Source organism: Entelurus aequoreus, linkage group LG01 (assembly GCF_033978785.1).
Source record: "Entelurus aequoreus isolate RoL-2023_Sb linkage group LG01, RoL_Eaeq_v1.1, whole genome shotgun sequence".
Classification (NCBI taxonomy): domain Eukaryota; kingdom Metazoa; phylum Chordata; class Actinopteri; order Syngnathiformes; family Syngnathidae; genus Entelurus; species Entelurus aequoreus.
Window position 1 is genome coordinate 29,818,512 of NC_084731.1, and position 507,500 is coordinate 30,326,011.

The 507,500-nt window shown below is 39.1% G+C and overlaps 5 protein-coding genes, 1 long non-coding RNA gene and 1 other non-coding gene across 15 annotated transcripts in view; 3 read left to right on the forward strand and 4 right to left on the reverse strand.

Moving 5' to 3' along the window:
* Positions 1 to 9,401: 9,401 nt before the first annotated feature.
* LOC133650169 (chemokine-like protein TAFA-4) lies at positions 9,402 to 102,590 on the reverse strand. The gene is made up of 6 exons (XM_062047101.1): positions 102,523 to 102,590; positions 102,002 to 102,106; positions 95,750 to 95,865; positions 63,127 to 63,282; positions 19,929 to 20,053; positions 9,402 to 10,195 (listed from the first exon to the last, which is right to left on the reverse strand). The coding sequence occupies exons 1-6, from the start codon at positions 102,573 to 102,575 to the stop codon at positions 10,184 to 10,186; spliced, it is 567 nt and encodes a 188-aa protein (XP_061903085.1). The 5' UTR covers positions 102,576 to 102,590; the 3' UTR covers positions 9,402 to 10,183.
* eogt (EGF domain-specific O-linked N-acetylglucosamine (GlcNAc) transferase) lies at positions 102,005 to 212,740 on the reverse strand. 7 transcript variants are annotated; one of them, XR_009826193.1, is made up of 20 exons: positions 212,620 to 212,740; positions 210,134 to 210,381; positions 205,488 to 205,588; positions 205,293 to 205,401; positions 203,001 to 203,095; positions 202,820 to 202,924; positions 199,306 to 199,412; positions 198,520 to 198,623; positions 194,826 to 194,918; positions 193,762 to 193,833; positions 193,189 to 193,275; positions 186,735 to 186,803; positions 180,938 to 180,999; positions 180,732 to 180,851; positions 180,276 to 180,378; positions 165,939 to 167,679; positions 165,738 to 165,853; positions 163,782 to 163,920; positions 138,182 to 138,267; positions 102,024 to 102,106 (listed from the first exon to the last, which is right to left on the reverse strand). XR_009826193.1 is itself a non-coding variant. In XM_062047067.1 (16 exons), the coding sequence occupies exons 2-16, from the start codon at positions 210,326 to 210,328 to the stop codon at positions 172,469 to 172,471; spliced, it is 1,569 nt and encodes a 522-aa protein (XP_061903051.1). In that variant the 5' UTR covers positions 210,329 to 210,381; positions 212,620 to 212,740; the 3' UTR covers positions 169,104 to 172,468. The 7 variants fall into 7 exon arrangements, 2 of the variants coding, with proteins under 2 accessions (XP_061903051.1, XP_061903058.1); XR_009826192.1 differs by having other exon boundaries at positions 165,738 to 167,679; XR_009826194.1 differs by lacking the exon at positions 138,182 to 138,267 and having other exon boundaries at positions 102,005 to 102,106; positions 165,738 to 167,679.
* A 1,695-nt stretch (positions 212,741 to 214,435) lies between these two features.
* On the reverse strand, positions 214,436 to 235,369 carry tmf1 (TATA element modulatory factor 1). Its single transcript, XM_062047114.1, has 17 exons — positions 234,782 to 235,369; positions 231,774 to 233,158; positions 231,587 to 231,690; positions 229,737 to 229,863; positions 229,490 to 229,595; positions 228,487 to 228,629; positions 227,893 to 228,059; positions 227,553 to 227,709; positions 227,102 to 227,194; positions 226,869 to 227,025; positions 223,312 to 223,504; positions 221,016 to 221,085; positions 220,838 to 220,930; positions 220,606 to 220,713; positions 219,064 to 219,222; positions 215,313 to 215,438; positions 214,436 to 215,213 (listed from the first exon to the last, which is right to left on the reverse strand). The coding sequence occupies exons 1-17, from the start codon at positions 234,915 to 234,917 to the stop codon at positions 215,073 to 215,075; spliced, it is 3,465 nt and encodes a 1,154-aa protein (XP_061903098.1). The 5' UTR covers positions 234,918 to 235,369; the 3' UTR covers positions 214,436 to 215,072.
* LOC133650187 (uncharacterized) lies at positions 235,120 to 261,932 on the forward strand. The gene is made up of 3 exons (XR_009826201.1): positions 235,120 to 235,441; positions 261,371 to 261,594; positions 261,703 to 261,932. It is a non-coding gene; the product is annotated as an uncharacterized LOC133650187 (long non-coding RNA).
* A 116,139-nt stretch (positions 261,933 to 378,071) lies between these two features.
* On the forward strand, positions 378,072 to 463,258 carry fgd5a (FYVE, RhoGEF and PH domain containing 5a). 2 transcript variants are annotated; one of them, XM_062047133.1, is made up of 21 exons: positions 378,072 to 378,466; positions 381,241 to 383,908; positions 398,741 to 398,855; positions 399,421 to 399,479; positions 403,058 to 403,088; positions 415,547 to 415,698; positions 415,816 to 415,972; positions 426,107 to 426,197; positions 426,327 to 426,377; positions 426,511 to 426,569; positions 429,612 to 429,683; positions 429,758 to 429,826; positions 440,363 to 440,446; positions 440,520 to 440,599; positions 446,618 to 446,714; positions 448,894 to 449,031; positions 449,119 to 449,221; positions 449,305 to 449,441; positions 449,747 to 449,875; positions 450,102 to 450,256; positions 459,863 to 463,258. In XM_062047133.1, exons 1-21 carry the CDS (start codon positions 378,457 to 378,459, stop codon positions 459,897 to 459,899), a joined length of 4,494 nt encoding a protein of 1,497 aa, XP_061903117.1. In that variant the 5' UTR covers positions 378,072 to 378,456; the 3' UTR covers positions 459,900 to 463,258. The 2 variants fall into 2 exon arrangements, with proteins under 2 accessions (XP_061903117.1, XP_061903126.1); XM_062047142.1 differs by having other exon boundaries at positions 449,747 to 449,848.
* Positions 449,511 to 449,582, reverse strand: trnae-cuc (transfer RNA glutamic acid (anticodon CUC)). Its single transcript has one exon. It is a non-coding gene; the product is annotated as a tRNA-Glu (tRNA).
* A 21,034-nt stretch (positions 463,259 to 484,292) lies between the features above and the next one.
* LOC133650201 (protein kinase C delta type-like) overlaps positions 484,293 to 507,500 on the forward strand; it is a 47,203-nt gene continuing 23,995 nt past the window's right edge. The window contains exons 1-3 of one of the 2 annotated variants that reach the window (XM_062047166.1): positions 484,293 to 484,311; positions 504,879 to 505,009; positions 507,000 to 507,272. In XM_062047166.1, the coding sequence (XP_061903150.1) occupies positions 504,901 to 505,009; positions 507,000 to 507,272 (382 nt within the window). In that variant the 5' untranslated portion in view covers positions 484,293 to 484,311; positions 504,879 to 504,900. Of the gene's footprint in view, positions 484,312 to 489,812; positions 490,000 to 504,878; positions 505,010 to 506,999; positions 507,273 to 507,500 lie in introns of those variants that run through there. The other variant, XM_062047157.1, reaches the window with a different exon arrangement.

The following is a 507,500-nucleotide window of genomic DNA, read 5'->3' on the forward strand; positions in this document are numbered from 1 at the left end:
GAGAGACCACGTTGATGTCCGACGTTGGATCCACGTTTTTGGTTGGGAAATGTCATCAAAAAGCATGTTGTTTTAAAGTTGTATTGGTTGGGAATGGGGCAGCACGGTGGCACAGGGGTTAGTGCATGTGCCTCACAATACGAAGGTCATGAGTAGTCCTGGGTTCAATTCCGGGCTCGGGATCTTTCTGTGTGGAGTTTGCATGTTCGCCCCGTGACTGCGTGGGTTCCCTCCGGGTACTCCGGCTTCCTCCCACCTCCAAAGACATGCACCCCAGCCGAGTCATGCCAAAGACTATAAAAATGGGACCCATTACCTCCCTGCTTGGCACTCAGCATCAAGGGTTGGAAGTGGGGGTTAAATCACCAAAAATTATTCCCGGGCGCGGCCACCGCTGCTGCCCACTGCTCCCCACTGCTCCCCACTGCTCCCCTCACCTCACAGGGGGTGAACAAGGGGATGGGTCGAATGCAGAGGACACATTTCACCACACCTAGTGTGTGTGTGAGACAATCATTGGTACTTTAACTTTAAACCTGGGGATAGGTTGATTGGCAACACTAAAATTGGCCCTAGTGTGTGAATGTGAGTGTGAATGTTGTCTGTCTATCTTTGTTGGCCCTGTGATGAGGTGGCGACTTGTCCAGGGTGTACCCCGCCTTCCACCCGAATGCAACTGAGATAGGCTAAAGAACCCCCCGCGACCCCAAAAGGGACAAGCGGTAGTAAATGGATGGATGGATGGTTGGGAAATGACCAAAATTCAATGGTCGAAATCAAACCAAAATTGATTAAACGTTAACTTTAGGTTTGAGTTGCTCAACGTCAGGACCTATACCGTATGACTATAAGGCGCACTTAAAATCCTTTTTTTTTACTCAAAACCCGACGGTGCGCCTAATGTAAGGAATGCGTTTGGTTGAGCTTACCCACCTAGAAGCTATTTTATTTGGTACATAAGTGTGACTAGTAGATGGCAGTCAAATATAAGAGATACGTGTAGACTGCACTATGATGGCAATATGTCTCAATCAAGTAAACAACACCAACATTTCATATGTTCCATTGAAAATATAGTACATGGTCTACATCAGTGGTCCCCAAACTTTTTGTAGCTGAAAATTTGGACCGGGGAGGGATTTTTTATTTTTTTTCATAACAAAATACAATCATGTGTGCTTACGGACTGTATCCCTGCAGACTGTATTGATCTATATTGATATATAATCTACATATTGTGTTTTTTATGTTGATTTAATTTTTAAAAAAGAAAAAAAAAAGTTTTTTTTTAATTTCTTGCGCGGCCCGGTGGTTGGGCACCACTGGTCTACATAACATTGGTAAAAATGTTGCATAGATTATGTTTTTCAGACCATCTTCAAACCACTTTCTGACAGTCTCTTCAGGATGCATCCGTTTACCTGGTTGTTATTCGGTCAGTGATCAGGTCAATGCATACGTCAGTGCAAAGATGAGTGAGGAGACTTCGACAGGAGTGCCTGCTGGCTTCAAAATGCATCCTGATGGTACTTTAGACAAAACTGTTTGAAGAAATAAATGATTCAAGTAATAAAATGTACATAAACATAGCATAAAATGTTCCTGTATGACAATCTGACAATAAAATTGAATTTGTATTCAAAATATTGAGGTCTTTTCTAAAGTTAATTAAAAGTTTGCATGCAATTTATTTACTGTGATTGATCAACATGTAGAAGTGTGAGTACCGAATTTTTCGGACTATAAGGCGCATTTAAAATCCTTTTCTTTCCCTCAAAACTCGACAGTGCGCCTTATAACTCGGTGCGCCTCATGTAAGGAATACGTTTGGTTGAGCTTACCCACCTCAAAGCTATTTTATTTGGTACACGGTATAATGATAAGTGTGACGAGTAGATGACAGTCAAACATAAGAGATAAGTGTAGGGTGCACTATGACGGCAATATGTCTCAAGTAAACAACACCAACATTTTCTATGTTCCATTGAAAATATAGAACATTATACACGGCGCTCAAAAATCTATCAAAATGTTTTAGTACGACTTTGGTAAGCTATGAAGCCGCACTGCTTGATGGATTGTACTGTGCTTCAACATACGAGTATTATTATGGTGTGTGTATAAGGTAAGACATATTATCTGGCGTTTTGTTTTGAAATATTATGCAAAGGCAACTTTTCGTATCTTTTTGTACTTGCTGATCTGTATTTGGGATCTGCATAAATCCTGAAAAATCAATAAGTAGTCGATAAGCTTCTTCTTTTTCTCTATCTTCTTGCTTTGGGACATTCATCCTCCGCTGTTGCCATTTCTAATATAAAGTAGTGTAAAGTTCTTACTTATATCTGTCAGTAAAAGAATATTCTTATTTTAAGGTATTTTGGGGTTCATTGAGGTTAGCTAATTTTACTTGTTTTCGAATGTCTTGACAAGCCAAATTTTCTTGTTCTATTGGCAGATAATTTTGCTTAGTTCAAATAAAATACCCCTAATTTTTGTATGTTTTTTTCTTGTTTTTGAACACTGACTTTTTGCAGTGTATTTTCTATTGTTTCATTGAAAATAAAACAGCAAAGTCCATTTGGCTGTCATCTGTTTTAATTATGAGACACAATTGTGTCAAAGTCATGATTTTTTTGTTCATGCTTGAAATAAGAAATTATTACTATAAAAAAAGTAGTTTTATACTCGTGAGTGTTGATGACGCAGCTTTGCAACAGTTGATATTCTAGTTTCAAGCATGTTTTACTCAATATAGGTCATCAAATCTCAGCAACAAGCTGTAATATCTTACTGAGATCATTTAGGACCAAAACCCTTAAAACAAGTAAAACACTAACATAAAATCTGCTTAGTTAGAAGAATTATCTTATCAGACAGAAAATAAGCAAATATCACCCTTATTTGAGATATTTAATCTTCAGGTTTTGCAGTGAATGTTTGCATGGACATACTACGCCTTGAAGATTAAACGCTGCACCATTCTCACCCAAACCAAAACACCTGTCCGACAATACAACCGTGCACTAACTGTGATTACATTTTAACAGATTTCAATCCAGCTGAATTTTGGGGGTTTAAAAATAGTTCAATTCATATGCAGTACCTGCGGAGAGCTGCTTAGTTTGCATCCTATCATGTGTGAATATGCTAATATGAAATCCCTCGAGGCCCCTTTAGGAGTGTAGTTGCCAAAAACAGGATGTGTGCGTCTCCTGTGCTGCAAAAAATCCCGCACTGACGTTCTAAATATCCACAAATATGCGAGCTGCACGTCTTCCTGACCTGCGGGTCGATGGGCAGAAAGCTCTGTGTCTTTAAGACCTGAAGCCGGGGGTTTGCGTCGTCACACACCAGCCAACAGGGAGCGGCGTAAATTGTTCTCAAATATTGATTCTGCTGCAGAGAGCGTGTAGGACGAGAGGAACGAGGCGCCAAGCTCAACAAACCTCTCGGGAAGTGTAAGAGAGAAGGCAAAAGACAAAAAAGTATGGAAAGTACATAGAGTCTTCATATGGTTTTCAGCTTGATCATTTAGCTTGATTTTGTGTATTATAAAGCAATATGAATCTCTACCCATGTGCTTTGTGGGGTTGCTGGCATGCTTGGGCCAAAGAGAAAATTTGCTAAAGTGTGGGATAAACTCATTAAAAATAGCCTACAGTAGGAAGTGGATTCATATGGCCCCATTCATCGCCGTTTACCCATACTTGCCAACCCTCCCGATTTTCCCGGGAGACTCCCGAATTTCAGTGCCCCTCCCGAAAATCTCCCGGGGCAGCCATTCTCCCGAATTTCTCCCGATTTCCACCCGGACAACAATATTGGGGGCGTGCCTTAAAGGCACTGCCTTTAGCGTCCTCTACAACCTGAAAAGGAGACTATTATATATGTCTCCATTATCCATAAGTTTATCTATAACCCATAAAGTAGGCAGGCACGGAGGTATTTCTCAGCGTGTGTTTATTCCAGCCGGCACGGTAATACACTGACACACAACATCCGGATTCCCATCATGCATTGCTTCAAAACCACGGCAAGTAGTAATGTCCAAAAACATAACAGGGACGAAGCAGAAGAAGGAAGAAGAGACATGGCGACGACGAGTAAGAAGAAGAAGTATGCTAGAAAGTTCCAAAATGATTGGAAAAAAATAATTTCAGTTCATCCAGGACAGCTCGAAAAAAAATAAAGCTTGAAATAAGCTCGAAAAAATAATTTCAGTTCATCCAGGACAGCTCGAAGGAGAAGGGGTATGCTGCCTGCAAATTTTGTAGATCAGACTTCTCCATTGAACACGGTGGCCGAACGGATATACTCATCCATGAACGGATTGTAAGAAATACATGAAAATACATACACCCGCCAACCCCCACCACCCCCATCTCCCAAATTCGGAGGTCTCAAGGTTGGCAAGAATGTGTTTACCTGACACATGAAACATGAACATTCGCGGGGTTCACGACCCACTTTTGTCGCCAGATGGCAGGAGAGCGTTGAATATCTTAAAATGTGTTTTGTGGCAATTCCAACTTTGACCACAGTTGCTGTGTAGAGTGGCACTTTCCATTATTTTCAGCAGACTGAAATATGATTAACCCCATACTGTCATGTCTGTGTTGATCATGTGTTTGTTTGGCCATGTGCTGTTTGTTTTTTAGACACCTTTTTTAGTTCCTGGTTGTTCACTCCCTTGTTTCGTTTCCATAGCAACCCATTAGTTTTCACCTGTCATGTCACGCACCTGCTTCACGTTTTGAGTCACGCACCTGTTGTTAATCATGTCTGTGTTATTTAAGCTTTTCATTTTCTGTTGGTCAGCCTGGCGACATCACATTTATACTCTGCACACTTTATGATCACTCTTCTTCATGCCATGTTCACAGTTCCATGCCAAGTAAGTTTTCTTATTCATGCCATAGTTTGCAAGTTTTGTTTTTGTCCATAGTTCTGCCTTTGCGGGAGTTTTTGTTTTTATAGCCAAGTTTTGTACTTCCGCCATTGTGCGCGCCTTTTGTTTATTCCTTTTTTGAGTCTATTATTAAATCATGTATTTAACTTCACGCCATGTCCGGTCCAAATCATTTGCACCACGGGAGAACAATCCACGCCATAGTCCAAGTCTCGACACCTACCTTCCTCTTAGGCGAGATCCACCCAGGAATGTGGCCATATGAATCCCTTCCCCTACTGTAAATGTAAATAATAAAGGTATTTTAATTTGTGCAAAAAAGATGGACGGGTGGCTAAATTGGGGTCCTAAGCAGATTTTTATTTGGATCCTGAACTGACACTATTTAATTTTGGTGCCAGCTATTTATGTGTCGCCACACAGTGTGGAGCCGCTTCTCTAAACTGATAATAATCACCTCCATTGCTGAAAATAAACGGCAGTTCTTAGCATCCTAAGAATCATTATCCCTTTCAAGGCTATTTCCTTTTTAAACGACACCAATCACCAAAACATAAGTGCGTAGTAAAGTTTTAGAAGTGTAGATGGAATTACGTTACAGCAGAAAGCAAGCAGATATTAACAGGAAATTAACAAGAAGATTAATAAGAGACGAGAGAGAGGATAATTTTTGGTTAATTGTTGGTGTGTCTGCGATGTCAAAGTCAGTACACATCACATAAGAGGAGGGCGGAACAATCCATTAATTGGTGGTGTCAAGACCGGTGGTCGCATTCATGTAAAATCGTTACAAAAAGGATTTGATATTTTGTTTTCTCAATAATTTTGTTGTAGTTTTCTCAGGAAATAACGGGCAATACTTTAGTATGGGGAACAAAGACTTAATTTAGAGTTATTTGGTTAGGGTTAGGGTTAAAGGGTTAGGGTTAGGGTTAGGTAGGGTTTATATGTGGTTGTATAATAAGGCCATGCAGAATAAGGCATTAATAAGTATTTAATAATGACTAATTAAGAGCCAATATGTTACTAATTTTCATGTTAATAAGCAACTAATTAATGGTGAATATGTTCCCCATACTAAAGTGTTACCGAAATAACTCCCTGGACACAGGAGGACATTGAGGACAAAAAGCAAAGAATTTAAAGTTAAAGTACCACTGATAGTCACACGCACACTAGGTGTGGGGAAATTACCCTCTGCGTTTGACCCATCCCCTGGGAGGTGAGGGGAGCAGTGAGCGGCGGTCATTTTGGTGATTTAACCCCCAATTCCAACCCTTGATGCTGAGTGGGAGGTAATATAGTCTTTGAACTCACACGACCTACCGATCTTAGGGCGGACACTCTAATTACTAGGCCGCTGAGCAGGTTAAAGTTAAAGTACCAATGATTGCCACACACACACTACCAATTCGGACCCTTGATGCTGAGTGCCAAGCAGGGAGGTAGTGGGTCCCATTTCTATAGTCTTTGGTATGACTCGGCCGGGGTTTGAACTCACAACATACCGATCTCAGGGCGGACACTCTAACCACAAGGCCACTGAGCAAATGAGTATTTGATAGTAGTTTTTGTATTGTGTACTATTGTTTTGATCAAACAATTGTATGTTATAAAAGACAATAAGGACCTATTTTAAATAGTGTGTTGACATTGTTAAACTGTCTATAGCACTCACCATAAATGAATGGAAAAAATTACAGTTAATACACTTGATTGGTATCAGCCAATCTCACTCAACTCGGAGATGATTGGTATCGGAGTCGGCAGCATAAATAAATCATCAATAAAGTTTGTCTAAGTCTAAGTCTAATAAAACCCTGATCGGAACATGCCTATATCTGTAAGCTTGAAAGAGGTCGGTATGAACATTTGTAACATTTGGAGCGCCGTGAAGACTGCTGGTGTGCCACGTCATTTAAATTGTTTATTGAATGTTCACACATAGTCTGTTCATATGTCGTATTTTACCATGTCTGCACAACAACGTTCGCTAATTGCTGTGAGCCCAAACTAGCGCTTATACACTAAAGCAGTGTTTTTCAACCACTGTTCTGCAGCACACTGGTGTACCATGAGATATTGTCTGGTGTGCCGTGGGAGATTATGTCATTTCACCTAATTGGGTTAAAATATTTTTTTGCAAACTAGTAATTATAATCCGCAAATGTGCCGTTGTTGAATAACCGTGTAATACTCTTCCATATCAGTAGGTGGCAGCAGGTAGCTATTTGCTTTGCAGATGTCGGGAACATGGTTTGTCGTGATCACAATATGCAGACGACAGCGGGAGGCAGCGTGCAGGTAAAAAGGTGTCTAATGCTTAAACCAAAAATAAACAAAAAGGCGAGTGCCGCTAAAAAAAGGCATTGAAGCTTAGGGATGGCTATGCTAAACGATGCTAAAACTGAACTGGCTGCAAAGTAAACCAAAGCAGAATGCTGGACGCCAGCAGAGACTTACAGCGTGTGGAACAGCAGACGGCGTCCACAAAGTACATCCGTACATGACAATCAACACCAAAATAGGAGCGCAAGACAAGAACTAAAACACTACACACAGGAAAACACTCCAAATAAGTCACGGCGTGATGTGACAGGTGGTGACAGTACACCTATTTTGAGACAAGAGCTATAGTGATGCCTGCTTGGTTATGGTTTGAATTCATATCCAACAATTGCGAGAACAACTTTTTATTGTCAATGTGTTTTCTGCCGGTGGTGTGCCTCGGGATTTTTTTTTAATGAAAAAAATGTGCCTTGGCTCAGAAAAGGTTGAAAAACAGGTGGGGGAGGATAGCGGGGGGTGTATATTGTAGCGTCCCGGAAGAGTTAGTGCTGCAAGGGGTTCTGGGTATTTGTTCTGTTGTGTTTATGTTGTGTTACGGTGCGGATGTTCTCCCGAAATGTGTTTGTCATTCTTGTTTGGTGTGGGTTCACAGTGTGGCGCATATTTGTAACAGTGTTAAAGTTGTTTGTACTTCCACCCTCAGTGTGACCTGTATGGCTGTTGACCAAGCATGCGTTGCATTCACTTGTGTGAAAAGCCATAGATATTATGTGATTGGGCCGGCACACCCCCAATATTGTTGTCTGGGTGGAAATCGGGAGAAATTCGGGAGGGGCACTGAAAATTTGGAGTCTCCCGGGAAAATCGGGAGGGTTGGCAAGTATGACTGGGAGACTCAACTGCTCTGTACTTCTCCCTACGTCCGTGTACCACTCCGTACAGCGGCGTTTTAAAAAGTCATACATTTTACTTTTTGAAACCGATACCGATAATTTCCGATATTACATTTTAAAGCATTTATCGGCCGATAATAACGATATTATCGGACATTTCTAATTTAAATACACTTATCATGTTCGAATGTATTGTTTAAAAATGACTGTTTCACTGAAAAGTAATTTTTCTCTTTTTTTTAAAGAAAGACATTTTAAAAGTAATTATAATTGTAACTAGAAAATTAGCATTTTTCATATACCAAGTTATACGACTCAAAGGAGTATGGCTGCGGAAATAGAAAAAAAAAGTGTAAAAATAGATGAAAAATGTCGGACTGCCGATATTATCGGACATCTCTAATTAATAATAATGGATTAGATTTAAGTAGTTTTGGCCAGCCCAAGGAAAAGACTCGGCGGGCCATACTTTGGGCACCCCTGTTCTAAACAGTTGTTGCTTAGAAGCTGCTTGAGGCGAGAGGTCACTGTGGCAACGCCGCAGTGCTGCAACACAGGCCTAAAAATATTCCATGTCAGCGGTCCCGGGAGAAGCCGGGCGCTATGCTGGCCCCTCAGTAATGAGAGCGTGGAGCTGCCTGCCACTAGTAGGCCTGCTCCCCCCTCGTCCCCCAGCCTCCCGGCCCCCTCTGGCTCAAAGCTGAGCACAGGAGCAGAGGAGGCACAAACTCATCTCCTGCAGATTTATCATAGCTCATAAAGCAGCATGACTGAAAGCACAGAGCCTCATTCTGAGAGGAGCGTCCCCCCAGCGGGCCTTACCCCGAGACACAATGACCCGACACATTCACATATCAGACAGGCACATTTTGGGAAGAACGCACAAGAAATAATGGATTTGGGAAATCCTGAAAACAAAAGTAACTCACTAGTATAAAAGTGTTGCCGAGTCAGGGTGGAGACAAACAAGGGATTATAAAAGCCGAGGCAGGATGGAGAGAATTAATAGAGGGATCTAAGATGGTTGTTTGAGGTTGCAGCAGCACTGACACATCCTGTGAGGGGGGGAAAGGGTCGAACCGCCATTATCTGTCGCAATTATTTCACCATATCTCACTGAAATATTGCTGCAGAAAGGCTTTCAGGGGGGAAATCACAAACACCTCCAACTCCTCGTAAAGGTACTTCCAAATGACCCTCATTCTGTAAAGTTGTTTTGCACATTACAAGCTTGAGGCGTCCAGAGAGGAAACAGCAGGTGTTACTAATAAAGACAACTGCACCTCATTTACAATATCAACCTTTTATGAGTCTCCTTTTCAACAGAGGGCATTCGAGATGTCACAGAACTACAAAAAAAAAAATGGGACGATCCCACTTTGCTAGTTTATATTGCAGCAATTTAACTGATGACACATTTTCAACCTGGCGAGACATCATTTACTCCTATATTTATCTACTCTTTAAATGTCAGGTTTTTACAAGAAGTTGCACTTTTAAATTCTCTATGACCTCCACAGAGTGATGCTGGGGAAAAACAAAACATTCCCGAAAGATTCCAACTTGTGCAAATATCATACATGAATTTTTAATATGTTGTTATGGTCCTAGAGTACACTGCAATTCCTAATTAGAACGGCAAATTGACTCGCACAAAACAGTCTTTGCGGCGGTGACTTGACCCACAAGAGCAGTTTGATGCTAATTTGCTATGAGCTGATATCTCTTTGTTCCAGTATAGAGGCTCTAAATGTTAACAAAAGGACAGAATGTGTGTCTACGTACATCTTGTGTTGCACGTCGCACTCATCCACCAATGTGTTGTTGAGAGATATACTTTGAAAATGCTTAAGAATTGACGTCCCGATCGATCCACACTTTGTCCAGGGCTTCAAAATAAGAGTCTATTCCATTTCACTTGTACCCTGGGTGTTCCGAAGTTGTAGTCTCCTCACCATAGCCACAAGCACGTCATCTACAGAGGATGCATTTTGTCTTGGTGTGTGATCATATTTTCCTCCATTGTACAGTAAATTTGTCATTCCACTTGGAAAATTCCATGGTTCCTCTTGGTCAAGTAGCGCTTTTGTTATCGTGTCACCTGAAACAAAAGAACAGATGATAGCAAATAATTTGACACAGGATTACTTGGATACAGTGTTGACAAATCCTCAGATAGGAAAAGTCACTAAATGACCATATCGCCTCATTTGCATAACCGACTGCAACAGACAGAGAGAGGGATAACATAGAAAGGGTATGATTAGAACTTTAAATGAACTTTCTTCTGTTGATTCTTAGTTTGTTATCTTTACATTTAAATCACTTTTGTTCTGTATATTATATGTAAAGCAATTTGAGTCTCTAGAGCAGGGGTGGGCAATTAATTTTTACCGGGGGCCGCATGAGCAACACGAGCACTGCTGCCTGGCCACATCGACAATATTTCAATTAAATTTTGCTTAATATTATTTTTTATATATACCGTAAGATAAATAATAATAATAATAATAATAATAACACTTTCATTTAACCTAACTTAACTTGATACCAAAAGCACTGCTTTGGAAATCATTTGTAACCCTTTCAGAGATCACATTCAGTTCCCCTTAAACATCCTCATGTTGCACAATGAAATGTAAGCATAGGATGAAGTGTGCATTCCTATAATTTTCTCTAGTAACAGCATTCCATGATTAATATCAATAAATTAACATTAATAATAAATGACAGTAAAATAAGCACACGTATGACTAAGGAGTCATAGTGTAACTTTGTGTGGTGTTTGAGTTGTCCGACTTTTTGTGTGGCCATAAACGCACCAGTGGTTTAGTGGTATGCGTGTTGGTGACAGATGACAAGTTGGTTTTGGCCTGGTTTGTACGGCAGAAAATTACTCGTTTTTCGAGATAGAAGTGTTTTACTCATGTTTTTGGTGTGGTTATGGCCGAATATAAACAGTTTTGCTCAATAAAGTGATCGATATAATTCCTGGCCTCGAAGCATCTCGATAGACGTTACAATAATTGAACGGTGTTCAATTGAACGGTGTTGACGAACACCGTTAGGACCGCTTGTTGTCACTGTCACTCAGAATTGCATTGCAAAATTACACAAAATAAATGTGTTTATTTTGTATAGAATTCAGATGGGATTTGATTTGGTGCGCGGCATATATTTGCTGTGCGCAGAGGAAGCCTGAGCAGTGCGCAATTGCGCAGGCGCGCACCTTAGAGAGAACGTTGCTTGGCAGTCCATGTCTTGTTGAAAACACGCCATTCGTCATCAACTTTTCTCTTTTTAGCGTCTCGTGTGTAAACCGTGCTTCAATTGTCGCTGTGCACCTTCACTCACAGGTTACACACGGACATACGCCCATAAATAACACTTTTCAAAATAAAAGCAGCACAGTTGTATTGCGCGCACGACATAGATGTTTTTTCAACTTTATTTTGTAATTTGTGATTGCAGCTGTTCACATTCACTCACAATCATGCACGCGCTACGTCCACACGGAAGTAATACAAATAACGCTTTTCAAAACAAAAGCAGCACCGTTGTATTGCACACTCGACATACTTTTTAAAATGTATTTTGTAATTTATGATTGGCCTCACGCGGGCCAGACAGGGACCCACAAAGGGCCGGATGTGGCCCGCGGGCCGCAGAATGCCCAGGTCTGCTCTAGAGAAAAGCGCTTGTGGAGGGGGGCGTGGCCTGCGGGCCTGCAGTGAGGCGGGGTGTGCCAGGACCGGCCTCGAAGTCAGCGACAGGTGCGTATATGGCCCCCTGGGCCTTGTTAGCTAATCACCTGTCGCTCTGTATAAGCAGCAACCGGGAGGAGAGACGTGGTTGGAGCTGGGGGAGAGTGAGAGCACGACGAACATTGACAAAAAGACGACTGCTGAAAAGCACTAACAGACTTATTTGGAAGAATAAAAACGGCCTTGTAACAATGAAACGGGCACGCCTGGAAATGCTTGGTGGTCAGGAGAACCCACTGGAAGGCAGCTTCCACAATTGCTTTTCTGCAGTCGTCTTTTTGTCAATGTTCGTCGTGCTCTCACACTCCCCCAGCTCCAACCACGTCTCTCCTCCCAGTTGCTGCTTATACAGAGCGACAGGGGATTAGATAACAAGGCCCAGGTGGGCCATCTACGCACCTGTCGCTGACTTCGAGGCCGGTCCTGGCACACCCCGCCTCGCTGCAGGCCCGCAGGCCACGCCCCCCTCCACAGCGCTATTTACATATAATTCCATAAAATTATCCTCGCTCATCTATGCAGACTGGACACTGGCCGAGAGTTAATGGGCGGCCGAGGCTGGAGTCGGCTCTCTTGGTTGCTTTGTTGGGTCTGCTCCTGTCTCTGGCCATGCTACCCCCACCCCAGCAGACGATGGCGTGGAACACCGCAGAGGCCACCACAGTGTGTGTGGGTGTGGAAATTATGTTTTTGTTTGGTTGCTTGTCTATGCATGGTGGAATCGTGTGCGCAATATATATTATTGGTTAATTATTTTTGTTGTTTTTTGTTTTTTTTTACTTTTGTAGCTGTATGTGGAAATGGTACTGCTGGAGTGGCAGCTGGTTGAATCAGCTGTGCTCTTTTAATGTATTTAATGTCCTTTGTGTTCTTTGATGTTTCCCTCTTACACACACATGTTTATGTGTGCTATGGCTATGAGTTTTTTCTTCTTCCTTGGCCTCAGTCTGGACCCTCTCTCCAGGGGCCCAGGCTTAATCTGAATATTTGTTCTTTTTACTCCCCCCCCAGCGTTTCCCTGTTTCTCCCCTTTTTTGTAAGGGGCGCCGGAATTTGGCAGACCCGTCAGCGACCCTGTTTTGTCTCCCTTTAAAGGCCTACTGAAACCCACTACTACCGACCACGCAGTCTGATAGTTTATATATCAATGATGAAATCTTAACATTGTAACACATGCCAATACGGCCGGGTTAACTTATAAAGTGCAATTTTAAATTCCCCGCGGAACCTGCGGTTGAAAACGTCTATGTATGATGATGTATGCGCGTGACGTCAATCGCTGAAACGGAAGTATTCGGACACATTGTATCCAATACAAAAAGCTCTGTTTTCATCGCAAAATTCCACAGTATTCTGGACATCTGAGTTGGTGAATCTTTTGCAATTTGTTTAATGAACAATGAAGACTGCAAAGAAGAAAGCTGTAGGTGGAATCGGTGTATTAGCGGCTGGCTGCAGCAACACAACCAGGAGGACTTTGACTTGGATAGCAGACGCGCTATCCGACGCTAGTAGGCCTAAAGTACACTTCATTAGGCCTTTAATGTTTGTCTGCTCTTGAATGGGATTGTGCAAAACATCGTAATTTCCCCTCGGCGTTTAATAAAGTACATCTGATTCTGATTCTGATAAAAGTATCAAATTTGTTCAAATGACCAGATGGTTCATGAACGAACCGAATCTATTGTATTTATTTAGTAATTTGTATATATGGAGTTGTCTTTATTTTTAAGTTATCATGCCATGATTTTACCATTCCGGCCCACTTGGGAATAGATTTTCAGCCATGCAGCCCCTGAGCTAAAATGACTTTGACACCCCTGCGCTAAACCAATATTTCTGCAAAAATGATGATTGATTTGTATTCTATTATGTCATTATTTAGAAACAGTTATATAAAACAGAAGTGTTGTATACTTATCTGCAGAAATTGAGTGCTAATTGTCACTGTAGTCCACAGGTACAGTATATGTGTGGAACAGGCCTGTTATGATGTGCTATCCTGCAGATGCTACTTATTTACTAGTGTTTCCGTGGTCAGACACGATCTGTACGTCTTTGCACAGCTCACTGAAGCTGTGTGGAAGTAAAGAAGACTGGACAAATACATATAATCATGGTGAATGCAATGTTGATGTTGGGAGGGGAGGTCATGAGCGGACAGAGAAGTGCAGGACAATAACGAGGAAGAGAGAGCGAGCGACCAGGGTCATGCAAACGGTTGCCATGGTATCGATGTCTCATTGCGACAGTCGCCAGTGACATCTGCCTCAGAGTCTCACAAGTAACAGCTGACTGATCTCAAATCACCTTGCAAATGCAAATGAATGTCCACTGATGCAGTCAGCTCCTCTTCCCCTCTAAGTTGATCAGTTAGTGACACAGTAGGAATGACAAAACAGACAGAAATGCAGCAGAAAGTCAACAGAATCAGGATAATTGTCTGATCGGTCCCAGAGTTGTTGAATGGCCCGCGGTCATTAAACCCTCCACCTCTGGCTGGCTACGCCCAGCAGTGTCTCAGTTCCTCAGTATATCCTACTTGCCAACTAAATGATGATGCTTAATTGTAAAACCTCCACAGAAGGCCCAAGTCACATAATGCAGTCTAATGAATGTGACAGATGTTGTGCTGTAATTCCATTGCTTCAGCAATTACTCTTATGGTGCCTGTGTGGCTTCTCTCTGAACAACTTCTCCTTGCACCTGTGAAAGTGCACCTGCTCTCCCTATTCCACCGTGCACAGACGTGCCCACGCCTGAGTCACCACTGACGCAAATTATATTTTACACATTGACAACGGATTCGATAAATCTTTTTATTAAATGTACATAGCCTCAAAACAGATATCCTGTGTCCTCTCCACTTCCCATATTGACCAGTGATGATGCAGATAGAACTTCCTGAGACTCTTTTTCAGGATCTCTCATGACCAATGTTATTAGTTTCTAGTATTTAGTTCTATTTCCTGTCCACCGCTCTTAATATTTTTTCCATTTCTTGTTTGCCTCCTTTTGCCACTATTTCTCCTGTGCGGGCACTGGCTTCCTTGCCTGTCCCGGATTTGCAATCAGAACACCACTGTTCCTGGTTGCCAATCAGGATGCTTTATATGCTTGACTTTTGTGCTTTGTACCTCTATGCTGCAAAGCTCTTCCTCTGCTTCCTGTACACTTCCCTACTGCACTATTTTTGTTTTGTGATTCTCACTGCACTTTGCCTGCCATCTGTGCATCCTGGGTTCACGACCCTCATGCTCGTATTTTTAAAAATGCACATTGTCCAGAAGAAAAGGCAGGTTTTTGTCCTGGTAAAACTGAGCATAAAAAATACTATCCAATCAGAGTGGTAGTTTAAAAAACACTATCGTCAGCATTTGTGTGTGATGGAGCTTCTTGGTTTGTGTCATTAACTATGAATGTGCCAATCGATCAACCTCCAATCAGTATCACAAACACCAATCCCGTTTGACTGATACTATTTACTTTTGGTCACCTGGCTGAAAATCAACAAGCAGCTAGTTATATCTCTCCGTACAAAGTCTGGAGCCGCTCCTCTAATTAGTAATAATCACCTCCAAAGTTTGACTTTCTAGTTTCTTAAGCATCATAATCACGTATCATTATCACTGGAGGATGAGGCTAAACATGTTACACAGCGAGTGCAAGCCAGGAACAGGCATGCTAATAGCTAAACTAAGCGCTAAGCTTGCTTTTAAGAACACCAAGGATTAAGTGCTTAGTAAAGTTTAAGAAGTTTGTATGGAACCACGTTACAGCAGAAAGAAAACAGATATTGACAGGAAATTAACAAGTAGAATAATAAGAGTCTAGAGCAGGGGTGTCAAACTCTGGCCCGTGGGCCAAATTTGGCCCGCCGTGTAATTTCATTTGGCCCTTGAGTCAATATCAAATGAACATTAGAGCTGGCCCGCCGGTATTATACAGCGGCAGTGCCGCTGTAACACCGCATTCACCGCTAATACTCATACTTGCCAACCCTCACGATTTTTAGTGCCCCTCTGGAATGTCTCCCGGGGCAACCATTCTCCCGATTTCCACCCGGACAACATTATTGGGGGCGTGCCTTTAAAGGCACTGCCTTTAGCGTCCTCTACAACCTGTCGTCACATCTGCTTTTCCTCCATACAAACAGCGTGCCGGCCCCTGTCCAATGATATATGCGGCTTCTACACACACACTTGATCAACAGCCATACAGGTCACACTGAGGGTGGCCGCATACATAACTTTAACACTGTTACAAATATGTGCCACACTGTGGAACCACACCAAACAAGAATGACAAACACATTTCGGGAGAACATCCGCACCGTAACACAACATAAACACAACAGAACAAATACCCAGAACCCCTTGCAGCACTAACTCTTCTGGGACGCTATAATATACACGCCCCGCTACCACCAAACCCCGCCCACCGAAGCCCCGACATTAATGAACTAGCATCCCAGAAAAGATGGCAGGTATCTGGCTTGTGCACATCAGATTAGATCAGTGTGTTGCAAACTGAGCAGTAAAAAGGCCTGAATGGTTGATTTATTCATTGTTATTTTATTTTCTAATTTATTAGCCTGTGGAAAAAGTTAATGTTGATATTTACCTATAGTTGCACATTCCCACCACCACGGTGTTGAAGTAGAGCGCCCCCTCTAGGTAATGGGCTAGCAAAACCCACTTGTCCCAAGATAATAATAATAATAATAATAATGGATTAGATTTTATATTGCGCTTTTCTATTATTAGATACTCAAAGCGCTCACAGAGAAGTGGGAACCCATCATTCATTCACACCTGGTGGGGGTAAGCTACATTTGTAGCCACAGCTGCCCTGGGGTAGACTGACGGAAGCATGGCTGCCAGTTTGCGCCTACGGCCCCTCCGACCACCACCTATCATTCATTCATCATTCACTCACCAGTGTGAGCGAGTAACTCAACCCTCAGTTTGTCTGGTTTGTTGAGTTAGCACAGGATTAATATGTGGAAATGACAAATTAGGTATTTGATACCAAGAGGAGTTATTATTTATTTGGTATTTTGTTCAATCCCAGATAGGTTTTGCCGTACAGGTTAATGGCTTTGTAGTAATACTGAGACAAAGTCTAAGTTCATTGTGTTCCTTAATGGTGTTTTTGTAACTGCACCATTTTTTCCCTCAAAATTTTCGACTAACTTGAAGTGTTTTGTCACGAGGAGTATTTGTGATATGTACATTTTCAGAATGTGCTTGTTCAATTTTGGGCTAAAGTACAAACCCTGTTTCCATATGAGTTGGGAAATTGTGTTAGATGTAAATATAAACGGAATACAATGATTTGCAAATCATTTTCAACCCATATTCAATTGAATGCACTACAAAGACAAGATATTTGATGTTCAAACTCATAAACTATATGTTTTTTTGCAAATAATAATTAACTTAGAATTTCATGGCTGCAACACGTGCCAAAGTAGTTGGGAAAAGGCATGTTCACCACTGTGTTACATGGCCTTTCCTTTTAACAACACTCAGTAAACATTTAGGAACTGAGGAGACACATTTTTTAAGCTTCTCAGGTGGAATTCTTTCCCATTCTTGCTTGATGTACAGCTTAAGTTGTTCAACAGTCCGGGGGTCTCCGTTGTGGTATTTTAGGCTTCATAATGCGCCACACATTTTCAATGGGAGACAGGTCTGGACTACAGGCAGGCCAGTCTAGTACCCGCACTCTTTTACTACGAAGCCACGTTGATGTAACACATGGCTTGGTATTGTCTTGCTGAAATAAGCAGGGGCGTCCATGGTAACGTTGCTTGGATGGCAACATATGTTGCTCCAAAACCTGTATGTACCTTTCAGCATTACTGGCGCCTTCACAGATGTGTAAGTTACCCATGTCTTGGGCACTAATACACCCCCATACCATCACAGATGCTGACTTTTCAACTTTGCGCCTATAACAGCCCGGATGGTTCTTTTCCTCTTTGGTCCGGAGGACACAACGTCCACAGTTTCCAAAAACAATTTGAAATGTGAACTCGTCAGACCACAGAACATTTTTCCACTTTGTATCAGTCCATCTTAGATGAGCTCAGGCCCAGCGAAGCCGACGGCGTTTCTGGGTGTTGTTGATAAACGGTTTTCGCCTTCCATTGGAGAGTTTTAACTTGCACTTACAGATGTAGCGACCAACTGTAGTTACTGACAGTGGGTTTCTGAAGTGTTCCTGAGCCCATGTGGTGATATCCTTTACACACTGATGTCGCTTGTTGATGCAGTACAGCCTGAGGGATCGAAGGTCACGGGCTTAGCTGCTTACGTGCAGTGATTTCTCCAGATTCTCTGAACCCTTTGATGATATTACGGATGTAGATGGTGAAATCCCTAAATTCATTGCAATAGCTGGTTGAGAAAGGTTTTTCTTAAACTGTTCAACAATTTGCTCACGCATTTGTTGACAAAGTGGTGACCCTCGCCCCATCCTTGTTTGTGAATGACTGAGCATTTCATGGAATCTACTTTTATACCCAATCATGGCACCCACCTGTTCCCAATTTGCCTGTTCACCTGTGGGATGTTCCAAATAAGTGTTTGATGAGCATTCCTCAACTTTATCAGTATTTATTGCCACCTTTCCCAACTTCTTTGTCACCTGTTGCTGGCATCAAATTCTAAAGTTAATGATTATTTGCAAAAAAAAAAAAGTTTATCAGTTTGAACATCAAATATGTTGTCTTTGTAGCATATTCAACTGAATATGGGTTGAAAATGATTTGCAAATCATTGTATTCCGTTTATATTTACATCTAACACAATTTCCCAACTTATATGGAAACAGGGTTTCTAAAACAAAGAAAACTATCTGAAATTGTAGATGTATTTTTAAATTATTATGCCATTACTTCTGCGATGAGGTGGCCACTTGTCCCAAGATAATAATAATAATAATAATAATAATAATAATGGATTAGATTTAATATCGCGCTTTTCTATTATTAGATACTCAAAGCGCTCACAGAGAAGTGGGAACCCATCATTCATTCACACCTGGTGGTGGTAAGCTACATTTGTAGCCACAGCTGCCCTGGGGTAGACTGACGGAAGCATGGCTGCCAGTTTGCGCTTACGGCCCCTCCGACCACCACCTATCATTCATTCATCATTCACTCACCAGTGTGAGCGGCACCGGGGGCAAGGGTGAAGTGTCCTGCCCAAGGACACAACGGCAGCGATTTGGATGTCAAGAGGCGGGGAGCGAACCTGCAACCCTCAGTTTTCTACCCACTACGCCATACCGCCACTGACTTTTGTGTAATGTGAAGGGCAGGTCATCTAGTTGTGAGGAGTCTTTGTTTACCAGACATTAATTCAGACGAGCTATTTTTTTCAAAGAAAAAATCAATTGGGCTCAAGATGAAGGACTATCTCAGTAGCGTCAAATGTTAATCAAGCTGAAAGTAATATATTTATATATTATGGGGGAGGACATCATGAGAATGTTAGATGGCTTTTTGATGGGATATAGATAAGGTTACGTTTTGGTCTTTAAACTTTAAGTACTTGAGCTTTATATATGTAAGTGGCACCATTCCAAAACGAGTTAAAAGAGCGGGGAAAATTGTGCGCAGTTGAACATGATCACTTCTGATTTGCTTATGTTTAGAATGATTTCATCTTCCCAGAGGAATGATGGAAATTGAATGAATATATTTCAGGGTCCCGCTGATATATGACGGACGTACATTAGGTAATTACTACTTGAGTCTCTCCACATTACACAAAATATGTCTTACTTTCCAGGCTATTCCGTACTTCTGTTATAATTATTGTCACTTTTGCCATGAGCAGCTATGACAGAAGCCCCTATGCCACTTTTGTGTTGACACTACTGAGCCCTGACTTCCATCACTATATCTTATTTGCCCATGTCTGTGGTAGCATCCCAAAATAAAGCCAAAGAAAAAGCAACGCACACTAGTGTATTTGAACAGAGTTTCACTGGCAGAAATCTAGTAGAAGAGGACAATAGTAATCACTGGAATAATACCATTTAAACACAGACGCTCACCTTTGTAGTTTTGACTTTATTGCCGGTGCTGCAGGACCAGCCGGTCAAGTCAGGCAAGACCTTACATTCTTCTCCGTCCATACATGGATGCATCTGGCACCACCATTTCTGGATTACAATGGAGGCTGACAAACAGGAAAAGGAAATTGAAAAGACAAGGCAGGAAATAAATGAATAAACAGCATGATGAAATACATAATATAAGAACAAGGTGCAAATTTAAAGGCAGTTTTTATAACATGCCATGAGAATACTAGCACAATAATGTTAATCACTAGCATGGCTTTACATTCTTTACATCCATTTATCATCTATGCTGAGGAATCGCTGGGGGAATGGAGCCTATCCCAGCTGACTTGTGACTCGGAGAAAGGTTAGGTACAGGCTGGACTGGTCATTAATTAGACCAGTATTTCCTAACCATAAAGCCATTGTTCATTGTTGGACCGTGAGCCACCAAAAAATATATGTTTCTCAGCTGCGGTCCAAATGTGCAGCAGCGGTACTCAGTTTAATGTATTTTTCCACCATTTGTGGCAGTAATGTGTCAGTCAGTTGACTGAGAAATGTAGGACAGGCTCCAATAATCAGAAGTCAATCAAACTTTATTGCAGACTCCAACGTCCAAGTAGACATACAATCACATACAGTACAAAAAACCAAACACAGTATAAAAGGCATTATCACATACTATTAAAAACAGTGCTTGTGCATATTCAGCAAAAGGCATCTAATAAATAAATAAAAGCAGCATATAAGCCTGTGTTGTCATTATGACCAGGTCTTCAAATAGTCAAAGATTCGATTCAGAGAAGTTGGATTCGACTATCAACTTCACAGTCATATTGTCTGGCATTAAATCTCCCTTACAAATAATCTATTTGTCTGCACACAGGAACATTGTATCAATAGTGTTGGGAGGATGTGTCTACATTGGGTACGTGATCGATGCTCGTTGGGACACGAAGTCCTCCGTGCCATCGCGTGTATTTTGTTGGCCAAAACACCCTGTCAGCCACTTTGGAAATTAGACATGATGCGGCCCACACACCACCTCACCTCGAAGGTGTAGTGCTCTTTTTGCAAAGGTAATGGTACTTCCACTAGTTCACATACAAAAACTTTCTTACAGCTTTTACTTTCTCTATTTAGTCAAGTTTGATGTCCTCTTGGTGCTGTGCCAAAGCGAGAACCCCAGAAACTGTATTAGCCTTTTTTTGAGGTGGAAAAAGTTGCAAATCAGACCTTTGTTTAGTTCAGTGTACTAAAATACTTTATTCCTTTTATAAATATATTTGATTAACTTGGAACATACACATACTGTATACATATCCATGTGACTTTACTTACATCTAGTGACCAGTCAGTATACATTTCGACATATCGTCATCATCTGTTTTCTCATTAAAAAAACGTCATAGGTTTGACTATGGGCAAAATCTAACGAATGATATTCGACTGCGAAAATCCTTAGTCAAAGACAACCCCAGTTGGGTTGCCGTAGTGCTTATAGTAGTAATCACAGCACAAACACAGCTTTTTTTGTTTACCATTGTTGTTGTTGGCAGCTGGTGCATGCGGTCTCTGCTTTTGAGGTCATCGATATCACATAGTAATGGTTTGCTTGTCCACACGTTAGAATATTTTTAAATATATACTATTTAGCTCTACATTTCATTTGACTTAAATCTACTATATAAATTCCTTAGACTAAAAGTAAGAACACACATATTGTAGCTCATTGTTTTCATTTAAGAGAGACTACTTTGATGTCTTGGGCCTGTGTTCTATCCTTCTCTTTCTACTTTAAGGGTGATTGCAAGCCGCTCTTTCAATTTTGTTTAGTCTTACATGTTCATGTTGTTGATTACTGCAATAACAAAGTTCACCTATGTCTGAAAATGATACAGTATTTAAGACGAAAAAGACCGAGCAACTCAGCCTCTCTAGCTGCGTCACCTAAGCCATAGAAAGTGCCCCAACCATTACTGAACTTTGAACACACTGGACTTGACTTCCCTTGTCCAATACAGAGGATATAGACTTCTCCACTGGGGCTCATTCTTGCTTTTGACTGACCGCCAGATGCAATTATGGAGTGAGACCAATGCTGTAACATTTACCTTTGGCCAGTTTTAAATAAATCTTGTTAAAATCTTCCAGTTGACCCGATCATCGACTGTTCAACAAAAGAATGCAGTAGATTTTATGGACAAGGTCGCATTTCCAACTCCGGAGCCCGTTCTCAAAAACTATTGCTTTAGGTCACAGAGGACGCCATTGCCTTGTGGATGAAAGCTGAAACAATACTTTACCGTTCTTACCTAAAAAGGTTCCTGTGTGGACAGGGTTTAAGTAAATCATAAAACAGTCCAGTTACTGTAGGAAGCAGTAACAATTGGGAATTTGTTTCCAATTTTGTTATGCAAATGAGACAGATAACCAGTGGAAAGGGGATACAAATAGCAAGAAAAGTCCTATTGAGGAATGGTTTGATAGGTGGTGGCCAACAAACATGTATCTCTTTTCATCTGTTGTTGATTACTGCCTAGTTTTATGTTCCCAATAGCCTCGAGTCATTTAGCTCTTCCAGGATGGGACATCCATTTGTGACATGGCCAGAGGGTTTTCTGTGTCACCCAGAACATTGTCAAGAATGTGAGGAGGAGACCAGGAGACAGGCCATTACTGTACACCAGGAGAGGGACATGTCAGGGCAATATCCCAGCAGTCGGAGGGATATCTACTCCTTTGTGCAAGGAGGAACAGAAGGACTGCCAGAGCTTCACAAACTGAAATTCAGCAAGCCAGTCGTGTGCATGTTTTTGCCCAAACTGTCAGAAACAGACTTTATGAGGGTGGATGTCAGCCCAAAGTCCACAATTGGGGTCCAAGCTACATTTTTTTTTGCTTAAATATTTGTTTGCGGTGCACAACTGTAAAATTGACAAAACAGATACTCCATTCAAGATGATCCCCTGCTGGCCTCCCAATGGACTGGACTTTCACATGAAGTCTGGACCCGGGGTGACCACATCTTATGCATCCGTCGGTGACGTCTCTGCAAGAGGATCCCCTGCTGGCCCCACTATGGACTGGACTCTCACAATGTTAACCGTATCCACACAGCATCCATTGCACCGGTCACCCAGGAGAGGATTCCCACATCTGCAGTTCCTTCCAAGGGTTCTAGTTTTTCCCATAGGGTTGAGTTTTTTTCTTGCCCTGATGTGAGATCTGAGCCAAAGATGTCGTTGTGGCTTGTGCAGCCCTTTGAGACATTTGTGATTTAGGGCTATATAAGTAAACTTTGATATACTGATATTCTTAAGAAGCAGTATCCTCTGCAGTGAACATTTAGATTTGTGTGTATTTATCTTTGTCGTTATTAAATTTATATACAACAGAAACGCTATGCTGTTTTTATAGACTTACTGCCAAAAAGTTTGTCCAAGTTCTTCTATAATATGACAGCGCTTTAGTGTTTTTAAGAATCTGCTGGAAAAATGTGAGTCTCCTCCAAGTTTTTTTAACTGAACTCTTGGGCCAGTTTGGTTTCATTCCCAAGCCAGATATGGCCACCTCTTAAATAGCCCTGATAGGGATAAGTAGTACGAAAATAGAAAAATATGCATTTAAAAAAAAAAAAACATGTTTGTGTGGACATAGCCACGATCATTGTCCTATCAAGAGATGCAAATAAGCATCTTTTTAACGGTTCAGTTCAGAGTTGTTATTTTTCAGATGTTACAGATAAGATAGACTTGATTTATCCCACAATGGGGACATTCTGTCGTTGTGGTGCAGATTTTACGTGCAAGGTGACAGGCAACAGACAGCGCTTTTGGGCCTGCTAATAACCAGACAATATGTCCAAAATGTGACAAGCAGTGTTTTTATCCATATGCATAATTAATGAAACCCGACAACTATGCATTGGTAATATTGTTTTGGATCACAACATAATAATTGAGAAATTATTGATAGTGAAATTAATATTGGCCCTATAGGCTACTGTTAAGGTTAAGTTAAGGTACCAATGATTGTCACACACACACTAAGTGTGGCAAAATTATTCTCTGCATTTGACCCATCACCCTTAATCACCCCCTGGGAGGTGAGCAGTGAGTTGTGTTTTCTTGAGAAAGTATATCATTTTCATATTCTTCATAAAATTGTTCCCCCGGAGTAACATAAACCATAAGCAGTAAATCCATGTTTGTGATTGGTCATCTGTTGCTAAGCCCGCCCCTTACGTGAACCCGTTCAAAATCCTGACATGACTAATCAGGTTACGATCCAATCCAGATTTTCACCAATGTTCAGCTAGGAGCAGAGTCATCACATAACCTCAACTTGTTGATTTACTGTCTTCTTGTTTTTTTTACCTGCAAGCCCAAGTTCACACAAAACTACTTCCGGGTAAACCTGGTGTATCAAAAGGATTCGCAAAAAAACATTATCTGGTTTGTCAATTTTGTAATTGTGTAAAAAATCCGAAATCGTAAAAGCTTTTAGTTTTCCGTTTTGTGTCTCGAAACAAATTTTGAAAAAACAAGTTATATGTTTTTTTTGTTTGTTTTGATTTTATTTCGAAAAATGAATTAACAAATGACATACAGATTCCCAGACTTGCTGAAGTGTGTTGTTTGAATACTTCATCAAGATGTGTGATGTGTGTTTTGAGCAGAGTGTTATGTCAAATCAGGGGGTGAACACAGAGGCAAATCAGGCTTATTATTAGTTAGCCCAAAAAATCCTTAGTGAGGAGCTCAGGGAATGATGAATCGCAAGAGTGAGAATAAACAAAACTGATTGTGGACGACTAATCAGATGATAAGACGGAGACTGGTGTCTTAAACTGACAACACGGCAAGTGGGGTTAACCAGCTGGAGTGGATGATTACAGTTACACAAATACTGTGATAAAGATGGGGAGCACATTACAAAAATAAAAGAAAAGCCAAGTCCCTAAAAAAAAGTCACAGCTATCACAAAGAGTAACTGTTATGATGCATGAGCTCAGCGGCAGTTAGCGGTTCTAAAAACCAATGGCTGTGTAATGCTTGTTAATGTCGCCATTATGGCGCCGATGATGGCGCTTTGAGTGTTATTTAGAGCTAATGGCCTGCGAGCGCCATTACTTCCGTGCAACTCATTCCATGCAAGAGTATAGTGGGTGGGCAGGGCCAAGCTGACACTCCGGCACCTGCCTGTCAAGTCTGAAAATAAGCAGGCGTCGGAGATCAGCCTGCGATGTCATGATTAGATCAGACACAGGTCTCATCAGATCGATATTAAAGAGATTACGGAGGTAGTGGGCAGCAGTTCATTGTGAGATCTTCACCTCAGGGAATCAGCAGTGAATGTTCCGATGGTGTCCGATTATTGCTGGGTTGAATATAAAAAAGCAACAACTACTTTTTTACATGTTTTTCCCCTGTCAGGGGTCGCCACAGCGAGTCAATCGCATGAATGGTTTTACACTAGAGGCCCTTCCTGACCCTATCCAACCCATGCCCTCTACCATGAAAGGCAGAAACATGTACTATACACCACCAGATGTAACTACTTTCACATTGACCCTCAAAAACATGATGCTCTCCCAACTGGAACGTTAATGCTGCTTTAACAAGGTAGATCTAAATTCATTTTAGACTGTGCTGCACTGATAACATTCTCATGTCTGCAAACTTTCTGTTATATTTATGTGAAAGCAAGCTGGACCTTCCTTTTTACTCAGGTGTCAATTTTTTCATATGAACCCTTCTACAAACCCCGTTTTCATATGAGTTGGGAAATTGTGTTAGATATAAATATAAACGGAATACAATGATTTGCAAATCATTTTCAACCCATATTCATTTGAATATGCTACAAAGACAACGTATTTGATGTTCAAACTGATAAACTTTTTTTTTTTTTTGCAAATAATCATTAACTTTAGAATTTGATGCCAGCAACACGTGACAAAGAAGTTGGGAAAGGTGGCAATAAATACTGATAAAGTTGAGGAATGCTCATCAAACACTTATTTGGAACATCCCACAGGTGTGCAGGCTAATTGGGAACAGGTGGGTGCCATGATTGGGTATAAAAACAGCTTCCCAAAAAATGCTCAGTCTTTCACAAGAAAGGATGGGGCGAGGTACACCCCTTTGTCCACAACTGCGTGAGCAAATAGTCAAACAGTTTAAGAACAACAAGAAATTTAGGGATTTCAACATCTACGGTCCATAATATCATCAAAAGGTTCAGAGAATCTGGAGAAATCAATCCACGTAAGCGGCATGGCCGGAAACCAACATTGAATGACCGTGACCTTCGATCCCTCAGACGGCACTGTATCAAAAACCGACATCAATCTCTAAAGGATATCACCACATGGGCTCAGGAACACTTCAGAAAACCACTGTCACTAAATACAGTTGGTCGCTACATCTGTAAGTGCAAGTTAAAGCTCCACTACGCAAAGCGAAAGCCATTTATCAACAACACCCAGAAACGCCGCCGGCTTCTCTGGGCCCGAGATCATCTAAGATGGACTCATGCAAAGTGGAAAAGTGTTCTGTGGTCTGACGAGTCCACATTTCAAATTGTTTTTGGAAATATTCGACATTGTGTCATTCGGACCAAAGGGGAAGCGAACCATCCAGACTGTTATCGACGCAAAGTTCAAAAGCCAGCATCTGTGATGGTATGGGGGTGCATTAGTGCCCAAGGCATGGGTGACTTACACATCTGTGAAGGCACCATTAATGCTGAAAGGTACATACAGGTTTTGGAACAACATATGCTGCCATCTAAGCGCCGTCTTTTTCATGGACGCCCCTGCTTATTTCAGCAAGACAATGCCAAGCTACGTTCAGCACGTGTTACAACAGCGTGGCTTCGTAAAAAAAAGAGTGCGGGTACTTTCCTGGCTCCCGCCTGCAGTCCAGACTTGTCTCCCATCGAAAATGTGTGGCACATTATGAAGCGTAAAATACGACAGCGGAAACCCCGGACTGTTGAACGACTGAAGCTCTACATAAAACAAGAATGGGAAAGAATTCCACTTTCAAAGCTTCAACAATTAGTTTCCTCAGTTCCCAATCGTTTATTGAGTGTTGTTAAAAGAAAAGGTGATGTAACACAGTGGTGAACATGCCCTTTCCCAACTACTTTGGCACGTGTTGCAGCCATGAAATTCTAAGTTAATTATTATTTGCAAAAAAAAATAAAGTTTATGAGTTTGAACATCAAATATCTTGTCTTTGTAGTGCATTCAATTGAATATAGGTTGAAAAGGATTTGCAAATCATTGTATTCAGTTTATATTTAGATCTAACACAATTTCCCAATTCATATGGAAACGGGGTTTGTAATCAAACAATCTGCTGTATTCATTTTACTGCCTTGCCTCAGTATTTGTCAGTATAATAGTTATAATTGGATATGTATAGTTTTTAACGTCCCTGTGAAATAATGTGTCATAATACAGTAAATATTAAAAAGGGCCCTATAATGCAAAATCAACTTTTTTTTACCTGATAGTACCAGCTTATGTGTATTTGGGATCTGCATAAGTCGCGAAAATTTGAAATCAAACCGTGGAGGCATTGCAGAGATATTAATAAAACAATCTTGCCTTTCTTCGTACTTCCTCCAAACGGTCTGTTTAGAATTTTGTTAAAATGTCAGCGGATTATCCATATATGGTAGAACATTTTTTGCACTTTTTTTTTTAATTTTGCCTATTGTTCTCAATCATTATGAAAGACATGACAACGGATGGATTTTTCTTGAATGCATTCTAAATATTAGATCAACGTAAATAAAAGTCCGCTTACAGCGAAACCAATGGGAGGTCCTCTATTTCGCCCATACAATCCAATATCAAAAACCGCCAACGATATTCCATTTACATTTTGTGACTTGAATATTAACCAAGTATTAGTGATATTGTTATTATCAGCGCTATCGCAGACAAACTAATTATAGCGGCGAAGTGATCACTACCGTGTGTCCCTATGTTTACATATTTGAGTGGTCTGCTGCTTTCTCGCTTCCTTGCACCCTGAAAGTTTATTGTAGATCATAAATCATGCATCTCACGTGGACAGAAGAAGTCTGAGGACGTCATTTGACAATTTGGTACACTTTGACAGCCATTTAGGGCCCTGAAATGGTGAGAAAGACACGAAAAGACGTTTAGTCCTCCCCCCACGCCACAAGCCCGTTTCTACACGAGGATTGTAAGTCATTCTTTATTTAAATAGGAATATATGAACATCCGAGCAGTCGGCATCCTAATGACAGCAGACCTTGCACATTAAATTATGTTGTATTATGTTTGATGGTTCTCATAAAGTCTGCAGTGAGTAGTAATCAGTGATGAAAAAAAAAAAAAAAGAAAACATTGTGATGCGTTTTTTAAATTAACGTGACGCGTATGCTTAAAATGATCAAAATATGTCAGTATTAAAAGCGGCGTGGCTCGGTTAGTAGAGCGGCCGTTCTAGCAAGTTGAGGGTTCCAGGTTTCAACTTCCGCCAATATGATTCACTTCACTGTATTATTATACATGAGCCCAGAACTACATTACATATATACTAACATCATGTACATAAAACTTCAATGGAGGTGTTTGTATGTTTTTTTAAGGGTTTTATAAGCGATTGTAAGCTAACTTTTGATTGTATTTATTCAATATTTAAAATGCATGAAAAAAATATTAACATCCATCGTAATATCTCTTTTTTTTTTTTTTTTTTTTCATTCATTCATTTATTTCAGGCAATGACATTTAAAAAAAAAAAAAAAAAAAGTACAAGGTAGACAATACATAATAATATAAATTAATATAATGCAAAAGGTAATGTACAGTATGTACCGTATTTTACGGACTATAAGTCGCAGTTTTTTTCATAGTTTGGCCGGTGGTGCGACTTATACTCAGGAGCGACTTATGTGTGAAATTATTAACACATTATCGTAAAATATCAAATAATACACGTATAAGATTTCATGGGATTTAGCGATTAGGAGTGACAGATTGTTTGGTAAACGTATAGCATGTTCTATATGTTATAGTTATTTGAATGACTCTTACCATAATATGTTATGTTAACATACCAGGCACGTTCTCAGTTGGTTATTTATGCGTCATATAACGTACACTTATTCAGCCTGTTGTTCATTATTCTTTATTTATTTTAAATTGCCTTTCAAATGTCTTTTCTTGGTGTTGGGTTTTATCAAATAAATTTCCCCAAAAAATGCGACTTATACTCCAGTGCGACTTATATATGTTTTTTTCCTTCTTTATTATGCATTTTCGGCCGGTGCGACTTATACTCCGGAGCGACTTATACTCCGAAAAATACGGTAAGCATGATGTAATCATAAGGATTGGGAACAATAGTATAAAAGTGCAGTTCCCCTTTAAAGTGGTCAAGTCTGTTAATAGTCAATAGTCTGTTGTCAAGGTGTTTTGGGCGGCATTTTGTCTTTCTCGAAGAAAAATGCCCAATGCTTTCGTTGTTTTAGGCTGTTGGAACCGTTCAAATCACGAAAAGGATTAAAGTTCATTCAGAGATCCTCGAGAGGTAATCAAAAGGGAGGAAGGGTGCAAGATTTTATGAAACGACGACGAGAAACACAAGTTTGCGGTGATCACTCACGTTTGCTTGATATATTTTTAACGTTCAGTATTTCCCATGTAAATATTATCTTGATATTATTTGTATTTAACTTGTTTTGGAGTTCTTGAAAGGCATTTTTGCTACGACTGTTTCATAAACCTACCAACTTGGCTAGTCTTGGGCTCAATTCGAATACCCCTTCTATTGTTTTTGCCCTCCCTCCTTGGCTCTGCATCTTCACGTCAATCAAGAGGCATTTGAATTATCCACCAGGTAGGGGGGAAAGGCGAAGTACCTCCCTCAAAGCGAAGTGACCTCGCAGACCCCCCTACACTATCGAATGTGAGGAGAAAGATGGCAGACCGGAAATTTAGAGAAGCGTACAAATGTAGGTAACGACGCGTGCAACACAGCCAAAACTTACCCGGCCATTATTTCACAATGAGTTAGGTCCTCAGTGATGTCTTCAAATTATCTTTATGAGTGGTTAACATGACGGGAAAATGAAAAAATGTGAATCAAGGCTATTGAGTGCTTCTCACAGTTTTGTTTACAAGGACGCGTCCTCGCAAGACGCAAAGTTAAATCATGACATGCAACGTTAGAAAGCAAAAACAAGGCATGATTTATCTCGGAGACTCTTAAAACCAATTTCCTTGACCCAGCCATACACAAAAAAGTTGTAGGCCTCCATGCTTTTGCAAGTTTTCATCTGTTCTGCAGTGTAGAATGAGAGTTCAACATGTCTTGGAACACGAGCGACGTATATTCCTTGATATCACTCAACAAATAATTGTTTTGATAATGTATAGGGATAAATTCTATTGCATCCTTTCTCTCTTTTTTGCTTGGATTTGCTTTTAGCAGTATGATTTAGGCCTTTTAGACTTAGACTTAGACTTTCTTTTTATTGTCATTCAAATTTGAACTTTACAACACAGATAAGAACGAAATGTCGTTACATAAGCTCATGGTAGTGCAGGATAAAAAAGCAATAAGGTGCATATATAAATAATATATAAATACATATATAAAATAAATAAATAGATTACTGTACAGATAAATATATTTTATATATATATATATATATATATATATATATATATATATATATATATATATATATATACATATATATATATATATACATATACATATACATATATATATATATATATATATATATATATATATATATATATATATATATATACATATACATATATATATATACATATACATATATATATATATACATATACATATATATATATATATATATACATATACATATACATATATATACATATACATATATATATATATATACATATACATATATATACATATACATATACATATATATATATATATATATATATATATATATATATATATATATATATATATATATATATATATATATATATATATATATATACTACCGTTCAAAAGTTTGGGGTCACATTGAAATGTCCTTATTTTTGAAGGAAAAGCTCTGTACTTTTCAATGAAGATAACTTTAAACTAGTCTTAACTTTAAAGAAATACACTCTATACATTGCTATTGTGGTAAATTACTATTCTAGCTGCAAATGTCTGGTTTTTGGTGCAATATCTACATAGGTGTATAGAGGCCCATTTCCAGCAACTATCACTCCAGTGTTCTAATTAGGGATGATGTTTGATAAGAAATTATCGAGTTCGAGTCTATTATCGAATCCTCTTATCGAACCGATTCCTTATCGATTCTCTTATCGAGTCCAGATAGGTTGTTGTATATGGAAAAAAAAAACACAATATTTGGTTTAACAAAACTCACTTTTATTATATAAGAAAACAATTTAATCTAATAAATAAATAAATATTGACTGTTACCCCCCTATAAAAATAGAATAAAATAAATAAACATTGACTGTAGTTACCCAAAGTATATTAAGTGGGATTTTTCAGAAAAACAAATATATACAGTAACACAAAAACAACCTGTCTCTGTGATCACTATAGGTGTATAAATAATAATATAGTGTTAAATAAAATCAGTCCCTTGGGCACAAAACTGGAAATAATACAGCTCTCCAAAAAGTGCAATTCTGCTGCTATTTGACATAACTGTTTATGATGCTTTGACATTTTTGCACTTTAAAGAAAGAAAGAAAATTCTATGAAGAGAAAAGTTGTTTGCAAATGTGGTTACAATGCTAAAAAATGAAAAGTTAAAGCTAAAAAAAGAAATACACTTTATTGAGTTAACATTATTTCTTTATAGGGGGAAAGATGTTATGAGCTAGGGAATATAACAACTACACCCATCATGCAACAGGAGTGATGAGCATGCGCGGTAGCCCCGAAAAGTGTTGCATGTCGTCACCCGTGAAAGTGAACGTCAAGAACTCAGCCAACACGCCTCGTCTGCATTATTTATAATTAGACAGACAACACATATACAGTGTGAAAAACAAAAGTTAAAAAAGGGAGATGTGTTGTATATATATGTATGTGCTGCGGTTGCTTTAAGAACGTTGCGCCAGCTGCCGTAAAGGAGGTGCGTTGCTAGCCTGGTTGCTATGTTTCCGGTGGCTCGTAAAAGTGTTCTTCATGAGTTTGTACCCTGCTCAAATCTCTCAGTAAAGTTATTCATTGGATTATACCTTTTGTTTTGAACTTTATTACACCTTGGAGCGCTTTTTCCCGTCCATTGTTTTCCTGCTTTCGCTATCTGCGCCTAATGACTGAGCTACGTGACTGATTTATTGTGATGTCACACGGAGCATTTCTGGTCGGGACAGGATTCGTTCCGAGGGATTCGAATAAAGAACCAACTCTTTTCTTTACTATAGTGGTCTCAATAACGGGTACCGGTTCTCAAAAAGGGATTTGAGTCCGAGGACTCGGTTATTTTCTTATCGAACAACCGGGAAAACCGGTTTCGAGTATCATCCCTAGTTCTAATGGTACAATGTGTTTGCTCATTGGCTCAGAAGGCTAATTGATGATTAGAAAACCCTTTTGCAATCATGTTCCCACATCTGAAAACAGTTTAGCTCGTTACAGAAGCTACAAAACTGACCTTCCTTTGAGCAGATTGAGTTTCTGGAGCATCACATTTGTGGGGTCAATTAAACGCTCAAAATGGCCAGAAAAAGAGAACTTTCATCTGAAACTCGACAGTCTATTCTTGTTCTTGGAAATGAAGGCTATTCCACAAAATTGTTTGGGTAACCCCAAACTTTTGAACGGTAGTGTATATATATATATATACATATATTTCTACAATATGAGTTTTGCAAACTCATAAAGTTTGCACTTTGTTTGCTGCACAGTAGCCATATTTGTTTGGTTGACCACCACTTTGTTCACCAGAAGTGAATAGCTCAGAAAAAGTCACGTGTCTACATACAATCTATTCAAGTTCAAATATTAAATTAATAGGTGAAAAAAGTCATTACATGCAAAGTGAGATATGGCAATTCTTTATTTGTTATATTTTTGATGATCAAATGGTTAATGTCTGCAATATGTGCCTATCTTCCCTCAGGGTCTCTGCATACTGGTACAATGACAATAAAGACAATTCAATTCTATTCAAACATGGCTTACAGTTTTTGAAAACCCAACATTTTCTAAACATCTCATATCAAGGTTTTCATAAGCTGCAAGCCATAATCAAAATTATACAAAAAAAAGGCTTGAAATGTTGTGAGTTACAAGTTATCAGCAAATGTAATATATTAGTTTCACCTTGTAAATCTAATTGCTGGAATAAACAAACATTTGCATGACATTCACATTGTTTTAGTTTCCCCTGTAATATCTAACCTTCTTGATATATTTAATTTCTTCTTATTATTATTATTAGCCCTTAAAATCTTTTTATGGGCCAAAACTTACTTTATCTTTCAAAAAATGTGTACACATGTTCATCAAGTGAAGTGAAGTAAAGTATATTTATATAGCGCTTTTTCTCTAGTGAATCAAAGCGCTTTCAATCCACTTTATTTATATAGCACATTTACACAACAAGAATGTTTCCAAAGTGCTGCACAGCCATGTTAAAAACAATATTATTTTCCACCAATGACTGAATAAAAACAATAATAAATGAATAGAAAACCAATATAGAAACAATATAAAAAATAAATATGATTATAAAACGATTTCAAAGGATAAAACCAATTAAAACAGTAAAATAGAAATCAAAATTTATAAAAAAAAACACAGAGGACAACAGAGGACAGAAGACCACACAACTCACGTAGTGTTAAAAGCCAAAGAATAAAAGTGGGTCTTAAGACGAGACTTAAAACACTCCACTGTGGAAGCTTGACACAGTGAAACCCAATATCTAAGTTACATTTAAACCAGTGTGGGTGGCACTGGGAGCAGGTGGGTAAAGTGTCTTGCCCAAGGACACAACGGCAGTGACTAGGATGGCAGAAGCGGGGATCAAACATGCAACCCTCAAGTTGCTGGCACGGCCACTCTACCAACCGAGCTATACCGCCCCAAGACAGGAACCATTAGAATTAGAGATGTCCGATATTATCGGCGATAAATGCTTTAAAATGTAATATCGGAAACTATCGGTATCAGTTTCAAAAGTAAAATGTATGACTTTTTAAAACGTCGCTGTACGTAGTGGTACACGGACGTAGTGAGAAGTACAGAGCGCCAATAAACCTTAAAGGCACTGCCTTTGCGTGCCGGCCCAATCACATAATATCTACGGCTTTTCACACACGCAAGTTGAATGCAATGCAAACTTGGTCAACAACCATACAGGTCACACTGTTGGTTTACCGTATAAACAACTTTAACACTGTTACAAATATGCGCCACACTGTGAACCCACACCAAACAAGAATGACAAACACATTTCGGGAGAACATCCGCACCGTAACACAACATAAACACAACAGAACAAATACCCAGAACCCACCTGCAGCACTAACTCTTCCGAGACGCTACAATATAAACCCCCCGCTACCCCCTAGCCCACCTCAACCTCCTCATGTTCTCTCAGGGAGAGCATGTCCCAAATTCCAAGTTGCTGTTTTGAGGCATGTTAAAAAAAATAATGCACTTTGTGACTTCAATAATAAATATGGCAGTGCCATGTTGGCATTTTTTCCATAACTTGAGTTGATTTATTTTGGAAAACCTTGTTACATTGTTTAATGCATCCAGCGGGGCATCACAACAAAATTAGGCATAATAATGTGTTAATTCCACGACTGTAAATATCGGTATCGGTTGATATCGGTAATGGGTAATTAAGAGTTGGACAAAATCGGAATATCGGATACCGGCAAAAAAGCATTATCGGACATCTCTAATTAGAATCTTTAAAGAACCATTAACATACATTTTGGTTTTTAGAAAGGATATGGGTGAGTTCGATTGTTGTTTAGTTTTTCGCGTGATGTTAAACTCTGTTTAGTTTGTCTGTAGGATTGTATCTCGGGCCAGTAAGAAACAAGCTGTGGGCTGCACTTTGGTCACCCTGATTTAACAAGTAAATATGGAAAATAATCTCTTAGATTACTTCAGTCCTTCTCAAACAGGGAGGCGCATGTGACCTTAGGGGAACATGCTTTTTTTGCCATACCAGAATATGAACGAAGTGTATGTCAGCATTTGGTTTCACTGTTATGCATAGGTAAAAGTTTATAACAACTTTATAGACAAATTATTTTATTTATAGTCACAGCGGAGAGTGGCGGGGCGCAAAATATTTTTTTCTTCCTAACAGGAAAATAATTGAGAAACACTGCATTAATTTATATTATATAGAACTTCATTGACCGCCCTAGGCGTATGCCTGTGGCGGCATCACCCAAACAATGAAAAACTGTTTATTAATGGAGAGCTACGTTGTCAGCGGCTGGATAGTGTAGGAAGGAACTAGAGTTCAGGGTCCCAGTCAGAGTAATGGTAACATGTACCATTACTTTTATTCGGATAACAATATGATTTATATTTGTATTATCATGATTGTATTATGAGCTGTTTCTCTGCTACTTGTTATGCTTTAAGTTGCAAGCAAAAATCGGAGTTACAAGCATCCTCGCCTTATTTGGTTTAATAAATGTCACAGTGAACCTCAAAAGAGGCGCTCAAAACATCTGGTCTTACTCGCTAGCATAACATTAAAGCTAGAGAGCGACATAACTTTCTTTTCCAGATTATAGGAAGGTGGAAAGTGAGCGTGAAGGACAGTGTGAGAAGAAGAAGCGGATGATATCCATTGAATTGAAGAGAATAAATCATCAAAAACATGAGAGAATTTGTAGCCAACTTGACAAGGCAATAATATAATTGCTTGTCTTCGCCATACTAAAGCAGATTGAGTCCAACACCAGCCAAGGATGTTAAAATGATATCTTAACAGCTGACATTTATGTATGAATATACAGAGAAGCTGCAGATGGTGTGTTTGACAGCCAAGCAGCTGGAAGGATGTACCATAGAAGTTCACTCTCCAAAGTAAATGTTGTGCATTATTATTATTACATTACAAACTAATGTAGTTTTTAATAGTACATTCTAATGTATTTTTAGTCATACAATACTTATTATCTAAAAGTTTGTTTTACCTTTAATAGGCATGTTAAAAAAGGTTGTGTTTTTTTTTTTTGGGGGGGGGGGGGGAGGCAGGCACCATTTAAATTGAATTAATTTAATTTTAATGGAAGACACTGATTTGAGATCCAAGTATTTTGAGTCAAGAGCTCCGTCATAGACCCAAAATTAGCTCGTAAGTTGAGATACTACAGTTCTGGCCCTTGCAGTGTGTCTGCGGAGAAAAATGTTGGCCCTTCACAAATGTAACAAAGAACCTCTGCTGTGGATGAGCGTATAGATTAAACGCGCTAAATGTTTCTAGGCATATTTGCTCATTCAAAAAAGCTCAGTTGTACAATTCAGGAGTTATTAACGTCACTCATATACAATTGTTTGCTGTCAATACGGTTCTCTAACTTTCAGCCCTATTGGATGAGCTGAGGGCAAACACTGCTTTGTTGAGGGCACAGGTGATTAAGCAACACAAGGGACTTTATAAAGCACCCTTATTCCTCAGTGGCTCCCCTCAAATGTCCCCAGGGTTCTCCAAATGAGGTCTGTAGATGTTCAACGCCACGAGCCTCCCTGCAGCACTATCCCTCACCCCGCCAATGACAACATGCCAATCTGAAAGTGACAGCTTTTCATACTTTCTGAGTGTGAAAAGTTAAACTTTCCAAAGCTTTAGTTCAATTCTTCCAACACTGCTGCCTTGCATTGTGATTGCAATGTTTGTGACATCAAGTGGAGAAAGTGGGGAGTGCATCCACAGGAAGCACGTCATTAAAGTGGTGTACTGTATGATGTGGTATAAAATATCCATCCATCCATTTTCTACCGCTTGTCCCTCTCGGGGTCACGGGGGTGCTGTAGCCTATGCAGATTTTTTCAATAAATTGAGAAAATGTACAATTTTATAAAGAAGATTACATTTAGTTAAAACATATTTGGTAAAGTCTAGCAAAAAATGTGGATTGCTTTCTTCTATATATAATTAAAAAGACATATATTTTACTGGTTGGTGATAATGATAAATACTATAATATTAATATCTGTTCCATTAAAAAAAAGATGAGGGTAAAGACAAACCTAACTGACTGTGTTGTATTTTTAAGCTATCCCCCAGTACTGTGTAATATATATTGCATACAAAGGATGGGCGATATGGCCTAAAATCTATATCGCAATATATATTGCAGCCTCCTGCGATAACGATAAAAATAACGATCAATTATTTGGTTATGATAGAACCATTTCAAAACAGATTACAAAGGCTACTGATTTGGCTGCTGCTGTAACATATTGCGCATATTATTTTCTCCATACTAATATTGTGAAAATAAAACAAAGAAATCTAACGAAGCACCAATGATTCAAATTTAAGAGGACTGTTTAAACTACAAGTGTTAACAAAGTACACAGAAAAACAATTATGATGAACATCGTGAACCTTTGTTTTTTTTTTAGATAAAGAATATTTGTGTATTTAATATTTGTTTACTTACTATGGTATATTATTTATTTGTTATTTATTTATTCACTGTTTTGTTGAAGAGAACAAGGAAATGTGATAAAATTGCTATGGTATGAAAAGGGGTAGGATTAAATAAGCTCAGCTTCTTCCTGCTCCTTTTCGGACGTGCTGTAATGAAACAACTGGAAACATGTGATGCATTACATTGTATCGTATGCATGAACTGAACTTCACTTTTCATTTACTGTTAATACCTGCTTACATTTTGTTGTAACATGGTTATAAACGTCTAGTCGATGTACTACACATTATTATTCTGTTATTTGAATGCTTTACATTAGTTTGGGTGATACTAAACATTTCGTAATACTGATACACTTAAAATCAATGAATGATTAAATTGTTTATCACAATTACAATCAGACAAAATACAGGATGGTGGCGTTACAATATTAATTACATTTTTTACTTATTTCCTACTTTTGACTCTAATTAAAATGATTTGGTATTTGACCTAAAAATTATCCTATGTACAGGGACTTATTTCCTGAGTTTTTAAATAAAAACAAATCGACAAAAGATTTTTTTTTTTAATAAAAAATATCGATCTAACCACTGTAGTATCACCCATACACTGATTTACTTGGCATCGTTACTGGCGATATTTTTATCGATAAACCCACCTCTGTTTACATTCAAGAGCTCCAACATAGTGGTTAACGGTTAGCACAGCCACCTATGGTGTGTAGTAGGGGTGTAATGATTGATCGATATATCGATAGATTGATTTATATTCCTAAATTTCTACTACTGTATATCAATATGTGCTCGGCAAATTTCCCTTTCGGGAAGACAGGTATCGATTCAAGATCATTTTAAAAAGGAATTGATTGATTTTATCTATATAAGAAAAAGAAAAACATTGGATTGAAGAACGGAAGACTTTATATGAAGTGTTACACTTTTAAAATAAGGACGTTGAACGTTAAGTCCATTTTGCCATCTGTGACGTAATAAAAACAAAAATGGTAGACAGCTACGGTGGCTGAAAAAAGGTCAGAACAAACGCAAACACCACAAGACAATATCATTAATTGCAACACAACAGCTTTCAGCTACAGCACGATTGCAAAAAACTATAACAAAGACAAACTACACAACACAATGATTTGAAGCCGCGACACAACTAAAAGTTATAAAAAATGCGACCGGCACACCGGAAAAGACAGCTGAGCAAGTTAGGCGACGCACCAACTTCTGGAACACAACAACAGGAAGTGTGAGACACACAACAAAACTGGCAGCCAAGGAGAAGTCATTTTATCAGAACCAAATAAAAACAAGAGATGGATCAAGGAGGCTATGGAAATTAGGAAGCGAGGGGCCACCACCATTAACAGGCGGGGGGCATATATGCTTCCGCACATCTGGGACGCTGTCCGTCATCTGCAAAATCAGGGCGGAGAACAGATACTGTACGGGCGGGCCGGGGAACTTCATTTACCAGGTAATTCTATTCTTAAAATGTTGGTTACTGTACTTTAATTGAATATTGCTTGAATGTTGAAAATGAGAGCAGAAAAGGTTTCCTCTTGTTAATTCAACATTAAGTGTTGGTTGCTCTTTATTTAAATAGAATGTGAATGCCATGGCCATTAATTGTTGATTATGTGCTTGTTTGTATTGATAATACATTTATATCTAATTCCCTTACAAGAAATAACAGGAATATAGGAGACTTCACCTGCAGTGTCCAGTATCAAGTATTTATTTCACAGTCACACTAGTTGATTGATTTTGCTAAAAAAGTTACTGAATCAATTTAAACTCACTGAATCGTTTCAGATCAAATCATTCTAAAAAAAAAATGAAATAGTTTCTTAATTGTATTGGCAACCACAAATATTGAATCAAATCGATTGGCTTTGCCAAAGTAAGTTAAAGTTAAAGTTAAAGTACCAATGATTGTCACACACACACTAGGTGTGGTGAAATTTGTCCTCTGCATTTGACCCATCCCCTTGATCACCCCCTGGGAGGTGAGGGGAGCAGTGGGCAGCAGCGTAGCCGCGTCCGGGAATCATTTTTGGTGATTTAACCCCCAATTCCAACCCTTGATGCTGAGTGCCAAGCAGGGAGGTAATGGGTCCCATTTTTATGGACACAAATGCAGAGAAGACATTATAAAAATAATAACAAAAGGCACACTCAAAAACCAGTGAGGAAAATGTCGATCAATGTTCTCATTCATCTAGATCATTTTCATCTAAGGGCATTTAATCAATCACAACTGGACTGTTTGGTTTGTCTTGGAAGACGTTTCGCCGCTCATCAGAGTAGGCTTCATCAGTTCGTGCTCATAGACTTAGATTGGTCAGATCGAGTCCAGCGGCTGGAGCCAAAACCCCAAATATATATACACCAAAACCAGGAGGGTATGCCTGGGCAAGTATGGTTTCGCTCTATCGTAGTGAGAAAAACAACTGTTTCAATGCAAATGAGCAATCATAACTGTCAAAGCCAACGACGGTCTTTGAAGTGTAAATTCCCCTCGTTAGCACAGAGGTATTGTGTAGCAGAACGATCGCTGTGGATCGACTACTACCGGTCCAAAATAGTCGGAAGCCCCTGCATAAGCATTCCATTCAGTTGTAAACAAATGGCATTCTAGCCACCTTCTGTGACCAGAATGTTTATAACTCCTGTTATTTGTTGGAGGCTAAATTGCCGTGTCTTTTAGGAATGGTTGAAAGGACAGCGTTGTATGTGGGAGACAAGTGGTGTCGCAGACCACCTCCTCTGTTCAGGGATGTTTTTTCAACCTTGACATAGATGGCTTCTCTCACTCCTCTTTCGTACCATCCGTTCTCCCTCTCCAGAATCAGTAAATTTTTGTTCTCAAAGGAGTGCTGTTTATCCTTGAGGTGCAGGTAGACAGCTGAGTCTTGGCCTGAAGAGTTTTCCGGTCTAAGCTGTGCCATGCGTCGGCTTAGTGGTTGTTTTGTTTCCCCAATATATGAATCAGTGCATTCATCATTACCCTGGATAGCATACTCCAGATTGTTTTTGTGGGTATGCGGTATCTGGTCTTTAGAATGCGCCAGTCTCTGTCTTAGGGTGTTGCCTGGTTTGAAGTGTACTGGGATGTTGTGTTGGTTAAAAAGTGAGGAAAAAACAACTAACGATGCACACAAAAGGTTGTGGAGAAACGGGACTCAAACTCAAAAGGTCTGTAGAGAAAACAGTTAACACTACACGACAGCGTCACAGGAACGAGGAGTGTGAGTTGAGCCAGAGCAGAGGAGATTAACATGACTGGAAAGGTGAATTATCAGGAATCTACTTGTGCCGAGTGAATGAACTGGAGAGCTTAAGTAGTCAGGAAGAAATGGGTATCAAAGGTGGCTCCGCCCCGTAGCCCGAAAACCTAGCACTGCAACACAAAGCAGACAGGCGTCAGCAGAGCTGCCACATTGTTCAAGCGAATCGTTACACCCCTAGTGTCTAGCGTAGCATATTTAGCTACTCCTCATCCTCTAGTGATAATACAACTTAAAGGCCTACTGAAATGAAATGTTTTTATTTAAACGGCGATAGCAGATCCATTCTATGTGTCATACTTAATCATTTCGCGATATTGCCATATTTTTGCTGAAAGGATTTAGTAGAGAACATCGACGATAAAGTTCGCAACTTTTGGTCGCTGATAAAAAAAACCTTGCCTGTACCGGAAGTAGCGTGACGTCGCAGGTTGAAAGGCTCCTCACATTTCCCCATTGTTTACACCAGCAGCGAGAGCGATTCGGACCGAGAAAGCGACAATTACCCCATTAATTTGAGCCAGGATGAAAGATTTGTGGATGAGGAACGTGAGAGTGAAGGACTAGAGTGCAGTGCAGGACGCATCTTTTTTCGCTTTGACCGTAACTTAGGTACAAGCTGGCTCATTGGATTCCACACTCTCTCCTTTTTCTATTGTGGATCACGGATTTGTATTTTAAACCACCTCGGATACTATATCCTCTTGAAAATGAGAGTCGAGAACGCGAAATGGACATTCACAGTGACTTTTATCTCCATGACAATACATCGGCCAAGCATTTAGCTACGGAGCTAACGTGATAGCATCGGGCTTAACTGCAGATAGAAACAAAAGAAATAAACTCCTGACTGGAAGGATAGACAGAAAATCAACAATACTATTAAACCATGGACCTGTAAATACACGGTTAATGCTTTCCAGCCTGGCGAAGCTTAACAATGCTGTTGCTAATGACGCCATTGAAGCTAACTTAGCAACGGGACCTCACAGAGCTATGCTAAAAACATTAGCTATCCACCTACGCCAGCCCTCATCTGCTCATCAACACCCGTGCTCACCTGTGTTCCAGCGATCGACGGAGCGACGAAGGACTTCACCCGATCATCCGTGCGGTCGGCGGCTAGCGTCGGATAGCGCGTCTGCTATCCAAGTCAAAGTCCTCCTGGTTGTGTTGCTACAGCCAGCCGCTAATACACCAATCCCACCTACAACTTTCTTCTTTGCAGTCTTCATTGTTCATTAAACAAATTGTAAAAGATTCACCAACACAGATGCCCAAAATACTGTGGAATTTTGAAATGACTTTAACTTAACTTAGCTTTTTGTATTGGATTCAATGGTGTCCGAATACTTCCGTTTCAACCATTGACGTCACGCGCATACGTCATCATACATAGACGTTTTCAACCGGAAGTTTAGCAGGAAATTTAAAATTGCACTTTATAAGTTAACCCGGCCGTATTGGCATGTGTTGCAATGTTAAGATTTCATCATTGATATATAAACTATCAGACTGCGTGGTCGGTAGTAGTGGGTTTCAGTAGGCCTTTAAATGAAATACATAGTTAATTGCCACAATAGAGGTGAGGTTTGGTGATTTAAAAGTAGTGCCACACAAGAATGCCACAGTGGTTAAGGATGTGTTTGTTTGCTTGTCGCTGTCAAATTTGCAGGACACAGCTAGAGTGTGTCATCAACATGCATTAGCAGAATATAATGATCTCTCTTCAATCACCATGCTTACTACATGGGCAAACGACGCAGGCAAACACCTAAATAGTGGACGAGCTAGACGATCTGAACACAAAAAAAGCTTCTTTCTTTATGGAGCATGTATGTGTTCCCGGGTGTTCAGACGTCCTCCAAAGGAAAAAAAACTTAAGGTCGATTTCCAGCCAATTCCTTTGACTAAGAGGCTTATACAAGATCTGGATCATCTATTGATCCTTGAGAGTGCAGAAAACACGTGTTGCTGTACATGTGACTAATGAAGTACCTCTGCTCTTCAGAGACAACCTTTCTAGTTGAAGCTGCTATGACTGTGCAAAGTAAGCCAAAATAAAACATTTTCTCATTCTCTGCTTGTCAAAGACAGCACCCAAATCCAAGTTTATAGCAATGTTTATTTTTAGGTTTTTAACCACACAAAAACATAATGAATTCAGCCTCATCCGTGACTCACGCATTCAACTCTCAATAGGAACCGGCATGGAGTGGTTGATTTGAGCGCAAACTAAATTAGCAATAATTATTCATCTGAGCATTCGTAAGCTTTTTGGGGTCAACTGACTTGCTCTCGCTTCAAACAATGACATTTAAAAAAATGGAATGTTAGGGGAATGCTTTAATTTCCAAGCTGAATGCAACTTCTGTGACATGTAACCCCTTATTTTTCACAGTAATCCGTATTATAAGCGAGATACAGCAATAGGACCATTTAGTGGTAATTAAAATACTAATAGAATTACAGATTCTACAGTTGGGATAAAGACTTGTGTAAAGGATAATATAGTACTGTCATGCAATAATAGGTGCAATCTGGTGTGTATGGGCCAGGGTTTCCCACACATTCATTTATTTGTGGCGGCCCGCCACGAAAGAATTACGTCCGCCACAAATAAAAAATAAAAAAAAATATATATATATATATTTTTTTTTGTCCTCTCCAGCTTCTCAGGCAAATCATATAGTTGATGTAGATGCCCATATCGGCTGTTCAGATTTACATTACAAAAGACAAGTGTGGGATACTTCTCTTGTTGCCTTATTTGTATTTGACTTTCCATCCATCCATCCATTTCTACCGCTTGTTCCCTTCGGGGTCACGGGGGGCGCTGGAGCCTATCTCAGCTACATCGCAGTGTATTTGACTTCATTAAATGTATTTATATTAGAAACACAACATGTGTATATAACAAAGGGTGAAAAGTCTGCATGCTGTAGGAAACACATGGTTAAGTGTAGGGAGTAAAACTGATGGCAGTCTAACGTTCAAGATTTTTGGAGCTCTTTGTTCAGTGGATCAGATGTTTGATGAAGCTCTGTGTCTATCCACCACCACTACTGTTTTCTGTTTATTTGTTACTGACTGTGGCAGGACACCTCTGCCTCTGTTTCACTTTATGTTGCTGGTACATAATATGGTTGTAGTAGTAGGCTAAAGTTAAATTATTTAGTATGCACTAATTAAAGGGGCAGAGCTTTGAGACATTTTAGCTTTTATATTTTATAAGATATATTTTTTGTAAGAACCACAATTAATAAATATATTTCACTGAATAACTTATTGTTCAAATCTGTATATAAGTATGTACATAAAGTGTTGTAATTATATTGTAAAATGGATGGATGGATGGATGGATGGACGTTTAAAACAAAACTGTTATTATTAATTAGTAAGTATACATTTTTTGAGCCTTTTTAGAGAAAATCAAATCATTGTAGTAAATTATGCAAATGTATCGATGATGTCATGGTGACCACGCCCATAGCCACGCCCCCACCGCCACAGGTATCTTGGCAGTTGTGGGAAACACTGTGGGCTGAGTGTTTGGCCATTAATACTTTAGAAAGTGACTTTTAGAAAGTAGGGCAATGCAGTGGTGAGTTTATGTGCAAAGTGTTTCTGTAGGTTTAGTACAAATGGACATTCCCAGATTGGGTTTGAGGTGAACACGCAGATGGGTGATCAGTTTGGGGAACCTCGCCTCCAAGGCATTATTATTTAAAGGGGAAAAAATGCACTTTCGCACACACAGTAACATGTAGGCCATAGGGGATGCAGCCAAAGGTAGAGTGTGTATAAAACCCTCAGGCAATGTAACTGGTCCACCCACTGATCCTTGAATGAGATGGAGTCAGAGGTGATCTTCATGTTCTTTCTATTATTTACTAACATACAGTAACCAGGTGTGCATAACAAGAATAGACACGGGTGGCGTTAAAAACAGACAAGAAATGGATTACATGTACTGCTACATTTAAAGGCCTACTGAAATGATTATTTTTTTATTTAAACGGGAATAGCAGATCCATTCTATGTGTCATACTTGATCATTTTGCGATATTGCCATATTTTTGCTGAAAGTATTTAGTAGAGAAAATCGACGATAAAGTTCGCAACTTTTGCTCGCTGATAAAAAAAAGCCTTGCCTGTACCGGATGTAGCGTGACGTCACAGGAGCTAGTATTCCTCACAATTCCCCATTGTTTACAATGGAGCGAGAGAGATTCGGACCGAGAAAGTGACGATTACCCCATTAATTTGAGCGAGGATGAAAGATTCGTAGATGAGGAACGTTACAGTGAAGGACTTGAGAGGCAGTGATGGACGTATCTTTTTTCGCTCTGACCGTAACTTAGGTACAAGCTGGCTCATTGGATTCAACACTCTCCTTTTTCTATTGTGGATCACGGATTTGTATTTTAAACCACCTCGGATACTATATCCTCTTGAAAATGAGAGTCGAGAACGCGAAATGGACATTCAGTGCCTTTTATCTCCACGACAATAAATCGGCGAAATGCTTTAGCTACGAGCTAACGTGATAGCATCATGCTTTAACTGCATATAGAAACAAAAAAAATAAACCCCTGACTGGAAGGATAGATACAAAATCAACAATACTATTAAACCGTGGACATGTAAATACACGGTAAATGCTTTCCAGGCTGGCGAAGGTTAACAATGCTGTGCTAACGACGCCATTGAAGCTAACTTAGCAACTTAGCAACCGGACCGCACAGAGCTATGCTAAAAACATTAGCTCTCCACCTACGCCAGCCAGCCCTCATCTGCTCATCAACACCCGTGCTCACCTGCGTTCCAGCGATCGGCAGAAGGACGAAGGACTTCACTCGATGCATTTGGCGGCCCGGAGACGTAGGAAGTCAAAGGGGCGCAGTGGGCAGAGCGCCCGTGTCAGAAACCTGAGGGTTGCAGGTTCGCTCCCCGCCTCTTACCATGCCGTTGTGTCCTTGGGCAGGACACTTCACCCTTGCCCCCGGTGCCACTCACACTGGTGAATGAATGTTAAATGAATGACAGGTGGTGGTCGGAGGGGCCGTAGGCGCAAATTGGCAGCCACGCTTCCGTTAGTCTACCCCAGGGCAGCTGTGGCTACGAAAGTAGTTTACCACCACCAGGTGTGAATGAATGATGGGTTTTTAACATGTAAAGCGACTTTGGGTACTTAGAAAAGCGCTATATAAATCCCAGGTATTATTATTATTATTAAGGTGAGGTCGGCGGCTAGCGCGTCTGCTCTCCAACAAAGTCCTCCTGGTTGTGTTGCTGTAGTCCGCTGCTAATACACCGATCCCACCTACAACTGTCTTCTTTGCAGCCTTCATTGTTCATTCAACAAATTGCAAAAGATGTCCAGAATACTGTGGAATTATGAAATGAAAACAGAGCTTTTTGTATAGAATTCTATGGGGTACCATAACTTCCGTTACTCTGACTTCGTCACGCGCATACGTCATCATACCGCGACGTTTCAGCCGGATATTTCCCGGGAAATTTTAAATGTCACTTTATAAGTTAACCCGGCCGTATTGGCATGTGTTGCAATTTTTAGATTTCATCATTGATATATATACGACTGCGTGGTCGGTAGTAGTGGGTTTCAGTAGGCCTTTAAGTACTTACAGAAGCATTGAAGAGCAGTGACATAGAATAGATCAGACAACAGCAGGCAGATGTGTTACAACAGTGATCTAGATTTATTTTCAGCTAAATCACTGGACCTGCTGGTGTGTGCCGATTGATCAGGCACTGATCAGTATTGGACGATTTTTGTGAAAAGTAAGTAAGTAAGTACATTTTATTTATAAAGCGCTTTTCACAGATAAAATCACAAAGCGCTGTAGAAAACATAGGTGAAGTAAAATAACAATTCAATTAAAACAACAGGGGCAACATCATAAAAAGGATACAAAGTGGATTAAAATTGATAGTTAAAAGGTGCATTAACTAAAAGCTTTACTAAAAAGAGAAGTTTTCAAATGTTTCTTAAAAGTGTCAACACAGTCACGATCAGATAGGGACTGGTGCAAATTGTTCCAGAGTCTGGGAGCTATAGCCTGGAATGCCAGGTCTCCACGGCTTTTAAAACGAGTTTTGGAGATCTTTAGAAGACCCTGGCCTGAAGACCGGAGGCTGCGACCTGAAGAGTAGGGGCATAGCAAGTCAGTGATGTACTGAGGGGCCCCACCATGCAATGCATGGAATGTCAGGACTAACATTTTAAATTCAATGCAGAATTTAACTGGAAGCCAATGAAGACCGGATAAAATGGGGGTAATATGGGCTGTTCTGGGTGCACCGGTCAAAAGTCTGTCAGCTGTATTTTGTACAGTCTGAAGTGTCTTTAGCGTTGACTTGTTGAAAAGAGTGAAAAGAGAATTGTAATAGTCAATACAAGACAAAATGAACGTGTGAATGATAATTTCGAGATCCAATTTTGACAACAAATTTCTCACTTTAGAAATATTTCTGAGATGATAATAACAGTGTTTGGTCAGTTGACGGCAGTGACCCTCCAAAGACATTGACTGTTCAAACACAACCCCAAAGTTTCTGAGGCTGCTTTTAACAGACGCACCAAGGGAGTGGTTGATTAGGGAGATCTTTTTATCGGGAGCAATTATCAGAGTTTCTGTTTTGTTAGAATTTATCTGGAGGAAATTTGAGGACAACCAGTTTTTGATACAGGATACTCACTCCAAGAACTGAGATAAAAAGTGAAACTCTGAATCATTGAAGGAGCATAACAGGTGAATATCATCAAGTGTATTGTATTGGACCGCCTTTGACAATTAATGCCTCTTAATGGCAATCACAAACGCTGACACAATTTTGTTTCCCGATTACAAGCGGCTAGCAGCTATAGACAATGTGGCTAGCAGCTATAGACAATGTGGAGCCGATCCTCTAAGCCAGAACTATTCAACTGGCTGCCCGCGGTCCACATCCAGCCCGCCAAAGCTTCTCATTTGTCCCGCCGAACATCACTCAAATAGGCTTGATGAAACCTTTCAAACTAGGGTGATTCATGTATGCAGTACTCCCGCCACCCGGCAGAGGGTAACAGCAAGGCGTATGTGTCACAATGAAGCAGCAGTGGGGTGAGTAGAAGAAGACTAATTGTCGAACCCTGAAAAAACTCCAAATAAATGTTGAAAATCGGACATTTAACTGGACAACAAACTATGAATGTGCTGCCCCGAGCAAGTGCTCGAGTCATTGTTTCCTGTCGTCCGTTTTAAGCAACGGACACAATGTTCTAGACAAGCATGCTGTTGACCATCTGTCAAGCTGCACACGCTGGAAATGAGTAGCGAGGGCAGAATAATGATTTTATTGACAGTGCTTAGTGAGAGTTGTTGTGTTTACTTTGTAATTAAGTAAACAGTCTCCAAGAAATATAACCAGCGGGGGAACTTTCTGACGAAACATCCAAATTTTGATGTCCGGCCCCTGAGCCGTTGGGCTCTTGAAACTGCGGCCCTCTTTATTATGTATTTAAATAGCCCTGCTCTGAGCTAATAATAATCACCTCCATTTACGGCAAATAAACTGCATTCTTAGTATTTAAACTATCATTATCAACTACCTTATCACTGGAGGACGAGGTCAGACATGTTACACACCAAGAGCAGGCACGCTAACAGCTAATCTAACCGCAAAGCTAACCGCAAAGCTATTTTTAAACCACCCGAAAATTAGTGCTGAGTAAAGTTTAGGAAGTCAAGATGGAACCGTGTTGCAGCAGAAAGTAAGCAACAGGATATTAACAAGTAGATTATAAGAATCTAAAGAGAGGATAATATAACAAGAACTGATGAGACAAGCGGTAGAAAATGGATGGATGGATGTATGTGTTCTAGCATTGTCACAGTCAGTACACAACATGTAAGAGGAGGGCAGTTCGATTCTTTAAGTGGTGGTGTTGATACCAAAGGTAGTTTTTAGGGTTGTGAATGATAAACCGATGCGACCGAGTATTCGATTCAACAAGTGAGCGATTAGATTGCATCGGTAGCAGACTCCTCAATCAATGCGAATAATCCATTCATTCCTAGCTGAATCGGTTATAGAGTCATGGATCGGTTATCACGAGACTTTGTATGGGTTGGCTAGATTACAATATGCGTCAGCGTCTCTAAAACAACGCGAGAGCTGAAGCTACTCGCCAAACGCGGTAGCCGCCTAGCTGGTATTAGCACGAGTGATAAACAAGAGACAACACGGAAAATGAATGTGGAGGAGAACGAAAGCGTCAGTCTGACTGAAGGTGATAATGGACCGAGAAAGATTTTCAAAAAAACCTACTACAGTGGTGGAAAGAGCAGCAGGACTTGCCACTGCTGTCATCTCTCGCTAAAAGATACCTCTGCATCCCGGTGTTGTGCCGGGAAACGTACTCCTGCCGTAAAATGCACCCCCTGACGCGGGAGCGCGCTTATGTCACTCGCTTACGTCACTCGCTTACGTCACACGTCTCGAAAAGTATATCTAAATTCGGCTGTAATGACCGAAGTGGCAGAAATCGCCTCTTTCGGCATAAAAAAGTACATAAAGTGAAATAATCCAAGTTTTCTTTACTTGTGGATGGATTAAAAATGGTGAGCCTTTAATGATTTCGCTGTCATTCAAGTGGCTGAAATCGCCTCTTTCGGCTTAAAAAAGTACATAAAGTGAAACACACGGAATCTGAACGTGTGTTCAGTACTGCGGGAGACATTGTTTCCACAAAACGTAGTCTGCTCAAACATGAGCATGTGGATCAGTTGATTTTCCTTAAAAAAAATCTGCCCTCCAAAAAAACAGAGGACAGTGATGATGAAAATGCACAGGCATAGTGTAAGTCAGCGTTTCTCAAAGTGTGGGGCGCGCCCCACTGGTGGGGAATAGAGACATGACAGGTGGGGCGCGAGGAACGGGAGGAAATTTCACTTTACTTTTTTTTTTTTTTTTAATTATATTGTTAGATTTTTTTTTTACTATGCTTTCATTTTCTATACACACTGTAAATCACTTTGTGATTCTGTCTGTGGAATCTGCTATATAAATAAATGTAAATTACTTATTTTTCCTGTAGACTTTAAATTTCTAGGTAGGAGCGCAAGTTTGACAGACATAGAAACAGTAACTAATGGGGGCGGGGCTAAGCGGAAGCTCTGTGAATGGCGAGTCACTGTGCGAGGATTTGCTGTTTTGCAAATACATAAAAAATAGAGCCACTGCTGATGAGCTGTTCGAGATAATAGACAGTTTCCTCAAAGAACACAACCTTAAATGGGAAAACTGTGTGGGCTTTTGCTCTGATGGCGCACATATCATGGCAGGGTAAAGAAACGGGCTGCAGGCTCTAATAAAGAGGGTTGCGCCAAATGCGCATTGGACACACTGTGTGTCATTCACCGGGAAGCACTCGCGTCAAGCCAGCTCAGCCCCGAACTCAATGAAGTTTTAACAGTGGCAGTGTCAAGCCTGCAACCCCGATTTGAAAAGCTGTGCAGTGCAAAACAGGCTCATTGCAGCCACTAATGCTGGAGTACTGTAAAACTCATGTTCACTTGCAGGGGCGCCGAAAAGGGGGGGTAAAGGAGACGGATTCTAGGGGCCCATGATGGAGGGGGGCCCAGAGAGGCCCCTAATGATGATGAAATTATAATACAGAAAAAATAATGACAGTAAGTTATTAACTAACATATAATCACACATGTTTTATTTTCCATGTCCTGGTAACAATACCTTTATTTGTTTTGGAAGCATCAACACCTGCAGGGCCCTCCCTCCCCCCCCTCTATTTACGTAAAATGGTTCAGTCCGACTGGATCAGCTGCAGGTAGAGCACCGACGATTTGTCACAGACAGACAGCGCCACAGCGGGCAAAGCGGAGGAGACAGCAGAATGCCTCAAAAATCAGGCAGCCAAAAAAGAAAGGAAAATAAAATAAGAGAGGAGAAGGAGTTGAAGGGTCGACAATATGTCACCCAATATTTCCCAAAAAAAGGTGGGTTTGTTAGTTGTGGTGGAAAGTTATGCATATTAACTTTGTCCCTGTCTGTGGTAATAAGCTAGCTCACTTTTCTCACCATGTTAGCTCAAGAAAACTCTGGATTTTTACATTTTACTGCTATATTAGTTAAATAATCAATCCAGTCAAACATTTATCAAGCTGTTCTTATTCAATAATAGTTGATCTCCCCTCTGTCAAAATGATGCCTCATTCTGAACAGAGTCAAGTGCACCAGCAGCAGCTGTCTGTCAGCCCCCAAGTCCCTCTGCCCCTGAATCAGCCCCAGTGCCCCCACATGAGGAAGGAGGTGAGCAGCTGTGTGTGTTGAAATAATAATAATAATAATAATAATAATAATAATAATAATAATAATAATAATAATATAATACAAAATATAATACATTTTACTACAGTCTCAAGAATCAGTGGTGCAGCAAATAAATTACTCAAAATTAATTCCATTGTATTCAGAATACCATTAAAATGCATAATTGTATGTTAAATAGCATCAAAAAATGTTGCCGCTGTGTTGGGGGCCCGGGAAAGATTATTTTCATGGGGCCCAAAATCCCTACCGGCGCCCCTGTTCACCATCCTGTCTTGCCAAAATGCATAGCTCCTCCTTTTTTTTTTGCAAAGATTGCAAAGTGGCACTTTTATTTTATTTATTATTATGCATCAAGTTATTTGATTTATTATTGAACTTGAAGCAAGTTATAACACTTTTATTTTATTTATTATTGAACTTGATGCAAGTTATAACACTTTTATTTGATTTATTACTGAACTTGATGCAAGTTATAACAGTTTTTTTGATTTATTATTGAACTTGATGCAAGTTATAACACTTTTGATTTATTATTGAACTTGATGCAAGTTATAACACTTTTGTTTTATTTATTATTGAACTTGATGCAAGTTATTTGATTTATTATTGAACTTGATGCAAGTTATAACACTTTTGTTTTATCTATTATTGAACTTGATGCAAGTTATTTGATTTATTATTGAACTTGATGCAAGTTATTTGATTTATTATTGAACTTGATGCAAGTTATACCACAGCTGCACAGTTATTTTATTTATTATTGAACTTGATGTTATTTTATGTTATTGAGTTTGAATGTATACAACTTGATGTTACTTGATGTTCAATAAATTTGAAAATGTTAAGCTTGGCATTAGCGTTCTGTTGGGGCGATGGGGGCAGGTGGGGCTTGAAAACTCCCCCTTGTCCAAAGTGGGGGATGACAAAAAAAGTTTGAGAACCACTGGTGTAAGTGAACTACTGCTTTTTGACCTGGGAAACAGTACCTTACACACAGTAGTTTGATTTTTCTTTTTACATATGTATTTATTTTTTCTATTCTTTTACACAAAGCACTTGTCACTGTGCTCATTGTTGCCACATTTTGAGATGTGTTATAGGTGTGTAACTTGTTTACATTGTAATGTTGCACCTTTGTTACCTACCTCTAGTGTTCATTGTTACCTACCTCTAGTGTTCAAAACACTATATGCTCAGGTTGAAATATTGAATCTTTGTTGCCTACCTCTAGTGTTCAAAACACTATATGCTCAGGTTGAAATATTGAATCTTTGTTACCTACCTCTAGTGTTCAAAACTATGCTCAGGCTGAAATATTGCACTTTGTTGTTACTATTCTGTGCTACGTTTACCTCTGGAGTTCCCATCCTACAATTCAGCCAGACTTTTTTTGGTCCATGTTTAAAAATAAATACATTGACATGTGATTTTGTTGTTCTGTTTTTTTTGCCAGTGCCATAAAGCCACAATGCTTGGGGATTTGGAGTCTTGAATATTAACCGTCAAATCGAATCGTATCGTTCGGAATCGAATCCAATCGAATCGGTCCGCAATAAAAGGATATCGTTTTTGAATTGAATCGTAACCTGTGTATCTAGATGCATATCGAATCGTTTATCAGAGAGAGATGTGCAACCCTAGTAGTTTTAGTATATGATCGATACTACAGTGATTAGGTTGATATATTTACTTGCTCAAAATAATTTTTGTGTTGTTTGTGTTAATGTTCACATACTTAGGGAATAATTTATTGGACAGAGGAGGACTTTAATGGTAAAAACCTCAAGATTTAAAAGAGTAGTCGATGCATACATACACAACTATGGACAATTAAGAGTCTCCAATCAACCTAGCAGGCGGCACCAATCAACCTAGGGACGGCATGGCGTAGTGGGTAGAGCAACCGTGGCAGAAACCTGAGGGTTGCAGGTTCTCTTCCTCGCCTCTTATCATCCAAAATCGCTCCTTGGGCAGGACACTTCACCCTTGCCCCCGGTGCCGCTCACACGAATGATGAATGATAGGTGGTGGTCAAATCTGTCACTCTACTCCAGGGCAGCTGTGGCTACGAAAGTAGCTTACCACCACCAGGTGTGAATGAATGATGGGTTCTCACTTCTCTGTGATGCGCTTTGAGTGTCTATAAAAGCGCTATATAAATCGAATCCATTATTATTATTATTATGTTATTGGGATGTGAGAAGAAGACGGAATACTCGCAGAAACCCACGCATCCACAGGAAGAAAATGCAAACACCCACACAGAAGATGCCCCTACAGAGATATGAACCTTCCATCTGTAGTTTATGTTCACCATTTCGTTTGTCATTTATTTCCTTCTTTCAGGTGCAACTGTTCACCCCCAAAAATCATAAGGCATCACGCATTTATTTCCAATCCTTCATAAACCAAGAAGTAACCTGATAAATCACTAACAGATGGACATTTACCTGAAAAGATGTAAAAAAATGTATGAAGATTAGTTCTCAATACTTCACTTTCTAGTTTGTATATCATGCTGAGAAACAGCATCCTCTGCAGTGAACATGTATCTTTTTTTTTTTGGACCAAAAACAAATGTATACTGCTGATGACGCTGGTTCTCGGGAATATATATCTGGTTATGTACACATCACACTGTTAAAAGATATAAATACTATTGTTGATGTACTTATGTGCAAGGATTAAAGCCCACATTTGGTTAGGATAACTTTTGTTTTTAAAGTATTTTTGCAGAAGGCATGTGATCACAAACCCAACCTGCACTACTGGCACTGTGAGCCTAACTGAACTTGGCAGAATCAATTGACGTAAAAACGCTTGCAGTTTTCTCGATGCCAGTAACAGTGTAACAGAAAAAGGCCCACACAATTTGGCTCCACTGACACAGGCACACAATCTGAAAACCATTAGTAAATTCTCCCAAGGCATGCTGCCACACAAACACTGTGTTTGTCCTGCAGAATGTTTTTAAATATGCTAACCTCCAGACCTGTTTGCTGGCTGATTGTTAATTACAACTTTTGTACATGACTAATGTAAAACTCTTTCCAAAACACTAAATAATGTTTCACCCCCCAATAATGCATATGTAAAAGTTGATTGATATTTATGTATTTTCCTTACATAAACTGGGCTGAATATAAAAAACGTATTATTGATGTATATAAGAAAATAGGGGTGTCTTAGAATAGTCGACGATTCGATTCGTTAAAGTCTGATTCGACTATCAATCGGACACTGTAGCCCCCTTCCATCCTTCTCCATCAGTGCAAGGGAAGTGAGTTGAGTACCCAAGACCCCCCCCCGTTGGCAGGATGTTTTGAGGTGGAGGATGTGTGACCCACCAGAATACGGCGCCTCGGCCCAGGGGTGTAGCTTCGACCAGTTTACTCAGGCAGGAGGGGTCCCTCACTACATCCCTGCGGCAACGGAATTGATCCTTCCACTTACATAAACCTTGTTACGACTTTTACTTCCTCAAAATCAGGGGTCTGAAACTCGTATTTTGTGGTACTTTTTTGTGTGTGCGTGTGTAATTGTGGCACTTACACCCATACTTGCCAACCTTGAGACCTCCGATTCCGGGAGGTGGGGGTTGGGGGTGGGGCGGGGATGGGGTGTGGTTGGGGGCGGGGGGCGTGGTTGGGGGCGTGGTTACGAGGGGAGGAGTATATTAACAGCTAGAATTCACCAACTCGAGTATTTCATATATATTTCATATATATATATATTTCATATATATATATATATAATTTCATATGTATATATATATATATATTTCATATATATATATATATTTCATATATATATATATATATATATATATATATATATATATATATATATATATATATATATTTCATATATATATATATTTCATATATATATATATATATATATATATATATATATATATTTCATATATATATATATTTCATATATATATATATATATATATATATATATATATATATATATAGAGGTATGAAATACTTGACTTTCAGTGAATTCTAGCTATATATATATATATATATATATATATATATATATATATATATATATATATATATATATATATATATATATATATATATATATATATATATATATATTTAATTATGCATATAAATAAAATAAATACTTGAATTTCAGTGTTTCGGAGGCTATCCAGTAGATGGCAGTATTGTCCTGTTTAAGAGTGTCACAACATTGCTGTTTACGGCAGACAAACTGCTTTACGGTAGACGAAAACGTGACTGCTGTTGTTGTGTGTTGTTACCGCGTTGGGAGGACGTTAATGAAAATGCCCAACAATAAACCCACATAAGAAACCAAGAACTCGCCCTCGATCATTCTACAGTTATAACGTGATTGGGCAGGCACGCTGTTTATATCGTGGGAAAGCGGACGTGAAAACAGACTGTCGCCACTGTCCCCACTCAGGTCCGCATGGAGCCGGAGGGGGCGTGGCCTCCAGCTATGGCTGAATTCTGGAAGAAAATTTCTTCCGGGAGGTTTTCGGGAGAGGCGCTGAATTCCGGGAGTCTCCCGGTAAAACCGGGAGGGTTGGCAAGTATGCTTACACCCTTGGTGGCCAAAAGTTAGGAGATAAATAAAAGTATGATGATCTTGAATCTCACTCGAAAGAACACTATCTACAACTAGAAAACCACTCGGAGAGCCCAGACCTCTGCCAGGCCCTACCTCCCAATAGTACAGGGGTCTGCAACCTACTTGCCAACCTTGAGCCCTCTGAATTCGGGAGATGGGGGGGAGGTTGGGTGTTGGGGGCGTGGTTGGGGCGGGGCGTGGTTGCGTGGGCGTGGTTGGGGGGGCGGGGTTGAGGTGCAGGCAGCATACGCCTTCCCCTTCGAGCTTTTCTGGATGAAATTAAATTCTTTTTTCCAATCATTTTTGAACTTGCAAGCGTATTTCTTCTTCCATGTCTCTTCTTCGTTCTTCTGCTTTGTCTCCTTCTTGTTGTGTGTGCAGTTGTGCACTGAAGTCCAAAAGCCGTAGATGTTATTGTAGCGTCCCGGAAGAGTTAGTGCTGCAAGGGATTCTGGGTATTTGCTCTGTTGTGTTTATGTTGTGTTACGGTGCGGATGTTCTCCAGAAATGTGTTTGTCATTCTTGTTTGGTGTGGGTTCACAGTGTGGCGTATATTAGTGACAGTGTTAAAGTTGTTTATACGGCCACCCTCAGTGTGACATGTATGGCTGTTGACCAAGTATGCCTTGCTTTATCATTAAAACAGTTAAAAGATCATACAACGTAACAGTATTTCTTGACATCTTCGAGTAAAGACCATTGTTAAACCCGCCCAACGCTACATTATGATGTGACTGGGCCGGCACGCTGTTTATTAGGAGGAAAAGCGGACGCCTGGACAGCATGCGGCTGTTAAAGGGTGAAGGTTTCAGGTGAGAGAGGACGTTAAAGGCAGTGTCTTTAAGGCACACCCCCAATATTGTTGGCCGGGTGGAAATCGTGAGAAATTCGGGAGAATGGTTGCCCCAGGAGATTTTCGGGAGGGGCACTGAAATTCGGGAGTCTCCCGGGAAAATCGGGAGGGTTGGCAAGTATGGTCAGCAACCTTCAGCATACAAATAAATATTTGAGCCCATTTCCCACCAAATAAGACCCACCTCGAGCTGCAAACTCTGTTTGATTTCCTAAAATGCTGATAACACCACTTATAGTTTCATTACACTTATACGCATTTATGGAATCAAATACTAGCATTTGACACATTGTGTCAAATGTTCATAATTTATCCGAGCAATGCGTGCTTCTTTGAACTCTCCTAACAAGGGGAAGTGAGACAGCGTACCTCTCTGCCAAACACGGTCATTTTGCGCTCAAACACCCGCCAAGATTTCCTCCAGCATCTGCAGGGCTGTGCCTTCATTTTTCTGAAGACTTTTATTGAGCGTGTTAAGTTGGGGCTGTCATATCCACCATGAAGTGCAACTTTTCCAGCCCCTCTGGCTGTTCTAGCTCAAGGAATGGGAGCTCTTTGCTTTCCAGGAAAGTTTTTAGTCTGCACAGCCACCAGACTATATTGTGCAGCAGGAGATCGGAATATGTGCTTTCAACTTCTTCCAATAATGAACGGAACGGTCGGTGGTTTAATTATTTTGCCATTATTTTGTTCACTGTCTGAATGACAAGATTGATCTGTCCATTGCTAGCTTACCTCGGATCAACTGCTAAAAACAATGCAATTGCTTGGCAGCAAGCGATGGCACGTAGGGGATGTGATGTACATTTCGATTGACAAAACATTAAAATAGGTTTTATTTTTATATTACAAGATAACTGAGCTCTCCAAAACAACAACTGTTACTTAAAAATAAACTGACTATCCATCCATCCATTTTCTACTGTTTGTTCCTTTTGGGGTCGCGGGGGGTGCTGGAGCCTATCTCAGCTTCATTCGGGCGGAATGCGGGGTACACCCTGGACAAATAGCCACTATTTATTAACAATTTGTTTCAAAGCCAAAGGGAGCCATGGCGGAGACATGAAAGAGTCGCGTGTGGCTCCAGAGCTGTGGGTTGCCGACCCCTTCAATAGTAAAAAAGTCCTAAATCTAGGCAGTGATCCGGATCAGCCCCCAAATATAATCACTTGTTCCTTATCCCATTTCTGACATTTCTAAAAAGTGCCATCAGAATATCTGCATAACCTTTTGAACTATCTGTAGAGGAATGAAAGAAAGAGTTAACAAAAGCTCAGGAGGTACAATGGCCTTCCAGACACTTGAGAGTTCCGAGTAGGAATCCAGCTTCCGCAATCCGAGTCACTGCCATTATGTCCTTGGGCCAGACCCTTCACCCACCTTGCTCTCATATATATAGTAAACGTTTTAGATCTTTGAGTTGAACTCATTAAAAATGGGAGCAAAAAGTGTTGCGTTTTATATTTTTGTTCAGTATAATTATTTATGGGCAGCACGGTGGAAGAGGGGTTAATGCATCTGCCTCACAATACGAAGGTCCTGAGTAGTCCTGAGTTCAATCCCTGGCTCGGGATCTTTCTGTGTGGAGTTTGCATGTTCTCCCCTTGACTGCGTGGGTTCCCTCCGGGTACTCCGGCTTCCTCCCGCCTCCAAAACATGCACCTGGGGATAGGTTGATTGGCAACACTAAATTGGCCGTAGTGTGTGAATGTGAGTGTGAATGTTGTCTGTCTATCTGTGTTGGCCCTGCGATGAGGTGGCGACTTGTCCAGGGTGTACCCCGCCTTCTGCCCGATTGTAGCTGAGATAAGCTCCAGCCCCCCCCGCGACCCCGAAGGGAATAAGCGGTAGAAAATGGATGGATGGAAAAAATGGATAAATATTTATGAATGAGTTAGTCATTTTTGTTGTTCGTAAACACATGCTTGAAATATCTTAAGCTGCATTTAAAAGTCAAAGGAAACATTAGAGCCATTATATAGATGTGCGATTTATAATCCGACTAGTCGACTAATCGTTAAGATAGTTGATGACTAGTCAACTATCAAAACAGTCGTTAGTTGCAGCCCTGCACTCTACCCCAAGCAACCCCAAGGTAAATTGAGTGTGCAACCCCAGCTCAAGATAGTCAAGTTTGATCGTCTTCTCGGTGCTCCGCCAGAGCTAAAGCTGAACCACAGCGAGCCCCATTCGAGGACCTCACTAAACCGGGGATTCTGAAATTGTGGTATGTGTACCACAACGCGGGCTCCATCTATCTCCAAAAATCACTTGATTAAAGTACAGTGTTCTTGTTCTCTGTGTAATGTAACAGTGGCCAAAAATATTGAATACACTTGTTAAATAAAACCTCTGCCTTGTTTTTAATGAATACTAAGACCTACTATGCTACTGTATTTTAATGTTGATCATTATTGTGGTACTTGGACAGACAATATTTTTCTGAGGTGGTACTTGGTGAAAAAAGTTTGAGAACCACAGCATTAAACTTAAATTTACAGTGTTTATTTGTTTATCTGGGTGCTTTAGCCCTTTTCCTTGAGGTGGAAACAGTCACACATGCAATATGTTTATTTGTGGGGATTCCCATTAGCCCTGCTTCTAAAACAAATCAGATTCACCTACAAAAATGATTTGTCGAAGAAACAAGAAAACAAATAGAGAGGAGATCTGATGGCAACAAAGATACAAGTCAAAAACAAGATGCGGTCGTTTTAGTCCTAAGAAAAATAAACAAATATGAGACAAATAGTGCTGATTTGAAAATAGTTTGGCCCACAGTAATGGGCCTCGCAAGACTGCAACCGGTAATGGGACCCGCTGCCATTTACTCCTCTTTCAGCCACATCAATAATGCAAGTCCATTTACACCACAGTCATTCTGCAAAGGCTGGCAACAGAGTTAGGTTTGTTTCTCTCCATCAGCGAAGATCGTGAGAGGCGCTGGTGTATGCAGGTGGGTGTGTGCTGAGGTGGGATCTTTTGTAAGTGTGAACTCTAAGGTCATGCGTGACTCCCGAGATGAGTGCTGCTGAGCACGGAAGTCAGAACTGAGAGGCAGTGAGATTTGGATAAAATGAAAGCCCTTGCTAACACGTGCAATGAGACTTTTTTGCGGGCATGCATTTGCAAGGGTGGAGTGATAAAGATAATCTACAAGTATTTATCACTGAGAGACTTTTAGTCACTCATCCCTCTTATTAGTGCATTTGCTTCTATTCGCTATCGTTCCTTCCTATTAGCAAACTTGGTCAAGTCTAAACCACATTTCACATTGCTCCTTATTTATCCCAAATTCCATTACCAAACAATCATTGTTGCTATGGTTGCCTGATTTCATCATTATCAAGGCACTGCGCTCATTCAGGAACTCATCAGAGAGGTTTAACAACAAATCTAGTTCTTTATTGGGGGAAAAGGGTGTTAACATGAACATGGTTGTGATTTGAATGGGAAAAGCACCTTCTACTGGCCTAATGAAGGTATAGCATCACTGGCATTTAAGTCGAATAAACACATTTGGATTTGTTGAGTTACTGTTAGATGTATCTTAAAAGTTAGAATTATGATGATACTCAAAACAATTCTGGCAAAGGTCTGGCATTGGATAACACACCAGGATGTACTCAACTGTGTGTACATATACACAGTACAGTGGTACCTCGGTTTTTGTTAGTAATACGTTCTTAAAAGCCTGCCAAAAACCGAATTGCACGACAAATGATCACCAAAAAAGAAAGTAAATCCAATTAATCTGTTCCAGACACCGAAACTATTAACATGAAACACATTTTATTAGGGAGTAATTGGAGTTATAAATGCAGGAAACGATACAGTACGTATAAATGATGGATTAAATGTATAAATTAAGATTTATTACCCCTTTTATCTTTATTAAAAAACAAACAGCCAAGGTGACGCGACCTTTGTACTTTGCGCTGAGTTCTTTATTGAATTCAATACTGTTTCTCGCCTTCTTTATCAAAGATAAACTTGCATTATATCCAAGAACACACAACTTTATTTACATCAACTGATGCAAACATACGCATGCGCTAGACAGGGCTTCACGGGACAACATGCCTCACTGTCAGCAGTGTGCTACAACTCGCAACTTTCTTTAGTCCTGTGGTGGATTATTTTGCCGTCATACTTAATAAAAGAAGCGCAGAGAGTGAGTCACAAACGCGTGGAACTCTTTAAATTTCACGGAATCAACTGAGACAGCACACAAAAACCAGGGCAAACTTTTGTCAAAAATTTCAGTCAAAAACCAAAACATTGTGCAATGTAGGTCAACCCAGACATTCCTGTATATACTATTTGGTATAGTGTATAATATTTGGTATAATATATCTACAATTACTCCATTACAGTTTCCTTTTGTTTTTGCCAGAGTATTTTGAATAATACTTTTTACTTTTACGTGAGTATTTTTTGGGGAAAAAAACACCACTTTTACTGCATTACATTGAGATTCATTCCAGCTAGAGCAGGGGTGTCCAAACTTTTTCCACTGAGGGCCGTACACGGAAAAATGTAAGCATGCGGGGGCCATTTTGATATTTTTCATTTTCAAACCTTAACAAAATATATGGATTTTTTTTTTAACCTTTAGGGCTCCCGGGGACCATAAAGGGTCTCAGTCATTAAAATGTAAAAAATAAGTCAAATCATTATTATTTTTTATTTAACGCTTACAGTAAATCTCTACATCAACTTCAGGTTGATATAAAGTAAAAAAAAAAAAAAAAGGTTTTATGCCTTTTCTGTCAAAGACAACTTTGTTTTTTATAGTAAAACTGAAATATGCAGTATTTAGTCATTAGAGCCCTAAAAGATCAATAATGCAGGACACCATTGATTTTAATTCTTTAATATTTTTGAGTAATCACAGTGAAATGTTAAATAAAATCCTACTAAATATATTTGGGATCCAAAAGGTCCTCCACTCATAAAGTGATACATTTTTATTAGTTTTTTTTACTTTGAACACTTTGAACACATCCATTGCTTTCGGTTTCCCCTAGAGGGGGGGGGGGGGGGGTTACCCACATATGCGGTCCTCTCCAAGGTTTCTCATAGTCATTCACCGACGTCCCACTGGGTCGTTGTGGCTTGTACAGCCCTTTGAGACACTTGTGATTTAGGGCTATATAAATAAACATTGATTGATTGATCATTGATTGACATTGAAATTACGAGATCAACTTCAGATATATCTGTCGATTTTACGTTTGAACTATTATTTTGTTTGTATTACGCTCTTTTGTCAAATAAAACTTTGATGTTTTTTTATGGCAACCACACAATATATGCAATATTTTTTCCACATAACATTTTTTAAAGTGATATTTTTTAAGTAATAATTCATTAAAACATAGATTTTTAGTCTTTTTTTTTTTTTTTTTAGCAACGGCAAAAAAAAGAAAAATAAACAAAGACAAAAGAAAAAAAACAGCCTGCATGGCAGCTTTGTGTCAACATTGGAACTTTTTCTTGTTAGATTTCACCTCATTCCACTTTCTTTAAATGCTTTTTTTAATTTTTGCAATATTATCAATTTTGCAATTTTTGCAGAATGTGTGGCGGGCCGGTAAACAATTAGCTGCGGGCCGCAAATGGCCCCCGGGCCGCACTTTGGACACCCCTGAGCTAGAGAAAACGTTGCAGTAAATTGTAGATGTTTTGTTTTTTTAAACTATGCATATGGTAGCAGCTCTGTTATAAGTGACAGTAAAATGTGCATCTATCGTGGTACGGTTTTCCCTTGCTTGTTTTTTAAAGTACATTCTAAATATTTTTTGGTCTAAATTAAGCATTTTCAAGCATAACAAAGGCTTAATGAACTAAAAATATCACTACTACATTAGTATTGACCACTAGATGAGAGCAAACCAATCATAGCGTGCTGCCACTGATTGGCTCAGCCTCAGGCAGCATTACTAAATTGGAGGAAACAAGTCTAAAGGTGACTATGTGGGTGTTATTTTATGTCTAAATGGCTTTAATAATGTGCCTTGGTCAGGCCCGGAATCAATTAACAACGATAAATAATTCCTTATTCCACACACACACACCCCCACACACACACACACGCGATAACTCGCACACTAAAACCAGATATGGTTGTAGTGCAAATACCATTAAAAAATAGCTAATAAATAAATCAGAAATTACTAATCAGTTACTCATTACTTCAGTAGTTTTTTCACTGAATACTTATTTTTTCGCTTTTTACCTTTACTTGAGTCATATAACTCTGAAGTAACGATATTCTTATAGGAGTACAATTTTTGGCTACTCTACCCACCTCTGCAAGTGACTCCCGCTATGCATTTTTAACTTTCCCACACACAAACTAGTGGTGTTGTAAAGTTGTGTTTACCTTCCACACATGAGGGTCTAGCTCTGGTGGTGCCAGCGACCTGCCCGGGGAAACAGGAACACTTGACAGTTTGGGAACGCTCCTCAATCTTATTCTTATTACAGCAGCGATGGATAGCCACGACCTCACATGTCCCCTGCTTCACCTGGTAGGAGACTGCAGACAGACAGAGAAGATATTATTAACCACAAACTCAACGACATTAAGAGAGGCATTTGGTGGAGGTATTACAGCAGGGGTGTCCAAACTTTTTGACTCGGGGTCTGCGTTGAGCTAAAAAAAATGTGGCCGGGGGCTAAAAGCGGATAGAATGTACAGTAACAATATACATAGATACATACATATTAAAAAAATTATATATTAATATATTATATACATATATGATACATTTAAATTAGGGCTGTCAATGTTAACGCATTAACACATGCGATTAATAAAAAAATGTATCGCGTTACTATAAATTAATGATGATTAATCAAAGCGTATGTTTTGACCTACGCCTGAAGGCAGCGCATTGTACAAAGAGTGATCACGTCACACACCAATGACAGTTAGAGCGATGTCTTCTGCACCCACTGTCGCTTTAGAAATAAACCTTGATGTAATTTGACATGAAACTAAGGTAATTAGTATTGCACAGACAAACTTTCTTATTGGCACACATCAAGTTTAAAATAGCATCCTAAAGCGAAACATGAACGTGAGGATGGTGCCGCAAGCATGAAATGGGGTTGCCAAACATCCTTTGAAAAAAGAAATTGCCCCGTATTTAGAAACAAAAGTATGTGTTCCGTATTGAGCTGTCAAGGGACGCACTTTGTCCAGTATTTGTATTAACTAAGTGGCCAACAGAGCCGATTATTTTGTTTTCATGTTTGGTTAAGCAGGAAATATTTAAATTTAAGACAAAAAATAAATAAATCTGCACTTAATTCTTACTGTACTTACTGTTAACTGTAAGTTTTGAGCAAATCAGTTACTTGCAGTCCAATAAAACATTTAGAAATCGTTCCTATATGACATTCTGACAACAAAATTGCATTTGTATCCAAATATTAGGGTATTTAAAATATAATAATAACCTGTGATTAATCAGAATTAGAGTGTGATTAATCTGATTTAAAAAGTAATCACTTGACAGCCCTAATGTATATACAGGGTTTCCCACAGTGTTTTGGTGTTAAGGCGGCCGCCTTAACAACAAAGAGCTGCCGCCTAAACTAACATCTTAACAAGATCTCCAGCCACAGGTGCACATTTAAAAAACTATTAGTGTCCCTAAGCAAACGCATACACTTAGTGTCATACGCATGGCAAAATACTGGGGGCGCTGTAGCCTAGGATTTCAGACCATTTTAGCCAATCAGAAACATCCAAAACGTCATTTCCGGAGGCGGCATATAGCAAAAATGGCGGGTCACGGCAAGAAAGAATTATATATGTGGACTGACAGAGAAGTAGAGATCTTTTAAGCATCGTTTTGGAGTTTAAAGTTAACAAAACTCAACAAAGTTAACAAAACTCAACAAAGTGTTGACTGGGAAACTTGCCAGTCCAAGTCTGGTGACATTCTTACCCTATTTTGGAACGGTACGGACTTGGAGGGACATCTGAGGAATTTCCTCATCGGAAAGAGGACATCACAAAAACAACTAACGGCACTAAATTGAAAGTGATTTGTGGAAAGTACAGACAAGCAGTCGACGCAAGTCGAAGAAGTGGTTACCCTGGAGTTGTTTTGCTGTACTTCGAACTACGCGAGCAGATCTTGGGCGGTTCTCCATCAACTACATCCATTCAATTTGGAATAGAAACATGAGATATTGACACAAGCTCTCACAGGAGTTCAGATTCTCCATTCACCCTTGAGAGCCTGGTCACAGACAAAGATATGCCGAATGATGTACAAGAGCAGCAAGATTCCAAAAAGAGCAATCCACAATCTTCTGTGGTGAAAGAGAGAAGAGCTCTACTTCAGGTACGTGGGCGCTAACTTCATTGCTAGGAAGTAATATTGTTAAAAGGCAGATAGATGTTGTATATCTGGGGCATCAAAACATTTTTATATGAACTGCACTGCAATTACAAATGCTCTCAGATGACCACTTTCAACAATGTGGAATCATATTTTGCCCATTTGTTTTAATATTATCATTGTTTGACAACAGTGTGACAAAAATGCTTGCTTTGGAATCAGAAGTCAAGATGGCAAGAATATATTAAAGTTCAGCTGTTTTAGATGTATTTAAATAGGGTTGTATTAAAAATGCTTTGAGTAGTTTCTTGTAATAAATAATATTGAGTTAAAGGCCTACTGAAACCCACTACTACTGACCACGCAGTCTGATAGTTTATATATCAATGATGAAATCTTAACATTATAACACATGCCAATACGGCCGGGTTAATTTATAAAGTGACATTTTAAATTTGCCGCTAAACTTCCGGTTCGAAACGCCTCTGAGGATGACATATGCGCGTGACGTAGCCCGGGGAACAGAGGTATGCCTTCCCCATTGAATACAATACAAAAAAGCTCTGTTTTCATTTCATAATTCCACAGTATTCTGGACATCTGTGTTCGTGAATCTGTTGCAATTATGTTCATTGCATTATGGAGAAAGAAGCTGAGCAAGCAAAGAAGAAAGTTGTCGGTGCGAAACGGACGTATTTTTCGAACGAAGTCAGCAACAACAGTACACAGCCGGCGCGTCTTTGTTTACATTCCCGAAAGATGCAGTCAAGATGGAAGAACTCGGATAACAGAGACTCTAACCAGGAGGACTTTTGACTTCGATACGCAGACGCCTGTAGAGAACTGGGACAACACAGACTCTTACCAGGATTACTTTGATTTGGATGACAAAGACGCAGACGTGCTACCGTGAGTATGCAGCTTTGGCTTCTAAACATTTGATCGCTTGACCGTATGTGCGCAACTTTTTTTTTGCGTATGTACGTAACTTTCTTTAAATATATAAGCTTTATGAACCTTGGGTTAGGTGAACGGTCTTTTGGGCTGAGTGATTGTGTGTGTTGATCAGGTGTTTGAATTGTATTGGCATGTTCTATGGAGCTAGCATAGGAGCTAGGAGTTAGCATAACAAAGACGTAGGTGTTTTTATGCAGGATTAATTTGTGGCATATTAAATATAAGCCTGGTTGTGTTGTGGCTAATAGAGTAAATATATGTCTTGTGTTTATTTACTGTTTTAGTCATTCCCAGCTGAATACCAGGTACCGTGAGTATGCAGCCTTGGCTGATAAACATTTGATAGCTTGACCGTATGTGCGCGTCACGTACATAACTTTTTAAAAATATATAAGCTTTATGAACATTGGGTTAGGTGAACTGTCTTTTGGGCTGAGTGATTGTGTGTGTTGATCAGGTGTTTGAATTGTATTGGTGTGTTCTATGGAGCTAGGAGCTAGCAGAGGAGCTAGGAGCTAGCATAACAAACACGTAGGTGTTTTTATGCAGGATTAATTTGTGGCATATTAAATATAAGCCTGGTTGTGTTGTGGCTAATAGAGTATATATATGTCTTGTGTTTATTTACTGTTGTAGTCATTCCCAGCTGAATATCAGGTACCGTGAGTATGCAGCCTTGGCTGCTAAACATTTGATAGCTTGACCGTACGTAACTTTTTAAAAATATATAAGCTTTATGAACCTTGGGTTAGGTGAACGGTCTTTTGGGCTGAGTGATTGTGTGTGTTGATCAGGTGTTTGAATTGTATTGGCGTGTTCTATGGAGCTAGGAGCTAGCATAGGAGCTAGGAGTTAGCATAACAAAGACGTAGGTGTTTTTATGCAGGATTAATTTGTGGCATATTAAATATAAGCCTGGTTGTGTTGTGGCTAATAGAGTATATATATGTCTTGTGTTTATTTACTGTTGTAGTCATTCCCAGCTGAATATCAGGTACCGTGAGTATGCAGCCTTGGCTGCTAAACATTTGATAGCTTGACCGTATGTGCGCGTCACGTACGTAACTTTTTAAAAATATATAAGCTTTATGAACCTTGGGTTAGGTGAACGGTCTTTTGGGCTGAGTGATTGTGTGTGTTGATCAGGTGTTTGAATTGTATTGGCGCGTTCTATGGAGCTAGGAGCTAGCAGAGGAGCTAGGAGCTAGCATAACAAACACGTAGGTGTTTTTATGCAGGATTAATTTGTGGCATATTAAATATAAGCCTGGTTGTGCTGTGGCTAATAGAGTATATATATGTCTTGTGTTTATTTACTGTTGTAGTCATTCCCAGCTGAATATCAGGTCACCCCCGGCTCTCACAGCATATTCCCTATCTGAATAGCTTCAACTCCCCACTAGTCCTTCACTTGCACTTTACTCATCCACAAATCTTTCATCCTCGCTCAAATTAATGGGGAAATTGTCGCTTTCTCGGTCCGAATCTCTCTCACTTCATGCGGCCATCATTGTAAACAATAGGGAACTTTGCGTATACGTTCAATTGACTACGTCACGCTACTTCCGGTAGGGGCAAGCCTTTTTTTATCAGATACCAAAAGTTGCGACCTTTATCGTCGTTGTTCTATACTAAATCCTTTCAGCAAAAATATGGCAATATCGCGAAATGATCAAGTATGACTCATAGAATAGATCTGCTATCCCCGTTTAAATAAAAAAAATTCATTTCAGTAGGCCTTTAAAGGCCTACTGAAACCCACTACTACCGACCACGCAGTCTGATAGTTTATATATCAATGATGAAATCTTAACATTATAACACATGCCAATACGGCCGGGTTAACTTATAAAGTGACATTTTAAATTTGCCGCTAAGCTTCCGGTTCGAAACGCCTCTGAGGATGACGTATGCGCGTGACGTAGACCGGCGAACACGGGTATGCCTTCTACATTGAAGCCAATACGAAAAAGCTCTGTTTTCATTTCATAATTCCACAGTATTCTGGACATCTGTGTTCGTGAATCTGTTTCAATCATGTTCATTGCATTATGGAGAAGGAAGCTGGGCAAGCAAAGAAGAAAGTTGTCGGTGCGAAATGGACGTATTTTTCGAACGTAGTCAGCCACAACAGTACACAGCCGGCGCTTCTTTGTTTACATTCCCGAAAGATGCAGTCAAGATGGAAGAACTCGGATAACAGAGACTCTAACCAGGAGGACTTTTGACTTCGATACACAGACGCCTGTAGAGAACTGGGACAACACAGACTCTTACCAGGATTACTTTGATTTGGATGACAAAGACGCAGACGTGCTACTGTGAGTATGCAGCTTTGGCTTCTAAACATTTGATCGCTTGACCGTATGTGCGCAACTTTTTTTTGCGTATGTACGTAACTTTTTAAAAATATATAAGCTTTATGAACCTTGGGTTAGGTGAACGGTCTTTTGGGCTGAGTGATTGTGTGTGTTGATCAGGTGTTTGAATTGTATTGGCGTGTTCTATGGAGCTAGGAGCTAGCATAGGAGCTAGGAGCTAGCATAACACGTACCGTACCGTACGTGCGCGTCACGTACGTAACTTTTTAAAAATATATAAGCTTTATGAACCTTGGGTTAGGTGAACGGTCTTTTGGGCTGAGGGATTGTGTGTGTTGATCAGGTGTTTGAATTGTATTGGCGTGTTCTATGGAGCTAGGAGCTAGCATAGGAGCTAGGAGCTAGCATAACACGTACCGTACCGTACGTGCGCGTCACGTACGTAACTTTTTAAAAATATATAAGCTTTATGAACCTTGGGTTAGGTGAACGGTCTTTTGGGCTGAGTGATTGTGTGTGTTGATCAGGTGTTTGAATTGTATTGGCGTGTTCTATGGAGCTAGGAGCTAGCAGAGGAGCTAGGAGCTAGCATAACAAACACGCAGGTGTTATTATGCAGGATTAATTTGTGGCATATTAAATATAAGCCTGGTTGTGTTGTGGCTAATAGAGTATATATATGTCTTGTGTTTATTTACTGTTGTAGTCATTCCCAGCTGAATATCAGGTACCGTGAGTATGCAGCCTTGGCTGCTAAACATTTGATAACTTGACCGTATGTGCGCGTCACGTACGTAACTTTTTAAAAATATATAAGCTTTATGAACCTTGGGTTAGGTGAACGGTCTTTTGGGCTGAGTGTGTGTGTTGATCAGGTGTTTGAATTGTATTGGCGTGTTCTATGGAGCTAGGAGCTAGCAGAGGAGCTAGGAGCTAGCATAACAAACACGCAGGTGTTATTATGCAGGATTAATTTGTGGCATATTAAATATAAGCCTGGTTGTGTTGTGGCTAATAGAGTATATATATGTCTTGTTTATTTACTGTTGTAGTCATTCCCAGCTGAATATCAGGTACCGTGAGTATGCAGCCTTGGCTGCTAAACATTTGATAACTTGACCGTATGTGCGCGTCACGTACGTAACTTTTTAAAAATATATAAGCTTTATGAACCTTGGGTTAGGTGAACGGTCTTTTGGGCTGAGTGATTGTGTGTGTTGATCAGGTGTTTGAATTGTATTGGCGTGTTCTATGGAGCTAGGAGCTAGCAGAGGAGCTAGGAGCTAGCATAACAAACACGCAGGTGTTTTTATGCAGGATTAATTTGTGGCATGTTAAATATAAGCCTGGTTGTGTTGTGGCTAATAGAGTATATATATGTCTTGTGTTTATTTACTGTTGTAGTCATTCCCAGCTGAATATCAGGTCACCCCCGGCTCTCACAGCATCTTCCCTATCTGAATAGCTTCAACTCCCCACTAGTCCTTCACTTGCACTTTACTCATCCACAAATCTTTCATCCTCGCTCAAATTAATGGGGAAATTGTCGCTTTCTCGGTCCGAATCTCTCTCACTTCATGCGGCCATCATTGTAAACAATAGGGAACTTTGCGTATATGTTCAACTGACTACGTCACGCTACTTCCGGTAGGGGCAAGCCTTTTTTTTATCAGATACCAAAAGTTGCAATCTTTATCGTCGTTGTTCTATACTAAATCCTTTCAGCAAAAATATGGCAATATCGCGAAATGATCAAGTATGACACATAGAATAGATCTGCTATCCCCGTTTAAATAAAAAAAATTAATTTCAGTAGGCCTTTAAGTAAAACTGCAGTTGCATTACTTTTTTTTTTTCTGTCCAAATTAAAATACCTCGAAGTGCTTTATTGACACACATTGTTTCCCAACGATGCTGAGGGCCAGTTGACATGTTGTAAATAACATCTATCTTATACCTGTGCTAAAGTGGGTTTATCCCAAATAATGTATTCATGATTGTTGAATGTAATTTTGTAAAAATCCTTATAATAATTTTTTTTTTCACTAGGCAAAACTCAACAGCCACAAACATGACAGACTAAAACGAAAACTTCCCATCAAGACAAAGTTGCTGAATGCAGTAGAAGAAGACGTCCAGATAAAGAAGAGACTTCTGGACATGATGGAGACATCAGAGAAGCAATCGTCCGACAATTTAGACAAACTAACCTCAAATTACTAAGTCAAAATATTGACTTACTAAGTCATAATAATGACATACTTAGTATCTCAGGTAACTAGGACTGTTTTGTGTTTTGTTTGTACTTTACATACAAAATATCGAGATTTATATCGTATATCGCCATTCTGCAAATGGAGCGGAAAACACAACCAAAAATTGTAGGCTTCTTTATTTCTCTAATATTTGTATTTATTATAATATATTGTTATTTGGTTATTTTTTAATAAACAATGTGTTCAATGTAATCAGTGTCTGTAGTCTATTGCCCCCCCGCCCAGGCTGTGGTGGCAGCGATGAGGTGGAGATGTGATGGCGACAGGCCGAGTTACACTGTTCCAACCACCCACCCACCCACTTCCCCGTCCAGCCGCCTATCACGGGCGACGCCCCCTCCCACCACCTTAACTAACAAATGTTCTGGGGGAAACACTGATATATACAGTATATATAATACCTGGAATTTATATAGCGCTTTTCTAAGTACCCAAAGTCGCTTTACATGTAGAACCCATCATTCATTCACACCTGGTGGTGGTAAGCTACTTTCATAGCCACAGCTGCCCTGGGGTAGACTGTCATACTTGCCAACCCTCCCGTTTTTAGCGGGAGAATCCCGGTATTCAGCGCCTCTCCCGACAACCACCCGGCAGAGATTTTCTCCCGACAAACTCCCGGTATTCAGCCGGAGCTGGAGGCTACGCCCCCTCCAGCTCAATGCGGACCTGAGTGGGGACAGCCGTTCTCACGTCCGCTTTCCCAGCAGCCTGCCTGCCCAATGACGTCATAACATCTACGGCTTTTAGAGAGTAGAGTGCACAACAAGGAGAGAGAGTTCTTGGTTTCTTATGTGGGTTTATTGTTAGGCAGTTTCATTAACGTCCTCCCAGCGCGGTAACAACACACAACAACAGCAGTCACGTTTAGTCTACCGTAAAGCAGTTTGTCTGCCGTAAACAGCAATGTTGTGACACTCTTAAACAGGACAATACTGCCACCTACTGGATAGCCTGCAGAACACTGAAATTCAAGTATGTATTTTATTTATATGTATAATAAAATAAAAAAATAAATATATATATAGCTAGAATTCACTGAAAGTCAAGTATTTCATACATACATATATATATATATATATATATATATATATATATATATATATATATATATATATATATATATATATATATACATATATATATATATATATATATATATATATATATATATATATATATATATATATATATATATATATATATATATGAAATACTTGATTTGGTGAATTCTAGCTGTAAATATACTCTCCTCTTAACCACGCCCTTAGCCACGCCCCAACCACGCCCCAAACACGCCCCCCCCCCCCCCCACCTCCCGATATTGGAGGTCTCAAGGTTGGCAAGTATGTAGACTGTATATATATATATATATATATATATATGTATATATATATATATATATATATATATATATATATATATATATATATATATATATATATATTTATATATATATATATATACACCGTATTTTTCGGAGTATAAGTCGCTCTGGAGTAGAAGTCGCTCCGGAGTATAAGTCGCACCGGCCGAAAATGCATAATAAAGAAGGAAAAAAACATATAAGTCGCACTGGAGTATAAGTCGCATTTTTGGGGGAAATTTATTTGATAAAACCCAACACCAAGAATAGACATTTGAAAGGCAATTTAAAATAAATAAAGAATAGTGAACTACAGGCTGAATAAGTGTACGTTATATGACGCATAAATAACCAACTGTGAACGTGCCTGGTATGTTAACGTAACATATTATGGTAAGAGTCATTCAAAGAACTATAACATATAGAACATGCTATACGTTTACCAAACAATCTGTCACTCCTAATCGCTAAATCCGATGAAATCTTATACGTCTAGTCTCTTACGTGAATGAGCTAAACAATATCATTTGATATTTTACGGTAATGTGTTAATAATTTCACACATAAGTCGCTCCTGAGTATAAGTCGCACCCCCGGCCAAACTATGAAAAAAACTGTGACTTATAGTCCGAAAAATACGGTATATACACTATCGTTCAAAAGTTTGGGGTCACCCAAACAATTTTGTGGAATAGCCTTCATTTCTAAGAACAAGAATAGACTGTCGAGTTTCAGATGAAAGTTGTCTTTTTCTGGCCATTTTGATTTTTGATTTGATTTGATTTTTATTAAGGATCCCCATTAGCTGGTTGCCTCAACAACCCACTAGTCTTCCTGGGGTCCACAATTCAAAACAATTACAAGTAAAAGCATATAATTATAACTACACAATACAGAAAAAAAATAAAAGGATCAATAAAAAACAAGCAAACAATTTACAGTCATTTTGAGCGTTTAATTGACCCCACAAATGTGATGCTCCAGAAACTCAATCTGCTCAAAGGAAGGTCCGTTTTGTAGCTTCTGTAACGAGCTAAACTGTTTTCAGATGTGTGAACATGATTGCACAAGGGTTTTCTAATAATCAATTAGCCTTCTGAGCCAATAAGCAAACACATTGTACCATTAGAACACTGGAGTGATAGTTGCTGGAAATGGGCCTCTATACACCTATGTAGATATTGCACTAAAAACCAGACATTTGCAGCTAGAATAGTCATTTACCACATTAGCAATGTATAGAGTGTATTTCTTTAAAGTTAAGACTAGTTTAAAGTAGGGCTGCAACTAACGATTAATTTGATAATCGATTAATCTGTTGATTATTACTTCGATTAATCGATTGACAATTGGATAAAAGAGACAAACTACATTTCTATCCTTACCAGTATTTTATTGGAAAAAAACAGCATACTGGCACCATGTTGTGGACATTGGGGGTGCAGCATACGCCAATAATAACACAGAAATGTAACTCATCAGAACTGAATCAGATATTGTACACATTTCTGTTGTGAATAATAAAGGATTCATTTTAGGCTGCCTCTGAATAATAGCATGAAATATTCCAGCACCTTCATAACGTTTAGTTATACTAAAGCGTCACTCAAATCTAAATATATTTATATAGCTTTATCAGCCCGGCTACATTGATCCATTATGAAACCAACCTAAGATATTTCTGTCCGTTACGTTTATTTCGAAATTGGTAACCGTGCGTTTTCTCTCTCAAAACGGAGTCAAATGTGCCGGAGACACATTATCAGCCCCGCGTTGCAACAAAGGCATAACTTTAACGTTACTCACAAAAAAGCTGAACTCATGAATGCTTGTTGCCACTATGGACTTAAAAAGTTACGTACTGTGAGTTCTTCCCTTCATCCATGGCTCCAACATGTTTCTTCTTCAGGCGCTCCAGAAGCAATGTTGTACTTCCGTGCCATTTTGCAGGAAACGGTCTTCTTTGAAGTCTTTAAAGTGAAGTGTTCCCACAATTTTGACGACTTAGGTCGTACACTTTTCTCCATTGAAGCAATAACCTCAAGATGTTTTTCTGCTGAACTATCGGTAGTGTTTTCCTGCGCCATTTTTCGAATGTTTCCAGCAAAGGAGACGCCGTGGTCACGTGAGCTGCACATGACACATCATTGGCTAGCTTACGCCACCTCATGAGACGTAGCCTCAGCGCCGCCCTGGCGCTGTTTTGTAGTTTTTGTACTTATTTTGATTATTGTTTCTCAGCTGTTTGTAAATGTTGCAGTTTATAAATAAAGGTTTATAAAACAAAAAAAACCAACTACAAAATGTTTTTTTTTTTTTAAATTACAAAAAAAAAAAAAAAAAAAAAGCCTCCGTGCATGCGCATAGCATAGTTCCAACGAATCGATGACTAAATTAATCGCCAACTATTTTGGTAATCGATTTTAATCGATTCAATCGATTAGTTGTTGCAGCCCTAGTTTAAAGTTATCTTCATTGAAAAGTACAGTACTTTTCCTTCAGAAATAAGGACATTTCAATGTGACCCCAAACTTTTGAACGGTAGTGTATATATATATTTATTTATTTATTTATTTTTATTTATTTTTTTTAATTTTTTTTCGTAACACTTTATTATGGGAAACATATGAACCATTACTTAGTTATTAACATACGGTTAGGGTTAGGTTAAGGGTTAGAGTTAGGGTTAGGGAAGACTCTTAGTTAATGGCTTACTGGTTGTATAATAAGGCCATGCAGAATAAGGCATTAATAAGTACTTAATAATGACTAATTAACAGCCAATGTGTTACTAATTTGCATGTTAATAAGCAACTAATTAATGGTTCATATGTCCCCCAAACTAAAGTGTTATAATTTATATATATATATATATATATATATATATATATATATATATATATATATATATATAAATATATATATATATATATATATATATATACATATATATATATATATATATATATATATATATATATATATATATATATATATATATATATATATATATATATATATATATATATATATACACACACACACACACGTAACACAAATATATATTTATACAGTTCTGAAGTATGTGTATATGTGTAAAGTAGTTAAATGAGCTTCTAAATAAATATGACATCGAAATTGGTACACTAACTTCAGTTGTTTTTTTTTATATTATCTATTACAACTGTGTGTGCGGTCTCAGAGTGATCTGTGATCACGTTTACACAGCTGTTTCTGCATGCAATCTGCGATTACAACGCTTTAAGTCTGCATATTAATTCCATACCAAATTGAAGAGGGAAGTTTGCCAAACATGTAAAAATACAGTACAAACTGCGGTAAGTGCAGAGTAACCGCTAATACACTGTTACATAGATGCATGTGCGCACACACACACATGCATACACAAATAAACACATTACAACACCTTTTTTTGCCACACAGCAGAGCGTTGATTGTGATGGAACAACAATCTTTTGTACCAAAAAAACACCTGTTTGCGTTGATTAAAGCAAGCTATAACAGACAGAACAACAACACATAACTTAAACAACCCCCTCCACCCACATCAGACCATGACAACAATGCAATATGAAGTATAAATGATACAGTTTTGAATATTAAGAGTATGTGAAAGTTTGACTCTTACCTTGTTTACTTACTTTACTTAAAGTTTTGTAATCAATTAGAAATATCAAGCAGCTAAAATGCAGCAAACATGGGGAAGTAATGTTTTGCATATCACCCATCATGCACTGTAATAGATTTATATATGTGTAATTTTTAACTATATATATGTATTTTATAATGTCCACAAAGTTCAATAAGCAGGAGATGTGTTATTTGCGACTGTGTGTTGACTTTGTTGGTTACAGTTAAAGGTTTACTGAAATTACATTTTCTTATTCAAACGGGGATAGCAGATCCATTCTATGTGTCATACTTGATCATTTCGCGATTTTGCCATATTTTTGCTGAAAGGATTTAGTAGAGAACATCGACGATAAAGTTTGCAACTTTTGGTCGCTGATAAAAAAAAGCCTTGCCTGTACCGGAAGTAGCGTGACGTCACAGGTTGAAGAGCTCCTCACATCTGCACATTGTTTACACCAGCAGCGAGAGCGATTCGGACCGAGAAAGCGACGAATACCCCATTAATTTGAGCGAGGATGAAAGATTTGTGGATGAGGAAAGTGAGAGTGAAGGATTAGAGTGCAGTGCAGGACACAAGGGTGTATCTTTTTTCGCTCTGACCGTAACTTAGGTACAAGGGCTCATTGGATTCCACACTTTCTCCTTTTTCTATTGTGGATCCCGGATTTGTATTTTAAACCACCTCGGATACTATATCCTCTTGAAAATGAGAGTCGAGAACGCAAAATGGACATTCACAGTGACTTTTATCTCCACGACAATACATCGGTGAAGCACTTTAGCTTCGGAGCTAACGTGATAGCATCGTGCTTAGCTGCGGATAGAAACAGAAGAAACATGCCCCTGACTGGAAGGATAGACAGAAGATCAACAATACTATTATTACTTCTACTATCAGGAGACACCGAACCAAACCCTGGACCTGTAACCACACGGTTAATGCTGTCCAGCCTGGCGAAGCCTAGCAATGCTGTTGCTAACGACGCCATTGAAGCTAACTTAGCTACGGGACCTCGACAGAGCTATGCTAAAAACATTAGCTCTCCACCTACACCAGCCCCTATTCTGCTCATCACCACCCGTGCTCACCTGCGTTCCAGCGATCGACGGCGCGACGAAGGACTTCACCCGATCATTGGTGCGGTCGGCGGCTAGCGTCGGATATCACGTCTGCTAATCAACTCAAAGTCCTCCTGGTTGTGTTGCTGTAGCCCGCCGCTAATACACCGATCCCATCTACAACTTTCTTCTTTGCTGTCTTCATTGTCCATTAAACAAATTGCAAAAGATTCACCAACACAGATGTCCAGAATACTGTGGAATTATGTGGTGAAAACAGACGACTTAAGCTGGCCACCGTGCTATTCCAAAATGTCTGCTTCAACCCGTGACGTGACGCGACGCGCAAACGTCATCATACCGAGACGTTTTCACCCGGATATTTCGCGGGAAATTTAAAATTGCACTTTATAAGTTAACCCGGCCGTATTGGCATGTGTTGCAATGTTAAGATTTCATCATTGATATATAAACTATCAGACAGCGTGGTCGGTAGTAGTGGGTTTCAGTAGGCCTTTAATTTACACTATGAGTGGAGAAAGTTGTTTGGATTGGGTCATATATATTGATGCTCTGTTCAAGATACTCTCAAACAAATTTGTGGTCAATAATCATTGATTCTATCATCCCCCTGAAGAAGGTGTGCAAATCACGACAAATCAATGCACAGGGAACTAAATTTAGGCAAAAATATAGCCGCGGGTCAATCTGTTTGTTAAACTTCCAAATCAGTGCACAGTGGACTAAATTCAGGCAAAAACATAGCCGAGGGCCAATCTTCTTGTTAAACTTGTGACGTCTCACGGGCCGCTCTGAAGACTCAGGTAGACCGCACGTGGCCTGCGGGCCGTAGTTTGGACAACCCTGTTTTACAGTAATATTACATGTTCTTGCTTTGTTGCTATCAGTTGTCTTTTGGAATGTGAATACATTTTTTTTTAAAACTACACAAGTGTCTGTGAAAGCAAAGAACAATGATTAACTTTTAATTAAGATCATTTAGGTTATCATAGCCTTTGATTTAAATGAAAAACACAGCGACTTTGTCAGCGTGCTGGTGTGCTCTTGAAAGTCATTCTTTTTAAATGCATAATTGTGTTTCACCTGACACATTATAAAAGCTTATAATCTACTTTGATTATACCTCCCTCGGGACTCTTGTCTGGTTAATTATGACATTCTCCTGACAGTAATGAGACAGAAGGACGCATTAAAACATCATATACATTTTTTTTTACACAAAGCTTCCATGGTGAGTGTATAAACAGTATAATTTAGTGTGTGTAGGTGTGTGATGCTTCTTAATTTATGTATATTGTAACTGTAAAAAATACCTTATCTATTGCTATATTTTAAAAAAAATTACTGTACACCAGCAAATACTTGGCACCAGCATGTCTGCTGTGGAACCAAACAGTTCTCCACAACAAGACAATAAATATCGCATGTAATTATAGGGTATGGTGTAGTTAATTTGTTTCAGACATGCTTAACAAGTTACATAACATCACAAGGTCACATCGCACAGTTCAAAATGCCTGAAAAGGAGTAGCAAGAATCAGAACTCATTTATTCCGACACCTTGTACTATCTATCACTAATGGTTCATTTTACAGTAGGGCTGCAAATAAGTACTAGTCAACGATTATCTTAACGATTAGTCGACTAATAGGATAATAAAGCGTATACATATTTAATGGCTCTCATTTTTCCATCGACTTCTAAATGCAGCTTAAGTTATTTTAGGCATGTGCTTACAAACAACAAAGATGACTAATTCATTCATATATTTATTGATTTATACTGTAACTGTGATGCTCATTCAGCTGTTACAAAATTAAAATGACTATTGAAATGGTGTCCATTTAAAAGAAAGGAAAGGCAAAGTGCTGAAAAAAACAATTAACCTTGTTTATGTATTGCAAAAAAAAAAACAGTTGAAATAGCAGCAATGAAAACAAACAAAACACAAACACTTAACTTCCTCAAAAAGAAAAGCATTTTGTGATGTTTAAAAAGCTGCATAATATATTGACTATTGCTTAACTTTTGGCAGTTTTAGCACTCTTATAGACTCAATGTGTAGAATTCTGTATTTGATTAATTCTTAAAATGTTGGCTATTTAATAGATTGTATGTTTAACCTAATGATAGTTCCTCCGCATTTGTGCCTGCCTGTCTATGTGTGTATGTGTGTTCGCGTTTACTAAAGTGCCTTTTTAACAGCATTGCAAATTGACGCTGCTTTAAAACATACTTGAATTGATGTAGACAAAGTTTAGCTGGCTGACTGTGGCTAAAATGATAAGTCTTTTTTCACACAACTTCGTCTCACTCTTGTTAGCTAAGTAGCAAGGTAGAAACTAATTTCAGTTTTGTAATAAAGCGGTTTCGTGCCTTGGTTTTGGTTTGCAAAATAGTTAGCTAGTGATTTAAAATAAGCTTGGCAATGAATTGTTAAATGTCCATTTGTGTACAATAGCATCTCGAAATAAATTTAAGTAAATTCCAGTATAGTCTTCCAGTAAAGTCTTCCACAGCCTTAGAAACTATTTCGTCCCCTTGGCATACCTGTCAACACTATCATATTTTTACCCCCCCCCCCCCTCTTGTTTAAATAGTTTCCTACGAATTCCCATTTTTCAACCTAAACACGGCATCTATTATACAGTTCCTCCAAATGCCTGCATTCGTAGCAGCTTTTTAAAAAAGTTGTGGTAAAAGTTGCAATGTTTTTACAAATGTGATATCAATGTTTTAAGTGTTCCTTGTGAGCATAGGAATTAAACAAAAATACTGTGTTTTACTTGGCGCTGGAGACAGAACCTGGAAGAAGGACTGAGCAACGCGGTTGGACAACAATTGTGCCGTTTGAGCAATGAAGATTTAATTTATTGTAACATATTACTGTCCCTGCTTTGTGTATACAATAATTGTTGAATTACTGGAATGATTGATAAGAGTGGAGAATATAACTACTGTAAAGACTTTTGTGGATTTTTTTAAACTTTTGAATTGGATCAAATTACACTGTGAAGGTGTGCAGACATGACAGATAATGTAGAGACCACAAATAATTAATAAAAGCTTATCTGTATTATTGGCTTCTAAAGAGACTCATCTTAAGACTTGCTGTGCACCTCTCAATCCTAAAACCATTTCGTGAGCAAACCCTCCAGACGACGATGCAACCCATAAGCCTCTTTGCAGCTCCGTGATCGCCAGCTCAAGTGTCATTTATGAACGTGACTGAACACAGACTGTAGAACTTTTCGCGCTAAGCTCAATTAACTTTGCAGCAAGACACAAATGTGCGCACATAAACACAAAGACATACAATATACACGCTGCAGAGGATTCAATTTCTGCAGGCCGTGGACCCTCTCATCCTTTCTGACTTAAAGTTTGTTTGTACTCTTCTCTACAGATCCTCATCAATGATTCCTCGCTTGAAAAGGATGCCCTTTTGCTATCATCCCTTGAATTCGGTTTTAGGAATATTGTTCTTATTTACATGTTGCCTCTAAGGCAATTTTACCAGAACCATGTATGCTACCAGAACGATGCTGATGATGCATTTTATTGTGGCCTATGAATATCTAAAAGATTTTTACTGAATGCCTAATAAGTTTAATAGTGTCCCAATGGAAAAATATGGTAATTGCAGGCATGTGATTTGACCACAATGAAAAAGACTGAAAAAATTTCCGGGGGTCTGCCAGGTGGGGGGACAAGGGGGGCAACGGCCCCCGAAGCTCCTGGTTTTTCACCAATTTAACATGCTAAAATTAACAAAGACAGCACCATTTGAAGAAAATATTTTAGTGTTTAAAGACATGAAAACATCATTAATAGAACATACATAACCCAATTATAATAATGAATCACTGTATATGGTTCAGTCCCAACAGTATTTAGTCACTAATATTTACATCTTGTGTTCATTTCACATCCACAGGTGTCACATTGATCAGTGATATTATCTACAGTTTATTTACAGTATTACCACATTACTTCAGTTCACTTCACACATTAGCTTTCTCGGAGAGCCCTAACATGAGCCTTCCTTGCAAATTTCTGAGCAGCCTGCATTTTCCTTTTGGTCTCTGCTTTTGTAGCTTCTTTTTTGGATTTTTGGATAAATATAACAAAATACCAAATGTAAACATTTCATTCTTTTCGCCAAAATAGGATATAAATTTATGAAAATAATTTAACATGTTTTGTATTGTTTACTCATATTTGAAAATAGGAAATAATAATAATGTGAGGACACTGACATATTGCATGAAACAAGTGTGAAAATATTTACCTTCAAGACAATAGTTTCAAGAGACTACATAAGAACTTAATATTACAAAATAGTATTATATGCAAATTTATTTCAAATAAATTGTTAACTGGATTCAATAATGCGACTCTTTGAATTTCTGTAATTTCATAATATATTTTCACGTGGCTTTTTATTTTTAGAAAAACCCATTTATATTTCGCAAAGCAATAATTGGTTAATATTTAAAACAAACATGCGTATTTCGCAAGCAAATATTGTTTAGCTTACCTCATTATTAACAACACTGTCTGCAACTGAAGTGGGTTGTGGGTGGATCTTTCCTCTCGATGTCGCTTTCGGTTGACATCCAAAAGTACCAGCTAGTGAAAAGTTTGTTTTCCTTGCTTCAAGTTGTTTCATATGTTTTTGGTGTTTCGCATGTACTTCCAAAGCCTTGAAACCTCGTGATCCATAGTCAATATTATCATGAAACCACATGCACAAAACCTTTCCGGGACGATCGATTTTCCGAATAAAATCACAGAACAAAGTCGTAACTTCCTTCTTCCCAACAGTATCAGTGATTTCCCTTTCCATCCAGTCCCATCGAAATTTATTTTTGACATGTTTATCAATTTCTTTTACTCAGAGCCGGCCCAAGGCATAAAAGCGTACTAAGCGCTTGCTTAGGGCCCCGCGGCCACCAGGGGGCCCCCAAAAGCAATTAACAAAAAAGTATTATTTTTTATTTTTTGCATGTACGTGTCTGAGTCAGACTCGTACATGGCAGTGATTAGTATTAATAACAAAGTCGGCCATCAGATTTCTTACAGTGATGTCATAAATGACTTTGCCTCCAGAAAAGCCAGGAAGCACAGGTTTTAAGGAGTGGGTGGAGTGGTGTGGGTGGTGAAGAACAGAGGAACAAAACTGTGATGTGATGGTCAAATGTGTGAATTAAGGACCTTAATTTAAGGTAGTTTATTATGATTTTTTCCCCAAAAATTTTTTGCACATCGTTATGTACATTTACATAGTTTTAATATGTAGTAACTTTATATTTGTTTATAAACCGTTATGTTACCTTGTTTCTGGTAACTCTGTTCATTAATATTATTTAAGTATTTGCTTGATATTTAATTTAATTATGTTGTTTTTTGTACAATTGAATTTGTTCCTTTTTATATATATTTAAGTGATTTTATTGTTGCACTTTATTGTTTTTCTTGCACTACGAATTATTTTTGCACATTGCTGTTTCAGGTTTTTGTTACCAAAAATAAAAAAGTGAATCAGAATCAGCTTTATTGTCCAGTTATGTTTAACACACATGGAATTTAACTTCAGTAGACTGCGCTATCTTTGTACAAAGTAAACATTAAATATGAACAATTAACTAAAAATATAAACTAGTAATTAAAGACTAATATGTACAAGACTGATGAGACAAGATGACACTTTTACTGTAAATACAAAGCTTTATCACTTGGACTGTTCAACCCCAGGCCACTCTTGTAGCTGAATGTTTTCTACATTTTAAGATTAGGAACCATATGTGGCACTCTGGACATCATTTGTTCATTCATTGGTATTATTTATGTTCTTAACTGGGCCACCCCCATATCTTTATAAATGACAAGTCATTTGTAAAGACATGCCAGGCTGACAATAGGATAATGTAAACAACACTGCCAGAGCCGCAATGAGTTTCTAGGAGGTGTGTGAATGATCAACAATCAATATTATTGGCAGAAATAGAGGGCCCCAAAATCAAATTTTGCTTAGGGCCCCATGGAGGCTTGGGCCGGCACTGCTTTTACTCGTAAAGCGTCCTTTCTCTCGAGAACCGACATCGTTTACATATGGAAAATGGCGGTATGATGACGTTATTAACGTCATCATTCATAACAGATGTCCTGATTGGTCACAAGGAACATATCGACCAATCAACTACGGCGTAATATAAACTACGTCTCGAATCTTGATTTAGGGTCGGAAAAAAAACGGAAAAACGGAAGATTTTTTTTTTTTTCCCCGAGATTAAAAAAGACGGAATTCCGACTTTAGACGGAAAAATCACATGCCTGTAATTGGGAAAAGAGAGCCTAACGGACTAAAATATAATCTTATGTTATCTTCCAAGCTGACCTTACTTTTCACGATTAAACTGGAATCACATAAAAATTGGTTATTTCTATTATGTGCATTTTATCACAAATATTAAGTTCCTTTTTGTCATTGTTTTTTCAAGGCAATGAAAACAAACTTGCTGTCTGTGCAGACTCTGCATTAAGAGTAATGAGAACGGTTGTATCTGTTTTATATGTATCTTATATTTAATACAGAGTAGGAATTAATTTGTGAAATTATTATTTAATTATGCGTACAAAATATGTCAAAGCCAATGGTTGCCATTTAAACAGTGGTCTTTTCAGCAGATTGACTTAGTGATAAAAAGCTAGTGGACAATATTAATTTCCACAGCGTTTGGTGACTGAATGCATTTTGGCGTTTTATGTCAATTGTATCAATGTGTTAAACAATTGTACAAATTTATAATGAGTGTGACGCTAACTTCCGTCAATGAGGTCGTCCATTGTATGTACAAGTAAGCCTTAAGCTAGCAGCATAAGAGCCATTGTTGAGCTTGTATCGTTGCATTGCTTTTTTTTCAGCTTGTAAACTGTATTGTCGATTTAAAAGGAAACTGCACTTTTTTGAGAATTTTGCCTATTGTTCACTATCATTATGAAAGACAAGAACGGCTATTGGGAGTCACCGTTGTAGCCTTCAAAGCCCTCTAAAACAACTTCAAAACCCTCCATCAACGTTTTGCATACACACCACAAGTCTATATATAATGTAGTAGCAGACACGTTCATAACAATATGTAATATGTTCAATATTTTGATCATTTTAATCAACTGACTTCTTCCGCGCGTTGATTTCTGTTTCCATAGAAGCACACTTCCGACAACAAATGTGTGTTCCTACTTCCGGAAACAAAACGCTTGTGTGTGTTCTAATCATGGCTGACTTGGACTTGGTAACAAACAACGAAGACGACTATTATTGGACACATGAAGATTCACAACCCTATTTTTTTAAGCTGAATGAACAAAAGATGAACTGCTGCTTCTAGAAGTCAACACGAAGAAGAGGGTACAACATATTTAATCACGAAGAATCACATTTTGTCCATAGGTAACTTAAAATGAATCACGATTAATAACAGAAAGATGTAATTTTTCGTCATTAATAAGTGGACTCTAGACAGATGATGACTGGACAATTAAAAGCATATTAACATGTTTTTAAAGAGAATTAAAAAAAAAACTTGCAGTATGTCGGTGTCTTGCCAGATTTTCTATTTTGTAGGAATACAGAATTTGTATTCTTGCTTTACAGTAGGAGCACTTGCATTTAGAGGAGAGGAACTATACTTCCATGTTTAGACAGCAGTTTCATGCATTAATAACACAAAATGTGCATCGTTAAGATCGTGCTTTGATCGTCAAACGTGTTAGGTCTCTTACTACATGATTAAATGTTTCTGATATTCTGTACTTTACATGTTGTACAAGTTAGTAGTAGTAGTTTATTTTGGACATGTTGAAAAAAAAGCAAAAGAAAAAGAATGGCAAAAAGGAAATAATCGTGTTAACATTACAGTAAGGTACAGACATAGAAACAAATATTTCACAATGAAAACACATAACAAATGAAAACAATACATAATGGTTAGGTTTTTTTTCATAACCAAAAAGGAGTGGGAAGAAGTGAACCATATTTACTCCCAACCCTTATTTATAAATCAAAGAACTAGCTTTCTTATCATCATTATTATGACATACAATATATATATATATTTATATATATATATATATTTATATATATATATATATATACATATACATATATATATATATACACATATATATATATATATATATATATATATATATATATATATATATATATACATATATATATATATATATATATATATATATATATATATATATATATATATACATATATATATACATATATACATATATATACATATATATATATATATACATATATATATATATATACATATATATACATATATATATATATATATATATATATATATATATATATATATATATATATATATATATATATATATATATATATATATATATATATATATATATATATAAGGCAGCACGGTGGAACAGGGGTTAGTGCATGTGCCTCACAATACGAAGGTCCTGAGTTCCATCCCGAGCTCGGGATCTTTCTGTGTGGAGTTTGCATGTTCTCCCCGTGACTGCGTGGGTTCCCTCCGGGTACTCCGGCTTCCTCCCACCTCCAAAGACATGCACCTGGGGATAGGTTGATTGGCAACACTAAATTGGCCCCTAGTGTGTGAATGTTGTCTGTCTATCTGTGTTGGCCCTGCGATGAGGTGGCCACTTGTCCAGGGTGTACCCCGCCTTCTGAGATAGACTCTAGCACCCCCGCGACTCTGAATGGAACAGTAAAAAATGGATGGATGGATGGATATATATATATATATATATATATATATGTGTGTGTATATATATATATGTGTGTATATATTAGGGCTGTCAAAGTTATCGCGATAACGCGTTAATTATAAATTTTAATAACACCACTAATTGACAAGGGAAAGTCAACCTTATAGAAATATCAGGTTCAAAGCCGTGGCAAGTTTCTCTCTCGACAAAAAAGGACTATTTTTCGCCGTGAGAAGAGGCAACATCCCTGCAGTAAACGCCTGCTGCACACATCTTCTAGAGGTGGGTGGTACTTCACTTCTGTGTTCAGATTACGGTTAAGGTGCAGTGATACTATAACATTTAGATTGTTACTGTGGTTGCTTTAGTAAGTAAGATGACATAAAAGCTCAACAGAAATTAAAGACGGTCTGCAGGGTGTAGAAAGGTTTTGTTTTTTTTGCAAACAGTCGATCCAACATCAAAACCTGTCAAGACACTTTCTAAAACCAATCACACACTTTTCCAGCTTCAAAATTAAAGCGCTACGCTATACTTCCGAGTTAACTGCGTTTCAGGTTTCTCCTTAATGTACGGGCTTTATATTAGCCCCCACACCTAACAAAATAAAGTAATATAATGTATTGTAGCGTCCAGAAGAAAACAAAGTCTGTTGCTCTTTTTAGCTTTTATGGCCAATTTTATGCTAACAACGGGCCCATTTCCAACAAGTATTTCCTCTGTGCTTCACTCCTAGGCACACAACACTTGTTTATTCTCTGCCGCGACGATGTGTTCACAGACCATGGGAAAAATGACCACTACAACACACTTACATACACATTAACACCAGAAATATGCACAGGCTTGTAAGGAGCGGAGGCAGCGTGTCTGCGCCGTGGACATATTTTAATAAATTTGAGGTATACCCACGGACTGCCAGGGTAGACTTATTAATTATATAAAATCATATCTGTATGTACGGTAGGTTGGAGTTCAAATCACAGCCGAGTCATACCAAAGACTATAAAAATGGGAGGGACCCGTAACCTCCCTGCTTGGCACTCAGCAACAAAGGGTTGGAGTTGGGGGTTAAATCACCAAAACTGCTCCCCAAGGGGATGGGACAAATGCAGAGGACAAATTTCACCACATCTAGTGTGTGTGTGACAATCATTGGTACTTTAATCTTTAATCTTTAATCTTAATATATATATATATATATATATATATATATATATATATATATATATATATATATATATATATATATATATATATATATATATATATATATATATATATATATATATATATATATATATATATATATATATATATATATATACTACCGTTCAAAAGTTTGGGGTCACCCAAACAATTTTGTGGAATAGCCTTCATTTCTAAGAACAAGAATAGACTGTCGAGTTTCAGATGAAAGTTCTCTTTTTCTGGCCATTTTGAGCGTTTAATTGACCCCACAAATGTGATGCTCCAGAAACTCAATCTGCTCAAAGGAAGGTCAGTTTTGTAGCTTCTGTAACGAGCTAAACTGTTTTCAGATGTGTGAACATGATTGCACAAGGGTTTTCTAATCATCAATTAGCCTTCTGAGCCAATGAGCAAACACATTGTACCATTAGAACACTGGAGTGATAGTTGCTGGAAATGGGCCTCTATACACCTATGTAGATATTGCACCAAAAACCAGACATTTACAGCTAGAATAGTCATTTACCACATTAGCAATGTATAGAGTGTATTTCTTTAAAGTTAAGACTAGTTTAAAGTTATCTTCATTGAAAAGTACAGTGCTTTTCCTTAAAAAATAAGGACATTTCAATGTGACCCCAAACTTCTGAACAGTAGTATATATATATATATACCGTAATTTCCGGACCATAAGCCGCACCTGACTATAAGCCGCACCAGCTAAATTTAGGGGAACATACAGATTGCTCCATATATAAGCCGCACCCGACTATAAGCCGCAGGGTTTTGATGTGTAATTACCGTAGTATATAGGGGTTCCTGCTACCACGGAGGGGATTGTCGGGACAGAGATGACTGTTTGGGAACGCAAAGCGTCCCATTTATTAACAATAAATCTTTCAATCATTCAATCAAACTTTCACATCTTTGACATGGCGAACAGCATTCGTGCAGAGTACAAATAATACAACGGTGCAAAGTAATACAAAGTGCTCACCTGTACGTTATCAAAATAACCAGCCTACCGGTATATGAAAAGTCAGTCTTTAATCATTGTGTCATCGTCTTCCTCCTGCGTACTAAAACCACCGAAATCCTCTTCGTCGGTGTCGGAGAAGAACAGGCCGTAAATAAGCCGCACCCTTGTATAAGCCGCAGGGACCAGAACGAGGGGAAAAAGTAGCGGCTTATAGTCCGGAAATTACGGTATATATATATATATATATATATATATATATATATATATATATATATATATATATATATATATATATATATATATATATATATATATAAAATGTATATACATATATATGTATATATCTTCATATATGTATATACAGTATATATATGTATACATCTTCATATATATATATAGTTGTATTCACCTGACGTCACGTCCACCTGGTTAACTATGCAGGGCTCAAAGTGGTGGGCCAGCGAGCGTCTGGTGTCATAGCATTCTGGGCGGCATTTTGCTTTTCTCAAAGAAAAATGCCATATGCTTGCATTGTTTTAGGCTGTTGGGAGACCCATATTTTGTTAGCGCTATATGGATGGAGCAGCCCTTTTATTGTGAAGACAGGAACTGTGCGGTTAATCTCTACAGTCTTGACAGCAGGTACGGCGATAGAGTGTTGAAATAATAAGTGCTTCTTGCGTTCGTGCCAGACGTTTTATTTTTTACCAGCGTCATATCACGAGATCCTCGGGTGCCGTAAATTAATCAAGTGACGTCAAAGTGAAAATTGATGACCGCTAAATTTTAGGTCTATGATTTTAATGCCTGGCTGGCGATACACCAACACACCCTCCACTATGCACCGGTAGCTGGCGATCGACCTAATGGGCACCCTGGATTATGTAATTTAGGCGCCACACCCCTTCCACCACAAATTGATTGCTGCTCTTTCGGAAACACTTGGGGCAATTTTCAATTGAAAGAATTCAGAAATTAACATGTACTACTGGTGCACAGCAGCATGTGAGTCCCCTCAGATGTGTCTTCCATCCAATAGTTTGGAGTGCTGCTGCTTATCAGTAGTCCTCTACTTAAGATGCATGTGTTGAAAAGGTCGATATCCTGCTGCCCACATGTTGCTTTTAAAGTATTCGGTTATGAACACTACAAAGGGATAGAGCATGCCACACGCAGATGAAGAGATTTCTCAAGCATGGCTTAATGCTTCTCTTCCTGCAGTGTGCAACAGGAACGTAGGGCAGGGGGGTGACAACCAGAACTCGGCAGGGAACAAGCCAAGGCACCTTGAAGTGATGGCTTGTCCAACCGATTGATGTATTCTGACAGAGACAGGCGAGCGAGAACATCATGCAATTCATCAAACAGCTGTGTCTTTCTCCTGTTAATGCTTATGTTCACTTGCCATGACGACTACATTTCTACAAAATATGTGTGTAGGATAACTCCTAACGCACACAGCTTGATGTGACGCAGGTACAGAACTATCAAATTCCGGAGGGCTCGCCTCAAGAAAAGCCTTATCCCTGCAGCTATAGCCGCCCTTAACAGCAGGCCCGGCCGACCTGTCTGACAAGCCTGTAAATGTGTGTTGGTCATGTATGATGTCTTTTTGTTATTTTTTGTGATGTGTAATGTCTATTGTTCAAATGTACGGCAGTGACAATGAATTTCCCCAAGGGGACCAATAAATCTAAATCTAAAATCTAAATCTAAATCATAACTCTGTTAATTGCCAGCTCCCTGAAAAAACAAATAAGGAACACCTAGTTGGCCAGCCACTTGTTGCTTCCCTGTCGGTCAAAAATGATGAGCTTGCTTCTTTTTGCAAGAGACAAAATGTCACTGTGGTAAGATGACATTTGGAGTCAGAAGTCCAGAAGCTAGGCGGATAACTCCTGATAGCAGCCGCCAGCTGTGGACGTCCCTGTGTAGCTGACCTGGCTGAGCCTGGATTTAGATCCCCCAATGACTATCTGTTGGCTTCCCGATGGACTGACTCCCACAATATCTAATTATCTTACAATTCAATAATTATAACCACTCAACATCCATTGCAGCCGATCACCCTGGCAGGGGGGGGTCGCTCAGGGTTTCTGTAGGTATCAGCAAATCTAATATAATGCTTTTCAATGCAACCTAAAACAAATGTAAAGCCCATGTCTTACTGCATATCCTTATTATAAATAGCCAAAAGCATAACATTTGACAAAATTTAAAAGAAAAAATGTATCATCACCAACACTTGGTTTCAGAACCATCCAAGGAGATGCTGGTCATGGAACAGCCCCGGTGATAAAGTTAGAAACCAAACAGATTTCAAATTAATTGAAGAGCGGTTCAAAAACTCAACCCTAGATTCAAAGTCCATGTCAAGGGTGGACAGTGGTTGTGATCAGTCAGGTTAGAGCAGTCACGAAAGTGAGACTCAAAAACATCCAAAAATATAAAAGAACTCCAAAATTGCAGTGCCAAATATTTAAAAAAGACCAAGATGTTTTAAATGATTTCGCTATGTATCAATGTCAAACAAATTTAAAATGTTACACACATTTACAAATGCAGAAGACAAATGTAAAAGATGCAAACCAGGAGAAACTTGTTCCTCAATAAATGGATGACTCAAGAAAATCTGTATTTAATGGACACACAGAGAGTATCAAAACAAAACAAAAGTGACTATAACAAACTGCATAGGCTTATAAAGTTATTGAAGTCATACAAGCACTCCAAGAAATTGGAACATCAGAGTTGACAAAATTATTAAACATCATTTACGACGACGGGCAAATTCCATTTATATATATAAAAATATATATATTTTAATTTCTCTGCCAAAAAACACAGTAGCCACAGACTGTGATCAACATAGAATGATAAGCCTTGTGAGTCATACCAGAATTTTTTTTCTTGGAGTACTGACGGCAAGAGCAAGGAATTAGATACATATAGAGCTTTCGACCACGCAATTCAGATTTCCTTTAGACAAGGGAACCATAAATGCTATATTAACACTCCGTATGTTAATGGGAAGATCAATAAAAGTGCAAGGGGATGTATACCTGTTTTATAGACTATTCCAAAGCATTTGATAAAGTGAAACATAAAAAAACTAATTTTACAATTCTTGAATGAGCTGGATATTGACGGGAAAGACCATGTTGCTCATTCAGTTTGAAGATGAATTATTCTCATAAAGGGACAATTGGCTTGATAATCATCTTTTTCCTCCAAACTTTTGTCACGTAGCAGTGCTTCTCACTAGCGAGTCGCAACTAGCGTATTCTGTGTGCAAGCTCGCAGTCCCGCCTGCTCATACCAAAACAAAGACTGTGAATGACTCACAAAAGGCTTCAACGTGCTCATTTTATTTTACTGTCAAATAAACATGCTCAGGTACTGAGAGCGATGTACAGTGTGAGACTGCTTGCATCCAGTTTGAAAGGCAGAGACAAAGAAAAGAAACAAAGTTGTAGAAATTTATTGAACAAATTTATCAAGTTCATTTTCATTTATCGTTCAATAAGTTGACCTATTGACTATCGGGCCACGCCTAAAAAATTTTGTGATTTGAACATTGTGTTTGATTCTTTGCCAATTAAGGCCTTATTTTCGCAAAATCCATTTAATAATTATTAAAATTATTATTATTATTGCTTTTTAATGACCTGCAGATACTCTGTCCTTACATCTGCGCTCCGTTCACACGGTTTCTTCTTTTTCCTCAACTGGGGTCTTTTGAGTTTTTCTTGGCCCGGATGTGGGTTTAGATCAGAGGATGTTGTTGTGAGTTTGTGAAGCTCTTTGAGACACTGGTGAATAAGGACGATGTAAATACATTTGAATTGATTAACTGATTGGGGGTGGACAAGGAGGAAACGTCTCTCCCTGTTGTAGACAGACGCAGTTGTTCCACCTAAAAATTAAACCACGGAGGGGAAGAATGTTTGATTTTAAAATCTTTAATTCACCAAAGTCACTGGCTGGCCCCTTTCCTCACCAGCTTTGACTAGATTGTTAGGAAGACGGCAGGGAATCTTCGAAACTATATGAAGGAAATGTTGCCATAAATATGGCTTGTTTATAATGTCTTGCCGTATGCTTATGTTCATATTTAGAATCCACATATTTTGTGTAAAATCATCTTAATCCTGGGACGGTCACTCACCCACTATTTGATTGCTAATTTTTTCAGTGTTCCCAAGCAACGTCAACATTATACAAAATATTTTGCGTTCATTTGCGTTTTATAGTCTGTATTTTATTTTTTAAATTCATGAAGGGTCAAAAAAGGGAGGACATGTTCGTTTGTAAAGATTTACTTTTTCCCAAAAATAAATGAAATCATGTTGTACTAACTAATTAAATATACCAAACCGATAATAAATAATTGAGAGTAAGATGTTGTGTGTGCTTACAGGTTTATGATTTTTTGAAGTGATGTATCAAATATGTCATGGTGCGACTTGGCATTGTTGGTGTGTCCCCAGAATGCAGAGAGAGGTATATATTGGGGCGGCGTGGCGTAGTGGGTAGAGCGCCCGTGTCAGAAACCTGAGGGTTGCAGGTTCGCTCCCCGCCTCTTACCATGCCGTTGTGTCCTTGGGCAGGACACTTCACCCTTGCCCCCGGTGCCGCTCACACCGGTGAATGAATGATAGGTGGTGGTCGGAGGGGCCGTAGGCGCAAATTGGCAGCCACGCTTCCGTCAGTCTACCCCAGGGCAGCTGTGGCTACGAAAGTAGCTTACCACCACCAGGTGTGAATGAATGATGGGTTTTTAACATGTAAAGCGACTTTGGGTACTTAGAAAAGCGCTATATAAATCCCAGGTATTATAGTGACATGCAGGTAAAAGTCCTTTTATAAGGGAAGTCAGGAAGCACTAGTGTGGCCGCAACAGTGGAACAACACAGAAAAATATTTGCCAAGGCAAGGCAAAATAGCAAAAACACACAAACAGAATGTACAATGCAGCATGTACAAAAAAACGAACCAGCGCTGGAAGATAAACCTTCCTGATTGGCAATTGGGAACAGGTAAGCTTCCTATTTGCTAACCAGGAACCTGTGAGGAGGGGCAAAGTCACCGCCTGACATGCCAAAAAAGGAAGTAGAACTAAGAAATAAGAGCGCAAACAGGAACAATTACAAAACACAGGAAAATACAATCCATCCATCCATGTTCTACTGCTTGTCCCATTCGGGGTTGCGGGGGTGCTGGAGCCTATCTCAGCTGCATTCGAGCGGAAGGCGGGGTACATCCTGGACAAGTCGCCACTTCATCGCAGGGCCAACACAGAGAGACAGACAACATTCACACTCACATTCACACACTGGGGTCAATTTAGTGTTGCCAATCAACCTATCCCCAGGTGCATGTCTTTGGAGGTGGGAGGAAGCCGGACTACCCGGAGGGAACCCACGCAGTCACGGGGAGAACATGCAAACTCCACACAGAAAAATCCCGAGCGCAGGATCGAACCCAGGACCTTCGTATTGTGAGGCACACGCACTAAATACAATAAAAGTCCAAAACAGTCATGACAGACCATGACAAAATATCTAAAGAGGTTTGGGACTGTGAAAGTTTGGTAACTATTGCTCTAAGTGTTAAATGGTCAACAGAAGATTATTTTGACTTGCATCAAAGACTATTCTTATTACAAGCCCACTAATTTGTGTGACATGTTTTAGTCTATGAATTTACATTCTTTCAGGGAGCATATTTTCACGTTCACATTGGCGAGGCCTGCATGATGAGCTTGCATTTTTCTTAGCGCGGTCAAAAATAAAGAGTTAATTAATGTCATTAATTACAAAAAAATAAATGTATTATTCATGTATATACACATATTTTGTGTAAAATCATATAATTGCTCCTTTACCTTAATGGTTGCTTGAAAAGGGGCATAGGTTATTATACTGTCGGTGATCTGATCAATGGGCTAGGGTTGTGTGTGTGTGTGTGTGTGTGTGTGTGTGTGTGTGTGTGTGTGTGTGTGTGTGTGTGTGTGTGTGTGTGTGTGTGTGTGTGTGTGTGTGTGTGTGTGTGTGTGTGTGTGTGTGTGTGTGTGTGTGTGTGTGTGTGTGTGTGTGTGTGTGTGTGTGTGTGTGTGTGTGTGTGTGTGTGTGTGTGTGTGTGTGTGTGTGTGTGTGTGTGTGTGTGTGTGTGTGTGTGTGTGTGTGTGTCAGTGCAAATATGAGTGAGAAGACTCTGACTGGTATGCAAATATCATTCTTCAATACACCCTGACTGTATTTTGAATAAAACTGTTACTAAGTTTTGAAGAAATAAATGGCGTGCATTCAAGTAAAACATTTTTAAAAGAAGTTTCTGGATGACATTCTGATGATAAAATTACATTTGTGTCTAAATGTTGGGGCCTTTTTTAAACTTAATTTAAGTTATGCAAGAAAGTAATCATAGTTAATAGTTAAATAATTTTTAACATGTAAAGCGACTTTGGGTACTTAGAAAAAGCGCTATATAAATCCCAGGTATTATTATTATTATTATTAATCCAAATTCAAAACTGGAAATAACTTGTATTAAAATGTAATGTACATGTAATAAAATGTATAATTTGACAGCGATATTTCTATTTATTGTTATATGGTTTTATTTCACAATAAAAATAACAAACTGACTCTTCTTTAATCCAAATTAAAAAGTGCAAATAATTTAATGAAAAAAAAAAAAAAAATTTGACAGCAGTATTTTTTTTTTCCCGATTGTCTATGGTTGTTTGTCTATGCATTGGCCCTGTGATGAGGTGGCAACTTGAGCAGGGTGTACCTTGCCTTTCGCCCGAGTGCAGCTGGAATAGGCTCCAGCACCCCCGCAACCCCGAAAGGGACAAGCGGTACGAAATGGATGAATGGTTCTATTTCACAATATAAATAAACTGACTCTTCCTCAGTAAATACAAAGTATAATTACAGCATTTTTTGACCTTTGGAGCCACCCTGTGGTAGCTGATAGAACCTCAGCTGCATTGTGTATCCAAAGAATGTTTACTAAACTGTCACAAAAAAACTGAGCAAATCTATTTTTTAATAATAAGGAACTTATCGAGTAGTCATAAAGAAAATACAATTATTTTCAAGCCTGAAGCAACTTTGTGCACATGATGTTGATACTCAACAGGCCTTAAAACTCCATCAATTAGAGTAAACGCTCACTAGAAAGCAGCAGTCGGTTTTGGAGCGAGTCATCTTGGGTGACTAATAAGGGGGTGGGCCCCCATGACCTTCACAATACACAGGGCCTGCAATTAGTGGTGTCCCTGCCGTAAGCAGACTGCCTCCTCTCGATCAAAAGGAAAACTAATACCATCACTCACTGCCCGGACTGCAGGCTGGTCGCATTTCGACAGCAAATAAGGGTCACCTTGCGAAATGCAAGTGGCGGAAGCAAAGAAAGCAGCAGATAATTAAGGAAATTGTCATAATTAAGGTTGTTGCCAACGAGACACAACTGTCCCTGCGGCCAACACTCATTAATTCTAATTCAGCAGCTATCATTCTACTGATTTATTATTATACTAGACTTTTGCACATTTAATAAAGTAAGAATGTATTCAGTTTATGAGCGTCATGATTTGACTGAAGGCGGTTAAGCCATACATATTAATGTAAGCGCTGGCAATAACGATGCATAAGATCAGAAGTTATGGCGTCGTGGTAGATAATCTCAATCAAGACCTCGACCACTGAAGGGCGGACTGAGCGATGGCGACAGCACCTCTGAATTGTTGGACATCTGCAAGCACTCTCAGTAGATCATATCACACCCACACTGATATATTTGTGTTGACATCTGCTGACAGCTTAAGTGCCATTTGCATTCGTACGGACTTGAGCATTTGCCAAGACTGTTTGCATCTAAGCCCAAAATGAGGGCTTGTCTAGATTACATCATGTCAAAGGGAAGGAGATGTGGGACGGCTCAGCCTCATAAAACATGTCAGCCGTCTGACGGTGTAATTAACCTGTTGTGGTGTTAGTGAAAAGGGACTCCGAGCGAGACCCGGCGTACCTGTCGATCCCCGATGGCTGCGGTTGCCAGCGGACACGGGGTCAACGCAGAGCATCGCCAAGGCAACGACGTAGGCCACCTGCAAAGGCCGAACTGTCCTCCCCCACAGTTTCATCCTGCGAGAGGGGAAGAGGAGAAAACGGTAGTGAAGAAGTGATTGAAGAGGGGAGAAAAGGCGCACGGAGAAAGATTAGAAGCTTCACCTCTAAAAGCAACATAACAGAGCGATGCTTTTCAAACGAGTAGCAACAACATGAGTCAACAGGGGTCAAAGGTGGAAAATAACAGGCCACACCACATGGATCAGAGAAAAAATGTTTTCCAATTTCCTTTTTAGAGACATTTAAATTAAATCACTTGTCTTTATAAGACAACATCAGATAAGAATTGCTTTGGTTTCAGTGCAGATTTTACCCATAGAAAAAAGTAAAACGTTATAAAAATAATAATAATAATATCACTAATACCACCTAGTTTATCACTATTAATTGGTTCTGAACATTTGCTCAAATCTCCCAATCAACGTAAACCCGGAACAAAAATACCAATCATGTAAAGTTTTGTTATTTGTTTCATTTGAACCCTTTAACAGTCTTTTGATCAAATTATGTCAGTTAGTCAATTAGTATGCATTTGCATAACATAAGTTATTTAACTCATTTAAACCTGTGACACTATCTCATCAAAAGACCTTCGAATGAGTAAATATTTAAAATAAAAAACATTACATGTTAGACATTTTTGTTTCGGACTGAAGTTTATTGGAAATTCTGACCAAAAAAGTAAAAAAAAGAATCAAAAATGTTTTTTTACACCCTTAAATATGTTTATGTCCTGTTTGGCTTTAAATATAATCCCAATGAAATGTCCCCAGAGGGTTTTAAGCATTAATTCCTGCCTTCTTACCACTTTCAGCACTTAATGATGTAACTACACCTTTACCTACCGTGCATTATTCAGCTAATGATAGCAATTGGCATAGCTAACATTAGCTATCATTAAATGTATATTCTATCGTTACAACAACAATATTGCAAATTGTTGCTTCTGTGGGACTTTTTTTGTGTAAGTGAGTGTGAATGTGTGTGTGTGTTTGCGCTCCTTGTGTGGACAAGCCAGCGGTGACTAGGGATGGGTACCTTTCACATTAGAATCGATACAGCACCAATTCCTGGTACCTGGGAATCGATACCGATACTCAACGGTAACAAATTTCTGTACTTTTGTGTGTGTTCATGTGTTAGTAAATATTATTTTTTTAAATAAATAAAATAACATTTTTTGATTTAACGTTTAACAGTGAGCTTATAATGACTGTGCCGTCTATTTGTTATATCTTGATTTCTGACACTTTTGGGTTTGATTTGCAAGTATTGTACAGCAGACTTTGCAATTTGCATGCAGTTGCATTTCCAAAAAATGAGATGCCATTAGTGTATAGACCACAGCAGAGTCGTATAGAGAGAGTATGGACAATTAAACGAGAGGCGCCGTGTTTGGTACCCAAGACGTGGTGGACTGTGCCCGGATGCATGTAATTGAGTCGTTCTAAGGTTAGAGTTTTCTTGACGAAATAAAACCAAAATAAAAAGTCTATAGTTCTAAATATACTCCAGCTCATGAACTTACAATAAAACATGTTTTTATTTTGTTAAAGTAAAATATATATTAATTTCGGGGCAATTCTGCGGCCGTGTTTGATGCACTCCACCGCTACATGTTTAATGACCAGTGGCTAACACGCTCCAGTCGGCAAAATGTACGTCACAAAATACAAAACCACAAATAAAAGGTATTACCCTCATTTTGGACTCATGAGCTTTGGACCAACAATTGCGGAGGAATTATGACTTTTGTGTGCAGTATGTCAACTCTGGTGTCTGCCTTCAATGTATTGTTTGCGCTATATACTGTATGCCCTTTGCTTTTATTTTTGCCTTTTTGAAATATTTTTAATAGGTTTTGCTATCACGAGTCATGGTTTCCTAATTTCATTATCACCATATTAACTTGAATACTGAACTAATGCTACTTTTTACATGTTTTTTACACTTTTATATGTATAGGTTTATTTAGATTTTTGGTGACACATGCAGAAAAGGTGCGATTTTAAAGCAAAGTTTTGCCAGGCAAAGTGTATTACTTCAACATTAATGAGAGTGCGATATACCACGTTTTCCATGTGTATGTATGCTTGCTTACCTTGCACAATAAATTGTTCTTATTGGCTCTCCAGCCTTCCTAGCGAACCTCCACTTCCCATATTTTTCCCCTTTCTGGGTTGCGGGGAAACTTATGCAATTGTTTGCGAGTGGTGCATCCCCATGCCGCACAACAGAGCATGTTGACACGGCAAACACTCTTCAATTAAAATAAATGAATAATGAGGCAGTGCAGTGTCGTTTGGATGCGGCTTTAAACTGGTATGTAACATGGCGCCCTGTAGTCACGTGAGTGCCTGTTAACCAATCATTGGGATGGCTTGCACCCAGGTTGTTCATACTCTCTCTATACCAGTGGTTCTTAACCTGGGTTTGGTCGAACCCTAGGGGTTCGGTGAGTCGGCCTCAGGGGTTCGGCGGAGGTCAAAACACACCCGACTCATCGTGTAAATAAAAACTTCTCCCTATCGGCGTATTACGGATACGGCAACACCAGAAGTCACACTGATTTGCCGGTGTGTAATTTGTTTTGAGTTTATGCACTGTGTTGGTTTTGTTGTTTGAACAAGGTGATGTTCATGCATGGTTCATTTTGTGCACCAGTAAAAAAAACATGGTAGCACTTTAGTATGGGGGACATATTCACCATTATTTAGTTGCTTATTAACATACAAATTAGTAATATATTGGCTCTTAACTAGTCATTATTAAGTACTTATTAATGCCTTATTCGGCATGGCCTTATTATAACCCTAACCCTCTAACCCTGGCCCTAACCCTCTAACCCTAACCCTAACCAAATAACTCTAAATGATGTCTTTGTTACTTAGAATATGTTCCCCATATTAAAGTGTTACCAACAACATATAACTTTGTCTTGAATTTGAAAAAAAAAACAGCATTTTATTTCTCACTAAAGAAGGGTTCGGTGAATGCGCATATGAAACTGGTGGGGTTCGGTACCTCCAACAAGGCTAAGAACCACTGCTCTATACACTACTCTGAACCACAGTGTGTCGCCTCGCCAGGTAGTAGTAGTGAATTATATTTAGATAGCGCTTTTTCTCTAGAAACACAAAGCACTTTACTTTTACATTATCAACATGTTTTTCAAGCTACATTTTTAAACCAGTTTGGGTGGCACTGGGAGCATAAAGTCTCTTGCCCAAGAACACAACTTGTGACTTAGATGGCGGAGGCTGGAATTGAACCTGGAATGTTCAAGTTACTGGCACGCCACCCCAATTAAGCTGAATCTAGTGTTGTGTTGTGCCCTACAAAATGTGTATACTGTAAGTATTTTTTTAAATTACGAAGCTATTGCTATTCAGTAGTATATGTATAGCAAATGCTAGCGCATTTTGTAAAGTGGAGCCTTACCTAACATTCCAGTGTGTTCTATAAGGTATACTTGCTTTGTTGGCATGGAAAATAGTAACATTAAATAGAGGCAGTCCGACTGAGTCCGCTCTGAGTGCTGCTTGAGTGCTTGTTTTAGCCTGGCCGAGTCTACAACTGGTCGTGACGTCACAAGCAACAAAGATATCGAAATACGGCAATGTTTGATTTTATGAGATGTGATAGAGACGTGATATCTATAAAAGTACCGAATTCAATACCCATCCCTAGCGGTGAGTGAGAAGCCTGAACGCCAGGCAAATTCCTGGTCAAATGTTATTCGATATAATTAGTAATAATTAATGTTGTCCCGATACCAATATGTTGGTACTGACACCGGTACCAAAATGTATTTCGATACTTTTCTAAATAAAGGGGACCACAAAAATTGCATTATTGGCTTTATTTTAACCAAAAATCTTAGGGTACATCAAACATATGTTTCTTATTGAAATTTTGTCAATGAATACAATAGTGAACATACAAGACAACTTGTCTTTTATTAGTAAGTACCGTATTTTTCGGACTATAAGTCGCAGTTTTTTTCATAGTTTGGCCGGGGGTGCGACTTATACTCAGGAGCGACTTATGTGTGAAATTATTAACACATTACCGTAAAATATCAAATAATATTATTTAGCTCATTCACGTAAGAGACTAGACGTATAAGATTTCATCGGATTTAGCGATTAGGAGTAACAGATTGTTTGGTAAACCTATAGCATGTTCTATATGTTATAGTTATTTGAATGACTCTTACCATAATATGTTACGTTAAATACCAGGCACGTTCTCAGTTGGTTATTTATGCGTCATATAATGCAGTGGTCACCAACCTTTTTGTAACTGCGGACTGGTCAACGCTTGAAAATTTGTCCCACGGACCGGGGGGGGATGTTTTTTTTTTTTTTTTTTTAAATTTTGTCATAAAAAAATACAATCATGTATCCCTGCAGACTGTATTGATCTATAATGATATACAATGTAGGAACCAGAAATAGTAACAGAAAGAAACAACCCTTTTGTGCGAATGAGTGTGAATGAGTATAAATGGGGGAGGGAGGTTTTTTGGGTTGGTGCACTAATTGTAAGTGTATCTTGTGTTTTTTATGTTGATTCAATAAAAAAAAAAATATATATTTTTTTTTTTAATTTCTTGTGCGTACCGGTACCACTGATATAACTTACACTTATTCAGCCTGTTGTTCACTATTCTTTATTTATTTTAAATTGCCTTTCAAATGTCTATTCTTGGTGTTGGGCTTTATCAAATAAATTTCCCCAAAAAAATGCAACTTATACTCCAGTGCTACTTATGTATGTTTTTTTTCCTTCTTTATTATGCATTTTCGGCCGATGCGACTTATACTCCGGAGCGACTTATACTCCGAAAAATACGGTAAGCAAACGAAGGCTTCTAATTAGTCTGCTGACGTATGCAGTAACATATTGTGTCATTTCCATTTCTATTATTTTGTCAACATTATTAAGGACAAGTGGTAGAAAATGAATTATTAATCTACTTTAGATTTAGCCAGGCCTCCCTCGCCCGCCTGCAGCTCGTGCAGAACTCTGCTGCTCGTCTGCTAACACAGACCCGCAGGCGTGAGCACATCACCCCTATACTGGCGTCCTTTCACTGGCTCCCTGTGCACTACCGAATCAACTTTAAACTCCTACTATTTGTTTTCAAATGTCTAAACAACCTCGCTCCAACATATCTCTCCGACCTCCTTCAGCCTTACTGCCCCCCCGCCCCCGATCCCTAAGATCAGCCAATCAGCTGCTGTTGACGGTCCTTGACACAAGGCTGAAGCTTAGAGGTGACAGAGCTTTCGCCGCTGCTGCTCCCAAGCTCTGGAACGACTTACCTTTGAGTGTTAGACAGGCCTCCTCTCTTCCTGTTTTTAAATCGTTCTTAAAAACACACTTTTATTCCATGGCCTTTAAAACTCTGTGATCTCCATCCTGTTATGGCGTCCCATAATGCACCTGCTGTGAACCTGTTTCTATGTTTTATTTATTTTTTTATCGTGCTATGTTTGTGTTGTGTTGTGTTTGCTCGTTTTTTCTTGTTATCTTTTAACCTGCCCATTGTACAGCACTTTGGCTACCCCTGTGGTACATTTTAAATGTGCTTTATAAATAAAGTTGATTTGATTTGATTACTTGTTCATTTACTGTTAATATCTGCTTACTTTCTCTTTTAACATGTTCTATCTACACTTCTGTTAAAATGTAATAATCACTTATTCTTCTGTTATTTGATACTTTACATTAGTTTTGGATGATACCACAAATTTGGGTATCAATCCAATATCCAGGATTCCCGGTATTTTTTAGAGGCGGTATAGTACCGAATATGATTCATTAGTATCACAGTACTATACTAATACCGGTATACCGTACAACCATAGTAATTATGAACAATATAGACACCTTAAAAATATATATGTTCTGCTAAAATACTAAAGGTAACATAAGCTAGCCAGTGGTGTTCTTGTTTTATATTTTGGTTTGAAAAATTTTAACAATTTGCAAACAGCCCCTTTATGTTACAAAATAAGGCGCCTTGTCCAGTAAAGCGCCACATTTATTTGAACAGTCTCATGCAAGATTTAGCATATTTTCTACTCATTTATAAATGTAATCACCCAAAATGTTATCCCGCACTGTGTTGTTTTATGTTTACCTGGTCCCCTCTGTTTTAATGGGTGAGTTCCAATGCCTCTCTAAGAACAACAGGAGGTGCAGGGCATCATCGCCTCGTCCTCCTCCCCTCAAACCGAAGAAGCCCCTGGAATGAGGAGGTACAAAGACAGTTGGTCAGTGAGGTGAGCGTGCCCTGGGGTTCCTCTGTCGCCTCCCCCGGCCTCGCATGAAGGTAGAGATGTGAGGGCCTAGATTCTGTCAGATCCATTGTTTACAATAGCTTCACCTACCCCCCGGCTCAATATGATCCTCACTCTAGACATCATACACACTCTTCCTTTTCTTCCAACACTTGTACACACATGCAAACACAATGGATGCGCAATGTGGATGACGACAACTTGAATTGCTGCAAAATCACAACATTTGTGCACAGTGTTCACAAGTCAAGTCCAAACAAAGCAACAGCAGGGGAGATTCAGCCTAAAAAACACAAGTGAGAGAAAGCTCCAGCACACACACAGCAGGGTAAATGATCTCCTAGTAAGAGTGTCAACACACCTTTCTTCCCAAAAAGGTACTAACTCAGCAAATGAAAGACAACAGATTTGCATCAATAACAAAACGTCCTCCCCTCTTCAAACCTTCATTACTCACCGTGGCTCATTAATATTTAGCTCAGCCTGCTGCAAACTTACCAGGAGTGTGTCAGCAGCCCTCAGTGGGGTGCCACTGCCCCCTAGTGGGGAAGAAAAATAACCACTGCAGGTTGCCTATTTTTCCAGGAGCCACCTGTAATAATAACATCGCATATTTGTTTTTAAACAAATACCCAATGAGCATTAGCTAGGAAATAATAACCTGGAGGGGCCCTACCTTGCAATTTCAACGTATACATACTGACATGCACCTCAAATAAACTGTAATATAATAATATGGCAATACTAATATTATATTTCCCACCAATCTCAGAGGCGGTGGGTTAAAGGCGGATTACAGTTGGGTTAATAAAAGAAAAAAATTATATATATTTTTTTAAATACACCAAAACGGCACGACAGGCCGGACGTCACTTTACTCAAACTCAACAAACACTCGGTCTCTCACAATTCCGGTCCGTCCACAATTCGGGTGTAGCAACAGGTCCGGTCTCCACCACTTCTTTAATGTTATCTTTCCCTTTCTCTCTCTTCCACAATCACCTTTATAGACCTCCTACGTCACAGCCCTACGGCAACTCTGGAAGGACAAAACTCTTCCTTACCTAACATTCTCTGGTAACTTGGGACATCCTGAAAAGTTTGTTACAATAATAATAACATTGTAGCTGCTGACAGAAGCAACATGTATATTTGTTATATCATTTCAAAGTTTTTTTGATTGATTGAAACTTTTATTAGTAGATTCCACAGTACAGTACATATTCCGTGCAAGTGACCACTAAATGGTAACACCCGAATACGTTTTTCAACTTGTTTAAGTCGGGGTCCATAATGTTATTAAAAAGTTATTTCCTTGGGTTTGTTTGTATTTGTTTATTTTGAAGGACAATGTGCAGTTACATTTAGAACAGGCCTGGGCAATTATTTTGACTCAGGGGCCACATTTAGAAAAAAAAATGTGTCTGGGGGCCGGTATATATCTATTTTTAGGAATACTAATAAAAAACCTCACAATAATGTCTGATTGAATGCTAAAAACGTTATGACAGACCACCTTAAAAAACATAATGGAATTTTAAATTTTTCTATGAAGGATAAAACACTGAATAGTGACAAAATATGAACGTCACACCCCTTTTCGATCAACATATTTTACAATCAAGTGAAACGCAACAAAAATGCAACAAACAGTGAAATATTAACAAAATAAACCCACCTACAATCTGATATATCTGATATATCACTAAGCTTTAGATTTTTGTTGTGAAAATCTACTTCCGCGTCAGTGGAAACGTTTCCCGCCCACACTGCTTGGTGCCTCGTCTGAGCTGCTGTGACGTAGATTACCATAGTAACTAATTAGATGACCATAGTAACTAATTAGATGACCATAGTAACTAATTAGATTACCATAGTAACTAATTAGATTACCATAGTAACTGGTAAATCATCCCAAAGCGCAGATTCCAACCATTGAAATACGTTGTATAGTTGAAGACTCACGGTCGTTAGAAAACATGACTGCACATCATAATGGCAGCTACACTTTCCATCTTAAAGATCTCAAAAAATTATTTGGGAATGTCCGGTGGGCCAGATTGAAAAGCTCAACGGGCCGCATGTGGCCCCCGGGCCTTAATTTGCCCAGGTTTGATTTAGAAGATGGCTGCACCAGATGTAGCACCATGCTAATTTCCATCTGTTGTCCTTTTATGGTGCATCTAACATCCACAATAAAATTGCACAGGATTGAAAATACACAACAATATTAAAATTGCATAAATTGCAGTTTTTATCAAAGTGCACATACAGTGCAGTAGCCATTCATTAATTAGGTTAATTCATACAAGTTTATGTTAACTTTATTTTTGTTCCAAAACCCATGTAAATCGGAGGGGAATATTTTTGTTTTGTTCCGGTTTGGTCACATTGTTGGGGGGACAATTAATATGTGTCGGAATTAAGGAAGCAGCATGAGACATGTTTTTTTATTTTTTTTTTTATTTTTTTTTTTTTATTGAACAACAAACATACAATTATAATTCACTCAACAGTCAAGGCACTTTCAACAACAAGGAAAGAAAACAGAAGCAAATACAGATAGAGTATTAAATATTAACAAATAATAATAATAATACAAAATATATTTTTAAAAAAAAAAAGAAAAAAAAAGACAAAAAAGGGCTACCTAAATCACTTTAAATGTTTTTAACAAAGATATCAATAGCATGAGACAACAAGTGTTTGGTGGAGAAGATGTTAATGGCGTCTCGGATTGAAAATAAACGTTATTCCTATGGAGTTTATGAGGCCAATGAGGTATGATTATTTCTGATATGTATGTGAAATCAATGTGTATTTATTTTCTTGGATGTCAGACTAATTGTAAGTTCTGTTTTCTTATTTTATTAGTTCTGACAGCATCACATTTGGCAACGTTGGTGGCGTGAAGAAGGCGTGGCTGAAATAAATATCTGTGACTTGAGCCTTGATTAAGACTTCAGAGGGAGTAACACACATGGTCCAATAATATGTCAATAATAACTAGTGGATAACATCCAAATAAGAACAAGAGACCAAATTAAAGTTTACAATATAATATTTGTTCAATCCAAAAATGTTTTAAGTCAGTTAATTGCTGTCTACAATATATATTGTCTTTCTTTCTGAGGTCTTTTGATTCATTTATAAATCAGGTAATATCCTCTAAACCAGGGGTCACCAACCTTTTTGAAACCAAGAGCTACTTCTTGGGTACTGATTAATGCGAAGGGCTACCAGTTTGATACACACTTCAATAAATTGCCAGAAATAGCCAATTTGCTCAATTTACCTTTAACTCTGTTATTATTAATAATTAATGATATTTACACTTAATTGAACGGTTTAAAAGAGGAGAAAACACAAAAAAAAATGACAATTAAATTTTGAAACATAGTTTATCTTCAATTTCGACTCTATGAAATTCAAAATTCAACCGAAAAAAAGAAGAGAAAAACTAGCTAATTCGAATCTTTTTGAAAAAATAAAAAAAATAATTTATGGAACATCATTAGTGATTTTTCCTGATTAAGATTAATTTTAGAATTTGGATGACATGTTTTAAATAGGTTAAAATCCAATCTGCACTTTGTTAGAATATATAACAAATTGGACCAAGCTATATTTCTAACAAAGACAAATCATTATTTCTTCTAGATTCTCCAGAACAAAATTTTTAAAAGAAATTAAAAAGACTTTGAAACAAGATTTAAATTTGATTCTACAGATTTTCTAGATTTGCCAGAATATTTTTTTTGAATTTTAATCATAATAAGTTTGAAGAAATATTTCACAAATATTCTTCGTCGAAAAAACAGAAGCTAAATTATTTATTATTCTTTACAATAAAAAAAATTAATTCACTTGAACATTGATTTACAGTGTCAGGAAACAAGAGGAAGGAATTTAAAAGGTAAAAAAGGTATATGTGTTTAAAAATCCCAAAATAATTTTTAAGGTTGTATTTTTTCTCTAAAATTGTCTTTCTGAAAGTTATAAGAAGCAAAGTAAAAAAATGTATGCATTTATTTAAACAACTGAAGACCAAGTCTTTAAAATATTTTCTTGGATTTTCAAATTCTATTTGAGTTTTGTCTCTCTTAGAATTAAAAATGTCGAGCAAAGCGAGACCAGCTTGCTAGTAAATAAATAACATTTAAAAAATAGAGGCAGCTCACTGGTAAGTGCTGCTATTTGAGCTATTTTTAGAACAGGCCAGCGGGCTACTCAGCTGGTCCTTACGGGCTACCTGGTGCCCGCGGGCACCGCGTTGGTGACCCCTGCTCTAAACCCTCTAATACACCCAACAATAACATTTCCTTCATCCCAGTGGTTCTCAAACATTTTTCAACAAGTGCCACCTCAGAAAACTTTTGGCTCTCCAAGTACCACCATAATGACCAACATTAGAATACAGTTGTGTAGTTGGCCTAAGTCAGGGGTCGGCAACCCAAAATGTTGAAAGAGCCACATTGGACCAAAAATACAAAAAACAAATCTGTCTGGAGCGGCAAAAAATGAAAAGCCGTAATGTAGGCAACACATGATGTAAGTGTCTATATTAGCTATAATAACCTACTATCAAAATGACTATGTGTCGCAGGCTGACGCAAAACTTTGTTGACAGAAATGTTGAAATGTAATATGTATTCTACACATTTTTACAACATTGGAAACCATTAGTAAATCAGGGGCTACTTAGAAGGTGAGATAAATCCTGGAAATTACTGGCTTTTAATGGCCAAAGGTATAGATGTGTGTGTCCAAGTTAAAGGAAACGGCAGGCTGTCTTCTTTTAATAGATTTATTACAATCTTTGCAAGCTGGGTAACGTTTGCTATGGTCTGGAACAACATGGCACACAAACAACTATCTGATATGCAGCCAATATTACATACAGATAATATGTCATGAGACTAAATTCAATACAAAGAGGATAAAAAAGTAGAGGAAATTAAATGAGCTCAAATATACCTACAAATGAGGCATAATAATGCAATATGTACATACAGCTAGCCTAAATAGCCTGATTAGCACTCCAACAAGTCAATAACGTCGACAAAGGGCGCCTTTGTGCATTCACGCACAGCATAAAATGTTTGGCGGACAAAATGAGACAAAGAAAGAGTGGAAGATTTTACATGTAAACAAACCATGGTGAGATCAAGAACCGACAAAATTAGTAGGACAAAACGATGTTCACCAAATACTGTCATCAGTGAAGCATACACACAAAAATATTAAACAGTGAGCTTTCTAACAATTGGGAAGGTTTGTGTTATGTTTGTCCTCAAACAAAATCCATACTAAAACAAAAAAAAGTATTTTTCCCCCATCTTTTTCCATTTTCAATCCTTTTTTAAAAATGCTCCAGGGAGTCACGAAGGCGGGGTGTGTTAAAAACAAGGCTGAAGTTTTATTTAACAGCTATATCCAATATTTTGGCCAGTGTAACAATACATGCAGTTTCAACAGTAAAACCGTGTTTGAATTAGTGTTGTAACGATACCAATATTTTGGTACTGGTACTAAAATTATTTCGGTACTTTTCTAAAGAAAGGGGACCACAAAAAAATTGCATTATTGGCTTTATTTTAACAAAAAATCTTAGGGTACATAAAACATATGTTTCTTATTGCAGTTAAGTCCTTAAAAAAATAGTGAACATACCAGACAACTTGTCTTTTAGTAGTAAGTAAACAAACAAAGGCTCCTAATTTAGTCTGCTGACATATGCAGTAACATATTGTGTCATTTATCATTATATTATTTTGTCAACATTATTAAGGACAAGTGGTAGAAAATTAATGAGGACTTAACTGAAAGTTAATTAAAAAAAAATTACAGGCAACCTATTCCTGTAGATGTGTAGTGGGTTTATAGAAAATGTGTAAAAAAGGCTTCCAAGTAATAAAAAAGGAAAAAAGTGCCGGGTTAAATGTTTCACGTGCAGCAAACAGGAATTGAATGGCTTCTTTAGGGTTTGTAAACAAAGTGCCTCTTGTACTCTCATAGCAGACAGAAAGCTGAATGTTCATTTTTACTTGTGCTTTATATGCTATTTTACAATGTGCACGCTTAAGAGCGTTTCATACAGTTTTTATTCTATTTTATTAGAATATGCAAGATGCATGTGTAGCATGCCTAAGTGATTAAAGATGCTGCATGCATGGCACAGCAGCACATTTCTTATGCTCTTTTTAAAGCAACCACCACCATGGTGTGCATTTTTATTAGCTTTGTTCTGCCATACAGCCGTTAAAAGAGCACATTGGTGCATGAATTATTACAGGGACTGATTTGGGTATGGCAGACCTTGGACGTGGTCCAGGTCACGTATGAATTTATGGTAAAGGGCTTGAAAATGTGTTATGTCATAGTGAGGAGTCGGACCCTAGATAAATGTGGAGTTATTAGTTGGTGAATGTGCATCTTTTTAGAGAAAGTTGTTTTAAGAGGTTTAATAACTATTATTTATAATTAATTTGATCTTTTTTCACACTCTTTCTTATATCAGCATTTAATTGTATTATTTAAAGAATTACAGTTTGTCCTCAAAATATATTTCGTTTTATTTATTTTTAAATTTTAAGGCAATTTCATAGACATTTTAAAATGTTATGTTCCATTTACCCAGTATTTTATTTACAAAAAATACACAGAATGTTAATCAATTTAATAAAAGAAAATAGAACAACCACAACTCCAGCCCAATTTCAGCTTTACAATACAGCTTTGCGAAGAAGACACAAAAAGACAACACTTTTGTACTTAAATAAAGCAAAAAGAAAAGTTAATCCAATAACCCTTCAATTATAGCTGTTAATTGGTCCCAGACATTAATTTCCGCGAAGTAGGAATCATTCATCATAAATCAAACATTTTCGTAGCTTAAGCATTTAAAAAGTGTTTACTCTCTTCTAAATATTTTTTTTAACATTATGAGAGCCCACTAAACATGAAATAACACCCTTGCACCTTTACACTCTTTTAATCTGACGTAGTAATGCTTCCTGAGGCTGAGCCAATCAGTGGCCAGATACTCAACAGTGTTATCTGATTGGTTTGGTCTCCTTTAGTGACCAATAATAGTGTTGTATTGATATTTTTTGTTGATTTAGCCATTGTTTACGCTTGAAAATGCTTAATTTATACCAAAAATGTTGCAGAATATTCTTTAAAAATAAAAAAAATAAATCTGCAATATTGTAAAACCGCAATATTTCAAGCGCGATGTGGCAACGGACTACTGTAATAGTGACAACATATCAATAACAATAATATTAATATAATCAATAAGAGTAAATAAAAACAATAAACAACAACAACAACAACAACACCATTATTTACAATAACAGAAACAATGTGTATCTTTATTATTAACACTTTTTCCATCACTAGCACAGCCAATAATAATAACAGCACTCACAGTGGCTTACACTTGCATTGCATTTGATAAGCTTGACAATCACACTGTAGCTATTATTCACCACAGGGAACAAAAAGTCCTAATTTAAGCCGATTTATTCGTTAAAACAAATGGAAGTTATAGATCAATTTAGACTTAGACTTAGACAAACTTTATTGATCCACAAGGGAAATTGTTCCACACAGTAGCTCAGTTTCAAAGGATGGAAAGGATAATGCAGGTATTAAGTAGACAAAAAATGTTACCATAGTAGCAATATAAAATATAATATATATGTAATATTTACATATTATATATACAGTATATAATATATACGGATATATTATATAGTTATATAATATTGTATTTTTATATAATATATACAATATAAAAGATAAGATACTACTTGTGATTATCTAATCTAAATGCATGTTTTTCAACAAATATCATCTCCATAGCTTGTGTCATTATGAGTTGGACTATCAACTTCCTTCTATTTTTTTCCAGGATTATTACTTTTGTTTTGATGCATATTTACAAAAAGGCATTTTTTTTATTTTTGTATTAATCAATCAACAAAACAATACACAACAATACCACAATAATACAATCCAATTCCAAAACCAAACCCGTCCCACCAATGTTAGGAATAACAACAAACAGAGCAATTGAGAGCAATTGAGGACACACAAACATGACACGGAACAATACAAATGTAGTGAAACAAAAATGAACATTATCGACAACAGCATCAATATTGGTAATAATTTCAAAATAGCAGTGATTAAAAAAAACAAAAACAAAAAAAACCCTCGTTGATATTATCATTAAAAACATTAAAAAGGCATTTTTATTCTTTGACGTTTGTCACCTTTTTCTACTGAGATTCCAGATTTTTTTAAATTTAGATTTGGATTGATTATCTTTAATTCAAAATGCAGAAGAAAAAAATTCTGTTGCATTTTCCAGCCACGATAAAAACAGGTAGATAAAAACAAACACCCAAAGGAAAATAAACCGGGTTTAAAATGTACAGCAGTTTTAAAGTTGTTAAACGTTGGAAATGCTCTAAGCCTATTGACGAATAAACACACTATGAATCGTAATTAAAGGAATAATTTTTCCTGCGGAATCCTACTATTCTCTTGAGACAGGTTGATGTGTGTGTGTGTGTGTGTGTGTGTGTGTGTGTGTGTGTGTGTGTGTGTGTGTGTGTGTGTGTGTGTGTGTGTGTGTGTGTGTGTGTGTGTGTGTGTGTGTGTGTGTGTCTGTGTTCTTGTATTTTTACCCTTCTTGAGACATCAACAAGGAAAAGTACCTTCCATATGAGGACCGGTGAACAAGTTAGGACATAAATCATGGTCCCAATAAGGAAAACCCATTGCATCTAATAGAGAATGTCTCATTTGCACCCCCTGGTGGTGAAATCTATCAAAATTAGGGTGGTCCCAAAAAGGAGGGATTTTTCAAAGTGACTGTGTGTGGTTTTTAAATGTGCTCCCCCTCTGGTTAACTTATGAAATAACAAGTGTGTGTAAGAAATTGAAATGCGCCCCCTTTTTGACCAAAATTAATTTAAAAAAATAAATAAATATGTATATAGAGACATACTGTAATAACTAAGTAAATAATGAATATTAAAAACCAATTACAAACAAAAACTTCAACAACAACAAAAATTCTCATATTCTTTCTGTTTCTGTAATATTGCATAATTTTCTTGTAAAATTATTACTTTTTTATGTAAAATTATTACTTTTTACTGCAAAATGGTGACATTTGTCATATATAATTCTGTCTTGTATCACAATATTGCCATTTGTTTTGTTGTTCTTGTAAAATAGTGTCATAATTTTGCCAAGTTAAAATTCCGATTATTATTACAATATTGCCAACATTTTTTAGTTTTCTTATAAAATTGTGACATTTGTCGAGTACAATGACGACTTTTTATAACATTGCCAACATTTTAAGCTTTTCTTGTAAAATTGCGTCTGTTATTGATTAAAATTCCAACTTTTACCATAATATTGCACAAAGGTTCAGTTTTTCTTGTAACATTTTGACTTGCGTTGAGTAAAATGACGACTTTTATTACAATACTGCCAAAAGTCTGAGTTTTTGTTGTGAAATCGTGACCTTTTTCTTGTGACATTCCAACTCATTTTTCACAACAAGCTTTTTTTTATTTGCATAGAATGCATACATTATTAATGTTGTAAATACAAATCTTTATACATCTAGAAAGGGTGGTCCTAAAGAGGTAGGCATTTTTCGGCGGTCTCAAGGAGGTAACACATACAAGAATGTGTGGGTGTGTGTGTGTGTTCAGGCTACTAGTGGTGGTGGTTCACTGGATTTTGGCAGCACAAACACAAACACACACACACACAAACACACTCACACACAGTGATACACATTAACAAACAGTGCACAGACATGGTGTGGATTAACAAGTGTCGCTCACGCTCCTCCGACATTACACTTCTTGTTGTGTGTGCACGTGTGTGTGTGTGTGGGTGTGTGTCTCCGCAGACAGCAATGCTGATTTGTGTTCTTTCGTGCAGTCATCACACAGGAGTGACACGGGGGCTCATTGACATGCAATGACACAATCTCACCTCGCCCACAAACATATCTCTGTGCCCTGCATCCAAACAGCATCATCTGCTAACAATCTACGAGCACATTTGCACAATTATGAATATGTATACGCCGCACGTGCACATGAATTCCCCAAATTACACTTGTAGCTCGAGCCTAAGTGACCTTTCTGCACCCATTAGAACAGCGTGAATCATAAAGAAAACAGTATGACATTCATGTCAGGGTGAACGGTGACATCTCCCATTGTTATTGTGGCTGAATGAAATATCATTTATATTTTTTTAACAGGGCCGTTAAAGATAACGCGTTAATTAGGGGTGTCCCGATCTGATATTGACATGGGACATCAGTCTGATCGCACGCTCTGTTTACTTGTGCAAAGCTGGACAGACAGTTGATATCTTAATGCTCTCCAATAAGCACACAAGCTTGGTCCTTTCTTGTATTTTTATGAAGTCATTTAGAAAACATAAACATTGTAGGCTACAGGCTATACTAGGGGCTAGCAGCTTCACAAAAGCTAAGCACACAATAGCACACAAGCGAGACATACGTAACAAATGTCCTTAATTGAACAATATTGCAGTCTAAAACGCCACATTAGTCAATACAAACAAGTATCAAAAACTCACAGGTACAAAGTCTCCAAGGCAGAAGCATATTAGAAAGTATTCAGTAACAAACGTGTCCGCATCATTTACTTACTAAGATAAATGAATCATTTATTTAAAATGATTCCCGGGAGCGGCCACCGCTGCTGCCCACTGCTCCCCTCACCTCCAAGGGGGTGAACAAGTGGATGGGTCAAATGCAGAGGACAAATTTCGCCACACTTAGTGTGTGTGTGACAATCATTGGTACTTTAACTTTTAACTTTAATTTATTCCACAACGGGGACATATACAGCATCACAGCAGCACAGGGTATAGATTGAAAACAAAGTGTAAGTAAAGTGTAACGACCGTATTTTTCGGACTATAAGTCGCGCCGGAGTATAAGTAGCACCGGCCGAAAATGCATAATAAAGAAGGAAAAAAATGTATATAAGTCGCACTGGAGTATAAGTCGCATTTTTGGGGGAAATGTATTTGATAAAACCCAACACCAAGAATAGACATTTGAAAGGCAATTGAAAATAAATAAAGAATAGTGAACAACAGGCTGAATAAGTGTACGTCATATGAGGCATAAATAACCAACTGAGAACGTGCCTGGTATGTTAACGTAACATATTATGGTAAGAGTCATTCAAAACACTATAACATATAGAACATGCTATACGTTTACCAAACAATCTGTCACTCCTAATCGCTAAATCCCATGAAATCTTATACATCTAGTCTCTTACGTGAATGAGCTAAATAATATTATTTGATATTTTACGGTAATGTGTTAATAATTTCACACATAAGTCACTCCTGAGTATAAGTTGCAACTATGAAAAAAACTATTACTTATAGTCCGAAAAATACGGTAAGTACACAAATTATATTATATAAAAATAAAGCTAAACATATAATAAACTAGATAAGGAAATTCTTGAAGGGATTGCATGTGAATGCTCCAAAGCTGAAGGTGAACTGAAATGCGGACATAATGTAGTATGAATGTAAGAATAGTTAGAATGTTGCAATTGTTTGAATAGGTTGAAAAATGTGGGAATTGTGTAAGTGTGATAAATGGATAATTCATTTTGAATGAGGAAAATGTCACTAAAAAACTGAGAATTCAAGGAAATCCAGGGAATTTGTTTTACAATTGTTGAAAGGGAGCACATCATTTCTGACCAGGCTGAATATTTTGAAGTTGGAACGGTTTGAATCGGATAAAAAAAAATGTGGGAGTTGTGGAACTATGAAAAATGTCCCAATCATTTCAATGGGAATTTCATGGAACGTTGGGAATTTCAGGAAAAGAGGACATTTCTGGAAAATGCGAAATAATTTGAATGTTCTGAACGAGTTGGTGTCGGAATTTTTCAAACCGGTCGAGAAATGTTGAAGTGGTAAAGCGTTGAATTGAGAAATGGTATTAAGTAATTCCTGGAATTTCGGGAAAACCGGGAATTTTTGCAGTTAAAAAACAACTTTGTTTTTTGTCCTGATTAAGAGGAATGATTTGACGGTGGAACGGTTGAAGTGGGTTGGGAAATGTGGAAGAAGTAGTCCCGTTGGAAAAAACGGAAATTCAGGAAATTACTGGAATTTTTTTTAACTTGAAAAAATTAATTATTGAATGTGCAGGATGAGTGGAATATGTTGAAGGTGGAATGCTTTGAATTGGTTGAAAAATGGCCAATTCATTTATGAATGGGAAAAATGTCCCGGAAAACCTGTAATTCTGGGAAATCTGGGAATTTGTCAAGGGAAAGCCCGCGATTCCCGAATATGCTGAACAGCTTGAAATTGGAACGGTTTGAATTGGGTGAAAAATGTGGAAGGTACAGCGTGCCAAATCCTGAAGAAGAAGAAGAAGAATAAATAGATTAATTTTGATGTAGAAAACCATATTTGTGAATGCTTTGGAGAATTCACACAATAAATATATATACACAAGAAAAACAAATATCATATGTATTTATTGTTTTATTTTGCTTAATTTAATGAAGTATTGTTGCGACTATATGTTGCCAACAATATAATTACCACTCCACTTCAACTTAAAGACAGCATAAATCCATTTCAGACATGTATAGATAAACATTTATTTTTGTATGCCTCTTGTTTTCTGTTTGGCTAATTTCACTTGATAGAACCTTTTCTAAAAATCCACACTACAAAATAATACAAGTATGGAAGATTTGTGCGGATATCATATCAGAGCAATGTCAATATCCACCAACACTCAAGGCTCCAAAAATCGGTATCGGACCAGCATCCTTAGCGTTGCTCCAAGCGATTAATTGCACACAAAAAAAAGAAGAAAGGTGGCTTTAATCATGTCTAAACAAACACAGTTTAATCACGCAATTTAGTTTTACCTTACTTATTTGTGATTGGATTTGAGAATTGTTGACGATGTGCACTTCATAACACTTCCCATACCATTTTTGTAGCCTTGAGTATTGACCGATAACAACATTAATCCGATACGATATGATGACGAATAGTAGACACTTGTAGTGTGTAATGTTGGGAAAAATGTAATCAAGTGAAAATAATTAGAGAACAGTTGAAGGTATGAAAAACACTGACCTGAAGACATTGAATTAGAGTGTTAATTTTTTTTTGGCTACTAAAATAATGTTAGCAAGTTTTGAGCAAACATATGACATGCATTTAAAAAATGGTATGTGTATTTTATTCTGACAATAAAATGGCATTTGTGTGAAATTATTGAGGTTAATAAAAAGTATGCGAGCATGTAATTAACTGTGATTTATAGCGATTTATCAAAGTTCAAAAGTGTAATTAATCTGATTTAAAAATGTACTGTTTGACAGCACTATAGTTTAAATATGATAATATATATTAGGTTGATTGGCAACACTAAATTGGCCCTAGTGTGTGAATGTGAGTGTGAATGTTGTCTGTCTATCTGTGTTGGCCCATGAGGTGGCGACTTGTCCAGGGTGTACCCTGCCTTCCGCCTGATTGTAGCTGAGATAGGCTCCAGCACCCCCCGCGACCCCGAAAGGGACAAGCGGTAGAAAATGGATGGATGGATGGACATTATGATTATGTTATTTCTTTATTTTAACAATACTGGCCCTAACAGTGTTTGCTAAGAAACATGCTGGCCCCCTGGAAAAGTGTAAATGAACGCCCCTGCTGAGTTACCACAATCAGCAGGAAACTGACACATTTTCTTTGCTTTGCATATGTACAGTAGGGAAGGGCTTTATGTGGCCCCCATTCTTGTATGGATCGGGCATGTGAAGAAGAGTGGGGGTTTATCATTTTGCAATGCAGTCTGCTAAAAATGATGGAAAGTACCACTCAGCATAGCAACTGACAATGGGATCAAATTCAGACCTGCTGCAAAACACATTTTAAGATAATTAACACTCTACTGCCAGCTGGCGGCTAAAGTGGACAGTGCACCCCCACTCCCCACCCCCTCCACAGTTTGTCACATTTCATGTGTTAGGGAAACAGTGACGAATGTGGCCGTATGAATCCCCTGTAATTGTAACTGTAATCGTGAAAACATCACGCCCTTAGCAAGTAGAAATAAAGCAACTCTGCATAATTTCTCAAATGTGAGTACTAGAGGTGTCCGATAATGGCTTTTTTGCCGATATCCAACTCTTAATTACCAATTCCGATATCAACCGATACCGATATATGCGGTTGTGGAATTAACACATTATTATGCCTAATTTTGTTGTGATGCCCCGCTGTATGCATTAAACAATGTAACAAGGTTTTCCAAAATAAATCAACTCAAGTTATGGAAAAAAATGCCAACATGGCACTGCCATATTTATTATTGAAGTCACAAAGTGCATTATTTTTTTTAACATGCCTCAAAACAGCAGCTTGGAATTTGGGACATGCAGGAGGTTGAGGTGGGCGGGTTTGGAGGGGGAGGGGGCTAGCGGGGGGTGTATATTGTAGCGTCCCGGAAGAGTTAGTTCTGCAAAGGGTTCTGGGTATTTGTTCTGTTGTGTTTATGTTGTGTTACGGTGCGGATGTTCTCCCGAAATGTGTTTGTCATTCTTGTTTGGTGTGGGTTCACAGTGTGGCGCATATTTTAACAGTGTTAAAGTTGTTTATACGGTCACCCTCAGTGTGACCTGTATGGCTGTTGACCAAGTATGCCTTGCATTCACTTGTGTGTGTGAAAAGCCGTAGATATTATGTGATTGGGCCGGCACGCAAAGGCAGTGCCTTTAAGGTTTATTAGCGCTCTGTACTTCTCCCTACGTCCGTGTACCACTCCGTACAGCGGCGTTTTGAAAAGTCATAAATTTTACTTTTTGAAACCGATACCGATAATTTCCGATATTACATTTTAAAGCATTTATCGGCCATCTCTAGTGAGTACACATGAATTAGAATGAATTAGTTTGACTTAAACTTTTTACGGAGTTTTGAGTATCGTTTACAATCATTATGAAAGACGTGACGATGATTTTTAATCTATTCTAACTTGTAACTAAAAGTTCACTTACAATGGAGCCCATGGAGGGTTCACTATTTTGCCCATAAAATCCAATAAATAACCTTTCAAAAACCACCAACAATACTCCATTTACATTTCATGACATGAATATTAATGAAATTTCATGACATGAATATTAATGAAGTATTAGTGATATTGTTATTATAAGCGCTGACGCAGATGGGCTATTTATAGCGGCGACGTAATCACTACAGTGTGTCCCTCCCTATGTTTACATTATCAAGTGGTCTGCTGTTTCCTCGCTTCCTTGCTCCCTGGAAGTTTATTGTAGATCACAAATCATGTATCTCACCTGAGAAATAGATGGCTGAGGACGTATTCCGACAAGTCGATACACTTTGACATCCATTAAGGACCCGGGACACAAAAAGACGCTTGGTTCAGCCGCTTGTCAACCCCCTGCCCATTTCTTTGTGAAGATTATGGTCATTCTTCATCTAAATGGAATATATCAACATCCCAGCGGTCGGGATCCTAATGACAGCAGATCTTTACCAGTGAGTGATGTTTTATTATGTTTGTTGGCTCTCGTGAAGTCTGTAGTGAGTAATAATCAGTGATGAAGAGAAAGAAAAAAAAAAGTAATTTAAAAAATGTTATTTACATATTTTAAAATACGCAAATATTACCGTATTTGTAATCCTTTTTATTCCTCAAAACTCGACAGTGCGCCTTATAACCTGGTGCGCCTAAAGTAAGGAATACGATTGGTTGAGCTTACTGACCTCAAAGCTATTTTATTTGGTACATGGTGTAATGATAAGTGTGACCAGTAGATGGCAGTCAAACATAAGAGATAAGTGTAGGCTGCACTATGATGGTATTATTATGGTGTGTGTATAAGGTAAGACATATCTGGCGATTTGTTTCGCAATATTATAAAAAAGCATTTTTTCTTACCTTCTGGTACCTGCTGATGTGTATTTGGGATATACATAAATCCTGAAAAATTGCACGGGTCCGCCTTTGTATTTGGTACTGACACCGTAGTCGATAATCTTCTGCTTTTTCTCTATCTTCTTGTAATGGGACATTCATCCTCCACTGTGGCCATTTCTAATATAAAGTAGTGTAAAGTTCTTACTTACTGTATATCTGTCAGTAAACTCGCCATGAAAGCGCTAAAACATACCGGTGTAGTGAGTTTACATTATTCACCCAAGGAACTTTAGTTATTAGAGAGTTCCGGTCGGACGGTTTTTCATGGGACACATTTCCGGTGTTGTTGTTGTTTCCGGATGAGGAGATGCTGCTCCGTTATTGATTTAAGTAAAGTCTGAATGTCCTTAAAACAGTTAGCTCAATTTTTTGACACTTCTTCCACTCCCGTCCTTGCAAGCTACACCGCTACAACAAAGATGACGGGTAGAAGACGCTGTCGAAGGTGAGCCACGTAAATAAGACCGCCCACAAAACAGCATATCCGGAAGTGACTGTCAGAAAGCGGCTTGAAGATGATCTGTAAAACATAATCTATGCAACATTTTGACCAAAGAACCACCATTACATGTCATGTGGACCACAAGGAAGTGTTTTCCATTTAGAAAAAAATAATAATAATATGACTCCTTAAATGCGCCCTATAATCCGGTGCGCCTTATATATGAAAAAAGATCAAAAATAGACCATTCATCGGCAGTGTGCCTTATAATCCGGTGCGCCCTATGGTCCGGAAAATACAGTAAATGTTATTATAAATGTGCCTGTTACTTCATAACATACAGTATATACTTACATCATGTATATAAAACCTTCATGGAGGTGTTTGGATGTTTTTAAGGGCTTTACAGGCAGAATTGAGCGACTCACATAGGCTCCATTTTGATCGCATTTATATAACATTTAGAAAGCATTAAAAAAATAACATCCACCGTCATGTCTGTGAACAACAGGCAACATTTTTAAAAAAGTGCACTTCCCCCTTAAGTCATGCGTTCTGTAAACCTGCAGTACAAATAAATTGTATGTATTCCTGTTTCGATCATTTAGTGATATTATTACTGAAGTTCTGTTAGATTCCCCAAGTGCTGAAAACACCCGTATTCGGTAAAAACCACTAATCGATCAAGCGTATAGATCACAGCTAGTAGCACAAAATGTGTTTTTATGGGCTTCTTTTGAACTCCAGTTGGGTGGAAAGCAATTACTCGGCGGGATTGATGGCCACACTAAAGTCACACAAGTTTATCAGCGGACGCGTTTTCTGTGCCGGGCTGCAGATCAAGCAAACAAAAAGCATATCAGCGTAAAAAGCTTAGTGTACCTCCTATTTGGTGGAAAGATATTGAAAATGAAATCGGAGAACTGGAAACATCCGGCAAATGCCTCGTGTCCGAGGCTGTCGTTAACGTGCAGTTAGGGGGTGTGAAACCCAGCTCCTATAAGTGCATTTGTGTGACCGTCACAGCTATTTTGGAGTCAATGGAGTAAATTAATAAATGACAAATGGGTTATACTTGTATAGCTCTTTTCTACCTTCAAGGTACTCAAAGTGCTTTGACACTATTTCCACATTCACCCATTCACACACACATTCACACACTGATGGCGGGAGCTGCCATGCAAGGCGCTAACCAGCAGCCATCAGGAGCAAGGGTGAAGTGTCTTGCCCAAGGACACAACGGACGTGACTAGGATGGTAGAAGGTGGGGATTGAACCCCAGTAACCAGCAACCCTCCGATTGCTGGCACAGCCACTCTACCAACTTCGCCACGCCGTCCCAGTAATAAACAATGTGAAGTAAAACATGCACTTTTTAACAGACAGCAGAAATCCAATATATTGACGGCCCCACTGTAAAAAGTGACATATTTACGTCACAGCAATGAAGGAAACTACAGCGACTTGAAGTCAGACCAGGCAGCACACCTCTTCGATCAATATCTACCTTACAAAATAGGAAAAAGAACAGTTATATCATGTGCTGTCATCTGTGTCAATAAAAATGTTGAGCCTACCGGAATTCTACTTCCAACTCGGCAAAACATGTTGCGGTAAGTTGTAGATTTTTTGGTAATGTTTTTAACTGCACATGGGCTAACATTAGCCCTGTTATAACGTCACAGGTGACACGGAGATGTGCGTCCTTTGAAGCACATGTTGTGTACACACATGCACACACACAGATTATTGTATTTGTTTCCTTCTTGAAACCTCCGAAAAATGCCTACCTCTCATTATTTACTTCAAGTTATTACAGTATGTCTCTATATACTTTTTTTTTTTTTTTAAATTAATTTTGGCCAAATGGGGAGCATTTCAATTTCTTACACACACTTGTTGTTACATATGTTTGCCAGAGGGGGAACACTTCAATTTTGTTGTACACACTTGTTATTTCATATGTTGACCAGAGGGGGAGCACTTTAACAACCGACATACATTTAATTTGAAAAATCCCTCCTTTTTGGTAAATGATAAATAATAAATGATAAATGGGTTATACTTGTATAGCGCTTTTCTACCTTCAAGGTACTCAAAGCGCTTTGACAGTATTTCCACATTCACCCATTCACACACACATTCACGCACTGATGGCGGGAGCTGCCATGCAAGGCGCTAACCAGCAGCCATCAGAGGCAAAGGGTGAAGTGTCTTGCCCAAGGACACAACGGACGTGACTAGGAAGGTAGAAGGTGGGAATTGAACCCCAGTAACCAGCAACACTCCGATTGCTGGCACAGCCACTCTACCAACTTCGCCACGCCGTCCCTGGTACCACAAATTTTGGAAGATTTCACCACCAGGGATAAGAGATACGTATAGACTGCACTATAATGGCAATATGACTCAAAAAACAACATCAACATTTGATTTGTTCCATTGAAAATATAGAACATTGCACGCGGAGCTCAAAAATCTATCAAAATGTTTTAGTACGACTTTGGTAAGCTATGAAGCCGCACGGCTTGATGGATTGTCGGCGCATTAAACATACGAGTATTATTATGGTGTGTGTATAAGTTAAGACATATTATCTGGCGTTTTGTTTCGCAATATTATGCAAAAGCCTTCTGGTACCTGCTGATCTGTATTTAGGATCAGTATTATTATGGTGTGTGTAAGACATATTATTTGGCGTTTTGTTTCGCAATATTATGCAAAAGCAACTTTTCCTATCTTCTGGTACCTGCTGATCTGTATTTGGGATCTGCATAAGTCCTGAAAAATTGCACGCATCCGTCTTTGTAGTCCGTACCGACAACGTAGTCGATGAGCTTCTTCTTTTTCTCTATCTTCTTGTTATGGGACATTCATTCTCCGCTGTTGCCATTTCTACTATAAAGTAGTGTAAAGTTCTTACTTATATCTGTCAGTAAACTCGCCATGAAAGCGTTAAAACATACCGGTATAGTGAGTTTACATTATTTACCCAAGGAACTTTAGTTATTAGAGAGTTCCGGTCGGACGGTTTTGCACGGGACACATTTCCGGTGTCGTTGTTGTTTCCGGATGAGGAGATGCTGCTCCGTTATTGATTGAAGTAAAGTCTGAATGTCATTAAAACAGTTAGCTCCATCGTTTGACACTTCTTCCACTCCCGTCCTTGCACGCTACACCGCTACAACAAAGATGACGGGGAGAAGACGCTGCCGAAGGTGAGCCACGTAAATAAGACCGGAAGCGACTGTCAGAAAGCGGCTTGAAGATGATCTGTAAAACATAATCTGTGCAACATTTTGACCAAAGAACCACCATCACATGTTATGTAGACCACAAGGAAGTGTTTTCAATTTAGAAAAAAATTATAATAATGTGACTCCTTTAAAATGCACCCTATAATCCGGTGCGCCTTATATATGAAAAAAGATAGAAAATAAACCATTCATCGGCAGTGCGCCTTATAATCCGGTGCGCCCTATGGTCTGGAAAATACAGTACAGTAAGTGTGTTTATCCTAAACATTTTTGCCACTTCATTTTACACACCATTGCATTTTTTTTTGACAATTCCACAAAAATACAATACTGTGGCCTTAATACCGTGGTAGATTTTGATACCGATACATCCGTATTACTTTTACTTAAGTAAGGATTTGGATGACCATTTTTTTACTTTGACTTGAGTTATATTTATTTAAAGCAGTGGTTCTCTATTATTTCCAGACTTATCTATCTGTATGTGTCAGGAAAAACACTATTGCCTCTCACACCCCCTCACACATACCACCACACCACCCCATTGAATTTAGGTTTAAGTGACACAATTCAGAATAAAATCATTTTGTGTCATAGCAACATAAACAGAAAAAAATCAGATAAATGAGTCGGATAAACCCTGCCTGAATTGTTGATAACGTTTACACCAGAGCGAAGCATAAACCATTAAATACGGTCTAACGACAGTACATTAGAGGCGCACAGACCATTAAATATGGAAAATGAAATTACTGCCAAGGTTACTTACATTTAAACCAACATGAGGTCAACAAAAAGCTTTGTGCAATTGTTATTGTTCATTTATCATTGTTCTGTGTTGATCATGTTGACACGTGTGTAGTTGTTTACCTCCATATAGGGAGTGTGTGCATCATGTTCGTGAGACGTCCATAAATGTAAACAGAGTACTGTAGAATTATTACATAATTATTACAAGCAGCTTTTAAAAAAAAAACATTTTTTGAGGGGGCTTGTCTTTTAACCTGTGGTTGCTCATTTGGTCCTGCTTTTCAGTGCCTACAAAAAAAGCAAAACATGTCGGTTGTTTGACCTTTTCTACAACTGGCAGAGAAACAAGTGATAAAGCGAATATGTGTGTGTATTTTTTTTTAATACTGTATACATTTTATAACGGGAGAAATAAAGAGCAGTAAAGGACTGGAGTAGACCGTAGGTGGAAAAGGTCCATTTTGTGTTGAGCTGTTGAAAAAAAGGATAATGTTTAATAAACAAACATTTGCATAAAGAAAGACTATGTCTCCCGGCTGGCCTGGGACCGCCTCAGGATCCCCCGAGAAGAGCTGGACGAAGTGGCTGGAGAGAGGGAAGTCTGGGCTTCCCTGCTTAGGCTGCTGCCCCCGCGACCTGACCTCGGATAAGCGGAAGAAGATGGATGGATGGATGGATGGATGGACATTTGCATAAAGTTAAACTGTTGGCTGTAAATTCTTCATAAGGTACACTTATTAAAATATATATTTTTTAATGATATTTGCAATTGTCACGATTAATTATGAATTAACTATGAACAAAATTGGATTAATCAAGGTTAAATATTTTAATCATTTGACAGCCCGAATATTAATGCGTAATACAATTAACTTCAAAAAGATTTTTTGTACATTTGAATAAAAAAAAAAACATTCTATCTAAAAATGTTATGTAGATCATTTTGAACGCTGGCTTTTGACTTTACGTTAGATATAATAATTTAAACCCTTTCGAACAGTTTTTTTAAAAAAAAAAAAGGTTTCTTTTACATGTTTGTTACTCTGTATCCAAACTTTTTAAACTGACCTTCTTAAAAAAAACTAGTTAAAATTCACACTTTAGTTGTGTCCATGGGTTTTCAACCAGTCCTGTTACCCTCACACACAGGTGTCAAACTCAAGGCCTGTGGGCCACATCAATTTAAGTGGCCCGCAAAAGTCTGAACATATGTGTCAATAAGGAATTCCGTCATTTTGCTATAAATGTGTTTCAGTTTTGACGGAAAAGAGTTGTACTGCATGTAGGGATGGATACTGAATCCGGTACTTTTTGCCTACTGGGCACCGATTCACCATGTTTTCGCGCCCAGTTGCCGACTCAGCCAGCTCTTTGCACTTCGGCACTTGCCAAACACTCCAACATCACTGAGAGCAGACTCAGCCAAACTACCTAAAGGTAATCTTGTAAGTTTCAATGCCAATAAAGAAATTAACTCAAAAATTGCTCCAACATAAGTAAAGTAGGGCTTTACTTTTCCAAAAATGTGCTTGTTTGATGCCAAATTTAGGTAATTAAAACGACCAATAAGATTCACGTTTCCATCAAACAGCTGGCGTGTAATATATACAATATTAACACTTTGTAGGGCGCAACAAAAGACCAGACAACGAATACCGAACTGATCAACACATCATAAACTATACATTACTTAAAAAGTTACACACCCCCTGGGAGGTGAGGGGAGCAGTGAGCAGCAGCGGTGGCCGCGCCCGGGAATCATTTTTGGTGATTTAACCCCCAATTCCACCCTTGATGCTGAGTGCTGCAGTCTAATGCAGGGTCCAGCAACCCAAAATGTTGAAAAAGCCATATTGGACCAAAAATACAAAAATTAAAATCTGTCTGGAGCCGCAAAAAAATGAAAGCCTTATATAAGTGTTATAATGAGGACAACACATGATGTAAGTGTCTATATTAGCCTACTATCAAAATGACTTTAAAAGTCTTATGTAAGTGTTATAATGAAGACAACACATGATGTAAGTGTCTATATTAGCCAAAATGATTTTAAAGTCTTATATAAGTGTTATAATGAAGACAACACATGATCCCAGTGTCTATATTAGCCTACTATCAAAATGATTTTAAAAGTCTTATATAAGTGTTATAATGAAGACAACACATGATGTAAGTGTCTATATTAGTTATATTAGCCTACTATCAAAATGACTATGTGTCGCAGGATGATGCAAATCTTCCTTGACAGAAATGTAACATTAATTCTACATATTTTTACAACATTGGAAAACATTAGTAAAACTTCTCAGAAGGAGAGCTCATTCCTGGAAAGTACTGACTTAGAATGGCCAAAAGTATAGGTGTGTGTGTCCAAGTTAAAAGGAAACTTCAGGCTGTCTTCCTCTAATGGAATTAGCACTCCAACAAGTCAATAACATCAACAAATTTCACCTTTGTGCATTCACGCACAGCATAAAACGTTTGGTGGACAAAATGAGATAAAGAACATGTCTTTCTGTGGCAATGTCGCAGAAAGTTGTACATGTATACAAACTACGGTGAGTTCAAGGACCGCCAAAATTAGTCAGACAAAACAGCCCTCGCCAAATACTCTCATCAGTGAAGCATGTTTAATATAAACAGTGGGATTTCTAACAATTAGGTGTCATGTTTGTACTCCTACAGAAACCATATTAAAACAACAACAAAAAAATGTTCTCATCTTTTTACATTTTCATACATTTTTGAAAAAGCTCCAGGGAGCCAATAGGGCAGCACTAGAGAGCCGCATGTGGATCGAGAGCCGCAGGTTGCTGACCCCCGGTCTATTGTCTTGAAATTGCAACTCTAACTGAGACTCAGAAATGTGATCAAACAAACTATAACAACTGGACAGCAGTTATTATCATCAGATCATTTTCAAATGTCGCAATAAAAAATTAGACTTTATTATCAAATACAATTACTATTGTCTAACAGTGTTTTTCAACCACTGTGCCACGGCACATAGTGTGCCGTGAGATATTGTCTGGTGTGCGGAGGGAAATTATGCAACTTCACCTAATTGGTCCAAAAAAATTGTTTTGCAAATCAATTATTATAATAATGTGCCGTTGTCTAGTCAGAATCAGAATCAGAAGAGTTTTTATTGCCATTGTTTGAGAACGGGTTCACAAACTAGGAATTTTACTTGGCGCAGTCATGCAAAATAAAAAACATATAACACAGAAAGTGTAGTGTTTTTCAACCTTTTTTGGTATGTAAAAGGTATGTAATGCTTAAACCAAAATTGAACAAAAGGCAAGACCCGCTAGGAAAAGACAATGAAGCATAGAGATGGCTATGCAAAACAAAAGTAAAACTGAACTGGCTACAAAGTAAACAAAAACAGAATGCTGGACGACAGCAAAAACTTACAGCGTGTGGAGCGGAGACGGCGTTCACAAAGTACATCCGTACATGACATGACAATCAACAGTGTCCCCACAAAGAAGGAAAGCGTACGCACAACTTAAATAATCTTGATTGCGAAAACAAAGCAGGTGCGGGCAATAGAACTTAAAGGAAGGCGTGACGCTGCTACAGGAGAACACCAACAAAACAGGAAGAGCCACCAAATTCACAGCGCAAGACAGGAACTAAAGCACTACACACAGGAAACAACAACAAACTCAAAATAAGGCACGACAACCTGGTGGAGTTTCATTTTTTTTACCTTTTCTGCTGGTGGTGTGCCTCCGTATTTTTTTTAATGAAAAAAATGTGCCTTGGCTCAAAAAAGGTTGAAAAACACTGTTCTAACAGACACAAAAATACTAAAAAATTGGTACCGTTGAGTACCAGTATCGAATCCCAGCTGCAGCGAATTGGTACTGTACCAAATGTGAATATTTCCCATCCCAAACCGCACACAACTGCAGTTCTTCTTGGCCAAATATTATTTGATAAGAAAAGCTTTTCAAAGCATCTATTTTTTCAGTGAAACCCTTCTGAATTATTTCTGCAATTGCTTAAGTTTAATATCAGATTGTGAGGCAGCACGGTGGCAGGATTGTCACCCTGACTGATTTAGTTGGCATTACAATATGAGAATAATCCAATAAAAAGGGCAATTATGTAATAATGTGGCGATTATACATTTTTATGCTTTTGCTGTTAAATGTGGGCAGCCGTAACTGCGAAGTGGCCCACCATAAAAATGAGTTTAAAACCGATGCAGCCTAACACATTACACACATAGGTTTCATTGTGTGTTTTTTTATTTGCTCATTTCCGTATCGGGGTTCTCCCACTAGGTCAAACTGATTCATCTCATTAGTTATTAAAGTCACAGATTATTGCTTATTTTATGGAAGGAAAAAAAAGTACTGACACTAAACGGCTAACAAACACTGGCTTGCTTGCACCACGAGTGCAACCATTGGCCCGGGCCCGAGTTTCCTCTTAACACGTTGGTCGATTAAAGCGCAGACAGCCGGCGTTGACCGACATAGATCAGAACAAGCTCCTCTGACAGAGTGCGGGGCCGAGCCGTAAATCCTGCACACTCTAATGAAGCAATAAAGGGCCTTTAAATGTCAGTGTCCCCCCTGTACTGCATGATGGATAGAAAGGTGGAAAGCAAAGGAGACACTATTAGATGACCGCACACACCCTCATAGCACACAGTTTATAGCAGGGCTATTCAACTAGATCATGAAGAGGGCCACAGTTTCAAGGGGGCGGACATCGAAATGTGGACGTTTCGTCAGAAAGTGCCTCCGCGGGTTATATTCCTTTGAGACTGCGTTTACTTAACTACAAAGTGAACACATCGGCTTTCACACCGCACTTTCCAGCGCGCGCAGCTTGTTAACAGCATGAAGAAACAGAAGTTCCAGATTTTTTGTTGATGACTGATGTTCCATCTTTTGATTTATTTTCTTTCCTAAGTTTTATTTCTTTAAACGTCTTCCTTCATTTAGGTTCGTCAGACCTAATGTAACGGCGTGGTCGCATGGTGATGTGCGGATTGTTCTTCCGAGATTGCAGCAGGAACTCCGGAGGCAAAGGTGCAGGTAAGACAGTGATTTATTCTTATAAATCAGGCAAGAACTGTCACACCGCGGTGAGGGATGTCTTGTCTTGGTTTCTTCTGTCTTGTGAATTGCATGTTTTAGTTTAAGAAGTAACCCCTCTCGTTTCAGGTCACTTGCCCTTCCTTTTGTGTCATCAGTCTGACGTCATCCCTGACCCCTGATTGTTTCCACCTGTTCCCCATTACCCTCATGTGTCTTATAAGCCCACGCCTCCCTTTGTTCTGTGCCAGATTGTCTCGTTTATTTGTGCCTCTCTAGCAACCTGTTCATGCCTTGCCTCGTCTTGTGTTTGAATACCTTGATCCTGAATTCCTTCGTTGATATTTTGAGTTTTCTTTTTCTCCTCCTCAGCAGAGGGATTTTGTGTTACTTACAAACCCTGTTTCCATATGAGTTGGGAAATTGTGTTAGATGTAAATATAAACGGAATACAATGATTTGCAAATCCTTTTCAACCCATATTCAATTGAATGCACTACAGAGACAAGATATTTGATGTTCAAACTCATAAACTTTTTTTTTTTTTTGCAAATAATAATTAACTTAGAATTTCATGGCTGTAACACGTGCCAAAGTAGTTGGGAAAGGGCATGTTCACCACTGTGTTACATCACCTTTTCTTTTAACAACACTTTTAACAAACGTTTGGGAACTGAGGAGACACATTTTTTAAGCTTCTCAGGTGGAATTATTTCCCATTCTTGCTTGATGTACAGCTTAAGTTGTTCAACAGTCCGGGGGTCTCTGTTGTGGTATTTTAGGCTTCATAATGTGCCACACATTTTCAATGGGAGACAGGTCTGGACTACAGGCAGGCCAGTCTAGTACCCGCACTCTTTTACTATGAAGCCACGTTGATGTAACACGTGGCTTGGCATTGTCTTGCTGAAATAAGCAGGGGCGTCCATGGTAACGTTGCTTGGATGGCAACATATGTTGCTCCAAAACCTGTATGTACCTTTCAGCATTAATGGCGCCTTCACAGATGTGTAAGTTACCCATGTCTTGGACACTAATACACCCCCATACCATCACACATGCTGGCTTTTCAACTTTGCGCCTATAACAATCCGGATGGTTCTTTTCCTCTTTGGTACGGAGGACACAACGTCCACAGTTTCCAAAAACAATTTGAAATGTGGACTCGTCAGACCACAGAACACTTTTCCACTTAGTATCAGTACATCTTAGATGAGCTCAAGCCCAGCTAAGCCGACTGCGTTTCTGGGTGTTGTTGATAAATGGTTTTCGCCTTGCATAGGAGAGTTTTAACTTGCACTTACAGATGTAGCGACCAACTGTAGTTACTGACAGTGGGTTTCTGAAGTGTTCCTGAGCCCATGTGGTGATATCCTTTACACACTGATGTCGCTTGTTGATGCAGTACAGCCTGAGGGATCGAAGGTCACAGGCTTAGCTGCTTACGTGCAGTGATTTCTCCAGATTCTCTGAACCCTTTGATGATATTACGGACCGTAGATGTTGAAATCCCTAAATTCCTTGCAATATCTGGTTGAGAAAGGTTTTTCTTAAACTGTTCGACAATTTGCTCACGCATTTGTTGACAAAGTGGTGACCCTCGCCCCATCCTTGTTTGTGAATGACTGAGCATTTCATGGAATTTACTTTTATACCCAATCATGGCACCCACCTGTTCCCAATTTGCCTGTTCACCTGTGGGATGTTCCAAATAAGTGTTTGATGAGCATTCTTCAACTTTATCAGTATTTATTGCCACCTTTCCCAACTTCTTTGTCACGTGTTGCTGGCATCAAATTCTAAAGTTAATGATTATTTTCAACAAAAAAAATGTTTATCAGTTTGAAACATCAACACAGTCTTTGTAGCATATTCAACTGAATATGGGTTGAAAATGATTTGCAAATCATTGTATTCCGTTTATATTCACATCTAACACAATTTCCCAACTCATATGGAAACGGGTTTTGTAAATTACCGTAAGTATTTAACTTTAGAAAGTATTTCAATGGTCGAAATCTGCGCTTCTGAGTATTACACAAGTTATTACGGTAATCTACGTCACGGCAGCTCAGATGAGAAAACAAGTAGAATGGGCGGGGTTTGTTTTCAGAGCAGCCAGCCCCAAACACATGTCAGGAACAGATGCGGAAACCATTTTTTTCAACAAATTTCTGCATAAAAGTGATAATATATCGTATTGTAGGTGTTTATTACCCCTTGCTTTCATATTTTGCTGTTTGTTAATTTTTTGTTGTGTTTGGCTTCATTGTAAACTATACACAACTATCAAGGAGCTGGGATGAGAAGTAAAAGAGGAGCGATGTACATATGTTGTTAATATTCAGTGTTTTATTGTTCCTAGTTAATATTGTAAATCCCACTTTCTTCATTTTAATGTACATTTTGGGTGTCCCATTCAGTAAAAAAACTGTAAAATTCCATCACGTTTTTTTGAGGTGGTCTGTCCTAGCTGTTTTAGAATTCTATCGGACATTGTGCTCCTGGAAAAAAAGGTACCCAAACACACATACTGTACAGCAGATTTTTACAGCTAAATGTGTACATATCATTTATACACACATACACATTGCCCCCCCCCCCCCAGACACATTTTTCTCTCTCAATGTGGCCCCCGAGTCAAAATATTTGCCCAGCTCTGACCTAAGGTGTGGCGTTATCCCCCTCTACTGGTCAAATTTAGCGCTACATGTTTTAAAAGAGATTTAATCACCAGGGTTACTTTTAGACCCCCCCAAAAAACATGACCAGAAATACAAAAGACATCATGAAGTCAGCAATTTTCAATACAAAACATACTAAATATATTTTTGCACAATATCTACTTGCAAAGATTTGACCCAGTTTTGTGATGATGCTTACACCTGTGGAGCTACCCTAGTTTTAATGGCTTCGTCAAGCCTATTTGGGTGATGTTCGGCGAGCCAAATGAAAAACTTTGGCGGGTCGGATATGTTTAATAGGCCTTGATTATAGGGAGGTTTTTTTGCCAGCGTTTAAGACTATCTAAAAATATTGGACCTTGTTGTTCACCTTTGGGTCTTTCCATCTGCTACTTGTTGTTTTCCCTGCAAGTCCTGCTGAAAAGGTTTTTTTTAGAGATGTCCGATAATATCGGCAGGCCGATATTATCGGCCGATAAATGCTTTAAAATGTAATATCGGAAATTATCGGTAGCGGATTTTTTATTAACGGTATCGTTTTGTTTTTAGTTTTTTTCGGGTTTTTTTTTTTCGGTTTTTTTTTTTAAAATCAACATAAAAAACACAAGATACACTTACAATCAGTGCACCAACCCAAAAAACCTCCCTCCCCCATTTACACTCATTCACACAAAAGGGTTGTTTCTTTCTGTTATTAATATTCTGGTTCCTACATTATATATCAATATATTATCAATATATATCAATACAATCTGCAAGGGATACAGTCCGTAATGTGCTGCTGGTCCACTAATAGTACTAACCTTTAACAGTTAATTTTACTCATTTTCATTAATTACTAGTTTATATGTAACTGTTTTTATATTGTTTTACTTTCTTTTTTATTCAAGGAAATGTTTTTAATGTATTTATCTTTTTTTATTAATATTTTTAAAAAATACCTTATCTTCACCATACCTGGTTGTCCAAATTAGGCATAATAATGTGTTAATTCTACGACTGTATATATCAGTATCGGTTGATATCGGTATCGGTTGATATCGGTATCGGTAATTAAAGAGTTGGACAATATCGGAATATCGGATATCGGCAAAAAGCCATTATCGGACATCCCTAGTTTTTTTACTTCTTGTCGGCATGCACGCACACAAACTCTCCTCCGTGAAAATTGCTTCCGACATTTAGTGATTCTGTTAATAACCAAAATTGAAAGTAGACAGCAGCCCTAAAAATGGGTATACATTTTTTGTAATGTATTCAGTTTGAAGGGGGACATTTTTTGTAAGTCCACAATACGAGACATGTACTACATGCATGGTTCAAGAAACACTTCCAACAGATTCTACCTTGTGGTCCAGTTTGAATGTGCAGTGTAAGCAGAACAAAAATGTATCATTTGTCAATGTCACAACAGAAGATAGAATGTAGGCCTGAAATTATGCAATTATGACCGTTGATGATGATATAGTGTCGGAAGGTCTTCGACTGAGGAGTTTCAGAGTCGAATCTGATTTGTTAGATTTTGCCAACGATTTTGCCATTAGTCAACGATCAGTCGAATCCACGGCGCTCTGAATCCGTGACTGATGAAGCCTGCTCGGATGAGAGGCGAAACGTCTTCTAAGGCAATCTAAACCCAGCAGGCATCAAAACAACATTGACAACTTGTTGCATCGGGTCCTGACGTTGAGCAACTCAAATACAACGTTGAAACAACATGCTTTTTGACGACGTTTAATCAATGTTGGGTTCCGACGTTGATTTGACTTTGGAAATGTTATCATTTCCCAACCAACGACGTGGATCCAACGTTGGACATCAATGTTGTCTCAATTTACAAATACAACTATTTTGCAACGTTGTTTCAAAGTCAGCTGTATCAATCACTTGGCATACAGCAATTTATGATATTTGTCTATTACCTGACCGCTTCTATGTTAGCTGCCTCTCTTTGTTTATAATGTATATTTTCTGCTGGATCAACTATTTATTTTATGCTGCCATTTTTTTTTGCTGCAGCTGTTACATATACTCTAATATTGTACATAGTAATTGGGATTTGTTATATATTGTATATATTATACAATAATACAATATAATATATTATTATAATACATCAGTATATATTATATATTCTATTTTGTATATATTACAATATATTACATATATGTTGTATTTTGTATTGCTACTATGGTACATTTTTAGTCTACTTAATATCTTTTGTTTTTGCCCTATTTGTGTGCCCTTGTGTGCATTATCCTTTCCACCCTTATCCATTCCATCCTTTGTAACTCAGCTACTGTGTGGAACAATTTCCCTAGTGGATCATTAAAGTTTGTCTAAGTAAGTCTAATTCTAAATCCAAGACTAAGTCATAGCCATTAGAGACGTAATCTATGTAATCTGTGCCAATATTACAGCGAACATCATATCAGTTTGACGCTATATGCGCTAGTCATCATGGGAAATGTGGTCTTCCTTCTGGCAAAACGCTACAGCTTTGGTCCACTGGCGGCGCCAAATTCAACCAAAACTGAAAGTTCTTAAGTGGGGCTTCAAGTCCTCTCATTTTTGGGAGTAATGTGACTTGCAGTATGTAACTAAAATGTTGCTGTGGCGTGTTTACTTCTGCTGCAGTCAGTAGTCATTTCTTCTTCTTTAGTTATACTAGTGTCACGGCGCGAGCGGAGGCCGCCGCGCATTCCTCAACGTGCTCACCGCTGGCCACGTTCGTGCTGTTATGATTCAAACACCTGCCGCCTCTCTCTCTGCTGAATTTCTTTAGAATTGTTGAAGTAGAACACACAATTCCCACACAGGCTGAATATTTTGAAGTTGGAACAGTTTGAATCAGGTGAGCCACGGGCATTCCTCTCCTGCGTTCCGGGCCGGAACCTAGCTACCTGTTGCGTACACATTCCTCCGTTTCCTGGTGACAAGCGGTCTGTCTGGTCTCCCCGTATTCCCTCTGGTTCCCCGGCTGCCTCTATGGATCTCGACCTCCCGCCTGGACACAGACTTTGACGCCTCGCTCTTGCCTCTGACCTCCTGCCTGTCCCTGGACCTCCGAGATTGCCTCGTCCCCTTGGACTTCCGCACCTCGCTCAACACTCCCGTTAACACATACTTGCCAACCCTCCCGGTTTTACTGGGAGACTCCCGGAATTCAGCGCCTCTCCCGAAAACCTCCCGGAAGAAATTTTCTCCCGATAAACTCCCGGAATTCAGCCGGAGCTGGAGGCCACGCCCCGTCCAGCTCAATGCGGACCTTAGTGGGGACAGCGGCGACAGTCTGTTTTCACGTCCGCTTTCCCACGATATAAACAGCGTGCCTGCCCGATCACGTTATAACTGTAGAATGATCGAGGGCGAGTTCTTGGTTTCTTATGTGGGTTTATTGTTAGGCAGTTTCATTAACGTCCTCCCAGCGCGGTAACAACACACAACAACAGCAGTCACGTTTTCGTCTGCCGTAAAGCTGTTCGTCTGCCGTAAACAGCAATGTTGTGACACTCTTAAACAGGACAATACTGCCATCTACTGGATAGCCTCCGGAACACTGAAATTCAAGTATTTATTTTATTTATATGTATAATAATATATATATATATATATATATATATATATATATATATATATATATATATATATATATATATATATATATATATATATATATATATATATATATATATATATAGCTAGAATTCACTGAAAGTCAAGTATTTCATACATATATATATATATATATGAAATATATATGAAATACTCGAGTTGGTGAATTCTAACTGTAAATATACTCCTAACCTCTTAACCACGCCCCCAACCACGCCCCCAGCCCCCAACCACACCGCCGCATAGTCGCACCATACATGTGTTGGTTAGTTTCACACTTCATAATATTGTATTTATAATAAATAGAGCTAAACGACGTCCCTTGCCTCTGTGCCGTCTTCTTCCCCCGCTGTACCGTAACAACTAGTAGTGTTCCTCAAGGCTCTCTTTTCTTCATTTGGGCGAGTCAAGCTGTGGCCTGCGAGTTCAGTTCAAAAAATTTGAGAGAGACTCACAATTTTGCAGAAGATTTTTTTTAAAACACTACAGTGTTGTCATTGAGATGCTCTTTGACTGGCTTGTTTGCCTATTTTTTTTATGTACAGGTATATTGCCATCCCAGACTGTTTATTTTGGTGCACCAATTGTTGTATTGTGGTTTGGCAATTACAATTCATTGATAAGAAAAAACTACTTGCCCATCTATTTCTAGAAAAGTCCTCCAAAAGTCCCAGGCCGACATTAACGAACATATGAGCAATCTATCGGCCCCGTCTGCTGCTAATGATGAGCTTGCACGCATCGGCATTGATTACTGCACGTGTCATGCCTGTCAACTGGAAAGGTGAGCTTGACAGAGAAGGAAGAGAGAGGAGAGAGAACGACACTAACAAAGCAGGGAGTTGGACTTGGGAGTCAGAGGTTTGGTGGAATGTCAGAGAGAGAGACGTGGGAATAATAGAGTGTGAGACAGACAAAGACACGACCACTGACACACAGGAAGAGAGAGAGAAGGTGAGGAGGCCTGATCAATTGTTCATTTTACAAAGTCACTGAGACGTGTCAGCAGTGTCAATAAGTGAATTAATTTGTCTGGGGGTCTCCCGAGCATGACACCTTGTTCACTCTGTTCGCCCAAGACAATCAGAGCCTCTAACCCCCTCTTAATCACACGCGCACACACACACAATCTTACACACACATGCTGTGCATCAGCAATTACTTAGAGGCTATTTAATTATAGTTAAGATATGAGGGGAAAGTGCTACATCAGCTTTCTTGATGAATGTGAAATAACCATGGCCGCCCGTCCCCATACGCCAGTGCTTCTCAATTATGTTTCTCTTACGCCCCCCCTAGGGGGAAGAAAATATGTTTGATGACTATAAATAGTAGGAGTGTGGGAAAAAAATCGATTCAAATTTGAATCGCGATTCTCACGATGTGCGATTCAGAATCAAATCTAATTTTTAAAAAATCAATTTTTTTATTTTTATTTTTTTTTCATTTTTATTTTTATTTATTTATTTTTTTTTATTAATCAATCCAACAAAACAATACACAGCAATACCATAACAATGCAATCCAATTCCAAAACAAAATCCGACCCAGCAACACTCAGAACCATTGGCGTTGTTAGGCCTATTTTAGGGGGGCTCAAGCCCCCCTAAAATGTTCTTAAGCCCCCCTAAATAATTTGGGGTTTAAAAATAATAATAATAATAATACTTTTTTTTTTTTTTACATACATGCCGACATATTCATTAAAAAGTGGCCCGAATATGAGTTTAAATAAATAATCATATAACCTGTCATTATTCACTCAGTTTCCCCTCACATCCATTCCACTTGTTCATATAGAAAATGCCCACATTACTCAAAATCCAGTCCGCATTTTCTCTGCGACCTTGCTTGCGGTCCTTGGACTTGTTCATATAGAAAATGCCCACATCACTCAAAATCCAGTCCGCATTTTCTCTGCGACCTTGCTTGCGGTCCTGCAGGTGTACGAAGCACATTAGCACACAGCACTGCAGAACAAGAACCTTGTGTCTGCCATTGTAAATCATTTAGTTTTTAAGTTTTGTGTTTCTTGTAGAATCTACATAAAGTAATATACATTAGCCTATTGTTAAAATAATGAAAAAAACATCATTAAATATAATTTGTTTTATTGTATTGTTACATTAATAGCTGTTGTTTTATTATAGGATGGCTTGTTAAACATTTCATAGGATTTTCAGAGGGTGGAAAAACCAAGACATTTAATATAAAATGTAAAATGAATAAATACATAAAAAGAAAAAGAAAAAAAAAGGTTAAAAGCCATCGTCCCGGGAAGCATTTAATTTCGTCCCATGCATTTTTTTTGACCGTCCCCGGGACGACGGGACTACGTTAATCTCAAGCCCTGGAAGTTACATTTTATTGTTTGCATTATTTGTTTCAGCATTGCACTTTGAAGATGGTCCCTCAGCTCTTTGACAGCTTTGGCTCTTTTTCAGATCAGCAGACGGACTCTAAGTCTTGGTTATTTACAGTATATATAAACGTTTCTCATTTCTATTCAGACTTCCATATATATTTAATTTCCTTAACGGCTTGCCATAATATATATATATTTAAATATATTATATACAAGCCAAATTATCCCGATCCAGATATTACTTTAATTCAAGTAATTAAGTAATATTTCTAGGGCTTGAATTTACAACCATTTTAGTCACATATGTGCCCAAAATAAAATCTGTGCAACTTCAAAATATTTGGGAACAAACAATTATTGTATTGTGAGCTAAAGTTGTGGCATTAGCCTCTATGTTGTGAATGAATAACATAGAGGCTAATGCCATGACTTTCATTGTGTTTCAGTGTATCTTGAAGGATCATGCAAGTAATTGTTTCTTGTTGATGCTGTAAACAAAATGTCGCTGTGCTGACCATGTTTGTTGTTGTACTGAACACAGATTGAAACTAAACCGACTGAAATAATAATAATAACAATGAATAATTTCTAAGTCTTTGTTAGCCGTTTGTGAAGTTTTGTGCTCTCGTGCGCTACGTTCGCTCGCATCCTGTGCATCTCCTGGGGGCTAAGCTCCCCCTCTCCTTAAAAGCTAGTGACGCCCCTGCTCAGAACTGCAATAAACAGAGCAATTGAGAGGAGACACAAACACGACACAGAACAAACCAAAAGTAGTGAAACAAAAATGAATATTACCAACAACAGTATCAATATTAGCAACAATTTCAACATAGCAGTGATTAAAAATCCCTCATTGACATTATCATTAGACATTTATAAAAATTTAAAAAAAAAGAACAATAGTGTCACAGTGGCTTACAATTGCATCGCATCTCATAAGCTTGACAACACACTGTGTCCAATATTTTCACAAAGATAAAATAAGTCATATTTTTGGTTCATTTAATAGTTAAAACAAATTTACATTACTGCAATCAGTTGATAAAACATTGTCCTTTACAATTATAAAAGCTTTTTACAAAAATCTACTACTCTGCTTGCATGTCAGCAGCCTGGGGTAGATCCTGCTGAAATCCTATGTATTGAATGAATAGAGAATCGTTTTGAATCGGGAAAATAGCGTTTTTGAATCGAGAATCGCGTTGAATCGAAAAAATTCGATTTTGAATCGAATCGTGACCCCAAGAATCAGTATTGAATGGAATCGTGGGACACCCAAAGATTCGCAGCCCTAATAAATAGTATCAAAAAAGTGTTATAACATTGTATCCTTAAAAAAAGAAATAATTATAGATCAACTTACAAACAAAAATAACTTTATTTAACATTGTTTTTGTTATGACCCGTTGCCCTGATCATGTTTTGTTCTGTTAGTTTTGACCACCTCAGTTCTGTTTTCAGCACCTCTGGGTTTGTGTTTCACCTGCCTCTGATTAGTGTTCGGAATGCTCACCTGCTCCTGGGCACTAATCAGAGAGCTACTTATTCCCGTTTCTCGCCACAATCAGTCTGGCTTCCTTGCTTGCATCACGCAACAGTGACGACGTTTTCTACTTGCTTCCATGCAACCCGTACGCTAAGTATTTTTCTATGATTCTTGATTCCTATCTCTGTGCTAAGCTTCGCCATAGCTCCCACGCTATCTGTACGCTTTTCGGTCTTTTGTATTTTTGCATGACTTCATGGACAATAAATCATTGCCTCACCTGCACGTCGCCTCTGGAGTTCCCGCTGCATCGAGGGAGAACGACCCCCGCAGTATAATGCGACCCTGTCGTTACAGTTTTTTAGTCTGTAATAGAAAAGATTTAAAGTGCATTAATTTGCCTGAAAAAAAAAAATCCTTATTTAAACTATTACAATTTTTGACCGACTTAACTCATTCGATAGTGAAAAATAAAATTAAATAAGGTCAATAATTAACTAGATGAGGCAATTCCCGAAGGAATTGCGTGTGGATACTCCAATGCTGAAGTTGAACTGAAATCCTGGAATTGTTTTAGAATTGTAGAAGTAGAGCACAAAATTCCCACACAGGCTGAATATTTTGAAGTTGGAACAGTTTGAATCAGGTGAAAAATGTGGGAGTTGTGGAACTTTGAAGTATGACCCATTTATTTTACTGGGAATTTCCCCCAAAATTTGGGAATTTCGGGAAAATAGTAAACAAAAGCTTGACCATTTAGAATGGTCTAAATGAGTTGAAATGGTTGGTTTTGGAATTTTTCAAATCGGTCGAGAAATATTGAAGCAGTTATTGAATTGAGAAATTGTATTACGGAATTCCTGGAATTTCGGGAAAACCGGGAATTTTTTCCACTTCAAAAAACAACTTTTTTTTTGTCCTGATTGAGAGGAATGTTTTGATGGTGGAACAGTTGAAGTGGGTTGAAAAACGTGGAAGGTGTTGTCGCCAGAAAAAAGGGTGGAAATAGGGCTTTGGAAAATCCAGGAATTCCGAAAAATCCTGGAATTGTTTTGAAATTGAAAAAAGGGTCGTTTGAATTTCCAGAATGGTGGAATGTGTTGAAGGTGGAATGGTTTGAATCGGTTGAAAAATGTGGAAATGGTGAAAGTTTGAAAAATGGCCAATTCATTTTGAATGGGAAAAATGTCCCGGAAAACCTGGAATTCTTGGATTCAATTCAAGTTAGATTTAAAAAAGTATAATAATTGTTTCACATAAATAAAAAAGGTGTAAAAAAAAATGGAAAGGGCAGGGCTAAAAATAAAATTCTACTTAGGGCCCTGATTTAGGATGGGCCTGCATGAGGGGCCTGTTTTGCGTAAATAAACACATGTATAAATATCAAATAATAATTGACGGGGCGCTTCATACAAACTTGTTAGTGGAAATATATTCCTAGACCCTTCCTGTTCCGTCACCGATAATAATATAATACAAATTTCCCCATTGTCCGTTGTGGCATGCAGCATTACTGCTGGGCTGGTAAACAATCATACTGGGATCAAATTCTGTATCAGGAAAGTATGCAAAGGTGTGTGTTAATTATCTTACATTTGTTATTTTGAAATTAAAAAAATACATTTTGAACAATTTATTTCCCATGAATTTGTTTCGGTACAAAACATGCAACAAATGACATTCAAGTTGGATTAAAACAATTGTTTCAAAAATTGAAAAATGTGGAAAAAAGTTTTGTAATATGACGGTAGGAGGCTCAAAATAAAATTCCACTTCGGGCTTCGATTTAACTGCGTGAGTTCCTCCTTTTTGCGTGGAAAAGCACATGTAAAAAAAAAAACTTTAATTAATGACAGGGTAAAATAAAAATAAATAAAAAATATATATATATTTTATTTTTATTTTTTTTTACAACAAATGTATTCCTAAACCCTCCCTACTTCATCACTGATAAGAATATAATGACAAAGTTCCCCAGCCATTCACATGAGGCTCTTTTCCACCCAAAGTTCAGGAACTTTAGGATCCAGGAACCTAAAGTTCCTGAACTTTTACAGATACTATATGTTTCTAATAAATGTCAGGGTTTAGCTCACGCCAACAACACAAACACATCAGGTTTAGCGTTAGCTTGTTAGCATTAGCATTCTATCCATTCGGGTTGAGGCTAATAACTACACAAATGGAGTGTTACTGACTACTTTTACAACATGTAATAAAGTAAATAGTTAATATTTTATGTATTTTAACTTCATTCCACTCGTTTACTGCTTCTTTTATTTCACAATTATCCAACAAAGTCCGAGTAGTAAGCAGCTGAGGTCGATGCTTCGAGTTCGGCTTCATACTCCTCTGTAAATACGTTTAAAACAGTCCGTCCAATTCTCGTAGCTTCGCGTATCGAAATGAAGTTTGTAAAGAATAATAAACAACATTAAGCTGAATAGAGTCTTAAAACGATCTGTAAACACTGCAAGAAAGTTTCACTGATCATTGATCAGGTTCCCCACAAAAGTTCCTGCAAGTCAAAAGTTCCTTTCAATCTTCTCTCTCTCTCTCTCTGTTGTCGAGTATTTCGCAATAGAAATACACAAGAAATGGGATATAAACAAGTCGTTAATGTGTTCGAAAAATACGTTTTAGGAACGCCTCCAACTGTGTTCAACCGATCAGCATTCAACAGCACAGCCTGCACAGCCCAGAAACCTTCCAAAAGTCCCACCTAGTTGGCAGGAACTAAAAAAAAGTTCCTGAAGAACTAAATCTGTCTGGGTAGTTTTTTTTGGTGGAAACACAGGGGGAACTTTATTTAAGTGGGAAAGATCCTGTGGTGGAAAAGGGCCTATGGACAAAACATGCATCAAATTGAATTAGAGTTTGATTAAAAAGAATAAAAATATTTTCACACAAACAAAAAAGTGGGGAAAAATTGTGGGTTCTAAATAAAATTCTGCTTAGGGCCCCAATTTAGCCAGGGCAATACCTAGAATGCACACACACACACACACACACACACACACACACACACACACACACACACACACACACACACACACACACACACACACACCACACACACACACACACACACACAGACATTCTTGTATTTGTTACCTTCACGAGACCTAAATGCCTACCTCTTTAGGACCACCCTTTCTAGATGTATAAAGATGTGTATTTACAACATTTTTAATATGTACATATAATGCAAATATAAAAAAGCTTGTTGTGAAAAATTAGTTGGAATTTCACAAGAAAAAGTTCACAATTTCACAATAAAAACTTAGAATTTTGGCAGTATTTTAATAAACTTACTCAACGCAAGTAAAAATGGGTAAAAAATGTGTGCAATATTATGATACAAGTTGGAATTTTACTAAATAACAGTCGCAATTTTACAAGAAAAGCTTAACATTTTGGCTAATTTATGAGAAATCGTCACTTTACTCGACAAAAGTCACAATTTTACAAGAAAACTTAAAAAGGTTGGCAATATTATAATAACAATCGGAATTTTACTTGGCAAAATTATGACAAAAGTCATAATTTCAAAAATTATGACAAAAATTTCACTTTTAAAACCGACACAAAGTCAATTTGAAAAATCCCTCCTTTCTGGTACCACCCTAATTTTGATAGATTTCACCACCAGGAATGCAGATGAGACTTTCTCCATTAGATGCAATGGTTTTCCGTATTGGGACCATGATTTCGGTCCTCACTTGTTCACCGGTCCTCATGTGGAAGGTACTTTTCCTTGTTGGTGTCTCAAGAAGGGTAGAAATACAAGAACGTACGCACGCACTCTCACACACACACACACACACACACACACACACACACACACACACACACACACACACACACACACACACACACACACACACACACACACACACATACTAATTATTGTATTTCTTAAAATTCTTGAGACCTGAGGAAAATGCCTACCTCTTTAGGACCACCCTTTCTAGATATATAAAGATTTGAATTTACAACATTTATAATATATAAAAACTATGCAAATATAAGAAAAGGTAAGCTTTTATTTTATTTTTTTGTTAGTTTTTTCTTTGTCTGTAATTGTTTTTTAATCTTCATTATTTGCTTTAAGTTATTCCAGTATGTCTCTACATACATATTATAAATTTTTTTATATATATATAAATTTTGGCCAAAGGGGGTGCATTTCAATTTCTTACACACACTTGTTATTACATATGTTGGCCAGAGGGGGAGCACTTTTAACACCGACACAGTCAATTTGAAAAATCCCTCCTTTTTGGGACCACCCTAATTTTGATAGATTTCACCACCAGGGTTGCAAATAAGATCTCACTTTTTTGTTTTTTTGTAATGTACTTAGCTGCCGTCTCGTTTTATCATATATCGCTGCCTTTGCACGTTGTCAATGTTTACTTTTGTAGGCACATTAAATCCACAAAAAAATCCTGACTTTGGAGCAATGTTCACGGACTCTAGTATTTGGCTCTCTATCAGATCAAATGGTTTTCCGTATTGGGACCATGATTTTGGTCTTAACTTGTTCACCGGTCCTCATATGGAAGGTACTTTTCCTTGTTGATGTCTCAAGAAGTGTATAAATACAAGAACACACACACACACACACACACACACACACACTCACACACTCTTGTATTTATTACCTTCTTGAGACCTGAGAAAAATGCCTACCTCTTTAGGACCACCCTTTCTAGATATATAAAGATTTATATTTACAACATTAATAATATGTACAAACTATGCATATATAAAAAGGTAAGCTTTTATTTTATTTTATTTTTTTGTTTGTAATTGTTTTTTAATCTTCATTATTTACTTCAAGTTATTCCAGTATGTCTCTATAGACATATATATATGTATATATTTTTTAATCAATTTTGGTCAAAGGGGACGCATTTCAATTTCTTACACACACTAATATGTTGGCCAGAGGGGGAGCACTTTTAACACCGACAGTCAATTTGAAAAATCCCTCCTTTTTGGGACCACCCTAATTTTGATAGATTTCACCAACAGGGTTGCAAAGGAGATCTCTATTTTTTGTTTTTTTTTAATGTGCTTAACTGCCGTCTTGTTTTATCATATATTGCTGCCTTTGCACCTTGTCAATGTTTACTTCTGTAGGCACATTAAATCAACAAAAAATCCTGACTTTGAAGCAATGTTCACGGACTCTAGTATTTGGCTCTCTATTAGATCAAATGGTTTTCCGTATTGGGACCATGATTTCGGTCCTAACTTGTTCACTCATATGGAAGGTACTTTTCCTTGTTGATGTCTCAAGAAATGTATAAATACAAGAACACACACACACACACACACACACACACACACATACACACACACTTACACACAAACGCGGCCAAGCAGCTATCTCCAAGGAAGTCTGCTGCACGCTGGTGACTGACATCAGTCAGCTACCAAGAGGGACCCTCGATCACTGGCTGCCTGCTGTTTTCATTACAAAGCCATCACCTCCAGCGCACACACACACACACACACACACACACACACACACACACACACACTCACTCTCTCCCTTGACAGATCCCTCCACCCCCGGCCCCGGTCCTGACTACCCATATTCCTCTCTGTAGAAGATTCCTCTCACACATCCATCCAATGCCGCTCTCCCCTCCAGGCCCCTCTCCGGGCCCATTCCTCCTCGCTCCTCTCCTCATCCACCTTTCATGCTCTGCATCTCACACAGTTAAACACTCCACCCCAGCTCACGTTGTTCGAAGGTGACTGTGATGGACGCCCCCGGGCTTGGCTGCTCCTTCACGGCGGACCCGCGCTGCCGTGCATGCTGGGAGCTTTTCAACAAAGCCTCGACGTGGCACCGTCGCCCACAGTCACGAGCACATCTGGCGGCCAGCGGCGTCACCCAGGTTGACGCAGACTCTAATACCCGCACAGGCGGCAGATGCGAGCGAGGTGATAGATGGAGCGCTGTGGGAAGAGACGCTGCCTGTTCAATTACAATCATTACTATCACTTAGGGAGATTTGTCATGGTCAAAGGGAGTCGGGGCTGTGGAGGAAATCACCTTGAGGCACGGAAGGGGGAGTTTATTCTACTTCTAGTAAGTGGATTATGGCTGCAGTTACACATGAGCTCCTACCACAAGCTGGGATTTTTTTCTTTACACATTTATTCAGGCAAGGAAGCATATTTGGCAACAGATGGTTTTCTGTATCCTTCTTAAATTCAATCCTGTCTCGGAGGTCTGCAGACAATTCCTTCGACTTCATTCTAGGTTTGTGCTCTGCCATGCACCTTACCGTATTTTCCGGACCATAGGGAGCACCGGATTATAAGGCGCACTGCAAATGAGCGGGTCTAGTAAAGTCTATTTTCATACAAAAGGTGCACCGGATTATAGGGCGCATTTTAGGAGTCATATTATTATTATTATTATCTTCCTTGTGGTCCACATAACATGTAATTGTGGTTCTTTGGTCAAAATGATGCATAAAATATGTTTTACAGATCATCTTCAAGCCGCTTTCTGACAGTCTCTTCAAGATGCGCCATTTTGTGGGCGGTCTTATTTATGTGGCTCACCTCCGACAGCGTCTTTTCTCCGTCATCTTTGTTGTAGCGTGCAAGGACGGAGGTGTCAAAAGATGGAGCTAACTGTTTTAATGACATTCAGACTTTACTTAAATCAATAACGGAGCAGCATCTCCTCATCCAAAAGCAACAACACCGGAAAAGTGTCCCGTGAAAAACTGTCCGACCGGAACTCTCTAATAACTAAAGTTCCTTGGGTGAATAAGGTAAACTCACTACACCTGTATGTTTTAGCGCTTTCATGGCGAGTTTACTGACAGATATAAGTAATAACTTTACACTACTTTATATTACAAATGGCAACAGCAGAGGATGAATGTCCCATAACAAGAAGATAGAGAAAAAGAAGAAGCTTATCGAATATCAGTGTGTGAATGTGTGTGTGAATGGGTTAATGTGGAAATACTGTCAAAGCGCTTTGAGTACCTTGAAGGTAGAAAAGCGCTATACAAGTATAACCCATTTATTTATTTATCGAATACAGTGTCGACACGGACTACAAATGCGGACACGCGAAAATTTTCAGGACTTATGCAGATCCCAAATACAGTTCCGCAGGTACCAGAAGATACGAAAAGTTGCTTTTGCATAATATTGCGAAACAAAACGCCAAATAATATGTCTTACCTTATACACACACCATAATAATACTCGTATGTTGAAGCACAGTACAATCCATCAAGCGGTGCGGCTTCATAGCTTGATCATGATCGTGACCATGATCTGGGATGTTGTGTTGTGGTGAAAGTCACTCAAAACAGATGGCTGGTGTCTATAGTGCACAATAAAAGCTAAAAAACTACAAAAACATTTCTGCCGGGCGGGGGCAAAGGCTTACTGAGGAGAGGTTCATTTGCATCCAACAACTCACCCTCTCAAAATTAACCGTTTTGTAGTCCGTGCTTCTTCTTTTTCTTTATCTTCTTAACATCCTCCGCTGTTGCCATTTTCTAATATAAAGTAGTGTAAAGTTCTTACTTATATCTGCCATGAAAACGCTAAAACATACCGGTGTAGTGAGTTTACATTATTCACCCAAGGAACTTTAGTTATTAGAGAGATCCGGTCAGAAGGTTTCTCACGGTACACCTTTCCGGCGGATGAGGATATGCTGCTCCGTTATTGATTTAAGTAAAGTCTGAATGTCATTAAAACAGTTAGCTCCATCTTTTGACAATTCTTCCACTCTCGTCCTTGCACGCTACACCGCTACAACAAAGATGACGGGGAGAAGACGCTGTCGAAGGTGAGCCACGTAAATAAGACCGACCACAAAACGGCGCATCCTGAAGCGACTGTCAGAAAGCGGCTTTAAGATGATCTGTAAAACATAATCTATGCAACATTTTGACCAAAGAACCACCATTACATATTATGTAGACCACAAGGAAGTGTTTTACATTTAGAAAAAAATAATAATAATATGACCCCTTTAATGCGCCCTATAATCCGGTGCGCCTTATATATGAAAAAAGATCAAAAATAGACTATCATCGGCAGTGCGCCTTATAATCCGGTGCGCACTCTTGTCCGGAAAATACGGTATAAGGATCATGCATTTTGGTGTGAGCTTGCACACAATTGTGGATGTCTCTCTGCCTGCAGGGTTTTGCAGTCTGGTTACATCGCAACATCAAAGCGAGGTGGACATACTTTTATTTAGACATGAGGTCAAGCTCAGCTAATTTTTCCATCGACTTCTAAATGCCGCTTAAGTTATTTTAGAAATGCGATTACTAACAACAAAGATGACTAATTCAGTCATAAATATTTATTTACACTGTAACTGTGCTGCTCATTCAGCTGTTACACAAATTTAAATGGCTATTAATATGTTGTCCATTTAAAAGAAAGAAAAGGCAAGTTGCTGAGAAAAAGCTATTAACTTTGTTTATGTATTAAAAAACAGTTAAAATAGCACTAAAAACAAAACACAAAATCTAACTTTGTCATGTCTGTTGATCATGTTTTTGTTTGGCCATGTGCTGTTTGGTTTTTGGACACTTAGTTCCTGCTCTTTCACTCCCTTGTTTTGTCACCATGACGACCGATTAGTTGCACCTGTTTTCACGTTCGGACTCACACACCTGTCATCAATCATGTCACAAGTATTTAAGCCTGTCCTTTTCAATTAGTCTGTCTGCCGACATTACCTCTGTCATTATCATGCCCTGTTTATTCCCTAGTTTATGCTTCGTGCCATGCCACGTAAGTGTTTGTTTTTTCACGTCACAGTAAGTGTAGTTTTTCATGTCCATAGTTTTTGCCTTTGTGCTAGTTTATTATTTTCATAGCCAAGTTTGCTCTCCGCCTTGTGCGCGCCTTTTGTTTGTACCCTTTTGTTTGTTTATTGTTATAGTGTTAAATTAAATCATGTATATACCTTCAAGCCATGACTGGTCTGGTCCGATTGCATTCTGGGAAAACCAGAATGCAAGATAGTCCTCGTCATGACAAACTTCCTCAAAAAGAAAATCATTTTGTGATATTTAAAAAGCTGCATACTGGTATATTGACTATTGATTAACTCTTGGCAGTTTTAGCACTCTAATACAGTGGTCACCAACCACCGGGCCGCGCAAGAAATTAAAAAAATAAATAAATAAAAAAAAAAATATATATATATATATATATATATATATATTTTTTTTTTTTTTAATTAAATCAACATAAAAAACACAATATATACATTATATATCAATATAGATCAATACAGTCTACAGGGATACAGTCTGTAAGCACACATGATTGTATTTCTTTAACGAAAAAAAAAAAGAAAAAAAAAAATATATATATATATATATATATATATATATATATATATATATATATATATATATATATATATATTACCCCCCGGTCCGTGGGACAAATTTTCAAGCGTTGACCAGTCCCCAGCTACAAAAAGGTTGGGGACCGCTGCTCTAATAGACTCAATGTGTAGAATTCTATATTTGAGTAATTCTTATAACGTTGGCTATTTAATGGATTTTATTTTTAATCTTATGACACATCCACAATTGATGCCCGTCTGTCTCTGGGCGTTTGTCATTGTGCTCTTTTTTACGGCATTGCAAATTGACACTGCTTTAAAACGTACTTGAATTGATGTAAACAAAGTTTATCTGGGCTGACTTTGGCTAAAATGTTAGTTAAAGTTAATTTTCACACAACTTTGTCTCACACTTGTTAGCCAGTACTTATTAATGCCTTATTCTGCATGGCCTTTTTATACAACCATCCATATTCTACCGCTTATTAAGAGTCATCCCTCAATAACCTCAGAATTATTGCTTATTAACTAGGGATGTCCGATAATGGCTTTTTGCCGATATCCGATATTCCAATATTGTCCAACTCTTAATTACCGATTCCGATATCAACCAATGCCGATATATACAGTCGTGGAATTAACACATTATTATGCCTAATTTTGTTGTGATGCCCCGCTGGATGCATTAAACAATGTAACAAGGTTTTCCAAAATAAATCAACTCAGGTTATGGAAAAAAATGCCAACATGGCACTGCCATATTTATTATTGAAGTCACAAAGTGTTTTTTTTTTTTTAACATGCCTCAAAACAGCAGCTTGGAATTTGGGACATGCTCTCTCTGAGAGAGCATGAGGAGATTGAGGTGGGCGGGGTTGGGGGGGCGTGGTTTTTGGGGTTTAGGAGGTAGCGGGGGGTGTATATTGTAGCGTCCCGGAAGAGTTAGTGCTGCAAGGGGTTCTGGGTATTTGTTCTGTTGTATTTATGTTGTGTTACGGTGCGGATGTTCTCCCGAAATGTGATTGTCATTCTTGTTTGGTGTGGGTTCACAGTGTGGCGCATATTTGTAACAGTGTTAAAGTTGTTTATACGGCTACCCTCAGTGTGACCTGTATGGATGTTGACCAAGTATGACTTGCATTCACTTCTGTGTGTGAAAAGCCGTAGATATTATGTGATTGGGCCGGCACGCAAAGGCAGTGCCTTTAAGGTTTATGGCGCCCTGTACTTCTCCCTACGTCCGTGTACACAGCGGCGTTTTAAAAAGTCTAAAATTTTACTTTTTGAAACCGATACCGATAATTTCCGACATTACATTTTAAAGCATTTATCGGCCGATAATATTGGCAGTTCGATATTATCGGACATCTCTACTCTTAACCGAGGTTGAGATGCATCCTCCTTCCAGATGTCCCACATCATGCCTCCGCTTTAAATGCTCACGTATCACAGATGTACTGCCATATAAACAAGGTCCGCTTTGCAAAATACACATTTACATTCTACATGTTATTACTGGGGATGTTTTTGCGAGTGGCCCAAAAAAACACGAGTGATGACATCACGACTTTTGTCGACAAATATATAAATATATACACTACCGTTCAAAAGTTTGGGGTCACCCAAACAATTTTGTGGAATAGCCTTCATTTCTAAGAACAAGAATAGACTGTCGAGTTTCAGATGAAAGTTATCTTTTTCTAGCCATTTTGAGCGTTTAATTGACCCACCAAATGTGATGCTCCAGAAACTCAATCTGCTCAAAGGAAAGTCAGTTTTGTAGCTTCTGTAAGGAGCTAAACTGTTTTCAGATGTGTGAACATGATTGCACAAGGGTTTTCTAATCATCAATTAGCCTTCTGAGCCAATGAGCAAACACATTGTACCATTAGAACACTGGAGTGATAGTTGCTGGAAATGGGCCTCTATACACCTATGTAGATATTGAACCAAAAACCAGACATTTGCAGCTAGAATAGTCATTTACCACATTAGCAATGTATAGAGTGTATTTCTTTAAAGTTAAGACTAGTTTAAAGTTATCTTCATTGAAAAGTACAGTGCTTTTCCTTCAAAAATAAGGACATTTCAATGTGACCCCAAACTTTTGAACGGTAGTGTATATATATATATATATATATATATATATATATATATTAAATATACATTTTATTGTCGACAAATCGTTGCAGCCCTAATGTACATAATAACACCAACGTACAACATGAACATAAAAGCAGCTTTTTTTATGCAGAGTCTGAATTAGGGTTGTACGGTATACCGGTACTAGTATAGTACCGCGATACTAATGAATCATATTCGGTACTATACCGCCTCTAAAAAGTACCGGTCCCCCACCACCCCGCCCCTCCGTCATCGTCACGTCATAACATTGCTGGTTTTACGAGCAGAGGAGCATGTTCGGCAGCGCACAATCATGGAGTACTTACAAGCAGACACAGTGTGTAGACAGAAAAGGCAGAATGAATGATAAAGGTGAAGTTATAACACTAAAACGCCCTCAGGAAGAGGTGCTAGCGGCTAAAGTCCATCCGCAGTCTGCAGTGTTGTAGCTACTTCTAAATCACTAATCCTCGTCTCCATGGCGACAAAAAGTACGTTTCTTACAAGTATCATTCCTGCAGGACGAGGAATAGCTAAACATGCTTCACTACACACCGTAACTCACCGGCGTCAAAATGTAAACAAATTCCATTGGTGGATCCACTGTAATGGTACCAAGTACAGGAGCGTATATAGTCGATACTACTATGATTACATCGATATTTTTTAACATCACAAAATCTTTTTTTGTTTTTTTCAAAATGTATATTATGTTTAAGAACTCACGAAATATGAAGACTTTGAATATGACCAATGTCTGATCCTGTAACTACTTGGTATCGGATTGATACCCAAAATTGTGGTATCATCCAAAACTAATGTAATGTATCCAAACAACAGAAGAATAAGTGATTATTACATAAGTGTATATCAAATATGTTGAAACGGAAAATAACCAGATGTTAATAGTAAATGAACAAGTGGATTATTAATTCATTTTTACAGTTTGTCCTTTATAATGTTGACAAAATAATAGGATGGAAAATGACACAATATGTTACTGCATATGTCAGCAGCTAAATTAGGAGCCTTTTTTTTTTGCTTACTTACTACTAAAAGACAAGTTGTCTAGTATGATCACTATTTTATTTAAGGACCAAATTGCAATAAGAAACATATGTTTAATGTACCGTAAGATTTTTTGTTAAAATAAAGCCAATAATGCCATTTTTTGTGGTCCCCTTTATTTAGAAAAGTATCACAAAGTATCAAAATACATTTTGGTACCAGTACCGGTATTGGGACAACACTAGTCTGAATTGTGTGCTGGTGTACCTAATGTTGTGACCGGGTGAATCTATATAATATTTATGACGGTTTTTTTCCGACCGTGTCTGGAAGAAAAAAACAGCAAGATATATATTCAAACAGTGAACATTTTCAAAAGAGACATTATAATACTTTTCGAGGTGTGGGGGGTAGTTTAATTTGCAATCTCAGAATGCCTCCAGAATTGAACATCTTGCAGCCAGACTAAAAAAACACAGGTTATAAAAGTGACTTTGGAACAAAATTTACACCAAAGCATATCCAATACACAAGTCGAAGGTCCCCTATAACAGTGGTCCCCAACCTTTTTGTAGCTGCGGACCGGTCAACGTTTGAAAATTTGTCCCACGGACCGGGAGTGGGGGGTGGGTGTTTTTTTTCCTTTTTTTTTTTTTTCATAAAGAAATACAATCATGTGTGCTTACGGACTGTATCCCTGCAGACTGTATTGATCTATATTGATATATAATCTATATATTGTGTTTTTTATGTTGATTTAATAAAAAAATAATAATAATAAATAAAACATTTTTTAATTATTATTATTTTTTTAATTTCTTGTGCGGCCCGGTACCAATCGGTCGGTGGTTGGGGACCACTGCCCTATAACACACCCCTATTATGCTCACTTTCTACACTGTCATTGTAATATACAACATTTGATATTATTGGTGCCGTAAAAATAATCAATTCATCTCTAAATCACGATTATTTTTCGTAACGATTCTGCAATTTTCAAGTCGAATTTCAGAACGATTTTTTTTTAGCTCATCATACGTATGTCATACATCAGCAAATGGGTGCTTTTTTTAACCTTTAAAGTTCAAAGTTAAAGTACCACTGATAGTCACACACACACACTAGGTGTGGTGAAATTACCCTCTGCATTTGACCCATCCCCTTGTTCCACCCCCTGGGAGGTGAGGGGAGCAGTGAGCAGCAGTGGTGGCCGCGCTCGGGAATCATTTTGGTGATTTTACCTGTTTAAAAAAAAAATGGAGAATATATTTTGCATACCAAATGATATAATGTGAGAATCAGTGTGAATAGTGAATTGTGTTCCTTATGCCAGCTGTGTGTGCTAATGGGGCGGTGTAGCTCGGTTGGTAGAGCGGCCGTGCCAGAAACTTGAGGGTTCCAGGTTCGATCCCCGCTTCCGCCATCCTAGTCACCACCGTTGTGTCCTTGGGCAAGACACTTTACCCACCTGCTCCCAGTGCCATCCACACTGGTTTTAATGTAACTTAGATTTTGGGTTTCACTATGTAAAGCGCTTTGAGTCACTAGAGAAAAAGCGCTATATAAATATAATTCACTTCACTAGTAGTCAGTGCAGGTTGCTTACAGCACGTGGCAAGGACTACTGGATCGCTACTCTTCCTCGCCCTCGTTATTCTTTCCAACAAACCCAGTAAGAAATATTGCATGTCCTTATGTTCTAGTTTTTTGCCTCCTGTTGACATCCTTGCTGTGTTGACTCTTTTCGTATTTGCTTTGTTTATGGACAGTTCTACTAGCCACTGAGCTACTACACCTTTTGTTAGCATTTTTTTCCTAGTTTTTTGCTGCACTTTTTTTTTTTTTTTTTACTCCTACCCTGTGGAATACTCTTTTGTGGATACCCTGACTTTATGGAACTTATTAAAGACGTTTGTGTTTTGCGAGCAACTCGGCCTCGCATCTTGGGTTCCGGTATAAAATGGATGGATGGATATAAAGGTATTCTGTCTCTAGTGTAAAAAATGTACTAGAAAAATCCAAAGGTGAAGAGACACTACAAATAGTTCCCTTTGGTTCTCTTCAGCAGTGAGCATTTCTAGTTTCTAGAAGAAAAATGATAAATGTTGGCAGTGTACTTACATAAATGGCTCCTGTCAGTTGATGTCAGAGTGCACTAAAGGTAGCATCCTTGAAGTGGCACCAAGTCAAGCATTTCTACTTTGTGTGGATTACGTCACTCTGAGGATACTTTGAAAAATATTGAAGAGGACTTGCTCTACAACAGAGGTTCTCAAACCCCTTGGCTCGCCAAGTATCACCATAATGACCAACATTAAAATACAGTAGCATAGTAGGCCTAAAAAAAAAAAAAAGGCCCAAAAACAAGGGCTCAGAAAATCTGCAGAGACTCCTCCCACCCCCACCAAGGACTGTTTTCACTGCTGGACTCTAGAAAGAGGTTCCGCAGCCTCCGAAGCAGAACCTCCAGGTTCTGTAACAGCTTCTTCCCTCAGGCCGTAAGACTCTTGAACGCATCATAATAATCCCCTCAATTCCCCCCAAAAATGGATTAACTCACTGGAATATAAAGACAATATAACATACATCCATAAACGTGTAAGCATATGCAAAAGTGCAATATATTTATCTGTACAGTAATCTATTTATTTATATCTGCACCTTATTGCTTTTTTATCCTTCACTACCATGAGCTAATGCAACAAAATGTTGTTCTTATCTGTACTGTAAAAATTTGAATGACAATAAAAAGGAAGTCGAAGTCTAAGTCTAAATATGCATTTAAAAGCAAGGCAGAGGTTTTATTTAACAGGTACACTACCGTTCAAAAGTTTGGGGTCACCCAAACAATTTTGTTGAATAGCCTTCATTTCTAAGAACAAGAATAGACTGTCGAGTTTCAGATGAAAGTTCTCTTTTTCTGGCCATTTTGAGCGTTTAATTGACCCCACAAATGTGATGCTCCAGAAACTCAATCTGCTCAAAGGAAGGTCAGTTTTGTAGCTTCTGTAACGAGCTAAACTGTTTTCAGATGTGTGAACATGATTGCACAAGGGTTTTCTAATCATCAATTAGCCTTCTGAGCCAATGAGCAAACACATTGTACCATTAGAACACTGGAGTGATAGTTGTTGGAAATGGGCCTCTATACACCTATGTAGATATTGCACCAAAAACCAGACATTTGCAGCTAGAATAGTCATTTACCACATTAGCAATGTATAGAGTGTATTTCTTTAAAGTTGAGACTAGTTTAAAGTTATCTTCATTGAAAAGTACAGTGCTTTTCCTTCAAAAATAAGGACATTTCAATGTGACCCCAAACTTTTGAACGGTAGTGTATATTCAATATTTGCGGAAACTTACAGCACACACAATTTGAACAGTCAGGGCTCGAATTTAACCGCGGCAACTGCCCTTGACTTTTTTTGGACAATTGTAACGTAATTGTTTCGTCGAATAAATTGATATTTACACCCCAACTTGTTTCTTTCACTTTCAACTAGGGATGTCCGATAATGGCTTTTTGCCGATATCCGATATTCTGATATTGTCCAACTCTTTAATTACTGATACCGATATCAACCGATACCGATATCAACCGATATATGCAGTCGTGGAATTAACACATTATTATGCCTAATTTGGACAACCAGGTATGGTGAAGATAAGGTACTTTTTAAAAAAAATAGTAAAATAAGATAAATAAATTAAAAACATTTTCTTGAATAAAAAAGAAAGTACAACAATATAAAAACAGTTACATAGAAACTAGTAATGAATGAAAATTAGTAAAATTAACTGTTAAAGGTTAGTACTATTAGTGGACCAGCAGCACGCACAATCATGTGTGCTTACGGACTGTATCCCTTGCAGACTGTATTGATATATATTGATATACAATGTAGGAACCAGAATATTAATAACAGAAAGAAACAACCCTTTTGTGTGAATGAGTGTAAATGGGGGAGGGAGGTTTTTTGGGTTGGTGCACTAATTGTAAGTGTATCTTGTGTTTTTTATGTTGATTTAATAAAAAAATAAATAAAAAAAATAAAAAACGATACCGATAATAAAAAAAACGATACTGATCATTTCCGATATTACATTTTAACGCATATATCGGCCGATAATATCGGCCTGCCGATATTATCGGCCGATATATGCTACTTTCAACTGTTTAAGACAGGGGTATCAAACAAAATTTTAGCTCAGGGGCCGCATGGAGGAAAATCTGTGCACACGCGGGCCGGACTATTGAAATCATGGCATTAAAACTAAAAACAATAAAGACAACTAAAGATTGTTTTCTTTGTCTTACTTTGGCCAAAAATAGAACAAACACATTCGGAAAATATTACAATAAAAATATAGAAAAAAATACCGGCAGCGGTAAAGTTTAGATCCATGAAGGAAAGGAGAAAGTGAATGAATGTTTATAATTGAATACATTTACATATGCATAATATATATATATATATATATATATATATATATATATATATATATATATATATATATATATATATATATATATATATATATATATATATATATATATATATATATATATATATATATATATATATATATATATATATATATATATATATATATGTATATATATATATATATATATATATATATATATATTAAGGGTCTGGGAAAAAATCGATTTGAATTCGAATCGCGATTCTCTTGTTGTGCGATTCAGAATCGATTCTCATTTTTTAAAAATCTATTTTTTTTTTTTAAATTTAATTAATCAATCCAACAAAACAATACACAGCAATACCATGACAATGGAATCCAATTCCAAAACCAAACCCGACCCAGCAACACTCAGAACTGCAATAAACAGAGCAATTGAGAGGAGACACAAACACGACACAGAACAAACCAAAAGTGCCTGGAAAGAAAATAATGTTTGCCTTGGTGCCCTAAAATATGAGCCCTACTTTAAGGTAACACTTGCCTTGACCTTAAAAAGTAAAAATTTGAGGCCTGAACACACGAGAAAGAGCCATCAATCTGTCAATCCTTTCCGTGTCCGGGCCAGGTAAGGTTCCCCATGTTGAGTCAAATTAAGCCGCAGGCTCCACTCCTGGTGGTGCCCTTCCGTCAATTCCTTTAAGTTTCAGCTTGTGTTGGAAAATGTAAATAAGTGAATCTTTGGCATACCAATAAGTGTAGCCTGTGTACACATACCACAGTTTGAGAAACACTGCTCTTCAAGACTGACTTAATTCCATTGCAAGAACTCTCAATAAAACACATAACCGTCTGTTATACCAAAAAAGAATGATGTGGTCATTACTGCTGAGCTTTGACCTTTTTCTTCCCCCAGGGTCACAACCTCTGGTCTAATTGTGGCTTTTTTTGGGGCCGAGCTGGAAAACCTATCCGTGCCGCACAAATCATTGATTTCATATCGCGTGTTTGACTATTAGTGCCATGCCCGCGCCCGCGGACGTCCTGTTGTCTGCCGCTGCCGAGCGAGGCCAGGTCACGTGCTACCACTCAACACGCTGGAGAGGAGAAGCACTTTTTGGGGGTAGGGGCCGAGGGGTGCGGTCATTAACAACAGTGACCACGTCTCCATCCTTCATACAAGAATGGCTCTCCTCTTTTTATTTATTCCCTCCATCTCCTCTCTGTCAGGACAGGATGTAACCATCCATCAACGCCAGTGTGCTCACGCCAGTGTGTGAGTGGCGCTGAGCTCTAATCTGCGGCGTTGCTGTCCCCCTCACCGGCATGCTTATTCATCATATCCCCCACGACACTTTTTTACAAGCACATACCATCACTTGTGCACTCCCAAACACGCACGGTGGGAACAGATTGTGCGGAGATCATCCATGTCACAAATGCCTCTTGCAAGTATGATTTGTGTCTCTCCGGCTCATTTCTCTCACCTCCCGCGCCCTTTTCCTCCTCCCTGCTGCCGCTGCCGCGCTGGGCCGTGTCCTCATGTACGAGCACAGATGCACACAATGCATGTCCACTCATTCCCAGGCAGTCATCCTGAAAGCCCTCACTTGGGGTCGTGAATAAGGAGGCTGGCTAGACATGGAGCACCCAAAGGCTCTTTGAGGACACAGTCTATTGCTGGGGTATGTGACAAGAAGCTGTACCCAGAGGTACATTTTTTAAAGAAAGTTCTCTAAAAAGTACAATATTGGTCTTTAAAAGGCCAGAAGTATATTTTTCTACCACCAAAAAGGGTACAAAGTGATAAAAAGTACACATTTGTACCATTTCAACTAGAGATGTCCGAAAATGGCTTTTTTGCCGATATCCGATATTCCGATATTGTCCAACTCTTAATTACCGGAACCGATATCAACCGATACCGATATATACAGTCGTGGAATTAACACATTATTATGCCTAATTTTGTTGTGATGCCCCGCTGGATGCATTAAACAATGTAACAAGGTTTTCCAAAATAAATCAACTCAAGTTATGGAAAAAAATGCCAACATGGCGCTGCCATATTTATTATTGAAGTCACAAAGTGCATTATTTTTTTTAACATGCCTCAAAACAGCAGCTTGGAATTTGGGACATGAGGAGGTTGAGGTAGGCGGGGTTGAGGTGGGGTTTGTATATTGTAGCGTCCCGGAAGAGTTAGTGCTGCAAGGGGTTCTGGGTATTTGTGCTGTTGTGTTTATGTTGTGTTACGGTGCGGATGTTCTCCCGAAATGTCTTTGTCATTCTTGTTTGGTGTGGGTTCGCAGTGTGGCGCATATTTGTAACAGTGTTAAAGTTGTTTATACAGTCACCCTCAGTGTGACCTGTACGGCTGTTGACCAAGTATGCGTTGCATTCACTTGTGTGTGTGTGAAAAGCCGTAGATATTATGTGATTGGGCCGGCACGCAAAGGCAGTGCCTTTAAGGTTTATTGCCGCTCTGTACCTCTCCCTACGTCCGTGTACCACTCCGTACAGCTGCGTTTTAAAAAGTCATAAATTTTACTTTTTGAAACCGATACCGATAATTTCCGATATTACATTTTAAAGCATTTATCGGCCGATAATATCGGCAGTCCGATATTATCGGACATCTCTAGAAATTATATATTAACTAGATCAGGGGTGTCCAAACATTTTGACTGGGGGGGCCGCATTGGGCTTAAAAATTTGGCCAGGGGCCGAAAAGCAACTGCATGCAAAGTAACCATATATATATATATATATATATATATATATATATATATATATATATATATATATATATATATATATATATATATATATATATATATATATATATGTAATCAATCAGAAAAATCAAGCAGCTCGATGTCAAAAATGGATAAGTGTGGAGAGAGTGTTTTGCATTTTTCCCACCATGCCTTGCAATGGATTTAAATGGGTGTAATTTCGAATTTGTTAATGTAATGGGACATTTTTTTAATAACATCCACAAAGTTCAGACAGCAGGTTGGGTTATGTGTGATTATGTGTGTTGACTTTTTGTGCTGGTTGATTTTTTTTCTCTGCACCATGACTAGGAAAGGTTGCTTGGATTGGGGTCAAAGCAGTAAATGCTGTGTTGGTAGTATCTAGAATGTTCACATCATGGTCACTGTCCTAAGTTTCTTACTTTATCCACAAGACGACGACAGATTGCTACCTGTTAGACAACTGGATATTTAAATTTGATATAAAAACAGCTTGCACGGCGAGGTTGGCTAACCATTGAATTCCTGCCGTCGTCTGCCTCGCGGGCTAAATTGAAGATGGCGGCGGGCCAAATCGGGCTGTGGTTTGGAGTTTTAAAACTAACAGCTGTTTGCTTTGTCACCTATTTAAAAAGTTTAGCACAGTGATTCTCATTATACTGTGGTTTACTTTGAGTCGGGCTCTATCTATTGGTACGCCAAAAAATCAATTAAATATTCAAACACAGTGTTACTGTTCAAACTGTGTGGGATGTTACATTGGCCAAAATAATTAGATATACTAGTTAAATAAAACCTGTGCCGTGTTTTTAATTAATATTTAGGCCTGCTACAATACTGTATTTTAATGTTGGTAATTATAGTGGTACTTGGGGAGCCAAGTGTTTTTTGAGGTGGTACTAAAAGTTTGCAGACCACTGGTTTGGCATATATATGTACATGTAATTGCTTTTGGCACATTTAATATGCAATTCAGGTTATGTCTACACTAAGCCGGATAACCCCTTAAACAAATAATTATTTAGCCTGAGCCCCGTTTTGGCCACACTAATTCCTCGTTTAAGGTTCCCCTCCTTGGATACTTTTTTACACGGGTAAGTGCGCCGTCTATTTCTTGAATCTCCGGCTCTTAGCTTTGTATGGACTCATCCATCGTTTACAAACTGAGTTCGGAGAGGAAGTGACGCCAGAAAGACCGTGGCTCAAACAGGAAGTGACGTCAGAAAGAACGTGCTACTGCCAGCTTCATAATAAAGCGGTTTCATAACTCGGAGCTAACCACTGGAAATATTGAGGCGAGTCATCCAGACATGCCCGTGTTTCTCCTTCCGTCTGTACAGATGCTTGTGGAAATCACACATGGATACCTTAAGAGAAGAAAACGCGCGATTGCAGCTATTTCGAATACAACAAATCTCAGACGGCAAGAGAACTTTCGAATGTCCAGGTCAGCTGTGATTCTACTTACCAAAAAACTTCATTTGTCGAAGGAGTGACAAAGAGAATGCAGGCTCCAGTGGATGTGATAAAAAAAAGTAGCGTGTGCTTTGTATTACCTGGTCGTCGAGGGAAAACTACGGAAAACGGCGAACGCTTTTGGACTGGCAAAGCAGACTGTATCAGTTATTGTCCGCCATGTATGTCGCGGACTCAACGTCTAGGTCCAGAGTATATAAAGTCACCAAAAACGAATGGACAATGAAGGTGAAGGCAAAAGAGTGACGAGTGTCCTGACCAGATATCTAGATCCCTAGATTGATTGATGTAAAATGTTCTTTATCACATTGTTTACTTCCAAACGTCCATTAAAGATTTGATTAATTTATGATGTCTCAGGCATACTTGCCAAACCTCCCGTTTTTAGCGGGAGACTCCCGGTATTCAGCGCCTCTCCCGATAACCTCCCGGCAGAAATTTTCTCCCGACAAACTCCCGGTATTCAGCCGGAGCTGGAGGCCACGCCCCCTCCAGCTCAATGCGGACCTGAGTGGAGACAGCCTGTTCTCACGTCCGCTTTCCCACAATATAAACAGCTTGCCTGCCCAATGACGGCATAACTGTAGAATGATCGAGGGCGAGTTCTTGGTTTCTTATGTGGGTTTATTGTTAGGCAGTTTCATTAACGTCCTCCCAGCGCGGTAACAACACACAACAACAGCAGTCACGTTTAGTCTACCGTAAAGCAGTTTGTCTGCCGTAAACAGCAATGTTGTGACACTCTTAAACAGGACAATACTGCCATCTACTGGATAGCCTCCAGAACACTGAAATTCAAGTATTTCTTTTATTTATATGTATAATAAAAAAAAAAAAAAAATATATATATATATATATATATATATATATATATATATATATATATATATATATATATATATATATATATATATATAGCTAGAATTCACTGAAAGTCAAGTATTTCATACATATATATATATATATATATATATATATATATATATATATATATATATATATATATATATATATATATATATATATATATATATATATATATATATATATATATATATGTATGAAATACTTGAGTTGGTGGATTCTAGTTTAAATATATTCCCCTCTTAACCACGCCTCCGCCCCACCCCCAACCACGCCCCACACCCACCCCTGACCCCCCACCTCCCGGTATCGGAGGTCTCAAGGTTGGCAAGTATGGTCTCAGGTGTGATTCACTACAATAGGGCCCCACAGCACACTGGATTCCAGTTAATTGAAATACCACAACACTGGATATTGTTCAGATAAATTACATTTAAGAACTTGCACACAAAGCAACACTGGAGGTAACTATGACATGCGCATTTTCCGCGCATGCGTACTAGGTCGCGCTGCGCTGGCGGACGGACGGGGACGGGGTCTTAAACGACCATTGTGTGTGTGTGGACAAGGATAAGGTTAGGTGGGGTTTACCCTGGATAACCTTAGCCGGCTTAGTGTAGAAGGGGCCTCTGTCACCCCCCTGCAATCTTTCATTTGAACCAAGCATAGTACTCTTTTAGGTACAAGGTGCTACCTTGATTTTTGGGAGTGTATTGAGGAGAGATACGGATGAGATGACTGTACTGTAGGATCGTGGGGTTAAAAACGGTTTGCCCAGAAAGTGTGTTGGAGAATAGGCCATAAGCGCGTAAAAGGAGCCACATATAGGAGACCCCATACAGGTGTGTGTGTGTGTGTGTGTGTGTGTGTGTGTGTGTGTGTGTGTGTGTGTGTGTGTGCATAGGCGCCGTGGGTGCTTCGGGGCCAAGCACCCACGGACAATGCCGAGCATCCACGTAGGATTGATGGCAACCTCCTATCTTTAAAATATTTTGTGAATAATCAATCTTGTTGTTGTTAACTCTGTGGAGAATTTGGTCTGATTTATATAATAATTAAGTCACAAATCATATAGACTATAATTAACAAAGCCTAACTAAGATTACATTGTGCCCTACAATAAACAAACGGACTCAATCATTGTGACTTTGAACACACTACACATGAGCGAATGAAATGCATACTTACTCAACAGCCATACATGTCACACTAAGGGTGGCAGTATGAACAATGCCAACACTGTCATAAACATGTGCCATACAGTGAAACCCCACTAAACAACAACGACAAACACATTTTGGAAGAATATTTGCACGGCAACACAACAGCAACACTACAGAACAAATTCCCAGAATTCCCTGCAGCACCAACTCTTCCGGGACGCTACAATATAAACAAACGCCATTGGTGGATCTACACCCAACATCCACTGTAATGATACCACGTACAATAGCGTATCTAGTCGATACTACTATGATTACATCGATATTTTTTAACATCACAAAATCTTCTTTCGTTTTTTAAAATTTATATTATGTTTATAAACCCAGGAAATACAGTATGTCCCTAGACACATGAGGACTTTGAATACTGTAACTACTTGGTATCGGATTGATACCCAAATTTGTGGTATCATCCAAAACTAATGTAAAGTATCAAACAACAGAAGAATAAGTGATTATTACATTTTAACAGAAGTGTAGATAGAACATGTTGAAACAGAAAATAAGCAGATATTAACAGTAAATGAACAAGTAGATTAATAATTCATTTTCTACCACTTGTCCTTAATAATTTTGACACAATAACAGAATGATAAATGACACAATATGTTACTGCAGGGGTGCCCAAAGTGCGGCCCGGGGGCCATTGGTGGCCCGCAGCTAATTGTTTACCGGCCCGCCACAAATTCTGGAAATGCTATTGCAAAAATTAAAAAAACATAAAAAAAAAGTGGAATGAGGTGAAATCTTAACTAGAAAAAGTTGCAATGTTGACACAAAGCTGCCATGCAGGCTGTTTTTTTTCTTTTGTCTATCTTTATTTTTATTTTTTTGCCATTGCTCAAAAAAAAAAATTAATAATCAATGTTATAATGAATTATTGACCTATTAAAGGCTCCAATTATTTCAAATATTTCACTTTAAAATGTTTTATGTGGAAAATATTGCACAAAATATTGTGTGGTTGCCATACAAAAACATCAACATGTTCTTTGACAAAAGAGCATAAAACAAACAAAATAATAGTTCAAACGTAAAATCGACAGATATATCTGAAGTTGATCTCGTAACTTAAGTGTTGAAAGTAAAAAAAACAAAAACATAAAAATGTATCACTTTATGAATGGGGCACCTTTTGGATCCCAAATATATTTAATGGGATTTTATTTTTATTTTCACTGTGATTACTCAAAAATAATAATGAATTAAAATCAATGGTGTCCTGCATTATTCACATCAAACATTGCTTTCTGAATGTTTTGGGCAGTGGGGGAAATACTGCATATTTCAGTTTTATTATAAAAAAAACAAAGTTGTCTTTGACAGAAAAGGCATAAAGCCTTTTTGGTGTTTTTTTAACTTTATACCAACCTAAAGTTGATATACTGTAGAGATTTACTGTAAGCGTTAAATAAAAATAAATAAATAACAATTTGACTCGTTTTTAACATTTTAATGACTTAGACCCTTTATGGTCCCCGGGAGCCCTAAAGGTAAAACAAACACACAAAAAAAATCCATATATTTTGTTATAGTTTGAAAATAAAAATATCAAAATGGCCCCCGCATGCTTTAATTTTTCTGTGTTTGGCCCTCATTGGAAAAAGTTTGGACACCCCTGTGTTACTGCATACGTCAGCAGCTAAATTAGGAGCCTTTGTTTGTTTACTTACTAATAAAAGACAAGTTGTCTTGTATGTTCACTATTTTATTTAAGGACAAACTTGCAATAAAAAAACATATGTTTCATGTACCGTAAGATTTTTTTGTTAAAATAAAGCCAATAATGAAATTTTTTGTGGTCCCCTTTATTTAGAAAAGTACCGGTACCGGGACCAAAATATTGGTATCGGGACAACACTAATACACACACACCGAGCACCCACTGGCAGAAATGTAGATCTGTGTGTGTGTGTGTGTGTGTGTGTGTGTATGTGTGTGTGTGTTTGACAGGGTTAAGAAGAGTAATCTCCCCAGGATTAAGAGTGCTGCTCCCGTGTTAATGTGACTGTCAATGAGAATTAGGTCCCCAGACCGATCCTCTCCCCCTCAACAGCCCTACTAATGACAATGCTCTCTGTGCAGTGTTAGGGCAGACAATGGAGAGAATAATTACACACTCTCAATACTGTACACATTGTGAGCAGCAGGACAGCAGAGATAGAAAGAAGGCTCACAATTAAACAGAGATTACTGCGCACATTGAGAGAGGGATGGAGGGAGGGAGAGAGAGAGAGAGAGAGAGAGAGAGTTCGTCCAATAGAATGTGACTTTACATTCTTCAACACGCCTTCATTCCAACAGTCTCTCAGCTACCTAATCATCATCATCTTCAGTAGCGATCCATGCAGAATAGCAGAGCGCCGATAGTTATGTATTTAAGACGGTGCCAGTATCGTCTGCAGCAAAGCACCGATACGCACACACTCTGTCGGTTCAATCGATGCCAACCGGTGCGCCTTTACGCACGGAGGTGGTACAGTCTAATGGATCAGATACATGTTAGGCTAGAATTTGGGTTTTTGTTGCAATACTTAATAAGCTATATAAACGGATCGGTCAGTTTGGAAGTCACTTAATTAAAAAAAAAAAGAAAAAAAAAAGTATAGGATTCCAACTTACCCGGAATTTATGAAGTAGATGCCATGACTGCAGGTGGTAATTATCCAGGAGGGTCACTTTCTGCGATACGATCTCCTCACGATCCCCGATTCTCTTTTTTTGGTCCTGAAGATGACGAACAGACTTGACTCCTTACAGTCTGTTCAAAAAAAAAGAAAAAAAGAAAAGAAGAAGAAAAAAGCCTCAAAAAAAAAAAAAGGTGCGTAATTCCAAGCTAAAAGAAGGTGATGTATTTAGGGTGAACTCTTCACACAAGTTTGAGTCCCGTTCGTGACCGACGAGAGCGATGCCGGTACAGTGGCGCAGTGGTGACACTGGCGCCCGCGTCCGCGTCGTCGCTCCCGCCCGAGCATGCGAGGAGGGATCGATTGGTCATAAGAAGAAGTGAGAGGCGAGCTGCGCGTCTTTCCCCATTCGGAACACGTCCAACTGTGCCCGCCCAGTTCACCCGAAGAACGCCGCCCCCCTCACCCCCCTTTTTTTTTGGACACTGATGTCATAGAGTGTGCAAGAAAGCCTTACAATGTTGGGCGAGAAACGGTTGACGACTATAGAAGTCAGGACTGTACTGAAAAAATCTAAACGATACGGGGGATCTATTTTGATTTTTTGGGGGGTAACACTTTAGTATGGGGAACACATTCAGCATTAATTAGTTGCTTATTAACATGCAATTAGTAACTTATTGGCTCTTATAGTTATTATTAAGTACTTATTAATGCCTTATTCTGCATGGCCTTATTATACAACCATCCATTTTCTACCGCTTATTAAGAGTCTTCCCTCAATAACCTCAGAATTATTGCTTATTAACTAGGGATGTCCGATAATGGCTTTTTGCCGATATACGATATTCCGATATTGTCCAACTCTTAATTACCGATACCGATATATACAGTCGTGGAATTAACACATTATTATGCCTAAGTTGGACAACCAGGTATGGTGAAGATAAGGTCCTTTTTAAAAATAATAATAAAATAAAATAAGATAAATAAATTAAAAACATTTTCTTAAATAAAAAAGAAAGTAAAACAATATAACAACAGTTACATAGAAACTAGTAATTGATGAAAATGAGTAAAATTAACTGTTAAAGGTTAGTACTATTAGTGGACCAGCAGCACGCACAATCATGTGTGCTTATGGACTGTATCCCTTGCAGACTGCATTGATATATATTGATATATAATGTAGGAACCAGAATATTAATAACAGAAAGAAACAACCCTTTTGTGTGAATGAGTGTGAACGGGGGAGGGAGGTTTTTTGGGTTGGTGCACTAATTGTAAGTGTATCTTGTGTTTTTTATGTTGATTTAATAAAAAAAAAAAACGATACCGATATAAAAAAAAACGATATCGATCATTTCCGATATTACATTTTAAAGCATTTATCGGCCGATAATATCGGCAGGCCGATATTATCGGACATCTCTATTATTAACCCTAACCCTTATATGTCCCCCTAGTGTCCAAATAACTCTAAATTAAGTCTTTGTGACTTAGAATATGTTCCCCATACTAAAATGTTACTTCTTTTTTTTTATATTTCTTTAATTTTGTAAAATTGCTAAACTCAAAAAAAGATTTTAAAGAGCCAATTCACAGCAATTTATCCCAAAGCACGTTTACACATAATACTTATACATGCAAGTGGACTAATTAAACCACCAATGGGCGACGGAGGCAAAGAAAAATTCAAACAGGCTTTAAAAAAGTGTATACTGTATGAAGTTAAAGTACCACTGATAGTCTCACACACACTAGGTGTGGTGAAATGACCCTCTGCATTTGACCCATCTCCTTGTTCCACCCCCTGGGAGGTGAAGGGAGCAGTGAGCAGCAGCGGTGGCCACGCTCAGGAATCATTTTGGTGATTTAACCCCCCAAATCCAACCCTTGATGCCGAGGTAATGGGTCCCATTTTTACAGTCTTTGGTATGACTCGACCTACCGATGTCAGGGCGGACACTCTAACCACAAGGCCACTGAGCAGGTATACACAGCATGTATACAGTAGCAGCTGTGTTTTGTTAGTCATTCTTTCCGAATATCATCCTATTTGGACACCTAAAAAAGAATGAAGAAAAAAAGCATATTTTATAGTTTTACATGCAATGTGAAATACAAAACATGTTAAATGGACAACTTTTACCTTTATTGAAGACTCCCATTGCACTGTAAAAACAAGACTTAGTAGATTTTACAATAACAAACTGGCAGCTCAGTCGCCATACTTTTACTGTAATAAACAAAAGTTCCATTTACAGTAATGCACTGTAAAATCAACTAGATTTTAAGGTGAAAAACTGCCAGAATTGTACTGTAGAAATAACAGTGGTACTGATTTTTATCTACAGTTATAGACTGTAAAAAAAAATTACGAACGTACATTTTTCGGTTTAAAAAAAAAAAAAGTCAGCTCAGTCAAAAAACAATGGTGGGAAACTAGCAGCTCAGTCACCAGAACAAAAAAATTACAGTAATGCACTGTAAAAACAACAGCTGTAGATTTTACGGTTAAAAAAAACAACAACTATCAGCTCAGTCGCCACAATTTTACCGGAAAAAAACAACAACGGCCTTTTTTTCAATTTACAGAACTTCTGTGTGAAAACAACGCACGTATATTTTACTGCAAAAACCAGCAGCTGGGTGGCTAGAATTTGACTGTCAAAATACATGTGGTAGTTTTTCAAACTACTACAATTGATTTTCCAGTAAAAGTAAAAAAAAATAGAAAAGATAGATTAGTTGCCAGAATTTAACGGTAAAAATGACAAATGGTACTGTTTTTCAATGTACAGTCATTCTGTGTAAAAAGCACCATAAATCTTGTGGTCAGACAGTGGAATTTTACAGTAAAATCTACAGATTTCTTTTTGTTGTGTGGCGGCGAGAAGTGGAGAGGGAGGAGGATCATTTGAGTTCTTTCTTAACTTCACTCTTCTTTACCAACGTGCTGGCACTCACAACGTTATTTGGCCCCATGGTGGCTTATTTTGCGACCGTAGTAAAAAAAAAAAAAAAACTCTGACTGATTCATTCGTGAGTGGGATTCTTGGTATCTGCAAAATGACACGCGAGATAACGGACTAGTTTGTTACGCGAGAAAAACTTTAATAACAAAAAAAGTTAGTAATGCAAACATTCTAACTAGCATTGTGCCTTTTATATCCACTTTTTTTTTCTTTTCTGGGGTTAGGCCAATACGCAACAGGCGCACTTTGGACATCTCCCCTTGTAAAGATCACCAACTGGAGGTATTTCGACTGCGAGCGGGTGTGCTAAAGTTGTGACCGAAGGGACACTCGCTGTCTTTACTGCCACCTCACTTCCTTCCACACTATCGATCATGCTGCCTGATATCAATACTGTGATGTGAACACGGAGGGTGTAAGTGTAAACCACCGCACCCACACCCCCTTCAACAGGATTTAATGATGGCCGCCTCTCCATTACAGCACAGAGAGAGACTTGCTCGAACAATTATCCCATCCCCGGGAATATTCTAGCGTGTTGATGGCGATTGATTGCAGGGCGCTGTATTTGCAGCCGTTAAGACTGAGCGGCGGTCGATGTGTGCTAACGACCTCAGGTGATGAGTATCCAATCTCATGCATTTATTCTTATGTGTGCTAAAAAAAAAAAAATGTAACGGATAGCCTTAAAGCGACGATAATGAATCCCAATTGTATAAAGCTGCGACACCATGCATGCACTTTGACCTGTGTGTGTAGAGTCCGATTAAAAAGACATAATAGTGCAGTTCTATTAGGTCTTGCAGGACTGGGGACACACGCCAATGAATTGTGCTTCAGCACCACGGACAGTGACAGATTGTCCTGTCATTGTGCCTTTCTCCTTCTCGGTGCTTTCTTGTCAAACAGTCAAATCTAGGACAGAGACAAAAGAATTACAACTGAAAAACTTTCGGAGAAAAAACCCAATAATAATAACTTTGACAAAAATAAATGAAAAAAGTGGCGTGATACTGCAGTGATCACGTGGAAATGGGGCAGATAATAGAAGCAAGAGCCCACACAGCACTTATCATTATTTCCTAAGAAGGGCCAGAAAGTATTAAGAGGAAACCGCGTTATGTAACCACTTTGCTCAACAACACAATGTGAAATTTAATTTACATCGCCCATTTTTGTCCCGTTTAAAAAGCTGCCAACTGGCGCATTAGTCTGCACTTTGCATGTTTCTCGATAAGGAGGTTCAGGTAGAAAATATGTTAGGCTTTACATTACTGCTGTCGAATGATTCTTAGTAGTTTTTTAATCATATAAATCTCACTTTTGAGTTTGGATCGTGATTATTTACAGGTTATTACTCGCTTGCATAATTTAAATGAACTTAAAAAAGACAAATGCAATTTTATTGTCAGCATGTCATACAGGAATGTGTTACTTGAACGCATTACATTTATTTTGGCGTACGCATTGACCCATGCCGCCTCCCAGGTAACCATCCACCATTAAGGTAGAGGAGCATATGCGGTCAAAATAAATTGTGTGATTAATCTACGTATTCCAAGGATCAATGCAATATTTTTTTGTGATCAATCACACGAGTTAACTTATTTTTGACAGCCCTACTTTATATACATGTTATAAATTTAACTAAAGAACACACAATCACTCACACAAATGTTTTTTTTGTCTTTTGTCCAATATGTAAATGGTCATTAACCTATTTTGAGGGATGAAAATTAATGGAATCCTCGTTTTTGACAAGCTGACACAAGACCCAACAAAAACCCGTTAAAACTGAACACATTCAGTGAGTTAAGATGCTCGTTATTGATTTTAAGCAGTCGCAAAGGTTAACGAGGGTTCCTTGCCTCTGATTCCTACCCTGAATGGTGATTCTTCATTCTTCACTAGGTCACAAGCTGTAACCTGAGCTAGGCCATAAATAAAGAGGCTTGCTGTCTGTAGGTTTATGTGTGGGCTTGTACTGCCCCCATGTGGCTAACAGACATCACCGCAACATCAGGGAGTTTTTTTTTTGTTTGTTTGTTTTTTGAGGTCACTCAGATTTATTGTGGGGACAGTAAAAACTGAACTAGTGCCCTTTTGCACAAACTCCTTCTCTTCCTTAAAGCTGAACCCACTAAAATAATGAAAGGAGCAAAAAGATGTCTGGCATCAGCAGAAACTGGCATGAGATGAAAAAGTTCAATTCCCCCCCCCCCCCCCCCCCCCGCTGCAAGGTCAGACTTCAAGAAGATGACCGATTTAATGAAAGAGGGATTTTTAATCTTTGATGTCTAATAATGCCGACACAGACAATACAACATCAGTGTGTTTTGAAACTTTTTTATTGAATATATTACATGTTCTCCCCAAAAAACGGGTCCTAGGCCGTGGTGATGAATACGATATGAAGATGGTGAGAAAGTAACACATATATTGTGCTATTTCAATATCAATGAGCATATCTAAATAAAAGCTGTAAATAAAATACTGACAGCAAAATTACAAAATTACTTTACATAAAATCAGGGCTTCAGAAAATTGGGGCTCTACTCCTATTACACATTTTTCACTGTTTTTTTAATACTTTACGAACTTGAGTTTAATTTGATGCATATTTTGTATTTTTTTGTGAAAAATAACACATCCATCCATCCATTTTCTACCGCTTGCCTGTTACAAAAAAAACAAAACAAAACAAAACATAAATTAGTAAAATTTCCCAGCGCAACTCTAATTTTCCATTATATTATTAGGGGGGTCCCCACATCTGCGGTCCACTGCAAAGTTTCTCATTGTCCCATTGGGTTGAGTTTTTCCTTGCCCTGATGTGGGATCTGAGCCGAGGATGTCGTTGTGGGTTGTGCAGCCCTTTGAGACACTCGTGATTTAGGGCTATATAAGTAAACATTGATTGATTGATTATTATTAGTGCTGGAGCAGGAAGGGGCTCAGGATGTGTTGGCTGTAAAAGTTCATATGAAGCGTTGTGTCATTTTTAAAATGTTCTTTTACTGCGCAAAAAGGGCTCCCCCATGGATCGCGGGCCCCTGCGCACAGAGCGTGATCAAGAACAATGATCTCACATGCAACTAATGAATGATAGTCCATACCTCCGGGATATTGCAGGCTTTTGTTGTGATGCCTGAATTGGCAGCAGCTTTTTTAGTGAATTGGGGCAAAAGTTGTGATATTTTGATCTATAACATTGAATCAATTTGTGAACGCATAAATTTGTGTTGATGTTTTAAATGGGGTTTTTTTTTTACACACGGACCTCAAAAAACAAAGGATTTCATCAAAAACTGGAAAACAAATAATGTAGGGCAGTGATTCTCAAACTGTGGTATGTGAACCAATAGTGGTACGCGGGCTCTATGTAGATTTAATTAATTATTTAATTACAGTATTACTGTTCCAGTTGTGTGTAATGTTACAGTGGTCAACAATATTAAATATATTTGTGTAATAAAACTTCTGCCTTGTTTTTGATGAATACTTCGGCCTACTATGCTACTGTATTTTAATGTTGGTCATCATGGTGGTACTAGGAGAGCCAAGTGTTTTCTGAGGTGGTACTTGGTGACAAAACGTTTGAGAACCACTGTGTTTGAATTACTCTATGTGGACAAAAAAGTCATAAATCAAAACCCCCAAAAACTTGTGTTGAAAGTTTATTTGAAAGGGAAGCACTTTCTCTTGCTGGTCTACTTCAGGTGTCAGGGCCAACCGTGGCTAAACTGGGCCCCGAAGCAGAATTGTATTTTTAGATTCTGATCACAAAACATAGACTTTTAATCAATTTAATTTAAAGCACATTTCGTACTAAAACAAATTCATAGGAAATTAATTGTTCAATATATTTTTTTTTGTGCACAATAACAAAGAGGAGGTCAATATGGAAATGTGTCATCTTCTTTCCAGTGCTTTCATGCTTTTATTTCTATTTTTATCCATGTTTCTGTTTTATCTAGTGTTTTTCATGTTTTCGTTTCTATTTTAATTTTCTATTATATATTCTAACTTTCTATTTTTATTTTATTGTATTTTTTTTTTTAAATATATATACTTTGTAGCACTTTGAGATTTTAACAAATGTAAAGTACGTTTCAAATGTAATTCATTATTATTATTATTATTACAGAGAAGGAAGGGCTTTTAATAATTGACATTATACATGCGCTTGTTCACGCAAAACGGGGGCCCCCATGCATGGCCGCCCCTGGCCAAATTTGTTCCCTAAGCAGAATTTTATTTTGAAAGCCTATTACATTACAAAAAAATTCAAATGTTTTTATTTCTGTGAAATTATTTTCATACTTTTTTAATCAAACTTGAATTGATTTGATGCATGTTTTGTACTAAAACAAATTCATGACAAATAAAAAATAATATGTATTTTTTTGGTGCAAAATAACACTTGTAGCTTACATTTGTACATATTCCTGTCACATCCGTAGCCAGGATTCGATTTGAATACGACTGTTTACAAGCCCAGCACTAAAAGTGCGCGCCACAGGGGACAATGCTGAAATGTGTCATATTGTTAGCAGTGACGGAGCAGGAAAATGTTTGCAGCAAAATGTCACATGAAGCGCCCTGTTATTTATTCATTGACATTCTGCATGTGCTTATTCAGGCAAAACATGGAGGACCCCTGGCTAAAATGGGGCCCAAAGCAGTATTTTATTTTGAGCTACCCCTTTACAAACATTTTCACACTTTTTAATTTGTGTGAAACCATTTTTAAACTTAAATTTTATTTGATTTGTTTTAAAACAAATATTTGGTAAATAAGTTGTTCAATGTATATCTATATTTTTTTGTGCGGAATAAATGTAAATTAAAACATAACATAATTAAAATGACTGGTATTCGAACCCACAACAAATGGCTACCAGCCCAACACAAGTGCCATGAGGGACAATGTGAATGGCTAAGGAACTTTAGTGAAAGAGCAGGAAGGTGCTGGGAATATGTTTGTGGTAAAATGTCACATGAAGCGATCTGTCATTCATTATTTGACATTTTACATGCGTTTATTCATGAAAAACGGAGACCCCCACGGATCACGCGGCCCTATGCTTATCTGTGTGTGAAACATCACATGGACTATAAGCAAACCTCTATTACAAATAGTAATCATATCCACATACAACAAATAAATAGTACAAATACATTAAATAGGCCTTTTTGATACAGTTTAGCCCTGACTAAAAATAGCATGAGCGTTATAAGACAAAATATATACTTCAACAATCTTTTTAGTTTATACAGACGCATAATTAAAAATAAAAAGCAGCACACGTCTGGCAGAATTCCATCATATGACACTGATATGTTGTGGATGTACTCAGACGCTCCGAGCAAGCTCAAGTCAAGGTGACACTAATCAAATGTGACGACAGGCCACATGTTACGGGACACCGGAACAGCTGCTAATTAGCTAACTTTATCGGTGTGGAATGACGCAGTGGAGGCGGCGGTAATGAAGAAGTACTTCTTGGAAATCTCCAGATGTGCCAATACGGATGTGTACAGCTTTCACTCATCACGACTCATCAATCCCGGGGACAGGAAGTGACAAATGATTTGATATACCGCCGAGATCCAGACATGTTTGGTTGGATTTTTTTTCAGAAATCTCAGTGCCAAAGTCACAATGTCTCTTGATCCAGGCTAATTGCAAACTTTTTTTTTTTTATAATTCATCGCGCAGGATGTGACGCCGCCATTTGGGATGCTGCGTGACGTAATCTGCCGCCTCTAGCACGAAGCGCATGAACTCATCCACGTCGAAGGAGTAGTTGGTGAACTTGGGGTGGTCTCCGAGAGTTGGGTGGTGACCCTAAGGAAGGTGATGGGGATCAAATGTAGGGTAAAAGATTCATTTAATCACTGGGAGTTTTGATGACATGCTTACCCTTTATGAATTGGAAATACAGTGGAACCTTGATTTACAAATAATAAAAATAATAATAATTAGAGATGTCCGATAATGGCTTTTTTGCCGATATCCGATATTCTGATATTGTCCAACTCTTAATTACCGATTCCGATATAAACCGATACCGATATATACAGTCGTGGAATTAACACATCATTATGCCTAATTTTGTTGTGATGCCCCGCTGGATGCATTAAACAATGTAACAAGGTTTTCCAAAATAAATCAACTCAAGTTATGGAAAAAAATGCCAACATGGCACTGCCATATTTATTATTGAAGTCACAAAGTGCTTTTTTTTTTTAACATGCCTCAAAACAGCAGCTTGGAATTTGGGACATGCTTTCCCTGAGAGAGCATGAGGAGGTTGAGGTGGGTGGGGTTGGGGGGGCGAGGTTGAGGTTGGGTATGTGTAGCGGGGGGCGTATATTGTAGCGTCCCGGAAGAGTTAGTGCTGCAAGGGGTTCTGGGTATTTGTTTTATTGTGTTTATGTTGTGTTACGGTGCTTTAAGACCTCTACCATTGTCCCTGTCCCCAAGAAAGCACGGATCACAGGACTAAATGACTACAGGCCGGTCGCGCCGACGTCTGTGGTCATGAAGTCCTTTGAGCGCTTGGTCCTGCCCCACCTCAAGGACATCACCGCCCCCCTCCTGGACCCACTGCAGTTCGCCTACAGAGCCAACAGGTCTGTGGATGATGCAGTGAACCTGGCCCTCCACTTCATCCTGGAGCATCTGGACTCCCCAGGAACCTACGCTAGGATCCTGTTTGTGGACTTCAGCTCTGCCTTCAACACCATCCTCCCTGGACTGCTACGAGACAAGCTCTACCAGCTCAGCGTGCCCGACTCCCTCTGCAGTTGGATTAATGACTTCCTGACAGACCGAAGACAGCACGTAAGGCTGGGGAAGATTGTCTCGGACAGTCGAACCACAAACACGGGTACTCCTCAGGGCTGTGTACTCTCCCCCTGGCTCTTCTCCCTGTATACAAACTGCTGCACCTCCAGTCACCAATCCGTAAAACTGCTCAAGTTTGCGGATGACACCACCCTCATCGGGCTCATCTCGAATGGCGATGAGTCCGCCTACAGGAGAGAGGTAGACCGGCTGACGTCCTGGTGCAGCCTAAATAACCTGGAGCTGAACGCCCAGAAAACAGTGGAGATGATCATGGACTTCAGGAAAGTCACAGCCCCACCATCCCCCCTCACCCTGATTGACTCTCCCACCCCCGTCCCCATTGTGGACTCCTTCCGTTTCTTGGGCACCACCATCACCCAGGACCTCAAGTGGGAGCTGACCATCAGCTCCCTCATCAAGAAGGCCCAGCAGAGGATGTACTTCCTGCGGCAGCTGAGGAAACTTAAGGTGCCGACCGAGATGCTGGTGCAGTTTTACTCAGCCATCATAGAGTCCATCCTGACCTCCTCCATCACAGTGTGGTTCCCCGGCGCCACAGTCCAGGATAAGAATAGACTGCAACGCATCGTACGTGCTGCGGAGAAGGTGATTGGCTGCAAGCTCCCATCCCTCCAGGACTTGTTCTCCTCCAGGACCAGGAGGCGTGTGGGTCGGATCACAGCTGACTCTTCTCACCCTGGACACACACTATTCTCCCCTCTCCCCTCAGGCAGGAGACTACGCTCCATCCAGACCCACACCTCCCGCCACCTGAACAGTTTTTTCCCCTCGGCCATCAGGCAAATGAACAAGAACTCCTAACAGCAGCTCCTTGAATTCCTTGAATCCCTTCTAAGTCTATCTGATAGCTCAGTCACAGCTCTTTTTATACCAAATATGTGTTATATGTGTTTTATGTCGCACGTTTGCACCAAGAAAAATTCCTAGTTTGTGATCCCGTTCTCAAACAATGGCAATAAAACTATTCTAATTCTGATTCTGATTCTGATGTTCTCCCGAAATGTCTTTGTCATTCTTGTTTGGTGTGGGTTCACAGTGTGGGGCATATTTGTAACAGTGTTAAAGTTGTTTATACAGTCACCCTCAGTGTGACCTGTATGGCTGTTGACCAAGTATGCGTTGCATTCACTTGTGTGTGTGAAAAGCTGTAGTTATCATGTGATTGGGCCGGCACGCAAAGGCAGTGCCTTTAAGGTTAATTGGCGCTCTGTACTTCTCCCTACGTCCGTGTACCACTCCAAACAGCGGCTTTTTAAAAAGTCCTACATTTTACTCTTTGAAACGATACAGATAATTTCCGAACAGATACCGATAATTTCCGATATTACATTTTAAAGCATTTATCGGCCGATAATATCGGAAGCCCGATATTATCTGACATCTCTAATAATAAGGATAATAATAATAGTAAAAAAAAAGCAAATATACTAAGATTGTGTTTTATTGTTTGTGCTATTGCACCATCTTTTGAACGACTTTGCTTCCATTTAGTGCTTTCAACCAAAAGTAGAATGCCGTTCAGTCTTCTAGCCATCCGTAGCGTTTCTACACGTATAGATTATTTATTCTCCAGCAACGCTAGTAAGTTTTACAGTATACAGTCCCATGTGTGATGTCTGTAGTAGTGTTTTCATGCATATTTGTGCGTACTATCGTATTGTAATGAATCTAGCATAGTTAGCATTAGCTAATATGCTAACACATTTCCAAGTGCCTGTGTTACTATTATGCATTTTTTTTTCGTATAGTTTGCATGTTCTCCCCGTGACTGCGTGGGTTTCCTCCGGGTACTCCGGCTTCCTCCCACCTCCAAAGACATGCGCCTGGGGGATAGGTTGATTGGCAACACTAAATTGGCCCTAATGTGTGAGTGTGAGTGTGAATGTTGTCTGTCTATCCCCGCCTTCCGCCCGAATGCAGCTGAGATAGGCTCCAGCAACCCCCGCGACCCCGAAAGGGACAAGCGGTAGAAAATGGATGGATGGATGTTTTAGTTTCACAAATTCCTCAGTTAATTCACCAAGATGTCACCGTGGAGTTATTAAGTCTGTTTAGCTGATTAGACAGCTAGCTTCCGCAGCTAGACTTCTGTTTTGTTTGATCAGCTGTTTAACTGCAGTGTTACAGACACCGTTTGGAAATGATTAAGGTATGTAAATAAACATTTACAAAATATTTCTGTGTAAATAACTAATTTTGCAATGTATATCTCTGCGGCTTGTAGTCTGGTGCGACTAATATATGGGAACATATTTTAACCTCCTAAAATTTAGTGGGTGCGGCTGATATACCGTAATAAATAAGTAAAGGTTTCATCCACCTATTGTGTCTCGGAGCGCAGCCATTGTGAACACAGCAGTGCTGTCACTCGCTACTTTGCTAAATGCTACTTTGTGTGCATTTTAGCCTTTTTACAGCATTTTTATAGTTTTGGTTGCACAATATGAGACCGAAGAAAGCAACGGACAAGCGATGTGTGGTATGAAACCTTCAAGAAGCCGCCAACACTGTCTCCTCCGCTCCTCTTACCCGCAGCAGACAAAGAAGATTAACCAACGGCCACCCCACTATTTGAGAAGGACTGCATTAAACCATTAGAATCCATCTACAAACATGTCCTTACAATTCTGGACAACAAAGGCCAACACTGGCTCTGTTTAAACTGCACACCAAATATGATGTTTTGCCCTCCAGTGACACAGTCCAGTCTAAACGCTCCAATGTGCTTCAAATCTGATCTTTTGGCATCAGGTTTAAGCCACATCAGGAAGTAGTCCTGAATCCAATTGGAATCTGATCTTTTCAAATGTGACTTCAGTCTAAACGCAATGCGACCCGAATGTGACTTTTTCGTCAGCTTTGGGCGAGTTACGTCACTCGTATGCGCGGTGTTAGAAGCAGTCGCCAGCAGAACTGGATATTTCATCACAACATCCGGTTTTGGTGAGCAAAGTCTATTTAAGACGACCGAATTTTCGGTGCATCACTTGTCAATAGTGCGCAAATATCAGGCTATATGTAATATATGAATATTTATATTAATTCCGAAGAAATAGCAATTGTTGAAGGACGCTGTGGCGCATTTACTTACACGCACTTGTGATTAAAGTGAATTATTGTCATTTGTAACATGTGATTGACTTGACGATGAAAGTTGCACCTCATCCCGAATGTTAGTAGTTGTGATTTTTTTCTAGATAATATCAGTATGTGAGTTTCCCAGGGGGTGATGAAGGGTGGAGGGTCAAATGCAGAGAATAATTTCGCCACACCTGGTGTGTGTGTGACAATCATTGGCACTTTAACTTTTTAACTTTAATGCATGCTGTGTGTAATGTATGAATTTTGGATGATTCATTTGAATGGTGTATTAACATTGTGCACTTTGACCCGTTAGGACTACAGACGGAAATTAGCTACTAAGCTACAGTCTTGTACAAGCATCTCTGCTTTATGCATAATGTAATGGTACATTGTCCTAATTAATAAATAAAAATAAATGTGTGCGTGTCTGTGTCGGCAGGGCAGCTGAAAATGAAGACAAGTTCAGTTGTTGTTGTTTTGACTTTGTTATTATATAGAAAGTTGATACATTACCCCCATGTTATGTTTGTTTGATATACCGTATTTTTCGGACTATAAGTCGCAGTTTTTTTCATAGTTTGGCCGGGGGTGCGACTTATACTCAGGAGCGACTTATGTGTGAAATTATTAACACATTACCGTAAAATATAAAATAATATTATTTAGCTCATTCACGTAAGAGACTAGACGTATAAGATTTCATGGGATTTAGCGATTAGGAGTGACAGATTGTTTGGTAAACGTATAGCATGTTCTATATGTTATAGTTATTTGAATGACTCTTACCATAATATGTTACGTTAACATACCAGGCACGTTCTCAGTTGGTTATTTATGCGTCATATAACGTACAGTTATTCAGCCTGTTGTTCACTATTCTTTATTTATTTTAAATTGCCTTTCAAATGTCTATTCTTGGTGTTGGGTTTTATCAAATAAATGTCCCCCAAAATTAAAATGCAGACAATAAAAATAAAAACAGTGCAGACGTTAAAAGTTAAAAGATTAAAAGATTTAGCTGAAAGCTAAGGTGAACATAAAAGTCTTCAGTCTAGTTTTAAAAGTAGTGAGAGTTGGGGAGAGTCTGACATCTTCAGGAAGTTTATTCCAGCTATGTGTTGCATAGTGACTGAATGATGATCTCCCTTGATTTGAGTTTACTCTTGGAACCGCTAACAGATTGGTCTCAGAAGATCTTAGTGATCTAGAGGGCGTATATAGTGGGAGCATATCAGTGATATACTTGGGCCCTAGACCATGTAGTGATTTATATGTGAGCAGGAGGATTTTGAAATCTATTCTCTGATGTACAGGGAGCCAATGTAAGGATTTAAGAATTGGTGTAATGTGCTCACATTTTTTGGTCTTTGTTAGAACTCTAGCAGCAGCGTTCTGAACAAGCTGTAGCTGCCTGACAGTTTTTTTGGGAAGACCTGCAAGGAGACCATTACAATAGTCTAGCCTACTGGTAATAAAGGCATGTACAAGTTTTTCTAAGTCTTGAGCTGACATGAGCCCTCTAAGTCTTTTTACATTTTTGAGGTGATAGTAGGCCGATTTTGTTACTGATTTGATGTGACTGTCGAAATGTAAATCAGAATCTAAAATAACCCCAAGATTTCTGGCTTTATTTGAGGTTTTCAGGGACAGTGATTGAAGGTGTTGGATGACGTACAGTTATTCAGCCTGTTGTTCACTATTCTTTATTTATTTTAAATTGCCTTTCAAATGTCTATTCTTGGTGTTGGGTTTTATCAAATAAATTTCCCCAAAAAATGTGACTTATACTCCAGTGCGACTTATATATGTTTTTTTCCTTCTTTATTATGCATTTTCGCCCGGTGCGACTTATACTCCGGAGCGACTTATACTTCGAAAAATACGGTACACTACTGTATAGTGCTCTACATTGTGTTCTAAGTGAACAACACATTTGCTTAAATATACACATTTTTCTATTTACGAACCCTGTTCAAGAACCAATTAAGTTTGTAAATCAAGGTTACACTGTAATCTTCTGCATGCCAACAATATCTTACATACAAAATTATTAATACAAACGCGATACATAACTCATGAAAATGATAATATTAAGATATTGCGGTGATTTCAAATCTCTCAAGAAGATGAATTTTATTTCGTACAAACAAAACAAAAGCAAATGTTTGACAGTGATAGTGAATAAATGCGTGTAGATTAATGGAAATAGTCTTAATTACAACAATTATGTGACATTTATATTGATTAATTTAAATTAATGTGACAATAATTGATTTATCTTGTATTGATTTTGATTTAAGATAGATGCGCATGTCTTAGAGAATTAGTTACTTTTTGAAGGATTGCGTCACACAATACACTGAGTACATCGATCATCGTATCTTAAAGGGGAACTGCAGTTTTTGGAATGTTGCCTATAATTCACAATTCTTATAAGAGACAAGACACGTATGTCTTTTTTTTAATGCATTACAACTCGTAAATAAACACAAATAAAAGTCAGCTTACAATGGAGTCAATGGGAGCCATGGCTTCATCCGACAATAAAAACCTATAAGTAACCTTCTAAAAAGTGTTTCCGTCAAGCTTTTGCAACACACTTTAATATTGAAACGTCTGAAAGACCACCTCATGGTGGCGTAAAATTGTTTTAGCAGTATTTGAGAGTTTTTTTTAAATATGGGTGTTTCCATTACCATTTTTTTATTGCGATATTTAGGTTTTGCACATTTCTAGAGTTATTGAAAACCCAGCTAGTGTTGTAGTTGAAGGAAAAAGCGAACATTGTGATGCGTTTGTGAAATCAATGCTCTGCTGTATGGCTGTCCTTATACCAATATTTTGGTACCAGTACTGGTACAAACCTCAGTGCGTTTCAGTGTTATAGCTTCACATTTTTCGTTAGTTTTTAAGCCAAAATGTGTCTGTCTGTAAATAGTCCGTGATTGTGCGTTGCTGACCATGCTTCTCTGCTCGTAAAACCAGCAATGTCATGACGTGACGACGGCGCACCGTCATGCCCGTTAAAAAAAAAAGAGAACCGGTACTTTTTAGAAGCGGTATAGCACCGTTTATGATTCATTAGTATCGCGGTACTTCAATAGTACCAGTGTACCGTACAAACCGACTCTGCTGTATGCTTAAAATGAGCAAAATACGTAAATATTACATGTTAATATAAATGTGCCTGTTACTACAGGCTCATTGAATATACATTTGTGTATTAATCGTTGATGGAAGTGTTTGGATGTTTTTTTAAGCACTTTATGGCAGAATAGAGCGACTCCCATAGGCTCCATTGTAAGTGGATTTTTGCTTGCATTTATTTACTAGTAAGAATACATAAACAAAGGAAAACATGTGTGTGCTTGTCTTACATAAGGATTGTAAATGATGGGAAAAATTCCCAAAAAGTGCAGTCTCCCTTCAAGGATTACTATTGCGATACATGCGCATGGCCACACTCCAAATTCTGCTATTAGATTTATATGGAGATTCTGTGGGATGAACTGTGTTTAGAAGGATGTAATGTTCATGGAGTTCTTCTTACCCTGTCCTGCGGGAACACCTTATCCATTTTCTGCCAAGTCACATAGCGAATGCCCCGCAGCCGAGCCAAATCTCGATAGCAGCTCTCATCTTCACAATTATACCTGAGAGGGACAGGTGCACAACTTTTCTCCATTGCTGTCTTCGGCATGCTTCTCTTTCACTCCTATTTGCTAAATATTGTTTATGAACTGTGACTGAATGCACATTGTTTTTGAACGGCCCCCTGTAATGCAGAACACTCCCATACACCCACTCAATCAGACTACCTCCCTGGGGGTAGCCAGGTGTGAGGAGTGTCTGCTTAATTGGACTTTATTTCACAGCCACACACTTACACACACACACAGCCAGTAGCTGAGAGCAGCATTGACGAGTGTTTGCCAAGCCCATCGCTCAGCCTGTCCACCCCCATTGTAGCGCTGTCACCATCCCGGGAAAACATGATGTCACTTACAGCTCAAAGACCACAGCCCAGTCAGGCAAGAAGAGCAGGTGTGTAAGTCCTGCACCGTGCATTCCTATGAAGATGTCAGAGTTGTGGGTGATCCTCAACTGCTCTAGAAAAGGAATGTCCCTAAAAAAACCACACACCTCAGTTATGTTTACCAAACAAACTACTCTCACTCAATTTACTATTTGAACACGACAGCTGACTCTCACTTGTATTTGTAGTCCACCACGCTGACGTCCAGCAGCTGCATTGTTTTAAGACCATTTATGAGCTGTGATGAGAGGAAAAAATAAATTTTTTGATCAAGAGAACAAACAAATATGGTGATACTACATCACATACTTGCAGAACGCCAACAAAACTTGAAAAATAGTACAACTGTTTAATGATAATAAGAGTTAAAGAAGAACTGCACTTTCTTCATTCAAAATCATTATGAAAAACATTATGAGGGATGTATTTTTTAATGCATAATAACTCGTACATAAACGTGAATGAAAGTCAGCTTACAACGGAGCAAATGGGAGGACCTGTATTCTGCCCAAAAACCCCAATAAATGACCAGCCAAACATAATCCATTTACATTTTGTGACTTGAATATTAACCAAGTATTAGTGATATTGTTATTATAAGCCCTAACGCAGACAAACAACTAATCGATTAAATCGATTCAAATCTATTATAAAAATAGTTGCCGATTAATTTAGTCATCGATTCGTTGGATCTATGCTATGCGCATAGGCAGAGGCTTTTTTTTTTTTTAATGTTTTTTTTTTTTTTTTAAATAAACCTTTATTTATAAACTGCAACATGTACAAACAACTGAGAAACAATAATCAAAATAAGTATGGTGCCAGTATGCTGTTTTTTTTCAATAAAATACTGGAAAGGATAGAAATGTAGTTTGTCTCTTTTATCCGATTATTAATCGATTTGTGATTTAGGGCTATATAAATAAACATTGATTGATTTATTGATTAATCGAAGTAATAATCGACAGATTAATCAATTATCAAATTAATCGTTAGTTGCAGCCCTAATTGCAGCGATGTGATCACAAGCTTGTTTGCCTATTTTGATCGAGTGGTAATGCTGCTTCCTTGCTTGAGGAAGTTTATTGTAGATCATAAATCATGCCTCTCACCTGCACAGTGGAGTAATGAGGACATATTCCGACAAGTTAGTACACTTTGACAGCCAATTTAGAACAGGAAATAGCATGAATGACGAAAAAGATGCCTGGTTCCACCCCTTTGTTCTTCACGAGGATTATGAGTCATTCCTCATCTAAACTGGACTATAACAAGGTTCTATCAATCGGCATCCACATGACAACAGATACTGTACAGTAGGTGATGTTTTATTATGTGGACAAGCCGTAGAAAATGGATGGATGGATGTTGGCTCTCATGAAGTCCACAGTGAGAAGAAATCAGTTTTGTTTGAAATTAATGCAACGCGTATGCTTAACATGATCACCATACGTAAATATTAAATGTCCTTATAAATGTGACTTTTACTACATACATATATACCTACAGCATGTATATAAAACCTTAATGGTGGTGTTTGGATGTTTTCTAAGGGCTTTTTATAGGCGAAATAGAGCGACTGCCAAAACAGACTTTTGATCACATTTATTTACTATTTAGAATGCATATTTAAAAAAGACATGTGTTCTAGTCTTGCATAAGGATTGTGAATGATAGGCCAAATAAAATAAAAAAGTTCCCCTTTAATGCAGCATAATGATGACTACCCAGCTAGACTTAGTTTGTAATTTAACAAAGTGTATCACTCTAGAGTTTGATACTTTGAACTTTGTTCTTATGCAGATCTATTCTTACGGTCTGTGTTTGGTGTTGTTGGTCTGGACCCCAGAATGCAGAAACAGCAGACAAAGTGAAGGTAAAACCCTTGTATCAGGGAAACCCCAAAAGCAGTGCAGCATGTAAGTGCACAAAAAAGCAACCAGGCACAAGACACTTATGCGCCTATGGAAAGCTATGCAGCATGTTAAAGTACAAAGCAAAATGATGGACATGGCTAGTATAGCAAAGACCTCCTGAACTAGGGAGAGCTGTGTCGTCTGGTAAATCAGTCAGTAAACCGGTGAGGAAAACAGCGCTCGGACCAGAGGGGAAGTATAACAAATAAGAGCATGAAACAGAAAACAATACAAAATACAGGAAACTAATCATAAAGTCCAAACTGCCATGTGATATTATGACACATTTGCTGCTCTCCAAATCGTCAGCTCTATTTATTATCATTCTGTAACACGCTTGGTCCATCTGTTATCAGATATTCTTGCAAGGTGGCCAGCCCACTTCCATTTCTTTCTTCGGATTGATTACATTATGTCTGCTACTTTAGTCTGGTTTCTGATCCATTGGAGTGTCCTCCTATCCTGATTGGATATTCCTAGCATGGTGCGCTCCATACTTTGTTGAGTAGTCTCATTTTCTGCTCCATTTTCTTTGTTATCGCCCAGGTTACAGAACCATATGTCACTGCTGGTAGTACACATTGATTGAAAACTTTTTTTCTTGAGGCAGATAGCCATGTTAATTCTCATATCATTAAGGTTCCCGTATGCACTCCAACCAGCTCTTGTCCTTCTTTTGATCTCATCCAATAGATTGTGATCCATTCTAATTTGCTGATCCTAGATACAAATCAATTGTCTACTATCTCAATTTCAGGGCTATCCAACATAATTTTCTGTTCTCTACAGAATTGATTGAACATTACTGCTCTGGTCTTCTTCATGTTTATCTTCAGGCCGACTTTGTTGGTTTTCAATGCTAAGTTCATATATATATATATATATATATATATATATATATATATATATATATATATATATATATATATATTATATATATATATATATATATATATATATATATATATATATATATATATATATATATATATATATATATATATATATATATCTTCTTTGGCAGCTTAGTCAACAGATGACCATGCTAATTTACGCTCTTGTGTCAGACACTTATTTCGATTTGGTGTTTAATTTTTTATTTAATTTATTTTTAATTATTTTTATTTATTTTTTAATTTTGTAATGGTACTTTAATTATTATTAATAGTTTTTTTTAAAATTTTTATTTAAATAGTTTTGTCATCCTATTTTAGTCAATTATTAGTAATATCTTTTCAGTTTTAATGAGTGTTGTAATTATACAATGCACATATCTAATTATAATTTTCACATTTTAACTTGATGTTTTGTTGATACGGTACATTCATGTTTGTTGACAACGCCTAGCATGGCTGTACAAGCCAATTCTTGAGTGACAGTCCTGGTTGCACTTAGTGCAAACATGTGTAGAGACTTCATCCCGCTCCTGCTGTGCGATGGTATTTGCAGTATGTTTCCTCCTGTCTCTCTTCTCCTCTGCGAGCTGGCCTCTCCTCAAATCAGCCTCTGCGATACCCCGTCTAACCGCTTGACGCCAGACATTTCGGTTCTCCGCCTGTATCTCCCAGCTGTCCAAGGGAATATTACACGCCTTTAGATCTCTCTTGCATGCGTCCTTGAACCGGAGGGAGGGACGACCAACATGTCTGGAACCAGCAGCCAGTTGTCCATACATAATGTCCTTGGGAAGCATTTAGAAGTATTTAGTCAGCCACCCATTGATTGATTGTCAATGGGTGGCTGACTAAATACTTTTTTGCCCCACTGTGTGTATATATATATATATATATATATATATATATATATATATATATATATATATATATATATATATATATATATATATATATATATATATATATAGGGACGGCGTGGCGAAGTTGGTAGAGTGGCTGTGCCAGCAATCGGAGTTAGGGACGGCGTGGCGAAGTTGGTAGAGTGGCTGTGCCAGCAATCGGAGTGTTGCTGGTTACTGGGGTTCAATTCCCACCTTCTACCTTCCTAGTCACGTCCGTTGTGTCCTTGGGCAAGACACTTCACCCTTGCTCCTGATGGCTGCTGGTTAGCGCCTTGCATGGCAGCTCCCGCCATCAGTGTGTGAATGTGTGTGTGAATGGGTGAATGTGGAAATACTGTCAAAGCGCTTTGAGTACCTTGAAGGTAGAAAAGTATACAAGTATAACCCATTTATCATTTATCATTTATATATATATATATATATATATATTGGCTCAGAAGGCTAATTGATGATTAGAAAACCCTTGTGCAATCATGTTCACACATCTGAAAACAGTTTAGCTCGTTACAGAAGCTACAAAACTGACCTTCCTTTGAGCAGATTGAGTTTCTGGAGCATCACATTTGGGGGGTCAATTAAACGCTCAAAATGGCCAGAAAAAGAGAACTTTCATTTGAAACTCGACAGTCTATTCTTGTTCTTAGAAATGAAGGCTATTCCACAAAATTGTTTGGGTGACCCCAAACTATGTAGATATTGCACCAAAAACCAGACATTAGCAGCTAGAATAGTAATTTACCACATTAGCAATGTATAGAGTGTATTTCTTTAAAGTTAAGACTAGTTGAAAGTTATCTTCATTGAAAAGTACAGTGCTTTTCCTTCAAAAATAAGGACATTTCAATGTTGTTCTTAGAAATGAAGGCTATTCCACAAAATTGTTTGGGTGACCCCAAACTTTTGAACGGTAGTATATATATATATATATATATATATATATATATATATATATATATATATATATATATATATATATATATATATATATATATATATATATACGCTCAAAATGGCCAGAAAAAGAGAACTTTCATCTGAAACTCGACAGTCTATTCTTGTTCTTAGAAATGAAGGCTATTCCACAAAATTGTTTGGGTGACCCTAAACTTTTGAACGGTAGTGATATATATATATATATATATATATATATATATATATATATATATATATATATATATATATATATATATATATATATATATATATATATATATATATATATATATATATATATATATATATATACATATATTATATATATATATATATATACACATATATATACATATATATACATATATACATTATATATATATATATATATATATATATATATATATATATATATATATATATATATATATATATATATATATATATATACATATATTATATATATATATATATATATATATATATATATACACATATATTATATATATATATATATATATATATATATATATATATATATATATATATATATATATATATATATATATATAGAAAGAGAGAGAGAAACTGGACATGAAGTTCTAAAAAAAACTAATATGAAACATTTCTAAAATATAGGGTTGTGTAAATCAGAGGTAACTGAGGCAGTGCAAGACTTGTATTGCATGAAGAACTACAAATACACTCTGAAAGCGCAGACCTTCACAATATCGAATCAAACTGCATTTATATCGCACTTTTCACACAAAAGCAAGTGACAAACATAGAAGAGAAGAAAACATACACACAAAAATGGTATCTATTAGTCTTGTGTCATCAGGAGACACGGCAATGTACAACTGTGTATCATCAGCGTAACTGTGGAAACTGATGCCGTGTCTCCTAATGACGTCTCCAAGAAGCAGCATATAAAGAATAAGAAAAATGGGACCTAAAATTGAGCCTTGAGGAACCCCACATTTTATCTCATGGGGTTCTGAGGAACATGCATCCATACTTACATAAAAAAATAATACAGAATAATTTTTAAAATTCTAAATCCATAGGGTGAACGATTATTGAAAGTTATCCCCAACATTGATTATACAAACAAAACATGCTTTTCTTATGTTAAAGTTACGTCTCACGTAATTTTTTTTTCTATTAATTTAATTTGCGGTTTGCGATGAAAATTAAATTCACTAATTTTTATAAATATTCTCAGGAAATGTCCCATATTTTGAAATGCAAATGTTGACAGTATGCATGCTCACTTCCTACAACATTTTCTGACCTTTGTCAAAGAAACAAAGGAAGTGAACTCACCTCCACTTGGTTTGATATCCTTCTGTATTCAGTACTGCGTGCCAGCAAGGTGACACGGACGCGTCCTGGCTGAAAAAAAACAAAAAACAAGCATATATATTTATTTTTGAAAATAACCATATTAATAATAATATTAGAAAAAAAGTATGCTAATTTAAAATGATCTTCAAAAATGTAATCTTCTGAAAGAACAGTTATTTTGTCATTAATTTAAAGACTGAATTTTTACTTATTACCACCGCTTCTTTTTTTAGAAATAGAAACAAAAATACCTATAAAACATCAATATCTTTAATGCATTTCCTATGCATAGAGACAAATGGTTTGATACTTCTAACCTGAAAACTCTATGGAGTGATAGACACTTGTCTATGGCGAGGGTAGTAAGCATTTAAGTAACTTAGCCAAGACAATAAATGGCAGTGATTTTAATTAGGAAACTTCAATATTTACATGAATTTAGAATGATCATACTGTAATAGGCAAACTTAAAAAAAGGTAACGGCATTATATGGGGAATCAAACCCAGGCCCCTAGTTTGTGTGGATTACTTGTAACATCAATCCTGTATATAGTTAGTTCATGCATCAATCATAAGACAAGCATCAAGCAAATTATATACAAAGTTGTGTATAATAATATAAACGTGGTGTATCCTTCAGTATCCCTGTGATTAAAATGCACAGTAAATTATGAAGGTTCGAAGCTGACGCTGGTGCCATTCATTCATAGATGCTGCTTTTCCTGCTAACATGCCGATGTGACAAAATTAGTCACATAACATTTGAAGCGCTATTGAGGAGAACTTCATTACAAAGAAACATACTATAATGCATGTTTTCTGGGAAGGGGAAAGTCACATGAAACAAGAGACAAAATTGATTGATTGATTGAGACTTTTATTAGTAGGTTGCACAGTGAAGTACATATTCCGTACAATTGACCACTAAATGGTAACACCCGAATAAGTTTTTCAACTTGTTTAAGTCGGGGTCCACTTAAATTGATTCATGATACAGATATATACTATCATATATACTATCATCATAATACAGTCATCACACAAGATAATCACATTGAATTATTTACATTATTTACAATCAGGGGTGTGGAGGGGTGGGGGGTGGGGGGGTATGGACGTCAAGTAGTGGACATAGAGAGAGAGAGAGAGAGAGAGAGAGAGAGATCAGAAGGCATAAGAAAAAGAAAAAGTATCTGCATTTGATTGTTTACATTTGATTATTAGCAATCCGGGGAGGGTGTTAGTTTAGGGTTGTAGCTGCCTGGAGGTGAACTTTTATTGCGGTTTTGAAGGAGGAAAGAGATGCCCTTTCTTTTATACCTGTTGGGAGCGCATTCCACATTGATGTGGCATAGAAAGAGAATGAGTTAAGACCTTTGTTAGTTCGGAATCTGGGTTTAACGTGGTTAGTGGAGCACCCCCTGGTGTTGTGGTTATGGCGGTCATTTACATTAAGGAAGTAGTTTGACATGTACTTCGGTATCAGGGAGGTGTAGCGGATTTTATAGACTAGGCTCAGTGCAAGTTGTTTAACTCTGTCCTCCACCTTGAGCCAGCCCACTTTAGAGAAGTGGGTAGGAGTGAGGTGGGATCTGGGGTGGAGGTCTAGAAGTAACCTGACTAGCTTGTTCTGAGATGTTTGGAGTTTAGATTTGAGGGTTTTGGAGGTGCTAGGGTACCAGGAGGTGCATGCATAATCGAAAAAGGGTTGAACGAGAGTTCCCGCCAGAATCCTCAAGGTGCTTTTGTTGACCAGAGAGGAAATTCTGTAGAGAAATCTCGTTCGTTGGTTAACCTTTTTGATTACCTTGGTTGCCATTTTGTCACAGGAAAGGTTAGCCTCTAGAATGGAACCTAGGTAGGTGACCTCATCTTTCCTGGTGATGACACTGTCACCTACTTTTATGTTGAAGTCATTGACTCTCTTAAGTTTGATGTGGGACCCAAACAGGATGGATTCTGTTTTACCCAAGTGGATGGATAGCAAAAAAAGAATTGTTTCTCTGACTGGGAATCGAACCAAGGCCGAATCCTTGCCACTAGACCACCAGGGAGGTGGCTGAAAACAAAATTGTATTTAGTGATTGGTTGTGATTTGTATTCCAAGCTAATATTGCAAATAGTCAACCGGGTAATAGCTGGCTTGTGAAGAATAGTTGTAAAATAAATCCAAATACAAAGTTGAATCTGCACCAAAAAGGCAAAGTTTTTAGAAATCAGAGGGTTGTATTACACTGAGCGGAACTCTGTCACAAGAAAGGACATATTGGAATGCTTATGGCAACATGAACAATTGGTAAAGTCACAACCAACCAAGGACAATAAAGAAAAGCAAAGATTCTCTGGCCAGAAAACAAACCCATTCTGCAGTGGTGAGACCACCAAATTTTATCCACTTGACCAGGGATATTCAACTGAATTGTTTTGGGGTACACATTTCCAGAAAGCTCAGAACCGGGGTACCGGACTTCTAGCTTCACTATTCATCTTATTTTGTTTAATGCGGAGAACTATTTTTTTTTAACCTTTTATTTTACCCAGGAAAGTCCCATTGAGATTAAGAATCTCTTTTTCAAAGGAGTTGTGCACATTCAGACACCAGTGTATGTGCCACTGGGAGCAAGGTGGGCGAAGTGTCTTGCCCAAGACACAACGGTTAGGATGATGGAAGCTGGAATCAAACCTCGAACCCTCAAGTTGCTGGCATGGCCACTCTACCATCTGAGTTATGCCACCCCATATACTACATTTGATTTTGTCAGAGCTCTGCTATATTTAAGGACCTTCAGCAAAAAAAGTTAGTCAAAGATCATCTCTATGACGGCACTCTAGCATTGTTAAGAATCTGCTGCAAAAATGTGAATCCCTCGCAAGTTTTTTAAGCCCAAATGATGAAAAAGAGAGCACTTAAAATGGAACCTTGAGGGACACCGCTTGTATAACTAAAGATGTTGAACAAATGGTTATTGACTGCATCTGAAGTAAACAAGCTGCAGCAACACCTTAGTTACATAAATCACGTTACGAAAAAAAAGTTATAACTGCCAAAAATGAGAGGACCTAAAGGCACCCCTTAAGGAACGCCTCTGTTGGGTAAATCAGTTCTTTGAGTGCAATTAGAAACATATGTTTAACATATCATAAGATTTCTTGTTAAAATAAAGACAATAATGAAATTGTTTGTGGTTCCCTTTATTTTGAAAAGTATCGAAATACGTATTGGTTCCGGTACAGTATCGGTACATATTATATATTTAAAGTTGAATGTGCACTCAATAGGCAAAGTTAGTTGAAATATGAGTAGGGATGATGTTTGATAAGAAATTATCGAGTTCGAGCCTATTATCGAATCCTCTTATCGAACCAATTCCTTATCGAGTCCAGATAGGTTGTTGTATATGGAAAAAAACACACAATATTTGGTTTAACAAAAGCTCACTTTTATTATATAAGAAAAAAAATGTAATCTAATAAATAAATAAATATTGACTGTTACCCCCCTAAAAAAATAAAATAAAAAAAATAAATATTGACTGTTGTTACCCAAAGTATATTAAGTGGGATTTTTCAGAAAAACAAATATATACAGTAACACAAAAACAACCTGTCTCTGTGATCACTATAGGTATATAAATAATAATATAGTGTTAAATAAAATCAGTCCCTTGGGCACAAAACTGAAAATAATAAAGCTCTCCAAAAAGTGCAATTCTGCTGCTATTTGACATAACTGTTTGTTATGATGCTTTGACATTTTTGCACTTTATTTCTTTATTGAAAGAAAATTCTATGAAGAGAAAGGTTCTTTGCAAATGTGGTTACAATGCTAAAAAATGAAAAGTTAAAGCTAAAAAAAGAAATACACTTTATTGAGTTAACATTATTTCTTTATAGGGGGAAAGATGTTATGAGCTAGGGAATATAACAACTACACTACCCAGCATGCAACGGGAGTGACGAGCATGCGCGGTAGCCCCGAAAAGTGTTGCATATCGTCACCCGGCAGCTAAGAATGAGGTTATGAGCACGCTGTGAAAGTAAACGTCAAGAACTCAGCCAACACGCCTCGTCTGCATTATTTATAATTAGACAGACAACACATATACAGTGTGATTTTGTTTTGTTTACAAGTAAAGAAAAACAAAAGTTAAAAAAGGGAGATGGCACATATGTATGTGCTGCGGTTGCTTTAAGAACGTTGTGACAGCTGCCGTAAAGGAGGTGCGTTGCTAGCCTGGTTGCTATGTTTCAGGTTGGTCATAAAAGTGTTCATGTGTCTTTACCCTGCTCAAATTTCTCAGTAAAGTTATTCATTGGATTATACCTTTTTGTTTTGAACTTTATTAAACCTTGGAGCGCTTTTTCCCGTCTATTTTTTCCCTGCTTTCCCTATCTGCGCCTAATGACTGAGCTACGTGACGAGATTTGTTGTGATGTCACACGGAGCATTTCTGGTCGGGGCGGGATTCGTTCCGAGGGATTCGAATAAAGAACCAACTCTTTTTCTTTACTCAAAGTGGTCTCGATAACGGGTACCGGTTCTCAAAAAGGGATTCGAGTCCGAGGACTCGGTTCAATTCTTATCAAACAACCGGGAAAACCGGTTTCGAGTATCATCCCTAAATATGAGGATTGTTTTTTAATGAGGGGAACACCATCACAAGGGAGAACATAATTGTAACGCTTCACAGAGGGGAAAGTCACATGAAACAATAAGGACTCACTAACCAGGATTTAAACCAAGGCTACAGCGGTGAAAGTGTCAAATCCTAGCCATCAGACCACCACGGAACTGGTATCAGAAATGTGCTCAAATATTCAATGAGGTAAGATCCGGTTTGTGAGGATTACTTGTAATTCGTCTATCAAGAGACATGATTTTGGGGATGAGACATTCCCAGTGGTTTGCTGACCTAAAACATGCTAAAAGCGAGCAGAAGCAAAGTGGGCCCTGGGATCTAGTAAACATTTATTTTAAGGTATGGTATGTAACACCTTATACACCATAATATTGTGTATGTCATTATGGTTTCTGGTAGTTTTTTAGGTTGTAACTATGTGTAATGAATCTGATTATGCAGGTCTAACAAGCTAAAACTTGAAAACTAAATACTTGTTGCTCAGTCAGCTACGAGTAATTTACAGCAGAAAACAAATGTAAAAAATTGTTGCTCTAATGCTATATTGCTGCAAGTTACTGTATTTATAGGGACAAAGGAGTCAATATCTGATCAAGTAGATTGTGTTGATAGTAAATTATTATTGTCCTTATTTATTGTTATAGATGTTCTGTTTGACAGGGAAAAAAAGCATGTTGTGTGCATCATATGGGTCAGTTATGATAAGATAAGAATATTTAATGTCCTTGCACAAGCATACACAGTACACCAGTTCAAAGACATTTTGGGCACGGATTCTCTCCTCAGTGCAGAACAGGTAAATAATAAGAACATTTAGAAAAAAATACAAATAAATTAATAAACTGGAATCTTTTACACACATTATAAAAACTTGATATTGCAGCATGTTATTAAAACAAGTTACATTAACAACGTTGCTGATTGCTCTTGTGCATGAAATGACACAATTTCACAGTCACATATTTGTATTTAACAGGACTATGGCCCGGTTTTAAAAACTGTCCCTCATTCTATTTGTTCGTGTTTTGAGCACCCTGAATCTTCTTCCTGAGGGCAGCAGCTGAAACATCCGTTGTTCTGGATGTGTACTGTCTTTTAAAATGCTGCGTGCCCTCTTGAGATAATGGGTGCTACAGAGCACCTGTAGAGAGGGCAGAGGGTGCCCAATGATTTTTTAGGCAGTGTTGATGATCCTCTGTAGTGCCTTTTTGTGTGCCACGGTGCAGCTGGCAAACCACACAGAGATACAATACATCAGCACACTCTCAATGGAGCAGCGGTAGAAGACAGTCAGCAGCTGCCTCTTCAAGTTGATCCTCTTTATGTTTGATAATTATGTTTAACCTATTTGGTTTTGTGTTATCTAGTTCAATATCCTTGTGATCAAAATTATGAAGGCTCTAAACTTACACTGGTGTCATTCATTTTAGCTTCTGCATTTCCTGCCAACATGGTGATGTAAACAAAACTAGTAACATAACCTCCAGACTTCTCTTGAGGGGAACTTAATTACAAGGCAAAACATTTTTTGTGAACCTTAAACAAAGGGGAACGTTACATGAAACTCGGGACAATAAACAAAAAGCAACCACCTCCGTGATCAGGACTCAAACAAGGGCCGCGGCAGGAGTACCACACACTTTCTTTTTTCTCTTGCTTTAATATGACCCGATTTGCAGCAGATTGTGACTGCAAAGCCTTGGTTTAAAAAATAAATGTTGGGCCCTTTGTTCACAGGCTGAAATCGTTATAACAAATTTTGGTTTTGACTTTCCAGTTATATTGTTCTTACCTTAGGTCCGTTCTGCAGTATATTGAGCCGATGGAGGACATGTTGGGAGAACGCTCGAAATATTCCTTCAGTGTAGCAATCTGAGATCTGCGTTCCAAATATAGCACATAGATTAATTTTACTGTGTGTGGAGTATGTATGTTCTTCCTGTGCTTTTGTAGGTTTTGTTTGGGTCTGGCTACCTATGGCGAGAGGGAATGATCATTTGTCTATATGGGCCCTGTGATAAATCATCCTCATTGGAATCTCTTTGAGATTCCATCCATCCATCCATTTGCTACTGCTTGGGGTCAAAGGGAGGGGGCAATCAGGCTATCTACAGGTGCATGTGTTTGGAGGTGGAAGGAAGCCAGAGTCTATTTGAGATTCATTTATTTAAATAACATAGGCCACACATGCTAATAAATAAGGGGCCAACATGCTGAATATATTCACCAAAAAGTATGTTTACAGTAACTTAAATATGGTGCAGGAAATTATTATTGTATCCCATTTTGTGATATGAAATGTTTATACCGCTTAATTAATAGACAGTACAATACACATACTGTATACTTAAACTGATAAACTTACGAGTGGTGTGTTGTAGAAGAGACCATATCTCATTCTTGGTAGGAGGGAGAAGAAGGCATCTTTGAAACATACCTAAAACAAATCATGACATGTGTAAAGAACAATTGTTATGTAAGCATACATTATAGAGGCGGTGTCTCAACTTTTTCCACTGAGGACCACACACTGAAAAGGATGTGGGGGGGCCATTTTGATTTATTTTCAATACTAAATGTGAACCCATTTAAAGGAGACATATAATGAGTTCCTTCTTTTCTGCCTTATAAACATTGTTAGAATGCTGGATATACTGTATAAATGTTGATACAATGCCAAATTGTCAAATGATAAGGTTCATGCATTTTGGCGTAAGCTTGCATGCTGTTTTGGATGCCTCTTCCCGTGGGGTTTTGCAGTCCAGAGAAGGAACTCTGTATGAGGCCAGCTGAGTTTGAGGAAACGTAAGGGAAGGGAAGATAAAGCATTGTTTTCATCTAATCTTGGCATGCGTATAGTAAAACCGGCGACAAAATGCTGTTAAAAAGGTTTTTTATGCATCTCTGTATTGATCGGAGAGTGTGCAGGTGTACCTAATGTTGTGACCTCTGTGAATCGATATGTTTATGAAATTCATTTTCGACCATGTCTGGAAAAAAAGCAGTGATGTTCGTCTTCAAGATATATGTAACATTTTACATTTTAAAAATATCAATTTGAATACTTTTGGAGAGCGTGGGGCGTGGTTTCATTTGCATTCTGGGAACGCCTCCACAAACGAACATCTTGTTGAGGCACAAAGTAGGTTGCAAATGTTACCGTGGAGCAAAATTTACACAAAATGTACACCACAGCATATCCAATACATGTTTTTTAAGTAATAATGTGTTCCTGGGCTGCACTATATACACCCTTCTACATCAAGATCAGTTAATGCAGTGAACAAGCCGTAGGATCAATCTCATGATTTGTAAATAACCCCACTTCCAAGAGTCTATCAATAAAATATTGTATGACCTCTGAAGAGCTACCAGTAACAGACAAGGATGAACAAACAAAAATCCCAACAAAGGTGGTGTTTTACCTACTCTTTTTGAGTCATAGCTCTTCAGGTGAATGATATTATATTGTGAGAAGGCCTTCCAGGTTTCACTGAACAAATCCCCATATCCATAAGAGCTCTAGCAAAATATACAACAACAAAAAAGAAAAGATTAAAATTAAAGTGTGTGACTGAAATCAAAATCAAAATGAAAAATGCACTTTTGATTGTTTTTGTAGTCTCAAAAAAAATAATTCCACTCTGTATAATCTGTTGAATTAAAGAGACACATAGGCAGTATAAAAATAGAAACCATACCACAATACAAATAAAATACATGTTGTTTGTTACATGTTAAAGGCCTACTGAAACCCACTACTACCGACCACGCATAAAGATAGTTTATATATCAATGATGAAATCTTAACATTGCAACACATGCCAATACGGCCAGGTTAACTTATAAAGTGCAATTTTAAATTTCCCGCTAAACTTCCGGTTGAAAACGTCTATGTATGATGACGTATGCGCGTGACGTCAATCGTTGAACCGTAAGTATTGGTACCCCATTGAATCCAATACAAAAAGTTCTGTTTTCATCTCAAAATTCCACAGTATTCTGGACATCTGTGTTGGTGAATCTTTTGCAAATTGTTTAATGAACAATGAAGACTGCAAAGAAGAAAGTTGGAGGTGGGATCGGTGTATTAGCGGCGGACTACAGCAACACAACCAGGAGGACTTTGAGATGGATAGCAGACGCGCTAGCCGCCGACCTCACCTTGACTTCCTCCGTCTCCGGGCCGCCGACCGCATCTATGATCGTCGCTCCGTCGATCGCTGTAACGCAGGTGAGCACGGGTGTTGATGAGCAGATGAGGGCTGGCGTAGGTGGATAGCTAATGTTTTTATCATAGCTCTGTGAGGTCCCGTTGCTAAGTTAGCTTCAATGGCGTCGTTAGCAACAGCATTGTTAAGCTTCGCCAGCCTGGAAAGCATTAACCTTGTATTTACATGTCCATGGTTTAATAGTATTGTTGATTTTCTGTCTATCCTTCCAGTCAGGGATTTATTTATTTTGTTTCTATCTGCATTTAAGCCCGATGTGCTATCACGTTAGCTCCGTGGCTAAAGAGCTCCGCTGATGTATTGTTGTGGAGATAAAAGTCACTGTAAATGTCCATTTCGCGTTCTCGACTCTCATTTTCAAGAGGATATAGTATCCGAGGTGGTTTAAAATACAAATCCGTGATCCACAATAGAAAAAGGAGAAAGTGTGGAATCCAATGAACCCTTGTACCTAAGTTACGGTCAGAGTGAAAAAAGATACGTCCTGCACTACACTATAGTCCTTCACTCTCACGTAACTCATCCACAAATATTTCATCCTCGCTCAAATTAATGGGGTAATAGTCGCTTTCTCGGTCCGAATCGCTCTGGCTGCATTGTAAACAATGGGGAAATGTGAGGAGCCTTTCAACCTGTGACGTCACGCTACTTCCGGTACAGGCAAGGCTTTTTTTATCAGCGACCAAAAGTTGCGAACTTTATCGTTTGATGTTCTCTACTAAATCCTTTCAGCGAAAATATGGCAATATCGCGAAATGATCAAGTATGACACATAGAATGGATCTGCTATCCCTGTTTAAATAAAAAAATTCATTTCAGTAGGCCTTTAACTGCACTTTTTTGGAAATGTTGCCTATCGTCCACAATCATTATGAAAGACACGACGACGGATAGATTTTTTTTTTAATGCATTCTAAATATTAAATAAACGTAAACAAAAGTCTACTTATAGCGGAGCTAATAGGAGCTCTTCTATTTCGCCCATGAATTCCAAAAAATAACCATTCAAAAAACGCCAAAAATACTCCATTTACATTTTGTGATTTGAATATTAACTAAGAATTAGTGATATTGTTATTATAAGCGCTATAGCACACAAACTATTTGTAGCGGCGCTGTGATCACAAGCTTGTGTGCCAATGTTTACATCATCGAGTGGTCTGCTGTTTTCTCGCTTCCTTGCTTCCTGTAAGTTTATTCGACATCATAAATCATGCATCTCACCTGGACAAAAGAAGTTTGAGTAGGTATTCCAACAAGTTGTAACACTTTGACAGCCATTTAGGACCCGAAACTGGCAAGGACGACACGAAAGACGCTTCCCCCCTCACTCCTCACCCTGTTTCTTCGTGAGGATTATGAGTCATTCTTCATCTAAATGGGAATATATGAACATCCTAGCAGCCGGTAGACTTTGCACAGTAAGAGATGTTTTATTATGTTTGTTGGCTCTCATAAAATTTGCAGTGAGTAATAATTAGTGATGAAGGAAAAAAAAGCATGTTTTTGAAATTAATGCGCTGCATATGCTTAAAATGATCAAAATTAGGGCTGCCAAAGTTAGTGCGATATCCTTTAACGGCGATAATTTTTTTAACGCGCGATGAACGTTTTTGACCCTCGGCTCGTTCCGTAGTTTGGGAAAATGTCTAATAGCATCCAGTTACTATTGAGCCACAGGCTCGGAAACAGCTGGCAGAACTGCACAAAGAAACAGGGACCTTATGGACATCTCAGATCCAAAGCCATGGCAAGTCGTTCTCCGGATGAGACAAGACAATTTAACCTCCAATCGCCGTGAGACGACATCATTGGAATGAACGCTGAGCGCGCATTTGCTGCTTGGAGTGAGGAGAAGCTTCTACTCAGTGGCCTAGTGGTTAGAGCAGACCTGGGCAAATAAAGGCCCAGGGGCTACATGCGGCCCGTTAAGCTTTTCAATCTGGCCCGCCGGACATTCCCAAATATAATTGGGGGTTAAATCACCAAAAATTATTCCCGGGCGCTGCACCGCTGCTCCCCACTGCTCCCCTCACCTCCCAGACAGTGAACAAGGGGATGGGTCAAATGCAGAGGACAAATTTCACCACACCTAGTGTGTGTGTGACAATCATTGGTACTTTAACTTTTAACTTTTTTTAACGTCCGTGTTTGGATTACAGTTAAGTGCATTAAAAACATAAAATTTAGATTTTTACTCGAACTGCTTTAGTAAGATAGAATACGAGTTCAGCAGAAACAAAGACGGTGAAGAGGAAGTCTAAAGTAACTTTTATTGGAGATTTTCATGAAAACATGTCAAGTCTTTTCTCATATCAAACAAACACGTCCAGTTGGCAGCTTCACAATGATAGCGCTACGCTTCACATCCGGACTAATCAACAAAACAACGAAAAATCGTTTTACAATACGATCATGCTATACTGTTATTCTGTGATATTTATATCTAAATAAATGTTTTCTGGCAGATTGAAGTTAAGTGTATTGTAATGGCAGCGGCAATATAAAAGAAGAAGATTCTCTTTAAACAAACTCGTCTTTTTCTTCGCTACCACTGAGACTAGGTTTAATACTGCAGGCATGCCTGCCACTGCCCTCTGCATATAATATATAATAATGATTGTGAACGGTAGGCAAAACTCCAAAAAAGTGCAGTTCCCCTTTAAATCAAGTAAAAATTAAGGATAGTCAACTTGTCCTCTTAAGTCCCGATATGTACTCACTGTGTCCCACATGATTAAGTTTTGAACGTATATGTACCGGTACACAATGTTGTATATTGATGAAAGTACTTACCGTAACTGAAATGTGTGTGTCACACACGTACGCACGCACACACACAAGATGACCATATTGAAAAAAAACTTTAAAAAACTAAACGAAGTACTCACTGTGTCCCACATTATTATGTTGATATCAGAGCTGAAGGAGTTGTTAATGTGCTGGGAGATGTAGAGGTTGACAAAGTCACAGAAATGATGGTACATGTTCACTCCTGGTTAACGAAATAGACATTACTATTTATTGCCACATGAAAATGGGAATTGGAATTGATAATGTATGAAAATATTAACAATGACATAAAAAGATGAATAATGGCACTTTGAGCTGTATTTATAAGAGAAAGTCAAAGAAGAATATATGACTATTAAAAGAAAGTTAGCATTTGTGCAAATCTAAAGACAGTGTTTATTAAGGCTGCACAATTTTGTGAAAAATATGATTCCGATTTTGCTCTCCAAAGTTGCGATTGCGATTAGATTTGTGATTTTTATGTTTTACACATAAAAATGCATAAAGCTGCAAAAATAACAAGTGAAGGAAGACATGTTACTTTTTGACTGTCAATCAACATGTTCTTGTCTAAAGGTCCCACACACTAGAACAATATGCAATAATTTACTTTAAAAAAAAATTTGGCTTCATGCAGACAGACTCAGAGCTTTTGTCTGCATCATGCTCTTTAACTAAAGAAATAATCCATACAAAACTCTACAATGTATGTCGTCACAATACTGGAGTCTATAGCACATGGCACCAATGAAGCTAAAACAGCAACTTCCGCCCCCCCTCGTACAATTGTAGAGGAAACACTGCTGTACACTGTAGGCTCCTATATTTAGGTTTCATTAGTGTTAAAGTGTTTATAGTGAAGCAAAATGGTCTTTAATTCTTACCAGCATCCAGTTTCATGAAAACAGTCGGTTTTTCGATGACAATGTCGCATGATTCACTTTGTACGGGATAGAAGTCCAACTCTGTGTATGTTTGAAGCTCTGCATACCTACAAAAGAAACACCACAGAAAAAATATTAATCCCTGAACTATAATATGGTAGGATTTAGTCTTAGATAGTTGTGAAACACTACATAACTTATGCCTAGTGTTTGGAAAAAAAAAAGTTTTTTAAATTATATATATATATATATATATATATATATATATATATATATATATATATATATATATATATATATATATATATATATATATATATATATATATATATATATATATATATATATATATATATATATATAAATATATATATATATATATATATATATATATATATATATATATATTATAGTTATTTGTTACTTTACAAAAAAGAATAACTCATTAATAAATGTAATTATTTACAAGGGAAAGTAATTAATGCAATACTTCAACTTCAAATATCTGGCATATGCAGTTAAGAGACATTTCATGAGAGAAGAGTGTGTGTGTGTGTGTGTGTGTGTGTGTGTGTGTGTGTGTGTGTGTGTGTGTGTGTGTGTGTGTGTGTGTGCCTTTAAAAGGCAGAGCAAGTGACGTTAGCGAGAGCTTGCTCAGAGTAGCATCTTAGATCAGCTGTCTTTGTTAGCTTAGCAGCGGCAGTTTGCCAGCAGTTACAGCAGCTCTGTTGAATCTTATCACTGGATTGTATTTGCACTAGTTAATAAGGAGATTGGATGTGCTTCGATGGCTGTCTTATCTCCTTGTCCACAAACAATGTATTGTAGGATTGCGAGCTTATTTCAATCATTGATTTGTTGTTCATTAGTCCCTCGTAGAAGTACGAATAAAAGTTTGTTTGTACTTAGCCTACATGTTGTTTGCTGTGTGATGTTGCCTCTTTCTATTTAATATTCATTCATTTCATAAATAAATAAATGAAATGAATGAATATCAAGTTAATTTTAGTGTGGTGCTGGTTGTTGCTTTCATTAGTAAAAAAATTACTTCCTGCATTGAACTTGCTGTGCTTCTGACGCTGTTTTGTTGACATAGAACCACATCAGAAGTAGGGTGCCACTTTACCTGAAACGCATCGGTAGCGGCGTTGTATCTTTTTTCTATTTGGTATTAAAGCCCAGTTGGTGAAATGACGATAAAATGTCATCTCTTATATACCGTAATTTCCGGACTATAAGCCGCACCTGACTATAAGCCGCACCAGCTAAATTTAGGGGAAAATACAGATTGCTCCATATATAAGCCGCACCCGACTATAAGCCGCAGGGTTTTGATGTGTAATTACCGTTGTATATAGGGGTTCCTGCTACCACGGAGGGGATTGTCGGGACAGAGATGACTGTTTGGGAACGCAAAGCGTCCCATTTATTAACTATAAATCTTTCAATCATTCAATCAAACTTTCACATCTTTGACATGGCGAACAGCATTCGTGCAGAGTACAAATAATGCAACGGTGCAAAGTAATACAAAGTGCTCGCATGTACGTTATCAAAATAACCAGCCTACCGGTATATGAAAAGTCAGTCTTTAATCATTGTGTCATCGTCTTACTCCTGCGTACTAAAACCACCGAAATCCTCTTCGTCGGTGTCGGAGAAGAACAGGCCGTATATAAGCCGCACCGTTGTATAAGCCGCAGGGACCAGAACGAGGGGGAAAAGTAGCGGCTTATAGTCCGGAAATTACGGTAGGTAAAAAAAACAAAAAACATCAATAGCAGCAAACTTAGCAGGCATTTTATCTTTTAACATACTGTAGAGGTCATCACTACCAAAAAAGTAGTTCGTAGACGGTGGTGGAAATAATGATTTTATCACCTGATAGTTTTGTACATTTTTATGGTAGGTTTATTTTAACAAAAAGACATTATTATACAGTAGACAAAATAAAAGGTCATGTATCAATTAGTATACAATCGGGTTAAAAAAGTATTTAATCCCGTGCCAACCAGAAAGATGTCTGAACACCACACAATGTTCCATAGAATACAGCAAAGGATACAAAGGAGTGGCTTAAGAATCAGCACAATAGGATACAGACTATTAATATTACTAGGGTTTGATTTTATAAGGTGCAAATTATGACTAGTTATTGGATATAATAACAGTGTGCATCTAAATGAACGTCAACTGAACTGGAGCCTTTTTGATCATGTGGTGCTACGTATTTTAGTTCATCTGTGTGCTTTATTTTGTAGCGTCGCCATTGGACGAAAAATGCTTACACACATTTCAACCCAGCTGACGCAACTTTGTGTGTACAGCAACCTTTAAAGTGAGGCCCCTGGAGATCCAACTGCAAGAAACCTCGCTGCACAGCTGCAGGTGCTTGCCAACAAGGCTTTTATTCAGTAAAGCACTATAGGTATGGTCACACTGCAGTGTAGGATGTCCAATTAAGATGTTTTTTTTTGTCAAATCCAATTTTTTTATGTAATTGTTCACATTACAAAAAACTGTGATGTCTAATGTGAACGCAATCCGACCCATATGCAGGCATGACATACCATGTGCTGCAGGAAGTAAACATGGCTCCAATTCTAGTAGGTCTCAGTTGTGGCGCATTTGTGGCACTTTCAAGGATTTTGTGCAATCAAAGTCAACATTTTCTGAACCGAATTATTTGCGTGCAGAAGATTAAAAGAAAGAGGACAAGCTTTTTGGCTCTCTCAGTTTGTGGGGTATTTGATTAGACTGCTCCGAAAAGCGTGTGGGTGAGCTGTCGGAGACAGGAGTGGTGGACGTGAATTCCTAAAACATTACTTTTGCCTGTTTTCTGCTCATTTGTCAAATATATATTTTAAAACTATCTATTTTGGCGAAGATTTATGACACTTATCTCTATTTGATGAAATATTGGTCGGATGAACACGACTGGAGCGTTCAGATACCTATCCGATTCATAGCCACGTACAAAAAAGGCCTTCGTCTGAGTTTATAATTCGAAATTGCACTGCTCACATTGACATGAAAAAATCATTCAATCAATCAAACTTTACTTTTATAGCCCGAAATCACAAGTGTCTCAGAGGGCTGCACAAGCCACAACGACATCCTCGGCTCAGATCCCATGGGCAAAAAAAAAATCTGAATTGACCTGCAGTGTGAACAATGGCTAACTCACATTTATTTATTTATTTATTTATTTTGTTTAAGGATCCAATACTCAATAAAATACAAAGAAATGTATATTGTGTATTGAATGTTTTATTGGAGTCCATCTCTCGCTATTAAAATAATATCTTTGGGTAATTTTTATCACCCATTGTATGTTACGACTTAATTCCTGCCTGTTGCCATGTATACCAAATGTAATCAGTACAATCAGCCATTATAGCCAACGTCATGGCCGGAATGTGAGTAAGGCTAGGTTGGCACTTTATTGATCCTTAAGAATGTAATGTTTTTGTTTGAGAGCAGTGGTTGTGTAGTTGCACGTGTCCTGTCTCACCAAGACTGCAAAGGACTTTTGTGCTCTCCCGCTGCAGCAAGTGCTTGCTTGTTAAGTCTGCAATGTCCACCGATCTCACCTTTCTGAATGAAGTCCTCCTTGTACCTGCAGCATAAACACAAGTGAGCTGTGAAAAATGTCAAACAGTGGATTGTCCTATTTAGAGCTACGTCGCTTTAACCTTTCATGGCTTCTGCGTGGTTGCCGCAAGTCCAGGTAAAGATTAGTTGCCTTACAGAATCTAGTATGACTACTGCACCTCAAAGAGGAGTCCCCCTGGAAAAAATGTTAGAAGAACTGTTTAATGAGGGACACTTTTATACTTTGATTGTATTTTCTCATATTGTGATAGAACTACAGTGGTACTTCGTTTTTGGCCGTTACATAGGTCAGAAAAAAAACGATTACATTATTTCCATAATAAATATTGTGAATCCAATGAATTTGTTCCAGTCCCCTACAATCATTAACACATACCACATTTTTATAGAGAACAATTATAGACTAACATGAATGTGAGTGTGAATGGATGTCTGTCTATCTGTGTTGGCTCTGCCATGAGGTGATGGATGGATGGATGCAGAGAACAATATGTGAAAATGACAAATACAAATATAAATTAACATTCAACATTACTTTTATCTTTATTGAAAGGAACGTGTTTGTCAAAAATGGTGATGCGCAGAGAGAGAGAGAATGGGAGTGGAGAACCACGCGGGTGCCACATATGCACTTTGCTAAGAATTAAAAAATATGTTTTGTGTCATTTTTCATTATATCCAGGTCTGCCCTTTTATTTTATTACATCTATTTCCTGTTTTGTGTTGAAGAAATTCCCTTTATGCATGTCTGAATGCTGTGACATGCAGCTGTTTTTAATCAGGGTCCTTTAGTAGGGGGGTCCCGATTCGATATTATCGGTTCGTTATCAGCAAAAAGTAAAAAGTATTGTTTATATACAATTAGTCCAGTGGCGCATTCACTTGTGCAAAGCTGAACAGCCAGTTAACATCTAATTATCCTCCAAAGAGTACGTAAGGTTGGTCTTTTCTAGTACAGGTATTTTAGTGAAGTCGTTTAAGAAAGGTAAACATGGTAGGCTAAAGGCTACTAGGACCTAGCAGCTACACAACAGCTAAACACACGATAGCACGCAAGCGAGACATAAATAATAAATCTCTTTAATTCAACAATATTGCTATCTAAGACAGGACATTTGTCAATATAAAGAAATAATATAATTATTAGATATAATAATATAGTTCAATATTACTAACAGATACAAAGTCTCCAAGTCAGAAGCATATTAGAAAGTATCCACGAGCAATTGTTTTCCCTTCATTCAATCTACTTTGTCATGAGCCTAATTTAATCAATTATTGTGACTATTAGGTGTCCTAAAAAAACTAATTACCATTCAACTTCACTTTAAAGACAGCACAAGTCTGTCAAAGGGTTAGTGTTTTTCATGTCTACCATTGCTTTTAACATTACACACTACAAAATAAAACAATTATGTACTATGAATCATGCTGATATCGTATCGCATTAATATCAGTATTGGCCAAGGCTCCAACATTGGTGTCATATCAGAAGGGAAAAAAAGTCATATTAGGACACTTCGATTCTTTAGCATTTAAGTTTGTCACTTTACCATTCCCAGTGTAACCTGTATACTCCATGAACATTCCATTGCATCTCCTGTTGCCTTGTTTCCGTTTCCTGCTATTTATTTTTGTCCTTTTGTGTTTTGCTTGTGTATTTGCTCTTTGTGAGCGTAATTAAAGACACTTTTTCCTGTACGTCACCTCTGTCTCTGTTTCCTGGGGGTCGAGCCCTAAAAAAACATGACATGACTATAATGTCTATTTAAGTTAAAATTCAAGTACCAATGATTGTCACACACAAACTAGGTGTGGTGAAATTTGTCCTCTGCATTTGACCCATCCCCTTGTTCCACCCCCTGGGAGGTGAGGGGAGCAGTGGGCAGCAGCGGTGCCGCGCCTGGGAATCATTTTTGGTGATGTAACCCCCAATTCCAACCCTTGATGCTGAGTGCCAAGCAGGGAGGTAATGGGTCCCATTTTTATAGTCTTTGGTATGACTCGGCCGGGGTTTGAACTCACAACCTACCGATCTCAGGGCGGACACTCTAACCACTAGGCCACTGAGTAGGTTTGCAGCCGTACTCAATAAAATAAAAAAACATAGATACTGAGTCACCACTGGGCACTCGAGTCCGTGCAATGGTTGGTTATACAATAACCAAGATGGTAGACACATTTTTTAGTCGAAAACTAAATCATACAAAAAGTGGAGCATACAAAAAAACAGAGGTACCGCTGTACTTAATAATCCTGCCAAGGCTTTTTGTAGGCTGTGAACACTTGTTTAACACTGTTCCTGCTTCAACCTGCTGTTTTTCCTGTTGACTCACTAACCTCTAGGGAACTAAGAAAATGAGCAGACTTACAGGTTTGTTGGCCTTGCAAAGTGTTTTGAGCTCAGAGCGACGCTCCTTGACATAGCCAAAATCAGCCTGCTTCCAGAAAAGCTCCTGTGCTGCCTCTAGTGAATCGACCCTAACATGGCAGAAATATACATGCACCTCAGTAAAGTCACAACACAGTGTATTTTATCTGAGATGATGCATTTAAAGCAGCAGTACCATCCAGAGTCAGCCTTAGTACAGACAGGATAGCCAAAACGCTTTTTGGGATCACAGTTCTTTTCATAACCCCAACAGGAAGACACATCCAGCAGGGCATCCTGTAATAAAAACAAACATGAATTTACTAGTTTGGGTAGAGCGCTGTATGTCTAAGTACTCAAGGTACTATGCACTACAGGCTTTGTTCAGATAAAGTCGCGATCAAAAGTTTACATACACTTGTAAAGAACATAATGTCATGGCTGTCTTGAGTTTCCAATACTTTCTACAACTCTTATTTTTTTGTGATAGAGTGATTGGAGCACATACTTGTTGGTCACAAAAAAACATTCATGAAGTTTGGTTATTTTATGAATTTATTATGGATCTACTGAAAATGTGACCAAATCTGCTGGGTCAAAAGTATACAAGTTTCACTGCAATAAGGCGCTTTTGGTAGCCATCCACAATCTTTTGGCAAGCTTTTGGTAGAATTTTTGACCACTCCTTTTGACAAAATTGGTGCAGTTCAGCTAAATTTGTTGGTTTTCTGACGTGGACTTGTTTCTTCAGCATTGTCCACACGTTTAAGTCAGGACTTTGGGAAGGCCATTCTAAAACCTTAATTCTAGCCTGATTTAGCCATTCCTTTACCAGATTTTGACGTGTGTTTGGGGTCATTGTCCTGTTGGAACAACCAACTGCGCCCAAGACTGAACAGCTGATGATTTTAGGTTGTCCTGAAGAGGTAATCCTCCTTTTTCATTGTCCCATTTAAAGCACCAGTTCCATTGGCAGCAAAACAGGCCCAGAGCATAATACTACCACCACCAAGTATGGTGTTCCTGGGATTAAAGGCCTCATCTTTTCTCCTCCAAACATATTGCTGGGTATTGTGGCCAAACAGCTCAATTTTTGTTTCATCTGACATCACATGGACAAAGATAAGACCTTCTGGAGGAAAGTTATGTGGTCATATTATGTGGTCATCTGACCACATAACTTTTCCATAGTCCTGACTTAAACGTGTGGACAATGCTGAAAAAACAAGTCAATATCAGAAAACCAACAAATTTAGCTGAACTGCACCAATTTTGTCAAGAGGAGTGGTCAAAAATTCAACCAGAAGCTTGTGGATGGCTACCAAAAGCCCCGTATTACAGTTAAACTTGCCAAAGGACACCTAACCAAATATTAACATTGCTGTATGTATACTTTTGACCCAGCAGGTTTGGTCACATTTTCAGTAGACCCAAAATAAATTCATAAAAGTACCAAACTTCATGAATTTTTTTTGTGACCAACAAGTATGTGCTCCAATCACATTATTGGAAGCTTAAGACAGCCATGACATTACGTTCTTTACAAGTGTATGTAAACTTTTGATCGCGACTGTATGTTCACAAAAGCCACTCAGTCAAATGCATTATGAACAAAGAAAGTAGTGAGGTAAGTTTTGATTGACCAAACTGTGCATTTGGATTTGGACTACCGAATTACCTTTGACGTAAAAAACAAACATGATTTTCACTGATGCACACACAGAGATGTGCTTCAAGGAGACAGCAGTAATGTTGAATGCACCAAACTGTTAATTGTTGTTTTGTCATATATCCTATGCTTACATATTCAGTAGAAGTCCCGCCTTAAAACTAATTTATATACTCTAGATTTCAGATACACTCCGTTTTAGACCAGTTGATCCGCTATGTTCCTCTTCTCCTGCCTGGAAAGGATACTAAGGTGGCTCCGGATAATTTCTGGAGAGGTACCAGTCTGAATGAACTGCTAGCTGACCCAAGTCGTGACCAGGGGTGGACCACTCGTGCATGCAGAGCTATGGATGTCTCTGTATAGATGACCTAGCTGAGCCTGGAAGAAGATCCCCCTATGACCATCTGTTGGCTTCCTGATGGACTGGATTCCCACATGATCTAGCAATTTAACAATTCAATAGTTATACCCACTCGACATTCATTGCAGATGGTCAACCTGGGAGGAAGGTCTTTACATCTGCGGTCCCTTCTCAAGGATTTTTTATTTTTCCCCATAAAAGGTCTTTTGAGTTTTTCCTTGTGTGTTTAGATCAGGGGATATTGTTGGGAGTTTGGGAAGCACTTGTGATTCAAGGGCTATATAAATATATTTGTATTTATTCTTTATTTGTACTCCTTCCTCTTCGAATTTCCCATGGTGAGGGCCAACATGCTGTTTAGCAGTCTTCCATATATGTTTGCTTTCAAAGCCTGTCACTACCGGATTAAATGTACAGCAGTAACACAACTTGGAAAAACTGCCCGGAATGCTTTTCCAGAGACGTTTCAGGGATGTTGAGTCATTCTTTGCTGCAGATGGGTTAATTGCATTCAATTTTTAAATCTGATTAATAATGTTGATACATTAATCCACATTAATGTGTTAACCTGACAAACCTGTTTGGATGAAATCAGGGTTGTTTCGATCAGGGTTTTTTGCTGACAAGTCTGATACTGATCATGCACAATAAGTGAGATCGGTCGATATCAATACTGATCATATGTATTAGCTGTAATTTTTTCCATTAATTTATAGTGCATGCTATTGACAGTTTTAACAATACTAACACAATATTTAAACTAGTTCCTTAGTCTCTTTTCTTATTTAAAGTCATTGGTACATGGTAAGTAAACATAAGTAACAACTACTATCTATTACTAATTTAAATAATTGGGTTTTTGCCCTCAAAGTTCTCCTGTGTCCAGGGAATTATTCCCTGAATGTGTAAACATTAATAAAAACAACAAAATTATTTAGGGAAAATCAGAATATCGACCTAATCACACTAGTATCGGCACCACCAATTTATGGATCCACCCTCTCCTTATGTGTATGCCTGGGCGCTCCATAGCAACAGTTGTTGTAATATTATCCTCTAGCTGGACCCCTGCTAATCTACTTGTTAATTTCCTTTTTAATAGTTGCTTATTTTCTGCTGGAACATTGTTCCATCTACACTTCTTAAACTTCACTAAGCACTTATTTATTGGTTTTGTTTCAAGCTAGCTTAGCGGTTAGCATAGCTATTAGCACGCTTGGCCCTGGCTTGTTCTCAGTCAGTGTGTAACATGTTTTGTACTCCAGTGATAATACTACATAAAGATACTAAGAAATTCTGTATATTTGCGGTAATAGAGGTGTTTATTATAATATAAGGGGAGTGGCTCCACATTGTCTATGACAGTGGTTCTTAGACTTTTTGACCTCAGGGGCCCAACTTTTCCACTACACAAGGTCTCGGTGCCCACTCAAATATTAACACTGAATTAGTAATCTGACTCTTGATTTTAATCATATTCAGTAATTATATCTAACTTACTTACAGTTCACAACCTTGTCAAATGATATGAAACCATGTTTTATTCACAAAGAGTATTATTTATTTAACACATAAACCTTAGACCTAGATCTGGCTGATTATAAAAATAAGTACTAACCAAACATACTGCATAAGAAGGGACTCAAACAACTGACGAAAAATTAATGTACAGCACATACAATTATGTTGTGCTAAAATAAATAAATATAATTAATTATGAATATGTTTCTAACAAAACTGCCAACAAAATTAAAGTGCAAATAAAAATACAGCTTCACCACTTTTTGCGCTGGAGAAACTTCTTTATGACCACCTCCAGACTTCTTCGATTTGTTAGAGACAGAGTCAGGTATAAAGAGAGTATGGTCAACCAGTTTTCAGACGATCTCCTAAATGATTGGTCAAAAGGCAATAAAAATGGAATAAATGGAACACTGTTGGCGGTTTTTGGATGGAGAGGTTGTTGGAGTTGGAGCGAGAGCACGAGCGAGAGCGACAAAAGGACAGTTGCTGGAAAGCAAGCTGCTGCACTATTAGAAATAAAAACTCTATTGTAACCCTGATCCGGGCTCTCATGGCGATGCTTGGTGGTCTGGAGGACCCACGGGAGGGCAACCTCCACAATTGGGTTTTATGGGCAGAATAAAGGACCTCCCATTGGCTCTGCTGTAAGCAAATCTTTTTTATGTTTATTTACAAGTTAGAATGCTTTTAAAAAATCCATCTGTGGCCATGTCTTTCATGATTGTGAATGATAGGCAAACATCCAAAAAAGTGCAGTTCCCCTTTAAAAGGCATAAATCGGCAATGACGATCACACACTTTTTCGCGAAAATTGGTGACCCATATATCGAATCTTTTTCTTCCTACTTCAATTTGGACCTGTTGAATTGTGTGAAGTTTGGATGTTCTCCCCGTGACTCCGTGGGTTCCCTCCGGGTACTCCAGCTTCCTCCCACCTCCAAAAACATGCACCTGGGGATAGGTTGATTGGCAACACTAAATTGGCCCTAGTGTGTGAATGTTGTCTGTCTATCTGTGTTGGCCCTGCGATGAGGTGGCGACTTGTCCAGGGTGTACCGTGCCTACTGCCCCAAATGCAGCTGAGATGGGCTCCGGCAACCCCCGAGACCCCGAAGGGGACAAGCGGTAGAAAATTGATGGATGGATGGATGGATTCATTGTGCAAATCGATGCACGCCAATGTAACTTTGTCAAGCACGTTAGAAATAAACTAAACCATTACCATTACACACAAGAATTTGTATTATAAATAATGATTTGTAGGCTAGAAAAGCACACATCTTACTTTAAAAGGGCAGAGCGGGTCCAGTCTGCATTGCTTGGCGACCTTCTTGTTGTTGTGGAGGTAGTACGGTATGTGCTCTAGTGGCAGAGAAATGCTGCTGTAGTTGAGCTGTGGTACTGATGGCTTGTGGTTGCTCTTCTCACTGGTGACCACAGCAGTAGAAAAGAAGATGTCCAACACGACCAAGAGCAGCATAGTCAGGATTACACCAAAGTGTGTGTGTGTGACGTGCCGCTCTTCACCGAACCCTGACGGAGAGAAGGGAGCAAGACGCAGATGTTGACTTGCACAATGTAAACTAACCCTAACATCACATTATAAAAACATGTGGTCAAGTGCGTGGGAACTAAATTCCGAGCGGATGATGAGTCCCATATAAGGAAACAGCCTGTTGCAGGAAGTGTGGTTCGGGTGAGCTTGTTTATAAAAACACAATAGAAGCAAATAAAATGTGTTGCAACCAACATCAACATGTACTGTAGACTGTACTTAATATTAGAGGTGTCCGATACTATCGGACTGCCGATATTATCGGCCGATAAATGCTTTAAAATGTAATACCGGAAATTATCGGTATCGGTTTCAAAAAGTAAAATATATGACTTTTTAAAACGCCGCTGTTCGGAGTGGTACACGGACGTAGGGAGAAGTACAGAGCGCCAATAAACCTTAAAGGCACTGTCTTTGTGTGCCGGCCCAATCACATAATATCTACGGCTTTTCACACACACAAGTGCATGCAAGGCATACTTGGTCAACAGCCATTTAGGTCACACTGAGGGTGACCGTATAAACAACTTTAATACTGTTACAAATATGCGCCACACTGTGAACCCACACCAAACAAGAATGACAAAGACATTTCGGGAGAACATCCGCACCGTAACACAACATAAACACAACAGAACAAATACCCAGAACCCCTTGCAGCACTAACTCTTCCGGGACGCTACAATATACCCCCCCCCCCCCACCTCAACCCCGCCCACCTCAACCTCTACATGCTCTCTCAGGGAGAGCATGTCCTAAATTCCAAGTTGCTGTTTTGAGGCATGTTAAAAAAAATAATGCACTTTGTGACTTCAATAATAAATATGGCAGTGCCATGTTGGCATTTTTTTCCATAACTTTAATTGATTTATTTTGGAAAACCTTGTTACATTGTTTAATGCATCCAGCGGGGCATCACAACAAAATTAGGCATAATAATGTGTTAATTCCACGACTGCATACATCGGTATCGGTTGATATCAGAATCGGTAATTAAGAGTTGGACAATATCGGAATATCGGATATCGGCAAAAAAGCCATTATCGGACATCTCTAATTAAAAGCGTTAAGTGCTATTATTTGTGTTAGTGTGGAACGGATTAATTTGATTTGCAGCTTATGGGAAAAATCGGTTTTGGTATGTTTCGTTTTTCAACTGATTCTTGGGAACAGTTTAAAAACGATAAGCAAGTTGCTACTGTACATGATTACAAACTACACTGACTGATCGATTCAGAATGATATCATTGATTCCACAGTAGTGAGTACTATACTGTATATAATACTTGTATAATGTAAATTTTTAGTTTATTTTTACAAATATCACACTTGTTTTTCGGCTTTCATCAAATATATTATTATATTTATATAATATATTTAAATATTTTTGTATATTTTGTATTGTTTATCAATTCAGGAAATAAGTTCCGGAACACAGGAGAGCCAATATAATTTCAATTATTCAGCCAACATAGTTGTTATTGCTTTTGTTGACCTATTTTGCACTATTGACTTCATTTTGCTAAACCAATTGTGTGTAAGAAAATGGAGTAATATTGCCCCCCCCCCCCAAGGGACAAGCGGTAGGAAATGGATGGATGGATGATAGTGTTACCTTGCCTTATATGGTTAAATATTGTGAAACTGTTCACAAATAAGTGTGTTGAATACCATATTATTGCACGTCAGTAAAAACAACATTTTAAGGTTACTTTGCAAAGGCACAAAAAAATAGATTAAACGACACACCGAAATGTGTTTGTGAGACGGCAGAACATTAATACAACGTAAGGACGATGACATAGACGCATCATTACGATCATATATTAATATTTAGTATAATATGAAGTGTCCTAACATCCTCGTCGTACTTTTTACTACGAACAACTTTGAGCTAACATTCGCTCATATCGTTACCTACTTAAATGAAATCTCCAGATTTAGGGAATTATAATTGCTTACCTACTGTTCTCTGGATACGACTAATAACTACTTTGACCATGTTGCATGTGTGTTTTTTTTTTTATGTTTAGCGGCTAAATGGGAGCATTAACAGTCAATCACTAAACAAAAGCTTACACGACGCTAATTCGATGCAACGCTGGGCTATTACGAAGATGCACCATAGTAAAAACAACACACGCAGCACAACAAGCGTGGCGAACTAAGCTCCCAAACAACAGTCATAGTTTGCATGGAGATATTTGTACATTTACCTCAATGCCCAACTTCAAATCTTCATACAAGCGGCGCGCTGCTGGCGGCGCCGGTGGACGCCATAACACCGGAAACCGTCATGTAGTTGGTCTTATGGCCACAGGGGGCGCCAGATTCCACTATCTCCTCTGTAAAAGACCTGCTTTTAAAATGTTACATTCAGAGCGGGGGTGTTCAAAGGTACAGGCCGTGGGCCGGATCAGGCCCGCCAACCGTTTTTTTCCCGGCCTGTGTGATGAGTTTGCCAAGTATAAAAAATAACTTGTTTTATTTTATGTTAACTGCTGTTCTAAATGTGTCCACTGGATGTCACAACAGCAATTCTGCTTGGCAAGCAAACGGTTTATACTCTTCTTCTTCTTACCAAAAAATTGTCACACACACTAGGTGTGGCGAAATTATTCTCTGCATTTGACCCATCACCCTTGATCACCCCCTGGGAGGTGAGGGGAGCAGTGGGCAGCAGTGGTGGCCGCACCCGGGAATTTTTTTTTGGTGATTTAACCTCCAATTCCAACCCTTGATGCTGAGTGCCGTAAAAAATGGCTGCGCTGTCGGCGGTCTCGTCTTGTTTCCCTGTAACGTATGTCTGCTCTTAGTGGGACTGTGCCGAAAATATACTTTTCAGTTCTTATGTGTCTTGTGCATGTTAAGAATTGACAATAAATCATCTTGAATCTTGAAAGGAGGTAATGGGTCCCATTTTTATAGTCTTTGGTATGACTCTGCCGGGGTTTTGAACTCACAACCTACCGATCTCAGGGCGGACACTCTAACCACCCACATGAAACTTAAAACCTGCCTTTTGACGTCTTCTGCTCCGAACACATCGTTATTTGGCACCCTCCTTGCCCCAAACCAAATACAGATGTGTTCGAAGCAGAAGACATAAAAAGGCAGTGGCCTTGTGGTTAGAGTGTCCGCCCTGAGATCGGTAGGTCGTGAGTCATACCAAAGACTATATAAAAACGGGACCCATTACCTCCCGGCTTGGCACTTAGCATCAAAGGTTGGAATTGGGGGTTAAATCACCAAATATTATTCCCGGGCGCGGCCACCGCTGCTGCTCACTGCTCCTCTCACCTGCCAGGGGGGTGAGGGTGATGGGTCAAATGCAGAGGATAACCTCACCACACCTTGTGTGTGACAATCATTGGTACTTTAACTTTTTTTAACTTTAAAATGTCTCTGTCAAACACAAGAAACGCGAACTTAACCCTTTTGAATAGTTTCTTACGGTATGTTGAGTTAGCACTGGATTGATACGTGGACATGACAAAGGAGGTGTTTGATACCTGGAAGAGTTTACATGTTTTTTGTTCAATACCAGGAAGACTGTGACTTAAAAGTTTATTCCTGGCTTTGTAGATACACTGAGACAAAGTCTAAGCTTGTTGTGTTTTTGAAACTGCACCAATTTCCTCAGAATTTTCAACAAACTTGAAGTGTTTTGTCCAGAGGATTATTTGTGATTTGTACGTTTTCATACTGTGCTTTTCCCCCAGGGATCAATAAAGTACTTTCTATTCTATTGTCCTATTTTTGGCCAAAGTAAAACAAAGAAAACAACCTGGAGATGTCTTTATTTTTAAGTTATCATGCCATGATTTTACCATTATGGCCCACTTGGTAACAGATTTTCCTCCATGCTAAAACGAGTTTGACACCCCTGATTTAGTGTTTCTTGTGTTTGACTCTATTACATTTTGCAGGTGTATCCACAAAAAAATAATTCTAAACCCATTTTACTACAGTATTTGGAAAATTGTGTTGCTTTATGGGAAAATAAATATTTCCACTTATTTCACACAATCAATGTCAAATATGTATATTTCTCACCAATCAAATAAAAGTTTATTAATTTACATTTATACATTTACATTTCACTGATTGACTTCTCTATATCATACAATATTAGGAATAAACAACTGTTTTGTACATCTGATGATAAACCTGTTAAACTATGATAATTATGCTGTAAGTAAACATGGTAGAATTTGTGCATTGCAAAACAACCTAATAATATAATTGTAGATATTCATTCAGGAGAAGCTACAGATGGGATGATAAATTTGAAAGAAAATTCATAACGATGAGCAGCTCCAACAGCATCAAATGTTGTTAAAATGTTGTTGCAAGTCCTGGTAACCCTACTGGCAGGATGAACTCTGTTCCTCACAAAGAATTTCCCTGATTTGGTGTTTAGCGGTGCTTAAAATGGCCTCAGAAACATATATTCACTGGGGTTAACATTGGAATGTCAGTAGTGGCTGTAGCAGGTAATTCTATGACCTTGCTGCTTTCCTTGGATGTTTTTTTTTTCAAAATAGTTCTCACTCATCACCAACCCCCTTGCTCAAATATTGTATAACGACTTAAAATAAAATACTTCATTTGTGGAGGTGTTTACTAAGTTCAATTCGTTTGTGAGTGTCTTCCTATTAGGTGAACTTTATTTCTGGTTCTTCAGCAGTTCATCAATTTGGGTTTTGTACATGCTCTTTACATCCTCAAGGTCCAGCCTGAGCTCCTCTGCCTCTTCAGCTTTTTCTCCATACATCTGCAAGATTGTGTTGTGCCTCTGTTCAAGTTCCTGAAAGGGATAAGAAGGGCAAGTCCATAAACCTCTCAAAAAAGCCTCAACATTTTATTATGCTCGGCGTATTATCCATTTATTTTATATAAGCCTCACCTTGAGCTGAATTCTCATCTTGGGGATGTCTTTTACCTTCTCCTCCATTTCATCATTTTCATTGGTGAGTCGAACCAACTCTTCTGCCATTACAGAACGACTCCTCTCCAGACTAGAAATCTCAAGCTAACATAGCGAAGAATAAAAGAATGCTCAAGGGCTGAGTTTACAATAGCATGTTTACAGTATGTGTTTATGCCCGTGATGACCTTCAAAAACACACAGTCGTCCCTTGTTTATCATGGTTATCTTGTACCGGAATTTCAAAAAAGTAGGATTATTATTAATTAATTCAATATTTTCATAGTTAGAGCACAAGAAACTGTTTTTGGCCTCCTAAAAACGTGCTTTGACATAGTGTCCTCTCAACATGAAATAACACCCATATAGTCACACTTACACTCATTTTGTTTTAAAGGGGAACTGCACTTTTTTTGGAATTTTGCCTATCAGGCACAATCATGAGAGACAAAAACACACACGTCTTTTTTTTTTTTCAAACGATTTTAAAGATGATAAAAAAACGCTTAAAAGATGCGGCTAATGGGAGTCACCGTTGTAGCCTTCAAAACCCTCCAGCAACGTTTTATATACACACTGCAAGTCTACACACAATGTAGAAACAGACACGTTCGTAAAAATATGTAATATGTTCAATATTTACCATATTTTGATCATTTTAATAATTTCCGGGACTGATTTCTTCCACGCATTGTTTTCTGTTTCCATAGCAGCGCACGCCTGATTTCTGGCAACATGTGTGTTCCTACTTCCGATATCAAACACAAATGTTTTCTAATCATGGCAGACTTGGTAACAGACAACGAAACAGACTATTTTTGGACAAATTAGTATTTACAACCTTATTCTTTAGAAGCTAAATCTACTGCTGCTTATAGAAGCCAGCACGAAGGAAGAGTGAGACGTTTGATCAGACAGAAGTCGGCAGAGGGGGATGAAAGCGATTTTGACACTATAAATATGGATCTTGGAGCCAAGCTATTTTTAAATAAATGGCGTGCTTACCCAAAATCCCCGGTCAGCTGGACCAGACCAACAACTGTCCATCCAGTGAGTCACTTTAATATCGAGCATGATACATGCAACACGTCATGCTAGTTAGTACAACTACAGTGCAGACGCTGTCTGGCTAGCTCAGCTGAGTACAAACAAATCATGAAATGTGGGCTAATACTCTACAGATAATGTAATACTCTACAGATACTGTAATATGATTGTTCATGGTATTTAGTCAGTACAAGTTAGTGTCGTATCGCAGTGTTGTGATATACAAACGCAAACGCGTTTCGTGTTGATGTATAAGCTTGCTCATCTCTTGCCGTAGCTGGCTTTTACAGCTGATACTGTAGCATGGGGATGTGTTACTACGCTACAAAAAGAGTTCCTCAGTATTCGCTTTTACAATAACAATGTCGCTATAGCTTGGTTATTTTACTGGTTAGGGAACGTAAATGAAGTAGTGTTGACGGTTTTTGAATGCATCTTTAAAGGGATTTAGGAGTTGAATTGATTGCTCCCATTAGTTGCACTTCTAGCCACCCAGAACAAGCCGATTTGTATATGTTAGAAAGCGAAAAAAAACACAAAAAAAACATTTCTGTCTTCCTGTCCCTTATTATGAATGTGAACGATAGGAAAAATTATATATATACACTACCGTTCAAAAGTTTGGGGTCACATTGAAATGTCCTTATTTTTGAAGGAAAAGCACTGTACTTTTCAATGAAGATAACTTTAAACTAGTCTTAACTTTAAAGAAATACACCCTATACATTGCTAATGTGGTAAATGACTATTCTAGCTGCAAATGTCTGGTTTTTGGTGCAATATCTACATAGGTGTATAGAGGCCCATTTCCAGCAACTATCACTCCAGTGTTCTAATGGTACAATGTGTTTGCTCATTGGCTCAGAAGGCTAATTGATGATTAGAAAACCTTTGTGCAATCATGTTCACACATCTGAAAACAGTTTAGCTCGTACAGAAGCTACAAAACTGACCTTCCTTTGAGCAGATTGAGTTTCTGGAGCATCACATTTGTGGGGTCAATTAAACGCTCAAAATGGCCAGAAAAAGAGAACTTTCATCTGAAACTCGACAGTTTATTCTTGTTCTTAGAAATGAAGGCTATTCCACAAAATTGTTTGGGTGACCCCAAACTTTTGAACGGTAGTGTATATGCATGTATATATATATATATATATATATATATATATATATATATATATATATATATATATATATATATATATATATATATATATATATATATATATATATATATATATATATATATATATATATATATATATGTGTTATACTTTAGATTAAAGTACTCCCCAGTTGCTCGGAGGACCCGCCAAGCATCATTGCAATGGCCGTCGCCTATTTATTCATTTTACTTTTCACAAGGTGGAAAACTTCATCTCATCCTGGGTGATTCCTTTATTTCATGTGCTGAAACCACAGGCGGTTCTGCAAAAACTTGGTCAACTTGACAGTGACAGCTACGATAATAGCTGTGACTAGGGGTGTAACAATATGAACATTTCATATCACGGTTATTGTGACCAAAATGATCACATTTATCATTATTATCGCTGTATTGAAGAATGTGCTCCAAACGTACTTATACACACACAGATCTTTTCAAGTTATTTTTTGGTAACTAGAACAAATAGACACACTGTTAGAAAACCCACTGTTTTGCATGCTTTGTGTTTCTTATGCTTCACTGATAGTGTTTTAGTATTAATAGCTGAACTTTTAGTGTTTTAATACTTTGTACTGTCACACTAAGATTTATTTAAACAAAAAGTGTGTCATCCTACTCTGTTTAGCGGTCCTTGAATGCACCGTAAAAACACCTTCCTAATCCTTGATCACTCAAGCTGAGAGCACAGCTTGTAAATTCAATGTGCACAGTGAATATCTTAGTTGCTCAGACAGTTAATGTGTTTATATAAGTTAAGATTGGGGTATGTCGTTTTTAATTAAGGAAAGATGTTAATGTCTCTTTTTTCATACCGATGCTAGAGAGCTGGTGCCAATCAGTCCAAGAGTTTATCGGAGTGCAGTTATCAATTGCGTTTTTTTGTTTTTTTTTAATCATTTTAATTTAAAACGTTAATATTAACCATTGGAAGTTTTACCACAGTTCTCATTACTGTTTAACATTACATCCCTAGCTGTGATGTGTCTTTTGTGCTAGCATTGCGTGTCTGCGGTGTCATTCCACATTCATCACGTTAAAGATGTGTTATTTATGTCGAAGATAAAGTGCAGCAAAAGAGCTTGGCCGGCCAGACAGCTGGTTATAGCAGTCTCATTAGCCTGAAGATCTGCGCAGACTACAATGCTACGCGCCACTGTTACTTTTTGACATTGTTCATGTCAAAGTTGTGTGTTATTGATGAGGCAAGAGTTGAAGATGAATTCCATCAAAAAGTTGTTCTGCCAACTTGAGATTTTCGTAGTGAAGATACAGTAGCGCCAAGATTAGCTGTTTATGTTGTTAGCAGTGTTTGTCCTTAACCCGAAAATGGAAGTTCATTGAGATTGGTGAATATCTTTATCGATCGCCACAACGTAATATAAATAAGACAGTGTAATACACGTAACACATAAATTAAACTAAATTAAGGCCACAAACATGTAGAATACCGGTATGCAGTTTTTTTCCATCAGAGATGTAGTGAGGGGCAACTGTACATCATCTGTTTGTCTCTACCTGCAGCTGTGCTATCTCTCCTTCCCTCAGTTTGAGTTGAGACTGGAGATTCTCTATGATGCTGGAGCCCCCAGACAGCCTGGCAGCTTCATACAAGTTGGTACCACTCATTGACACAGACATTGTTCCACTGCCGAGCGTCTGGTCTAACAAGTCATCCTATGGAGAGGGAAAACAAAACAAAACAAAAGAAAAAGTAAAAACAAGTCACAAGATTAATTGGATCATTGTATTTCTTCATATACTGTCTTTATTTAATAGGAGATAGTATAAGGCTTCTATTAAAGGTTAGGCATTGTATGATGTGTTTTTTTTTTCAGATGTATTCTGGTCTGATATGTACACTTAAACATATTTGTTTGAAATTTTAAATAATAGTTATTATTGATTCTTTATTTATCTCTCTAAATGTCATAGCTATTTTATTTGTCTTAAATAATAAAGCTATGATAGGCTCCAGCGACCTTGAAAGGGAAAAGTGGTAGAAAATGGATGGATGAACGGATGGATGGAATACATTTTGGGCAGCTGTGGCTATGAAAGTAGCTTACCACCACCAGGTGTGAATGAATGATGGGTTCTACATGTAAAGCGACTTTGGGTACTTAGAAAAGCGCTATATAAATCCCAGGTATTATTATTATTATTATAAAAGCTCTATTCTGCTGCGTAGCCAGGAGGTGCTGTTGAGCCAGAGAAGCAGAAGAGGCCATCCTAACTGTGTCACATGGTTTTCATAGTGTCCATCAATTTAAGTTTGTTTAACAAAGAGCAGTTTGTGAATCATGTGACACCTGCAGAATTACATGAAATTTGAATCAAGCAACATCATAGGGACTTTTGAGTGGAGTAATATAATAATAGGATGCAAGAGTACAGTCACTATGCGGCTACATTTGTTGGCGCCCTGTCAGGGAATAGAACTCTGGTCTTGTTGAGATACTGTTCACTACAGATCCTTTTGGTTTTTCAGAATAAAGGTTTTATAGGTTTACACAAAAAAAAAAAGCTTACACTTAAGGATATAAATAAAAAATCTATATTTACTATTTCAAATTTCCAAACATTATTTTCAAGCGTACAAATCAGATCAGAATAAATAAGAAAAAACAACATTATTGGTCACTGCCTCATATAGACCTTTATAGCGGGAGAACATTATTTGTATAAATACATCTTTACAAATGCCTTTAAAAATCTCTATGAAGCATAATAAAAAGTACAGTCCACAATACTGCCTAGCTTGCACAGAGGTACTGTAAGCTAAACACTGTCTCCACATAATGTAAGAACATCTTTAATAATGAACAGAGAATTCATTCAAAACATCTGCTTGGAACCACACTTTCATCTGTGAGTGTTTACGTGACTCTGTAAGTGCTACTGTTTGGTTAGCAACAGTGTTTCATTGAGCTAAGCAAATAGTCTAACATTTTAGTGTGTGTAAACTCGGGTAATAATAAGAGGGAAAAGGCATATTTTTGCCGAAAGGTGCTTATTTGTTTACCTGTTTAAAAAAATGTTTGTGTAATTAGCGTGTACCTGAGAGAAGATGGAGGAGTGCAAACCAGCATTGTCTGTCCCACTAAAGGAGCTTGATCGGGACAGTGAGGGCGTGGAAGAAACTGGGACATCGTGGGTTATGCTCTTCTGCTCCTCAACAGAAAAAAACAATAAAACACCATGATTAGACAACACACTTTAAAACAATGCACCGTTTTAAAAATAAATTGTGAATACAACCAGCCAAGCATAATCTCTAAAAGTATCTCACCTTTTCCTTGAGCGCTTCTTGTGCTAAGTAATATTTTTTCTTCTCTTGTTCAACCTTCATTTTCTCCATCTCTAGTTGATTCGTGAGCAGCAGCTGGTATTGGAGACAGGAACACATACGTAAAGAAGGAGAACATTTTGTCGAGGGACAGCAGCAATAAAGAGCAGCAAAACTATACCTTTTCTTTCTTCGCTTCTTCCAGCATGCGACTGTGTTCCCCTCGCAGATTCTCCAACTCAATATGCTCTCTACATGGACAAAACAAGCCAGAAGTCCCGCAAAAACGATCAAAAGTACTGAAGAGTAAAGGACTGATATCAAGACTCTTAACACCAAATGGAAGAAGCATTAGAGTGTAAATATACATTTGAGGTGATATGTTCACGTGTGGTCAGCACCCCGCCTGAAGTCAGCTGGGATAGGTTCCAGCTCACACATGACCCTAATGAGAACAAGTAGTATAGAAAATAGATAGATGGATGCTTTGCACATATCAGCTGTACTACCGGCCAAATTGGTACATGATCATTTTCTTTCAACAAATAAATTAATGCAATAGTGTTAACTATAATTTCCTTTAAATGGCACTAATTTTATTTGAAGCGTGATTAACGCGCACACGTCCTAACTGACCCTCGGTCCATTTCGTAGCTTGGGAAAATGTATCTATGTTTACTTACTGTTGAGCCACAAGAGAGGAACAATTAGCCAGCAGAAATGGACAAAGAAAAAAGTACATTATGGAAAGCCCAAGTCGTTCTCCCGACAAGACACAACTAGTTATAAATTCATGATCACCGTGAGCTGTCATCACTGGAACAAATGCATTCAGACAGGTAAACCTTCAATTCCATCTTTAGATGACAGTTTATTGCATTGATAACCTAATATGTAGATTGTTACTGTAACTGGTTTAGTAAGCTCAGCAGAAAGGAAAGACTGAAGACTTTTGTGTTGTCAAAATATGCCAAGCCACCTTTTCTCAAGCCAATCACACACCACCACCGGGGTCCCAGCAGGCTATAACGTGTGTGTTTATTCTTTTATAACATGTTCTGGTTGATAGTCCTCCATTACAGAATGTTAGGCAGGCTAAATATTAAATGTTATTAATAAATAGAGAAGGTTGGACATTGTCATGGAGCGACATGAATACAATTAACTTAATATACAGAATATCAAAATAATTTATTCAGTTTGAAATATCAGATTACATTACCAAAGATCTTTTACAGTCAAAGCATGATTGTAAAAATCCACATGTTGTGTTATTATTGCGCTAAAGTGTTATCTAAACATGGAAGTGTATGCCCTCTCCTCTGAATGCAAGTGCTCCTACAGCAGGAATACAAAGTCTGTATTCCTACAAAATACAAAATCTGGCTAGACACCAATGCACTGCAGGTAATTGGTTTGTCATTAAAAGTGTGTGTATGTCCATTTTGTGTTGAGCTGTTTAAAAAACATGTAATTAAAACTTAATTATGAAACAATATATCTATCTGCAATTAATCGCGTTAAGTTTGAGTTAACTGAACAAAGCGATTAATTACGATTAAATATTTTAATCGTTCAACAGCCTTTGTATAAACACATTGAGGTCTGAGTAACTGTGCACATTGAATCTACAAGCTGTGCTCTCTTAGAACAGAGTGATCATTATATACTCGAAGGAATAACATGGAGGTGTATTTAAGATGCGTCTGAGGACCGCTGAACAGAGGACACCCCAATGCCCACCAGAACACTTATCAGTGAAGCAAAATGGTGGGTTTTCTAATTTGGGGTGTTTTTATTTGAGCTATTTAAAACAATCTGAAGATTTCAATGTGTGTATATGTACTTTTTGAGCACATTCAACAATACAGTGATAATAATAATAACAATGATCATTTTGGTCACAATAACCGTGATATGAAATGTTCATATCATTAAATCTCTATTTCAAACTAAACAACTCACTATATAAAGCAATATAGCGTCAAGGAGCTGGCTTTAGCACTCCCATTTGTTTCAACAACCTAAACCTTCAGTCAGAGTTGGATTTTGCGTCACAATGTGCCATTATTGTAGTATGATTAGATATTTAAGGGCTAAAGCAACAAAAAATAAAGATTGCATATTGTCCTGAGGAATATTGTATTATGAATTAGATTTGTTTCCAGGTGGAATTTTGAGTAAACTCTGCAATTGTTGTGTACGATGCAAAAATATGAATTATAAGTTGTGAGGATTTTGTAAAACATACCACATTCCTGCAACCGTATAATTTCCCCACCGTGGATAAACAAAGTACAAGTCTAAAGCATGCTCACAATACAAGATGCACATACCTTCATTCAGATATACTGTATTTCTATGGAAACCGCTTCTTCTACTATATAAAAATGTATCTCACAAACAGCAAGCAGCGATAGTGATGTGTTCAGCTGTTTACTTTTAGTTCTACCTAATAGGTCAAAGTGCTTCTATACCTGCCGCTGTCGTCTTCCACATTCTCTCTTCTGTTCTTCTCAGTCTCTACGAGTGCAAGGAGTCGGACCTTTTCCTGGCGAAGCAAGGAATTCTGTGACTCCAGAGAGGCCAACTGGCACTTGATGGAGAGCAGTTCTTCTGTTGCTGAGCGTTCCTTCTCCACTGCAACAGCAAGTTGTGTCTGGGCTTCCACTGAGAAGAAAAATACATTTTGAAAAATTATCAGTGGCATAAGTAAGTGCACTAAAAATAGCTTTTGCAGAGAGGGTGCTGCAAGCCAGGTTAGTATAAACGAAGGGTGTCCCAATGCAACTTTTTCACTTCTGATACGATAACAATATTTGAGCCTTAGAGAGGAACTGCACTTTTTTTGGAATTTTGCTTATCGTACACATTCATTATGAGAGACAAGAACGGCTAATGGGAGTCACCGTTGTAGCCTTCAAAGCTTTCTAAGACAACTTCAAAACCCTTCATCAACGTTTTGTATACACACTTGCAAATATATATATATATATATATATATATTTATATACATACACACACACACACACACACACACACACACACACACACACACACACACACACACACACACACACACACACACACACACACACACACACTACCGTTCAAAAGTTTGGGGTCACCCAAACAATTTTGTGGAATAGCCTTCATTTCTAAGAACAAGAATAGACTGTCGAGTTTCAGATGAAAGTTCTCTTTTTCTGGCCATTTTGAGCGTTTAATTGACCCCACAAATGTGATGCTCCAGAAACTCAATCTGCTCAAAGGAAGGTCAGTTTTGTAGCTTAAACTGCTAAACTGTTTTCAGATGTGTGAACATGATTGCACAAGGGTTTTCTAATCATCAATTAGCCTTCTGAGCCAATGAGCAAACACATTGTACCATTGGAACACTGGAGTGATAGTTTCTGGAAATGGGCATCTATACACCTATGTAGATATTGCACCAAAAACCAGACATTTGCAAGCTAGAATAGTCATTTACCACATCAGCAATGTATAGAGTGTATTTCTTTAAAGTTAAGACTAGTTTAAAGTTATCTTCATTGAAAAGTACAGTGCTTTTCCTTAAAAAATAACGACATTTCAATGTGACCCCAAACTTTTGAACGATAGTGTATGTTATGCCATTGTTTACAAATTTGGTGAATAAATAACCCAAAATTGTATATTTTGTCATTTTCTTACTGTACCAAAAATGAACCGAACCGTGACCTCTAAACCGAGGTACGTACCGAACCGAAATTTTTGTGTACCGTTACACCCCTAATATATATATATATATATTTATATATTTATATTAGGGCTGCAACAACTAATCGATTAAATCGATTAAAATCGATTATAAAAATAGTTGCCGATTAATTTAGTCATCGATTCGTTGGATCTATGCTATGCGCATGCGCAGAAGCTTTTTAAAAAATTAATTTTTTTTTTTTTTTTTTAAATAAACCTTTATTTATAAACTGCAACATGTACAAACAGCTGAGAAACAATAATCAAAATAAGTATGGTGCCAGTATGCTGTTTTTTTTCAATAAAATACTGGAAAGGATAAAAATGTAGTTTGTCTCTTTTATCCGATTATTAATCGATTAATCGAAGTAATAATCGACAGATTATCGATTGTCAAATTAATCGTTAGTTGCAGCCCTAATTTATATATATATATATATATATATATATATATATATATATATATATATATATATATATATATATATATATATATATATATATATATAATGTAGTAGCAGACACGTTCATAACAATATGTAATATGTACAATATTTACCATATTTTGGACATTTTAACCATTTCTTTGGCGTGTTTATTTCCATTTCCATAGCAGCACACTACCGACTTCTGGCAACAACGTGTGTTCCTACTTCCGTAAACAAGACGCGTGCGTCTTCTAATCACGGCAGACTTGGTAATAAACAACAAAGACGACTGTTTTTGGACAAATGAGGATTTACAACCTTGTATTTTTTAAGCTAAATATACAGAGGATGAACTACTGCTTCTACAAGCCAGCACGAAGGAAGAGTGAGACGTTGGAGCAGACGGGAGCCAAGAGAGTGAGGTGAAAGTCACTCAAAGCTGCAACATGTGGAATTTCAAGCCATGCCATCTTGACATAAATGGTGTGCTTACCCAAAAACGTTGAAAAAAAAAGTCTGTGGCCAGCTGGACCAAACAGACAACTGTGTATCGAGTGAGTCACACTTTATATTGATCATGATACATGCGGCACGTCACGTGTGTTATAAAAACTACAGTACATACGCTGTCTGGCTAGCTGTGTACAAACAAAACATGAAATGTTGGCTTACACTTTACAGATACTGTAAATGGATTGTTCATGTTTTTCAGTCAGTACAGATTGGTGTCTTAACACATTGTTTTGTGCATTACAAACTCAAATGTGTTTCATGTTGACGTAGAAGCTAGCTTATCTCTTTCTGTAGCTAGCTTTTATGGCTAATACCGTAGCACACCAATGTGTCAATACGCTAGAAGAAGAGTTCTACAGTGTTTGCTCTTACAATAACAATGTCGCTACAGCAAGGTTATTATACAGGTTACGGAATGTATTTAAGTATTGTTGACGGTTTTTGAATGCATTTTAAAGTTATTTAGAGGTTGAATTGATTTCTCTCATGAGTTGCATCGTTAGCCACCAAGAACAAGTTGATTTTTACATGTTAGAAAGCAAAAAAAACAAACTTTTGTCTAAGTTGAAGTGGAGTGTTCATCTATTTTTTGGGGACATCTAGTGGCCACAATAATTCATTAAGTCAAGCTCATGACAGTCAGTTGAAGGATGCAGGCATGTTTGTTACAGGATACTTTCTAATACACTTTGAAGACTATGCAACTATACAGTAATTATTTGATACATGTTTATATTGACAAATGGTGTGTTTTAGACTGCAATATTGTTCATTTATGAACACTATTGTGTACTCAACTGTGGTGTAGTTGCTAGCTCCTAGTAGCCTATGACCTACCATGTTTACCAACCGTATGTGCTTATTAGAGGACATTTATATGTTAATCAGCTGTGCAGCGTTGCAAAAGTATACGCGCTGCAGGACAGCTTGTGTCAGAGATTTTAGTAAATTTATATATTCCCTTGTTAATTTCTTTTTTTGCTGATATTGGATTGGCACAGCCCTGGTATGAACAACTCCTTAATGCATCAGCTCTCAACCCAATGGTCACCAAGTACTTTAAAGGGCGAGCAAAAACTAGTTACCGATACATTAAAGACCGTCACAGGATTAAGTTGCACAATGCAATCGGTCTGAAAAGGAGGAAGAAGAAGCAGAGCTTATTCATTCTGATCCTTTTTCCATGCCTCAACATAGAACAATAGTTTGTTCACGCCCTGTAGTTAAACATACAGGCATCATGACTTGCCAGAAAATACTTCATAAAGTCGGTTTTGCGTTTCCTTTTACAACACAATCATTATGGGCACACCTTGTTTGCTCTATTCACAGACACACCATTTAACTCGTACCCAGCCTGTCAGAGATGTTCTTCTCTATTTTTTCCCAGGATGCAGTTTGTCCACCCAGTGAAGCCTGTAGGTTCTCTATTTGACGCAGCAAGGGCCTCGTTGCTGAGGTAATGCTTTGGCTAAGCTCCTGGTTCCTTGTCTCTGCATCCTGCAGCCTCTGTGGGAGATGACACAGAAATATATGATGTGTAAGTATAACTGGACTAATAAAAGTCAAAGTATCATTTTATTACCTGCTGCAATTCACTGATTTCTTCCCTCAAATAATCTTCCTTCCTTGCCTGCTGTTGCTCGGCCCTCTGAAGAGCCAATCTTAGGTCGGCCACCTGCACAAGTTAATGGATGAGTCCTACTTGCTAGTCATGTATTCATCAGGGTTCATACATATTTTTCAGGGTCAAATATAAGGCTTTTCCAGTACCTTCAAGTTGTGGTATTAGCACAAAAAGAAGGAAAACACCTCATAATTTACACACAGTGAAACCCTTCTATAACTGTTGAGATACTATATCTTCTTTTGTGGCACAGATATACTATTTGGAAATAAACAGCTGCATCGTCTGGCTACCATGTGATTGATATGCACCTCCCAGAACCTACGGTGGGAACTTAAGATGCTGACACAGCAACAACCCTATGGGCCTTTATGCTGAAAAGTGTGTCAATAGCACAAGCAGATGTTACCTGGCTTGCCAGAGCCTCCTGCTGTATCCTGGCCTCATCCTGGGCCTTCACTAGGGCCACGCTTAGCAACTCCTTGGCTTGTATCTCTTTGCTAAGAGCTACCTCTTCAACCTCACTGGCTCTGCTGGCATTGGCCTTGTGAAGTTCCGCCAGCTCCCTAAATAAATACAAATGTTAGTGATGACAGAACACAAGCAATATCAGTCACAGGTTAATTATTTCGTGTCGGAAATGCTGCAATGTAGAACTAAATAAAATGTTTACAATGTGCAGGTAGACTTAATGTAAGAGCTCTGGCAGACAGTAACCATTATCAATATCAGGGAAAGTCAGTGTGTACTTGTAGGAGTTGTCCAGAGCCGCCTGGAGACTTCTGTTCTTCTCTTGGAGCTCCTCAGAGTCTGTCTGCAGCCTGCTCAGCTCCTTCTCTTGACGTTCCACAGCCGAGTTCAGCATCTTGATATTTTCCCGATTCTTTTTTTCTACCTCTTCTTTCCCCTCTAAAACCTAAAATGTATGAAATAAATAGAGTAGGGTTACTTTTTATGCTAGAATAAACACCTTCACGATACAGTTCATTGTGATTAGTTCAAATTAGAATGAAAGAAAAATGAGCTGATGATGAGGAATAAATTTTTGTGCCACAGGTAAGTTTGTCTAAAGTTAAGACTAGTAATTGGAAATGGGCAAAAAAACTAATTAGTAGATTTATTTTACATATTAAAAAAATTTGGGGGCGGAATTTTTTTTTCAAATTTTCTGTCATATAAGATGGTCGGAAAAGTAATTAAGTGTAATACTGAACCCTCTTAGACGTAGACTTAGTCTAATCTTAGTAGACTCTTAATGATAGCATTAAAACAAAACGTCTGACTGAAGAATTGCTTTATCAAAACACCATAAATATAATGGAAGTACTAAATTTGGCGCCCACCTGCTGCAGGTGCTTCAGCTCGTTCTCCAGCTCTTTAATTTTCTTCTGTTGCTTGGTGAGTCTCGTGTCACTCTCCTTCTCCTTCACGCGCAGTTTTTTGATGATAGTGCTGTGCTGAAGATGTTGCTTAGAAAGCTTTTCACCTACAAACAGTAAAACACTATATTACACCTCAGCTGTATTTCAGTCAACGGCAGTCTTCTGCTTCACTTGATGCACCGTCATAGCCACATGTTGCTTTCAGGTGTTGTTCATAAAAAAGGCGAAACATACTTAGAGGCACTTTTATTTCATGACTCAACTTTAAGAGGTATTTATATGATTTAGTCTACAAACTAGAGGTGTCCTGATTTGATATTGCCCAAAGTTAGGTGTGCCAAACTTGTGGTATCATTTTTTTTATTTTTAAATAGGACTTGAGGCTGTAATTGCTGCCAAAGGTGCAACAACAAAGTATTGAGCAAAATGTAAATACTTATGTACATGTGTTTTTTGTTATTTTTTAATACATTTGCAAAATTTGAAAAAACCTTGACATAGGGTATGTCTTTAGAATTTTGAGGACAAAACTGAAGTGATTCCATTTTGGAATAAGGCTGTAGCATAACAAAAATGTGGAAAAAGTGAAGCGCTGTGAATACTTTCCGGATGCACTGTAAACACTGCATGTTTATTTAACCCATCAGTTCATTCTTTGAATAAAATTTGCAAGTTTTGCACATAATTCTCTAAAAGGTCACGTTCATGACCCAAGACTGTCTCTTAAACTGCATGACCATAGATTGTGGGTGCTTAAAGAAAGCCAAAAATAGAATAGAAAGAGTTAATTCCAGTAGTAATCAACCAATAGAAATCTTTCACCTGTTTGCACAGGTTTTTTTGGTTGGGTTTTTTTTTACAGAGTTTCTGGCAAGGCAGTATTAAACGGTTTCTTACTAGGCAACTTTACTTCATCAAATACTAACCCTGCTACCTCAATGACAGTATTTGGCACAGGTCTTACCTTCTTCTAGTAGGCCTCTGATCTGCTCCTCTTTCTCTTTGATAAGCTCCAATGTATCACTGGAATTCAGTCTTGTAGAAAGGTCCTCTCGCAAGCCCTTAATCTCCTGTAAAAATATACCCATTTTGAAACAAACAGCTATTGGAAATTTGCCTACTCCATTATATCAAATCGCTATTTATCTTACACAAAATGTATCAGTGTATTAAAATGTCGATGAGTCTTGCATCACAATAAATAGAATTACCTTCTTGGCGATGTCTCTCTCTTTGCAAGCCAGCTGAGCCTTCCTTTCGGTGTCCGCTATACGCTGCGTGAACTCATCCTTTAAGGACTGAACAGTGGAGCTCTCCTCCTTCAGAGTTATTACTTCACTGGAGGGCAAACATATTAGTTAATGACTCGTTATCAAAATACATGCAGCCTACAGACGATAGCACATTTTCATATCACTTCTATAGATGTTAAAAAGGAGGTTAAAATGTCAATGCAATGATCTGCCACTGTGTTTACGTTGGTCCAAGTTCCTCTATACAAAAGGAGCGCTCTCATGTTTTTATTATATTTAATTGTATTGTATTTTATATTTTTATTATATTTAGTTTGCAGTAAAAATGTTAAAACCTCTCTAGAGTTTGAACTAAACTCAGGGGCCAGTCTGGTGTCATTCCCAGGCCGCCAATTGAATAGACCCAAATTAGAATACATTTTTAAAAATTGCAAAATTAAATGCATTGAGGTTAGGAATGGGCGATATGGCCTTAAGTCTATATCACGATATATATTACAGCGTCCTGACATAACAATATGTACAATATATCATTTGGTTTATAATAGATAATAGAACCATTTTAAAATGGCTTACAAAGGCTTCCTAATTTTGCTGCTGACGAATTATGTAACATATTGCATCATTTCCAGTTGTATTGTTTTCTCAAAGCTATTATTAATCGTCTTGTTCCTTTCTGTTGTAATATCATTGACTCATTTAATTTTTAATCACAAAGATAATCAGTCAAAATAAAGGATGGCGGTATAACAATATAAATTTAATATTTAATTTATTTCCTTATTCCCCTTTGTTACAGACAATATTGTGAGCAAAATAAAGTCAGGTGTGCAAAATAACTAAAAATAAGCATAAACTATGACAGTCTCTGATTTAAATGATTCAGCATTTGCCCTTTAAAGTATTTCCTGAGTTTGTAAACAATAACAAAGATGACAACAAACGATTTAGTGATTTTAGTAAAAATATAGATCTAATTACTGTAGTATCGACCGTATACTGATACTATACTTGGTATCGTTGCTGTCAATATTTGTATCTGCCCACCTCTGTTAATATCCTGAGTTTGCAAACAAAACTAAGAGGCAAAAGCTTTTTGATAGTAAAAATAATCAATGTAACCGCTGTAGTATCGACCATATAGTGATACCATAATTGGTATCGTTACTGTCGATATTTATATCGATCTGCTCAACCCACATGCTTTACATTCCAAAGCTCTAGCTTAGCGGTTAGCATGACATCTCGTATCCTCTTACATTGTATAGCGTAGCATTTACGAGGCGCCATGTGGCGACCCATCAGCATTCCTGTTCTGTAACTCTGTACAGTGTTTGTTTGTCTAATCTTGAACTGGTTTCTGCTTAAAACAAAATGTAGTTGTACTTGTGCAATGAAAATAAAGATCCATCCATCCATCCATCCATTAAGAGCTATTCCTCATCTTCTAGTAATAATACTTGTAAGAAGCGTATTTTATTTGCCGACAACAGGGCAAGCCTTAGTTAGCCGTTAACAAGGGCGGTACATTGTGTTGAGGATGCGGCTGTATGCTTGTCGTTGTCCAATTTCCTGGCCACCGCTACAATGTGATTGTCACTATATGACGATAGTTTTAAAAACTCTAATTTATATCGTATCTACTGTATATCGCACAACCCTATTGAGGTGAAGGCTGCTTAGAATTTGAGTTATGCATTTGTGATGACAGAAACACCCTTAATATGTATATTATAATGTTGGCAAGTATCATCCCTTAATAACAGTGAATTAATTGCCTGTCCCCCCCCCAAGATTTAAATACTCACTCTTTAAGATTGTCAAATTCTTCTTCCAGTCTTGCCTTGTCCTTGCTGACTGCCAACAGCTGAGACTCTCTTTTTTCAAGGCAGCTTGACAGCTCATCGATGACCTACAACAAAAATGTGTGTGCTTCCATCAGAAATGTTCAGTTTTTCCGACTAATAGCTCTCTATAACTGATGCGTTTGTTTACCTTTTGAAGTTCCAAAAACTGAACGGTTGAGACACTTTTCATTTCTTCTGTGATCGGTGGAATGAATAACTCGACGTTGGCGTTGGGCTCGAACAGTGTGATGTTCGTCTCAGATTCCTCTTCCTGCTCGGTCAAGTCCTCAGGTTGTTCGCTATTCACTGGAGTCACACTTCGTCCGCTCTCCTCCATCTCGTCAAGAGACTGTTCCCTTACAGCTCCGGCGAAACACTCGTCCTTCTCCTCTTCCGCCTCTCCGGTCTTTTCCAAACCTCCATCGTCTTGCTTCTCGCTTACACTCGGTGAGACATCTGTTATAGGGTCTGCGGGCGAAGTGACAGAAGCGAGCGTTCGACTGCCAGGGTTCTCATCATCTGAGTTAATCTCACTGACACTGCGGCTATCCATTGACTGTACACTGAATGAATCTATGCGCTCGAACGCATCTGAGGAAGAGCCACAACTCTCTGTGAGTTTTGTATAGTCCTCAAGACGGGGAAAGTCTTCACAGGTAGAAGCGGAGAGAAGTTGGAATGAACCATGCATTAAGTGAAGTCCAGCTTTTCCTTCTCCCGTCTCTTGCCTGGAGCTGGCAGAACTTTCACTCAACACACTCTCGTGATCCAGCACTTCAATGTCACTGGTGGTAGATGTTCCTGAAGAGAAGGCACAAACTGGGGGAGAGGGGGTATCAGTCTGACGGTCTTCAGGCTTTGAGTCTTTCTGCTCTAAATGTACATCCTTAGAAGGTTGGGAGGCAAGCGGATGAAGTTGCGTAGACTTTTTAGATTCAGTGGAAGCACTGCAAGGTTCTGAAGAATCAGAGGGTTCTTTCTCAACAGGGAATCCAGCTGGACTCTGTGACCATTCGGTCATTGGGTCTGCAGACTCTTCTGTGTCAGTGTTTGGTTTTACATCGCTTGTAAGGGCTTTCTTATCGTCAGAGCCACAAGGTAGCTCACCACAACTTACGATGGGAGAAACTGGCTGAAGAAGAATGGTGTCTGCATGAGAGGGTTCATTTTCTACCTGTTGTCCATCCACAACTGTCCGACTTTCATGACCCTGAACAACTGACACAATGTGTTCGCCCTCCAATTTGATTTGGGCAGCAGCATTTTTGCGGTTATTGTCTTTCTCCTGAGACTGCTTTTGAGACTTTGCCGGTAATACAGACACTACATTGGATTTTGTGTCAACTTGCGTGTCTCCAGGTAACAGAAAGGCACTAAAAAAGTTGTCAGAGTCGTCCACTACTGTGCGGGTGACAGGTGTAGTAATGGCAGCAGAAGGGGACAGAGGGATGGTGGTATCTTCTTCAGGTAGTGCTTCCCACTGGACCATCCCCCACCCTCCACTTAACGACAGCTTTGCAGGCAATGTCACATCTGACAAAACAATAACAGCATTCAAACATGTTATTACAATGACACGACATTAGGTGGTACTCTAGAGTGGCGTAGACCAGTGTTTTTCAACCACTGTGCCGCGGCACACTAGTGTACTGTGAGCTATTGTTTGGTGTGCCGTGGGAAATTAAGCAACTTTACCTAATTAGTCTGAAAAATATTTTTTGCAAACCAATAATTATAATCCGCAAACAATGTGACGTTGTAGAGTCTGTGCTGTCTGGAGATCAGCAGAGTAACCATATAATGCTCTTCCGTACCAGTAGGTGGCAGCAGGTATTTCATTGCTTTGTAAGCCTACTTTGAGACAGGATAATTAATGATGGTTATGGTTTGAAGTCATATCGAACATTTGCGTCAGGTATTTGATGAGAACGCCTTTATATTGTCAATATAAGCTATTGAGTTTCGTTTTTAACATTTTCTGCTGGTGGTGGTGTCTGTCATGTATTGGTTACTCGGGTCACAAGACAATACCGGAACCATTGTAAGTAGAGATGTCCGATAATGGCTTTTTTGCCGATATCCGATATTGTTCAACTCTTAATTACTGATTCCGATATCAACCGATACCGATATATACAGTCGTGGAATTAACACATTATTATGCCTAATTTTCTTGTGATGCATTAAACAATGTAACGTTTTCCAAAAATAAATCAACTCAAGTTATGGAAAAAAATGCCAACATGGCACTGCCATATTTATTATTGAAGTCACAAAGTGCATTATTTTTTTTAACATGCCTCAAAACAGCAGCTTGAAATTTAGGACATGCTCTCCCTGAGAGAGCATGAGGAGGTTGAGGTGGGCGGGGTTGGGGGGGCTGGATTGAGGTGGGAGGGGGTGGAGGGGGTTTAGGGGGTAGTGGGGGGTGTATATTGTAGCGTCCCGGAAGAGTTAGTGCTGCAAGGGGTTCTGGGTATTTGTTCTGTTGTGTTTATGTTGTGTTACGGTGCGGATGTTCTCCCGAAATGTGTTTGTCATTCTTGTTTGGTGTGGCTTCACAGTGTGGCGCATATTTGTAACAGTGTTAAAGTTCTTTATACGGACACCCTCAGTGTGACCTGTATGGCTGTTGACCAAGTATGCTTTGCATTCACTTGTGTGTGTGTGTGTGTGTGTGTGAAAAGCCGTAGATATTATGTGACTGGGCCGGCACGCAAAGGAAGTGCCTTTAAGGTTTATTGGCACTCTGTACCTCTCCCTACGTCCGATAATTTTGAAACCGATACAGATAATTTCCGATATTAAATTTTAAAGCATTTATCGTCCGATGATATCGGCAGTCCGATATTATCGGACATCCCTAATTGTAAGGGGAACTTAAGGGCGGGGGACACAGGATATGATGACATGTGTTGTGTGTTGGACACCTGGAAGTGGAAAAAGTAAGAGCGGGAATAAAAGGCAGAAAAGGACAATAAGTTTTCTTTTGGTGTATTATTTAGCTTAGATTGCTAACAAGTGAACTAATAAGTGACAAGTTTGGCACACAACAATGGCGACGAGGATGGGATAGTGTCCCCCTGGATTCTTTTCAATGAAAAAATTGTGCCTTGGCTCAAAACAGGTTGAAAAACACTGGCGTAGACAACCTACCGTCATAAGGCAATACAGTTGCGTCACTCCATTGAGCTTCTTCTTGGATGTCCAGAACTCGATCGATCGATTTCTGAGCTGTTGTCAACGCTTGTTTGGCGAAAGTGGACAAGTGAGATGCGTTGAACCAACTCATCTTGACTACAAACCAAGAACGCTGCTTCCAAGGCGGATTTAAAGATACCCGGTGTCAGTAAATAAAGCACAGCTGGTTAAACTTCCTCCACATGTTTGCTATCAGCGATTACTTGACGTCACCAACACCAAGCAGTCTGGACAAGAGTTGGTGACGTCACCACAAGTAGCTAGTACAGCTGTAGCTAAAGCTAAAGGCTAGCATACATACAGTCGGTGGCTCTCAGACCGAACACTCGGTACTCCGGTCGCAGAATTCCTACTTCGAAGTCATGGAATGTGAATGCTAAACCTAAACTACGTCCACATCGCTCAAAGTAAACGTATTATTGTAAAAACCCAGACTTGTTTAGCTTTTCTGGGCTCCGCCGTCATCGTTTGTTTTGATCGTTCTCAACTTGTAGGCTCGCCTCGCGTAGCATTTAGCAGTGTCGTTACTTCCGGTCCACGTCGAAACGTGACGTCACAGTCTGGTCTGAACGGGGCTGGTCCAGACTCCAGGCAAATGAAACAAGTCATCAAAAAGTGAGTTGGATAAATAATTAGTTTTGAATTTTACAACGTTATATATCAATAACTAAAGTTTAATTATATTACTGGGGTCATTTCAGAGTAAGAGGACATATTCACGTCCCAAAATTGAATATGCAATCCCTAAATAAAATACAAATCATGCAGTTGTTGAGCAAATTGCACTTGTCCTGAAATATAATCTAAATAAACTTGGACAAAATATATATTTTAAATAATGCATGTCAGGAGTATCCTCTAAAATCCCCTTTTCTTTTGATTACCAAATTGAATGTCAAATAAATAGAATAGAATAGAATGCCTTTTATTGTCACTATACACAGGTACAATGAGATTAAAAGCAATTCCAGTGTCAGTGCACAAAACGTAGGAAGGAAAGAAAAAGAAAAATAGTGCAAAAGTTAAAGTTAAAGTACCAATGATTGTCACACACACGCTAGGTGTGGTGAAATTTGTCCTCTGCATTTGACCCATCCCCTTAATCACCCCCTGGGAGGTGAGGGGAGCAGTGAGCAGCAGCGGTGGCCGCGCCCGGGAATCATTTTTGGTGATTTAACCCCCAAATTCCAACCCTTGATGCTGAGTGCCAAGCAGGGAGGTAATGGGTCCCATTTTTAGTCTTTGGTATGACTCGGCCGGGGTTTGAACTCACGACCTACCGATCACAGGGCGGACACTCTAACCACTAGGCCACTGAGTAGAGGAAAAGGAATTAAGGTGCCCAGTCCAGTCCTGAGAACGAATGTTCTGAATGTGTTGTTTAAATATTATACTATATACATATACCCCAGGGCAGCTGTGGCTACAAATGTAGCTTACCACCACCAGGTGTGAATGAATGATGGGTTCCCACTTCTCTGTGAGCGCTTTGAGTATCTAACAATAGAAAAGCGCGATATAAATCTAATCCATTATTATTATTATTATTATTATTATATATACAGAAGCATTCAGACTGTGGGTGGAAAGTAAAAATTGCACACAGAGAGGTGCTAAACTATAAAATCAGTGCCTATGAGAGTTCTTGAGACCTGATGACCCTGAGTGTAGCTCCTTCCTGAGGGCAGCAGGTAAAACAGGTCGAATCCAGAGTGGGAGCTGTCCTTGATAATGTTATGTAAATATATCAGAAATACTTTATTAATCCCAGAGGGGAAATTAAGATTTTCAGGACAATCCCATTCAAGATCAGACAAGGAGGGTGGGGGTGGGGGATTGAGAAAAATAAATATTCAAGCCTGGGCCCCTGGAGAAGGGGTTCAGACTAGAGATGTCCGATAATATCGGCCTGCCTATATTATCGGCCGATAAATGCTTTAAAATGTAATATCGGAAAATATTGGTATCAGTATTTTTATTCTCGGTATTGTTTTTTTTGTTTTTTTGTTTTTTTTAATTCAATCAACATAAAAAACACAAGATAGACTTAGAATTAGTGCACCAACCCAAAAAACATCCCTCCCCCATTTACACTCATTCACACAAAAGGGTTGTTTCTTTCTGTTTTTAATATTCTGGTTCCTACATTATATATCAATATATATCAATACAGTCTGCAAGGGATACAGTCCGTAAGCACACATGATTGTGCGTGCTGCTGGTCCACTAATAGTACAAACCTTTAACAGTTAATTTTGCTCATTTTCATTAATTACTAGTTTCTATGTAACTGTTTTTATATTGTTTTACTTTCTTTTTTATTCAAGAATTTTTTTTAAAATGTATTTATCTTATTTTATTGTATTATTTTTTTAAAAAAAGGACCTTATCTTCACCATACCTGGTTGTCCAAATTAGGCATAATAATGTGTTAATTCCACAACTGTATATATCGGTATTGGTTGATATCGGTATCGGTAATTAAAGAGTTGGACAATATCGGAATATCGGATATCGGCAAAAAGCCATTATCGGACATCCCTAGTTCAGACTGAGGCCAAGGGGGAAAAAACCTCATCGCCATAGCACACATAAGCATGTGTGTAAGAGGGAAACATCAAAGGACATTAAAATACATTAAAAGAGCAGAGCTGATGCAACCAGACATTTATACATACAGCTACAAAAGTAAAAACAACAACAACAACAACAAAAACACTGTGGTGGCCTCTGCGGTGTTCCACGCCATGGGGTGGGGAGGGGGGGGGGGCATGGCCAGAGACAGGAGAAGACCCAACAAAGCAATTCATATGTCCTATTTTTTGCATTCTTTTTTTCATAAATTTCTCAAGAAAGGGGACGGCGTGGCGAAGTCGGTAGAGTGGCCGTGCCAGCAATCGGAGGGTTGCTGGTTACTGGGGTTCAATCCCCACCTTCTACCATCCTAGTCACGTCTGTTGTGTCCTTGGGCAAGACACTTCACCCTTGCTCCTGATGGCTGCTGGTTAGCGCCTTGCATGGCAGCTCCCGCCATCAGTGTGTGAATGTGTGTGTGAATGGGTGAATGTGGAAATACTGTCAAAGCGCTTTGAGTACCTTGAAGGTAGAAAAGCGCTATACAAGTATAACCCATTTATCATTATTATTTATAAGCAATTGTGGGAAAAAAAATGTAAATAGCGTGATTATTTAAATATTTCAAATGCAAGAAATGTGTGCTCCCCAACATACATTCCACCTGTAAGCAACATTTTTAGCATGGAAAAAGAAGGAAAAACTGTGTCACGTGACACAACCTCTAAGTTGACCCATTTAATACATGGTTATGAGCAAACAAAAACAGGATACAATCATGCAAATCATGATAAAACTAATTTATTATTTTCCTTACTAATTCATTTAAGTATGTTTGTCCACTTTAAGTATCGTAGAAATAGCTACTCTTCAGTGTAAAAGCCAACTTCACCACGCCTTTTGTTTACATTTATACTCAAGTTCCTGAATGTTGGTATAGCAAGGTTGTACCCAATTTAACAAACAAAAAAATGACAAATATAGTCTACTTTAAAAATGACCTTTGCATGAGCTGAGCTAGTCATGGTTTATTGCCTACTGTTGAGGAATACATTAGAGAAAATTGTCAGAGAGATAAATGTTCCCCAACTCTGCACTGATCCACCTTTGAATTATGGAGCAGTACTGACACAAATACATTTACGGTAGGTAGGAAAAACAAAATAGATGAAGTATTCACTATGTAACTCCTCAGAGTTTGTTGAATAAGTCCAAACAACATGTTCTGGGGTGTGGTGACATCAACTGCAGCCAACTCTGTCGGTGACTAAGGCCTGATCTGGAAAAACATGCACATAACATTACAGAGTCAGCACAATTACCAATAATATTTATGTGGGGTTTGATGAAGTTTGAAATTACAGTCTATAATGGCCTACTTTTTGAGTTCTGACCATTGGGAAAATTATAATTGTAATGGTTTAGTTATGGAAGTACGTCACATTTTACACTTGCACAAGTCAATGTGTCCGTAAAGGAGAAGGAAGAAGCAGAGCTTATTTAATCCTCTCATTTCTTTATGTACCGTATTTTTCGGAGTATAAGTCGCTCCGGAGTATAAGTTGCACCGGCCGAAAATGCATAATAAAGAAGGAAAAAAACATATATAAGTCGCACTGGAGTATACCGGTAAGTCGCATTTTTGGGGGAAATTTATTTGATAAAACCCAACACCAAGAATAGACATTTGAAAGGCAATTTAAAATAAATAAAGAATAGTGAACAACAGGCTGAATAAGTGTATGTTATATGACGCATAAATAACCAACTGAGAACGTGCCTGGTATGTTAACGTAACATATTATGGTAAGAGTCATTCAAATAACTATAACATATAGAACATGCTATACGTTTACCAAACAATCTGTCACTCCTAATCGCTAAATCCCATGAAATCTTTCACGTCTAGTTTCTTACGTGAATGAGCTAAATATAATTTGATATATAACGGTAATGTGTTAATCATTTCACACATAAGTCGCTCCTGAGTATACATCGCACCCCCGGCCAAACTATGAAAAAAACTGCGACTTATAGTCCGAAAAATACGGTATTTATTGTGTTTAATATGTAGGTTACCAATTTTCTAGTAGGGAAAAAAGATACAGATTGTACAATAGAAACGTGAATACAGTAGTACCTCAACTTACAAGCTTAATTGGTTCCGTGACAGAGCTCTTAACTCAAAACACGTGTAACTCAAATCAACAACTCTCATATAAATGAATTGAAATAAATTTAAATGGTGCTTGGCTCCCCTAATACAGTACAATTTTAACTTGTAACATGCCTTTTAAAAATAAAAACTAACTTTTAGATATAAAAAAACCCCCAATATAATAGAATGTACTACTAACAACTACAGTACTTTTTTTCAAAGTAAATTATAATAATGTACAGCATTTCCCATGGAGAGTGGACTCTCACGGTATCTCCTTCCAGCTGCTTCTTTGTCAAACACACCATCAGCAGCAGTTTGTCCATATTTTCATGAATAAATTGTAATTAAAAAAAAAATCACTGAATAGCATCTACTTCTTCTCAGCACTGTCCTTCACAACCAAGTTCTTCCTTCCGATGGTTGGACAACATAGTTATGTCGATCTGTAGGCATGAGCTGAAGCTAACGAGTAAAACGTTTTGGGCTTTTAGCTTGTAACTCAAGTTGTTGCTTGCAACTGATAGTATAGCTCTTATCTCAAAGCACTCTTGAGTTGGGGCACTCTTAAGTTGAGGTACCAATGCCACTGTAGTTGTTAGATAGCTTATTCGGTAATAAATGAATAAATTAAGGAGTAAAAACTGACCCAAATATATTATGACCAGAACTCCACTTTTTGTCTGAAAGCAGATAATTTAATGTGTGTGCAAAAGTAAATTTAAGTTGGTTGTTGAATATGTAACACAACGATTTAAAAAATCACTCGAACACACCATGGAGTTGTTTTTGTAGAGGCACCATTTGGTGCACACAAGGCAACTTTTATGTGGAACACAGAAGCACGTGTTCAAATATTAGCTTTGTGCATACTGCTGCCAAGCAGGACCTGCGTGCAAACTCACCAAGTAGGAACCTATTTTAATGTCCTGGATGCTCTTTCTCACTACAGAGCGTGCTTAAAGGCCTACTGAAACCCACTACTACCGACCACGCAGTCTGATAGTTTATATATCAATGATGAAATCTTAACATTGCAACACATGCCAATACGGCCGGGTTAACTTATAAAGTGTAATTTTAAATTTCCCGGGAAATATCCGGCTGAAAACGTCTCGGTATGATGACGTTTGCGCGTGACGTCACGGATTGAACGGAAGTATTGGGACACCATCGTGTCCCAATACAAACAGCGTCTGTTTTCATCAAAAAATTACACAGTATTCTGGACATCTATGTTGGTGAATCTTTTGCAATTTGTTTAATGAACAATGGAGACAGTAAAGAAGAAAGCTGTAGGTGGGATCGGTGTATTAGCGGCTGGCTACAGCAACACAACCAGGAGGACTTTGAGTTGGATAGCAGACGCGCTATCCGACGCTGGCCGCCGACCGCACCGATGATCGGGTGAAGTCCTTCGTCGCGCCGTCGATCGCTGGAACGCAGGTGAGCACGGGTCGTGATGAGCAGATGAGGGCTGGCGTAGGTGGAGAGCTAATGTTTTTAGCATAGCTCTGTCGAGGTCCCGTAGCTAAGTTAGCTTCAATGGCGTCGTTAGCAACAGCATTGCTAGGCTTCGCCAGGCTGGACAGCATTAACTATGTGGTTACAGGTCCAGGGTTTGGTTCGGTGTCTCCTGATAGTAGAAGTAATAGTAGTATTGTTGATCTTCTGTCTATCCTTCCAGTCAGGGGCATGTTTCTTTTGTTTCTATCCGCATTTAAGCATGATGCTATCACGTTAGCTCCGAAGCTAAAGTGCTTCACCGATGTATTGTCGTGGAGATAAAAGTCACTGAATGTCCATTTCATGTTATCGACTCTCATTTTCAAGAGGATATAGTATCCGAGGTGGTTTAAAATACAAATCCGTGATCCACAATAGAAAAAGGAGAAAGTGTGGAATCCAAAGAGCCCTTGTACCTAAGTTACGGTCAGAGCGAAAAAAGATACACCCTGGCGTCCTGCACTGCACTCTAATCCTTCACTCTCACTTTCCTCATCCACAAATCTTTCATCCTTGCTGAAATTAATGGGGTAATCGTTGCTTTCTCGGTCCGAATCGCTCTCGCTGCTGGTGTAAACAATGTGCAGATTTGAGGAGCTCTTCAACCTGTGACGTCACGCTACTTCCGGTACAGGCAAGGCTTTTTGATCAGCGACCAAAAGTTGCAAACTTTATCGTCGATGTTCTCTACTAAATCCTTTCAGCAAAAATATGGCAATATCGCGAAATGATCAAGTATGACACATAGAATGGATCTGCTATCCCCGTTTAAATAAGAACATTTCATTTCAGTAGGCCTTTAATGGAGATTGGAAACAAATACATACCACATACAGCTACAACACACTTTGTGGGTCCTAAAACCAAGATTGTCTTCTTTAAAGCATCACAAGAACATATACAGAGCACAAAACACTGTGTGGTAAACTAACAAGATACTTAGTTATAGAACATACTATCATTTAGAGACAAATGAAAATGTAAAAAAAAATGTCATGTGAAAGATATGCTCTGTATGTTTACTTTGGGTTCATATCAGAATCAGAATTAGTAATAATAATGGATTAGATTTAAATAGCGCTTTTCTTTCGACACAACAAAGCGCACAAAAGAGTACTGAGAACCCAGCATTCATTCACTCCACATTCACACAATTTTGGTGGTAAGCTACATTTGTAGCCACAGCCACCCTGGGGTAGACTGACGGAAGTGTGGCTGCCTCCGACCACAACCCAACATTCACACAGCAAGGGTGAGCGGCACACGGAGCAAGGTGGGTGAAATGTCTTGCCCAAGGACACAACAGCAGTGACTAGGATATAGGGGAAGCTGGAATTGAACCCGGAACCCTCAAGTTGCTCAGCCAAATTCCTTGTTTAACACACAAGGAATTTGACCTTGTGGACTCTGTAGAATGCAAGAAACAAAGACAAACGCAACAACTTCTAGAGTGCACAGTACCGTACGATTCTTGTTATGCTCAAGAGCTCTACACAATGTAGGTAATTTTCCATAAAAGCCCACACAGTATTTTCTGCATACACAAACTCTATTCTTTCTCAAACTGTGTGTCAATCGAATCAGCGTATCAAATCATAGCTATTGATCATATTATGTACTATTCATTTTCATGTTCAATATTAGAACTCTGTTGTCATGTATTCATTCTAAATGCATTAAACATCAATCAATCAATCAATCAATCAAAGTTTATTTATTTAGCCCTTAATCAAGTGTCTCAAAGGGCTGGAAAAGCCACAACGACATCCTCGGCTCAGATCCCACATCAGGGCAAGAGAAAACTCAGGGACGGCGTGGCGAAGTTGGTAGAGTGGCCGTGCCAGCAATCGGAGGGTTGCTGGTTACTGGGGTTCAATCCCCACCTTCTACCATCCTAGTCACAACCGTTGGAGCTAGGAGTTAGCATAACAAAGACGTAGGTGTTTTTATGCAGGATTAATTTGTGTCATATTAAATATAAGCCTGGTTGTGTTGTGGCTAATAGAGTAAATATATGTCTTGTGTTTATTTACTGTTTTAATCATTCCCAGCTGAATATCAGGTACCGTGAGTATGCAGCCTTGGCTGCTAAACATTTGATAGCTTGACCGTATGTGCGCGTCACATACGTAACTTTTTAAAAATATATAAGCTTTATGAACATTGGGTTAGGTGAACTGTCTTTTGGGCTGAGTGATTGTGTGTGTTGATCAGGTGTTTGAATTGTATTGGCGTGTTCTATGGAGCTAGGAGCTAGCAGAGGAGCTAGGAGCTAGCATAACAAACACGTAGGTGTTTTTATGCAGGATTAATTTGTGGCATATTAAATATAAGCCTGGTTGTGTTGTGGCTAATAGAGTATATATATGTCTTGTGTTTATTTACTGTTGTAGTCATTCCCAGCTGAATATCAGGTACCGTGAGTATGCAGCCTTGGCTGCTAAACATTTGATAGCTTGACCGTATGTGCGCGTCACGTACGTAACTTTTTAAAAATATATAAGCTTTATGAACCTTGGGTTAGGTGAACGGTCTTTTGGGCTGAGTGATTGTGTGTGTTGATCAGGTGTTTGAATTGTATTGGCGCGTTCTATGGAGCTAGGAGCTAGCAGAGGAGCTAGGAGCTAGCATAACAATCACGTAGGTGTTTTTATGCAGGATTAATTTGTGGCATATTAAATATAAGCCTGGTTGTGTTGTGGCTAATAGAGTATATATATGTCTTGTGTTTATTTACTGTTGTAGTCATTCCCAGCTGAATATCAGGTCACTCCCGGCTCTCACAGCATCTTCCCTATCTGAATAGCTTCAACTCCCCACTAGTCCTTCACTTGCACTTTACTCATCCACAAATCTTTCATCCTCGCTCAAATTAATGGGGAAATTGTCACTTTCTCGGTCCGAATCTCTCTCACTTCATGCGGCCATCATTGTAAACAATAGGGAACTTTGCGTATATGTTCAATTGACTACGTCACGCTACTTCCGGTAGGGGCAAGCCTTTTTTTTATCAGATACCAAAAGTTGCGATCTTTATCGTCGTTGTTCTATACTAAATCCTTTCAGCAAAAATATGGCAATATCGCGAAATGATCAAGTATGACACATAGAATAGATCTGCTATCCCCGTTTAAATTTAAAAAAAAATCATTTCAGTAGGCCTTTAAATATCTTGTCTTTGCAGTCTATTCAATTGAATATAAGTTGAAAAGGATTTGCAAATCATTGTATTCTGTTTTTATTTACGATTTACTAAAGGTGCCAACTTCACTGGTTTTGGTTTTGTACAATGTGGACTTTACGTTTTTTGGATGGTAAAAAGTGAAGGGGAATAAAACTGTCTTTTTACATGGGGATAAATAACGTCCCTGGTCCTAACATTATAAAGATTTCCAATGCTGTTCACACACACAACGTCCAGCAGAGGGCAGCATCATGCCTTCTGAGTTTTCAATTACTCTTCAGTGGTCACACAAGTGATGAAATAGTTTAATATTGCAGTTTTGCAATATATGTTACCCTTCTAAAATACCTATTTAATACCAGTTAAATAGGAATCTCTATGTAATTGCTGTACTTTAAATGGCTGTATGTGGGTTTTGAGCGACTGAAAAATAGAATATTGGCCATTGTGGCTATTCAAATCTGCCTCAGGCCAGACATACATCATCAAAATACAGTATTTGGTTGTGCTGCTGCCGCTGTACATTAAACTCTATGCTTGTAAAAAAAAAACATTAGGACAAAGCAGCTGTGTAAAACAATAAAAAGCCACAATAATGTAGATTTAGTGCAGCGACTTGCTACCCGAGTGTAGCATTACATGAAGCATTTAGTGTGAATGAGAGACATTAAATTGAGAACCTGTGATTAAGCTTAATGACTTTAGCGGCGAGGATATCTCCCTCAAGTATGTGATTTAGTGTGTCGGCATTGAGCTAATGAACCTTTGTGTTTAATTTCTCATTCCACCATGATTAATGAACCTGAGAGGGACTTCCATGCATTTTAAGAGGCACCCTCGTGGTTATGCAAACGTAATTGTTCAATCTGTCCAGACTCTCTAAAATGGGAAGTTTAATGTAAAAGGTCAACAAAGACAACCTGAACTGTGACACGGATAATACTTCGGGCAAATCAGACGAAGAAGTTGTGTGTTCAACACCAGCAGTTTGGATTGCAGGATGACGCATCCATTTTTTTAATGAGATGTTCCAAATGACAGCGTCTGAAATGTGATAGCTAAAATTAACTGCGGCACTCTTGCCCTTCATAGATGACTGCTTGCAGTGCCAGCTCCTCTCTTATTCTTCGGTCCTTGTCCAGCCTCGCAGAAAGATCAATAACGATTACGATGTTCGATATATTGCTCACTATGGAAAAGTATGTTAGTTTTGCCACCATTAGTCGTTGTTTGGCAATGCTATTTGTACGGTTCAACTGTTATTAGTGATGGACGTTATGGCTTAAAATCTACAGTAAGTTGCGATATACCAGAATCAGAATCAGAAATACTTTAATAATCCCCGAAGGGAAATTAAGATTTCCAGCACAATCCCATTCAAGATCAGACAAACATTACAGGGTCTGCCAACTTCCGGCGTCCCTTACAAAAAAGGTGAGAAATAGGTAAATGCTGGGGAGGGGAGCTGAGAAAAAATAAAATAAATCTAAGCCTGGGCCCCTGAAGAGTGGGTCCAGACCGAGGCCAAGGGAAAAAAAACCTCATAGCTATAGCACACATAAACATGTGTGTAAGAGGGAAACATCAAAGAACACAGAGGACATTAAATACATTAAAAGAGCAAAGCTGATGACACCAGCCACTTCTACACACAGCCACAAAAGTAAAACAACAGCAAAAAAACATATACACTGTGGTGGCCTCTGCGGTATTAAACGGCATCGTCTGCTGGGGTGGGGGAAGCATAGCCAGAGACAGGAGCAGACCCAACAAAGCAACCAAGCGAGCCGACTCCACCCTCGGACGCCCACCAACTCTCGGCCAGTGTCCATATATTGCAGCTTCTTGCGATAATGCGTCACACCATATAATTTGGCATATAAATTATAAGATAACATTTCAAAACAGGTCGCAAAAGGCTCCTAATATGCTGTAACAGGTGAAGTGAATGATACTTATATAGCGCTTTTTCTCTCGTGATTCAAAGCACTCTACATAGTGAAACATTGACACATATGTGTGCTATCTACATCTTTAGGCTACATTATGCATGCTTAGGTTTATGGAGGGCCAAATGCAACAAAATAAAATAAATATTTAAATAATTACTTAAATGTGTCATTCATTTGTAAGTCATTAAATAAATTGTGAAATAATTAAATGCGATCGGAACCAGTGGGGTCGGGTGCGCTGCCAAGTGGATGGCGGTGAAAGTGGAGGCTCCGGACGGACCAATTCGGGGCAGCAGAGGCTGACTTTCGGGACGTGGAACGTCTCTACGCTGGTGGGGAAGGAGCCTGAGCTGGTGCGAGAGGTGGAGCGCTACCGGTTGGATCTGGTGGGGCTTACCTCTACGCATAGCAAGGGCTCTGAAACCACACTCCTGGACAAGGGATGGACCTTGTTCACTTCTGGAGTTGCTCAGGGTGTGAGGGCACAGGCGGGTGTGGGGATACTCACGAGTCCCCGGCTGAGTGCCTGTACGTTGGAGTTCACCCCAGTGGACAAGAGGGTCACCTCCCTTCGCCTTAGGGTTGGAGGGGGGAAAACTCTGACTGTTGTTTGTGCATACGCACCAAACAGGAGTTCAGAGTATTCAGCCTTCTTGGATACCTTGCATGGGGTCCTGTATGGGGCGCCGGCAGGGGATTCCATAGTCTTGCTGGGGGACTTCAACGCGCACGTGGGCAATGACAGTGATACTTGGACTGGCGTGATTGGGAGGAACGGTCTCCCTGATCTGAACCTGAGTGGTGGATTGTTATTGGACTTCTGTGCTAGTCACGGACTTGCGAAAACAAACACCATGTTCAAGCATAAGGATGCTCATAGGTGTACCTGGTACCAGAGCACCCTAGGCCAAAGATCAATGATCGATTTTGTAATCGTATCAGCTGATCTGAGGCCGTATGTTTTGGACACTCGGGTGAAGAGAGGGGCTGAACTGTCAACTGATCACCATCTGGTGGTGAGTTGGGTTAGATGGCGGGAGAAACCTCTGGACAGACCTGGCAAACCCAAGCGTGTAGTGCGGGTGAACTGGGAACGTTTGGAGGAGTCCTCGGTCCAGAAGGACTTCAACTCCCACCTCCGGTGGGACTTCTCTGCCATCCCTGTGGAGGTTGGGGACATTGAACAGGAATGGGCAATGTTCAAAGCCTCTATTGCTAAAGCTGCAGATGCGAGCTGTGGCCAGAAGGTCTTAGGTGCCTCAAGGGGCGGTAACCCTCGAACACCCTGGTGGACAGTGATGGTCAGGGAAGCCGTCCGACTGAAGAAGGAGTCCTACCGGGGTATGTTATCCCAGGGGACTCCGGAGGCAGTTGCAAGGTACCGACGGGCCCGAAGGGCAGCGGCCGTGGCTGTGGACGAGGCTAAGCAGAGGGTGTGGGAGCAGTTCGGGGAATCCATGGAGAAGGACTATCGGGCGGCACCAAAGCTGTTCTGGAAGACCATACGGCACCTCAGGAGGGGGAAGCAGGGAACCATCCAAGCTGTGTACGGCAAGGATGGGACTTTGCTGACTTCAAGTGAGGAAGTCGTGGGGCGTTGGAAAGAGCACTTTGAGGAACTCCTGAACCCAAATACATCAGACACACCCTCCCTGATAGGAGCAGGGCCTGAGGATGATGGGGGATCGACGTCGATCTCTCGGAGTGAAGTCACTGAGGTAGTTAGACAACCCCACAGTGGCAAAGCTCCGGGGATTGACGAGATCCGTCCAGAAATGCTGAAGGCTCTGGGTGTTGATGGGCTGTCTTGGTTGATACGCCTTTGCAACATTGCGTGGAAGTCTGGGACAGTGCCGAGGGAGTGGCAGACTGGGGTGGTGGTCCCCCTTTTCAAAAAGGGGGACCAGAGGGTTTGTGCTAATTACAGGGGTATCACACTACTCAGCCTCCCTGGGAAAGTTTACGCCAAGGTACTGGAAAGGAGGGTCCGGCCGATAGTCGAACCTCAGATTCAAGAGGAGCAATGTGGATTCCGTCCTGGTCGTGGAACAACTGACCAACTCTTTACGCTTGCGGGAATCCTGGAGAGGGCCTGGGAGTATGCCTATCCAGTCTACATGTGTTTTGTGGATTTGGAGAAGGCGTATGACCGCGTCCCTCGGGAGATCTTGTGGGAGGTGCTGAGGGAGTACGGAGTGAGGGGAACCCTGCTGAGGGCCATCCAATCTCTGTACAACCAAAGCGAGAGTTGTGTCCGGGTGCTTGGATGTAAGTCGGATCCGTTTCCAGTGGGGGTTGGTCTCCGCCAGGGCTGCGCTCTGTCACCTATCCTGTTTGTGATTTTCATGGACAGGATTTCTAGGCGGAGTCGTGGCCATGGCGGAGAGGGTATACGTCTCGGGGGGCTAAAGGTTGCGTCACTGCTGTTTGCAGATGATGTGGTCCTGATGGCACCTTCGGTTCGTGACCTTCAGCTCTCACTGGATCGGTTCGCAGCCGAGTGTTCAGCGGCTGGAATGAGGATCAGCATCTCCAAATCTGAGGCCATGGTTCTCAGCAGGAAACCGATGGTTTGTACAGTCCGGGTAGGGGAGAGGACTCTGTCCCAGGTGGAGGAGTTTAAGTATCTCGGGGTCTTGTTCACGAGTGAGGGAAAGATGGAGAAGGAAATCAGCCGGAGAATCGGAGCAACTGGGGCAGTATTGCAGTCTCTCTGCCGCACTGTTGTGACGAAACGGGAGCTGAGCCAGAAGGCAAAGCTCTCGGTCTACCGAGCTATCTACATTCCTACTCTCACCTATGGTCATGAAGTGTGGGTAATGACCGAAAGAATAAGATCGCGGATACAAGCGGCCGAAATGAGTTTCCTCAGAAGGGTGGCTGGCATCTCCCTTAGAGATAGGGTGAGAAGTGCAGTCACCCGAGAGAGACTCGGAGTAGAGCCGCTGCTCCTTCGCTTGGAAAGGAGCCAGCTTAGGTGGTTCGGGCATCTCGTGCGGATGCCTCACGAGCGTCTCCCTAGGGAGGTCCTCGTTGCACGTCCCACTGGGAGGAGGCCCCGCGGCAGGCCAAGGACCAGATGGGGGGATTACATCTCCTCTCTGGCCTGGGAACGCTTCGGGATTCCCCAGGAGGAAGTCGCAAATGTTGCTCTGGAGAGGGAAGTCTGGGGGTCTTTGCTGGAGCTGCTGTCCCCGCGACCCGATTCCGGATAAGCGGTTGAAGATGGATGGATGGAATAATTAAATCAATAATTGATGAATTCCTGAAATAATTATTTAAATCATGAAATAACACAATTAGTATATTATTCGATGATTAAAAAAACTTATTTAATTTAGATTGAACAAATTAATTACACTTTTGATAACACAACTATGTTTTTAATTTGAATTAATACCACATTTAGTAATTATTTAAAGATGTATTAAATAATTGAATATTCCTCTATTTTTTACAATGTCAATTAAATATTCAAATTATTTACTTATTCTCTTTCATTGCATACAACATTTTCAGCAAAGTAAAGTAAATAGTGCAAAAACAACTTAACATAAGCTAAAACTACTATTGGCTCAAATTAAGGTCCTCCTGTGTCCAATGACTTAATTTCTCACTTAGTACACAACATCCATCCATCCATCCATTTACTACCGCTTGTCCCTGAATTGAATTAATCACTTGAGTTTCGACCATGAATGTGAATTATATTTATATAGTGATGTGAATTATATTTATATTATATTATATTATATTATTATATTATATTATTATATTATATTTATTTAGGGACGGCGTGGCGAAGTTGGTAGAGTGGCCGTGCCAGCAATCGGAGGGTTGCTGGTTACTGGGGTTCAATCCCCACCCTCTACCATCCTAGTCACGTCTGTTGTGTCCTTGGGCAAGACACTTCACCCTTGCTCCTGATGGCTGCTGGTTAGCGCCTTGCATGGCAGCTCCTGCCATCAGTGTGTGAATGTGTGTGTGAATGGGTGAATGTGGAAATAGTGTCAAAGCGCTTTGAGTACCTTGAAGGTAGAAAAGCACTATACAAGTATAACACATTTATCATTTATATAGCGCTTTTCTCTAATTACTAAAAGCCTTTTACATTGAGAAACCAATGACCAATTTAAGATACATTTATGCCAGTGTGTGTGACATTGGGAGCAAGGTGGGTGGGTGAAGTGCCTTGCCCAAGCACACAACAGCAGTGACTAGGATGGCGAAAGCTGAATTTGAACCAGGAAACCTCAAGTTTCTGGCAACACCACCCCAATGCTACAATACTCACTACTGTCGATATTTGTATCGATCCGACTACGCAGGATATTTGTATTGCATTCTTTGTATTCCAGTGAAAATGGTACTTGTAATAAATATGATTTATTTGCCTCCATGAAGGCGTGGATGTGTAATTTACTAACTTGTGTATGGACATGTTTTAGCCGTGCTAACGAGCCTACATTGCATTGAAGACGAGTCCGTTGCAGCTTGTTGCTGTCAATTTTGTGGGATGCGGCTAGAATGTGTAAACATTCATTGTCACGATAGGGCGATAAAATCTAAATCCCTATTGTAAGCCAAATTTGTATAGTTTCACACAAAAAAATGTTGGGTTAAAAAATAACCCAATTTCAACGAACCCCTTATTTGAGTTTTTTTAACTCATCATTTTAGGTACATTTTTCAACACAACTTTTGGATTGAATTATTTAACCAGAAAGTTGAGTTGTGATAACTTAATGTTGGGTTATTCCCAACCAAACTATTGGGTTAAATTATTTAACCCAAATGTTGAGTTATGCTAACTCAATGTTGGTTGATTCATAACCCAACTATTGGGTTGAATTTATATCACAAAAAAGCTGAGTTATGCTCACTACAATGTTGGGTTATTCCAGACCCAACTATTGGGTTGTGCAATTTAGCGCTCCTCGACCCAATAGTTGTTTAAAAATTATACATTTTACTGCTGGTTTGTCCTACTCCTTCCCAACTACTGATCAACATTATTTTTATTCCATTAAAATATACTCAAAAGCAAGATACGGGTGACATTTTTTTTCCCATGAATTGCCGTGTATGGTCATAATCAGGGTCGCATTTGCAGACGGGACTCCGGAGGCAAGGTGCAGGTAAGGAAATGATTTATTATCCATAAATCATGTGGGATACAAACAAAAGTGCCGATAGCACGGGAAGCTAATGGAATAGCAAACAAGAAAAGCTTAGCATGTAAACAGGCAAACAAAAAGGCGAAGCTTAGCTCAGGAATCATATTAGTATAGAAAGCCAGACTGAGTGTGGCGAAAAGCAGGGAATAAGTAGCTCTCTGGTTAGTGCCCAGGAGCAGGTGAGCGTCCCGAACACTAATCAGAGGCAGGTGAAAACAATCTGCAGTCATAGCAACTAAAACACAAACCTAGGGGTGCTCAAAACAGGAACTGAGGTAGTCAAAAACTAAACCAACATGATCCGGGCAGCGGATCATGACAATAGTAGTTCTATACAGCATGCTCAAATATTTTCATGTACATAAGATGTGTGATTGTAAATAATGTTAATAAGATACATTTTTTATAAAATTCCCTTCAAGAAAAAAGTACCTTTTTAATTAAAAAAAAGTCTTTTACCCAATAGTCATAGTTTTGAAATCCCAGAAATTGAGTTAAAATAATACCCTTATGACCCCAAAAATGGATTGCTCTTCATAAAAATAACTTAAAACAGCGACCAACTGTAGTTACTGACAGTGGGTTTCTGAAGTGTTCCTGAGCCCATGTGGTGATATCCTTTACACACTGATGTCGCTTGTTGATGCAGTACAGCCTGAGGGATAGAAGGTCACGGGCTTAGCTGCTTATGTGCAGTGATTTCTCCAGATTTTTTGAACCTTTTGATGATATTACGGACCGTAGATGGTGAAATCCCTAAATTCCTTGCAATAGCTACTTGAGAAAGGTTTTTCTTAAACTGTTCAACAATTTGCTCGCGCATTTGTTGACAAAGTGGTGACCCTCGCCCCATCCTTGTTTGTGAATGACTGAGCATTTCATGGAATCTACTTTTATACCCAATCATGCCACCCACCTGTTCCCAATTTGCCCGTTCACCTGTGGGATGTTCCAAATAAGTGTTTGATGAGCATTCCTCAACTTTATCAGTATTTATTGCCACCTTTCCCAACTTCTTTGTCACGTGTTGCTGGCATCAAATTCTAAACTTAATGATTATTTGCAAAAAAAAATGTTTATGAGTTTGAACATCAAATATGTTGTCTTTGTAGCATATTCAACTGAATATGGGTTGAAAATGATTTGCAAATCATTGTATTCCGTTTATATTTACATCTATCACAATTTCCCAATTCATATGGAAACGGGGTTTGTAAAACGGAAAGAGAGGGGAACACTTAAAAAAAAAAGCCAAGGTTCATTCTTATGCCACTGACATTTATGACGAATAATGATGTCAAAATGTTGAATGTACGCAAGTTCATAAAATAGGACAGCCAAGGAATAGAAGTCAAAACATATTTCAGCGCTGACACGTTGTTATAGATTCTATTGAAATGCCATCTGTCATCACCGCACCTGAATGTCATTGCTTTGCCTTTGAGATGACCTTGCCATCCATCAACGACAGTACAGATAAATGATGCATTGAAAGCCCTTAAAATCGCATATTTTTTAAAACTTGTCCAAGCAAAAAAGAAAATAATGGAAACATTATTCTTGTACTTGTTGATGTTTGGGTCTTCTTGCCATCCTTAGTATCAGTTCAGGGCAAAAACATGAGAGTCAGGTTTTGTCAGCTTTGCACACATACATTTCCATATCAATTTTCTTTTTGACGGCTTTCTGTCAGCATGTCCAAAGTGGTTTTGATTGTGCTAATGATAATGTGTCATAAAGTGATGTGCAACAACGAGGGCTGCGCTGCACAGGCTGATGTTGTGTTGTAGTGAAGTGATTGATGACTCTCTTTGCTGTGGTTCTTTGATTAAGATGCGTATGATTTATTACCACTGCTCACAATATAATTAGACTCTCTATTCACACACAACAATACAATATTGTCCTGCTTTTTTTTTAAATCCAAAAATGTGTTGTTAACAGAAAAGGTGCAAGATTGTCTGTATAGGTTTGGTTTTTGTAGCAGGGAAAGTGAGAGGGAAACATTATGCATGAGGGATATCAATAAAATTATTTAATATGTGATGGATGTGTTTACCTTTGGTCGAACTTAATTAGAGTACTGTATATTCACTTCACAAGAGCTGAGAGAGCTCTATAAATAGTTCTAATCTGATCTGCAAATGAAGCTTCAATGGTTCTTGGTTATGGGTTTGTACTATGGGGCGTCGAATGTAAAAATTCAATCACACTTTTCCTCCTGATATATTTTGAATATTTAGCTCACGTTTCTCGCATTTAGTTTTTTTTTTTCAGATTTAGGGTAGAAATTGAATTGTGAATCTCAATGTTAAATGTTAAATCAAATGTTAGATATAGATCTTGAAGCTAAATATAAAATGTTAAATATAAATGTTGAATCTAAATATGAATGATGAATCTGAATATAAATGTTAAAACTATGTGTTAAATCAAAATCTAAAATGTTCAAATCTAAATCTTGTTACGTACGGCGGGGGAAGGAGAAAACACCACGTCAGGAATCAGTTCAACAGGTTTATTGAACTTGACCACGTAAATGTTACCAGAGGTTGTTGTATGTGTGTGTTGGATGAATCCTTTGTTAGACCAAAGGGGCAAGGCGAGAAGGCAGTCCATGGGCAGGCAAGTGGTCAAGGGCTGGAGAGAAGCAATGAGGTCCGTGTCCAAGCAGGGGTCGAGGATCGAGGGGGGGCAGTCCAGAATCCAGAGGGGAGTCGAGGCACACAGCTCGATCACAGGAAACAGGGGAGGCACTGCGAGGAACACAAAGGACATAAAACACGGGAACAGGGAAGGCACAGAGAGAGAGCAAGTACGCAGGAGGGAAGCCAGAGACGGGATGCTTACTACGAGGAGTGAACTACGTTCCGGCACTGGATCTTCATGTCCGCTGGTTTTTATACTGTCTGTCTTCATTAGTCACAGGTGCGCTGATTACTGATTGCCTGCAGCTTCCAGCGGAGGTGCCAGCCGAGCTTGCAGCAGAAGGCATGAGAGATTGCGCATGCGCCGTGACAAATCTAAACTAAATGTCTAATCTAAATGGAAAATCTAAATGGCGAAGGTTAGATACAAATGTTGAGTCAAATATTGGACTTAAACCGGCGTGGCTCATTTGGTTGAGTGGCCGTGCCAGCAACTTGAGGGTTCCAGGTTCGATCCCCGCTCTCGCCATCCTAGTCACTGCCGTTTTATCCTCGGGCAAGAGACTTTATACACCTGCTCCCAGTGCAAACCCACACCAGTTTAAATGTAGCTTAAATGTGTAGACAAGGGTTTCACTATGTAAAGCGCTTTGAGTCTAAACAGAAAAGCGCTAAATAAATATAATTCACTTCACTTCACTAAATATTAAAAGTGAAATCCAAATGTTAAATCAAAATCTGAATATTAAAAATGTTAAATATAAATGTTGAATCTGAATCAAAATGTTTGAACAAAATGTTGAATATAAATGTGAAATCATCAATCAATCAATCAATGTTTATTTATATAGCCCTAAATCACAAGTGTCTCAAAGGGCTGTACAAGCCACAACGACATCCTCGGTACAGAGCCCACATACGGGCAAGGAAAACTCACCCCAGTGGGACGTCAATGTGAATGACTATGAGAAACCTTGGAGAGGACCGCATATGGGGGTAACCCCCCCTCTAGGGGAGACCGAAAGCAATGGATGTCGAGTGGGTCTGACATAATATTGTGAAAGTCCAACACATCAGCGAAAGTCCAGTCCATGGTGGGGCCAGCAGGAACCATCCCGAGCGGAGACAGGTCAGCAGCGTAGAGATGTCCCCATCCGATGAACAGGCTAGCGGTCCACCCCGGGTTGGGAGCAGAGTAGAAAAGAAAAGAAAAGAAACGGCAGATCAACTGGTCTAAAAAGGGAGTCTATTTAAAGGCTAGAGTGTACAAATGAGTTTTAAGATGAGACTTAAATGTTTCTACTGAGGTAGCATCTCTAACTTTTACCGGGAGGGCATTCCATAGTATTGGCGCCCCAATAGAAAACGCTCTATAGCCCACAGACTTTTTTTGGGCTCTGGGAATCACTAATAAGCCGGAGTTCTTTGAACGCAGATTTCTTGCCGGGACATATGGTACAATACAATCGGCAAGATAGGCAGGAGCTTGACCGTGTAGTATTTTATACGTAAGTAGTAAAACCTTAAAGTCGCATCTTAGGTGCGCAGGAAGCCAGTGCAGGTGAGCCAGTATAGGCGTAATATGATCAAACTTTCTTGTTTTTGTCAAAAGTCTAGCAGCCGCATTTTGTACCATCTGTAATCTTTTAATGCTAGACATAGGGAGGCCCGAAAATAAAACATTACAGTAATCGAGACGAGATGGAACGAACGCATGGATAATGATCTCAGCATCGTTTGTGGACAAAATGGAACGAATTTTAGCGATATTACGGAGATGAAAGAAGGCCGTTTTAGTAACACTCTTAATGTGTGACTCAAAAGAGAGAGTTGGGTCGAAGATAATACCTAGATTCTTTACCGAGTCGCCTTGTTTAATTGTTTGGTTGTCAAATGTTAAGGTGGTATTATTAAATAGATGTCGGTGTTGAGCAGGACCGATAATCAGCATTTCCGTTTTCTTAGCGTTGAGTTGCAAAAAGTTAGCGGACATCCATTGTTTAATTTCATTAAGACACGCCTCCAGCTGACTACAATCCGGCGTGTTGGTCAGCTTTAGGGGCATGTAGAGTTGGGTGTCATCAGCATAACAGTGAAAGCTAACACCGTATTTGCGTATGATGTCACCTAGCGGCAGCATGTAAATGCTAAAGAGTGCAGGGCCAAGAACCGAACCCTGGGGAACTCCGCACGTTACCTTAACATAGTCCGAGGTCACATTGTTATGGGAGACACACTGCATCCTGTCAGTAAGATAAGAGTTAAACCAAGACAAGGCTAAGTCTGACATCCCAATACGCGTTTTGATACGCTCTAATAAAATATTATGATCAACAGTATCGAAAGCGGCGCTAAGATCAAGAAGCAGCAACATAGATGACGCATCAGAATCCATCGTTAGCAATAGATCATTAGTCATTTTTGCGAGGGCTGTCTCCGTAGAGTGATTTGCCCTGAAACCGGATTGAAAAGGTTCACAGAGATTGTTAGACGCTAAGTGTTCATTTAGCTGCTGTGCGACAATTTTTTCGAGGATTTTCGAGATAAACGGAAGGTGGGACACCGGCCGGTAGTTTAGCATGAGGTCAGGATCGAGGTTAGGTCTTTTGAGTAGAGGATGAATAACCGCTTTTTTGAATGCTAGGGGAACAGTGCCAGAGGAAAGTGATAAGTTTATAATATTTAACACTGATGGACCTAATAAAAGAAAAAGCTCCTTGATAAGTTTCCCAGGAATTGGGTCAAGTAAACATGTTGTTTGTTTTGTCCCATTTACACATTTTAACAATTCCTCCAATGTTATTTCATCAAAGAGAGACACTATTTTGGAGGGCAGTGTCCGTCGTATATACAGTCGTATCAGTGTTAATAGAACCCAGTTGTAGCTGAGATGCATTGTCTTTAATCTCTTTTCTAATTACTTCAATTTTCTTATTAAAGAAACTCATAAAGTCATCTGCTGAGTGGGTGGAGCTACTGGGAGGAGTCCCTTGTTGGGTTAGCGATGCTACTGTACTAAACAAAAATTTAGGATCATTTTTGTTGAGGTGGATGAGATTTGAGTAATATTTAGCTTTAGCTGAGGTAAGCATTATTAAACTATCACTCCATGCTTGATGGAAAACCTCAAGTTTAGTCGTACGCCATTTGCGTTCCAGCTTTCTACATGATCATTTCTGGGCTTTAGTTTCTTCTGTAAACCATGGGGTACGCCTTTTAGGGGCCCCTTTTTAGCTTTAGCGGTGCTACACTATCAATGGTGTCGCGCAGGGCGTCGTTAAAGTTGTTAGTGAGGTTATCAATAGAGCCCACACAATTTGGGAATGGTGCCATTACCGAAGGCAGTAGGTCAGTAAGAGTCGTCGTTGTGGCAGCATTAATGTTGCGGCTGCTATAGTAGTTATTATTATTATTATTAGTTTGTTGACAATGAGTCAGACCTTCGAATTTTATAAGGTAATGATCGGACATTACTTTAGTGTACGGGAGTATCGTAACTTTGGAGGTGGTGACACCCCTGACAAGCACTAGATCTATCGTATTACCGTTGCGATGCGTGGGTTCATTTATTATTTGTGTAAGACCGCAGCTATCAATTATAGTCTGGAGCGCCACGCATGGAGGGTCCAATGGGGTATTCATATGGATGTTAAAGTCTCCCATTATGATTATATTGTCGGCGTGTGTCACTAGATCAGCAACGAACTCTGAAAATTCATTGATAAAGTCTGAATAGGGCCCTGGGGGGCGGTAGATGACAGCCAGGTGCAGAGGCAGCGGTGTGACAAACTTCATAGTAAGCACCTCAAACGAGTTATATTTATTATTTAGGTCCGAGGTAAGGCTAAAGTTTTTGTTGTATATTAGTGCAACACCCCCACCCCTTTTAATGGGACGGGCAATATGCGTTCCCGTATAGCCAGGAGGAGACGCCTCACCCAGCGCAAAAAAATCGTCTGGTTTGAGCCAGGTCTCGGCTAGACCAACGACATCAAGATTGTTGTCTCTAATGACTTCATTAACTAATAACGTTTTGGAAGACAATGACCTTATGTTTAAAAAGCCCATATTATAGGTAGTGGGCTGTTTTGAGGAGTTTTTGTTGAAAGTATCCGTAGTAGCGATATTAATAATGTTACGTTTATTATGCGTAGTGCACTTTAAATAATTTCGACCATATCTAGGAATTGATATGACAGGAATTTTTAGATTGTTTGCCACCTCAGTAAAATGCATGTCCACCTCTGACGCAGAAAAAACATTATGTGAGTTGTATATTATTCTAGGAGAATTGCTATGTGTGCAGGGATTATCCAGCCTGGCACTGGCTAGTTCTAGCTTAACAGACTCCTTATTAGCGCTTCTTTGTGGATTAGCATTTAGCTTTTTCGTTAGCCCCGCTAACAACAACGCCTTTAGCTTTGTTGTTAGCCCCGCCCGACATCCCCGCTTCTGCTTCCGAGCGCACCGCTTACGTCTCTTTCGTTGACGGTCTCCGCTGGTAGTGGACGCCGCTGCTTCAAAGGCCACTGCTGGATGTAGCTCGCGAAGAATTCCCAAGCTAGCGAGTAGGTCCACCGTACACGCATCTTTCAGCACAAAATGGCCCGATCTCTCCACATCCAGAATCGTAAGTCGGTCGTAAGTGATCACGGAGTGAACACGCTGTGAGCCAGCCATGAAATTGACTGAATTGACGGGTATTTTTTGCCAAATCGGTCTACACTTCCAAGAGTGCTCGCAAGAAGCTGCCGCCGTGAAGCGCCGCCATCTTGGAAAAAGCAAAATCTAAATCTAAATGTTCCATCTAAATCTGAATGTTAACTATAAGGTTGAACTCTAAAGGTTAAGTACGAGTGTTAAATTTAAAATCTAATGTTATATGTAAATCTAATGTTAAATGTTACATTTAAATGTAAAATCTAAATCTAAATGTTACATTTCAAATATAAAAGCGCTAAATAAATATAGCTCACTCCACTTCACTAAATATTAAATGTGAAATCCAAATGTTAAATCTAAATCTGAATATTAAAGTGTTTAAATATAAATGTTGAATCTGAATCTAAATGTTGAATATAAATGTGTAATATAAACCTAAATGTTACATTTAAATCTGAATGTTAAATATAAAGTTGAATTCAAAAGGTTAAGCATGAGTGTTAAGTTTAAAATCTAATGTTATATGTAAATATAATTTTAAATGTTACATGTATATGTTAAATCTAAATGTTACATTTCAAATATAAAAGCACTAAATAAATATAATTCACTTCACTTCACTAAATATTAAAATGTTGAATCAAAATGTTGAATATAAATGTGAAATCTAAATCTAAATGTTCCATCTAAATCTGAATGTTAAATATAAAGTTGAATTCTAAAGGTTAAGTACAAGTATTACATTTAAAATCTAATGTTATATGTAAATCTAATGTTAAATGTTACATTTAAATGTTGAATCTGAATCTAAATGTTACATTTCAAATATAAAAGCGCTAAATAAATATAATTCACTTCACTTCACTAAATATTAAATGTGAAATCCAAATGTTAAATCTTAAATCTGAATATTAAAATGTTAAATGTAAATTTTGAATCTGAATCTTCATGTTGAATGAAAATGTTGAATATAAATGTGAAATATAAATCTAAATGTTACATCAGTATTTCCACATTCACACACTGATGGGGGGAGCTGCCATGCAAGGCGCTAACCAGCACCCATCAGAAGCAAGGGTGACGTGTCTTGCCCAAGGACACAATGGACGTGCCTAGGATGGTAGAAGGTGGGGATTGAACCCCAGTAACCAGCAACCCTCCGATTGCTGGCACGGCCACTCTACCAACTTTGCCACGCCGTTCCCACGCTGTACATCTAAATCTGAATGTTAAATATAAAGTTGAATTCTAAAGGTTAAGTACAAGTGTTAAATTTAACATCTAATGTTATATGTAAATCTAATGTTAAATGTTACATTTAAATGTTAAATCTAAATGTTAAATTTCAAATATAAATGTTAAATATAAATGTTAAGTATAAGTCTAAACGTTAAGTATAAATGTTAAATACCTCAATAAGCGTAAAGCTAAGTATTTAGAAAATATGCAGACATCTCACTGTTCCGCAAAGAGACCCCTGCATTTCTGACTGCCCGTGTTGAGAAGCAGATGTGCAGTGAGGAAAAAGAACAAAGATGGAAAATTAACACATAAAAGAGTGGGCATATCGTTATCATATCGAACCTGTATCCAAATGATGACTTCACACTCACCATGCTATAGTTTTTACCCTTTAGTCCGCAGAGTCACGAAAGACTACACACCATTCAAGACGGGAACAAACAAGTTTGGGATAAAAGTTGCAGGGATTGGGTGAATTTGTGTGAATTGGTGCAATCGTGACATCCAGATTTCCTGGAGGCACTGATTAATACTCTTTCCTGAACACAGAAATCTTAAAATGTCTTTATTAAACTGATCCAAATTGGTGCTATGGTTCTCAGGCAGGGCGTTCCAAAGACATCCTTCAATGGAGTTTGGTTTATACATAGGGGCAGCTAAAGTCAGTATTTTTGGAGATGAGGTATCTTGCGAAATGTGGTGTGTGGAGTTTAAGTTACCATGGGGTGTTTCCATGAAATAAACAGAGACTAGCATTAATTCGGAGGTCGGTAGGGAGCCAGTGGACTGTCTGGAGGATTGGCACAATCTCCTCATATTTCCGCGCCCTCTTCACAACTCTAAAAAGTAAAGATTACCGTGATCTAGCCAGTAGGAGACGAAGGCCTGTGCCAGTTTTTCAGCATCATGGAGGGAGAGGAAGGAGAGACGTTTGGCTATGTTCCGAGAGGAAGGAATGCAATTTAATAGAGGTGGTGGGTATGTGTATGAAAGGTAAGTGTGGTTGAATTTGTTACCAAAGGGGAGAAATACAGTGAAGGGAGCTTACTGAGTGGACAATTCATGGCTCCTGTTTTGGTTCGCTAGAAGAACTTCTTAGACATCCACACTTAGGAGGCAAGAGCTGATTGAACAGTTGGGGGTTCTGCAGCTACAGAATCTGCTGGAGACGGTAGAGAAAAATATTGGGCTCAAGAGAACCGATCAGTAACATTCATCAGGAAGTCTTTGGTGACTCTATCCAGGGCTGTCATACCTTTTCTTTGCTTCCGGTATACCGGTATCTGCTGGTGCAGATTAAGCTGGAGTGGAACCGATGTTTTCCGCAAAGTGACTATGGCAGTTTCACTTTCAATTATGTCACAGATCCGATGAACTGATCTATTAGTTATGGTGTAAAGTTGTTTATGCATGTTTAATGCAATAAATTTGACCATTTTAGCCCCTGCTCAGATCTCGAAAAATTGTCACGGCGCAAGAGCATGCCGCTGCCCATTCCTCAGTGCGCTCCGCTAAGCGCATCTCTGGGCACGCCCTTGCGCGGGCCTCTCCTGCCGCGGCCAGCTGTCTTCAATCTGCAATCTACACACCTGACGCTGATGAGGCTCCACACTTCTTAAGCCAGCGCAACCTGCAATCCAGCGCCAGAATGTAGCCCCCTGTATGGTACAGTAAGCCTACAAGTCTCTAGCTCTCTCCCTATGTGCATTCGCTCTCTCTGTGTTTCTCCTCCTCTGTGCTCATCGTCTTGTGTCCTGTGTCGTCATCCCGCAGCGTTCCTCCGTTTCCTGATTTCGAGCTGTGTGTCTTGTCTCCCTGAATTCCCTCTGGTTCCCTGTCTGCCTTCCTGAATCTCGACCTCTCGCCGGGACACGGACCTTGACGCCTCGCTCCTGCCCCTGACCTCTTGCTTGCCCACAGACCTCCGAGACTGCCTTGCCCTCCCTGACTTCCGCATCTCTCTCAACACGCACCTTCAACAACTCCTGGTAACACTCAGTTAAACACAATACATAGTCACACCATACGTATCTTGATTTATTACACACGTCATTTTGTTATATCAATAAATACGCCTAGAGCTAAACGACGTCCCTGCTTCTGTGCCATCTCTTTCTCCCACTGTACTGTTACAAAAATGTTATGAATGTCCAAAGTCCCCCCAAAAATAAAAAGTAACTGCCTATTCAGGGAATCCTTGAATGTGCCTGACCTTTTAACAGACGCCATTACATTTGTTACATTAGGATTTAGTTGGTTTTAGTTTTCCCTGTCTTCTTCCTAAAAACAACAACACTTTTAGATTGAATGTATGCCTGATCAAAACCATAATTACAATAACTTGAAGCTCTTATTTCGAAGGCTGTTGCATTCTACTGAGATGGATCTCCATCTTAGAAGATCTCTTCAGGACCAAACAGCAGGAAGAAAAAAAACAGCAGGTGCAGCAATGTCGTATACCGGGGGCGGTATAGCTCGGTTGGTAGAGCGGCCGTGCCAGCAACTTGAGGGTTGCAGGTTCGAGCCCCGCTTCCGCCATCCTAGTCACTGCCGTTGTGTCCTTGGGCAAGACACTTTACCCACCTGCTCTCAGTGCCACCCACACTGGTTTAAATGTAACTTAGATATTGGGTTTCACTATGTAAAGCGCTTTGAGTCACTAGAGAAAAGCGCTATATAAAATATAATTGATTGATTGATTGATTGATTGAATGTCGCAGCCAATCCTCCACCCCTGTAGGCAGGAAGTGCCGAGCAGAGTAGTCTGGGACTCTGCCCATCCGAAACAGGAAGTCCAAAGTGCAAACTAGCAATGATGCCACACCCGGAGAGAGAGAGATGGTGTTGTGGAACACCTTGGAGGTATTGCATCCTCGCTTAGACCAAAGAAATTTAGTCAAACTGTCATATTGAATTGTGTATACAGTAAATAAGAATGAATCACTACAAAATAAAACCAAAATAAAGTACTTAGCCTTTGAAGATGCGTGACAGGCCTATTACAGAGAGGAAACAGGAAGGTAGGTGAATGCATCCCTAGTGGAACTCCAGAGACAGCGTGAAGGTAAGAGAATGATTTAATGTCCATAAATCAGGCAGGAACAAACAAACAAACACAAGGAGGGTGTGTGCCTAGCACAGGGGTCGGCAACCTTTACCACTCAAAGAGCCATTTTGACGAGTTTCACAAATTAAAGATAACAATGGGAGCCACAAAATACTTTTGAAATTTAAAATGACATTACACTGCATACAAAGCTTTTTATTAACTTTTGGGTCATGTTTAAAACAGGGGTCTCAGACACACGCCCCGGCCCGCACCTTATCAAAACAATTTAATGTTAGTGCGGCCCGCGAGTTTCACATTAACGGCGCTTGACAGCATCATCCTTGCCAACTCTCCCAATCATTCCAGGAGACACCCAGAATGTAGGGCGTGTTGGCACTGGCTTTAGCGCCCTCTACAGCCTGCGCATTGCGCACCTGCTCAGCCACATGTTAAATGCAGCTTCTGCTTTCTCATAAAAGTTACAGTTAGGCATACTTAGTCAACAGTCACACAGCTTACACTGACGGTGGTCGTATAAAATTTTTTTTTAACACAACATTAACACTGTTACGTTACAAATATGCGCCACACTGTGAACCCACACCAAAAAAGAATGACAAACACATTTCTGGAGAACATCTGCACCGTAACACAACATAAACACAACACATCGAATACCCAGAATCCCATGCAGCACTAACTCTTCCAAGTGCCCCTGGCTGCAGCCCGCAGATCGAGGAGGGGCTTATTTTCCCTCAATGTGGGCGGGTCTCAACGTTGAGCCCGCGGGCTCCATCTGGTGGCGGAGATCCGGCAGCACACATTCTCAAACGTCAATAAAGCTACTTTTAACTTGTCAAATGTATTTTTTTTACCATGAAAAAACAATAAAAAAAATATATATATACAAACCATAGTATGAAAAAAGGTTCATGTATTTGATAGACTTAGACATTCCTACTTTTAACTTGTCAAATGTATCTGCCATCTTTTTTGTAGTTTTATTCCTTTTTTATTATCTTCATTATTTTCTGTATTGATCCTACACTATTATTGTGTTTTTTTTGTTACTTCTGATATGGCCTTGCCACGGTTTATTTGCTTATTTATTTATTTATTTTTTGTGTCTTTTTATTTTGTATTGTTTTACATCTGATCAACTTCTGTGACTTTCCTTTTCTTTTTTAAGTGTGAACAGTGGAGAGGTCCTCGAGAGGTGATCTTGGGATCACTTCCTGAGGATCCTTGATGCCGAGGAATGTTCATCCACTATGGTCTGGATAGCCTGTAGCTGATCCTGAGCCAGAGCGGGATGGATGGATATATATATATATATATATATATATATATATACAATATCTGGGTATCTTTTCTAATACTGTTTATACTGTAAACCTTGAATTGTTAAAGTTTAAGTGCACCTCTCTCCTCAAGTGTGCATGTGAGTGGGTATGAGTGGATGTGCGATTGTATGAAGGTTTTGCGTGACCAAAGTATGACTGTTAAATGTGATTTTAACTGTAAAATTCAATACAAATATTTGCAAAAAAAAACACAAAAAAAACTTGTCAAATGTATTTTTTTTTACCATGAAAAAACAATTTTAAAAAAATATATATAAACCATAGTATGGAAAAAGGTTCATGTATTTGGTAGACTTAGACATTCCTACTTTTAACTTGTCAAATGTATTTTTTTTTACCATGAAAAAACAATTAAAAAAAATATATATCTAAACCATAGCATTTCCATAAGAGTATAGACACATATTATTTTGCACACTCAATTATATTAGCAAAGTCAAATAAACCAAAGACAGAAGACTTTGCATCATTGATTTTATTTTTCACCCCAGGCTAAAAATGTTTGATCTGTAAAGAAAAAAAAATGTTGTAGCCTAGCCAAATACATTCCTTAAGCTCCCATAAATGTTTAACAATGGCAAGTATCAAGGTATTTTTCTGGCCCATAACAAGCAACCCTGTTCCTTGTTTCCAGTTCTGTTAATTTTCCACTGTCTAGAAAGGAAACAGATTGCGGTTCTTATAGGCACAATATCAATGCAAGATGTAAAACTAAGGTAATTGAAATAAGTGGAGGAATTACGCTTTAGTCTAGCAATAGTTGACTACAAGACTAATTAATCACATGACCTCTCACCTGTAGCCCTCCTTGCACTCGTCGCCATTTTCTGTCCTGCAATCGGTCTTCTTCAGACCTTAGTGATTTAATGACAACATACATTCACTATGAAAACATTCATGTTGGTCTGTTGACCGTGAGTAAAACATTTTTTTTGTGATTTGTGATATTCAAAGCACTTACGGCATGGGGAAGTTCTGCAGGAGAGCGAGACACCACCATCTCCTAATTTGCAGCATGTTTTCCTTTGAAGAAGGAAATGCAGGAAGATGTTAATATCCATCCATCCATCCATATTCTACCGCTTATTCCCTTCGGGGTCGCGAGGGGCGCTGGAGCCTATCTCAGCTACAATTGGGCGGAAGGCGGGGTACACCCTGGACAAGTCGCCACCTCATCGCAGAGATGTTAATATGTTGTAAAAAAAATAACACCTTGTACACTAAGCATAATGTGTCACGATTTACACATACCTCTCTGAAATCACAATTGGCCCCCATTACAATGTACAGAGTGTACTGTAAGCCAAGAGGTACTGCTTAATATAATGTCAGGCGTATTCCCAAGGATACATTTTTTTCAATACAAATTAATGTGGTTTTAATGTAGCAAGCAAACATTTTGACAGACAACAGCAATGCTATAACATGCTGATTTGGTCTTACCATCAAAACAAACACGCCACAGTTGTTGGAGCACCCTTGCTTTGTTAGGCCCTGAGGTGTGAACAATGTATTTTAATAAAAGTATGGCAAGAAAATAGTAAAAAGTTAGCAAATGCTATTATGTAATGTCTCACCTGGACATCATTCACACCAAGTTCTTTCCAGGGGCCAGAAGAGAGGCTGTGAGCAACGTGTCTGTACAAATAATAAGCCAAATAAAAGTCACTCAACTTCAATCAACTTTTGATTGAAAAGCACGCATTAACGCTTGGAACAAAGCCTGAACTGAATAAGGAAGAGGTTGGAACTTCAAATCAAAAAGTTTTGGCTCTATTTTGCACATCATTCAAATGAGAAATGTGACATTTCACACTTGATTTTATTTTTCGGTTGTTGCTTTCTACACTAGTAAATGATGACAGTGAGCAGAGACCTCATGGAGACTTCCCTAGTCTCCACAAGTTTTCAGCACACACTGCATACTGGGGACAGAAACTCCAAGACAGCCAGGAACAACTGGTAAAGTTAACTATTGTGCCACTGTGGTTATCTATGAATGTCACTCATATAATCATACACGTATTAAGACTTTGTTTTCTTCCACTAGCTGTCTCATGTCTTGGAGAGATGAGAGTAGAACCAGTCTATTCAGGTTTTTAGGGCACCTCCTGGACAGTGGTAGTTCTGTTTTAAACCACTTGTCCTTTGTTTGTTTTAATTAATGGTTCTGTTTTTATTTGATCTAAAATATTCCATTCCATATTCCAACTATTTTGATTCCTTAAACAGATGGAAACAGAACTATTTATCTTTTTTGAGACGGGCAGTTCTGTTTAAGCCTGTTATGAAAACTTTTTGATTTGAAGTTCCAACCTCTTCCTTATTCAGTTCAGGCTTTGTTCCAAGCGTTTATGCGTGCTTTTCAATCAAAAGTTGATTGAAGTTGAGTGACTTTTATTTCGCTTATTATTTGTACAGACACGTTGCTCACAGCCTCTCTTCTGGCCCCTGGAGAGAGCTTGGTGTGAATGATGTCCAGGTGAGACATTACATAATAGCATTTGCTAACTTTTTACTATTTTCTTGCCATACTTTTATTAAAATACATTGTTCACACCTCAGGGCCTAACAAAGCAAGGGTGCTCCAACAACTGTGGCGTGTTTGTTTTGATGGTAAGACCAAATCAGCATGTTATAGCATTGCTGTTGTCTGTCAAAATGTTTGCTTGCTACATTAAAACCACATTAATTTGTATTGAAAAAAATGTATCCTTGGGAATACGCCTGACATTATATTAAGCAGTACCTCTTGGCTTACAGTACACTCTGTACATTGTAATGGGGGCCAATTGTGATTTCAGAGAGGTATGTGTAAATCGTGACACATTATGCTTAGTGTACAAGGTGTTATTTTTTTTACAACATATTAACATCTCTGCGATGAGGTGGCGACTTGTCCAGGGTGTACCCCGCCTTCCGCCCAATTGTAGCTGAGATAGGCTCCAGCGCCCCTCGCGACCCCGAAGGGAATAAGCGGTAGAATATGGATGGATGGATGGATGGATATTAACATCTTCCTGCATTTCCTTCTTCAAAGGAAAACATGCTGCAAATTAGGAGATGGTGGTGTCTCGCTCTCCTGCAGAACTTCCCCATGCCGTAAGTGCTCTGAATATCACAAATCACACAAAAAATGTTTTACTCACGGTCAACAGACCAACATGAATGTTTTCATAGTGAATGTATGTTGTCATTAAATCACTAAGGTCTGAAGAAGACCGATTGCAGGACAGAAAACGGCGACGAGTGCAAGGAGGGCTACAGGTGAGAGGTCATGTGATTAATTAGTCTTGTAGTCAACTATTGCTAGACTAAAGCGTAATTCCTCCACTTATTTCAATTACCTTAGTTTTACATCTTGCATTGTTATTGTGCCTATAAGAACCGCAATCTGTTTCCTTTCTAGACAGTGGAAAATTAACAGAACTGGAATCAAGGAACAGGGTTGCTTGTTATGGGCCAGAAAAATACCTTGATACTTGCCATTGTTAAACATTTATGGAAGCTTAAGGAATGTATTTGGCTAGGCTACAACATTTTTTTTTTCTTTACAGATCAAACATTTTTAACCTGGGGTGAAAAATAAAATCAATGATGCAAAGTATTCTGTCTTTGGTTTATTTGACTTAGCTAATATAATTGAGTGTGCAAAATAATATGTGTCTATACTCTTTTGGAAATGCTATGGTTTGTATATAATTATTATTCTTTTTTTTCATGGTAAATGCTATGGTTTATATATATATATATATATATATATATATATATATATATATATATATATATATATATATATATATATATATATATATATATATATATATATATTCATGGTAAAAAAAACACATTTGACAAGTTAAAAGTAGGAATGTCTAAGTCTATCAAATACATTAACCTTTTTCCATATTAAGTCATTGTGCTGTGCCGGATCTCCGCCACCAGATTGGTTCCGCGGGCTCAACGTTGAGCCCGCCCACATTGAGGGAAAATAAGCCCCTCCTCGATCTGCGGGCTGCAGCCAGGGGTTACTCAACTCTTCCGGTCTACATTTTACACCCCCGCTACCACCAAACCCCGCCCACCTCAACCGACGCACAAAGGGGGATGGGGAGGGGGGTTGATGTGTGGGGGGGTGGTGGTGGTGGTAGCAGGGGGGGGGGGTGTACAATGTAGACTGGAAGAGTTAGGGCTGCATGGGATTCTGGGTATTCGTTCTGTTGTATTTATGTTGTTTAACGGTGCGGATGTTCTCCAGAAATGTGTTTGTCATTCTTTTTTGGTGTGGGTTCACAGTGTGGCGCATATTTGTAACGTAACAGTGTTAAAGTTGTTTTATACGGTCACCGTCAGTGTAAGCTGTGTGGCTGTTGAACAAGTATGCCTTGCTGTCTCCTACGTGCAAGTAAAAGCCGGGCTGGCACAGTGTTTGTACAGGCTATAGAGGATCAGAAAATGCAGTGCTATCATGACATGCCCTTGATTAAGTTGTCAGGGTGAAAATTGGAGAATATTTGCATCGGGTAGGGATGGGCGATACCACACTTTTAGGATTCGATACAATACCGATACTTTTTCTTGCATTTTCATCGATACCGATACCAATAATTTCTTATTGGCAATTTTTTGTCAGTCAAAAATATTATTACTATTGTTATTATTTAAGACAAATCACAAGACAAATACAGACCATTTATACCACATTTACTACGGTCAATATATAATAAAAGTAAAATTCAAATAAATAACATAAATATGAAAAATAAATTAAATATTATATATAATAATAACTATATATTATATATAATAATAATTAAATATTAGGGCTTTCCAATTAACAGTCAAATCCAAATTGCAAGAAGCTGCAGTTATTTTTAAAAGTTTGTGATATAATTAGCAATTAATGAAATATGAAATAGGCTAATGTTTTCGAAATGTAAGAAATCATGTCACAGATTAAAACCAAAATCACATTCAATCATATATTCAAAAAAATAAAACTGTAATGCAAAGATGAAGAATCTCCAAATTGTATCTCTTTCTTATCTTGTTTTAAATACTCAAGCAATTTTCAACTAACAGTAAATTCCCCTGTGTGGAAATTATTTGAATTTAGGATAATCATTTAAACAAAAATATTCAGTAAACATTACTAAAAAAAAAAAAAAACAATGCCTGTTTTAAGTCAACAATTGGACAACACTGGATATGCCTGGCTGCATCGCTGTCGGCTGGCTGTGTGTGTGTTGCACGTTGACGACGCTCATTCGCTGTCTCCTGTCACGTGACTGGGCCAGCTCTATACTCTGCCAGGTACAGGGGTGTCCCAGCACATAGTAAGTTAAGTAAGTAATCAAAAACATCTGAAAGTGATGCTTGCACCCCCCACACGCCGTTTTTTGGTTCATATCGATACTTTTTTCAGAAAAGTGATGCCAAATGAGTAGCGTGTGAGTATCGATATATCGATACCACAGGATCGATACGCACATCCCTAGCCTCGGGAGATCTTAATTTAGTTGTATGGGTGAGAACTGGAGAATATTTACCCCGGAAGATTTCTAAGAGAGGCACTGAGATCCGTAAGTCTCCTGGGAAGATCGGGAGGGTCGGCAATTATGCAGCTGAGCCGCATCAGAGTGGTCAAAGAGCCGCATGCGGCTCTGGAGCCGCGGGTTGCCGACCCCTGGCCTAGCACAAGGAAAGCTAACGGAATAGCTAACACGAAAACACATAAGGCAAAGCTTAGCTCAAGAAACACAAGGGACTAATGTAACAGTTGCGTAAAACAAGCAAAGGCACCAGACTGAGTGAGGGGAAAACCAGGACTAAATAGCTCTCCGATTAGTGTCCAGCAGCAGGTGAGCGTCCCGAACACTAATCAGAGGCAGGTCAAAACAATCAGCACCCATGACAACCAAGAAACACAAAATAGGGGTGCTGAAACAGAACTTAAACCACAAATGAATCAAAATCCAAAATAAACTATGATTCGGCCAACGGATCATAACAGTACCCCCCTCCTGAAGGACAAATTCCAGATGTCCCCAGAAAAAACAAACAAAAACAGTACAGGCACTGCTGGAATTAGTCATTGTGCAGTGAAAGACCACATATTGAGGCATTTTAACTTAAGGCTCATTTTGTGAGGTTTCAGACAGTGTGAATCCAGTCCAGTCAGGTGGAACACATGTGAAGGCAGTTTGCATTTATAAACGGCTCACAACCTCATGGCTCGCAACTGCGAATCGGTTCTCGAAATTCACCTAAAAGAGCCGTTCAAAAACGTAAAACTTTTTCCTGAACGTCACATCACTATCACGCTGTACTGAATAGCCAGAGGGCCACGCTTCCGTCAGTCTACCCCAGGGCAGCTGTGGCTACGAAAGTAGCTTACCACCACCAGGTGTGAATGAATGATGGGTTTATAACATGTAAAGCGACTTTGGGTACTTAGAAAAGCGCTATATAAATCCCAGGTATTATTATTATTATTATTATTCTAAGGTTATTAGGGATGTATCCATATAAAAATCTCACAGTACGATATAACCATGGTATTAAGGCCACGGTACATTATTATTGTGATATACACTACCGTTCAAAAGTTTGGGGTCACCCAAACAATTTTGTGGAATAGCCTTCATTTCTAAGAACAAGAATAGACTGTCGAGTTTCAGATGAAAGTTCTCTTTTTCTGGCCATTTTGAGCGTTAATTGACCCCACAAATGTGATGCTCCAGAAACTCAATCTGCTCAAAGGAAGGTCAGTTTTGTAGCTTCTGTAACGAGCTAAACTGTTTTCAGATGTGTGAACATGATTGCACAAGGGTTTTCTAATCATCAATTAGCCTTCTGAGCCAATGAGCAAACACACTGTACCATTAGAACACTGGAGTGATAGTTGCTGGAAATGGGCCTCTATACACCTATGTAGATATTGCACCAAAAACCAGACATTTGCAACTAGAATAGTCATTTACCACATTAGCAATGTATAGAGTGTATTTCTTTAAAGTTAAGACTAGTTTAAAGGCCTACTGAAATGAATTTTTTTTATTAAAACGGGGATAGCAGATCTATTCTATGTGTCATACTTGATCATTTCGCGATATTGCCATATTTTTGCTGAAAGGATTTAGTATAGAACAACGACAATAAAAATCGCAACTTTTGGTATCTGATAAAAAAAGGCTTGCCCCTACCGGAAGTAGCGTGACGTAGTCAATTGAACATATACGCAAAGTTCCCTATTGTTTACAATGATGGCCGCATGAAGTGAGAGAGATTCGGACCGAGAAAGCGACAATTTCCCCATTAATTTGAGCGAGGATGAAAGATTTGTGGATGAGTAAAGTGCAAGTGAAGGACTAGTGGGGAGTTGAAGCTATTCAGATAGGGAAGATGCTGTGAGAGCCGGGGGTGACCTGATATTCAGCTGGGAATGACTACAACAGTAAATAAACACAAGACATATATATACTCTATTAGCCACAACACAACCAGGCTTATATTTAATATGCCACAAATTAATCCTGCATAAAAACACCTACGTGTTTGTTATGCTAGCTCCTAGCTCCTCTGCTAGCTCCTAGCTCCATAGAACGCGCCAATACAATTCAAACACCTGATCAACACACACAATCACTCAGCCCAAAAGACCGTTCACCTAACCCAAGGTTCATAAAGCTTATATATTTTTAAAAAGTTACGTACGTGACGCGCACATACGGTCAAGCTATCAAATGTTTAGCAGCCAAGGCTGCATACTCACGGTACCTGATATTCAGCTGGGAATGACTACAACAGTAAATAAACACAAGACATATATATACTCTATTAGCCACAACACAACCAGGCTTATATTTAATATGCCACAAATTAATCCTGCATAAAAACACCTACGTGTTTGTTATGCTAGCTCCTAGCTCCTCTGCTACCTCCTAGCTCCATAGAACACGCCAATACAATTCAAACACCTGATCAACACACACAATCACTCAGCCCAAAAGACTGTTCACCTAACCCAAGGTTCATGAAGCTTATATATTTTTAAAAAGTTACGTACGTGACGCGCACATACGGTCAAGCTATCAAATGTTTAGCAGCCAAGGCTGCATACTCACGGTACCTGGTATTCAGCTGGGAATGACTAAAACAGTAAATAAACACAAGACATATATTTACTCTATTAGCCACAACACAACCAGGCTTATATTTAATATGACACAAATTAATCCTGCATAAAAACACCTACGTCTTTGTTATGCTAACTCCTAGCTCCTATGCTAGCTCCTAGCTCCATAGAACACGCCAATACAATTCAAACACCTGATCAACACACACAATCACTCAGCCCAAAAGACCGTTCACCTAACCCAAGGTTCATAAAGCTTATATATTTAAAAAAAAGTTACGTACATACGCAAAAAAAAAAGTTGCGCACATACGGTCAAGCGATCAAATGTTTAGAAGCCAAAGCTGCATACTCACGGTAGCACGTCTGCGTCTTTGTCATCCAAATCAAAGTAATCCTGGTAAGAGTCTGTGTTGTCCCAGTTCTCTACAGGCGTCTGTGTATCGAAGTCAAAAGTCCTCCTGGTTAGAGTCTCTGTTATCCGAGTTCTTCCATCTTGACTGCATCTTTCGGGAATGTAAACAAAGACGCGCCGGCTGTGTACTGTTGTTGCTGACTTCGTTCGAAAAATACGTCCATTTCGCACCGACAACTTTCTTCTTTGCTTGCTCAGCTTCTTTCTCCATAATGCAATGAACATAATTGCAACAGATTCACGAACACAGATGTCCAGAATACTGTGGAATTATGAAATTAAAACAGAGCTTTTTCGTATTGGTTTCAATGTGGAAGGCATACCCGTGTTCCCCGGGCTACGTCACGCGCATACGTCATCCTCAGAGGCGTTTCGAACCGGAAGTTTAGCGGCAAATTTAAAATGTCACTTTATAAGTTAACCCGGCCGTATTGGCATGTGTTATAATGTTAAGATTTCATCATTGATATATAAACTATCAGACTGCGTGGTCGGTAGTAGTGGGTTTCAGTAGGCCTTTAAAGTTATCTTCATTGAAAAGTACAGTGCTTTTCCTTCAAAAATAAGGACATTTCAATGTGACCCCAAACTTTTGAACGGTAGTGTATGTCCCCTCCATTTTTTTTAAAAAATGTCATAGTGTCATAGTCATAGTGTTAATGATTATTTGCACAAAAAATTTTTTTTATCAGTTTGAACATCAAATATGTTGTCTTTGTAGCATATTCAACTGAATATGGGTTGAAAAAGATTTGCAAATCATTGTATTCCGTTTATATTTACATCTAACACAATTTCCCAACTCATATGGAAACGGGGTTTGGACATAAATAATGGTTATCATTACATTTTTACTCTCCACAATCAATAGTAACCTTTTGTGGTGACGCTTAGCAAAAACCACAAAAAAAAGCATTGGACACTTATATGTCACTTGTCAGTAAGTTGCACACGTAGGTCGCATGTCAAGAGACAAAAAACGGAATGTCACCACAGAACCATTTCTCTCCTGTCAAAACATGATGTGTGCCTTCTGTCAGACATTTCAACTCACGCGCACTTTGTCATTGAAGAAACAACAAAGGCATGACTCGCTGCAGAATCTCAAGTCGGAGGAACGGAAATTCCCCCCGAAGCTTTTTCAACAGCGTTTATTCCGGCTTGTGCTTCCTATTTCCTGTCGTCCTCAGCGTGCTTCCTGCTTTGCCATTCCTGCATGACTATTGTCTCCTGCCGTCTGAAAAGAAACGGCGACAATATACAGTCTGTCAACAGTCACCCAAGAATGTCCTCATGGGTTGAACGTGGAGCTCTCTCTAGTGAGAACATGATCGATGAGCTGGCGTGGAAATGTACTGACACATTTTCAGAGATCAAACTGGAGAAAAACCATGTCAGAAAATAGCGCGATACTTCATCTTAGTAAGCCGCTAAAGCTGTGGTCCCCAAACTTTTTTGCACTACGGACCGGTTTGACGTAGGCATTATTTCCAGGGATCGGCTTTCCATTCGTGCCAGATAAATACAGCAAGAATAAGTGCATGAGATGCAGATGGAAATCAGCCTTCCATATGTCACTTTTCTATTTGATATGTTCATTAATGTGCATTGTATCATGTCACAGAGTTATAACAAATGGCAACTTCCAATGAGGAGTTTTATTGTACATCTATAAACAAGCTCATTGGTTTGTCTAGTGCAGTGTTTTTTAACCTTTTTTCAGCCATGGCACATTTTTTGCGTTGAAAAAATGTGGAGGCACACCACCAGCAGAAATCATTAAAAAACAAAAACTAGTTGACAATAAAAAGTCGTTGTCGCAATTGTTGGATATGACTTTAAAGCATAACCAACCATGCATCACTATAGCTCTTGTCTCAAAGTAGGTGTACTGTCACCACCTGTCACATCACGCCCTGATTTATTTGGAGTTTTTTGCTGTTTTCCTGTGTGTAGTGTTTTAGTTATTGTCTTGCACTCCTATTTTAGTGGCTTTTTCTCTTTTTTTGGTATTTTACTGTAGCAGTTTCATGTCTTCCTTTGTGCGATATTTCCATCTACTTTGTTTTTGCGATCAAGAATATTATAGTTGTTTTTATCCTTCTTTGTGGGGACATTGTTGATTGTCATGTCATGTTCGGATGTACATTGTGGAAGCCGTCTTTGCTCCGCAGTAAGTCTTTGCTGTCGTCCAGCATTCTGTTTTTGTGTACTTTGTAGCCAGTTCAGTTTTAGTTTTGTTCTGCACAGCCTTCCCTAAACTTCAATGCGCTCCCCTTTTGTTTATTTTTGGTTTAAGCATTAGACACCTTTTTACCTGCACAATGCCTCCCGCTGTTTCCAACGTATACAAAGCAATTAGCTACCGGCTGTCACTTACTGATATGGAAGAGTATTACACGTATTTTCTGCCGAGCTCTAGACAGCACAGACACTCAACAACAACACATAATTTGCAGACTATAATTACTGGTTTGCAAAAAATATTTTTAACCCAAATAGGTGAAATTAGATAATCTCCCACGGCATACCAGACTGTATCTCATGGCACACTTGTGTGAAAAACACTGGTCTAGTGCACAGATGTCAAACTCAAGGCCGTTTTACTAAGGGTTTCCAATGTTGTAAAAATGTGTGCAATAAATATTACATTTCAACATTTCTGTCAACAAATAGTCATTTCGATAGGAGGCTAATATAGACACTTATATAATGTGTCTCCTCCTTTATAACACTTATATAAGGCTTTTAACTTTTTGCGGCTTTTTTGTATTTTTGGTCCAATATGGCTCCTTCAACATTTTGGGTTGCCGACCCCTGCTCCCGACGAACGTGGCGCACTTTCTTACCTCCGCCACAGAGGTTATGTTTTCACCACGGTTGGTTCGTCTCTTTGTTCGCAACACATCTCAAAAACATGGACTACAGGGAGGAGGTGAAACATCTGGTTGACTGGTGCAGAACCAACAACCTGGTCCTGAACATCGACAAGGAGGTCATCGTCGACTTCAGGAGGCACCAGTCAAGCCACACTTCACTCAACGACACAGCAGTGGAGATCGTAAGCAGCACCAAGTTCCTGGGGGTGTAGATAACTGACAATATGACCTGGTCCCTACACACCAGAGCTCTTGTAAAAAGAGCTCAGCAGCGCATCCACTTTTTGCATCGAATGAAAAGAGCACAGTTCCATCCCTCCATTCTCACCACATTCTACAGAGGCTCTATAGAGAGCCTACTGACCAACAGCATCTCTGTCTGGACTGGAGCCTGCAGTGCCTCAGACTGGAAGTCTCTGCAGAGAGTGGTGAGGACGGCGGAAAAGATCATCAGGACTTCTCTTCCTCCTATCAAGAAAATCACAAAAAGCCGCTGCCTGACCAGGGCTCAGAAAATCTGCAGAGACTCCTCCCACCCCCACCAAGATCTGGCCCTTCACGTCATTTTTTATGGCCCGCAAAAACCTGGAAATAATATGTGTCTATAAAATACCTTTTATGTTCTTTATTTACTTATTTTCTTGAAGTTTTTTTTTTAGTTTGACAGGGAAAAAAATAGTGTCCAATATTGCAACAAATATTATATTATCTAAATTTGTTGGTCAAAATCTAAATAAATACTTAAATATCTGCTTGTCATGACTTGGTCTATGGCGTGGTTTGTTCTCCCGTGGTGCAAATGAATTGGACCGGACATGGCGTGCAGGTGAGGACATGTTTAATATTTTAACTCAAAAGGGTATAAACAAAAAGCGCTCACAGCGGAGGTAAAAACTTGACTATGAAAACAAAACTTGCACAAAGGCAGAAACTATGAACAATGAAACAAAAACACTAACTGTGGCATTAATAAACAAAAACTTACTTGGCATGAGAAAAAGCGTGACAAAGAGCAGCATGGATCATCAACATAAGGGTGAACAGAGTGGCAGGAGTGTGATGTCGCCAGGGAGACTTCCTGGCAACAATCAGTTTAAATAATAGTGACATGATTAGTGAAAACAGGTGCGTGACTCAAAACGTGAAACAGGTGCTTGACATGACGATGTGAACCAGGTGAAACTAATGGTTGCTATGGTGACAAATAAAAGTGCACAAAAAGTCCAAAAACAAAACCGAACATGACTAAAACAAAACATGATCACACAGACATGACACTGCTTAACTTTTGATTTCGAAGCAAGTTATCCATCAAATTGTACAATATAAAAATGACCAATAGATTTAACTAAATTTTGGGGAGTTTTTTTTTTTTTTTTTTTACAGAATATTACTGTAAGTTGAAAAAAAACGACCAATGTTTGTTTTTTTTACAGTAAAATTATGTCGACTGAGCTGTCAGTTTTTTTTTTTTTTACTGTAAAATCTACGGTTGATGATTTTATGGCACGACATTTTATTATGGTAAAAAACTCGCACCTGATTTGCCAAAATAAAATTCAACAGCGGTACTGTATTTCTATTTACAACAATATGTTGTAAAAATATAAATAATAAAAAAAACACACCGTATATTTTACAGTAAAAGTCTGGCAACTTTTTTTCTGTAAAAAAACAGTGGTAAAATCCGCAGATTTTTTTTACTCTTTACGTAAGAATTAAAAAAATATATATTAAAATTTCAAATTCATTAATTATTTTGTGTTACAAGCGGCCCTCTAATGGCAGCCATGACTGCGGTGTGGCCCTCAATGAAAACAAGTTTGACACCCCTGGTCTAGTGGGACAGTCCGAAGTTAATATGTGTTTTATGTTGCACGATTGCACCAAGAAAAATTCCTAGTTTGTGAACCCGTTCTCAAACAATGGCAATAAAAACTATTCTGATTCTGATTCTGATTCTGATTAAGTTGGAGAAAATGCAGTCATTTATAAATTATTTAATGTTTCTCTGCGACCCGGTAGCAAATGTGTAAAGGACCGGTATCGGTCCCCGGACCTGTGGTTGGGGACCACTGCGCTAAAGGATTAAATTCAAATTCATAATGACCTATGCCAGGAAGTTATGTGATTGCCAGGGTTAGTCTGTCTGTTTGTTGGACACATGACTCAAAAACCTATGGGCGGATTTTAATGAATCATTCAGGAAATGTCTGAAATGGGACAAAAACAATTTGATTAGATTTTGACCCTGATTCTGATCATTTCTACTAGGTTACCTTATGTGTATGATACATACGCCTTCAACCACAGAGACAAACTAGTGGATGACTGACAAAATAATTCACTCTGTTTCTTTCATTGCGCTGTAGATAGCTCCAAAAGTTATTTGGCAGATTTGAATCAAACTCGTCCAAAGTGGGATAAGAAACATGTCAATACATTTTGGAACTGATCCCGATCATTTGCATTATGTTACACTCACGATAGAAGCCGAAACTTCTGTGTGTCTATGCTTGTGGCCCTGCCTCCACCCACACAGACAAATAGAGTGGAGGACTGACAAGAGGCCTCACTCTTGTTTTTTTTTCATTCTGCTATATATAGCACAAAATGGGATGGCGGGATTTTGATTGAACTTTCAGTAAATGTCAGAATTATGATAAGGAATATGTAATTACATTTTAGTAATATTGTACATGGTACTTGGGATTTGTTATATATTGTATATACTATATAAAACTATAATATAATATAATAATATGATATATCAGTATATATTATATACTGCATATATAATATGTATATATTGCTACTATGGTACATTTTTAGTCTACTTTATACCTTTTGTTTCCGCCCTCTTTTTGTGCACTTGTGTGCATTATCCTTTCCATCCTTATCCTTTATTACTGAGCTACTGTGTGGAACAATTTCCCTTGTGGATCAATAAAGTTAGTCTAAGTCTAAGTCTAAGACTAAGTTTAGGTGTGATCTGGATCAATGTCTGGATTCCGAGTGCTGTTCTAGTTCTCTCTTTGTAATGTCACCTCTTGCAAGGAGAAAGTGTAGGAATCGAAAGTGAAAGGATTAGGACAATATCAGCAGTATACGGTGCAATCTCAATTGGTTCTTCAACAGGGTTGGTAAATAGAAAAGTTCCTACATTGAATTAAATTATGGATATCAAACGAACATAATGAGGTGATTTGAAATCACAAAACTCCTTAACTTTAACAGCCAGGTCACGACAATGATTAGGGATAAAATAAATAAAATCCACTTTACCTTGTTGGTAAATTTTCTTTGTGTGTACATATATGTGTATATACAGTATACAGGCTTGTAGGGATGTGTTTTTTCCTGACCTAACATATGTTCCGCTCTATCCCGGTATTGAGAACTGTAAAACGGATAAACCACAGAAACCTTGACTATATACGTGTATATATGTGTGTATATATGCATATTTATATGTGTGTGCGTATGTATGTATATAAATATATATATATTTAAATTTTGGGGCGCTCTTGGGGCCTGCTTGTCCGGCGGGGGTCAGCACTGCGTGTTTGAGGCCCCAGGGTCCCACCGTCCACCCCTTCCGGATGCCCGTCTTGGTTGGGGCCTGCTGGGTCTAGTCCCTGCGTCTATCGTGGCAGCTCGGTGTGTGTCGGCCAGCTGCTAGGGTAGTGACCTTGTGTGTCAGCGTGTCTGTGATTTACTTTTTTTTCCCTTCCAGGATTCGCCTGGGCAGTTGTTGGATGGTCCATCTCCATTGTTGGGGTCCCTGCAGGTGGGGTGGGTGAATCCCTGCGGCGGCCGACTTGGGTGGGGCTGCCTGGGGCGGGCCCCGCCGTGCTCTACGGGGGGGGCAGGCCTGTGGGGGCCCGGTTGCTGGTGGGGCGGTCTTCCCATCCGGCTGCAGGGAGTCTCTGGGCCCCTCGGGGCGGAGCTTCCCGCCTTTCTGTGGTCTCTCGCTGGCTTGGGGCCTGGCTGTCCAATGCTTCTCCCGTGCTTTGTCCTCTGCTGGACACGTCTGTTTATGGCCTGCCGGACCGGCTCTGGGGTTCCTGTCTTAGATGTGTTAGGGATGTAAATTGTCCATAGGGGTGAATGTTAGTGTCAATTACTGCTATATGCACCTTGTGATTGGCTGGCTTCAAGTCAGCTGGGGTAGGCTTTATCTTACCTCTAATCCTAAAAGAACATCTGGAATTTCTTGTTTGTGATCAGTTGAAAGAGTTCCTCTATTCAAATAAAATTATCTCTAAATATCAATCAGGCTTCAGAAAAAAGCACAGCACTATCACTGCTACAATGAAGGTGATAAATAACATCATTGTCGTGCTTGGTAAAAAAACAGTACTATGCCTCACTTTTTATTGATCTCTCCAAGGCTGTTGACACTGTAGACCATGCTATTTTATAAAACACAGGCTATTTCTCAATGGACTGTCAGAACATACGGTCAGCTGGTTTTCAAATTATTTAGAAAACAGGTCCCAGTGTATTAAATACGAGGGCCTTTGTTTGGAATGTGTTACATTTCATAAGGGGCTGCCACAGGGTTCTATTTTGGGGATTCATCTTGTACATTAATGATCTAGAACAGCATTTCTCTGATGCTAATATGCATTTTTATGTAGACGAATATTTATTGCTTTGGATCATGTCTTGAACAGGTTGTTTACTTATTCACTTATTTACCAAAAACTGGTTCTCAATGCTGACGAGACAAAACTTATGTTGTTTTCCAACGGGGACGGCGTGGCGAAGTTGGTAGAGTGGCTGTGCCAGCAATCGGAGGGTTGCTGGTTACTGGGGTTCAATCCCCACCTTCTACCATCCTAGTCATGTCCGTTGTGTCCTTGGGCAAGACACACATCACCCTTGCTCCTGATGGCTGCTGGTTAGCGCCTTGCATGGCAGCTCCCGCCATCAGTGTGTGAATGTGTGTGTGAATGGGTGAATGTGGAAATACTGTCAAAGCGCTTTGAGTACCTTGAAGGTAGAAAAGCGCTATACAAGTATAACCCATTTATTTATCATTTATCAAACATAAGAAGGTGCCTCAAACTCAGGTGGGTAAAGTCTCTTGCCCAAGGACACAACGGCAGTGACTAGAATGGCGGAAGCGATCGAACCTGCAACCCTCAAGTTGCTGGCACGGCCACTCTACCAACCGAGCTATGCCGCCATCTGGTCATCCAAAGCCATCACAACGGCCATCAAGCTACGCCTGTACATGTCAGTGATCATACCAAGAGCAACCTACGCCTGTGAGACGTGGATGAAGACAGCCAGTATCACCAACAAGCTGGATGTCTTCCACTGACGATGCCTCAGATCCATCCTGAAGATCTCCTGGAGAGACCACATCTCCAACGAGGAGCTGATGAGAAGGGCAAGGTGTTGCAGCACTGTCTGACATTGTCTCCGAAAGGAGAAAGAGAATGATGGGGCACGTACTCCGACTGCAAAGAGACTGGAAGCTGACTGAGTTGTTATCGTCAAATGCTTTTAAATCTAATCTGAGAGCATTTGAAGCTGCCTCATTTATCCGTAAATGTTTTACTAGATTTCCATCCTGTCCTTTTAATCTGTAATGTGATTGCCAATGTAATTTTGTGTGTAACTTTGGACTCCCTTGTTTTTCATCTCAATGGAATTGTTTTTTTCCTGGTTAAATAAAAGTTAAATAAATTAGGACAAGCAACAATGGATGGTTAACATTTTCTAATGTGATAGTATGACCAGAAAGTTACTGTATTTTTCGGACTATAGGGCGCACTTAAAATCCTTTAATTTTCTCAAAAACCCGGTGCGCCTAATGTACGGAATAATTTTGGCTGTGCTTACCGACCTCGAAGCTATTTTATTTGGTACATGGTACAAATGATTACATTTTACTTGGTTTATTTATTATGAGAAAAATTATTTATTTGGGAGCCAACCGAGACATATTTTCTTTTCTTTTGTGTACAGTATTCAAATGGAACAGCCAGAGGAGACAATAACTTGTGACAACTGCCAATATCCACGCTACAGTAGCACCTCCTTTAGCACTACGGCCTTTGGAGGTTAAATTGTCTGTGAAATTTGAATTCTTGCGGTGACACTTAAATGCACTTTCATAGCAGCGATATGTTTGCAAATGTGATTTAGCACTGTACCTCCCACCAGCTATATCATTACACTAAGAAATAGATGTTCCGTCAATTGAAATAATTATTTAGCCTTATACAAACCCCGTTTCCATATGAGTTGGGAAATTGTGTTAGATGTAAATATAAACGGAATACAATGATTTGCAAATCCTTTTCAACCCATATTCAATTGAATGCACTACAAAGACAAGATATTTGATGTTCAAACTCATAAACTTTTTTTTTTTTTTTGCAAATAATAATTAACTTAGAATTTCATGGCTGCAACACGTGCCAAAGTTGTTGGGAAAGGGCATGTTCACCACTGTGTTACATGGCCTTTCCTTTTAACAACAATCAATAAACGTTTGGGAACTGAGGAGACACATTTTTTAAGCTTCTCAGGTGGAATTCTTTCCCATTCTTGCTTGATGTACAGCTTAAGTTGTTCAACAGTCCGGGGGTCTCCGTTGTGGTATTTTAGGCTTCATAATGCGCCACACATTTTCAATGGGAGACAGGTCTGGACTACAGGCAGGCCAGTCTAGTACCCGCACTCTTTTACTATGAAGCCATGTTGATGTAACACGTGGCTTGGCATTGTCTTGCTGAAATAAGCAGGGGCGTCCATGGTAACGTTGCTTGGATGGCAACATATGTTGCTCCAAAACCTGTATGTACCTTTCAGCAATAATGGCGCCTTCACAGATGTGTAAGTTACCCATGTCTTGGGCACTAATACACCCCCATACCATCACAGATGTTGGCTTTTCAACTTTGCGCCTATAACAATCCGGATGGTTCTTTTCCTCTTTGGTCCGGAGGACACGACGTCCACAGTTTCCAAAAACAATTTGAAATGTGGACTCGTCAGACCACAGAACACTTTTCCACTTTGTATCAGTCCATCTTAGATGAGCTCAGGCCCAGCGAAGCCGACGGCGTTTCTGGGTGTTGTTGATAAACGGTTTTCGCCTTGCATAGGAGAGTTTTAACTTGCACTTACAGATGTAGCGACCAACTGTAGTTACTGACAGTGGGTTTCTAAAGTGTTCCTGAGCCCATGTGGTGATATCCTTTACACACTGATGTCGCTTGTTGATGCAGTACAGCCTGAGGGATCGAAGGTCATGGGCTTAGCTGCTTACGTGCAGTGATTTCTCCAGATTCTCTGAACCCTTTGATGATATTACGGACCGTAGATGGTGAAATCCCTAAATTCCTTGCAAAAGCTGGTTGAGAAAGGTTTTTCTTAAACTGTTCAACAATTTGCTCACTGAGCATTTCATATGATCTACTTTTATACCCAATCATGGCACCCACCTGTTCCCAATTTGCCTGTTCACTTGTGGGATGTTCCAAATCAATCAATCAATCAATCAATGTTTATTTATATAGCCCTAAATCACAAGTGTCTCAAAGGGCTGTACAAGCCACAACGACATCCTCGGTACAGAGCCCACATACGGGCAAGGAAAACTCACCCCAGTGGGACGTCAATGTGAATGACTATGAGAAACCTTGGAGAGGACCGCATATGTGGGTGCCCCCCCCCCCCCCTCTAGGGGAGACCGAAAGCAATGGATGTCGAGTGGGTCTGACATAATATTGTGAAAGTCCAACACATCAGCGAGAGTCCAGTCCATAGTGGGGCAAGCAGGAACCATCCCGAGTGGAGACGGGTCAGCAGCGTAGAGATGTCCCCATCTGATGAACAGGCTAGCGGTCCACCCCGGGTTTGGAGCAGAGTAGAAAAGAAAAGAAAAGAAACGGCAGATCAACTGGTCTAAACAGGGAGTCTATTTAAAGGCTAGAGTATACAAATGAGTTTTAAGATGAGACTTAAATGCTTCTACTGAGGTAGCATCTCTAACTTTTACCGGGAGGGCATTCCATGGTATTGGAGCCCGAATAGAAAACGCTCTATAGCCCGCAGACTTTTTTTGGGCTCTGGGAATCACTAATAAGCCGGAGTTCTTTGAACGCAGATTTCTTGCCGGGACATATGGTACAATACAATCGGCAAGATAGGCAGGAGCTTGACCGTGTAGTATTTTATACGTAAGTAGTAAAACCTTAAAGTCGCATCTTAGGTGCACAGGAAGCCAGTGCAAGTGAGCCAGTATAGGCGTAATATGATCAAACTTTCTTGTTTTTGTCAAAAGTCTAGCAGCCGCATTTTGTACCATCTGTAATCTTTTAATGCTAGACATAGGGAGGCCCGAAAATAAAACGTTACAGTAATCGAGACGAGATGTAACGAATGCATGGATAATGATCTCAGCATCGCTTGTGGACAAAATGGGACGAATTTTAGCGATATTACGGAGATGAAAGAAGGCCGTTTTAGTAACACTCTTAATGTGTGACTCAAACGAGAGAGTTGGGTCGAAGATAATACCCAGATTCTTTACCGAGTCGCCTTGTTTAATTGTTTGGTTGTCAAATGTTAAGGTGGTATTATTAAATAGATGTCAGTGTTGAGCAGGACCGATAATCAGCATTTCCGTTTTCTTAGCGTTGAGTTGCAAAAAGTTAGCGGACATCCATTGTTTAATTTCATTAAGACACGCCTCCAGCTGACTACAATCCGGCGTGTTGGTCAGCTTTAGGGGCATGTAGAGTTGGGTGTCATCAGCATAACAGTGAAAGCTAACACCGTATTTGCGTATGATGTCACCTAGCGGCAGCATGTAAATACTAAAGAGTGCAGGGCCAAGAACCGAACCCTGGGGAACTCCGCACGTTACCTTAACATAGTCCGAGGTCACATTGTTGTGGGAGACACACTGCATCCTGTCAGTAAGATAAGAGTTAAACCAAGACAAGGCTAAGTCTGTCATCCCAATACGCGTTTTGATACGCTCTAATAAAATATTATGATCAACAGTATCGAAAGCGGCGCTAAGATCAAGAAGCAGCAACATAGATGAAGCATCAGAATCCATCGTTAGCAATAGATCATTAGTCATTTTTGCGAGGGCTGTCTCCGTAGAGTGATTTGCCCTGAAACCGGATTGAAAAGGTTCACAGAGATTGTTAGACGCTAAGTGTTCATTTAGCTGCTGTGCGACAATTTTTTCGAGGATTTTCGAGATAAACGGAAGGTGGTAGTTTACCAGGAGATCAGGATCGAGGTTAGGTCTTTTGAGTAGAGGATGAATAACCGCTTTTTTGAATGCTAGGGGAACAGTGCCAGAGGAAAGTGATAAGTTTATAATATTTAATACTGATGGACCTAACAATACAAAAAGCTCCTTGATAAGTTTCCCAGGAATTGGGTCAAGTAAACATGTTGTTTGTTTTGTCCAATTTACACATTTTGACAATTCCTCCAATGTTATTTCATCAAAGAGAGAGAAACTATTTTGGAGGGCGGTATCCGTCGTATATACAGTCCTATCTGTGTTAATAGAACCCAGTTGTAGCTGAGATGCATTGTCTTTAATCTCTTTTCTAATGACTTCAATTTTCTTATTAAAGAAATTCATAAAGTCATCTGCTGAGTGGGTGGAGCTACTGGGAGAAGTCCCTTGTTGGGTTAGCGATGCTACTGTACTAAACAGAAATTTAGGATCATTTTTGTTGAGGTGGATGAGATTTGAGTAATATTTAGCTTTAGCTGAGGTAAGCATGCGTTTATAAGTTATTAAACTATCACACCATGCTTGATGGAAGACCTCAAGTTTAGTCGCACGCCATTTGCGTTCCAGCTTTCTACATGATAATTTATGAGCTCTAATTTCTTCTGTAAACCATGGGGTACGCCTTTTAGGGGCCCTTTTTAGCTTTAGCGGTGCTACAATATCAATGGTGTCGCGCAGGGCGTCATTAAAGTTGTTAGTGAGGTTATCAATAGAGCCCACATAATTTGGGAATGGTGCCATTACCGAAGGCAGTAGGTCAGTAAGAGTCGTCGTTGTGGCAGCATTAATGTTGCGGCTGCTATAGTAGTTATTATTATTATTATTAGTTTGTTGACAATGAGTCAGAACTTCGAATTTTATAAGGTAATGGTCGGACATTACTTTAGTGTACGGGAGTATCGTAACTTTAGAGGTGGTGACACCCCTGACAAGTACTAGATCTATCGTATTACCGTTGCGATGCGTGGGTTCATTTATTATTTGTGTAAGACCACAGCTATCAATTATAGTCTGGAGCGCCACGCATGGAGGGTCCGATGGGGTATTCATATGGATATTAAAGTCCCCCATTATGATTATATTGTCGGCGTGCGTCACTAGATCGGCAACAAACTCTGAGAATTCACTGATGAAGTCCGAATAGGGCCCAGGGGGGCGGTAGATAACAGCCAGGTGGAGAGGCAGCGGTGTGACAAACCTCAGAGTGAGCACCTCAAACGAGTTATATTTATTATTTAGGTTAGGTGTAAGATTATAGTTTTCATTGTATATTAGTGCGACACCCCCTCCCCTTTTAAGAGGTCGGGCAACATGTGTATTGGTATAGTTAGGAGGAGATGCTTCATTTAGCGCAAAAAAATCGTCTGGTTTGAGCCAGGTCTCGGCGAGACCAACGACGTTGTTGTCTCTAATGACTTCATTAACTAATAGCGTTTTGGAAGATAATGATCTTATGTTTAAAAAGCCCATATTATAGGTAGTGGGCTGTTTTGAGGATTGTTTGTTGAAATTATCCGAAGTAGCAATATTAATAATGTTGCGTTTATTATGCGTATTGCACTTTAAATAGTTTCGACCATATCTAGGAATTGATACGACGGGGATATTCAGATTGTTTGCTTGATGTTGCGATAAACTGAACGCATCATAGTTAGCTACCTCGGTACAATGTACCTGCCTCTGACACGGTCACAAAAGAAAAAACATTATGTGAGTTGTGTTTTATTCTAAGAGAATTGCTATGTGTGCAGGGATTATCCAGCCTGACGCCGGCTAGTTCTAGTTTAAATGGCTTCTTACCCGGAGACTCCACGTTTCTTTGGTTAGCTTTTCTCTTTGTTGTTAGCAAATAACTTTTTGATGAGCATTCCTCAACTTTATCAGTATTTATTGCCACCTTTCCCAACTTCTTTGTCACGTGTTGCTGGCATCAAATTCTAAAGTTAATGATTATTTACAAAAAATAAATGTTTATCAGTTTGAACATCAAATATGTTGTCTTTGTAGCATATTCAACTAAACATGGGTTGAAAATGATTCGCAAATCATTGTATACCGTTTATATTTACATCTAACACAATTTCCCAACTGATATGGAACCAGGGTTTGTAGAAAAACATTTTTTTATATATTAATAATAGCGGGTTGTAATCATATCTTTGTACAAAAGAAAACAACATTTGCAGTATGTTGATATACACACAATTAATCATGCTTGTTTGCTTAGTGTTGGACTTACACATGTGCATGAAATTTGCATTGTAAGGACACTTTTTATTCATAATGATATTCAGGTGTCTTATATCCATAATTATTCCCAATAAATATTTAAACACTTTAAAAAAAAATCCCAAGGCCCTGTAATATCTCTTCTGTTTATTCTCCATTCACGGTTTCATTATATGTGTCTTCTAACTTGTAAAATGACTAGCCTGCATGAATGCATACTGTATGTACAGTTCCTGTAAAACATAACAAATTGTGTCTGCTAAAGGTTGTTTCTTGTTTGGATGTGTAGAGAAACTGGTGCACAGGCACCTGTTGTAAATAGTTAATGTCATATAAATGTGCTGCAATATAAGTTTATGGTCTTATATCCTGAAGACATGTTCTAGGGTACTGCGACGTTAACAACAATATATGATCTGGTAAAAAAAAAAGTTGTGCACAGGCCAGGAAGAACGACAAAAAATAGATTACAGAAGAGTAGCAATATAATTCAAATGTCATACTTCCTGTCCCGCTCTACCGCATTCTTGCGAAATTGCCGCTGCATTCAATAAAAATAGATCTTTGCGTATTTGCTGAGAGTGAATTTGTCATGGCAACCTGTCCATAGTGACCACTTTTGCTGTTTCCCTTGAGTAATATTATTACACGTGTATTACATTTTAAAATAGCCATACATTTATATACTGCTTGTCTAATTAGTGAAACAGGTGAGCTGGAGCCTATCACAGTTGGCTTCAGGCGAGAGTCGGGTTACGTCCTGGACTGTTAGCCAGTCAGCCACAGGTCAGACAAACAACCATTCACACCTACGGACATTTTAGAGTCTCCAATGAATCTAACATGCATGTTTTTGAACTGTGTGGCACAGATGGTAGAGCGGCCGGGCTAGCAACTTGATGGTTCCAGGCTTGATTCCAGCTTCCAGCTCATTAGCTGTTTATTTGTAACATGCATTTTAGTTGTATTTTTCATGACTAAATTTGTAGACGTTGATGTCACGGCCCACGGAGTGCACCTCGGGACACGCCCACGGCCGCTCAACTCCTGCACGCATCACTCCGGCGGCTGCAATCTATCAGCAATCAGCACACCTGAGATGATGTTCAGACCTGCCTTCATAAGCCTGCTCAACCTGCTATCCCGCGCCAGAACGTAACCATGTGTTCGTGTACCGTAAGCGTTCATCCAGCTCTATGCAACCTTGCTCTCTTTCTGTGTTTTCTTTCCCGTGTTTTTGATTGTCTCGTGTCCTCCTTGTCGCTCCAACTGCAGACCTCTGTTCCCGCGTTGACGAGCCGTGCGTTTTGTCATTCCTTGTTCCTCTGCTTCCAGGACTGCCTCTTGGATCTTGACCTCCCGCTTGGACACGGACCTCCTACGCCCCGCTATAGCCCCCGACTTCCTAACACTCAGCAAGTAATTCCCACACATAGTCACACACCACACACTCTTGGATTTTTGTCACACACCATTCTCTAGTTTATTATTATTATTGATTCTTCATTATGTATATATATCATATATATATAATAAATCATAGAGCTATACCACGCCTTCTTATTGTTTGTGCCGTCTACTCCCCCCATACAAAACAGTTGAAATCGCAATGCAATATCGCTAAAGCATATCGGTAGCATATATATGGCGCTGCCAGAGTAGATTAACATCAAGCTAGTGCATTTTGAAAAATTTGAGTCTGAATTTACGTTTTTATGCATACTTGCTTTGTTGGCATGGAAAAATGCCACATTACCTAGAGGCAGTTTGGTGTGTGCTACTTGAGTGATTCTTTCCTCGCCAAGTGTTTGAGCCGGTGTTTAGTCTGCAACCAGATGTGTCGTCACGAGCAACAAAGGTATTAAAATATGGCAGCATTTTATTTTTTCACATGAATATTACGTGAGCATTGGGTCATACATTCACCATGTATGATAATTTTGCAGTTGAAAAAGAAACACTGTTTGTGATAGTGAAGTAGCAAAGTGCTGATCTCGTCATCCCATTTGGCATCTACACTAAGCTGGTTTGTAAAGAGGAGGAAGTAATCCGGCATCTTATTTGTAATCAAAAAATGTTGTGTCAGGGCATATGATCACGAGCAGGCCCATTAGCTACTCCTATAGAGAGCTGTAAATGTAATGACTCGTCATTATTTTATTTCCTACTTCATTATTAATCTATTGCTTGGCAGCTGTTGTCGGGCGTTGACTTTTTTTTTTTCAGAATGACTGGTTTTATTATGTTTGTTACGACTATGGTAAATGGTAAATGGGTCATACTTGTATAGCGCTTTTCTACCTTTTTTTAAAGAACTCAAAGCGCTTTGACACTATTTTCCACATTCACCCATTCACACACACACATTCACACATTCACACACTGATGGCGGGAGCTGCCATGCACGGCGCTAACCGGGCCCATCAGGAGCAAGGGTGAAGTGTCTTGCTCAAGGACACAACGGACGTGGCCTGCAGCGTCGACCTCAGCTCCTCGGCCTGATCCTCAGCCGTCCTCGTCTCCGGCGCCGACAACGCCTGCTGCATCCATGCCTGCATTGCAGATGACGTCTTCCTCGCCTGCCCCGCCGATGTCGTCTGCCGCTTCCACGTCACCGATGACATCTGCCGCTTCCTCGCCGCCGATGTCTGTCGCTTCCACGCTGCCGATGACGTCATCCTCTTTGCCTCCGATGTCACCTCCTCGTCTCCGGCGAGACGCATCATGGCACCACTTGCGTCCGCCTTCCCGACGGCCAAGAGGGTGGCCGTTCCTTGGTCGTCCGCCTCAGCGGCGTTCTTCTCGCCGCCGCCACCAGACTCGTCCCCGGTGGATTCGGGGACACTTGGGCCGGCGACCCACCACCAGTTCACCCCTCCACCCTCCCTTGACTCTTGTTCTTGTTTTTTGGGGGGTTCGACTTCTAGGACATCTGGAATCTGTCCATAGAGGGGGGATACTGTCACGGCCAGGGCGCATTCCAATGCGTCCTCATCTGTGCCTCATGGCGAGCGCACCGCGGGCCACGCGCACATGCGCTCTCTCATCCTATATATATATATATAGCTCGGTTGGTAGAGTGGCCGTGCCAGCAACTTGAGGGTTGCAGGTTCGATCCCCGCTTCCGCCATCCTAGTCACTGCCGTTGTGTCCTTGGGCAAGACACTTTACCCACCTGCTCCCAGTGCCACCCACACTGGTTTGAATGTAACTTAGATATTGGGTTTCACTATGTAAAGCGCTTTGAGTCACTTGAGAAAAAGCGCTATATAAATGTAATTCACTTCACTTCACTTCACTTCACATCCTTGCGCCCTGCTTGTCTCACCTTGGGACACGCCCATGGCTGCGGCGCACTTCCAGGGACGCGCCGTGCGAGTCTCCGCTCTGCAGCAGCCACCAGCTGCAATCATTCACTAACAATCGGCGCACCTGTCGGTAATGAGGACGCTGCCTTCATAAGCCTGCTGAACCGGCCATCAGGCGCCGGAATATAGTCTACTGTACAGTAAGCGATCATCTCCTGCTTTATGTATCTTGCTCTCTCAGTGTTTTCCCTTCCGTGTTTCATTGTCGTGTCATCCTACCGCAGACCTCCGTTCCCGTGTTTTGACGTTGCTGTGTGTCTCGTCATTCCTCGTCGTTCCCCTGCTTCTCGGACTGCCCCCTTGGATCTCGACCTCCCGCTTGGACACGGATTCCCCTCTTCCCCTGGACTTCCTCATCTCTCGTTCAACACTTGGTAACACACACTTCAGCTAACTACACACTTAGCCTAACACCACATACACTTTTGGATCTAGTTCACACTCCACTCTATTGTTTATTTGTATAGTTTGATTATTATATATATATATATAGTTAATATATATTATAAATCATTGTTCATACTGCCATCTAGTGTCTGTCGCCGTCACCTCCCCCTTAGTAAACCACAACAGTATATTCCGGCCAATTGATTAGGGACCTGACGGCACAGTTCCTTAGCCCCGCCCCCAGTGACTTTAGCCCCTCCCCCAGTGACGTTTTTTTTTTCTTTCTCTCCATTTTTTTTTTTTCTTGCTGCCCCTCTCAGGATGTCTTTTTCTTTTACCTCCACCCAGGACAATTTTTCTAGCCCTCCTCAACACTCCTTCAAGGGACTGTTTAACTCCAATATGGGGATGGAGGAATTTACCCGCCGCCTGGCCACCCACCTCCCACCCATAGTGACTGTTCCTCAGTCAGCTGGAAGCGTCTGGCATCCGCGTTCAGAGGGGGGGGGGGGGGGGGGGTAGTACTGGTGGCTGTGCTGATGTGGTGCTGCATCCAGCCAGGCTACCCCCTACCAGACCAATACCATCACTCTTTCATTTTAGCACTGGTGGCTGTGCTGATGTGGTAGCACAGCTGCACCCAGACATTCTACCCCCTGCCAGAGAAATACCACCTGTTTTCTGCTTTTCCCAGCCGCAGCCACCAGTCCCCTGGCTAGCGTCCGAGCTACCACCTGTCCCCGAGCTAGCGTCCGAGCTAGCACCTGTCCCCGAGCTAGCGTCTGAGCTAGCACCTGACCCCGAGCTAGCGTCCGAGCTAGCACCTGAGCCCGAGCTAGCGTCCGAGCTACACCTGACCCCGAGCTAGCGTCCGAGCTAGCACCTGACCCCGAGCTAGCCTCCGAGCTAGCACCTGTCCCCGAGCTAGCCTCCGAGCTAGCACCTGTCCCCGAGCTAGCTTCCGAGCTAGCACATGTCCCCGAGCTAGCCTCCGAGCTAGCACCTGTCCCCGAACTAGCCTCCGAGCTAGCACCTGTCCCCGAACTAGCCTCCGAGCTAGCACCAGCTTCCAGGCTGACTCCTGCGTCTCCGCCAGCTTCCAGGCTGGCCTCGACCTCTGCCCCTCGGCCTGCAGCGTCGACCTCAGCTCCTCGGCCTGATCCTCAGCCGTCCCGACGGCCAAGAGGGTGGCCGTTCCTTGGTCGTCCGCCTCAGCGGCGTTCTTCTCGCCGCCGCCACCAGACTCGTCCCCGGTGGATTCGGGGACACTTGGGCCGGCGACCCACCACCAGTTCGCCCCTCCACCCTCCCTTGACTCTTGTTCTTGTTTTTTGGGGGGTTCGACTTCTAGGACATCTGGAATCTGTCCATAGAGGGGGGATACTGTCACGGCCAGGGCGCATTCCAATGCGTCCTCATCTGTGCCTCATGGCGAGCGCACCGCGGGCCACGCCCACATGCGCTCTCTCATCCTTGCGCCCTGCTTGTCTCACCTTGGGACACGCCCATGGCTGTGGCGCACTTCCAGGGACGCGCCGTGCGAGTCTCCGCTCTGCAGCAGCCACCAGCTGCAATCATTCACTAACAATCGGCGCACCTGTCGGTAATGAGGACGCTGCCTTCATAAGCCTGCTGAACCGGCCATCAGGCGCCGGAATATAGTCTACTGTACAGTAAGCGATCATCTCCTGCTTTATGTATCTTGCTCTCTCAGTGTTTTCCCTTCCGTGTTTCATTGTCGTGTCATCCTACCGCAGACCTCCGTTCCCGTGTTTTGACGTTGCTGTGTGTCTCGTCATTCCTCGTCGTTCCCCTGCTTCTCGGACTGCCCCCTTGGATCTCGACCTCCCGCTTGGACACGGATTCCCCTCTTCCCCTGGACTTCCTCATCTCTCGTTCAACACTTGGTAACACACACTTCAGCTAACTACACACTTAGCCTAACACCACATACACTTTTGGATCTAGTTCACACTCCACTCTATTGTTTATTTGTATAGTTTGATTATTATATATATATATAATTAATATATATAATAAATCATTGTTCATACCGCCATCTAGTGTCTGTCGCCGTCACCTCCCCCTAGTAAACCACAACACAGAGTTTACTTGAGGACATAAGATTCAAGCACAAAGTGTACACATGGGAAAATATTAGCTGCATTCTCCACAATAGTAATCCATTTTTTGGGTTATAAGGGTATTATTTTAACAAAATTTCTGGGTTTTCAAAATTATGAACCATTTTTGGGTTGTATTTCTAGGAGTAACGCATTTTTGGGTAAAAGGCTTTTTTTTAATTAAAAAGTTGGATTAATCTCATTAACATTGTTTAAAATCACCCAACATTGAGTTAGCATAACTCAAATTTTGAGTTAAATATTTCAACCCAATAGTTTGGTGGGAAATAACCCAATATTAAGTTATCATAACTCAACTTTTTGGTTAAATAATTCAACGCAAAAGTTGGGTTGAAAAAATTAACCCAAAATGTTGAGTTAAAATGTTCCTTTTCCGAACCAGCAGTTGGGTTAAAAAATTGGGTTATTTTTTAACCCCACATTTTCTAGTGTGCAGGTTAAGGCTGTAGCTTCGTTTAAGCTATTTTTGAACAAGAAGTAAATCCTCACTAGATGAGGTGTAATGATAAAGTTGTGGGGTATGATCCCCTCTGCTCAGTCCTAATATGGCAATACCTGCCCCCTCAACACCCTCCGAGTCGTCAGCGAACACAGCTAGGGCTTTACTCCCTTTATTACCTTGGCAGCCTGTTTAATTTCCAGAGCATTTGGGTGTGCTACGGTATAACTTTACACTGGTGGGTGTCACCACTGAGTCGTTGATGGTGATGCTGAGAGACACTCATGGATTCATCTCTTCAATCAGAGAGTTTAATAGAACGTTTCGATGATCGTGTGCGTCTCTTGTCTTTCAAGGTGTAATATTTTGTACCTCAGTGTTTCAGATTTACCCCGTGTTCCGCTGGGGGAACACATCACATTGTTTTTAATCAGGATTTTATTTTAATTGCGCTCTAATTAATTCCTAACGACAAGCAGGAGTGAGCATTGAACTGTTTTACTGTACTTATGTGCTTAACACACAGTGGCAGTCATTATGGTCATCATAAGCCCATGCATTAAGTTTGCACCCAAAACCGAATATTTACTCATTGTTTACATATTTTAATTAGTTATTAAAAATGTATTAATTAAAATCTAGGTAACACTTTAGTATGGGGAACACATATTCACCATTAATTAGTTGCTTATTAACATGCAAATTAGTAACATATTGGCTCTTAATTAGTCATTATTAAGTACTTATTAATGCCTTATTCTGCATGGCCTTATTATACAACCAGTAAGCCATTAACTAAGAGTCGTCCCTCAATAACCTCAGAATTATTGCTTATTAGTAACCCTAACCCTAACCCTTATATGTTCCCCTAGTGTCCAAATAACTCTAAATTAAGTATTTGTTGCTTTAATAAGCAAGTAATTAATGGTGAATATGTTCCCCATACTAAAGTCTTACCAAAATCTGTAATGAATTGATTTAATTAATGTAGGGACAGGCAGTAGAGAATGGATGGATGGATATTTTTATTCTCACTCCAACCTGAGATATTTTCATTTAAATGCATTAAAGTATAATAAAAATACACATATAAAAACAAAAACAAGGCTTTATAAAGTAATGTATTGCTTTTACCAGACTTAATTACATGGGGTCTGTTTTATTTACTAAAATAAAACCTAAAGTCTATGAAGTTAGGGATAATCCGATTAGGGATTTATGCTGCCGACTCCGATACCGATCATCAATGAGTGAGAATGGCCGATACCAATATCAAGCAGATGTAATAACCAAAAATTGTTCAGTTGATTTATGGTAAGTGCTAGGAGTGTGCATCTCTACCTTAAATTGAGATTCGATATGGATCTTGATACGTGGGTTACGATACAATTCACTACCAATACTTTTTAAAACATTACTATTCGATTCAATGTAATTCCAAGCTTTGCACGGTGAAAAGAAAATTAAATGTATCGTGTCGAAACAATGTCTTGTGTTTATTTCAAACTGTGACGATTTCTGAATTTAATCGCAAAATTGATAACATTTATGATCATTTTGAGGGCCAGAACAGACAACTAGAGCAGACAGACCATTGGAATGTGTCTGCTCGCACTAACTACTCGCACTAACTAAAACAATCCTCATGTCCCGTATTTTCCGGACTATAAGGTGCACTTAAAATCCTTTTTTTTCTTCAAAACTCGACAGTGCGCCTTATAACCCGGTGCGCCTAATGTACGGAATAATTCTGGTTTTGCTTACCGACCTGGATGCAATTTTAGTTGGTACATGGTGTAATGATAAGTGTGACCAGTAGATGGCAGTCAAACATAAGAGATACGTGTAGACTGCAATATGATGGCAATATGACTCAAGTAAACAACACCAACATTTTATACGTTTCATTGAAAATATAGAACATTACACACGGCGCTCAAAAATCTATCAAAATGTTTTAGTACGACTTTGGTAAGCTATGAAGCCGCACTGCTTGATGTGTTTCAACATACGAGTATTATTTTGGTGTGTGTATAAGGTAAGACATATTATCGGGTGTTTTGTTTCGCAATATTATGCAAAAGCAACTTTTGCATAATATGATCTGTATTTGGGATCTGCATAAATCCTGAAAAATTGCGCGCCTCTGCCTTTGTAGTCCGTGCCGACACCGTAGTCGATAAGCTTCTTCTTTTTCTCTCCCTTCTCGTTATGGGACATTCATCCTCCGCTGTTGCCATTTCTAATATAAAGTAGTGTAAAGTTCTTACTTATATCTGTCAGTAAACTCACCATGAAAGCACTAAAACATACCGGTGTAGTGAGTTTACATTATTCACCCAAGGAACTTTAGTTATTAGAGAGTTCCGGTCGGACGGATTTTCACAGGACACATTTCCGGTGTTGTTGTTTCCGGATGAGGAGATGCTGCTCCGTTATTGATTTAAGTAAAGTCTGAATGTCATTAAAACAGTTAGCTCCATTTTTTGACACTTCTTCCACTCCCGTCCTTGCACGCTACACCGCTACAACAAAGATGATGGGGGAGAAGACGCTGCCGTAGGTGAGCCACGTAAATATGACCGCCCACAAACCGGCGCATCCGAAAGCGACTGTCAGAAATGGTCTGTAAAAAATAATCTAAGCAATATTTTGACCAAAGAATCACCATTGCATGTTATGTAGACCACAAGGAAAAAAATAATATGATTCCTTAATGTGCCCTATAATGCCTTATATATGAAAAAAGATCAAAAATAGACCATTCATCGGCAGTACGCCTTATAATAACCCTATGGTCCGGAAAATGCGGTACAATTCAGCCCACTCTGCAAGGCCATGCTGTAAACACCCCAGCGACAGACGGCATGAAATCTCCCCCCGCCCCCTCTTTCGAGGATACCTGGGATGTTGACTCTGTTCCCCAAAGCCAAACGGAGCGACTTCCAGGCTTAAGGACAAAAATAAAATGGACGACTACAACACAGAGATGCACACATGCACCCCACCCCCATCCCACACCTTCGCTGCTTAAACTCCCTGCAGTATAATGGACTACATAATGGCTGCAGCTTTGGCCCAGATGCCCCTCCATTGCAAGTCTGGAGTTTTTGTGTGTCGTAAAATGTTACACACTGGTAGGGCTGCTGGTACATTAACATGCCACCGGTACCAGCTGTACATGTAACTGGGCCGCTGGTACGTTAATATGCCCCTGGGACATGAGCACACCGGTATCGTTCTCAGTTACGGTTTAGTTGTGGCGGCACATTTCTGTACTCTCATTGTCCCATTGGGTTGAGTTTTTCCTTGCCCTGATGTGGGATCTGAGCCGAGGATGTCGTTGTGGCTTGTGCAGCCCTTTGAGACACTTGTGATTTAGGGCTATATAAGTAAACATTGATTGATTGATTGATTGATTGATTGATTGATTGATTGATACTCCCACTGCTATCTAGGTATTCAAATGGTAACATGATTCAAAGTAGCTTTGTATAAAGCTTTAAAAAGCCTAGAATTTTTCTTATATTCTTTTGTACTCTGTGTAAACGTGTTCTTTTAAAATTGAAGTATAATAGTGTCAAAGAAAGTATAGGATATGTTAGAATGAGCTGCTTCAACTTATTTCCTTTTAAATGTGGTCTTGTTTATAAACTGCTCCCACTGTTTATATATTTAACATGTCACGACACAAATCTTGGAATTTTATATTTTTAATATTAAATCCGTGTACTTGTTTTGGATGTGTTTGTTTTAATTTTAACATCAACTTGCCAGGGTATTGGAGATAAAAATTAGTCATTGGCTATAATTGCTCATTTACGTGTCAAATGTTTATTATTAGCTGTTGTCCCTTTAAAATAAAGTAGATCTCACATCTTAATGGGGCGAGGCAACCCGCAGGCATACAGAGACAGTAACGTTACAGATTATAAATGAGATTAACGCAAATAAAAAACATAGCGCAATTGATTTTTTTTTAAAAGTATTAGAATGTACCGTATTTTACTGGACCATAGGGCGCACCGGATTATAAGGCGCACTGCCGATGAGCAGGTCTAATCAGGTCTATTTTCATACAAAAGGCACACCGGATTATAGGACGCATTAAAGAGGTCATATTATGAGTTGGGGTGGGGGGCGGGGTTGGGGGCGTGGTTAAGAGGGGAGGAGTATATTTACAGCTAGAATTCACCAAGTCAAGTATTTCATCTTTATGTGTATATATATATAAATCTACATCCTGAAAAAATGCAAACAAAACTGTGTTTAGATAATTGATACTTCAAACTTGCATAAATAAATTTTAAGGAATATAACATAACTTGGCTTCTGAGAGCTTCAAAATGTAATGAATAAAATGCTAAAGTTGTTGATAAACAAGCAATTATTTTAATAATTAAATATGGTTATTTTAAATGAATTATTATGATCATTTAAAATTAATTATTTCAAATATGTTTATTTTAATTTATAATTCTATGGCTGGACGTAATAAGGAGTCAGAAAAAATACAAATAAAAATACAATTAATTTGGATGTTTTTAGCAAAATATAATAAAAATGTATTTAGGTTTGTTTTTTAAAAATTAATAAATATATTCATTTTTAGGTAAGATAAACATAATAATACAATTTATCTCTAGTCTGGATGATTTAGTTCTTGTCACCCTGTTGTCCTCCCGTCTCTTCCCCAAGGATGGCTCCATGAGCTGGGCAAACGCCTGGAGATGCCCTACGTCAACAACACGGTCGGCAGCCCGCAGCTCGTACATCGCCGCCCTCTACTTCACCCTCAGCAGCCTGACCAGCGTCGGCTTTGGCAACCTGTGCGCCAACACGGACGCCGAGAAGATCTTCTCCATCTGCACAATGCTCATCGGCGGTATGCCGGACGCCTCGTATGGAATAACGTGATTGGGCAGGCACGCTGTTTATATCGTGGGAAAGCGGACGTGAAAAAAGGCTGTCCTCACTCAGGTCCGCATGGAGCTGGAGGGGGCGTGGCCTCCAGCTCCGGCAGAAAATCGGGAGATTTTCGGGAGAATATTTGTCCCGGGAGGTTTTCGGGAGAGGCGCTGAATTTCGGGAGGCTCCCGGAAAATTTGGGAGGGTTGGCAAGTATGGATATAAGTAAGAACTTTACACTACTTTATATTAGAAATGGCAACAGTGGAGAATGAATGTCCCATAACAAGAAGATAGAGACAAAGAAGAAGCTTATTGACTACGTTGTCGGCACAAACCACAAAGGCGGATGCGCGCAAATGTTCAGGCCTTATGCAGATCCCAAATACACATCAGCAGGTACCAGAAGGTAAGAAAAGTTGCTTTTGCATAATATTGTAAAACAAAACACCAGATAATATCCATCCATCCATCCATCTTCTTCCGCTTATCCGAGGTCAGGTCGCGGGGGCAGCAGCAGGGAAGCCCAGACTTCCCTCTCCCCAGCCACTTCGTCCAGCTCCTCCCGGGGGATCCCGAGGCGTTCCCAGGCCAGCCGGGAGACATAGTCTTCCCAACGTGTCCTGGGTCTTCCCCGTGGCCTCCTACCGGTCGGACGTGCCCTAAACACGTCTTACCTTATACACACACCATAATAATACTCGTATGTTGAAGCACAGTACAATCCATCAAGCGGTGCAGCTTCATAGCTTACCTGTCATGATCCGTGGCCCGGATCATGTTTTGTTATTTTCTGTTATTTTGGACTCCCTCAGTTCCTGTTTTGTGTACCCTTGAGTTTGTTTTGGTTGCCATGGTTGCTTATTGGTTTCACCTGCCTCTGATTGGTGTTCGGGACGCTCACCTGTTCCCCGAGCACTAATCAGAGGCATTATTTAAGCCTGCCTTTGCCGGTCAGTCAGCCTGGCTTCTTTGTTTGCTTATGCAACATGTTACGTAAGTATTGCTTGTCTCTATTCTATGCTAAGTGGTAGCCTTAGCTTCGAGTGTGATCGGCACGTTGTTCCGTCAGTTTGTTTTCTGTTTTTTGTACCTCTTTGATTTTTCAAGAATAAACCATGCTCTTACCTGCACATCCTGTGGTCCGTTTGCATCCCGGGGGAACAAACCCTGCAGTAAGCTGCGAACCACCCCCCCCCCCCCCCCCCCCCCCCCGTCGTAACATTACCAAAGTCGTACTAAAACATTTTGATAGATTTTGAGCGCCGTGTGTAATGTTCTATATTTTCTATGGAGCATATAACATTTTGGTGTTGTTTACTTGAGTCATATTGCAGTCTACACATATCTCTTACGATATGGTGGCATAGCTTGGTTGGTAGAGTGGCTGTGCCAGCAACTTGAGGGTTCCAGGTTTGATCCCCGCTTCCGCCATCCGAATTACTTCCGTTGTGTCCTTGGGCAAGACACTTCACCCACCTGCTCCCAGTGCCATCCACACTGGTTTAAATGTAACTTAGATATTGAATTTCACTATGTAAAGCGCTTTGAGTCACTAGAGAAAAAGCGCTATATAAATATAATTCACTTCACTTGTGTGTGACTGCAGTCTACACATATCTCTTATGTGTGACTGCCATCTACTGGTCACACTCATCATTTCACCATGTACCAAATAAAATAGCTTCAGGGTCGGTAAGCACAACCAAAATTATTCCGTACATTAGGCAAGAAAATGAAAGGATTTTAAGTGAGCCTTATAGTCCGTAAAAATATGGTATATATTTGGCTGCGGATGTATGACGTATACCAGACCTGGGCATTCTGCGGCCCGCGGGCCACATCCGGCCCTTTGTGCGTCCCTGTCCGGCCCGCGTGAGGCCAATCATAAATTACAAAATACATTTTAAAAAGTATCTATGTCGAGTGTGCAATACAATGGTGCTGCTTTTGTTTTGAAAATCGTTATTTGTATTTCTTCCGTGTGGACGTATGCGCGTGCGTGATTGTGAGTGAATGTGAACAGCTGCAATCACAAATTACAAAATAAAGTTGAAAAAACATCTATGTCGTGCGCGCAATACAACTGTGCTGCTTTTATTTTGAAAAGTGTTACTTATGGGCGTATGTCCGTGTGTAACCTGTGAGTGAAGGTGCACAACGACAAGTGATGCATGGTTTACACCCGAGACGCTAAAAAGAGAAAAGTTGATGACGAATGGCGTGTTTTCAACAAGACATGGACTGCCAAGCAACGTTCCCTCTAAGGTGCACGCCTGCCCATATGCGCACTGCTCAAGCGTCCTCTGCGCACAGCAAATATATGCCGCGCACCAAATCAAATCCCATCTGAATTCTACACAAAATAAACACATGTATTCTGTGTAATTTTGCAATGCAACTTTGCGTGACAGTGACAACAAGCGGCCCTAACGGTGTTCGTCGACACCATTCAATTATTGTAACGTCTATCGAGATGCTTCGAGGCCAGGAATTATATCGATCACTTTATTGAGCAAAACTGTTTATATTCGGCCATAACCACACCAAAAACATGAGTAAAACAGTTCTATCTCGAAAAACTGGTCATTTTCTGCTGCACAAACCAGGCCAAAACCAACTTGTCATCTGTCACCAACACGCATACCACTAAACCACTGGTGCGTTTATGGCCACACAAAAAGTCGGACAACTCAAACACCACACAAAGTTACACTATGACTCCTCAGTCATACGTGTGCTTATTTTACTGTCAATTATTATTAATGTTATTTTATTTATATTAATCATGGAATGCTATTACTAGAGAAAGTTACAGGAATGCACACTTCATCCTATGCTTACATTTCATTGTGCAAAATGAGGATGTTTAAGGGGAACTAAATGTGATCTCTGAAAGGGTTACAAATTATTTCCAAAGCAGTGCTTTTTGTATAAAGTTAAGTTAGGTTAAATGAAAGTATTATTATTATTATTAATTATTATTATTATTGTTATTATTATTATTATTATTATTATTATTATTATTATTTATCTTACGGTATATATCAAAAATAATATTGAGCAAAATTTAATTGAAATATTGTCGATGTGGCCCTCCAGCAGTGCTCGGGTTGCTCATGCGGCCCCCGGTAAAAATTAATTGCCCACCCCTGACGTATACAGTATATAATTTGCAGTAATTAGCGCGATCGCGACAATGTAAATTCCTGGAGGGACTGTTTAAGTAATCACTCAATAGAAGTAATACTGATGTGGAATCTTGGAAGTCCTGACAATTTTATGTGTGTTCTTGTCAGTCTGAAACAAAAAGTAGCGGCATTGTTTACAGACCCCATAGTTCCATTATTATTTATCAACCAGAATGCACCAGAAGATACTGTATCTGTGACTTCTTCAATCACTGTTGCCAGGATGAGGATTAGGCGTGTGGGATGTTGCTGCACGATCAATACAGCTCCATCACGCCTAGGATTTTCTCTCAAACCTTCCAGCTGCTTTATGATGTTTCACAGACACACACTGACATAAAACAGGAAGAGAGCTCATGTTTTCCACACTTGAGTTGTGGCTCTTTTGTCTTATTTTCTGCTACATCTGCTCCACTGTATGTGCACGATACGATCCCTACAGTATTATCAGCTCCATATCATGTGATAGCTTGTGTTCAACCTTTGTAAAAACCATAATAACAGTATGTGGCGTATTTTTCATGATGCGATAATGGAAGATCCTGAAGCACACTGAGCCTTTAGCGACTGTTTGATAAGAGCCATATATTTACCTGGGCTATATTCTCTTTCCCATGGTAGCACTGGAGTTGAGGAATCTGTGTTACGGACAAGAGGATAAAAGCATGAATGCGGGTAGAAAGAAAAAAAAAAAAGGGGGGTTGGAAAGTTAATATTGTCCAGAAGATGTAACATAAACAAAGATGTCCCTTGCGGACAAGTTTATATGAAACATATATAAAAAGCACCACTGAAGAAAGCCCATACAGGCCTGAGGGTCCAGTCTCAAGTGGCTCAACAGAGGTTTTATATAGATATCTTTCAGCCTAAAGACAGATTGTGCAGCTCCAGAGCACAGCTTGGTTTAGTTCCACTCTGTATCCTTCATGTTGGACGGAAAACGCCAAGAACACAATCAAGATAATAAGTGAGAGAGTCAAAATGAGCAAATGCTAAATTTGCTCACAAGGGCAAAGTGTAAATATAACACTTTTCTTTTTCTTTTTTTTAAAGGCGGGTGCGACACTTTGTGAGATTTTTGACTATCACACTCGAGGTGTGGCGTTACTCATGGGAACAATGGCGGTGAAAATTCCAAATCAGCAGTGTTAATTATGCATTGAGAGTGAAACGATGTTAACAAGGATTACTAAAAGATTAAAGATGAAAACATTACAGTTGGTACAAAATGCGGCTGCTAGACTTTTGACAAGAACAGAAAGTTTGATCATATTACGCCTATACTGGATATATCTTGATACACCTATATACTGTACATATTTACTAGGGGTGTGGGAAAAAATTGATTAGAATTCGAATCACGATTCCCACGTTGTGCGATTTAGAATCAATTCTCATTTTTAAAAAATCGATTTTTTATTTATTTTAATTTATTTATTTTAATTAATTTATTTATTTATGTATTTATTTTAAATTAATCAATCCAACAAAACAATACACAGCAATACCATAACAATGCAATCCAATTCCAAAACCAAACCCGACCCAGCAACACTGCAATAAACAGAGCAATTCAGAGGACACACAAACACGACACAGAACAATCCAAAAGTAGTGAAACAAAAATGAATATTATCAACAACAGTATCAATATTAGTTACAATTTCAACATAGCAGTGATTAAAAATCCCTCATTGACATTATCATAAGACATTTATAAAAAATAAATAAAAAAAGAACAATAGTGTCACAGTGGCTTACACTTGCATCGCATCTCATAAGCTTGACAACACACTGTGTCCAATATTTTCACAAAGATAAAATAAGTCATATTTTTGGTTCATTAAATAGTTAAAACAAATTTACATTATTGCAATTAGTTTATAAAACATTGTCCTTTACAATTATAAAAGCTTTTTACAAAAATCTACTACTCTGCTTGCATGTCAGCAGACTGAGGTAGATCCTGCTGAAATCCTATGTATTGAATGAATAGAGAATCCTTTTGAATCGGGAAAAAAATCGTTTATGAATCGAGAATCGTGTTGAATTGAAAAAAAATTGATTTTGAATCGAATCGTAACCCCAAGAATCGATATTGAATCGAATCGTGGGACACCCAAAGATTCACAGCCCTACAAATGGTCTTTTGAAGTTGAACAACAAATGTTGTAATTGTGTGAATACAATATATAATATTGAAATAAATTGTCAATATGGGTTCAATAAAGTATTTGTCTCCATCTAGCTATTTATATTTCTGCTCTTTGTCATTCATGATTTATTTTATTGATTTATTAAAATGTTATGTTGATTGCTTTTTGACCTTAAATTAATATAAAACATTTTTTTACAACAAAAAAAAGATTTATTTAATTATCAAACAATTAACACACACTGAAGTACCGAAAATTGACACCGTTAAGTACCGGTATCAATTCCCAGGTAACTGCAATGGGTATTGTATGTGTTTAAATGTAAAAAGCCCTGAATGCTGCCTTGATGTTTTACCTACCAACTTCTTTAAGAATGTTTTTGACTGCCTATCAACAGACATCTTGCAAATAGTTAATAATTCTATTAAATCGGGCAATTTCCCGAAGGCTTTCAAAACTGCAGTCATTAAACCTCTTCTAAAAAAGCAGAGCCTAGATGCCTCTGTTATCAACAACTACAGACCAATTTCAAATCTACCATTCATAAGTAAAATAATTGAGAAAGTTGTCCTCCAACAACTAAATCACTTCTTGGCTTCTACTGGCTGCCACAACAACTTCCAGTCAGGATTTCGACCTCTTCATAGCACAGAGACGGCCCTTCTTAAAGTTATAAATGACATCCGTCTAAACACAGACTCTGGCAAAACTTCAGTATTAATGCTTTTGGACCTCAGTGCTGCATTTGACACTGTCGACCACTCAATACTTTTGGACAGGTTGGAAAACTGGGTGGGGATCTCAGGCACAGTTTTAAGCTGGTTCAAGTCATATCTACAAGATAGGAACTATTTTGTTTCCATTGGTGACTTTGTATCAGAACCAACCAACGTAACGTGTGGAGTCCCCCAAGGTTCAATCTTGGGGCCGACTTTATTTAACATCTATATGCTCCCACTAGGACAAATCATGCAAAATAATAACATTGACCATCATTGCTATGCCGATGACACCCAAATCTATGTAGCGCTATCACCAAATGACTATCGCCCCATAGATCTTCTGTGCCAGTGCATTGAGCAAGTCAAACACTGGATGTGCCAAAATTTCCTACAACTAAATGAAGATAAAACTGAGATAATTGTTTTTGGTGCTAAAAAAGAAAGGTTTAAAGTCATCCAACACCTTCAATCACTGTCCCTGAAAACCTCAAATAAAGCCAGAAATCTTGGGGTTATTTTAGATTCTGATTTACATTTCGACAGTCACATCAAATCAGTAACAAAATCGGCCTACTATCACCTCAAAAATGTAAAAAGACTTAGAGGGCTCATGTCAGCTCAAGACTTAGAAAAACTTGTACATGCCTTTATTACCAGTAGGCTAGACTATTGTAATGGTCTCCTTGCAGGTCTTCCCAAAAAAACTGTCAGGCAGCTACAGCTTGTTCAGAACGCTGCTGCTAGAGTTCTAACAAAGACCAAAAAATGTGAGCACATTACACCAATTCTTAAATCCTTACATTGGCTCCCTGTCAGGGGCGGATTAAGAAATTTTGGCCCCCTGGGCCTGACATGGTCTTGGCCCCTCAACCCCCCGCGCGTGTGGGCGCACACACACGCACGCACTATGCAAGAAATACTGTATACTGTGAACAGACATGCACACTGTACTGTACAGAAGAGTGCACATACTGCACACACACTATTAGGTATACCACACAGACACTGACAAGCACAGGTTTCACACAGACACAGGGGGAGGGGATAAATGGCCTAAAAATAAACATTTTTGAAAATGATTACGCCCACTTCAGTGATGGTGCATTGGGTCATTTGAGAGATATTATGTATTGGAAGTTGGTAGCTATCATGAAATAAACCCCCCAACCCACCCAAAAAACTAAATCGGACATGATTTTTGCCCCCTTTTCCTCCCTTCTATCATTAAAAATAAAATAATATCTTAGGAAAACACATTGGCATAACGGCAGCTGTGCAGCAAATTGAGGCTCAAAGTCTGTATCTATTTGTGGTTAAGCTTGAGGAGAAGGAGAAAGGTAAAATGATAACATGCATCGGAGAGCACCACAAAGAAAGGTGTAGGCCAGTTCATGGTACAAGGGCTGCATGCAGGTCAAGATAGCCCATTTCCAAGAATGCTATAGTGGCTGGACAGGCACTGGACATGTCCTGAACTCAGTGTCAGACGTGGCTGCCGAATACTTGGATGAAGTGAAGCAGCTGACAGATCTCATGCTGCCCCATCTGAAGACTGTCCTGGCCAGGCAGAGGATGGATGAGGAGACCTTCCCAATGGACCCTGTCAGTGAACAGGCTAGTAACATTGATGGCACCCCTGTGTACAACATTGGGATGGAGAGACAATGTGGCAAGGTGGACTACAAACTGAAGAAGTTGGGCACACTGAACGCAGTCAATAGGTCAATAATTTTACAGAAGAGCCAGGAGCTTCAGAGGTTTCAAGGCAGCAGCACAAGCAAAAAGGGAGGTTGAACTCAACTGGAGTAAATTCATGAAGGCAAAATTCGAGAGTAGGGCAGATGAGAAACAAGAGATGGCTCAAAGAAAGGAGAGTAAGAGACTAGACATGCTGGACACACTGAAATCTTTTGATGGCCCCTTCACGATAGTGGGGAAGTTGAAAAGTTCCTTGTGGATGAAAGTCTGCACAAGAATGCAAAGCTGCAGAGAATGAAGCTTGAGGTTCAGTTTGCCAGAGAAAGCACCAAGCTTCTGCCTAAAGTCAATCCTATCTTCACAATCCAGGTGACACTTCCCAGAAATGGCAAAAGTGCAATTCTCCAAGTCATAATGGATACTTAGAATTTTATGGTGGTGGTAAGTATTCATGAAAACAGGTAGCCTAACATTAGTGAATGGGTGAATTCTGGAAATAACCTAAAAATCTTACACAGTGCACCTTTAAGCAAGGGGTTTCTTTCGTGCTTTCAATTTTGCAAAATCATCCACCACATCATTGAAGTCCAACTCTCTTGTCAGCTCACTCTCAATTGCCATTAGAGATAACGCATTTAATCTTTTCTGAGTCATTCTTGTGCGCAGCTCATTTTTTACTCTTGACAAAAGAGAGAATGAGCGTTCTCCCTCACAGTTACTGACCGGTAGAGTGAGAAAAATCTGTAGCGCAATGTATGTATTAGGAAACGTAGGCTGTAGTCCAAAATGTATTATTGTTTTGAGCAGTCCTGAAGGGGTCCTCTCCTCATCAGTGTTGTTGAGCTGTATAAAAGATTTGAACTGTATAAGCTCCTGTCCAAGACTTTCATTGAGGTCAGATGGGTATGATTCAGTGAGAATCTTGGCCTTGTGAAGGACTGAAGCATTGGACTCTGTATCCAAAGAGAAAAGGACACTGAACAAATTGTTCAGATGTTTGTAGGCCTCCAGACGGTGATTAAGGCTTGAACTCAGTTGATCAATAGAGGCAATAAATGTCTCTATTTGAAACAGTTGCCTTCCCTCAAGCACAACATCTGGGGATGCTGATTCATCAGCAAACTTTTTACGTTTCCTCGTCCGTTCAGCCCTGTAAGATGGGGTGCCACCCAACATGTTTAAGGCTTTCTGCTCAAAATGATCAAATAGATCTCTTTGGGAGAGAACAAAGGTGCGCAGAGATTCCAGCAATCTAACTGCTGTACCAAGGTCCATGTCTGCTTTTTGAAGTTGCAGACTTGTGGCCTGAAATCTGGACAGAACAGTGTCCCAAAAGCCTGCCATGAAGGCCATCTCAAGTGAATCCAGCTTCCGCACTAGACTGTCAGCTTCAGTTCGTGTGTCTCGTTTCTCTGTGTCATCAGTGGAAATAACCTGTAGTGCTGCTTTTATTTTACTGTAGTTCTGCCACAGTGCTTTGGTAGATTCTGCACGGCAACTCCAACGCGTGTTGGATAAAGCTTTAAGTGTGAGATCTATGTTGGAATTGCCAAATACCCTGTCCCATCGGTGTGTGGATGCAGTTGTGAAGTTGTAAATAGACTGAATCAAGTCAAAATACTTAGAGACTTCATTTCCACATCTGTCAATGCTGTTGACTCCCACCAAATTCAAAGAGTGAGCTGCACATGGAATATAGTGTATTAATGGGTTGCTTTTCTTTAAGTGAGCCTGCAACCCATTATACCTCCCTGACATGTTGCTGGCATTATCATAAGCCTGCCCCCTGCAATTTGACAGCTCTAACCCTAGATTTTCCAACACAGACATGACACAGTTAGCCAAACTTTCACCTGTATGGCTAGTAATGGGCTCAAAACCCACAAAGCGTTCAACAACACTGCCCTCTTTGCTAACAAAACGGAATATGAATGTCAATTGGTCCACATGAGATAAATCTGGGGTTGAATCCACAATGATAGAGTAGTATTTGCTTGCTTGCAGTTCATCTGCTATAGCCTGTTTGGTTTTTGCACCCATCAATTCAATGAATTCCTCACAAATGGTGGAGGACAGATATGAGGTATTACCTCGACCCATCTGCCCAAACTTTCTGATGTGATCCTTTAGAAAGGGATCAAATTCAGCCAGGACCTCCAGAATACCAAGGTAGTTCCCATTGAGAGGAGACCCTAACGATTCATTTTTACCCCTAAATGCAAGGCCCCTTTCTGCAAGGAATTTAATGACTGCAACAACTCTTTGTAACACCTGCCTCCAATAGCTGCTCTCTGCCTGAAACTGTTTGAACAGGTCTGCATCAACTGTGGCACCTTTGGCGCGGTTCAAGACTGCTTGCATGCAGGTTATGTGCTCAGCACTTCGCTCATGTTCACCAAATCTTTCTGAGTGTTTCCAATCACAATAGCCTGTCACAAAAGAATGCGTTTTTGGGGAAAACAGTTTGCATGCAAAGCAGTAAACATTACCAGTAGAGGGAGAGTACATCAGCCACTCTCTTTGTACTCGTTGTCCATTGGGCAAGTGTGAAGTAAAATGTTCATTGTTTAGGCATCGGGTTTTGCCTCCTAGCCCACTGTTCCTCACAGAAGCTGGATAATGGCTGTGACGGTTGTGAAATGATTTTGCACCTCTTTGAATAAGAACTTCCTTCATTGACTCAGTGAGGGTCTCAGCCCATTTAGCGAGATCACTAGGTAGAGTTGTCACTGTAGATGGTGTTGAAGAAAGATTCAGCTCATTTTCTATGCTGTCCAGAGGTGCAGTGACCTCACATTCATCCGAGCAACTGGCTACTGCTGAATTGGTTGAATCATAAGCATCAGAAGCATTTGGTTCAGTGTCTACACTTGTAGTGGTCTCAGGATCTTGGGAGCTACATGCTAGCTCAGGTGCATTGCTAACCTTAGCTGAATTTGCAGTAGCATTTATAGAATTGCTTTCAGCAGATGTCTTTGTACTGAAGAAGCTGGAGATATTTGGAACACTCTCAAGTAAAACTGATTCCTTTTTTTTCTTTTCTTGCTGAATTTTTTTTCTAGCTCCTCCACTTAAACGTTTATGATCCATATTTCCCTTCTTTCTTTGCACATTGGCTCTTTGCCTATCACAACAGATAAACCAACTATGTGTGTGTGTGTGTGTGTGTGTGTGTGTGTGTGTGTGTGTGTGTGTGTGTGTGTGTGTGTGTGTGTGTGTGTGTGTGTGTGTGTGTGTGTGTGTGTGTGTGTGTGTGTGTGTTTGTTTGTGTGTTTATGATCGGTGCTGCTTCCTTCAAGTGTGTGAGGTGATTTAGAAAACTAGCAACCCAGCATCAACACTCCAAAGCAGAGAATAACAGCTTACTAGCATAGACAATTGAGAGCAGAGAATCAACTGATTCGTCTGATAGACAGCAGGAGAGCAGAGTGGTCAGTGATGATCGAATCAAGAAAATGTCTAAATGGCAAGGGAACAGACTGATTTGTACTGAGGAGAAAGAGAGAGAGAGCCAATTACAGTGAAATATATTCCAAAAGAGCCAAGTGACTAGCTGAAGGCAGGGACAAATGCCTTGGAGTGACCAACAAGAGTGCAAAGTACCAAATGGCAAAATGTGGAAAGACCAACAGGCAGATCTGCTTTTACCTCTTATCTTCACAACCAAAAAGTTGCTAAATGATGTTTTCAGTCGCTAGCCAGGTATGGCCAAAAGACGCGAAATCTAGCGGCAAAGTCGGTCAATCACACTGACAGTGAAACAAATATTTTGAAAAGATAATAATTGTACACCTTTGTGCACTTTAGTCTTCTATCTAAATATTTTCACAAAGGACACCAAGGCAGCTTGCTAGCTATGATGGGAGCAACAATGTCTGATAGACAGCAGGAGAGCAGAGTGGTCAGTGATGATCCAATCAAGAAAATGTCTAAATGGCAAGGGAACAGACTGATTTGTACTGAGGAGAAAGAGAGAGCCAAGTACAGTTAAATATATTCCAGAGCCAAGTGACTAACTGAAGGCAAAGACAACAGCCAGATACCTTAGCAGAGACCAACAAGAATTCAAAGTACCTAATAGCAAGATGGCGAGACCAACACAATAAATTGTATTAGGATTTAATTTATTAACGTTAATCTTAACAGCCAAAAAGTTGCTGAATAATGTTTGTAGTCGCTAGCCAGGTATGCCCAAAACAAGAGTCGCTAAACCTAGCAGCAAAGTTGCTTAATTGCAACACACTCTAGGATTCAGGGGAATTAAGGATAATAAAGATATTAATTGTACAACTTTTTGTACTTTTTTTCTAGTTTTTTGAGTCGCCAGCCATGTATGGCCAAAACTCGCTAATTGAATGCCAACGTTGCTTAATCGCCAACACACTGGGACTCACTGAAGGACTGACTGAATAAAAAAGATAATTAAGATAATTGTGTACTTTTCTCTTCTGATATTTTCTCTAAGGACCCCAAGCTATCTGCAAGCAGCAATAATGTCTGACAGACAGGAGAGCAGAGTGGTCAGTGATGAATGGCAAGGGAACAGGCTGATTTGTACTGAGGAGAAAGAGAGAGAGAGAGCCAATTACAGTGAAATATATTCCAAAAGAGCCAAGTGACTAGCTGAAGGCAGGGACAAATGCCTTGGAGTGACCAAGAAGAGTGCAAAGTACCAAATGGCAAAATGTGGGAAGACCAACAGGAAGATCTGCTTTTACCACTTATCTTCACAACCAAAAAGTCGCTAAATGATGTTTTTAGTCGCTAGCCAGGTATGGCCAAAAGACGCGAAATCTAGCGGCAAAGTCGGTCAATCACACAGTGAAACAAATAATTTTAAAAAGATAGTAATCGTACAATGTCTTGTACTTTTGTCTTCTTTCTTAATATTTCTCAAAGGACACCAAAATGTCGCTATCTGCAGGCAGCTTGCTAGCTATGATGGCAGCAACAATGTACCTTAGAGTGACTGACCAACAAGAGCTCAAAGTACCTAATGGCAAAATGTGGAGAGACAGACACAATAAATTGCATTAAGATGAAGAGAACTGTTGCTATTATTAATCTTAACATCAACCAGAAAGTCGCTAAATGTCACCAGCCAGGTATGGCCAAAAGTCGCTTAATTGGCCACACACAGTAACAGAGAAACTAACAAAAAAAAGATCATAAAGATAATAGTTGTACAACTGTGTGTACTTTTGTCTTCTTTCTAAATATTTTCCCAAAGGACACCAAAATGTTGCTATCTGCAGGCGGGAGCGTGCCTATGTTCCCCGGGTCCTATGTTCCCCGGGTCCTATGTTCCCCGGTTGTTCCTGGGTCTTTGAATGCGACCGGGGAACTTAGGACCCTTTTTCTAAAAAAGGGTCCTATGTTCCCTGCATTGTATCTGGCGAAATTGCGAAATTGTGCCCTGACCAAAACCATCCCTAAACCTAACCTGTCACAGGGCGTTGTGGAGCACTTTTTTTTGGCGAAATTGTGCCCTGACCAAAACTATCCCTAAACCTAACCTGTCACAGGGCGTTGTGGAGCACTTTTTTGGCGAAATTGTGCCCTGACCAAAACCATCCCTAAACCTAACCTGTCACAGGGCGTGCGGCAGCAGATAGAGCAACTCAAACGCGAACTTCCTTCCTTCGACAACTTAAACGCGTCTCTGTCATGCGTGTCTGCGTGCGTCTTACTTAGTCGCGCATTGGAAGCAGCGGGGAACATAGAACCCTTTTCTGGAAAAAGTGTTGTACGTTCCCCGCAGCGGGGAACATAGAACCCTTTTTTTTAAAAAGGGTCCTTAGTTCCCCGGTAGAGGGGAACATAGGACCCGGGTAACATAGGGACGGGGAACATAGGGATGACCCGCTGCAGGCAGCTTGCTAGCTATGATGGCAGCAACGATGTCTGCCAGACAGGAGAGAGTGGTCAGTGACGATCGAATCGAGAAAATGACAAAATGGGTCAAAGACCAAAAAGTTATTAACTGACAGCAGTGACAAATGTCAGACTGTAAACTTTCTCGAAAGAAAAGGACAAAATGGGAAGATGCTGATAATAACAGCAAAATGGAAAATATAAGAATTTCCAAGTAATGCTCAACTCAAGTGTGTGTGTGTGTGTGTGTGCGCGCGTTAAACTTCTTGTTGAATGATTTCAAATTATCTCTGAGTCTGAACTGAGGGAAAGGAAACCAAATTTTGAGCAGTCTCTCACGAGTTCAAAATACCAAATGAGGAGATTCTAAAAGAACAGACCGGTTTATGAAAGACTTGATGGGGGAGGGGCACAGCTAAGAATACTTGAGTGAGATTCTGTGATCCAAATTCGAGATAGAGCTTTTTGATAATGATAATTTGTCAGAGTAAGGTTGTGTAATCAAAATTTGAGAATGAGCTTTGTCAATCAATCAAGAATATTTGCATTAAGTTCTGTGATCAAAATTCAGAAACAACCTTTAATAATTGATAAAGAATATGTGAGTGAGGTTGTGTGATCCATCCAATTTGAGAATTAGCTTTGATAATAATGATTGAGAGCCTCTGGCCCTCTGTGGATCATGGCCGCGGGGCCAATTTTGCCTGGCCCCTTGGGGCCTCTGTGGGTCGTGGCCGCGGGGCCAAGTTGGCCTGGCCCCTTGGGGCCTCTGACCCTCTATGGATCGGGGCCAAGTTGGCCTGACCCCTCGGGGCCTCTGGCCCTCTATGGATCATGGCCGCGGGGCCAAGTTGGCCTGACCCCTTAGGACCTCAGGCCCTCTGTGGGTCGCGGCCGCGGGGCCAAGTTGACCTGGCCCCTTGGGGCCTCTTACCCTCTATGGATCGTGGCCGCGGGGCCAAGTTGACCTGGCCCCTTGGGGCCTCTGGCCTTCTGTGGCTCGCGGCCGCGGGGCCAAGTTGGCCTGGCCCTTTGGGGCCTCTGGCCTTCTGTGGGTCGTGGCCGCGGGGCCAAGTTGGCCTGGCCCCTTGGGGCCTCTGACCGTCTATGGATCGTGGCCGCGGGGCCAAGTTGACCTGGCCCCCTGGGGCCTCTGACCCTCTATGGATCGTGGCCGCGGGGCCAAGTTGGCCTGGCCCCTTGGGGCCTCTGACCGTCTATGGATCATGGCCGCGGGGCCATGTTGGCCTGGCCCCTTGGGGCCTCTGGCCCTCTGTGGGTCGCGGCCGCGGGGCCAAGTTGACCTGGCCCCTTGGGGCCTCTTACCCTCTATGGATCATGGCCGCGGGGCCAAGTTGGCCTGGCCCCTTGGGGCTTAAGATTATTATTTTTGCAAAAGTAGTTTTGCTTGGGTCGCGGCCGCGGGGCCAAGTTGGCCTGGCCCCTTGGGGCCTCTGGCCCCCTGGGCCTGGGCCCGGTAGGCCCGGTCATTAATCCACCTATGCTCCCTGTACATCAGAGAATAGATTTCAAAATCCTCCTGCTCACATATAAATCACTACATGGTCTAGGGCCCAAGTATATCACTGATATGCTCCCACTATATACGCCCTCTAGATCACTAAGATCTTCTGAGACCAATCTGTTAGCGGTTCCAAGAGTAAACTCAAATCAAGGGAGATCATCATTCAGTCACTATGCAACACATAGCTGGAATAAACTTCCTGAAGATGTCAGACTCTCCCCAACTCTCACTACTTTTAAAACTAGACTGAAGACTTTTATGTTCACCTTAGCTTTCAGCTAAATCTTTTAATCTTTTAACTTTTAACGTCTGCACTGTTTTTATTTTTATTGTCTGCATTTTAATTTTGCTTTTATTTTCTTTCATTTCACTTTGTTGTCTGTGAAGCACTTTGAGTCTGCCTTGTGTATGAAAAGTGCTATACAAATAAAGTTGCCTTGCCTTGCCTTGAATGCCCTGAACCTCAGATAGGAATCATTCATTACAAATCAAATATTCTCTTTAACTAACGCGTAAAAAACATGATTACTACCTTCTAAATACATTTTTAAACAATGTGAGAGCCCTCTAGACCTGAAATAACACACTTTAGTCACCTTTACACAATTGTCAGCCAATATAGTAATGCTGCCTGAGGCTGAGCCAATTATTGGCCACAATACTGTAAACTCAATCAATCAATCAAAGTTTATCTGTATAGGCCTTAATCACAAGGGCCTTAAAAGGCTTCACAATCCACATTGATATCCCCAGAGCAAATCTCCAAAAGCTCGAAATGGGCAAAAGAAGAAACCTTGGGAAGGGGCCGCAGATGTGGGGACCCCCCCCTCCTGGGTGCAATGGATGCCAAGTGGGTACATTTTTTAACTATTACGTTCATGATAATGTGAGAGTCCAGTCCATCAGGAAGCCAACAGAGGGTCGTAGTGATTGGTTTGATTTCATCTAGTGGCCAATAACACATTGTTATTTGTAGATCTTTTTTTGGTAACACTTTAGTATGGGGAACATATTCACCATTAATTACTTGCTTATTAACATACAGATTAGTAACATATTGGCTCTTGATTAGTCATTATTAAGTACTTATTAATGCCTTATTCTGCATGGCTTTATTATACAACCAGTCAGCTGGTAACACTTTAGTGTGGGGAACATATTCACCATTTGTGTTGTCCTAAAGTCAATTGTTAATATTCTTTACATAATTACTTGATAATATTTTCTGTATTATTGACTGCAAGGCTTTAATTTGGAGCTAAAGTTGTTTATATTTATTGTATATGCTATAATCGGTAAACAGCAGTTAGATGATGTCACTTCCGCTAAATTACTTCCGGTTGGTCGACTTCGTTCGAAAGCAAGTCATACATGTTGCGGTCTTCTGTGGTTCTTTCTGTTGCCATCCTACACAAAGCAATGCCGTAAGTTGTCTTTAATAAGTGAACAACATGTCAGACACGTTAAAAAGTGTAATAGTGCCGATATGTTAAATATAATTGTCGAACTAGATACAATGTGTTTAAGTCATTCAGACAGACGGGAGTCTCCCTCTGCTGGCCATTTTGGGACATTACCGTTACATTTTCATATGTCATTGTTGACAAATATGTACAGAGACAATAAGTGTGTTTGTGTCTCTTTGTTCTTTTTAGTTTTTCACCATCTTGTCTATGAAGAATTGTCAAAAGTAAATGGTCAAGCTTACAACGACGTTCTCTTCATTGACTCCGGTTTGGCTTGGTGTTGAGTGGCGTTTCTACACGTCTCACGAGAACACTAAAGTGAAAAAGGCACGTTCCGGCTGCCCTACGGTATCAACATGGCGACAAGTCACAGTGGAAGCAGCAAAACGTCAGTATCCACAGCAAGCGCAGCTCTTGTTAGAGCTAAAGCAGAAGCCACCAAAGTGCGAGCGTCGTACGCAAGCCGAGAAGCTAAGCTAAAAATGGAAAAGGCCTCCAGAGACGCTCATAATCATTTAGAAACAACGAGAATAAGCACAGAATTAGAAGTGCTTACACTACAACGAGAAGCAGATGCAGCTGAGGCGGAAGCTCAAGTATGGGAGGAGGCTACGGCAGCACAATCCACAGGCAATGACAGGAAAACTGAATCTGAAAAGGCAAAAATTGAACGCACCAGTGAATATGTTCAATCACAGATGGACCTTCAACAGCAGTTGGCATCTCCAGCTGCCTTGTGTCCAGCAATAAATAAGCAACCGTGTCCGTTAACACAATCTACCATCAACACCTGGCATCTGGATGAAAATACTCCATATATGCAACCCAGTCCTAAAAAAACAAACTTTAAGAGCGATAAAGAATCCCACTTATCCACACCAAACTTAAATAAGCCAGTTAAAGCTACAACAAACTTTGAAGAAAAAAGACAACCTGGCTCAAACATACATGCTCCGCCCTATGTTCCCCGACAGTTTCCACAAGCCAGCATGACGTCTTCAGTTGAATCGTTGGCCCACTATTGGCAACACGAGATCTCATCACCTCAGGACTGTACTACTTCGCCGATAAACCAGAAGATTATCGCGCGTGGGAGTCGTCATTCACTACAGCGGTCAGCGGTGCTCACCTCACAACAACCCAAGAACTAGACCTCATGACAAAGTGGCTTGGTAAGGAGTCTGGAGAACATGTGAGACGCATCCGCTCAATATATGTAAACCATCCAGAACTGGCTCTACACAAAGCATGGGAGAGACTGCGTGACTGTTATGCTGCTCCTGAAATAATTGAAAAATCACTATTTGATCGGCTGGACAATTTCCCCAAAATTTCTAATAAAGACAACGCTAAGCTACGTGAACTGGGAGATTTGCTCATGGAAATTCAAGGTTTCAAGGAGGACGGCTATGTCACCGGCTTGTCCTATCTGGATACGTCACGAGGAATTAGGCCGATTGTGGACAAGCTTCCTTATAGCCTTCAGGAAAAATGGACGTCTTCTGGGTTTTTGTACAAAGAACATAATAACGGTTGCTTCCCTCCCTTCCACTAGTTCTGTGTTTTTGTGTGCTCCGAGGCAAAGAAACGAAACGACCCCAGTTCCACCCACCAATACAATACAACTGCTAACCCTGACAAACACATTGTAAAAAGTTTTAACCCCAACAGACCCATCACAGTGCACAAAACAGACATTTTAACAACCAATAGTGACCCCAATGAATGTTGTCCTCTACACAACAAACCACACCCCCTTAAGAGATGCAGGACATTCCGAAACAAATCCCTGGATGATAGAAAGGCCTTTTTGAAGGAAAAAGGGATATGTTTTAAATGTTGTTCCTCAGTTTCACCTCTCGCCAAACACTGCCAGTCTTCTGTGAGGTGGACCTCAAGACCAGAATTGTATAAAATGTTCAATGTGGACAGCAAACCAATGCCCTATCATCTCAGAACTTGTTCTGGCCTTGTAGAAGCACACGACAGGGAGGCTGAGGGTTTCCAGATTGAGTCCCTAGATGGTAAAGTTCTCATCTCACTTCCAACACTCCTCGAGTGTCAAGAGATTCCAAATAATCGGAATGAGATCCCAACACCAACTGCAGTTTTGCATCAACCCCATCTCCATCACATTGCCAAACACATCCCTGAATTGGACCCAGATGCCCAAATACTCCTGCTCCTTGGAAGAGATGTAATCAGGGCACACAAGGTCAGACAGCAAGTAAATGGACCACACAACGCTCCTTTTGCACAACGTCTGGATTTAGGCTGGGTGGTGATGGGAGAAGTGTGTTTAGGCAATACACACAAACCAACAACTAATTCAATGAAAACAAACGTATGGGAAAATGGACGTCATTCCATCTTTCAACCCTGCACCAGCGTCATGTGTGTTAAGAAGCAACAAACCTTCAACCAGTCCTGCAAATCACAAAAAAGGATGCTGGGATCAACAGTTTTCAACCAAACTGAACATGACAACAAACCCGCTCCATCAATGGATGACCTCCTCTTTCTAAAGATCATGGACATTCAAACCTACAGAGATGGATCCAACAATTGGGTCGCTCCACTCCCATTTAAGGAACCACGTCAACGTTTGCCAAACAATAAGGACCAGGCAATTAAGCGGTTCATGTCACTTCAACGAACCCTCCAAAGGAAACCGGAAATGCAGGAAAAGTATGTCACATTCATAGAAAAGCTCATAACCAACAAGCAGGCAGAGGTAGCGCCGCCATTGAGGAAAGATGAAGAGTGTTGGTATTTGCCATCCTTTGGTGTATACCACCCACGAAAACCTGACCAGATCAGAGTCGTTTTTGACTCCAGCGCCCAACATGCAGGTATTTCCCTAAATGACGTCCTACTCTCTGGACCCGACCTCAACAACTCCTTGCTGGGCGTTCTTCTGCGCTTCCGGAAGGAAAGAGTTGCGATTATGGCAGACATCCAGCAGATGTTTAATTGTTTTTTGGTGCATGAAGATCATCGAAATTTCCTACGTTTCTTGTGGCATCAGGACAACGATCTCAGTAAGCCAGTTATTGAGTATCGCATGAGGGTCCACGTGTTTGGCAACACACCTTCTCCTGCTGTGGCAATCTATGGGCTGCAAAAGGCCATCAGGGAAGGTGCACAGCAGCACGGAGATGATACTGTCAGGTTTGTGGAAAGGCACTTTTATATGGACGATGGCTTGGTATCCCTACCATCTGAAGGTGAGGCCATTGACCTGCTCCAACGGACAAAGTGTTCACTCGCCGAGTCGAACCTTCGCTTGCACAAGTTTGTATCAAACTCTGAGGAAGTCACTAAAGCCTTCTCCCCTCAAGATTGTGCCCCTGTGGTCAAAGACTTAGATTTGAGTGGAGACTTTACACCCACACAACGGAACTTAGGGTTGCTCTGGGAGATTACATCAGACACATTCACATACTTTGCATCACCAACAAACAAGCCATTCACTCGACGTGGTATTTTGTCTACTGTAAACAGTGTTTTTGATCCCCTAGGAATGCTCGCACCTGTCACAATTCAGGGAAGATCCCTTCTCAGAGAACTTACCTCCGAGCTATCAGACTGGGACACACCCCTGCCAGAATCCAAAAATAACAAGTGGGAGATTTGGAGAGAGTCTCTTCAAGGCTTAAACAAGATTCATATTCCACGCAAGTACACTGCAAAGTCACTCCGCGATGCGGTGCTCACAGAGTTGTGCGTGTTTTCAGATGCATCCTGCAAGGCCATTGGTGCTGTGGCTTACCTGAAAGTGGTCCAAGATGATGGAAAGGCCGAAGTTGGATTTGTGATGGGTAAGGCCAAGTTGGCAACCCAGTCTGAACCTACTATCCCAAGGCTGGAGCTCTGTGCTGCTGTGCTAGCTGTAGAGATGGCAGATCTCATCCAAGATGAGCTGGACCTCAAGTTCGACGAAGTTCGCTTCTACACAGACAGTAAGGTAGTGCTTGGATACATTTGCAATGAGAAAAAACGTTTCTACACCTATGTTCATAACAGAGTCCAGCGTATTCGTCAATCTTCAAATCCCGATCAGTGGAACTATGTGTGCACGGAGGAAAACCCTGCAGATCATGCGTCAAGATCCTTACCTGTATCAAGCCTTGGACAAACATCTTGGTTTATCGGCCCTGCATTCCTGCGGAAGACATCTGCAAAGACGACACAAACCAGTGAAAGGTTTGAGCTCATTGGACCAGATAATGACTCTGAAATCCGAACACAAGTGCAGACCTGCGCTACTTACCTGGAACGTCAGATACTTAACTCAGATCGCTTCCAACGATTTTCCACTTTCACTTCCTTAGCGAGGGGTGTGGCATTCCTCATTCACGTCGCAAGAGCATACAAAAGGTCAAATCAAAAAGATGGATGCAAAGGCTGGCACAAGTGTCACCAAACACGCACTGCAGATGAAATGGCCCAAGCTAAAGATATTATTCTGAGGGCAGCAGAAAAGGCAGCCTTCTCAGGAGAGCTGTTAGCTTTACAAGAAAACAAGCCAGTTTCAAGAAACAGCCCTTTGTTGAAACTCAACCCAACATTGGAGGATGGACTCATTTGTGTGGGAGGTAGACTAAAGTGCTCTGAACTCACACTGTTAGAAAAGAATCCTGTAATCCACCCCAAGAAAAGCCACATCTCTGTGTTGCTCACACGCCACCACCATGTGCAGGTAAAACATCAAGGCCGTCATTTTACCGAAGGAGCCATCAGAGCAGCAGGATTGTGGATTGTAGGTGGTCGGTCTTTAATCAACTCAATTCTTCACAAATGCACAATCTGTCGCAGTCTTCGAGGGAAGGTTCAAGAACAACAAATGGCTAATTTGCCTCCGGAACGTCCTAAATCTTGTCCTCCTTTTACGTATGTGGGAGTCGATGTCTTTGGACCCTGGTCTGTCCTAACCAGACGTACCAGAGGAGGACAAGCAGAGAGCAAGCGGTGGGCCATGATGTTCACCTGTCTTAGTTCGAGAGCTGTTCATATCGAGTTAATCGAGTCTATGGACACTTCAAGTTGCATCAACGCCCTCAGGCGTTTTTTCGCTCTTCGAGGTCCGGCAAATCAACTTCATTCTGATTGTGGCACTAATTTTACGGGAGCATGCAAAGAGCTTGGAATGGACAAGGCAGTGCAGAAGTTTCTCAGTGAACAGCAGTGCATTTGGAAATTCAACCCACCACACGCTTCCCATATGGGAGGCTCCTGGGAGCGAATGATAGGGATTGCAAGAAGAATCCTGGATTCAATGTTACTGCAGCATGGGACTCGTATAACCCATGAAGTCCTTTGCACTCTGATGGCGGAGGTCACTGCAATTATAAATGCACGACCACTTCTACCTGTATCCATAGATCCACAACAACCCTTCATTCTTTCACCATCAATGCTCCTAACACAGAAGGCAGGAGCTCCACCTCCACCTGGAGAATTCACAGAGAAGGACCTTTACACCAAACAATGGAAGCAAGTGCAAGCATTTGCAAACCAGTTTTGGAGCCGATGGAGAAGGGAGTATCTTCCTTCTTTGCAGCAGAGACAGAAATGGAATATGTCACGGCGAAATCTTCAAGAAGGAGATCTAGTTCTCCTCAAGGACAAGCAAGCTGCTCGTAACTACTGGCCTATGGCCATGGTCACCGCCACGTTCCCCGGGATCGACAATTTGGTCAGGAAGGTCGAAGTGAAGACTACAGACCAAGGAACCCCAAAAACATTTCTGAGACCAGTAACAGAAGTCGTTTTACTCCTGCCCAAAGATTACAGTTGTTTGGTGATCTTAGTGGCCTCGCATAGGCCAGGCGGGGAGTGTGTTGTCCTAAAGTCAATTGTTAATATTCTTTACATAATTACTTGATAATATTTTCTGTATTATTGACTGCAAGGCTTTAATTTGGAGCTAAAGTTGTTTATATTTATTGTATATGCTATAATCGGTAAACAGCAGTTAGATGATGTCACTTCCGCTAAATTACTTCCGGTTGGTCGACTTCGTTCGAAAGCAAGTCGTACATGTTGCGGTCTTCTGTGGTTCTTTCTGTTGCCATCCTACACAAAGCAATGCCGTAAGTTGTCTTTAATAAGTGAACAACATGTCAGACACGTTAAAAAGTGTAATAGTGCCGATATGTTAAATATAATTGTCGAACTAGATACAATGTGTTCAAGTCATTCAGACAGACGGGAGTCTCCCTCTGCTGGCCATTTTGGGACATTACCGTTACATTTTCATATGTCATTGTTGACAAATATGTACAGAGACAATAAGTGTGTTTGTGTCTCTTTGTTCTTTTTAGTTTTTCACCATCTTGTCTATGAAGAATTGTTAAAAGTAAATGGTCAAGCTTACAACGACGTTCTCTTCATTGACTCCGGTTTGGCTTGGTGTTGAGTGGCGTTTCTACACGTTTCACGAGAACACTAAACCATTACTAACCCTAACCCTAACCCTAACCCTAACCAAATAACTCTAAATTAAGTCTTTGTTACTTATAATATGTTCCTCTAGTGTCCCAATAACTCTAAATTAAGTCTTTGTTACTTAGAATATGTTCCCCTAGTGTCCAAATAACTCTAAATTAAGTATGTCCCCCATACTAAAGTGTTACATTTTGTTTGTTTGAAACAACTTAATGTAGGGCGAAAAGGTTGCAGAATATGTTTTAAAAAATGTGTTTTTAAGCCTGTGACATGATGCGGTGAGAGATGACTGCACTATCAGCAAGATCGGTTTGCTATCTCCAAACCGTTTAATCGAAAGTGAAACACAGAAATAAATGTGACATTTTGTCTAATTAGATTTGTTGACACGGTGTACGCCAAATGTTGACAGGATGTATCCTCATGTCAGCATCCAGGCGCAGGCATCACCGTTATTGAATAGATGAGGTAGCAATAACAATGTCAGCCAAGCTGAAAGTCAATGACATTACGGCTATTTATGAGTTTTGATTAATTGTTGAGAATTGCCTTTTCAGAGCCCATTGCTGACGCCTACGGCAGCGGTGGCTGGCAGTCATTATCATAACCGTGTTAAGAGCTTGGCTCTGCCCTTGCGTTGTCATTCCACACCGTAATGGATGCACATTGTTGATGACACGGTGACAGCCTCGCCCTCTGCAGGTGAGCGTTCTGGTACAGCAGGTGTCACCAACGCGGTGCCCGCGGGCACCAGGTAGCCCGTAAGGACCAGATGAGTAGCCCGCTGGCCTGTTCTGAAAATAGCTCAAATAGCAGCACTTACCAGTGAGCTGCCTCTATTTTTTAAATTGTATTTATTTACTAGCAAGCTGGTCTCGCTTTGCTCGACATTTTTCATTCTAAGAGAGACAAAACTCAAATAGAATTTGAAAATCCAAGAAAATATTTTAAAAGACTTGGTCTTCACTAACTGACAAAGAAACAGATAACAGATTTGGTGTCCAGTTCAAAGTGTGACATGATTTATTTAAAAATTTGAGAGTTGACTTTTGTATTTTACATGAGTTATTATTTGTACAAACATGGTGCAAAGTAATTCATGATTTGTTAAAAAATGTTAGTGGCTAGCTAGTTAAAATGGGATTTTGTGATTTCACAAGACTGTCTTAGAAGTGATCATTTGAAAATGTTCAATTTGAAAAATGTGCACTGAGAGAAAATATAAAAATAAAGTGTTGCATATTGATATTTATCTGTTACTATATATATTTATTGTGAGAAATCATTAAGATGATCAGTGTTTCCACAAAGATAAATATCATTAATTATTAATAATAACAGAGTTGAAGGTAAATTGAGCAAATTGGCTATTTCTGGCAATGTATTTAAGTGTGTATCAAACTGGTAGCCCTTCGCATTAATCAGTACCCAAGAAGTAGCTCTTGGTTTCAAAAAGGTTGGTGACCCCTGTGGTACAGCCTCGTGAAAAAAAATATTATTCATTGAATAGCATTAAATAGAAAATAAGTCTTAGCAAATATATTGTTTCCCGGCTCGTCAGGGGATTTTATTTGTAAATAAAATAGGAATATATACATTTATACATTTTATTTATAAATAAATTCCCCTGACTAGCAGGGAAACCTGCGAAACAGGCTTGTAGGGATGATATAGCCTCTTGTGTTTTTTCCTGACCCAACGCAATATATATACACATACACACATATACTGTATGTATATATATATATATATATATATATATATATATATATATATATATATATATATATATATATATATATATATATATATATATATATATATATATATATATATATATATATATATATATATATATATATATACACACATATTGTCACATGGGGGGTGCAGCTTGCTGCGGTTCGTTCTCTCAGTGCAACAATGGACGGCTCCAGACGACAGCGTGAGGGTAGGCTTTGGTTTATTAAACGGAAATAATCCAAACTACCAAAATGCAGGCAAAACAACAAAAAGGCAAGCGTGCCTAAAACACATGAAGCTAATTACTTAGCATGGACTAGGACATGGAATAAACAAAACTTACGTGGCATAGGTGTGACGCAAACAATGAATCCCCACCGAGTGACCGGAAAAGGCAGAACTAAATAGAGTCTTTGATGAGTAACAGGTGCACGTACAAGGCAGGTGAAAATCAAGTAACCATGGTGACGAAACAAACTCACAGGTGCACAAGCAATAACAAAAGGAGTCCAAAACTAACAGAAAACACAAAAACATGATCCGGACCACGGATCATGACACATATATATATATATATACATATATCTATATATATATATATATATATATATATATATATATATATATATATATATATATATATATATATATATCGATATATCTCTATATATATATATATATATATATATATATATATATATATATATATATAGATATAGATATATAGATATATCGATATAGATATAGATATATATATATATAGATATATATATATATATATATAGATATATATACACTACCGTTCAAAAGTTTGGGGTCACATTGAAATGTCCTTATTTTTGAAGGAAAAGCACTGTACTTTTCAATGAAGATAACTTTAAACTAGTCTTAACTTTAAAGAAATACACTCTATACGTTGCTAATGTGGTAAATGACTATTCTAGCTGCAAATGTCTGGTTTTTGGTGCAATATCTACATAGGTGTATAGAGGCCCATTTCCAGCAACTGTCACTCCAGTGTTCTAATGGTACAATGTGTTTGCTCATTGGCTCAGAAGGGTAATTGATGATTATAAAACCCTTGTGCAATCATGTTCACACATCTGAAAACAGTTTAGCTCGTTACAGAAGCTACAAAACTGACCTTCCTTTGAGCAGATTGAGTTTCTGGAGCATCACATTTGGGGGGTCAATTAAACGCTCAAAATGGCCAGAAAAAGAGAACTTTCATCTGAAACTCGACAGTCTATTCTTGTTCTTAGAAATGAAGGCTATTCCACAAAATTGTTTGGGTGACCCCAAACTTTTGAACGGTAGTGTACATTTATTTATATATGCGAATGAACATGCAGCTGCAATTTGTTATGCAATTTGTTATTCTTATAGCCAGACCTGTGTGTTTTTTAACAACAAACAAAGTACATTTGATAATCTATCTATGCCAGTGAAACATAGTGACAGCCAGAAAAATCTAATGCTCTATTACTAGATGGTGGAATGTACATAATTACAGTATTTTCCGGACTATAAGGCGCACATAAAATCATTTTTTTTCTCCCTCAAAACACGACAGTGCGCCTTGTAACCCAGTGCGCCTAATGTATGGAATAATTCTGGTTTTGCTTACCGACCTCGAAGCAATTTTATTTGGTACATGGCGTAATGATAAGTGTGACCAGTAGATGGCAGTATAACCTAAGAGATACGGGTAGACTGCAATATGATGGCAATACGACTCAAGTAAACAACACCAACATTTTATATGTTCCATTGAAAATATAGAACATTACACACGGCGCTCAAAAATCTATCAAAATGTTTTAGTAAGTCTTTGGTAAGCTATGAAGCCGCACCGCTTGATGGATTGTCGGCGCATTAAACATACAAGTATTATTATAGTGTGTGTATAAGGTAAGACATATTATCTGGTGGGTTTTTTCACAATATTATGCAAAAGCAACTTTTCTTACCTTCTGGTACCTGCTGATCTGTATTTGGGATCTGCATAAATCATGAAAAATTGTGCGCATCCGCCTTTGTAGTCCGTGCCGACAATAAGCTTCTTATTTTTCTCTATCTTCTTGTTATGTGACATTCATCCTCCGCTGTTGCCATTTCTAATATAAAGCAGTGTACAGTTCCTACTTATATCTGTCAGTAAACTCGCCATGAAAGCGCTAAAACACACGAGTGACACAAGGAACTTTAGTTATTAGAGAGTTCCGGTCAGACAATATACTGTATATCTTGTGGACAAACATCACTGCTATTTTTGCCACGGGTCATACTGGTTACAGTACATCATGTGTGACACTCAATGCCGCATGAAAATAGCTGCATTTATCTTGCTGCACGTCACACGTCTGCGTTAGTGCGCATGCTCCAATTAGATGAAAATATTACTATATCCTTTCTCAAATCAAGTAGTAATGTTGCCATGGCGCCGTCTTTTATGTCGGAGTTTATTGGCTAGTCCAACTTGTATTTACTGATCGATGTTGACATCAGTGTGTAAAGGATATCACCACATGGGCTCAGGAACACTTCAGAAAACCACTGTCAGCAACTACAGAGCCTGCTCAGTGGCCTTGTGGTTAGAGTGTCCGCCCTGAGATCGGTAGGTTGTGAGTTCAAACCCCGGCCGAGTCATACCAAAGACTCTAAAAAGGGGACCCCTCACCTCCCTTCTTGGCACTCAGCATCAAGGGTTGGAATTGGGGGTTGAATCGCCAATATTATTCCTGAGCGCGGCCACCGCTGCTGCTCACTGCTCCCCTCACCTCCCAGGTGGTGGAACAAGGGGATGGGTCAAATGCAGAAGGTAATTTCACCACACCTAGTGTGTGTGTGACTATCAGTGGTACTTTAACTTTAACTTTACAGTTCGTCACTACATCTGTAAGTGCAAAGTTAAAACTCTACTATGCAAAGCGAAAGCCATTTATCAACAACACCCAGAAACGCCGCCGGCTTCGCTGGGCCCGAGCTCAAGTGTATTCACTGATCGAATGTTGATTAGACAGTCCAGGGTAAAATGCTGCGGACAACGACAGACAGAAGTATTTATTTTATGGACGTGAGAGCAGTCGGGAGGGCATGACACAAGACGGAATGCCACGGGAGGTTGCAGGCAACAGTTTTAGCTCAGCAAAGAGTGGGAAGGCAGCTTGTACTAGAATACCCACATACAGTAGGTACTTCCACCACACTGTAAAGTCACAGTGTTCCCACTTTTTTGGGGGAAAAAAGCAGTTACACAACATCACGTCTTGTCAAAACATTTTTCTGCTGGAAAACTTTGAGCAAAATTGACTTTTTTTCCCCTCACCCTGCAGCCAATGCCATCAGACACGGTTCCATGTTCCGCGGTTCACAGTGACAAGGACAACTCCTTTCTGTAAAAGCCACTTTCATTCCACTGACACGATCTGTGAGACATGTCCACGCTTTGACCTCTGACCAAACCTTTTGGAAGTAATGAAAAGTACAACTGTGGCCGCTTCTATTGTACATCATACGCACCACAGAAAGACAAGAGGTAAGGCGGGATGCTTAAAGGTGTTCAGGTTCAGCACATTAAACACGTGCCCATCTTTTGAAGAAAACAGCAAACCAATAACGAGCTGCACCCCCAGGGAAGATATCTGCGGTTTTATGACTCGCTTATGTCTGAGTTGGCACAAACTTTGCCATGGAGCTCATAAAATTGCTTGAATGTACATATTTTGTCACAGCGGGTAGCTTCCGCAGCTACACTGATGAGTGTGCTTTACTGTTTACTTGGTTTTGGTACTTTATTATTTACTGTTTTCTGACTTATGACTGCATGTTGAAATATCAAACAAAAGTATTTTATGAAGTACGACGTGGAATATGTATTGAAAATGACGATTGACATCATCGATGAGGTGTTTGTAACAAGCAGGGGTGTCAAACATGCGGCCCTAGGGCCGGATCAGGCCCACAAACAGGTTTTTTCCGGCCCGCGGGATGAGTTTGCTAAGTATAAAAATGAACCTGAAACTTTTGAATGAAAGAAACAGCTGTTCTAAATGTGTCCACTGGATGTCGCAATAGCAATTATATGTATCTTTGTCGATGATGCTTCTTATGTACAAAATAAACCACATGATGTTAGTGCATCAGTCGAGGAAAATGATCAAACTACATAAATAACATCCTGTAATTTGATTTTTATATCATTTTTTGGTAACACTTTAGTATGGGGAACATATTCACCATTAATTAGTTGCTTATTAACATGCAAATTAGTAACATATTGGCTCTTAACTAGTCATTATTAAGTACTTATTAATGCCTTATTCTGCATGGCTTTATTATACAACCAGTAAGCCATTAACTAAGAGTCTTCCCTCAATAACCTCAGAATTATTGCTTATTAGTAACCCTGATTATTTTCACCTGCCTCTGATTAGTGTTCGGGACGCTCACCTGCTCCCGGGCACTAATCAGAGAAGGTCTTAAGTGTTGTACGTGCGTACAAATGTTTTTAAATTACATTTTTCTCTAAGATTATATTTCTCCTCTTAGAGAAAAACGTAATTTAAAACATTTGTACGCACGTACAACACTTAAGACCTTCAGTATACCAGTATACCAATTATGGAATTGATTACTGTTTTCTTACTTATGACTGCATGTTGAAATATCAAACAAAAGTATTTTTTACGAAGTATGACGTGAAATACGTATTGAAAATGACGATTGACATCATTGATGAGGTGTTTGTAACAGGCAGGGGTGTCAAACATGCGGCCCAAGGGCCGGATCAGGCCCGCGAACAGGTTTTATTCCGCCCGCGGGATGAGTTTGCTAAGTATAAAAATGAACCTGAAAAAGATGTTCTAAATGTGTCCACTAGATGTCACAATAGCAATTATTTGTATGATGATGCTACATATGTACAAAATAAACCACATGATTTTAGTACATCAGTCGAGGAAAATGATCAAACTACATAAATAACATCCTGTAATTTGATTTTGATATCATTTTTTGGTAACACTTTAGTATGGGGAACATATTCACCAGTTGCTTATTAACATGCAAATTAGTAACATATTGGCTCTTAGTCATTATTAAGTACTTATTAATGCCTTATTCTGCATGGCCTTATTATACAACCAGTAAGCCATTAAACTAAGAGTCTTCCCTCAATAACCTCAGAATTATTGCTTAGTAGTAACCCTAACCCCAACCCTAACTCTAACCCGACCCTTATATGTTCCCCTTGTGTCCAAATAACTCTAAATTAAGTCTTTGTTACTTGTTTATTTATATAGCCCTAAATCACAAGTGTCTCAAAGGGCTGCACAAGCCACAACGACATCTTCGGTTCAGATCCCACATAAGGGCAAGGAAAAACTCAACCCAGTGGGATGTCAATGAGAATGACAATGAGAAACCTTGGAGAGGACCGCAGATGTGGGTGACCCCCCTTCCCCCAGGGGAGACCGGATGCAATGGACGTCGAGTGGGTCTAGCATAATATTGTGAAAGTCCAGTCCATAGTGGATCTAACATAATAGTGAGAGTCCAGTCCATAGTGGGGCCAGCAGGAGACCATCCCGAGCGGAGACGGGTCAGCAGCGCAGAGATGTCCCCAACTGATGCACAGGCGAGCGGTCCACCCCGGGTCCCGACTCTGGACAGCCAGGTACCTGGCTATTTGTTTTACTTAGAATATGTTCCCCATAATAAAGTGTTTTTTTTATGTTGATAGATTGAAAATTAACATCAATGAGTTGACTGATGAACATTTATTCAGAAAATATAAATAATGACAAATAAAGTATATATATACTATTAACTGCAACAGGTAATTGTAAAAAATAAAAATTAAAAATTAAAAATAAAACATTATAATTTTTAAATTTTAGAATGTGCTTGTTCTATTTTTAAACAAAGAAAACAATCTGAAGTTGTCTTTATTTTTAAGTTATCGTGCCATGATTTTACCAGTCCGGCCCACTTGGGAGTAGATTTTTCTCCATGTGGACCCCAATCTAAAATTACTTTGACACCCCTGATCTATGGCGAACTTTTGGCTGACACAATTGACAGAGAAGACTTTTAAATATAAACGTGAATCCATTCACTAAACCGCTTGTCCTCATGAGGGTCACTGGTAAGCTGGAGCCAGAGTCAGGGTGCACCCTGGACTGGTCGCCGGCCAACTTTAGCCCTTTGATTATATCTTGGCAATATAATCATATTTAATTTTTTTTTTGTTTCAGTTGCTTGCAAATCTAATAACACTCTTCATATTTTGCTTGAAATTTCCTTCAGACCAAATTGAATTGTGTGATCGCTCCAGAGCAGCCATATTTTGCAACTGATTCAAACCATTCCACTTTCAAAATGTTCAAGTCATTCATATCCATCCATCCATTTTCTACCGCTTATTCCCTTCGGGGTCGCGGCGGGGGGCGCTGGAGCCTATCTCAGCTACAATTGGGCGGAAGGCGGGGTACACCCTGGACAAGTCGCTACCTCATCGCAGGGCCAACACAGATAGACAGACAACATTCACACTCACATTCACACACTAGGGCCAATTTAGTGTTGCCAATCAACCTGGTCATTCATAAATGGATTGATTTTTAAAATTTTCCCCAAATTCTCACATTTCTCAATAGTTTCACATTTTCTGGGACATTTTTCGCCATTCGAAATGGAATAAGCAATTTTTTAAATTTCCCACATTTCTTAACTGATTCAAACCATTCCTATGTCAAAATGCCCTTTGCTTATGCTAATGAATTGCTAACAAACTGACATTAGACTTATATCATGCTAACAATAAGCATGCTATCATTTTGTGCTATTTTTGCAGGTGTACACGTCAGAATCATCTATTTGGTATGTGACACATACATACTGTTAGCATTCCAATAATGAGCCTTCTACCTTTTTTTTTTTTAAACTATTTTTGTATGTACTGTGTATATACACCACCAGTCATATATTTAGGTACTTGATGCATGGTAACTGTTGGCCTGTTGACCTTAGCATGCGGATGTTAGCATTCTAGCTTTGTTTAGATACTTTTACAGGTATACACCTCGGAGTCATAGATTTTGGCACTTGACGTATGCTAACATTAGCATGCTAACCTTTCATGCAAGCTTTTGTAACGCATATATTTTTGTTCTTGATGCATGTAAACTTTTAGCATGTAAACATTAGCATGCTAGCTTCTTTTAGCTTGTTTTACAGGTATATACTGCAATGACCCGTTGCCCGGATCATGTTTTGTTTTAGTTTAAGACTCTCTTGGGTTTGTGTTTCTTGGTTGCATGGGTGCTGATTATTTTCACCTGCCTCTGATTAGTGTTCGGGACGCTCACCTGCTCCCGGGCACTAATCAGAGAAGGTCTTAAGTGTTGTACGTGCGTACAAATGTTTTTAAATTACATTTTTCTCTAAGATTATATTTCTCCTCTTAGAGAATTTTTTTAAATTTAAAACATTTGTACGCACGTACAACACTTAAGACCTTCAGTATATCAGTATGTGCAATTAAATTATGGAATGGATTAAGCAAAGAAATCAAACAATGTACATTAGCATGCTAACCTTTCATGCAAGATTTTGATGCACGTAAACTGTTAGCATGTTAACATTAGCATGCTAGCTTCTTTTAGCTTGTTTTACAGGTATATACTGTGATGATCCGTTGCCCGGATCATGTTTTGCTTTAGTTTAAGACTCTGTTGGTTCTATTTCAGCACCCCTGGGTTTGTGTTTCTTGGTTGCATGGGTGCTGATTATTTTCACCTGCCTCTGATTAGTGTTCCGGACGCTCACCTGCTCCCGGGCACTAATCAGAGAAGGTATTAAGTGTTGTACGTGCGTACAAATGTTTTTAAATTACATTTTTTTCTAAGATTATATTTCTCCTCTTAGAGAAAAATGTAATTTAAAACATTTTGTGGAGGTCTCGCTCCTCCGGGTTCCTTGGACCACCAATGATGGACATGACAGCCTCGTTCATTCTTGTGAACAAAGATTTATTTTTCAATAAATGTTCCTTTTCCTCATCAGGATGTCTGTTTTCGCTCTCGCTCGTGTTCATGCTCGTTCTCCAACATCCACCATCAAAAACTCTCCCCTCTCCTTCCCGACTGCTGCCTTTAACAGAGCGACAGGTGATCAGACAAAAACTCACAGCTGGGTCATCTACGCACCTGTCGCTGATCTCGAAGCGGTCCTGGCACACCCTGCTTCGCTGCAGGTCCGCAGGACACCCCCCCCCCCCTTCCACGCACGTACAACACTTAAGACCTTCAGTATATCAGGATGTGGAATTAAATTATGGAATGGATTAGGCAAAGAAATCAAACAATGTACATTAGCATGCTAACCTTTCATGCAAGCTTTTGTAACGCATATATTTTTGTTCTTGATGCATGTAAACTTTTAGCATGTTAACATTAGCATGCTAGCTTCTTTTAGCTTGTTTTACAGGTATATACTGTGATGATCCGTTGCCCAGATCATGTTTTGTTTTAGTTTAAGACTCTCTTAGTTCTATTTCAGCACCCCTGGGTTTGTGTTTCTTGGTTGCATGGGTGCTGATTATTTTCACCTGCCTCTGATTAGTGTTCGGGACGCTCACCTGCTCCCGAGCACTAATCAGAGAAAGTCTTAAGTGTTGTACGTGCGTACAAATGTTTTTGAATTACATTTTTCTCTAAGATTATATTCCTCCTCTTAGAGAACATTTAATTTAAAACATTTGTACGCACTTAAGACTAGAGATGTCCGATAATATCGGACTGTCGATGTTATCGGCCAATAAATGCTTTAAAATGTAATATCGGAAATTATCGGTATCGGTTTAAAAAATATCGGTATCGGTTTCAAAAAGTAAAACGTATGACTTTTTAAATCGTCGCTGTGTACACGGACGTAGGGAGAAGTACAGAGCGCCAATAAACCTTAAAGACACTGCCTTTGCGTGCCAGCCCAATCACATAATATCTACGGCTTTTCACACACACAAGTGAATGCATGCATACTTGGTCAACAGCCATACAGGTCACACTGAGGGTGGCCGTATAAACAACTTTAACACTGTTACAAATATGCACCACACTGTGAACCCACACCAAACAAGAATGACAAACACATTTCGGGAGAACATCCGCACCGTAACACAACATAAACACAACAGGACAAATACCCAGAACCCCTTGCAGCACTAACTCTTCTGGGACGCTACAATATACACCCCCGCAACCCCCCACCTCAACCCCCCCCCCCCAACCCCACCCACCTCAACCTCCTCATGCTCTCTCAGAGAGAGCATGTCCCAAATTCTAAGCTGCTGTTTTGAGGCATGTTAAAAAAAATGTGACTTCAATAGTAAATATGGCAGCGCCATGTTGGCATTTTTTTCCATAACTTGAGTTGATTTATTTTGGAAAACCTTGTTACATTGTTTAATGCATCCAGCGGGGCATCACAACAAAATTAGGCATAATAATGTGTTAATTCCACGACTGTATATATCGGTATCGGTTGATATCGGAATCGGTAATTAAGAGTTGGACAATATCGGAATATCGGATATCGGCAAAAAAGCCATTATCGGACATCTCTACTTAAGACCTTCAGTATATCAGTATGTGGCATTAAATTAATTATTGATTGAATCACACTTAACCTAATTAAAGGGAAATGACCCAAATCTTGACATGATATTTCAACCTGGAGCTAAAATCTTAGTTATTATAGACCGGGGGTCGGCAACCTGCGGCTCTAGAGCCGCATGCGGCTCTTTAGCGCCGCCCTAGTGGCTCTCTGGAGATTTTTCAAAAATGTATGAAGAATGGAAAAAGAAGAGGGGGAAAAAAATCAATTTTTTTGTTTTAGAATGTTTTCTTTAGGAGGACAAACATGACATAAACCTCGCTAATTGTTATAAATCACACTGTTTATATTAAACATGCTTCACTGATTCGAGTATTTGGCGAGCGCCGTTTTGTCCTACTAATTTTGGCGGTCCTTGAACTCGCCGTATGGTTTGTTTACATGTATAACGTTCTCCGACTTTCTAGGACGTGTTTTATGCCACTTTTTCTATCTCATTTTGTCCACCACACTTTTAACGTTGGGCATGAGTGCACAAAGGTGAGTTTTGTTGATGTTATTCACTTGTGTGGAGTGCTAATCAGACATATTTGGTCACTGCATGACTGCAAGCTAATCGATGCTAACATGCTATTTAGGCTAGCTATATGTACATATTGCATATGCCTCATTTGTAGCTATATTTGAGGTCATTTAGTTTCCTTTAAGTCCTCTTAATTACATTTATATCTCATGACACATGTAATATGGCTTTTAATTTTTTGCGGCTCCAGACAGATTTGTTTTTGTATTTTTGGTCCAATATGGCTCTTTCAACATTTTGGGTTGCCGACCCCTGTTATAGACGCTGGCGCCACGGTGCTAAATGAACACAGCAAAGTCACACAGTGTGTGCAGACAATGGCCGCCAGGTCAGTGCAGGGTAAATTGAGAGGGTAAAGAGAGAGCGAGAGAGTCCCATGAGGCGGACGAAGAGAGATTTTCATTGCAACGTATAACGACAGCACAGGCAATATAAACCTGCCAATGGCTGGTGATGACAGTAACGATCGTTTGAGGTTCATTGTATCAGAGCTGACCTTTTTGACCTCCGGGTTCTCATGGAAACACATTGTCTCTTTCATGTTGATGGCAGCTGATTGACATCAGCCCCAGAATGACACCGATCCCGTGATCCCGGCAGATATTACCTTTTAGATAATGTTATTGTAAGTGTCCTATAGAGCACATGAACACACAACACTAGGGGTCAACATCTTCTTTTTTAGTATCACTCTCCAGTCAAACTGATGTATTAAATGCATCACCCAACATGAATACATAGCGTTTCCCCTTTTGAGTCTTCTATACATAAAAACTAATGTAGCATTTTTCTGCTGATATTGGCTTAAAGAGCATAACGCTCCAGTGTTGTGTGGCCATTTGTTGTCACGCCCTTAATGCGGTGTGGCTCAGCATGCAAGAAAAATAAAAACCACCTCACATGCTGCTTCTATTCTCTAATTGAAAAATGTTATGGCATACTGAGAGTGTAAGAGAGAGAAAAAAAACATTCTTTGGGGATAACTTCAATAGACCACTGCTTTTTCAGTGAGACTTAATTCACTTAACTGGAACAATGCTATTCGGTAACAGTAGAAACACAAATAGAAATAGATGGCATTCACATTGAATGGGTGAAAGAAATAATTTTTTGGGGTGTGTAATAATATATAATAAAATGGTAAGACTTTAGTATGGGGAACATATTCACCATTAATTAGTTGCTTATTAAAGTAACACAGACTTAATTTAGAGTTATTTGGACACTAGGGGAACATATAAGGGTTAGGGTTAGGGTTAGGGTTAGGGTTGGGGTTAGGCTTAGGGTTAGGGTTACTAATAATAAGCAATCATTCTGAGGTTATTGAGGGAAGACGCTTAGTTAATGGCTTACTGGTTGTATTATAAGGCCATGCAGAATGAGGCATTAATAAGTACTTAATAATGACTAATTAAGAGTAGAGATGTCCGATAACATCGGGCTGCCGATATTATCGGCCGATAAATGCTTTAAAATGTGATATCGTAAATTATCGGTATCGGTTTCAAAAAGTAAAATGTATTACTTTTTAAAACACAGCTGTACGGAGTGGTACACGGACATAGGGAGAAGTACAGAGCGCCAATAAACCTTAAAGGGACAGCCTTTGCGTGCCGGCCCAATCACATAATACCTATGGCTTTTCACAAACACACAAGTGAATGCCAAGCATACTTGGTCAACAACCACACAGGTCACACTGAGGGTGATCGTATAAACTACTTTAACACTGTTACAAATATGCGCCACACTGTGAACCCACACCAAACAAGAATGACATACACATTTCGGGAGAACATCCGCACCGTAACACAACATCAACACAACAGAACAAATACCCAAAACCCCTTGCAGCACTAACTCTTCCGAGACACTACAATATACACCCCCCCCCACCCCCTCCCACCTCCTCGTGTTCTCTCAGGGAGAGCATGTCCCAAATTCCAAGCTGCTGTTTTGAGGCATGTTAAAAAAAATAATGCACTTTGTGACTTCAATAATAAATATGGCAGTGCCATGTTGCCATTTTTTTCAATAACTTGAGTTGATTTATTTTGGAAAACCTTGTTACATTGTTTAATGCATCCAGCGGGGCATCACAACAAAATTAGGCATAACAATGTGTTAATTCCACGACAGTATATATCGGTATCGGTTGATATCGGAATCGGTAATTAAGAGTTGGACAATCAGATATCGGCAAAAAAGCCATTATCGGACATCTCTAATTAAGAGCCAATATGTTACTAATTTGCATGTTAATAAGCAACTAATTAATGGTAAATATATGTTCCCCATACTAAAGTGTTACCAATAAAATGAACTGGAACTATCATAAAAATATACAACATAAGGTGGAAAGAAATATCTTAATAATGAATAATAAAAATAATGAATATCCTGCACGACAACGAGCTAATGCAACAAAATTGCGTTCTTATCTGTACTGTAAAGTTCAAATTTGAATGACAAAAAAAGGAAGTCTAAGTCTAATAAAGCTAAAAATGTTCCAGACTGGTGTTCAGTTCAGTTCAGTTTCAGTTTATTTCGAACATGCATACGATACAATGTAATGCATCACACATTTCCCCTTGTTTCAATACAGCACGTCCGAAAAGGAGTAGGAAGAAGCAGAGCTTATTTAATCCTACCCCTTTCACACCATAGCAATTGTATCCAATTCCCATGTACTCTGTAACAGACCAGTGAACAAATAAATAGTAAATAAATAATATACCATCGTTAGCAAACCAATATTTTGGTACCAGTACCGGTCCCAAAATGTATTGCGATACTTTTTGGTACTTTTCTATACTTTTGTAAAAAAAAGGGGACCACAAAAAATGGCATTGTAGGCTTTATTTGGACAAAAAAATCTTATGGTACATTAAACATATGTTTCTTATTGCAAGTTTGTCATTAAATAAAATAGTGAACATACAAGACAACTTGTCTTTTATTAGTAAGTAAACAAACAAAGGTTAATCCACTTGTTTATTTACTGTTAATATCTGCTTACTTTCTCTTTCAACATGTTCTGTCTACACTTCTGTTAAAATGTAGTAATCACTTATTCTTCTGTTGTTTGGATGCTTTACATTAGTTTTGGATGATACCACAAATTTGGGTATCGATCCGATACCAAGTCGTTACAGGATCATACATTGGTCATATTCAAAGTCCTCATGTTTCCAGGGACATATTTCCTGAGTTTATAAACATAATATAAATTTTAAAAAAACAAAAGAACATTTTGTGATGCTAAAAAATATCAATGTAATCATAGTAGTATCGACCAGATACACTCCTGTACTTGGTATCATTACAGTGGATGTCAGGTGTAGACCTCCTGACTACATAAGCTCTCTCGTCTATACACTCAGCCCCAGTAGATTCCTAATGGTTCACCCCTCTAGTTGTGTTCATTACCTCTATTTTGTCTCCACTCACGCTTCTCGTTTTCCTGTGGCTCTGCCCCGGCGCTGCTATGTAGTGTTAAGCGTCTCCTCTCCACACCTTTTGTGTGCATTTTCTGTTTTTTTCACACCATTTGTGTGCATCTTTAGTAATTTTCCTCAGTCCTTTTTAAGCTCGCTTTTTGTTATTATTCTTATTATTTTTGCTCTGCGTTAAGGTACTATTCTGGCCAAGCTGATCATGACAAATCTGCTGGCCAACATGGACTCTGCAGAAAAAAGACGTCTACGCTCACTGGCTTTGGACAGACTCTCGATAATCACAACCAGCTGCTGCATGATTCGCCAGCCGTCTGCCAGACGCTGTTGGCGAATGTCGCCCCCCCTTGTCAGCGTGTCGATCAGACAAGCCCTGTGACTCACCCGGAGCGAGGTTACTCCCGGACCGGAACCTTCCCACCTTCACCAACAGCTATTCCTCCCACTTCCTTGGGAGCCCAATATCCCCCCGCCACTCCTGTTTCACCAGTGAGTCTGGCTGAACGGTTTCTTCAACATTGCTCAATAGTTTTTGACCAGCAGCCTGGTTCCTATGCCTCTGACCAGGCTAAAATAGATTTTATAATGAGCCTGCTATCTGACATAGCCGCCACCTGGGCCATGGCAGTTAGTAAGAATTCTCTCGCTGTGCGCACGTCACTGTCATTGATTAATAAAGAAATAATGAAGGTGTTTGATCACCCCTATAAGGCAAAGAAGCAAGCAGCTGCCTGCTGGACTTATAACAAGGCAAGCTCTTTGTGGCCACATAATCCAAAGACTTTCGTATCCTCGCCGCAGATTTGGTGACGCAGCTTTATGCAGCATTTTTTGCAAGGTATTAAATCGTCGCAACTGCCACACACACGATACCGCCCTTATTCACCTAAGGGAGCGATATCGACGCCGGCAAGAGTTGACCCTGTAATCCTTCCTGCCATAACCACAACTAGTCAGCTAATAACGCTACAGGAGTGTCAATGCACCTCGGAGGCCAAGTCACCGTTGCGGAGCCAGTGCTTTCACAAAGATTATGCCTTTGCCGTTACTGTGAAAGCCTGGTCCACCATATCTCCAACTGCGCCATTCGTCCCCGCAGACAGGCGGCGCTCGGACCCCCCAATCTTCAAGCTTCTTCTCCTCTTGTAGAGTTCAACAAATAGCCAGCTATTAATGGATTGTGTGACTTCCCGCAGGTTTCTAGTCCTAGAAAGAAACTTGAACTTTCAGGGACTTTGTTGGGGGGGAACAGTGTCAAGATTGTGGTTCTTCAGGTTTGGCGGGATACAAAAGCAGCTTTGTCCTGGAACCATAGGCCATAGGATACCAACCCCCCACTTATTAACCTGGACAAGAGGTATGGCTGTCGTCTCGGAACTTACCATTAGCTGGCTCCTCCAGGAAGATTTTTCCAAGGTTTGATGGGCCCTTCAACATCACCAGGGTCATACGTGCTGCTGTGGTCATTTCCACCAGTCCGCTGTGCCCTCCGTCAATGCCTCCTTCTTCTGGGTGCATGATCGGTGGTTCAGTATCTGGTCAACTTGAAGGTCTACGGTCCTGAAGAACGCTCTTGGGTCTCCAGCTCCTGTATCCTCGATCCATACCTTCTATGTGACTTCCATTCTCTCTATCCTGAGAAACCAGGTCACCTTACAGAGGGCTTAGAGCGGTGAGGAGGTTTGTTCTACCTCAGCTGGCTCCTTTCAATGTGAAGAAGCAACAGCTCTACTCTGAGCCTCTCCCGGATGACCAAGTACCTCACCCTATAGGCTCTGAGGGTGATACCAGACATCCCACGGAGGAAACTCATTTCTACCGCTTGGATTTGTGACCTTGTCCTTTCAGTCATTACCCAAAGCTCATGACCATGATTGAGGGTAAGAACATAGACTGAAAGGTAAATCGAGAGCTTCCCCTTCTGGCTCAGCTCCCTCTTCACCACATTAGAGCGGCACAGTGACTGCACCAATTCGTCTGTCAATCTCGCGTTCCATTCTTCCTTCAATCGTAAACCCTGAGATACTTAAACTCTTCTATTTGAGGTAAAACTTCACTCCCAACACGGGGGATGCAATCCACCCTTTTCCGACAGAGAACCATGGCCTCAGATTTGGAGGTGCTTATCCTCATCATAGCAGCTTCACACGCGGCTGCAAACCGCCCTAGTGAACGCTGAAGATCCCAGCCTAATGAAGCCAAAAGAAGTACATAATCTTCAAAAAGCAGAGACGCGATCTTCTGGCCACCAAACTGGAAACCCTCCACACCATGACTGCGCCTAGAAATTCTGTCCATAAAAATTATGAACAAGACCGGTGACAAATGGCAGCCCCGGCGGAGTCCAACGTCCACTGTGAACATGTCTAACTTACTACCGGCAATGCGAACCAGACTCCTGCTCCGATTGTACAGGGACCGAATGGCCCATAGCAACAGACCCTGGACCCTGTACTCCTGGAGCACCCCACACAGGATGCTACAAGAGACACGATTAAATGCCTTATCTAAATCCACAAAACACATGTAGACTATTACAGCAAACTCCCATGTCCCCTCCAGTACCATAGGTAGGGTATAAATCTGGTCCTGTGTTCCACGACCAGGACAAAAAACACATTGTTCCTTCTCAATCCGAGGCTCGACTAGCGGCTGGACTCCCCTCTCCAGCACTCTGGAATAGACTTTCCCTGGGAGGCTGAGGTGTATGATCTCTCTGTAATTGGAACACACCCTCTGGTATCCCTTCTTGAAAAGGGGGACCACCACCCCGGTCTGCCAATCCAGAAGTTCCGCCCCCGACTTTATGCTCTGTTGAAGAGACGTGACAGACATGACAGTTCCACAGCATCCAGAGCCTTGCGGTATACGGGGCGAATCTCATCCTCTCCTGGGGCCTTGCTATTGGGCAGTTTTTTGATTACCTCTGCAACCTCGGCTCCAGTGATGGACATGTCCGTGTTTGTGACCTCAGGCTCTGCCTCCTCCATGGAGGGTGTATCTGTAGGATTGAGGAGATTTTCAAAGTATTCCTTCTACCGCCCAACTATATTCCCAGTAGTGGCCAGCAGGTTTCCGCCCTCACTGTACACAGTGTGACAGGGCACTGCTTTCCCCTGCTGAGGCGTCGGATGGCTTGCCAAAATCTCTTTGAAGCCGACCGAAAATTCTGCTCCATGGTTTGCCCGAAATTTTACTTCCGCCACCGCCGAGGCCACTTGTCGGTGCATGTCAGCTGCTTCGAGAGTCCCACAAGCATCATAAAAGTATAATTTTGCGGCCGTATTTGAAGCAATCTGCTATTACATTCCTGCAGTATTTCGTGACCAGCAAGCACTCTAACACGCACCCGATGGCGCAATAAACATAAAAAAAATACACAGTATAACCAAAAACTAACTTATATTTGCCAAAATCTTCATGAGCTTTGGACCAACAATCACAGATAAATTATGACTTTTGTGTGAAGTATTTCAACTGTGGTGGCTGCCTCTAATTTATTTGTAATCACTATATGTATCACTCATTATGTATTATTTTAACTCATCTTTCTAAGTTGTAACATGCTGACTGAATAAGTGTACTTTTGTACTTATTTCCCCATATTTCTGCACAATAACTCAGATATGGTAACACTGGCATGCAATGGAGAATATGGAGTGATTTTTGGTCCAGAACATATTTTCTTTATTCATTATTGACATATTTCTTGCCACTTTATGTTGTATATTCTTTATGAGATCTTCAGTTCATTTTTCCATCTATTATTACACCCAAAATGTGCATCTATTTGTATTTGTGTTCGACTTTCTCTTTTGCTGTTACCGAATTGCATTATTTTAGTTTTACTGAGATTCAAAGATGCACAAAATGGCGGCGCATGAGAATGCTGCGGCTCACTAATGCTCTTGGGAGTGTAGAGCGATTTGGCAAAAAACACCCGTCATTTCTGTCAATTGCATGGCTGGCCCAAAGCGTGAACACTCTGTGATCACATATGACCGACAGACAATTCTGGATGTGGATGGATCGGGTCGTTATAGACTGAAAGATGCATGTACGGTGGACCTCCTCGCTAGCATGGGAATACTTCGTGGGCTACATCGAGCGGCCTTTGTAGCAGCGGAGTCAAGTGCTAGCGGTGACCGCCAATGGAGACGACATAGGCGGTGCGAGCGGAAGCAGAAGCGGGGATGCCGAGCTGGGCTAACAACAAAGAGAAAAGCTAACCAAAGAAACGTGGAGTCTCCGGGTAAGAAGCCATTTAAACTAGAACTAGCCGGCGTCAGGCTGGATAATCCCTGCACACATAGCAATTCTCTTAGAATAAAACACAACTCACATAATGTTTTTTCTTTTGTGACCGTGTCAGAGGCAGACATACATTGTACTGAGGTAGCTAACTATGATGCGTTCAGTTTATCGCAACATCAAGCAAACAATCTGAATATCCCCGTCGTATCAATTCCTAGATATGGTCGAAACTATTTAAAGTGCAATACGCATAATAAACGCAACATTATTAATATTGCTACTTCGGATAATTTCAACAAACAATCCTCAAAACAGCCCACTACCTATAATATGGGCTTTTTAAACATAAGATCAGTATCTTCCAAAACGTTGTTAGTTAATGAAGTCATTAGAGACAACAAACTTGACGTCGTTGGTCTCGCCGAGACCTGGCTCAAACCAGACGATTTTTTTGCGCTAAATGAAGCATCTCCTCCTGGCTATACCAATACACATGTTGCCAGACCTCTTAAAAGGGGAGGGGATGTCACACTAATATACAATGAAAACTATAATCTTACACCTAACCTAAATAATAAATATAACTCGTTTGAGGTGCTCACTTTGAGGTTTGTCACACCGCTGCCTCTCCACCTGGCTGTTATCTACCGCCCCCCTGGGCCCTATTCGGACTTCATCAGTGAATTCTCAGAGTTTGTTGCCGATCTAGTGACGCACGCCGACAATATAATCATAATGGGGGACTTTAATATCCATATGAATACCCCATCGGACCCTCCATGCGTGGCGCTCCAGACTATAATTGATAGCTGTGGTCTTACACAAATAATAAATTAACCCACGCATCGCAACGGTAATACGATAGATCTAGTGCTTTTCAGGGGTGTCACCACCTCTAAAGTTACGATTCTCCCGTACACTAAAGTAATGTCCGACCATTACCTTATAAAATTCGAAGTTCTGACTCATTGTCAACAAACTAATAATAATAATAATAACTACTATAGCACCCGCAACATTTATGCTGCCACAACGACGACTCTTACTGACCTACTGCCTTCGGTAATGGCACCATTCCCAAATTATGTGGGCTCTATTGATAACCTCACTAACAACTTTAATGACGCCCTGCGCGACACCATTGATATTGTAGCACCGCTAAAGCTAAAAAGGGCCCCTAAAAGGCGTACCCCATGGTTTACAGAAGAAACTAAAGCCCCGAAATTATCATGTAGAAAGCTGGAACGCAAATGGCATGCGACTAAACTTGAGGTTTTCCATCAAGCATGGTGTGGTAGTTTAATAACTTATAAACGCATGCTTACCTCAGCTAAAGCTAAATATTACTCAAATCTCATCCACCTCAACAAAAACGATCCTAAATTTCTGTTTAGTACGGTAGCATCGCTAACCCAACAAGGGACTTCTCCCAGTAGCTCCACCCACTCAGCAGATGACTTTATGAATTTCTTTAATAAGAAAATTGAAGTCATTAGAAAAGAGATTAAAGACAATGCATCTCAGCTACAACTGGGTTCTATTAACACAAACACGACTGTATATATGACGGACACTGCCCTCCAAAATAGTTTCTCTCTCTTTGATGAAATAACATTGGAGGAATTGTCAAAATGTGTAAATGGGACAAAACAAACAACATATTTACTTGACCCAATTCCTGGGAAACTTATCAAGGAGCTTGTTGTATTATTAGGTCCATCAGTATTAAATATTATAAACTTATCACTTTCCTCTGGCACTGTTCCCCTAGCATTCAAAAAAGCGGTTATTCATCCTCTACTCAAAAGACCTAACCTCGATCCTGATCTCCTGGTAAACTACCGGCCGGTGTCCCACCTTCCGTTTATCTCGAAAATCCTCGAAAAAATTGTAGCACAGCAGCTAAATGAACACTTAGCGTCTAACAATCTCTGTGAACCTTTTCAATCCGGTTTCAGGGCAAATCACTCTAGGGAGACAGCCCTCGCAAAAATGACTAATGATCTATTGCTAACGATGGATTCTGATGCGTCATCTATGTTGCTGCTTCTTGATCTTAGCGCCGCTTTCGATACTGTTGATCATAATATTTTATTAGAGCGTATCAAAACGCGTATTGGGATGACAGACTTAGCCTTGTCTTGGTTTAACTCTTATCTTACTGACAGGATGCAGTGTGTCTCCCATAACAATGTGACCTCGGACTATGTTAAGGTAACGTGCGGAGTTCCCCAGGGTTCGGTTCTTGGCCCTGCACTCTTTAGTATTTACATGCTGCCGCTAGGTGACATCATACGCAAATACGGTGTTAGCTTTCACTGTTATGCTGATGACACCCAACTCTACATGCCCCTAAAGCTGACCAACACGCCGGATTGTAGTCAGCTGGAGGCGTGTCTTACTGAAATTAAACAATGGATTTCCGCTAACCTTTTGCAACTCAACGCTAAGAAAACGGAAATGCTGATTATCGGTCCTGCTCAACACCGACATCTACCGTAATTTCCGGACTATAAGCCGCACCTGACTATAAGCCGCACCAGCTAAATTTAGGGGAACATACAGATTGCTCCATATATAAGCCGCACCCGACTATAAGCCGCAGGGTTTTGATGTGTAATTACCGTAGTATATAGGGGTTCCTGCTACCACGGAGGGGATTGTCGGGACAGAGATGACTGTTTGGGAACGCAAAGCGTCCCATTTATTAACAATAAATCTTTCAATCATTCAATCAAACTTTCACATCTTTGACATGGCGAACAGCATTCGTGCAGAGTACAAATAATACAACGGTGCAAAGTAATACAAAGTGCTCACCTGTACGTTATCAAAATAACCAGCCTACCGGTATATGAAAAGTCAGTCTTTAATCATTGTGTCATCGTCTTCCTCCTGCGTACTAAAACCACCGAAATCCTCTTCGTCGGTGTCGGAGAAGAACAGGCCGTAAATAAGCCGCACCCTTGTATAAGCCGCAGGGACCAGAACGAGGGGAAAAAGTAGCGGCTTATAGTCCGGAAATTACGGTATTTAGAAATACCACCTTAACATTTGACAACCAAACAATTAAACAAGGTGACTCTGTAAAGAATCTGTGTATTATCTTTGACCCAACTCTCTCGTTTGAGTCGCACATTAAAAGTGTTACTAAAACGGCCTTCTTTCATCTCCGTAATATCGCTAAAATTCGTCCCATTTTGTCCACAAGCGATGCTGAGATCATTATCCATGCGTTCGTTACATCTCGTCTCGATTACTGTACCGTTTTATTTTCGGGCCTCCCTATGTCTAGCATTAAAAGATTACAGATGGTACAAAATGCGGCTGCTAGACTTTTGACAAAAACAAGAAAGTTTGATCATATTACGCCTATACTGGCTCACTTGCACTGGCTTCCTGTGCACCTAAGATGCGACTTTAAGGTTTTACTACTTACGTATAAAATACTACACGGTCAAGCTCCTGCCTATCTTGCCGATTGTATTGTACCATATGTCCCGGCAAGAAATCTGCGTTCAAAGAACTCCGGCTTATTAGTGATTCCCAGAGCCCAAAAAAAGTCTGCGGGCTATAGAGCGTTTTCTATTCGGACTCCAATACTATGGAATGCCCTCCCGGTAAAAGTTAGAGATGCTACCTCAGTAGAAGCATTTAAGTCTCATCTTAAAACTCATTTGTATACTCTAGCCTTTAAATAGACTCCCTGTTTAGACCAGTTGATCTGCCGTTTCTTTTCTTTTCTTTTCTACTCTGCTCCAAACCCGGGGTGGACCGCTAGCCTGTTCATCAGATGGGGACATCTCTACGCTGCTGACCCGTCTCCACTCGGGATGGTTCCTGCTTGCCCCACTATGGACTGGACTCTCGCTGATTTGTTGGACTTTCACAATATTATGTCAGACCCACTCGACATCCATTGCTTTCGGTCTCCCCTAGAGGGGGGGGGGGGGTTACCCACATATGCGGTCCTCTCCAAGGTTTCTCATAGTCATCCACATTGACGTCCCACTGGGGTGAGTTTTACTTGCCCGTATGTGGGCTCTGTACCGAGGATGTCGTTGTGGCTTGTACAGCCCTTTGAGACACTTGTGATTTAGGGCTATATAAATAAACATTGATTGATTGATTGATTGATAGTCTGTTTGATCAAAGCAATTCTTTAATTTGAGCATTACTTCTGTTATTATTTATATTGGCTTCTGTGTGTTCTCTCCTGAACAAATCACCGATGTTGTGTTGTGTGTTTACCTCGTACAAGACGCTGTAATCGGTGGCTCTCCTATTGTTGATGGCGAACCTTCACTTTCCATACTTGACTTTGTTTCGGGTTGTGGGAAAAGCGATGTAAAAGCTTTCCACAATTTTAAGGGTGGAGCACCCCTGTGCTGCACAACAGGGCATTATAATGAGGATATGGAATGTGTAACTAGACAAAAGATATGGTGTTAGACTATGTGATGCATTTAACTGGAGAGTGTTGCCGGCAAGTGTTGAGGGTTTGTGTTGAGAAGAGTGCGGAAGTCCAAAGAGGGCGAGGCTGGCTTGGAAGTCCGTGGTCAGGCGAGAGGTTGAGGGCAGGAGAGAGGCGTCAGGGTCCGTGGGCATGCGAGAGGTCGAGATCCAGGGAGGCAGCAAGTGGTCCAGGGGAAGTCAGGGGAAACGAGACGCACAGCTCGAATCGAGGGAACAGAGGGATACTGCGGGGTGAGGGATGAAAACATCAACAAGAGGCATGAACGCAGAGAAAGAGAGCTAGAGACGTATAACACTGTACCATACAGATGGCTATGTTCTGGCACTGGAATGCAGGAGGCGCTCGTCTAAATAGTGTGCCGTGTCGTCAGCGTCAGGGGCGTTGATTGATGAATTGGAACCGCTGCGCTGGAGGAGCGAACGCCGTGGAGAGGTGTGCGACTGGAAGAGTGCGTCAAGGAATGCGCCCGTGCCGTGACTAAAGCACCAGAAAAAAAACACACTTACTAAATTTCCGTTTAATACCGTCAGACTGGCGGCATTATTGGGATGATTTCAAAATCATCAACATCTACAATACCATTACACCCCTAGTGGCAATAGATGGCAACTAATTAACTCTGTGAACATGCCATTAATGATTGTGAGCTTGAAAGAGATCAGTTTGAATATGTACATTATTACATCTGGGAAGCCCCCCTTAGCGAGCAAAACAAAACGCATTTGACCCACTGGACCAAGTCTTTTTTAGACTCACCCACGAGGACTGGATTGGCAAAGAAACAAATCCCTCTGCAATAGATATTCCAAACAAAATAGATTTCAGAATGCTGTTGCCATGTCGTGGGTGTAAATGAAAGTTCAGCAGAGCGCTCACATGACGTAGATAAGTAATTCCGCCTTCAACTGCACTGCATTATTGATAGAAATTGCACAAATAGAAACTACAAATGTGAAACACTTAGACCATGCAATATATTAAAACCCTTATATAAGTGTTATAATAAAGGCAACGCATGATGTAAGTGTCTATATTAGCTATATTAGCCTACTATCAAAGGCTGACGCAAATCTTCGTTGACAGAAATTATGTATTTTAATTTTCTTTCTACACATTTTTGCAACATTTGGAAACATTTGTAAAATGGAGACTTCTCACAGGGTGAGATAACTTCTGGAAATGACTAGTTTAGAATGGCCAAAGGTATAGATGTGTGTGTACAGATTAAAGGAAACGGCAGGCTGTCTTCTTCTAATGGACTTATTACAATCGTTGCAAGCTGGGTAACATTTGCTGTGGTCTGGAACAACATGGCACACAAACAACAATGAGAAATGCAGCCAATAATACATACAGATAATGTGTCATGAGACATGCAGATATAAATTAAATACACAAAGGACATAAGTAAAGGAAATTAAATGAGCTCAAATATACCTACAAACGAGCCATAAGGATGCAATATGTATATACAGCTAGCCTAAATAGCATGTTAGCATCGATTAGCTTGCAGTCATGGATTGACCAAATATGCCTGATAAGCACTCCAGCCAATCAATAAAATCAACAATGTTCACCTTTGTGCATTCACGCACAGCATAAAACGTTTGGTGGACAAAGCGAGACAAAGAAGGAGTGGCGTAAAACACGTCTCTCTGTGGCAGCGTCGGAGAAAGCTGTACATGTAAACAAATGACGATGAGTTCAAGGATCGCTTTAATTAGTAGGACAAAACGGTGCTTACCAAATATTCTCATCAGTGAAGCATGTTTAATGTAAACAGTGGGATTTCTAACAATTAGGAAGGTTTGTCTTGTGTTTGTTCTCCCATAGAATATATATTAAAACAAACACTTTTTTTTTTTCTTCATCTTTCCATTTACACACATCTCTGAATGAGTTCCAGGGAGCCACTAGGGCGGCGCTAAAGAGCCGCGGGTTGCTGACCCCCCTGAGTTAGACATTCCATTGCCACTCAAGTAACAATTCTCCGCTCTACTGTGCAGTAGAAGAAATAAACGCACATGTTCACTATTTGAAGGGATTTTGTATTAATTATTAGAATACTGGGGCCGTACTTATCAAGCTTCTTAGAATTACTCCTAAGAAGTCTGCTAAGAGTTGACTTAAGAGTAAATAAATTATTCGCTGAAAGCTGCACTTAAAAGTTAGTTATCAAGCATCTTACTCACACTTTCAGCGAAGTGTAGGACTGAATCTTAAGTGTCACACTCAGAGCTGAATTACGACATTACTATGTGCCGTAAACGGAATTTTAGGTGACGTCATTTCTGTGTCCATAGAAATGACCAATCACGGAAGGGAATCCGTTGTCTAAGAATAAAGAAATATCTTGGAAATATTTAAGTGGACAATGGGAGTGTATATTTTGACAATAAACTACAAAATAATACAAAACAAACTAGTCCCCGCCGGCACTCACGCTACCGCTCCCTCTCTTCTATCGCCCACACACTCACTGACGTCACTCACCTCACGGCCACAAACGTACGCTACTGTCATAACATTTTCTTTCCAATTCATTAATTAGGCAACTAATTTGAAACTGGTGTGGGTGGCTCTATATATACTAGCCCACTGCAGCCACGTGCAGAAATCAACAAAGAATCGAAAAGTATTAAATCTGTGACAAAAATAATATCCGCTCTGTCTAAACGATACCGTTTGATCAGCTGCTCGTCATCAAAAAAAAACAAAAACATTGTTCCGTTCCCTGAACGTTCGCGCACGTCTCTCTCGCCTCAGTGCCATCCCCTGCTGGCAACTCCTAACCACTTAAGACACCTCTGAAGGTCTCTTGAATATCGTGGAGAGTAGGAGTGATTCTTAGACTTAAGAACGTTGATAAAAAGCTTTTATTCTTAAGTTTGAGAGTAGGACTAAATTTCGCAAATTCTCAGGACTTAAGTGTAAAATGGCACTCTAAGAAGCTTGATAAGTACGGCCCTTGATCTCTTATTTAGTTTTTGTTAGTATTAGAAGTGCTTCTAAAAGCAAAATGAGAACTATTGTTGATGTATTGAGGGCCTTTTTTCTTTTTCTTTTTTTATTAATCAATCCAACAAAATAATACACAATGATACCATAATGATACAATTACAATTCCAAAACCAAACCCGGCCCAGCAACATTCAGAATAGCAAACACAAACACAAACATGACACAAAACAATCCAAAAGTAGTCAAACAAAAATGAATAATATCAACAACAGTATCAATATTAATAAGATTTCCAACATAGCAGTGACTAGAAATCCCTCATTGACATTATCATCGCAGCCATTTATAATAAAATAAAAAACATTTAAAAAATGAACAATAGTGTCACAGTGGCTAACACTTGCATCACATCTCATAAGCTTGACAACACATTGTGTCCAATATTTTTCCACAAAGATAAAATAAGTCATATTTTAGGTTCATTTAATAGTTAAAACAAATGTAAATAATGGATCCCATATTCCAATATATGACTCATTATTATCTAAACTAAATGCATTTTTTTCTATTGATATAATTTCCATAGCTTGTGTATACCAGTCAGTATGAGTTGGACTATCAACATCTATCCATTGATGTATCGAGGGTCTGACAGTAGACTGGTGTCAATATCTACAAGTTAGATAGCAAGAGAGAGAGGCTGAGTATATTAACACAGTACATAATTAACTACATGTGAACACACACATGCAGTCTTCTCATCACTCACTCATATCTGCACATACAGGCAGCATGATAAAAGCTGCATTGTCAGAAGAAGTTGGAAAGCCCCCCTCCCCGCGATACGTTTTCCTTCTTGTGCGTATAAGGATCATTGTTTAGCGTCTCCGCCACAATTTATGAACGTGTTATTCCCTCCGAATGAATGGAACTGATTTATCGTGCATGTTTGACGTATTGTTTGTGCCGCTGATACTGTTCAGAATGACAAGACTTTGTGCTCTCGTGATGCATTTTTGGAGGTCACCGCAGGTCATTTTGCAGTAACAAAGTGCGAGCGTAAACTCATAAAAGCTTCATCGGAGCTGAATGGCTTCTTCTGCTGCGTTTAGTTACGTAAATCCAACATTGTTCTTCTTACACTCCTGGCCTCGTGTCCAAATAAGCGGAGGCTTTTGCCAAAGACGTGTGTTTCACTTGTCGTAGTATCAGCATTCTCCCAGTCTCCCCCCTGGCTCCAAAAATACAAAAACAGTTCCAGGAAGAGTGAATTGCACCCACCCCTCCTCTACTTTTACAGTTGTGTCATGCAAAATCTAAAAAATCAAAATAAACCTTTATGTGAAATATTCAGTCCCTCTAGGATTTTGCAGGATTTTTTTGTGATTGTTGCGGCCATAAATGCTAGAATTTCTTTAGAAAGTTGCAGCAAAAGTTGTAGTTTATTTGAGATTAATTTTATTTACAAACATGAATCAACTTGTGATTTTATTAATTGTTTTGTCAATGTTTTATGTGTTCCTTGTAACCTCAAAATGCACAGGATTTCAACAAGAATTTGAAAGTAAGTTGATGTTTTACTCGTTTTATAACCATACTGACTTTAAAGGCCTACTGAAACCCACTACTACCGCCCACGCAGTCTGATAGTTTATATATCAATGATGAAATCTTAACATTGCAACACATGCCAATACGGCCGGGTTAACTTATAAAGTGACATTTAAAATTTCCCGGGAAATATCCGGCTGAAACGACGCGGTATGATGACGTATGCACATTACGAAGTCAGTTTAACGGAAGTTATGGTACCCCGTAGAATCCTATACAAAAAGCTCTGTTTTCATTTCATAATTCCACAGTATTCTGGACATCTTTTGCAATTTGTTTAATGAACAATGAAGGCTGCAAAGAAGACAGTTGTAGGTGGGATCGGTGTATTAGCAGCGGACTACAGCAACACAACCAGGAGGACTTTGTTGGAGAGCAGACTTCCTACGTCTCCGGGCCGCCAAACGCATCGGGTGAAGTCCTTCGTCCTTCTGCCGATCGCTGGAACGCAGGTGAGCACGGGTGTTGATGAGCCGATGAGGGCTGGCTGGCGTAGGTGGAGAGCTAATGTTTTTAGCATAGCTCTGTGCGGTCCGGTTGCTAAGTTGCTAAGTTAGCTTCAATGGCGTCGTTAGCACAGCATTGTTAACCTTCGCCAGCCTGGAAAGCATTAACCGTGTATTTACATGTCCACGGTTTAATAGTATTGTTGATTTTCTATCTATCCTTCCAGCACAGCAAGGGCTCTGGAACCAGTTCTCTCGAGAGGGGCTGGACTCTCTTCTACTCTGGCGTTGCCGGCAGTGAGAGGCGACGGGCTGGGGTGGCAATTCTTGTTGCCCCCCGGCTCAGAGCCTGCATGTTGGAGTTCAACCCGGTGGACGAGAGGGTAGCTTCCCTCCGCCTTCGGGTGGGGGAACGGGTCCTGACTGTGGTTTGCGCTTACGCGCCAAGCCGCAGCTCAGAGTACCCACCCTTTTTGGATTCACTCGAGGGAGTACTTGAGAGTGCTCCCCCGGGTGATTCCCTCGTTCTACTGGGGGACTTCAATGCTCATGTTGGCAGCGACAGTGAAACCTGGAGAGGCGTGATTGGGAAGAATGGCTGCCCGGATCTGAACCCGAGCGGTGTTTTGTTATTGGACTTTTGTGCCCGTCACAGATTGTCCATAACAAACACCATGTTCAAACATAAGGGTGTCCATATGTGCACTTGGCACCAGGACACCCTAGGCCGCAGTTCCATGATCGACTTTGTAGTTGTGTCGTCGGATTTGCGGCCTCATGTTTTGGACACTCGGGTGAAGAGAGGGGCGGAGCTGTCTACCGATCACCACCTGGTGGTGAGTTGGCTGCGATGGTGGGGGAGGATGCCGGACAGACCTGGCAGGCCCAAACGCATTGTGAGGGTTTGCTGGGAACGTCTGGCAGAGTCTCCTGTCAGAGAGAGTTTCAATTCCCACCTCCGGAAGAACTTTGAACATGTCACGAGGGAGGTGCTGGACATTGAGTCCGAATGGACCATGTTCCGCACCTCTATTGTTGAGGCGGCTGATTGGAGCTGTGGCCGCAAGGTAGTTGGTGCCTGTCGTGGCGGTAATCCTAGAACCCGTTGGTGGACACTGGCGGTGAGGGATGCCGTCAAGCTGAAGAAGGAGTCCTATCGGGTTCTTTTGGCTCATTGGACTCCTGAGGCAGCGGACAGGTACCGACAGGCCAAGCGGTGTGCGGCTTCGGCGGTCGCGGAGGCAAAAACTCGGACATGGGAGGAGTTCGGGGAAGCCATGGAAAACGACTTCCGGACGGCTTCGAAGCGATTCTGGACCACCATCCGCCGCCTCAGGAAGGGGAAGCAGTGCACTATCAACACCGTGTATGGTGAGGATGGTGTTCTGCTGACCTCGACTGCGGATGTTGTGGATCGGTGGAGGGAATACTTCGAAGACCTCCTCAATCCCACCAACACGTCTTCCTATGAGGAAGTAGTGCCTGGGGAATCTGTGGTAGGCTCTCCTATTTCTGGGGCTGAGGTTGCTGAGGTAGTTAGAAAGCTCCTCGGTGGCAAGGCCCCGGGGGTGGATGAGATCCGCCCAGAGTTCCTTAAGGCTCTGGATGCTGTGGGGCTGTCTTGGTTGACAAGACTCTGCAGCATCGCATGGACATCTGGGGCGGTACCTTTGGATTGTCAGACCGGGGTGGTGGTTCCTCTCTTTAAGAAGGGGAACCGGAGGGTGTGTTCTAACTATCGTGGGATCACACTCCTCAGCCTTCCCGGTAAGGTCTATTCAGGTGTGCTGGAGAGGAGGCTACGCCGGATAGTCGAACCTCGGATTCAGGAGGAACAGTGTGGTTTTCGTCCTGGTCGTGGAACTGTGGACCAGCTCTATACTCTCGGCAGGGTCCTTGAGGGTGCATGGGAGTTTGCCCAACCAGTCTACATGTGTTTTGTGGACTTGGAGAAGGCATTCGACCGTGTCCCTCGGGAAGTCCTGTGGGGAGTGCTCAGAGAGTATGGGGTATCGGACTGTCTGATTGTGGCGGTCCGCTCCCTGTATGATCAGTGCCAGAGTTTGGTCCGCATTGCCGGCAGTAAGTCGGACACGTTTCCAGTGAGAGTTGGACTCCGCCAAGGCTGCCCTTGGTCACCGATTCTGTTCATAACTTTTATGGACATAATTTCTAGGCGCAGTCAAGGCGTTGGGGGGATCCGGTTTGGTGGCTGCAGGATTAGGTCTCTGCTTTTTGCAGATGATGTGGTCCTGATGGCTTCATCTGACCAGGATCTTCAGCTCTCGCTGGATCGGTTCGCAGCTGAGTGTGAAGCGGCTGGGATGAGAATCAACACCTCCAAGTCCGAATCCATGGTTCTCGCCCGGAAAAGGGTGGAGTGCCATCTCCGGGTTGCGGAGGAGACCCTGCCCCAAGTGGAGGAGTTCAAGTACCTCGGAGTCTTGTTCACGAGTGAGGGAAGAGTGGATCGTGAGATCGACAGGCGGATCGGTGCGGCGTCTTCAGTAATGCGGACGCTGTATCGATCCGTTGTGGTGAAAAAGGAGCTGAGCCGGAAGGCAAAGCTCTCAATTTACCGGTCGATCTACGTTCCCATCCTCACCTATGGTCATGAGCTTTGGGTTATGACCGAAAGGACAAGATCACGGGTACAAGCGGCCGAAATGAGTTTCCTCCGCCGGGTGGCGGGGCTCTCCCTTAGAGATAGGGTGAGAAGCTCTGCCATCCGGGGGGAGCTCAAAGTAAAGCCGCTGCTCCTCCACATCGAGAGGAGCCAGATGAGGTGGTTCGGGCATCTGGTCAGGATGCCACCCGAACGCCTCCCTAGGGAGGTGTATAGGGCACGTCCGACCGGTAGGAGGCCACGGGGAAGACCCAGGACACGTTGGGAAGACTATGTCTCCCGGCTGGCCTGGGAACGCCTCGGGATCCCCCGGGAGGAGCTGGACGAAGTGGCTGGGGAGAGGGAAGTCTGGGCTTCCCTGCTTAAGCTGCTGCCCCCGCGACCCGACCTCGGATAAGCGGAAGAAGATGGATGGATAGATTCCAGTCAGGGGTTTATTTTTTTTGTTTCTATATGCAGTTAAAGCACGATGCTATCACGTTAGCTCGTAGCTAAAGCATTTTGCCGATGTATTGTCGTGGAGATAAAAGTCACTTTAAATGTCCATTTCGCGTTCTCGACTCTCATTTTCAAGAGGATATAGTATCCGAGATGGTTTAAAATACAAATCCGTGATCCACAATAGAAAAAGGAGAGTGTGGAATCCAATGAGCCAGCTTGTACCTAAGTTACGGTCAGAGCGAAAAAAGATACGTCCATCACTGCCTCTCAAGTCTTTCACTGTAACGTTCCTCATCTACGAATCTTTCATCCTCGCTCAAATTAATGGGGTAATCGTCACTTTCTCGGTCCGAATCTCTCTCGCTCCATTGTAAACAATGAGGAACTGTGAGGAATCCTAGCTCCTGTGACATCACGCTACTTCCGGTACAGGCAAGGCTTTTTTTTATCAGCGAGCAAAAGTTGCGAACTTTATCGTTGATTTTCTCTACTAAATCCTTTCAGCAAAAATATGGCAATATCGCGAAATGATCAAGTATGACACATAGAATGGATCTGCTATTCCCGTTTAAATAAAAAAAAATCATTTCAGTAGGCCTTTAAAGTAGACATTACATGGCAGTGAAAGCACATACTCAGAGATCATTGTCAAATTATTTAACTGTTTTAATTCATTATAACTAGAGATAAATGACGATAAATGCTTTAAAATTTAATATCGGAAATTATCGGTATCGGTTTCAAAAAGTAAAATGAATTACTTTTTAAAACGCCGCTGTACGGAGCGGTACATATCCGGTAAAACACGGACGTTGGTCATACTTGCCAACCATCCCGATTTTCCGGGGAGACTCCCGAATTTCAGTGCCCTCCCGAAAATCTCCCGCGGTAACCATTCTCCCGAATTTCTCCCGATTTCCACCCGGACAACAATATTAGGGGCGTGCCTTAAAGACACTACCTTTAGCGTCCTCTACAACCGGTCGTCACGTCCGCTTTTCCTCCATACAAACAGCGTGCCAGCCCAGTCACATTATATATGCGGCTTTTAAACACACATAAGTGAATGCAACGCATACTTGATCAACAGCCATACAGGTCACACTGAGGGTGTCCGTATAAACAACTTTAACACTGTTACAAATATGCGCCACACTGTGAACCCACACCAAACAAGAATGACAAACACATTTCGGGAGAACATCCGCACCGTAACACAACATAAACACAACAGAACAAATACCCAGAACCCCTTGCAGCACTAACTCTTCTGGGACCCCCCACCCCCGACTCGGAGGTCTCAAGGTTGGCAAGTATGCTCTAGTATACTCTGGACTGAAGCTGTGTGCCTTCATTGTTAAAAAATAATGCACTTTGTGAAAGTCAAAGTATAGTATTTCCCATAGTTGTAGTGGGTATCAGGATTATCTCAGGGAGAGCATGTCCCAGATTCCAAGCTATTTTGAGGCATGTTAAAAAAAATAATGCACTTTGTGACTTCAATAATAAATATGGCAGTGCCATGTTGGCACTTTTTTCCATGACTGGAGTTGAAGTTGTTTTCTTATATTGGAAAACCTTGTTTTTGATTGATTGCTTGAAACTTGTATTAGTAGATTGCACAGTACAGTACATATCCCGAATAAGTTTTTCAACTTGTTTAAGTCGGGGTCCACGTTAATCAATTCATAGTAAAGTTACATTGTTTAATGCATCCAGCGGGGCATCACAACAAAATTAGGCATAATAATGTGTTAATTCCACAACTGTATATATCGTATCGGTTGATATCGGAATCGGTAATTAAGAGTTGGACAATATCGGAATATCGGATATCGGCAAAAAAGCCATTATCAGACATCTCTAATTATAACTGATAAAGTGCTGTGTTTCTAATATCAAGTGCTAAAAACAATGCTAAAAAAAAACGAAGTTGAACTGAAATGCTAACAGTTAGTACACTAGCCAGATAGCATTAAATAACTAAATGTCAACAGTTATCATGCATCAAGTACCAAAAAATTACTCAGGTTTATACCTACAAAATTACCGTATTTTCCAGACTATAGAGCGCACCAATATGTAAGCAGCACCCACCAAATTTTAGAAGAAATAGATATTCTTACATGCATTAGCCGCACCGGAATATAACCTCTAAGAAATATTTTGTAAATGTTTATTTACATAACTTTATTATTTCCAAACGGTTTTTGTCACACGGCAGTAGAACAGCTGATCAAACAAAACAGAAGTTATCGTCATGGACCCACTAGCTGCAAATGCTACCTCTCCAATCAGCTAAACAGACTCAATAACTCCACTGTGACGTTTTGGTGAATTTACGTAACTGAAACAACAAAAAGAATGCTATTTTAAGTTAATAATACACTTGTAATAAACCCTTGTAAACGTGTGAGCCGCAGGGTTCAAAGCTTGGGGAAAAAAATAGCGGCTTATAGTCGGTAAAATACAGTAGCTAAAATAACTGGCATTTTTATTAGTACAACGGTGAGAGATCATTATAGTAAGTAAGTAGTAACAAATAAGAATATGTTCTTCATTGACTTACCCATGATAAATAAAGGTTAACTAAATATATGGATATATTTATACTAGACAGTAAATGTTTATATACTACATTACCCAGAAGGCTTAGCGCTGTAGACAGGAACAGGAAGTAGGCGACAATTGCCCCATTTGAGCGATAAAGAGTTAATATATTGTTACATGTTGCTCTTCCTGCTTTGGGTATACAAGAAACAAACATAATGTTTGATTGGACAGTTGATGTGTTTGTTTGTGTAATGGTTCAGTGGAGAAGGAGACGGCACTGAGGCAGGGACATCCTTTAGCCTTAGGTGTATTTATTAATATAATAAAATGACGTGCGTAATAAATCCAAAAGGTGTATGGTGTGACTCTGTGGTGCGTCTAGCTGGTGAGTGTTACCGTACAATGTTGAAGGTGCGTGTTGTGAGAGGTGCGGAAGTCCAGAAGGGGCAAGGTGGGCTCGGAGGTCTGTGGGCAAGCAAGAGTTCAAGGTCAGGAGCGAGGCATCAGAGTTCGTGTCCAGGCGAGAGGTCGAGATCCAGGAAGGCAGCAAGAAGACCAGAGGGAATCCGGGGAGCCGAGACACACAACTCGAATCCAGGGAACGAAGAGGAGGTGCAGGATGACGACACAGGACAAGACACAATGAGCACAGAGGAGGGGAAACACAGAGAGCGAGTACCGTATTTTCCGCACTATAAGGCGCACCGGATTATAAGGCGCACCTTCAAGGAATGGTATATTTTAAAACTTTGTTCATATATAAGGCGCACCGCTTTATAAGGCACACCGCATTATAAGGCACATAGAATAGACGCTACAGTAGAGGCTGGGGTTACGTTATGCATCCATTAGATGGAGCTGCGATAAAGGGAATGTCAACAAAACAGTCAGATAGGTCAGTCAAACTTTATTAATAGATTACAAACCAGCGTTCTGACAACTCTGTTCACTCCCAAAATGAATAAACAGCTGTTTTATTATTTTCCCCGAGGTAAAGTCAGTGACGTGGTGTTTTGTTTATCTTTTAACAACAGCAAGGTATAACATGTAGTGCAATATTTATATCACATAGTGGAGGGGAACTTTTCCCTGATTCAGTAAACACGTAAAAAACAGTGATGCTGTTACGGTAAATCAAGCGTTAGTGCAATCACAATATAGTAACCCTCGAAATAGTGGAGAGCAATAACAATATATCAATAACTCAACATTGCTCAAACGTTAATGTCACACAACACAACACACAAAATAAACATGTAAAGCTCACTTTATGAAGTTATTCCTCATCCACGAATCCCTCGAATTCTTCTTCTTCAGTGTCCGAATTAAACTGTTGGGCGGATACGGCATGCAGTCAGTGTCGCTGCTGCTCTATTCCCGTGTTCTACTGCGTGACTGATCGTCTTAAGTTTAAACTCTGCGTCGTAAGCGTGTCTTTCAATAGGAGCCATTTTGGGGTCTTTACATACACAAACAATTGGAAATGAAACGGCACGCCTCGCGCAGTCATATATCCGAGCATGCACCGCGCGCTTCTTCTTCTTCTACGGGGGAAAATGAAGTCGGCGGCTGCTTACCGTAGTTGCGATTGATTGATTGATTGAAACTTTTACCTGTTGGAGGCTCAATATTGGTCCATATATAAGGCGCACCGGATTATAAGGCGCACTGTCAGCTTTTGACAAAATTGGAGGTTTTTAGGTGTGCCTTATAGTGCGGAAAATACGGTAGTCAAGTCAAGTCAAATTGTATTTATATAGCACATTTCATACACAGAGGCAATTCAAGGTGCTTTACAAAACAAAATCATTTAAAAACAAGCTGGGAGGCAATGCATAGCATTTCACATAGAGTCAATAGAGCAGATTAAGACCTTCACATAGAATCATATTATTAATTTAACAATAGAGCATAATACGACTTGAGATAAAGAACATTAATTAAAATGTATTAAAACAATAAAGATTAATAATTAATTAAACCCATCGACTTCAGAAATTTAGTGGCAGTTGAAAGCAAAAGTAAATAAAAAAGTTATAAGTTTAGATTTAAAAATAGGTAGGGCAGGGGCAGCTCCAATGTCCTCCGGGAGATTATTCCAGTTTTTGGAGGCATAGTGGCAGAATGCAACTTCACCATGTTTTGTTTTGGTCCTAGGAACAATTAGCAGACCTGTCTCTGATGACCTAAGAGATTTAGATGGTTCATAGTGTAGAAGCAATTCAGAGATGTATTTTGGGCCTGGCCCATTGAGAGATTTATAAACTATTAGAAGAATCTTAAAGCTTATTCTGTGGCATACTGGTAGCCAGTGTAGAGACTTGAGTACTGGTGTAATGTGTTCTGCTTTCTCGGTTTTTGTTAGAACTCGAGCAGCAGCATTTTGAATGAGCTCTAGCTGTTTAATAGCACATGAAAAGGAGCTGGAGATGTGTGGGCTTGCTGAACAATACAGGTAGCTATGTTCTGGCACTGGAACGCAGGACATGCTGGCTTAAGAAAGGCGTCAAGCTCTCATCAGCGGCAGGTGTGCAGATGGGCGTGTGAAGTGAAGTGAATTATATTTATATAGCGCTTTTCTCTAGTGACTCAAAGCGCTTTTACATAGTGAAACCCAATATCTAAGTTACATTTAAACTAGTGAACCAGTGTCCAGAGACTCGCTCAGAGGAGCGCAAAGAAGAATGAGAGGCGGCAGGTGCTTGAGCTGTAACAGTTTGAGTGCCACTCAGAGACAAATCTGATTGCCGAAAATTAGGCTGATTCGCCAAAATATGTGGGGAAGTTGCAGTCAAAGGACAAAGTTGCGATGCCGCACATGTTTCGCGGGAATTGGGTGAATTTGCCTGAATTGGTGCGATCGCTACGTCACAAATTCTCGGAGGGACTGAATATGTACTATAAGAACTTTGTTATCAAGGCAATTAAAACGACAAAGAGACTGACCTAATACTTAATGTAGTAAAACATGCGTCACACAATATGAGGCTCAGTTATCTGTGACACTGAAGGCATATTATTTTAATTGTGCTATTGTGCTTGATAATTGCTTTTTTTCATAGGGCATTTTGAGAATTTGCACTTGGAACCAGTAAATCATTGTTTTCACAGTGCAGCTTGGAGGATAATAGTGAAAAAGAATAACAAATGTGTGTGTTATCAGAGGCTGACCTACTCTCTGGGCTTCAGGCTAATTAATGGCAGTGTGACAGCTATTGTGTTGTAGATGTGGCCTTTTACTACAGAGATTTTTTTGTGTATGTGTATGTGATTGAGCAACACTGCCTTTTTTTTTTGGACCCATTTCTAAAGGGAAAAACAAACATTACTACCAATCCCGGCATGCATCCAGCAAGATAAAAGTGGAGGGGAAAGTACTTTTCACTTATGTGCATATACACAAATAACAAAGTTACGACAAAAGTTTTGAAGCTTGTTTTTGTCAATAACATTGAATCAACTTTTGGTTTTATGGATTTGCCGTCAATGTTTCAAGTGATCCTTGTAACACTAACCTCAAAAAGCACAGGATTTCAACCAAAAACTGGAAAACAAGTACTGTATTGATGTTTTACTTGTTTTGTACCACACAGACTTAATGGCAGTAAAAGCCCATACTGTATCCAAAGCTCCTTGTCAAATTACTGTACTGTTTTAAAATATGAATAATAATAGTAACAATTCATTAATAATAATCATGAAAAGAAACACCACCATAAGATTCCGATTTTTTCTTTGTCTTCTTTCTTTGTGTAGGCACACAAGCTAGTGATCACGGCTCTGCTATAAATAGTTTGTCTGCGTTAGCGCTTATAATAACAATATCACTAATCAGGGGCGCCGAAAAAGGGGGGGGGGGGGGGGTTAAAGGTGACGGATTCTAGGGGCCCATGAAGGAGGGGGGCCCAGAGAAGCCCCTAATGATGATGAAATTATAATACAGGGGGCCCTGTAAAGATTCTTTTCATGGGGCCCAAAATCCCTAGCGGCGCCCCTGTCACTAATACTTGGTTAATAGTCAAGTCACGAAATGTAAATGGAGTATTGTGTTAGGTTTAAACACTTATGACATCTATTAAACAGACAAGAAGCAAGGAATCATGCAGAAACAGAGTTCAATTTGGTTCAATGAGGAGAGACGTTTGGTATTGCAAGCTCAGTTACAATCTCCCACCACGCTCTGAGCTAACAGTCCCACGTGCTCCTCTATTTATTTGGGATGTCCCTGGTTACATCACTGAGGCCGCCTCTAAAAGGAGTGGCCACACATTTCATGCAAAGCAGCTTCCAGTACGCACAATATGTGACGGAATGTGCTGGGGGCCTTGTGATTGCCTTGTCTCTGCTTCGTCTGTGTGCTGTCGTCTTATCTTCGTTGAGGTCCTTGAAGTCCTTGGCTGTTAGTGGGCTACGACAAACAAAATATCTGCGACGAGGCAACCCCTCATATGCCGCAGCTGATAACAAGTTTTGTCCTTGTACAGGCAGAAAAAGTACAGCTTGAGCACAATAGCTAATAACTATAGCAACGGACTTTAAGCATAAGAGTTGTGTGATAACTTACACATAATTATTCTAACAATTGTTGGCGGTTTTTGGATGGTTATTTATCTGATTTTATGGGCAAAATAGAGGACCTCCCTGTCACGGTGCGTGCGCAATCCCGCATGTCATCTGCTACAAGCGCAGCCGGCACTTCCGCTAGAAGCGCGCCGGGACACGCCCTTGCTCGCTCTTCCCGCATCGCGGCCACGCCCCTGCACGGCTGCAAACAATCTTCAAACAGCACACCTGGGTTCGATGAAGGCAGACGGCATAAAGACCAGCGTACCCAAGGATCCAGTGCCGGAACGTAGTTCACTCTCAGTAGTAAGCATCCCGTCTCTGGCTTCCCTCTGCGTACTTGCTCTCTCTCTGTGCCCGTGTCTTATGTCCTCTGTGTCCCCCGCAGTGTTCCCTCTGTTTCCCGTGATCGAGCTGAGTGCCTCGACTTCCCATTGGATTTTGGACTGCTTCTCTCGATTCCTCGACCCGTGCTTGGACACGGACCTCGTCGCCTCTCTCCAGCCCCCGACTTCCTGCCTTCTCGCTTTGTCCCTCTGGTCTGACAAAGGATTCATCCAACACGCACTTACAACAAACTCCGGTAACATTTTCATTGTTAATTCTCACATCGTCTTGCACCATTCACGTATACCGTATTTCCTTGAATTGCAGCCGGGTATATAATATGCGCCTGCCTAGAATTACCGCTGGGTCAAACTCAGTTATCAAAATAATTAACAATAAAACTGAAGAAAGTTAAGGAAGACTTCTATAAACAAGTTATCGATGCTTTTGTTCAGAAGGAGCGGCGCATGGACTTCATTTATAAGTAAAGGTGAGACCATAATAAAAAAATTTTTATGAAATGTGCTTTTCATGATGGTATCCTTACATCACACTCAAATTTATAAGCGCAGGCCTAAATTTACTGCATGCCTTTGGTAAGCGCCGGAGTGAGAAGAGGTTTTAAATTGATTACCGCCCCGGCGCTAATTCAAGGAATTACGGTAGTAGCATACACATCCCAACACATCATCATCATCATCATCATCATCAGTTTCATTAAACCTATTGAATTGATCCCTGCCGTTGTGTCGTCTCCTTCCCCCACCGTACGTAACACTCCCATTGGCTCCGTCGTAAGCGGAATTTTATTTACGTTCATTTACGAGTTAGAATGCCTGAAAAAAATACATCCGTTGTCACGTTGTGACCAAAAAAGTGCAGTTTCCCTTTAAATAAATGCATTTTTCTTTAAATGTCTACAAGAGATCATTTGGATTTGCCATTATTTCTTATGGACAAGAAGAAATACCACCAAAAGATTCCTAATTTTTCTTTGTCTTCTCTGTTTGACGTTAAGAGTATTTTTGAAATGTTGAGAGCGATCTGTTATTGTGATTGTTGGCAATTGAAAGACGATGAGAGATTATGATTATACTTCAACATCTCTAACATGTAAACTGGCTGCCTCTTTGCTAGGTCAGGATTGTAAATTAAAATATGTTGTTAATTGTCTTATCCTGGATAAATATAGGTGAAATAGGTTTATGAATACATGTAAACTAGGACGTAAACGTTTACTACATTACCCAGAAGGCTTAGCGCTGACCGGCTGAGCTACGTGGGAGGACGACAGCAATAAAGAGTTAAGATATTGCTAAATGTTACTGTTTCTGCTTCGTCAACATCCGTGTGTGTTTCAGCCAAATTTGATTGGCCAAAATGGGCAGGGAACTTGCAGACATTACACAAAGTTGCGAGGCTTTATTTGCCGTGATTGGCTGAATTTGCGTAAATTGGCACAATCGCGGAATTCTGTAGGGACTGATTGTTTCAATACACTATTGCACCTTCCAAAGAACAAAAACGACCGAGGTCACTGTCAGTGATTTACTGTGAGGTGTCCAGGAGGGAATTGAACCTTTATTTGATACCCTGTGACAAAGTGCTGACCCCCATGCTCTGCCTGTTTACTGCTTCATGTGCATGTGTGCGCATTAATGCTAAGGCACTCACTGAGGCATTCTTGCAGCAAGCATTGGAATTAAATAAACATATTGTATTATTATAAAGTACAAAACCCAAAACCAATGAAGTTGGCACGTTGTGTAAATGGTAAATAAAAACAGAATTCAATGATTTGCAAATCCTTTTCAATTGAATAGACTGCAAAGACAAGATACTTAATGTTCGAAGTGGAAAACTTTGTTATTTTTTGCAAATAACATGCAGGCATCAAATTTGGAATTTGATGCCTGCAACATGTTTCAAAAAAGCTGGCACAATTGGCAAAAGACTGAGAAAGTTGAGTAATGCTCATCAAACACTTATTTGGAACATCCCGCAGGTGAACAGGCTAATTGGGAACAGGTGGGTGCCATGATTGGGTATAAAAGCAGCTTCCATGAAATGCTCAGTCATTCACAAACAAGGATGGGGCGAGGGTCACCACTCTGTGAACAAATGCGTGAGCAAATTGTCAAACAGTTTACGAACAACATTTCTCAACGAGCTATTGCAAGGAATTTAGGGATCATCAAAGGTTTAGAGAATCTGGGGAAATCACTGCATGTAAGCGATGATTTTATGGACCTTCGATCCCTCTGGCGGTACTGCATCAAAAAGTGACATCAGTGGGCTCAGAAACACTTCAGAAAACCACTGTCAGTAATTACAGTTTGTCGCTACATCTGTAAGTGCAGGTTAAAACTCTACTATGCAAAGCGAAAGCCATTTATCAACAACACCCAGAAACAGCGCCTGGCTTTGCTGGGCCCGAGCTTATCTAAGATGTATTGATGCAAAGTGGAAAAGTGTTCTGTGGTCTGACGAGTCCACATTTCACAAACCGTACAACCCGACAAGGACGTGTTTTATATGTAGATTAAAAATCTTTATATGACCCCTTTAAGCTACCGAATACAGTTCATTGCCTAATAATCCTTAAAATCCATCTATACTCCCATTCTAATAAAGTCCCCTGTCCTCTTATATACAAATCCTCAGGTCTTAAGTCTCCAAATCAGAATTTCAAGCTCGGGGCAAACACAATCTTGTCTCAGTAGTCCGCTGTTCTCAGAAATCAATAAAACATGTCAATAATGAACCGATCCATTACAGCAGTCAAAGGCGTTGCCATCCAATTACGAAGGTGATGGGGGTCACTTTAAAGAGTCAAAGCCCCCAATACCTGTTTGTCCTATCACATAAATCACTGCCTGAGCTTAATGCTCTTCAGCTAGTTTGCATAAGGGCTTGATTACAAAGTGCTGCCTAATCTTCTGTATTAATCAAGATGATTAAAAAGGTGGCAATAAGATGATGCGACTTGCACGGGCAAGTAATAAGCAGCGTTAAAGTGTGATGTCACACCTGTGCGATCTCAGAGGGCAGTCAAAACACTTCAGCATATCCATTTAATGTCGTGTAGCAGCCGTGGTTTTATGGATCGTCTCAGCTCTGGGAACAAGGTACTGACCCCTTTCCCTGATCCCTTTCCTGTTTGGAGCAGCACAGTTTAGTTTGCGCCGTGCCACAACAGCAATGTTTTCCTCGTAGCCCCGTTCTCTATTTCGTGTCATGTTCCAGGTGGAGTGACAGAGCACAACCGCCCAGTCGTCGGTGGGCGGTCCAGGAAATGTCGGGAAAAAAAAACATGTTTTGACCGTCTGCGACACATCTGGAGGGATATTTACTCCCGAAGCCATTCTTTTCGGCAGCCTCGTGACACAGTAGGCTTGACAGGATCTATTTGCACACCCTGCAAAAGCAAAACACATTTTGGACAAAATGAGAGCAAAAAGGTCAAAAAAGCGACACCGAACAAAATAACAGATTAGAGCTATCTTTAGGTATCCTTTAGCAGAAAACAAAAGGCTGCTTTGTGACAGTTATAAATGTGCCACTCGTGACGCATATAAACATGTCTTCAGCCGGGGTTAGGAGTTGGTACAATGCAGCTAGTAGCAACACAACAACTGAGTCATGTGTTGTGCAGCATACAATCAGCATTTTGCAGGAGGGAAGGGATTCATATGGCCCCATTCCTGGGTGGATCTTGCTTTGACATCACAAGGTAACCAGACCATACTTGCCAATCCTCACAAATTTTCCGGGAGACTCACGAATTTCAGTGCCTCACCCGAAAATCTCCCGGGACAACCATTCTCCCGAATTTCTCCCGATTTCCAGTCGGACAACAAGGCACACCCCCTCCATGTCCGTGCGGACCTGAGTGAGGACAGCCTTTCGTCACGTCCGCTTTTTCTCCATATAAACAGCGTGCCGGCCCAGTCACGTTATAACATCTACGGCTTATGGAGAGTGCACAACTGCACACACAACAAGAAGGAGACGGAGCAGAAGAACGAAGAAGAGACAGTCATGGCGACGACGAGTAAGAAGAAGAAGTACGCTTGCAAGTCATCAGAGAGAGTGTTGAGCATGGTTAGAAAGATAGTGACAGAGAATAGAACGAGGATGGACAATTCAACCCTAAACTCACTCCTTTCCTGCAAATTAAATTTCACAGATGCTGCCCATACCTACGCTCCTTCAAAGGCTGTGCTACTGGCTGCAAAGCATTGCACTTTCAAATACAACAATGAGTATAGGAGTGTATAGTGTGTGTATTTGTGTAAATAAATGAACAATGAAATTCAAGTATTTATTTTATTTATATATATATATATATATATATATATATATATATATATATATATATATATATATATATATATATATATATATATATATATATATATATATATATATATATATATATATATGTATGTATATATATATATATATATATATATATATATATATATATATATATATATATATATGTATGTATATATATATATATATATATATATATATATATATATATATATATATATATATAATAAAATATATATATATATATATATAGCTAGAATTCACTGAAATACAAGTATTTCATATATATATATATGAAATACTTGAATTTCAGTGAATTTTAGCTATATATATATATATATATATTTATTATAGAATTCACTGAAATTCAAGTATTTCATATATATATATATATATATATATATATATATATATATATATATATATATATATATATATATATATATATATATATATATATATATATATATATATGAAATACTTGAATTTCAGTGAATTCTGTAATAAATATACTCCTTCCCTTTAACCCCGCCCCCCGACCCCGACCTCCGACCCCGCCCATCTCAACAACCCCCCCAATCTTCCGAATTCGGAGGTCTCAAAGTTGGCAAGTATGAACCAGACTGCAAAACCTCTTGAATAGAGACAAAATGCATGGACCTTATGATTTGACGATTTGACATTGTTTAACACAGGTATCAATCAATCAATCAATCAACGTTTATTTATATAGCCCTTAATCACAAGTGTCTCAACGACATCCTCAGCTCAGATCCCACATCAGGGCAAGAAAAAACTCAACCCAATGGGATACAATGAGAAACCTTGAAGGGGACCGCAGATGTGGGACCCCCGGCCCCTGGGCGACCGGTGCAATGGACGTTGAGTGGATCTATTTAATAGTGTGAGAGTCCACTCCATAGTGGGGCCAGTAGGGGATCATCTTGAGTGGAGACAAGTCAGCAGCGCAGAGACGACTCCAACTGGTGCACAGATTAGTGGTCCACCCCGGATCCTGACTTTGAACAGCTAGCGCTTCGTCTGTGGTCACCTAATAACCTCTCCACTAGGGGTGTGGGAAAAAATCGATTCGAATTTGAATCGCGATTCTCACGTTGTGCGATTCAGAATCGATTTTCATTTTTTAAAAATCAATTTTTTAATTTAATTTTTTTAATTTTTTCAATGTTCTTTTTTTTAATTAATCAATCCAACAAAACAATACACAGCAATACCATAACAATGCAATCCAATTCCAAAACCAAACCCGACCCAGCAACACTCAGAACTGCAATAAACAGAGCAATTGAGAGGACACACAAACACGACACAGAACAAACCAAAAGTAGTGAAACAAAAATGAATATTATCAACAACAGTATCAATATTAGTTACAATTTCAACATAGCAGTGATTAAAAATCCCTCATTGAAATTATCATTAGACATTTATAAAAAAATAAAATAAAATGAACAATAGTGTCACAGTGGCTTACACTTGCATCGCATCTCATAAGCTTGACAACACACTGTGTCCAATATTTTCACAAAGATCAAATAAGTCATATTTTTGGTTCATTTAATAGTTAAAACAAATTTACATTATTGCAATCAGTTGATAAAGCATTGTCCTTTACAATTATAAAAGCTTTTTACAAAAATCTACTACTCTGCTTGCATGTCAACAGACTGGGGTAGATCCTGCTGAAATCCTATGTATTGAATGAATAGAGAATCGTTTTGAATCGAGAATCGTGTTGAATTGAAAAAAAAAAATCGATTTTGAATCGAATCGTGACCCCAAGAATCGATATTGAATCGAATCGTGGGACACCCAAAGATTCACAGCCATACTCTCCACGCAGGAGAGGGGGGCAGAGCAGAAAAGAGATGGCAGATCAACTAGTCTAAAAGGAGGGGTCTATTTAAATTAAGTTCTAAAATGGGACTTAAGTGCTTCTACTGAGGTAGCATCTCTAACTGTTACCGGGAGGTAATTCCAGAGTACTGGAGAATAGAATAGAAAACGCTCTATAGCCGCAGACTTTTTTTGGGCTCTGGGAATCACTAATAAGCCGGAGTTCTTAGAACACAAATTTCTTGCCAGGACATATGGTACAATACAATCAGCAAGATGGGATGGAGCTAGACCGTTTAGTATTTTGTTCGTAAGTAGTATCCAACATTGTAACAACATTTATAAGTCAGAAAAAACAATCATCACAGGTCCCCTTTAATTGGTGTTAATTGCATCTGTGATGATTTGTTTTCTTTTTTTGGATGCCCTTCATGCAAAGTGGAAAAAAAACACAAATAAGGGATACGATATACACCCTCTTTATGTCTGATTGAGTTTAACCTAATCCCTCCTTCACCAAACCATCTGGAATGCCAGTTGAGTGGTGGGTGTGTTTCATGGATGTATACGCTCGCCATCCGTCAGGTCCAAATGCCCAACACAGCTGAGCTAATTCTTCTAGCATGCCCTGCTGTTTTGAGGCTGCACACTGATACATCTCCTCTTTTTTTAGACCCCACAGGTCCCTGGTGCAGATTGACCTTCAAGTGTGTTGAAGAAAAAGAGGTGAAATATTCCTATCCCAGTGTGTGGGCGTCAAACCAGAGCTGGAGGGGCTGTCAAATTAAAGCCCCCAATCGGGCGACTACCATGGCATCCCCGAGTTGCGCAAGGTGTTACTGTCCTTGAAATCGCAGCGTTGAACCTGTTCAGTGTTTGCCTGCTCCTCGACTGATCAGGCACCGAAGAGCGTCAATCAATCATCTGTGAGAAAGCTTACCTAAGGGGTTAACATCGCCAACCTTTCCCATCTGTTGCTAAGGAAGTGTCGCCTGTTGTGCAGGAAACAGGGAGAGCGGTTTCCTGTTATGAAGAGAAGCTTTTAAAGGATTGCACTCGCTCAATCGGGCCACAGATGCTGGGCCAGGAAGCACAGCCAATAGCGACAGCTTTGGTGTCTGAGGGAAACTGGTTTTGGAAGCTGTTTTTAGGAACTTTTGAGTTCTGGCGCAGGAAACAATATACAGGCCAGGGAACAATCTCTGCTTGTTCCTAGAATATATCAGATAAAGTATATTTAAAAACCATCTCCATGCGGAACGTACGTGTATTGGGACATATGACATCAGATGTAGTGACAATAGAACCAAATGTGGAGTTTTTCCCATGTTTGCATTTTTTAACAAGATGGTGGACTAGCTGTGTCTATAGCGACTATAAAGTTCTACCATTTTAGTCGCTTATGAGCGCAGAAAATCATAACATGCTCAAAGAAACAATATCCAGAGAGAACATTACGTTTCGTAGGGATGTTATGATCAGTGTTTTATGCTGATAATATGCTGATAATTATGCGGATAATGCATTAGTACAGTGTTTTTCAACCATTGTGGCGCGGCACACTAGTGTACCGTGAGATACAGTCTGGCGTGCCGTGGGAGATTATCTAATTTCACCTATTCGGGTTAAAAATATTTTTTGCAAACCAGTAATTATAGTCTGCAAATGATGTGTTGTTGTTGAGTGTCTGTACTGTCTAGAGCTCGGCAGAGTAACCGTGTAATACTCTTCCATATCAGTAGGAGGCAGCCGGTAGCTAATTGCTTTGTAGATGTCGGAAACAGCGGGAGGCAGTGTGAAGGTAAAAAGGTGTCTAAGGCTTAAATCAAAAATAAACAAAAGGTGAGTGCCCCTAAGAAAAGGCATTGAAGCTTGGGGAAGGCTTTGCAGAACGAAACTAAAACTGAACTGGCTACAAAGGAAAAAAAACAGAATGCTGGACGACAGCAAAGACCTACTGTGGAGCAGAGACGACGTCCACAATGAACATGACATGACAATCAATAATGTCCCCACAAAAAAGGATAAAAACAACTTAAATATTCTTGATTGCTAAAACAAAGTAGATGCGGGAAATATCGCTCAAAGGAAGACATGAAACTGCTATAGAAAAATACCAAAAAAAGAGAAAAAGCCACCAAAATAGGAGCGCAAGACAAGAACTAAAACACTACATACAGGAAAACAGCAAAAATCTCCAAATAAGTCACAGCGTGATCATGTGACAGGTCGTGACAGTACACCTACTTGGAGACAAGGGGCCGTACTTATCATGCTTCTTAGAGTGCCATTTTACACTTAAGTCCTGAGAATTTGCGAAATTTAGTCCTACTCTCAAACTTAAGAATAAAAGCTTTTTATCAACGTTCTTAAGTCTAAGAATCACTCCTACTCTCCACGATATTTAAGAGACCTTCAGAGGTGTCTGAAGTGGTTAGGAGTTGCCAGCAGGGGATGGCACTGAGGCGAGAGAGACGTGCGCGAACGTTCAGGGAACGGAACAATGTTTTTTTTTTTTTGATGACGAGCAGCTGATCAAACGGTATCGTTTAGACAGAGCGGATATTATTTTGTCACAAATTTAATACTTTTCGATTCCTTGTTGATTTCTGCATGTGTCTGCAGTGGGCTAGTATATATAGAGCCACCCACACCAGTTTCAAATTAGTTGCCTAATTAATGAATTGGAAAGAAAATGTTATGACAGTAGCGTATGTGTGTGGCCGTGAGGTGAGTGACGTCAGTGAGTGTGTGGGCGATAGAAGAGAGGGAGCGGTAGCGTGAGTGCCGGCGGGGACTAGTTTGTTTTGTATTATTTTGTAGTTTATTGTCAAAATATACACTCCCATTGTCCACTTAAATATTTCCAAGATATTTCTTTATTCTTAGACAACGGATTCCCTTCCGTGATTGGTCATTTCTATGGACACAGAAATGACGTCACCTAAAATTCCGTTTACGGCACATAGTAATGTCGTAATTCAGCTCTGAGTGTGACACTTAAGATTCAGTCCTACACTTCGCTGAAAGTGTGAGTAAGACGAAGAATTTATTTACTCTTAAGTCAACTCTTAGCAGACTTCTTAGGAGTAATTCTAAGAAGCTTGATAAGTACGGCCCAAGAGCTATATTGATGCATGGTTGGTTGTGGTTTAAAGTCACATCCAACAATTGCGACAACGACTTTTTACTGTCAACTGATTTTCGTTTTTTGCTGGTGGTGTGCCTCCGGATTTTTTCTACGCAAAAAATGTCCCTTGGCTCAAATAAGGTTGAAAAACACCGCATTAGTAAGATTGGCCGATACTGCTCACATGCATTAACTGTACATTTTTCAATGTATTTATGGTGAGCGCTAATAACAATATCAACATAATATTTAAACTAGTTCCTTACTCTTTTTTAGTATATAAAATTGTTTATATAATATGTGGAAAATAATAAGACAAAATCACAGCCAAGAAGAGTAACTTGTGGGGTTCCACAAGGCTCGGTATTGGGACCTAAGTTACTCCCACTTTATTTAAATGATATTTGTTCAGTATCTAATAAATTGAAATGTATTATGTTTGCAGATGATGCAAATGTATATTGTTCAGGAGAAGACTTGAAGGAAGTGTTGAGGATAATAGAGGTTGTTGAGTTGCTTCAGCTAAAAAAATGGTTTGAAATTAATAAGTTATCATTAAATGATAAGAAAACTAAATGTATGGTGTTTAGTGGTGAAAGGACAAATTGTGAAGCTAAATTAAAATTAAATCAAGTGGAAATTGATAGAGTATATGAAACTAAGTTATTGGGAATAATGATCATCAATTACGTTGGAAACCACAGATTGAATATATACAGTAAAGGGACAAATATCCAAATCCATTGCTATTCTTATAAAGTTATAAGAAAAATAAATTTCTGCATATGTTATATTATTTTTATTTTTTTCCATATCTAACATATTGTGTTGAAGTTTGGGGAAATGTTTATAAAACAAACATAGACCCAATAATTAAACTTCGAAAAAGGGTAATTAGAATAATACACAAAGCGTGCTACTATGAACCTACCAATCCATTATTCATAAGTTCTAATGTGTTAAAATTTTCAGATATTGTGTTTTTAAAAACAATGGAAATTGTGTTTCGAGTAAAGAACAACAGCCTTCCAGCTTGTATTCTTAGGTTATTTAAATTAAGAGGAGAAAACTATAATTTACGGGGGATATTGATTTTTGAAATATGTAAAGTAAGAATGAAAATAAAATACAAATGTATTTCAGTTTTAGGAGTTAAATGGTGGACAAGCTCAGTGATGAGTTGAAGACATGTAGTTCTTTGTCAAGGTTTAGGAAAGCCTTGAAAGGTGTAATAATGGAAAATTATCAAATCTAGCAACGATTACTTTCATCCCATTGATTTTTTTTAACGTTGATGTTCCAGGCCATCTAATTTTCAGTGAATGTATAGGATAGGCAAATATAAGCCTTGGCTTCAGCCTATCCCTTTTTCGGTGATTCTTTTTCTTTTTGTGTGTGTATGTGTATGATTGTTACTATGTATAATCTGTGCTGTTGAATTGATCACACAAAATGGTTTGATTATATGACCGAAATAAACTCATTTCATTTCATTTATCAAAACAAAGTCTATAGTATACAATAAGTCAACAAAAGCAAAGACTACTGTCTATTACTCATTTAAATCATTAAATTTTTACCCTCAAAATCCTTCTAAAGTACAGGGAATTATTTTCTGAGTTTGTAAACATTAACAAAAACTAAAGATGTCCGATAATGGCTTTTTTGCCAATATCCGATATTCCGATATTGTCCAATTCTTAATTACCGATTCCGATATCAACCGATACCGATATAGACAGTCGTGGAATTAACACATTATAATGCCTAATTTTGTTGCGATGCCCCGCTGGATGCATTAAACAATGTAACAAGGTTTTCCAAAATAGATCAACTCAACTTATGGAAAAAAATGCCAACATGGCACTGCCATATTTATTATTGAAGTCACAAAGTGCAATTTTTTTGGGGGTTGGGAGGGGGGGGGGGGGGGGCGGGGTTGGTTAATTTCATGTTAATATCTGCTTACTTTCTCCTATTAGTATGCCTGATCCTAGCTTACTTTCGGTGTGTAACATGTTTAGCCTCGTTCTCCAGTGATAATAAAACTTGATGATAACATGAACAACAATATTAAAGGCCTACTGAAACCCACTACTACCGACCACACAGTCTGATAGTTTATATATCAATGATGAATTCTTAACATTGCAACACATGCCAATACGGCCGGGTTAACTTATAAAGTGCAATTTTAAATTTCCCGGGAAACTTCCGGCTGAAAACGTCTAGGTATGATGACGTTTGCGCGTGACGTTAATGGTTGAAGCGGAAGTATTGTTACACCGTTGTATCCCAATACAAACAGCTCTGTTTTCATCGCAAAATTCCACAGTATTCTGGACATCTGTGTTGGTGAATCTTTTGCAATTTGTTTAATGAACAATGGAGACTGCAAAGAAGAAAGTTGTAGGTGGGATCGGTGTATTAGCGGCTGGCTGCAGCAACACAACCAGGAGGACTTTGAGTTGGATAGCAGACGCGCTATCCGACGCTAGCCGCCGACCGCATCGATGATCGGGTGAAGTCCTTCGTCGCGCCGTCGATCGCTGGATCGCAGGTGAGCACGGGTGTTGATGAGCAGATGAGGGCTGGCGTAGGTGGAGCGCTAATGTTTTTATCATAGCTCTGACGAGGTCCCGTAGCTAAGTTAGCTTCAATGGCGTCGTTAGCAACAGCATTGCTAGGCTTCGACAGGCGGCACAGCATTAACCGTGTAGTTACAGGTTCAGTGTTTGGTTCGGTGTCTCCTGATAGTAGTATTGTTGATCTTCTGTCTATCCTTCCAGTCAGGGGCTTATTTATTTTGTTTCTATCTGCATTTAAGCACAATGCTATCACGTTAGCTCCGTAGCTAAAGTGCTTCACCGATGTATTGTCGTGGAGATAAAAGTCACTGTGAATGTCCATTTCGCGTTCTCGACTCTCATTTTCAAGAGGATATAGTATCCGCGGTGGTTTAAAATACAAATCCGTGATCCACAATAGAAAAAGGAGAAAGTGTGGAATCCAATGAGCCTTTGTACCTAAGTTACGGTCAGAGCGAAAAAAGATACGTCCTGCACTGCACTCTAGTCCTTCACTCTCACGTTCCTCATCCACGAATCATTCATCCTCGCTCAAATTAATGGGGTAATTGTCGCTTTCTCGGTCCGAATCGCTCTCGCTGCATTGTAAACAATGGGTAAATGTGAAGAGCCCGTCAACCTGCGACGTCACGCTACTTCCTGTTCAGGCAAGGCTTTTTTTATCAGCGACCAAAAGTTGCGAACTTTATCGTCGATTTTCTCTACTAAATCCTTTCAGCAAAAATATGGCAATATCGCGAAATGATCAAGTATGACACATAGAATGGATCTGCTATCCCCGTTTAAATAAAGAAAAATCATTTCAGTAGGCCTTTAAAAGCCTTTATCGGTAAAGTCGGTATGGTATGGTATGGTATGGTATGGTATGGTATGGTATGGTATGGTATGGAATGGTGTGGAATGGTTTTCCTGCCTTTTCATATCGCGTCCAGTGGCCAAATGAAATATATTAATCCCAAACAGAAACAAAAGCATCAGCAAAATACAGGCCAACCTGTCTATACGCAGGTAGGCAGCTATTTTGAATCTTTGTTTTATCTAGCGTGTGCAACGGTACAGCGGGAGAGCGAGACGGCACGGATAAAGTGTTTGTTGAAATAAACAAATGGGTGTGAAGTGCGTACGTAATCCAAATGAATATGGTGTAACTATGTGTAGCAAGTATGTGAGGGTTGTTACCAGGGGGGGAAATAAAAAAAACAATACTGTATGTTTGAAAAAATAAATGGCCACTCTGGACGTTGTAATTTATTCATGAATTGAGTTAGCAACTTTATTGAAAACTTAATTAACTTCACATACACTGTATGTTCTTTTACATAAAGGACGTTAATGCCAGTACTCATCGATCACCATAGCATAATGAATATAAAATAAAACAAATACTGTACTGTAATGCACAAAAGACATGAAAAATACTTAATTCACGCAAAAAAACATGTAGAATATGCTTAAAATGAAATCTGTGATGTAATGAAGCTGCAATATTTGAAGCGCGACAATACCAAATGGAACAATATTTTATTTTCCCCTTTTAATATGCAGAATTGTTTGAGCAAAACAAAGTCAATAGAGTAAAATAAGTAAAGATAATTCCGAATCAGAGTTTTGTCCCTAAACCGCTCTTGTTATATTAACTATATGCAACACGGTCCGTGTGCTTTCCGTTCATTCTATTTCAAATTCTTAAATACAAATCCATAAAAAAATAAAATTAAAATAAAAAAAAATTTAAAAAATTAAATTTAAAAAAAAGCACCAATATGATTCAGTTTAAGAGACTGTTCAAACTTCAAGTGTTCACAAAGTACACAGAACAAGAATTATGATGAACGTCTTGAACCCTTTTTTTCCTTTTTTTTTTTTATTGAGAACAAGATTTTTTATGTATTTTAATATTTGTTTGCGTACTATGGTATATTATTTATTAATTATTTATTTGTTCACAGTTTTGTTACAGAGAACAAGGAAATTGGATTACATTGCTATGGTAAGAAAAAGGATTAGATTAAATAAGCTCTACTTCTTCCTACTCCTTTTCGGACGTGCTGTAATGAAACAACTGGAATTGTGTGATGCATTACATTGTATGCAAGTTAGTTTAGTTAGTTTATTATTTCTTCGGTCAGTGGTCAACAAAATAAATAAACAGTTTTACATAAACAAACAGAAGTTGAGCACTTATTAGATAGTATTTTTTTTTTGTCATAAAAAAATACATTAATGTGTGCTTACGGACTGTATCCCTGCAGACTGTATTAATCTATATTGATATATAATGTAGGAACCAGAAATATGAATAACAGAAAGAAATAACCCTTTTGTGCGAATGAGTGTGAATGAGTGTAAATGGGGGAGGGAGGTTTTTTTGGTTGGTGCACTAATTGTAAGTGTATCTTGTGTTTTTTATGTTGATTTAATAAAAAATAAAAATAAAATTATATTATTATTATTTTATTTTTATTAATTTTTTTGTGCGGCCCGGTACCAATCGATCCACGGACCGGTACCGGGCCGCAGCCCGGTGGTTGGGGACCACTGCTTTACACAACTTATTATAAATACACCTTGTACACAACATAAATATTGTTCAAATATATACACTGTAATGTGAAATATCCCTATACACGTGTTTGTTAAACATTTGTACCAATAATATACTATATACAAACACTTATACTTCCATTATTATTTATATACCACATTTAGTTTTGTAATTAACATTGATCATAGGATTAACTAATGGTGTTGATTCAAGAGTGATATATATTTTTTCGAAATAAACTGCAACCCCCACCAAGGACTGTTTTCACCGCTGGGCTCTAGAAAGAGGTTCCGCAGCCTCCGTAGCAGAACCTCCAGGTTCTGTAACAGCTTCTTCCCTCAGGATTATTAACGCATCATAATAATCCCCTCAATTCCCCCCCAAAATGGATTAACTCACTGGAATATAAAGACAATATAACATACATCCATAAACGTGGATGCATATGGATGTATATGCAAAAGTGCAATATGCCACCTGCTCAGTGGCCTTGTGGTTAGCGTGTCCTACCGGTAGGTTGTGAGTTCAAACCCCAGCCGAGTCATACAAAAGACTATAAAAATGGGACCCATTACCTACCTGCTTGGCACTCAGCATCAAGGGTTGTAAGTGGGGGTTAAATCACCAAAAATTATTCCCGGGCGCGGCCACCGCTGCTGCTCACTGCTCCCCTCTTCTCCCAGGGGGTGGATCAAGGGTGATGGGTCAAATGCAGAGAATCATTTCACCACACCTAGTGTGTGTGTGACAACCATTGGTACTTTAACTTTATATTTATCTGTACAGTAATCTATTTATTTATATCTGCACCTTATTGCTCTTTTATCCTGCACTACCATGAGCTAATGCAACGAAATGTCGTTCTTATCTGTACTGTAAAGTTCAAATTTGAATGACAATAAAAAGGAAGTCTAAGTCTAAACCAGGGGTGTCCAAACGTTTTCCACTGAGGGCCGCACACGGAAAAATTAAAGCATGCGGGGGCCATTTTGATATTTTTCATTTTCAAACCATTACAAAATATATGGATTTTGTTTGTTTTTTATCTTTAAGACCATAAAGGGTCTAAGTCATTAAAATGTTAAAAACAAGTCAAATTTTTATTTATTTATTTATATAACGCTTACAGTAAATCTGTACAGTATATCAACTTCAAGTTGATATAAAGTTTAAAAAAACAAAAAGGTTTTATGCCTTTTCTGTCAAAGACAACTTAGTTTTTTTATAATAAAACTGAAATATGCAGTATTTCCCCCACTGCCCAAAACATTCAGAAAGCAATGTTTGATGTGAAGTAATTAGAGCCTTAAAAATATCAATAATGCAGGACACCATTGATTTTAACTCATTATTATTTTTGAGTAATCACAGTGAAAAGATAAATAAAATCCCATTAAATATATTTGGGATCTAAAAGGTGCCCCACTCAGAAAGTGATACATTTTTATTAGGTTTTTTTTACTTTCAACACTTAAGTTACGAGCTCAACTTCAGATATATCTGTCGATTTTACGTTTGAACTATTATTTTGTTTGTTTTATGCTCTTTTGTCAAAGAAAATGTTGATGTTTTTGTATGGCAACCACACAATATATGCAATATTTCCCACATAAAACATTTTAAAGTGAAATATTTGAAATAATTGGAGCATTGAATAGGTCAATAATTCATTATAACATTGATTTCTTTTTTTTTGGAGCAATGGCAAAAAAAAGAAAAAAGAAAGATAGACAAAAGAAAAAAAAAGCCTGCATGGCTGCTTTGTGTCAACATTGCAACTTTTTCTAGTTAGATTTCACCTCATTCCACTTTTTTAAATGTTTTTTTAATTTTTGCAATAGCATTTTCAGAATGTGTGGCGGGCCGGTAAACAATTAGCTGCGGGCCGCAAATGGCCCCCGGGCCGCACTTTGGACACCCCTGTTCTAAACTGAACTGTACTGAACTGAACTGAACTGAACTGAACAAAGACTATAAAAATGGGACCCATTACCTCCCTGCTTGGCACTCAGCATCAAGGGTTGGATCTGGGGGTTAAATTTAACCCTCACTGCTCTCCTCACCTCAAGGGTGATGGGTCAAATGCAGAGAATAATGTTGCCACACGTAGTGTGGGTGTGACAATCACTGGTACTTTAACTTTAACTTTAACAATGAATGACACTACAAAAAACAGATATTTGTGAAAATAAACAAAAGAAAAGGGAAAAATCTCGACTTTTTTCACCACAGTATCAATCCAATACTTATACCACCTCTGGCATCGACAGAATCGATTTTAGGATCGACCCGCCGTCCCCCCATATTGAACGGATGTACACAATATTGGCACGTAGCGCGGAAAGTAAAAATGATACCGTACGTGTAATTATATTTTGGCAAAAAATTTAAAATTGTTTATTAGACATTCAAAACATAGGAATAAAACGTACACGTCGAGTGGGTTTCGTGAGCTCGAAGTGGACCGTCGCGCCTCAGGAAGAAGCCAAGAAGACCCCCTGTTAGCACACTAGAGCTCACTTTGAAGTGGAGCGTCAGTGGAGGAGCTGCAAGCTTCATCCGCTCCTCAGCAGCGTCTCAAACTCTGATTTTGCGACGTGATTTTAGCAACAACGTCCTTTATTTTTTCGTGTGTGTGTTTAATTTGGATTAACTTTGTGGAAGATACTTTGGCGGAAAATGAGCGCGACTCTCAGCTCCCGTGGATGATGATGTCCCACGATGAACACAGGTCGGTTGGTAATATTATTTGACGTTATAGTTGTGTGTGTTATTGATCAAAAACAAAAGGTCATACAGGTAGATTATAATCGATTAGGTTAGTTAGTTTGATAATGTTTGAAAAAAAATGCTCTCTGATATCAAATTAATTAACTTCAGTTGAATTGTTGCATAACGTTAAATAATTAAGTTTGATGTCATAAACACATTTTATCTCTACACATTTTCTTATTGAAAAAAAAGGGGGAACAATTTAGTATGGGGAACATATTCAACATTAATTACTAGCTTATTAACAGGCAAATTAGTAACATATTGGCTTTTAATGAGTCATTATTAAGTAGCCTTATTCTGCATGGCCTTATTATACAACCAGTAAGCCATTAACTAAGAGTTTTCCCTTAATAACCTCAGAAGTATTGCTTATTAGTACTAAATAAGGAAGTTGTTTTATATGATTATCCCTTTAATACCACTTAATGAATATGGTCTGTTCTTAGAGCTCGGTATAGCTCGGGTTGGTAGAGTGGCCGTGCCAGCAACTTGAGGGTTCCAGGTTCGATCCCCGCTTCCGCCATCCTAGTTACGGCCGTTGTGTCCTTGGGCAAGACACTTTACCCACCTGCTCCCAGTGCCACACACACTGGTTTGAATGTAACTTAGATATTGGGTTTCACTATGTAAAGCGCCTTGAGTCACTAGAGAAAAAGCGCTACATAAATATAATTCACTTCACTTCACAATTCACTACATAACAAAACACAAAACTACGATAACCCTAACCCTAACCCTTAAGTCTTTGTTACTTAGAATATGTTCCCCTAGTGTCCAAATAACTCTAAATTAAGTCTTTCTTACTTAGAATATGTTCCCCATACTAAAGTGTTACCAAAAAAAGATTCCATAATGTTGGTTAACTAACAAAAATATATATGTACCACTGATAGTCACACACACACTAGGTGTGGTGAAATTAACCTCTGTATTTGACCCATCCCCTTGTTCCACCCCCTGGGAGGTGAGGGGAGCAGTGAGCAGCAGCGGTGGCCGCGCTCGGGAATCATTTTAGTGATTTAACCCCCAATATTCCCACCCGTGATGCTGAGTGCCAAGCAGGAAGGCGATGGGTCACATGTTTTGTAGTCTTTGGTATGACTTGGCCGGGGTTTGAACTCACAACCTCCCAGTCTCAGGGTGGACACTCTAACCACTCTAACTAAATAGCCACTGAGCTGTGTAGTTAACTAACAAAAATATTAAATAAAGTTAAAGTACCAATGGTTGTCACACGCACACTATGTGTGGTGAAATTAACCTCTGCATTTGACCCATCCCCTTGTTCCACCCCCTGGAAGGTGAGGGGAGCAGTGAGCAGCAGCGGTGGCCGTGCTCGGGAATCATTTTGGTGATTTAACCCCCAATATTCCCACCCGTGATGCTGAGTGCCAAGCAGGGAGGCAATGGGTCCCATTTTTATAATAAATTCTATTTTTATTTAATGGCCAAGCTTGAATAAAATAAGACACAAGAGTGTTTTTGTAGTTTAATAGGTGACATTTTTCATTGTGGACATTGTATACAGTCATATCCTGTGTCACCCTTACATTTTTAGACATCTATTTTAAGTGAATTCTTGTTGCATAATGCATATCATATTTTTGTAAATGTTTATTGTTCTTTGATACAGCCTTTTTCAGTCAAAGTGTTTGTGTCCGTGTGTCCACCTGTGTGTGTTTGGGTGTGTGTGTCTGCAGTTGAAGAATGTCAAGAAGGAAGTCCTGTTAGAATGTGTACTCTTGGACGTCCCCCGTCAAAAAGGCAGAGATAGGCATTTTATGAAACTCGCCTTATAAATAAAAATATAACAGGGCACATTTCCATCTTTATTAGAAGATAAAATGGTCAGGGAGAGACGCTGTGTCTAATAGGATGTGCGTCAGGGCAGGTGCTCAATAACAGGAAGTGAGAAGGGGTGTGCACACTATGTTCAGAATGGGCGTGTTTAATGACATTTCAAAACTTCCTAAAATTGTGAACTTTTTATATTGTCACAGTGAAGTATTTGGAATGATACATTTGCATCAGCAATCTTACAGTTGTGATAACTCCAGATTTACGATGAAATGAAATAATATTTACTGTACACAAGGTATAGGCTATGAGCAACCAAGCAAGTAAGTGTCCATTGTGAACCTCCAACATGCATGTGTCATTTCCCAGACAGGGCGATGTTATTGTTCCTCCTCTAAGTATGCTGTGGCTCTGTTGTTTTTCCTGCTGATAATATCCCCTGCAGCATTCTACTTGTTACCATCTACAGACAGGACACGGCTTCCACTTGGCATTCTATAGAAAAACAAGCACATATGTATCTCCGCTGGAGCTGTCAAAAATAACAAGTTAACTCATGTGATTAATCACAAAAAATATCGCATTAATCGTGTACAAACGCATATTAATCATGCAAATTATTTTAAACTTTACCGTAACTGTGGATTACCTGAAAGGCATTGCGGGTTGTTATACGGCCAGTGCAAAGATTAGTGAGGATAAATACAAGAATAAACACAAATGTATTTATGTTCTAATATTGGGCTGTTTTTAAGTTAATTTAAATGCAATTAATCATGATTAATCCAAATTTAAAAATGTGATTAATTTGATTACAGACAATATTTGACAGCACTAGTCTCTATGCATACACACACACACACACACACACACACACGTTCAAGATGTAACTGTCAGCATATGATTTTTATTTTATTTTTATTTTTTTCCCAGATTTTCAAAATCCGCTGCAAGTCCCTCGACCGAAAGTCCGCAGTCATCTGACCATCAAAGTGCAGTCCAAACTGATGTCAAGGCCTTGTCCCTCTGTGCGTGGCTCAAATCCTCCTCTTGCCCCCAAGCCCAAACCTTTCTATGAGTTTATACCGCAGAGGGAGAGCCTCAGTAATGGAGACCTGTCTCATTCAAATGGCGAAACGGGTCCTCATGAGACGGCTGAGGAAAACCAGGACAACGAGGGGAAAACCGAGACAGAGGGGAAGGTTGATGACGTAGCTGATGGAGAAGTTAAGGTCGAAAGACAGCAGGGGGAAACAATATTTAATAATAAAGACGATGACATTGAGAGTGTTGGCTCTGAAGACACAGTTATAGAGGATGACGGTTCGACTGCAGACACCACGGACGATAAAAATCCTGACAATGACCCAAATCAGCCTAATGCTGACCTAAACAAAGATAATGATACATTGACCCTTTCTTCTTCCCCAAATGAAAACAAGGAGGTGGTATCTAGTAAGGAAGAGGAAGGGGACACACTTGGACTTAGTGGAAAGACTGTTATAGACTTGGATGAACAAAAGCTTGATCAAATGTATTCACTCAGTCAGGGTGAGACAGACTTTATTCAGTTTGACTTGTCGGCAGAAGATACTGAGCTGGATGTTGGAAGATTTGTATTTGGATTCTGCACGCTCCCAACTGTAACTGAGGAGTATCCCTACGATGTGATTGGCCCCACAGACGGCGCTAGTGATACATGTGAGTCTTGTGACCCGGCTGAAAGTGGAGATGCTGAAGTATGGCAACCAGAACGTGCCACCAAAGATGTCTCGGGCTGCTTTCGGTTTACATCCAGCACTGAGGATGTGTTTGGCCCATATTCAGTAATCGAAGCTGTCCCGTCTGATATGACTTGTACTGCTGATCCTGAATGGGGGGAGGAAGACATTAATGACAAGCCATCGAATGATCAGCAGACATCAGGTGCTTCAAACCAAGAACCTTTCTATGTGTCTTCAGATGATGTGGAAAAACTGGAAGATAAGCAAACCCTAATAGACCAGGCCGAGGCTGAAGAGGTACAACACTTGAATCAGCATAAAGACAAGGCAAAAGACACTGAGTCAGCAGATGAGTATGCAGACATTCAGGATTCTCCCTGCCCTAAAGTTGATGACTTTGAAAAGTTAGAGTGTGTCTCATCAGAAGATTATGTGGAAATAGGTGATGAGGATGAAGAAGAGCAGACAGAAAAGAAACATGTCAAAGGAAAAAGTGCAAAAGAGAGAACAGCTCAACGAGAGCAGGCTATCCTCAGCCAAAGAAGAAGCTGCCAGCCTCGCCTAAGGTTATGCAACATCACTGTGCCAAAAGAATTAGACCTGGGCCGCACACCAGAGCTCACCAACAGGGTGGTGTTCGCCCACACCACTGAGGCGTTTGAAGAAGACATAGAAGAACTTGATTGCCATATTGTGCCTTTCTATGAGGACACAGACTCAGACAGTGAGGAGCATATTTATGAGGAAGCAGGGTTTGACTCCGAAGGGGAGAACTTTTTGAACATAGATAGAAAGACCATTGTGACACGTTCTCGCTCTTATTCTGGCAAAATTCCTGGTTATGTCCCAGAAACCGTGCCCGAGGAGACAGGGACTGAGTACCAAACGCATGATTACTGCACAGTGGCCTTAGATAGAAGCAGTGAAACGATCAGCCAATCACAGGCGCCAGGGGACAACTGCCTGATCCCATCTACGAAGTCTCGCCGCTTCCTTCTGTACTCCCGTTCTACAGGGAGTCCAGAAGCATCCTTGGCGGACCAATCTCCAAAGGACGAGTTAAGGATGAAGAGGAAAGATGACACTCTCTCACTTCCATGTGTCATGACGTCTTCTGGGAGCTTCTCCCAAAGAAGCCAGCAGTCGTCCAGCGGCGTTTCCACTCCAACCTCTCTAGTGGACATCCCCCCACCCTTTGAACTGGCATACATTACCAAAAAACCTGTAACAAAGAGTTCCCCTTCTCTTTTGATCCAGCATGAGCCCGACGACCAATTTAAAAAGAAGAAAATCTCCTTTAAGCGATTTTTGGCTCTCAAGTTTAAGAGAAAGACAGACTCAAAAGGTTTCAGTGACGGTTCTGTTCGTTCATCTCGATCTTCTTCTGAGTCCAGTCATCATGGCCCGGCAAGAGTCATTGAGCTTGACCGTAGGAGCAATGGCAGCTCCCCTCAGCTGCAGTCTCATATTGTAAACCCCCATCAGCGTCCTTCTGACCGGACATCAAACTTGGTCCTCTATAAAGATCATCAAAGGAGGAAAAGTGAACTCAAAGCTTATGGCAGAGGTGTCTTCAGAGTTGAGTCCTTCGAGGAACGCTCTCATCGCTCCGCCATGCCGTTGCCTTTAACGAAGCCCCGCTCGATTTCCTTCCCCAGTGCAGACACCTCTGACTATGAAAATATTCCGGCTATGAGCTCTGACTATGAGAACATTCAAATTCCAGGCAGACCGACCAGATCGCACACTGTGACTGAGTTTTTTGAGGATCCAAATCGCATGACAGCTTCCTGCAATGAGAACGATGGCTACGTGGACATGAACAGTTTCCCGGGGATAGACAGCAAGTCCCAGACAACGAAAGCAGATGCTGAAAGGTATTTGACATTTTATCAAACCCAATCATTATTACCATTTCACAGAAACATACCAGTAATTATTATAAAAAAAATTTAACTGAGTCTCCTTCTACTGACTCAAGGGATTTGAACATGTACTGTGGTATACCCATTTATGACGCTTATACTAATGAACAGATACATCCTGGATAATCCTTCAGACCCCTGTGAATCTTGTCCCCTAGGACTATTAAATCCATCAGAAAAAGTCCTGATAAAAGTCTGGATTACACAAAGTAATTGTGGCAGGAAATCAGACAAAGGATTTAAAACAACCTCCATTCTGAAGCTGTGTATCCATCATTACTATACTATATAGACCAGGGGTCGGCAACCCGCGGCTCTAGAGCCGCATGCGGCTCTTTAGCGCCGCCCTAGTGGCTCTCTGAAGCTTTTTAAAAAATGTATGATTAATGAAAAAAGATGAGGGGAAAAAAAAAAAAAATTTTGTTTTAATATGGTTTCTGTAGGAGGACAAACATGACACAAAACTCCCTAATTGTTATAAATCACACTGTTTGTATTAAACATGCTTCACTGATTCGAGTATTTGGCGAGCGCCGTTTTGTCCTACTAATTTTGGTGGTCCTTGAACTCACCTTAGTTTGTTTACATGTAGAACTTTCTCTGACTTTCTAGGATGTGTTTTATGCCAGTTCTTTTTCTGTCTCATTTTGTCCACCAAACTTTTAATGTTGTGCGTGAATGCACAAAGGTGAGTTTTGTTGATGTTATTGACTTGTGTGGAGTGCTATTCAGACATATTTGGTCACTGCATGACTGCAAGCTAATCGATGCTAACCTGCTACTTAGTCTAGCTATATGTACATATTGCATCATTATGCCTCATCTGTAGCTATATTTGAGCTCATTTAGTTTCCTTTAAGTCATCTTAATTCAATTCATATCTCATGACACACTATCTGTATGTAATATGGCTTTTAATTTGTTGCGGCTCCAGACAAATTTGTTTTTGTATTTTTCCTCCAATATGGCTCTTTCAACATTTTGGGTTGCCGACCCCTGATATAGACGATATACAATATAAATTATGTATATTAGGTTGACAATAGAGCTTTTAATACTATTGTCATATCGTGATAATAAATTGTAGACTTAGACTTAGACAAACTTTATTGATCCACAAGGGAAATTGTTCCACATAGTAGCTCAGTTACAAAGGATGAAAAAGGTAAGGATGGAAAGGAATAAAGGTATAAAGTAGACAAAAAATGTACCATAGTAGCAATAAAAAATATAACATATATTTAATATTTACATATTATATATACAGTATATATACTGATATATTATATTATTATATTATATTTTTATATGATATATACAATACATAACAAACAATCAAACCATTTTGATTAGCTGTGTCCCAAAAATTTGACAGCGACAAGCAAACAAAGGCGTCCTCAACACAATTTAGCATCCTCGCTAGCGGCGAATGTCGCTCCACAGTGCGAAGCTGCTTTTAGATCAATAAGCCCTGCCTCTATGCCAGCAAATTAACTATGTTTCTGTCAGGTAGTATTATCACTGGAGGACTAGAGGATAAGGAATCACCAGCAAACATGTTAGACTACACACTGGTGGAAGATACAAATAAGTATAGAAAATCGCTAAGCTAGAGCTCTTGAAGATAAACAAGGGTAGTTGTTTTGATACAAATATCAGTTAATGATCGATACTACAGTGATTAGATCTATAATTTTTACTATCACAAAATGGTTTGTCGTTTTTGTCATTGTTTACAAATGCACTATTAACTTTATCATACATTTTATATGTAAAAAAAAAAAAATGGAATGAGGAAATAATTTGAATATTTAATTGATATTGTTACACAGCCATTGTAAGTTTGTCAGATTATAATTGTGATCAAAAATGTTATCATTCAATGATCTTGAAATATTTTAGGTATCAACATTGACGTGGTCAATAATGACCCTTCAACTACTTGGCATTGAATCGATACCCAAATTTAAACTACTGCCCAAAACTAATGTAAAGTATTCAAACAACAGAACAATAAGCGCTTATTACATTTTAACAGAAGTTAATAAATAGAAATGCGTTACAACAGAAAATAACCAGCTGTTATCACGTCTATTCTCATAGTTTGGAGAAAATAATACAATACAGTAATCAATATGTTTATGTTAGCAGCTAAATTAGGAGGCTTTTAAAATTATTTTGTTATTATTTATATGCCAAATATTATATAGTGCGATATATTGTTATCGCAAGTGGCAGCCATATAGATTTTAGGCAATATTGCCCAACCCTAATCATTACTATCCATTACAAAGGATTACAGTGGTTTCTATAATATAAGACATGTTGCAGCTCATTGTACCAAGTTCACACTTACAATAGTCTGTGCCCACCTGCAGTGTTTTCAGTCTTGTAAGAGTCGCCGGAATTGATGTTAATGGCCAATGGCATACTAATATCTTACACAGTCTCACTACATGAGGCTGAGTCTGATCATTCCTTTTTAAGTGTATGGTAAGTGACACATGAGCACCCTGCTGTGTCGGGCATCCCTATATTGTGGGATATCCCTTGTGGGGAAGCTTGCTCCTTATTTTGTGGATTTAGCGGTCACTTCGGCAGCATCTGCCTTCCATGGAGGTTTGAAATGATAGTGCAAGTAATGGTAATTGGATAGCTCACTGAGCAGAGATTATTCACATTAGATGAAGTCATTATTGGCTGCAATTAAATGTGGGCTGGAGAAGAATGGGAAGTATGTATCTTTTTACATGAATAGATCTCAGAAAGGTGAAAATACAAGGGTAAAGTAAATCAAAAGGTAGGACAATGTAGTGAGAGCGATTATGCTGTAATTGCTCTCATGTTGCTGACACTTATGGTTAAGTTTGGAGGTGCTTTTATTAAAGTAGCACTCTCCCGGGTGCCTCTCTTTCATTGGACACCGGAGGGGCCACAGGCTTTACTGCAGTGTGTGATGGAGTGAGGAATCACCACTGTTAGACAGTGCCAAATTACCTCAGCTTGACCCCCAGCTTCAATCGCTACGGGGCCACAGTCTTTCCCGTTCTTAATAAAATAGTTGCGCTTGATGACCTGTGTGTGGTCAAAAAGGTGGGCCATTATTGAGCGCTGTCTAAAAGCTGTACTCTAAAGTTAATTTCGGAGGAGATCGTCCCCATGACAATTTATTTTTATGTGTTGTGTCCTTTCGGTTTACAGTTTGTTTTTCCTCAGTGATATCTTGGGGCTATTGCCTTATGTCACTAGTTTTAGCCTGTAAAGAAAATAATTGGCATTTCCAGGGAATGACTAAACAACAGCAGGTGGAAAGCTGGCTTGTGCATAATTCCCAATGTGTAACTTTAATTCAATCTATTTGAAGAATAACTTTCACCCTACAGGATGTTGAGTTTGAATTGGAATTACAGGAAGTATACCGTATTTTCTGGACCATCGGGCGCACCGGATTATAAGGTGCACTGCCGATGAATGGTTTATTTTCGATCTTTTTTCATATAAAAGGTGCACCGGATTATACGGCGCATTAAAGGAGTCATATTATTTTTATTTTTTTTTCTAAATTGAAAACACTTCCTTGTGGTGTACATAACACGTAATGGTGGTTTTTGGTCAAAATGTTGCATAGATTATGTTTTACAGATCATCTTCAAGCCGCTTTCTGACAGTCGCTTCCAGATGCGCCGTTTTGTGGGTGGTCTTATTTACGTGGCTCACCTTCTACAGCGTCTTCTCCCTGTCATCTTTGTTGTAGCGGTGTAGCGTGCAAGGACGGGAGTGGAAGAAGTGTCAAAAGATGGAGCTAACTGTTTTATTGACATTGAGACTTTACTTAAATCAATAACGGAGCAGCATCTCCTTATCCGAAAACAACAACAACAAGGCCGGAAATGTAGACCAGGGCTGCCCAAGGGCCAAAGTAAAAATGTGCCAATGGTCCGCGGGCCAAACAGGGGTTTTTAACAAGTAACAGCACCACGAATGAGGAGTGCAGCCTCACAGTGTCATACAAAAAACAACTTACAATTCATTCTGGCCCTCTGTTTTTGTCTTTGTACTCTTTTGTCCGTATGGATGTGACATAGTCTTAAATTATTTTCATTATGGTCTTAAAAAGTTTTGAAGGGGAAATGCACTTTTTAAAACATCGTTCACAATCATTATGAGAGACAAGAACACACGTCTTTTTTTTTTAGGATTTTAAAGATGATAAAAAACGCTTGCAAGGTGCGGCTGAGGGGAGTCACCGTTGTAGCCCTGTAAAACAACTTCAAAACATTTTATATGCACACTGCAAATCTATATATGATATAGTAACAGACACATTCATAACAATACGTAATATGTAAAATATTTACCGTATTTTGGTCATTTTATGCACAACCGGAACTAATTATTTGACGCATTTATTTCCGTTTCCATAGCAGCGCACTTTCGACTTCCCGCAACAAATATGTTCCTACTTCCTAAATCAAACGCGAGTGTGTTTTCTAATCATGGCAGACTTGGTAACAAACAAGGAAGACAGCTATTTTTGGACAAATGAGGATTCACAACCTTATCTTTTCGAAATTAAATATACAGAGAATGAATTGCTGCTTATAGAAGCAAGCACAAAGAAGAAGCTGAAACGTTGGAGCAGATGGAAGCTGAGAGAGTGCGACATGGTCCCGCTGCAAATCTGGAACTTTTGAGCCAAGCTATGCCGAATTAATGGAGTGCCCAAATCAACTAGAAATGTCCTCGGCCAGCTTGACCAAACAGACAACTGTCCATCGAGTGAGTCACCATACTATTGATCATTATACATGCAGCACATGTGGCAAGCAATATAAGGATGTTGTTTTATAAGGCAAATATTGAATCTGTCATCCGTTATGGCATCTCCACATGGTTTGGAAATCTGCCTGTCAAACTCAAAACCCAACTTCAAAAATGTATAAAAAGGGCTGGTAAAATAATTGGCATGCATCCCACTTTTCCCTTCAAGAAATATTCGACAAGACAGTGGGAAAGCAGGGTCTTAAAATCACCCGTGACCCACACCTCATACTTCATAGTGAAATTGTGTTGATGCCAAATGGTAAATGGTACAGGACAGCAACATACAAACTCAACAGGTATATATTTTCCTTTATGCTCCACCAATGACTGAATAAAAACAAAAAATAAATAAATATAAAACCAATATAAAAATAAATATAATTCAAAACGATTTTAAAGGGTAAAACCAATTAAAACAGTAAATAGAAATCAAAATTTATAAAAACAAACACAGAGGACAACAGGGGACAGAAGACCACACAACTCACGTAGTGTTAAAAGCCAAAGAATAAAAGTGGGTCTTAAGACGAGACTTAAAACACTCCACTGTGGAAGTAGTTTGAACATGGAAGGGGCAGAGTGTTCCAGAGCTTAGGGCCAACCCTAGAGAAGGCCCTGTCTCCCCTGGTTTTAAGTCTCGTCTTGGGCACCACGAGCAGGAGCTGGCTCTCGGACATCAGAGCGCACGCAGGATTGTAAATTTGGATGAGGTCCAAGATATACTGAGGTGCCAGTCCATGTAAAGCTTTAAAAACAAACAGCAAGGTTTTAAAATCAATTCTAAAATGAACAGGGAGCCAGTGCAAACTCTCAAGAATTGGGGTTATATGCTCCCGTTTCCTGGCCCCTGTTAAAAGTCGTGCTGCCGCGTTCTGGACTAACTGCAACCGGGAGAGAGCTTTTTGGCTAATGCCAGCATAAAGTGCCTTGCAGTAGTCCAGGCGACTTGAAATAAAAGCATGCATGACTTGTTCAAAAAGGTTAAAAGATAAAAACGGTTTTACCTTTACTAAAAGACAAAGATGATAAAAACACGATTTTAAAACGCCATTGACTTGTTTGTCAAGTTTAAAATCGCTGTCTATAGTGACGCATAATATTGTTTTAATATTGTTTTTAACATGGCTGTGCAGCACTTTGGAAACATTTTTGTTGTTTAAATGTGCTATATAAATAAAGTGGATTGGATAGGATTGGATATTTTCCTTTGTCCCGCTGGCAATCAAAGCACTTAACAACAGAAAACTACTGTAATAACCGGATGCAATAATAAGGAGTGCAGTATTGGGATAGTGCAATACGGAAGGGGTGCAATACAGGGGGAGTGCAATGTGTGATTTCATAACTAACTGATATACCTGCGCACTGTTCACTGTCGTCACTACATTGCCGGATGAACTGTATGTATGTACACTACCGTTCAAAAGTTTGGGGTCACATTGAAATGTCCTTATTTTTGAAGGAAAAGCACTGTACTATTCAATGAAGATAACTTTAAACTAGTCTTAACTTTAAAGAAATACACTCTATACATTGCTAATGTAGTAAATGACTATTCTAGCTGCAAATGTCTGGTTTTTGGTGCAATATCTACATAGGTGTATAGAGGCCCATTTCCAGCAACTATCACTCCAGTGTTCTAATGGTACAATGTGTTTGCTCATTGGCTCAGAAGGCTAATTGATGATTAGAAAACCCTTGTGCAATCATGTTCACACATCTGAAAACAGTTTAGCTCGTTACAGAAGCTACAAAACTGACCTTCCTTTGAGCAGATTGAGTTTCTGGAGCATCACATTTGTGGGGTCAATTAAACGCTCAAAATGGCCAGAAAAAGAGAACTTTCATCTGAAACTCGACAGTCTATTCTTGTTCTTAGAAATGAAGGCTATTCCACAAAATTGTTTGGGTGACCCCAAACTTTTGAACGGTAGTGTATGTATGTATGTATGTATGTAAAACACTGTGTCTTGATGTCCAAGACAAATTTCTCCTCGGAGACAATAAGGCTAATTATTATGAATTAATTATTAATTATTAACATCACCCTACACTACAGTGCATACACTGTCGAGCTAGCTGTGTCCAAACAAAACATTACATTTTGGCTAACACTTTACAGATACTCTAATATGATTGTTCATGTCTTTCAGTCAGTACAGATGTGTGTCCAATTGCAGTGTTGTGCATTACAAACTCAAACGCGTTTCCTGCTGACGTAGAAACTAACTTATCTCTTTCCGTAGTCAGCTTCTACGGCTAAAACCGTAGCACACCGATGTGTTAGTACGCTAGAAAAAGAGTTCCTCAGTGTTCGCTCTTACAATAACAATGTTGCTACAGTTTAGTTATCATACAGCTAACCGAACGTAAATGAAGTATTGTTGACTGTTTTTGAATGCATTTTTAAAATGATTTAGAGGTAGAATTGATTGCTCTTATTAGCTGCATTGCTAGCTACCAATAACAAGCCGATTTTTATATGTTAGAAAGCAAGAACAATAAATACTTTTGTCCTCTTGTCTCTCATAATGATTGTGAGCGATAGGCAACATTCCCAAAAAAGTGCTGTTCCCCATAAAATTTACTTGTTGAAACCTGCAGAGATCCTTATTTATTATTAATCGTCTGGAATGGACTTATTCTGTCTTTAAGATGAAGTGGAGTGGTATTTGATTTGTTTGTGTAACACCTAGTGGCCCCAATAATTCATCAAGTTAAGCTCACGACATACAATAAATGATGTGGACATGTGTGTTACTGGATACTTTCTAATACGCTTCGGTCTTGGACACTTTGTAGCTGTAAGTAATATGCAACTTATTGACAAATGTTGTGTTTTGGACTGCATTATTGTTCAATTAAGGAAACGTATTACATATGTCTGGCTTATGTTCTATTTTCTGCATAGCTGTTGTGTATCTGCCAGCTCCTAGTAGATTATAGCCTACCATGTTTATCCTATGTAAATTGCTTTACTAAAATACAAGAAAAAAAGCAATTTTTATTCGGGAAAATGCAAGTAAAACAAAAAACAAAGATGTGCAGCTGGAATGTGCACAAAGAGCAAGCATTTGTTAAGCGCAAAGCAAACAAAGCAAAATGATCTAGACCTGTTCATAGGACATACAATGAAACCTGATTGGCAACCAAGAACAGGTGTGTCCTAATTGCCAATCAGGGATAGGCGAGGGAGCCAGTGAATGTGGGAAAATAAAGTTAAAGTTAAAGTACCAATGATTGAATAGGAAGTGAAACGAAAAATAAAAGCACTGGACAGTAACTAATACAAATTACAAGAAACTAATAATAACTTTCAGGTGAGATGAGAGAAATTGTGCATTAGGATACATATTTTAGCCTTACACATTTGTGCATTCACACAAATTAAACAATAACTGAACCCCTTTTTATCTTTATCTTTGTTTTCCTTACAACTGGCACTAGAATTTTTTAAACTCTACTTAGTCCAGGGGTGTCAAACTCCTTTTAGATCGGGGGCCAAATGGAAAAAAATCTACTCCCAAGTGGGCCGGACTTGTAAAATCACAGCACGATAACTTAAAAATAAAGACAACTTCAGACAGTTTTCTTTGTTTAAAAATAGAACAAGTACATTCTGAAAATGTACAAATCATAATGTTGTTGGGTTTTTTTTTAACACCTACATGTTGCGGTTAATATTATTCAATCTTTATTAGTCGTTATTTATTATTATTTATTTAGTTATCAGTCAACTCATTGGTGTTAATTTTCAATCTATCAAGATAAAAAAATTATATCAAAATCAAATTACAGGATGTTATTTGTGTAGTTTGATCATTTTCCTCGACTGATGTACTAACATCATGTGGTTTATTTTGTACATATGTAGCATCATCTATAAAGATACAAATAATTGCTATTGCGACATCCAGTGGACACATTTAGAACAGCTGTTTATTTCGTTCCAAAATTTCAGGTACATTTTTATACTTAGCAAACCCATCCCGCGGGCCGGATAAAACCTGTTTGCGGGCCTGATCCGGCCCTCGGGCCGTACGTTTGACACCCCTGCCTTAGTCTCTATTTCACCTTTTAACTGTCTTTGCTATAGCGCCTTTTTCACCGTGGCCGTAGAAAAAGCGTTTTGTTTTCTGTTTTCAACAGAGAGTCCTTGAGTACCTTGAAGGTAGAAAAGCGCTATACAAGTATAACCCATTTATCATTTATAAAGATGCATAGGAAAAACAGTGATAGATTTACGAAACAGTGTTTTAACGTTTGTCATTTACAGAATTGACAGCGCCTCAGCTGGTTGAAGCCAAGTGGTGTGCTTATTTTTTTCTTTCAATCGCTTCAGACACAACCGCAACAAATAAATAATCAGCTAACCAGTGGTTATACTCATCCATACTCAGTGCATTGTTACCGGCATCAACGATGTGGTCACTCTTGCAGAAGCAAAAATATTACTTTTCAAAATGTGTTCCGGCACATGTAGGATAACAGCATATGTTACCCTTCCATTTCTCACACAATAGATTCACAGCGTGTGCTCTTTTTCTCTCTGTGATGTTATCGATGCGGCTTATTGTGAGTTGGAGGTCTCACAGCACTCACATTTAATGCAAAGAGCCTATCAGTCTTCTCACCTCCACTTTACCACATTTTCCCTGGAGGGCTTTGTGTTGCCAGAGCCACGGCTCTTTAGTGAGTCTTTGGGGGCCGATTTATGTTTATTTGAATGCAAGTGCACACATTTGTGTACGTGTGTCAATGGTTGTGTAGAGTGTAGTTGCCCGTGCCTTTGTGGCTATATTGTGCTCTCAACTCAAACCCTGACATCGTCACTCTCCCAGGCTGCCCATCTTACAATGGCAGTGACTGATTGAGAATGCAGCCACTGTGGTCAAAGCATTTGTAAACCCACAGAGGAAAAATACAAGATTTTAGCGGCGAGACTGACCAAATGGCCTCACAGCACGGCTCTCAAAAGCACCCTGCTGCAGTAGCAGAAATGTAATTTCACTGTAGTTACAAAGCTTCTGCGCAACAAATCTGCCTGTAAAAATGTGTAACACAACCACTTCCACAAAAGGATTCCGATTAAGCAAATAGTTAACTTTCAAGCTACATTAATGTGCAAAACTCACTAATGATACACCGCACAGAGAGCCAAGGTATTTTTCTGCAAGTGTGTTTGAGTGTACTGTGGATGCTTTATCAAAGATGGCACTCTTGCTGAGAATGCACTGCTCTTGCCAATTAACAGTGTGGCAACAAATGAGCAGTAAACAACATGTTGGCAAAGAAAGTGCAGGGGATGTGATTGTGTTCAACATTGAGCCCATTAAATGATCCCCTACGTCATTTTTAGGCAGTTCTACTTAATAAGCAAATGTGTTTTTGTGCCCTTACGGTTATGCACAGTTAATTCGATAGTAGATTTATTTGTATTGCACAAACCCTTCAGGGGTGCGTCAACAAATCCTCGTCATGGCCTGCCATTGCTTCTGTTATGTTATGTGATGAAGGAGTTCCCTTAAGTGCATTGTTGTACTGGGTGGTGGCTCTGTGGTGGACAGGGTGTGTCTCCGGCTGACCAGGCCTGGTGCCAGGCATTCTTAGGTCATTGCCAGGTCATCCCCGGGGAGGAAATATCCAGCCTAGGAGCTTCCCACCGGTGTGTTGACAGGAAATGCAGGACAAGGGTCAGGCTGTGGCGGGAGAGAAGGGGACTGAAAGATGGAGACGTGACCAGAAAAGTATCAGGAATTCTGAGGACGGGGTTCACAGTAGAGGGGTGGAGGTTGCAGGAATGCGCTTGTCTGTTTTCTTGAGTTGTATTTATTTACAAAGAGGGAAAATTCCAAGCTGCAGCCAACTCCTAAATGTAAATCACCTGTCAATTCAATTCAATCAAGCTTATTCACAATATCATATTACAAATTACAACAGTAGTGAATATCCATTTAAGGATGGTGATAAGTGAAAGGGTCCCCCAGATAAGCTAGAAGAAGCTTTTGGCAGGGGGCCCAGGGATCAGTATATGCATGGAATGCTGAGACAGGGTGGCAAGCACAAAAACACGATATGACAAACACAAAATAGGAGCACAAAATCAAGCATACACATACATACATACATTCAACCAAGCACAGCCCAACAGCAGTCTACCCCGAAGCCAGATGTGACAATGCTAATCCTCTAAAGGAGCACTAGCCACTCACATGAGGCGTTAGAGATAGGTGGTTAATAGGTATGATTTCAGTTTCTTTTTGAAGTTGGAGAATGAATACAGCATCCTGAGGCATACAACACTTCGAGCAGTACAAGTCAGTAGATGATGTTTACCCGATATCGTGTCTAAATTACGAGTGTTGTGGGCATGCTGTGGACAATAGATGGAAACCAAGCTACAGAGCCTGAGATTCAGCCTGCGGATGACTTTATAGGTTAGACAAGTATTGTGATAAATATTGAACTCTGTCAGTCTTAGGAGATGATAATTATGGAGTAGATGTCGAGTGGGGGCATTAAACTTGGACCATGACAGGGCCCGTATGTTGTTTTTTTTGCCTAGATTCTAATTTGTGAAGGTAGCTAGGGCAGGTATTACACCAGATGACATTACAGTAGTTTAGATGTGGTTCAACAAGAGTTTTGTATAGAGTGAGTAGAGCATAAAGAGGAAGATAATGACAAAGGTGAAAGAACAGGCCAACATATTTGGATAATTTGTTTAACGGATGGCTAATGTGACATTTTAAATTGAGGTATTCGTCAATGATGACCCCCCAGGAATTTTTTGGAGTTCACTCTCTGTATTTCCTGCCCATTAATGTTGATATGGCAGTGTTCAGTATATGTCCGGTTTTTTATTAGAACAAAATAAAATACAATTTGTTAGAGGTTTTGTGACAAGTCAGAAGACCTGTATCATTCCTACAATATACATGTCTCAACATTAAAAGTGCAACACATATGAAACACATAATCATTATAAAAAGCCATTTAAAACCGCTTCCAGTCCTCCATCAGTATTGCCATTGTTGTCTATAGTGGCATACAAATGAAGCTATTCTCTTGTACCAATTTCCTGTAATAGTGCCATTAGAATTTCAGATTGCATCTAATATATATTTTAATTTGACGGAATTGTGTATTGCAGGCCTCATCAAATCAATGATTATCTAAATAAAGGTACACTTTCATAGAGAGAGAGTTCTTGGCGCAGTACAGTACATTTAATTTGTTGTCATGTAACATAAGACAATCAGATGCATAATAGCATTTCCTTAATGGCGCTTTTAAAAAGGAAATAACATGATGTAATGGACAAGCTGTATATGAGTTTTCATTATGTGTAAAATGGGATGGCGGAAGAAGTGTTTTAAAGCCTACTTCATTCCCTCTGATTTATCTTCACCGAGGTCAGCCATGTGAAATACGTATTGGTGTTCTCATGATAAACGGATGGACTTTTATAGCAGGGGGGCAATAAAAGAAAGATTTTCACACATTCGTAGAAAAATTATATGAATTAGGTTACATTGTCGTTCGACACCAGTGCAAGCTACAAGCCCAGAAATAAAATGTGATTCATACCATAACACAACTGCATTAATATCTAAATCAGGGTTCATTTTAAATACACTCGTTTATAGAATCATAGTATGCTGTGTAGGTATCAGTGATCAGTGTTTACATATTATAATCTTGTGCTGGTGAACCCTACCGATAAAATTATAGCTGCTTTTAGATCATCCGCCAATCATCATCCCTGTCAAGGGCATTTTGTTAAACATACTAAGTGTGTCCTAATGGTCAAGAGGACTTTCATAATTGCCAGTGGTAGCATTAAAAGGGATTACAAGAAAACTGACCCACAGAGTGACCCCTTTGAGTCCTGCACCACAACAGTGAAGGATTACAATTGCACACACACACACACATGCACGCGCGCACACACACACCCGTGTCATTTACTAAAGATTGACACAGGCAGGGGATTACAGTGTGGGCTGCATTTGAGGACTGAAAACGCTGAGAGACGCACATGGGGAAAAGAAAATCACATAGATCAGTAGAAATAATGTAAGCGTTGGCATTGCTAAGAAAAGCAGCTTCACAGGGACCAAATGAAGATGTTAATTAGGTCATTCCCGTTGTACTGCGTGATTAATCATTAAAGATTGCAGTCTCAACAGTGTTTACCACAGATTGGCAATCTATTTGCGGAGGTGGAGGTGTGGTAGGGCCGTCGCCGGGTGGTGTCAATTTGACGTCATTGTATTGGAATTTTTTTTTTTTAAAAAGGGAAACAAAAATGTTATGCATACATTTAAAGACAAATCTGTCATTAGTTCTCTTTTTTTTACTGTATTTGTCAATTGTTGCTGCTTATTTTGTTACTACAACGGCTGCACTTTGTACACCCCTGGTTTATTTACATATATCATTCTGCCCTCCCTGAATGTTGGAATTTAGTTTGTCCACAATTAGTTACTGTAAAACTAAGTACTCAAAGGGAAGTACATTAATATACATGAAATGCACATACATTTAGAAATCATTGTAAATGGACAATAGGTTGTATTCACCTGACGTCACATCCGGCTCGTTAACTGTGCAGGCTCGAAGTGTTGGTCAGGCGAGCGTCTTTTGTCAGAGCGTTATGGGCAGCATTTTGCCTTTCTCAGAGAAAAAGGCCCTATTGTTTTAGACTGTTTGTACCGTTCAAGTTGCAAAAATTATAAACGTTTCTTCAGAGTTCTTAGAGAGGTAATCAAAAAGGGCAAAAGAGTGCAACATTTTACCAAACGACTACAAGAAACACAAGTTTGCAGTGATCACTTCGTTAAAGGTTTGTTTGATATACTTTTAATGTTTGATATTTCCCATTTAAGTATTATTTTGATAATATTTGTTAGAGATGTCCGATATTATTGGCCGATAAATGCTTTAAAATGTAATATCGGAAATTATGGGTATCGGTTTCAAAATGATCGGTATCGGTTTCTAAAAGTAAAATTAATGACTTTTTAAAAAGCTGCTGTGTACACGGACGTAGGGGGAAGTACAAAGCACCAACAAACCTTTAAGCACTTCCTTTGAGTGCCGGCCCAGTCACATAATATCTACGGCTTTTCACACACACAAGTGAATGCAAGCATACTTGGTCAAGAGCCATACAGGTCACACTGAGGGTGACCATATAAACAACTTTAACACTGTTACAAATATGCGCCACACTGTGAACCCACACCAAACAAGAATGACAAACACATTTTGGGAGGACATCCGCACCGTAACACAACATAAACACAACAGAACAAATACCCAGAACCCCTTGCAGCACTAACTCTTCCGGGACGCTAGAATATACACCCCCCGCTTTTATTTTATCTTGTTTTCTGAGTTTTTAAAACACATTTTTGCTACAAGTGTTTCATAAACCACCAACTTGGCAAGTCTAAATAAAACAAAGCAAGTGTGAGCAAACCCAAAAGAGATGAGCATTTACCAAAGGCAGCAATCATAAATGAAGCTTTCAGCACATAAACAACGTTGAGATCTATAGTTATATTTTAATAAAGAGGTGGAAAACCGTGCAGACTCGTAACAATGATTGCAACGACAACAACAAGTCCACATGGCTAAAACTTACTGTCATTAACCCGCTGAAATGCAACGAAAATTCTCTTGGGCAGTTATATATAACATAACAGAAATAAGTGACTTGTGTGAACTCAATAAACTCAACCTAATAAACTGCTCACTCTACTTGAATCACCATTTAAATGTTCTTTTTAGGTTATCCTAAAGTTCATACACATTTTGTGAAAAAAAAACAATGCGCAATCTCAATTGTAAGCAAAAAATTGTGATTCACGTATTTGTCAGAATAGGAATCCCTATTTTGCTTTGTTGTTGTTGTATTGATTTGTTTTTCCTCATCTGGTCTTGTGTTGCCAGTGCCTACACAGAACCGTTCCCACTGAGCGCAGTCTCTGCTGGGTCAGCCGAGGAGGACCACGGACGGACCTCAGAAGAAGAAGAGGGGGCTGCTGAGCAAAATTATGATCGACAGGTGAGTTATGGGACATAAACAAATTAAACCGCAGTCTAATTTGCTTTTTCATCTCCCTCAGCTGTAACTACGTTATCCATTGTCCGTGACAGTGGAAGATGGCCTTAGAGACACAAGCTGCAACTAGGAATAGTTATAGTTAATTGAAATGTGTTTTATGTTTGTTTTAAACGAAGGCAATTAGTTTGCAAAGTGCCCCCGCTTAGGAAAGCATAACAGTGACAAAGCGCAGTAGCCTCTAAATGTTTTAAATGTGATGTTTTGAGGCCTTTTGATTAGCCTCTAAATCAAATGTCACCACGCACACACACTCTCATACATAATGCATCTGAATTTAAAAGTGCCACGTTTGAGAGGGCCTTCATGTCTTAGCTGCACTTTAATGAAATAATCACTCTCCTTCTGACAGCAAATATCCAAGGAAAAGAAAAAAGTTTTCATCAGCCTATTTTGCTACTGTATATTTGCAGCTGTTAATGCTAGAGAGCAATAAGTGACCATAGAGAGCTTTTAAACATTAATCGTGTTCATTCATCTTGCACTGCTCACCCTCCCTATCGCGCAGATTGATGGGCGATCCCGAGCGTTCTACATTGCCAAGGAGCTTGTCGACTCTGAGAGACTGTGAGTAGCGCGACGCAGTGTCATCGCACACAAACATCTGAAATACAATTGTTGGTTTCTTTTCCTGCTGGCATCGACTGATAGATAACCTGCCAGACTCCATGCATAGCGGTCTCATTTTTAATTAACCACTCCCTGAACATCAATTATTCATCATACATCATATATAGGTTTTGTCAATAGGTTAATATTGTTTTCATTGTCTGAAAATTATGAGAACATGTTCAATTAATCAATCTTAAAATTCCCACACAAACAAAAAGGCAGAGACCAGCAGAAATATTTTTTTAGGGTCCTCCTATACAATAATCAGGTAATGTGATTAAATGTGGGAGAACAGGGTTGGTTGTCACATTTTTTGTGTTCGTCATCAAAACATTTTTTCATATTAATTTCTATGTTTAAGGTGTTGGCTCTAAATGCGCATCCCTCTCACACTAGAAGAAAGATTTGTGCATGTACAAAAGCTTTATTGCCATTGTAGCAGCTCTGTTAGAGTATAAAATATGACAATGAGGCAGGATGACAGTGCACCATTCAGCCTTTTATTAGCGTATACAAAACAGCACTGTATACCTTACACTTACAGCAAGGCACAGTCCATATTCCAATATTGCAACACTTCTTCTCTCTTGGACTGGCTCTACCTAGCAGGCAAATAACACTGCCCCCTATAGCCCAAACCCTGAATCGCAACCAATAGCCATAAACACAGTACTCCCTTTGTTAAAACATTTTATGAAAACATAAGATTTTAAAGGCCTACTGAAATGATTTTTTTTTTATTTAAACGGGGATAGCAGATCCATTCTATGTGTCATACTTGATCATTTCGCGATATTTTTGCTGAAAGGATTTAGTAGAGAACATCGACGATAAAGTTCGCAACTTTTGGTCGCTGATAAAAAAAAGCCTTGCCTGTACAGGAAGTAGCGTGACGTCACAGGTTGAAAGGCTCCTCACATTTCCCCATTGTTTACACCATCAGCGAGAGCGATTCGGACCGAGAAAGCGACCATTACCCCATTAATTTGAGCCAGGATGAAAGATTCGTGGATGAGGAACGTAAGAGTGAAGGACTAGAGTGCAGTGCAGGACGTATCTTTTTTCACTCTGACCGTAACTTAGGTACAAGCTGGCTCATTGGATTCCACACTCTCCTTTTTCTATTGTGGATCACGGATTTGTATTTTAAACCACCTCGGATACTATATCCTCTTGAAAATGAGAGTCGAGAACGCGAAATGGACATTCACAGTGACTTTTATCTCCACGACAATACATCAGCGAAGCACTTTAGCTACGGAGCTAACGTGATAGCATCGGGCTTAACTGCAGATAGAAACAAAAGAAATAAACCCCTGACTGGAAGGATAGACAGAAAATCAACAATACTACTAAACCATGGACATGTAACTACAATGCTTTCCAGCCTGGCGAAGCTTAACAATGCTGTTGCTAACGACGCCATTGAAGCTAACTTAGCAACGGGACCTCACAGAGCTATGCTAAAAACATTAGCTATCCACCTACGCCAGCCAGCCCTCATCTGCTCATCAACACCCGTGCTCACCTGCGTTCCAGCGATCGACGGCGCGACGAAGGACTTCACCCGATCATCGATGCGGTCGGCGGCTAGCGTCGGATAGCGCGTCTGCTATCCAAGTCAAAGTCCTCCTGGTTGTGTTGCTGCAGCCAGCCGCTAATACACCGATCCCACCTAAAGCTTTCTTCTTTGCAGTCTTCATTGTTCATTAAACAATTTGCAAAAGATTCACCAACACAGATGTCCAGAATACTGTGGAATTTTGCGATGAAAACCGAGCTTTTTGTATAGGATACAATGTGTCCGAATACTTCCGTTTCAACGATTGACGTCACACGCATACGTCATCATACATAGACGTTTTCAACCGGAAGTTTAGCGGGAAATTTAAAAATGCACTTTATAAGTTAACCCGGCCGTATTGGCATGTGTTGCAATGTTAAGATTTCATCATTGATATATAAACTATCAGACTGTGTGGTCGGTAGTAGTGGGTTTCAGTAGGCCTTTAAGTAAAGATATGCACAAATAGAGGAAATCTATGTTAACAAACTTCAAAATTATTTTATTATCGCTCATTCTCTTTATGTTTATGGCCAAAGTAACAAATAAATGTGCCAGCAATGGTTGGTTTTGGTTTTGATTTCAGCGATGAAACGGTATTATAAATACCGTGGTATTTCGGAATCAAAATCATCACAATAATGCTGTGATTGCGTGTGACGGTATCAAATGAAAACTTGGTCAGTGTAGTTTTTTTCTGGCAGTTTTGAATTGGCCGGTCTGGAAGTAAACCACATCTCACAAAATTCCTTGCGTAGCGCGATCGTGCGAGGTACTTGTGTAGGAGGTCGTAAGCGGAAACAAAATGTTCCTTTCGGACATTTCCTGAAGGTTTTTAGCAAAATCTATCCATAACTTTTTGAGTTATGTTGCTAACAGACAGACAAACAACCCCTGGTCTGCGTACTGCAAGAAAAAACACACCACGTGCCTTCGTCTGGGCTCTGGAGCGTTTCCAAGACGACACAAAAAGCCAACGACAGCACATTACACCATTTTGGTGACACTGCACTGCAGGCAACACAAGTAATATGAGAAGGTACTTGATAAACCAACACCCGGAAATATATTTGACGCCAGCGGAGTATAAGTCGCACCGGCCGAAAATGCATAATAAAGAAGGAAAAAAACATATATAAGTCGCAATGGAGTATAAGTCGCATTTTTTGGGGAAATGTATTTGATAAAACCCAACACCAAGAATAGACATTTGAAAGGCAATTTAAAATAAATAAAGAATAGTGAACAACAGGCTGAATAAGTGTACGTTATATGACGCATAAATAACCAACTGAGAACGTGCCTGGTATGTTAACGTAACATATTATGGTAAGAGTCATTCAAATAACTATAACATATAGAACATGCTATACGTTTACCAAACAATCTGTCACTCCTAATCGCTTAATCCGATGAAATCTTATACGTCTAGTCTCTTACGTGAATGAGCTAAATAATATTATTTGATATTTTACGGTAATGTGTTTATAATTTCACACATAAGTCGCTCCTGAGTATAAGTCGCACACCCGGCCAAACTATGAAAAAAACTGCGACTTATAGTTCGAAAAATACGGTATATATATATACTTGTTTGTAGTAATAAATATGATTATAACATTTGAGCATATGTTCAATTACAGTACCGTAAGTGTGTTTATCCTAAACATTCCTACCACTTAATTTACACACTAGGGCGTTCTTAATTTTTTATATATTTTTTTTGGACGTATACAACAATAATATCGAATCGTTGGCTCAATACCGTGATAATATAGTACCGTGAGGTTTTGATATCGTTACATCCCTATAATAGTCAGCCATTCCAAAGGGGGGTAAGAGATAAGCGCGATCAACTGAATTGAGATTTGTATTGGGCTTAGCACCATTGTGCAACAGAGTCATACTTTATTATGTGTGAAGTTTTGTCATTTGTCGTGTTATCTTGTGTTTTCTTCGTGTTTTTCAGACACGTCAGTGCCCTCAAGTACCTTCAAGAGGTAAAAATGGTTCACTTTTTCAAATGTCTTCTCGCTTTTCTCGAAAAGGTGCTGATAACATTTTATCATATCAAGTCTGCTCCCCAGCCTCTTGTCTGCGTCTCCTTCTCCTCCCTGCTGCTGTAAAGCTTTGTTGAGGTTTATCAATGTTGATGCAGTGAGATCTACCTCCTGCTCTTGACATTACTGACACGTTGTGCTTTGGTGTGGTCAGTGACGCAGCGTGTTTACACCAGGCATTTGCTGATCCTGTCGTTATGTCTTTACTGAGAGATACGCTATATGCACAAAAGTATCGAGATTAATCACAGGGTTGCTGTGGATTAATTTTGATTGATCACTATTAAATGCCATTCATTTTAATTTGTTTCATTTTGCATGAGCGAATACTTAATAAAGAAGGGACTATAAGCACTTAACTACACTGAACAAAAATATAAACGCAACACTTTTGTTTTTGCTCTGAATTTTAATGATTTCAACTCAAAGATCTTAAACTTTTACAACATTCACAAAATACCTATTCCTCTCAAATATTGTTCACAAATATGTCTAAATCTGCTTTAATGAGCATTTTGTCTTTGCCAAGATAATCCATCCCACCTCAAAGGTGTGGCATATCAAGATGCTGATTAAACAGCATGATTATTGCACAGGTGTGCCTTAGGCTGCCCACAGTAAAAGGCCACTCTGAAATGTGCAGTTTTATCACAAAGCACAATGCCACAGATGTTGCAGAATTTGAGGGAGTGTGCAGTTGGCATGTTGACTGCAGGAATGTCCACCAAAGCTGTTGCCCGTGAATTGAATGTTAATTTCTCTACCATAAGCCGTCTCCAAAGGCGTTTTAGAGAATTTGGCAGTACATCTAACCGGCCTCACCACCGCAAACCACGTGTAACCACACCAACCCAGGACCTCCACATCCAGCAGGTACACCTCCATGATCGTCTGAGACCAGCCACCCGGACAGCTGCTGCAACAATTGGTTTGCATAACCAAAGAATGTCTGCGCAAACTGTTAGAAACCGTCTCAGGGAAGCTCATCTGCATGCTCGTCGTCCTCATCGGTGTCTCGACATGTCTGCAGTTTGTCGTCGTAACCGACTTGAGTGGGCAAAGGCTCACATTCGATGGCATCTGGCACATTGGAGAGGTGTTCTCGTATAGATGAATCCCGGTTTTTACTGTTCAGGGCAGATGGCAGACAGAGTGTGTGGCGTTGTGTGGGAGAGCGGTTTGCTGATGTCAACGTTGTGAATCGAGTGGCCTATGGTGAGGGTGGGGTTATGCTATGGACAGGCATATGTTATGGACAACGAACACAGGTGCATTTCATTGATGGCATTTTGAATGCACAAAGATACCGTGACGAGATCCTGAGGCCCATTGTTGTGCCATTCACCCGAGACCATCACCTCATGTTGCAGCATGACATTGCATGGCCCCTTGTTGCAAGGACCTGTACACAATTCCTGGAAGCTGAAAACATCCCAGTTCTTGCATGGCCAGCTCACCGAACATTGATGGGTGGATCGGTGTATACGACAGAGTGTTCCAGTTCCTGTCAATATCCAGCAACTTTGCACAGCCATTGAAGAGGAGTAGACCAACATTCCACAGGCCACAATCAATAACCCGATCAACTCCCTGCGAAGGAGATGTGTTGCACTGCGTGAGGCAAATGGTGGTCACACCAGATACTGACTGCTTCTCTGACCCCCCCCAGACCTCCAATAAAGAAAAACTTCAGAGTGGCCTTTTATCGTGGGCAGCCTAAAGCACACTTGTGCAATAATCATGCTGTTTATTTAATCAGCATCTTGATATGCCACACCTATTATCTTGGCAAAGAAGAAGTGCTCACTAACACAGATTTAGACAGATTTGGGAACAATATTTGGAGAGGAATGGGTCGTAAAAGTTTTAGCTCTTTGAGTTCAACTCGTGAAAAATTGGAGCAAAAACAAAAGGGTTGCATTTATATTTTTGTTCAGTATATATAAGCACTTAACTATAAGGACAAAACCATTTCTGCTTATCTAAACAAATAATCCACATTAATGTTGACCTGTTACTCCTTCGGTTTTATTAAAGGTGACCTCTGATGATTTTAATCCACATTTAAAATATTTTAATGTGGGCTAGATAATATGTATTGGTTATGCTTTGGTGTAAATTTTGCTCCACAGTCACATTTATAACCCACGTTCTCCGTATGTCTTTTCTGAAGGTGTTGCCAGATTGCAAATGAAACCACGCCCCACCCTCTCCAAAAGTATCATAATGTATCTTTTGAAACTGGTCACTGTTTAAATATATATCTTGAAGTCGCCACCACAATTTTTTTCCCACGGTAGAAAATACATTTCATAAACATTATATAGACTCAACTGGTCACAACATTAGGTACATCTGCACACTCTCGGATCAATTCAGAACGCATAGAAAAACTGCTCTTAGCAGCATTTATGTTGCCTGTCAGTGTTATTATGCATATGCTAAGATTAGATGAAAATAAAACTTTATCTTATCTTTTTTGTGTTTCCTTTATAGTCTGAAGCAGAGGGGGAGGAGCTCCTACCCTCTGGTTGAGAGCTTGACTTAATGTTTAAATAATGACGTCTACCTGGCTCTGACGGCACGCCACAGCCAGACTGCAAAACTTCGCAAACAGAGGCATCCAAAACTTCGTGCAAGCTCACGTTAAAATGCATGAACTTTATGATTTAACGCTTTGACATACGAGTATCCAACATTGTAACAACCTTTAATAAGTCAGAAAAGACTAAATTCACAATAGGTCCCCTTAAAATGCTTCAATATAAGAAAACTACTTTCTGTGTGTGCGCATAATAATTTGTCGGTCAACTGTCCCGTCTGTACAAAATACAGTAGTTGATCCTGAATCCTTATCTGGATCGCAGTAATGCACTCCATTTTGCCTCAATTAATCAATATACTGTAATCAGAATCGACGGAATTATAAAAGATCAATTAAATACTTATCATACACACCCCTTGTAGAAAGAAGCAGTTTTGAAATCAGCCGCCTAAAATTATCTATTTGATTTTATTAGGCCTGTAGCTATCCAATAATTTCGTGATCGATTAGTTTGTTTGATTGAGTAGTCAGATAAAACACACTTTATAGCCTTAATGCGTATTTTAGGGAAAACAGTTTAAAAAAATAGCAATTTTTCTGCTTGCCCTAACCTGTATTATTTTTTTGTAATTAATTGCACTTTGAGCATGTGTGCGTTAATAAAAGTTTTAAATAAAAAACTCGCCACACAGATGACGGCACCCACACCACTGTTCTCATGTACGCTCTATTGCAGGGGTCGTGCGGGAACTATAGCCGCGTATTTAAAGTTACAGGCACTCTATGTGGTCCGGATTTAATCAATTTTTATTAGTTACACTCATTAAACAATTAATCGGAGCAACAGTATATATAGATATGAGCTTTTTTGTAATTATTGCAGCCCTAATTCTTTGACACACGCAGTATATATATATAGGGCGTTTAATAATAATTCTGTCATCCCATTTTTTTCATTCACTGTAAAATAAAACAATGCTTGCCACGGGATTTAAAGGTGAGATAAAGTAAGTAGGTCGGCCATGCATCACAGCCAACTGCTGTCTGGCATTTTGCCGGACAACATACCTTCATTGGTGCCAAATAAGGATATTAACTATACCTTGCGAAACATGAATTTAGTGTTGACCAAAAACATGACAATTACAAGAGCCATATGACACACTTTATGCAATAATTACTTTTATTTGATACCAATAAAGCCCTAAAAGGTAGATGCATTGAACACAGATGAGGCCATCAGTAATCCTGTACTTTCTAACCTTGAACATTGTGATGTCGTACTGTATACTTGTCCTTGTAGAGTCATTTATGAAAGTCTACTTTAAATATAAAAGCTGACATCTAATATAATGACATTCCACTGTAATGCAAATACTATTCATGGGAGTTCACTCACTGCATAGTAAACATCCATGCTGTTTGACATTACAGTATTCTAAAATTCAAACGTGTGTTATTACGCTGAAAGAAAGCTGCATTTCTAATGATGTTAAAGCAGAGTTCCCATGCATCTTGTTAAACCTTGTAAATGATTGACCTATTTTCCAGTTATGACCATGACAAAAAAATACAGCAAAATTGATGCAGAAAGCAAAGCAAGCCAAGGTTAAACACACTCACACACACAAACACACACACACTCGGTATGCAGCAGTACACTAAAATTTACAAACACAAAACCTTCGCCCCAGCCATCAACCAATCCGATTCCAACATTTTTTTTATACTATTTGACACAAACTTTATTATTTGATGCATGTTTTGGACTCCGGCGATGAGGTGGCGGTAGAAAATGGACTAAATTGAATTAATGGGAAATTTAACATAATTAGGCCAAACTTCCTACACTACAACTCTCACTGGGGATTGACCCCGGTGTGTCTACTTTACAAGACCAGTGCTTTAAAACTGGGGTACCTAGGGTATATTCTTTAAACTAAAACCAAATCATATTAGCATCATACGGTATATTGTAACAGTCATAATTTCTGAAAAAAATGTAAGTCTGCATACTGCCTGTGCCTTACAATTAAGTATTTTAGTAGATAAAACCCAGGAAGACAAAATCATTTTACATTTTACTGCTAATGTATTCCAAGCCCCTTCCTTCTACATCACTGATAGGAAGACACAATTATTTGTCTTCATGGCGGTCAAACCCTCCAGATCCAATCACAGGATTTAGAGAAAGGAAGGGGGAGCAGAGCACACGAAGGAGCCTCCTCATTGGCTGACACGATATATCGTGAAGCGTGTGCACTGTGTGAACTTGTTTCAGTTTTGGCCCTTCTTCTTTTTTAGTCATTCTTTTCTTCCTCTGATTTAAAAAAAAAATAAAAATTTTAAGCAGAATATGTTGTAAAGGCAAGCGCAGGTATTCCGATCTTTCCAGGTGGGTATTTAAGATGGAGGGCATTGCAGGCCAGTTTTGGACTTAATTTGGAAGTGCAAGTGGCTGTTTTCCTTCAAGACAGAAAATCTAATGTTCCATTTTCCTATATTTTGTGTGTATGCTTTTGCGTGGCGACGTGTGTTACCGAAAGTCTGCAACAAAACTGGGTTATCCTTTGATGCAACTTCAGACTGTCAACAACCTTTGTGCTTGTGCAATATTCAAGTACCCCAGCTTTAAGGCTGCAAGCTTAATTGGTTCTCTGATGGAGCTCTTGACTCAAAACAATTGTATCTTAAATCAGCGTTTCCCATTGAAATTAATTGGGCCCTGCCCCAAAATAACACCATTTTAACACATAACATGCCTTTTAAAAAAAAAAAACACACTTTTAGATAAGAAATATTGCATACAAACATAACAAGAGAATGCACTACAAACAACTGCAGTATTTTTTGATGTAATAATAATGTACAGTATTTAGCTTGGGGAGCGGACGTCTATGGTATCTACTTCCAGATGCTTCTCTGTCAAACACATCATCAACAGCTTTTCTATATTTTCATGGCTAAATGTTAGCCGTTTAGATATTTAACATACTTGGCTGGCATTAAACTCATTGTGCTTCAGTGTGGAGCAAACTGTGATATACTCTTGAACTGCTTCCCCAAGACTACAGTACGTCATGTTTTTGATTATTTATTTCTTTAGCACGGTGGCAGAGGGGTTAGTGCGTCTGCCTCACAATACGAAGGTATTGAGTAGTCGTAAGTTCAATCCCGGGCTCAGGATCTTTCTGTGTGGAGTTTGCATGTCCTGCCCGTGACTGCGTGGGTTCCCTCCGGGTACTCCGGCTTCCTCCCACCTCCAAAGACATGCACCTGGGGATAGGTTGATTGGCAACACTAAATTGGCCCTAGTGTGTGAATGTGAGTGTGAATGTTGTCTGTCTATCTTTGTCGGCCCTGTGATGAGGTGGCGGCTTGTCCAGGGTGTACCCCGCCTTCCGCCCGATTGTAGGTGAGATAGGCTCCAGCGCCCCCCGCGACCCCGAAGGGAATAAGCGGTAGAAAATGGATGGATGGATGGATCATCTAATTCTTCTTCTCAGCACTGTCCGTCACACCCACTTTCTTTTTTTACCTTGGTTGGGAACACAAAGTTATGTCAATCTCTACCTATAAGCAAATGGTAGCGAGTAAGACCAGATGTTTTGGTCGAATCATACAGGGTTCATTGTGGCATTTTCTACAACAATTAATGGTGGGGATGCTTGTAACTCAAATGTTTGTTTGCAACTTAAAGCATAACAACATGCCAAGAGAGAGCTATTATGTCAAAAGACTCTTAAGTTGAGGTACCACTGTGTCTGGGAAAATATGTTATATTCATATCAGTGATGGCACAGAAAAGGGCTAGGAATAAGTTTGCGCCTTGTTAACAGCGTGTGATCTGGGTATAGGGAGGGGCGGCCCTGGTTACAGTTGAAGAAAAGAACACTTTTTCCTAGGGTTGTCCGATAATATCGAACTGCCAATATTATCGGCCGATAAATGCTTTAAAATGTTATATCGGAAATTATCGGTATCGGTTTCAAAATTATCGGTATCGGTTTCAAAAAGTAACATTTATGACTTTTTAAAACGCCGCTGTGTACACGGACGTAGGGAGAAGTACAGAGCGCCAATAAACCTTAAAGGCACTTCCTTTGCGTGCCGGCCCAGTCACATAATATCTACGGCTTTTCACACACACAAGTGAATGCAATGCATACTTGGTCAACAGCCATACAGGTCATACTGAGGGTAGCCGTATAAACAACTTTTACACTGTTACAAATATGCGCCACACTGTGAACCCACACCAAACAAGAATGACAAACACATTTTGGGAGAACATCCGCACCGTAACACAACATAAACATAACAGAACAAATACCCAGAACCCCTTGCAGCACTAACTCTTCCGGGACGCTACAATATACACCCCCCGCTACCCGCTACCCTAAACCCCCCCCCCCAACCCCAACCTCCTCATGCTCTCTCAGGGAGAGCATGTCCCAAATTCCAAGCTGCTGTTTTGAGGCATGTTAAAAAAAATAATACACTTTGTGACTTCAATAATAAATATGGCAGCGCCATGTTGGCATTTATTTCCATAACTTGAGTTGATTTATTTTGGAAAACCTTGTTACATTGTTTAATGCATCCAGCGGGGCATCACAACAAAATTAGGCATAATAATGTGTTAATTCCACGACTGTATGTATTGGTTGATATCGGAATCGGTAATTAAGAGTTGGACAATATCGGAATATCGGATATCGGCAAAAAAGCCATTATCGGACATCTCTACTTTTTTCACTTTTTCACTTCTACACCAATTAGTGTATGACGTGATAACTCTCTGTAGTGGCTGAAAATGTCCAGGAGAACAATTTCAGTAAAAGAGGCGTAACTCTGTAAAGGTGACAAAGGTGACTATTGAAGCCTATTTTCAAGCTCGGTTCCATAATTCATAAGAATATGTCATACTTTATTTGTTAAAATGGCTTTACTCCCCACAAGTGTCATTTGTAAGGCGTGAAAAGGCTTCGTTTAGCTTGGAAGTATTATAGTGGCTGAGCATGCTTGTTTTTTCTGGGAGAGTAAAAAAAAAAGTCAGAGACTCATATAAGCTATTGTTCCATTGTCTGATAAGGAATAACAGAAGCACAAAAAATTCCTAAGTCTGTCTGCACAAAGGAAGGGAGGCTGAGCTCCTCTTTTATAGGACTTTTCGTATCACAGCTTCAGCATATGAGGCCTATTATTTTGTTCCTTGTAACCTGTGACCTCCAGACAAATTCTATTACGACCGAGCACGATTCGCTGCTCAACACACTGCTCGTGTTGCTTCTTGACCCGCTTTATGTGACGAAAACGGGTATAGGCTGCACAAAATAACGTGTGCTTGTGTAACGGAGTTCGCTTGAGCTGTTTAAGTATGCTTGTCTCTGGCAGATGTGATGAATGTTATCTTGAACAAAATCAATTGTACATGATGAACGGCATGTAGCGCCAAGTGTCAGCACATTATCTTGTTGCCAACTGGGACATCTGTATTTGCTTTTTGTCTAGGCTTTACGCAGAACTAAAATAGATGGACTCCAGACATCCATCGCTCACACAAAGACTTTATCGATGATGCTAATGTTTCTAACACCGTCCGACTGATCTTTGTCTCCAGTGTTCCCTAATTCCTTATATAAGTTTGTTACTTTCTTAAGATTATTCTTTACTGAGAAATGAATTGTGCAAAATCAGTGACTCTTTCCACCAAGACTGTTACGCAACAACACCTGGTGGTACGTTTCCTGAATGTCTGGACAGAGCCCAAAGTGGCGGGGAGGTGCTGTAATGATATGAAGGGAGGGCGGCAGGAAGGATGTTTAGGAAGAACTGACCTTCCTCCCTTTTCCCTTCCTCTTCAGTGCTCATTCTTTAACACTCTCGGGCCACATCATTAGATACACCTGCACAATATAATGTGATGAAGCATCAGCGTGTGCTTTTGCAAAGATACAGAATATTGTTTTAAAAGACACTGTCAGTGAGGTATTCATATGATTTGTATTATTGTAGTGTAACAACATAAGGAAAGCTCGTTGAAATAGATACTGTAAAGTAGCTAAAAACCTTATTGACAAGAAAAGCCTTTAGGGAAAATTAATACTCAAAACTATTAGATAAATCTTTGGATTTCGCACCAGTTCCAAATTAAGACTTAAAAGTGTTGTTTGCAACATTTACGTGAATGCCTATTAGGGCTGCGAATCTTTGGGTGTCCCACGATTCGATTGAATATCGATTTTTGGGGTCACGATTCGATTCAAAATCGATTTTTTTCGATTCAACACGATTCTCGATTCAAAAACGATATTTTCCCGATTCAAAAGGATTCTCTATTCATTCAATACATAGGATTTCAGCAGGATCTACCCCAGTCTGCTGACATGCAAGTAGAGTAGTAGATTTTTGTAAAAAGCTTTTATAATTGTAAAGGACAATGTTTTATCGAATGATTGCAATAATGTAAATTTGTTTTAACTATTAAATGAACCAAAAATATGACTTATTTTATCTTTGTGAAAATATTGGACACAGTGTGTTGTCAAGCTTATGAGATGCGATGCAAGTGTAAGCTACTGTGACACTATTGTTCTTTTTTTTTTTTTTTAATAAATGTCTAATGATAATGTCAATGAGGGATTTTTAATCACTGCTATGTTGAAATTGTAACTATTATTGATACTGTTGTTGATAATATTCATTTTTGTTTCACTACTTTTGGTTTGTTCTGTGTCGTGTTTGTGTCTCCTCTCAATTGCTCTGTTTATTGCAGTTCTGAGTGTTGCTGGGTCGGGTTTGGTTTTGGAATTGGATTGCATTGTTATGGTATTGCTGTGTATTGTTTTGTTGGATTGATTGATTTAAAAAAATGACAAAAAAATAAAATAAAATAAAATCGATTTTTTTTAAAATGAGAATCGATTCTGAATCGCACAACGTGAGAATCAGGATTCAAATTCGAATCTATTTTTTCCCACACCCTTAATGCCTATATGGCGCTAACTTTCCAAGGTGTTGTAAGCATTATAATTCACCCTCTTTCAGCCTTTATTACTGATGTAATTATGTAGACTACACCCGTACAAAGGGCCCTGTGATCCTTGTGGGGGCCTTTTTTTGCTTAAAAGAAGCACATGTAAAATGTCAATGAATAAACGACAGGGCGCTTCATTTGACATTTTACCGCTAATGTATTCCAAGTAGGGCTGGGCGATATGGCCTTTTATCAATAACTCGATATTTTTAGGCCATGTCACGATCCATCCATCCATTTTCTACCGCTTGTCCCTCTCGGGGTCACGGGGAGTGCTGGAGCCTATCTCAGCTGCATTTGGGCGGAAGGCGAGGTACACCCTGGACAATTCGCCACCTCATTAGACACGATACACGATATTTATCTCAATATTTTGCCTTAGCCCTGAATGAACCCTTGATGCATATAATCACACCAGTATGATGATTCTATGTGTCTACATTAAAAACATTTTTGTTCATACTGCATTAATATATTCGTATAATTTGTACAGTAGGATATAGAGACCACACAAATCCACTCTTCATTGGGTCAGGATTATTAAAACTAGGAGACATTGTAGAATTGCATACTCTATTAGTGATGTTCAAAGCTAGAAATAAAGTTCTTCCGAAGGACTTACAAAAGTTATTTGTGTTCACGTCTGAAGATGGGAACCACAGAAGGCCGTATGATTTTAAACATCCAAGAGTGCGAACAAATTTGAAGCAAATGTGCTTGTCTGTTGCTGGTGTGAAAGCATGGAATTCTCTAGACAAAGACTTAAAAAGTTGCAAGAATATCTTTGAATTTAAAAAGAGTTACAAAAAGAGACAACTGGAATTATATCAAACTGATTTTGGATTTTGATTGGACGTGTCATTTTGAAAATGCTTAAACGAAAATTTTAAGTATTTTAGAGTTCAGGTGTTGGTGGAGGGAACAGTGATAAAGTCATCTAAACAATTTGTGTTAAAAAGGGGGCAGATAAATATAAGAATAGTATTCTTCCATCTGTTCCTTTCTGATCATGGAAATGTATAAGAAACAAAAAAACAACGAAAGTGTCAACTGTATATGGCTTGTATATATGCATTTTCATGAAAGGAATAAAAAGAAATGATGATGATGATGATGATGATGAATATATGCTCATTTTAAACTTTCATGCGGAGAGAGAAATCACAACTAAGTCAATTTACCAAAACTGTATTTATTAAACAGTTACTAAGCAGTGGCACAAACATTCATGTCATTTCAAAACAGAAAGTGCAAGATTGTCAGAGACATTTTAAAACAAACTATTAGTGCACTTTTGTGCATGATGTCACTTAGATGACATATCAAAACAACACTAAATTAAAGTGCACTTTTTGTACAGAACGCCACTAAAATAGTTTAAAACAAATAAATTGCACTTTTGTGCATGATGTCACACAAGATATTTCAATAACTGTCAATTAAAGATTAGCTGCATAATAGGAAATCAAATAGTGTATGTCCTTTGCTATGTACAAACGTGTAGTAGGTTACTGCGGATGTTATCTCCTTCTGTTTTTGACTATTTTTTTTATACGGTGTTGACCTGAAAATGGAAGACGCCAGCCTCAATTGGGTCAGTGCTGGTTGCTTCAGCGTTTTGTTGGGTGTGGCACCGGCCGGAGATGTTGACATGCGGAGTTTCAAGCACTCCTTATTCTCTAGCGGGTGACTTTGCAAATGATGGTACAAATTACTAGGGCCGCTACTTTTTGTAGCAACACTTTTGCCGCATACTTTACATATTACGGTTGTCTGTTCAACATCTTCCCGCTTGAATCCAAACCACCGCCAGACGATGGACCCCGTGCTGTTTTTCTTGGGAATTAATTCTTCTTCCTCCCTTTGTTACCAGATTCGCACTTTCTCTCTCTCGTATTAACACTCGCACCGCTCCGCTTGCACCACCTGCCACAGCTAACTTTACCTTGCCGCTACCTCTCTGCTTGCACGCACGACAATATGTGACATATGTAACAAGGTGCGCTTGTTTTATCTCTCTGTGAGAAGGAGAGACAAGAAACCGTGAGAAAAGCCTGTAATGTAATGCCCACAGCTAAAAGCAACTGCGCGAGAACGTATACTCGAATACTCACGATATAGTCATTTTCTACATCGCACAGAGACAAACCCGTGATATATCGAGTATATTTGATGTATCGCCCAGCCCTAATTCCAAGCCCCTTCCTTCTCCATCACTGATATTAATTTAATGGTAAAGTTCCCTAGAAATTATCAGTGGCCAGTTCAACAGCAAATATCGTATAACTTGTTTTAAAATAATCTTTATCTGTAATATCTTTCCTGTGAATGATCACGCTCGATGGCGCATGCTTTGTGAAACTTCTGGCTGTAAAAATGAGAGGCTCTTAAATTCGGTTCGGCCCCTGGGTTTCAGCCCTGGTAAGCCCCTGCATTAAAGCGGCTATGCATCCAGTACATTACATTGATTAATGTCAACAAAACATTGACCTTGTGCTTAAATAATGCAATCATATTGCAACCACAATATTAAACATATTGCTAAATCAATGCCTCTTTTATTATTTCAACTGCATGAATCTGAAAGTTATTACATTTTGTGCTGAATAAGGATCAGGAGAGTCCAAGAGTCATCTTTGCTTTTTGTGCATCCTTTATGGATCTCATTAAATGTGCTTGTGTATGTAATATTTTGTGACTATACACATTTTTCTTTAACTTCCAGTCTTTTTAAGTCCTCTTGTTTTTTGTTTCATTTTTCCAATCTGTAGAATGTCGTCTAATTACCACATTATTCCCTTTCATCTGTTCAAGGACTTTAGGCCAGCGGTGGCTGAAGCTGTAGGGGAGGACGGCAATTCGGTTGTGGAGGAGCAGAGGTTGGAGGAGATATTGGGTGTTCTTCCTCAGGTCTTCACCCTCCATAGCAACATTTTGTCTGAGCTGGAAGAGCGCATTAGTCAATGGTATGCAAATGATTCACTGTTGAAATTAAATCATAATTTTGGAACCCAAAATGAGAAATACTGCATAACAACGTGTGGATTGCACTTAGGGGGTTCCATTTTTCTTCTCTTCTGTAGGGATGAAGGCCAACAGGTGGTAGATGTAATCTTGTCACATCGTGAGGACTTTAAGGTGTTTGACACCTTCATCTCTGAGTATGATCGCAGTATGTCCATACTGGAAGAGAGCTGCAGAATCAACTCTGCCTTCACCAGCATTGTCAAGAAATTTGAGGTAAAAATTTGCCTTCATTAGACTAAATCTAAACCTTGAAAGCCTCTATTCCAGGAACTGACACTGAAATGTTCCTCTGCAAAAAGTTAGCTGTGTAGTCGACATTCAGTCAAATCTTTAAATGTAATACTAAAACTGTATTTAGAAAAAACATGATGAACGCAGTCAATCTATCCTCCCAACACACCTGCTGTACGCAGGGGGCCTCAGCAGGTATTCCACTCGCCTCCTTCCCAAAAGTTTAATGTCCAATGATTCAATTATGAGGTTGAATCAGAGTTCTTTGAATCAAATTTTCGATTATTTCAAGACAATTGGACGAATTAAGTCAAAAATAATGTAATTCGAATTATCTTTTTCCATGTATTTGCAGTGCATCAAGTTTCTTGCCGATTAGAAAAAAATCCTATACTTCTTAATTGCCGACTTCTTATACTGCTTTGCTCACACTAACCCCCATAGTGAGGTAGCAGCACTTTGCAAAGCAGAGATACAGAAGTTGTTCTTGATCAGCTCAAAACATAAAATGAAAATAAAATAAAAATGCTTTTTGTAAATCAATATTAAGACATGAAAAATTTATATTATATTAATATTGCAATATTTTGTCGTATCAATATTTTCCACACCCCTAATTTTCATGATTTGTTTAGAAAACCTAAGCAGTTTTATGTTTTGCATTTTGTTTACACCTTTAGTGTATCAAATATTAACCAAACCTTGTCCTTAATACCAAGGTGGAATATTCCACCCCGACAAATAACCCTATATTTATGAAGTGACACATTTTGAGTGTGAATCTGATGTCTTATTTTCTATTCACCCAAAACAACTGACCCAAAAATGTCATTCTTTCTTGCGATGACATTTTCGTCCTCTTTCACAGTTTTTATACCTACTCTGTATAATTTTTATTTTCATCCTTGATGCTCCCTAAAGAATATGGCATCAGGGGCTTGGGTAAAAAGAGTAACAGTCAGCTACATTCTCTTTTGCAGTCCTTTGTATTCCAACTGTATTGATTCACATCATCAGCACTACTTATAGAGTTATTTAGAAAGCAAACGTGCACACTGGTGTAAATGGCTACATAGACAGCTTTAATAAAAAGGACAGGATATTAAGATAGCCAGGGAAGATAACCACGTTTGTCGCAATAATTTTCTTATTTCCATGCAGCTGAGTGCTCGTCTTCAGAATAGATTTAATGTTTAGAGAACTGCTTTGTGGACACATGTGGGTCCCCTTGGTAAATATAAAAGCCAAACATGCCATAGTTTTGCTTGTTAAATTACAGTTCTTGTCAAAAATAAATGGTTGGAAAATAAAGAGATAATATTAACTGTTAACATTATTATTTACGTGCACTTGTTTGATTCTGACTACAAGTAGGTTTGCGCGATATAAACAAAATATGTTATAAATTATATAAATTTGGCCGACAATAGAGCTTTTAATACTATCATGGCAATTCACGTTGACACATTCTAGCTGTGTTCCGCTAATTTGGGCGGTTCGATAGAAATATCGACAGTAACGATACCAAGGATAGTATCAGTATTAGGTCGGTTGTACAATGTGAATTAATCTATATTTTCCTAGAAGCACAACATCGTTTTTGTTGATGTTTTTATTATTTACAAACTCAGGAATTACAGCCAAGTGTAGTTTTAGCTTTTGTAAAATTATTTTGCAATATTGACTTTATTATAAATTGTGTATGTAATAAAGAGAATAAGGAAATATTTTAAATATAATTGATATTTTTTCACCACAATCCTGTGTTTTACATATATATGTATATATATACAGTATATATGTATACATATATATATATATATATATATACAGTGTATATATATATATATATATATATATATATATATATATATATATATATATATATAATTAATTATATAATTATAATAATTAATTAATTATATAATTAAGACATATATATGTGTATATATATGTGTGTATATATATATATATATGTATATATATATATATATATATATATATATATATATATATATACATACAGTATATATATATATATATGTATATATACAATATATACATTCAGATGTATGTGTATATATATATATATATATATATATATATATATATATATATATATATATATATATATATATATATATATATATATACACTACCGTTCAAAAGTTTGGGGTCACATTGAAATGTCCTTATTTTTGAAGGAAAAACACTGTACTTTTCAATGAAGATAACTTTAAACTAGTCTTAACTTTAAAGAAATACACTCTATACATTGCTAATGTGGTAAATGACTATTCTAGCTGCAAATGTCTGGTTTTTGGTGCAATATCTACATAAGTGTATAGAGGCCCATTTCCAGCAACTATCACTCCAGTGTTCTAATGGTACAATGTGTTTGCTCATTGGCTCAGAAGGCTAATTGATGATTAGAAAAGTCTTGTGCAATCATGTTCACACATCTGAAAACAGTTTAGCTCGTTACAGAAGCTACAAAACTGACCTTCCTTTGAGCAGATTGAGTTTCTGGAGCATCACATTTGTGGGGTCCATTAAACGCTCAAAATGGCCAGAAAAAGAGAACTTTCATCTGAAACTCGACAGTCTATTCTTGTTCTTAGAAATGAAGGTTATTCCACAAAATTGTTTGGGTGACCCCAAACTTTTGAACGGTAGTGTATATATATATATATATATATATATGAATGGTAGTGTATATATATATATATATATATATATATATATACATTTTTTGATGGTGGCATTTTGCTACCTGGAAGGGGATATTAAGATAGAATTAAGATGACTGAACTCAAAAGACATGGTTTCCAAATATGAATACACACAAACAGCAAGACGTTATAAACAAATGATATTCAGGGCAACGTTCCCAATAGGCTGTTCCAGACCGTTCCAGACTAGTGTCGTCCTCAGAGCTGCCTGCTCTTATCCGTCTCTATCTCACAGCTGTAAAGGAAGAGGCCGTTCAGTCACCTGACACTGTGTTGCGTGGTAATATTTAGAATTTCATCTTTCCCCAATACTTGTCCCCTGTTCCTACGCCTATGCTTAGAATTGTGTTACAACAGAAAGTAACCAACTATTAACTATAAATTACCAAATATAGTTTTGTGAAAATAATACAATTGAAAATGACGCATGTGTCAGTAGCCAAAATAGGAGTTTTTGTAAACTGTTTTCAAGTGGTTTGATTATCATTTACATACTAAATAATATATTGTGATATATATCTTCATCTCGAGAGGCTGCAATGTATATTGCGATATAGATTTTAGGCCATTCCGTCCATCCCTTACCGCAAGTGTTTCTAGTTTTGTAAGAAAGGCGGGTGGACAACGTATCAACTGTCTCCACTCATGAATATTCACCAGCAGCTGCCCTGATCCTGAAAAAAAACATACTCCCTCTGTGTCGCGAGACAGTCTAATCTACATAAAAAGAAGGGTATTGTAAAATGTTGGCTTTTGCCATGTATGGTAAGCACTGACCTTTGTCATGTTTTCCTCACTTGGTCAATGTCAATCTCCATAAAAGTTGGGCTTAATGGGCCTTTTCATTTTTGCTTCATGAAGTTGAGTTACACTAATTGGCAAGAGCAGTAAATGAAGTGATCTGCAAAAAAGGCATGAAAAGGTATTGTCTTTTCAAATGGATGGTTTATTTTTATTGCTGAGAGGCAATGTGTGTGAAAAGGTGTGTTCTCCCCGAGAGGCATTTTTAATAGCGGTGGCAGATTCCCCACACCTGCCACTGCATATGCAAGTTGAATATCTCCTTCTCTCATATTGCACATACCGTAAGTCCTGGGGTTTGTCCCTACACCCAGGCCCTTGGCATAATCACTCTATGCTGTTGTTTAAGGCCACAACGATTAAAGTGGCCACATGATTACGGCCTGGGCTTTTGCAAAGAGTTTTTTCTTTCATTTGAATCTGTCAATTATAAAATACTATGTCATAAAGGTTCAGATAAAATCAGTTTTGCTGTCAAAGTCATTCCTTTTGTTAGTGACGAATCCACCTTTGAACACTTTACTGTTCACTCAACACAGACGTTATAATGTCAACAAAGCTCACATGTATGCATTCGCACACAGCGCCAATAACAATATAAATGTATTTGTGGCAGCATCAGACAACATTATGTTTAAGTTTCACTTTTGCATCTAATAGCACAGATCTAGGCAAAATACAGGCCGCCGAATGTTTGTAAATATATTTTTTTAACTTTTAACATCAAAACTGTAGCCGCAATTATGATGTGCAGTGCTGTTTTCAAACTACTGTCTTGAACTATAAAACATATGGTTGGAACCTGCGCTTTTTAGCGCTTTTCTACCTTCCAGGTACTCAAAGCGCTTTGACACTATTTCCACATTCACCCATTCCCACACACATTCACACACTGATGGCGGGAGCTGCCATGCAAGGCGCTAACCACTACCCATCAGGAGCAAGGGTGAAGTGTCTTGCTCAAGGACACAACAGACGTGATGAGGTTGGTAGAAGGTGGGGATTGAACCAGGAACCCTCAGGTTGCTGGCACGGCCACTCTCCCAACCGCACCACGCCGTCCCCTATGGGTTGTTACCATAATGTACGTCAAAGCAGCTCAGACGAGGAACAAAGCAGTGTTGGCAGAAGCAGATTTTTACAACAAAATTCTGCAGAAAAGTGATACTATATCAGATTGTAGGTGTGTTTTAACCTTTACATTCATATACATGAAATATTTATTTGTTGTATTTTTGTTGCTTTTTGCTTGGTTATAAAACATGTCGATCAAAGAGGTGGTGTGAGAAGTAAAAGAGCGACATTCATATAATGTTAATATTCAGTGAGTTAAACTGGTAAATCCCACATTCTTTATTTTTATGTACATTCTGAGTGTCAGGCAGCACGGTGGACCAGGAGTTAGTGCATGTGCCTCACAATACAAAGGTCCTGGGTTCGATCCCCGGGCTCAGGGTCTTTCTGTGTGGGGTACTCCGTCTTCCTCCCACCTCCAAAGACATGCACTTGGGGATTGGTAGATTGGAAACACTAAATTGGCCCTAGTGTGTGAATGTGAGTGTGAATGTTGTCTATCTATCTGTGTTGGCCGTGCGATGAGGTGGCGACTTGTCCAGGGTGTACCCCGCCTACCGCCCGAATGCAGCTGAGATATGCTCCAGCACCCACCGCGACCACAAAAGGGACAAGCGGTATACAATGGATGGATGGATGGATTGTGGGTGTTTCATTCAGTGAAAATAATATTTTTGTACATATAAACATTCATATATATAAACATACATATACATACATACATATATAAATGTGTGTGTATATGTGTGTATATATATACACGTATATATACATATTAGTGCTGTCAAGTGATTTAATCAGGGTAATTACACCCTAATTATGTGATTAATCATGATTAAACAGAGGTTATCAGTTGCTTGCATGAATAACATTTTCTTTAAAAAATACCCTAATATTTGGATACAAATGCAATTTTGTAGTCAAAATGTCATGTGCATGAGCAAGTAGTTTTCTACATGATTTACTGAACTGCAAGTCATTGATTTGCTCAAAACTTGGTGACAGTAAGTACAGTAAGAGTTAAGTGCACAATTTAGTTTTTTTGTTTTAAATATAAATATTTCCTGCTTAACTTAATCAAAAGGAACATATTTCTTTAACAGGGGTATGTCCTGCTTAACTTAACACATAATAAATTCAGTGTGCAGCTTTATGACAGAGCAGGTCTCCAACATTTATCACTGCGAAAACTACTGTGACAAAAAAGAGATGTGAGATATTGGTTTCACTAATATAACTGGCAACATTTCAAATGTGCTTTATTTATAAAGCAGATCTCCTCTCAATAAATAAAAGCATTACACACACTCATAGCTCATTAAAGTGAAATAAATGACACACCACTAATAGTTTTAAGCCACATACCTCTCCTCTCCTACTGGATGTGTAATATCCTCATTGAATGACAACGTGTACTGGACCTCGGGCCGATTGCACTCAGTAACAAAAACAAACACACTCATATATATTGCAACTATATACAGCAGAGCAGTTGTATTTTAACTTTTTACACTTACTTTAGTTATCTTCTGCACTGACAAGATGCCTGCTTGGTGCGTGTTGGCGACTGTGGCAAAACGACATCACGATTTACCTTTTTCTTTTACACGGAGCACCAACTCGGGAATATGAAAACAAAATAATTGGCTCTGTTGGCCACTAAATTAATAAAAATCCTGGATAAAGTGCGTCCCTAGACAGCTCAATACGAAACGTGTACTATTGTTTCTAAATAGGCAACAATTTATTTTTCAAGAGACGTTTGGCAACCATATTTAAGTAGCATTTATGCTCGCGGCACCATGCTCACGTTCATGTTTCGCCGAAAGATGCTTTTGTAAACTTGATGTGTGTCAATGATAAGAAAGTTTGTCGTTGCAATACTAACTAATTACCTCAGTTTTATCTAAAGTTCCTTCGAAGTTTATTTTGAAGCGAAAGTTGGCGCAGACCACATCGCTGTATCTCTGGTGTGTGATGTGATCACTGCCTGTGCAATGCACGCTGCCTTCAGGCTCCCGTCAAAACATACACTTTGATTAATCAATCAATCATTTATTAATCATGCGTTAATATATATATATATATATATATATATATATATATATATATATATATATATATATATATATATATATATATATATATATATATATATATATATATATATATATACATATACAGACACACACACACACACATTCACATGGCACATAATTGTGGTGCGTTCAAGGAATTTTGATTAAAGTTCGAAACAAGAGTCATCACTAGTTTTTAAAAACAGGGGAAACTTAACCCACAGTAGATGTACAAATTATTATTATGATTATGTATTATTATGTAATAATATCCACTAATAATAACCCTACATGAATCAGATAATCAGAAAAAACAGTATTAAAGTTGTTTTCCATACAAGCTGCATGTAAAAACCCTATTAAGGGATTTACATATGTTTGAAAAAAACTAAATTAAGTCAATAATTCGTTTTTTTTTAGTGCATGTAAACATATTGCGTGTGTGTATGTGGGGCTTTGGCGTTATAGGTTGATGGTGGGGTGGGGGCCCATAAGGAGTCTAATAATAAAAATGTTGTCAAATAAAAAACCAAAAATGTGGCCACACAAAGCCTAGGCCTACCTCCACCCTCCCAAAGTGCAAGTATTGTGTGTCGTGGAGCATCGTGATGGATTCTTTGTTGTGTCAGAGCACCGCCTTGGGACGAGACTGATGAGTGTGACCTCTCTGTAATGAGGGAGAAGGACCACCGAGGGAGACCAAGGAGGATTGTTTAGGTCAACCTACCAACGATTATTTCTTTGCCGTGTTGTTGTTATATTTCAGATATAATTATTCAGCCGCTCTGCAGATTTCTCACTCTCCCCTTCATGGTTGCAAGGTAAAGCCCTGGAATAGAAGTGCTGGTAATTTCATTGTGGATGTGGTGACAGTGATGAAGTAGCCTGAGACCTTGATCAGATCAGAGTTAACCGGATTAGAGCCTCTTCTCCACAGCTTGCTCCTTGTTTGCCGCACCATCTATAAACATTGGCCACCGCTGGGTCAACACAAATTTAATAGACTTTGTGAAGCCGCTTTTATGAATCTATTTCTAAATGGCCACTCCAGTGCACCACCATGTGTGCGCTAAGCAAGAAGGTCAAGCATGGTGGAAGAGTGGGAGAGTGAGGGTCGAAGGGGAGCGATGGAGGGAGAAGAGCGATGGAGTGAATCCCTCCATAGGAAAGGCAGCTGGTCAATGAGGTGGACAGAAAGTAATTAGAGAAGCAGACTCCTTTACAACTCCCCAATTAGATCAGATTTGTGTGTGCAGACAGCGAATCAGCTGGCCGTGAAAGAGGCTAAAAGGTGCGCTCGTTTGTTTGTTGGCGCGTGTTCCCACATCGTGCCTTGATGTGTCTTTGTCCCAGCGTGAAGCATCGCTCTTCTTTTTCTTCACCGGCTCACTAGCCCAAACACGCCGAACGCTAATTATCATCTCTGGCACGCGTCAGCGAATCACTTCCTCTGAAGAAGTGTCAATTGGATGACAGTTTACACGCGACACTTGTGGAGAGGAGAGCAGATGCCGTAGCGCCAAGCGGCTTTGAGCAAAAATAGCTGGGAAGAAAAAATAAGACAAAAGATGAGAGAGAATGGAGAGAGACAGATAGCAACTTTCATTGACAAATCATTCGTTGTTATGAAAAAATTAATCCACATATAGCGATTAATCTGATTAAAATGTTTAATGGTTTGACAGCACTTAAAAAAAAGTGCATCAGGCATAAAATACCTGTCAGAGACAATTAGACCCTGATTGATTTTCCAAAGCTCTTTCTTTTCTCGGCCTCCATTCTCCTGCAAATGACACCCCTAAGAAAAAGAATGGGGCTTTTTAAAGGTTTTGTGTCTGATGCGAAGGTCACCCTGACCCACACTATTGTCTTCTCCATCGTGACCTTGACTTTCAGAAACCCTTTGTTTTTAGGGACATCCAGTGTCCAGTCCAGTGCTTTTTCTTTCAGCAATAATATTGGTAGATTCCTGATATTTTCTTGAGTTTATTTATTTGCTTGTTTATTTAACATTATTTTATTTAGGAAACGTTGTACCAGTAGCGACATGTTTTATGCAGCGCTAATGTTGTGTTTAATTTAGCACCAAAAAACAACAGGGGGCTTCAAACATCTTTATTACTTGCGTCTAAGAGGAGCATCAACCTTTGCATTTCAAAATTTGAGAAATCCTCTGAAAATTGGTTAAAAATATATATTTTTCTACATCACAATTTTACATCAGTTTATGGATATAATTAGAGATGTCCGATAATATCGGACTGCCGATATTACCGGCCGATAAATGCTGTAAAATGTAATATCGGAAATTATCGGTATCGGTTTCAAAAAGTTAAATTTATGACTTTTTAAAACGCTGCTGTACGGAGTGGTACACGGACGTAGGGAGAAGTACAGAGCGCCAATAAACCTTAAAGGCACTGCCTTTGCGTGCCGGTCCAATCACATAATATCTACGGCTTTTCACACACACACAAGTGAATGCAATGCATACTTGCTCACCGGCCATACAGGTCACACTGAGGGTGACTGTATAAACAACTTTAACACTGTTACAAATATGCGCCACACTGTGAACCCACACCAAACAAGAATGACAAACACATTTCGGGAGAACATCCGCACCGTAACACAACAAAAACACAACAGAACAAATACCCAGAACCCCTTGCAGCACTACCTCTTCCGGGATGCTACAATATACACCCACTACCCCCTACCCCCCCCCCCCCCAACCTCAACCCCGCCCACCTCAACCTCCTCATGCTCTCCCTGAGAGAGCATGTCCCAAATTCCAAGCTGCTGTTTTGAGGCATGTTAAAAAAAATAATGCCCTTTGTGACTTCAATAATAAATATGGCAGTGCCATGTTGGAATTTTTTTCCATAACTTGAGTTGATTTATTTTGGAAAACCTTGTTACATTGTTTAATGCATCCAGCGGGGCATCACAACAAAATTAGGCATAATAATGTGTTAATTCCACGACTGTATATATCGGTATCGGTTGATATCGGAATCTGTAATTAAGAGTTGGACAATATCGGAATATCGGATATCGGCAAAAAAGCCATTATCGGGCATCTCTAGATATAATTCATTGTAACGTTTCCTTGTGAGGAACCATGAAATTTGGACCCCTGTGTGACGATTGAGTTTTACACCCCTGCCGTAGCATATGTACTATAGGCTCTTTTTTTCTCGGTTATTTGCTGTGAAACTGATCATTTGATAGGTACAGTAAACTGCTTAAAATGACTAATTAAATTAATGTCCAAGAACTTTAACACATCGTATGTTAAAATGCCACCATACTGATTTAAACTAGAGAAAAAAATCCATGCAAGCACAGACTGTGCTAACCACATGCTGCCATAGGTCAATAATGATAGTAAAGAAAGCAAAATATAATATTATATTTTTATCTTTCAGAGGAAGAGTCCAGAAGATGCCGAAGTCCCCCTGAAATACCAGCTGCTGCAGGTCGTCGTGAGAATACTGCAATACCGCATGCTTCTGACAGGTAACACGCACATGCACACAATGAGCTTTTGGATTGTCACAGAGACATCAAGTAGCAAGGTGACAGGTTAAAGAGATTGTTTCTAAAATTAACAATAAATTGCCTTTTTTTTTTTGCTTGCATCTGCAGATTATCTGAACAACCTCTCCCCTGATTCCAAAGAATACGAGGACACGCAAGGTAATCCCGTAGTGTTCATTTGTCACTCTTGACACATGCTGCAGTAAGGTTCACTGGGCTATGCATACATTTACCGCGTCTTCGTTAAATTCACTGACACCTTCTCTGTTTGTTGATGTTCTGTGTGTTGCAGCTGCCTTGGTGATTGTGTCCGAGGTGGCGGACCAGGCCAACGATAATTTGAAACAGGGGGTGAGCTCTGTCTGGATCAAGCTGATGTGTGTGTTGCTTAAAAACATACTCTGTTCAGTCTGTTATTATTGTTAAATATTAGCATGCCAGCATAGTTATGGGAGTGACGCAAATATGATGAACATATGGGCGGTGGAATTAGGATTTTACTCCATTGATGCTCTATTGACTTAATATTCACCTTTGTCCTGATCCTCAACCTCAACCTCCTTTGGTCTGTTGGTCTTTCCACTACAACGTTTTTTGCAATTTAAGTTATGGTTATGGTTTTAGTTTATTTCGAACAATTATACTAATTTCTGATAACTGTATCTGAACTTAAGTTAGAAATAGCACCACCTCAAACTTTGCCTTGCACAGTTGAGATTACTGTGGCAGCCCATTGAGGCAGTAAACTGGTTGTGTTGGAATGAATGCACCCCCAGCTGGTTGGTGCCAATTATGCTGACTTTGCTCGGATGTCCCCTACCAAAATAAAACCAACTATTGATACAGTTGGTAGGTTTGTCCAAATCCACAATTCTTAAAGGGGAACTTAACTTTTTAGGGGAAATTTTGCCTATCATTCACAACCATTATGAAAGACATGTTTTTTAATACATTCTAAATAAACAAAAAGTCCGCTTTCAATGAAGCCTATGAGAGCCGTTCTATTCTGCCTATAAAGCTCTTGAAAATCATCCAAACACCTCCATTAAGATTTTATGTACATGCTGTAAGTATATATGGCATGTAGTAACGTGTACATTTGTAGTAACATTTGATATTTACATATGATGATCATTTAAAGCAAACGACGGCGCATTAAGTACACAAACGCATCACAATGTTTGCTTTTTCCTCCGACAACATCACAGATTACTGCTCACTGTAGACTTTATGAGAGCCAACAAACATAATAAAACACCACTTACTGTACAATGCCTGCAGTCATTAGGATGCCAACTGCTAGGATGTTCATATACTCCCATTTAGATGCATGTGATGCACTTTGACACTTTGGCTGTCAAAGTGTACCAACAATTCATCCTCAGCCGTTTTATATCCAGGTGAGAGGCATGATTTATGATCTACAATAAACATTCAAGGAGCAGGGAAGCGAGGAAACAGCTTACCACTCGATGATGTCAACATTACACACCAGCTTGTGATCAATAGTTTGTCTGCATCAGTGCTTATAATAACAACATTACCAATACTTTGTTAATATTCAAGTCACGAAATATAAATGGAGTATTACTGGATTATGAGACACTTTTCATCTAAATGAGAATATATGAACATTCTAGCAGTTGGCATCCTAATCACAGCAGACATTGTACAGTAAGGGATGTTTCATTATGTCTGTTGGCTCTCATGAAGTCCACAGTGAGCAGAAATTAGTGATGAAGAAAAAAAAAGCAAACGTGATACGGTTTTGAATTAATGCGCCGCGTATGCGTAAAATGATCATAACACGTACCGTATTTTTCGGAGTATAAGTCGCTCCGGAGTATAAGTCGCACCGGCCGAAAATGCATAATAAAGAAGGAAAATAACATATATAAGTCGCACTGGAGTATAAGTCGCATTTCTTTGGGGAAATGTATTCGATAAAACCCAAGGCAATTTAAAATAAATAAAGAATAGTGAACAACAGGCTAAATAAGTTTACGTTATATGACGCATAAATAACCAACTGAGAACGTGCCTGGTATGTTAACGTAACATATTATGGTAAGAGTCATTCAAATAACTATAACATATAGAACATGCTAAACGTTTACCAAACAATTTGTCACTCCTGATCGCTAAATCCGATGAAATCTTATACGTCTAGTCTCTTACGTGAATGAGCTAAATAATATTATTTGATATTTTACGGTAATGTGTTAATAATTTCACATATAAGTCGCTCCTGGGTATAAGTCGCACCCCCGGCCAAACTATGAAAAAAACTGTGACTTATAGTCCGAAAAATACGGTAAATATTAAATATTATTATAAATGTGCCCCTCACTACATTACATATATACTTACATCATGTATATAAAACCTTAATGGAGGTGTTTAGACGTTGTTTAGGGCCTTTACAGGCAGAGTTGAACAGCTCCCATCGCATTTATTTAATATTTAGAATGCATTAAAAAAAATAACATTCATCGTCATGTCTCTCATATTGATTGTGAACGATAGGCAAAATTCCAAATAAAAGTGCAGTTCCCTATTAAGGTTAGTGTTTTTCATGCCTACTATTGTTCTGTGAGTAATTTTACTTGATCAAGCCTTTTCTAACATTCCACACAACAAAATATTAAAACGGACATTTTATCGGATTGATATCATTATCCGTCAATACTCAAGGCTCCAATATCAATATCGTATTGTAAGGGAAAACGTTGTAACAGGACACCCCAAATAAAATCTGACAAAAATGTTCCTGGTTGTAAGCTATAATCATCAAAGCTATCAGGAAATTAAGATTTTAAATATTTTACTCTGTGTGTAGTGAATCCATGTAAAACAAGTGATTCACTTCTTAGGTTTGAAATATATTTCAATGTACGGAGATGCGCCTGTATGTCATTGCTGCGATGTCCTAATTTTTTACATTCAATGACACAGTTGAGGTTCTGTTGTGCAGGGAATGCATGGTCCATTCTTTCGTAGTGATGAATATAGTTGATTTCATGCAAAGGTCCCATGTGTAGCTTTACAAAGTAGAGCTTTGTAAGATTAGGCAAGATTTACACCCTCCCTCAAACATGAGCTCTTTATGGAGGTAATTCAGAATATTACCCCTGCTGTGTCTCTCTCTCCTCTCACTGTCACGATCTCCCTGATCTTCGCGTTGGCTTACCCCTTTGTTCATCACACTGCATTGACAAACACACACAGGCTGACAGACAGTGTAAACACAGGCGCCTTCTATCTCCGTACCCCACTATTCACTTGTGTTCGCTATCGCATCCCTTTCCGCCTCCTTCCCCTTCATTCAGAAATAAACATTTCATTCTATGGCTGGATGCTCACAGGCCATCTTTTCACTGTTTTCAATCCCAGGAGAACTTGCTGCGTATGGTCCACATAGAATACAGTATGAAGGGCAAGAGGGACCTCCTGAAGCCTGGCCGGGTGAGCGTAACCCTGCAAGATGGAAGGATAAACATAAACAGTTTCTAATGTATAAACAATGATTCTGTTGGCAGATGTTTGTTAAAGAGGGGACACTTATGAAGGTCTCAAGGAAAAGCAGACAACCCCGACATCTATTTCTGGTAACTCTTTCCTCTTTTTATATACTGTTAAGTCGTTACCACATGAAGGGATATAAAACTTGATGTCTAATCATCTAAAATAACCACTTGCCTTCCGCTACCCCTCAATTACCTATGAAATACAGAGGTTAATTATCTCAGGAGCAAAAGAAAAGGCGTTTACCCCCAAAGCTAGCTAATTAACGCCTCATCTCAGTTGTGTAAAATGAATTTTTGTGGTTTTTATAGAGACCTATGTGCATCACTATTTCCTGACTGGGTAGCAGGTTGCTTGGCAACTACACACTCTGGCTTTTAACAGGATTCAGTGTTAATTAGTGAGATTTAGATCAGCCATAGTTGATCAGCCAGACTCACAATAGCTGTTTTTTTATCAAGTTCTGATTCAAAGTGTTAATTGAGGTTTACCACTTTATAAATATCAAACATTTTTTAATGCATTAGTAAACATGGGGAAACACTATGAATTTAAATATTTTTACATTTCTAAATTAAGCACAAGTTTAGACAGTTGATGGGCTTTCCTTTCACACAATATATTTGCCATTGTTATTGTTTGAACATTTTGAAAAGTATTCATACTCCTGATCTCTTTGGACAATTCTAAGGAACTGCATTCAGTATCAGCAATCAGCATTTGTGTTGTAGTTTATATTTTCTAGGGACAATACTATATAAATAAATAAATAATAATAATAAATAATTTCTTAAGCTTTACAAAATCCCAAGGGCCCCCTGCGTTTGGTGCCTCAGTACAAATACCCCACTTGGCCCACATTTCGACGACGTTGAATATCAGTATATGCTCGATACCAGAGTGATTAAGTCACTATTTTTATTTTCTCAAAATAATTTTTTGTTGTTTTTGTTAATGTTTACAAATTAAGGGAATTATTCCCTGGACACAGGAGGATTATGAGGGCAAAACCAAAGGATTTAAATGAGTAGTAGATCATATTTTTTTACTTTTGTTTAATTATTGTGTACTATAGACTTTGTTTTGATCAAACAATTGTACCGTATTTTTCGGACTATAAATCGGTCCGGAGTATAAGTCGCACCGGCCGAAAATGCATAATAAAGAAGGAAAAAAACATACCGTAATTTCCGGACTATAAGCCGCACCTGACTATAAGCCGCACCAGCTAAATTTAGGGGAAAATACAGATTGCTCCATATATAAGCCGCACCCGACTATAAGCCGCAGGGTTTTGATGTGTAATTAGCGTAGTATATAGGGGTTCCTGCTACCACGGAGGGGATTGTCGGGACAGAGATGACTGTTTGGGTTCCATTTATTAACAATAAATCTTTCATTCAATCAAACTTTCACATCTTTGACATGGCGAACAGCATTCGTGCAGAGTACAAATAATACAACGGTGCAAAGTAATACAAAGTGCTCGCCTGTACGTTATCAAAATAACCAGCCTAAGTCAGTATTTAATCATTGTGTCATCGTCTTCCTCCTGCGTACTAAAACCACTGAAATCATCTTCGTCGGTGTCGGAGAAGAACAGGCCGTATATAAGCCGCACCCTTGTATAAGCCGCAGGGACCAGAACGAGGGGGAAAAGTAGCGGCTTATAGTCCGGAAATTACGGTACAATAAGAACCTTTTTTTTAATTTTTTTTTATTCTTTTATATATATATATATATATATATATATATATATATATATATATATATATATATTGGTTTTATATGTTTTTTTAAACTATAATAATAATTTATTTATTTTTTTATATATTGGTTTTATATGTATTTGTTTTTTTGTTTTTATTCAGTCATTGGTGGAGCTAAGGATAAAATTTGAATATTGTTTTTAATATTGTTGTGCAGCACTTTGGAAACATTTTGTTGTTTAAATGTGCTGTATAAATAAAGTGGATTGGATTGAAAAATAAACATGCACAGCCAAATAAAGCCTTTTTTTTTTCTTTTTCCAAAACACGTGACCTGCTATTTGGATCTCAACACCTGCCCTTCAGCAAGGCATGCTCAGCTGTGCAGGTGTACCTAATATTGTGGCCGACGAGTGCAACACAAATCTACCGTGCAGCTGTTTCTTACTGTAGTTTTGCAAAAACTACCGTAATTTCCGGACTATAAGCCGCACCTGACTATAAGCCGCACCAGCTAAATTTAGGGGAAAATACAGATTGCTCCATATATAAGCCGCACCCGACTATAAGCCGCAGGCATTTTGATGTGTAATTAGCGTAGTATATAGGGCTTCCTGCTACCACGGAGGGGATTGTCGGGACAGAGATGACTGTTTGGGAACGCAAAGCGTCCCATTTATTAACTATAAATCTTTCAATCATTCAATCAAACTTTCACATCTTTGACATGGCGAACAGCATTCGTGCAGAGTACAAATAATACGACGGTGCAAAGTAATACAAAGTGCTCGCCTGTACGTTATCAAAATAACCAGCCTAAGTCAGTCTTTAATCATTGTGTCATCGTCTTCCTCCTGCGTACTAAAACCACTGAAATCCTCTTCGTCGTGTCGGAGAAGAACAGGCCGTAAATAAGCCGCACCCTTGTATAAGCCGCAGGGACCAGAACGAGGGGGAAAAGTAGCGGCTTATAGTCCGGAAATTACGGTATATAAGACGCACTGGAGTATAAGTCGCATTTTTGGAGGAAATTTATTTGATAAAACCCAACACCAAGAATAGACATTTGAAAGGCAATTTAAAATAAATAAAGAATAGTGAACAACAGGCTGAATAAGTGTACGTTATATGACGCATAAATAACCAACAGAGAACGTGCCTGGTATGTTAACGTAACATATTATGGTAAGAGTCATTCAAATAACTATAACATATAGAACATGCTAGACGTTTACCAAACAATCTGTCACTCCTAATCGCTAAATCCGATGAAATCTTATACGTCTAGTCTCTTACGTGAATGAGCTAAATAATATTATTTGATATTTTACGGTAATGTGTTGATAATTTCACACATAAGTCGCTCCTGAGTATAAGTCGCACCCCCGGCCAAGCTATGAAAAAAACTGCGACTTATAGTCCGAAAAATACGGTATGTACTAAAAACAAAAAGGAAATACTGTATTTTCCAGACTATAAGCTGCACCCATAAGATGCACCTACTAAATTTTAGAAAAAAATATATATTTTTCATATATTAGCTGCAACGGACACAAGCCGCAGATATGTTCCGGTACCTTGTAAAATGAGATATTTATATCGACATATTTTGTAAATATTTATTTACATACCTTAATTGTTTCCAAAGTTGCTTGTAACATGGCAGTAAAACAAATGATCAAACAAAACAGATAAGTCACTGATGTCTTTATTCATCTTTTATGTAATTAATAAGATTTTCTCCTTTTTTGATAAGGTTCAATATATTTATCAGGATTCTTCTTCCTTGTACTTAGTAAACACTTAAAGATCCAATGATTAGCCGCACCTTTGTATAAGCCGCAGTGTTGGGGAAAAAAGTAGCAGCTTATAGTCCGGAGAATACGGTAGTTGAAATATTGTGTTGTTATTATTTAACTGTCAATGGCATTTACCATAAGTAAAGAGAAACATTTACAGTTAATACATGTGATCAGTATCAGTGTTGGTATTGGCCGATTTCACTCATGGATCATCGGATTCGATAGCATAAAACCCTGATCACCCAAACATCCCTAGCTAGTAGTTAGTTGTTTTCAGCTGACACATGCTGCTATACAAGCTGTACACAGATTACTAGTTTAATTTCCATAGTATTGTTCATTGAGTAGAAGATATAATAAAATGGTTGTTGAAATGTGAGAGGTATACCCACTTTTATGAGATACTGCATACCATTGAGTCATTCGCGAAAACAATACATGCATGAGCCACATAAATATGGGGTAATTTGGGGCGGAGGTCAGTCTGCGACCGTGGCGGGGCACATGGCCAAAGTTGTAAAACCGCCAACCACACCCACCAGTGAGGGCGTCCTCCTCTCTCCTCCCCTTTCAGGATTTGTTTTCCAGGGCCCAGCTTCCTTACAGGATGTTTGGTGTGGGTCACTGGATGCGGGCTTCCTGTGTATTGGGAGGGGACTGACAGCAAAGTGAAGGCCAGACTGCCGGTAGAATGCAGGGAGGGGACGGTTGAGGAGTTTGGGGGGACAAACATGAAAATAACCTCAATGTCATTTCATGTGCCGTTAGTTACAGTGTATCTAATAGCAAGCTACATCATACTTGCCAACCCTCCCGTTTTTAGCGGGAGAATCCCGGTATTCAGCGCCTCTCCCGACAACCTCCCGGCAGAGATTTTCTCCCGACAAACTCCCGGTATTCAGCCGGAGCTGCAGGCCACGCCCCCTCCAGCTCAATGCGGACCTGAGACTTGAGTGGGGACAGCCTGTTCTCACGCAATATAAACAGCTTGCCTAACGAATTCAAACGAATGGAAACAAGAATTTCGGTTCATCCAGGACAGTTCGAAGGGGAAGGTGTATGTTGCCTGTAAATATGTAGAACAGACTTCTCCATTGAACACGGTGGCCGAAATGATATACTCATTCATGAATGGAGAAGTTAAACAGGACAATACTGCCATCTAATGGTTAGCCACCGGAACACTGAAATTCAAGTATTTATTTTATGTAAATAAAATAAATAAATATATATATATATATATATATATATATATATATATATATATATATATATATATATATATATATATATATATATATATATATATATATATATATATATATATATATATATATATATGTATATATAGCTAGAATTCACTGAGAGTCAAGTATTTCATACATATATATATATATATATATATATATATATATATATATATATATATATATATATATATATATATATATATATATATATATATATATGAAATATATATTAAATACTCGAGTTGGTGAATTCTAGCTGTAAATAACCACGCCCCCCGCCCCAACCACGCCCCCCCCTACCCCCCACCTCCCGATATTGGAGGTCTCAAGGTTGGCAAGTATGAGCTACATAGATATAAGCGCTTATGATTTTACTAATAATTTCTCGCTAGCGTCGTTGGTAGTGAAGCTTTCTGCCATGCAGAGTTAAACTCTCAATTTTCATCTGATGTTTTTGTTTTTAATGTGTTTGCGGTTAACTTACAGAGGGGTCACACACTCTAGAACTATATCTATCATGTACAGTAGTCCCTTATTCTACAAACTTAATTGGTTCTGTGTCAGAGCTCTTAATTCAAAACACTTGTATCTCAAATCAGCTATTCTCGGTGAATAAATTGAAATCAATTAATCGGCCGCCCCAAAACAGCACATTTTTTGAAAAGAAAAAAAAAACTTAAAAGTTTGAAAGAGCATCAGCCGCTACTGAATAGAATGTACTACGAACAACTACAGTAGCTTTATGCAGTAATATTATAATAATGTACCGCATTTACCTTGGAAAGTGGACTCCTACGGTATGTTCTTCAAGCTGCTTTTCCATCAAACACATCATCAGCACCTTCGCCATGTTTTCATGAATGAATGTCCATCGTTCCGATATTATTTTTAAATTCTTGACAGGTTAGACTCATTCTGATTCAGTATGAATATCATCCACTTCTTCTTCTCAGCACTTTTCTTCCCATTTTCTTCCTTCCCAAACAAAGCAAGGTATGTCCATTTCTAGCTACAAGCTAATGCTAGCGAGTAAGACCAGATTTTTTTGATCAGATCGGACTGGTTTCACTGTGACATTCATTACGCCAACTAATGACGGTGACATTTGTAACTCAAATTTTAGTTTGCAACTTCAGGCATAACAATTAGCCGAGAGACAGCTTTTAAGTTGGGGTACTCTTTTACTGACTCCAGTTCTTAAGAGTCACTTACTGAAATGAATCGGGTACTTGATTCACTTAAGTCATGCGTCTTAACTTCTACCCCCCTGACTTGCCCCATATTTAGTCACATGTTAACTCTTTCTCTGCTTTTTTTAAATTAGCTAGCGGTAGCAGTTAACCAAGACGACTACCAGATTTAATAAAAATAAAAAAAGTTGCAAGTTTTGAATGATTCATTCATGACTCGCACTTCTCTAACACACACCAACTCCACTTCTTCTTGCCTTCCTTGCGCTTCATCAATCACCAGTCAAGACTCAGCCTGCACACATTCACAGCCTCACAGACAGTTTGAAATTAAAGAACATATCACCCTTTTACAGTTGGACCTCAACTTAAGAGTACCCCGACTTAAGAGCTGTCTCTCGGCTAATTGTCACGCTTTAAGTTGCGTGCAAAAATTCGAGTTACAACTTACAAGCAACACTGCCATTAGTTGGCATAGTCAATGTCACAGTAAACCCTGTACGATCTGCCCAAAACATCTAGTCTTCCTGGCTAGCATTAGCTTATAGCTAGAAATCGACATATCTTTGTTTTCCAACCATAGGAATGAAGAAAGTTTGTGTGAAGGTCAATGCTGAGAAAAAGTAGATGATATTCATTGAAATAAAGAAAGAAATCATCAAAAACATGACAGAGCATGTCGTAGTCTTGGGAAAGCAGTTCAAGAGTATATCACTGTTAGTCTGCACCATACTGAAGCAGAATGAGTCTAATGCCAGCCAAGTATGTTAAAATAATATCTAAACGGTGGACATTTATCCATGAAATTATTGAGAAGTTACTGATGGTGTGATTGACGGAGAAGCAGCTGTCAGGGGATGCCGTAGATGCCACTTTTCTTGGTAAATATTCTACATTCTTACTTTACTTAATAAATGGTAAATGGGTTATACTTATACAGCGCTTTTCTGCCTTCAAGGTACTCAAAGCGCTTTGACACTATTTCCACATTCACCCATTCACACAGTGACGACCCATCAGGAGGAAGGGTGAAAGTCTTGCTCAAGGACACAACGGACATGACTAGGATGGCGGAAGCTGGGGGGTCGAAAAGAGGAAACCTCAGGTTGCTGGCACGGCCGCTCTACCACCCGAGCCACGCCGTTCAGTAATCAAACTAATGTAGTTGTTACTACTACATTCTATTTTATTGTTTTAAACAATATTTTGTAGTCAAAAAAAAAATGTTAACTGTTAAAATTGTGCTGTTTTGAGGGGGCAAGCGCCAATGGTTTAAATTAATTTCAATAGTAGAAGTTGATTTGAGATACAAGTGTTTTAAATTAAGCGCTCTGTCACAAAACCAATTAAGCTTGTAAGTTGAGGTACGACCGTATATTGTCGAATCAATAGAGCTGACTATAATGCAAAGTGTTGCTGACTGATACCTCTAAACCAGGTGTGTCAAACTAATTTTAGATCAGGGGCCACATGGAGAAAAATCTACTCCCAAGTGGGCCGGACTGGTAAAATCACGGCACGATAACTTAAAAATAAAGACAACTTCAGATTGTTTTCTTTGTTTAAAAACAGAACAAGCACATTCTGAAAATGTACAAATCATAATGTTATCGGGGGTTTTTTACAATTACATGTTGCGGCTAATAGTATTCTACCTTTATCTGTCGTTATTTATACTTTCTGAATAAATTATGTGATAATGTTCATCAGTCAACTCATTGGTGTTCATTTTCAATCTATCAAGATAAAAAAATGATATCAAAATCAAATTACAGGATGTTATTTATGTAGTTTGCTCATTTTCCTCAACGGGTGCACTAACATCATGCGGTTTATTTTTTTTTACATATGTTGCATCATCTACAAAGATACAACGAATTGCTATTGGACACATTTAGAACAGCAGTTTCTTTCATTCAAAAATTCCAGGTTAATTTTTATACTTAACAAACTCATCCCGCGGCCAGATAAAACCTAATAAGGCCCGCGGGCCGTACGTTTGACACCCCTGCTCTAAATCATTTGAGTGAGCGGAGAGGGAGAAAGAGACATGTACCATTGGTGAAAGGTCAATAGAGGAAATGAGTAGTTTGAGGTCAAGTTGGTTGTGGTTTGAAACGGCGGTGTGAGGAATCCTTGAGTAAATGAGAAGCCACTCAAGGTGGAGCAAGACACCAAGAGAGAAAGAAGGATGAGAAATATATATGTGCTTGGCAGAAAGTCCATAGGCCATGCACAGATATATTTCTCATCCTTCTTTGTTGTGTTGTGTTGAATGTTGCCTGTTCCACTGCTTTTTAGTGTAGGTTGAGAATGCTGGGAGAGCTAGGGTGGCCCAGAGCCCACAGCAGGGAGGAGAATTCCTGGATGCTGTTTTTATGGCCCCAACGGATGTTTAGAACACACATTAGGTGTGACCAATTATGTCATCTTTTTTTTTTTTTCTTTCTGTGGAGAAATGAAATACCTCTCGTGCGTAACACAATGGACTCTCTGTGTGTTCAAACAAAAACAATACCCCGTGCTTTAGAGCAAATAAACACATTTATTGCCTTTTTGTTGTTGTTTTGTACATACTGTACATGGGAGTTTGATGCTGCCCAGTTGCTTGGGGGAGCTCTGGGAAAGGGAAATGACTTAACACTTATCAGTGTAGCAATAGAAACAAAGGCGCTGTTGCACGTTGACATATTCATATAGCTTTACTACCATCTTCTGGTGATTGTGGGTACTGCATAGGTGAAAATTATTCATTGAAAACTAAACACTTTGTTTATATTGAATGCAGGACAGCCCCTCGCTATACGTAGATTACGCACTGTGCGTGAAGAAGGGCATGTAAAATATCAATTAATAAAAGGCGGGCCGTTTTATATGACTATTTTTAGCCCATTCCTGCTCCGCCACTGATAAATATATGATAGAACATTTCCCAACAAATGTGCAGCGTTAGTTCTTTCCTCGTAAGGCAGTCATATTGGGTTTCACCCCCAGTCCAAGTTTTGCGTATTTATGATTAAAATTAATTTTTTTGCAGTATAAAAAGTTTTAGAACAATTTACTGTATTTTCCGGACTATAAGGTACACTTTAAATCCTTTTTTTTCCTCAGACCTCGACAGTGCGCCTTATAACCCGGTGCGCCTAATGTACGGAATAATTCTGGTTTTGCCTACCGACCTTGAAGGGTTTTTATTTAGTACATGGTACAAACATAAGAGATACGTGTAGACTGCACTATGATGGCAATATGACTCAAGTAAACAACACCAACATTGTATATGTTCCATTGAAAATATAGAACATTACACACAGCGCTCAAAAATCTATCAAAATGTTTTAGTATGACTTTGGTAAGCTATGAAGCCGCACCGCTTGATGGATTGTCACCGCATGAAACATACAAGCATTATTATGGTGAGTGTATAAGGTAAGACATATTATCTGGCGTTTTGTTTCGCAATATTATGCAAAAGCAGCTTTTCTTACCTTCAGGTACCTGCTGATCTGTATTTGGGATCTGCATAAATCCTGAAAAATTGTGCGCCTCTGGCTTTGTAGTCTGTGCCGACACCTTAGTCGATAAGCTTCTTCTTTTTCTCTATCTTCTTGTCATGGGACATTTATCCTCCGCTGTTGCCATTTCTAATATAAAGTAGTGTAAAGTTCTTACTTATATCTGTCAGTAAACTCGCCATGAAAGCGTTAAAACATACCAGTGTAGTGAGTTTACATTATTCACCCAAGGAACTTTAGGTATTAGAGAGTCTCGGTCGGACGGTTTTTCACACGACACATTTCCGGCCTTGTTGTTGTTTCCGGATGAGGAGATGCTGCTTCCGTTATTGATTTAAGTAAAGTCTGAATGTCATTAAAACAGCTGGCTCCGTTTTTTGACACTTCTTCCACTCCCGTCCTTGCACGTTACACCGCTACAACAAAGATGACGGAGAAAAGACGCTGCCGAAGTTGAGCTACGTAAATAAGACCGCCCACAAAACGGACCATCCGGAAGCGACTGTGAGAAAGATATGTAAAACATAATCTATGCAATATTTTGACCAAAGAACCACCATTACATGTTATGTCGACCACAAGGAAGTGTTTTCAATTTAGAAAAAAAAAATAATAATAATATGACTCTTTTAATGTGCCCCATAATCGACCATTCATCGGCAGTGCGCCTTATAATCCGGTGCACCCTATGGTCCGGAAAATACGGTATGTTAAACTAAGTATGGTATTAAGATTTAATGCAAGTTGATATATAATGTTGAATTTGTTATTTTGCACCATTAAACCATTTTTTCTCCTATGAATTAGTTATAGTGCAAAACATGCACCAACTTAATTCAAGTTTGATTGAAAAAGTATTCAAATTTTTTCACATTTTAAAAAAAGCGTGAAAAATGTTTTTGATGGTGGGGCCCTCCAAAACAAATTCTGCTTAGGGCACCAATTTAGCCAGGAGCGACCCTGATATAATGATAATAATAAAAATGATGATGGTGATCATGGGTATTGCCTGCCTCTCACTCAAAGTCAACTGGGATAGGCTCCAGCTCAGGAACAAGCAGTATAAAAATGAATAAATTGTAACTATAATTTATTCCTGTTTAAATGAGGTACATTTATTTTGGATTTATTTGCCTCTGTCTGTCTCCTCCAGATGAATGATATAATGCTGTACACCTACCCACAGCAAGATGGGAAATACAGGCTGAAGAACACGTTGTCTCTGTCTGGAATGAAGGTGCTTTCCCATTTTAAGATTTGACCACATCAGACAAGATTTTTGACTAATCTGTTTCTTCTGGCACACACAGGTGAGCAAACCTGTTCTAGATAATGTGCTGAACTGCCTTAAGATTGAGGTGTCAGACATCACCATCATACTCTCTGCCAGGTAGGTGAAACGTTTCAAGAGCATTATCGGAATATGTTTTTCCTTTACAAATATACAAGTTATCCGTTTTGAATGTGTGTTTTTTTTTTTTTTTTTTTTTTTTTTTTTACTAATTCAGGGGTGTCCAAAGTTTTTGACTTGAGCTAATTGGGCTAAGAAAATTAGGCCTCGGGCCAAAAGCCGACTGCATGTAAAGTAACAGTAATATATACAGTACAGGCCAAAAGTTTGGACACACCTTCTCATTCAATGTGATTTTCTTTATTTTCATGACTATTTACACTGTAGATTGTCACTGAAGGCATCGAAACTATGAATGAACACATGTGGAGTTATGTACTTAACAAAAAAAGGTGAAATAACTGAAAACATGTTTTATATTCTATTCATTCTTCAAAATAGCCACCCTTTGCTCTGATTACTGCTTTGCTCACTCTTGGCATTCTCTCGATGAGCTTTAAGAAGTAGTCACCTGAAATGGTTTTCACTTAACAGGTGTCATAGTTTTGATGCCTTCGGTGACAATCTACAATGTAAATAGTCATGAAAATAAAGAAAACACATTGAATGAGAAGGTGTGTCCAAACTTTTGGCCTGTACACAGTATGTATATATATATATATATATATATATATATATATATATATATATATATATATATATATATATATATATATATATATATATATATATATATATATATATATATATATATATATATATATATATATATATATATATATATATATATATATAAAAGTACCCATGATTGTCACACACACACTAGGTGTGGCAAAATTATTCTCTGCATTTGACCCATCACCCTTGATCACCCCCTGGGAGGTGAGGGGAGCAGTGAGCAGCATATATATATATACATATATAGTCAAGGTTTCTGTGGTTTATCCGTTATACAGTGCTCAATACCGGGGGAGAGCGGAATATACGTTAGGTCAGGAAAAGACACAGAGGCTATATCAGGGGTCACCAACCTTTTTGAAACCAAGGGCTACTTCTTGGGTACTGATTAATGCGAAGGGCTACCAGTTAGATACACACTTAAATAAATTGCCAGAAGTAGCCAATTTGCTCAATTTACCTTTAACTCTGTTATTATTAATAATTAATGATATTTATCTTTGTGGAAACACTGATCATCTTAATGATTTCTCACAATAAATATATATAGAAACAGATAAATATCAATATGCAACACTTTATTTTTATATTTTCTCTAAGTGCACATTTTTCAAATTGAACATTTTCAAATGATCACTTCTAAGACAGTCTTGTGAAATCACAATATCCCATTTTAACTAGATAACCACTAACATTTTTTAACAAATCATGAATTACTTTGCACCATGTTTGTACAAATAATAACTCATGTAAAATACAAAAGTAAACTCTCAAATTTTTAAATCATGTCACACTTTGAACTGGACACCAAATCTGTTATCTGTTTCTTTGTCAGTTAGTGGGAAGCCTGGCATTGCATGCTGTTAACTAGTGTGTTGTACTCTGGTGTGTAACTTGACACTGCAACTCTGAGTGAGTCTTGCAGATGTGCATCAGTGAGGCGTGTTCTGTGTTTGTTCTTGATGAAGTTCATGTCAGAAAAGGCTGATTCACAAAGATAAGATTTTTCCTCATTGTTTGCGGAACCTTCTTAATCTTTTGGACATATTTTCACAGCAATCTGGCCTTAAGCTTAATTATGATAAATGTAAAATGTTAAGGATCGGAAATCTAAAGGGAACGTCCTTTCGAATGGAATGCAAAGTGTTTTGTTTTATATGCAATCTGTTGTGTTCCCTAATTTTTTTCTGTGTACATGAATGAAGGTGTGTGTTGCTGAGTCCGACTTGGACATTATCTGGACTGGGCCTGGTTTAAAAAACCCTTTAAAAAAATCTAATTTCATTGACAACCTGGTCTGTTGAAGATAAGGCCCTTTTTTTTTTAAATAAAATAAAATAAGATAAATAAATAAAAAACATTTTCTTGGATAAAAAATAAAGTAAAACAATATAAAAATAATTACATAAAAAATAGTAATTAATGAAAATGTTAGTGGACCAGCAGCCTATACAATCATGTGTGCTTCAGGGACTGTGTCCCTTGCAGATGTGTTGTCTATGTTGTGGGAACCAGAATATTGGTAGCAGAAAGAAATAACCCCTTTTGTGTGGATGAGTGTGCATGGGGGAGGTTCTTTGGGTTGATGCACTGATTGAAAGTGTATCTTGTGTTTTTTCTATGTAGATTTAATTTTTTTTTTTAAATAATAATAATATTTTTAATTTTTTTTAATTTTTTTTTTTTTTTTTTTTTTTTTTTTTAGTACAGGCCCGCGGGCGACTCATGTGGTCCTTACGGGCGACCTGGTGCCCGCGGGCACCGCGTTGGTGACCCCTGGGCTATATTATCCCTACAAGCCTGTTTCGCAGGTTTCCCTGCTCGTCAGAGGATTTTAAAAAACCCTGACGTATTTATATATACATATATATATGTAGAAGCCTATTAGATTAATATAGTGGATATTTAATTAATGATTAATATTTGTGGCTATTAAGAGTATGTGAAAGTTCGACTACTACCTTGTGTACTTCCGTAACGACCTCCTTGAAGTTTTGTAATCAATTAGAAATGACAAGCAGCTAAAATGCGGCAAACATGGACTGTGGAGAGTGTTTTGCATTTATCCCATCATGCATTATTGTGGCTTTACATTGGTGTAATTTTGAAATATGTATAGTGCGGGGATGGGTTTTTTAATATCCACAAAGTTCAGCGAGCAGGTTGTGTTATGTGTGACCATTTGTGTTGACTTTTTATGTTGGTTGCAGTTTGCGCCATGAGTGGGAAAGGTTGTGTGCATTGGGTCATATATGTAAAGGCTGTGCTGTGTTCAATTTCATGTGAAATTCTTGGTCACTGGCCTTATTTTTGGGTTGTACGGTATACCGGTATTAGTATAGTACCGCGATACTAATTAATCATATTCGGTACTATACCGCCTCTAAAATAGCTAAACATGCTTCACTACACACTGTAGCTCACCACCAGCGTGAAAATGTAAACAAACGCCATTGGTGGATCTACACTTATCATCCACTGTAATTATACCAAGTACAGGAGCGTATCTAGTAGGGATGATACTCGAAACCGGTTTTCCCGGTTGTTTGATAAGAAAAGAACAGAGTCCTCGGACTCGAATCCCTTTTTGAGAACCGGTACCCGTTATCGAGACCACTATAGTAAAGGAAAAGAGTTGATTCTTTATTCGAATCCCGTCCCGACCAGAAATGCTCCGTAGGACATCACAATAAATGACGTCACGTAGCTCAGTCATTAGGCGCAGATAGCGAAAGCAGGAAAACAATGGACGGGAAAAAGCGCTCCAAGGTGTAATAAAGTTCAAAACAAAAGCTATAATCCATCTAATAACTTTACTGAGAGATTTTAGCAGGGTATAACACATGACGAACACTTTTACGACCAACCGGAAACATAGCAACGCAACTCCTTTACGGCAGCTGTCGCAACGTTCTTAAAACAACCGCAGCACATACATATATATACAACATATCTCCCTTTTTTAACTTTTGTTTTTCTTTCCTTGTAAACAACACAAAATCACACTGTAGATGTGTTGTCGGTCTAATTATAAATAATGCAGACGAGGCGTGTTGGCTGAGTTCTTGACGTTTACTTTCACAGCGTGGCAACATTCAACACTTTTCGGGGCTACCGCGCATGCTCGTAACTCCCGTTGCATGCTGGGTAGTGTAGTTGTTATATTCTCTAGCTCATAACATTTTTCCCCCATAAAGAAATAATGTTAACTCAATAAAGTGTATTTCTTTTTTTAGCTTTAACTATTCATTTATTAGCATTGTAACCACATTTGCAAATAACATTTCTCTTCATAGAATTTTCTTTCAATAAAGAAATAAAGTGCAAAAATGTCAAAGCATCATAACAAACAGTTATATCAAATAGCAGCAGAAGTGCACTTTTTGGAGAGCTGTATTATTTTCAGTTTTGTGCCCAAGGGACTGATTTTATTTAACACTATATTATTATTTATACACCTGTAGTGATCACAGAGACAGGTTGTTTTTGTGTTACTGTACATATTTGTTTTTCTGAAAAATCCCACTTAATATACTTTGGGTAACAACAGTCAATATTTATTTATTTTATTTTATTTTTTTAGGTGGGTAACAGTCAATATTTATTTATTTATTAGATTTTATTTTTTTATTATATAATAAAAGTGAGCTTTTGTTAAACCAAATATTGTGTGTTTTTTTCCATATACAACAACCTATCTGGACTCGATAAGAGAATCGATAAGGAATCGGTTCGATAAGAGGATTCGATAATAGGCTTGAACTCGATAATTCCTTATCAAACATCATCCCTAGTATCTAGTCGATACTACTATGATTACATCGATATTTTTTGGCATCACAAAATCTTTTTATGTTTTTTTTTAAATTTATATTATGTTTATAAACTCAGAAAATATGTCCCTGGACATATGAGGACTTTGAATATGACCAATGTATGATCCTGTAACGACTTGGTATCGGACCGATACCTAAATTTGTGTTATCATCCAAAACTAGGGATGCCCGATAATGGCTTTTTTGCCGATATCCGATATTCCGATATTGTCCAACTCTTAATTACCGATACCGATATCAACCGATACCGGTATACAGTCGTGGAATTAACACATTACTTTGCCTAATTTGGACAACCAGGTGTGGTGAGGATAAGGTCCTTTTTTTTTTAAATAATTAAATAAAATAAGATAAATAAATTAAAAACATTTTCTTGAATAAAAAAGAAAGTAAAACAATATAAAACAGTTACATAGAAACTAGTAATTAATGAAAATGAGTAAAATTAACTGTTAAAGGTTAGTACTATTAGTGGACCAGCAGCACGCACAATCATGTGTGCTTACGGACTGTATCCCTTGCAGACTGTATTGATATATATTGATATATAATGTAGGAACCAGAATATCAACCCTTTTGTGTGAATGAGTGTAAATGGGGGAGGGAGGTTTTTTGGGTTGGTGCACTAATTGTAAGTGTATCTTGTGTTTTTTATATTAATTTAATTTTAAAAAAAACAAAAAAAAAAACGATACCGATAATTTAAAAAAACGATACCGATAATTTCCGATATTACATTTTAAAGCATTTATCGGACATCTCTATCCAAAACTAATGTACACAGAAGAATAAGTGATTATTACATGTTAACAGACGTGTAGATGGAACATGTTAAAAGAGAAAGTAAGCATATATTAACAGTAAATGAACAAGTAGATTAATAATTCATTTTCTACCACGTGTCCTTAATAATTTTGACAACATAATATAATGGAAAATGACATAATATGTTACTGCATATGTCAGTAAACTAAATTAGGAGCCTTTGTTTGCTTACTTACTACTAAAAGACAAGTTGTCTTGTATGTTCACTATTTTATTTAAGGAAAATCTTGCAATAAGAAACATATGTTTAATGTACCGTAAGTTTTTTTGTTAGAATAAAGCCAATAATGCGATTTTTTGTGGTCCCCTTTATTTAGAAAAGTATTGAAAAGTACAGAAAAGTATCGAAATACATTTTGGTACCGGTACCGGTACCAAAATATTGGTATCGAGACAACACCTTATATATTCACACTGTCCACAAGGTGGCGGCAATGCCGTAGCAATTATAATGGCAAACATTTACATTGAAACTGTTGGCACTTTGCGGGTCAGATTCCTTTTTTATACTTGTGACGACTCGCGGACCAAACCAAAGACGCCGGACGTCTTTAACAATTTAATGTTTGGTATGAAAGTTGTACTTTTCAAGGGTGTAGAACGGCTGTATAGAATGCTTTGGTTACCTTATTTAGCTACACCAAAGGAAACTCCTCTGAGTAAGGTGCAGTGCAAACCTACATTGCGGCAAACTAATCATAAACATTGTATTCGTCAGCTCCATTGGAGAGAGGGAAGACTGGTTCCATACATTGAGTCGGGCCATTGCAGATCACGCTGCAGGGCTCTGTACATTTGGAGGATCCTGCAATGAGGTGAGAGAACAGAGGTTACAATGTGATGACCACAACAGTTGTTAGTTTGGTGGATGAGAAAACAGTTTTACAGTTGAAACTAATATAGATCAACACAATTACTGGGATTATTTTTGTCTATAGTCATGTCGCTCGTTTCCCTTTTATGAGGATAATAAAACAGAATTATTTCGACATAATCCTGCAATTACTAGGGATGTGCTGATCGATCGGTCACCGATCAGTATCAGACGATTTTGATGAAAAGTATGTGATCGCCATTGCCGATTAATACCTTTTATCCCGATCACAATTATGTATTTATTTTTAAAATGGCGAGTAGCTAATTATGAGTCTCCTTACTAGTTTGGAGCCGCTCCTCTAGACTAATAATAATCACTCCCATAACTGCAAATTAACTGCATTTCTTAGTATCTTAAATATTGTTATCTTTGGAGGACGAGGCTTAACATAACAGGAGCAATCACGTTAATAGTTAAGCTAACCGCTAAACTAGCTTTAAACAACACAAAGAAATAAGTGCTTAGTGAACTTAAAAGAAGTGTAGAGGGAAACAGCAGAAAGTAAGCCGATAATAACAGGGAATTAACGAGTCGATTAATAAAGAGTCTAGAGCAGGGGTGTCAAACTCGGCCACATCGCAATTACGGCTGCCTAAGAGGGCCGCTTGTATGAATATAAATGTATACGAATTTGCCTCACGGTATTACATGATTGCCTATGCATTTAAAAAAAAAAAAAAAAATTTTTTTACAACACTTAAAAATATATAGATTTTATAGTAAAAAAAATGGCAGGTCAGTTGCCAAAAAAATTTTTTGGCAACTGAAAATTCTGTGTTTTTTTATAGCATATTACCGTAAATTGAAAATTGATAACACATTTATGAAAATAGAAATAAAAAAATAGACGACTTTGCTGGCAGTGTTTTACAGTGTATTACTGCAAATGGTGAGAAATGGTTCCACCGTTTTGTTTTTTCACAGTAAAATTATTTTGACATTTGTCATTTTTACAGTGTACAATTTGATGGGTAACCTGCTGCTTTGAAATCATAAGTCAAGCAGATATTTAAGTATTTATTTTTATTTCAACAAAAAATGTTTGGAATGTATGAAAATATAATATTTGTTGCAATATTAAATACTATTAAAGTGTGAAAGATATGCAGTCGCATGAAGTACATGTATTTATTTTCTGTCAAAATGGAAAGAATTAATACATTTAGCAAGAAAAGATAAACATATATTATTTTAAGGCCTTCGCGGACCACATAAAATTATGTGGCGAGCCTGATCTGGCCCCCGGGCCTTGAGTTTGACATCTGTGGTCTAGAGAGAGGATAATACAACAACAACTGTTGGTGTGTCAGCATTGTCACAGTCAGTACACAACACGTAATAGGAGGGCGGATAGATCCGAAGTGCCGACACCAAGGGGAGTAGAGGTAGGAATCTTTAGGCACCTTACAATTCGATTACGATTACGATTCAGGAGCTACGATACGATTAAAAATGCAATATCGATGCATCTTTAATTTATGTATATTGATGCCGTTTCAATTTTCTTTTCGTATCACTAAATACTCGTTTATTACTTGCAACTTTAAAGATAAATTAATTCCCACATATTAAATTAGTGTGTGCAAAACTGTAACATAAGTGCCCTATAATAAAGGAACTGCTCAGATCTCTTGGTGAGGTGGCTTGTTGCAGTCAGCCAAATTATAGAACTGTCTGCATTACTTTATTTACAAATAAATACATCGCTTATCAATTATTAATGTTTACTAATCATCCATGTCCAAATTGCAAGGAAGGGTAGTATCAGTACAAGACCGATAGTAGAGGGATTTTGTTATTTTCTCAGAAGCTTTTTTGTTGATTTTGTTTTACAAACTCAGGGAATAATTCCCTGGACACAGGAGAACATTGAAGTGAAAAAACAAAGTATTTCAAAAGTAGTTTGTATTTACTTATTGTGTACCAATTACTTTTTTTTAATATATGTATGTAATAAAATAGAATAAGGAAGTAGTTTAGATATTGTGTTGGTGTTGTTAAACTGTCAATTGCATTCACCATGAATGACTAGTAATAAGGGACAAGGTGTACTGTATGTGTGTGTTTTTTGTTTTTTTATCCCTGCTTGCTCCTATAAGTGCAATACATGTTAACAGGCGCGTGAGAAGCTGTGGATGGCCTTGGGCGAAGCTGCTCCAGTTCTGGTGCCTGTTTCTCATGTGATGATGTGCATGAACTGCACTTCTGACTTTAGCCTCACTCTCCGACGACATCACTGTAACGCCTGTGGCAAGGTGAGAATGACATGGCTATCACTGACAAGTCGAATCGATGGACTTTGTCTATAGTTTACCGGTTCTGTCTTCTGTGCCTTTGTACAGGTGGTGTGTCGAGCTTGCTCCAGGAACAGGTATCCACTTAAGTACCTCAAAGACAGAGTGACCAAAGTGTGCGACCACTGCTATGCCGAGCTCAGGAAAAGAGGTGTGACGCATACATTTCTGAAACTAAAAAGCCGTTTTTTTATGTCCTAATTGACATATTTTATTAATTGTGTTTGAGCGTAGGCTGCAGTGTGTCGGGGGCATGCGGCAATTCAAGTCCACGCTCCCAACGGGCCAGTCGTCCCCTCTCGGCCGTCTTCCAAAGTCTGCAGACACAAAGTCTTTGGAAGAGCAGGAAGAGCACAGCCTCTCTCAGTCAAGTTAGTTACATTTGCTAAATGAGAAAAAGCAACAATGTGCTGTGTAAGATTTTGTTTGAAAAAGACTCATTCCCTGACCGGGAATCGAACCCGGGCCGCGGCGGTGAGAGCGCCGAATCCTAACCACTAGACCACCAGGGAGCTGTCAGTTACAGCTATAGAAATGTATGGGATTCGCAGCTGCTGTTTTTAGGCTGCAATGTGAGCGTGTTGCCAGTAGAGGTCACTAAAAGCATCCATAAAAAGGTTTTGGAAGAGTCCCTTCTTGCCTTGCTTTACTGAAATGCAGTTTTTGTTGATCTCAGTTGCCTCTTGAGGTGGAGGGCTCCACCATGAGTGGCATCTTGCAGCGGCGAAAGAAGAGCAAGAGGAAATGGAAACGTCTGTGGTTCCTTCTCAAAGACAAGGTGCTCTACACCTTCACAGCCTGTGAGGTGAGGGGGCACAGAGTCTCCCACACCAGCACCTAACCACACACACACACACTCACACACACACACACACTCTCATAACCTCTCGGTCATAAATGCATGCATGTTACCACATTTCAAAACACTTTTCAATAACTATTTAAGGGATGCTCTGTGCTCTCCCTGTTCTTTTTACAAGATGTTATTGGATTACTTTTAAACTCACTGACATATTTGGACATTTCTCCAGGATAAAGTGGCTTCCGAGAGTCTCTCGCTGCAAGGCTTCACCGTCAAGCTGACCGAGAGGCCCGAGGGCGATGAGACCAGCAACGTGTTCCATCTGTACCACAAGAAGACCCTCTACTACACCTTCAAGGCTGATGATCATCACACAGCACGCAGGTCAGCTCTGACTTTATTTTTGAGCATATCAAGTCAAAAAAATCAAAAATAGCATTCTTGCCTTGTATTTTAGTGACGTATTGTACAAAAAGTAAACATGGTAGGCTATACTGTTGGCCACAAGTGTTGAACTCGAGACCCGGCATATCATTTAATGTGGCACGCCAATGCCTTCAAATAATATGTATCAATAAAGTACTTTATTTTTTCTTACTAAATGTATTTTTTCTATTTTGCCAGAAAAAAATACATGCATTCAAATGCATCTCTTTTAAATGTTATTATTATTTAATAATGCAACAAATATAATAGTACCATACATTTCAAACTTTTCTTTTCTTAAGATAAAAATTACAAAAATAAACACCGTATTTTTCAAACTATAAGTCGCAATTTTTTTCATAGTTTGGTGCGACTTATACTATGGAGCGATTTATGTGTGAAATTATTAACACATTACCGTAAAATATCAAATAATATTATTTAGCTCATTTACGTAAGAGACTAGACGTATAAGATTTCATGGGATTTAGCGATTAGGAGTGACAGATTGTTTGGTAAACGTATAGCATGTTCTATATGTTATAGTTATTTGAATGACTCTTACCATAATATGTTACAGTGTTTCCCATAAACTGCCAAGATACCTGTGGCGGTGGGGGCGTGGTTATGGGCGTGGTCACCATGACATCATCGAGTAATTTGCATAATTTACTACAATATGATTTTCTCTAAAAAGGCTCAAAAAATTTATATTTACTAATTAATAATAACAGTTTTGTTTTAAACGTCCATCCATCCATCCATCCATCCATTTTACAATATAATTACAACACTTTATGTACATATTTATATACAGATTTGAACAATAAGTTATTCACTGAAATATATTTATTAATTGTGGTTCTTACAAAAAATATATCTTATTAAATATAAAAGCTAAAATGTCTCTTAAAGCTCTGCCCCTTTAATTAGTGCATACTAAATAATTTAACTTTAGCCTACTACTACAACCATATTATTTACCAGCAACATAAAGTGAAACAGAGGCAGAGGTGTCCTGCCAAAGTCAGTAACAAATAAACAGAAAACAGTAGTGGTCAAATACAAATAAGGCAACAAGAGAAGTATCCTACACTTCTCTTTTGTAAAGTAAATCTGAACAGCCTATATGGGCATCTACATCAACTATATGATTTGCCTGAGAAGCTGGACAGGACCAAAAAAAAAAAAAATTATTATTATTTTTCTTTTTCTTTTTTATTTGTGGCGGACGTATCTTTCGTGGCGGGCCGCCACAAATAAATGAATGTGTGGGAAACACTGTGTTACGTTAACATACCAGGCACGTTCTCAGTTGGTTATTTATGCGTCATATAACGTACACTTATTCAGCCTGTTGTTCACTATTCTTTATTTATTTTAAATTGCCTTTCAAATGTCTATTCTTGGTGTTGGGTTTTATCAAATAAATTTCCCCCAAAAATGCGACTTATACATGTTTTTTTCCTTCTCTATTATGCATTTTCGGCCGGTGCGACTTATACTCCGAAAAATACGGTATATGCTTGACTTACAATTTCAAAGCAAGTTATCCATCAAATTGTACACTGTAGTAATGACAAAAGATTTTACGGTAAAAAATTAGCAGCCCAGTTGCCTGAATTTTAGTGTAAAAAAACCAATGCTACCGTTTTTCCATTTACAGTAATATGGCTCTAAAAAATAAATTAAATGTTACAGTAAAACTGGCGACTGAGTTATTACTGCAAAATTAAAATATATTTTTGCATTGTATGTAAAATATATAATAATCAAATGCATGAGGTGAATCCCTATACATTTATATACATAAAGTATTCTCTGTTACAAGCACAGCCTTGACTGCGATGTGGCCCTTAGTGAAAACGAGTTTGACACCCCCTCCGTAGGCTATAAGTATTAGAAGCTACACAACAGCTAAGCACACAAGCTATAATACATAATAGGTGTTCTTAATTGGAAAAAGCACAACATTTATCAATACAAACAACAATTACTTACACATACAATGTTTGCAAGGCAGAAGCATATAAGAAGTATCCAGTAACAAACGTGTTGGCATCATTCAACTTCCTGCATCATGCCCTCAACTTAATGAATTATTGTGGCCACTAGGTGTCACCATAGCACAAACTACCCTTCCACTTCAAAGCATAAATCTGTCCATAAGTTTTTTTCATACCGATAATTGTTATCTGAGTATTTTCACTTCATCAAATCCTGTCTAGCTTTCCACACTACACAATGATACTAGCATGCAGTGTTGGGTTAGTTACTGAAAACCAGTAACTAGTTATAGTTACTAGTTACTTCATTTCAAAAGTAACTCAGTTACTAACTCAGTTACTTACACCAAAAAGTAATGCGTTACTTTGAAAAGTAACTATTTAGTTACTTCTTTTTTTCTTCTTTTTTTTTTAAAGCTCCCATTAATGCCCTTTAGCCTTCATTTCAGTACTGTTATTGCACTGCAGAATAATACAATGTGTTGATCAACTTGACATGCATTTGCATCACTGAACTCTGCTAAGCAATGTGGTCTACATACAACACACAAAGACAAAGATATGTTACAAAGGCCAATTTGTTTCTGGCCAAAACAAATTGACAAAACTATTTTAAATAGCTGCAACATAACATACATAAGTAACAAACAGCATAATAACAACATAGCTGTAAACCAAATGAGTACTTTAACTTTATTTTTACATACACAAAGCCTAACCAGGCATTTTTTCCTCAAATAATTCTGACACAAAATCATGTCTGAAGCTCAGAACACTCTACACATTTCCCCAGTTTTAGTTTAGAGATAAGGAAAGATTGGCCTGGCCCACTATGATCCCTCTTTATGTTTGTGAACTTTATAGTCTATACATTTAGAGTGATGTGATAGTCAAACACTCTAGAAGTCTAGGATGAAAGAGTATATAAGAGAATTGACAGCAACGTTCCCTCTAAGGTGCGCGCCTGTGCAATTGCGCACTGCTCAAGCATCCTCTGCGCACGGCAAATCTATGCCACGCACAAAATCAAATAAAAAAATAAGCGCATAACAATTTTCAACACGACACGGACACGACAGAGAAAACAGTTTTCGTCATCATTGTTCAAATATTGTAACGTCTGTCGAGACGCTTTGAGGACATGAATTCCATCCATCAATTTACTGAGCAAAACTCTATATTGTCGGCCAAAAACACGTCACCAAAACATTAGTAAAAAAAATTATATCTAGCAAAAGTGGTCATTTTCTGCAGTACAAACCAGACCAAGAGGCAACTTTGTTAGATCAACAGCAGCTGCTCACTCTTTCTCACTTGCGCAAACACATACACATATGGCACTTAGCCAGTGATGCGTTTACAGCCACACAACAAGTCGGACAACTCCAACACCACACATAAAGTGTCATTCCAGGTCCTTACACTATGATTACCAATCAAATGTGTGCTTATTCTAGTGTCATTTATTAGGAATCTTAATTTATAAATATTAATCATGAAATGCTATTAGTATATTAAATAAATACTCATAAAAATATATTTTTTACAAACAGGAAGTTGCAGGAATGTACACATGATCCCCTGCTTACATCTCATTGTGCAACATGTGAATGTTTTAATGGGAACTAAAAGCAATGTCTGAAAGGGGTACAAATTATTTCCAAAGCAGGACCTCCACCCAGACAAACAATACAAGTACACAGTTCATGAAAAACAATATTTGTTGTTATTGTCATTGTAAGTGGGCCTAAACACTTATGTTAGACAAGGAAATGACTGCTGTCATTTGATTATAATAATAAGAGAATGTTGTATGTCTATCTGTGTTGGCCCTGCGATGAGGTGGGGACTTGTCCAGGGTGTACACCGCCTTCCGCCAGAATGCAGCTGAGATAGGCTCCAGCGACCCCGAAAGGGACAAGCGGTAGAAAATGGATGGATGGATGGAGATGTAAGTTGTTATTGAGTCAGGTTTGGGACAGGTGTGCTGCTTGTGTAGCCACAGTGTGCATGTCTGATGTTGCTCACATGGGCTCCACTCAATGCTCACGGACTTTTTGCGTTTGCTCAAACATGAACAATTAGAGGGAACATTGATTGACAGAGTGTGTACCTTCAGTGCTGAATGATGAACAGAGGCAGAGTCAATCCTTAAGTGGTGGAGGGAAAGTGGCATCGGAGTCTCTGTCTCTCTTTACTAGCTACGTCGAATGTTGCTTAGGTAGCTTGTTGCAGCACTCAGCAGATTTGAATTGCTGTTTTGGGCAGTAGATGGGATCTTTGATCCAAAGCACAATTTACATTTAACTAAAATGTTATTTTCTTTGTGCTCGACAAAAGAATAGTAGTGAAAATATCTCCAACAAACTCGACTGCAGCTCCGCCATGATCAGACACGCCCCCCTCCTCTCTCTCCCCCCACACTCAGACACACACACAGAGCGCACGTCTCTCTTCTCCGGTTTGTGACACAAGAAGAATCAGAACTACGACACTAACACACTTTATACTACATTAAAAGTAATGTAAAATAACGCAGTATCGCATCATGTAGTAACGGTAACTGAGTTACTGAAAAATAAAAAATAACGCGTTAGATTACTAGTTACCGCCGAAACTAACGGCGTTACAGTAACGCGTTACTTTGTAACGCGTTAGTCCCAACACTGCTAGCATGTACTATGATTCCTGTTGATATCTTATCGGATTATTGAAATAATAATAATAATTTCATTAAATTTAAAAAATCTTTCAAAAAATAAATACAAATATGATTAATGAATTCAAAAAAAAACAATTCAATACAAAAAACACTCAAAGCTCCAATTTCAGTATTGTATTGGAAGTTAAAAATTTGTATCGACACACCCCTCGCCCCAGTTTGAGTGTATGGTGCTGGATTCGAAGTATTTATCCTCATTACCATAAAATGATGGTTTTGCTGAGCTGTTAAGATACAATGAAGACCTGAATGAGACTTCTGCCAGGACAAAACAGTCATTAGGATCACCCTCGTTAGCATTCCATTCAGTTGTGGAAAAGGGTGACGAGGGTGATTCCATGTCCGTGGACTTCTTGTAGAGGATAAATAGGGCCTGCACCATCTGTAAGTCTGTGAGCATGAACTGATAGAACCTGCTTTGAGGTGTTCAAAGTACCGCCCGCAAATAATTCGTTTACGGCCCGCGACACATCTAAAAATACTATTACAAAACGAAACAGAATAAGTAGAAAAAAATGGCAAACAGCTGTAATGCGATGAGAAAAAATAAATGTTTTAAAAGATCTATATATAATGAGAACATACATATTAAAAAGCTCCACAAGTATAGTCAAGATATACCTGATAAATGTTTTAAGTGTGCGACAGAACAAGGTACACGTTTCCATTGCATTTGGTTGCGTGGAGAAATACAAAAATGTTGGCAAGAAGTAAACCAATGCATTAAAAACATTTTACACACTCAATTGCCATTGGTCGCACGGTTGTTTATATTTGGTTTGTACCCAGAAAATATGAAACTTAAAAAGTATCAACAACATTTTGTGTGGTTAAGTTTATTATTGGCCAAAGGAGTAACACTCTTTACATGGAAAAATATCAGAATCAGAACCTCAAATCCTCAGTGCCATGCCATGTTTTGTTTTTGCTTTGTTATTATCAATAGATCTGGGATCCTTTTATTTTGCATGTGTCTGAAAAAAACCTTGACAAATGTGCTGAAATCTGCTGTGGATGTGTATAAGCTGAAGCCCTCTGCAGTAGATAACTCTCAAATCTAGGCTTTTTGTGTATATTCGCATCTCTATATAAAATAGACAATGATTGAGTGGGATTCCAACATGACCTGACCCCTTACCGTTATCTGTGTTTGGAGTGTATGTGTGTTTGTTTTATTCTTTTTTTTTTCACTTGCTCGACACGCTCCGTTCGCAGTTGAAAAATAAAATAAAAAGAATTGAAAAGAAAAGATCAGGTTGGTTTTGAAAGTGAAAAATATATAAATATAAAAAACAAAAAACTATTTGTGATGGATTCAATGCCCTGAGAGTTGCTGGGTTGCATGTGACGTCACGGCAGGTTGCTGTCGCCTTGGATACGAGCACATGGAGGTCAAACACGGCGTATTCTTAGCAAGTAATCAATTGAAAGCACTGCAATAATAAACTACATCAGGCGCTGTTGACAAAAATTGGATCGCGGGCCGAAAGCCGACTGCATGTAAAGTAACTGTGTAAGTGCGTGTGTGCGTGCGTGTGTGTGTACATATTATATTAATATAATGGATACATCATTAATAATTAATATAATTGAATATTGAATGTGTGTGTGAATGGGTGAATGTGGAAATACTGTCAAAGCGCTTTGAGTACCTTAAAGGTAGAAAAGCGCTATACAAGTATAACACATTTATTATTTATTTATTATAATATTAAGATTATGTGAAAGTTTGACTCCTACCTTGTTTACTTCCATGACAACCTCCTGGAAGTTTTGTAATCAATCAGAAATATCAAGCAGATAAAATGTGTCAAACATGGATAAGTGTGGAGAGTGTTTTGCATTTTTTCCATAATGTTTTGTAATGGCTTCAAATGGGTGTAATTTTAAATGTTTTATGGTTCATTGACGTTTTTATAATGTCAACAAAGTTCAGTGAGCTGGTTGTATTATGTGTGTTTGTTGACATTTTGTCTTGGTTGGATTTTTTAGACTTTTTTTTTGTGACAAGGGAAGACATTGAGTTAATTAAAAGTCATTGACCTGAAGTACCTATGTTGTCCGCTGGATGGCAACATCACAGCAGCATTAAATTAGCCAGACTTTTAAAATTAATGCAATCTCCCTGAGGGCAACATTCCTTATTAAACTCTCAAATTGAAGACGTTGGCCGGTTGTAGTTTGGACACTCCTGAACTAGATTAATAAATCTCTTGTACGTTGCACATTTCATAGTAATGGCATACTGGATACTGCAAAATAGTGTTGGAAACCAAACGTGGCTGCATAACAGAAAAACATTTACTAAGTTCACATAAAACAACTGCAGACATAAATGATAGATGACAGCGAAACAGGACAACTGCAAAACCAAAACTTTCATTAATCCATTTTCTATACCACTTATCCTCATTAGGGAGATGATCACTGCACTTGTTAACGCCAATTAAGTAAGTTTTTTACCAATTCACGAATATCTCCAACGTTGTCTTTGTTAGATTTAATGCATAAATTGTGGACCCATCCAGATGTAAGTAAATATTTGTGAGTGTAGAAAGAAGTCCACTTTGGCGATGATGAATCTTTGAAATCTTTTAAAGAGTGTGGCTCCACTACATCACATTCACATATGTTTTTCATGATATACGGCAAAATCTGCATTACTGCAGGAAAATAAACACTAGTCTAATGGCACCCTGGCCACCATCTGAAACATGGAAGTGCCTCTAGGTCACGTTGTTGCAACCCAGCAATACCTTGATAGGTGGAAAATATTCACAGGCATACTCTAAAATGTTCAATTATGACACGTTGTGTAATTCGTAAATAAAAACAGAATTCAATGATTTGCAAATCCTTTTCAACTTATATTCAATTGAATTGACTGCAAAGACAAGATATTTAATGTTCGAACAGAGAAACATATTTTTTTTTTGCAAATAATCATTAACTTAGAATTTAATGGCAGCAACACATTGCAAAAAAGTTGGCACAGGGCATTATTACCACTGTGTTACATGGCCTTTCCTTTTAACAACATTCAGTAAACGTTTGGGAACTGAGGCGACCAATTTTTGAAGCTTTTCAGGTGGAATTCTTTGCCATTCTTGCTTGTTCAACAGTCTGGGGTCTCCGTTGTGGTATTTTAGGCTTCATATTGCCCCACACATTTTCAATGGGAGACAGGTCTGGACTACAGGCAGGCCAGTCTAGTACCTGCACTCTTTTACTATGAAGCCACGCTGTTGTAACACGTGGCTTGGCATTGTTTTGCTGAAATAAGCAGGGGCGTCCATGGTAATGTTGCTTGGATGGCAACGTACGTTGCTCCAAAACCTGTATGTACCTTTCAGCATTAATGGTGCCTTCACAGATGTGTAAGTTACCCATGCCTTGGGCACTAATACACCCCCATACCATCACAGATGCTGGCTTTTGAACTTTGTGCCTAGAACAATCCGGATGGTTCTTTTCCTTTTTGGTCCGGAGGACACAATGTCCACAGTTTCCAAAAACCATTTGAAATGTGGACTTGTCAGACCACAGAACACTTTTCCACTTCACATCAGTCCATCTTAGATGAGCTCGGGCCCAGCGAATTTGATTTGATTTTTGATGTTTATTAAGGATCCCCATTAGCTGGTTGCCTCAACAACCCATTAGTCTTCCTGGGGTCCACAATTCAATACAATTACAAGTAAAAGCATATAATTATAACTACACAATACAGAAAAAAATAAAAGCATCAATAAAAAACAAGCAAACAATTTACAGTCACAGAATAATAATTACCATATAAATATAACTACACAATATAAAACCAAACAAATCATTAACGAGCAAACTAATTTAAAAACTCAGATAAAATATTATACTCTTTTTTAAAACCTGTTTACTTTCAATGCTGGTGAGAATTCGAGGCAGGTTATTCCAGAGCGATAAAGATCTATAAATAAAAGATTTCCGCAAAGCATTCTTCATGGGACGAGGGAGTACAAAATGCCCCTCACTGGATGCCCTAGTATTGTGATTATGCATAGTGCTACTGTGAACTATTTGGGCCATGAGAAAAGCAGGAGTTTTACTACCGGTTACTGATTTGAACAATATAAGAGTATTAGCCAACAACCTGTCCTGCACTGTTAGCCAGGAAAGAGAAGCATGCATTTGGTTCACATTGGTTCTTAGTGAACAACCAAGAACCAGCCTTGCTGCCCTATTCTGGACAATCTGGAGCTTACTGATCTCACCACTTGCAGCAGACGCCCAGACTGTAGAACAATAGTCAATATAACACAAGACTAAACTCTTAACAATTTGACAAAGAAGAGGTGGATCAGCAAAAGCAGCACAGCAAAGCCGGCGGCGTTTCTGGGTGTTGTTGATAAATGGCTTTCGCTTTGCATAGTAGAGTTTTAACTTGCACTTACAGATGTAGCGACAAACTGTAGTTACTGACAGCGGTTATCTGAAGTGTTCCTGAGCCCATGTGGTGATATCTTTTACACACTAATGTCGCTTTTTGATGCAGTACCGCCTAAGTACCGCCTTAAATTGGGTCTTAATCCCAAAATAGACATAAATGACCTCCTAAGTCACTTACACAGCACATGCAAAGGACATTTAAAATACATAAATTAAAAGATGAAATACGAGGAGCGATAGAATGCCCTGAGAAAATTATGTTTAATAATGTTTAAATAATGTTTCCTTCAACCTTCATGTTGCACAGAAGTACATTTGAAATGTGAAACCCCAGGAAAAATGTTTACTGCTATTAAAGCAGCTAAAAGTTTTCATATACGTGTCAAATATTCCTTCATTTGTGTGTTCCAGGTGGGTCAACGCCATTGAGGAGGCCACCGTTTTATAGCACCAACAAACAGCCCGCACTGCCATAAACAATGTACTTCCATGCCAAGACCTTCGTCCGATCACAACCTGCCTTTCATTGGAATCTGTTCTGGAGTCTGCCTGACTGACTGATGGGATGCCTCCTTGTGGTAAGGCAAGTCAAAGAACGCTTCAAAAGCCTGTTAGCCTCGAATCTAGCACACACCTTTTGGTTGTTAGTACTGTAGTGTGACGAGCCTGTGCCGGAACATTCACTCTGCAGGAGCAGCTAGGGTCTGATGAAATGAGTGGAACTGGTTAAGCTTTTACCCTGCGACTTCTGCAGACCGACTTTATTTTTCTACCTGTAAACATGATTATTGTGTTCTGCAAGATGACATTTTATTGAGCATTTTATAGGCATAATACACATGGCTTCCTGTTATGGATGTACAGTAGGTTAATACTGAAATGTTTTATGCCTTGTTAAATTTTAGTGTTATATTGAAAAACGATGGACACCCCACACCAGTGGTTCTCAAACTTTTTTTTACTAAGTACCACCTCAGAAAAAAAGTGGCTCTCCAAGTACCACTGTAATGACCCAAATAGCGTAGTAGGCCTGAGTATTCATTAAAAACAAGGCAGATGTTTTATTTAACAATTATGTTTAATATTTTTGGCCACTGTAACATTACACACAGTTTGAGTATAGGGAAAAAAAACACTGTACTTTAATCAAATGATTCTTTTGCGTACCACTAAGAGGAGCCCACGTACCCCTAGTGGTACACATACCACAGTTTTAGAATCCCTGTGCGGCACTATTCCAAGTTAGCCTCCATTTAGGGCTGGGCGATATGACAGAAAACTGTATCGCCGTATAAGTGTTTTATATTGGTCGATATCGATAATTATTCATATTATTTATGACCTATCGGAAATGTATGAAATGTAAACATTTTAATTTCAAATGTAACCTTCCAGTTATTGTAATCCTCTCAGCTACTGAGGCAGAAAGGAAAATAAATGTCAACACATCCATGGAAAACACTTAATCAATGTAAACACTAAACAATACCTTTTAAAATGAAGGCGCAAAAATAAGGATTATTTAAGAAATGCTGAATAAAGTGTAACACAATACTGCAAAGTGTGAAAATGTAAACTTAGAGAAATCTGTAAAGAACTATTGTCTGCAGTTTTAGTGCCAGGCTGTGCTCTAAAGGGTGAGCACGGCTGAGGTGGTGTGGTATGGTATCATCTTGCATCATTGGTCTGACTACGTTCCATTCAGAAAAATCCCAATTACCGTATTTTCCGGATCATAGGGCGCACCGGATTATAAGGCGAACTGCCGATGAATGGTCTATTTTCGATCTTTTTTCATATATAAGGCGCACCGGATTATAGGGCACATTAAAGGAGTCATATTATTGTTTGTTTTTTTCTAAATTGAAAACACTTCCTTGTGGTCTACATAACATGTAATGGTGGTTCTTTGGTCAAAATGTTGCATAGATTTTGTTTTACAGATCATCTTCAAGCCGCTTTGTGGGTGGTCTTATTTACGTGGCTCACCTTCGGCAGCGTCTTCTCCCCGTCATCTTTGTTGTAGCGTGGAAGAAGTGTCAAAAGATGGAGCTAACTGTTTTAATGACATTCAGAATTTACTTAGCATCTTCTCATCCGTAAACAACAATAAGGCCAGAAATGTGTCCCGTGAAAAACCATCCGACCGGAACTCTCTAATAACTATAGTTCCTAGGGTGAATAATGTATACTCACTACACCGGTATGTTTTAGCGCTTTCATGGCGAGTTTACTGACAGATATAAGTAAGAACTTTACAATACTTTATATTAGAAATGGCCACAGTGGAGGATGAATGTCCCATAACAAGAAGATAGAGAAAAAGAAGAAGCTTATCGACTACTGTGTCGGCACGGACTACGAAGGCGGACACGTGCAATTTTTCATGATTTATGCAGATCCCAAATACAGATCAGCAGGTGCCAGAAAGTAAGAAAAGTTGCTTTTGCATAATATTGCGAAACAAAACGCCAGATAATATGCCTTACCTTATACACTCACCATAATAATACTCGTATGTTTAATGCGCCTACAATCCATCAAGCGGTGCGGCTTCATAGCTTACCAAAGTCGTACTAAAACATTTTGATAGATTTTTGAGCGCCGTGTGTAATGTTCTATATTTTCAATGGAACATATAAAATGTCTGTGTTGTTTACTTGAGTCATATTGCCATCATATTGCAGTCTACACCTATCTCTTATGTTTGACTGCCATCTACTGGTCACACTTGTCATTACCAAATACAATTTCTTCGAGGTCGGTAAGTAAAACCTGAATTAATCCGTACATTAGGCGCATTGGGTTATAAGGCGCACCGTCGAGTTTTAAGGGGAAAAAAAGGATTTTAAGTGCACCTTATAGTCCAGAAAATACGGTATGTTTCTATCACTAATGTTTTATCGCCCAGCCCTATTTCCATTCTTACCACCAGGGTGTGCTATTATATATCCCATTGTCTCCAGCATACACGCCACTCAACAATATTACACTTAATAACATGTTTCCCATCAGTAGAATTGAAAGTAGCAGTTTGTTTCCTGCAAACGATGATAAATGTGCCTGATACTGAAATGTATTTGTTATCATGTTACGCAATACTGTACTACTCTTCCCTCCAGATGAACATGTGCTTTTTTGAAATCTACTGTACTGCTATAGCTAGTATTTTGACAGTTGGAATATAATATTGTGCCATTTTAGGGCTGTAAATAGGCTACTGGTGTACATCATACTTACAATGTGGAAATTACTCCGAATTTGAAGCTTCATCTTTCCTTACTGTAGATAAACTTTGATGAAATAACATCCATCCATGCGTGATTAAAACGTATCACTGATATGTACTATATTTGGGTATGAATAAGTGTGACTTGATCATTTTGGTTTGATTATTACGCATTGTAATGTAGTTATAAGCAGTTATTAGAGCTCGTTATTAAAGCAGGGCATTTGTGAACACTTATTTTATAAATTAAAAAAAAGATAGAAATTGTATCATATTATACAGTATGGAGATTTCTTTTTCTATGCTTATCCAGCATCCGTAGTTTTGGGTGTATAAATAAAGGTGTTTGCTTACAACAGCATTATGTTGCGTTTGAACTATTTATTATCTCACACTACAGTTTAGAAGAAGAAACAATACACCACATGATGTGTTTTTATATGTGATACCGAAAGCTCATTACTTCATTTCTATTGCTTTGTGTTTGATAATATTTCAAGTGTTACATGAGATTGTACCTCTTGCATACACTGCATTGTAAATGTTTATGTATATAGATGAATATTGAAATAAATGAAGAAAACCTGGATTGTTTATTTCAAGACTAGAAAAAAAAGAATATTTGAATAAAAAATACTCTCCATCTACACAATTCCAAAAAAATATTGTCACATGAATTTTTTTTTATATTGAAATAAAATTATTTTAATTTTAATTACAAACCCCAAAACCAGTGAAGTTGGCACGTTGTGAAAATCGTAAATATAAACAGAATACAATGATTTGCAAATCCTTTTCAACCTATATTCACTTGACTAGACTGCAAAGACAAGATAATTAACGTTCAAACTGGAAAACGTTGTTATTTTTTGCAAATATTAGCTCATTTGGAATTTGATGCCTGCAACATGTTTCAAAAAAGCTGGCACAAGTGGCAAACAGGACCGAGAAAGTTGAGGAATGCTCATCAAAAACACTTATTTGGAACATCCCACAGGTGAACAGGCTAATTGGGAACAGGTGGGTGCCATGATTGGGTATAAAAGCAGCTTCCATGAAATGCTCAGTCATTCACAAACAAGGATGGGGCGAGGGTCACCACTTGCGTGAGCAAATTGTCCAACAGTTTAAGAACAACATTTCTCAACGAGCTATTGCAAGAAATTTAGGGATTTCACCAGCTACGGTCCATATTATCATCAAAAGGTTCAGATAATCTGGAGAAATCACTGCACGTAACATTGAATGCCCCTGACCTTGGATCCCTCAGGCGGTACTGCATCAAAAAGCGACATCAGTGTGTAAAGGATATCACCACATGGGCTCAGGAACACTTCAGAAAACCACTGTCAGTAACTACAGTTTGTCGCTACATTTGTAAGTGCAAGTTAAAACTACTATGCAAAGCGAAAGTCATTTATCAACAACACCCAGAAACGCCGCCGGCTTCGCTGGGGCCAAGCTCATCTAAGATGGACTGATGCAAAGTGGAAAAGTGTTCTGTGGTCTGACGAGTCCACATTTCAAATTGTTTTTGGAAACTGTGGACGTCGTGTCCTCCGGACCAAAGAGGAAGACAACCATCCGGACTGTTCTAGGCGCAAAGTTGAAAAGCCAGCATCTGTGATGGTATGGGGGTGTATTAGTGCCCAAGGCATGGGTAACTTACACATTTGTGAAGGCACCATTAATGCTGAAAGGTACATACAGGTTTTGGAGCAACATATGTTGCCATCCAAGCAACGTATTTTGGGTTTTGTACTATTTTGTCCACTTTTCAAGGTTGTTTAGATTATTGTTTTATATAGTATTTATAAAACATGCAATCAGATACATATATTTCAAAGGTATTTTACAGGTAATTCTACTAGACATTTATGCATTCCATTTCTGAGGAATACAATTCCGGTGGAATGTCCCTTCATAAACATGAACCTGTCAAGGACTTACTTTACACCGTCTTGCTTGTCATAATGATAGTTTGCTTTGTGTTTCTGGAACATGCGTTCATGGAATTTTTTGCCCCACGTGTTGGTGATGACGATCTGGAATTTTTCTGGATATCACCTTGCCTGCATGAGCCTTAGATGAAGTACTTGATAATTATGTGTGAGAGTCGTTAAACACACATTCATGCCTAAAGTCACGTCAAAGGCCACATACTGTATTACTGCATGCACTGATAGTAAGTATTCAGTAATATCAGACTGTAATCAAAGCTTCTCCTCTGCAGGCTTCTTATTGCACACCACCTGCGTACTGCTGGGTAACACAACCCTGCTCTGATAAGTTCTACCAAAGAGTCCAAACAGCTCATCGAGACGAAAGGACTTAACGCTGCTTTCAATTCTAAAGACATATGAAAAGAGCACAAAACAGTTTGCGACGTCTAAAAATGGTAATAACTTAACCAGCGAGTGGGCTTTCAGAAGGGAGTACAATTATTATATGTGGAAGTATTTTAAGCTGTATTTTCAAAACATCAATCAATCAATCAAAGTTTACTTATATAGCCCTTAATCACAAGTGTCTCAAAGGGCTGCACAAGCCACAACGACATCCTCGGCTCAGATGCCACATCAGGGCAAGAAAAAACCCAATCCAATGGGATACAGTGAGAAACCTTGGAGGGGACCGCAGATGTGGGGACCCCCCCACACAGCCCCCCCAGTCCATAGTGGGGCCAGCAGGGGATCATCTTGAGTGGATACAAGTCAGCAGTGCAGAGACGTCCCCAACTGATGCACAGATGAGTAGTCCACCCCGGGTCCCGACTTTGAACAGCTAGCGCGTCATCTGTAGTCACCTAATAACCTCTCCACGCAGCAGAGGGGGGCAGAGCAGAAAAGAGACGGCAGATCAACTGGTCTAAAAGGGGGGTCTATTTAAAGCGGGGGTGTCCAAAGTGTGGCCCGGGGGCCATTTCCGGCCCCCCTCAGCTAATGTTTTACCGGCCCACGGCACATCATTCTAAAAATACAACAACAACAAATTCTAAAACATGAACAAGTATAATAAAAGAGCAAATAGGTGAAATGCAGCAAGAAAAAGTTGCATTGTTGACTTTAATAACACAATTTTTTTTCAATAATTTCTGAAAAAATAATATCCATCCATCCATCCATCCATCCATCTTCTTCCGCTTATCCGAGGTCGGGTCGCGGGGGCAGCAGCCTAAGCAGGGAAGCCCAGACTTCCCTCTCCCCAGCCACTTCGTCTAGCTCTTCCCGGGGGATCCCGAAGCGTTCCCAGGCCAGCCGGGAGACATAGTCTTCCCAACGTGTCCTGGGTCTTCCCCGTGGCCTCCTACCGGTCGGACGTGCCCTAAACACCTCCCTAGGGAGGCGTTCGGGTGGCATCCTGACCAGATGCCCGAACCACCTCATCTGGCTCCTCTCGATGTGGAGGAGCAGTGGCTTTACTTTGAGCTCCTCCCGGATGACAGAGCTTCTCACCCTATCTCTAAGGGAGAGACCCGCCACCCGGCGGAGGAAACTCATTTCGGCCGCTTGTACCCGTGATCTTGTCCTTTCGGTCATAACCCAAAGCTCATGACCATAGGTGAGGATGGGAACGTAGATCGACCGGTAAATTGAGAGCTTTGCCTTGCGGCTCAGCTCCTTCTTCACCACAACGGACCGATACAGCGTCCGCATTACTGAAGACGCGGCACCGATCCGCCTGTCGATCTCACGAACCACTCTTCCCTCACTCGTGAACAAGACTCCGAGGTACTTGAACTCCTCCACTTGGGGCAAGATCTCCTCCCCAACCCGGAGATGGCACTCCACCCTTTTCCGGGCGAGAACCATGGAGGTGCTGATTCTCATCCCAGTCGCTTCACACTCAGCTGCGAACCGATCCAGTGAGAGCTGAAGATCCTGGCCAGATGAAGCCATCAGGACCACATCATCTGCAAAAAGCAGAGACCTAATCCCGCAGCCACCAAACCGGATCCCCTCAACGCCTTGACTGCGCCTAGAAATTCTGTCCATAAAAGTTATGAACAGAATCGGTGACAAAGGGCAGCCTTGGCGGAGTCCAACCCTCACTGGAAACGTGTCCGACTTACTGCCGGCAATGCGGACCAAGCTCTGACACTGATCATACAGGGAGCGGACCGCCACAATCAGACAGTCCGATACCCCATACTCTCTGAGCACTCCCCACAGGACTTCCCGAGGGACACGGTCGAATGCCTTTTCCAAGTCCACAAAGCACATGTAGACTGGTTGGGCAAACTCCCATGCACCCTCAAGGACCCTGCCGAGAGTATAGAGCTGGTCCACAGTTCCACGACCAGGACGAAAACCACACTGTTCCTCCTGAATCCGAGGTTCAACTATCCGGCGTAGCCTCCTCTCCAGTACACCTGAATAGACCTTACCGGGAAGGCTGAGGAGTGTGATCCCCTGATAGTTAGAACACACCCTCCGGTTCCCCTTTTTAAAGAGAGGGACCACCACCCCGGTCTGCCAATCCAGAGGTACCGCTCCCGATGTCCATGCGATGCTGCAGAGTCTTGTCAACCAAGACAGCCCCACAGCATCCAGAGCCTTAAGGAACTCCGGGCGGCTCTCATCCACCCCCGGGGCCCTGCCACCGAGGAGCTTTTTAACTACCTCAGCAACCTCAGCCCCAGAAATAGGAGAGCCCACCACAGATTCCCCAGGCACTGCTTCCTCATAGGAAGACGTGTTGGTGGGATTGAGGAGGTCTTCGAAGTATTCCCTCCACCGATCCACAACATCCGCAGTCGAGGTCAGCAGAACACCATCCTCACTATACACGGTGTTGATAGTGCACTGCTTCCCCTTCCTGAGGCAGCGGATGGTGGTCCAGAATCGCTTCGAAGCCGTCCGGAAGTCGTTTTCCATGGCTTCCCCGAACTCCTCCCATGTCCGAGTTTTTACCTCCGCGACCGCTGAAGCCGCACACCGCTTGGCCTGTCGGTACCTGTCCGCTGCCTCAGGAGTCCTATGAGCCAAAAGAACCCGATAGGACTCCTTCTTCAGCTTGACGGCATCCCTCACCGCCGGTGTCCACCAACGGGTTCTAGGATTACCGCCACGACAGGCACCAACTACTTTGCGGCCACAGCTCCAATCAGCCGCCTCGACAATAGAGGTGCGGAACATGGTCCACTCGGACTCAATGTCCAGCACCTCCCTCGCGACATGTTCAAAGTTCTTCCGGAGGTGGGAATTGAAACTCTCTCTGACAGGAGACTCTGCCAGACGTTCCCAGCAAACCCTCACAATGCGTTTGGGCCTGCCAGGTCTGTCCGGCATCCTCCCCCACCATCGCAGCCAACTCACCACCAGGTGGTGATCGGTAGAAAGCTCCGCCCCTCTCTTCACCCGAGTGTCCAAAACATGAGGCCGCAAATCCGATGACACAACTACAAAGTCGATCATGGAACTGCGGCCCAGGGTGTCCTGGTGCCAAGTGCACATATGGACACCCTTATGCTTGAACATGGTGTTCGTTATGGACAATCCGTGACGGGCACAAAAGTCCAATAACAACACGCCACTCGGGTTCAGATCCGGGCGGCCATTCTTACCAATCACGCCTCTCCAGGTTTCACTGTCGTTGCCAATATGAGCGTTGAAGTCCCCCAGTAGAACGAGGGAATCACCCGGGGGAGCACCCTCAAGTACTCCCTCGAGTGAATCCAAAAAGGGTGGGTACTCTGAGCTGCTGCTTGGCGCGTAAGCGCAAACAACAGTCAGGACCCGTCCCCCCACCCGAAGGCGGAGGGAAGCTACCCTCTCGTCCACCGGGTTGAACTCCAACATGCAGGTTCTGAGCCGGGGGGAAACAAGAATTGCCACCCCAGCCCGTCGCCTCTCACTGCCGGCAACGCCAGAGTGGAAGAGACTCCATCCTCTCTCGAGAGAACTGGTTCCAGAGCCCTTGCTGTGCGTCGAAGTGAGTCCGACTATGTCTAGCCGGAACTTCTCCACCTCGCGCACTAGCTCAGGCTCCTTCCCCCCCAGCGAGGTGACGTTCCACGTCCCAAGAGCTAGCTTCTGTAGCCGAGGATCGGACCGCCAAGTGCCCTGCCTTCGGCTGCCGCCCAGCTCACATTGCACCCGACCTCTATGGCCCCTGCTATGGGTGGTGAGCCCATTGGAGGGGGGACCCACGTTGCCTCTTCGGGCTGTGCCCGGCCGGGCCCCATGGGGACAGGCCCGGCCACCAGGCGCTCGCCGTCGTGCCCCAACTCCGGGCCTGGCTCCAGAGGGGGGCCCCGGTGACCCGCGTCCGGGCGAGGGAAATCTGAGTCTCGGTTCTTGTATTTCCATAGAAGTCTTCGAGCTGCTCTTTGTCTGATCCCTCACCTAGGACCTGTTTGTCTTGGGAGACCCTACCAGGGGGCATGGAAGCCCCCGGACAACATAGCTCCTAGGATCATTGAGACACGCAAACTCCTCTACCACGGTAAGGTGGCAGCTAAGAGAGGAGCAAAAAATAATAATGAATCAAAATCAATGTTGCTATGAATTATTGACTGATTTAAGGACAAAAAGGACATAAATACAACAAAGAAAAAAACATGAACAATATGAAAATTATTTTAAAAAATACATTCTAATTATATACTAATGCTAATTATAATAATTGTTATATTGATTGTTATTATACATATACTAAACTAATTACACTATATATTATCTAAAGCTAATATAGAGATTTAAGTGTTGAATGTAAAAAAAAAAAAAAGCATGACCTTTTTATGAGTGGGGCACGTTTATATCCTCAAGAATTTTAGTGGAATTAAAAAACACCTGGCTGCTAAAAATTGTAAATAATAATACATTCAAATCAATCTTGCTATGAATTATTGACCTATTTAGGGATCCAATTACTTCACATTAAATATTCCACTTTGAAAATCTTTTTGGGAAAAATATTGTATATTTTGTATTTTTGCCCCCCAAAATTAGAGTTGGAACTCAAATAGAGCTCATAAAAAATAAAAAAAGATTTTAAAAAATATAAAAAATATATATATATTCTTTTAATTTATTTTTTTTAAATCTTTTTTATCAAAAAAAAAAAAAGATTACAAAAAAAAGTATTCATCCTTAAAAAAAATATATATATATATATATAAATATATATAAATATATATATATATATACTTTTTTTTTTTTTTTTTCACATGAAATTGAATTAGGGATTCAAGCGTTTGATTAAAAAAATATATGACATTTTTTTAACCTTTTTTAAGACTGAAACCCTTCTGGGTCCCTCTGACCTAACTTGAGGGAGCCCCAAAGGTTAAAAATAAAAAAAAGTGTATATTGTGTTGGTTTTGAAAATGAAAAAATATCAAAATGGCCCCCGCATGCTTTGATTTTTCAGTGTGTGGCCCTCAGTGGAAAAAGCTTGGACACCCCTGATTTAAAGGCTAGAGTATACAAATGAGTTTTAAGATGCTTCTACTGGAGGTAGCATCTCTAACTGTTACCGGGAGGGCATTCCAGAGTACTGGAGCCCGAATAGAAACAGCTCTATAGCTCGCAGACTTTTTTGGGGCTCTGGATCATTTATAATTGATGACAATAAAAGGCTGTGGAGATAAGAAGTCACGAAGACTGGACCTGAAAGGACGGCAATTCAATACCGGGATCAAACGTCAGGGATCTTTATCATTTGGAATAAGATAGGTTGCCACTCCGAAAGTAGACTAACAAATGGAGGGGAAAATGCATAAAAGTCCTAAAAATTTAGATTTTTGATACCACACATCAGGGGTGTCCAAACATTTTCTATACAGATGTCCGATAATGGCTTTTTTGCCGATATCTGATATTCCGATATTGTCCAACTCTTAATTACCGATTCCGTTATCAACCGATACCGATATATACAGTCGTGGAATTAACACATTATTATGCCTAATGTTGTTGTGATGCCCCGCTGGATGCATTAAACAATGTAACTTTACCATGAATTGATTAACGTGGACCCCGACTTAAACAAGTTGAAAACTTATTCGGATGTTACCATTTAGTGGTCAATTGTACGGAATATGTACTGTACTGTGCGATCTACTAATATAAGTTTCAATCAATCAATCAATCAAAAACAAGGTTTTCCAAAACAAGAGAACAACTTCAACTCCAGTTATGGAAAAAAGTGCCAACATGGCACTGCCATATTTATTATTGAAGTCACAAAGTGCTTTTTTTTTTTTTAACACGCCTCAAAACAGCAGCTTGGAATTTGGGACGTGCTCTCCCTGAGATAATCCTGATACCCACTACAACTATGGGAAATACTATACTTTGACTTTCACAAAGTGCATTATATTTTAATTTTTTTTAAACATGCCTCAAAACAACAGCTACAAAAACAATGAAGGCACACAGCTTCAGTCCAGAGTATACTAGACTCTAGTATACTCGGACGTAGGGCCTACGTCCGTGTTTTACCGGATATGTACCACTCCGTACAGCGGCGTTTTAAAAAGTCATTAATTTTACTTTTTGAAACCGATACCGATAATTTCCGATGTTACATTTCAAAGGATTTATCGGCCGATAATATCGGACATCTCTAATTTTCTACCATGAAAGAATGAAAGGTGGACACTTTGATCTATTTTGCACCGTATGTTTTGGACCATAGGGCGCACCGGATTATAAGGCGCACTACCGATGAGCGGCACTATCTTGTGGTCTACATCAGTGGTGGTTGGGGACCAAAGAAATAAAAAAATATATATATTTTTTTATTTTTTTTTATTTTTATTAAATCAACATAAAAAACTAAAGATACACTTACACTTAGTGCACCAACCTAAAAAACCTCCCTCCCCCATTCACACTCATTCGCACAAAAGGGTTGTTTCTTTCTGTTATTAATATTTCTGGTTCCTACATTATATATCAATATAGATCAATACAGTCTGCAGGGATACAGTCCGTAAGCACACATGATTGTATTTCTTTATGACAAAAATAATAAAATAAAAATACCATACTATGAACCAAATAAAATAGCTACGAGGTCAGTAAGCACAACCAGAATTATGCCGTACATTAGGCGCTCCGGGTTATAAGGCGCACTGTCGATTTTTGAGACAATGAAAGGATTTTAAGTGCGCCTTATAGAAGATTAAGATTAAAGATGCTCAATTGTATTCTATGTGCATCAGCACAGTGGAACCCTAACTTAAAAGTGACCCAGCTTTTGAGTGTTTTGAAATACTAGCTGTCCCTAAGATAATTGTTAAGCTGCAATTTGAGTTGCAGGCACCCCCGCCATTAGTTGGGATAGCAAATGTCACAGTGGACACCGTGAGATCCGACCAAAACATCGGGTTTTACACGCTAGCATTAGCTTAGAACTGGAGACGGACATAACTTTGATTTTCCAACTATGGGAAAGGAAAAAAGTGAGTGTGAAGGACAGTGACGAGAGCAGGAAGCGGATTATATTCATTGAATGAAAAAAAAACTATTTCTTCGAAAACATGACAAAGCGTGTCGCAAACGTGTCACTGCTAGTCTGCATCATACTGCCAAGGATGTTAAAATAATATCTAAACGGCGGGCATGTATCCATGAAAATATGGCGAAGCTGCTGATGATGTGTTTGACGGAGAAGCAGTTAGCAGTAGATACTGTAGAAGTCCACTCTCCAAGGCCGATACTCTACATTATTATTACATTACTTCATAAATATTCCTGTAGTTGTTAGTAGTACAGTCTCATGTATTGTTTTATACACTATTTCTTATCCAAAAGTGTGTTTTGTCATCTATGTTAGCTACCTCTCTTTCTTTATCATGTATATTTTCTGCTGAATCTACTCTCTATTTTAGGCTGCCCTTTTATTTATTTGTTGATTTTTCAAATGTTTTTTTTGTTTTTTTTGCTGCAGCTGTTACATATACTGTAATATTGTACATGGTAATTGGGATTTGTTATATATTGTATATATTATATAATTGTGGAGGGAGGTGTGGCCAGCGCTGCCTGCAGGAGCAAAGGTCACCGCCTCTGTCCATGGTGCTGAGGACAGAGCACCATCAGACGGGGGCGTGGCAGTGCTGACGGCGAGACACAGCTAGCAGGTGATTAGATTTCACAGGTGGTACGTTGTTTAAATATAATCATCTGTTGTCTTTAACAGTAAGTGGCCGGGAGCAGGAGGGGAGAGAGGATACGGACGTGGCTGAAAAGTCGCGTCCTGCTGGAGAGAAAGCTTTTGTTAAAACATATGATTATTAAAACCTTGTTAAAACCTGCACGCTTGGCTCCTGTGCCGTGTCTGACAGTGGGACTGCGAGGACGCAACTTCCACAATAATATAATATCAGAATTCTGATTCTGAAAAAAATAAATAAATAAAATAACAGTATATATTATATACTGTATATATAATATGTAAATATTACATATATTTTATATTGCTACGATGGTACATTTTTAGTTTACTTCATACAGGCAGCTACAACCCTAAACTAACACCCTCTCCGGATTGCTAATAATCAAATGTAAACAATCAAATGCAGATACTTTTTCTTTTTCTTATGCCTTCTGATCTCTCTCTCTCTCTCTCTCACTCTCTCTCTCTCTCTCTCTCTCTCTCTCTATGTCCACTACTTGATGTCCATATCCTCCCCCGCCCCCTCCACACCCCTGATTGTAAATAATGTAAATAATTCAATGTGATTATCTTATGTGATGACTGTATTATGATGATAGTATATATATGATAGTATATATCTGTATCATGAATCAATTTAAGTGGACCCCGACTTAAAAAAGTTGAAAAACTTATTTGGGTGTTACCATTTAGTGGTCAATTGTACGGAATATGTACTTCACTGTGCAACCTACTAATAAAAGTCTCAATCAATCAATCAAACCTTTTGTTTTCGTCCTCTTTTTGTGCCCTTGTGTGCATTATCCTTTCCATCCTTTGTAACTGAGCTACTGTGTGGAACAATTTTCCTTGTGGATCAATAAAGTTTGCTTAAGTCTAAGTCTAAGTTCGAAGGCATGTTAAAATGGTGCTGTATTAGAGGGCAATCATCAATGAATTAAAATGATTTTCAGTGGGGAGCGTTGATTTGAGATACAAGTGTTTTGAGATAAGAGCTCCATCACAGAACCAATTGAGCTGGTAAATTGAGGTACTAATGTCGCTCCTCTTTTTCCTTTGTTTCTCTGTTGTAACTCTTAGATGGCACTCTGCCCTGTTCGAGGTTTGTTCCTGTAAAGGGAGTTTTTCCTTGCCTCCGTCGCTAACGCTAACTCATTTGGTAAAACATGCTGCCCCTATTCCAGGGGTGTCAAACTCATTTTCATTGAGGGCCACATCGCATTAATGGCTGCTTTTTTAAAATGAATGTATATTATGCATATTAATCATGATTAATCAAAATGCATATGCATTTGATTATTAGATTTTTTTATGCACAACTTGCTTTAAAATCATAAATAAAGGTGACAAGCAGACATTTAACTATTTGTTTTTATCTCACAAAAATAGTTTTGCAATACAGTATATAATAATATAATTGGCATGATCAGATAATATTAAAGATTAAAATATACTTTTTTTTTTCTGTCAAAATTGAAAGAACAAAAATGCATTAAGTTAAAAAATGTATATTTTATTGAAACCCATTTTTTCCAGGCTTTTGCGGGCCACATAAAATGATGTAGCGGGCCTTGAGTTTGACACCTGTGCCCTACTCTGTTGCCTGTGCTTTTATTTTTCATAGTATAATAAAAATTCAAATAAATTCAAATTAAAAAAATATATATATAAATTAACATTGAAAACAATTAAATAGATAAATAAAGCACAAATCACATATGTCACTATATGTCAGCTTGGCCTGAAATAATGAAATAATGATGTGAATAATGATCAGAAATAATAAAAATGTAAGAAAAACGTGGCTGTCTACAAGCAAAAAGTGTTTGCAGCCGCTCATTTATTTACAAAAGTCCAAACATAGAGAAGAAAAAGTAAGAGTAACAAACAAGGACGACATGAACCCCTGGAGGTGACTAGGTTAAAACTGTGCTACACTGCTCCTGTGTTGGACAGTTTTAGTGCTGTTTGGATAAGAAGGCAAACGGTGACAAATATTCCATTAATGTTTTACTGACGTTAGCCAATCAGGATTCAGGCTGTGAGGTGAAAGAGACCATTCTTACTTGTTGGACTTCCATGTAATAGAGAACTACTGTGCTTAGAAAGTTTCCATGCAATAATAGTCTCTCATATCTAATTCATTGGGGTATTGAGTATAGGTTTTGCAGAGATGTGTCATTAAAATAGTTTTCAGTGCAATGGATGGAATAAATATGCATTTTTTTTTCTGTCAAAATTGAAAGAACGAAAATGCATTTAGTAAAACATTTTTAAAAAATATATATATTTTATTGAAACCCATTTTTTGAAACCCATCCATTGTATTAAAAAACATTGCAGAAGTAAAGAAAAATGAAAAGTATATGAACGAATCCGCCTCTGAACATACAAAAACAATTAATTAGGTGAAGTGAATCACTTTTCGGACTAAAAGAAAATAAGAAGGTTTTAACAAAATAGCAATGCTTCCAAGACTTATTGGACTTTAAAGGTCAACAAACTGAAATTATTGAAGTCCCAACAGAATATTTCAAGCCAGGAAAAAAAGACATTCCCAACACACCACTAGTACTTTGTTGCACCACCTCTGGCTTTTATAAGGTATAAAAGAAAGTGCATCTCTACCCTCCTTCAAAACCGCACTAAAAGAACACCTCCAGGCAACTGCAACCCTTGACTAACACCCTCCCCCACCACATCCTACCTCCCTGGATTGTAATTAATCAAATGTAAATAATCAAATGTATATACTTGTTCTTATACTTTCTGAGCTCACTATGTTCACTGCTCGCTGTACATATCCTACCAAGTCAGACCTACACTGTTTCAATGTCCATTTCTCAGAGGATATTATTATTGATGACTGAAGTGCTGATATCAACCAAACCTAACCCCTCCGCCCCAACCCCCTCCACATCCCACCCCCCGGATTGTAAATAATGTAAATAATTCAATGTATATACTCTGATGATGATTAACTTGTGTGATGACTGTATTATGCTGATAGTATATATTTGTACCATGAATTGATTAACGTGGACCCGACCGACTTAAACAAGTTGAAAAACTTATTCGGGTGTTACCATTAAGTGGTCAATTGTACGGAATATGTACTGTACTGTGCAATCTACTAATAAAAGTCTCAATCAATCAATCAATAACAATGTACAGTCTCTGAAGCATGGACTTAACGAGAGACAAACAGTACTCCATCAGTCTTGCTTCAACTTTCACTGATTGCTGTTGTCAGATCAGCGTTGCCGGTTGCGGTCTTGACATGAATCATTTTCTTCAATTTCCAACACAGATTTTCAACTGTTTTAAGATCCGGACTATTTGCAGGCCATGGCATTAGCCTTATGTGTCTTTCTTCAAAGAAAGTCTAAAGTTTTTGTTTTATGACAAGACACATTGTCGTCCTGAAAAATAATGTCATCGTCCCCAAACATCCTTTCGATTGATGGAATAAGAAAAGTGTCCAAAAGGTCTCCCCGGTGCCATTACCTGACATGCAGCACCAAATCATCAATGACTGTGGAAATGTACATTTTTTTCTTCAGGCCGTCGTCTTCATAAATCTCATAAGAATGACACCAAACAGAAGTTGCAGCATCATCACCTTGCCCAATCCAAGTCAAGATTCATAACTGAATATGACTTCCATTCAGTCATCCGTAGTCCAAGATTGCTTTTTTTTAGCCCATTGGAACAGTTTCTATGTTTAGATGTTAATGACTGCGTCATTTTTAGCTTTTTTGTATTCAAATCCCATTTCCTTTAGGCGGTTTTATACAGTTTGGTCTGTGACCAAACTGTATAAAACTCCAGTTCCCGTCCATTTGTTCTTCATTTGTTTTGCTTTGCATTTTCTGTTTTCAAAACATATTGCTTCTGGTTTTCTGATGTCTTCCTTGGTCTACCAGTATGCTTGTCTTTTACAACTTTCCCATCTTGTTTGTACTTAGTCCAGATTTTACACACAGCTGACTGAGCAATCAACATCTGAAGATTTACCTTCTTGAAGAAGTTTGACAATCCTCTCCTTTGTTTCAACTGACATATCTCCTGTCGGAGCCATGATTCATGTCAGTCCACCTGGTGCAACATCTCTCTAAGGTGTGAAAACTCCTTTTTAATTGCAAACTAATGAGCAGTTTTAATCTGATGAAGGCGTTTTCTTGAGAAATGAAAATTTACTAAATGATTCGATACTTTTTGCACTCTGCTTGATCTAAAAATATAAACTGTTACTACCACCATTTAGGTCCCTTCTACACTAAGCCGGATAAGGTTATCCAGGGTAAATCCCACCTAACCTTATCCTTGTCCACACACACACACACACACACACACACACAATGGGGGTTTAAAATCCCCTCCCATCCCTCCGTCCGCCGGCGCAACGTGACCTAGTACACATGCGCAGAAAATGTGCACATCATAGTCACCTCCAGTGTTGCTTTGTGTGCAAGTTCTTAAATTAAATGTAACTTATCTGAACAATATCCAGTGTTGTGGTATTTCAATTAACTGGAATCCAGTGTGCTGTGGGGCCCTATTGTAGTGAATCACACCTGAGCCATCATACATTAATCAAATCTTTATTGGACACGTGAAAGTAAACAATGTGATAAAGAACATTTGACATCAATGAATCTAGGGATCTGGATATCTGGTCAGGACACTCCTCACTCTTTTACCTTCACCTTCATTGTCCATTCATTTTTTGTTGACTTCATATACTCTGGACCTAGACGTTGAGTCCGCGACATACATGGCGGACAATAACTGATACAGTCTGCTTTGCCAGTCCAAAAGCATTCACTGTTTTCCGTAGTCTTCCCTCGTCGGCCAGGTAATACAAAGCACACGCTACCTTTTTTTTATCACATCCACAGTAGCCCGCATTCTCGTTGTCTCTCCTTCGACAAATGTTCTTTGGTAAGTAGAATCACAGCTGACCTGGACATTCGAAAGTTCTCTTGCCGTCTGAGAAGTGTTGTATCCCAAATAGCTGCAATCGCTTTCTCTTAAGGTATTCATGTGTGATTTCCTGTACATGTAGAGCAGTGTTTTTCAACCTTTTTTGAGCCAAGGCACATTTTTTGCGTTGAAAAAATCCGGAGGCATACAACCAACAGAAATCATAAACTCAGTTGACAGTCAACAATCAGTATGACTTTAAACCATAACCAACCATGCATCAATATAGCTCTTGTCTCAAAGTAGGTGTACTGTCACGACCTGTCACATCACGCCGTGACTTATTGGACTTTTTTGTTGTTTTCCTGTGTGTAGTGTTTTAGTTATTGTCTTCCGCTCCTATTTTGGTGGCTTTTTCTCTTTTTTTGGTATTTTCCTGTAGCAGTTTCATGTCTTCCTTTGAGCGATATTTCCCGCATCTACTTTGTTTTCGCAATCAAGAATATTTCAGTTGTTTTTATTCTTCTTTGTGGGGACATTGTTGATTGTCATGTCATGTTTTTGATGTACATTGTGGACGCCGTCTTTGCTCCACAGTAAGTTTTTGCTGTCGTCCAGCATTCTGTTTTTGTTTACTTTGTAGCCAGTCCAGTTTTAGTTTTGTTCTGCATAGCCTTCCCTAAGCTTCAATGCCTTTTCTTAGGGGCACTCACCTTTTGTTTATTTTTGGTTTAAGCATAAGACACCTTTTTACCTGCATTTACAAAGCAATTAGCTACCGGCTGCCACCTACTGATATGGAAGAGTATTACACGGTTACTCTGCCGCGCTCTAAACAGCACCGACACTCAACAACAACAACACATAATTTGCAGACTATAATTACTGGTTTGCAAAAAAAAATTTTAACCCAAATATGTGAAATTAGATAATCTCCCACGGCACACCAGACTGTATCTCACGGCACACTAGTGTGCCGCGGCACAGTGGTTGAAAAACACTGATGTAGAGGAAGGGGAAACACGGGCATGCCTGGATGACTCTCCTCAATATTTCTAGTGGTTATCTCTGAGTTACCGAACGGGTTGTTATGAAGCTGGCTGTGGCGCCTTCTTTCTCATGTCACTTCCTGTGTGGGGCGTGGTCTTTCTGGCGTCACGTCCTCTCCAAACTCAGTTTGTAAACGATCAATGAGTCCATACCTTGCCGGAGATTCAAGAAATACATGGCTGACTTACCCATGTAAAAAATTGTCCGAGGAGGGGGGCCTTAAACGCTGGTTTAGTGTGGCCGAAACGGGGCTTAGGCTAAATAATTATTAGTGTAGAACTGTAGACATAGCCTTATTTTCATTATGTATTGTTTTAAGCCAGAAAGTTGTCATTTGAAATGACTATAGTTCTGTGTCATGTCTGTTTTCTGTCTTTTTTTTAAACAAGTCAATGAACATCCTCCAAGTCTCGTGATTCCATTATTTTTGCCAGGGGTTGTATATTGTGGGGAGTGACAATGACGAGTCTCTCCATGGTGTGACTCAGTCCCCTCTGTCGTCATTCCCCCTCAATTATCTGCTCTTTTCGTCACTATTGCTCTTTTTCCTGTGCTATAAATAGCCTTTTAGTTGCTGAGATTTACTGTTCCATTCCCTCTTATAGTTGGAGACTTTTAGTGTGGGGGAGGGGTGGGGCGATGACTCAGCACCATGTGGATTTGTGCAAGACTGGGAGGGTGCAAGCGACATGTGCAAGCGACATGGGTAGAGCCAGCGTGGAAATGCATGACGAGGACTTTGCATTGAAGAAAGTTTCACTTTTGCATCTCGTTGCCCATTACTGTGGTGCGTTCAAGGACCCTCGATTAAAGTTAGAAACAGAGGCTATAGGTTTTAAAGACAGAGAGAGGCTTAACTCCCAGGACACGCACTGATAATAATATCAATCAATCAATCAATCAATGTTTATTTATATAGCCCTAAATCACAAGTGTCTCAAAGGGCTGTACAAGCCACAACGACATCCTCGGTACAGAGCCCACATACGGGCAAGGAAAAACTCACCCCAGTGGGACGTCGGTGAATGACTATGAGAAACCTTGGAGAGGACCGCATATGTGGGTAACCCCCCCCCTCTAGGGGAGACCGAAAGCAACGGATGTCGAGTGGGTCTGACATAACATTGTGAAAGTCCAGTCCACAGTGGATCCAACACATCAGCGGGAGTCCAGTCCACAGCGGGGCCAACAGGAAACCATCCCGAGCGGAGACGGGTCAGCAGCGCAGAGATGTCCCCAACCGATGCACAGGCTAGTGGTCCACCCGGGGTCCCGGCTCTGGACAGCCAGCACTTCATCCATGGCCACCGGACCTATGCGACTCCCCCTCGCAAGGGACAGGGGAGAAGAGGAGAGAAGAAAAGAAACGGCAGATCAACTGGTCTAAAAAAGGTGGGGTCTATTTAAAGGCTAGATTATACAAATGAGTTTTAATATAGTGTAGAAGTTGTTTCCTAGCAGTTCCACTGTAGACTCGGCACAGGAGCCAAGCGTGCAAATTTAACAAAGTTTTATTGTGCATAGATTGTTTGTCAAAGTCTTTTTCCAGTAGAACGTGACTTTTCAGTCACGTCCGTATCCTCTCCCCTCCCCTGCTCTCGGCCGCTCACTGTTAAAGACAACAGATGATTAGATTAACACGGACCACCTGTGAAATCTAATCACCTGTCAGCTGTGTCTCGCCGTCAGCACATGCCCCGCCCCCATCCGATGGTGCTCGTCCTCAGCACCATAGACAGAGGCGGTGACCTTTGCTCCTGCAGGCGCGCTGGCCACACCTCCCCCCACATATAGTCATGACAATATTGATGTATTATTATGCTCCATGTTACCCACCGATGACAATAATATGTGAATCAGCTAATCTCTCTACCTTACACTCTGAAGTAAATGAAAACTTGACAGATTAATAACCATATTTAAAAGGGGCTATTTGCGACATTTACACAGATGCCTAGAGGGCTCTAAACGTTACAATGTATTTTACACCAGTGGTCCCCAACCACCGGTCTGGGGACCGGCACCGGTCTGTGACGCACACAAACATTAATTAATTTAAAAACTACATTTTCTCCGACTTAACTTACAACTCCTTTGTTATAGAACATGGGACAATGCACATTAATGGACATATAAAATATTAATGTGCCAGATTGTAGCCAAAGGCTAATTTCCATCTGCAGTGCCCTGCAGGGTCATTTTATATAGCAGGGGTTCTTAACCTTTTTGACCTCGGGACCCAACTTTTCCAGTACCACTCCAATATTAACACTGAATTAGTAATCTAACTCTTGATGTTGATCATATACAATAATTATATCGAACCTACTTACAGTTGACTACCTTGTCAAATGATATAAAAGCATCTCTTAATCACAAACAGCTTGAATTCTCACATGGCCAACCTCTCGCAATTGTAGGCTGTTATAGACCTCCCTCTGCCTCCACTGAAGCCCTTGCCTCGCTTGAATCCTTTATGAGTGGGTTAAATGCTAGTGAACTTCTCTTGGTTGGTGATTTAAATTTTGACTGGTTGACTTCCTCTTCTGATAACCTTAAAGCTGTATGCAACTCACTAAACTTAACTCAATTAATCACTTCCCCAACTCGACCCAATACTAAAAACTCCTCAAAATCATCTTTACTTGATCTAATTCTAACCAACGCTCCCCATAAGTACACTGGCACTGGGGTGTTTGCCAATGACTTGAGTGACCATTGTACAATTGCAGCTGTAAGAAACTGCAAGCTACCAAAATCAAAACCCACTATTACATGCAAAATGAATATTAAAAACTTTTGCCTCCCAGCTTTTATATACGATTTAGCTGCCTTTCAGTGGAACAGAGTTGCTTTAATTGATGATATTGAGATAGCGTTAAAATACTTTTATAATGAATTTCAACGTATAGTCAATAAACATGCTCCCTTTCGAAAACTTAGAGTTAAAGGTCGAAATAATCCCTGGTTTTCCTCTGCAATTGGAAACCTTCTCAAAGAGAGAGACGTTGCTTGGGCCAGGGCTCGAAAAACAAAGACAGAGGCTGACTGGCTTAGCTTTCGCCAGCTTAGAAATAAATGTACTTCGCTTGTTAAGAGGGCCAAGTCTGATTTTTACCTGCATGAATGCAAAAAACATATAAATGATCCCAAAAAGTTTTGGCAAACCATAAAAGCTTCTTTAAATCATGTAACAACAAATGACTTTCCAAGTCCTTTAATTACTCAATCTGGTACTTTGTCTGATAAGACAACTATATCAAATTGTTTTAATGAGTATTTTGTTTCTGCCGGATCCTTGTTTGAGTCGTTGAATCCCCAATTGTCAAATGTTGGTTTAACTAATGTTAATATACCAAATACACCACAGGCTGTAAATAGACGCAGCACCTGCACTTTTGAGTTCACACCTGTATCAATATCCGAGGTAAACAGTGCACTAAAGAGCCTGGACACAACTAAAGCAGCAGGACCTGACCAAATTGAACCCTTTTTCTTAAAATTGGCTGCTGATTTGGTTGCTGAGCCTCTCTCGCATATTTTTAACCTAAGTCTAACAAGTAAAAGCATTCCAAAAATCTGGAAATCGGCCTTTGTTCTTCCCCTGCTCAAAGGGGGTGAACCCACAAATATAAATAATTACAGACCAATTTCTAAATTATGCATTTTAGCAAAATTGTTTGAGAAGATCATCAGTAACCAGCTAGAGGATTTTTTAGAATCAAACAATATTATATCTCCATTTCAATCTGGTTTTAGAAAACAGCATAGCACTATTACAGCTGCTCTTAAGGTCCTCAATGATTTAATCGAGGCTGTAGACGGCAAGAAATATTGTGTCGCCCTATTTATTGATTTGTCAAAAGCATTTGACACAGTAGACCACAGTCTGTTAATTCAAGCCCTTCATCACGTTGGATTATCTAAAAATGCAGCTGCTTGGTTCACAGACTATCTCTCCAGCAGAACACAACGTGTACTTCATTACTGGACATTACCAAAGGCGTTCCACAAGGCTCAGTGCTGGGGCCCATTTTATTTTCTATCTACATAAATAATCTTTGTAATAATTTGTCAAATGCAATGTACCATTTTTATGCAGACGACACCATTATTTATTGCTGTTCAACCTCCATCACTCAGGCTTTTGAGTTTTTACAAGCTGCTTTTGATGTCATCCTGGCTCGCTTATTTGATCTTAAATTGGTTTTAAATACAGATAAAAGCAAGGTAATGGTTTTCTCTCATTCAAGGGTGCTACTGGAAAATATTCCAAATATTGTAACATCAAATGGAAACCCTATAGAGCAGGTCTTAAATTACAAGTACTTGGGTTTTACTCTTGATCAGGAGCTTTCATTTAAAGCCCATATTAACAACTTGGTCTCTAAGCTTAGGGTAAAGCTTGGTTTCTTTTTTAGAAATAAAAACTGCTTCTCTCTTAAAGTCAGAAAGAAATTGGTGACAGCAACTATCTTGCCTGTAATTGATTATGGAGACGTGCTTTATTTTAGTGCTTCGTCTAAATGCCTCCAGTCGTTGGACACTGTTTTTCATTCAGCACTAAGATTTGTTACTGGCTGTCGTAGTCTCACCCACCATTGTCAACTGTATATGAAGTCAGACTTATCTTCATTGAGTGCACGCAGATACACACATTGGCTGACTATCATTTATAAGGCTCTTTTAGGTTTAATACCTCCATACTTGTGTACTCTGTTACAAAGAAAAAGCAGCTCTTACGCATTACGTTCTAACAATTTGTATGTTTTAACTGTTCCTCATGTACGGACTGAATTTGGCAAAAGAGCTTTTGGCATTGCTGCCCCTATGGCATGGAATGCATTGCAGACTAAACTGAAACTTACAGAACTACTTCCATTTGGAGCCTTCCGTTCTGTCCTGAGGGACAAACAGCGAGAGACGTTTGCACAGTGCCTGTGTTTTTAAAGGCCTACTGAAACCCACTACTACCGACCACGCAGTCTGATAGTTTATATATCAATGATGAAATCTTAACATTATAACACATGCCAATACGGCCGGGTTAACTTATAAAGTGACATTTTAAATTTGCCGCTAAACTTCCGGTTCGAAACGCCTCTGAGGATGACGTATGCGCGTGACGTAGCCCGGCGAACACGGGTATGCCTTCTACATTGAAGCCAATACGAAAAAGCTCTGTTTTCATTTCATAATTCCACAGTATTCTGGACATCTGTGTTCGTGAATCTGTTGCAATCATGTTCATTGCATTATGGAGAAGGAAGCTGAGCAAGCAAAGAAGAAAGTTGTCGGTGCGAAATGGACGTATTTTTCGAACGTAGTCAGCAACAACAGTACACAGCCGGCGCTTCTTTGTTTACATTCCCGAAAGATGCAGTCAAGATGGAAGAACTCGGATAACAGAGACTCTAACCAGGAGGACTTTTGACTTCGATACACAGACGCCTGTAGAGAACTGGGACAACACAGACTCTTACCAGGATTACTTTGATTTGGATGACAAAGACGCAGACGTGCTACTGTGAGTATGCAGCTTTGGCTTCTAAACATTTGATCGCTTGACCGTATGTGCGCAACTTTTTTTTGCGTATGTACGTAACTTTTTTAAAATATATAAGCTTTATGAACCTTGGGTTAGGTGAACGGTCTTTTGGGCTGAGTGATTGTGTGTGTTGATCAGGTGTTTGAATTGTATTGGCGTGTTCTATGGAGCTAGGAGCTAGCATAGGAGCTAGGAGCTAGCATAACAAACACGCAGGTGTTTTTATGCAGGATTAATTTGTGGCATATTAAATATAAGCCTGGTTGTGTTGTGGCTAATAGAGTATATATATGTCTTGTGTTTATTTACTGTTGTAGTCATTCCCAGCTGAATATCAGGTACCGTGAGTATGCAGCCTTGGCTGCTAAACATTTGATAGCTTGACCGTATGTGCGCGTCACGTACGTAACTTTTTAAAAATATATAAGCTTTATGAACCTTGGGTTAGGTGAACGGTCTTTTGGGCTGAGTGATTGTGTGTGTTGATCAGGTGTTTGAATTGTATTGGCGTGTTCTATGGAGCTAGGAGCTAGCAGAGGAGCTAGGAGCTAGCGTAACAAACACGCAGGTGTTTTTATGCAGGATTAATTTTTTGGCATATTAAATATAAGCCTGGTTGTGTTGTGGCTAATAGAGTATATATATGTCTTGTGTTTATTTACTGTTGTAGTCATTCCCAGCTGAATATCAGGTCACCCCCGGCTCTCACAGCATCTTCCCTATCTGAATAGCTTCCACTCCCCACTAGTCCTTCACTTGCACTTTACTCATCCACAAATCTTTCATCCTCGCTCAAATTAATGGGGAAATTGTCGCTTTCTCGGTCCGAATCTCTCTCACTTCATGCGGCCATCATTGTAAACAATAGGGAACTTTGCGTATATGTTCAACTGACTACGTCACGCTACTTCCGGTAGGGGCAAGCCTTTTTTTTATCAGATACCAAAAGTTGCAATCTTTATCGTCGTTGTTCTATACTAAATCCTTTCAGCAAAAATATGGCAATATCGCGAAATGATCAAGTATGACACATAGAATAGATCTGCTATCCCCGTTTAAATAAAAAAAATTCATTTCAGTAGGCCTTTAAAGATGTAAATCTCTGTTGTTTTACAGTTCTCTTATGTATTTTAAAATGTATGTCTTAATGTATTATTTTTGAAACTGCTCTGTGACATGTGCTGTTGACCTCTTGGCCAGGTCACCCTTGTGAAAGAGATCTTGATCTCAATGGGTTTTCTTATCTGGTTAAATAAAGGTTCTACAAAGATGATTTTATCAATTTAACAAATAAATCTTAGGATTAGGTCAGGCTGATTTGAAAAATAAGTACTAACCAAATAAACAATACATACTGTATGTACCAATAAAGTACTGATCTTTTTCTTACTAAATGTATTATTTATTTCTCTTTTGGGAGAGAAATAAAATATGTGTAATGCATGTAATGTAGAGTATATGTACAATATATTTATATTATTTACATATTATATATATAATATATTATATATATTATATGATTTATTATTTTTACTGTCTATTGTGAGCGAACTGTGGTGCTGAATTTCCCCCAGGGATCAATAAAGTACTTTCTATTCTATTCTATTCTATAATCGCAAATTATGTTAACATAAATATTGTCTAATTATGAAAAATAAATAAATAGAAATAAATAATAATAATAATAATGATTTCAAAGCAAAGTTATCGATCAAATTGTGCAATGTAAAAGTGGCAATAGATTTCATGGTAAAATTGTGAAATTTACTGTGGTTTTTACAGCATTTTTCTCTAAATGAAAAAAACTGTACTTTTTTTACTGTAATAAACTGCGGTTTGGCATTTATAGTATTACACCGAAAAATCTATAGTTGTTGATTTTCTGTAAAAAAAAAAATATATATATATATTTTTAAATACAGAAAACTGGCAGCTCAGGTGCCAAAATGTTACTGTAAAATAGCAGTTTTTTTAAATTTACAGTAAAAAACAAATGTAAATTTTACAGTAAAATTCTAGCAACTGAGCTGCCTTTTTTACCATAAAAACAGCAGTACTGTTTATCCATTTACAGTAATATACACTACATTTTGAGATGAAATTATTGCAATTTACCATATTTTTTTTTACATTTTAGTTTTTTTTTTTAATTTACAAAAAAATGCATTAAAAAATTGTGTAATAATAGTATTCACTATTAGAAGCGGCCCTCTGGGGCCAAACATTAACTGCAACGTGGCCCTCAGTGAAAACAACTTTGACACCACTGAACTATTACCTGAGCACAATAGAATTTGTTTCTGAGTCATCAGCCCACTTCCTTGTTCATGGAGAATCCCAGCAGACACAAAACATTAAAACAATGTTGACAACTTGTTGAATTAGGTCCTGGCATTGAGCCATTCAAACCTAACGTTGAAACAACATGCTTTTCGACGACATTTAGTCGATGTTGGGTTCTGATGTTGACTTGACCATTGCATTTTGGTCATTTCCCAACCAATATTTTACAACACAAATACAACATGCTGTTTGAAAACGTTTATTTTAATGTCAGGTTGTGACGTTGATTTGACCATTGAAATGTGGTCATTTTCCCAACCTACAACGTGGATCCAATGTTGCACATCAACGTTGTCTCAATTCACCATTATAACTATTTTACAACGTTGTTTCAACATCAGTTTTAAAGGACATGTACGTATAATCAACGTTGTATCAATGTCTTGTGCCCGCTGGGATGATTAGACAGATTGTGTAATTTTCATTGTTGATACACTGACTCCATCAAAGCACAGTGACTCCAGTGGCCACAGGTGCAAAGTAAGGAATTAACATTTTTGGGCGTATACATATAGAAAACAAGAACAGTATCAGTATCAAATCGATAACAATGTGATGGTATTTAATATTTTTACGTTTTTCTGGGTATTTTGCTACGTCTTTGAAGAGGGCTCCGTCTCCTCGGGTGGCCTCACAAACTTCTGTTTTTCTTCGTGAACTCACAGCATCTCTCTCATGCAGGTGTTGCTGGGTGTGTGTTTTAAGCATTTGGAGCATTTTTCTTTTGCATTTGTTTTTTGTCATTTTTGTGATTGCCTCATTCTCTCGTTGCATTTTTTTATTTTTTATTATGTTTTTGGTTTCAGATCATTTCTGTGCTCAGAGCGTCGGTCACTGCATAAAAGTAGTTTTTGTGCACTGTCGACTTTATTTTGCCTAAACCATAATGCAGTGGTATCAATTTTCAATAAAAAAAAATGCCAACAAGAATCTTCAGTAAAAGTGGAAATGTTCATTTATCAATTTCACATTGCTTTCTGCATGACAAACTAATATTTTTAATATAATAAGTTTTTGATTTGTTATTTTTATTGGTGTCTGGAAAATATTATGTATTTGCATTATTTCTGGCAGGGCGTATGAAATTTTGCCACAAAACGTTTTCTAGCTGCATCCTGCTCCATCATGAACAATACAATGGATGTCACTTTTCCCTGCTTCTGCCTGTAGCGCACAGCAATGATACTTTTCTCGATAAGCAGTGGTGCTGGGTTCTAACCCTGGAGTTGGATTATGAGGTTTTATTAAAACCTCTTAAGGCCCAAGCTGTTTGTTTACATGCTTTTTTGTATTTCTCTTTGCTATTTGGGCTTATTGGACCCTAATTAGAATAACAACTAAAAATCATATTTTAATATGATGTACTTAGTCCATAAGTACACAAACGTGTACTTCATGTGTAGTGACATGCAATTTTTTATTTTTACACATTTTTTGCCAAATTCAATTGTATGTTATACTCTTCTGACACCACCAAATAGCAGTATAAGTGTCCATATGTCAGCATCATACCCCAATTCAGTAGTGTACACAATTTTGGAAATGAGAGCTAAAAGGTGCTGTCCATGCATGTGGCCACTAGGCCTTTAGAGGTTTTAATTTGTGTTTTAATCATTTTAAAAATTGTTCATGGGAAATAAATACCATTTATTTACCATGAATTCATTGTAGTACCAAACATGCATCAAATAAATAAATACAATTTTATTGGAAAATTATAAAAATAATTTCAAAGATCAAGAAACACTTTTCTTTTATTTTTTTTATTTTTTTTGTCCTGTCCAGCTTCTCAGGCAAATCATATAGTAGATGTAGATGCCCATATCGGCTGTTCAGATTTACTTTACGAAAGAGAAGTGTAGGATACTTCTCTTGTTGCCTAATTTGTATTTGACTTTATTAAATGTATTTATATTATCATTTGGTGCAGCCGGGCCGGAGCAGGAGGGGATAGAAAGAGAAAACAAGGAAGACAGAGGGGGAAATTGTGGGGACAAGAGGGGGATTAGACAGAGAGACAAAAACAACAACAGCAAACACAACAATAACAACAACAACAACCACAACAACAATAGAGCAATACCAGCAAATACGACATGTACTAATATGATGGTAAAAGTGATAGCAAAGAAGCAGTTAGCGAAATAAATAATAATACAGAAATGATCATGAGCATTATTAGACTACAAATGGAGCATTACAAATACCAATAGAAATAGCGCTGATAATGAACAATACCAATAATTTACCTCTGTTATCAACAATACAATTGTTCAAATGGAACAATACATATACGTAATGATAACTACAGATACAAAAGAATGCAGAAAAATGGAGGGGAAGAAAGAGAAGCAACCTCTATTAACCTTGTAGATTGTTATAGTAACAATAGGTTAAGCTTTGTCAGTGTGCCATGTGTTACCCAGTTTCCCCTAGGGTAACAACGTTAATATATGTTTGATGAAACGTGATTATGTGCATGAGTGTATGTGTGTTTATGTACAGAATGTGTATACAACTGTATGTATGTTTGTTCAGTGAATGTATAAGTACGGTAAGTGTATATGTATGTTTGTACAGTGAATGTATATATATGTATGTTTTTGACCCATACTTTTTGACCCACTCAGTGGCCTAGTGGTTAGAGCGTCCGCCCTCGAATTGGTAGGTTGTGAGTTCAAACCCCCGGCCGAGTCATACCAAAGACTATAAAAAAAAAAAAAAAATGGGACCCATAATCTCCCTGCTTGGTACTCAGTATCAAAGGTTGGAATTGGGGGTTAAATCACCACCTCACCTCCCAGGGAGTGAACAAGGGGATGGGTCAAATGCAGAGGACACATTTCACCACACCTAGTGTGTGTGTGACAATCATTGGTACTTTAATACTGCTCAGGGGCACAAATGTAACCTGAGATGAGCTTTGTTGATTTGTTTTCGTGCCGGTATTGAGAACACTGGTCCTGTATTTAGTCGGTATCGAATCTATCACCAAAAAAACTCAGTATCGCCCACCTTAGCATTCAGGACCTATAGGCGTTTTTGTTTGCTGGGTGGGCGTGTTCATGCGGAAGTCACCTGAATGACGTCACACATTTGCCTACCAGAGTGCCGCCCAGTGTGTTGGTAGCAGACGTAGCAGTTCCAGCAGGAGGGAGAGACAGACACACACAGTCTGACACACACACTCTGACACACACGCCGCCGGGTTGAACAATAACACACCACAAAACATTGAACAAGTCGACGACGCCACGAGGGAAAAGTTTGCTATCGTGGGGGGGGGGAAACTCGGCGCTCACGAGATACTTTGAGGCGGAAGCGGTAAGTCATATTTTCTTGTGAAACTATTCCTGGCAAACTTAAGAAGTGACGGTTAAGTTTAGTTATTTATTCACTATGTAAAATAACAGTCATTTTTTTGTTACATTGAAAGCGGTTGTAAAATGCTGGCTGGTACCAGTTGTAGGTGTTACCGTAATACATTGCTGGTACTAGTAGGTGTAGTAGTAGGTAGTTGTTACCGTAATACCGGCGAAAAAGGGCGCATTCTGTTTCTGTTTCTATTCCATACACAAGTTCTGCCGTCTTTGCTAATTCATGCGTTTAAATCGACAATATGCATTTAAAACAGCAATGTATTTGCTTTCAAATGTAAGCGTGATTTACATCAAAACTGAACTGTGATTTATATGCGATATGACAGCGTTGTCAAATGGAGTATTATTATTCCAGGGTGCATATCTGGTGGTTTATATGAAGTTAATCTAGGCCTGGGCGATATGGTTAAAATAAAATATCCGATTTGTTCACCAAAAAAATCGATTTACAGTATTATGGAATAAGCGGTAGAAAAATGGATGGATTTTTGAAGAAACCAATGACTACAAATGACAGATGATTCAAAACAATTTTCGCTTTTATGTGGTCAAAAACTAGTGCAGTAGTTTAAAATGACACATACTCTTACTCTTAGCAAAATATTTTTGTATATAGTTGGTTGTTTTTAGAACAGATATTATTTTACCATGAATTGATTTACGTGGACCCCGACTTAAACAAGTTGAAAAACTTATTCGGGTGTTACCATGTAGTGGTCAATTGTACGGAATATGTGCTGTACTGTACGATCTACTAATAAAAGTTTCAATCAATCAATAAAAAATGAATTTTGAAAAAAAAACTAAACAGGTGAAACAACAGATTGATTGATTGATTGAAACTTTTATTAGTAGATTGCACAGTACAGTACATATTCCGTACAATTGACCACTAAATGGTAACACCCCAATAAGTTTTTCAACTTGTTTAAGTCGGGGTCCACGTTAATCAAATCATGGTAATGATTAGTGCGTGTACTTCACAATAAGAAGGTCCTGGGTTCGATCCCTGGGCTCGGAGTCTTTCTGTGTGGAGTTTGCATGTTGTCCCCCGGACTCCGGCTTCCTCCCACCTCCAAAGACATGCACCTGGGGATAGGTTGATTGGCAACACTAAATTGGCCCTAGTGTGTGAATGTTGTCTGTTTATTTGTGTTGGCCTTGTTGCGATGAGGTGGCGACTTGCCCAGGGTGTACTCCGCCTTCCGCCCGAATGCAGCTTAGATAGGATAGCACCCCCAAGACCCCGAGAGGGACAAACGGTAGAAAACGGATGGGATGGATGGATAAACAAACGAAACAGATTAGTTTTAGCTTTTGTTGCTAATTCTGGCATATTTGCTGTGATGCTTTTGCTTATATGTGGATCAATATGCATTGTCGTGATTTATTAAAATGATCCAATATATAGCTTTCTATGAAAGGCAAAACTTCCGTCTTAATTCTTCTGTGAACAAAAATGTAGTATATCATTGCATGCAAATAAATAAGCTCCAACTTGAGATCGACAAAGTAGGAACTTAAGTCTTCTGTGTTGAATAAAATAGTTTTGTAAATTGTGATAACTCCATAGTTTTAATAAGAAAATAAATAAACACAGGCTTTTCCACTGTATCATGGGCACCACATCTATAGCTTCGTGCAGAGCGACCGTTTTAGTTATTTTTTTCCACTGTGCTTCTTTCTTATCTTACATGGTACCTTGAGTAAATGATCTCACCACAGTAAGCTGATTTTTAGTCTGAGTTTGTTTTTGGTTGTTACGGTCTTGTTCACCTCATAAAGAGTAGCATTTCCCGCACTCGGCTTATCGTTTTCATATCAAATGCTGGAATAAGTTTGTTGTGCTGCTTTCTTTTTTAAACAAACTGTTGCTGAAAATCTTTACCACTGACAACACTACTCTTTTCTTTAGAACAAACGTCTACTCTCGTTTGCATTAACGTTAGCCATGTTTTGCTAGGCGTGTGACTCTCCGCTAAGGAAGTAATGGAAAGGTTAGAAGCTACGGAAGCTTTTGGGGGCAAAAAAATGTCAGAACAAGAGGATAAAATCATAGATTTTTTTATTGTCCGCAGCAAAAACCTCAAATTTATCGATAAAATTGATTTATCGCCCAGGCCTAAATTAATAATAGTTACCTTTGTTTTTCATGGAGCAACGGGTAGTTATTGCTCTGGTTTGAGAGAAAGCTATAGAGATGTAAAGCACCTGCACTCCCATCTGTAAACATTTACGGCCCGCGGCTAATTTTTCATTGCGCCGTGACATTTTAAAAAAACAAATAAAAATCCCGGATTAGAAGATTGTACAAAAAAATAATGGAAAAATGGAATCGGCCCAAATCCCCTCAGAAATGGGGACGACAGTCGAGCGAGCTTGGACTGGGCATGTAGCCAGTTGTTGATCTACGTTTCTCCTGTTTCTGAGACATTTTTTGCAATGTCTGGTTTCACTTCCATGATAGCGCCTTTCCTTTTCCTCAATTCACTGCTATCGGGGAGGTTTGCCTTGCGCTTGGGAGACACGAGGAAGGGTGTAACAAGAACCTGGTCCTTCCACAATGTAGCTCCAGAGCAAGTCTCATATTTACAGTATGAACAAACCGCTTAGATCCAAAATACATATTAGTAATTTATGGGAGTGTTTAACCCCAAACATCATAAACCGCCTGTATCAGTAATTGAAACAAGGAGAAGGAGGTGGATTAATCCGATTTGCTACTTGCATATTTTGTGCGCTTTTTAATGGTCCAGTTTAACCGTATTGTGTTCCTTAATGGGATTTTGTTAAGCATGTTGGAAATAAACTAAACCATTAAAATTACCAATGCTGTACCGGGGTTGTTTGAGACAATTTCTAAAGTCATACAATGTCAACCATCCTGCTTTGGCAGCATTCTCTATCACTTTTGGAAGCAGCACAGTGCATGTAATACTGCACCAACCGACTGCAGGTAGTGCTGTGTCAATATTAGCTTGGAGGACGCTCCCGAGACATCTGCTTCGTAAGATGTTGCCCTGTTGAACATTAAAATGATCTTGCTTAATGAAATAATTTACTACCCTGGCAAGGGTAGTACATTTTGTGATTCACCCTTAAAGTTAGAAATACTCTCCTGGCTCAAATGCTACAGTTTACAAAGGCTCTTCAGAAATGAACACCACTGTTAATGAACACACACACTGAGTGGAAGGATTCATGTTATGCTGGTATGGCAGGTTTGACAGCCTGTCAAAGAGTTAAGTTGAAGAGTCACAAAAGATAATTTCCCTGGAAATGGAAGTAACAGTGAGGTGTATAAATATGTCATTCAAATTGGTATGTTTTAACCATTTCAAGTCATTTGCACAAAATTATATTTAACCCCTTAACATTCTGACGGCCCGCCATCAGGCTGTCCATTATTACCAATATGAAACCGGGACTTTACCCCAACCTTTATTTGTGGATTCGGTATGTTATACATCAATTGAAAGCCTATTTAGCTGAGCTTGGACGGATGGGTGAACCAAAAAAATATTTGTTTTTAGTGTAAACCGCCTCCTATCTCTTAAATATCTGAATCAATTAGACACATTCTGATTGCTTGTTAGCTTTGAAAAGATCCCAAACCCACACGTTTAAAGAAAGCTTTTCATTTACTTCAGGAATTTCTTTTTTATGCATTGTAGCCACAAATATAAATCCTGGAATGCTGTCAGTATTTTACTTCTGCTTCTGTAGCTATGCTGTCCATGTTGTTCTGAAGTCTTGTGACCCTGTCAGCCATTGACCCTATTTGTATGTGTGTGTGCGGCTGGTGGGCAAAGAGAACAAGTGTTAGACATTAATCTTGCTTAGTTAACGGGAGCGGAGGACTTTCATTCTGTCCAGCAGCTCTGATGAATTTCATTAAAGGCTGCTTTGTTCAAAGTTATTAGCGTGTGTTCATAAGATGCTGTTACTGTGGCAATATCACATGCCTCTGTGCTTTTATTTGTTTAAACAGGCCCACACTAGCCACTAGCTTCACCCTTGCAACTTTTTTATTTCAAATACTTTTTTTCCAAATACGTAAATATTGTATTTATTTATAATACAATATACTGTGCCTTTTCTTGTATTGGTTATTTACTACATCATTTTTTAGGAATGTTCCGATGAGGGTTTTATGCTGCCGATTCCGATACCGAGCATCCATGAAGAATATTGGCCGATACCAATACCAATTACATGTATTAACTGTAGATTTTTCTTTGTATTTATGGTGAGTGCTATTGACAGTTTAACAATATCAACACAATATTAAAAATAGTTCCTTATTCTTTATTATTACATACAATTGTTTGAACAAAACAATGTCAATAGTACATAATAACTAAATAAAAGCAAAAACTACTACTAGGGCTGGGCGATGTACCAAGTTTTTAAGATATATCGATATATTTTTAAATAAGATATGAATTAAGAAAATATTTTAACATCGATATAATTTATTTCACGTTAAAACAAAATATATGGGAAACATCAATGATGATTGGTTAGTTTACGTGTAAGAAAATCCGTGATTGGTTGGTTGGTTTACTATGATGAGTCACAATTGGTTAAGATTAGGGAAAAACATTACGTACAGGCCAATCAGAGGCAAGATAGGGCGGATCATCAAACCAGGAAGGGAAATCGCAACAGACGCGTACATCACAAACAACGACGAGCGAGTCGATGAAGAGAAGAGGGAATATTCAAGCGGGCAATTTATATATTTAAAAAAACTAGTGGAAGATGGCAGAGGAATTCTCTTTCTTAGATTTTTCTTTTAGCGATGTAGTTGATGTCCAGGAAACCCACAATGCGTCTACTTGGCCACATTTAGACAAATGTATGCGTCTGGATAAACAATGCCCAACACATTCATTTTAGTTGTTTACCACGTAAGCCCAAATCAAAACTGCTCTCGACATGGAAGACTTGGAATACACATTTAAGAACACACATGATTGTGGACATGTGATGACTTTTGCTATAGTATAGCCTGTCTTAATGCTACATTTCATTTTCATTGGTGTTTTAGAACAAGACAGTAGCTGACATTTTGTTCATTATTTCCACTGTTTATATTTTGACATTGAATAGTTAAATCATTTTGAAACAAACAACATGACTGCAAGATATTTGTTATTTCATGCTATGAATCACACATGGCTATTCAGATAAAGGAAGTTAGCTAATAGAATAAACATTGTTTGTACTCTTTATGATTTTTGCAGTTTTTTTGTGTGTCAAAAGTTGCCTCTGATTATGACAAATGTGAAGGTTTTAGCCACAATCTAACCTCCATTACATTGTCGACTGGGAATTAAAAAGTGCCAGCCTGCAAATGTATTTTTTATCTGAGTTTGATACATTTTGTATTATTTGCACAGCTATGTTATTTATTTTATGTAGAAAGAATATTTTTGTATTTTATGTATGCACTCTTTGTTTTTCTATTTTATTTATGTTATGTAATTCTGTACTACTTAAACAGTTTATTTTCTGTGCTGTTAATACCCATCTTGACTAACTGGGTTAATAAAAGTGCCACTGACTGTTTACAGTACAGTTGTCATTCAGTTAAATTTCAGTGAATTTCGCTCAAAAATGAATATCTTTATATGTATTGTTTCACTAGAAAATATATCGAGATATATCGAAGATCAAGTTTAAGTAAAAATATATCGAGATATACTTTTTCGTCCATATCGCCCAGCCCCACTTACTACTACTTCCTTTGATCTTGCCGTCAAAGTATTTCTGTGTCTTGAGAATTATTCCCTGATTTTATAAACATTAACAAAAGCAACAAAAAATATTTTGAGTAAATAAAAATACTGACCTAGTAAGTCTCGTATCGACCCAATACTGATACTAGCCTTGATTTTGACACCACCAATTTATAGATCGATCCACCCTCTTACGTGTCGTGTACTGACTGTGACAATGCTATCACCCCAACAGTTGTTATATTATCCTCTCTCTAGACTCTTATTAATCTATTTGTACATTTCCTGTTATTATCTGCTTACTTTCTGCTGTAACGCTGTTCTTTATACCGGTACTCTTTTTTAAAAATGTACTAAGCACTTACTTTTTGGTGTTGGTTAATGCTGGCTTAACGGTTAGTTTAGTTATTTGCATGCCTGATCCTGGCATTGCGGAGATATTTATAAAACAATCTTGCCGTCCTTCTTACTTACTCCAAACGAGCCGTTTGGAATTTGCCCAATTTGTGACGTTTTTCCCAAGTGTGACGTCACCAGATATCTACAAATATGGTCGAGGTTTACCCAAAGAGCTTTGTGCGATTCCGCCCTTGCAGTCCAACGCTGTAGTCTATAAATGTCTTCTTTTTCTCTGTCCTCTTGTTGTGGGGCAGACTGGGTCTTACATGCACTTGCATGTTCCGCTGTTGCCATTTCTAATGCAAAGTAGTGTATAGTTTTAACTAGGGCTGCAACTAACAACTAATTTGATAATAATCGGATAAAAGAGACGAACTACATTTCTATCCTTTCCAGTATTTTATTGGAAAAAAAAACAGCATACTATCAATCAATCAATTAAGGCTGAAACGACGCGTCGGCATAGTCGACGTCATCGACGTCATCGGTTCCGTAAATACGTCGACGCCGTTTTTGTGCGTCGACGCGTCGCATATTTACGTCACACTACCGTCATGGCGAAGCGCAAAGCAGACGATCAAAGCAGACGATGCGAGCGGTGCGAGCGAGGGGGGAAAATCACGCCAAAAGTCGTCAAAAGTGTGGAAGTATTTCAATAAACGGCCTAATAATGTTGTTGTATGCACACTGTGTCGAGCGTAAATGGCCTATCATAGCAGCACAACGGCTATGAACGAACATTTGAAAAGAAAACCATCAACCATCAACTAGTCAATCGTCCGCGTGAGCATACGTTGTCATCATTACACAAAAACATGAATGTGTCGTTTGTATCTGCCAGGGGTGTAACGGTACGTGTTTTGTATTGAACCGTTTCGGTACGGGGCTTTCGGTTCGGCACGGGGGTGTACCGAACGAGTTTCTAAGCTAAAGCTAACTTTAGCTGCTAAAGTCTTAACAAGCTGCTTCGCTCCTTCTGCCTCTGTCTCAGCACGCAGCATTGTCCCACCCATACAACCATCTGATTGGTACACACGAAGCATTATCAGCCAATCAGCAGTGCGTATTCAGAGCGTTACCAGCCAATCAGCAGTGTGTATTCAGAGCGCATGTAGTCAGCGCTTCAGCGTCGAGCAGATAGGTGTTTAGCAGGTGAGCATCAGGCAGCGGACTCTCCCCAAATGATAATAAACACCTCCCAGTCAACTACTAGTAACATCACTATGAGCCCGTTGACCTTCTAGAAACTTAAACTGCAGCTCAGCTCACTCGCAGTCCTGGCTTGAGGTGAAGGCTAATTACCTCTCAGTTCCAGCCACATCGACCCCTTCTGAGCGCCTATTTTCAGCTGCTGGGAATATTGTAAACAAGAAAAGAACCAGAGCATGTAGACATGCTAACCTTTCTTCATTACAACTGTTAGTCACTCACTGGAATGAGTAGAATTGGTTATTGTGTACTGTGTTGGACTGGATGTTTATTTTGCACATTTTAAAAGCAATACTTAATGTTTACAGTGCTCCAGAATATTTAGATTGGCACTTTTTTGTATTGGATGTTTATCTTTATTTTGTCAGACTAATTGTAAGTTCTGTTTTTCTTATTTATTAGTTCTGACGGCATTATTTTGGCATCGTTGTGAACGAGAAGAAGGCGTTGCTGAAATAAATGTCTGTGTGAGAAAAACGAACAATTTGAGCCTTGATTAAGACCTCGGAGGGAGTAACAGTGATTATTATTAGCTTAGGGGAGTGGCTTCACATTGTGTATGGACATACTACATACTAAAAACAAAAATACAACATTAGCCAGACGAGACTGGCGTTTGTGATCAGCATTGAATGGCATTCATCTTTACTATAAACCTTTTAGTGAAAATGGAGCGATTCTTACACACATCATATTCCTATTTCTTGTATTTATTTACTTATTGTTATCATCGCCATTAACCTCTGATTGGCTAAGAGAAATTAAGTGGTTCTGTGTTCTGTGGTACTACTCAATTCCAACTTAAGTTCAGGTAACCAAGTGCAGCTATGTTTTCTTGCACTTTAAAAAGTGCTGTTAGAACCTTCTCTCCAAAAAAGCTAGGAAATTATTGTAGTTTGTATATTTAGCAGCACCACATTTCAAATACAGCGTTTCCCGGTCTCCATGTATAATCCGCTACTTTTTTCCAACGCTTTGAACCATGCGCTTAATAAAATGTTGCGGCTAATTTATGGATTTTTTCGGTGTGACGGAGAAGAGCGGCAGAACATTCACACGCACCCACACTTGAATTTCATCCCCTTGCATGCCTTCCCTGACGTCAAGGGCATTATATTAGGAACACAAGTAATGCCATTTCTTCTTATTATCCACTGAAAATACAACTTAAATGTGCACACAATTTACCTGCTGTGCTGTGTTCTCCCCGCCAACCAAACAATGTCATCTCTTCGGAGTTGGTTGAATATGTTTTTTTGACCAACCCCAAAGCCGAAGAAGAATGACCCGGCCATCGAAGAAGACAGTGCTCTCAGTAGGCTACTTTTTGCCAAGTCACAAGCACTGTATTTAGATACAATTTTGAAATAACACAAGTGCCTGTTTCAATGCGGATGATTGGTGTTTTCCTAATATGTGTGTATAATAGAATGTATCAACAAATTAGGTGGGTATGGCTTAAAAACAGGTGCGCTCTATAACTTGGAAATTACGATATATTTCCTGGAAGTTCAATCAATCAATCAATGTTTATTTATATAGCCCTAAATCACAAGTGTCTCAAAGGGCTGTACAAGCCACAACGACATCCTCGGTACAGTTGTTTACTTTAAACACATAATTTACAGGTTCACTTACATACAGTACACATACAGGTTATTTTTCATTTTAGGAATATAGATGACTAGCATGACTTGAACGGCACAGCTTTATTATAATTGTGTCAGTTGGTGATGCTCCAGTAAATATAGTCTCTTCGCCCGCACTTTCCCTTCCTCTTTTGGTAAGTGGCAACAAAGGCAAGGCAAGGCAACTTTATTTGTATAGCGCTTTTCATACACAAGGCAGACTCAAAGTGCTTTACAGACAACAAAGTGAAATGAAAGAAAATAAAAGCAAAATTAAAATGCAGACAATAAAAATAAAAACAGTGCAGACGTTAAAAGTTAAAAGATTAAAATATTTATTTGAAAGCTAAGGTGAACATAAAAGTCTTCAGTCTAGTTTTAAAAGTAGTCAGAGTTGGGGAAAGTCTGACATCTTCAGGAAGTTTATTCCAGCTATTTGTTGCATAGTGACTGAATGATGCTCTCCCTTGATTTGAGTTTACTCTTGGAACCGCTAACAGATTGGTCTCAGAAGATCTTAGTGATCTAGAGGGCTTATATAGTGGGAGCATATCAGTAATATACTTGGGCCCTAGACCATGTAGTGATTTATATGTGAGCAGGAGGATTTTGAAATCAATTCTCTGATGTACAGGGAGCCAATGTAAGGATTTAAGAATTGGTGTAATGTGCTCACATTTTTTGGTCTTTGTTAGAACTCTAGCAGCAGCGTTCTGAACAAGCTTTAGCTGATTCGCAGTTTTTTGGGGAATACCTGCAAGGAGACCATTACAATAGTCTAGCCTACTGGTAATAAAGGCATGTACAAGTTTTTCAAAGTCTTGAGCTGACATGAGCCCTCTTAAGTCTTTCTACATTTTTGAGGTGATAGTAGGCCGATTTTGTTACTGATTTGATTTGACTGTCGAAATGTAAATCAGAATCTAAAATAACCCCAAGATTTCTGGCTTTATTTGAGGTTTTCAGGGACAGTGATTGAAGGTGTTGGACGACTTTAAACCTTTCTTTTTTAGCACCAAAAACAATTATCTCAGTTTTATCTTCATTTAGTTGTAGGACATTTTGGCACATCCAGTGTTTGACTTACTCAATGCACTGGATGTGCATGTACAAAGAAACCAAAAGCGCCAAATGGCATTAAGCCATTACTGTTTTAGCTACTTCCACCTTTGCGATACGCTAAAACAGGAAAGAGGCTTATTGCTGCGTATTAGAGGGGCATGTGAATCTACCATAGTAGGACAAGCACACGTGTGACGTATAACATTCATAAGGGTCATAGGTACAATATTTGGACATTTGTCTTTTTCATAGTTCTTTTTTTTTGCAGCATTGTATTTATATTTGAGAACAGTTCACATTGACAGCCAAAGAACCTTACACCCTCAGGTATTAATTACCAACTTTTTAGCGTACTTTTTTTTTAGAACAATAATATAGACTTAGACTTCCTTTTTATTGTCATTCAAATTTGAACTTTACAGTACAGATAAGAACGAAATTTCGTTGCATTAGCTCATGGTAGTGCAGGATAAAAAAGCAATAAGGTGCAGATATAAATAAATAGATTACTGTGCAGATTGCACTTTTGCATATGCATCCAGGTTTATGGATGTATGTTATATTGTCTTTATATTCCAGCGAGTTAATCCATTTTGGGGGGGAATTGAGGGGATTATTATGAATGGATTTCTTTATGGATGGACAGTAACTTAGCTTCCAATAGCTGAATGTCATGTTCTATATAGGATTTAATTGATTATTTGAATTAGAAAAAATATTTGACTTATATTATGTTGCTTCGATTATTCGTTTAAGTGTGACTAATAGAAATTGATTTAAAAAAAAAATCCAGACCGCATGGAGAGCCCGGAAATTTAAATACACGGACGTACACACAGACGCTGCAATAAAGCACACATGAGAGCGGTGGTGTGTGAGTGCAAACAGCGGAGTCTTTTTTTTTTAAAGAATGATTAATGCCCACATGTTTAATGTGCAATTTAAATGTTGATGATGTACATTTATTAGGGAAAATATTCAAGGTTATGGCAAGCAGAAATGTTGTTGTTTATTTCAACTATTTCCCCCATAATAATCTTTGTTTTATTCGAAACTAATCGATAGATTACTCTATTACTAAAATCATTGATAGCTGCTGCCCTGGTCACAAAGTAGTCTACCGATTTAAACCAAGTAGTACACTCCATTTTTCCTCCATTTCTTCAATACACAATTTATCGACAATCATTTCCACACAAATGACCAAATTCTCAGCAATCAGTTCTCAGCAATCAGTTCTCAGCGATCAGTTCTAATTAATTTTTAAGCCCAACTGTAGATTTATTGTTACTTTGAGTCATTACATTGAATGTCATTTTTCTGATATTTCTAATGCGGGTTTACTCGCTCTAACAATCTGCTTGAGCTTTACCGCTTTTTTGTCGACTTGATTTTAAAGTGCTTTTGGCACAAAAGAAAACCACAATACTGTAATTTCTGCATTTGTGAAGAATACTTTGTATGTGATACTGAGTGTGATGGTCCCAAGCAAATGTGCGCTTGGCACTGACCTGTTCGACCAGCTTGTTTACTGCTTATGCATAATTGTATTATTTTCCAGTGGAAGACTTGCATGTGTCTCATCAGCTGGCGTGACCTTTTAAAACTGCCTGTGCCTTAATAACATCTGTGGAATGGAATTTATGTTTTAACTTAGTTATGTCTTCAGTTATTACATATGCTGGAAGTCTGTTGTCATGTTGTTTAACCCATCAAAAGCATTTAAAAGACAAAAACTTTATACTCTTGAGTTATTCACATCCTAATTTTGGTCGTCATTATGTTGAGTTCAGTGTACTGTACCTTATGTACTCGTGGAACACACACACACACACACACACACATACGTACACACACACTGTTCTGATTCTAAGTTTTCTTTCGTCTTGCGTCCACCAGCCCAGCTTCCTGAATGTAAACTGGAAATGTTTATTTTGTTCACTACTGCTCTTTTCCCATCCCGCCCCTTCCTCAATTGCATATACCCATATAAAACCCATTTTTTAGGTATAATTTACACTAGCTTGTGTTTGTGTCATAATACTATATTATTATGTTTATGTAATAAACATGGTTAAAGTGTGACGTGCATGTGTGTTTAGGAGTGACGGAGGTTTGTCAACATGACAACAGAGGTGTTTGTCACTCTGAGTGTGTACATTACATTTTTTTAAAGTCTGTAACAAAGACTGTTGTGTAATCTGTAAATATTCTGTAAATGCTTGTTTTGTTTTGCAATAGAGCTTGTAAATCCCCACAAAGCTAGGGGGTTGTCCAGCACGCAAAGAGGGCTTGATTTTCAAGTTTTTCTAGATTTAAAGATTATGGTCTGTTTTTTTTCCCCTCGTTATCTCCAAACTGACAACATCACCTTGGCCTTGATTTAACTTGTCGTTTGACACTGGTGCTTTTATTTTGCTCAAAGCTGCCTGCTAATATGTTCCGCAATCATTTTAGATAATGAATCTTTGATTATGTTAATAGAGCAGAGATTGTCCCATTAATAACATGGCATTGCTAAACATTAATTGGAATATTTGTATAAATATTGTATTTATTTTCATGCTTAGGTCTACAAATATGTTGGAACATTATCAAATAAACCGGCTCAAACCAGACCTTTGTACTTATCTTGTCAGTAGGTGTCTTTAATTGTGGGTTACTTTCACTTTTGAAACGCGACGTGAAAGATTATTATGGTCTAATATAGGGTTGTAACCATTCGTCGACATTGTTGACAAATGTTGACAATAAAATTTGTCGCCGACAACAATATTAATCCACATAGTCGTGACATCATTGCTCGTGTTTTTCCGAAGGACATGACTCAGCACCGCCACTCACATCTACATACCAGGTGAAAATGTGACGCTTGGCGTGTTCCCAGAAATTCAGAAAGCAGAGGAAGGTTGTTTGCAGGTAAAAATTTATTTAATCCAGTGAACAAAAATAAACACAAGATGAGTGCCGCTTGGAAAGGCACCAAACCATAGTGAAGGCTATGCAAAACAAAACTAAACTTACATGCTATAAAACAACAAAACGGAATGCTGGAGCACAGCAAAGACTTGAGCGCAGAAAAGTGCGACAGGACAAGCATCCACATGATCATAGAAGCAACAAATAGTCGTAATTACAAAATTAAAACAGCTGTGAGGAGAAAATGACACTCAGAGGTGGGAGTAAAGCTGCTTGCATGGATACACAAACAAAACAGGAAGAATGACCGAAATAAGAGCGCTAAACCGGAACTAAGACACTAAACTCAAAACATGGCACGATCTGATGTGACAGATCATGACAGAAAACATGTAAAGTGTGGGAATAATTTATCCTATTATTGTTAAAAATATGATTGGCTTGCTCATTCTGCAAAGTATATTTTGTTTTTATGACACTATATCTGTGCATTAAAAGCGGGGGAATGTCGGTCATCTGGAGGATGTAGTCTCAACCCGGTAAGACTGTTAGCTTGTACCTTGCTAGCTAGCTAACAAGTGTGAAGTGAAGTTGTGTGGAAAATAAATTTAAACATAATTTTAGCCAAAGTCTGCCAGCTCAACACTGTCTAAATCAATTCAAGTACTTTTTAAAGCAGCGTCAATTTGCAATGCAATGAAAAAAGGCACAAGAGAAACGCAATCTCTCTCTCTCTCTCTCTCTCACACACACACACACAGTTTAGTTTTTTTTCAGATTCACCCTTATTGTCATTGATTGTACTGGAGGGTTACAACGAGATTAGGGCAAGGTTTGTTGTTATTGCTATTTTAACTGTCCTTTTGTTTTTTCATAAAAACATACTTGTTTTATTTTGCACCTTACTTTTAAATGGACAAATGTTTAATAGTTATTTAAAAAAGATACAACCTAATGTGCAGCATTGTTACAGTATAAATACCTATTTATTAGGGCTGCGAATCTTTGGGTGTCCCACGATTCGATTCAATATTAGGTCTTGAAATCAAGCCAGGAGTTAAAATCAAGTCACAGGCTCTACATCAAACTCAACCATGTACAGCAGATCATAAGCAATAATCGTTCGACTAGTCGACTATTAAAATAATCGCTAATTGCAGCCCTTGAGGATATATATACATATATGCAACACAGCACTTTTAATTGCTGCTTAAAACATTGTACGTCTGCCTCGTTTTTAATTTAATGATTTCAAGTTGACAAAATGTAATTTGAATAAATAGAACAAAATTGTACTAAAATGACAATGCAAGGTATTTTATTTGAAAATAAACTCATAGGGAAAAATACATATTTTGCAAAGTGAAAGTAACTTGTTTTTCATTGTCACTACTTCGTCTTTCTGACATTTTGTTGCTGTGTTCATCATGGAAGTTTTACTCTATTCCCCACATAACTAAAACGTAGTTTCCAAAATAATGCAATAGGATGGAAACTTCTACTAAATCTACTTCCTCTCTGGTTTCTATCTGACAACACTTAGCCATCTTCCTTTTTTCTGTTCGATCTGTGCTTCTCAAAGAGGTTCTGTTACACCCCCCTTAGGAAGAAGAAAACATTTTGTATTTGCATTTGTACCATTTGTGTATATCCTATATATCCTTATTAACATGAAAGTAAAAAATAAATCAATATTAGTAACAGTTTTTTAGTCTGTAATAGCAATTTAAAGTGCATCAAAATGCCTGAAATTTAAAAAATATACATTTTCTTAAAGTATTAAAATGTTTGGATCGACTTTTGTCTTTGTCTTTGTAAACATTTGTCTTCCAAAACTAATTGTCAATTTTATTTTATTCTAGGAGGCGGAGGTGAGCTGTTGCCATGGCACCCTTCCTGCGCATCGCCTTTATAGCTTATGATGCAGGTGCTCTGCCTGCTGGGTCTGAACCCCTCATTTGTGCCATCAAGGTGAAGGAGCCTGTCAGCACAGGTGTGTACAGCAAATGCATACATTATGTTTGTTCCCTGATCAACAATAGCCAAAAGAGCAACAGTAATTGGGCTCAGTGCTTCCCCCAGTTCTGTTATGGATCTTGTGTGTGATCCTAAAATTTTCTCGACTTACTACCATTTTATCTCCCTAATAAAAATAAAAAAAGGAAAATGGTTGTTTTGGAGTTGTTGGGCTGATCGTACATTGTACGTGATTACCCCTACCAAAGGGGAACTGCACTTTTTTTGGAATTTGCCTTTCGTTTACAATCATTATGAAAGACAAGAACACCATCCATCCATCCATCTTCAACCGCTTATTCCCTTCGGGGTCGCGGGGGGCGCTGGAGCCGATCTCAGCTACAATCGGGCGGAAGGCGGGGTACACCCTGGACAAGTCGCCACCTCATCGCAGGGCCAACACAGATAGACAGACAACATTCACACTCACATTCACACACTAGGGCCAATTTAGGCTATCCCCAGGTGCATGTTTTTGGAAGTGGGAGGAAGCCGGAGTACCCGGAGGGAACCCACGCAGTCACGGGGAGAACATGAACACATTTTTTTATTTTTTATTTTAAAGATGATAAACGCTTGAAAGTTGCGGTGAATGTGAGTCACCGTTGTAGCTTTCAAAGCCCTCTAAAACAACTTAAAAACCCTCCATCAACGTTTTTTATAAATACACTGCAAGTCTATATATGATATAGTAACATATCATAACAATATGTAATATGGGCAATATTTACCGTATTTTGGTCATTTTAATCATTGATTTATTCCAAGCATTGATTTCTGTTTCCATAGCAGCGCACTTCCGACTTCTGGCAACAGCTGTGTGCTCTACTTCCGGAAACAAACAGGAGTGTGTTTTGTAATCATTGCAGACTTTGTAGTAGACAACGAAGAAAACTATTTTTGGACAAATGAGCTTGGTTATTACACAGGTTACTGAACGTAATTAAGTATTGTTGACGTTTTTTGAACGCATTTTTAAAGTGATTTAGAGGTAGAATTGTATGCTCGCATGAGCTGTATTGCCACCAAGAATGAGCTGATTTTTTATAAGTTAAAATGCAAAAAATAAAACCTTTTGTCTTCTTCTCTCTCATAACGATTGTGAACGATTGGTAAAATTGCTTTTCTTGTACATAATACAGTATACTGTAGATTAGTGTTGTGTATATTACGATGTATATCGTATCACAAATTACATTACATTACATTACATGTCTGCTGTACAATGTAACTGCAGCAGCTCTGCTACTTAGCATTTTTATGTCAATACCATATACAAATACACTACCGTTCAAAAGTTTGGGGTCACATTGAAACGTCCTTATTTTTGAAGGAAAAGCACTGTACTTTTCAATGAAGATAACTTTAAACTAGTCTTAACTTTAAAGAAATACACTCTATACATTGCTAATGTGGTAAATGACTATTTTAGCTGCAAATGTCTGGTTTTTGGTGCAATATCTACATAGGTGTATAGAGGCCCATTTCCAGCAACTATCACTCCAGTGTTCTAATGGTTTGCTCATTGGCTCAGAAGGCTAATTGATGATTAGAAAACCCTTGTGCAATCATGTTCACAGATCTGAAAACAGTTTAGCTCGTTACAGAAGCTACAAAACTGACCTTCCTTTGAGCAGATTGAGTTTCTGGAGCATCACATTTGTGGGGTCAATTAAACGCTCAAAATGGCCAGAAAAATATAACTTTCATTTGAAACTCGACAGTCTATTCTTGTTCTTAGAAATGAAGGCTATTCCACAAAATTGTTTGGGTGACCCCAAACTTTTGAACGGTAGTGTATATGATTTTACTATATTGGGATATATATCGTTATCAGGATATAAAATAACCTATATGGGTATATACCGGTATATTTGCATCTATATCGCACAGCGCTACTGTAGATCTTTATGTTCTGCATTTCATTGGTCTTGTTTTTCCAAATTAATTCCAGTCTTTTTTGACAGAGCGAGGAAAAACATTTCTTCAGCGGAAGCCCACTTTGTATCCATCGTGGAAGACCAGTTTTGATGCTCATATTCATGAGGGGCGTGTCCTAGAAGTGGTTCTGATGCAAAGTGCAGGGGCGCCATTGGCCAATGCTACAGTTACCGTGGCTTCATTAGCAGAACGATGTAAAATGTCCAAGAACAATGGTCGTGCTGAGTTCTGGTTGGACCTGATGCCTTCTGGAAAGGTCCAAATTGCTCTACAGTATTTCTTGGAGGAAAGCGATGCAAGTAAGTCATCTTTTTCTCAATTTGTTAACTTTATTTCCCACTCTCAGCAACAATACATTTATTGGCGGATTAGCAACAATAAAGGGGACCTGTACTGATTATAATCTGGTTTTACCACATTTTTGTGGTCCAGATATTATATATTGGATATGCTTTGGTGTAAATTTTGCTCTACAAGCACTTTTATGCAAATGAAACTACGCCCCTAGCTAAGTATCATAATTTAGT

Excerpts from the sequence above, each read along its gene's own strand:
- LOC133650169 (XM_062047101.1), bottom strand. The coding sequence starts at position 102,575 with ATGCAAATCTGTTGTCTTTCATTTGCTGAGTTAGTACCTTTTTGGGAA. Across the intron at positions 102,107-102,522 it reads GTACCTTTTTGGGAAGAAAG|GGGCTTCTTCGGTTTGAGGG; the intron begins GTGTGTTGACAC and ends TCCTCATTCCAG. Across the intron at positions 95,866-102,001 it reads ATTAAAACAGAGGGGACCAG|GATGAAACTGTGGGGGAGGA; the intron begins GTAAACATAAAA and ends CCCCTCTCGCAG.
- tmf1 (XM_062047114.1), bottom strand. The coding sequence starts at position 234,917 with ATGAGTTGGTTCAACGCATCTCACTTGTCCACTTTCGCCAAACAAGCG. Across the intron at positions 233,159-234,781 it reads AACTGTATTGCCTTATGACG|ATGTGACATTGCCTGCAAAG; the intron begins GTAGGTTGTCTA and ends TTGTTTTGTCAG. Across the intron at positions 220,714-220,837 it reads AAGAAGCGCTCAAGGAAAAG|AAGAGCATAACCCACGATGT; the intron begins GTGAGATACTTT and ends GTTGAGGAGCAG.
- eogt (XM_062047067.1), bottom strand. The coding sequence starts at position 210,328 with ATGCTGCTCTTGGTCGTGTTGGACATCTTCTTTTCTACTGCTGTGGTC. Across the intron at positions 203,096-205,292 it reads TTTGCAAGGCCAACAAACCT|GGGGACTCCTCTTTGAGGTG; the intron begins GTAAGTCTGCTC and ends CATTTTTTCCAG. Across the intron at positions 199,413-202,819 it reads AAAAGTCCTTTGCAGTCTTG|GTATGCAGAGCTTCAAACAT; the intron begins GTGAGACAGGAC and ends TTTCTTTTGTAG.
- fgd5a (XM_062047133.1), top strand. Across the intron at positions 449,032-449,118 it reads ACTGTAACGCCTGTGGCAAG|GTGGTGTGTCGAGCTTGCTC; the intron begins GTGAGAATGACA and ends GCCTTTGTACAG. Across the intron at positions 449,876-450,101 it reads ACACCTTCACAGCCTGTGAG|GATAAAGTGGCTTCCGAGAG; the intron begins GTGAGGGGGCAC and ends ACATTTCTCCAG.